Source organism: Paramisgurnus dabryanus, chromosome 6 (assembly GCF_030506205.2).
Source record: "Paramisgurnus dabryanus chromosome 6, PD_genome_1.1, whole genome shotgun sequence".
NCBI classification, from domain to species: Eukaryota; Metazoa; Chordata; class Actinopteri; order Cypriniformes; family Cobitidae; genus Paramisgurnus; species Paramisgurnus dabryanus.
The window spans coordinates 21,766,742-22,339,517 of record NC_133342.1 but is presented as its reverse complement, the minus strand read 5'-3'; the positions used below and the strand labels follow the sequence as shown (position 1 = coordinate 22,339,517).

The 572,776-nt window shown below is 37.9% G+C and overlaps 20 protein-coding genes across 36 annotated transcripts; 12 read left to right on the top strand and 8 right to left on the bottom strand.

Annotated features, from left to right (window-relative positions):
- Nucleotides 1-9,313: 9,313 nt before the first annotated feature.
- Nucleotides 9,314-89,848, bottom strand: col11a1b (collagen, type XI, alpha 1b). Its single transcript, XM_065276094.1, has 67 exons — nucleotides 89,468-89,848; nucleotides 82,397-82,561; nucleotides 79,641-79,851; nucleotides 76,430-76,592; nucleotides 62,938-63,063; nucleotides 60,674-60,772; nucleotides 59,789-59,869; nucleotides 57,337-57,642; nucleotides 56,196-56,255; nucleotides 55,711-55,752; nucleotides 55,483-55,545; nucleotides 53,972-54,046; nucleotides 53,509-53,592; nucleotides 52,943-52,999; nucleotides 51,119-51,172; nucleotides 50,728-50,781; nucleotides 50,166-50,219; nucleotides 49,295-49,348; nucleotides 48,468-48,521; nucleotides 48,330-48,374; nucleotides 46,826-46,879; nucleotides 46,695-46,739; nucleotides 45,794-45,847; nucleotides 44,386-44,430; nucleotides 43,765-43,818; nucleotides 43,245-43,289; nucleotides 42,906-42,959; nucleotides 42,780-42,824; nucleotides 41,788-41,841; nucleotides 41,588-41,695; nucleotides 41,171-41,224; nucleotides 40,521-40,574; nucleotides 39,979-40,023; nucleotides 39,822-39,875; nucleotides 39,661-39,705; nucleotides 39,486-39,539; nucleotides 39,267-39,320; nucleotides 38,762-38,815; nucleotides 38,518-38,625; nucleotides 38,262-38,351; nucleotides 35,834-35,887; nucleotides 30,820-30,927; nucleotides 29,485-29,592; nucleotides 28,876-28,929; nucleotides 28,607-28,660; nucleotides 26,387-26,494; nucleotides 24,620-24,673; nucleotides 24,358-24,411; nucleotides 24,208-24,261; nucleotides 24,006-24,059; nucleotides 21,444-21,551; nucleotides 21,312-21,365; nucleotides 20,776-20,829; nucleotides 20,621-20,674; nucleotides 16,196-16,249; nucleotides 15,557-15,664; nucleotides 15,081-15,134; nucleotides 14,908-14,961; nucleotides 13,597-13,704; nucleotides 13,130-13,183; nucleotides 13,006-13,041; nucleotides 12,876-12,929; nucleotides 12,515-12,764; nucleotides 12,236-12,348; nucleotides 12,079-12,147; nucleotides 11,689-11,922; nucleotides 9,314-11,041 (listed from the first exon to the last, which is right to left on the bottom strand). Exons 1-67 carry the CDS (start codon nucleotides 89,580-89,582, stop codon nucleotides 10,895-10,897), a joined length of 5,439 nt encoding a protein of 1,812 aa, XP_065132166.1. The 5' UTR covers nucleotides 89,583-89,848; the 3' UTR covers nucleotides 9,314-10,894.
- A 12,370-nt stretch (nucleotides 89,849-102,218) lies between these two features.
- amy2a (amylase alpha 2A) lies at nucleotides 102,219-104,964 on the bottom strand. The gene is made up of 10 exons (XM_065276092.2): nucleotides 104,754-104,964; nucleotides 104,508-104,654; nucleotides 104,204-104,401; nucleotides 103,845-104,075; nucleotides 103,614-103,747; nucleotides 103,421-103,543; nucleotides 103,013-103,112; nucleotides 102,820-102,941; nucleotides 102,580-102,705; nucleotides 102,219-102,462 (listed from the first exon to the last, which is right to left on the bottom strand). Exons 1-10 carry the CDS (start codon nucleotides 104,919-104,921, stop codon nucleotides 102,273-102,275), a joined length of 1,539 nt encoding a protein of 512 aa, XP_065132164.1. The 5' UTR covers nucleotides 104,922-104,964; the 3' UTR covers nucleotides 102,219-102,272.
- Nucleotides 104,965-115,512: 10,548 nt separating this feature from the next.
- LOC135765618 (uncharacterized) lies at nucleotides 115,513-117,442 on the bottom strand. Its single transcript, XM_065275851.2, has 2 exons — nucleotides 116,536-117,442; nucleotides 115,513-116,407 (listed from the first exon to the last, which is right to left on the bottom strand). Exon 1 carries the CDS (start codon nucleotides 117,440-117,442, stop codon nucleotides 116,693-116,695), a length of 750 nt encoding a protein of 249 aa, XP_065131923.1. The 3' UTR covers nucleotides 115,513-116,407; nucleotides 116,536-116,692.
- A 61,948-nt stretch (nucleotides 117,443-179,390) lies between these two features.
- On the top strand, nucleotides 179,391-244,104 carry ntng1b (netrin g1b). Of its 3 annotated transcripts, none has more exons than XM_065276090.1 (7): nucleotides 179,391-179,459; nucleotides 182,782-183,382; nucleotides 212,740-213,383; nucleotides 229,978-230,150; nucleotides 235,794-235,820; nucleotides 236,080-236,124; nucleotides 242,922-244,104. In XM_065276090.1, the coding sequence occupies exons 2-7, from the start codon at nucleotides 183,110-183,112 to the stop codon at nucleotides 243,170-243,172; spliced, it is 1,413 nt and encodes a 470-aa protein (XP_065132162.1). In that variant the 5' UTR covers nucleotides 179,391-179,459; nucleotides 182,782-183,109; the 3' UTR covers nucleotides 243,173-244,104. The 3 variants fall into 3 exon arrangements, with proteins under 3 accessions (XP_065132162.1, XP_065132161.1, XP_065132163.1); XM_065276089.1 differs by having other exon boundaries at nucleotides 179,423-179,750; XM_065276091.1 differs by lacking the exon at nucleotides 236,080-236,124 and having other exon boundaries at nucleotides 179,423-179,750.
- Nucleotides 244,105-257,478: 13,374 nt separating this feature from the next.
- vav3b (vav 3 guanine nucleotide exchange factor b) lies at nucleotides 257,479-303,132 on the bottom strand. Its single transcript, XM_065276088.2, has 28 exons — nucleotides 302,746-303,132; nucleotides 300,477-300,593; nucleotides 292,611-292,669; nucleotides 292,456-292,521; nucleotides 290,152-290,251; nucleotides 288,660-288,752; nucleotides 288,472-288,540; nucleotides 288,210-288,313; nucleotides 287,477-287,576; nucleotides 287,258-287,353; nucleotides 283,635-283,703; nucleotides 281,894-281,980; nucleotides 281,672-281,757; nucleotides 281,462-281,594; nucleotides 278,220-278,329; nucleotides 277,187-277,288; nucleotides 276,925-277,016; nucleotides 276,579-276,601; nucleotides 275,924-275,957; nucleotides 271,264-271,394; nucleotides 268,954-269,019; nucleotides 267,399-267,433; nucleotides 267,193-267,309; nucleotides 266,598-266,685; nucleotides 265,929-266,037; nucleotides 262,478-262,558; nucleotides 260,551-260,699; nucleotides 257,479-260,076 (listed from the first exon to the last, which is right to left on the bottom strand). Exons 1-28 carry the CDS (start codon nucleotides 302,947-302,949, stop codon nucleotides 260,035-260,037), a joined length of 2,562 nt encoding a protein of 853 aa, XP_065132160.1. The 5' UTR covers nucleotides 302,950-303,132; the 3' UTR covers nucleotides 257,479-260,034.
- A 677-nt stretch (nucleotides 303,133-303,809) lies between these two features.
- selenoj (selenoprotein J) lies at nucleotides 303,810-308,029 on the top strand. Its single transcript, XM_065276087.1, has 10 exons — nucleotides 303,810-303,926; nucleotides 304,094-304,160; nucleotides 304,380-304,556; nucleotides 304,681-304,779; nucleotides 304,901-304,993; nucleotides 305,912-306,068; nucleotides 306,270-306,385; nucleotides 306,682-306,759; nucleotides 306,864-307,003; nucleotides 307,241-308,029. Exons 2-10 carry the CDS (start codon nucleotides 304,094-304,096, stop codon nucleotides 307,328-307,330), a joined length of 1,017 nt encoding a protein of 338 aa, XP_065132159.1. The 5' UTR covers nucleotides 303,810-303,926; the 3' UTR covers nucleotides 307,331-308,029.
- A 264-nt stretch (nucleotides 308,030-308,293) lies between these two features.
- On the top strand, nucleotides 308,294-316,128 carry sh3glb1b (SH3-domain GRB2-like endophilin B1b). 2 transcript variants are annotated; one of them, XM_065276084.2, is made up of 11 exons: nucleotides 308,294-308,654; nucleotides 309,086-309,227; nucleotides 310,595-310,723; nucleotides 312,096-312,229; nucleotides 312,853-312,945; nucleotides 313,297-313,383; nucleotides 314,677-314,700; nucleotides 315,004-315,093; nucleotides 315,185-315,285; nucleotides 315,417-315,642; nucleotides 315,724-316,128. In XM_065276084.2, the coding sequence occupies exons 1-11, from the start codon at nucleotides 308,592-308,594 to the stop codon at nucleotides 315,829-315,831; spliced, it is 1,197 nt and encodes a 398-aa protein (XP_065132156.1). In that variant the 5' UTR covers nucleotides 308,294-308,591; the 3' UTR covers nucleotides 315,832-316,128. The 2 variants fall into 2 exon arrangements, with proteins under 2 accessions (XP_065132156.1, XP_065132158.1); XM_065276086.1 differs by lacking the exons at nucleotides 313,297-313,383; nucleotides 314,677-314,700.
- Nucleotides 316,129-317,635: 1,507 nt separating this feature from the next.
- Nucleotides 317,636-403,324, bottom strand: arhgef4 (Rho guanine nucleotide exchange factor (GEF) 4). 10 transcript variants are annotated; one of them, XM_065276077.1, is made up of 18 exons: nucleotides 403,049-403,324; nucleotides 401,364-401,390; nucleotides 357,696-360,911; nucleotides 353,778-357,587; nucleotides 352,621-352,944; nucleotides 352,198-352,327; nucleotides 350,936-350,989; nucleotides 330,724-330,869; nucleotides 324,020-324,196; nucleotides 323,601-323,795; nucleotides 323,071-323,250; nucleotides 322,750-322,982; nucleotides 322,542-322,671; nucleotides 320,662-320,793; nucleotides 320,186-320,429; nucleotides 319,776-319,853; nucleotides 319,366-319,607; nucleotides 318,536-318,675 (listed from the first exon to the last, which is right to left on the bottom strand). In XM_065276077.1, the coding sequence occupies exons 1-17, from the start codon at nucleotides 403,226-403,228 to the stop codon at nucleotides 319,372-319,374; spliced, it is 9,492 nt and encodes a 3,163-aa protein (XP_065132149.1). In that variant the 5' UTR covers nucleotides 403,229-403,324; the 3' UTR covers nucleotides 318,536-318,675; nucleotides 319,366-319,371. The 10 variants fall into 10 exon arrangements, with proteins under 10 accessions (XP_065132147.1, XP_065132154.1, XP_065132149.1 ...); XM_065276076.1 differs by having other exon boundaries at nucleotides 353,778-358,994; nucleotides 359,076-360,911; XM_065276074.1 differs by having other exon boundaries at nucleotides 353,778-360,911.
- Nucleotides 403,325-407,487: 4,163 nt separating this feature from the next.
- Nucleotides 407,488-419,715, bottom strand: amer3 (APC membrane recruitment protein 3). The gene is made up of 2 exons (XM_065276073.2): nucleotides 419,620-419,715; nucleotides 407,488-418,328 (listed from the first exon to the last, which is right to left on the bottom strand). Exon 2 carries the CDS (start codon nucleotides 418,310-418,312, stop codon nucleotides 415,625-415,627), a length of 2,688 nt encoding a protein of 895 aa, XP_065132145.1. The 5' UTR covers nucleotides 418,313-418,328; nucleotides 419,620-419,715; the 3' UTR covers nucleotides 407,488-415,624.
- Nucleotides 419,716-420,339: 624 nt separating this feature from the next.
- On the bottom strand, nucleotides 420,340-453,197 carry atr (ATR checkpoint kinase). Its single transcript, XM_065276072.1, has 47 exons — nucleotides 452,983-453,197; nucleotides 452,778-452,869; nucleotides 451,667-451,819; nucleotides 450,723-451,588; nucleotides 450,319-450,500; nucleotides 450,039-450,218; nucleotides 449,767-449,951; nucleotides 449,454-449,606; nucleotides 448,886-449,084; nucleotides 447,928-448,178; nucleotides 445,404-445,591; nucleotides 439,652-439,752; nucleotides 439,383-439,554; nucleotides 438,951-439,121; nucleotides 437,748-437,942; nucleotides 437,482-437,667; nucleotides 437,160-437,255; nucleotides 436,716-436,846; nucleotides 436,476-436,619; nucleotides 435,274-435,367; nucleotides 435,037-435,162; nucleotides 434,603-434,809; nucleotides 434,365-434,478; nucleotides 434,149-434,264; nucleotides 433,936-434,056; nucleotides 433,714-433,851; nucleotides 432,594-432,807; nucleotides 432,274-432,446; nucleotides 430,855-431,019; nucleotides 430,511-430,602; nucleotides 429,884-429,975; nucleotides 429,615-429,792; nucleotides 427,034-427,222; nucleotides 426,364-426,523; nucleotides 424,830-425,009; nucleotides 424,594-424,736; nucleotides 424,408-424,505; nucleotides 424,084-424,316; nucleotides 423,674-423,808; nucleotides 423,378-423,578; nucleotides 423,144-423,287; nucleotides 422,833-422,983; nucleotides 422,470-422,626; nucleotides 421,740-421,893; nucleotides 421,469-421,620; nucleotides 420,856-420,961; nucleotides 420,340-420,705 (listed from the first exon to the last, which is right to left on the bottom strand). Exons 1-47 carry the CDS (start codon nucleotides 453,036-453,038, stop codon nucleotides 420,532-420,534), a joined length of 7,908 nt encoding a protein of 2,635 aa, XP_065132144.1. The 5' UTR covers nucleotides 453,039-453,197; the 3' UTR covers nucleotides 420,340-420,531.
- A 218-nt stretch (nucleotides 453,198-453,415) lies between these two features.
- Nucleotides 453,416-461,282, top strand: LOC135766687 (probable flap endonuclease 1 homolog). Its single transcript, XM_065276070.1, has 11 exons — nucleotides 453,416-453,588; nucleotides 454,069-454,141; nucleotides 454,282-454,384; nucleotides 454,497-454,554; nucleotides 454,886-454,947; nucleotides 455,065-455,201; nucleotides 457,205-457,265; nucleotides 457,722-457,853; nucleotides 459,109-459,254; nucleotides 460,730-460,862; nucleotides 460,965-461,282. Exons 1-11 carry the CDS (start codon nucleotides 453,450-453,452, stop codon nucleotides 461,019-461,021), a joined length of 1,101 nt encoding a protein of 366 aa, XP_065132142.1. The 5' UTR covers nucleotides 453,416-453,449; the 3' UTR covers nucleotides 461,022-461,282.
- Nucleotides 461,283-462,542: 1,260 nt separating this feature from the next.
- Nucleotides 462,543-469,977, top strand: agfg1b (ArfGAP with FG repeats 1b). 2 transcript variants are annotated; one of them, XM_065276068.1, is made up of 12 exons: nucleotides 462,543-462,878; nucleotides 463,400-463,493; nucleotides 463,577-463,692; nucleotides 464,840-464,984; nucleotides 465,144-465,300; nucleotides 465,528-465,644; nucleotides 466,903-467,044; nucleotides 467,174-467,256; nucleotides 467,425-467,520; nucleotides 467,631-467,783; nucleotides 468,058-468,140; nucleotides 469,104-469,977. In XM_065276068.1, exons 1-12 carry the CDS (start codon nucleotides 462,712-462,714, stop codon nucleotides 469,161-469,163), a joined length of 1,413 nt encoding a protein of 470 aa, XP_065132140.1. In that variant the 5' UTR covers nucleotides 462,543-462,711; the 3' UTR covers nucleotides 469,164-469,977. The 2 variants fall into 2 exon arrangements, with proteins under 2 accessions (XP_065132140.1, XP_065132141.1); XM_065276069.1 differs by lacking the exon at nucleotides 465,528-465,644.
- A 1,610-nt stretch (nucleotides 469,978-471,587) lies between these two features.
- Nucleotides 471,588-473,213, top strand: fbxo36b (F-box protein 36b). Its single transcript, XM_065275381.1, has 4 exons — nucleotides 471,588-471,696; nucleotides 472,117-472,225; nucleotides 472,332-472,504; nucleotides 472,607-473,213. The coding sequence occupies exons 1-4, from the start codon at nucleotides 471,601-471,603 to the stop codon at nucleotides 472,835-472,837; spliced, it is 609 nt and encodes a 202-aa protein (XP_065131453.1). The 5' UTR covers nucleotides 471,588-471,600; the 3' UTR covers nucleotides 472,838-473,213.
- Nucleotides 473,214-484,528: 11,315 nt separating this feature from the next.
- On the top strand, nucleotides 484,529-491,500 carry grk7a (G protein-coupled receptor kinase 7a). Its single transcript, XM_065275380.1, has 4 exons — nucleotides 484,529-485,125; nucleotides 485,269-485,706; nucleotides 489,563-489,843; nucleotides 491,167-491,500. The coding sequence occupies exons 1-4, from the start codon at nucleotides 484,529-484,531 to the stop codon at nucleotides 491,498-491,500; spliced, it is 1,650 nt and encodes a 549-aa protein (XP_065131452.1).
- A 3,390-nt stretch (nucleotides 491,501-494,890) lies between these two features.
- atp1b3a (ATPase Na+/K+ transporting subunit beta 3a) lies at nucleotides 494,891-504,086 on the bottom strand. Its single transcript, XM_065276064.2, has 7 exons — nucleotides 503,775-504,086; nucleotides 500,550-500,678; nucleotides 498,938-499,036; nucleotides 498,259-498,446; nucleotides 497,997-498,047; nucleotides 496,712-496,798; nucleotides 494,891-495,650 (listed from the first exon to the last, which is right to left on the bottom strand). Exons 1-7 carry the CDS (start codon nucleotides 503,887-503,889, stop codon nucleotides 495,483-495,485), a joined length of 837 nt encoding a protein of 278 aa, XP_065132136.1. The 5' UTR covers nucleotides 503,890-504,086; the 3' UTR covers nucleotides 494,891-495,482.
- A 4,338-nt stretch (nucleotides 504,087-508,424) lies between these two features.
- LOC135766685 (uncharacterized) lies at nucleotides 508,425-512,344 on the top strand. 3 transcript variants are annotated; one of them, XM_065276066.1, is made up of 7 exons: nucleotides 508,425-508,521; nucleotides 508,676-508,779; nucleotides 508,916-509,083; nucleotides 509,163-509,426; nucleotides 510,038-510,130; nucleotides 510,338-510,352; nucleotides 510,839-512,344. In XM_065276066.1, exons 2-7 carry the CDS (start codon nucleotides 508,722-508,724, stop codon nucleotides 510,970-510,972), a joined length of 732 nt encoding a protein of 243 aa, XP_065132138.1. In that variant the 5' UTR covers nucleotides 508,425-508,521; nucleotides 508,676-508,721; the 3' UTR covers nucleotides 510,973-512,344. The 3 variants fall into 3 exon arrangements, with proteins under 3 accessions (XP_065132138.1, XP_065132139.1, XP_065132137.1); XM_065276067.1 differs by lacking the exon at nucleotides 508,425-508,521 and having other exon boundaries at nucleotides 508,546-508,779; nucleotides 509,163-509,421; nucleotides 510,039-510,130; XM_065276065.1 differs by lacking the exon at nucleotides 508,425-508,521 and having other exon boundaries at nucleotides 508,548-508,779.
- Nucleotides 512,345-512,515: 171 nt separating this feature from the next.
- xrn1 (5'-3' exoribonuclease 1) lies at nucleotides 512,516-539,230 on the top strand. Of its 2 annotated transcripts, none has more exons than XM_065276063.2 (42): nucleotides 512,516-512,710; nucleotides 513,619-513,851; nucleotides 514,064-514,161; nucleotides 515,818-515,927; nucleotides 516,011-516,121; nucleotides 516,225-516,310; nucleotides 516,535-516,622; nucleotides 516,775-516,943; nucleotides 517,371-517,438; nucleotides 518,154-518,288; nucleotides 518,400-518,466; nucleotides 518,595-518,700; nucleotides 518,780-518,869; nucleotides 519,039-519,195; nucleotides 519,308-519,427; nucleotides 519,543-519,712; nucleotides 519,919-520,036; nucleotides 520,134-520,226; nucleotides 520,497-520,597; nucleotides 521,157-521,288; nucleotides 522,232-522,394; nucleotides 522,584-522,697; nucleotides 522,804-522,902; nucleotides 523,075-523,190; nucleotides 523,773-523,919; nucleotides 524,002-524,091; nucleotides 526,554-526,689; nucleotides 527,951-528,007; nucleotides 528,191-528,323; nucleotides 528,427-528,496; nucleotides 528,678-528,867; nucleotides 532,242-532,334; nucleotides 532,478-532,570; nucleotides 532,833-532,922; nucleotides 533,320-533,397; nucleotides 533,621-533,752; nucleotides 533,842-533,983; nucleotides 534,185-534,336; nucleotides 534,490-534,603; nucleotides 534,773-534,872; nucleotides 537,530-537,687; nucleotides 537,793-539,230. In XM_065276063.2, the coding sequence occupies exons 1-42, from the start codon at nucleotides 512,636-512,638 to the stop codon at nucleotides 538,072-538,074; spliced, it is 5,076 nt and encodes a 1,691-aa protein (XP_065132135.1). In that variant the 5' UTR covers nucleotides 512,516-512,635; the 3' UTR covers nucleotides 538,075-539,230. The 2 variants fall into 2 exon arrangements, with proteins under 2 accessions (XP_065132135.1, XP_065132133.1); XM_065276061.2 differs by having other exon boundaries at nucleotides 532,239-532,334.
- A 1,327-nt stretch (nucleotides 539,231-540,557) lies between these two features.
- On the top strand, nucleotides 540,558-553,948 carry gk5 (glycerol kinase 5). Its single transcript, XM_065276060.2, has 16 exons — nucleotides 540,558-541,220; nucleotides 541,336-541,429; nucleotides 541,857-541,932; nucleotides 542,033-542,126; nucleotides 545,795-545,926; nucleotides 546,020-546,095; nucleotides 546,389-546,450; nucleotides 547,616-547,689; nucleotides 547,780-547,840; nucleotides 549,398-549,524; nucleotides 549,784-549,888; nucleotides 550,024-550,118; nucleotides 550,476-550,579; nucleotides 551,464-551,523; nucleotides 551,615-551,748; nucleotides 552,801-553,948. Exons 1-16 carry the CDS (start codon nucleotides 541,092-541,094, stop codon nucleotides 552,965-552,967), a joined length of 1,590 nt encoding a protein of 529 aa, XP_065132132.1. The 5' UTR covers nucleotides 540,558-541,091; the 3' UTR covers nucleotides 552,968-553,948.
- A 361-nt stretch (nucleotides 553,949-554,309) lies between these two features.
- ppp1r7 (protein phosphatase 1, regulatory (inhibitor) subunit 7) lies at nucleotides 554,310-560,753 on the top strand. The gene is made up of 10 exons (XM_065276059.1): nucleotides 554,310-554,391; nucleotides 555,199-555,294; nucleotides 555,392-555,447; nucleotides 555,537-555,602; nucleotides 555,747-555,877; nucleotides 556,015-556,177; nucleotides 556,294-556,410; nucleotides 556,495-556,599; nucleotides 558,728-558,814; nucleotides 559,098-560,753. The coding sequence occupies exons 1-10, from the start codon at nucleotides 554,352-554,354 to the stop codon at nucleotides 559,272-559,274; spliced, it is 1,038 nt and encodes a 345-aa protein (XP_065132131.1). The 5' UTR covers nucleotides 554,310-554,351; the 3' UTR covers nucleotides 559,275-560,753.
- A 147-nt stretch (nucleotides 560,754-560,900) lies between these two features.
- ubxn7 (UBX domain protein 7) lies at nucleotides 560,901-571,946 on the top strand. Its single transcript, XM_065276058.1, has 11 exons — nucleotides 560,901-561,032; nucleotides 565,028-565,184; nucleotides 565,301-565,368; nucleotides 567,901-567,966; nucleotides 568,073-568,185; nucleotides 568,286-568,432; nucleotides 568,543-568,633; nucleotides 570,068-570,195; nucleotides 570,287-570,746; nucleotides 570,975-571,054; nucleotides 571,155-571,946. The coding sequence occupies exons 1-11, from the start codon at nucleotides 560,963-560,965 to the stop codon at nucleotides 571,314-571,316; spliced, it is 1,542 nt and encodes a 513-aa protein (XP_065132130.1). The 5' UTR covers nucleotides 560,901-560,962; the 3' UTR covers nucleotides 571,317-571,946.
- Nucleotides 571,947-572,776: the final 830 nt, after the last annotated feature.

Sequence of the window (572,776 nt, the reverse complement as noted above, 5' to 3'; positions counted from 1 at the left end):
TTTTTATTAGGTGTTTTGTACCACTTAGTTAGGAAAGCGATGAACCGTGAACTATATTATGCTGAAAGTAGCAGACATAACAAATGTGGTGAATAGAGGACATAGCTTTTATTGTTAACCCGTTGGACACAAGCGATTTGCTTTGCCAAGTATTTATGCTTTCAAAAGTCTGAGCTTTACTTTAAAGTGAACTTTGTCAAAGAGCTTTCTTTAAGTTGTTGTTGTTTTGTTACTTCAGGGCATGTCTCATTTGAAATAAAATGGGGTTTTCATCTCCACAAAACTGGTGAATAAAATTCGGCTTCTGATGGGTTTTCACAGTGTGTGAAATAAATGTTCCCCTCCATGACACCTGGGGCCTCATTTATAAAATGCTGCATAGAAGCCATCTTAAATTTAATCTCACGTCATTTCTCAAAAATGCATACTTGTGATTCATAAAACTAACGTACGCACAGAAAATGTGCTTACCTCTTTCTTTCAGATGTGAAATTTATAAATTGCAAATGGAAAAAAAATGCAGCACGAAATTAAAACAACTTGGTTTGTCAATTCAATTCAACCTACTATTTTAAGTTTCGGCCTAAAAAAGTTAACATAACTTATACATTTGAAACTGTTTAATTTAAAGGATTAGTCCATTTTCTTAAGAAAATCCAGATAATTTTCTCACCACCACGTCATCCAAAATGTTGAAGTCTTTCTTTGTTAAGTTGAGAAGAAATTATGTTTTTTGAGGAAAACATTCCAGGATTTTTCTAATTTTAATGGACTTTAATGGACCCCAACACTTAACTTAACAGTTTTAATGCAGTTTCAAATTGCAGTTTCAAAGGACTCTAAATGATCCCAAATGAGGAATAAGGGTCTTATCTAGCGAAACGACTGTCATTTTTGGAAAGAAAAATAAAGAATATGCACTTTTAAACCACAACTTCTCGTCTTCCTCCGGTCGTGTGACGCACCAGGGCGACCTCACGCAATACGTCATCACATCAAGAGGTCACAGATGATGTATGCGAAACTACGCCCCAGTGTTTACAATTGTGGAGAAAGAGGACCATTCCGATCTTGTTGTATGTTGAATGATACTAATTAATGTCTTTGTGTCAGTTTATTATTTAAAATGGTCCGCAAATGTGTGTTTCATATATGTAACACGTGACCTTTCGACGTCATTACGCAATTACGTGAGGTCGCGCTGGCGCGTCACAGGACCGGAGGAAGATGAGAAGTTGTGGTTTTAAAGTGCATATTTTTAATTTTTCTTGCCAAAAATGACAATCGTTTCGCTAGATAAGACCCTTATGCCTTGTTTGGGATCGTTTAGATTCCTTTGAAACTGCAAAACTGTTAAGTGTTTGGGGTCCATTAAAGGCCTGGAATGTTTTCCTCAAAAAACATAATTTCTTCTCGACTGAACAAAGAAAGACATCAACATTTTGGATGACATTGTGGTGAGTAAATTATCTGGATTTTTTTTAAAGAATATTTAATAATCCTTTAATTTTTTTACATAAAAATGTGTTCATTTGACAAAAATGCTGCAAATTTCAGATCTCCACCTTTAAATGATGCCCAATTAATGTCATCGACATAAAGAGCGTCTGTCAAGGTTCAAATCTTTTTCAAGCAGCAGCAAGAATGGCTTTTATTTCCAAAAACCTGCAGCAATCCGACAAGCAAAAGTGTGTCTTCTCAGACCCTGACATGGCGCTAAGCACTTTTCCACATCAAAGACAGTTTTTATAAATATGGACTTTGTCGTGGATTTTTGCGTGTGCACACTTTATAAATGAGGCCCTTGTTTCATTGTGAAAATTGCTTCCCTAAACAGGTCTTCGCAAATGGGTTGCTGCATTTCATTAAAATTCATGTTGGTAAGGCTCCTAAAAACACAGAATATCTCGAACTAAAGGAGACCTACAGAATAAAAGAGAAAAAGGAGGCAGCATACTCAGGCACAGACTAACAGGTTGATATACACATTGCATTACGGTGTAGCTGTGAATGAAAGGTGTTTCCAACAAGAGCAGAGCACCAGACGCCTGCAGGCACACAACATTCCCACGCACAAAAATTTACAAACAGACATTATTCATCTCACCAATCACTGTACAGACAGCAGGAACTTATTTGATAATAAGCTTTGCTGATTTATTTTACACGCTTAGGCACATCAAAGCCACAGATAATGGACTTTCTGCTTGTGGAACATTTCGCTATAAATCAATATTTGGAAGTAAGGCATACTGTAGTACACAGTGTTCTTTTAGTTTATTCCATAGGATAGAAGAAGAACAAGATATGAGAAAAAGAGCTCAGACAGGAATAAGGCACCTGCCAGAAGTTTGTGTCCTGTGAAATGAGTTTACTGTAAAATATACAAGCCATGACTAAAGGCAAAATGTTATGATGATTAAACAAGTTCCAGATTGGTACATAAGCAGTGACTCACAGAACAGATAAACACGTCATGTGCAGTTGCTTATTATTTACTTCACTCTCCTCCTCCAAATCTGTTTTCTCCCTTTTCTTATTCTTAAACCTTTGCTTTAAAAATGAAGTCAATTGCATTTTTCTGCACTCGATTCTCAGCGTGATTTGCACATTTAGCAAAAACTGTTTTTCTTTCTCATATTTTGTTATTGCAAGTTTATTATAAAATGCAGCAAAACAGATCAGCATGGCTGGGAGCACCTTGAAAGTCCAGCAGGGTAACATTTAAATGTACTGCACCATGCAATATGTGTTGAACTGGTATTTTGCATCACAGCTGTTAGTATATACAGCTGGGGTGGTACAAAGTTCAGTGTGTACCTATTTGGTTACATTACTGTATCTTAAGGATCTATTGTGTACCATTAAAGGTACAGTTAACTTGTTTGTACCCCTGGTAAAAAATAGTTGCCTAGGGTATAATATTTTACCTCAAAACGTAGATTTCAATGTGTTGTACTCAAAAAGGTACAAATATTAACCTTTGAGGGTACCAACCCAGTGACAGAAAAGGTAAAAAAAAAATTCTGACCGTGTATTGCAAACGCAATAATTCTGTGCTATAGAATTTAATGATGCTTTAGGCCACGTCAGCACTACTAAATTTGTGATCCAGGCATTATTGTACTGAATATGCTAAGAGCATATGCCTTTCATAGATGCGTCTCAGAGGCTCAAAGAGAAAGACTTTTCTTGAAGTTGAATCTTTGAGGACACAAAAATAAGATCACTTTTTATGAAGTGATCAAGTACCTTTGATGTTTCAGAAAGGAATGAATAATGCAACAAAGGCATTAAGGCAATCTTTCACAAGTAGCTGTCAGGACCTTTGATGTGGCATAATCCTGTATATATTTCAGTATTGTGATTACTGCAGATGATGACAGGGACTGTGGGATCATCCGCAAGATATGTCATCCTCTTTAAGTGACAAGATTTGCTTAATGATCAGTTTAAAGTGGGTGTTTTTGACCTTTTGTACTAGACAATAATTTAAAAAAGTTGACAATGTGAAACTTTCTGTCAAATCCAGGCTAAAGTGTAATAATCTGTGAGATTAATTGCATCAAAGTTTGATTTTACATTGATTTCAATCTTTTACATGGTCTTATTTAGTCAATAATAAAAGATATCAAGGTTATAGTTTCAAAAAATTTTCTTGATGATTTTATATACACTGTAAGAAATATTTTGCTGCCTTAAATGTTTTTGTTAAATCAACTCAGATTTACAAGTCATGTCAACAGATATGAGTTGTCACAACTTATAAAATATAGTTGCAAAAAGTCAACTTACTTTTGTAAGTTATAACAACTCACCTGTAGTTGTAACAACTCATCTCTAGTCAATATAAATACTAGTAAATTGAAATGACTTGTAAATCCCAGTTGATTCAACAACATTTTTAAGGAAGCAAAGTATTTTTTACAGTGTAAAAAAAGCAAGGCATGCTCTTCCCAGCATGCCTTGGGTGGGACTAGACAGAGACTTTGTGTTTTTACATACATGTACATACAAAAAAAAGGACGTTTTAAACACATTTGCCTATTTTACGATTGTTTATATCAAAATGTTAGTCTGGCTGTAGCTTGACACTTTAAATCTGTACCAAATTAGCCAAAATGTAAACATGGCAGAGAATTTGTATGAATGACTAGCATTTTATTGATTGTTTTGTGTGTTCAACATGTGTAGATTGTGTTTGCCTGCTAGTTTTACAGGTTTACAGTAAAACTCTGTTATGTTTTCAAATACAATTGTTTTGGTTTTAACTTTTGACTGAAGCATGACCTCAGTCTATGTTAATTCAATTATACCACAAAACATCAATCAGAGTGCAGAAAGACAAAACAAGAAAAACAAAACGTTGATCCAGTGCCAGGTCCTTGAATGTACCCCGTAATTCAATTATTATATCTACCAGAAGTATGGCGAGGTTTAAATTCAGACTGTCTCCTCATTAATGAACAGCATCATCAAAACCCTATCCACTCTTCATATTAAAACACAAGAAAGATCTGATCAGCACACTGTATACATTTCTGTAAATCCCACTGCTGCTGGTTGCCATTTTGTCACCATTAGAAATATATGAGAATGTCACATTTTATTAAAATTGTAATGGATAGAGCAGAGAGGGAAAATGATGAAGCTAGAACTTTTTATTAAAATGCTTTGGTTGTAGAAAAACAGAAGCTCAAGATAGAGTTCTGTGGATGGTTCTTTTCATACACTGCTCTTGAAACTTAATTTTTATCCAAAACATACACTCTAAAAAAACAAACGGTGCTATATAGCACCAAAACAGTTGCTTTGGATCGTAACGATAGAAGAACCATTTTAGTGCCATATAGCACCGGTGAAGAACCAGTGAAGCACCAGTGAAGCACCAGTGAAGCACCAGTGAAGCACCAGTGTAGAACCATATAGGGGCCATATAGCACCACATATGGTTCTACATAGCACTATATGGTTCTACACAGGTGCTTCACTGGTGCTTCACTGGTGCTTCACTGGTTCTTCACCGGTGCTATATGGCACTAAAAATGGTTCTTCTATCGTTACGATCCAAAGCAACTGTTTTGGTGCTATATAGCACCGTTTGTTTTTTAGAGTGTATACTATAAGATATTTTGTAGACTATTATTATGTGTCTTTCTGAAAAAATCAACACAAATAAAAAACTGCTCTGAATTAATCGTTTCTATGCCCCTTTAACATTTCTTTTTAGAGCCCTTATAACTCTTTACATTTTTCTTATACTTTTAAATGTGTGTTGACTGTTAGATTGGTGTATTATAAATGTTTCATGAAATTAATATAAAACACTTTTCAAATTACTGGTGGCTTTAAATTTTTAAGTACAATCAACTTGGCTTTTCAACTTAATATTTTTATTGTGACTATGATCAGTTGCTGTAACTCATAAAATAAAGTTAAGATTGCTTAATTTGCTTAACTGTAACTTTTACAATAGCCTAATTGCTTATTTAATTGGTTATTTTATAAGAGCCAATTTGATTATACTTTTAAAATGCAAGGCAACCAATAATGTTTACAGTGTACAAAAATATTTAACTATACTATTGGTTGATAAAAAGGTAAAACCTTACATTTGCATAAGACTGACATTTCACCTTCATAATCATGACATGACACGTATCATGAACATGAAGGAGATTTTAATGCACGTTTATGACAACTGTCTTTACAGTAAGTTTCTTTTGTTCAATTATGTAATTTTTAATGCAAAGATGACATTGTTCGAGATGTCTTTGTTTTGACAACTTGACATAAACCAATACATCATAACTTGTCATAAAAATAGCATAATAATTATCAAACTTAAGAAACTACCTAGCTTTATGGGTTAGTGTTACATTAAACTTAAACTTTGTCATTTAATTGTCATAAAGTGTTAATACTCAGTCAAATAGTTTTATAACAGAATCATGAATATTTTTCTTGACCTCAACAACATTGGTACGAATTGAACTTGTCATTAAAAGTGTTAATACTCAAATAATTTCAAATGCCTTAACAAAATGCCACAGACATGTGAAAAGATTACACTTAACTTTATGTATGTGCACACAAAAGAGAACTTGTTGTTTCTCACACAGAGGGTTCTGCAATTTTCGGATATAGAAGAAAAAACAATATAATTGTATTTAATTAATTCATTTAATGTAATTAACTGTTTTTCCAGTTATATGGACCCAACGCTGCATTGCTTTATTGTGCTGTTTTCATTTAATTTTAGTGGAATCGGTCTCCAAATGTAAGAAAATATAATTTTAACAATTTTATTTATTATTATTATTATTGGATGATTGCTTTTATTTCTCTAACACCTGGAGGAAACTTAAAAAAACATTATGGGCCCTATTTTAACGATCTAAGCGCACTGTCTAAAGCGCACAGCGCAATGTCTAAATGGGCGTGTCCGAATCCACTTTTGCAAATTTAACGATGGAAAAAATGGTTTGTGCGCAGAGCGCATGGTCAAAAAGGGTTGGTCCTTTTTTATGAATAATGGGAGTATTTTGGTCGTAACGTGCAATAAACCAATGCAAGTCTCACCTCTCATCCCCTTTAAAAGCCAGTTGCGCTGGCGCTATGTCTAATCCCTATTTAGATGACGGACTTTGTAAACTGAAAAACTAAGCGAAGGAAGAAGATCCCCAGTTTAAGATTAATGTTAAATAATTGTGTTGTTTTTCACTTGTATTGAAATTGTTATTTTTTATTGAAACCTTTAAAACCCGTTTTCTTTTAGTCATGGAAGTAAAAAAGCAGGCTTTTAATTGCTTAAAAATATGGCTATCCAATATCATCAAAAATAATTTACAAGTATGTAAGAAAAGGTTTGTACTCTAAAAATACTTTATTTCTAACAAACAGGAGATAAAGAATTTACAAACGGCTTTCCGCACGTTTCAGCACTTGGACAGCGACATTTTAATGGCAAATTAAATTTGTATCACTGTAGTTGAGGTCAAGAAAAATATTCATGATGCTGTTATAAAATTATTTGACAGAGTATATTAACACTTAATGACATTTTAATACTTTTATGAAAAATTCGGTCGCACTTTATTTTACAGTACGTGTACTTACCTTGTACATATATGGTAAATACGTTGTACTTACCGACAAATGTGTGGTACTTACTTTTAGGTATCTACATGGTAATTAATTGGTATCATTACTGTACTTACCAGTGGTACATACTTGGTAGTTATTATGTAACTCTAGGTAAGTACTGGGTAATAACATATACATACTTATAGTGCAGGTATACTGTAACTAACGAGAAACATTACTGCACTTTCAAATAAATGTACAATATAAGTATTTAGTATTTACAGGCAAGTTAGGGTAAATGACAGGTAGTGTGCATATATGATAACTAATATCAAACACTACTGTACTTACAAATTGTATATACATGATAAGTGTGTGGTACCTGTAGGCCAGTGTAAGTTAATGACCGGCACATATGGTGTATGTATACTGTAACTAACGAGAAACACTAATGTACTTAAAATTGTATATACACGATAAGTGTGTGGTACCTGCAGGCAAGTGTAAGTTATACTTATACCATACGCATATGATAACTGAGAACAAACATTACTAATGTGCCATTTTGGTACTCAGACTCAATATCTTTGTCCTTTAAACCAAGCATTAAATAACTGTATGCATTAACTACTGGGTACATTCATTAGTACGTCCATGGTAACTGGATGGAAACAGGACTGTAAAATAGTGTTGCTTTTTACACAGTTATTACATAGGACCTAACACCTAAGATATAGCATCATATACATGTCACTGTGAGGCAAACCCAACCATTGACTATCATACGCATTAACTACTGGGCACATTCACTAGTACACACTTATTGTGTATATACAATTTGTAAGTACAGAAGTGTTTGATATTAGTTTTCATATATGTACACTATAAATACTTGTCATTTACCCTAACTTGCCTGTAAATACTAAATAATTAAATTGTACATTTATTTGTAAGTACAGTAATGTTTCTCGTTAGTTACAGTATACCTGCACTATACGCAGTGTTGGGGAAAGTTACTTTTAAAAGTAATGCATTACAATATTAAGTTACTCCCAAAAAAAGTAACTAATTGCGTTACTTAGTTACTTTTCATAGAAAGTAATCCTTACGTTACTTTTAAGTTACTTTTGCGTTACTTTTTCTTGGCTGAGGCTTGACCTCTTTCAAGCCTTGCAGGTGTTTTTGTGCCTGAAAAGTTCTGCATTCATTAATTGCATATTTCATCACAAAAATGTTGAACTCCGGCCTGCCATCTTAGTTTCTGATTCAAACTGTTCCCACACAGACATGTACACATAGAGTGCATAATGTGACTACGTTAAGTTTAATTCAGTACATCATTTTTTTTAATCAAATTAATTCAACTAAAAAAGTAACTTGCATTACTTTTTTGAAAAAGTAACTCAAATATTAATGTGTACATTTAAAAAGTAATGCGTTACTTTACTCGTTACTTCAAAAAAGTAATATTATTACGTAATGCACGTTACTTGTAATGCGTTACCCCCAACACTGACTATACGTATGTATCTGTTATTACCCAGTACTTATCTAGAGTTACATAATAACTACCAAGCATGTACCACTTGTAAGTACAGTAATGATACCAATTAATTACCATGTAGATACCTAAAAGTAAGTACCACACATTTGTCGGTAAGTACAACTTATTTACCATATATGTACAAGGTAAGTACACGTACTGTAAAATTAAGTGCTACCAAAAATTCAATTTGTTTCACTTGTAAAAAGTGGTCATTTATGTTGTCTTGGTAATGTCAAGTTGTCATAGCAAAGACATCTCAAACAATGTCATCTTTGCATTAAAAATGACACAATTAAACAAATGACACTTAATGACAGTTGTCATAAACGTGCATAAAATCTCCTTTATGTTCATGGCACGTGTCAGTATTATGTACACCTCTTCCAGTAAAGTGTTACCGAAAAAAGTTATTCCAGGAGATCTCAGACAGCAATTTGTTCAACACCATACGTGCAGGTAGCCTTCTGCTTCTGAATGCCTGGGCTGTTCTACTAATAGCACCATGGCAACATTAGATATTGAAGTTACGTCACAATCTAATTTCTTCATTTCATCCTAACAGAAACATTCTTTAAGATTAAGATGTTGAAAGTAATGAAACAAATTACACTGATGTATCAAAGAAACATGACCTGTTAACTAAACATGTTGATGTTTAGAGCAAAACTGAAACAGAGCAGATTATCTAATTGAAAGGTACTGATCATTTATTCCAAGTTTTACATAAATTATAATTATGTTACACAGATGGGTAAGTCGTGAAATTACTCTCATATATTTGAAGGGTTTTCAAAGACACAGACAGAAAACAATGGAGGTAAAAGAAAACAAGCAATCAAAAGTACAGTTTCAGCATTAAAGAATCGCACAAACTTGAACACATGTTTACCACAGTAAGATTTAAATATATGAAGTTCTAGAATGCAATAAGCTTTTGGACATACAGCACAGAAACACAGGAATGATTCACACTAAAAGTAAACAATTATCACTTTGAATACAATACTGTCCAGAATCCATTTCTAATGTTGAAGCACCTCAAAGTTGTTTCCGTTTCTTCAGGGGGTAAGTTAAAGCAATCACAAATAGCCAAAGTTTAACAAATAGCCTTTTTTATTTCAAAATCCCCTGCAGATATATCAACTTGATTATCCAACCAAGGCTCTGTATGTACAGGGTTGAACATCTTTGAATCTGACACTCCCTTTAAAAGACTGAGGTATACTGTGAAGAAATTTAATTTAACATCAAGTTACTCTTTATCAAGTTTTCTTTGCATTGAGGAGAAAGTCCACGGCATCATTGCTATCATTTGTGAACTTCAAAATCCGGTGGAAATCTGCAGACTTCAGTAAGAGAAAATAAGAAAACTGACTTTCAGTTCAATCCTTCATTAAACATTAGACATGACTGAATGCCCATATATTCCTGGATAGAGTGGAAGCTCATAGTGCTAAAATGGGCCGATATTTACAAAAGGGATACCTTATAATTACAAATATGGATGGTTTGAATGCATATTTTATTTTATAGTTACTTTATAGACACTTGGATTGACATCTTGTAAGTAATGCTGCTTGGAAAAAATAAAACAAAAACAAAACTGCTATCTAGCGAAGTCTCTTTATAGATACTAAAATTTCTTAACATCAATTTTGATACATGCAAGATTTAAAAAGGAAATTGAGAAAGAACAGTATTGTACAAAATAATAATTACAGTTTTACCAAAAATGCACTTTCAATAGCACCGTAAGTGTTTGGAAGTTTACCACAAGAGAGCACACCATTGTGGTTGTCTTTCTCAGAGCAGCACCAAGAGGAATACGATCCATAAGGTATACAGGGACTAGGATAATTTTAGGGACTGAGTGGGAATCTTAAAAGAAGTGGTGCTGAGATCAAGGTTGAAATGGAATTAAAACAAGGCGTAAGACATTAAAGTGGTGAATAACAATTTGGGGGTTTGGGAAAAATCCTACTGGTTCTAAGCTGGATAGTGTGGTGAGAAGATGAAGAAATGGACCTCCTTCCCCTGAATGTGCGCCACTGTCCACCAGGCAGTTCAAGTCCTCTCTCACAATTTTATCCCAATAATGGTTTTCAAATGTTCAAACAGGGAATTCAAACATTTCAAATTATGCAGTGAGGGAGCTGATGTGTTTGTGGCGCAAGGAAGGGGGTGGGTGGCTGATGCCAGGGGTAGGGGGGCTCTTGGCTTGCCACACTCCTTGACCTTTGCCATGACGGTAAAGGGTGTCCTTTAGCCGAGGAAGCAGACAGGGCCTACCTCAAAACCAAACCTTTGATTGGATTCCCCAAAGTCATTCAACATGACGTCGATGATGGGCACCTGGTCGATGCGAGGAGTGTTAATTTCCATCACAGATTTCGAATATCCCTGCTTTGTCTGGAACAGAGAGGAAGACACATGAGGTTATTAGTGACTGTTTAATATACATCTCATGTTAAATTAGCACACTCATTTAAAAATCTATAGTAATTACATAAGATGCCAAAGAATGCATTGATGTTAAACTGTTCTCTGATATTAACATAAAAGGTATGTGGCTTTTGTGGAATTAATGTCCATTTACAACATTAAGATTTGTCCCTAGTATTAAATGGTCTATTACCATATTTAAAAGGGTCATGAATAATAATGTTGAGCTCTTCTCTGATTGGCTGTGTCTCAAAGTGGCTCATTTCAGTAGCTCTGTATGTGTGCAAACAGACCTTATATTTGAGCCTATATAAGAAGAAAATACAGATTTTGAGAAATAAGTTGAGCCAATTTTAGGCTACTTTGGGAAAATTATTTAATTTAATAAAATGGTGCTAAATACTGTGAAATAAAGTGTTTTAGTAAATAAATAGAAATAAATGATGCTAATGCATTCCATCACTGTTGAGAGCCAGTAAAAATATTTTTTTCTTTAATAAAATGAATACTGCTAACTACATTTATGCAAGCTTTTGGATTATTTACAGACATACTTAAAAAAGTATGAATGTCACTGGAACTGAATAAGTGAAATGTTTGAATCGCAGCCTCACCGAGCAGCCGTCTGAAAGAGCCTTGATGAAGGGGTTGTTGTCATAGGACATTTCCTCATCATTGGAGCCTAGGAAACGCAGCGCCTTGTCATAGTTGTCTGCTTTGGCATCATACCAAGCCACCGACTGATGGCAAATGTAAGTGAAGTTCTGCCGGGCAGAAGAGCTGAGCAACTTGAGGAACGTCATCTGGACTGAGCTGATCGAGTTCTCTTCGACATCCACATAAGACAGCTGAGACAGAGAAAAACATCATCTCTGATCAAACATCATCTCAGACTGAAGCAGCTTTTAATATTAGATAAACTATTGTCACTTTCAGCCGCAGGGATCCAAAGTTGCTTGAGCTTTGATTCAAAGATTATGAATGTTAAAATGGAGGGTACTTACGATTTTTCCACGCTTGAATTCACTGAACCAAGATCCTGGTGACTCCTTTGGCCAGTTTGATATTCTAACCTAAAACAAAAGGAAAGTAAACAAATTCACCATGATAAAGATTTTACTTTCCATTGATCGTGAGATTTAGCAGCAGTACTTCTCTTACCCCTGAAGATTTCTTATCGGGGTTGATGCAAGTTTCTCCTCCTGCTGTGAAATTACAGTACACTTTGAAGGTATCTCCTGTGCATCCCATATTGGGATCGATCCAGTATTCTCCTACAATCAAAAACATGCAAGTTACTAGAATATTCTCTATGCGTTTGCTCCAATTACAGAGAGACTATCAAATCTAGTTCACTAGTAGATCAGATTCATATTTCATAGGCTCAAATAAGTTTATAATTCTGCTTTGACTACTGAAAACTCATAAACTTTCTCCCACCATCTGGGAAATCTGGCTGGCTGAGCTGGAGGTCTTTGCAGGTTCTGGCTGGGTTGTCCTGGGTTCCCAATGGGAACTTCATACGTTCGATGTCCTGCTTTAGGTTGTTGAGGGAGCCAAACACGTCCTCCATTCCCTCCATGCCATAGTCCGTCAAACCCGCTGCATCGTCATCCTGCACATCGGCTGACCTCTTTGCTCTTTTATTTGCCTGGATAGGGAGGGACTGGATGATGTCACCTGCGGGACCCTAAGTGATGGACAGAGATAGGAGACATACTGTAAGCAAGTTATATCTAATTTTCCAACAAAGCTCACAATGCAATTTATTTATTTTTTCAAAGTACAGTGCTTTTCTTACCGGTGGACCTGGTGGTCCCATCAACCCAGGTTCTCCCTTCTGGCCAGCTGAACCCTGCGGAAAGAGAACATGGTGATTAACTGAGAATTAATAAAAACCTTATAGAGCTATTTAGAGATTTAGCACTTACTAATGATCCTTTGGATCCCTTCTGTCCTTGTGTGCCCTGAAGATAGAAAATAAACAAGGAAACCAATTAAGCAAATAATACTACAGTGAAATGTACGACATGCTATAGTAAAGACGACACTTACAGGAATACCAGGAGGACCTGGGGGACCAAGTGGGCCAGCAGAACCAACAAGACCCTGCAAACAATAAATCAATGATGCATTAGGATATATCAGTGTTAGTCTATACAGAACAAAAAGCCAGTACAATATGTGCACAAGTTTCAGATCTTTTTTAAGATCATTCATGACATTTCACTTGGACACTGTCATTTACCAATCTTTCAATCTTTACTCTTCGAGAGAAGTCCATTTACAATCTATAATATGTGATCCTCAAACAATATCCTCTTTGAACTGTTTAAACCACTTTTATAAAGAAAAAGACGGAACAAATACAGGTGTGTATCTTGAGGACCTGTGTTTTAGTCAAGGACTAGCTTTAAGTCTTGTATGTGAAACCGAGGGTAAGTGTTTATTCTTAATCAAGGCAGATGTTGAGCAGAAAAACTACACAAAACTAAATAAGTGTGTAAAGAGCATCTACTCACAACATCACCCTTGCCTCCACCCAGTCCCTGTGGTCCTTGCAACCCCCTGTCACCCTTCTCTCCTGGTTCACCAGGAGGGCCAATAAGACCAATCAGACCTGGATGACCCTAAAAAAAAAGAGCAGAAAAAAAAACTTGTTTTAAATGTATAAAAAAGTCTCAAAGGAATAACGTGTTGACAGAAATGCAAATAAGATGAAAGTCTTGTTGATCCCTGTTAGGATCATTTCTACAAACAAAAGGATGACTCTTTGGGGCAGTTTCCAAGACAGGGTTTAGATTAAGCCAAAACTTAGTTATATCAAGACTTTTAAGTAGTTTTTACAAACAAACCTTACAAAAAACAATACTGGTTTGCATCTTGACACAAAACAATGGCACTCATATATTTTAAGTCAAGATATGCGAGCGCAAGCTGTTTTCACTTAATACAGCTCAAACATGCATTTAACGAAAGTGAAATAAAAAAATGAAAAGCAAAACTTTGTTGCCAAACAACTATATTTCATTACAGTGAATCGATATTTTTTTTATAGCATTGTGCATTGCTATTCTAAGCACAGAGAAACAATGTGTTTAAGTGGAATAATTTTTATTCAACACCTGCCATTTACAGCTACAGCTAGTTGCCGCAATGTTAATACATAATACACTCTGGCAACTCACCAGGTGTCCCATCATAAAACATCTTTAGAGAGGTATACTGCATTTATAACTGTATTGCTGGCAAAGTAAAGGTTTAATCATTGTCTGACACTAAATTTAATCCTGTTTATACCTTGTCATTATATGAAATAGCGATGGCAGTAAAGCCAACTGCTCTCACAAACTTTTAACTGAGCTCAGCATAACTAATAAAACAGTTTTTTTTTTAAGAAAAGCTGTAGTTTTCAAAATACCTTCTTTTGTCCTTAACAGAAGAAAGAAACTCATACAGTTTTAAAACACAAGGGTGAGTAAATTATGACAGAATTTTTATTTTTGGGACAACTATTCATTTAAGTTACAGCGCTACTGTCCTACTGTATCCGATTTATTAGAATAAGAAAACACTCTCTGACTGTGTTGTAAAGTCTTTAATATTGTACACGCTTTGATAAATACTTTTGTTTCAGACCATATCTGAGGGAAATCTATAATTTTCAATAAAATTTTTATCTTTCTAACCCTGTACTGTACTGTATATGTCTTTAATTCCCCATTTGTTTTCTTTGTACTTTTAGCATTGATTTTTTTGTTTTCTGCATTAATCTCAGTTTTCTGCTTTTTATTCTATAAACATAACAACCCTGTTCAAATGTAACAGCATACCTTTTCACCCTTAGAACCAGGGTCACCTTTCAAGCCAGGAAGACCAGGAGGACCCTAAACATTGTCAAAACAAATGAATGTTGTCATTGTTCAGAATCAAAGCTAATAAGTGACTTTAAACATTACTCGATACATTCATCTGAGTAATCAAATGATGCTGTGTATACTCTTACCAACGGCCCAGGAGGACCATCTTGGCCAGAGGCACCAGGAAGTCCCTGCTCACCCTGAGACAAAAGACAGTGACCAATTACAGTATAGTACACAGTATATAGACTCAACATCTACAATGTCAAAATTCCTTGTTGCACTTAAATTTTTTAAGTTTAATCAACTTAAATTTACAATGAATTTACTTGAGTTATGAGGAGTTGCTATATTTATAAAAATATTTGAAATAAATAATTATTTAAGTATTTTTATAATTTATAGTAACTCCTCACTAGCCAAGAAAGTTGAAATGAATTGTAAATTCAAGTTGATTGAACTTGAAGTGAAACAAGGATTTTTTACAGTGTACAGAACGGACAAAGATAGAGAGTCAACTTTGAAACATGTAATGATTAAAATTCAAATATTCCTGTGTACTATTTGCTAATATAAAATAATTACACAGTGTTTAGACTAAATTAGTTTCCTAAAAGCATACCACAGGTCCAGGGATACCACGTAACCCCTCGGCACCAGCCTTTCCAGGAGGTCCCTGGGGACCCACAGGCCCAGTTTTGCCCACTGGTCCTTCAGCACCGGCTTCTCCCTGTGTTAGCAAGGCAGTATATATAGTCAATTACTGCAAAAGAAAACTTGACAGGGTTATCAGCACCCTGGTGTAAAAAATGCAAATATAATAATGTACAATTTTATCTAAAGTTTCTATTGCTCTAATGTTTGTTTAGTCATTAAACTGAGCTTTTGGATGCACATTTTCTAACATCAACAGCGATGTGATCAAGGGTAACATGTCATGTGATTAAATAAAACAATAACAATAGATCAACTGATCATTCTGAGAAACTAGAGCTTTAAAAGCAAGCTTTAAAATAGATTTCCTGCCACTTTCTATGGCTGAATCCATAGTGCGGGATTAACTTGACCTGGCATCCAATAAGGCTTTGTTGTGCAAAAATCTTTAAATGAGGATTTTGAAAGTCAGAAACACTCAGTGCTAAGAGAGAACACAAAAGCCTTCACACAGATAACAAATCAACAGCTTAAGACAACAAAGGTTTTGCACAGCAATACAAAGGGCAATCATGCTGCTGTTTTAAAGAACAGATGAAAGTCTTACCTTGGCACCCTTTTCTCCCTGTCTGCCTTCAGGACCAGCAGGGCCAGCAGAACCCTTGAAGAAAGAAAATCAAAGCATAATCAATCATAAATAATCACTTCACTGCAAAAAATATATATTTTATATTCTTTAAATTGTGTTGTTTTCCAACAAAATACATAAACATTCACATACAGAGGATAAGATTAGTTGCATAAACTATATTTATATCTATATAGTATCTAAAAATCTATCTATATCTTAAATATAATATTCCAATATATAATATTTTTAATGTTTTAAGCATAAGCCTTACAGAATTTTGTTATATGTGTGCTTTAAAATACAATTTGGATAGGACTATATTCTCATAATACAATTCTTAAAGGGATCCTCTAGCCAAATATCAAAATTACGCCATGATTTACTCACCCTCAAGTAATCAGAGATACAGATGTCCATCATCTTTCAGACAAACACATTTGGATTTATTTTAGCAAATGTCCTTGATCTTCCATGTTATATAACGGAAGAAAACAGGGAAAAGCGAGAACATTTACTAAAATAATTCCAAATGTGTTTCGTCTGAAAGATGATGGCCATACATTGGTAAGAAAAGTATGTGAACCCCTAGGAATGAACTGTTTTTTTTTTTACAGTGATTTGCCATAAAATGTGATCTAATCCTCAACTAGGTTACAAAAATAGACAAACACAATGTACATAAGCTGACGACACAAATAATTCTAGTTTCCTGTTTTTTTTTTTTAACACCCATTGAAAATTCACAGTGCTGGAGGAAACTTTAACGAAAGCTAATTTGTGTCAAAAGCTGGTTAACTGGAGTCCAATTAATTAAATGAGTTTAAAGGTGTGGTTTAGTGCTACTTTGATTGATAATAGACAATCAAACATTTTAAGATTGCTGTCCTTAAGAAGCATCAGCTCTTATGAACCATGCCTTTCTAAAGATATCCGATCAAGAGTTATTCCACTCCATAAGGCTGAAAAGGGATGCAAAACAATCTCGAAATGTTTAGACATCCATCAGTCGACAGTTAGACAAATTTACAGACATCTCCCTAGAAACAAAACTAGTTCTGTTTGGCTTATAAAAAACCTTTGCTGAGTCAACCTAAATGCTGGGCTGTTTTAAATCATGGCTGGGTAACAACAACCCAGTATACTGTAGTTTTTTTATAACCCAACACTTGGTCCAAAATTTACCCATTTGTGGGTTAAACCAACACAAAATTACTTGGAGTGTATGAAGTCTTTATTCAGTACAGCAAATCTATTTGATTCAGAATAGTTCTATGGAGAGTTTATGCCGAGACACCAGCAGTAATGGCAAATGATGTGGGCAGATGCCAAACATTGCCTTTTCCACATTTGTGAACCGTCACGGAAACCAGGGGCACAAGTCGGCAGCACAAGTTTCGAGAAAATGAGAATCAAAGTTTTTTTTTTCAAAATTTGTGATTTTCGTTTTATTGCAGAATCTGTTAGTTGAGATCACGAAGAAGCCTCTCCATGTTTGAGATAGCAGTTTATGTATATTTAAAAGGGTACATTTTGCGGTTGAAATAAGCTTGTTTTTCCAGAGATTCTAGCGTGCAGCGGGGGGCGTCATTGTCTGTGTGTATATTTACATACTGTATAAGCTTGTGTTTTTGCCTCCGCCCCCACAGGGAACAGCGTGACTACTGAATAAGGATAGTTCGCCCAAAACTGAAAATAATGTCATTAATGACTTACCCGTATGTCGTTCTAAACTCGGAAGACCTCCGTTCATCTTCGGAACACAGTTTAAGATGTTTTAACTTTAGATTTAGTCCGAGAGCTTTCTGTTTCCTCCATTGAAAATCTATGTACGGTTTCCATGTCCAGAAAGGTAATAAAAACAATCAAAGTAGTCCATGCGACATTAGTGGGTCAGTGAGATTGTGGTGAAGCATCGACAATACAGTTTGGTCCAAAAATAGCAAGAATTACGACTTTATTCAGCATTGTCTTCTCTTCTGGCTCGAGCGTGAAGTCACGTGACTGTAGTGACGCGCTGCCCTGTTCCTCAGACATGTTTGTTTAGTTTTATTTATTTTTTCAAACTTATAGCGTGCGTCTCCCCAGACTGTAAATGAAGCTCGGGCGCACAAAACAAAAGAAAGATAAAAGAAGCTGGGGCGGAACAAATAACAGTCAGCCGCATCGTACGTCAGCCGCGTCACTGACTTTATGGGGCGCCGCAGTCGGATGACGTCAAAGTACCGCGAGAGCTCTTCAAGAAATCTTACGGAGTAGTTTAATTTCGACTCGCTCTCGCGGTACTTTGACGTCTTGCAGCGCAGCATGAAGTCAAACTCATAAGTTACACAGAGACCCTATTTTAAATACAAAATTTTAAGCCGGGTTCATGTGTTTAACGGAACGCAAATACCGGACTGTAATCTGATATACCCTTACATGTTACGATGTAAATAGTCCTCAGATTGTATATTATATTGTATTAACAGAAGTTCATGCGAAATCTGATGTAAACAATAGACTATATATCTATATTTCACGCATTATACGCATTTGTGGACAAAAATCATTGGATGATTCACACATCTGAAACAGACTGGATTCGACTTGTGATCCCCACAAAGGTAAAAGTCCTGTTTATTTTTGCATGTTGTACATTCGGACTTCTGTAATAAAATACTACATATGATGCTAGAACATCTGTCAAAATGGCTTTACAGGGGGTATGGCTTAGCTAAATGAGATGTAAATGAGCCCTATTGTCTCTCCAGCCAGGGAAAAGGGAAAGTGTTAACTTTTTTCTTTCTCAAATTTCTCAGCATTCTCCTTCTTGAATGTGTTACATTCAAATGGCCACAACTTCTCCAAATCTTATCAGATTTCTATGTGTTACACATCGTTAGAAAGCTTAGAAACTGCACTTTCAGAATTTACGAATAACTCAAAATGCCCCAGATTCGACTTGTGTCCCTACTTTCCGTGACTGGTCACATTTGTGAGCACAATTAACATGATTATTTAGATGAATCGCAGCTCATCTAGAGAACAAAGTCTTACGCTGATTCTTTATTAGCAGCGTAGGCACAAACACAGGGCAGGCCGAAATGTTTCCCTGAAGCCCATAATCAATATGGGTGTGCACATTTAGATTCAGGACACAGAAAAGCTGAGCTCTGGTGAATGAATCAGCTTCACGCACAGACCAATTTAAAGTTGTAAGCAAGTCGGGTAAAAATGGAAAGCTCTGTAATGCATTTTTATTGCTATTAGCTCACGACTCTGCTGATACGGGAAAATTCAATATTTCTGACTAAAAGCCTGATGTGTCCATACATTAAAAGAGTCTCAATTTGTTTCCTGCCAAACACTTGGCGATAAACTTCACTTTAGATAAGCATTTAAACCAAATTCTCTTTAGGTTTTGAGTCAACTGTCATTGTCCATCTTTAAAGGATGAATAATGCATTTAGGAAGTTTTTAATGTGGGTCAGATTTGACCACAAGATAACAGATGGGAGCCGTTTCTTAGCCCAGCAGTGTGTTAAAGGAAACAATATTGTATGATTTATTATTTGCTTAATTATCTTCTAGCTGATTGGGCCGTTATGGAAAACCGTATGGATCTTTGCATTAAATTCATCAGAACACCACAGCTAAGAGAGTAATCTATTCTGAGCCAATGACACCGCAGTTGACAATGACAACTTTATTTCCTCTTGCCTATCACACTGCTGTCATTCAAGTACCTCTGGTCAATATTCTATTATAGATCTGTCTAAATGTCAACCTCGTCTCTTGCCCTCAAGGAATGTAAACGGATTCGAGGCCATTTCTTTATTCACAGGTTTGATGTTATGCATAGATTTCACAGAATTGCCTATTCCCAGGAACAACCTGCATTCTTTACTCACTTGGGAACAATTTGCAATGGGAAACTAAGATGCAACACAACCCTGACTTAGCTCTGCTTTGAAAGATTTATTGTTTGTGCAGGTGAGATCCGTTTCTCACAAAATATACTTTTATGGAGACCCATAAAGTCTTTTGAAAATGTGTGTCTTGGCAGACATGAAGTAGATGATATGACATTTATAGTAGAAAATGTGAAAAATGCCTCTCGCTGCTAATGTGTTGTGGATGGATGCCAGGGCTTTGCTATACTGTCAGACAAAATACTCCAAAAAATTTTCCCTAGCTGTCACTGGGTGATTTCTACATCTAAAGAGTTAATATCAGTACCTCAGGGGTACATACTGGTAACAACAAGTGCATATTACTTTCTTAAAGGTACATATGAGGACCCCAAAAGTCTTAAAATTGGAACCAAAAAATACTTTCCATCCCTTAATGATGCATAAACATTATCCTAGCAAGCACCTTTAATACATTTAAATGCACAAAATATCTGGTTTAGATACTCACTCGTTTTCCTGGAGGTCCTGGAGGACCAGCTTCACCAGATGGACCAGGTGGACCCTGTGGTGTGAAAATTCAGCACATTAACTCTCACCCAGAGGAAGTTTCATGACGGTTTGAATATGAAATATTATTCGCGGAGCGAGTTGATTATCACTCACGGGCTGACCGGCCTCTCCATCATCTCCCTTGTCTCCAGGAAGGCCATCGAGTCCCTGCGTGGAATAATTACATTACAACATTGCCCTTTTATTTCATATCCTAAAAGCTTTATATCATTTGTATATACACAAATAAGTTAATCTCTGACACTTTTCTACATGCATTATTAACCCATATATACAGAGGCCGGCACTGATTAATGAATAATTTTTTCATAACATTTGTTATGACAGCAGCTAAACTAAAAATTAATGGGAGTTAAAGTCAGGATGCATGATTTTTGAAAAACACTTTGGAAAAGAGAGTAGGATTGAGTACCAAAACACACTTGTAGCCAATCAGCATACTATTAACTGACATCACTGCTTGGGATGCGTATATGTTGGGCGGGTCTATCAAAAGAAGGTCCAGATTTTATTGTGGTAGGGGGAAGTTTTTTTATGTGATTTCAGATAACAACATTGGCTTTCAGAGATCATGCACCCCACCTTTAAAGGTAATATGTTGTGTCTGAATGCCACAATGAGGAACTTACACCAACACCGGGCTCACCAGGGGGGCCTGGATCTCCAGGGAATCCAATAGGTCCCTAAATGAACACAAGACCAATTAATGATAATTCATCAAGAAGGTTTATTCTATTGCAAACACATTTTCCGGGACGCACTGGGTTTCCTTTGGGGCCATCATCTCCAGGTGGTCCTTTTGCACCGGCAGGTCCTGCAGCTCCAGGAGGTCCAGCTTCTCCTTTCTCTCCAAACTCACCTTTGGGTCCCTGGGAAAGAATACAACTATCAACATCACACTTTCCTTTTCTTCCACAATAAAATAAACTATGCTAAAAAGTAAATGTGTAAACAAAAAATAAAGTAGAAAAACTAAAGATAATAACTGATTGATTTTATTATACAGTAGTATGAGGTAACTATAATAAATGTCTGATGGCCATAAAGACAGCAGTGAAGGTTGTATTCTACCAGGGTATAAAGGACAGCTCTAAAGAAGGAAATAGGGAACTGTGTAATGCTATACTGACATTAGCAGGACAGTGTTCCTCAGTCTTTCTCATTATTGATGTTACATAGACGAGGCATACAGATGGAGGTTACATACAGGCCCAAGTCACATGCAGCCATCCACAATTCAGTATACTAGTATAGTTACAAGGCTCACGTCTCTCCCACAATTTAGTCTTTTATCCTCTCCAAGCAAAAAACTTAAATCTCATTACTTGGAAAAGTATTAGCATTCTCATTAACCGGTCGCATAATTTGACATACAGTACTGTATCATGCCTATAGCACAAATGTGGGTTGAGTTACACTTCTTAAAGGGATAATGCAGTAAAAATGGAACCCCGTGATTTACTCACCCTCAAGCCATCCTCGATGTACATAATTATCTTTTTTCAGACAAACACAATCAGAGTTTTATTAGAAATGTCCTTGCTGTTCCAAGCTTGATAATGGTTGTAAACAGGGACCAGGGAACAACGTCTGACTTTGAAGCCAAAAAGTGCATCACAGATGTAATCCACACAGTTCCAGATGGTTAATAAAGGCCTTCTGTGGGTAATTTCTTAGAAAAATATCCATGTTTAAAATTTTATGAACCATAATAACTAGCTTCCGGTGCATTACCGCTACCTACTGTGTTGGAGTGGCTTCGAGAGTGAGTTAGGTGGCGATAATGCGCCTTAACGTTGGTGGCACCCGCCATTAAATAATGAATAAAAAGCTCTGTAAATGCACTTTGGCCGATACCGAAAGCTACTAATTATGGTTTATAAAGTTTTAAATATGGATATTTTTCTTACAAAATCTAATTCATTCAAATGGGCTTTTATTAACCCCCTGAAGCCATTTGGATTACGTCTGTAAAGGATGGATGCACTTTTAGTCTTCAAAATCAGAAGTTGTTGCCTGCTGGTCCCTGTACTACTACTCGAGCAAGGACATTTTCTTATATAACTCATACTATGTTCATCTGGAAAAATATACTCATTTACATTGATGATGGCTTAAGGGTGAGTAAATGCCTTTGAGGTTAAGGATGTTAGCAAACCTCCAGTGTACATGTAAAGAAAGTTGCAGCATGAGAAAACTGTCCTCCTCTATTTAGTTTGGATATGCATTGAGCCAAACAAATAAACAAAAATCTGCATTAAAGATGCTAATATCACATAAACAAGTCTGTGTAATGGCAGTTAACACAATAATGTCCCAGAGAGAAAAGGATGATGACAATAGTCCCTTTCACACATACAGTCTTTACTGGTAATTTACTGGTAAATTGCAGTTAACATGTCATGTGTGAACAGAACCTTTCCGGTAAATCAGTGCTCCCAATTTACCAGTAAGACAGGTTGTAAGATTAACGGTAATTTGCCGGTAAGCGCTGTGTGTGAACGAAAAATATAGCATTACCGGCATTTAGATGACGTCAGACCGCGCTGACAGATCGGGCGGGCCAATCAGAAAGTTTTTTATACAGGTGACGCGGTTTCCCCCAGACTGTTTACAGACGTTTCCACACACATGTTGCTTAAAAGTCGAGCACACCTGAAGTTAACATCCACATTTCTTCACCAAAGTTGTTTAAAACAGCTTACCATCTAATTGCCAAATTGCCGACGTCCTTAGCACACCATCTGTGAAGCCTAATGTGCAAACGCGCAGGTTCCGTTTGACGCCGCCTAACGCAATGTTGTTTTGTCACGAGCAACTTCGCGACCGTTTGCCACAGATGTGAAAACAACAAAATACGGACCGTGGATATTAAGTCATAACCCGCCGTTTACAAATACGACACGGACGGAGCTCGCCGGCCGCGCGCCACAGGTAACTTCCGCTTTCTCTCCGAATTTACCGGTATTTTGATACTGATGTGTGAATGATGTCTTACTGGTAAAAAGACGGAATGTCACTGCATGTGTGAACAGCACATTTTTGTATTTACTGGTAAATTCATTCTGGTAAATTCATGGTAATTTACCAGAATTACTGTGTGAAAGAGGCTATTGTCTACCATCTGGAACACAGGTCATGTTCACCTCAGCATATACAGTACAGTATGAGATAAAGAAAAACATGCACTTGTACATAAATTTACAAAGTTCCCTGAATGACGACAAAATAGTCGGCGATCCCTGAATGGTAATAGATTAAATATAAGTCACACCTGGGAAATCATGCTCAACAATCCTTACACACAAAAACATACAACTTACTGCTGGACCGTGCTCTCCGGGTGGTCCTGGGTTACCTGCCTCCCCAGTTTCACCCTAAGGGCAAAAAAACTGTTAGGTAAGGTCTTGATTCTGCCTTATCATCGGTGCTAAACTGTACATGTGCATTCAAAATATGATAATGAGGAAATATAAAGGAAAAAAATGATTATATATATAATATTATGATATATAGCTCTTTCACCTTTTCGCCATTGCCACCCATTGAACCGATACCTCCAGGAGGACCAGGAGCACCCTGTCAACCAAATAACAAAGTATAGTTTTGTCTGATTCCCTTTGAACTTAAGAAGTTTCTACTGTATGTTTAACAAATATATTACAGTTAGCTTACATCTGCTCCGCTAGAGCCTTGAGGACCTCTGGGACCCGGAGGACCAGGTGGACCCTGTTAGAGGAACAGCAGTTTGTCAGGAAGATCAACAATCAATGGGACTGCATCACTACTGAAACTATACACCGACTGAACATTCTGTAAATTGGGATTCTGAATAATTCTGAATCGTCTTCTGCATGGCACTTAATACTAAGCTTGTATCCTGCAATCATACCATAACACATCATATTTTTAAGCATTGGTGTCAGTATGAACTCACCATTGGGCCAACATCTCCATTTTCTCCCTTCTCACCTGGCGGGCCTGGCAAACCCTAGAAGAAAGCAAATGTAAATTGTATATAAAGTAGTTTAAATTCCAAACAGGTGAAATAGTAGATAAAATATTGCCAGTTGTGTCATTTTAACAATTTTTTTAAAATGCTTCGTTTCAGTTACAAAAGATTACATGATGCCGTGTTTCCTCAAGCACAGCAAACATGATGATTTAGAATAACAATAAGTTTCACGGTACAGAATATTAATTTCAACCCAAGTGTAAACACTATTAATCATATAACAATTTTCTGTAATTAGCACTAGAAGAAACCTCATGGTAATTATCACATTTGCATTCGAATGCTTAGGAATGTGAGTGCAACCCCGATGCTGCTTTGAAATATGCAACACAAAAAGAGCCGAAGCTTGGCAAGCATTTCATTTGCCGATATAATTGTGCATGACTAAAAGGGTCTGAGAGTTAGTCAGATCATTATCACCCAACAATACCAACACACATATCTCTATTCTTCACAGTCAACATAATCTCTAATGAGAAGACTTTCTGGGTCATTGTATCTGGCAGGCAGGTTCTTTGGTACCAAATAACGCATAGTTTGCTGCATATTTGTTGAAGAGTTGTGATGTCACGTTACTTAAAATTTCTGTCTGCAGAGTCAAGATGATAAATGGGTTATATTTACAGTCCGTTTTAAAATCATTAAGAAATGTCTCCGTTCTGATCAAACTTAATATCTCTTCATTAGCAAGTTATTCAAAACCTGAGAGAAAACAAATTAGGATGGGATCAAAAATCATTAAAAAGCAGGATCAGTCAGAGGCACTTAGCTATTAAACAAGGAGACACAGTGGAAAAACAATTATCACAGCTGCTTGGGATGAATCACTGCTCCTATTACTTCTGATTAGTGGTCAATTGCTCTGGTTGACTCTGTAATATTGGTGTGCTGAGTACTGTTCTCATTTCTTTGCTTAAAGGGACACTCAACTTTTTTTGAAAATATGCTCATTTTCCAGCTCCCCTAGAGTTAAACATTTGATTTTTACCTTTTTGGACTCCATTCAGCTGATCTCCGGGTCTGGCGCTACCACTTTTAGCATAGCTTAGCATAATCCATTGAATCTGATTAGACCATTAGCATCGCGCTAAAAATTAACCTAAGAGTTTGGATATTTTTCCTATTTAAAACTTGACTCTTCTGTAGTTACATCGTGTACTAAGACAGACAGAAAATTAAAGTTGTGATTTTCTAGGCAGATATGTTTAGGACTATACTCTCTTTCTGATGTAATAATCAAGGACTTTGCTGCTGTAACATGGCTGCAGGAGGTGCAATGATATTACAGCAGAATGAGAGTATAGTTCCTAGCCATATCTGCCTAGAAAATCGCAACTTTTAATTTTCTGTCTGTCTTAGTACACGATGTAACTACCGAAGAGCCAAGTTTTAAATAGGAAAAATATCCAAACTCTTTGGTTATTTTTTAGCGCCATGCTAATGGTCTAATAAAATTCAATGGATTATGCTAAGCTATGCTAAAAGTGGTAGTGCCAGACCCAGTGATCAGCTGAATGGATTCCAAAAAGTTAAAAATCAAATGTTTAACTCTAGGGGGGCTGGAAAATGAGTCTATTTAAAAAAACAGAGTGTCCCTTTAAAGGAGACGTGTGTAATTTCTCATATCTGAGCTTAATATGCAGCAATATCTATAAAATCATAGGCACAAGCTTAAGATTATAAATGTACCTGGAGTCCGATGGGACCTGGAAGACCTGGGAAACCACGAGGGCCCTCATCTCCCTTCTGCCCGAACATTCCCTGCTGACCTCTGGGACCGGCCTCTCCATCACTTCCCTACACAAGACAGAGATATATTCCCTTTACACATCTAATAAAGATACAACATCAAAACATGATTGCCAACATGTAAAGTGCAGTAAAAAAAAAAAAAGAGATGGCAACCTTAGAAGATTTCTCATACATTCCTATACGGTGCAAACAAGCATGAGAATGAGATCTTCCCCAGTCAGACATCAAAAGGGCTCGAGGACTTGAAAAGATGTGAAGGGATTGATAATGTGCAAACTTTATTTCTAAAACTGCCTGCTCTAAAGTTAGGGATGTGCGGCTGTTAAACAGCCATTTTGAAGACATATTAAATGAATGAAGACACATTAAAGAAATGCCTATAGGGAATGTGGGGTTTTGATAATTAGACTTTGATCATTATGCACTGGAGACGATAAGGGAATGAAGTATTGATTAACCTACAGCAGAAGTTCTCAAACTGGGATCTTTGAACCGTATGTGAATATTTCATTTGACTTATTTTCTAGATATTTCTATATTTGTAATATATTTGTACATTATGCATTTGTATATTCGTAATACATTAACAACACAGTTGTTTGGCCAGTAAAGGATTTCATCAGAGACAGCGTTGTATTGTGGTTTGTGTTGTAACAATTTGAAACAACAGTTGTTCAGCAACACATGCAGAACCACATCTGCATTATACAACTGCATAAAACATCACGAAACAATATGAAATAACAAAAACCTTCACAATGGCAACCTGAATTAAGTACAGCAGGGACTTTTACTCTATAAAATGCATGGTTATTTTAAGCCCAGCTTTGGTCTTGGGTTAAGTAACCCCCACAAAAAAATTGTCATACTTGACCAAATAATATATAACCACAACACAGCATTTTGGGTTGAAACAACCCAGCATCGGGTACATTGTAAAAAAATTACTGTAATTATGCAGCTGGTTGCCAGTAACTTACTGTAGAAGATAAAGACTGAAAATGTTTCATGTTCATTTAACTTTGAACAAACTGTTGCCAGTAAATAACATACAGTAAATGTTAAATCTACAGTAAGTTACTGGCAACCAGCTGCGAGTAATACTGTAATTTCTACAGGAAAAAATGTACAGTGTAAATTACAACAGCGGGTTGGGTTGTCTTTTTTGACCCCAACACTTGGTTGAAAATAACCCAGCATTTTTTCGTGTGTATGCTCTGTATAAAGTGTTTGTGATGGATGTTCCTTTACAATATCATTTGAGCATACAAACTCAAATATTCTGCTTATATTTAGGCAAACTAAGGGGCGGTTTCCCGGACAGGGATTAGACTAGTCCTAGACTAAAATAAATGTAAGAGCTGTCCAAACTGAAAACATCTTGCACTGACAAACAGTATCTTAAAATACATCAGTGCCCTGTTTGGCCTCAAAATGCACACAAGTAATGATTTTAGTAAGGCATGTTTGTTAAAACTTGTTATATTTCCTAATTAAACTAAGGTCTAGTCCTGGCTTAAGCTAATCTCTGTCTAGGAAACCACCCCAATATCTTTAAAGCACACGTTACTGACAACAGTAAGCCATTTTAGCGATTTATCCTGCACCATGTTTCCCACCCATATCCTGTGATTTAGTAAAATAGCTGAACATTCTCCAAGAATGTTCTTCACATAGTCGCACAGAATAGGTGTAATTATAAGCTTTTAGGGGGCTAATGAGGAGGATGCATCAAGTAAACGGAGAAGCCCAGCTGGGAAAGTTCTGCTTGAGTCATAAACTTTAAAATAATCAACTGTGTGCCACCTGGCCCTGACTACACGCTCACTTCATCAACACAGCGGGCTGCTCGACACAGACAAAACTGAGCACTTACTCATTTCACACCCACTTTTATCGGAAACAACTTACAGTATCCTTGTTACCTGGACAATCCCCCTGGAGCAACCTAAACCCTGAATTAAGTGCCTTGCTCAATGATGATGGTTCGTGGATTGCTCCTTGTGGAATTCAATCCTATATTCTTTTAGTTAGCAATCCAGATTGCTAACCACTAAACCTTACAAGCCCAATCGTATTGACACTGTTGGGTTCTCAGCTTGTGTACAGTATGTGTGAAATTGACTGCACTAATAAAAATGATAGTTGGGTACTTACAGCAGGACCTGGAGCTCCAATGACACCCTGAGGGCCTGTTGGACCTGGGGGACCCTACAGCAAAAGTACAAGACAAGTACAAAATCAGTGAAATGCCTATACAGTACAGTATGTAAACACCAAAAAATTGCAAAATGAATAGAAATGCATGCCCTATAAGGATGCTCTTTGTCAGAATAAAGTTAACAACATGAGTCAAGTGCATGCTAGAGTGTAAATGCAACACAAGCCTATTGGAATTTAAATATCTTGCAAAAATTGCAACTTACGTGTTCGCCTTTGTCACCTTTGCTTCCCTTTTGACCCGGCTCACCGACCTCTCCCTGTGAAAATTGCGAATGTAAAGAATTGCTTTTAAATTCGTGTAATTTGAATCCCCACACATTTTCCCTGTTGTCTGGTCATCAAAAATGTTCAAGGTCACTTCAGCATCAGCAGCCTCGGGTAAACATTACTCCAAAGAATTTCATTTGAACAGTAAAACTAAGACCTTGGGGTGTGTTTGCAATTAATTGATTACTTGGCCCCCTGACACCATCGGCGCTAAAGCTGGAAAGAATAATGTGTCTTTGAACGTGATAAGGATGCAAAAAAGGCTTCTCTACATTTAACAGGGAGCTAATGGATTCTGGAATACATTAGTGACAATACAGTTTCTCAACTCTAAGCTTCCAAAGCATGTTTGTTTATTTTGACGTGCAAGTGTGTGGAATTGTGTATGCGCGCATTGAGTTTCAGCACTTTACTGTGGTAATGGCTTTGTGTTTTTTAATTATAGTGATGGATAAGAAGGAAATCTGTCTGTAGCATTAATATCTGTGTGCAGGTATGCAATAAGCAACATTTAAGACTCAAACATTAGAAACTAAGTGCTGCACCTTGTCACCATCCTCTCCAGGTTGACCTTGAGGTCCAGCTGATCCTGGAAGACCGACCGGGCCTTGGATGCCATCTCTGCCAGCGGGACCAGTAGGTCCTTTTTCACCCTGTACAAAGGTACATTAATACAGTAACTAATAAAATAATATATGCTTTGACAATCTATAAAAATAATTTAATACATTTAATACAGGCAGTATGGGCTTATAAAGCTTATGAGAAAGCCACCACAATTAATAAAAAACGTACGGTCAGCAAACAACTGATCTTGGCTTTTATCCTGCACTGTCAAAGGGTGAATTAATTAAAAAAGACATTTTTGTTAGCATGCTGTGTGAAAATCCGCAAGCTATTGATGCGTTTATTGAAAAGACACAAAAGTAATGAACTCAAACTCCCTCCCCGAGGCACAATTGCTTTTATATTTTCTTTAGGGTGAATTAAATGAGATTACATTCCTATTAATTTTAATGACAAAAATGTTCACTATTAAAATGTTCCAGAATTCACTCTTTTCAAGTTCAAGTTAGTGTAAAGGCTGATTTATGCTTCTGCGTCAGACCTACGCATCAGTTTTTATTTATACTTCTGTGTCATTGTCCGTGTCGACATGCAGATTGCTAGTAGGCAGTGTCAACCGGTGTTACCGGTGTGACAAATATTATCAAGGCAAAAGCTGAAGAAGAAGCAGCTTGTTGTGAACATTGTTGAAGAAGCATCAGCAGGAAAAGCAGCAAATTGATAGCAACAATATTGCTTCTCAAATTGGTCTTTGTTTTTACCTTCACAAGCAGAAAGAGTATAATGAAATTCATTGCTATATTTTGCAGATTCTTTGACCTGAGGAAGGGGTTAATCTAGCAGACCAATCACAGTGCTCGCAGTCCATGTAGAATTAACACATTATTACATTTTTGGGGATGTGCACATTAACACTCTAAAAACAAATGGTGCTATATAGCACCAAAAGTGGTTCTTTGCTCGTAATCATAGAAGAACGGTTTTTAGTGCCATTTAGCACCGGTGAAGCACCAGTAAAGCACCTGTGTAGAACCAAATAGGAGCTATATAGCACCACATATGGTTCTACATAGCACTATATGGTTCTACACAGGTGCTTCACTGGTGCTTCACCGGTGCTATATGGCACTAAAAACGGTTCTTCTATGATTACCAGCAAAGAACCACTTTTGGTGCTATATAGCACAGTTTTTTTTAGAGTGTACATCATAGGGTATGTGTTTATGCGTAAGGTACGCTGTACCCTTATTGCAGAAATATAAATTGGTCTTAACAACGTACATATTTTTAAAGTTCATAAAATGCTTACTTACCGGACCACCTTTCTCTCCAGCGGGTCCTGGAGGTCCCTGAGGGCCATTGCGACCTGTTAGGCCAATAGGTCCACCTGGTCCAGCTGCTCCTCTCTCTCCTGGAGAACCCTGTGACACATAAATCTCATCAAAATCTAATTGAAATTTTTTTTGATTTACGTAATTCAATTGTGGACACCGGTTCCACATGACTGAAATGAAGTTATCTTAAAATAAAATTAGCATGTATCCCTAGAGGTAAGATGTTAAGTTTATTTTAAGAAAACTTATTTCAATCATGTGGAACCTGTTCAGGCTATGTTTCAAAACTGTTACATTTCAATATTTTCTTTCAAATCAACAATTAAACCGTGAAAAAATAATACCACCACTTATTTTCCCTTAAATCAGGTGAAAAATAAAAAAATATGCATTTTCCAAACTGGTCCAGATATACAATACTGTGCAAAAGGCCACCATCACCAGCTTTGTTGTTTTAGCAAAGTTTTAATATCCATCTATATTTATTTTTCACTCTTTTTTAAGATACAAACAGAAAATACAGGAAATATGTACACAAAATTAAAAACAAAACAAATGTCTTCTTCAAGCATTAGTCTGTATTTAGTATTTAACAACACATATTGAGCATTTTTAAGGAGACTGAAGTCCTGGAGTCATTCGATTAGAATTAGAAATTAGGATTTAATTTAATTTAGGTTTAAGAGATCCTCCAGCTGCCTACTATTGCTCAAGTGGAAGGGGAGTTAGTTTACCCTAAATACTTGACACTTCAGCTTATACTTTTAAACTGTTCTTTTATATTTAATACAAAAAGCCATATTAAGTGCTGTTATTCTTTTTAATTTTCATATAGTTATTTCATTAACTGTTATTAAAATAATAAAAATGTCATGGATGTCTCAGATATAAGCTCTTTCTTTAGTGAGTAAGGAAGTAAGAGTTTCACCAACAAACAATTTTGTTTACAACCACTAATAGCTGTTCTGTAGATCTGTCTATTAAATTGTTTGTTTTGGCAGACTGACAGATGCAGATATACTTGTACAGATTCTCAAAAAGGTCATATTGACAGGCAGAAGTTTCTCTGAGGACCTGAGCTCTGCATTGAAACCAACATGGAGTGTGCATCCTCTTTAGAAACAGTCCATTAGTGCTATTAGTGCTGAGGGATTGCAACTTAAGAGAGCTTTCAAATATGAGCTTTTTTCACTGTTTACTTGAGGAAACCCAGTTGTGTTCACATGCATGCACATTCACACACAACACATGCTTAAAACCACAAACATCAGCTCGCTGCATTAGCCACCAGTGTTAATGCGTTCAAACACAATAAGGGCCAAGGTCACTCTGCACCACACAGCAGCACTTACAGTATGTTTTCCACATACCACGCTTACTTTAGAGAGAGTGCACAACATGTCTTAGTTTTTTTTTAAACAGTAAAATAGACTTTAGAGTTAGGTGAATATCAATATTCAGGGAAACACATGATAATGGGTAGTAGGGCGAGGGTCAGATTAGCACTACATAATGACTTGTGTTATAGGTTGAGAGTCTATAAACATTATATAATTGGAGTGCATAAAACTAAATTCGTGACCCTGCCTGTAAAAGTCTAAGGTCATTTTATTTGTAATTTACTCAAAATCATCCTGTATAATGTAAATAATATTATGTAATATAACCTTGATATCTTTAATATTGACTGAGTACGACCATGTCAAAAATTGAAATCAAAATCCTAATCTCATAATTAGATTATTAGACTTCAGTCTGAATTTTACAGATTTTCTACTTTTGCATTGTATTGAAATCACAATGAATACAAAATCCAAACAACATTACGGTGCGTAAATATTGATAATTTATTTTTTGTGAAAACAATAATTTGATTTAATAATGCATAAATACTTCAACTTTTGCTGCCTTTAACACAGTTAAAACATTTCTGGGTGAAGTGGGAGATCTGCATTTGTTTATTGCATAACACCCTTTTTTGTGTGTGATGCCTAAAATTGAAAAGAATGTTCCAGACTGATCTCACAGAAAGTCGTGTTATATTCATGAAACAATTAATAAATTTATTTGTGTCAATGGCACGAAATTCTGCTTTTCTTCATGCCTTGAGCACGAATGTCTTTTTCTTGTCATTCAAACAAACTTCTATAAAAAGTTTTTCATGTCCGTGGCAAAACATTCTTTTTCGTGTCATTTTATGTTTTGTTTTCTCATAGTTTTTTTCCTATTTTCTTACCATTGTTGCTTGGGTTTGGGGTTAGAATCACTTTCCAATATTAAAATGACATCCTAATCCAAATCCAACCACAAGCAACAATGATTTATAAAATAGGGAAAAAAGAGAAAATACAAAAAAAAAAAACCACAAAATGACACGAAAAAGAAAGTCGTGCCATGGACACGAAAAACTATTTATACAAATTCGTGCTGAGTAACACGAAAAACACATTCACGCTTAATGCATGAAAAAAGCGGAATTGTGTGCCATGGACACAAATAAATTAATCACATTTTTCGTGACTATAACACATGTTGGAATGTTCATGTGTTAGCTTAATGCAATTTAATGTACTCTAAAAATGCTGGGTTATTGTTAACCCAGGGTTTGGTCAAAAGGGGAAAACCCAGCCGTTGGGTTAAATGAACCCAGAAAATGTTTATATTTGACCCAACAGTGGTTTAAAACAAAACCCAGCAGGTTGAGTTCGTCGCTTTTTGACCCAATGATGAGTTGAAACCAACCCAGCATTTTTAAAGTAGCCTTACCATAAAAGATTACGTCCAGGCATGCAAGCAAGTATCAACCTGAAACAACAATGACAACTCTGACTCACTCCCCATCTAACATACCACCACGCAAACTTCCTGGAAAACAAACTTGACAAAACTGACTCAACTATTTGTTAGAAAAATCTCAGAGGAGGAGCACTGCTGCTCATCTCAAGCACCTGGCAGGAGGTCTACTTAGGCAAAGATAGCGTTGCTGATTGGCGTGGGTGGGCCACAGACTCCAAATCTTTCTGATTTAAGATTTTCTAGCCTGGCTATACAGATGTCTTTTATACAAGACACAATGAATCCCTGAAGCAATCTCTCTCCAGCTGAAAGAAACTTCACATACGCGTAGCTGAAGCTTTGATGGTTAAGCTGTATTGCTGTGCCTTTACTGCACGGAGCGTTGAAAGAAGACAGACAGCATATATTTTCAAAAGAGCTGTCATCTGTTTTTATTTAAACGACTATTTACAAAGATTTTAAAAAAAATCTTACCATAATTGTTGCACAGCATATTTATTCAACTTACTTTCTTTTATAAACTAAAGTTGTATATGATAAACTGACAAACATAAATCTCATGGTTTTAGAATAATTGAATTAAAACGTAAATTCTTTCCCAGCATTTTATTGGGCAAGTGTCTTCTTTTCATGTGCCAATTTAACATTTATGTCCCCTCACTTCCAAAATTTATTATAGTTCTGTTTTCAATTCCACTTACACAACATTTGTTTATTAACATGATAAATCTATTTTTATACCACAGGTCTGTTTAATGCTTTATTCTGATTGTTTGAAAAATGTATCATGGGTATACATTATTTTTGATAAATGCACACCTGAACTGTCAAATGTCTTAAAACAACCAACAGAGCCCTGAGGTTATCATGGTATAAGCATTTGGTGTAATCCATTGATTCGCGTCGTGCCGCATTAGGGCGTTTCTCGTGAAATTACACTTATGAGGTGTCATGAAACATTTTGATAAAAAAAGTTAATGCAAAGTAAGAGTATCAAAATAAGAAACATACAGTTACAAACATCACTTCATGTACTATTTTGTACCTGATTTCAAATACTGTAACATCATACAAACCAATTGAAAATTTTCATTACCGCAACGTGTCCATGACTGGATTTGTGTTCTTTGACATGGAAAATTTATAATAAAAATCGAAAAAATTAAAAGCTTCAGTGCATGTTATACTATAAACATTTACAGTAAAGAAACATGTGGTATTTGGTGATCATTGGTAAAAGTAGAGACAATAATAAGGAATATAAATGTGTCCAAGACCAATTTTCTCATCCTCCGCAACAATTTTCAATCATTGTTTAAGCCCTCAAGGAACTAACATTTAAAAAAAAAAATAGTTGGAAGGGACATAATTGGCTGTGACACTCAAGATGGCTACCAGGTAAGGAGTTCTTATTTTTTCTCTCCAGATAAAAGTTGAAATTTTGTTTGTCATAGTCCCTAGACAACTTTTTAGTTCTCATTACCAAAACATGAGTTTGTAAATGCATATATTTCATGTAATATCATGTTGCGGTAATGATAATTTTTGATAATGATAATCTTAAAATGTAAATAATTCTGTAGGAAATATTTTTAAAATCCTCTAAATATAATGGTTATAGTAAGTTCAGACCTTAAACTTAGCTTCAAGTGCTTTTTAAAAATTCTGATGCTGGACACCTTCTAAATCTGGATTTCGTGAGAATCACCCATTACCATCTTGTGTGTGCATTATTTTTGAATAATTCAACAGCATGTCGTCATTTATTCCTTATTCCTATTATACTGTATGGGATTCACTGGAATTAACTTATAAATTCCATATCACAGTGTATATTCTTGAGTGTTCACCTGTACCCCACTTCTGGATCCACCCAGTGTGCCGGAAATCTAAAAATCTTGTGCTGTATTGTATGCCTCTAAATGTAATTTCCATTCGTACTACATGTATGATTCAAATGTAAATGCTGACGTGATGACAGTCATACTGATTTTGCGTGACTCACTCAGTGCAAACAGACTGCGTGGGATCATATCACACACACCAACCTTGGCTCTCATCGCCAACATTACCGATCATTAAATTCACCACCTGCTGACTGAACACCATCCAAAATTTGCCTGATGTCACATTAGTAAGAGAAAAAAGTCAGCCGATTGACCATTTGCAGAGTTGCCATAGTAACGCATGTACTTACATTGGGGCCGGGTAGACCCTGTGGACCCTCTCCTCCCTTCAGGCCAGATGAACCCTGTGTGTGAGAGAAAGAGACAGAGAGAGAGAGGTTTAATTCAGCATACTTAAACCAACTCAAGATTTCCCAGTAAGAGCAGTATTGCGCAATCTGTCAAGTGGCATCTGAAAGTCTGTGTGTGTGCTTTCATGTGTTTGGGCAGATGTTTGCATTATACTTCTTCTGGAACTACAGCCCAGAGTGTTTATAAAACTGGCAATCTCACTGTTCCTGTGTACTGTATGGTGCTGGAAAATGCTATACAGTATCTCTTGCCATCAAGGCACTATGTGAATCATTTAGACTGAAAGTAAACATCAAAACATTCAGTCCAGTCTGAAAGTAAACATTCTGTCTAGTCTAAATGTTACTAATAAAGAAAAAACAGTAGTCAGATCTTATTCCCTTTGCATACTTTTGATTTAATTAATAGGGCCAGAAAATACTGAATCAGAGCTGCAAAGCACAATAAATATGTCAAACTCAATCTATGATCCAAAAGCAGGCCAGATCTTTACAGCACAACTGTGAGTTTACACTTGAGGGTATTTATCATCTCAAATATCCTTCTCATGTATGTGAACAGGTCAGTTCTGTTTATGCAGTCTCAACACAACTGCTACAGATGCTCATTAAAGAGAAGAAATGGTCAAGGGAAAGACAGCTTATGGGTTGAACAGCAGGTTAGTATCTTTCTACAGGACAGTGCAATGAATAATTTAAGCTGCACATGCACTTATGGTGCACAAACTATAAAATCTTACTTGACATGTAGAACAAAATTAATCGAATGATAAAAATTTTTAATTCACAAGGTTCCTGCAAAATAATAGGGTTATGTTGGCACCCACTGAAGTGTGTTTCTTTCCATAGGTTTTAATTACAGGCCTCTGGCATTAAAGCAAAAACAAACTAAAGGCTGAAAAACTGCTTGTCTGCATAATTTTTCAACAAAAGCATTTTGCTTCACCCCAAAAATGATTTTCCTTTTTTTTATCGTATCTGCCCAAACAAAACAAACATGGTAGCTATAAAAATGCTACAGTATTATCGGTTTTAGTGTTCTGTAGGATAAGGGTCCTGTTAGCTTTAAATGTTCAAAATATGAGACAGATTTCTGTGTTAAGTTTTACAACCATGTGCGCATTAACTTTTTCCTTGCCACTGACGATTAAGGGAAAACGTTTCCAGCCAATGACGAGTATTTCCGGCTTTCCGCGATTACCCCTATGTTGCGCTCTTCTGCAACTTATAAAACCCGGAATTACCACCCTAGGGCGAACAGCTGTATGTCCGTGTAAGTTTTGAGGATCGCTCTGAATCTGATCTCTATCAGAAGTCATTCACAAAAATAAAAAAAACTTCAAAACAATGAATGATTTGTTGGAATCTGACAAAGCATGACAGAACTACACCTGTTTACGCAAAGCAAAAACAATATCAATATATGTTAAATATATAATTTTGATTTTGACATTGAGACAGACCGCTTTAAGATACTGTAGGCTAATGCAAGGGTTTAATATAATGTTACACAACAGATACTTTTCCTCAACAGTTAACCAAACATTCACTTCAGATATAACAGATTATAGGTCATACCTGCGTGAATTCTTGTCAAAACAGATATTTTTAAAACTGTAATTTTGTGTAGATGTCTATATATATCGGGGTCGCACACTTGTGCGTTTGTGTGCATGCGCTTCAGACGTCAGCATCAGAAAGATCGCTTTTGAGTCTTGTCACTCTTAATAACTCTTTTAACATCAATCAGGTCCTGAACTTTATCTCTCTTAATAATTATTTGAACATAAAGCAAGTCCTGCAGTCTATTTTCTATAATTTCTGCATGCTTTTAAACGAAACCAAAATATGAGCAAGTGAATGAAGACTCATATGGATTTGGGACGGTACACCTCTCAGGAGATAAAGATCATTTTAGATGTTTAATGACCATTTAGAGCATTGGATTCACTAGACGAGAGCTTAATGTTCATATTTTTATAAAACCTCCGACTCATCTAGACAGCGCGGGTCACTTGCTGAGTCTCAATTCATCCAGCTGTGGGCTAGACCAAGGGTCAAACAGAAATTGTGTGTTGCGTTAATCGTGGCGTTAAAATTAATTTGGTTAATTTTGACAGCCCTAATATATTTAAAAATTTTCAGACAACTTTTTAAAAAACGCTGGCAGGGAAAGAGTTAAACACATGTAAAATGTCACATGATCTCCACAAGCCCTCGGTTGTATAGTTATAGTAGTGGCATCTTCTAAGGCATTCATCCTTATGTGTGAACAAATGTGTGAGCATTTGCAAGAACAGAAGGCAGTAAGGCAGGTAATGGCCATTTGGCTAGGCACATGCAGTAACATTAACTTGTTTGTTCTTACCGGTGTACCAGGAAGACCCCTTTGTCCTGGAAACCCTTTCAAACCGGCCGGACCAGGTTTCCCACCAACCCCTTGAGGGCCTGGATCACCCTTTAAAAGAAAGCGACAAGGAGATCTACTGTAGTCTTTTTACTTAAAAACCACCAACGTTACTTTTTGTAAGCATATTCAGCCCTCTACATGATTTACTTTTGGACTGTATATTTGGCAAATTCAGTTTGTACGCTTAAGTGAAACAAACATTAACAAACTCTACCTTTCCACCTTCTTTGCCAGCAGCTCCAGGAAGACCTTGCTCTCCAGGGGGCCCTGGTGATCCAGGATGGCCTCGCTCTCCAACAGGACCAGTTTCTCCTGTAGGGCCCTTTCCAGTTTAAAATAAACAGATATGAATAAATACAGCGAATGATGTTTTGATTTCAAATATTGGTTTTATTAATGCAATATGTTAGTCTGTTATGTTCTACTTGCATAAAACAATAACCACTACTGTAGCTTACCTGTGGCCCAACAACACCCCCAGGTCCAGGAGGTCCGGTCTTTCCTTGGAAACCCTGTGGTGAGGATAAACATAATCTTTATGAAGCATCTATTGCATTTAGTCAAGTAAAAATCACATATCTGGAACTTAAACAAGACTATGTGAGTGGACTTTTATGAAACCTCCAACCATTATTGTACATTTTAGTCTGTGACCTAAAAATATTTTTTTTTAAATCATGTTTTTGATATATCTGTTATTTTCTTTAAATCACATTTTATACAATTCTGTATTTTAACCAAGACTTTATTTTAATCAAAACATGACATCATCCAAACAAGACAACAACAGTCAACAAAATATGATCAATCTACATTGGACATTTCCTGATTGAAATCAGAGAAATGAGATTGACAAAAACATTGAGATGCCCTGACACTCATCAGCAAAAATATAATATCACATAAACAACAATATATTTTCTGTTCTTCTAAAAAATGATGTGAATATGAAATTATACTTACTGTCTCTCCTCTCTGTCCAGGGTGACCGGGCAATCCATCTTTTCCAGGAGGTCCCTGACAAAATAACAAAACATCTTATCAATCTCTCACAGGACAAGCATGCTTTGATAGATTCAGGAAAGATGATGTTTTTCAGGAAAGATACAGTAAAAGGTGAGTTAGCAAGTAGAGTAACTTTATCAACAATGCAGTAAAAATAAAATTGATAAAACCACGTACAGGTGGGCCTTTAGGGCCTGCTAATCCAACAGGACCTTGAGGTCCTTGGGGTCCCTAAAACGTGAAAAAAAAATGTTTAACAGAGATGCATTGATGCTTTTTTATGACTTACAGTATACAGTAAAAATGTTGACACATACAAAGTCACTAAAGAAATGATTTAACTGTCACTCACTCTCTCTCCAGGACCACCAGGTGGTCCATCATTTCCTGATGTTCCCTAAAAAAGAAAACATAGTCAAAGGTTCCTGTTCCAAGAACACATTACTAACAGCATTAACTCTTAATGGCCTGATGGGAATCGTGTTAGTTAAATCATATTTGATGAAGTCTAACCTTTGCTCCAGGTTTTCCTGTCGGACCTCTTGCACCTCTTCCACCACGGGGACCCTGAGATCATGGCATAATCACAATAAGCACTGTGCTTTACTACTGTATTTGGAAAAAAGCATTGTTCTTTACTTGGACGCTTCCAAGTGGTTTATTGACATACCGTTGGACCTCGTTGTCCTCTTGGACCTGCTTTGCCAGCAATGCCCTGCAAAAAAATCCAAAAAGATATCAGTACTGCACAGCTTTTAACCCCATACTAGGATTGTTGAACTTTTTTGAAACTGTAGCAACCTCTTTGAGTTACTCATAATTGAAATGAGTTATTGTACACTACAGCAAAGCTACTTTGTATGTATTTTTGCAATTATTTGCTGTACCTTTTACAGGGGGCAAATATTTTTATGGCAGACGTTTTGAATGAATAAATCTCAAGTTGGCACCATTGTTTTTTCACTTATAATTTGATTTTAGTGGTTATGGTTGGGGTTTGGTGTGGGTTTAGGTTTAATTTACAAGAATGTTGTCCTTGGGTCAACACAATACAGTATGTTTCCCTAAGGACATCTCTCACTTGGCAAAATCTGGTGGAGCTATAAGTATGGTAGAGACTCCTTGAAATCAGGACCACAGATCTATATTAAAAATGGCTCGCTAAAATAAATGCGTTGTCTAATGCAAACGGCATAATGACCTCATACATACCCTTCCTCCCTTCTCTCCATTGGCTCCAGTTAATCCAACGAAGCCATTAGAGCCCTGCAGATGTAGACAGATAGGTATAGCAAAATGTTTAAACACATTTATGTCTCAGAAGTATCCAGCTTTTGTCCTCACAGATTTAAACAATCCAAAAAAGTCTGTTACGTTGACTGACAGAGTGCATCTGGTAATTTTTTTTTTTAACAATGTTATGCAGGCAATACTCGGAGTCCACATTTGTGGAATTGGTAAACAGGAGGGGTGAGTGCTTGTTAGCACAAAGACAGATGATGAAATTAAAGGTCACATTATTTTGGCAAAACAAAGAGGGCCACGCTGCCTACACAACCGGCGTAACAATGGATATGCATAAGTAATTTATTTCACGGGATGCACAAAATAATAAGTCAAACAGAGAACTGCAAATACACACAACAGAAATGAAGAGTTGAGGGGTTGACAGAGCACCAAGAGGCAAGAGAGGATGTCAAAATAAAGCCTAACAAAAAAGTTAACCATTAAACATTAACATTTTAATGTTAAAGTAAACCATTTACAATTGAAAGAAAATATAAGATCCAGCCCTGCTATATATGCTTATATTGTGTCAAATAAAAATAGTTATTTTCAATATAAAATGAACAACAACTTACTTTAGGACCTTGTCTTCCTGGGTAGCCAGGCAATCCTGGAACTCCAAGTTTTCCCTAGAAAAGAAACAAAAAGTTGCTCTAAAAAGGTCCACACAGTGTGATTTGGAGTTGAGCAATGCTCGGGCTCTATACAGGACAGCAATAAAGTATTTCACCCTGTACAAATTGCAAAACCATGAAAGCTGTAATGGAACATTTGGCTGACCTTTAAAATAAGCATTATGACTTTGTAACTCATGTTATTTTTGTTTTAATTCATATGCATTAATAATGTATGACACAGTATGAGCACCCAAAAGAAAAGCAGTGTTGGCTCTTACTAGGGCTCTTTTCTATGATATGTAATATGACTGTGAGAAATTAAAAAAAGGAAAATTTCAGTCCTATTGTGATAAGGGAAGTTTTAGGTAAATCTACCTTTTCTCCAGCCGTGCCCATGGGTCCAGACTCTCCACTGGGACCCGATTTTCCCTTCGGCCCCTCGGGTCCATCTTCTCCTCTGAGGCCCACCACACCAACCTCTCCCTGAACACCATAAACAAATCTCACATCAAACTAATGGCTAGTATTTATTATTTTATTTCATAATAATCTCACACTAAGTACAGATTTGTCACCTTGTCACCCTTGAGACCCATGTCACCTTTGAACCCAGGATGACCATCCTCTCCCTGGAATCAACAGAAGTCATTGGTTAAATGAAAACTTAGTTCAGGTATAAACTAAGCGATAAAATAAAACAGTTAAACAATTGAAGAGCTCATATGCAAAACCTGCTAATGTTTTCTTGTAAATTAGCATTTTTTGAATTACTGAATGAAAAGTATTTGCTGAATTTATGTGCTACGGGTAGTCGGAAAATATGTAAATGTCATTCATTTTTGATGGAGGTGACATAGCGGCTTTTGCATCTGAACAAATTGCAATCCTCAATTACCAATATAATGATTAGGAGAAAATATATCAAGCATTTAAAAAAATAAAACCTACAGTAATAATTCACAAAGAACATTTAATGCTTGATTACCTAAATGCTGACATCTAGTGGCCATAATGTAAAAAGTTTGCTCGTACCAGCTATGCAAGACTTTTTTAAATATCATCTCTGACTGCCAAAATTCGTATTTTTTAACAAGCAACAAAACTGTTTGAATTTTTTTATTTTAAATGTTGAAACTGACACAATATTTCATAACTACAACAATATATTTTGGACACATTAAAGCCTTTGCTCATGGTATTTGTGTGAATGAAACACTGACACCTGGTGGTCAATGCATAGGTTACATCTAAAAGCACAACAGGCACTTGCAAATCATGCATCTAACATCATTGCCACAATATTGAATCTAAATAAAAATTATGTTACTGTTATCTGTCTATCTATCTATCTAAGACTAGATTATTTTACATCATTTTTACAGAGCTCTGTGGCAATGTTCTTATATTATTTCATGCAACTTGTTTGTTAGTGCAAACAGTCAATGAAACAATCTTCCACCTTCACAGAGCTGTTGTTTCTCATTTCTTAGACAGACTTAACAGCTCCCTAATAAAGACAGATGTAAGACCTGAGCACTGAAACAGGTACACAGGATAGTTTACCCACCTTTTCACCTTTGCCGCCCTTCAAGCCACGAACGCCCTCGGCACCCTAAATAGATAAGAAGTAGCTTTAGTGAACAGAATCAGAGTAAATCAAGTAAAAGAAATGAAGGGAATACAGACTGTTTACCTTTACACCTCGGGGGCCAGGATAGCCAATGGACCCCTGGGGACCTGGGTGGCCCTAAAAGCAGAAAACCACTAAATTAAAGTAAATTACTAAAAGAGGTAGTTTGAATTTAAAAGTGATTTTAAAAAAAATGCTACCAAAATGTTGTCATGTTGGATCTCTCAGTCATTAACTAACTTTTCCATTCAATATGCATGTTTTGTACTGAGCTTTCCTGGGCTCTTATACAGCAGCAAAATCACACCTTAGGGGTGTTAAGTGGCTTTGAACTTGAAACGTGGTCAATAACTGGAACTCCGAGCGACAATTAATTTTGGAACAGGCTAAAAATATACTCACAGCTGCTCCTTTTTCCCCAGGAGGACCTTCTTTGCCAGGATGACCCTGTGCAAGGATTACAAACAAAGCATCTTCATATCACCTGCAAACTTGACCATTTAAGTACCTGCTTTGCATATCTATAGTTAGTTACATCACAAAGTGACTGCTGTTAAAGGTTTGCGGATATCTAGATTTCATGTGAGCATGTCAGCTAAAACACACTGCATTAAATATTGCTATACTGTTATTTTAGTTATTGACCTAACCAGTTGTAAATGCAAGATAAACCGGATTGTTTTGCTTATGCCCACAGTGAAATGGCACTGGTGCACATTTCTACTGTGGACAGAAAAAATTTAGCTGGAAACTAGTTAAAAAAAATAATACAGTGACATAAATTCTTTTCTGAATGTATGATATGCAGTCCTAAATCCAAGATCATCAGACAAGGTATGAAAACACATAATGTTTATGATTTTAACACTTGAACCTGGCAATTTAAAGAAAGGGGAAATAAAAAGAAACAAAATCCACTTACAGGAGGCCCATCTGCCCCAGCCAGCCCAGCAAGCCCCTGTTTTCCACTGGGACCCTTTGAGAGGGAAAGAAAGAAAGAAATGGTAAAAGTGAGAAAAGTTGGAAGAAATTAAAGGAGAGATGAAAACGCTCACAATTAAGGTGGCAATTACTGGTGTGCCCTCGTGATTCATTGGGCAACTTTTATAAGCACTCCAATTCTAAAGCAGTTCATTATCATAGTTTTCCTTTCAGTAAGGAAGAGATCTAATCATATGGTATGTCTGGAAACACTCCACTACTTCTGGAGTCGCATTTCAAACTCTCTGGCCTCCTTCCAGAGGCCCTGACAAAATGCTTGTCTGAAAGACTAACCAATGACAGTTATGTGTGTAAGCATATCTCCTGCTTTTTAAGCATTAGCCTGTCTTTATGCGTGTTTGTGTGCGTGTGTGTGTGTGTGTGTGTGTGTGTGTGTGTGTGTTTTGTGTGGTTTTCCTCAAGTCAGCAGTGATCTTCTAGCAACCTAAAGCTTGGAAACTGAGGAGTCTGCTGAATCGCTTATAGGGTTAGGGTAGCAAAAAGCCGTCTGTAATAACAAAGGAGGCGTCTGGAGGGGAGGCCAACTCTCATTCAAACTCACTTTCTCTCCAGGTGGACCAATTGGGCCTTGAGGACCAGGGAGACCCTGCAAGAGAAGATTTCAGAAGTCAAATATACTGCAGCGATGAAAATACAACATGGAGTCTTCAGTGGTGAGGAAATCTGATAGTAAAGATTATATTGGAAAAAGCTGTACGAGCACCTCTCAGTCAAATCTGAGAAGGAATGTCAAGCAGGAAACACCATTCAGTATGTGTGTCTGTGTGTTTGAGAATGTGAATACATGGGTGCTTTAGGTTACAACAGTGAAAATGTCCTACAAAGAAGAGAAACGAAATAGTAAATTTTAAATTTAATTGAATAAACAAAATCCCTTTCAACACCAGTTTGTAACTATGCACTGATCCATGGTCTTTGCATTTAAATTGAGTTTGGTTAAAGGAAATTTGGTTAGTGTGAAAAGGTCAGATATGATTAAATAAACTAAAATGAATGCAGTACTTGCTATAAAGAAATTAGTACTTCATTGTTACTCAAAAAACATTTGCTATATAAATGTAAATGCTATATATACATGCTCCTGTATATCTTAGCAGTGGAAAATTGCATATGCAGCGCTAAAGGTCATGGGTTCGAATCCAGGGAACAAACATACTGATGTATACATTTGAATGCACTGGAAGCAGATTTGGACAAAAGTTTCTGCCTAATGTGTGAATGTAAATAAAGCAAGTGTTCGCAAACTATGACAAATATTACCTCTCTATATGATCTCTACTTATTCTTACCCATTTTTACCCCTCTTTTTACACAAATTGTGTGTAAAATTACTCCATCAGTATTACACAATGCATTCAATGTTGAGCTTAATGAACTGCCAGTGTACATCAGGAAAAATAAAAGTTTCCTTAAAAGGGGCATAGCCCATTGTACCCTACTTTCAAGAATGTGGAAAAAGATGAATGCTTCTGTTTTTTTCTCTTTCGTCACTAAATTTTTTTGGCTGGTTAACACTGTTTCTTTCTTACGCTGGCAGTTCATTGACTGAATGAAAAAAAAGTGATGAAAGCACAAAAAGGGAGAATTCAAGGACATTAAAATGGAAAATAAAAAAATCCTGATTAAAAAAACACATCAGATGCTTAGAAATATATATATATATATATATAAAGGAGCTCAGATGTAAAAGCCACTAAACGCCACCTTTGTCAAAAATGAGATGGCTATTAACCGAATGCTCTCCGCAAGTATTATATGTTAATCAAATACTTTTGCCTTAAATCCGCTTAATTCCGGACTCAGGCCATTTAGAAATACGGCTTTGTTGGCAAAATCCACTAAGAGTAGGATAAACAAATGCAAAAATACACAAAATTTGTCACACTTGAAAGTTTTGCATCTGAGCTCTTCATATATGGATGAGATGTGAAAGATGGACTGATACCTACATTAGGACCGGGGTTGCCCTGTTGCCCATGGGGTCCAGGCTCTCCTTGAGGACCCTGTCAATTCAATAGAAATACTTTAGTACATAACACTGTTATTATAACTCATGAGAGCCCATGACATTTTATATACAGTAGATATGGAAAAACAGCCCCATCGCAAAATCCCAATACCTCAAAACTGCATATAAACTCAATATGTTTAACAACAGACTTGTGCAAATGACATATCCATCTTTTTCCACTGGCCTTTTTTGTTGAATGATTGAGTCTACTGTAATAAAATCTATTACAGCTTCTTTAAACCGCTGGAAAAAGTACAACTTTACACGGAGACAAGTAACTGGTGAATCTAATAACAATGTGGGTTGAGTATGAAAACCAGCTGTACGTTGAGTTGATAATTAAAGATTATAAAATATGTAAACAAATTAACCGAGTAAATGTTCAAACTGCAAAACTACGAGTGATGAATCCTTTATTATTTAAGGAAGTTATTTAAATCCACAATAAATAAACCAAGTACAAAGAACAAATAACTTAATGCACTGATGTCACCACTAAATTAATTCTGCACTTTCTCTCTTGCATATTTTAGTGGCAGTTTAATGCATCTTGCTTATTTGAGTACTTCCAGGTCAAAGGTCTCCCCCCCGCTGCTTCTCTAACTCGTACCCGCCAGGCCTACAGTGTATCTTTTATCTAAACAGCCTTACTTACTGTAGCTCTGACCTTTGCTCTGAACAACAAATCCATTTTAGAGAGGTCAGGGGTTGTTAGCAACAAAAAGCAAACTAGGAAACTCTTACATGGCTTAGTGTCACTGATAGATGCTCTCTGTTATTTTATTATTCAGTCTACTACTGCAATCTTTATTAAGAAAAGGAAAAGTGTAAATCCTTACCATATTTCCCTTAGGGCCAGCTTGTCCATCCAATCCAGGAAGACCCTGCATGTGTAAAAACAGAGGCGTCTAGCTGTTGTATTTCATATAGATGGCATAAATCAGAAGGATTTGATGTTTATGGTACATACACGCTGTCCAGGCGTACCAGGAGATCCTCTTGGGCCGAGCAGTCCTCTTGGACCCTGATATTCACACACAAAGGTATGTCATGAGAATCTGTTTGATCTGTACACTGAATTCAAGTACATGAAAGACCTATCGTATTTTCCGCACTATAAGGCGCACCGGATTATAAGGCGCACCTTCATTTAATGACCTATTTTAGAACTGTTTTCATATATAGGGCGCACCGGATTATAAGGCGCATAGAATAGAAGATACTGCAGTCAAAGTTTGACTGGGTTTGCGTTATGCATCTACTAGATGGAGCTGTGCTAAAGGTAATGTCAACTAAACAGTCAGATAAAGTCAAACTTTATTAAGCATTCTGACAACTCCTTCTACTCCCATGGTAACGTTGTTTAAATGTTAATGTGCATATTAACAATATCTCACAGCCTTGCTCAAAACGTGGAGGGGAACTTTTCCCTAATTCAGTAAACACGCAGTAAAAGAAACAGTCTGTGAGAAAGCACAGTACCTGTGTTTACTGACTATGGTAGCAGTAATGCTGCAAGCGCTGCATTTTTTCATATATAAAAATGCAGGGCTTGATCCATATATAAGGCGCACCGGATTATAAGGCGCACTGTCGTTTTTTGAGAAAATTAAAGGGTTTTAAATGCGCCTTATAGTGCGGAAAATACGGTACATTCAATACTGCCATATATGATGTGAACTTATGGGACAGTAAGATACAATCTTGTTCAAAGAAAATACAATCTAGTTCAATTGAAAGAGAATTGCATTAGCAGCGCAAAAGGTCATTGGTTGTATCCCAAGTAACAAATATTAATGATAAAATGTATAGCTTACACTTTGGATAAAACTGTCCACTATAGTATGGCCAAGATTTGCACAATTATGAATGCTATATGGTAACATTTTCTAATTGGTGCACACACATTCCTGTTCATGACTTTATTCGATTTCTTTTTCTTTTACTACCAGAAGTCAAATAGGCTGATTTCAAACAACCACATTATATTTACAGTCTCCAAACAATAAAGTCAATCTCAACAGTATAAGGTTCAATGAATGAGACCCTTTAGCTAAATAAAAATGCTTTATATTACTTGGTTCAGAACAGTTTAGGAACAAATATGTACAACAGAAACAAAGGCGTTTAGGCCGTTATTTAATTATTCCCATCAGTTGCGGGTCCTTTAAGGTTTCAAATCTTCAGGGCTAATGCTGTTATTTGTTACTTTTCCGCTGATGGAATATTTAGACGACGTGCGAGTGGCGTACGTGAGAACATTAATGTGCCGTGAGAAACTGAGCGAGAGAGAGAAAATAGAAAATTGCAGTTCCTTGGTTCCTGCATAAAGCTATTAACTCAATGAACAACAAATACAGAGATTTAACGTGAACACTTGCAGGAAAGTGAAGGGTGGGGCGCTCGTTCGGAAGAGTGATTTTAATGGGTATTCATGGCCTTTTAAGCTTTTATATGAAGATGAAGATGCTTACACTTTCACCCGCCATTCCCCTCTGTCCGATCTCACCATCCTCACCCTGCAAAAAAAAACAAAAAAAAAACATACGCTTTTTAATGGCACTATGTATGTCTATGTATACAAACCAAAAAAAAAGGTAAGAATTACACACCCTTGGTCCGTCCTCTCCCGGAGTTCCTGGTAGACCAATGGGACCCGCCTCACCCTAAAACGAAAATGCATGAAATGACAGAGGATTATAAGAGTAAATGTATCATTATTGTCCCTGCCTCTGTGCTATGTTAGGGCTGCGACCACTATTTATACAACTGCGCCCCTATAAGAAGAGGCTATAACATAGAGCGGCCTGTAATTACGCTGGGCAGGATTAGGAGTACCGCATTCGGCTGGAAATATACGTGGCTCCCTGTGATCACGGGCCCTTTTACAGTGAGCTAGCCCAGGATCTGCAAGCCACACTCTGCTGGGCCTAGTAAGGGCCTTCTTGCTATGCCAAAGAAGCTGTAGTAGACCAAACAAACTCCTTTGCCCTCACATGAACAGACACTACTGGAGTGAGGTCAAGCTTTCCTGCCACTATGTCGGCCTGTCAACACCCTAATTGAAACTTACAGTGGGAAACATGTAAGATTATAAAAGTGCACAAGTCAATTTCGTTCTTGGCAAGAGTACATAGGACGTTGTTCAAACGGAGTTAACGAATTACAGTAGATTTCTGTATGAAGGCTTCCTTTGAGAAATAAAAAACAGACGTGAAGTGCTCCACTAACCATAAAGGGCAGATTGGGTCAAGATGAAAGTTTGATAATTGTGCAATAAAAATACATTTTCCCACGGGTGGCGGTCAGGCCTTCGCTCGTCTGTCTATAATGTGTTTCAGTTCGATTTTAAAAATTATAACGTGTGAGGAGTTTATAATTATACATTTATATATGGTAATAATAAATTATAATGGTGAGAAGCTTAATAAGTACTTACCCTGTGTCCTTTCTCACCAGGTAGACCAGGAAGTCCATCAAATCCTCGGTCTCCCTATGAAAGCAAAAAAAGTGAATTTTTAGTCTATACCAGGGGTCTCCAACTTTTTTTGTGAGCAAGGGCTACCACAATGTATAAAACATCTGGATGACCACTTTTGGATATATTCTACTCAAAATAATTTTGTTTAACTTATTTTATTTTATTTTACTTGTTGATATGTTTATAATTTTTTTTTATGTTAACATATACAAATGAAGCCAAGCTTATATAAAAAATATTTTTATTACAATTGAGACTATTCACAGAATGTGCTTTGGACAGACTCTGTGTGGACCACCATGTTTATACATTCTCTTATTGTTTTTAGTTATCTTTATTGTTTAACTGAAATAACTTGTATAACAATTTATTACACAGCACTCTAAAATGCTTTATTTTAATTTAGCCAGTCGCGACATTCCAAAGTAACATCCTGCTGCCTATACATTATCCCTTATGTTATAATTATACAGTAACTATGTAATAACTACATACTGTATAGAGGCAAAACATAAAAGCTGCAATCAGCAACATTTTCCTCTTTATCACCATCTCTGTTTGAAATAAAGTTTCAAGTAATAACTGAAATGTCCTGACAATCCTGACTTAAATCATTAATATAGGCTTTAAAATCATTATTGTAGGCTTAAAAGTGACAGATTGCATCTTTAAATCCAACAGAAACAAAAAACTTGTGTTTTCTCTTTATACAATACATTTTACTCTCATGACAGACATTCACCATTGTTTCAAATCAGAAAAAGCAGTATGATGATGAAATATCAGTGGAAATAGTATGGAAGAAGGGCGTTGTAAGAGATGTTTTTACCTTGCCTCCAGCTTCACCGGGGATTCCTCTGGCTCCGTCGGCTCCATTTCGGCCCTGTAAAACCAGACAGCATCCTCAGCCTCATGTTATGTGCTACGACCTGGTTAATGTGCTTAACATATGTTTTAAACAATTGGAGAATCTATGAGACAGGAGATGCCGTTAAGTGAGTAAGTGGACCCAAAAACAACCTAAATAAGGTGTGTTGAGTCTACGGTGCATTTGAGTTTTGCGGTAATGTGGCAGGTTGACTCATTAATAATGAAACTGTGAATAAACTGTGTCAAGAGAGAATCTGAGACTTCCAACGTCACATCCAAAACTGGCAGATGTGAATCCGGCAGACATCTGACATTCTGTTAAGCTGAAACAGGTAAATTAAGGTCAAAGCTAATAGACATAAAACGTGTCATGGAAAGCCTGGTGTACGGTTGGAGTGGACTTTGGGCTTGTAGGACTTGCATGTATCAGGTATATACCCTAATCAAACCCTATACATGGAGAGAGTCTGTGGTAAACCAGATACGTTGCATTAACATGTCCACATTTTGCACATTCTTACCCTCTTGCCTGCTTTTCCAGGTGGTCCCATAGAGCCCTGAAGTCCTCTTGGTCCCTTAAAGAAAACAGACATTTTTACAACGTATAACAACGTATCTGCTGCTAAATAACAAGACAAACAGTACATCTAAATCACTTAAATAAAGTAAGCAAACAAGTCTTGTTAACAAGATGAAATCTCCAGACTTCCTACATTTGCTAAGCTGAGTTTGAGAAAAAGAAACATAATGTAATAGATTGAAACATGGTAAAACATGCTTCAACAGAGCTGAAAATACTATTGCCTTATTAGTGGGTGTGAGAAATACTTAAAATGTCATCCATTTAACACATTGGAATTACAAGAATGAAGGACACACAAAAAGGCCTTTAAAGAAAAAAGAAAAAGTCACCTGTGGGCCAGGATCTCCACTGTCTCCTTTAGCACCAGGTGCGCCAGGACCACCCTGAAACACACAAACAGAGCAGTTTTACTTCTCGCGCCCTAGACACACCTTTCTAAACATCAATATCATATCCATGGAGCTCTGTTTGGGTGACACACGATGGCTACCCAAACACATTTCGCTGCCAATATCAAAGGGCAAGTGGGAGGCAGCTGTGGAAGAGAATGAGAAATTCTTACGATGCTTTAAGTATAATTGAACTTAAACAAATAAAGACAGAAATGACCAAAAATTTACATGATTAAACAGCAAGTAAACTTATCAACCCAGTATCAAGAAATTACGTACCTATAGTCATGTAAATTCTTGATTCTTTTCCGTCACACCGCATTTTTACGTGACCATATCACGCATTTCTGTTTACGTGTCATTGTCACGTATTGGTTACTCATCTGTTTTGTCCTATTTTCTTACCATTGTTGCTTCGGTTCAGGGTTAGATTTACATAAAATGACATCCTTACCCAACTCTAACCCTAACGCCAGGCCAGTGCTGGGCAAGCTACTTGGAAAATGTAGTGAGCTAAGCTACCAGTTACTTCACATTAAATGAAGCTTCACTACACTGAAGCTACCCCCTGCTACATCCAAGCTACTTTTTTTATTTTTAACCAGTTTTATTATGTAATTATTCATTCAGTTTCCATTTAGTATTTTGGTAATTATAGGCTATACAAGCATAATGAAGGCCTAGGTACTTCACATTATGGGGCGGTTTGCTGGACAGGTCTTATCCTACTCCCAGAATAAAATGCATGTTTGAGCTGCCTTAATTTAAAAAACCCTGGCCCTTACATATCTTAACACAGGGGGCTCCAATCGTGGTGCCCGCCGGCAGTCGGTAGCCTGCACAGAGTCTGTGAGGTGCCCGCCAAAGCACATTCTATTAATAGTTTCAATTGTAATATTTATTACATGTTTTTAAATTAGCTTGGCTTGATGACATAACCCAGTCAGAGGTACAGCACGAGTCTTCACAAATTGCAAGTGGTAATGTTTTGTATGAATGAAGGAAGGCTGCACAACTCGAACATACGGGACAAACGACGTCCTGTGTCGATTCAAAATGACGCGCTTATTCTCAAATTCAGGATGACTTCAGAAATGTTTGGAAAATTGTGGCTTGTGTGGAAGCTACCTCACTACTTGGTCAAAAAAGAGCTTAGCTACTGAAAAGCTATTTTATTTAGAAAGCAGCTAAGCTACCGCCAAGCAACTGAAAAATGTAGTTAAACTACTAGCTTCGGTTTAAAAATCTGAAAATATAAAAAAATCTGAAACAATGGTATAAACCAATACTTAAAGTGACATCCTAACGCAAACACCAAATCTAACCCTAAACCAAAGCGACAATGGTTTGAAAATAGGAAAAAGCAGTTGAGTGACAATGACACACAAACAGAAATTGGTCACGGAAAAACCCGGAAAAAATGTGGCAGTGTCACGGAAAATAATCAAAAATTTACATGACTATAGGTACATAATTTCGTGACACAGGGTTGACTTATGTGAGCAAATTAGCATCAAAGAACTGTTCAATTTCTGGTCATAAATCTAAGCAAGAAGAATGTACCACATGCTCCTCTCAATGTTTACAGTACGTGATGATGACATCAACGAACGAACAGAAGGAAAGTGACTTTAAAATCAGTGAGAAAAGACAATCCAGTAAAGACATTTGAGAAGGCAAGCATGGAATGCATGTGGCATTTACATTTACGGGGAATCATCTGTGTTCCTCATCTAAAGATGTTAGAGACAAGACACTCACCACAGGGCCGGATCGTCCTGTCAGTCCCGCTGGACCAGGTGCACCCCTCATGGTCAGCTGCAGGGACATAGTAAGCAGTCAGAAAACACATACGTAATACACTCACAGAGCACTGATAATTCATCTAGATGAAATGATGGCAAAATGACCTCATCAGTTATATTGCTTTACTGGCAACTAAACACAATTCCATGTACCATAAAATATTTTTAAAACTATAAACCTGTGTTCGAGTTTTAACAGTCTCATGAAACCTGAATTATGTAATTTCTGTGCTACTAGACTCTGAATATATAATCTAATCAAAGAATAACTTTGCCATGAACTGATGCTTTGGTTAAGCAATAGTTGTGTTACGCAGGATACATATAAAAATAGCAAAGTTTCATAGTGCCAAAAAGAAACAGTGTTTACAAGTTCTGAGGGAGACCACCCTACTAATCCCATACATAAAGCTTTCTCTGCAAATAAAGCTGTGATAGAAAAAATATTTTTATGTGAAAAAAGCATTAAAATTGTGCCCATATACTGTCACGTTAAATGTTAGTTTTAGTCCAAAAACTCACCCGGGCCTGGGCAAGGATGGCTTGGGCCTGAGCTTCTTGTGCTGTCACCACTGGACCTTTCATAGCTTCTCCACCAGCCCGAAACTGTCAGCGAAACATTCACAAACACAAAAATAGGTGCTTTATTTTAGTACTTTACTACACTCATGTATTTACAGTAGCCACTGGACTTACTACAACATACAGTCGCTTCATCGGCCTTGTCATTATGGCTTTACTTTTGGGTTCCTAAGTGCCAGTTTGTAGACTGTTGTGCACTGTGAGTACTATGGGGTTATAAGGTGGGGTTTGCAGCTGTAACAATTCATAACCCAGCTGAACATTTACAATGATAGTAATTTGTCAGATATTAGAGGAAGTTATAATCTGAGATATGTTTTTGTGGTTTCTCTAACTGGGGAGGCCGAGAGGAAACTGGTCCATGATCAGAATCATTAGAAATGTATGAGTTGGACAGGCTTACCGGTAACATGAGGATGGTGCCAGAGGGCCCTGGAGCTCCATCTGCGCCTGGCAAACCAGGACGACCAGGAGGCCCCTGAGAAAGAGAGAGAGAGAGAGAGAGACCAAAAGTAAGTGAGGCATAAAGAGTGTGGAAAATGCATGCGTAAATGCGTGGATAAAAAGGAAACTATAGGAAAAGCGCATCAACGATTGTTTATCTTTCTGAACCTTACCATAACTTGGTGGTATGCAAATTAAATCAAAACCTACCCAAAATCCCTAAATGCTTTAAGAAACAAAAGCCTGACTGAACTGTTGTGGCGTACTAAAGCGGTTAAACCGCAGATTTCCACAAAGTAGCTTACACCCAAAACAAAAATAGCTAATCGACTTAAAACCCGTCATTATCCCATAATGATATATTTACTTTTATTTCACTTCGTATTTATACTGAGGTGTGTATATTTTGTGTTGTTTATTGTTTATTCCATTGCACTGTTTATTTGTGTCTGCTCATAATGAACCTGACACCCCACAAGAAAGCAACTATAACGCAAACACTTACATGATGGAATGCTCCTAGAGTAGTTTGGTAAAGGGATCTCTTTAGCATGCACGTCACGCTTCTCTCTTAAATGGTTCGCTTTAAATCGTTCCCATATGACTGTGTAATTGCATGTGTGTGCGGGTTTATCGCAGGCTGGACAAACATCCCTTCCGTGTTACACGTACACTGACACCTAGGGCTCACAGATGATGAAGCAGGGATTATGTGTTGTATATACTAGTTAAAAACCTTTGAGGCAAAGGGAAGTGGCCCTCGTTTTTCATTATGAGTGAGTTTTTAGTTTGTATATAAAAGGAACTGACGGAGATCAAAGGTAGAGTGGGAAATCACTTCCCCTCTTGGACAAAAGGCCCTTTTGTATTGGGACACTGGTAGTGGGAGTGCTGTCTGTTTCCCAGAATGCACTGGAAAGGTTAACCATGTGTTAGATGTAGAAAAAGAGTCCAAGCCTACCACATTAAAGAGAAAAAAAGTCCAGCCGTTTGTTTGTTTGTATGGTGCATATCTTTTTTTCCAATCAAGAAAGTGCATTTACTAAAATGGGAAACTGTAGAAGATAAACACTAACATAAGGACCTGTGTCAGAATGATGTGTTAATATGAAAAAGAGGTTGTAAGGTTTTCTCCTCCTCTGGTAGTGTTATTAGAGTGAGGATTTATAGGCAGATCTGGTTTCACTGTGATCTTTCACATCTGCTCATTCACATAGTTACGACATGCTGCATGTCATTAGCTGATTGTGTCAATGCTTGAAACAATGTAAGCTGTAACGCTGTGCCAATGTGAAAATCAAAACCTACTAACTCTTAGTAGCGTGATAGCCAAGGTTACTCTTACCTGTAATTGGTCCCATTACACTGTCTACTTGAATAAGGTATCAGCACCATGTCTGAGCTTAGGCACAGGCGTTTACAGAAATTAAATGAGCACATATAAGCTACTAAGATGATACTTAAACTTACCCTATCACCAGGATCTCCATGGGAGCCTGGGGAGCCTTGTACACCTGGAGTGCCCGGGAGGCCCTAAAGAAAAGACATGCAAAACTCAATGGAAAATTGCGTATGACATGCAGAAACACTCATACCAGGTTAAAGCTAACCTAACTGGCGTCGACATTTTCCACAAAGGTATTTTTCCCACAGAGTTTCTCTGTGTATTAAAAGAGTGTGGAAATTTGTGATACTCACAGCGGGCCCTGGTGGTCCTGGGGGTCCCTCTATAAGCATCCCCTGAAAAGAAGGAAAAGAGAGGGGGAAATAAAAACATGACTACGGTAGCATGCTGGGCAGGCTGTAAATCTCAGAGCATGAGCAATGCGGAAATATAAAGAGAATTAGGGAAGAATAGACTGATCTAAAGATGGGAACTCTAAAGATGTGGCTCATTTCTTCTAAGTAACCCAAGTGCCCATTTTCCACAATTCAATAAAAGTGAATAATGCAATTTATGTCAAAAAACAGATGAATAATACATTGACCTTTGAAAGGATAACCATTTCCTGGACTGCAATAATCTTTGGGTCACCGTTTATCAAGTGACAAAGACACAAAGATTATTTGGCAAACTTTGACATATTATAAAAGCACTTCACACTGAGCTGCCACACTTTGAGGAGGAAAAATGGTAATGCATTATTTGTAGTTGCATTTTATTCGCTAAAGAGTTTACCCACCGGCTCAATGATTGCAGGTTCACCTTTTTGCCCCTTCTCACCGCCATAGCCGCCACCAACCTACAGCCGAGGCAAAACAAACTGAGATTTAATGATGGGGAAGAACTATTCCTTTAGACCAAAACACTGTAAAACAGTACATTAAACATTACAGTTAATGCCCCAAATGGACTACTTCACTCTATAAAGCTAAGTGGGGAACTAGCAGTATGCCCAGTTACTACTGTGAGGATTAGATATGTGAACTTTAAACTTTAACGTCATCTTGTATAGTGGTTTGGGCAAAAGTATTTTTTGTCATTCAATATAGAGGGAGCTAACTTCTAATTTATAAATGTATGTGTCATGTAAATTTAAAATTTACATACTGTAGGAATGGCACAAATACACATTTACTGAATTTTTATCTAATAATCTTTGTTTATCAACCTAAAACTTTAATTTATTAATAATAGAGCATTTTGGGAAATTAACTCTGTCATAATGTAACATGCTTATATTACAAAGCATCAATACAAATATTTTAATTAAATAACATTGTTTATTAATATCTGAAGTTAGAAAATAATTATGTGTTATGCATAAGCCAAATTCATCCTGCGTAATCCATACTGCATTAAATGTAGCCTATTATTAAAAAAATACACTTAGCAGAGCAGTGATTTTCTCAGAATGGCACACAACCCAAGACCCACCCAAGAAAAGTGCCCAGTCATTTGAGTTTATTTATAGAGTAATTCCACATAAGCATCAGCCAAGAAATGCAGTGCTTTAGTCTGCGTTTTAGTGTCTGTAGACTATATGATACATCTTCCCAGGAATGAAGAAAAAAGCACAAAGCCACTGTGGTCAGTGTGTGTGTGTGAATGAGCGTTTGTGTTCAAACTGTGAAAATAAGGAGTCGAATTATAACACCACAATCAGACAGCTAACATTTCATTTCCTGGGTTCTACACACCACATGTACAATGACTAGAAATGAAAGACTTTCATGTGTTACTGCATCAGCAGAAATACTTTAAATGATAATAATGCTAATACTAGTAATCTGCAGCATTTTTATTACAATTATAAGGTAGAAATGATAACATAAAAATGTACATTTGAGAAGAACCGAGAAGTAGTATGATAAAGAACTTACATTGCTCTCTGTGACCTCTGTTTCAGCAGGTTTGCCAGGTCCAAACTCATCCTCGTAGGTAGAACCGGTGGGTTTGGCTTCATTCGTATTGTAGTCATAGAACGGATCATCATAATGGTTGGGGTCTATTTCTTTCGCATCGTATTCGTTCATGTCGTACTGCTTAAAGTCCTGAGCGTCGCCGCCAGTTGTGCTTTTGGACTCAACAATGTCCACATTCTCATTGGGAGGAACAGTGGAATCAACTCCAACTTCTTCCATTCCTGTAATGTAGTCATCCACTATTTCCTCCTTGTTTTCTGGATTCTGTCAAAAAAGGGTTCATCAATGCACACATCAAATTGAACTAAACATCAGAACTCCAATCAGTATCGTTGTCTGTTTATATAAGAATTGCTTCGCAGTGTTAGATATACGTATTGGATTATATTACCTTACAATTTACAACAGATCATAAACAATATATGGGGTAAGCATATGTTCGCTTTTAACTTTTGACCTCATTGCACCCAAGTTCTCTTCTGAACTCTCTGAACTCGTTACGGCAATAACAGCACATTTAGAAAAGCGAAATGTGTTTTGACATTTAAACAAAACATAGAAAACGTAACAAATAACATCTAATACATTCACAGTTATGTCAACTGCGGTAAATAGAAATTAAATTTCAAAACGTGAAAATTAAAATGTGCGGAATTTCGAAACATGATTGTGTACAATTGCTAGCATACAAAATTATAATAAAACACTTGTAAATCTATTCAGTTACATTACAAACCAAACACATGTTACATATAATAATCCTTTATTGGAGTCTCATTGTATGTCCTTTGTGCTTTCTAGTAGGAATTACGCTATTTCAATAGTTTTTATTTCAATAGTCTTATTCACCCAGGAACCTTTATGCAGAGATGAAACCCACTTAAAATTTCCCCTGTTAATCCCAGCCTTTGTGTTGTTTATTGTAGAAGTGGTTTATAGGTCGCGTCAACCCCTCTAGGTGCATCATTTAAAGCAGACGCTTGGCCTTGACACACACATACTGTTTCGGTTAAAGCTGGCTGTTCTTCATTAAGACTTCATTCATGTAATGTCTTACAGGGTTTGTGAAGGAAAAGTCAGACCTCAGAATTAAACAAGTAAGGAAAGATGCAAGGGTTTTACTGCATTTAATTGGATAATATTGTTAAATGGCGCAGTGTTTTTTATTTGACAGTGTACCTATAAAACTGTCAGTAAGAAAAATCACAACTTACCACTACACACCGAGAACACAAATCAAACGTTTTTTTTTTTCTAAATATTATAATATATAATAAAAATCTATTTATACATTTTTTATTGCAAAGTCATAATTTTTTTACATTCCTAAAACCTACTGTTAATTTCTTTAAAGGTGCAGTGTGTACATTTTAGGAGGATCTATTGACAGAAATGCAATATAATATATATATATAACAATGTTTTCAGTGGTGTATAAAGACCTTAAATAATGAACTGTTATGTTTTTATTACAACAAGGCGTTTATGCTTGTGCCTGGCGTATGTTTTCAATTGTTTCTAGAAGAAAAGGTTTAACTTTGGGTGAACGCTTAGCTTGTCAATGTCACTTTTCACTTAGTGGTCCAATCACAGTGGACGAGGGGCAGCACAAATACTACAACAACCAACCGGCGCATCGTTCAATGAAAAACAGAACAGGAGTAGATGAGGAAACGCTGGCAAGCACCCATAGTCCATGTCCACCTGGCATTTTCAGATGCATTTAAGCACTTTGGTGTACATACCCCCTTAAAATTTTTTTTTTTATCTAGATACACTGCGGGTCCCCTAACATGGAAGTCACATAAAACGTAACGTTTTGTCACTATGCTGTCTAAAGGGGGCTGCAAAGTGGACGAGAAGCGCAGTGCCACGGCGTGTAGTGTCAAGGACATCTCGGAGTTATTCTACAGCGGAGGTGCACATTACATAGCGCGAGCTTAGTCAGATAGCGTCTACTTTAAAATCCAAAATATACGTTAGCAGCCAATGTTAATCGCTAACAATTTGGGACAAATATGATGTTATTTAATGTTAAACTATGTGAGTGGCGCTATGTGGCACGACAAGGATCTGAGCAGTGTCCAGAGTCACAGAGGACAGCCGCCGACAGCCGCCACCAGGTGCTGCCAGTGTGCGTACATTCATAGAAAATAATGTGTTCTGTTTTTTGGATTCATGGCGCGACCCGGCGCTTCTCATCCAGTGTGCGACCCCCTTTAGACAACGACATGTTTGTCCTGTGGCAGCTACGGACTGAGCTGTTGCAATTTGCAAACTCATCGCTAGATGCAGCTAAAATCTACACATTGCACCTTTAAATGGGCACTTATAATATATAAACTTATAATGGGGAAAAACAACAACTTTAAAATAGTCAACGGAAATAGGCAGGCAGGCAAGTCTTTACCTCATTAGAAGGATGAGAGATGGCAGGGGCTTCAGTGCCATAGTCCTGTTCAACATAGTAGTCAGCATCAGTAGTGCTGGCCTGTTTAAACAAACACAAGGTTCAGATCATTCAGAATAGAGACAAATTTAATTTAATCTTAAAATCTTAAGGGTTATGAACTGGTCAGTGTACACTTGTCTGAAATGAACACTTGCCAAGCTCTAAAAAAGGAAAATTTTGTTACAATCAGTTGGAAACTGAATGTCTTAAATTGATTTGTAAGAATTATTATAGTACAACTGATGTAAGTGAGTTGGATCAAACTGTCTCCCGAAGAAACCCTCTATCACAAGCTATTCTTTTTTTAGTGCTTTTAGTCATGCTTCTTTCTCAGCATGAAATTTACTATCAGATGTTTACACAGGACACCTGAATGTGTTCACTCCATGAAGTGACACCGGACACGTCACACGTATTTCTGACATTCCCATATTATGCCACCAAAATCAAGTGTATTTATGACAAACACACACCTACTCCAGTCCCTAACCCCAATCATCACAACATGAAAAAGTGCTATTTATCATGTTTTAAGCCTTCAGTTTATGGGGACACAGTAAGTGCTTATTGCATTATAAACATACCATTATACACATTCCCCGTAAACCAGAAACCACATATACCAACCCTACCCATGCACACACACACATATATGTATACAGCATATGTTTGTCATGGGTAAGTTATTATTGTACAATCATGACATTTATGTACTCGGGGAGAGCAACAGAGGTCAACAGGACAGACTAATAAGTCTAAAGAGATAACACATGGTGGTCGGGCTGAAGAAAATCTCAGTGATTGACACGCATCTGGTCCGTATAAATGAGCAAGGGTGTTTACCTTGGTATCAGTTTGGACCTTCTCAGTGGGAACATCAGTTGCAGTTAATTCGTCTGTGTACTCGTAGAACTCATTATAATCGGTGTATTCTGGATTGTACTGAGAGAGAAGAAGGATGCATATTAGAGGAAAACATATGACAGTTAATCACAATACATTCGAGAGGGAAAATGCATTGTAAGACTATTGAGTAATTTTCTTTGTGTATTCCATCTAATTCAATCCTCTCTATCTCTTACTAGACTATTAATTCAATGGCTTATAAACTCAAAATAACAATGGCGATCATTAAACAATGCCAAACAGCTTAGAGTGATTTAGACTGATGTCTGTTATTATGTCTTGAATAGGTTAACCTGCCATATAGCAGATGTTTTTATCCACTATATTTTATGGTACAGGATTTAGAGCTTAAAAGTGATTCAATGTTTTAAGGGCACAGTCATATACCTGTAGTGTGATGATAACCTAAGAGGATGTGATTACGCAACCAGTCTTCTAAAGCCAAACAATTACATTTACTTTTACATTTTAAAAGTGATTTGATAAGTGACTTCATATAAACTGTGCAATTGTTTCATTAAATTGTATGCATGGTCATTTGCAATTTACATTTTTGTGTAATTTATTAAATAATAGAACTGTTTAATAAAAGTAATAGACTAATTATGCTTGTTTAAAAGTGTAAACAATTGTTGAATAAACACCAACAATCCAAACTACTTATAGTAAAATTTTTAATAAGTATCAGTATCAGTATAAGTCATTTTTAATGTGTCTAAATAACAGTAAATTTCCCAATTTAAACAAAGAGCTTTTGTTAAACAAGCAATCATACAACTTAAATTTCAGATTCTGTTTGACTCTAATAAAGTGCACAAGCCCAAGGTGAGGCAAAGCAGATTAAGTTAACAGGCATACTGCGATATGCCTTTGTCCATCAGAGACAGATGAATGTAAATCCCAATGCAGCAGCTGAGCTCATAAAAAATAACAGTGAAAAAAAGAAGTAAGGCTCAGTGGACTGGCGGCATTCCACTGGCTGCAGAAAAGAAGCGAAAGGGAAGAACCATCCAGCTGTGAGTCAGTTTACGCCATTAAAAGGTCTTGCCAAGCTCAGAGCCTGCCATGGCTGTGGGCAACGAGCTGGATGAAAGGCATAAATATCGTCCTGGGCCATTAAAAATGCGTCCCCATTTCCCACACGTGTCTTTAAGCATTTGGTACGGTGCAGGGGAGCTACAGAGGAAGAGAATAGGCATATTTCCAATGCTCCGTGCTAACAAATAGATCTAGATGTTAAATTGCATTGTAAAACTAGAAATGTAAATGTAAAATTTAAATAGGTGAGAACATATGCAATTAATTTTTTATAAAATTCACTAATTTGTCCTTTGGCTTTGTTCTGGCATCTTCTTCAACAATATGTGATAAAGCTACATTTTCCATCTCCCTGTTGTAGTATAGTTCTCAATCCCTCTACAGTAGTTATGGTGATTTATCCTCATGTTATAATCAGGAGTTCTTTAACAGCTGAGAAGCATAACTTCACTTTTCCAGGTATTCCAGAACTATGGAAGGAGAAGTTAGGTTTTGCTCAACAAGCATGCAGGAGTCATTATACAAGAATATATTTCCACGCCACTCAAAAGTGGGATCAAGACTCTGTGAAGGGGGAAATAGTTTCCACTGTGAGCTCACTAGTTATTCCGTTAAATATTATTGGAAAAGTGACATGCTGAAAAACTAAATATCAAAATCCAGACAAACCACGCAATATTTCAATTAAAGAAAAACAGGAGAGTTTAATCATTCCAGATCAATGATTTCAGACTAGGAGGAACCCCTCAGGGAACCCTTAAGCAAATAGTTGGATAAACACTTGAAAAAAAGATTAAAAGAAAAAAGATTTTGATTAGTAAAAACTCAAATAAATTAATTCCTACGTAAAAAAATGGTTTTGTTATGTTTTGTGAGTAAAGCAAGACTTCCTTTCTCTTACTGAGTAGACAATGTTGAAAAACACTTAAATCACAATAAATTAAATACAGACAGATCCTCAGACCTTTTTCCACAACAACATTGAACTTAGTTCTTAATGCTGATTTATCATTTTGATATATATCATTTTTGGGACCTGAACTAAAAAGGTTCCAGAAAGAGACTGAGAGTATAGCCAGTGTACAATCCATCAACATATCATCAGACACACATTTATCATATTTACACATGCCTGTCTCAGACAAATCCAGCTACATACTGACCTCCTCCTCAGGTTCCTGGGCCTGTGGTTTGTTCTGGTGAGGGGTTTCGCAGTCAGGGCTGTAGTGCTCACAGTAGTCGTAGGCTGCACGAGGGTCTGCAACCAAAAGGAACTGCTGGATGTCACCCTAAAAAAACACGACATAACAGACATTTATCACAAATGTTCTGTATACTTTAAAACGTCCGGTGTCACTAATGCTTTCAAACGACACTGCAAACTATCTGTTTTTTTGGCTGTTTAGCGCAGACAAGTTATGCCATTTTATTTACTGTATGCCTTAGCGTGAAGTTTTGATGTTTTTGGTGTACTAGAATAGTTTTGCATTTCATTTTTTTTTCACATATTTTACATTTGAGCTTTGTATCTTTGCTGATCTTTCAGCATTACACAATAAATAAAGTTGGAAACACCATTTTTCTCTGACAGTCATTCAAATGAAAGTAAACTTTCGTTAAACAGTAAATGCATTTATATACACAGATATGCGTTCACATACATATAAAAAATGAGCTTATTCTACAAACCCGTTTACATGCGTTTACACGCATAGTGCATGATATTTGCAGATTTGTAAGGTTTCTCGCAAGCAGTGACGTCAAAGCCTATAGAGGGTTTCATCGGACGCACGTGCGGTGACACAATACGCGTCTGTTCCGAACTTTACTTCCGGTTTCCGTTTTTTCAATAGTCTGACTAGTTGCTAAACTGAACTTTTCAACAGATACCTCGTCGAAAATAACAAATGTTTGGTAATCTACGTGTTGCTTATGTTGTTACTGCTGAAACCATCTAAAGCACGTCATTCAAAAAGCTGGTGAAAAATTTGTCTAAACTCCACTGTATACCTTCTCATCTGCAGAACCTGTAAATGTTACATAAGCATTTGTTTTCACAGTTTCTCTGCCAACTGCATGAATCGAGAGCAGACTTTTATGCTTTACTTTATGCTTACTTCCATTTGTGACATTTATCTTACAGTATGCACACGGAGACAATTGCATATGGACGAAACTGCAAAATAGCCAGGATAGGTCACCAATCCTTCATTTAGGTATCGTGCACACCAAAGCTTTTACGCTGGCAGCCAGTGTATATTTTAAGTTGTTTCCAATGGAAGCTCAGCTGAAAAAAGCTGGCATTCGGCTGAGAAAAAGCTGGCATTCGGCTGAAAAAAGCTGGCATTCAGCGTCCGCCTGGCATTTTCAGCTGAATTTAAAGCTTTGGTGTGCACACCCCCTTACTCACCCTTAAGTTGTTCCACACTTGTATAAATTACTTTGTTCTGCTAAACACAAAGGAAGAATGCTTGTAATCATACAGATCAGGGGCATCATTTACTTCCAAAGTGTTATTTTTTCTACAAAGTCAATGATGCCTTTACTCTTTTTGGTTACAAACACTATTCAATATATCTTCCTTTGTGTTCAGCAAAACAAAGTTATATATACAGGTTTGGAACAACTTGAGGGTAAGTAAATGAAGAATGAATTTTCATTTTCAGTGAACTATCCCTTTAAGGCATTTACATGGAACACAAAATCAACTTCCTGTGGCGATCAGATTTAGCTTTAGCCATTTATGGGCTTTCCTGGATAAAAGTATCCGATGTAGAAATTGAACAAACATCTTTTTTATTCAATAACTAAAAGAAAATCTTTGTAAAACCATAAATAAACAAACACAACAACTTCATTTTCAATCCCCTATATAACAATAAACAGATGCATCACCACAAAGAAAAAGAGGAAGCTTGTAATATTGCGCTAAATTAAATAAGCATGTGTCCATGTGCCATTGAGACCTATGGGCGATAGCATCAAAAGCAGGCGCGGGGAACTGAGTGCTAAAACCCTTGAGCTCCTGTGAGCCGCATTCCCAGCCTTTCAAAATCCGTTCACAGACAGGAAGAAGGCAGACACATTTTTCAGCTGAAAAAACAAGGAAGAGCAAAAGCATTTCTTTAAGTGCAACATGGGCATACGATATTAAACTATGGAGTATCTCATTCAAAAAGCACTACTGTGCTCCACCTTGAGTCCCACTGCGCGACCCATCCCTGCTCTAACAAATGAGAAATGCTATCAGCACCCATGCTTAAGTGAAATATCCGAGTCTGTTTTGCATGAAAATTCTGGAAAAGGAAATAAGACCTCTGCTCCCACTTCGATACAAAGTCCAAACAGTCCTGTACAAAACCAAGCCGGGTATGTAAACTACTGCTGCAGTGACCGCAGAATACCTCAGCTGTCCTGTGCTGACTTGGATATGCAAACCCAGACATAATGGATTGTGAACTGATAAATATTTTAGAGAGGAGCCGAGGTAAATAAACACCAAAATCATTCCTTCTTGGTTTTGATTGATGTGTGAAATTCGAGTCAAGCAGGGTGGCCAGGGGAGGACTGCTAGCATGCAGACTGCATTAAATTACATCTGTAGGAGCTTAAAGCACTGGAAGACATTTTCTGGTACCAAAAAGATGCTTCCTGCAAGCATGACCAATAAATCCATGTACACATTTAAGAGCTCTGACAACCCTCTGAACAACAAGCATCTTACATTTGGGCACTAACACACATTGATAAGCATTAAATGGGGGTTGGCTGAAACTACAGCATATGAACACACTACAGCACGACATGGTTATCAGTTCTGTCTTTAGTGTTGAATGTCGTTGCTGATCAATTTGTAAAAAAAAATCACATACTGGTTATGAAGATGGAAATCAAAACTATGATCTTGTGGTTGCTAACACCATTGTGAAACCGAAAAACACTCAACAAGTTGTCTGTTACATTACTGGTATAAGACTTTTTACTGTATGTGTTTTCATCTTTACTAATATACAATAGTGTCAAGCACAAATGTAAGGGCTATCAAACTCTTTCAAGTAACAAACTTAAAAAAAATAGAAGTCAGAGAATTGAGATAAAACTCCAGTGAAGGAGTTGAATTGACTCCTGGTCAAATGTCTGGGTGGAGGACCAAGAAAATAAATGAAACCAGAGAGCTTTTGACCAAATACTTTGGAGAATGAAAACAGAAGGAGTGTCCCAAAATACCAGTTTAGATTAAAATGTTTTTTCTTTAAAAACACTTTACAAAGCTGATTGGTTTACCTGACTGCACAGACAATATCCACTCCTGTTATACAGGTGAATTTGAGAATACCTGTATTTATCTCTACAGATCCATACTGCTAACCATGTGAACGTAGTTGTAGTGAATCAATTTAAACACTTCAGACACAGCAATCAAACACACACCTTACCTAGTTAAAATTAAAATCAATAAAGCTCTGGACTGCTACTGTTATCTCTCTAAACACACTACTTTCCTATCCAGTGACTTTTTAATCATCAAATTTGAGATGTTATTCAAGTGTTTGGCATCTTTGTTACTACTGAGACCTTAGCTTATTTACTATTGTGGATCTGGACTGAACATTGGTGGTAGGAAGAAGAGATATCCACATTGAATAGTTCAGCATCCATTGGGTTGCCTTGTCTTACAACACACTCGCACTGATATATTTTAAGATATGTCAGAGCAAGCTGTTTTCGGTCAAGACAACACAAACATTTAAGTTAGTCTGGGACACATCTTAAACCTTGTCTGGGAAACTGCCCCATAATGCTCTTCTGTGTCTTTAGCTAGTGCATAAGAAACAATGGGAACAGGCAGGAACTAAAGACAATTCTTCTTCTTCCTCCTTTATTTCTTAACGCCATTCCAGCATCTACGGCTATATTCATGGCGAGAACCAGGTAATCCATACACAAGTTTTATTCAGACAAGTTGAATTATACACAATTTGGGGGAGGGACAATTTGGTATCTCCAATTTCCCCAACTTGCATGTTTTTGGCCTGTGGGAGGAAACCGGAGTACCCGGAGTAAACCCAAGCTGACACAGGGAGAACATGCAGAAACTCCACACAGAAAGGCCACCTGCCCTAGCCGGGGCACGAACCGGGAACCTTCTTGCTGTGAGGCCACTGAGCCACTGTGCCGCCCCCTAAAGACAATTCAGGCCAAAAAGGTTAATAACAAAACATACAACTGTTTTTTTAAGAAGTGAATTAGAAAGTATGCCCTTAATCTTTTCAATCTATGAAGGTTGAGGGCATCTACTCGTCTTGTAATTGCCATTGCCATCTGAAGCATTTTTGTGCCTGCTGGGCTAAAATAAAAAAAACTAAAATGAAAATGTGCTGCAGAACACAAAAGAAAAAAATCAAACAACAACAACAGCAATTTTATCGCCAACACAAGATTTTCTGTTTCAGTATGACTTGACTATGGTGATATGTACAATGTGCACTTATGAGATTGTAGATGGGAAATAATATGTGTTTTAATTGTGTAGGCTTAAAGAGTCCATATTTTCCATTTCATAATATATTTTGGTGTGTAACGCCCCATTCAGACAGCCAGCGACCAGCAGTAGCAGAGCGACGCAATCTCATTAATTTCAATGGAAACCGGGCGACTTCCGCCGACACGAGCGAAAGAACCGTTGGCGACCGTATGGGCGTGTCCAGCTATGCGAGAAAGTAGAGAAAAGTTTAACTTTATGCAAATGTCGAGTGAATTTCGGGAGCGACTACCAATGAGAACAAAGCAGTGGAGTTCACATCATCCTTCTCTCGTCAGTTACTGGCGTGGATGGTACTCATTTGTTTATGACAAGCAGATTTAGAAACGCCTCATTGAAAGAGACAGGCGACACACAGGGATAACATCACTGGCTGTCTGAACAAGGGGTAAGTGCAGTGCTCGAATTGAGGGGGGCGGGGGGGATCTGGGACCCCCATAAGGCATTAGGGACCTCCTATAAGCAGTTAAAATTATACTTATGGGGGCCCCTTTGTCATGGCCACAAAAGTAATTACATTGTGACCAAAAACATTGAAAATAATGATCTCTATGTATGAAGGGAAGCCTCACATCAACCACTTTGCAAAATCAGTTTGAGCTTAAAGGTAATGTATTGCCATTTGGGGTTTGCTGCTATGTCATATAGGGACCCTCCATAAAACTTGATTCAATTCGAGCACTGTGTAAGTGTGTGTTAGTACATGTTAACGATCAGCAAAGTTACAAATCCCAAAATCTAAAGTTATCGTCTCCAACTAAAATCTCTTTTCTTGAACACAAGGATTGTAGGCAACAGTTTACTTCCTAGGCCTGTTGACGTGGACTAAATGCACATTATCATAATTCCGCCCTGTAAGTAGCCTATGTTTTTATAATTAAAGAATTTACTACTTACAATTCAAACCATGATTCAAACACGAGTTTTGAGCAGTGTAGAGCAGCACTTGTTGTTTATCATTTCAACAATTCCAAATGCAGGCATGGTTTTATGTCTTAGTATCCTTACCAGTGGCGGCTGGTGACTTCATTTTCGAGGGCGCTTGATGCAAAGTTCGTCACAACATGTATGTGTAGCCTGTGATGTGTGTGGTTCGTAATTTCAAAATATGTGTTCTGCGCGTCGAGTGATCCTATGTGCATCATGTGTCTTGTCAAAATAAGTGCCTGATGCAGACGCATCTAAAGGGTTTATGATTAACGAGATCTGCTTTGTCATCTGCATTTTCTAGATTTGGGCTTGTTTGATTAGGTAAAGATTTTCTTCTTTCACTATTGCCGTGGGAGCTGATCTTTTGAATATGGTAAGGAGCGTCACATTTCCAGAACACACTTGAGCTATTCGGTCAATCATCACACTAGATAGCTTGCCAATCGGAGCACACCGTGCTTTCTCAGAAGGTTGAGCTTAGTAGAAATCGATGCGTTTCAGAAAGACGGGGCATAGAGGAGCTACAATAATGTACGGTATGTGGGTAATAATGTGCTTTTTGAACCATAAACCACGCGGATGCATTGCAGTACACCAAATAACATTCTTTGTAGCAACGTAATAGGGGTCTCTTCAAAATAGCCTAAGGGGAAGAAACTGTTCTGGTGCTTAGTGCTCTGTAGTGCCGGCCAGAGGGCAACAGTTCAAAGAAAGAGTGGGCTGGGTGTGTGGGGTCCAAATTTATTTTTTTAGCCCCTTTTCTCATTCTGGAGATGTGAAGATTTTGGGGGTTGGGCAGGGGGTGATGGGGGTTTTACGAGTAATACATTAACTGTTATGCTGTAGTTTGTTGCTGTTAAACGGGGCACTTTTTATATAATATAACAAAAACTCATTTTCTTTATTAATTATTAGAGCTCTTAAAGCCTGTTGCTTGTCATACTGTAAGTGCTGTTTTTAGCCAGTTAACCGTTACACACATAAATGTCTTCATATACGTAATGCAGTACCGCCTCTGCCTCAATTTGAGCCAGGAAAAATCCTGAAACGTACAAATACTTTCCCTTACACATTAATATACATTTCAACCTACAATCCTAAACACAGCCCTAAAGTCAGTGAATATCCCACTGACACTTTATCATAAAAAATCAGCAGGAGGCTTGGACAAAGATTCAGAGGAAAGTGCAGAGAGGAAAAATATCATGGAAAATTCTTTAAAAACTGCACAGACAGCAGAACAGACAACACTGAGTGTTTAAAACACTACATATCTTTGTATTTTTCATCAAATGCAGACAGTCTTTGCGGCAAGGTCTAGGGAAAAAAGCTTATTTAAAAAAAAAAGGACAGACAAATTCCATGCACACTTGAAATAAGAATTCATCCGCCCCTCTCACCTTCATTCAGGCCACAAACAATCATAGATGACTTCAAATAATGGTTTAAGCATTAACACACTACGTCCAACCCCTTAGTATACTTGACCCATTCCATAGCAATGCTCCAAACAGCAGCCACTACAGACTCCTGAAGCAGGCCTCCAATGTTACCATATCACTCTACTGGGAGCTATTAAACAGTAAATTATGTTTCCCAGCAGTGAACGGGACAGAGGAACAGACCAGTTGGCGAGAGTAGAGGGTACAGAGAGAGCTAAAATGAGAATGCAATGTAACATCTTTGGGAAAACTAAAGCTTACTGGATGATCCGTTGGTCCTGAATGTCCAGAATGTAAAGCGAGGGGAAGGGACGTAATCACCCTGGGGCACAGGTATACACAACAATTTCTGAATAGTTGGATATCAAGTCAGCAAAGATAGATGCTCTATTTAAAACACAAGTATGCAAGTACTCTGTACTCGGACCAAAAGCTTTTTAACTATTGTAACTTAACCAACAAAACTTCCTCACAAACCAGCATTTCTTGAAAATCTTTCTTTTGTAAGTCCACCAGCTAGACCAGCATCAAATCAGCACTAACTAAAATAAACAATTATCTTTCCATATATAAATAAAATCTAGACAATTTTGACAGGTATCAGCTTACTGTTATTTCTTATCGAGAGAGAAAAACAAACATTTCAAGGTGTACTTCATATGACTTTCCTTACAAAGACTAAGCTGGACAATATCTCTTAAACAACCACAAGTCTTTGTCCAAGTACACACTGATCATATTTTCCCCTCAGTGGCTAGTTCCAGGTTCACACCTGCTTATACTATCTGCAAAAGCTGGAAACACAGATGCTCCATCATGAGCTACATAGTTTTCATCAGCCAGAAGGAAGGCTTCACACACTGCACCAAAGCAACCAGAAGTCATTTATATTCAATGAGAGTTGACAAATGCTGGCAACATGAGAGTGTGATCGTTGGAAATGCGTTAAGGGCGTATACAGCGATGTGACAAAGTTGTGAAAAATCTTTTTCCAATTGAGCAATGACTACCAAAAGGAATTAAGACATGATGTGCCCCTGGGAGAAACTAGTTGAGTGTCGACAAGACTTAAGAGACGTGGGAGATATTCTTAGTGTGAGCGATTTCACTCTTCTTTTTATCCACATTACAAAAATGAAGTGTCCATGTCAAGAAGTTATTGGCCTTCCATGTTAGTTTGACTTATAGATTGAAAATCATTTATCATGACCATGATATGAGGAGCACTGCTGTAAACTTTATTTACATTGCATACAAACCCCCTTATAAAAAAGCTGCTTTGTAGTGTCAATAAAACTGATTACTTGTCAAAAATAGGTAGAAAGGAATTAAAAAAATTCTATGATTTGGTCACAAAAAAATTTAATGAGCCTATTCCCATATTTGTATTTGCTTAATGCCAGTTAACTCTATAGGCATTACTTGTAGCTTTAAAGTTATGCAACCTTTAAAAACAATGAGAAAAGGGTTAAAAGTGTTTTATAGCATACAAACTGGCGTACAAAACTGTAGTTGATCTGTAAGTGGGTGCCGTGGACGCCGAAAAATTTCACCTATACGATTATTTTCTGACATAAAAAACATTGATTTATACAAACAAATGATCATATTTCTTAAACCAGAATGAAACAGCCAGTATGATTCATAAAGAAAGTGTTCTGCACTTAATCAGGGTTATTCATCTTGATTTTTTCCATCTCCACAAAATGTAACACACATTCTCAACGGAGCACCAATTTGGAGTGATTGTTGTGACATGTTGGACTTTGCGCCAGCAAAAGTGATCTGTGCCAAATCTCACAGGAGTCAGATGGGCTGAGTCCTGCTACTTTCTTGGCCAAAAGTGAAGACTTCTTTAAAATAACTTTTTTGAAAAAAAAAGACAGTGTTTCCAACAGATCTAAAATATACTGGTGGTGGTAGCGGGTGAAAGACAATCATTACCCACCGACAAAAAATTGTCTACTATACGTGTGACAAACAACTAGTAATGTGTGACCTAACCCAATACTTTGATTTATTGAACATTTATATTTATGTCTATAAATCCAACCACTCCAAATTTTCTTTGCCTTCGCTTTGGCATAAACAAAAGCAGACGCTGTTTGTCAAAGCACAACAAAAACACAGTGTTTGAAAGGATTTATTAACATTGTGAGAGGTGTAGAAAGACTATTGAATACAATAATATATAGAGAGCATATTAATGATAGACAATGTAGGTCTACAGATTATAAATAGGTGTATTATGGTATAATGGTTTATGTAAATGTCTTCACTTTCTATTAGATAGAGCAGATCTATAGAGATAGATTTGCTTTCTCTTTCTATTCCTCTCTTGCTGATTTAAAGAGCTTAATCCACTCATTATTTCTCATTCGAAAAACCTACTTGCTGTCCCGGTGATGGGTGACTTAATATTACAGCTTTGCAGTTTTTATATCTTGAGTCAGCTTGCATAATAAGAACGGTTTGCCCATTTGAGGTTTAATTGCTCATTCAGTGCAGTGGGCTTGACATTAGCATTGCTTATTTGCTACCATATCTGCTTTCTGAGCAAAAATTTTAGATATAAAAAGACGGTTCAGTAATAACATTATTATCGTGACTTTCAAAGCATGAGCCAGTTGTTATCGCCACTAGAAACCGGAGGCACGCTTGAGACTGCACATGCACGTGTTTGTTCTCCATCTCTAGTTTTATGCACAATGTTAAACAAACATTAAGCAATTAAACTGGGACTGACTCTGGGATCCTACTGATCATTTAAAATATGGACCCAGAACCGTTCAGGTCCCGGGTCCTCCGTGAAGACCTCTAATGCATACAACTTGGCTCAAGTTCAGAAACATGGAAGGATGCAATGTGACACAAAGATAAAAAGAGAGCACACAAACGCGCAACAAACTCATAGAACTCATTTCATTATCACGGAAGAACAAAAAAAACTACATTTGATGCCAGATATACATGGGCAGTTGTTACAGTAATACACCTGGGCGGCCCGCCCAAGTAAAGACAATGGGTGGGAAACACTTCTGCTGTTTAGGCTTCTGCTCGCTGATCTATTTAATAGAAGTGTACATTTTGCATGTTGGTGTTTTAAGCTTTTACCTTTTAGTCTCATTCTTCAAACTCACTTTTTTCAGCATAAGCATGTGCAAACACTCTAAGGAAAGCATGCAACATTAAATTAAAGCCATACTTACTCATAGCAAACACACAGTATTATGTCATTATTGCATTAATAACATAGCCTACTGTTGCCAGACTCTGGAAAGCTAGTGGTCAGAGCTAAAATTATTTTACCATTGATTGAATGCAATTCAACAGGCTGTAACTGTTATGTCTAAATGGCTGTAAAAAACATAAATTTATGAGCATATACTGTACTGCAAAGTTTACATTTGTCACCTTATTAAAAGTGTATGGTCAATGCATGTTTTGCTCGGTATATACGCTGCTTATTTTCCCCCACCGCCATCCATCATTTTTATAAATCCTGACCCAAGAACAAATGCAACTATTGTGTACTAACAATTACAGAAACGTCTTTAAGACTGTGGCTTTCAATAGGAAAATTGCTAAAGCAAAATCATAAACTGAATCACTACTTGGAAATACAGTTAGCTAAAAGAATGACAAAATGAATCTCAGACACACACTTAAAGTAAATACAATTATTTGATCCTGGCACTACTAAAAAGAAACAACATACTGTATAAGCCTTCAAATTCAGTATAGTATAGAGACCAACTTAGTCAATTAAAATGCAGAAACAGCCTAAACTTTAAAATCATCTCTGCCAGTCAATCAACCAGAATGACATCTAGAAACTTAAACATGTTTAACAGAACAATGCATGATTTTCTACCAAAGGCATATAGAGATAACAATAGTAGCCTATTTCGTCCTTATGCATCATACTTGTGAGGTACCAATGTCCCTTTGAGGAATAAATGCATACTTTTTGAAAAGTTATGCCCCAGTGACAGCTTTTGCACCTTTATTTCAGGCTTTACATGCATAAAACTTTTAATTCACAACGTTAAAACCTACACCAAAGCTTTTGACACACCAGTGCTTCCATCATAATCACATGAGGTATGAAAGTCTCTAATTGTGTTTATCAATGTGCAATCAAGCAATGGCAGATTTAGTTGTGAGGCTGTATATTTAGCTGGCTCATCAAAATCCTTTGACTCTTTATTGTGACAAGCAGAGAAGGGGAAGAAATGGGAATTTTAAAACAGTCCTCTGCTCTACGGCATCTCTAACCTGGAGGCTAAAACTTAGCATGCTGTTTTTATTAGACAACATTCCTTCAGCTTACATCAAAGACAAACTCTGCAGAAATCTCACATGCGACATTACATAAGACGGCTGCCCTTACTTAAAACAGCACAGAGAAATTTGTGAATGAGATACGTCAGGTTTTATTAACTTGTGTGGTATGTTACGTTATAGTATCATTATATAACAATGCTATAGCTTCACGTGGATGTTTAGAGTATACATTCTCAAAACTGTTTACTTTTCAGAAGCAGTAACTTTTACTCTGGTTACTTTTTATAAGCTATATTGCTATTAGACTCAACAGCTCTTCCAAAATATGCAGGTCCTTTACTCTACTTATAGCTGATAAAGTTATGAAATGTAAGGCATTATCCCAAGCCAATCTGTCATACTGAATCAAAGGATATTCACATTGTTGACATATTCCTTGAGACCAAATTAAAGCAAGCACTCCTTATCAGGGACGTGCACAGACATTTTGAGGGGCAGGGGCTCAAGTGAAATAAAGGGCACTTCTCATAATTATGTATAAAAAAGTATATATATATTAACGCAATTCTGACTTCCTTTTTAAAAAAAAATATTAAAAAAGTTAATTAATTTAATCTTCCTCAAACTCACGCAATTGTTTAATTTTCAAAAGATGTCTACAAAATAATCAGTTGTTCACACAGACACCATGGTCTCCTTAGTAGTCTAGGTTTATAGAGCAGCAAAGGAAGCCATTACACAATGTGCATGTTTTGAAAACATTAAATTACACATTAATTACAAATTTGTTAAAATGCTAAAAACAAAGTTGTGACTGCTGAGTTAGCGCTACATGCCAATAAATGCTATATCATATGCTAGCGTTTAGCTGATTAGTTGTTACTCAAAATGTATTTTTGTCTGATAAGGGCTCAAAATATAAGGTCTGTTTACTAATGTGAGCCTCAGAGCAGAGCAATCAGAGCAGAGCTCAACATTATTATTCATGACCCTTTCAAATAGGGCAAAAATAGACAATTTCATTCAAATGACAAATTCTAGGGTTGTAAATAGACATGTAAAAACGTTTCTGGATAAGTTTTGCACTTAATAAAGCAACATACCTTCTATGTAATTGTCAAAGAACAATTTAACATATTATGACAACACATCCTATGGCACCTTTAATCTTAGGTTTCATATTTATTAGGGTTAAACATGTCAGAAACAACAAATATAGATTAGGCCTATTTTATTTGTATTTTATATTTTACTTTTTTGTGATGTCAGTGAAAATTCCGACTGGGCAAGTAAAATACTGAACCATCAGATTTCTTCCCAATCTACTCCAGCACTCCGGTATAACACATTATACTTATTTAACAGCCATTACAAAAAACGCAAACAAAAAAAGCTTACTACTGCAGTTAGCAATTATTTTATTGTTTGTGCTTTATTTTTTTATGAGCAGTCTATTTAAACTACATACACTACACTGTTACAAGTTTGCAACCCTTCAGGTTAATATGGGATTGCCATGGAAAACAATATCCCTGAATCGTTATGTGTAACAACGTGCCCCATATTTTGTGCATAAAACTGTTAATATAAGAATGCGTTCTTCCTAACACACTTACCGGTAGCTGCCTGCATAATCAAGCACATGATCGCGTCTCTTTCAGGGCAGGCTGAGCTTTGGCGCTTGAAGCACGAATGATGCAGCAAGAGTGTACACAAACCAATCATAAAGCGAAGTAAGTTAGAGAGGCGGGACTAAGGAAAGGTAAAGCCAATCATATTAGCGATTTGAATTTTGGAGGCGGGACTCATCTGTTAACCGTTTGTGTGCCACAAATAGCGGTATTTTTCTTTATATAAGAGTTTAAATCTCATTTAAATGATTTCTGAATAAATTAATGTTAAATTAAATAAGCAACAAGTAAAAAACACAAGAAACAGACAGACATCAGTTGTTATATGAATAAAGATCATATATATATATTTTTTTTAATCACCCCAGAAAAAAAGGGCACTTTCTCTCCAGGAATAAAAAGGGCAGGTGCTCAAGCCCCCTTTGATGTCTATGTGTGCACGTGCCTGCTCCTTATCTTGTATCCTTTTAAAATCTAGATTTTTTCATGTCAGCAATTGTTAATGATACTGAGTCACCTTTAAAGAAACATGCAGAATGCAACAGGAAAAGACTATCCTTGGCTGGAAAAGATTGTATTTACTAGTGACAGATATATTGGTGGCCAATATGAGATTATCAGCATGAACTGCTAACCGTGTTTGCTAATCTGAATAACCTACTGTAGTGATTGTAGATGGCCAATTTAAAAAAAAAAACTGTCACTAAAATCTGATATTGGTTATGGGGCCCTGATGTCTAGTTTTTATATCAGCATCTGATCATCCATATTGGTCTACCATTAGTATCTGTCAGAACATTTATAGTAAATTTGATGGGCTTGCCTCAAAAACATTCTCGTCCAGGATTCTGGTGCCGAAGACAGTGATGCCATTGGTATTAATGATTGCGTGGTCACTTCTGCTGAGTGGCTTAGTGATTTTCTTTTTGCAGTCCACAATCATGGTGACGGTCTTCTTCTCTATGCTAATAGCAACACGATGCCATCTGTGAAGAGGTCAAAAAAAAGATCCCATTAATCTTGTGATGTGTTTAGTTTAAAAACAAAATGCATTGTTTTAAAACTATGATACCATATTAAATCTATTTTAAACCTGGAAATATAGAAATACCAAGTACTGAGAATTTGTGTAAAACTCAATTCAGTATATTTCTTTTGAACTGTTTCTGATTAAATCAGAAAATATATAAATAGAGGTTTATTGTAATAGCAGTCTCAAGAAATTTGGACCCTGATGTATGTTCCAGTCCAGAGGTCCCCAACCACTGGGTAGCGACCGTGCACAAGTTACCAACTGTCGCATGAACATCCTGAAAAAATGTGTATAATAGCTACGCAATAGCTTAATTGGGTATTTTGTCCTTTAATTGCCAATTTCAAATAACATCAATCAATAGAGTTTGAGCGTACTTCTACAACACAATCGATCAAAGAATTGCAGAGGTATAACTTCATGAATTTTTTGAAAATGTACCTCGCAAATCATGACAGTACGTGAAGATGGTCAACTCTGGGACATCACAAATGACTGACAAACAACTTCAAAATGATCCAGCGATTGTGGCACCATGATGAAAATAAACTCTTTTACTGCAGTAACCATATTTTAATGGGTACATTTTTAACGTAGGTTTGAAAGGAACCGAAACATTTAGTCCTGTGCCAATCATCATTATAATCATATGGAAAACGGGAGTCTCCGTGCCTCCGCGCCCAGCCGCAATTCTGGCATCTCTCATCCTTCTCATCTCTTTCTTCACTGCTCATTTTTTTCCTCTGCACTGAAAAAAATTATTCATTCAATTTACTAAGTTTTTTTAAGGTAAGTGGTTGCAATCAATTTATTTAAGCTACATTAACACAAAACAGATTAGTAAAGTAAAATACAATAAAAAACTTTTGTTTAAATGTAGCTTAAATAAATTGATTGCAACCACTTACAATTAAAAAAATTGAGTAAATTGAATGAATCCTTTTTTCAGTGTGTTCTTGAACTTGGAGCTCGAGCCCGACCTGAGTTTCGAGCTGCCTTCGAGAACAGCAAGCCAAGTTCGTTTACCATTAATTATTAAGAATAAATTGTCAGGCAAACTCGTGAAACAATGAAACTACAACAATCCGCCAAACTATGGTTTAGATGTCTACTAAAATAAAGCTGTTATTCATTTTCCTAATGCGTGGTTCTTTGATCTTTACTTCCGTTTTAAACATTACATATTTTGCGAAGGAGGATTTTAAGCACTTTGTTCGAACAGCAACTTAGCGACCCCCCAACCCCCAAAACCCCACCCCTGATCAGCAATTTTTTTTAAAGCTGAAACCGGTCCGCGATGTAAAAAGGTCGGGGACCCCTGTTCCAGTCCATGTTTACATAACTAAAACATATGTTTGGTTCTTTACAATGAGAAAGACTATAGCTGCCTGATAAGACTTAACTCAGCTTTGCTTGTCATGCTGAATCAATTATAACTATTTCATGAGCTTTTGTTTAACAGTATTTGTTTTCCTGAATTATTACACGGCTCTCTGGAATGCTTGATTCTGATTGGTCAGTTGAGACATTTGCAGGTTCGTTCTTTTCGAATAATAACCGCTCCAAAATAATAACGCATAGCCGGTACTACTTTTACGAGTAAGATCGCTCCGCGCCAATAAAGATTACTGTTTGTTTGGCGCCATCTTGTGACAAACACTCGACAACCACGACAAGACACAGATAGCTTACTGAGACTGAACTTGACAAAATAGAGCATGACAGCTACGAAGCCAACACACAAAAAAATACAGATATGGCCATTAAAACTTCTCAAAGACTGGCTAAAAGAGAAAAAAATGGAGACAGACAAGTATGAAGCAGAGGATCTTAATAAGGTATTACGATCATTTTATGCATCTGTGCAAAGTTTCGCGGAAGGATAAAAATGTTAATTTAAAACAAATATGCCAATAAAATGTTTCAAATTCATATTCATGTCCAGTTTTTTTTCTTATGTGACAAGTAGCCGTGTAATAAGCGGGATAATGTAGAGTCAGCCGGTAGTTATCGGGAAATAAGCCCCTTCAGTGTGATACAAGACCCTCCGCTTCGCGTCGGGTCCTGATCACACTGTCGGGGCTTATTTCCCGATAACTACCGGCTGCCTCTACATTATCCCTTACTTAAAAAATTCTTATTATGAATAATCAAAAACACAGAAGTTAGCTGCCATTCTTTCTTTGTCTTGAAACAAATGTTTTGTTTTGCTATATTGATTACAGTACATACGTTTACCTAACTAAACAAATGTTTGATTGCATTTTGGCATGCAAGTGTAAATTTGATTACTCAGATTATCATACGGTTTAAGTGAATAAACCCACAATACGCCACTATTATCCAGCTTAAGTTATATTGATAGATTTAGATAAATAGTTAAATAGCCAAATGGCTAAAAAATAAACCACTCAAAAGGCATTTAAAAATCTCCTTGAACAAATTACGAAACCAACTGAGACATATTCAAATGCCATTTGATAAAAAAGTGAGCCAAACCAATCATGAGCCCCATTCACTTCATAGTAGTGAATGGGGCTCATGAACGGTTTGGTTACAAGCATTTCTCAAAATATCTTCAGTCGTGTTCATCAGAACATGAGAGTAAATGATGTGTCAGTAGCTGAATACTTTTAGCGGATGTGGCTGTACAATAATTTTATCTGCATGCAAATTAATCAATGTAAATTTCAAACACTGTGCACCCTGGAGAGTGATTATAGTCCATCTGTGTGTCTACAACCATAGAGTTTATGCAATAAATTAAAGAGTGTGTATTTCTAAAGAAACTGTTTACATAGCTTAAGTGGACAATCTTACGTACTCCATTTATAATTTTTCATATGCTTTTTCAATCTGTGTTTAAACCAGGTTACATGTGGATAATACATTAAATATATGATTGAGATTAATGTCTTAATAAAATGACTGACACAATTTTAAAGGTTTAGTCTAAAGATTTATACACACAGCAAGAACATATATATAAGAGTCAACTTGCTTTCCATCTGCGAGGTTGATGGCACGGAACAGGGGGTAATCCTCTGGAGCTGGTTTCCCATGCTGATCCTCATACTGGAAGACCGGAGAGCGGCCCACCTCCACACCCAGCTGCTGGATGCCCTGCTCATTATATACTGACAACAGGAAGGACTGCACTCCCACCTTCGGCTTTATAGTCATAAGGATGGAGAAATCCTGAGGGACGGCTCCTTTAGAAGACACAAGAAAGTTATTGTAGGTTGAACATCAGCTGTTAATGATGATTCATAAGCTTGTTTTCATTTATGTGGGTGAGATGACGTAAGACCACACTACAGTATATCCAAATAGTATACTGTGGCCACCAAAACCTTTAAAAATCAAATGAAGACACATCTCATCCAAAAAGTTTCCGGTGTTTAACACTGCTAACAATATATTGTTTTTAGAAAAAACCTCTCCTTTTCTCTGATGCTTCATTGTTAGCAGAAAGGTTGAATTTAATGAATAGAAAGCATCTGGTAAATAAACAAATGTAATCTAACTATACAGTACATTACCAAAAAGTTATATTAAATATGCAATTGCCCTTTTACAACAATCTCTCCCTTAACATCCTTTGCATGGTACGGATAACCATGAAACAATTTGTCTTTTCTATTACCACATTAACTTTACGATGTGCTAGATGAAGTTTACAATAAAAGGTGTTGACTGAAGTGGAGCTGAAGTTCCAACTATTGCCTGATGTTTTTGTCAAAAACCATCTGCCAACCTTAACGATAAGGTTTGATTGCAGTTTTATTTTTAAGGAGTTTACAGTTTTTTTTTACAATTTACTGTCTCAGCCATAGCTGACTAGCCAATTTGGAGGAAAACCCAATACACAGTATACTGTAGAAGATCTATAAGACTTACTTAGCAAATCTATATGGTGCAAATAATTAGAGAGACAAAAAATACTCAACTGCATTACCCTGGACTTGCGTTGAAGTAACAATTCATGATGAGTAATAACACTACAACACTAGAGAATTATCTGGGTTAATTTTACATTAGTGGGGAAAATCAGATTTTTATTGTTGTTTATATACTGTATGTCTATGTGGTGTTTTTAATTTGCTTTAAGACAAGACATGTGCAAATTCATTTTTAAATACCATTGCTAAATATTTTCACCATAAAACTGGAGACAGTCTCTTTCCCACGGTTTAAAATCGCATTGGTTTCCAACGTCACAAACATGTAATCAATCACATCAATAAATTTAAACACATGGATCAGTATTTCAAGTCATAGATATTATGTATGGATGCTGCATAGACAGCTGCTTCAGCTCTGCTTCTGTGATGTTCACACATGTGCTCACACATGCACTGTGAATGCTCAACCTGTTAACATCAGTGCTAAAAGATTAGTGCTGCAAAAACGCACGTATGCATTGTGTAAAACCGAACTTGACAGTCATGTGTCTAAAACCGCTGAATGTAGCATCTATTTACATACTGAGTAATGTATATCTATTGTCGGAGGGGGTGCAAAAGAGTGAGGTGGGGACTATTTCGCATATTCATATGTATGGTCCGAGCTGTGCCATAGAGTAGTGGTGGGGACTAATTTGCATATTTATAGATCTGCATATACTGTACTTAATGAGGCAAGGGTGTAAAGTTATATTCAAGCTGCTTTAAAACATGAAGAAATTACTGTGACAAGTAACACTTTTTTATTGAGATAAATTTACATTTTTGTCAAAACATGTTTATTATTATGTTGTCACGTTGTATTGTGTTTTATTGTGCAACTTAGCTGTATTTTTTTAGTTATGAAGGCTTAAATCAAAACAAACCAACTGAAGCGTGATTGATATTAATTGGAATGCACAATCAAACAATGAGATTTTTTGGAACCAAACTCTTCAACTCTTCACTGATCTACTGGCCTTCCTTCAACGTGATGCCCAGCCGATGTCTGCCTCATGTTTTAATTCCCATAAAATTGTATAATATAGTATCTAACATATATTATATTCTCTATAGAATCAGCCATGTCTGGCTCTCTCTCAAGGGATTTTTTTCTCTATAGGACTTTTTCCTATAAATAATAAATAATAAAATAAAATTAGAGGTTATTTTGTCCTAGGAGTTTTTTCAACCCCTGACATTTGCTTAATGTAAAGTTTAATTGTTTTGAAACTACCACTGTGAAAAGCACTATATTATCATAACCATTAATAAAATTGATATGCTATTATGCCCAAAAATGAGTTTTAACAGATAACATTTTTGACTACAGGGAGACTTTAAATTCTTAGTGTATTTCAAACAACACATAACAGCTAACAGCATACTGTACTAGATTTACGTTACAAAGCTGAAACTTTCCAAAGACTTGGCAGTATTGGCCATTAGCGTCAGTTTTTCTCACTTACTAACATTTCAGTAAGCATTAGGCTGGTCGAAACAGTAGCCAATGCAAAGAAAACAGTATCAAGAGAGCGTTTTGTTTCTCTTCATGGACTCTTTCCTGAAACAACAAATGTGGATTAATTTCCTTCATCAAGGTCTGGGCATCAGACTTCAAGCAACAGTCCAGATGAGTTGGAAGGAGATGGTTTAACAACATTATGCAGTTCCTGACAGATGCATTTTAAGGGAATTAAGGAAAGACTTAAAATGTGACATTCTCACAACATTCAGGCCTTATCGATGCTAAAAAGCTGCTTTATATAAGTAGTGATGAGAGCACATGATTAATTCATTAATGTTTAGTCACCTGGGAAAAGCTGTTTGGTTGGGGTACTAAGTTGAGCCCGTTTGTCCACTCGGTAAGCAACATCTGGTTTGGATCCTCTCCGGATGGTGCAGAAGCCTTGCGTTTTCTTTATTCCTTCTGGTGAACTTTTAAAGTCTAAAACCTTGAGCACATCTACTGGTTCAGCTGAAAAGTAAACACAAAAAAGACATTATGATTATGTAATTTTACACGTGAGCAAATCAGAGGCAAATCAGAGGCAACACAATGATTAAAAAATCAATTTTTCAGTTATTTCTTTAATTTATCAAACTTAAAGGGGACATTTCACAAGACTTTTTTAAGATGTTAAATAAACCTTTGGTGTCCCCAGAGTACGCATGTGAAGTTTTAGCTCAAAACACCTCACAGTTAATTTATCATAGCATGTTAAAATTGCCACTTTGTAGGTGTGAGCAAAAATGTGCCATGTTTGGGTGTGTCCTTTTAAATGCAAATGAGCTGATCTCTGCACTAAATGGCAGTGTCGTGGTTGGATAGTGCAGATTAAGGGGCGGTATTATCCCCTTCTGACATCACAAGGGGAGCCAAATTTCAATTACTTTTTTCTCACATGCTTGCAGAGAATGCTTTACCAAAGCTTAGTTACTGGGTTGTTGTTTTTTTCACATTTTCTAGGTTGATAAAAGCAATGGGAACACACTTATAGCACTTAAACACGGAAAAAGTCAAAGTCACCCTTTAAAGGGGTGATGAATTAAAGGTCACATTCTTTTTCATCCCATTTTTCAAACCCTAGTTAGAGTGTACTGTTGCTATTTTAGCATAAATAATACCTGCAAAATGATGAAGCTCAAAGTTCAGTGCCAGGCGATATATTTTCTTTAACATAATTCGCCTTTCAAAGCCTACAGCGAACGGCCGGTTTGGACCTCAGCCCTCTACTTCCTGCTTTAATGATGTCACTAGAACAGGTTTTTTACTAAACTCCGCCCACAGGAATACGTCAGTCGGCAGCTAAGCTAACAGCAAGCTAAGCTGCTAACGAATCACAACACACCAAACAAACAGAACACGTTACGCATTTCTGAAGGAGGGACTTCATAGAACAAGGAAGACATCAACTCGTTTTTAGGAAAGTGAGATTAGTAAATTGTGTGAAAAAACAGTGTTTTTGTACACATGAAACATGAACACATGTTATATTGTGCACTGTAAACACAATCAAAGCTTCAAAAACACAGAAAGAACAGGACCTTTAAGATATTTTTCATGATCATTTGACATACAAAAAGTCAATGTCTTATAAAAATATCCTGACATTTTCAGAACTCAAGACATTCAAAAAGCTTTTATTGAAAAAGTGCTGCAAAACCCTTCATGTCAGGGTTCATGTCAAGTGAATTAAACAATGAATATTTTGGGCTTATTAAACTTCATTACTACTTCATTAGGTGCAGTAGTCCAACTCTGTGGCAACACATTAACTTTGCTTTTCATATTCATAGTAAATTTAAATATAGTGGCATGTCAATCATCTCAAACCCACTGGTTCTTGTATGTCTTGTATTGTTCTTGTTATGCATGTGAAACATGCATAAACAACTAGCCAGAATACATGCGAGAACTATTGGGATTTCACATTATCAATATGATGGCATATTTAAATGTATCACTCAAAAATGTTGTATACATGGTAATTTCACTTTTTGGAGGTTCACCACTATGTCTTGCATTGAATCATTTAACCCAAATATCTATATCATACTCTTTGGGCATAGACAGTGCAGATACTGAATGTGTGCAGGTGCAGCTATTCTTTTGGCAGGAACTAAAGCACAAACCAATGGCATTTGAATGTGAGCTGGGAAGAATGTACAATCAAGAACAAGCTGAACAAGCGAGAGAGAGAGAATCAGTCAACTCTTTCGTAAACTAAATAAATGAGCTGGTATCTCATCTATGAATGAAATGAATGAGGGGAAGTCTCTCTAGCAAGTACAGAAAACCAATGCAATGCAAAGACCCCCCTGATTGTTTTGTTGACAGACTGATTATTATTTGTATTACCATAGTTTCACAACAAATATCACAGTTAAACAGTGGTAAGTTAAGTCATGCACTTTCCTAATCTTATATTTGATAAGTTTTACATGTTAGAAAAGTTACACAGAGAAAAATCTAAATTAATCTAAAACTTTTTCTTATTATAGATTAGTTATGACATAATATTTTATTATGACCTTTGTCACTCAAAATTATAAATAATAGAAATATACAAACAAAAAACTGTCGCTATTTAAAACATCAGTACAATAATATGTTGTTGACTAGCGGCAGTTTCAATGTCGAACGTCTCTCTTCCACGCACCGGTACAGTTGTGTCATTAAAGCAACATCATGCAATAATACGTATCAGATTATATCTCCAAAATAATTCTGTGTGTGCATTACAGTACCTGTACAGAGTGTAATGCTTGCGATTAATCAGGTATGACTTAAAGGGCACCTATCGCCCGATTCATGATTTTACATTCCCTTTGGTGTGTACAGTAAGTGTGTGTTAGTACATGTTAACGATACTGTATGCAAAAGGTACAAACCCCAAAGTAAATGATGCCGCGAGTTATTATTTCCAAAGTAAACCTTTTTTTTTTTTGACTACAAAAAGCACACAGATTGTAGGCAACAGTTTACTTCCTGGGCCTGTTGACGTAGACAAGACCGACATTATCATAATTCCTCCCACTTGGACCCACAGCCTGTAAGTTAACTCCTGTCAGCATTGCATTGTGAGCAAATCATTCAAACATGGTAAAGAGCGTCACATTTCCAGCTGATGTCTGGAAAACAGATTACAGATTAGCTGGCCAATCAGGGACACAGAGCTTTTCAGATTGGTGAGTTTTGTACAAAACAGAGTGTTTGAGGAAGGCAGGATATCTGGAGCTACATCGGTATGTGGAAAATAATGTGTTTAAACTATGTGAACACATTATATTACACCAAATAACATTGTTTTTTAGCAATGAAATAGGTGCCCTTTAACATAACAAAGCTATTAAACAATTACAGTAAATATCCAGATGTTTGCTTTTCACATTTCCTTTAAAATACCATTGTGTTGTTATTAAATTTTATTACAGTATAACTTTAAAACTGGGAGCGACTTGACAACATGCTGTTAACCTCTGTCTTCTCTCTCATGCAATAAGGCCTGTAGGCTACTTGTATTTACCTTGAGTGATAACCTCAGTTAGACTGTATGAGGTTAACAGATTTTACTATCTTTAAGTCTGAACGTGCACAAATAAAATAAAATCTTTCCTTTTGCTTATATGTCATTTTGTGAAAACACCAACGCAGGCTGATGGTTTTATCCTACAGTCCATAATTCCCTGCAGTTGTGTGTCTGCTGTACAATAACGCAAATTTACTTTTATGTGAGTTCTGGGCAGCACAACAGTAAAGATGTAAAGTATCCAGCAGAGATCATTGGCCCCACTTCACATGGACTCATACACAAATCCAAACATTCCAGGAGTTAAGAGTCACTTGGTGCCGGTCATTGCTCCTCTACAGATATGGCGGTTCAACAAGACGCAGGTTTTACAAGCAACTCAACTCCACTCAGCTCCCTTTAGTTAATATGTCAGGCACTGTACTCCATCATGTTGCAGCTACCAATGTTCTATGAAAGAAATGTTCTGCTTTTGCTCACCCATGACCCATTTCTAATGATCCTTATCAAGCCTAAGCTAATTCTTAAACAGGTTTGGAGATTTACAGTATGATGAATATGCCAATTTCATGGCTGGTACTGTAAAGTGGACTGTAATGTCACACTGATTTATCACTCTACTTGAGCCTTTAAGGCTTTGTCTTTGATGCTGTTTGAAAAGGAAAAGTTATGCCCTCACTCCAGACTGATAAATGAGAAGATACACAAGGTCCAGGAGATAAGAGTTACAAAGTATCAGCTGGGCTCCGTCCATCCATCACTGTCTAAGCTATCATACATCTGTACACAGTGTCTGTCCTTGTGACGCAGCTGTTTGTCATCACCACCATGATTGTGAAGAAGATTAAGGATGCTGAACACTGGGAACTGAAACTTCCTGCTACAAACTGGTCATTGAATCTCGGGAGAAACCAGCAACAGAGCCTCAACAGATGACTAGCACATAAATACTCTTCCTCTGACTACCCCCATAACCAGAGACTACAAAAACTTTAGCATCAGTTCAACTGAACATATCTGTCTTCTAGTCAGCAGACAGGAAGTATCCTTTTCAAAGTCTTAAAAACAATAAACCAAACATCCAAGAATGACTTGCAGCTAAGACTCATTACTCTCAACACACTTGGATTTCTCAAGTTTTTAATACGGTTTTAGCTTCATTTTCCACCTTGTCTTACTCTACTAACTAAGCCTGGGAAAGCACTTTAGAATTATACAGACGTTTTTTTATTTAACTTTTCAAAGATCAGCCCTATAACAGGATGCAATGTAGGGCAATAAACAAGCAAGTACATTATAAAATACGCTAAATAAAGAGCTACATTTGTTAACAGACGATGGGGAAACTCCACACAGCCATTTGGTCATCTTTCTAACAAAAGAAAAAAGTTTTACATTCTGAAAGCCCCTTCAAATTCATCCTACAATTAAAAGCCAAATATGAAAATGTATGGAAGTACACTTGACAGATTTTTTGGTCATTATTGTCTTTAGCCATATGGTAGGAGCATGCCGGAAGTGCTGATTCGGTAGTTCCTGTTCAACATATGTGGCCAGGGTGGGTGGTGTTCTTTTAGGGTTAGTGAGCATGCAAAACACATTATGGTGTCTGCATGGCACACCTTTCTGAAAAGCTAAGCCAATGAAACAAAGCATAAATTTGCTACTGTATTTAACCTAAAAACTAAGATGCAGATGTTGTTAACCAGCATATGGTTATTATAGTAAGATATTTTTCTGTAGTGTAATTTCGGTATCTTAAGTTTTATTAAAGAAATGTGAAATATTTTGCTGAAACAGCTAGACTTTTTTGATAACATTAAAACAGCTGCATGCAATAAAGCTCACTGTGTCTACATCCATGTGCATGTGAGCTTAATGATGCGGTGAGGTCTTAATGTAGCTTTGTAAAAACAGTCTCTGAAGAGTTTCCATTCAGTGTAACCCCCACTGGCAAAACAAAGAGCAACTCTCTGCCTTATCATTCTAACTAAGATCAAGCAAAAAAAGATATCAGTAAAACGCATCCAAACCCGTAAAGCAGAAGGTAACAGACTGTAACTTTTATGAGCCTCTTCCAAAATCCGGTGCTACTGTTTTTTTCTATTCAAAACTCTAAACTGAATGTCTCTTTGTGCTCGTCAGAATGCCTCTCAGCATTGCTGCATACCTAAAGGCCTCATATATTCCAGATGTGGAATTGGCAGACACGGGACCCCCCTCTCACAGAAGCTCAAAAAATCAGTCAGTATCCCAAATCCATAAAGCGGGAAATAAGCACATATTGTTCCTAGTCCACCTTAACATCATTAAAGGTGCTTTATTACTATTTGAAAAACTATTTGATTTTGATTTCCCGTTTTCCTGCTATTCTCCCTGTGGGAGATGTGACAAAAGATGCTTTTACAACCAGGGTGCACTTATCCGCTGAGTAATTCAGCCTCTGGTCAAATATTGAAATGGCCAAATGCTGAAGACGCACTACTAAAGCACAAATCAGTAACAAAATCTAAACTATCAAATAAAAATAATAATAAACATAGCAAAATCAATAGTGCTCTATTAATTGCAATAAATGACAATCGTGTTGTCCATATTTTGTTATTAATCCCAAACTGCAAAAAAAAGATCCTGTCCTTGTGTATCATTTCACGTGACCATGTACCACCAACCATTATTGGTTGAATCATTGGATTTTCCAGCAGGCGTGGCCAATATCTCACACAAAAGAGATATCCAAAATAGTTTCCAGTTAAAAAAAAGAAAAATATGAAACTGAAAAAACTGATTCACTGTTTAAAAACCTTGCCCCTGTTTGGAATATACTGTAACAAATCCACGGCACAAATTGTTTAGCTTGCTTTTGCTTATTTAGTTGTTGGAAACTAAAACTAACATCTGTAAAAATGCTTTTTGTAATTAGGCAGAACAACATGATTGTTTTAACCGGTTATATAAAACACTACCTGTTTCTTAGTCAGTGGCAGATGACTAAACCTATATATGGTGGAAGGAAACCAACAAAGTATGGACCACATAAAGATGGATTATTTGAAAAGACACTAAAAGTGGCCTTTAGTATGGACTGGGATAGTGTGAAAATGGTATTGCTCTCTCTCACTGAGCAATAAAAATTCCTAATCTAACTGTGCACACTGGAGTGCCTTACTGGTGCTTGCGGGTAGTGCAGTTTTTAAGATTAGCACAATGATGCCCCACCAGCAGGTCACATATTGTATAACAGTTAGGCTACTAACTTAATATGCAGAAGTTGACGGTAACTGTGATGAACTATTGCAATGGTGAATCACTGCATAATTTGGGATTTTAACTCAAACTAGATTGCATCAGTAAACATAAAAAAAAATGTATGGTAATGTGATGATGTAACATAAAAAATTTAAAATTGTAACTGAACAAAAGCTAACAAATAGTCAAAAACAGTTATATAAATTTGTGAATCTGTGAGCAAAACGGTATATCTGATAATAAATAAATCCAATAAATTATAATAAACTTTTATTAACACCAAATGTTGGAAATGTGCTGGCAGAATATTTAGGCTGATTGATGTCCCCTCACTAAACACTTACTGTGTAAGAGTCTGTGTCCCAAAACCTGGTGGACTGCCTCCCTAAACCAAATTTATAATTTAGAAAAGTGCTAGAAAATGCTATCTAGGTAGGCAGCTCAGTGGGTTTTGAGACGCAGCCAATTGATTCAACTCATTAATATTTTGGCACAGAAATGCCCTCTATTATTTTAAGTTCCCCTCTAATTCAATGTAGACAATATAAGGTGTACTGGCATCACACTAAAAGTTTGTCGTCTCTTGAATACGTTTTTCTTACCTGCTCTCACATGTGCTGCCTGTAGGATTACTGTTAGACTGATGATAGCAGTGATAACGGAGTTCCTGAGACACTTTTTCGTTTTCCATCGTGTGGACCACCTTTCCTTATCCATGACCGTCGCCCTCAAATGCGTAAATTAAACGGGCGTCTAATAAAAAAATCGTTCCAGACTAATGTTTTTTATGTTTTCTGAACTGCCATGAGCGTAAAAAATCAATAGGTTTCTCCGTGAACAAACTCCTGACTCCCTCCGCCCAACAGACAGACTGAAGGTAAACGGGCTCTCATGAAAAAAAGGAAACCCGTTTGTTCCCCGAAGAGCTCAAGTCTTCTGGAGGGTTGGACATGTGGACAAAATGTGACCTGCGAGGAAAAAGAAATTAACACAGGAAAGTCGGTATATAGCCCTAAGACACACCCCTTTTTTGATGCTTGCTTCAAAAGTTTTAAATTTGTCCCTTAAACTCAGATCTACTGTAGGTGTACCTTCTCGTCGGGATCGTGCATTTTCGAGATGGGGATGGACACCGGTTTACTGGAGGAGAGGGTCACATCATGCCCTGGATTATCATCCTGGCTTGCCTATTGATAAGGACTATATGCACAACTTTTTGATTTATTGATGGTGATGATTATTATTGCACTGAAATTCTGTCTTTTACTGTCTAGTCCCTTATCAGTTACTTACATTTACTAGGTAATGACTAGGTAATTTATTTAGCATCCATTTTTTTTTTTTTAACAAAAACTTGCTTATGTGGCTGTTAAGATACTGAATAGCTTAATCAAAACTGTGATGGCAGTTGCAGGTACATTAGAGTTTTACTCAGGTGCAAATGTGCAAACTTGTTAATACGTTCTTGCCTGTGTGAAGTGTTAGCCTAAAGTGGCAGATTTTAAATTCCTCAAAATGTGGTAAAAGATACCTACTATCAGCATGAATGAGAGCTGCGGATTAGACTTCAAGCTGGAATTCCTTCCAGAGACCCAGAAAGTTTTTAAAAGTGTCTTCTTTTGGGATTTCTTTGTGGAAGATTTCTTTTTTTTTAAGTCACTGAATGCTTTAATTGATGAACAGGTGGCATCCATATAATTCTGCAGCCAATTTAAAGCTTCTCCACATGTAAATTATAGAGGAATGATTGACAGTATAATAATTGTGATCGAAATTCAGAACACATTTTCTAACGTCATGTGTTAGCCCTGAACAACTGCACATTCATTTTTGGAATGCAAAGAGAAACAATAAAAGCAAGTGATAAAAGAAATGGATTCGTTGTGTATCTTTCTTCAAAATGCTGTAAATTACAAGCTATTTAATTACAGATGAGACAGGGGTGTTATGCATGCGAGAAATACATTACCAAGTTTCCAACACTAAATTACATTGTCACAAGAGGTTGTGTGTGGGGAAAATGACATATTTTGACTAAACTGGAATTAAATGGAAAAGAGCCACGCATTTTCAAGTTAAACATTGAGCACAATATACTTAAACAACTGCTTGTAAAGCAGCTGGAGGTTCAAAGCAACACTTTATGCATTCATCTGGTTTTCAAATGGTTAATCTACAAAGTACCAAGCCTTCACTAATTAAAGTTTGCAAAGAGTGTGAACCTTTTGCCTAGTTGTTTCTACTTTCCCCCCAAAGTTTTTTTCTCAGAAGAAATACAACACAACCACAAACATATGCCGACCCTTTGCTGGAGCAAGCAAAAACATTGTAAAGCACACAAAGCAAAAGCTGCTACAAATGTCTATACAGTTTCTTTTTTTTACAAATAACTTATAATTTTCAGCATCCACATGTTTATATTTTGTTTTTACAAACTTTCTATAAATGAAGCAGTCAATGCACATCCATCTGTTTTATAAAGCCTTTCAATTTGTTCGGCTATTTAACTTATAGTTCAGATTAAACCTAAAAAGCAGGCTCTCATGCCAAACATTTTCTGTTTTCTCTTCAAAGCCATACATTTATACTGTAGGTTGGCTCCAGAAGTTTTTAGACATGAGTCAATTTTTTACTCTTGTCCCAGAATGGACATTATATTCTGGTTTTGGTCTGCTTTGCTGCCATAGGCTACATGTCATTTAGATCTTGACCTCAAAGCTTCTGTTTTCCAAATTATCATTACAACTTGACTTTTGAGGCTTTGTCGTTGACTTCTGTCTTGGCTTGATGATAGACTTAGAGGTTTGAAACAAAACCAGAGTTTCACTCTGTTGCTCCTCTGCTGGTGGTAGCATTATGGCATCTTGAGGATATTTAAGTTTAAGTGCTATAATTGGGTCCCCAGTGCTTTTATCAACCTAGAAAATATGATAAAGAACAACCCAGTAACTTAGTTTTGGTAAACCATTCTCTGCAAGCATGTAAAAAAAATTGGTCATTGAAATTTGGCTCCCCTTGTGATGTCAAAATGGGGTCTTATTATAATAATGCCATCCATTAAGCTGCACTATCCAACCACGACAGTGCCGTTAATTGCAAATGTCAGCTCATTTTGCACATTTTTGCTCAAACATACATAATAGAAATTTTAACGTTTAATAATAAACTATAGTAATTTGGGCTAAAACTTCACATACATGTATGTATTCTGGGGACACCAAAGATTTAGTTTAGATTTTAAAAAAGTCTTGTGAAATGTCCCTTTTAAAGGGCACCAATTATGTCTATTTTTATAAGATGTAATATAAGTCTCTGTTGTGCCCAGAATGCGTCTGTGAGTCCTCAGTTCAAAAAACTATTTGATTTTGATTTCAGTTTTCCTGCTATTCTCCCTATGGGAGATGTCATGGATAATGACAAGGCAGCAAAATATGACAAAAGATGTAGCAGAATAACAGCCCTGGCGTCCCTTTGCGCTTTAACAGCTAGGGTGCACTTATCCTCAGAGCAATCCAGCCTTTGGTTAAATACTGAAATGTCCAAATGCTGGAGATTCACTTTTAAAGCTCCTATTCGGGTGGCAGTAAAACATGCTGTTTCGTGTGTGCACCTTTAAATGCAAGTTTGCTACTGCTCCTCACTCCCTTACCAAAACAAACAGTGAGCGCTTTCAATAAAAATAGATCTGATTCCTGTAAATACAGTCTGAGACAATAGTAACTCACTACTGAGATATGACGGCCAGCGAACCACTCGCCAAGAGCAGAAACTATAGTAATGCAGGACAGTCAGTGGGGCGTGGGCGGGGCTTTGTCAGTGTGACATCACATTTACAAGAGAATCAAAACAGCATGTCTAATGAGACAAAAAAGTAAAAAAAATCTTTGGGTAAATTGTAGGGTGGTTGTGATCACACACTGCCAACACACATTTTTGTCCTGGCACCTCGTAAAAGTAGATTTTGCATAAAATGTCCTTTAAAGGTGATCAAAATGGTTAATGCAGTAAGACTAACTGTTATCTGATATCAGCCTCAAACTGTTGCAGTGACGCAGGCAGAACTTACAGTAAAACCATGCGGTAGGTTATGGATGAGTGGCTTAACCACAAGACCCTGGAATGTGCTTTAGTCTGAGGATGTTTTTATTGGCTGAAGAGCAACATTATCTGCACACAGCAGCTTAAAGGGGACTTTTCACAAGACTTTTTTAAAAGTTAAAATAAATCTTTGGTGTCCCCAGAGTTTGTATGTGAAGTTTTAGCTCAAAATATCGTACAGATAATTTATTATAACATGTTAAAATTGCCCCTTTGAAGGTGTGAGCAAAAATGTGCCATGTTTGGTTGTGTCCTTTTAAATGCAAATGAGCTGATCTCATCACTAAATGGCAGTGCCGTGGTTGGATGGTGCAGATTAAGGGGCGGTATTATCCCCTTCTGACATCACAAGGGGAGTCAAATTTCAATTACCTATTTTTTCACATGCTTGCAGAGAATGCTTTACCAAAGCTAAGTTACTGTTTTTTTCAGTAACTTAGCTTTGGTAAAGATCAGATTTTCATGATATGAACCATTTAATACAATCCCATATTATATAAAAAAAGTGTTTTTTTTCCATACATTTAACAACTCTAAAATGTATTTTTCAACAAGAGGACAAATCTGTGAATGTCTATTAAGCCTCCATCAAAAACTGTTACTTTAAAGATTTGTAGAAAATAAATCTTGGAAACTAAATCACATCATGAATTCATTACAACCTTGCTCTGAAACATAAAGATTGTTGTATTTGTTGTTTAAATATTTGTTACTGCCTTATAGTTTTCTCACATGTAGAAACTAATAGTTTAATTCAAAATAAGAAACTATAGAAAATCAATGTTATCATATTCGTCTAGGAGGGAGTAGCCCTGTGATTTAATGGATTTTCTGAGCTTTTATCTAGTCCTTCATTATTCAGTGTTCTTTCAGCATTTTGTTTTGACTATATTGCCTTTGAAAAACGTTCAGCAGTACTGCTTTTTTTAATTTGTAGCACTATAGTGTACAAACAACTGTACCATAAATCTTACATGTTGAAGCGATGAGAAACGAAAGGCATGACGAAATGTTCAATAGTAAAACTTTTAGTATAAATCAATGTGATTTGTGTAATTACGGCCATGTGTTCGCAGTGAGTCTCCACATTATTTACAGCAGTCTATGTTCCCAGGGCTATTAATTTGGAAATGATCACACACACACACACACACACGTTTAAATAGCTTTGACTACAATGGTGTCAAGCCACTGACATCTATGACTACAGCAGATAGATCGTTCTACATCTATTAGCATTGGCCACGTCCATCTATTTTCATAGGAGCAGAAAGACAGTAAAGCCACTGGTTGAGGTGAATGAAGGTTCACATTTGGGAAGTTCTCTGCAATTGAGTAAGAAGACCACAAATGTGTCTTGAGCCTAAATAAAACCACAGTTTACAATATCTTCATTTGGTTTTGATTTTATCTGTTTGGTTTGCTAATTAATATAAAAACATGCTGCTTAAAAATTGCAGTGAAAGGAGTGGAAATGGTTGAAACAAAAACAAAGTCAAATCTTTGGCAATAAAATTAAAGAACCAAGTAAACACCCTTAGACAGACTAGGGCTACTATTTAACATCACATGATCAACTTCAGGGTCAGTTAGACTAAACAGGAATGTCCAAGAATGAGCATCGTCCAATGTTACAGTACCGTAAATAATCCATTCCCTCGGAAATGAACTGTAGTGTACTGCACATATAAAGATTTTACCATTGAACAATTGTAACATTTCGAATGTTCTTATCATTATTTCTAAAACGTAAAATACATTAAAAAAAGACTTGCTTAAATGAAGTTTATTTAACTAAGTTAGGGAGTAGCATGGTCATGTAATCCAACCAATCAGTGCACAGACGTCTCTATGGCCGTCCCTAAGCTCTGTCCTTGCAGCATCCCTACTCCACCCCATCTCAGCTGGAATACAGTATCTAGGATGCCAGTTAAGGATAGGGGAGTACTAATATTCCAATCTCGGATCCCTCCCCTCGGACGGCAAGCTAAATATGCTTACTTTCATATTTGATTGATGTTGATGCAAACTTGTGAAAATATATGTGTGCTCCAAATATCCTTTACACATTCCTTGAATCTTCATGTAAATGGTTTTTAAAAACACAGCATATATTAGGTACTATAATTTTTTGTGTGAGCCATCATTGTTTCACTGCTATCTGATCAAGTAAAATCTGTTTACACTTATCTAATACATGTAGGAATGTGAAAAAGATGCCTGTGTGATCTGTGTCAAACACCAATACAAAAACTGAAAGATGTCACTTTCTCTCTCTACCAGAGAACATCAATTAAAAACATATTGCTTTGATTTTCTTTCCAATTATTGCTGTAAACCCAAGACGTAGAGCAAAGAAGCGGCTCTGGCCAAGGATTTGGAAAAACACATGCACTAGATTAGCAGCACCGCAATCATATCGCTTTTAGTGGAGGAAAACTTAAGGAACATTGACTGGTCATCTGGGAAATGAGAATGTCTATCAGCAAAAAAAAAAAAAAAATCCAATCACTAAGGAATGTTTGATATTTGTTTCCGTGACAGTGATCTGAAGAAAACACTTATGGCATTTCACAAACAAAACTGGATTGATTTTAACCTATGAGAGAAGCTCCAGGATCTAATCAGATAATAGATGTTGTGACTGAGACAAATGATGCAGCTGCGGCTGAGAAAAGCACACATCAACCTGTGTAGATCTCCAAATACTCGTGTGATGGAGGTGCTCCTCTGTCGTGTCCGTAAACAGAACAGGAGATCTTTTGGAATCCTGCCTGATTCATCAACTCCCCCCTTCTTTATTCTAATGCATCTGCTCCCAGTGGCGTGTTGGAAGAGTTGGAAAAAAATCACACAGGTTTTCCGATGGTCTTTATACACATACCAAAGCGGTCAAAGCTATAGTTCTATTTTGAATTCCCGGTGATCCACACAGCAATTCCATCAACACTTTAATTGTCACATATTTTGCTTTAGGGCAGAAAATTTGTTTCTGTTCGGTGGCCCTATCACATCGACCAGTAGAAAATACAGGTATCAGAAACAAAAAGTCAAAGAGAATGACTGAGATAATGTGACCAACCACACGTACAAAGCAAGCTCATTTTTTCATCTGCACACAGATGCCAACAATTTGCTGACATGTGTAAGATAAGACAAAGCTCGGATAAAACAAATGCTATAGATTTAAAAACGTTGACAGGGAGCAGAAGCTTATGTAGAATATCTGAAAGCTGTTAAAAGTAGGGAAGCAAATTCCTTCATGTGAAATCAGATTTTCCCATACGGAGAGTCATTGTTTCCATAGACACCAGTTTTTTACCTTTAGATGATACTGTTGTTGGAATAACTTATTGCAGAAATGAAGGTAAAGTTGTCACTAGAGAAGTACGGTTTGAAAGGGCCTAATATTCATTTTAGGTACATACATGTACTTTTGATGTGACCATGTGTATCTTTGAAGTACCAATATGTACCTCTGAGGTACTTATATGCATCCATTGGGTACAAAAGTGTATTTTTGAAAGGGTACTGCTCCAGTGACTGCCCTAGATTTCTTTATTTCTGAGATATTTGTTTCCAATAAATTTCAGAGGTTAAACAGACAGTCAGATGTTTACATGACATAAGAACGTTTGTATGAAGCCAAGCCTTTGCAAGTAAAAATATTAACCGTAAGTTTGTGATTTAGAAGACAAACAGCGCAAATAAACTACCTAAAGGGTTATTCTTCGCATGGACAGAGAGCTTTTCAGAAAATGCTTTCAAGTAGATCTGATAAATGTCCTGCGTTTTCTGCTTCACATGCTTTTTCTAAAGCCTACAATCAAAGCACTGTAATTGGTGGCATGATGTCACAGAGTAGCCAACATTCGGTTAGTAGCATGAAACCGCAAAACCATATTGCAGTCTTGTGGCTTTGTCAAGCTCGCTTCAAATGTATGCCACACTTGTTTAATGACTGTCTTGGACGGAAGGTTGTACTTATATAGTATCAAAATCTCTGCGACGGGCTAAAAAATGGCAACGAGTCAATGAATGCCTCGACAAAGATGTGGTTGGTTCAGTTTTGAAGTCTTAAATATGCCTGAGAACCCTGCAGTCATGAAAAGGCAAAATGTCAGGGGGTGTGTGTGGTTCAGTGTGTCAGCGAAGACATGCAAATGGATCTAACGAATCTGTGGACACATTACAGCCATGCCCTCTGGTGCCAAGCTAAAGAGTGCTTGGCAAACATTGAGAAACACCACCCAAGGACCTGGCAAGTCCTAAAGTTTGTTGAGTTAACAAAATGTAGTGACCATTTCCAGATGAGTCAGTGGGGAAATGAGTTTGGCAAACAAACGTTTTTTTTCCTAATCCTCCTGGAGAAAGATAACAGAATCTTGCATCGTCTGATGTAAAAACAACAAAGCATTATAATTCTTGAAAAGCAGTCCAAGGAATTCTGTTTACCTTTTGCTGTATCACATTTTATTGTGTGGAGTGTCCCCTAGTGGAACGAATTGGTACAGTGATCACTAAAAAGCCCCCCATGAGATATTTTCAACTACAGTGTTTTAAATGCTCCTTGCATCATCAATGTATTGTCTCTCTTATCCTTTTCTTCAGTAGGAGCTTTAGTAAGTTTTATGCTTTTATGTGTGGCTTGGAATCCCTGTCTGACCGCAAAGCCAAGACAAGCGCTTTAGCCAACTGTACCTCCTTCTCACATCCCCGTGTCTCCTAATTCTATTCTGCAAGAGCTGCCATCAAATTTTTATGGCCTCGTTTCAAAGTTAACTTCCTGGATCTTGAAGCTTCGTCTTTCTGTTTCTCACTTTTTCACACCAACAAGCAGACAGAAGCACACACTCGCACAAAGGTTGTGGCTGTGAATACGACATATGTTATCTAGAATGAGCATATGGTGGCAGTCCCATGCCTCTGACTGACCCTGACCTCAAACTGACATTCACCTTTAAGAAGTGGAATGAATTTCTGTCATCACTTCATCAAAACTTGGTCCAAAGTAAACACTTACATTTTGTGGTTGTTCTTTTTACAATGCAATTATATCGAGACCAGAAAACTAAGGCAATGTAGTATGATAGAACAGATTTTAAAATAGAGAGATCTGGCTTGTGCTTCAAGAGAGTTCAGGCCAATAGCAACTATGGATGTGTGAAGGAATGATTCGTTCACAATTCAAACTGAACAAATTCACAAGCCAACTCACAGACCACCAAAAATAAATTCATAGATGTTTGAAACGACGTGACATAAATAATGACATTGCTGGGTTGAATTGGTCTTTTAATGTAGGTCCAAGGCCAACATTTCAATGTTATAATTAGTAAATTATACAGTTTACTAGCAACATGTTTCATGGATCTTTCAGTGAACCAGTCCTTTTTTTAGATCAAAAAGAAGCTAATAGGAAAGGAGAAGAGAAAAAGATACAAATTAAAAAGAAATTAAAACTTTTTTAAACTGAAGGCCAGTGAAAAATGTATTTATATGAAAATCTAACCATGCTGTCTATAGAGCAGATAAATGGAAAAGTATGTCATGTTGTCTGCACCAAGCAATTCTCTTTTTTTGGTAACAGAATGGAGCAGATTGAACTCTGGTGCCACTAATTCAGAACCTCTCTTGGCTACTGTTATGGCAGCGTCCTTTAGCAGAACGGAGCCAGATGAACACAGAAAGTTGGATCAAAAAAGGCAAAATTTTGAGCATACTGTGAACTGTATCCATGATCAAAACAAATAAAAATCCAGGCACCGAATCATCTGGTCAGCTTCTGTTCTCACCCTTTCCACTCGAGACGAAACAAAATATTTCTTTACAATTTTAACTGGGTTTACACATTTTGGAGGCTCACTTTTAACTTAGTCTAAGTTAAAAACTCTTTCAGTAGGTTAGTTAGGACATATTATGCCACAGACATCATATTGACCTAAATTCCTGAGAAGCAATATGAAAATATTTACAACAAAATATTAAAGAGGAGACATGAAAGTTTACAGCCTTCAATTTTTTAGGCATTTATGACAACAGAGGTTTTATTGGCCTGCAACAAAATGGACAAAGGGTCCAGGAGGATGGTAACATTTGTAGCCTATTAAAAGAAGATGCGTTGCTTGTATTGCGGTTAACCTTCTTTTTTTATTATAGTCATGACTCAGTTACAATTTCAATAGGCTAACAGTAGTTGTGCCAGCTAAAAAATATAATATCATATTAATATAATCACTGTGTTTGAAAGCTATCAAAGTAGAAAGATTAGGAAAACTGACAACACCCTTTAAAGCTTTTAACAATCACAGTCGATATTCAGTAAATATTTTGTAAAGTTATTACCTCTTTAGTTCAAAATGTATATTGTCCACAATCTGTTAGTATAATAAACTGTTTAAAAGGACACTTCACAAGACTTTTTTAAGATGTCAAATAAGTATTTGCTCCCCAGAGTACATATGTGAAGTTTTAGCTCAAAATACCACATAGTTATTTATTTATAAAATGTTAAAATTGCCACTTTATAGGTGTGAGCAAAAAGTGCTGTTTTGGGTGTGTCCTGTTAAATGCAAATGAGTTGATCTCCGCACTTAATGACAGTTTGTGGTTGGATAGTGCAGATTAAGGGGCGGTATTATCCCCTTCTGACATCACAAAGGGAGCTAAATTTCAGTTACCTATTTTTTCACATGCTTGCAGAGAATGGTTTACCAAAAATAAGTAACTGGGTTGTTCTGTTTCACATTTTTTTTAGGTTGAAAGAAGCACTGGGGACACAATTATAGCACTTAAACATGGAAAAAGTCAGATTTTCGTGATATGTCCCCTTTAAAGGTCCACTATGTAGACTTTTAGCAGCATCAAGGGGTGAGATTGTGAATTGCAACCAACATGTCAGTTCACAACTTGTCCTTCCTTTCAAAGTGCTGGTGAAGCTACGGTAGCTGCCACAGGACAAACATACCATCGTCTGAGACAAATGTGACAAAACACGTTCCATAGAGCAGTTTGTCCGTTTAGAAACATGGTAGCGCCAAATGGCGAATTACATGTAAGGAAACCCATTGTGTATGATAAAAACTCATTCTAAGGAAATAAAAACATACAGTTCATTATGATCCCCTCTGATAATATCGTTATGTATATTATATTGAACTTCTGTCAAAAAAATCCTTTAATCCCCACAGATATAGTTTTGACATGATCATTTTCTCTGGTACAACTTTTACAGACTAATCCAATTTAAGTGTAACATACTTAAAAATCTTGAATTAACAGTAAAGGGGAATCTTTAAAAAAAAGAGTCTTGAGTTAGATAACAATAAGTACTTTATATTTCATCATCGAGGGCAATAGTGAACACATTCTTAGACAGGAGAAGAGAGACGGGGGAAACAGAACGACTTGTCTTTCGGCTTGCGCCCATGAGAAAGAAGTTTCCCGCTGACTACGGTGAAACGGGATCATAAAATTGATTCCATCTGTACTTCTGTGGATAACTTTCCATCCTCCAGCACATACTTTAGCCCCTCTCTTAGTATCTTCCCCTCATTTACATTTACAGCAGAATACCTGCCAAAAAATCTATATCAATTCAGAAAATATGCCTTTTTTCCCTAAAAACTATTACCATCCTAAAATGTTTTCCAAGGTTATGTTTTTTTTGGGGCGGATCTCTGAATATTCTCTTCATCCTGCAATGCCAGATAACATTATCAAAAAGATCATATGCACTAAACTAACAGTTCTGCTGGACTTTTATAATAGATCACAATATGCCCTGTTTATAAATAATTGTCAATTCCGCACTATACTAAAGCAATGCAACATTGTCAACTGGGAATTTCAACAGACTCCAGACTAATGTGCTTTGTATTGTATTTATCAAGCAGTTTTGGGTTAACATCAGAGAAACAACAGCTCACTGAACTCATTTTGTAAAGATCAATGATAATTCCATCATCTCAAAACAAATACTTGATTGCTCGTCTAAAACACACACAGATGTCAAATGAATCAGTATTTACACAAGTGTGTATCATCACTATCCAGACACTAATCATTGTTCATTAACTTACTTATTGTAGACTTGCATTGATCTGTTGAAGTCATATCCAGACTGATTTAAATGTTTAAAGTTGCACAATTAGAGGCCAATGCGGATTAGTCTGGTTATATTCTCAGGAAACTGGATTTGTCATGCTGCCTCTAAAATAGTCTTGCTGTCTCATGGTGGTGCTGGTGCGCTTCCATACATTTCATTGTAAATATAAATCAGTATGGGCTAAATAAAAAAACAGTGTTTGATAATAACTTTTATAACAAAAATTAATGTTAACAGTAAGAATCTATATCAATTTAGTATATAATGTAGTGCTGGGCATAGATTAATCTAGATTAAAAGTAATTTTTTGCATAACATATGAGTACTGTGTGTAATGATTATGTATATATAAATACACACACAAACACACACACGCACACGCATTCACACACAAACACAGACACACACACACACACACACACACACACACACACACACACACACACACACACACACACACACACACACACACACACACACACACACACACACACACACACACACACACACACACACACACATTCATGTATGTATTAAAGAAACATTTACATGTGTATATTTATTTATTTATATATTATATATAAATAAAAAAGATATATAAGTAAAACATTAATGGTATGTATGTGTGTTTAAATATACATAACATTTACACACAGCACAAACTTATATATTATGCAAAAATACTTTTATTTTGTATGAGATTAAACTAGATTAATCTATGCCCAGCCCTGATATAATGTCATTGCTATAAATAATATAAGGCAATGTATTTATGATTTATTAAAGTAATTTATTCATTATTAAGTGCACTTAGAAATAAAGTCTTGCATTCTACATAACTCCTTAGATAAAACTTAGATGTAAATAAATCAACAAATGTGGCCTAAATAAAGCAGGTAGTGTTTTTATTTTGTGCCATGCCATCTCTTGACTGTCTGGCACATGTTAGAATTCTGGACTTTATAATTTATTAAAATATGTAGAAAATATGTAAATCAAATTATAAAGAAAACTAAAATTTTACATTTTGCTGACAGCTAAACAACTTTGATTACAGTGACTTTTCGAAACAAATCAACTGTTTACTGTAAAAAAACTGATAGAATAGTGTTTAACAACAGTGTTTACATTGAAGCCTGAAACACCCATGTTTTATAATGCATGATTTTTTTTATTTATGGTAAATTTCTATGTCTAACTTTTTACAGTTTTGAATCAGCATGGAATGCAATAAATGGATCCTCCTCCATGTGACTGATTTTAAAGTAAGCCCGTCCATCTCCTCCAACCTGGATTTGTTTCCCAGTGCATCTGCTTCCCTCCTTCTGACCAGAGATGACATCACAGTAGGTGCCTGCTGGCATGCCAGTGTTCAGGGTCGCATCCAGATCCCTAAAGTACAGAGTGAATGTTACACATCATGCTATGTTTTAACAGCGTTGAACTATTATGATTTTTTTTTTTGCAATGCAATTCAAACTAACATTTTCTCTCACACAAAGCTCTTACCAACTATCGTTGTTTATGACGATGAACCCACGACTTCCACGGCTGAAAGCAATCTGATTATTGTTGTTGTCCCACCAGTTAGACAATGGCTGTCCATTAACAACATTACGGAAGATCACCATGTTTCTGTGGAGAAAATTTCTCAAGTCTAACTATACAGTGATAAATGATAATAAATGGTGGATTATGTAAGTACATGCGTGCATAAACCATCTTCACAATGAAAGTGTTGGGACTCACTTGATTTGTCGCCACCTGTGTTCACAAACCCAGTTATCTCCACAAGTAGAGTCTGGATTGATGGGAACTGGCTTGGTGGCTCCATTACTGTAGCTGGGAGGTCCAATCCAGTCATTTTTGTCCTGGGATAAGAATGTACACAATGTTACTTCTTTGGATCTGATTTCAAAAGAGAATTTAGCACATCCTTTACCTGTCCATTAACAATGTGGCGATCCCAGCGGTAGCTGGACATCACTCTTGTAACTCCATATGGGTGAGCCAACATCAGGCCTACAGCCATTTTGTAAAGTCTAAACCAAACAAACACAATTTTTTAACCACACCTGTGACAAACCAATTTAAGTATTTTTGTGATATATACTGTATTCTACATAAAATCATTGTATTGTACATAATGTAAAGAACATTCTTGTAACCTTGATATCTTTAATATTGACTGAGTAAGATCATGTCAAAAGTTTCAAATGAACTTAAATTAATGAGCAAAATCAAGCTTTGATGCTCCTAATCCCATTTACAGTAGATTGAGACATACAGACTCAGATATATTTAGGTGAAAGCAAACACATTCAGTTTATTATGGATGTTTATACTGTACCTGGAATCCCAGAACGTGACGATAGATGCACCACCTGCTCCATGTCCTCTCTGGTTATCATGGTTGTCAATAAATACCAGGGCTTTATCAGAAGGCATCATACCCCAACCCTCACCCCAGTTCCTGGTATACAAAAATAGTTACATATTTCAAACTTTCTATGTCTGATTTCTGTAATTAATAAAAATCTTACCTGAGATAGGACAGTTTTTGATTATTCCATTTGCGAATCACATTGCCCAGGTTTGCGCCATATTTAAACTCGGTGACCCTACCAATTCCATAATACTGATTTGATGTGATGGGCTCCCCGCCAAGATCAATAACCTAATAGACAAAAAACATTTTAACTCAATACTAAAGACTTTGCCACCTTTATATTGGTGTTATTCTATTAGCTGACATGTAATATGAATGAAATTACCTCTTGGAAGATGAAAGGTTTGGAGCCAGAGGGAAACCATTTAGTGTTGAGATTCTTTAGTCTTCCATAAACAGCAGAAAGATCACCGGGCCACATGTGCTTGCAGGCGTCCACTCTGAATCCAGCAACACCCATATCAATCAGCTTGTTCATATAGTCAGACACTTTACTGCGCACGTAGTCCTTTTCCAAAGCCAGATCCAGAAGACCAACCAGACGACAATTTCTGACCTGGCATGGATTTGGTTATGGAATGTTATGAAACACGTATTTGGAAAAACAAGACACAAAGAAACTAAATGACAGAGCTAAAGTTTAAGAAAACAGTCTGATATAAAAACACCGCAAATTTTTCATACCTGTTCGACATCCTGGTAGTTCTCAATGTTTCCACTGCCAGTATAGCATTTGCCGTTATTGAAGTCCCAGTTTGAGAATGGAACTGAAGGGAAATCCTGTTTGTTGGCATTGAAATATGAACCACAGCTGGAGTGTGAACCCTCTCCACCACCGGCTCCACACATGTGATTGATGACTGCATCCACATAGATGTTCACCTTTAAAAACAAATATTCCAACTGTCAATTCTACAAGTAAACAATCAAGTTCACAGCAAGTTTGGTATATCTGGAGTTCTTTTGTTGCCATATATGCCATATTTACCCCAACATTGTTGCATCTAGTGATCATATCTCTCAGCTCATTTTCATTTCCTGATCTAGAACACAGATTATAGCCGATTGGCTGATATCTCTGCCACCAAGGATGCCACGGGTTTGTAACAACAATGCTCTCACTTGGAGGGGAGATCTTTAAGGAGAAAGACAATATTTCATTATTACTATCAATTCATGGAACGCTTACAAAACTTCAAAGTTTCAAAATAATGATATACTATTAGATGCTCACCTGAACTCCACCAAAGCCATTTGGTGCAAGGTATCGCTCACATTCTGCAGCAATATCAGCCCAGCGCCACTCAAACAGGTGGACAATGGAGGTTCTTCCATTTTTAGTGTTAGGGTTGAACTGAGCAAAGCTCAGCCCAAGCAGGGCTGCCAAGATCAGAAGCTTCATCTCTCCTTGGCTCCAAAAAAAAAATCAGCTACAGTGTAAATATCCCGTTGTTCAGGTATATATACAGAGAAACTGTTTTCTATATCCAATCATCAGAAAGTCTCTGAAAGAGTTACATATGAACTGATAAGCACACGTGTAATGTTCTCACAGGCCTTACATAAATCTCTTAACATTATGTAAGCACATGACAGAAATGAGTTATGATTTGCTTTACAATATAATACTAGTATTGATAAACATCAGTGAATTGGAAAAGGTTCAATGTTGAAACATTGTTTCATTTGTATTTAAAGTTATTTTATTAGGGTTATATTAAGGTTATTTTTTTTTCGATTGCATGCATTTGTGAGGGTGTTATTGTATGTACTCTTAAAACTTTAAAATTATGAATGAAATATTTCAAGAGCAAATAAATCATTGACTTTCAGGAAGTATTGCATTATAGTGTGAAATGATATCACTGTAAAAAAATTCCGTAGAAATTGCAGCTGGGTTGCCGGTAATTTACCGTAGATTTAAATGTATGTTTTTTACTGGCAACATTTTGTTCAAAGTTAAATGATCATTAAACATTTACAAGTCTTTGTCTTTACAGAGTAAAACTAAAAAAACAGCATCAAGCAAAACATTCTGGGAAACAAAATCTGAAGCAAAAAACAGAAAAAGGTTGATGATGATTTCTGGTTCCCAGAATGCTTTGCGTGAGGCTGTTATTGTATAGTTTTATTCTGTAAAGATAAAGACTTGTTAATATTTAAAATTTATTTAACTTTGAACAAACTCTTGCCAGTAAATAACATAAATCTAAATCTACGGTAAATTACCGGCAACCCAGCTGCAATAACATTGTAATTTCTACGGATTTTTTTTACAGTGTACTGTAGCACATTCTAGAATTTACCAAAGAACCACCAGTGCACATCCTCTATGGTTATCGTGATTGTCAACAAACGGCAGAGCTTTATCAGAAAATTTTTTACTCTAACTTTAACCTTGGCCCCTGGGATATTATGCACTTGTTCATTTTGGCTTGCTACAACTAATAAACAAATAAACTGTTGCCAGATAGTAGTAGTAAACTAATGCTTTCCTTGTTGGGGTAGGAGCATTTTTTCTCGGTTCTAGCTTGTTTGTTTTTTTACCGTTTTCATTGTACCCCACATATCCTTCTCCAGGGAGATGTCTAAAAGATATATATATAATAATATATAATATATTTTCACTAACATTTGATAGCAAGTGTGATAATGATGAGTTTTCCTTTAACTTAAAAACAAGTATTTCAGGAATGTTATGATAAATAGCAATGTATTTTTACTTTATTTTGTCTATTTTTCAAATAAATACAGAACAAGGGTACAGATATCAAATAACAGAAAAAAAGAAAAACAAAATATGCACATATAGACCATTTCAAAAGATGTAAACAACACTGGTCCAGAAGCACTTCCTGTTTCCGTTTTTTAACTAGATAAACGTTGGGATAAAATAAACCAACAGAACATATAAACCTGAATTAACTGAAGTTAAACAAACATCTTAAAGATAATAATATATGTGAAATAAAAAAATTACTGTCACAAACTGTAACAGGAAGTGTTTCTGGACCAGTGTTGTTTACATCATTTGAACTGGTCTATACAATACTTATGTACTTACTCATGCTTAGATAAGGGACATATTCATGTGTATAAAATACATAGCAACATATATAGACAAGTGTTAAGATTTTGATCGAATATTGCAATACAAAGTTATAAGGGTCACAGATCTAGTCAAATCAAATCAAATCACTTTAATTGTCACATCATCATAGCACATGTGCCTTGGTGAGTGAAATTCTTGGGAGCGTGCTCCAGAAATTGCAGAATTAGTTAACATATAACCAAACAGAAAACAGGTAAAAAATGTGCAATATGCACATTTAACAGGTAAAGATGTGCAATAGGTGCCAGGCACAACACAAGTGCTTTTTGCTCCAGCCCAACGCAGTTTTCACTTTTATTTCCTACACCACATTGTTTAAGTAACAAATGCATTTTGTTGTATATATATTTCACATATATAAAGGGTTAAAATGTAAAAGATTGTTATATCTCTTAGACATGAATGAGGACAGATTACTGGACTTTAGAAGGCATAAAGCTGAGATCAACTGGCAGAAGAGCTCCTTTACCCGTAGCCTGGTAGGTAAGCTGATTTTTTTGCTTTTATAAAGTGTAAATATTGCCTTTATTTTGAAATGTTATTTTGAAATGCTAACCCATATTTATTGTATGATGACTTTGTACCTCTGGATATGTGAGATGAGAACCATTTTTAAGAAAAAGGCTTATTAAAACACTCACAGTGCTTTCCCAGGTGCTGTTCAGCTCTCGATACATTTTTTAATTCTTTTTGTTTGTTACAAATAAAGTATTTTTAGAGTGCAAACCTTTTTTTGAATATTTGTAAATTATTCTTTTTGAGATTACAGTGATCATGTATCAATACGTTTTCAGCATTTAAAACCCTGTTCGTTTTTACTTATTACTCCATGACTAAATAAACGACTTTTAAAGAGACCCAAAACTTTTATTACAAAATACAATAAAAATCAAAGCAAATATTTTTAAAATCAATCTAAAACTGGTGGTTTTCTTCCTCTGCTTAGTTTTTCCGCTTATACATTCATGAAATAGGGATTCCACCATGGCATGAACGCAACTGCTATTAACAGAGAATGTTACGCCCAAAACACACCCTTTGCTCATTAAGAGAATAGAGACAACTCTTTAAGACCATGCGCTGGGCACGCTTACCATTTTTCTTGTCATTAAACTAGAAAAAATGGATTCGGACACGCCCTAAGTACACTGGTGCCATGCGCTTAGAAAGTTAAAACAGGGCTATGTTTCCATAGTGGATAAATCATTGCTGGAAAAACAGCTAAAACCAGCCTACTGTTAGATGGTTGGCTGGTTTTATTTGATCTTCCAGTCAAATTATATCTGGTTTAGCTGATGTAGCAGGGTGATTTTAAAAGGGTTTTGGGCACTTTATTCTGGTCGAGCTTTCAAAGCTGGACAATCATCTGACCCACCAACTAAAACCAGCCTGATCCTGCTGGAAGCTTGGCCAGCTTCGCTAAGCTGGTTGGCTTCTTAGCTGGTTTAAACTGGTTAAGTGGCCCAACTTCTTTAAAACTAGTCTGCTTCACTGGCTAAAACCAGGCTGGGAGACCAGCTAAAGCCAGCCAATCATCTTAGGCTGGGTTTAGCTTTTTTTGGAAGGGATTGGAAAGAGCAGTCTGGAAATATGGCCTTTCATCCAAATTCTAAATCGTAGGCTACACCTTAATTGTAGTAAAAATTGGGCTTATGGTATGTTAGGTTTGTCTGTATTTGAGCTACACACTGTAAAAAATACTTTGCTGCCTTAAATTTTTTTTGTTGAATTAACTCGGATTTACAAGTCATTTCAACTTACTATTATTTATCTTGACTAGAGATGAGTTGTTATAACTACAGGTGAGTTGTTATAACTTATAAAATTAAGTTGACTTTTCTCAACTATATTTTATAAGTTGTGACAACTCATCTCTGTTGACATGACTTGTAAATTTGAATTGATATAACAAAAAAATTTAAGGCAGCAAAGTATTTTTTACAGTGCAGGTAATCTTGGGTTGAAATAACCCCAGCATTTTTAGAAGTGTTGAATAGCATGCAATCAAAGTAATTTAAAATACTTTTTAATTTTAAATAAAATACACTATGATCTGGCATTTTTTCATTAGGGTTTGTTGTGTTATTTAAAATATTAGTGTTATTGGACGGCAATTCCACCCTTATACATCAGCACAAACCCTTGCTGGTGCATAGTTTACCACTTTCTCTATGATCATTCTGAAGGCAGAAAAATTTTGCTTCTCTTTCTCAACAACAATGAATGAAATAAATGCAAGTTTGGTCGTTGCCGTCCGTCACTCAGCATGATGGCCAATAATGACCTGTCAGTGATGCTGGCCACACATTACAGAACTCAGCAGGTCTACAGGGGCTTCCTGCTTTAACAAATGCTGCAATGGACTAGTACACCCAAAGGGTCTGAGATAATGCAAAATCTATTGTCTGCTTCACATCAAAAATGACTCAAATGTATTCCCTCAAACAAAATCCCTAAACAGAGCAGACATCAGCTTTTGAGGAATCTTTAGGTTTGTCAATATTTGACCTAATCTTGGGTTGAATAACCCAGCATTTTCACAGGGTTGCTTAAATTGGGTTGTTATAGAATCTTAACTGTGTCTATATATGTAAAACAGTGATATCTATTTGTGTGATAAAATGAAAGAGAAACTCGGAAAGCAATGAAATTATAAATCTATAAAACTGACACGGGCTGTTTGGCTGTGTGGTTCATCCAAAGCAGGGGCGCCAGGTCTGTGTAACAAAATCAGCCTGATGTCCCATCAAAACTCGCCAAAACTAGCCCAATAAGCCCAAGCACCAAACTCAAAATATGCTACTCCCATACCTAAAAGACGTATTTTATAGTCACTTTGTTTATGCAGTAAATACAATTTCTTCCTAAAACATCACTGGATAGTTATAACCATAAACACAATCTGCTGGAAACCCGTGGAAAAACACAGCCAGCTTAAATGTAATCCAATTCTGTGGATCTGGCAACCTTACATCCAAATCATGGTACTGTATGTAGCCCATTCCCGGTCAGGTTAGTTTTAGAGCAGTCCGCCTTGTGTAGGGTGCATCCCCTTTGCCCCCCCCCCAAAGAAAATACATGACATTAGAAAATCTCCAACAAAGAAATTAAATATTTGAATTAAACATAGGCCTACTAAATTATACAATTTAGTGTTGTTGGTTACCCTTATTATTCCGAGGTTTATGTTTTTTATAAAATGTCATAAAACTGGGGCCCCTCTGGCCACAGGTCCCAGTTTGAAAACCACTGCCCTAGAGAGAGCTTTGTGATTTTTTTACTACAGTCCCACAAATAGACACAACAAAATCTATTTGGAAAGGAACAGAGTTCAGTCTTTGATCTTGGAGAGACGTTAGCTTTCTGTTTTTGGGAGCTTTCATGCTGCTGCCACCACGTCGGTTTCACCTGAGTGCAGCTGTGGCAGGGCCGTCAGGGCAGCAGGGGCCCAAGGGGCCACCCTCCGCGCCCCGTCACACACACTCAGGAACTCGACATATACACACACACACACACACACACACACACACACACACACACACACACACACACACACACACACACACACGCACACACACACACACACACAAACACAGACATGAGAGCTTAGACAGCAAAGGTGACATTCACCACACCGTTCCACTTTGTCGTCATGGCAACTCCGGTCTGATGACAATCTGGAAAACAATAAGTTTATACAAATATTCAAAGAGTGACTAACCACTATCTCTCTCTCTCTCTCTATATATATATATCCATACACACACACACACACACACACACACACACACACACACACACACACACACACACACACACACACAATATGCATATGTGGGAACTCTATATAGTACATGCAGTATATATTTAAGGAATAGTTAACACTGGCCTGTTGAATTATTCAAAAATAATGCACACCCAAGGTGGTAATGCGCATGCTCGATGCCAAAATGTTTATTTTTTTAAAGGGGCCATGTCACAAGACTTTTTTAAGATGTAAAATAAATATTAGGTGTCCCCAGAGTACACATGTGAAGTTTTAGCTCAAAATACCATATAGATCATTTATTATAACATTTTAAAATTGACACTTTGTAGTTGTGAGCCAAAATGAGGCGTTTTGGGTGTGTCATTTAAAATGCAAATGAGCTGATGAAATTCAAACACTGATCGCAATGATGGTGGTTTGTTGCAATTGAAACTCAATTGTGCTGTGAATTATTTTCTCTCTCTCTCTTTCTCTCTGCAGATAAAGGGGCGGTATTATTATAATAAGAGCTCCTTATGACATCACAAGGGGAGCCAAATTTCAAAGACCTATTTTTCACATGCTTGCAGAGAATGCTTTACAAAAACTAAGTTACTGGGTTGATCTTTTTCACATTTTCTAGGTTGATAGAAGAACTGGGTACCCAATTATAGCACTTTAACATGGAAAAAGTCAGATTTTCATGTCTTTAAACAATTCAAAGAACCAGAATTAATGTTTGCGCTTATACCACAGTTACCAACAATGCACTAGTGGTTATTTTAAAACCAACCTTTGACTGGTTAGGTGTATGTTTATTGAATATATATATATATAAATATATATATAAATATATATATATATATATATTTAGTCTATCCCATAAAAAATACGACTACACCACCATATTTTATTTAATAAATAATTGAATTGTCCTGCATCAGTCTGGGCTGGACAGTGGGGAGAGCTGTAGCTTCCGATTAGAGGCTCAAGTGTCACTGTTGCAGGTCAGAAGCTTGGACTTGTCATTTTTACTGATATTTTTTGACATTGCCGTCAACACTGTACCTTGTACCCACACCTCCATTGCTTGCTCTATAATTTATTATGCTCACAGTGAACCTGACTGTCAGTGCACATATGGTAGACTGCCTGACTAGAATAGTTTCTCCCCCATAATGTCTTGCATGAAGCACTGCATAGGTTAACTGTCGCATATTTTATTATTTTATATATTATATACATAAACTGTAAATACCTTTTAAAATGTACCATTTTGGCACCGATGTGTACCTTTGAGGTAGCTGTATGTACCTCTAAGGTACCAATGTACCTTGTGCTGAAAACATTGTTCCAGATCCAGACCAGAAAAAAAATAATATTCACTATTAAGTGTTATACCTTTAATAAAGAGGGTCAGACTCCCCAAATCACCCCTGTAATCTGCACCCTGGCGATGAAGAGGAGGAATGCCAAAAGTGCTGTCACCGGTGTCACATAAATACCTCCTGCCAAATTTAGGTTCGAAACTTCATATGTCCTGCCAAATATTTAAACATTTACACAACACCCGGCTGAAATATTTCTAGGATCTATCAACAGATTTTTTTCCGTCTAGCCACGCTTTTTCTCTCTTTATTGTTTGAACAGCCGTTTCCATGAGCTGTTTGTTGACAGCCGACAGCAGCTGATATGATAACACTGCGGCGTCCAAATACAGGCACTAATTCAAATGTGTTTATGCAGTAATTGCCAGCGATGTTGGAGGCGGACCCTGGGCCCGGTTCCAAATGCTCCCGGTGTCTGTTGAGCCATCCGCACAGCGAGCTACGATGAGCAGCAGCAGATGGAAGCATGAGTATTGCAGCGTGCACCCACCCCTGACTACCTCTCCCACAACACACACTCTGAATGTATTACCCATGTGTTTAAAACCTCATCACTCTCTTCCATCAGGTTATGATGTGCACATGCACGGTATTGTGTTACTTTCTCAAACTGCTTTTTTTCAAGTAGACCTTTCTGTAGTTCTGTTTTGCATAGCCATGTATCTGTCTGATTTTATATGATTGGTGGGTTGCAGTAAACGACAAATTAAGACATGAATGACATTCTGGATATTAGAAATGTGATCCTGCTGGGACTACATGAATAGAAATGAAATGCTGACTGTAACATCATAGGACAGAGTGAGAAATTTGAAATCTGCATCAACACGTTCAGAAACAAATGGTCCCTAGCTCTGCACCTAAAGAGTTCATTTAAGTACCTCATACCAAATGTAACCTAAATGTTACATGTTAGGACCTTCTTAAAGGGTACTACCCCAGTGACAGCTTGGGACTATTTTTGACCCTGTGTACAAGAAAGCAGTGAGCTGAAATAGAGAAGAGGGAAACTTTAATTTAAATCTCCTGCTTGTGGGTCTCTTTTAGAGTTTCGGAAAAAAACAGGAAAATTAGTCAACTTTAAAACATCAGTTTTAATAGACAGCAGACGACTCTGGGCCGGATCCGCACCGGATCTGTGCCGAAGTTAACATAATCAAAGCCTGTGACAAAACAGATCAAGTGCATGCTGCACTTACCTCAAAGCTTTTCTGATTAGCCAAATCTATTATTTTGACACCAATGTAGCCGAAGAAAAATAGTTAAATATTTATAAATGTATATAATCAGAAAGCATATTGGCAGGTGGGTAGATTAAAACAGGGTCCAGTAGTTCAAGAATAGCCGAGAGGCAAACTCCACAGCTCATAATCAAATACAAAGCTACATAAAAATCACATTCACATTTTGCAAACTGTGTTTAAAAGTTATATGACACATAGAAAAAAAACACTTTTATTTAGATTAGTGTGCATGCATTCGCAATTTTGTAGCATTACCCTTCAGATCAATGTTTTTTTTTTTAAACTGTGGGTCACACAGTGGGATAAGGTGGGTCGCACGGTAGCTTGGCTATAGGAGTAAATGGCACAATGACAACTAATGACAAGCAATGACAATGATTTTGATTCGATATACCATAACGTATTGATATTGCAATGAAACTTACATTTCATTTAAGAACAAACAAAAAACTTGCATTCTCATTTAAAAATGTTATTACAGTATGTTGGTGTGTCCTGGGATAGATTATACCCATTTCAGTGGGTTGGGAAATGAAATGTTTGGGAACCCCTGTTTCAGTTAATGAAATACTTCTTCACTGCTTTTTCAGCTTAAACAACATCTCTAGCCTGTCAAACTTACTATTTTCAACATGAGGCAAGCCCACAGGAATATTTCAATAATATATGATTCCCTAAGGCCATACTATACATTAAAATTGCATAGATGGGTCCGGTAGCTTTAGAATATGTCAAAACCTGTTTGCGACCCATCTATCCAGACTGGTGCACTGCATATTGCAGTTTACAGCTCACGGTAATCATAATACCATCAGTCCAAACCTATATGCTCAACAGCTGTAACTGTTACCTTTGCTGATGATGATGTCATTTTTCATGTCTCCTAAAATAAATCAGCTTAAGGAAGAACACAAAATAAACTAAATTTTCAAAGCAATCAAAATTAAATTCTACGTTTTGCACTTGGCTATTTCTTTTTTTCACTATTTGCCATTTACAAATGAGAAAATTATTATTATTTCTTGATAAGCTATATATTCTTCATTCATATCCTTTGGTGATTTGTAAATTATTTCTTTATAGACACTAAATCAAAGTGAAAGTGGCTCTCTCAGTCTTTCTGCTGAGAGCTGCACTTCTGTGTGTGTGTGTCAGCATTGTGACTGATCAGGTATAAGAGGACTGCTACCTCTGTGACAGGTTTTCAAATGGAAGAGATGTCGGGGGCAATATTTTCGGGATGCTGGCGACCCTGTTTGTTTCTAAGATAATGGCATCTTTGACATCTAAATACACTATAGGTAAAAGTCAAATAGGAGATTTTTTTCCATCTTTCGAAATGGCTCCCATTATAACAAGAATGACTGTTATAAATCTTTTCAACAATTCCACAGAGACGATTAACTTGACATTAAAGCCACAATATGAAGTTTTTCACCACTAGAGGTTGCTATTACACAATAACACTATTACAAATGTGAAGCTTATTTTTTATATAAAAAATAATTCCTAAATCATTCTTATGATTTAATGTATATGTCACACCCCGGGGGCGGACCCGAATATACTACTGGGCCACACCCCTCTCAACTCTTCCACCTCGAGGAGTTTCCCAAGACCACCCCAATGACCAGACAGACGAGTATACTATAATTAAAACAAACTTTATTAAATATTTAAAAGGGGAAAGGGGGAAGGGAGAAAGGGAACTTTTAAAACTAATGGCTCTTCTTCGCCTCCAGGGCCACTTGGGGAAAAGACTGGGGGCCGGGGCTCTGGCTCGACAGCCCGTGGCGCGCTCCACTTCTCCCGGAGGCAGAATCGAACACAGTCAGACCAGGGCAAACACTCCACCGATGCCCGCAGCCCTGGGGGATCCTCGTTTCCCACACAGGGCCTCACTGGTTCAGGTAAGTAGTTGCTGCAAGCATAGAACAAATTATTCCACAGGTTGCGTTACTCACAGTGCCGGGGGATCCTCGTTCCCACACGGAGCTCCACTGGTTCAGGTAGGTTGTTGCTATAAGCACAGAACAGGTTATTGCACAGGCTGCGTTACTCACAGTGCCGGGGGATCCTCGTTCCCACACGGAGCTCCACTGGTTCAGGTAGGTTGTTGCTATAAGCACAGAACAGGTTATTGCACAGGCTGCGTTACTCACAGTGCCGGGGGATCCTCGTTCCCACACGGAGCTCCACTGGTTCAGGTAGGTTGTTGCTATAAGCACAGAACAGGTTATTGCACAGGCTGCGTTACTCACAGTGCCGGGGGATCCTCGTTCCCGCACGGAGCTCCACTGGTTCAGGTAGGTTGTTGCTATAAGCACAGAACAGGTTATTGCACAGGCTGCGTTACTCACAGGGCCGGGGGATCCTCGTTCCCACACGGAGCTCCACTGGTTCAGGTAGGTTGTTGCTATAAGCACAGAACAGGTTATTGCACAGGCTGCGTTACTCACAGTGCCGGGGGATCCTCGTTCCCACACGGAGCTCCACTGGTTCAGGTAGGTTGTTGCTATAAGCACAGAACAGGTTATTGCACAGGCTGCGTTACTCACAGTGCCGGGGGATCCTCGTTCCCACACGGAGCTCCACTGGTTCAGGTAAGTTGTTGCTATCAGCACAGAACAGGTTATTGCACAGGCTGCGTTACTCACAGTGCCGGGGGATCCTCGTTCCCACACGGAGCTCCACTGGTTCAGGTAGGTAGAAGGCGAAGCTCTCGTTGTCACGCCCCGGGCGCAAAGCTTGATTTTCTCTCTCTCTCTCTCTCTATAGGACTCAGGCCGCAACAGATGTCACCATCTCGCGTCTCGTCGGAGGCTGGGCAGTTCGAACGCTATAAGCACAGCATACGCACAGCAAGTCAAGCGTAAACACCATCAATCAGTGAAACTCACCCACAGCACTCTTATACCACGTCACGTGAATTTTAGATCGTCCTTGCCACCTGACCACGACGACCTCGAGAGATCGGTTGGGCAACAACTGGATCCCAAGGGACGGAGAGATGTATGGTATTCACAAGCCCGGCGTGTCGGTTATCACTTCCCTGGCTCACCTGCACTTCCTCTTTCCCACAGGGCCACTGGCTTACTGGCGGCGGGTGCTTCGTCCACGCTTCTGGTCAACCGCGGCTCACCCACGCTCTCCTCTCCAGTGGGGCCAGGGACCTCACGAAACACAAGAACACACACCAGGGTAATCCTTCATACAAGACATTTGCAGAGAAGTATCACAGCGGTTACTCACGCTTAGTTGCCAATAACCTCTGTTCACGGTGCTCTCGATGGCTCCGTGTCCACTCCTCCTTACATAAACTCCACAATACCCCTTCGTTCGCTGACTGCCTCTCACTCTCTTCCCCAGGAGAGCGATCCGACCAGCGTGATCCGTCTGCAAAGCAGCAACACAACGTACACAACGTATACCACAACTCCCGTTTAATGTCTGCAAAGGTGTCTTTATACCCTGACTCTTCTCCTCGTTAGCCTATTAGCAACCGCTGTGTTAATTTGCCCCACCTGAGCGTGATCAGGCTTAATTTTGCCTTTGGGGAAACCCCGGAAATGAAGTGTGGAAGCCGGGTTCCGCCCGTCGTCCAAATAAAATGTGGAAGCCGGGTTCCGCCCGTCGTTCAATTAAACGTCACCTGTGACATCCTCCCCCGCCGAAATGGTTCTAGTCCCTAGAACCGCTTCCTGTAACCCACTCTCCATACCGGATGGGCGGCCGCCCCCGGGTCTCACGCTGGGGGCGCTGTGGTGGGGGCTCTGGGGCTTCTTCGGCAGGTAAGTCATCCAGCTCTCCTGGAGCCTCTGGGGCTCCTTCAGCAGGTAAGTTATCCGGCTCTCCTGGAGCCTCTGGGGCTACGTCGTTCACTGGACCCACTACGACAGGTAAGTTCTCAGGCTCCCTTGGGGCCACTCGGGCCGGCCCCTCCGCCGGGCCTCTTGGAAAGACGACCCACCCTCCATACCAGGGGGTAACAGCCTCCGGCTCCTTAGGAGCCACCTCTGTAGCTAGTGGGGGATAATTTGGACAAGGGCGGATCATATTCCGATGGACCACCCGATCCGGCCCAGGCTTCCCTTCGGGCCGGATCGTGTAGACCGGCTGTCCCGGTCTCTGCTGCCGTTGCACAATGTACGGCCTCGCCTCCCACCGATCACTCAGCTTGCCTCCACCTAGTCGCCGATTGTCCCGGACTAGTACCCTTTCTCCAGGGAGCAGGGGAGCATCCCGCGCCGTTCTATCATACAACCTCTTGTTCTTCTCCCCGGCTGCCTGGATCTTCTTATTGACCTGCTCGTAGGCAAAGTGGAGACGATGGTGGTGCCGCCCCACCCACTCGGTCACGTTCCCTTCTTCCTCACCTCCCGCTGCTCCCAATAGGAGATCTGTGGGCAAACGGATGTGTCTTCCAAACATTAAGTACGTGGGGGCATACCCCGTTGTACTGTGCACGCTGTTATTATAAGCTTGTAATAGATTCGGCAAAGCACTCACCCAATCATCCTGGCGTCTCTGGTCCAGAGTGCCCAGCAGACTCAGCAGGGTCTGATTGAAGCGCTCACATCCTCAGTTTCCTTGGGGATGGTACGAGGTCGTATGGGTCTTTACACAACCGTACAGTTGGCATAGCTCTCGGATGATGCGGGACTCGAAGTTCGGGCCCTGATTTGAGTGCAGGAACTCAGGGCACCCAAATGGCTGGAACACTGCCCTCCATAATGCTGTGGCTGTGGTACTTGCTGTCTGGTCGAGGGTGGGGATAGCCCAGGCGTATTTGGTGAACAAGTCTGTCACCACTAAGATGTTCTGGTACCGGTCCTTGGGACGACTCAGGGTCAAATAGTCCATCGCCACAATATGGAGGGGGGCCTTTGCGAGGATCGGAACCATCGGTGCTCGGGGTTCCTGCCGGGATTTAAACAGAGTACATCGGGGACATGCTTGAATGAACGTACTCACGGAAATCTCCATTCCTGGCCAATAGAAGTGTCGGCGTAGCAACGACATGGTGCGTTCCTGCCCCTGGTGTCCCATCTGGTCATGGTAGGCCTCTAACAGTGCCCGAACTTGGCTGGCCGGTACCACAATCTGGCTAACCTCCTCGTCGGTCCCCGGGTCCCGTATGGCCCTACACAATACACCTTCACGCAACTTCAATTTCTCCCATTGTCCCAGTATTTTTCGACCCACCTCTGTCTGGGCTTGTCTCTCGGCGGGGGTCGGTCGCCGGGCCTGCCGAAGCCACTCGCCCAGATTCCGCAGCTCTCGGTCCTCCTGCTGTCTAGCCTTCCAACGCTGGGGGTCCCATCCCCAACTTACAGGTGCTGCCTCCCGTTGGCTCCCAGGTGCCTCCACTACGCCGACCATCAGTCCTTCCTCTCCTCGTTCTCCCTCAAATGGGGCCGGGCCCCTCGAATCGGCCCTAGCTGGCAACCGGGAGAGGGCGTCTGCGTTGGTGTGCTCCCGCCCCGGGCGGTACTGCAGCTGGTAGTTGTAATTGGCTAGCTGGGCCACCCATCGCTGCTCTACTGCCCCCAACCGGGCTGTCTGCAAATGTACCAGAGGGTTGTTATCGGTGACCACGGTTACCTTGGCTCCCCAGAGGTAATCCTTGAATTTCTCGCTCAAGGCCCACTTCAGCGCCAGCAGTTCGAGCTTGAAAGAACTGTAATTTGCATCGTTTCGTTCAGCGGGATGGAGGCTCCGGCTAGCATAGGCGATCACCCGTTCCACTCCATCTTGTTTCTGTGCAAGCACCGCTCCCAGGCCCAGATTACTGGCATCTGTATAGAGAAGGAAGGGTTGAGAGAAGTCAGCATACGCCAAAATCGGGGCTTGTAAAAGTTCTTGTTTCAGGACCCTAAAGGCCGTCTCACATTCTGGGGTCCATCCCACCGTGGGGGATCCTCGTCCCCTTGGTCGTCCCGTCCCGACCAGTAGCTGGTTCAAGGGTTTGGCGATCTTAGAGAACCCTTTAATAAATCGTCGGTAGTAGCCGACAAAGCCTAAGAATGATCTCACTTGCCTTACAGTCCTGGGGACCTCCCAGTCCCGAACTGCCGATACCTTCCCGGGATCAACGGCCACACCAGCTGCGCTCACCACGTGTCCCAGGAACTGCACCTTACGGCGCAGCAGGTGGCACTTCTCCGGTTGCAACTTTAACCCATACCTCTCCATCTCTCGGAATACCTTTTCCAGGTGCTGCAAGTGAGTCTCGAAGTCTGGGGAATACACAATCACGTCATCAAGGTATACCAGCACAGATTCTAATAACTGACCTCCCAAACATCGTTGCATCAGTCTCTGGAAGGTGGCGGGGGCGTTGCAAAGACCGAAGGGCATCCGGTCCCACTCAAAAAGACCAAATGGCGTAGTAAAGGCGGTCTTCTCTCGGTCCCGTTCCTCAACCGGTACCTGCCAGTACCCGCTGGCCAAATCCAAGGTGGAATACCAGGCCGACTTGGTCAAACTTGTCAGGGAGTCCTCAATACGAGGTAAGGGAAATGCGTCTTTCTTGGTCAAGCTGTTCAACTTCCTATAGTCCACACAGAACCTCCAGGCCCCGGTCTTCTTCTGGACAAGCACTATCGGTGCCGCCCATGGGCTACTACTCTCTCTCACGATCCCCTGCTCTAACATACCTTGTAAAAGAGTCCTCACTTCAGTATATAGGGTGGGGGGTATTGGTCGGTACCGCTCCCGACTTGGTGCAGCTTCTCCCGTAGGGATACTATGTCGTATTACCGTCGTGCAACCATAGTCTTCATCGTGGGTGGCAAACACATGTTGCCATTTCTTCAGTAGCCTCTGTAGCTCTTCCACTTGTTCCTGCTCCAGGTCCTCTCCTCGTAAGGAGTCCCCTGTCAAGTGGGCCGGTACCTTGTTCTCCCTCGTCCTAGACGCTCCTACGGTTTGCGTTAGTGCTACCTCCACTACTGCAGGGTGCACTCGCCGGAAACTCACATCTTCCTTGTCCCGCACCTGATGTCCCTCGACTGACGTCACCGTCACCAGCCGCTGGTGCTTATGTAAGTGTATTGGGTAGGGATTTTCATTACAAACCTTCACTGGCACTCGGCCTCGTCGTACTACCGTCAGTCCTCGGGCCACCCTCACCTGTGTGCAGTCTTCGTGAGGTTCCACCAACACCCAGTTCTCAGAGCCTCGACGCTGTTGTGGCACCCTGGCCCACACTATGGCTTCACTTTCTGCTGGCACCGACAATGCGAATCGACATGCTACTCGACCAACCTCTTCTCGGCCATCTTGGTTCTTAGCCAGCTGCACTCGCCTGCAGTCGGCCACTACTCGTTCCCAGCCTGGCCGCTCGGCCCTCGGTATTGTCTGAACGGGCCTAGCCCGAAATAGCTCCTCCCAACACTCCGAGAGGACATTCATACCCAGGAGGGCTCGATGACGGCCGAGGCAATGGTCCTGTACAATGATGACCCCCTTCTGCGGGACTCGTACTCCATACAGTTCAAAGTCGGTAAGTCGATAGCCGATGTAGGGGATCTCTAAGCCGTTCGCCCCCTTCAGGGTAAGCCAGGGCGCTTCAACCTTGTGTGCGGGGTGGGCTCCAAATAATTCATGGGACAAGCTTTCTGAAAACAAAGTCACTTGAGAACCAGTGTCGACGAGACAGCGCACCGTGGTGCCACATACCTGGGCCTCTACTATTGGGCTAAGCCCGATCATCCCGTCCTTGGGTTCCATTCTTCTTTGGGGGTCACTTTGGGGGGCGCCGACCACATGACCCACTGTGGCCGGTTGTCTTAAAAACCCCCCTCAGAGGCTCTTCGTGGTCCGCACTGCCTACTCACATGCCCGGCGGTCCCACACCGATTACAAATGGGCCTCCCTTGCTCGTCCCACTCAAACCTAGGGCGACTCGCCTGCCAGGGCCGCCTCATCCCATCCCGGCCTCGCTCAGAGTACGTCCGTTCTCGGGGGGCGGGCCCTTCTTCTCTCCTTCCCGGCCCTAGGCGCAGTTCCCCTACCAGGGCCTTGGTTAACTCGGCCATCTGATCTCGCACGTCTTTTAAGAGCTCCATCTTCAATGTTTGTTTCCAGTCTGATACCTCCGAGGCTGCCGCCGGGCCACTCACTGCTGCACATACGGGGGCCTCCTTGGCTTCCGCTTGGTCGCCTTCCAAGGCCATGGCCTCCTTTTTCAGGTCCTCAAACGTGAGCTCAGGATCTCGTCTAAACTGCACTCGGAGATTTTGTCGTAGGGGGCCCTCTCGTAGCCCTAACAGGAACTGGTCCCTTAACAGGGTCTCCTCATCTCCAATCCCATGATCTCGTCGTCGCTGTAGGCGTGTATACTGCTCACGCAGCTTCAAAGCGAAGGCTCGAATGGACTGGTGGGGGCCCTGCTTACAATGAAAGAACTGCGCCCTCAGGACGGCCACAGGGGTGGTATCACCATACTGCTCGGTGAGGAAGTGGAAGATGGTCTGGGCGGTGGCTCGAACGGCTTCGGGGGCGGCCTGTACTTCTCGCCGGGCCTCTCCTCCTAGTGAGTTTAGTACAAACTGCTGTTGTTGACTGGCACTCAGCCCCTGAAGGCCGGCCAAATACTCGATTTGGGCTCTCCACTCCGTCAAATGAACCTCGGACTCGACCCCAGTATACTTCTGCACCCAGGGGTTTCCCAGGAATACGGGCATGACACGGGGTGGTGTTTCCGGCCTTTCCGGCACAGCACGGGGTGGGGTTTCTGGCCTTTCAGGCACAACACGGGGCGGGGCTTCGGGCAACTCGTCGTCGGCCATTGGAGGACCTTGGTCGCTCAACTCGAGGTGGAGCCCTGCCGACTACGCCAAATCTGTCACACCCCGGGGGCGGACCCGAATATACTACTGGGCCACACCCCTCTCAACTCTTCCACCTCGAGGAGTTTCCCAAGACCACCCCAATGACCAGACAGACGAGTATACTATAATTAAAACAAACTTTATTAAATATTTAAAAGGGGAAAGGGGGAAGGGAGAAAGGGAACTTTTAAAACTAATGGCTCTTCTTCGCCTCCAGGGCCACTTGGGGAAAAGACTGGGGGCCGGGGCTCTGGCTCGACAGCCCGTGGCGCGCTCCGCTTCTCCCGGAGGCAGAATCGAACACAGTCAGACCAGGGCAAACACTCCACCGATGCCCGCAGCCCTGGGGGATCCTCGTTTCCCACACAGGGCCTCACTGGTTCAGGTAAGTAGTTGCTGCAAGCATAGAACAAATTATTCCACAGGTTGCGTTACTCACAGTGCCGGGGGATCCTCGTTCCCACACGGAGCTCCACTGGTTCAGGTAGGTTGTTGCTATAAGCACAGAACAGGTTATTGCACAGGCTGCGTTACTCACAGTGCCGGGGGATCCTCGTTCCCACACGGAGCTCCACTGGTTCAGGTAGGTTGTTGCTATAAGCACAGAACAGGTTATTGCACAGGCTGCGTTACTCACAGTGCCGGGGGATCCTCGTTCCCACACGGAGCTCCACTGGTTCAGGTAGGTTGTTGCTATAAGCACAGAACAGGTTATTGCACAGGCTGCGTTACTCACAGTGCCGGGGGATCCTCGTTCCCGCACGGAGCTCCACTGGTTCAGGTAGGTTGTTGCTATAAGCACAGAACAGGTTATTGCACAGGCTGCGTTACTCACAGGGCCGGGGGATCCTCGTTCCCACACGGAGCTCCACTGGTTCAGGTAGGTTGTTGCTATAAGCACAGAACAGGTTATTGCACAGGCTGCGTTACTCACAGTGCCGGGGGATCCTCGTTCCCACACGGAGCTCCACTGGTTCAGGTAGGTTGTTGCTATAAGCACAGAACAGGTTATTGCACAGGCTGCGTTACTCACAGTGCCGGGGGATCCTCGTTCCCACACGGAGCTCCACTGGTTCAGGTAAGTTGTTGCTATCAGCACAGAACAGGTTATTGCACAGGCTGCGTTACTCACAGTGCCGGGGGATCCTCGTTCCCACACGGAGCTCCACTGGTTCAGGTAGGTAGAAGGCGAAGCTCTCGTTGTCACGCCCCGGGCGCAAAGCTTGATTTTCTCTCTCTCTCTCTCTCTATAGGACTCAGGCCGCAACAGATGTCACCATCTCGCGTCTCGTCGGAGGCTGGGCAGTTCGAACGCTATAAGCACAGCATACGCACAGCAAGTCAAGCGTAAACACCATCAATCAGTGAAACTCACCCACAGCACTCTTATACCACGTCACGTGAATTTTAGATCGTCCTTGCCACCTGACCACGACGACCTCGAGAGATCGGTTGGGCAACAACTGGATCCCAAGGGACGGAGAGATGTATGGTATTCACAAGCCCGGCGTGTCGGTTATCACTTCCCTGGCTCACCTGCACTTCCTCTTTCCCACAGGGCCACTGGCTTACTGGCGGCGGGTGCTTCGTCCACGCTTCTGGTCAACCGCGGCTCACCCACGCTCTCCTCTCCAGTGGGGCCAGGGACCTCACGAAACACAAGAACACACACCAGGGTAATCCTTCATACAAGACATTTGCAGAGAAGTATCACAGCGGTTACTCACGCTTAGTTGCCAATAACCTCTGTTCACGGTGCTCTCGATGGCTCCGTGTCCACTCCTCCTTACATAAACTCCACAATACCCCTTCGTTCGCTGACTGCCTCTCACTCTCTTCCCCAGGAGAGCGATCCGACCAGCGTGATCCGTCTGCAAAGCAGCAACACAACGTACACAACGTATACCACAACTCCCGTTTAATGTCTGCAAAGGTGTCTTTATACCCTGACTCTTCTCCTCGTTAGCCTATTAGCAACCGCTGTGTTAATTTGCCCCACCTGAGCGTGATCAGGCTTAATTTTGCCTTTGGGGAAACCCCGGAAATGAAGTGTGGAAGCCGGGTTCCGCCCGTCGTCCAAATAAAATGTGGAAGCCGGGTTCCGCCCGTCGTTCAATTAAACGTCACCTGTGACATATATATATTTTTGAATAGACGTTTCAGCGGTAACAACATAAACAAGCAGCTTTAGTGGAACACACATAACTTCCGGTAAACTCCGCTAAGAATAAATAACAACAAAGTCCTTTTAAAGGAGACATATCATGCTAAATCCACTTTCTTAGCTCTTAAATGCTGCGTGTCATTTGTACGCTTTTTGGTGAGAATGGGTTGCATTTTGTTGTATATTTGTAGTGTTTAGAAGTACATAAAAGTTGAAATTAGTCTCTTCAGGTGCTTTGTTGATATCTTTATATTCTGTTTTGGTCATATTTTCTGTTTTGGTCAGGTTCTGATTTTTCTATTATCTATTACGTTTTTTGAACAATTACGTCACAGTATTTGCAGCGGATCTGCTAAATAAGGTCATCGACTTCCAGCCCAACACTACGAGGAATCCGCCATTTTCAATTTCTCGCTGCGATGTTGTAGTCCAAGCTCAAGGATGCAGAAGTTACGAGAGAGTAAATCAAAATGTTCGGTTGTTGAACCTGTGCCTGGTTGAGTTTTATTTTTCACGGAAATGTCATTTTTTAGTGCGCGAAGCACTTCAAGGATAACTATTTCACCAACCTCCACCAGTATAAAGTAGGATTTGCCGATAGACTTCGTCTGATTGAGGGGTCAATTACTTCTATCTTTGGAGACAACGAGCAGAGCACTTCGGTAAGCTGTAAATAACTTTAAAAACAGTAAAGTACACGGTTGTCATGGTTTAGCAGTGCTGTTTCTCAATCCGAAGGCTGCAGCCTGTGGATGTCGCATGGTCATTAACCCGGGATTAAGTTATAGCATATTACAACAACTTACAATTAACTAAGAGTAATAGTCAACTTTATAATTGTTAATATTCTGAAATAAGACAGCCGGCATTAACACACCATTGCGATACCTCCATATGAAGACAAGTCTTTCGTTGTTGACATTTTGTGAATAACGAGTAAATAAAAAGTTTCTGTGCAGCTAGATAATCGTATCTCTGCTATAAAACTACAAAAATGGCCGAACGGGGTGGAGTTTAACCGAGTGTCACCTCTGCAGCCTGGAGAGGGGGCAGGGTATGACGTGCATTTAAAAAGACAGTACCAAAACGAGTTGCTCTCAGACGCACATCAGAAAAGGGGTAGAAAGGGGGCCTGTGGGGCTATAATAATGAGGAATTCAGACCCAAGCATTGCAGTTTCGCTTTATATAGACCACAAATAGATGATTTATATGTAAAAAGGACAGATTTAAAAGCATGATATGTCTGCTTTAAAGTAGTTTATTTATATAACAAACAAAATAAACAACACGTAGATTACCTAGGAAACCAAACATTTGTTATTTTTGACGAGGTATTTGTTCAAGAGTTCAGTTTAACGACTAGTTAGACCATTATGTTGGGTTCACACCAGACGCGTTTGAGGCGTCAAATTCACGTCCACCGCGCGTAGTTGGACGCTTTAACATTTTCAGTGTACTCGCTTCATTCTCACCTGAAAGCCGCGCATGAAATTCTAGTCATCGAGACATTCACATGGAAATTTGCATCATGGGAGGGGCTTCTGCGACTTCGCTCGCTTCCTGTAATCACGTCACTACTGACCAAGCTCCTGATTGGTTAACACAGCATGTTTTTCCGCCAAAGTTTACAATTTTCTACTTACGTGTTTCCCACGGCAAAACTCAATTCGCGACATTTGCGCGAACTAGAACTACTTTACATTTACATAACATTGAAATCATTTGCGCTTGACGCCACTACCACGGCTGGTCTGATTGCAGCATTACCGTTCACACCAGCCGCGTTTGAGGCATCAAATTCGTGTATACTGGGCCTAGTTTGCCGCTTGAACATTTTGAGTTTACTTGCTTCATTCGCGTGTGAAAGCCGCGCGTGAAATTCTAATTCACTACTAGAGCAAGCTCCTGAATGGTTAACGCTGCGCATTTTTTCCACCAAAGTTCACATTTTTCAACTGGCGCATTTGCCGCTGCAACGCTCAATTCGCGGAATTCACTCCATTCGCACAAACTAGATGCTGCATTAGACAAACAGAAACAGAAAATAAAGTTCCAACTAGAGTAATCCAATTGATAGACGTTTTTACATTATTTGTCCAGTTGGGGCAAGTAAAATTCTCTCTCACTTGCCCATCCAAATACATTCCCTTGTCCCGAACAAGCGTTAATGCTACGCCCTACCTGGTCCTTGCATGATCAGGAACCTCTAATGTCCCAAAGTCTGGAAACCGCTGAATCAGATTTTGAGATTTGTTATAGATATGTTTACAAATATTAATGTCTAAAACTGAAAAGCGTGCCAATATTTTAAGTGCAATGCATTTAAAGACAAGATAATTGGGATAATTAATTCAAAAGAAAAGCTGAACATGCAAATAAGTATCGTGCACCAAATACATAAAGCAATCTCTCTCTCTTATGCTCTCTCTTCTGGAAGTTAATTCACTTCTTCCAGTATAATGGGACTCTGTATGGGGTCCATATGGTTACAGCAGGGTAAGCTAGAGAGAAAGGGAGGGGGAAGTGGGATATGACACACATTTTAATGAAAACTCACAATGGCTCCTGCACACCTGTGCTAATCCACTAACACTAAGCCAAATGTGATTCAGTTCCAGAAAATCGGTTTGGAAAAGCAGGCATGATCATATCACCTCCATCCATTACGGTTTGAATGTGGACTAAATGAGAGCTGTGCATGTGTTACATTTGAGTGTGTGGTACTGCTTGTGTTGGCGGTTCATTGATTGACATGTCTGATCATAATGCGTCGTGTATTTCTGCATTATATGGTGTTCTGAATTATTCAGAATCCCTCTGTAGCTGAGCAGTTGGGTTTGAAATGTGACAGATTTGATAATCTGATTCATAATGAGATACATTTGAAATTCTTTTGAAAAAAAAATTAAACGTTTTCAATACGAGGCAGACAGTTTGACAGACTCACTATAATTTATGAGTTGTTGTCAGGAAACTTACCCCTTTTCAACAAGTGCTCTACATGTCTATCAAATTTTCTTAGACCAAGCTGCAATGGACCACTGTTTGTTTATCCATTTAAACATTCATTAATAATTCATTTATTTATTTTTTTACAGGGAATTTTCTTCAAGCCCAAATAAAATTTGAATTCATCAAATATTTGTGTATTATAATCTCCAAAGGATTGAAATGTGCATCATTTTTACCCATGTTTGAGTCAGAAAGAAACAAACTTAACCGGTTGAGTTAAATTAACCTAAATGTCTATATCTGACTGAACCATGGATTAAAACAACCCAGGATTTTTGGCTTATGACCCAGCACGGTTGTGTTTGTCCTTTTGACCCCACTATGGATCGAAGACAACACAGATTTTTTTAAGAGCAAAAGCTTTATTTCAAAAACATGATATGTAAAACTGGTGTGTTAAACAGTTTAACAGTTAACCAGTCACTATAACATTGATGTGTAATTTTAGATATCAATGAGTCACCGCGAAATAGAAGCAACAATAGAAACATAACTTGATGAGTACCCAGAAGCCTCCGGGGTGTTTTGCCTTCCTCATTGCTAACATACAGCATTGTGAACTTGACATTCAGCAACACACACACACTAAACACCAGACAACCAAAAGTCTGGACTGCAGCCCCCACAACATTTCAAATATTTATTACAGGCTCATTCTGAGATAAAAAGTTACCCAACTGGATTGAAGCACTGCGATTTGACTGGTTACGCCCGAGCGCCCAAGGTCAAGTTTTTGAAAACAGCATGTTATCAGAGCTGGGGACGGTAAACAGAGCAAATCTTCTCTGCAAGGTAAAGCCACTAGGGGCCCATTAGGCTTCAGATTGGAGTGGCTTGTCATGCATTCGGTCTATTTATTCTCCTCAGCTTTCTTCTAAATAATGTACATCAGCATCATGCACGTCATGGCTTTTTATGAGCCACAATGGACTAGAAGTAATGATTACTGGTTTTCTGAAACATCATTTTAATATATATATATATATATATATATATATATATATACATATATATATATATATATATATATATATACATATATATATATATATATATATATATATATATATATATATATATATATATATTTATATATTTAATTTAGTTTTAAAGATCCAGAATTGTAATTGTGACATTTACGACAACATCTACGATATCTGTATGGGTAAACTTTGGCTAAAAAACTTTTTTATGGCAATGCTGACATTGGCATTGAACTGCGCTAAATAGAGTTTGCAAACACAAATAAATGGAACTTTCCAATTTTTAAACATCCAGTCTTTCAGATGTGCTGATTGTGCATCTTCCTCTGCAGATCCCACAACACAACTCCAAATATAAAAGTCATCTTCTCAGAAAGGTGGCCAAAGCACACAAAGAGAATATATGATCGTGTTTCTCATTATCCATGCTGAGCCTGAGTATCAATGGCTTCCTGAGCAGCAGATGAGCGGAGGTTCCATCTGCAGGCCAGCTCAGGGCTCTGCTTGATGTTAATACCACCTGGGTGAAGAGATGAATCAGCAGCAGAAATGCAGAGGCCAAACTCTGATCCCATCCCAAAAGGATGACACAACTCTGTTCCCTGATGAGATGAAGACACTCTGGCACAAGGTCGACATATCCTGGGATAATGTGGAAATATCCACAAGGTAGGGAATTTTTTATCAGAAGAAAATTCCTATATTAATTCGTTAAAGTAAATATTTCTACTACATTTTTGTTCTACCATACAAACATAAAACAATTCCACAATCAAGTTTTAAAAAATTCCCATTCTGTTTTCTTTATGTGACCCAGCGAAATCCAGGCTAATGTAATTCTGAGATTAGAAGCATTAAAGAGTTCAATCATTCATTTCGTTGCTTTCAATCTTTGACATGGTTTTACTCGGTTAATATTTAAGTTACCAAGGTTATATTTTCAAAGAATTTCTTTACATGTAGAATGATTTTATGTAGAAAACAGTAAATCACTATAAAAATATCACATATTTTACAGTTTTAGGGCAATATTTTAATGCGTTAAATAATTTTTATGAAATAGACTCCATGGGCCCTATTTTAACGATCTGAAACGCAAGTACGAAGAGCAAAGCGCAAGTGAGTTTGTGGGCGGATCTTGGGCGCTGTTGCTATTTTCCCGGCGTGAGAAATAACTCTTGCGCCGGGCGCAAATCAATAAGGGGTTGGTCTGAAGTAGGTTCATTATTCATAGGTGTGGTTTGGGCGTAACGTCAAATAAACCAATCAGAACGCTATCCAACATTCCCTTTAAACGCAAGGGCACAAGTTCCATGGCGGGTTGCTATTATTATGACAGATTTACCAGGCGTACGCCAGGAGCGGTTCACAGCCAAGGAGACCCACGTTCTTGTAAGAGCAGTCAAAGACAGAGAAGTTGTTTCGTATGGGGATAGGAAAAACCCGCCCAAATCAGCGTCGGTTAAACAGGAATGAGAGGAAATAGCCACAGTCTCATCAGCTGGCATCCCCATCGTCGCGCCAAGCACTACAATGATGTCAGGAGACAGGGGAATCCCAAGCTTTCCAGCATAGATCGGGCACGCCGTGTAACGGGAGGTGGATCTGCCTCAGGACCTGACGCCAGCAGAGGACATCGCTGCGTCACCTCACCACTGAAAGGGTTTGGGGAATTTGAAATCGGACCCAAGAAACACAAGCAAGGTCCAACCTCAAAGTACTCTTACAAATCAAGTTCATATACATTAAGGTTTCTTATGAAAACATTTTAATTATTATTTACAAAAAATAAACGTAATACAGCCACACAACAAACTTATGAAAATATTTTAATCGTTATTTGCATGAGAATTTTTTAACGCAGCCACACAATGAATAAAAACTATCACCACAATGCTCACCACTATGATTTCCCTTATCTCGTGTATTAATATTTTTTAGTGTAACAATTTATGATTTACAAAAATAACTGTTGCATCTGTGTATATTAGATAAGCAAAGTGTATGCGCATTTTAAACTTTTTTTTCTGGTCAGTGGCGCAATTGTTTTTTGAAACTGCAAAATAGCATCAGGGATGGTTTGCGCCGGAACACGCCTCCTTTTTTGCGCTGAACCGCCCAGGGAGCGCAAGTTCATTCCCTAGTTTGCCGACGTGCATCTGTGCAGGGAAAAACCCGCTGTTGTTTTGGGTGTGTCCTTTTAAATCCAAATGAGCTGATCTATGCACTAATGGTAGTGCCGTGGTTGGATAGTGCAGATAAAGGGGCAGTATTATCCCCTTCTGACATCACAGGGGGAGACAAATTTAAATTATGTATTTTTTCATATGCTTGCAGAGAATGGTTTACCAAAACTAAGTTAATGGTTTATAGTTAATAGGTTGACAGTGTAAGAAGGTGTCAAACCCTGACAAAAGGTGGTTGTATAGAGCCCCCAAATGGCTGGATCCATAAGGAGCCATTTTCAAAAAAACAAAACAACATTTAAATCCTGTTGAATTGACATCTGAAACCTTTCTCAAAGAATTCACATCTACCCCCAAGAAAAAAAAATTATCCGTATACCATTATCACAATGCTTCATTCTTTCTGGATATTTAAGGAAATGGTAAAAGATTCAGGTGGGATTTTCTATATTCAGAAAGAAACACCCACGAGGCTGTCCTGGCGCAGCATCATGTATTTTTATTTCATTTGAGGAATCTGTAACCAGATATTCATCCTTACCAGGTATGCAATGGTTTTTTGTTGGGTTGTTTCTGTCATGTATTGGCAAGACAAGAACCCAAGCCCAGACAATAATGAAAAGACACTGAACTTTTATTAACAAAACAGTAAAAACAAAACCCACGAGGGGGTAAAGGTAATACAAACAAGATAAATTAAACACTGACTAGACTTATACAACAAAATGAAACACAGGACCCTAACTAGAATAATATAAATGTACAAAGACTTGACTAGGATTTTAACAACAGGACAAAGTACTCACAGGTAGATTAGACAAACGCACAAGCACAGAACAAAGAGCACAGGGACATTTAATAGAGAGAACTAATGAGGGGAACAGCTGAAAATAATAACAAGTAAGGGATCGTGCAAAAAGTGACGAGACACATACATGGTCTTATAAAACAATCCCAAAACCACGCATCTCCCACATAAAACATTGTCAGGACTCTGCCATACTAGAACTAGATATATACAACAAGACAATAAACAGGCAGAATCCTGACAGTTCGTATTTGAATTGGAGTGTAAATTGGCTTCTGAATTTGCTTTTTCTACCTGGTTAATAAATTGTTACGTTTGTATTGAGTCTAATTTGCTCTGCATTATTGACTCTTACAATAAGGTATTATATATCCTTTGTCACCATAAATCTACGACTGGGGTATAAATTCATGCTAATTGTCTATACCGCTAAACTAAGATGTCCAGCAATTACATGTGGGCTATCAGCTGATAAGTCAGGACCTCTGATCATTATCTCTATGTTATTATATAGTCTTACTATATCAGGTTGGACGGCGCCAACTTGGATTGCCATGATGTTTGGTTTCTGCCACTGGGCCAAACGGATGGACATATATAAATTTTTTTCCCTTACAATAAAAGACCCAATTATAGCAATTATTCATGGAAAAGTCTAGCCTGGTTAGCCAGACCTACATCAAGATGTAAGGTCTGGCAACTCTTCACACAAACGGCTCAATGCAAGGGGCGGGATATAAGGTTGTCCCTCAAAATGCCTCTGCACGCAATAGGATAGCGCTATGACCAATCAGAGCAACGAAGAAGGTGACGTAGTTACCGTAACCAGTCGGCAAAACTCCAAACACATCTTTCTTGCTTAAAAAGGACTTCAGTAGGGTTATTTGCTCTTCTCTCAAAGAAAAACATAAGTCTAAAGTCGCGGCCAAAGCCGCTTCAAAAGAAAGCTGTTCGCCAGCAGCAGCAGCCATTCTTTGTTTTCAAGTAGGAACCGTTGCAGCTCTGTCGTCATCATGTTAAGCCCGCCCCACAGACGCTACACACGATGTGATTGGCCTGACCAAATTTTGGTTTTTGGAGCTGTTAAGTGTATTGTGAGTGCCTAGACTAAACCCTGGCAGCAAATAGATTTTGCGGCCGCTAGGGTGCGTCTAGATTTCTAGGCTAGGAAAAGTCAGATTTTCATCATCACTGTAAAAAATATGTAATTATGCAGCTGGTTGCCATTAACTTACTGTAGAAGATAAAGACTGAAAATGTTTCATGTTCATTTAACTTTGAACAAACTGTTGCCAGTTAATAACATAATTGTAAAATCTACAGTAAGTTACTGGCAGCTAGTTGCCTTTAATACCCAGTTATACTGTAATTTCTACAGACATTTTTTACAGTGTATTTCTTCTTTAAAGTTTATGTGTATTTGTGGAATAATTGATGCTGTCATTTCAGCTATAATGAAAGTCATTTCGAAAGAGAAAAATTAAAGGTGCAGTGTGTAAATTTTTGCGGTATCTAGCAGTGAGATTGTGAATTGCAACCAATGGCTCAGTCTACCGTTCATCAGAACGCATAGAGAAGCTACTGTAGCTGCCCAATTACAAAAATGTTGTTGTCTAAGACAAAATAAAAATGCTGTATACAAAATGAAGGCTTTTTTCGTCAAAACAGCAAAACGACAAGCAAAAAGTCATGTCATCTGTCCAACCCCACGCTGTTTTTATCTGTTTATCTAATCATCAGACTCAAAACCATTCTTCTGCAAAAATCCTGCACTGAGGTCTCTGTCGGGAATTAACAGAATTTCTTATAAATGATGAAGTAGTATGTATCCAACACATAAAATCTCTACTGTTAATCTCATGATAACAAACACTCGATGTTCAGCTAAAGTCTCCAGTATTCACAACTGAAGTTGTACTTATTTTGCCATGCTGACATGTTCCTGTGGAGTGTGCTATTAATCTCAGAGTCAGTTCTTGTATAATGTGATGTTTTTCTTCTTTAAAGTCTAACGGATGTTTTGCATTCTTAAACATTCAATCGATGTTAGCCAGGAACAGCACCTCACAGCAGCATCAATTAATTCATGCCTGTCTGTTTCTACATTGCATTGTGGTAGATGAGATTTCCTACTAATGCTGAGAGGAACCAGAGCCAAATGACTTGTCGCTTAAGCATCTGATAAAGCTCTTTTGGGGCTTTTTAAAAGACTTTTCAGAGAGAATAAATAGAAAAGCTCTTTATTAGTAAAGCCAATTAGAGTGAACCATAAAACATTTCTCTTTATTTTAATAAACCTTTAGGATACTTCATAGTCAGGGTAGGCGCCATATTTACAGTATGTTACACAAACAAAAAAACAGGTTTTGGGTTGACTTATGATGGGTGTATTGTCATATCTTACTGTACGTCACATTTTACAATAGAATATTTGTCCACTGGAATTTTTTTAAGGACATAGTGACACTTTACAGAAATGTTGCATTAGTTTAAACATTAACATGAACAGCATTGTTCATTGTTGCATTATGCAAGTAACTCATGTAATTCATATTAAGATAAATGCTGTAGAATGCAACGTCAAATCTCTGCTCATGAGTGCACTTAAGCCACCTGACTTTATGCCTAGAACAATCTCAGCTCTACAGGCTTTGTGCTGGTGCTTTGCTTTGCTATGTTCTCTTGTGTGTTTCAGCATGAGTTTGAACAGCTGTGTTTCAGAGTTGTTTACTTCACTATGACAGGCCTGGCAAACAGAAGCAGAGTTGAACTGAAAGAAAGCTGTTTGATGAGCATATGAAAAAAAATGGGAATTGTAGGTGCAAACTGGCATTATGATTTAGCGGTGGACATGAAACGGATGGCAACATGTAGGAGAAGATTAGCTTTACCAAACAAATGAAACAAGCAGAACTTAAAACACAAAGCAGTGCAAATCAGCTAAGGTGTATGCTAAAAGAGATGGAAAAAAAAGAAACATTATTTATGCAATATAGTTTTGTTGTTGTTTTATTTTTACTCGTGCTGCACAATATCAGAAATGTGCATATCGCACTGTGGATATTGCAATGGTTTGAAATTAGTGAATGTGTTAATACTTTGTTATATATACTTAAAAACGCAATGTTAATGTTTTTGTGTTGTCTGATGTGAGGATGATCAATAATCAGAAAAGATACATTTTCTGTATTGTTTAATAATAAAAATGTATTTTTAATTTGGTATCTCAAACTCATAAAATATCAGGCGGGTAACTGTTTGTACAAATTGGCAGTTTAAGACAACTATTAAAAATGTTGTGTTTAAATTATGAAAAATTGAAAATAATTTTATTCGAAACCTTTTCCATAAACAAATTTCACAAATATCACTAGTTATTGGGCTAAATGAAAAACTTTTGTCCAACAATTTGGATGCTCTCAAATGTCAATGAAGTACAACCGCAATCATGGGCCTTTTATTAAAGGGACACTGCACTTTAAAAAAAATATTATTTTCCAGCTCCCCTAGAGTTAAACATTTGATTTTTACCATTTTGGAAATGTTTAACTCTAGTGGAGCTGAAAAATCAGCATATTTTAAAAAAAAGTGAAGTGTCCCTTGGGGGGGGGGGGGGTTGACAGTATTTCATGCATTCTGACTTATTAACACAGTTTAAGAGTTGGTTTCCTCTTGCTAAACATGCTAAGGCAAAGTGTCAAAAAAGCAGTTGGACGTGTGACACTATTTCTGTGCCAAATGCACTTCGCCAGGGTTCATACAAGTTTCTTAGACAGGGACATCTTCCGTAGCATGGGTAAACCTTGCGTATCATTTCTCTTAAGGGTGACATCCCACAGAAAAGCACGGCCACACATTATTCAGCGGGGGGCGAGAAACGAGAACGATACAAGTCAAAGGCATCACGCGACAGCTTTGCCTTACAGACTCAACAACAGAAGAAGAAGTGTGCTTATGGATGTAAGGAGAAGTAAGCCAGCCTTATGGAAACAATGGATATAGTTTGTTTATCCGGGGATAGCAGCGGAGTTTTGCGTGTGTGTTTGTTTAATGCTGGATTTCGTTGATAGGTTTCAACCGGGTCATGAGTTGATCATAATATTTCATTCCATATCTTATTGGCCTCATAATCATTCCCTGTACTCCGTCCTAACATTGGTATTGTAATCCTTACTTTGTTTTTATAAGGCAGTCAGCGTAGTTCAGGTGAAAAGGATTAATTCCTGCTGCCAATCCAGAACACCCACAGAGACAGACCTTCACACTCCCTCCTCCCCATCTGAAGCTTGGATATCATTATGATCCAGGATCAAGCTCAAGCATTAACCACCAGAAGGCATTTCTTGATTGAGTATTGACATTCCGCCGGAGCCTGCAACTCTTCCGGATTGACTTGTTGTTAGTTGATGTCTGTCAAAGGATCAACTGGGGTGATGACAAGCGAGTATTAATGTGTTCCTACACACTTTTTCAGAGGTCACATATTTCCATGGGTATTTTGTCATAACAGTGTTGTTAAATTGATGCACTTTTGTGCAATTACTGTTTTAGAGAAGGTTTTGTGTAAAGCTAAAGTTGTTAACATTTACAGTGGCTTACAACATTCACTTCATGCATACACTACACCAGTGGTTCCCCACCTTTTTAGCCCTAAGTACCCCCAAAGCCCTATCAGTAAGGCTCAAGTACCCCTTCATCGAAACTAAACCAAAGTTGTGTTTTAAAGACAAATAATTAGTAATATTAATTAATTAATTATAAATTAATTTTAAACATTAAAGTAAAAAGCACTGACTGATGAAGCATGTTTTTTTCAACAAAACACTATCATTGTTTGCATTTTATCAGCTCATTTGCATTTTAAAAGACACACCCAAAAACGGCACATTTTGCTCAGGCCTACAAAATGGCAATTTTGACATGCTATAATTAATTATCTGTAGGGTGTTTTGAGATAAAACTTCACATATGAACTCTGGGAACGCCAAAGACTTATTTTACAAATTAAAAAATTTCATCATATTACCCCTTTAAGGGCCAGATTTACTAACAGCTTGCGCATTATCCGCAAACCATCACTTTGGCGTTAAATAACGACTGAACTTACTAAAGACACGCAGTAGATATTTAGCTCTGAAAAGGTGTTATTTTTGCGACCTTATTGCATATGCATTTGTGGAAGTTTTCCTTTTAGAAGCAACATATGCGATGAGAGTATTAAACTTTGCCAGAGGAACATACTTTAAAAAAATATATATAGTTTGCCAAGCCATGCTATGTTTAATTTGCTGGAGAAAAGAGGAGGAGAATTCACGAGGAGAAGTCAAATCAGGTATTCTAAAACGTCTTTTACCCTTCATCTTTCGTCCTCCGGTTCTTAGTGTACTTTTACTTAGCTGGAATTTCACACTCCGCAGTCCACATTTTCATTGCGATGTCCTGCCGATGTCTCTTATTTGCGACCCTGTACTAATTTGCGCTGTTCTTAGTAGATTGCAATGGTCATTATAGGAATGTGCATATGTCTTTATTGTGCCTGTGTATTTTATTTGCGCCTTTGTAGTAAATCACACGCAAATGTTCCACTACGGGGCTTATTTGGAATTGAGCTCTCACGTCCTTTTTAGTAAATGCCCTAAATTTACTAAAATCTCAATTTAAGTTACTGATAATTAAAGTGTGCAAATAAGTTAAGCAAATATAAACAAAATGCGTTAAGACATTCTCTATAAATACAAAATACATCATACGGGACAAAATATGTTAGCCAGAAACAATGCAAAAGTTTTTTTTGAATCATTTGAAAATGCAATGGCAGCGGGAATGAATATTATAACATTATCTGAACATTATTTATAGTTAATAAACTTTGTGTCTTTAGAAACTATTCAGGTTCATTGAAAATAGTCAGATCGCTATTAAGTTGGACATCGCTATTGCGTTTTGGATCATGCAGCGCATTTACTCTTGACAGCTAATTATATTAATGATAAGATTAAAATTACAAAGTTGTCCTTTTTACAATACTTTCCTCACAAAAATTAATCTTATGTAAATGACTGGACAAAAGAAAGACATTTTTATTAAAAGTAAATGAGATCAAAGCAAAATGTAAATCTTTTCGCGTACCCCCTGGGAACTCTTCACGTACCCCCTGGGGTACGCGTACCCCCGGTTGGGAATCAATGCACTACACTATCAGAAAAAAACGGTCAAAAATGGTGCCAAGCCATCACTGGGGCAGTACCCTTTACCAGGGTCCTAATATGTACCATTTAGATTCAGATATTTGTTATCAATATATACCTGAAGTTGACTTAGAACAAGAAGTTAACTTATAAAAACAAGTTGAAATTGTTTAACTTCATTTGTTAAGTTAAAGTAACATAAAATATATGTTCATATATTTTTTCTAGTGTAGTACTTTTGAAAAAGTACCACAAAGCCATTTTTGTGGTAATAGTACTGTACCATGATTTTTGGTCCCTTGCACCATATTTAAAGTTTGTTAGAGAAAAATAATAACTTCAATACTATGGTTTTTGGAATACTCATCTGATAGAGTTACGGTAGCACAGAAAGACCACAATGCAGTGTACTTTAGCATTTATAAAAGTTTTTAACACAATCGCGTGGCCGTGTCTAAATACCATTAACGCTATTGTTTTATGACTTTTACAACTGTATCAGTTTTTTCTTCCTATAAGTGTAGCATTATAAGCTGGCAACATAAACTTATAGGATGTTAATAAGTTGAAGGACATTTGAGGGCAAACCTGTTCAGCCTCTTTTAGCTCTCTTTCCCCGGCTCCATTACCCGGCTCATTTTGATGCAGCTATAGCATCTAGTGAATTACAATTGGTGTTGTGATGATTACATTGTCGGACAGAGATATGCTCATGGCCTGGTGATCCCAGCAGTAATCAATATCCTTATGCAGCCCCTCTTCGACTCTTGCATGTAAAACATCCTCCACACCACCTCTTATTCACCCTAACACTCATTCCTGCGATACATCATGGCCCTGTATCATCCCTAGAGTGGCCTGGAAATCTGTCTTATTTAACTACAAATCCGTGCGCTACCACAAGCAATTCAGAGGTTGTTGGTTTAAATCCTAAGGAACAGGCGTTGGTAAAAAAAATGTATAGCTTGACTGCATTGCTGTGCACTATAAGTCAGTTTGGATATAAGATACAGCACAACATCAACAAGAGAACGGTAGATGTGCATTCGGAAATGAACAAAATGCATTTTACATTCCTGAATTTGAGAAAGTAAACAGGATGCAGAAATTCAACTGCTAGTGGTTTCTATTATTACATTTCATTTCCTACTATGAATGACCAATAAACATGTTCATATTCCTCATGTGTACAATATATTATATGAGGTGTTTCCTGAAACATTACAGTATCAAATGTTGAAATGCCATCTATTGAATTTCTTTTAAATGTAGGGGAGAGTGGGACACAACCTTTGTGGCTTTGGCTCTATCATTAAAAAAAGATATATTTAAGTTAGATTAATCATTTTTACAATCAACATATGCTACAAATGAACACTTAAAGTTTGTTTGTGGGACCTATACTATTATCGTACAATTAAACCGAAAGGTGTGCAAATGTTACAACTTACCCCGTAGGTGGGGTTCATTGTAACAAACAGAGGCTTTGTTGTTATACCTGCTAGAAATATTTGTTTAAACACAAATAATTCAATACAATACTAAAGGTGGATATTGTTTATATATCTGCCTATAATTGATAGATATCCACACATGCATCCATCCATCACATATCCTTGTAATAAGCATCAATGCATATACATTTTTTGAAAGGGTTGTATAATTAAGAAATAAAAAAAACATAATTGTCAGTTATTTCCCCTGATATTGTATAAACAGTTATCATTTTGATTAATAGACAGTATTTATATTGTTTTCATAGTTTTAAAGGTGCAGTGTGTTCATTTTAGTGGCATCTAGTGGTGGGGTTGTGAATTGCAACCAACGGCTCAGTTCACTGCTCATCCCTCGCTTTTGAAAAGCATAGAGAAACTACAGTAGAAGGGGACCCTCGGTGTATGTAGATAAAAACGTCTCATTCTAAGGTAATAAAAACTTTATACACCCCTGAAAATATAGTTTTGTATATTTTTTTGCATTTCTGTCAAGAGATCCTTTTAAAAATTACACACTGCACCTGTAATCTTGATTAGTGCAAAGAAAACAAGTTTATATTTCTTTTTAAACAACACTATGTTATTTTTTACAAGTATTTTAGAAAAATTTAAAAATGAATATTTAATGAAATAACCTTGATATACACTACCGTACCATACCGTAAAAGTTTTTAAATACGTGATTGAAATGTGAACAATGATCTTAAAAATCGTTTAATGGTGTATGGTTAAATGCTTAAAATTACTTTTGAAGAAAACAAAATACAACATAGCTGTGCAAAACACATCAATTTTGTTTATTAAAATACTTTTTTTTTTTAAATAGATTACTTAGATTGAATATTGACGTAAAAGCGGCCATTAAGAGCCCGGATTAAATGTGAACTTCAATATTCTTTAAAAATCATCCTAAGGTGAAACTTCAAGAAGCTTCTTGATAAAATAACATGTATGGTTTTGCAATGCAAAAACTAGTTTTGAAACACTAACTCGTTCTTTATTTATATTTTTTCCACATTAGAATAGCAATAAAATCATACAAACTATGGCATAACACACATGTAACTGTGGGAATTATGTTGTTCCTAAAAGCATCCAAAATAAATCAAAACTCTGTTATCACATGAAGTCACCCTTTGCCTAGAAATTGCAAAACCATGTTTGTGTCATTTTAGGATGAATAAAAAAAATACTGAGTTAAAAAGGAGTTTACATTTAATCTGGGCTATTATTGGCTGCTTTATCTTCAAGATTCAATAATTTCTTTTTTTTATATACATTTTTACATCTGTTTGGCAAATATATTTTTGTCTACGAAAGTAATTTCAAGCATTTAACCAAACACCTTTAGATTAAACAATTTTTAAGATTATTGTTAACATTTTAGTTATGTATTTTAAAACTTTTGACCAGTACACTCTAAAAAAAAAAAAAAAAACGGTGCTATATAGCACCAAAAGTGGTTCTTTGCTCGTAATCATAGAAGAACCGTTTTTAGTGCCATATAGCACCGGTGAAGCACCAGTGAAGCACCTGTGTAGAACCATGTAGTGCTATGTAGAACCATATGTGGTGCTATATGGCCCCTATTTGGTTCTACACAGGTGCTTCACTGGTGCTTCACCGGTGCTATATGGCACTAAAAACGGTTCTTCTATGATTACGAGAAAAGAACCACTTTTGGTATATAGCACTGTTTGTTTTTAGAGTGATATCATGTCAAAATGAAAGCTGGAAAATTTGATGACAAAGCCCTTAGCAGATTACTCATAATCATTTAAAATGAACCTAAAATGAAGCTTTTTTTAAATACTTGCTTCAGAAACTGGATGCTGATCTGTCTCATCTGTATTTGTCTGACACAATTTGTTTCTGCTAACCGATTAAATGAGGGATTAATTGGCAAGCACATGACCAAAGTTTGTGAATGAGAAAATCAACATAGACGTTCGATTTTGTGGATTCAGCAATTCAATTCTTATACGCAAACACTGACTTTAGCACATAGTGCCTATATAATGAGAAAATCAATAGAGCTGTTGATCCATTGCTTGAAGACCTCAGTGCCACTGGACCAGAAAACTACCATCTAAATGGTAGAGCAATCTGACATGCTCTTCACCTTTTTTAGTTTATTTTCATTTATCTGTGATGTCGACTCAGTTTTGTTCCACTAAATTTTCAGTTAGCCCTAAATTATTTCATTATAGTTTCGATTTGGGGAATTCTGACATGCAAAGCAAAGCAAACTCTCTCCAAATAACAAACAAACAAAAAGATATGTGAATTTATCTGAATAAGCAGTCCACATATCATGTTTAAGGGGCAGTTCACCAAAAAACAAAAGATTATTTACATTGAAAATATTTAGCAGGTTCTGTAGTGTATAATGCACTGGGGTCGACTGTCAGACCACGCCTCATTGATGTTGCTTCCCACGTGTACATCAAACACCTCAGCCATTGTATTCTCAGCTTGATCTGTCTGTTATATCCCGGCCGCATTAGTAGCAACTAAAACAGTGAGTGCAAACAACAAACAGACCAAAACAACCAAACAGACCGGGTGCAGTATTTACAGGATCCAAATGAACAACGGCCAAATGCAAGTAAAAATTGGCTTTGTTTATAGACTAGACGATTTGTAGTGGCCAACTAAACTTGGCTTCTTCCTAATGTGTATAATATACATTTTTCCCTTAGCTAAAGCTCTCAAATCTCATTTTCATCTTCAGATTCAGATGCATCAGAGTTAGTGAATAGCATGCAGGATGAGATTTGAAAGCCAAATTTCTTTGAATAACCACCTGAATGTTGAACTTTCAACAAATAATCAAGAACTGTGAAAAGAGTTATGTAAAATGGTACTAATTAGAGTTGACAGCAAAATTTGGTAAATTTTACTGCTGGGAAACTGCAGGTAGAAATGTTGCGCACTGAGTGACTGAAAATCCTAATTGGAGTGAAGTGACTCAAGTCAAATCTAATAGACCTGAAAATGTCGAAACACTTTATTCCAATCCTTTCGATTTTCAAAATGATATGGATTATTTGCTGATGCTAGAATTGGGTAATATATATATATATATATATATATATATATATACAGTGGTGGACACAATTAATTAAACACTTCTCAGATCTGAAAATATTGACTTTTTTGCCCCAAAACATGATTTAATTTCATAATAATGCTTAGAGCACCAGAAATATGAGATAAAGTGTGTTATATGCACATATAATATATATAACTGATAGATTTAACTGATATATATATGATATATGATTTAAATATATATCAGTTAAATCAGTTATATATCAGTTATATATATTATTTGTGTGTTTCCTATTATAAAGGTGTTATTTTCCTGACAGGGATTATCTTAAACCAGGACTAGGCTTTAGTTTAATTATGAAATTTAACAAGTTTTAACTTATATTCTATACTAAAAACATTACTTGTGTGCATTTTGAGGCAAAAAATTGCCACTGATGTATTTAATGATATGTCTGTGCAAGTTGTTTTCAGTCGGGGCAGCTCTTACATTTATTTTAGTCTAATCCCTGTCTGGGAAACCGCCCCATAGTGTCTGATGAATTTCAACAAAAGCAAACCTCAGGAGTGACAAAGTCACCCAACAGCAAATATAAAAGACTGAGAGCATAGACTCATGAAGGATGTGACAAAAAATAAGATTAAAAAATATTAAGTAAAAAAAACATTAGTATTTTTCTCTGCATTATTGAAGATCGGAAACACCATCTTTTTTATTTGGACCATGTTTTCCCCATTTAAATTTTCAGTACATACATGCAAATAAAAGCATTATTGTTACTGAGAATTTGGCAAAAATGGTGTAGTACATAGTATATAACTATACATATTAGTGATGCACCGATGTATCGGCCGCCGATATTTAACGGACGATTTTTGATGAATTTGAAACCATCGGCATATCGGCAATAGCACGAGAAAGGCCGATACGGACTGTTTATTAATTAACTGCATAAAGAAATCCATTATATGTAAAAAAAAATGAGTTAATATTGTTAATAAAATAAATGCTGAATAGCAAAAACCACCTTTGAAGGTTGTCATGCTGTCTTATTATATTTGTTTTAGCTTATTTTGTGCCTCTCTTATTAGGTTGGTCAATTAAATGTTAATTAGATAAAATCCATGTTCAGTAAAAAATAATTTGATGCAGAAATAAACTAGCTAATAGACCAACTAGTATTGTTTACAAGTGTTTAACATCGGTATCGGCATCGGTATCGGCCAGAAGTTGTCCGTTTAAATCGGTATCGGCCCAAAAAAATCCTATCGGTGCATCCCTAATACATATATAACTATGTATAGAATAACTGAAAGGGACCATTGAAATTATATATATACGCTAGGGCTGGGTAATGTAGCTAAGAATCCATCAAAATGCGTATCAGGGTCTCTGGCTGTGAACAGCTGCATAATTATCAAGTTGTAGATCTTGTTGTGGATGCAAATGTGACACCTTTTGAACTAAGCATCATGTTCTCTGTCAATCACAAACCTGTGAGCTCCAAAAACTTCCTGCAGTCTTGTGACAAACTCTGTTGTACGAGTATAATATGTCCCTATAAACCAGCACTCCCCTTATTTAACAAATCATGCCAGTTAAGTTGGTGAAACTGTGTTTAGGGTTAGTTTTACAGTCTCAAAGCATTTTAAGAAATTTAGTATTATATTATGTGAAGATATTTGTGTTGTTGTTATTTTCACAAAGGATATTCTAGGTTCTACATTTTTAAAGATGAGGTGGATCATGTTACAAAGCAGCAATAAAGCACAAAATTAATGTACTTACTGTACATTATAAAGGCTACTCAAGATAATATACACAAGTTAAAATAAATGAGCATGTATTTTGATGTTAAAAAAATAGTAGTATACAGTACTGTATATTATTATCATATACCTAACTAGTGTGTAAAAAAGATAAAAAATCAAAAGTTTAAAAGAAAAATAAAATAAAATGTTTCAAAGGTCATTAGAAGTAGCTCACAGCGAGGTATGTTAAGAATCAGAAGAGGCTATATAAAGAAAGTTTGTTGTGAATGCGGTGTAGCAGCTTTGGGTTTTAACACAATCTCACTAAAGCCATGAGCTCCTACTGTTCTATGTCTATGGTGGCTAACTGAATGGATAGGCTGATTAAGCCACTCAGCAGAGAGCTTAAAATAAAGCACATAGGGAACATTATGTGCAGCATTACTAAAGAATATATATATATATAATATATACAATATTAGAATTGGCTTTTGTTTTTTGTTCATGTTTGCCAGACCTGTATGGAGTTTGCAGTAGAGAGCCTCATAGTTTTATTAAAAAAACAAGATAATGAAGGGTGAAATGGTAAAGAACAATACAGGGCCAGAAGGTGCTGGAACAAAAATGGGTGTGTTGTGAGGCAAGTTCGGAAAGTAAAGGAAAAAATCCATATCCATGGAGGTTTTCAGAAGAACTAGGACAGGTGGTTGTCGACGAGCGTGGACTGAACACCCTGAGTATGCAGTACACATGGAAACAGCTTCTGCCCTTTAAGGATTCAATAATAATAACATACTTCTGCACTGTGTCCTTTCACATTGTACATCCAGCCAGCTGTGCTACTTCAAACACTGAGCCTGCACATGGTCTTGTGTAAAAATAGTCTTATGATTTGGATAGCAATGATAATTTGTTCTCTCTTGTTATAGTCATTCATTGGGGTACAGTGCCATGGGTCTATGAATTTCAAGTAATAAATATTATATCTTGATTTTTAAAAACAAAATATAACTTTATGGGGGAGTTTCCCAGACAGGGCTTAACCTAGTCCCAGACTAAAATGCATGTATGAGCTGTCTTTCATTCAAAAACACATTTCAAAACAAATGACACATTTCAAGATATCAGTGCTGTTGTTTTGTCTCAAAATGCGCACCAGTAAGGTTTGTTTGTAAAAACTCTTAAATGTCCTAATATAGCTATGGCCTATTACTAAACAGCCCCAATATAACATTATTTAAGGCTTTAGATTTCATAAAGTTAACAAGATTGTGATGAGATTTGCTTGACCAAAACTAAGTTGTGCATATTTTAAAAAGTTTTGAAAAAGCTTTGAAATCAGGGAAAAAAGTGTTTAGTGTAATACACAATGTCAGTTAACATGGGAGGTATCAGTACCAACAAAACACTGATGCAAGCCAGCAGAAGGATAACTAAGGCTATTTGCTTTGTGCAAATCTAAAATGCAACAGGCAATGTTGCAGTGAAAGAAGTATCCAATCTTTAGTTAACGGGAAAGTTTACCCAAAAATTAAAATTCTGTAATAATTTTCTCACCATCATGTTGTTCTAAATCTTTATGAATTCCTCTTTTCTGATAAACACAAAAGAAGATATTTTGATAAATAATGGTAAGCACACAGCTGATTGTAACCATTGACTTTCATAGTAGGAAAAACAAACACAATGGAATTCAATGGGTCCATTATTCCATCATTTATCAAAATATCTTTATCATTTATCACAAAACTTCCATATTATTTGTTCTCCATATTTGTTCAAACACCTGCTTATTCGTTCACTGACACAAAGCAAATAACACATACAATTTTATTTGATAATATTATATTTGATAAGATAATATTCTTTGTATCATATTATAGTGTTTACTACATCTGTGTCTGTGCTTCATATAGTACCTTTTTACATCCTCTTGGAAATGCACTTTAAGCAGCTTTTGAGGTGTGTAAATTACTTTAACATACAATTTTTCTCACAGTTTGATCCAGAGCATAATCATTTGTGGTCTCTTGGCTATGCTTCCGCAGTAATGGCAGTTCATTACAAACTTTAATTCACTATAAATAACAAGAAAAGGTCTTGATAGTTATAAATGCAATATAGGACTCTTTATACGTAATACTATATCAATAGCCACAGCTACCTTTATTAAACTATCTTAGGCTTGTGCAGCTATAGCAGCTTAAGAATATTTATAATATTGACTTCTCCTCAGGATAAAGGAAACCAGTGCTGATCACAGCAGATTTCCTTTCAATAAAAAATTGCTTGGTTATAGATGGCTAGCCTTGAGACAGGCTTTATTAAACAGAAGAATAATCATTGTTGGTTTATGGAGCTTTCCTCCATAATTAGTTTATTAATATAATCAGCCGGCAGCCTCTCACAACGCTTAGATTTGGATTGCTAAAGTGAAAAAGAAGAAAGCAGCAAAACTTAATTATATTCATTAATAATCCTCACATATATTTTGAATGAGAAAGCAAGCCAAATAAAATTAATGGGCCAGACGAAAGCAAAGCAAAATGTATGAGGATGCTCAAAGATATTTATAAATGCTTACCCCTTTTTTTTGGCGGCTTTGATTCATGATTTTTTACACCATAATCAGTATAAATGATGTTGATCTTCAACTAACCAATAGGGTTTCTTCTTTTATCAATAAATTACACAAAACACGTTTCTTTTAAAAATAATGAATAAATGAAGCAAACCAAATCAGAAGAAACAAAACTGCAAGGCTCTCGCCCTTCGGGGTAAACGCCTCTACCCGGGCCTTTTCGACAAGCTAACCCTCAAGTCTACAGCCCTTTCCTGGGCTGAAATACAATGGACGGACCCCAGATTTAGGAGGGCTCCAGCTCAAACCCCAGATTTATGAGGACCATAGCTCAGACCCCCTGAGTCCAAGGCCCTCGCCCTTTGGATCCCACCTCTATCCGACCAGGCCTTTCCCAACGAGCCAACCCCTAACATAAGACGACATAAGCTTCGGCCCCTTGAGTCCCAGGCCCTCAGGACGAGAACTTTTGGACTACCCCCGGAGAGACCTTTCCAATGCCGCCACGCACTGCAAGGTAATGCGAACCCTGAAACTTTGCTACTTTGCTTCTTATTCCCGCCGAGCTCACGCCCTCAGTTTAGGCCTACCAGGGGAACCCCCCTGAATCCCACAATGACCTCAAAGCACCCAAGGCCAGCCTTGTCACTGCCAAGGCCATCTGGAGCCTGTACCCGGCACACCATTCGATCCCACATTTGAATATGTTTTGTTTAATTCAAATTCTAAGTTGCTTTATGTCATGAATTTTCTTTGGGGGCCACAAAGGGATGCACAATAGGGGGCGCACACCAAAAAGTTTGAGAATCACTTAAGTAGAAAGTTCATATTAGTGTCAAGGGCACATATTAGTACCTCACAGGGCCATATTGGTACCAAATATATACATATCTACCTAAATATATTGGGAACTATATATAGGGTACTGCCCCAGTGACAGCTTGGGACCATGTTTTGACCATATGTCTTACACCCACTGTTACTGTGGCTTATGGAGCACTGGGTCCATTCAATCACAGACAAGAGCACTAGAATGAGAAAATCAAGGCATACGCAGCAAATCACAGGAGTCAGGGGTATCAAAGTGGTGAAAAATCCAAAAGCTTTATTCTTTGATGGTGAGGGCACTTTCATCTGTGCAAATAAATAAAAAAAGAGGGACACTTTTCACTTAATGGAGTATTTTCATAGTCCTCTTTCTGTGACTTTAGAGGGTTGCCTCTATCACAGCATTGGATCAGTCGATTTATAGAGGCAACAGCAAAATCAACCCAAGCGACAATCAAAAGGTCTACCCTGTGCATATCTTAAGTGATGACTTTAGTGGGCTTGTCGAAGTTTATTATGCTCAGCACACAAAGGTTTATTGGACGTTGATTTCCTATTATCCCAGGTGAATGGAGCTATAAAGAACATGAGTGACTGGAATAAGGCAGTGAGCGAGTGCGGGGGGAGACACTGAAGGTGAGGGTGAATAGTTATGCGTGGCAGCTCTTATGCAGTTGGAAAAGCTCCACTTCCACACTGTGGGATGAGCCTCAGGCGCTTTTTTCGTTCTTTTTCTCTCTCCGCTATTCCCCTGAGATTCTCTCCTCCAACCTCCGACTCGCCTGGCCTGCCTAATGCAACCCTGAAAGAATGTGATGCGGCTGACACACACCTGCATATACGCTCGGACAACCGCACAGAAACAAAAGACTGTGTCTCATTAACATGATTATAGGTAAAATATTGTGACTGCATCTTTGCCCTTACATATACAGTACCAGTCAAAAGTTTTTACTTCTTTTGATCTATACTTATGCTTTAATGACCCAGAAGTGCACGAAATTAAATACACAAAGGAAAACAAAATTCACAATATTAAGCCTTAACGCAATGGAAACACACAACATACAGTAATGAAATTAAGAAAACACCACTGAATTAAGACAAAACACAACAGCCTTAATAGCCCAACACAAACAGTTTATTCAGTATGAGCATCTGCCCCTTAGGGAGCATGCACACCCAAGCTTTTACGCCGGTGGCTGGTGTATGTTTTCACTTGTTTCCAATGGAAGCACAGCATTTTTTTCCGAGCTGAAAGCCGGCGTTCGCCAATTTTTGCAAAAAAATTTTAACTTTAAAAAGCTCAGCTCGTCAATGTCAGTTCTCACACGCCCGTCCAATCACAGTGGAAGGGGGCGGTACAAATATCACAACAACCAACTGGCGCATTGTTCAATGACTGATAAACAAAGTAGAAGTATCACAGCAACCAACGTGCTCAGTCGGCAGAAAAAAGCCTGGCAGTTGGCGCATTTAGGGGCGGGACAAACCAAAGCTTTTTTAAACAGCGGAAAACGCCTGCAGGATGCCATATTCCAGCTGTTTTCTTAGCTGAGCGCCAGCTTTCTTCAGCTGAGCTCTTTGGTAGCTGTGATACTTGAGCTGAGAGCCGGTTAGTTGTTGTGATACTTGTCCCGCCCCTCCTCCACTGTGATTGGACGGCCATGTGAGAACAGACATTAACGAGTGGAGCTTTTCACCCAAAGTTGAATTTCTTTCAACTCTTGAAGCTCAGCACCAAAAAAAAAACGCTGAGCGCCGACTTTCCACACGGAAAAAATCTGCCAGCTGCTGGCTGTTTTGAAAAACGCAGAGCTTCCATTGGAAACAACTGAAAACATCCACCGGCCGCGGGCGTAAAAGCTTTGGTGTGCACACCCCTTATTTTTTGTGTGGTGTTTTTCTTCATTGCTTTCTGAATTTTAGTTTGCTTGGTAAATGTTGGTTGTGTTGTTGCGCTTCAGGGCCTTTAACTGGTTTTGTAGACAAATATAAATCGTGTGTATGTTGTATTGTGTATGTTTTTTTTGTTTGTTTGTTTTATATACTGGCCATCATATTTGGGAACTTATTCAAAGCTGTTTGAAAGCATCCCAAGTGAATGAGGTTGGTTGAGAGAATGCCTAGAGCAGTGATATTCAACCTCACCAACCACTGGGCAAAACTGAAAAATTATTTTGGGTATGCAAGACAAAGCAGGATATTTGTCAACAAAAGGCTTCCAGCTACAGATAACAGTTTTGTTTTATTTTATATTTTTTCTTTACATAACCCCTAGTGTTTATAGCTTTCATTATCTATTTATCATGAGAAACTTTTCCACCTGCAGGAAATTGTTTATTAATATTGTGCTGACATTTTTTTTTTAAGCATAAGGAAAGCTATATGGGTGAAATAAGATACAGTACAGTACTAGTGTGCACTACCCATATTTAATGAGTAATTTGCTCATATTTGTAATCTATTTACATTTTTAGATTGCTATTTAATTAGCTCACTTAGACTTATTGAAAATTTCAGTACTGCATTAACATATTATTGCAAATGCACTGTAAGTTGGTTTGGACAAACGCATCTATGAAAGTAAGTAAATGTCTATTCACACTCACTAGAATCATCCACTTAAATAAATCATAAAACACCACAACTATAGTGACACATCCATTAGAGGAATTGTGTAGTGTTGTACATCAGTTTATTCCCTTTCATTATCCTTTAGTTGTACACTGCTTTATATCTGCCTCATTCCTCATACACAAGGGAAATTCTTAACAGTAAATATTGTTTGTGTATCGCTGGTCCCCCTCTGTCACTTTTCACAGGTAAAGCGTCATGCCACACTGACCAAGGTCAGAAACAACAAGAGAAGCTTTCAGAGCAGGAACAAGACACAATGAAAGAAGCAAAGCACTGACCCCTTGTCTCATTGAATAACAGATGACGAAAGCATGCATTATTCACCATGTGCTGTGTTGAGATTAGACCATGACACACTCTTAAAATCTTTAAGGTCTGATGAGACTCTTAGTTTTCTTTAAAAGTTCATGTTTTGTCTGATTTGGCCCAAAAATACTGGTGCATCAATCATACAACATAACCATATCAAGTGCATTCAAAATACAATCACTGTAATATGAAATACATCTTTAGATTATATGTGATAACCATTTTTTTCCACAAATGGTTTCGGCAGTAACAACATAAACAAAGGCTTTCGTGGAACAACAACTTCCAGTTAACTCAATAGCATTGAGTCATTTTAGAGTAGTTTATTTCTGATAACAAGCTATATAAACAAGAATGAGATGTCATAGTCTTATCCAATAAAAATTTATTCATCGAATTTACTGGACAAAAGTGAGGTTATCAAAAATCAAGCCTGGTATTGATCCTCTCTGTGACCGTTGCCTTCAGGCCCCTGCGGATTTAATACATATGTTTTGGTTAAGTCCATCCATAACTTCTTTTTGGCTATCAATATTTAATTGTTTTTCTTTAGTGACAAAGAAACAGATTGAGCCTTGCTCCTTTTTTTTTTTGCACTTTTTGGTCTTCCTTCAAATGTTACTGGCTTACCTGGAAATACTACAAAGACTTTTGCCTTTTTGACATTGGAACAAAAACTGCCTCCCTCTTTCAACGACTGGGTGAAAGATGTGTAAACTTTGTTCTATATAATGTATACTAACAGATAGTAATCTTAACTGCAGATCGGCTGCCAAACCTCCCTTCACATACTGTAGTTGTGATCCATGATCGCCATCTCCCCTTGTCTTTAGGAAACCAAAACATTAGTTTTTTCGATGAGGTATTTGTTCCAGAGTTCAGTTTGGCCACTTAAAACATTTAACAGAGACCGGAAGTAAAGTTTCATTCAGACAAGTAACCGCGACAATGCACATGCGTCAGATGAAACCGGCTATAGTGTGAATTTGTAGTGGTGTGTGAACAAGCAAACAATCCAAAAAGCAAGATTTGCCCATACTGTACATCTCAGGCAGATTCCTATTGGCATATGGCATATTTTAAACCATCTAGGTTATGTTATCCACTGAGTTCACATTATATGGATTTGTAAACATTAATCATTTAATTATTAAAGAGGCAGAGGATTTGAAGATTGTGGTTTGCTGAAAGCAAATGATCTCGGTTCCTTCTGCTACAGTAATGTCACCACATTGATAACATGTTGTTTCTCAGTGCCCTGAGCATACAAGAGCTTGACCACTCTGAATTATACACTGTAAAAAATAAAGGTGCTTTACGATGCCACAGAAGATCTATTTTTGCCTGAATGGTTCCATGAAGAACCTTTTGTTGGTGAAAAATGTTTATTTAAATTTTATACCACAGGGCTATCGAATGCTTTATTCTGAATGGTTAAGAAATGTTCCACGGGTAAGCATTACTTTTGAATAAACATACACCTGGCCTGTCAAATGTCTTAAAATAACCAACAGATCAATGTCTGTGGTAACCACGGTATGAGTGGAATAGTTGACTCCAGTTCTTTGAATTATTTGAAAATAATGCACATCTGCATTGTAACGACACCCCGCTTCATGTCATGCAGCATTACTACCTGGGGTGTGCACTTTTTCCCTCTAATAATTCAATGGCCCATCGTCAATAAAAAGGTAGGAAAGAAATGGTTCTTTGGAGAACATTTCACTAATGGTTCTTTGAGGAACCAAAAAGGGGTTTTTATGATATTGTTGTAAGAACCTTTTAAGCATCTTTATTTTTGAGAATGTAACATACTTTAGAATTACTTAAATTACTTTAAAATTGTAAGCATGTTTAAACTTTACTTCTGTGTGTTTAATACTGATTGAATCAGGAACGTTATTGACCAAAGCATTAAAACAACCACCCATAAAAAGGAAGAAAAGAGATCTCCATTTCAACTGTTTATCATTGACAGCAAACAAAAAAGCAATGAAGTCCATTTCTGAAGTTTGTCTATTGCTACATTTTAGAAGAAACTTTTGAGAACTGAAAACTCCATTAGGTTAATTCATAAAGCTTTAAAATATGCAGTCATCACACTGTAAAAAAACTTTGCTGCCTTAAAATTTTTTGTCAACTCAACTCAAATTTACAAGTCATGTCAACAGAGATGAGTTGTCACAACTTATAAAATATAGTTGAGAAAAGTCAACTTAATTTTATAAGTTATAACAACTCACCAGTAGTTATAACTACTCATCTCTAGTCAAGATAAATAATAGTAAATTGAAATTACTTGTAAATCCGAGTTGATTCAACAAAAATTTTTAAGGCAGCAAAGTATTTTTTTTACAGTGCATGAGATGTTTGGTAAATTTATGTAATGTGGTGGGGGAACTGTGTCATTTACGCAGCTCTTTGACATGAGACATCATTTTACTCGCAATGCTCCATTGATTATTGTAAAAAAATATTTTTTTACCTTTCACTCTTTACATCACTGTGAATATTTGTGTCATAAGACATACTTTGATACCCAATCACTACAATATGCATGTAATATGCCAACAAAACTATTACTACTAACAGATTGCTCTTTTAAATACATTTCATATACAGTGTCAGTTAGATTTTTCACAAAATTTTACCCAAATTACATTCATTTTCCATTTCCATTCATATTAGGTTAGTAGATGAATCTGCATTGATAAGTCTGGCTGAAAGGCAAATAACAGCAACATTACATTAATAATTTTATAAGAACATTTGAAGGGTTCAGATGCAAAACCAGTTTAACGCCACTTCCATCAGAAATGAGTTAAGGTACATTCACATTATAAGGGACTTTGTCGCTGTGTGTCACCCGTCTCTTTCAAAAAAGGTGTTTGTAAATCTGGTTGTCACAAACAAATGAGTAACTTCCACTCCAGTAACTGATGATAGACGGATGACGTAAACTCCACTGCTTCGTTCTCATTGGTAGTCGCTCCCGAAAGTCGCTTATAATTTGCTTAAGTTTAACACTTTTTTGACACTTCCCATCCAGTCGCCAACAGTCACTGTCGCACTGGTAATCTGAATGCAACTTTGATGATTGTAACCAAATGCTTTCGACACATACTATTATGTTCATCTAATTCTTTTGCATCAAATCCGCTTAATCCCGCCTTCAGGCCATTCAGAAAAACCAGTTTGTTCTCAAAATCTATTAAGGGTCTGATGCTAATTCACAAGAACTCACGGCAGATGCACTTAACAGGTTTTGCATTTGAACTTTTCATTTGTTAATGGTAATAAAAGTTTGCCTATATTGACTGCAGTGATTATTCTATACATCTGTGAAATTTGTATTTCAAGTTAAAGTTACTGTTACTAAAACACGTTTATTTGACAAGAATCAATGGACCTTTTAAACAAACATCTAAAAGTCTTATTTGATCAAAGAACAAAATAAAGAACAAAGCAAAAAGGATCATGATCTCCCGCTATTAGGTCATGAAAGTACTTAAAGTTGATTTTTCCTGTTCTGCACACAGAAACACTAGCTGAATCATGTTTCAAGTACTGTATGCTATTAGCATTGTCCCTTTATTCAATATGACAAGCCTCATTTTTGTGCATGTCTTTTATCTGTTGCTCAGGCTCTCAAAAATGTCTGACTTGAAAGAGAATATGACAGTATTCCAATTTAACATTTGATCTCTGAGCCCAAGTACAAGCTTATCTTATCTTCATACCAAACCATCGAATTACCTCACCATGCTGTTTGAAGCAAAAATATATATTTTAAAAGTCTGACAGATGAACGATTGCTGTTACAACAATATTTTCCATCTCATTTAAGAATTTACTTTGTAATGTGCTAAGGAAAATGTATATAAATAATATTTTATAATATTTATTAATTATATATATATATATATATATATATATATATATATATATATATATATATATATATATATATATATATATATATATATTATATATATATATATATATATATATATATATAGATCTTAAAATAAAACAAAGTAAAATATCATGTCAAGTGGGCAGGACTTGTCATAAGTTTTTTTGCAAATTAATTAATTCTTTTGGTACTATTACCAACCTCTATATATATTAAAATGACATTTAAAAGTTATTAATTACTTATTGATCACATTTCTACACACATGAAGTCCTTAGTCTATCAGTAAAGTCCATTTGATGTGGTGATGCCAAGCAAAGGAATCAGATGATGGCTTGATTAGATCTGTTCTCAACATTGCAACGTCATTTCAAAGAATGTGTCTGAAACACACCTGTTCGGCTACTGAAGTGATTCATTTATATCAGCTAAAAGAGGCTATAGCCTGTAGTCAGCTTCAATTCATCAACAGCCTGAGAAAGAGCAACAAGAAAATGGTCCACCTTAATGAAAAATGAGCCTGTCCTGTGTGCAAACCTCAGTCACCATATAATAATAGATTCAAAATACTGCATCATACATCCAAATTGTTGCTATTAACCTTGTGATGGAACTATAATGTGCCATCCTTTTGCATATCACTGTCATAACTTGCCTTTTGCTTATCCATGTGATGGAAAACAAATGTAATAGCATTGTAATAATATAATTATATAATTAATAAATATACATTTTATTAACCCTTGAATGCATAAGTGTTTCCCAAAATCATTGTTACATATTCGGGTCTTTAGTGACCCGGGATGTTTATCAAACTTGAGTGGATCTCTAAACTGCTCAAATAGTACAAAATTGTCCTAATATTTCTTTGACAATTCCAGATTGATAAATGAAAGCATGTTATACTTTGACATTTTAGTTGTCATCAAGTAGATGTAAAAATGTACAGGGTTAAAGTTCCACACTAATAATTCAGTCCACGTAACATTCAGTGCACTGCAATATTTGTATCAATTATTTCGTTTGGCATTACATATTTTAAAAAAATAATTTCATAGTCTAAACCTACATCTTGAAAAACTACATATCATTGAAAAGATATAAGAATGTAGTTTTTAATATTTTAAAACCATTTTGTAAAAAAATGACATAGTAAGAGTTATTTTCTAAAATGTTCATATTTCAAGGCCATTTGATGATAGAAATTGTATAGTGTCATTTTGTTAATTGTCACTGAGCCTGTAGGAGTAATTTGTATATATTTATAATTCTAATATTCTTCAAATGAATCTATGAATCTTCAAAAATCTTGACAACCTATATATCTTTGGAAAGCTCTAAAAATTTATTTTTCAAACAGTATTTTGCATTAAAAATAATGCAGAGACAGTCATTTATTAACTTGTGACAAGATAATGCAGCCAACTGTTGACACCTAGTGGCCTTGGTTGGTAAAACCACTAAAAGTGTGAAAGAAACTAAATTTTAAGAGTTTTTAAAAGTAAGAAATGTTTATTATTTTTAAACATAACTTTTTAAATAAAATACATAACATAAAATACTTTATTGCATTATTTTTATTATTTAAAGTAAATTTAAACCGGTATAAATATTTTTTTATTTAATATTCACAACTTCAAAAAGTTCAGTGTAAAACTATTTTAAAAAGTGTCTTCTTTAAAAAGAGACCAAGATTTTGCTTCTAGACCACAGAATGCCAGAGTTATAATAATTTAAAGATCACCTTTTCACCCCCCTCCACTAAAGGGGGTGACAGTTAAAGGGTTCCTTTAACATCTGAAGAACCTTTGACTAAATGGTTTTTAAAGAACCAAAAAAGGTTCTTCTATGGCATCGCTGTGAAGAACCTCTCAAGAACTTTAGATTGAGGAATACTAAGAAGCTAGAAATCTAACTTTAAAAAAATGAATGGTGGGGGGTAGTGAATGATGTCCCAGGTCACTTTAGACCTGAGGTATGCATTATGCACAAACCTACAGTACACAGTTTTGCAAAAAAGCAAATATGTATACTTACCAAAGGCATTTAGATCAAAAACATGTTACATCAAGAAAATGTATACATCAAAAAAATAATGCTATATACACTATACTGTTTAGTAGATTAGAAATACACTGACATGTTGGCCATATAGAGAATTAACTCAAATTCAAGAACTGTGGATGGAAAGAGAAAGTGGATGGAATTCCTCACACTTTCTGAAGGAGTTGTTTAAATACATACATGTCTGCCCCAGAGGAGCAGCAGCTTGTTTCGATGCTCTATCCAGACATGATAAGGTGGAAGACTGAATGCCAAGACGTCTGCAATACGCTTGTTTCCACAGATGCTCGCTCTGTCCGCTGTCAGGATGAGACTGGCGGTGGAAATATCCACTCCCTCAGGAACTAGTTACAGAACAAACAATATAAACCCAGCTATTTTAAAATGGCATAAACAGCCGTCTACTTCAGCCTCAGTACAGTAGGAAGCCTTCCATAAGCACATTTATTGAGCCAACAGGGGAAAATAAAACATGTTTTTATACTAATAATAAGGTTTTAGCGAGAATCGACCAGATTTCCCAGTTTACTCTGCATTACCTTCTTTTGGAATTCAGAGATGATCAACACATCCTCTAAAATTAGTAGGTTTCAAATTTTTTATAGAAAGTGTAACATTCTAGGACTAATTTGAGAAAAGCTACGTAAAGCGCTTGACAAAAAAAAGAGTATCAGGATAAAAGCAGACTTTAAAGAAGCCCCAATTTTCCTTTTCATGATTTTACATGTTTTTTGGTGTGTGATTGTATGCCAGTACATGTTTCCAATCTGCAATGTTACAAATCCCAAATTCTTTAATGACGCAAGTTATCATCCCCAACTGAAATTTCTCTTGGACTTCAATAAACACAAGGGGCTCTATCTAACACCCGGCGCAATGCAGCGCAATGCGCGACGCAAGTGTCTTTCGCTAGTTTCCACCCTAATTTTCACGTTTAGCGCCGCGTTGTTTAAATAGCAAATGCATTTGCGCCCCCTTTTGCGCCCATGGGCGTTCTGGTCTGAAAACGAGGTCTGTTCAGGCGCATTGTTGGCGCGTTGCTATTTTGAGGCAACTAAAATAGACTATGTCATTGACCAACAAAAACCTGGTCTAAAGTCTAAAGTCAATGGCGCAATGTGTTTTATGTTATTTAAAGAGCGCATTAGTATGCGCCTATAAACGGTAGGACAACGCGGGTTTGCTTATCACAAAGTACATGAATTCGCAGCAGCACAAAAATGCTTTTAAATATGAAAGATTAAAGGATTGAATGTAAAAGATTATTATTGAGTCTCTTGGACATAAATGAGGACTAATTATGAGACGTTAGAAGGCGCAAAGAGTTGCTTCACCTGCAGCCTGGTAAGTAAATAAATGCTTTGCTTTAAACAAATGCATCTGTTTTTAAATGTTTTTTTTAAATGCTACCTCACGGATTTATTGTATATGATGACTCTGTACCTGTGGATATGGTGAGATGAGAAACATTTTTAAGTCATGCTTAAAAAAAAAACTCTTTGCTAAAAAAACCGCTGTCCAAAGTGCTGAAACATGAGGAGAGCCGTTTGTGAATTCTTTATCTCCTGTTTGTTACAAATAAAGTATTTTTAGAGTACAAACCTTTTCTTACATACTTGTAAATTATTTTTTGATGATATTGGATAGCCATACATTTAAAGCAATTACAAGCCTGCTTTTTTACTTCCATGACTAAAAGAAAACGGGTTTTAAAGGTTTTAATAAAAAATTACAATTTCAATACAAGTGAAAAACAACACAATTATTTAACATTAATCTTAAACTGGGGATCTTCTTCCTCCGCTTAGTTTTTCAGTTTACAAAGTCCGTCATCTAAATAGGGATTAGACATAGCGCCAGCGCAACTTGCTTTTAAAGGGAATGAGAGCTGAGACTCTCATTGGTTTACTGCACGTTACGCCCAAAATACTCCAATTACAATAGGACCAACCCTTTTCGACCATGCGTGCCGGCAAAGATGATCGATCAGCATCAGTCATCTGCATTTAGACTCGTATTGATAAAGTAGTAAAGACAATAGTCCCTTTCACACATACAGTCTTTACTGGTAATTTACATGTGTGAACAGAACCTTTCTGGTAAATCACTAGTAAGAGAGATTGTAAGATTACCAATAATTTGACGGTAAGCGCCATGTGTGAACAAAAAAATAGATTACCGGCATTTAGAACAGACGACGTCAGAATGCGCTGACAGCTTTGGGCCAATCATAACATTTTAATACAGATGACGTGTTTTTCCCCCGCACATGTTTACAGACGTTTCCACACACACGCTGCTTAAAAGTCAAGCACACCTGAAGTTAACCTCCACATTTCTTCACCATAGATGTTTAAAACAGCTTACCATCTTTTGCCAACGTCCATAGCACACCCTCTGTAAAGCCTAATGTGCAAACCCAGGTTCTGTTTGACGTCGCCTAATGCAATGTTGTTTGGTCACGAGCAACTTTGTGACCATCAGCGTTTGTCACAAATGTGAAAACAACAAAATACGGACCGTTGATATGAAGTCATAACCCGCCATTGTTTACAAATACAACACTGAGCACACGTGCCACAGGTACTTTCGCTTTCTCTCCGAGTTAACCGGTATTTTGATACTGATGTGTGAATAAAAGACGGAACGTCACTGCGTGTGTGAACAGCACATTTTTGTATTTACTGGTAAATTAATTCTGGTAAATTCATGGTAATTTACAAAAATGACTGTGTGAAAGAGGCTATTATTATCTACTGTTGGGAGTTGTTCTTCCAAATATGGTAAGGAGCGATACATTTCCAGCACATGGAATTAGGTTAATCACAATGGACTGGATAGCTGGCCAATTGGAGCAAATCAAGCTTTTCAGAACGATGAGCTTTGTACAAATCGACGTGTGCAACAATAATGTATGGTATGTGGAAAATAATGTGTTTCTGAACCATAAACCATGTGAACACACTGCTCTATATCACACTAATGCAACGACATAATATATAATACATATTAAACATACAACAACATCAGTCCATGGTGAAGGTCTAAATAGTGCTGATCTTAATTTAAGATCAATCCTTCAGTTAAAGCTGTAGTCTACGATGTTGAAAATCGGTTGAGAAAGCCTGAGACGGTTAGTAAGTTTTAAAAAACTCATCCCGCCCCTCTGTGCTACCTGATCCCTCCCACCGGGAAACGAACTGAACAACGTCACTCATTCAAGCTTTGATCACCGGTAGTAAACATCAGAACAGAGATTTACCGAGCAGTAAACACATAAAGCCTTGAAGGAATGAACAATTACAATTATGATTGCAATTGACGTTATTTACATTCACAACAACGTTTGGCATACGTTTCCCCTCCTGAGCTTCAAGAAATGACTTTGTAAATATAATTACTTTGACCCGTGATACGCGATGCTAAACGGCTAACATTCCGATGCCGACCGGCAGCATGAGCATGTTGTTACCAGACTGATAAAAAGATTTATGTAACACCACACACAATCTTTGTAAATATAATTACTTTGACCCGTGATACGCGATGCTAAACGGCTTCAATGCAGATCGGCAGCATGAGCATGTTGTTACCAGACTGATAAAAAGATTTATGTAACACCACACACAATCTTTGTAAATATAATTACTTTGACCCGTGATACGCGATGCTAAACGGCTAACATTCCAATGCTGACCGGCAGCATGTTGACAGACTCATAAAAATATATTTATGTAACCTCAATAAAAGTATAAATAGATGCGTACCTGTTCAACAAAAAGTCTGCCGTGTCGGCGTCGGTTTTCAGCCCCAAATCTCCCTGAAGCTTCCTCCAACGGTCAATTGCGTACCCTTTATTGATTCTACTTAGAGTCCGGCGTTTTTCACACTTTTTTTTACCTCTGCTCTTTCCTCTACAGACTTCCCTTTTCTTCTAACTTTTACTGTAGGGACAAGAAGCTTGGTGCTGTCAGTTAGTTTTTTTCCATTAGTGAGATGTTGCTGCTTCGCTAACTAACATACACTGACACAAATTTCATGTCGCAGGCACGAGAGGGGCGGGGTGGTGTGCGATGGGGTGGAGACGCGATCGCGAGGTGGATTTTCAAGTGTATGGGGATTTGATGAGAGCAGTTAACCAATGTAAGCTGTCCGGCCGGACAGTTTACATTGGTCAATTTATCTGCCGCCGTACACCCAATAGACTGAATGGATTTTTTAAATTCTTTTTTCTCTTCATATTGTTAGGATTTTACTGTAGAACCATAACCAGCATCTAAACGAGTTTATTAATAATGAACAATCTTTGAAATCGTAGACCATAGCTTTAAAACTGAAATAGTAACAGTGGAATGGGCAAAATGTTTAAACAGGTAGCATGTGAGTAACAACTGTAAACTGAACTGCTGTTATATACAAATGCATTCATAATGAAATAAAACACAGAAGAGCCAGACAACACGGTGACATGACAATAATCTCCGGAGAGCATTATCTAATATTTTCACAGATAATTAAACATGATGACGCATGTGATTAATGTGTGAAATGTGGGGAGTGCTACGAACAAACACTTAGCAGTGCTGACATATTGCTTCTTTGAAAAAAAAGAGCAGAATAATTACCAAAAAAAATCTAGGCAAAACCCACATTGTTACTTTAACAATACTGCTATGACCTGAACAATCTGAATGTGCTTCCTATTGCACTCAGCCTGGCTGGAGAGTTCAAATCAACACTTAGCTAAAGTGAAATCTCAGTGTGAGAGAGCTTTCCCAGGTGACCGCGCAGCATCACTAATGGTCTTGTTCGGGGCCCGGCCAGCACAGCCTGTCGATACAATTTGCTTCCGCCTTTTCCGGCTGCCAGGTCCCATCTGGAGCCAATTCATGATCTCAGGCGGCGTGCACCTTTCACTGGCCGCTGGGCTTTACCACGCTCTCTACGTCCGGCGAGTCCTCTGCCTCCCTCACCCTGTCCTTCCCGTCGACTTCCATGTCACCGTGACAGGGCCTGGTATATGTCCCTGTGAGTCGAGCTGAACTTTAATGCTTCAGGTGAAGCAAAACTACTGCTGTCACTCACGTCACAGCCCCACAGCATGCACCCTTTATAATTTTACTCAATGAAAGGACGTTTAGTGCTACTCTACACTTATTTATTCAGAAAGGAACATGGACCCACAATGAGCCAATTTACAAAAAGCAGCTTTTGCTGAATTGAAGTTATATATTTTTTGTCATGGTATTTTAAATTCAACATCCTGCATAATGTTAAAATGAAGTTTGGTAAATTCAGATTTGAGCAAAACTTTATCCCTCTCATTCAAGCATTTTTCATACAGTATGACTTCAGTAGGGTAGCAATGAAACGTCACCCATCTTGTTTCATCACGATGTGAACGTCAGATGCTGCAGTCAACCTGCTGCTGCCTGGACATGCATGATTCATTCGTTTAAGACAGAGATGACCTTGATCTCATCTCATCTCTCTCTCTCTCTCTCGCTCGCCCAGCATCACTGCTCATCCACATACTTTGGATGAATCACACTTTTAGGAGTTTTAAGAGAAAGTCAAGGGAGCTGTTTTTCACACCATTTAGGAGCAGCAAGACATTAAGCACTTCTTCAGTGACTGTGAATAATTGTGCAGAAAAAATTGTATAATGTGCTTGCAATCATGAAGACTGCAAGAGAGGAGTTTGAACAAAGTGTTTTTAAAGACTGATTGATAATAGATATTTTTAATCACATAAATGCCAATCCATTACATTTACAGAAAAAGGGAAAATGGTGCATGAAAATGAAAACTGCTTTGTAATAGTATGATTTAATGAGAAATGATTTCTTTTAATCTTTTAGATTTTCCACAAAGATAAGTTTTAAATACAAAGATGGTTGGCAAAGTAAGTAAATATGCAGTATTTGTGAAAAACAAGTCAAGGAACTATTAGATAAATTTTAGTTTTAATATTCGCTGTTGACCTAATCAGAGTTGTTAATGGTCTCTTTACTAGATTATAACTCCCACTGGTGTATACTGTACAGCATACCATGCCTTACAGTGACACTCAGAGTCATGTTACACGACTTGGCAGAAGACTACAGATAATTAGCATAATTTGAAGACATATAACCCAATACAATTCAGACAGGCTGTCAGAAAATCAATTTTTGACTTAATTGGAAAATATAAATTACAAATTAATATTTCTATCAGTGTTTTGAAGCAGAAATTAATAAAGGCAGAATTCTGATTTGGCTCATTTATTAACTAAAGAGAACGTGAATGTGTCTGAAACCTAATAACTTGCCTGGGTGTGTGAATGATTACACAGGCAGGGTTGTGTGTATGAATGTGCCGTTTCAGTCAGGCTTTAAGACAACATAATGTCTAAATCATTTAAAATCAGATTCAGTGGTCTTGAGCTTTGTTTAAAACTTATTTCCTCAGCTGTAACCATGCACAGAATTGTGGGATGTCATAATCAGGGTGGAACAAAGATTGGAAGTCATGAAAACATCCACTCTAAAAAAACAAACGGTGCTATATAGAACCAAAACTGTTGATTTGAATCGTAACCATAGAAGACTGATCTCCGGACACGTACACGGTTTGTGGGGCTCCGTGTTTACTGTGTTCATTGGACTTTTTATCGAATTAACTTACTTTTTTACGCAGTTTAAACATTGGCTAATCAATTTTTTAACATTGAGGCAATCGTTTGGCAAAAACCAAAGCATGTGTGCACGTTTTGAACTCCGACATCAAAGACAGCACACAAACAAACAATACCATCTGCGTTTTTACTTGCTGTTTATTTGTATTACAGCGGTACTTTCTGCCACTATAGTTAGATCATTAATACCCAGAGCCCGACCAAAGCTTGTGAAAAATGTCCAAACTATAAACTATGTTCCTAACAAACTTCTTCTGTATAACTTTGGATATGGACAATTTACTATTTATCGTTCATTTCTAACCATGGGTCCAAGGCACACTGTATGCGCGACAATACGTCTTTCCAACCGCATCAAAGTAAACAAATTTTATGCGGTATCGTACCTCTTTCTACTGGTCTTGCTCGCGGGAGATGTGCAGCTCAATCCGGGCCCATGCCTTGTGGATACACCTGTTGACAACACGACAGACCTCCTCCCGAACCAACAAGTGGAGTTTCCTGCCCTGGTTATCGGTCAGATTGGCTCTGCGTCGCCCGGAGTGCCCGTGGGTTTTCGGACACTATCGACCGGCGAGGACGGGGCCTGGAACGGGGATTTGAGTACACAGCTTCACGATGACGCGAGAACGACGGAGTATGTAGAGAAACGTGCCTGCGTGGTTGAGGGGCCGATGGAGGTCGGGATGGCAATGGACAAAAACAAACTGGGTCATTCAATTGGCGGTGCTGGCTCGCGAAGAACTGCTGTCCACGCCAAAGTAAGACCACACCAAACACAAGCAGTGACCAAACAGAGACAGACTTTAATTTTTCAGACTGTTAATCATGCCAAAGTGGTTTGGGACCCTATGGTAAAGCCTAAAGGTATTTTGGGAGGTCATTTAAACATACGAAGCTTATTTCCCAAACGAGATGAGATCAGGATATTGTTGTCTGAATCCAATATTGATTTTCTCTGTATTAGTGAAACATGGTTACATGATAAAATTCCAACTAGCATAATTGATGTTCCGGGATATACATGTTTTAGAAGGGATAGAACTGTGGGCAGGGGTGGGGGGGTACTGATATATATTAAGGATATGTTTAATGTAAAGGAAATTTATCCTACTGCTGATATATCTACCGAATGTTTATGTCTTAATGTAATATTGTCACAAAATATGCAATTTTATATTTTAGTTATATATAACCCTCCCTCATCATGCACTGCATCATTATATGAAAACCTGGATGTGCTGTTTAAAAACTTTAAGCACAGTAGCGAGGTGCTTGTCTTTGGAGATTTTAATATAAATTGGTTTGACAAACAATGTAGGAAAAATCTGAAAAACCTTACATCCAAACATGACTTCAGTCAAATGATTGAAGCACCTACACGTATCACCAAGAATACTCAAACACTGATAGATCTAATTTTCACAAATAAACCTGAGAGAATCATAAAAGCATATAATCTAGTCACTGGTCTATCTGACCATAATATGATTTTAATTGCAAGAAAATTGACAAAGAAAAGACTGAATAAGTTTATAAATCGAAATCGTAATTCTTTTAAATTTGAAATCCCTCATAATAAATTAACTGAATTCGAGACCGAGCTTGCTGGTGTTAACTGGGTTGAGTTCCAACAATATGACCAAGTAAACGACTGTTGTGATAAATTTATGTCCACTATCGGGTGTATTGTGGATAAATTCATTAAAAAGCGAAAAAAATCCCAGAGAAAATTTCAGCTACCATGGATGAATGATAATATTAGAAAATTAATGAAAAAGCGGGACCATGCTTTGAAATTTTTTATCAATACTCGAAGGGACATTGATTTGAAATTATTTAAAGGTCTGCGTAACCAAGTTGTCAGAGAACTTAGAATGGCGAAATCAAATTATTATATCCAAACTTTATCAGAGGCCAAAGGGAATGGTAAAATAATTTGGAAGCATTTAAATAGTTTATTAAATCCAAAGGGTACTGTCACACAAACCAAATATGAACTTAGAATTGGTGAAAACATCATTACTGATAGTGCACAAGTTGCAGATGAATTTAATAATTTTTTTATACAATCTGTTAATAAGCTTGCATCAATCTTTCCAAGCAGGAACAATACAGGCCTTACAACAATAGACCTGCTTGAAGATCAAGACAATTCATTTCAGTTCAGGGAGGTTGATCAGACAGTTGTTCTGAAAGTTATACAGGACTTAAATATCACCTTCTCAAAAGATATTTATAATCTAGACACAGCTTTTCTAAAAAAATTTAGTAGTATTTTGGTCCAGCCTCTTACTAATCTTATTAATATTTCCATTAAATCTGGGCACTTTCCAGATGGGTGGAAAAATGCTTTGGTAGTACCCCTTTTTAAATCTGGAGATAATAAAATATCTGGTAATTATAGACCTATTAGTCTTCTTCCTGTTTTTTCTAAAGTCTTGGAGAAGATTGTCTCAGAACAACTGATGCACTATCTTGAGATAAACCATTATTTAAGTCCTCTACAATTTGGATTCAGGCAAAACCATTCTACAGAATCTGCTATTTGTTTATTAACTGAAAATATCAAACAATCACTTGACAAGGGAAATGTAGTAGGTGCAGTATTTCTAGATTTAAAAAAGGCATTTGATACAGTCAATCACAAGACCTTAATTTCTAAATTAGCTAAGTTTAATTTATCTAAAAAGTCATTATTTTGGTTTGAATCATATTTAAAAAACCGTGAACAATGTGTTACAATTAATAATGTGAGATCCACCTTTCTCAAAATTGAAACGGGGATCCCTCAGGGCACGGTTTTGGGACCAATACTTTTTAGTCTCTACATTAATGATTTGCCAAATGTATGTCCAGATTTAGGTCTGCAGATGTATGCAGATGACACAGTGGTGTATGCATCTGGTAATACTTTTAATATTGTGGCTGATAAATTGAATGCCAACTTAGACAAAATATCATCTTGGCTGGCCTCATCTTGTTTAGTTTTAAATGCTAAAAAAACAAACTCTGTCTGCTTTTCTATTAAAAAACGACCTGTAACACAACTATTGAATGTACAAATTAATGGGGAGCTTATTGAGCAAGTATCTGAAGTGAAGTACCTGGGAATAATTATAGACTATCAACTGAATTTTAAAAGTCATATCAAGAAAATTAGTAAAACCATTAGGGCAAACTTGGGCTGTTTTAGGATGATACGAAATTGCTTGACTCTTGATTGTGCTTTTATTTTTATAAACTCTATGATTTTTTCACATATATCATATGGCTTGACTACATGGTCCCAAGCTCACCAGTCATCAGTTAATTCTATAGAGTGTCTTTATAATCGAGCATTGAAAATCCTGGACAAGAAGAGAATAAGGTACCATCATTGCAAAATTTTGAGCAAATATAAGCTTTTAAGTTTTGATAATTTTATCTCTTTGCATTTTATTAAATTAGTTTTTAAATGCCTAAATAACACTGCTCCCCCACCTCTTTGCAAACTAATAACAAAATTGCAAAATTGCACTAGATCCACCCGAGCAGCATTAAATGGCAATTGCATTATCCCTTACCGTAGAACATCATTTGCCCAAACTGCCTTTTCAATAAAAGGGGTGAAATTATGGAATTCTCTGCCAGGCCACTTGAAATGTATTCCAACGTTTTTCACTTTTAAAAAACATACTAAATTGTGGCTAATTCAGGAACAAAACTGCTCTCATATTTAGTTTTTATACTGCTCGTTTTGTATTTAATTTAAACTGGTTCTTACTTCACTTTTAATAATGTTGTTCTGTATTTCTTTTTTTTCTTTTCTCTTTATTTTTTTTTTTTCTCTTCTTTTTTAACTAAAAGCCCCTCTAGGGACAAGTGTTGTAAACTAGCTTCGGCTAAAAACACTATGATACATACATCAAATGACTGTTTACAGTGTATTTATGTCTCTTCTTTGTATCTGTCCCTACTAAAATAAACGTAAATAAATAAATAAATAAGAACCGTTTTTAGTGCCATATAGCACCGGTGAAGCACCTGTGTAGAACCATATAGGGGCCATATAGAACCACTATAGCACCACATTTGGTTCTACATAGCACTATATGGTTCTACACAGGTGCTTCACCGGTGCTTCACCGGTGCTATATGGCACTAAAAACGGTTCTTCTATAATTACGAGCAAAGAACCACTTTTGGTGCTATATAGCACCGTTTGTTTTTAGAGTGTCTATTAAGCATATAATTTTTTTGTGTTGCTATGCAGTGACTAGGGTGTTTAATGTATAGAAAAGTAATATTACACCTTTCCTCAATATGTTTTATCCGTCATTAACAATACAGGACAGCCAAACTAGGTTAGCCAAGACACATATGGCAAAAGAATACATTTCTTATGCCAAAAATATGTTTTAAATAAATGCTTAATAAATTTTTTAGAAAGTAATGCCTGATTAAATATATTTTTGAATTTGAAAATATATTTAGTGTTAACCTTAATATATTAACATATACAGTTGCCCTCCATAAGTATTGGAACAGAGGCACATTTTGTGTTATTTTAGCTGTTTACCAAAATGTTTTCCAGTTACAGTCATATTATGACTATTGGCTTACATTGCACACTCTCAGCTTTATTTTGAGGGTATTCACATCCAAATTGGCTAAAGGATTTAGGAATTACAGCCGTTTAATATGGAGCTCCCCCTTTTTTCAAGAGCTCAAAAGTAATGGGACAGTTGACTTTAAAGCTGTTTTATGGACAGGTATTGTCTATTTGTTAAATAATTTCCTCATGAATGACAGATGTTAAACGTCTGGAGTTGATTTTAAGTGTTGTTTTTGCATCTGAAAGCTGTGGCTATGAACCCAAATCATTCGATTCAGGGACATCTCCATGCAAGTGATACAGACCATATTTAGGTTTCAAAAACACAACAAATCCTTCAGAGAGATTGCAGGAACATTAAGAGTGACCAGATCAACAATTTGTTGCATCCTGACTAAAAAAACAACACACTGTTTAGCTCAGCAACATAAAAATCCTGTATGTCTAAATAGGATAACAGTGGTGGATGATCGCATTATCCTCTCCATGATAAAGAAAAACCCTTTACAATGTCCAGACAAATGAAGAACACTCTAAAGGAGGTAAAAATGTCATTGTCAATCAAAACAATAAAGAGAAGATATTACAAAGAGAAATACAGATGGTTCACCACAAGATACAAAAGCCTCAAGAATAGGAAGGGGAGATTAGACTCCAAAAAAAGTCAGACAAGCTCTCAAAAAGCTTTTTTTGGAGAGATTTAACTAAAATCAATCTGTATAAGACTAATGAGAATAAAAATAATGGAGAAGGCCAAGAATATCTCATTATATCAGCAGACAACATCTTCAGTAAAATTGTGTTCTGGCAGTGGGATTGCATTTCCATGCATGGTTTCCTAAGGCACTGGATCACTGGTGTTTTTCTGTGATGTATCAGAAGAGAGAAGCATTCAGATTTATTTTTCACTTCTCTGGACATTGTGAAGGGGTTTTTCTTTATCATGGAGAGGATAATGCGATCATCCACCACTGTTCTCCTATTTAGACATACAGGATTTTTATGTTGCTGAGCTCACCAGTGTGTTGTTTTTTTAGTCAGGATGCACCAAATTGTTGATCTGGTCACTCTTAATGTTCCTGCTATCTCTCTGATGGATTTGTTGTGTTTTTGAAACCTAAATATGGTCTGTATCACTTGCATGGAGATGTCCCTGAATCGAATGATTTGGGTTCACAGCCACAGCTTTCAAATGCAATTGCCACACTTAAAATCAACTCCAGACCTTTAACATCTGTCATTCATGAGGAAATTATTTAAAAATAGACAATACCTGTCCATAAAACAGCTTTTAAGTCAACTGTCCCATTACTTTTGACCTCTTTAAAAAGGGGGAGCTCCATATTAAAAGGCTGTAATTCCTAAATCCTTTAGCCAATTTGGATGTGAATACCCTCAAAATAAAGCTGAGAGTGTGCACTGTAAGCCAATAGTCATAATATGACTGTAACTGGAATACATTTTGGTAAACAGCTAAAATAACACAAAATGTGCCTCTGTTCCAATACTTATGGAGGGCACTGTATTTCAAAACTTATTTTAGGGGCAACAAATACATTTCTAATTTTACAACCCACATGGCAAAAAATTCCTGGCAATATATAAAAGTTTGTATAAAATGTATAAAGTATAAAATGTATAAGTATGTATAAAATATAAAATCATAATATTTTTTCAGTTGAAAATGTTATTATAAATATTTAATTTTAATCTTTTCAAACAACCCATTTTCTTAACAGGTTTGTAACTGTAACATGGTTCCCCTGTGTCCCTGTGTTCATTTGTGTTTTGGTGTATTCATATGTCTTTGTGCAACCTGTGTTTGAGTTGTGTTCATGTATGCCATTCTCCCTGTGTTAATTAGTGTAGCTCCGCCCCCTTGTTTGTTACCATGGACATTCATTGTTTCACTCATTATCTCTTGTTTGTTGTCTTAGTGATTCATTGTCTATGCCTTGTGATTGGTTCTTGTCATACATATATACCCTGTTAGTTCATTTCCTGTTTGTCAGTCAATGTTGGATGTACTCCTGTGTTTATCTGCCATGGTTTTGTTACCACTTTTTATTCATTAAATACTCTCTAACACTGCATTTGGATCCTCAGCCTGCTTTGCCTCTTTCCAACCGTCACAGATTGACTGACCACACATGGATCCAGCAGTTGCTTTGGTCCGCCTTCGCCAGGGTAATCAGTCCCTCGAGGACCATCTTCAATCATTTTTGGACATTTCTAACACCACTCACCTTCCCGATTGTATGTTGATAGACTTTTTCTGTCATGGATTATCACAACCACATAAAGACATTCTCACCTGTAATGGTCGTCGAGGGTCGTTTGAACAGTTGGTGGCATATGCACGATCACTAAGCGGGTCTTCCTCCACGGTGGGCGAGGCAGTGGCAGACTCTTCGCCTAAACAATTTTTCGGGGGGGGCAGTAGGCATCAGGCTCCGCAGGCTGGGGAGCCAGGCCGGTCGTGGATGCCTGTGTGTGCTGCGCCTACGGCGGCTGGCCCAGGACGCGTGGCGACTCCTGCTTCTAAGATGGCCATTGTAGAGCCCACTACGACGGTCAAACCAGGTCTAGGCTCCAGGAGGGCTATCCGAAGCACACCCTTCACCAAGAGTACCACCACATCTATACTCGTTCCCGAGCCTGTGTACAAGATGGCGGCCGCTGTATCTGAGCCGGTACACGAGACTGTCACCACACCTGTATTTCCAGTTGAGGCCTGGTTTGGTCGATTGGTTTCCAGTTTGGCGGATACCCCCATGATGTCGGTTCGGGCGGCCGGCATTCCAGTGTTTTCCTCCGAGTCCTCTGAGCCGAGTGAATCTCCCGAGTCCTCTGAGCCGAGTGAATCTCCCGAGTCCTCTGAGCCGAGTGAATCTCCCGAGTCCTCTGAGCCGAGTGAATCTCCCGAGTCCTCTGAGCCGAGTGAATCTCCCGAGTCCTCTGAGCCGAGTGAATCTCCCGAGTCCTCTGAGCCGAGTGAATCTCCCGAGTCCTCTGAGCCGAGTGAATCTCCCGAGTCCTCTGAGCCGAGTGAATCTCCCGAGTCCTCTGAGCCGAGTGAATCTCCCGAGTCCTCTGAGCCGAGTGAATCTCCCGAGTCCTCTGAGCCGAGTGAATCTCCCGAGTCCTCTGAGCCGAGTGAATCTCCCGAGTCCTCTGAGCCGAGTGAATCTCCCGAGTCCTCTGAGCCGAGTGAATCTCCCGAGTCCTCTGAGCCGAGTGAATCTCCCGAGTCCTCTGAGCCGAGTGAATCTCCCGAGTCCGATTCCCCCGATTCCCATGAATCTTCTGAGTTCCCCGAGTCTTCTGATTCCCCTGAGCCGAGTGAATCTCCCGAGTCCGATTCCCCCGATACCCATGAATCTTCTGAGTTCCCCGAGTCTTCTGATTCTCCTGAGCCGAGTGAGTCTTCTGATGCCCCTGAGCCGAGTGAGTCTTCTGATGCCCCTGAGCCGAGTGAGTCTTCTGATGCCCCTGAGCCGAGTGAGTCTTCTGATGCCCCTGAGCCGAGTGAGTCTTCTGATGCCCCTGAGCCGAGTGAGTCTTCTGATGCCCCTGAGCCGAGTGAGTCTTCTGATGCCCCTGAGCCGAGTGAGTCATCTGATTCCCCAGAGCCGAGCGAATCTCCTGTGCCGAGCGAATCTCCTGTGCCGAGCGAATCTCCTGTGCCGAGCGAATCTCCTGTGCCGAGCGAATCTCCTGTGCCCATTGAGTCATCTGTGCAAATTAAGCCCACTGTGCCGACTGAGTCATCTGAGCCCACTGAGTCATCTGAGCCCACTGAGTCATCTGAGCCCACTGAGTCATCTGAGCCCACTGAGTCATCTGAGCCCACTGAGTCATCTGAGCCCACTGAGTCATCTGAGCCCACTGAGTCATCTGAGCCACATTGGTCAGCTAGGGTGGTCATCGCGATGCCCCAGAGACTCGTTATTGTCACTAAGACTAGGGCCAGTACTGAACTCTCTGCCTGTCCCAAGATGGCTGTCCCCAAGCTCCTTGCCCTCACTGTCTGGTCCAAGATGACTAAATGTGAACTTTCTGCCCTGCCTAACCTGGCCCAGAGGGCCTCTCTCTGTTGTTCTCTTTTACCCAGGTTCCTGATACCACCAGCACCACCCTGGTATCCAGTTCCGCCCTGGCTTCCTGCTCTGCCGGCTCCGCCCTGGCTTCCTGCTCTGCCGGCTCCGCCCTGGCTTCCTGCTCTGCCGGCTCTGCCCTGACTTCCTGCTCTGCCGGCTCCGCCCTGGGTTCTTGCTCCGCCCGCGGCTTCACCCTGGTCCCAGTCTCCGCCCTGGCTGTCTGCTCCGCCTGCGGCTCCGCCTTGGTCCCTGCCTCCGCCCGCGGCTCCGCCTTGGTCCCTGCCTCCGCCCGCGGCTCCGCCTTGGTCCCTGCCTCCGCCCGCGGCTCCGCCTTGGTCCCTGCCTCCGCCCGCGGCTCCGCCTTGGTCCCTGCCTCCGCCCGCGGCTCCGCCTTTGTCCCTGCCTCCGCCCGCGGCTCCGCCTTTGTCCCTGCCTCCGCCCGCGGCTCCGCCTTGGTCCCTGCCTCCGCCCGCGGCTCCGCCTTGGCCCCTGCCCCTGGGATTTCATGGCCCTGGCCCCCCATCCCTCCCCCGGGTCCACCTCCATGCCACCGCCCACCTAGACTGTTGGACTTTGGGGTTTTCTGGGGGGCGTCTGGAAGCCGCCCCTTTGAGGGGGGGCTATGTAACATGGTTCCCCTGTGTCCCTGTGTTCATTTGTGTTTTGGTGTATTCATATGTCTTTGTGCAACCTGTGTTTGAGTTGTGTTCATGTATGCCATTCTCCCTGTGTTAATTAGTGTAGCTCCGCCCCCTTGTTTGTTACCATGGACATTCATTGTTTCACTCATTATCTCTTGTTTGTTGTCTTAGTGATTCATTGTCTATGCCTTGTGATTGGTTCTTGTCATACATATATACCCTGTTAGTTCATTTCCTGTTTGTCAGTCAATGTTGGATGTACTCCTGTGTTTATCTGCCATGGTTTTGTTACCACTTTTTATTCATTAAATACTCTCTAACACTGCATTTGGATCCTCAGCCTGCTTTGCCTCTTTCCAACCGTCACAGTAACATAGGCTACAATGTTTTTCTTCCAATGTGACGTGAATATAAATGCTTTAAAATATATTTCTTTTTAAAACATATTTCAAAATATACAACATATATATATTGGTGAAAAAACATTTTTCAAAAATTTTATATATATATTTTTGCCCACTTTTTTATATTTTGAAATATATTTAAAATTATATTTGAAAATATATTTTTGCCATATGGGCACTACCTTAATGTTCAAAAAGTAATTTGGTCAAGCTACATGTACAACATCAGAATCAGAATACTCTATTGTATTTCTTGCTTCACACTGCTATTTGAGAATGAGGCACATTCATCTCTGTCTGTCAGGCACATCAATAGCTCTGGTGAAAATTTACCAAGGCTGATCTATGGAGAAAAAAAGAGCAGACCACCAGAGCTGCGTAATCCCGCTGGAAAACCTGTCAATCCATCCAAAAGAACAGTATCGGAATCAGGTTCATTTCCCCTCTCAATCTACAAGGAGTGATATTACATAGCATGTTTGATATCCCTGAACTGCGGGCTAGATTTATGCATATAGGCAGGTGCCTATGTTTGCGTGTAATCTAGGCGATAAAATAATATTCATCATTATTTAGTATTACTAAATTATAAGTTTCGAAGTGCAACGGCTGCCTTGTTTCTAAGGGTACAGTAACCTGATAAACTGTATTATTTGCTATTAAATGTGCATTTTGTAATGTTTCGAAGGATCTCTTGACAGAAATGCAATATAATATTCATAACTATATTATCACTGGTGTATAAAAACCTTGCTTACATAATGAACTGTATTGTTTTATTACTTTAGAATGAGCTGTTTTATCTACATTTACATGAAAGGTCTATTGGAAGTCTATAATGGAAGTCACCATTTTGTGCCGCCATGTTTCTACAGTAGCCCTAAACGGACAAACTGTTCTATAGAGCGCACTTGGTCAACTTTTTGTGTGTGTGGACCACTATTTGTAATCAAGAATTTTCACGGACCACCTCTTAATACTCATAATAAAATATGTCTACACAATTTCCTGAATTTATCTGCACTACTAATAGGCTTACCAGCACTAAAACTATAGCTGGGCATCACATCAGTACAACAGATTCTTAAAACATATTCTTAAAAAAATATATTTTTCTTAATAAAATATATTCTTTTATATTTTATTTTGCCTTTACACGGACCACCTGCAGTACCCTCACAGACCACTAGTGGTCCGTGGACCACAGTTTGGGAATGGCCGCCCTAAATGATCGTTCCATGTGTGTACAGTACAAGACTCACTCCCAGACTGCGATGATTGAACCATAGGTAAGCATAGCAACATTTGCCATCCCATTAAACCTCTGTCTTGGCGTTGTGTGAGGCTGCTTCTCTCAGTGCTTTCTTACAGTGTTGCAAGGTCCTCTTCTTTTGCGTACTTACATACGATTGTGGCACTTAACCGTTTATGGCTTTTTGCCCATAAAGTTTTCAAGTTTTTTGGTGTAATTAAAGTGAGAAGGTGCAGGTCCCAATATTTTGATCTTTAAGGTAAAGCATTTGGATTTATTTCAGTTTATTATTGGATTTTTCTTGTTTGCTGTTTTTCTGTGCAGGATCTGGCAACACTAGTAAGCAAATGCTCATGCCTCTGTCATTTTCAGCCCCGCACATACAGAAGATTTTTTACTCTTCCAGGCATTTATGATTTTCAGAAGAGAGACCTGTTGTGTCCATGGTGCACATTTACATACTTCATTAACAACTAGTTGTGGAGTTAAGTTATGTACACACTATGCAAAGTTTCTGTAAATGCAGTAAAAAAGGTGAAGTCTCAACCGAATTTACGAGCAGTGTGTCTCCGAAATAGCCCCCTAATATAGTTCACTCGAATGAGTGAATGTAAAATAAGTAAGTGAATTTGGGCACTTGAGCTCACCAGAAGCACTGCAGTGTTGGCGCCATCTTCCACCAAAATTATTTGGCGTAGGCCCCGCCTTTCATCCGGGTCTAGCTGTATTTCAGCAGATCCTGCCTGGAGATAATGGCAGGGGCGGTACCTACCCCCAGACGAAAGCACAGGGACCAACCTGGTGGTGGGGAGGATGAAGGGGAACTTCAGCTACGACACCTACGGGCAACAAAAGAGAGAGTAAATTCAGCGTTTTTATTAAGATGTGATTGGTTAGCCAGATCTTTATCAATGAATGACATGATGGTAGAGTCTTCCTGGTAAAACTTACGCTAATGCTTTCATATCTCTTGAAGCAGTGCATGGATTTCATTAAAAGAAACATCATGAACGACGTCAAATACATTCCACGAATCAGACCAAAAGTCAGTCATTTTCATATTTATGATACATCATTTAACTGATTACTACCTGATAAACCACAATACCCTATATAATATATATTAGCTGCAAAATTACATAAAGCAACATTCGCAGTACAAACTAAGGTTAAGAAACCAGCTTGAGATTTTCTTTTCTACTGGATACCATGATAAGCATCACCATCTTACCATCTTAATACACCCTAAATGCAGACAGAGCCTCTTTTGAAAGCAGAGCTCCCAGTGAGCAACAGAGCACAAGCTTGTTTGGCTTAACTTATTCTTTGAAGGGCACACAAAAAGGGCAACAGAGACAGCCATGTAATTTGAGGTAAGTGAGTGCATCAAAGACTGGAGTTTAATCCCTGATTTATTTTAAATTAAAACACGGCGGCTTGTCAAAGCAGCTCTTTTGAGAAGGAATTTGGGGACATCATCTTTTCTTCTGGACTAAGTGTTTCTGCTAAGTTCAGCCCAGAGGCTGACATCCACAACCTAACATGAACAGACACAGAGCTACGTTTGGCATTTTTCGATGATCCTTATCTAGTCACTTATGCCATTTGTGTCACAACAAAATCTTGATCATCCAACAACACGGCAGATATATTTGAATGTGTTCTGAATGTTTGATAAATGTCAAAAGGGGACCCTATAGTTCATGTGGGAAGAATAAATCTGAATATACACCCTAACAGTTTATAGCCAAGTGAACGCTGTGACAAATGTATGGGCACAGTGAGCTATAATGAGGTCATTAATATAAGAAACTAATAGAAAAAAGTGTTGTCAGAAATACACGGGCATCATACAGCTTCATACCGAGTGAAATTACACGTTCAGTGACGGTGCTGGTGAACTATTGTATTTCAGCTTTTCCCTTAAGCAGACACTCAAAATTGTTTAAAAGGTAAAAATAGGACAAAATGCAATATTTTTGAAGTCTTGGAGATCCATAGAAGCAATACTAGATCCACTTTTATGCAGGTTTCTCCCCTTAATGTATTATAATCTAATTTAACAGTAATGCAATTTACCCAGGTCACAGTTACAGAAAATGATCTTGTGTTGTTATAAACTCTAATGCACTACATCAGATGTGTTGCTATCACTTGCCAATGGCTATGTCAGTTTTAAAAACAATTAAAAAGACATAATTTCCAACAATCTTGCCAAGCTTGAATATGCATAGTTCCTCTCTTATTAATTTAATTATTACGGATTTATTTATGTATGGTACAGTATTGATATGATTAATTTCACTGCGAGACAAAACCACAAAAATAGCAAGCCTGACACCGTCTAAATATACTGGCGTGCTGAATTTCTATTCGGTGTGGAGAGCACCACAGAAAAAGCCCATTGTTTTTTGCACATATGCACACTGCAATCAGCCCTCCCCTGTGGCGTCTTCATTTATTATTTACACTGGTGACATCCACTTAATTCTACCTATTATAATGCTTGTATTGTCTCAAATACTTTGGTTCCTTTTTAGTGATGCCCATTGAAGGTCAACTACTTCAACAAAAGTGCTGTTGAATGACACATGTATACATCCCTTTTGTGGTTGTTTCTACTTTAGCTTCACAATAACCCAGTTGGCAATGTGGAAAGTATACAGTGCTACCCTGATTCACTATGATCACGTAGTCAAACTATAGCAACTGGATAAGAATAGAAATAAAAAAAAACTATACATATAGTGAGAAGATACTACAAGCTTATTCATACATCTGAGTTCTTAGGATAACATGAAAAAAAAAGGTTTTGGGTATCAATAACCTTATTAGCACTTAGACTTGACCTCTTAGGAAAGTGGCTAGAGGAGAAAATTTAAAAAAGCCAACTTTACGTTAATCGTAGGTCTTGCTAAAAGCCATGCGAAAAACCTGAAACCAACTGGTAGATAATTTTATGATCTAATGAAACTCTGAAACATTGAGCTTGAGGATGAGGTATCAAACTACTGTCATGAAACCAGCCTGGAATGAAAGTATCCGAGGAGAATATGAGTGTTAAAATATTCCACTCGTCAAAATGAATGATGGCATCCATCATAGCAGACAGTATGGCTCAGGTGTCTGGGAGATGGGCATGATGCCTGCTCTTCTCCAGCCGGATTCAACGCGCTAACAGATGCTTTATTTTGATTCTGCCCAGAAATGAGACCAGTTTACACAGTAAAGATAATTGTATGCCACAATTAAAGCCTTAAAATCTAATGAACCTTATTTAATTTTACTACACCAGAGCGGTACACACTAAACAATTGAATCACATCTTTTTAGCTCCCTAATGCGAGGTGACACATGTCATCTGATTCAACAATATTTTCACATAACAAAGCATATGCCATTTCACTAAAAAAGCAGTTGCTGGGGAAATAGAAGAGTGGCACTGTAGTTTTTAGACCTTGCCTATAGTAAATCTCGCAGATGTCTAAACTCTACACTTTGTTGCTTGCTTTGCGTGGGAGTTTGTAGCTGATAAAAGCCATGGCAGGTGGGCTTCTCTTTGAAGCCATCAAAAGATCAAACAGCCAAACAGGCCTCAATACAACTTTAAAGTTCCCTATAACAGGTGTCTTACCAAACCCGGGGAAAAATCAAACAAGACATGCACAGGTCAACCAAACAATCACACAACAACATTCCCTTAAAAGTTCTAGTCTCATTCCTTTTAAGTACATTTACGCATTTGGCAAACTTTATTTCTCCAAAGTGACTCACAATGCATTCTCGCTATACATTTTTATCAGTATGTGTGTTCCCTGGAAATCGAATCTTTGATATTTTGGACTTCTAACACAATACCCTACCAACTGAGCTACAGGAACCTAAAGCAATACATTTTATTAACAATGAGAATTAGTTATAAAACAACGGTGTACAATTACAAAAGCAGTATCAGAGCACACAACACCAATACCTGTAGTGTGGCTGTAAGGCTGATTCAGAGATCAAAGATTTAATAGAAATGTCAAGTTCATCGCAACACTGACTGCAAACAAAGGCTGTACCCTACGACACTTGCAGAGCTGTGTATTTCAGTCAAATGTTAATAGCTATTCAGGTCTTGGCTGCGGCAAAATCCCCTTAATCAGAATGGAAATTGCCTTGCAACTTTTTAATGGGTTTATAAGGCTTTGTTGCATATAAATGGCTTGGGTAATCAATAACAATGTGTGTTTGTTGATTCACACACAAGATCTCTATCAGCACAGACATGAGTTTTAAAGCAAGAATCCGAAGATCCTTTACAATCATTTTCTACACTAGATCTTGTCCTTGTAAAAGTACAAGTACAGTCTCTCTCTCTCTCTCTCTCTCTCTCTCTCTCTCTCTCTCTCTCTCTCTCTCTCTCTCTCTCTCTCTCTCTCTCTCTCTCTCTCTCTCTCTCTCTCTCTCTCTCTCTCTCTCTCTCTCTCTCTCAAACACACACTGTGTAGCTCATCAATTAAACTAAATATGAAATTATTTATATCATAAAAAGCACTGAATTCACATTGTCTTTAATAAACTTTTTTTTAAGTTTGGTGTGTGTAAGCTGTCCAATGCCTGAAAGTAGCTACAAAACTCACAGTTGGATTACAATAGAGAAAAAAATATCTATTACAATAAATGATTGCTGTTCAAAATATTATGTGGTTGTCAAGTTGGAGAAAATCTTACAGTAGGCCCTACTATTAATATACAGACACATGTCAACTAAACAATATGAGTTTTGCATGAGCTTAAATCACACAAATTTTGACATTTTGAAATGTGAAGAGCTGACCACTTCGAGTAAATTGTGCACATGCAATCAAATCATTGATCTTTCAACACGCTCACTTTTTGAAATCGGCCCAATTTATTAACAGTCCTAAGGTAAACAACATCCTTTAGTCAGAAAGAGCGAGACCATTTAACATATATTGAAATATTCTGCCTAATCTAGCATTTAATGTTTAAAGTTTCAAAAGTTAGCATAACTCAGCAAATTACTGTTACACAAAGCGCTTTTTCAACGTTTCACAATGTTTTATTTTGGTTGTAATTAGGTAATGTTGCAGCACAACGTTTTTAAAATGTTTTTAAAACAACCCTAAATTTAAAAAATAATGTACCCAAAAATTGACGTTTTTAAAACGTTGTAAAAGCACCTAATTGGTACGTTTTCTTTAGGTAGTAAAAAAACGTATCACGTCTGTTTACTACGACAACCAAACCAGACCAAAATGAACCATTTGTGAAACGTTTTATTTAGGTGTTAAATAACGTAATCATGGAATAAGACGTAAATATCACGTCTGTTTACTAAAAAAAAAAAAAAACGTTTGTTTGCGTCCTAAACGCACCTTAAACTGTGCGTGCGTCTCAATAGGTCAGACATCACTTAGGAAAATTGTTCATCGTTTTATTCTGGTAAGGTTGCAAGAGGGCAGTAACTGTCCTTTGGCGTTTGATTTTGTATGACCATAATTTGTATGACCATAATTTAGTGCAAGGCAGTAAAAATAGACATTGAGGGGACATGCCAAAAACAATTGCCCATAAACAATTTTTAATATGTGTACACCCCTGAATATTTTGTCCACCCGATGTTTAAGATGTGGTGTTACTGTACGGCCTTGAGTTCATGCAAATGTCTTGGTTTAATTACTGTAGTAAAATCACCCATAAATGATTTAAAATAAAACCAAAACATAGATTATAGTTAATTCGCGGTTCATTTTCGTCAGGGATATGTAGAGATATCTGACAGGTTAAAAATGTTTAAGCAGTCTAAACATTCTTGCGGCAGGGGTTTCCTTTAGGACCCAGCAGAGCGCTCAAACGTGGGCTAGAATACGCTTCTCTATTCCCTCAAACTTACATTTGGAGATCGTCGCTTTCAGCATGTTAGTTGTTCTCTCCCGGGCAGGATAGGTAAGAACAGACAGCACCTGAATATGTTGTGGAAGTTTGACCATAATTGTTCTTTAAATGGGCTGAGAGGTTCTGTGCAATGACTTCTTTTTGAAAAGAGTCGGAGTTTATACAAGTATGCTGAATGATGATTCTGTAAGAGTTCAGTTGGTTGATGAACACTTGACAAACTGGTAGAAGATCCTGCGTATTTTCCCATCATTGACTCCGGAGTTAAATGTCTGGGATATGATCTGATCATTACAAAAAGGTTTCATACAGTGGATGCATTCAGCCTGGAAAACTGTCAAGGTGGGTTATATCTCTTATCATCCATCCATGCGCAGGTATACTGTCTGTAACACAGTCAAATACGACAGGTAAAAACTATTATTTTATGCATTTGTCACTGATACGATTGCAAAGTTTATTACTTTAGTTTTTTTTAACTGCAGTTTATTCATTTTTACAACTATATTAATTTTACAGTTACACTATAGCCTACTTTATAGCAGCCTAGTAATGCTTCAACGCACACGTAAATATTTTAATAGCCATTAATAGCATTTAATAGCAAGCACGTTAAATTTTATTACCTTTTACGCGTCATGCGCACGAACGCGTTTCAGTTGCGGTGTCGTTTAATAATATTGTTTTGTTTCAAAATAGCACGTTTTGTCGCGCACACGTGCCTCTCCTGTTGCACTTTATCTACTCGTTTATATTCGGCCATTCATATTCGGTAATTACTTAAAGAAAAAACTAATAAGGGAATAAAGAAACATATCAACATTCCTAATCCGACACATTTATTTATTTCTTGAAATGCATTTGCTTCTCAAAAGGAGCTCAACCGACATCAGTGGTGTTAAGAAAGTACGCGAGTGTCTCAGTGTGGGTATGCGAGACGGTGCTCCATCTGTATCAGAGCACGCAAACCTTTCAAGAAAAAGCTAGACGCGGAAGCAGGTGACAGGTTGATGTTCATAACACATGGAATTATTGGTATATTCTTACATTTAACTATTGTAAACATGCATTCCCACAAAGTTTAACAGTGTACTTTCAAAAAAAAAAAAAAACTAATTTCCTTTTTTACTGACATCATTAACACCATAGCAGATGCTAATCTGTCAATTCGCAGACTGACAGTAAACAAAGCTTCACAGCCTTAAAAAAGCTTACTTGCACAGGAAAGGTGCTAAAGTGTTAAGACTTGTTTCAGTTTCAGCACCTGGACAGCTCCTCTTTTTAACAATCAGCCCTTGTCAAGCAAGCACAGTGAGACAGAGAGAGAAAGAGAGCAGTGCTGAGGGGATTAAATAGCAAGAATGATCAAGGCATGTCAGTAGCATTGACACAATGAGGGACAACACTGCTGGCAGAAAGACCGCTGAACACATAGATGTATTCACAGCGGTTTAACAGGGCACCCGAGTGCCTGTAACCAATGCAAACCATATGCTATGAGTGGCTACTGACTTAAAAACACTTTGGTATGCTTCAGCTGCCTAGGGAGTAAAATACAAGTGGACACATGAGGGTGTTTGATAAAAAAGGAAAAAACTTAGAAATGAAAAAATACACAGCAGCACACTCTCTCTGGACATATGGGACACTTGAAACACATGAAACATTCATGATCTTTTTTCATAGCACAAGCTCCCATTTTACTACTACTGGAATCTAATAGGTAAAAAAAAATGGGCATTACAAAAATAGGAGAATATCTCAGAGTGAACTGACAAAATTAAATTGCCAAATCAGATATTGCCTGTTTTACATATATTGCTCAATAATACAGATATGGAAAATCCTGATTGATTAACAAAAACTCTCTTTTTTTCCTTTCACTGTCTCAATCCATCTCTTGAAAATTCCGGGAAGCTCTCGTACTTCGGCTATCTCGCTCAGATGTATTAGTTTCCTCTCTAATGCAAGCCTGATAAGCTCACACTTCTCAAATTCCTAGTGTTAAGTGCATGGAAAAAAGTCTATCCCATCTCTACAGTAACCCAATCACAGAACTGGGAGACTGACGCTTTATCTGGATCAGGAGTGTGATAAAACAGTTGTGTGATATCGGACCAAACCTTATCTATCCTTTTATCCCCGACTGCCGCCTGAAACTCGCTGCCTGTTCTTGTGCTGTAGAGCCGGCACTTTTTCAGTCCTATTACTGACATTTTTTATGAAACCCTTGATGCTGATGGCTATACAGTAATGTCTTATTAATCACATCCTACCCCGTGCCAGGGGCTGAACATGGTAATTGGCTCCTTGTTAGACGTCAGCATGATTGACACAGTACATTTAGTGGCTCCACTGTCTCATCTATCATGGCTCGTCCCCAATTTGAAGGGGCATGGATCTAATCACGTCAACCGTACCCTCTATCAGGGATTCCTCATTTTGATGGATATGATGGAATAAAGGAGTGCATTTTAAAAAACTGTTTGCACCTTCTTAATCTGTTGCCACGTTTATGCATTCTGGCAGGTGTTTTTTTATTATACACTTTAACTTTTAATCGACTTCATCCAAACCGACTTACAGTGCATTTCAACAAGGTATTTTTTATCAGTATGTGTGTTCCCTGGAATCGAACCCATGGCCTTTGCTAAAGCAATGTTCCACTGATAAGCTTAAGGAGCAGTTAAAGAAGATTTTTTGGGGTCTCATATGCTATAAATATAAATGCTATACATATAAAAAGACATGAATATATAAATTACAGATTTGTTAAAGGAATACAGATTTATTAATAATGATGATAATTATAATAATAATAATATTACCTGCCAGGTTTTGATTAACTTGAAATAATTTGAGTTAAATTTTTTTAAAGCTGGTTAATTGAAAAATGACTTTAATTTGACATAATTGGCTCTGTGGTACCTCAATCTCATTAGAACACAGAGTGTTAAAAGCTCTACCAAACCTTTTAAAATCCATGAAATAAAAAGTGTGCATGTGCCAGTTTCTATATCTAGAAAAAAATACCTACACAACATTGGCCTCTTTTTTCCACCACCTGTCTCACAGTAGGACAGAATCCTTGAAATATCAAAGGGCTGAGAGATTGTTGAGAGTTGCACTGTTGAGAGATGTGCAGACTTAGATGGTCTGTTTGTGCCTGCAGGGATGCTTGGCTATTTGTCTTCCGTAATAAGCAGGTATTTTTAGGATATTTCTCTATGAAATCTGTCTCGGCTATAGAAAACACTTGACCCGAACCTCTTCACCTCTCCCTCCCGACTCCTCGTTATACCCACCACACCAATCCTAAACCTCCTTTACTGACACGCTCTTGTTCTCTTCTCCTTTTGTTCTTATCCCCTAGAGACTTATGAGGACACAAAGGAAATAGCGATGGACAAGAGGATATCTTAAAATGGCCTCCACTAATGGCTTCAAGAAGGAATTAATATCATCCTTTCACACCCGTGACTTTCTGCATCTTTGTCAACACCCGTTCAACCACCTTGAGAAGCAATCAGACCCATAAATACAAACAAATGAATGAAATTAGATTGGCCTAAAGACGCTGAGTCAAAGCTGGCATGCTGCCACAGATTTCAGCCTCTTTCCCCCATTAAAGTTCAGTGCTAGCACAGAGGCTGTCCGCCTCATCACCCTCCACCTTCTTATTATCTATCAGACTCTATTTAATGAGGCATCAGAAGGAAAGGGGAACCATGTACTTACTGCTAGTGTTTGTAATACAGGCCCTGTGGGTGAGTTGGTGTCGTGCCATGCAGCATTACCCGGCCTCATGGGGGCACTATGACGTTTGTAAATCCCAGGTTTATGCAGAGGACCGCCTGGCTTGGCACTATATGGCCTGCCAGCCTGAAGCAACCGACATGACCAAATACCTGAGAGTGTCGTTGGACCCACCCAACATTACCTGCGGAGATCCACCCGAGATGTACTGTGCTTTGGTGAGTTTGGGCAATTTTTACATGCACTTAGTGATGAGTGATTAAAATCTGCTTACATAGTATACATTTAAGAAACATGGCATTACTGGGATGATTCTGATTGGATGATCGCAGCTATATTGTAATTTTTATTTAGTTTTACTTTATTTTTGGTAAAGATGTATGGCATTGGCTGCATTACACTGATAAAAAAATCTGGCAATGCTGTCACATATGCTAGGACTACCTTAGTGATCACGATGAGTTATTTATTAACAAACATATGATTTATGAAAAATATATATTTCATGCACTTTTACAGTTTCAATGCCATTTACAATCAACTATGGACCAACATATCAACCCAGGGAAACTGAGAAAGACTCTTGGCATGCGGAGTGATGGATCGCTCTGATATCTGTGAAAAGCTGAATTATTTAATGTGTTTGAAGGCAGTGAATTTTATTCATGAGGGGCTATATTCAGAAATGAATTCAAGAAATACCTGTGATATATGGTCTAAAACACACAAGCGTGGGAAGTGGAACTTTGGTAAAGGTGCACAGGGAGACTGGGGCAAGTTGTCACACAAGGCTATTACTTAACCGCAAACCTCATATCGTAGGTGTTGTAGGGCTGAGTCATAATTCTTAAACAAAAATTCTTGTTTTCCCTAGTAGCGTTTTAGCACATTGATGTCAAACATATAAGCCTATTTAATAACAGGTTCCTATTTTGAAAACTTTGTGTGTTAAGTATATACTGTATCTCGGCAATACTGGTAAAAAGTGTTTAAAGCATTCATTGTTGAAATGTAATCGAAACTGACCTTTTACTTTGATAGCGAAAATTACTAGTTTTGTGGTAAACAATTCATCCATGTAAGTGAATAAAAAACAACAACTTAATTTAAATCAAAATCTGAAAATGTACTTTCTTTCTGAAATGCTGATGAGGCAATCCATCTCTGATGCTGCTAGTTTGCCGATTTGTGCCTAACCACTCACTTCCAAATGTCAGTTTGTTGCCAGCTCAATTTCTGAAACAAACACTTCTAAATCGAATCAATTAGCAGTGGTAAAAAAACTAACCACGCCCTCTATTTTTCTCGCATAATATCCATTTTCGTTTCACGAAATATGCCATAATACTAAAGATAACTTGGTTCACACAGATTTTGAATAAACAAATAACTTTAACTTTTAATTACAGTCCTATGGTCTGGGAAATATTGCATTATTTATTAAATAATGAAAAGTATCGAAAACTAATGAAAACTAAAACCCTATTCAGACTCCAACCCCCCCTCGCCCTTGGATTTATGTTTAAGACTCAAATTATTATGAATAAAAATTATCTAATACAGGCCCAATGTTTGGGTGACCATACGTCCCATTCTTCCCGGACACATCCTTGCCAGGATTTCGGTGCATCTTCCGAAAGTCGTATTTGTTGACCGCATACACCATTCAGTTAAAAACATAAGACATACAATTGTAGTTTCATTCTTACCTTAAAATTACCTTCAGGAAGACGAACCCGAAATCCTGGCCAGGACGTGTCCGGGAAGAATGGCACGTATGGTCACCCTACCCAATGTTGTAGCCCAATGGTGCCCAGCTCTAGGTCAACCTATGTAAGGTCTGATACATACACAGTTATAGAGGTCTATGTTTATCTCATTTAGCCGGTAAAACAATGAAAGCTGATTTTACACTGTAGCGTGCCTTAGGGGAAAATAGGTTGAGAAAACAGGGGTGTCATGTAACAGCAACCAAGAGTTATGTGTTAAGTGCAGTGCTCAAGGGCACACTAGCAATGCTCAATGGTTGGTGGTACAAAACATAGAGTATCTTGTTACTCAGCAATATTTTCTCTTGGTGCCTCATTAGGCATTTTATAGTGAGAGGGAAGAGCAATATTTCTGATATAATTACACAGTTAAACTAATTTACTAACTCCACACCATGGCTTCAATCCATTAAAAGATTCAATCAGTTTTGTTTGCTAAGAAGCTTAAACTTCCTGGCATGATCGAATATGATAGAGAGAAGGAACAGCAGATGGTTAATTTAAGATGCTATCAAAATTTTATGAGTAACGCCTAATGTGAGATGGAAGAGCGCAGATGACATGGTGTAAAGTAAACAAGTAAATAAAGGACTGCTGTGTGCCCCAACGCAACATGTTCAACATTTCACCTTGTGCCAAACATAAATTCAGCAAACTAAACACAGATTTATACAGACACAAATGCACAAACAGTGGCCTCGAACACCATTTTGCTAAAAGACATGACAAAAACTTCTGCTTATTTAGCAACATGTCAAAAATACAAAAATGTTGTGGCATTTTGTATATAAAAAAAGAATCATACAAAGTGGCTTTCATGCAGAAAGGGCTGTGCCGATAGCGATCAATTTCATGATGATAGTTGCCTTGTTTGCACATCATTGTTTTATATTATTATTATGCTATTATTATTATCTAGCCTGGGTTTCCCCATGCTTCCTTGTGCGCAAATTTATTAACACTGCAAGTTTAGCATGGAAACTAGGGCTGGGTATGGATTCAGATCTTCCAGATCGATTCGATTTTGATTTACAAGCTATCAAATCGATTCGCTTCTTGATTCGGATTCTCGAAACAGTTTTTATACTCGATTCTTAATTAAACTCAATGAATATAGATTAAATACTATATTTATAAAAAAGAACAGTGAACATAAGTTTACAAGTGGGTAATTAATAAAATAAGAGATAAGGAGCCACAAACCTGTATATTATAGTCTTTTATTTTAGGTACACTTGGGTACATTAAAACAAAACCCATCTCTAATTTTCAAATGCATATAATTATGTTAAATACAATACAATTTTGATGGAAGATGAAAAATGTATGCTGAAAAAAATCAGAACAGTCACATTTCTTGATCAAACAGGATTAGGTTATTTCATTTTTAAAAAAACGATTCGTGACCTTTGAGAATCGTTTTTTAATCGACCACATTTAAAAAAAAAAAACATTTAATCGAAAAATCCATGGGCCAATTTTCCCCCTGAAATAGGGAACCAATCACAGAACGAGGAGGGGGCAGCAAGACGATGATGACGCTTTGTTTATCCAACACGGCAGCAGACGCGAAGTTACTTTTCGATGCAGCCTTAGATAGTGTTTTGAACGCAGGTTTATTAAAAAATAGCAACTTTTAGCATTAAACAATTTCATATCCAAGAAGTATGTTTGGATATGGCAAGACATGACCGCCACAGAGTTTTATAGGACCTACTAGGCATCGTCGTCGACGAAGTCCATTTAATTTATAAATGGTAAGTGGTATTTATTAATATCATATTGTCATTATGCCTGTACTGTGGTTGTCACAGTGCCACTAAGGTAACACAGTCTCACCCCATGTCGTCAATATTTGACGACACTTGACCATTCGTCATATGTTGACGCGAAGGGTATACCTTTCGCGTCATTTTTTGACGAACTGGGGACTTCAATACTATTACGTCCGTTGCATTCTCTTTCCTATTTTCTTACCATTTTCGCATCGGTTTAGGGTTAGATTACGCAAAATTAAACAGTGTACGCGAAATGAAACAGTTGTCACCTGGCGTTGGGGTTAGAGTTAGGTACGCGAAATGAAACAGTTGTCACCTAGCGTTGGGGTTAGAGTTAGGTTTGGGTAGGGATGTCATTATGTAAATCTAACCCTAAACCGACGCGGAAATGGTAAGAAAATAGGAAAGAGAATGCAACGGACGTAATAGTATTGAAGTCCCCAGTTCGTCAAAAAATGACGCGAAAGGTATACCCTTCGCGTCAACATATGACGAATGGTCAAGTGTCGTCAAATATTGACGACATGGGGTGAGACTGGGTTGACTAAGTTGTGTTGCTTTTCAGTATAAATATACAGCTAACGGTTAAGCTGCATAGCTTTCAGCTGTGTGCACACATACCCGATAAAAGTTGTTGACGCTTGAATTTATGTCGCTCTAAAAACGCCATTTGGTATAATTGAAACGATTGGCTCTGAGCTACGTACAGACGCATTTGATAGACATTCGTAGTGCCCAATAAACGGCTCTGGGCATTCGTAAACCACGCCTCAAATACGAAAAATTTGCATGTGGTTCCCAGACCACAGGCTAATTTTTTTAATTTTTTTAATTTTTTTTATTTACAAAGCAATTACAAAACCACAGGCTAATTATTGTCATCATCATCACAGTTTCAAATTAACATTCCCACATAACCTGAACTTGCGACACCAACGTGCATTGTATGCTTTTCCTTGTGTGAAAGAGTTTGTAATGTGTGCTGCACTCACACTTATTATGTTTATTATGAAAAATAAATATAGTATAATGTTTAATAATAATAATTAATAAAAATATGGACACTTTCTGGTTCTCAAAATGGTCTTGGGCAGGTCGGTAAAAAGTAAAAAAAAAATGAAATCCAACATAATACAAAACTAGAATCTGCTTTCCATAATTTTTTTTAAATGTCTCTGTATTTTCTTCTATTATTTACCATTTCTCGAATATTAAAAATGTCTGTATGGAAATTTGACTCAGACTGATCTTATTGAAGTTACTGTTTTACTGAAGATGTCTTAGATGTCAGGAAAGTCTGCCCACAGGTAGGACTTCATGACAAGAATTTTAACAATCCAGCAGCGCCAGACTTGAAACATATTCCCAGAGAGAGATTTTGTGAAATAATCTAAGCTAAAAACACAAAAAGGCCTCTTCTGAACTCAGCCAGGGGTTATATTCCAGTGTGGATAAGTAGCAATGTCTTTTTAATAAAATAAAGGACTTTGTCATGGCTTGCTTTGGACCGGTCCAGCCATGCCCCGATAGACCAATGCTTTTTTACTGACTGAAAATTAAATGTAATGTAAAATAGAGGTCATCATAAAAACTACCAAAAAAGCCTCAGTCAAGTTGAGTTTCCCTCAGAAATGCTGCTTTAAGTGAGGATTACCATGCATGCCAGTTCCAGTGTCCTTCGTAATGTGACATTGGACATTATTAGTGACAACAGAGAAAAAAAACATGATTACTGGTCTATTTTGTGCTCTCTTAGTATTACCTCACTCTGTATGAAGCCGGAGAGTGAGGACAACATGACCTGTGGTTCCACAATAGCAATGAATCTGTTTTGTTTCACGATCTATCACCTCTTTCATTCATTTATCACCTACACAGAGGTGGGAGTCTGGGCTCCACACACACATAGCAGAAGATGGAGTGTGTGGGACAGCTTTTTGCAGCAGGGAGTTAACCCTGATCTTATTTTTAGCTGCAGCAACAAGGGAGTGTGTCCAAAAACATGTAGATGAGTCTTTTCTCCTCTAGTTCTCTATAACCTTACATCTTCAACTTGTTTGCAAAATAAACAAAAACACGAAACACACAGCGATGCAATGTTCTTTCCTCTGATATTGATAATTAAGCAGTATGACTCGAGCAAGCGTTACTAAATTACAATTGTGAGTGCGTCATTGCTTTTGCGAACCTTAAAGTTCATAACTTGCATTTTCAACAAAATAAGAGCTGTTGCTTCGTCTATTTTTTGCTCTGCAAATAAAAATTGTTCTAAATAAAACCAAAGTAGGATCAACTGAGCAAAACACAACTGCCAGCACAGACAAGAAAAATGATAGAAACAGTGAAGCGTCCCAGTGGTGCTATATTAAATACCATTACAGCTAGAATCCTACATGACCAATCGGATTAAACGACCAGAACTAACTGTTATATAGTTTGATATTTAGACTTCATAACATAATTTGCTTGCAACGCTAGATCCATTAATAAACCAAGTTTAGCATAACACATTAATCTCGTTAATTAAAACAAAGTGTTCAATTACTCTATATCCATTCGAATCGCTTCTGGGGCGGGGCCAATAATACAAGGTTGCTTGAGCAGGATTTTAAAGATCAATTAGAACTACTGTGTGACAAATAAAGCATGTAGATGACACTGGTATCTCTAGAGTCCACCGAATATAAATAATTTCAATGAATGCTGTAAAACGTATAGAATTCGTTTTATTTTTAGGAATTAATCTAAAACCCAGTGTGATTACTATTAATCTTAAGGGTTATGCAGATATTTAAAGCCATTTTTAATCTTAAAAGCACATTTTACTATATATACTGTATATATTTTACTATACATCTTGCTGGAAAGTTCCTATGGTACAGTAGGGCTTTTTTAGCAATTACTCAATTACTGTACCTACATTATTATTGTACACTAAACCACAACAGAGCAAAAAAAAAAAAGTTGGCCCTTTTATTAGATTTTTTTTTATTTTAATTTGTTTCAAGACTAAAAGAAGAATCAAGTCTATATGGTTGGCTTATTATTTGGTGCCTAATCCTAGTAAAGGTTGCAAACATGTTTAATTTGTGGCAAATTATAGAACCAGTAATAAACCAGTGGTTTAAATACTGTCATAGGGCAAACACCCATTTTGCCATTAAAAACTACAATCAGGATTTACTAAAGACAAACAGTGAAACATTAACGCTGAAAATGTGTGGACTCTTTTTGTGGCTTATCTTATTATTGCATTTGTAATAATAATAATAATAATAAACTGTATTTTATATAGCTCCTTCAAGCTGCTTCTCTTGGCACTTTACACAATTAAAACTGAAAAACAAAAAATAAACTGAAAGAAAGAAAAAAATCACTCCAGCTTAAAGGAAAACACCATCATTTTTCAATATTTTACTCTGTTCTTACCTCAACTTGGATGGATGAATTAATACATACCTATCTTTTTCAATGCAGGCACTTTGAATCTCTGTACAGTGCTTCTTGAATGTGTTAGCATTTAGCCAAGCCCCATTCATTCCTTAGGATCCAAACAAAAGTTTTATTTTGTGCCATGGTATTTCCTCGTGTAACTACTCATGTAACAGTCTTTAAATAAGGAAAAGATGGAAGTGTTTGGTGGCTTATGAATTTATCCCTGTTTGGATCCTAAGGAATGAATGGGGCTAGGCTAAATGCTAACACATTCACGAGGCGCTCTATAAAGTTTAAAAATGCATGCATCAAAAAAGATAGGGATGTACTTATTTGTCTAAGTTGAGGTAAAAACATAGTAAAATATTGAAAAACAGTGGTGTTTTCCTTTAAGCTATCAGATGAGGTGAGCATGCGGTCTAAGCTGCTCTGAGATCATCAGAATATAGCTAGGCTTTATGCCAGATCGGTCTTTGTTTTGAATTGATAAGAAAAACAATTTATAAAGCCTCTAGTTTGTTGGTGCATTTGCCAGATGATGAATTCCATTCAAAATACTCTATGGACAACAACATCATCAAAACAAGTCACGACAAGTTGGTTGGTTTGAGAAAGACTCTTAAGCAAATATTTAATTAGGGCTTACAATTTCATGCTCAGGGCCAGACGGACTTGGAAACATTTACATTTCCTTTCAGAAATAGTTTAGATGCCGTTTTTTTTCTCTCATGTATTTGGGTAGGGATGACACATAACATTGTGCAGGGACATTGAAGCATACCAAAGTTTAATTTCTCAGTGGATGTACATGAGTAAAGATATGAATAATGTAGAAAGTATAAACAGGGGTTATGAGTTCAAGACCAGTAATCCCATTGTGAATGTGCTGACAATGAAATGGAGTGATGGAGAATGGCAGTGAGACTTTTGTTGTTGTTATGCAGTTTGGAAGTAATTCTACTGTTAAGATGGGATTTGAACTGTATTAAAAAAACATAATTATGTGGCTTTAACCCTTAGCCAATCCCTAAGTAAAATAATCCCCATGCAAACTGATTTCCATACCTTAAATGTGAAAATGGAACTTCTTGTTATAAAATCGATATGTATTGTAACTAATTTGTGCATACAGTATGTGTAAGGAGTATAAATGATAATACAGATTTATGTAATTACAGATGTCTAGAAACATTTCCCAAAATGTATCACCCCTCACTTTTTATTTCACTTTATTTGCTGTTATGGTTATACCAGCCACACATATATTATAGCAAAACAACCTGCCTTCCTAAAACGCCAATCTGAGGCCAAGATCCAGAGAATAAATTAATGAAACTAAGGTCTTTTGGCAATCCAGCACAAACTGTCTGCCAGCAGCACGCAACAGACGGCAAGGGATTCCTTACAGAGTTTGGCCTGCAGGCTGGCACTCTGAATTTCCCATCCTTCCCCTGATCTGAGCGGCTTGGCAGTTTTTGAGGCAGGGGCCTGATGAGCGTTTGTCAGACCAGTATCCAGAGAGCGAGCGAGTGAGGGAGGGAGAGAGAGAGAGAGAGAGAGAGAAAGAGCATGACTGAACTGATCGCAGAAGTCTTAGATGCTGAATGGGTTTTCACACGGAGATATACAGGAGCTGCAAAATCGCTTTTGTTTGGACAGTTACTAGTGAGATAGTTTATGGGTAATATACTTTATAAAGTGCAATAGCCATAAACACTGTTGCTTTAATGGCTTGAGCCTTTTCTTTGTAAAACTATGAGTGTCTATTCTGTGTGGCCCCCCTGAGGCTCTAGAAAGGACTTGTCAGCCTGAGGTGTTTTATTGCTGGCCCAAGAAAGATCTGCCTACCTGTGCGAGTGGCTGAAGAAGGAAGGTGGCAGTGTCCTGGGTAGGTTTGGCAGTAGAAGGTGAATGGAGAGTTGCCCTACACTGACAAACTCAAGCATGGTGTCAGAAATCATAAGTAAAGTGAAAAAAAATTTCATTGAACTTTACTTTCTGTTTAAACATACATATTGCACCAAGGTGCACTTGGTATTATATTGTAATATTATTTGTTTATGCAGAATGCATGTAACCAGTCCATTGTAAAAAAACAATACACCTGAGGACACTTAGAAAGGACCAGGAATACATGGAACGTAACTACAGTATTCTGATATTAATTTGTAAAATGATCCAATAGGAATTATGTCTATTTTAAAGGAAAGCACCACCGTTTTTCAATATTTTACTATGTTCTTACCATAACTTAGGCGAATTAATACATATCTATATTTATTCAATATGTGCACTTAATCTTTGTACAGTGCGTTGTGAATGTGTTAACATTTAGCCTTGCCCCATTCATTCCTTAGGAATGACAGGGATAAATTTAGAAGCCACCAAACACTTCGACCTTGGGTGTAGTAATATTGACTGAAGTTTGAGCGAGAGGGGTAGTAGTCAGGAGTGAAGATGTTATTGCGCGCCAAGGTCGAATTATGCTTACTAAGCGTTCTTAGTTTATACAGTATATACATTTATATTATATATTGCGGCCATATAATATAGTTCTAATTTTTTATCCGCTTAAAACAAACTTAAAACACGCTTCTAAATCCATCCCTGTTTGGATCCTAAGGAATGAATGGGGCTAGGCTAAATGCTAACACATTTACAATGCACTGTACAAAGATTAAGTGCATGCATTGAAGAAAGATAGGTACATATTCATTTGTCTAAGTTGAGGTAAGAACATAGTAAAACATTGAAAACGGTAGTGTTTTCCTTAAAAGCGATAGTACATCTCAGTTTTACAATTTAAGTTATATTTTTGCTGAAAAAAGAAGTTTAACAAAAATATGAGCTTATAATTGCAATAATCATGCCATAGATGCTAACTTAAATGTTAGGTGAAAAATAACCCAGGATATTCCTTTGGGCAGTAATACAAGGTGGTAACAGCTTTGTGAATTGTACATAAGAAGTATTAATTTGTGTCTCAAAAAGGAGTCTTCCCCAAATCCATTAGCATCACCTGTTGTAATATTGCAACAGCAACTTGTCCATTAAATGTGTGAAATAGTTATGAACGGGAACAATTTGCACTTCTTAAGCTAAATGAATGACAGAATTTCAGAGTTTACTGAGATCTTCATGTTAAAACCCAAAGAAATGTTCTGGGACTTTTAAAGAAAAGCCTTTTAGAAAGCACATGCAATATGGGCTTTGGGCCTTGGGTAAATTGTTGTCACTATTAAATATTAAATTTACTGTATTGGACTGCAAAAATGTCTCGAGACAAGCCAGACTTTTGACTAATGGTATAAATTATATCATTATTAATATTGACAAGTTTTAGCCTATTCTGCACAGTGGAGGTTTGTATAAATTATTGAGCAGTCAATTTTCTGCACACAACACCAAATAATTAAACCGGTTTCTTGACCTAAAGTTTTACCCTTTAGATACATAAGAACAGGGTATATAAAGTTGTGTTGTTTTAGAAATTTGCTGGCAAACATGAAACATTCATGAATCTGGACAATGATTTCATTTTTCATTCATACAGACACTCCAACCAACAGTACATGTAAAAGGTTTTCTTCGAATTTTGGTGTTTTATAATACAAGCCGTGATCTTTAATCTAAGCCTAACATCATGGGACTGGTTTCATGTTTTTAGCCATAATGTTGAAAAATTTACTTTAAAAAAAGGAAATGACTCCTAGCAGATTCCCAATGCTTCTACAGTATATTGCAAGATGTCCCAATACACATTTGCAGAGGTCTGGGCTTGTACTGTAGTACTGCCACTTCAACATCACTCAGAAACTTTGAGGAATTTGGGACCTAATATTAAACAGAATGAAGAGTCAGAAAGCTTGAACTCATCTTCCATTTTTCACTAGTACAGCTGAGCTGATTAGAAAAACAGCTCATTAATCATGCAATGAAATTTCTATGAATAACCCTACAGTAAAGTGGCAATCAGGAATACATGAATAGTCAGATGGTTAATCAGCCCAAGTCTGTTGTATAATTCTCTTCATAAGCGTGACATATTTAAATTATTAGTAAGGGTCACTTGTTTAACAGAAACTATCTTTGCATATTGTGCTGAGAAAAGGAAACAGATACTGTAGCCTAAAGCTTATTGATGTTACACAATAAAATAATAAAACGGGTGAAGTAAAACAATGTGTCAGGGAAGTGCAGTTGTAAAAGTTCAAAGGTTGCAACATAACAGCAACATTGTGCCTTTGTTGACCTATGGAAGAATGGTGATGGTGGGTTTTAAAGGTCATTTGCACATTGTAAGGTCGAACATGGCCGGCTTTCCACCATGAAATTCAAGGTTACACTACACAACCCCACACAACCCCGGCAATAGGAAATGAATACAGGATTCTATAAATCAAACATATCTTGATTCAGATTTTTTCATTTTAAAAAGGGAAAGTAAGATATAAGCCTCTACATGTGTTCAGCTTGATTTTACATCTTGCATTTTAGATTTGCTTGGGTAAATACAATATTTGGTAATGGAGCATGAAACTTTTATGTGACAATAAAATTAATGTACTTTCCAGACACATGCTATAAAGATTTTGACTCAAATCCTCAAGATCAGAATTTAAAATCAAAATCTAATTTAGTCATGCGATCATATGCATACATATAATATGCAAACATAGCTGCAAGCATTCTGTTTACAAAGATTGTATAGCAAATCGCTTTTGCTTACAATTTGGTAAGCTCTTACCTGCCACCAATGGTTGGGCTATGGTATAGGGCTATAGAGTTTAATTCTAGCAATTCCGATGCCAGTTCCACTTATCAAATCCGGTTATTATCGATTCCTGGTTCCGATTCCAATATTTTTTGTGAGAGAAAAGAAGAGCAAATACTTTAAAGAATTTTTTATTTTATTTTTTGCCACATTTAGTCTATAGCCTGTTACAGTAGCTGTAACTGTTAAGCATGACAGATCATCTAAAAAAGACATTTTAAAAAGTGCCAGAATGAATGATAGAAATTGCAGGGCTCTCAAGTTTTCAAATTGCAAAGTTGAGCACATGTAAGAACTCGAGACAGCTATGAACTCCCGGTAGAAAACTTCCTGCGTATGCCTGCGCCTCATCCATTATTTGTATATAGGGGAAAAGGTATTTCTTACTCCTCAGCGTGAGAAATACAAGGTGAGCGTGTGAACTAGCTAAAATGGGTGTGTCTCACATTGAATGCGTGACACTTGAAAGCCCTCAAATTTATATAATTTTAAATAAACTATGTTATCCTGTAGCTGCCTAATTTTTATTGTCTGTCTTACAAAAGATATGTCAGTTTATCCAGAAGCATGCATCTTTAATTCGAAGGTGAATCTGTGTTTTGTACCATAGTGTGAGATGCTGCTATTGAGATTTAAACACGATACATTGCTTCAGATTAACGCCGTGTTGAAGCAGATGTTTTATCCTATTAGGGGTATTGCCTCCTTACACCAAATATAATTTGGCAATACCACAGTCTATTTTTTCAAAGTTTAACCAAACTTTTGAACGTTTGCTGCAGTCAGTCATAGTGCTTAATGAGAGAATGTTCATTGCAGGTCCTGGCAGATAACAGAATGATTGAAAAAGTAAGGAATCGATAAACAGAATCGAAATGCGCACATCATATTGATTCCCCGGTTGTTGTTTTTTGGAACTGGTTCTAAAATGGAACTGGTTCTCGATACCCAACCCCATAATGTTAAAATAAAAAATAAAGTTCTTCTATTTTCCCCTGCTGAAGTTGAAGGGCAGCACACTGTTCAATAATGATATGGAGGGGTCATTTATTCACTAATTTGAATCATAATGCAAATCCTTATAGTAGATTAACAAAAAAAATTAACATAAAAAAGTTTTGACACCCCTGCTTTACAACATGTTACTCTTTACTCTTTACTTTAAAGCTTGTACTCCTTTTGCTGTTCTCACAGGCTTAAAGTGCCCATGGCTGAACATGGAGGAATGTGCCTTTTGTTCAGACCGCAAAAGCATTGCCTCAACCGCTCATACAGTATGTCACATGTCAAAATCATTTTTCAAAACCATTATTACATCATGTTGGAGTACCCTAGGTGTAGACAGACCACAGGGAGTACAGGACTTTTGTACATAGTTATATTTTGTATAACTTCAATATTGATATAAAGACTAAAAAATATATGTTCCTGCATTTTTGTTTCAGATTCGATCATTAACTAGCGCATTTTGTTGTATTATGCTGGGAATTGATATTAGCTTCACCACAGATATTCATTCCAGTTTGCAGACATTTTTCGTGTTAAAGAGCTGCATAATAACTTTTTGTTGCGATGGGATGAGTCCTCACTACAACAAGCCCCTTACGGCATTGTCCCTGCCTTTTGTTCACACGGGTTGTATTCTGGACATGTTAGGGCAATCTCTTACAGGAGGAATCCCAGAATCAATTTGCATTCACACAGAGGGCACCCTGGCAATTTTCTGGGAATTTTCAACGAGCTGTGTGAATGGGGTTTGTGTGTGCAAACCTGTTAAAATGCCACACAAGCTGGTGTTAAATGAAATAACAAAAGGCACGAAAATGAAATAATAAACACAATCAAATAGATGATCAATCAAATCACAATCTGGGACTTTATTCCTAGACCTTTTCGGTTTGGCCACATAATATTTGTGTAATTTACTAGTGCATGCTGCTTTTTAAATGCAAAAAAACTAGAGAAAAAAAAACATGAAAGTGCAGTGAAATTAATATCAATTAGATAAAAGAGCAGGCAACACTTTTTATTATTTGCATTGTCTTGCCTCCAGAAATAAGTGGGTGAAAAAACGGTTGCGCTCTATTAGCAGCATGACTGGGAAAATCTATCTTTTTTTACATTTGATCTGAATCATGTTTCCTGTGTGACCTAATGCTACAGATCTATAATACCCTATGGCCCTGCAGGGATTTATTTGGCTCAGGTTCTTATCATAATCTTTTCATGTTATGGCCAATGAAGTGATTTCCACATATCCTATTGGCAATCTGTCAGGCCCACACCGGCGATCTTATTCTGCAGCATGTGCAGGTCTCGCTGGCTTGAGAGCGCACCACTGTTTTGCCTCATTTCTTCCATGGTCAGTAGGGGTAAGTCCTGTACCGCAGTAAAGTACCTCAATGACTATGGACCATTAAAGCGCTATTGAGTTTCTGTCAAATCGCCAGCACCCACAATCTCTCACTGTCCCTCCTCTCGGCCCTCTCCATTATCAGGCCCCTGCAGCCAGCACGGCTCAACATCACCACAGATATAGCTAAGATTCCCATGCCCTGACAGAGTCTGCTATAGTTTCGGCCATCTCAAGCTTGCTTAAGGTCTGTGTGAGGCAAGATGTGATGTATCCCTGTGATTCTGATCTAACCCATAACCGTACATCAATATAAGCTTTAGCAATTTTGTTCTTCTGGGAGAGATTGGGAACTCAATCTCATATAGTAGCTTGTGAAAACCCTTGTAGTAATTGAAAAAAAAGTTTTCGCATAAGAGCATGAAAAGGACAGATTGAATTCTTTCTGATGTGTGGTGAGAAAACGTGAGGGGGAAGGAGAATTTTTTAGGTTTCAGACATTGTGCTGACCTGGGGTTGGGTCACAAAAGTATGGTCATAAATGACCTTTAAAAAACACAAAAATAATGGGATTACAATTCTCAATACCAACACAAAGCAACACATTCATTTCATTTAGGAAACTGAATTGCTTGAAAATATTGGCACGCTTCTTTCATAAATTCAACAAGAAGAAGAGAATGATTAATAAGGATGATTAATCAGACATGACAGTGAAGCCAGACCTCCTCAGGCTCTCCCTTGATCAAGAGTCTAAATGGTGAATCTGTATTACAACACTCCCATATTTCATCTGTACAACTGCAGTTTTGCAGTTACAATATTTGCTTTTCTTCAGCTGTCATGATATATTATGAATACACTTACACTACAAAACCAAACACTAAAACAGAGTGCATTTAAACATTGGTTTAAAGCAAACTTACAGAAAATCACACTGTATAGCTAAAAGCATATAAGGGTCCCTGTTGAACAATTTCAATGGAAAACTTTTTTGGATTGTTTAGTGTTTAATAAAGAGTTTGTTTCGTAGGCATTAAGGATGTCTTATGCAGGTACTGACTGTCTGCATGTAACCAATGGGGAATTCAGAGTATACATGGTGTGTAATCTGGAGTTTGATTCTCAAACATTTGGCACCTCAGCTGATTTGTGGGGCAGCTTGAACCTATTCATCAGGTCCTGTTGTCAATGGGCAGTAAATTTATGTCCCTCATCCACATCCTCTGTCCCGGACCACATCAAGAGAGACTAGGGCTGTCAGTCTAACAACCTTAATGTCTATCACGTCTGCTGGTGCGTGTTTTGCTATTCGCCTGGCATCTCTGTGTTTTAATTCATCTTCAAATATACATGAAGTTACAGTTATATCACATTTGTATCCTCATAAAAGTGCTTAAACATTTCTGTTCAGATTTTTGAACATTATAAAGGTCTGACTGTCTGGAATATGTTTTGTCTACTGGCTGCTAAAATTTTGTTTTTATTGAAAAAATATGTTAGTATATTTAAAGTCAAGGCATTAATGAGGGTTTAGCTGTGGTTTATAATATTTTTGTAGTAATTGGTCGTGTTGTGTAACACTGTAAATGTGAAGGCCAGTTAATAGGCACTTGTACAGTGAAACATTGCTTGCTCCAGCAGCAACAAATGTCTAGGAAGGATATTAGGAGGTCAAAAAGTATTGTTTTGTGCTGTTTTTATAAAGAGAGACTTTTCCTGACCTCTGTGATTCTCATGTTTTTATTTACTTTTTTTTTTGTCACATTAGCTATGTTCCCATCCACCTATTTTATGCGCATTTTGGAGATGCGCATAAAAACGCTGGATGAAAATGGCAAGATGTGCATAAACTTGAAAAATGTGCATAAAAATCTTATGCGCATAATTGAGTCAGATACATTTTTTATCCATTAAGAAAACATGCGCATGAACTACCCTGTAAACCCGAACAGTATAATGTACTCATTTAAAATGAATAAACTGTACTCAAACCTGTAAAAATAAGTTTATTAAACTTAAAAGTGTGAGTTCAACGATTTCACCGCTTTGAGTTTCACAAATTCGAATAAATATAATTTAGCTACATTTTAATTTATAACTTCCAAGCAGGTCATTTTAATACACAGCCTCATTTTCACAAACACTGCACATAATTGGTTGTAATGAGTTTTATGGCATTCAATCTGACAGTTTAAGCTTAGAAAGAGTCTGTCACAGCAAATTTACGTCAGGTTAACTATAAATTAAAAAGATTGGTTGAGAAGGATTTCCAGTTCCCATGAATGCTTTGCATGAGCTCGCAGTACAAGAGCATTTTTTTAATTATTAATTGATATTTTATGTGGTTTTCCGTAAAAAGAAAGACTCATTTGCGTTTAACATTCATTTATGTTTGAGGTTTAGAAGTGTTTGCTATTTTTTATTTTTGTGTTTACCATTGTTCAGAAGTAGTGCCTGTGCTTAGACTGTAGGTCGGATATGTGTTGCTTCATATAAACAGTAACTATGTCAAGTGAATGCCAGCACCGAGCTTGGTCACTTCACACATACTGTACAAACACTGTTCTTAGTTTCATGAGTCACATTGTCTGTTTTTGTGACTTGTGAACAAAAAAAAAATAGGAAACACTACTTATTGTAAAATAGCCGTTTTAAGTATAGTGTAAATATTAAATACAATGAAATATAAACTTTATATACATATATATACATATAGATAATATATACATATATATATACATATAGATAATATATACATATATATACATATAGATTATATATATATATATATATATAGATTATATATATATATATATAGATTATATATATATATATATATATATATATATATATATATATATATATATATATATATATATATATATATATATATATATATATATATATATAAATGTATAATGAGATATTCCAATTGTGCCAAAAGTTGCATGGAAACATGGCTATTGATGATGATTATTGTGTCACACACATGTGACAACATAAATATTTGCAAAAAAACAATATTTGTAACTCCAAACTTCAGATTTCTTTCATTGTTTAAATGTTATTTACTGAATTCTAAAAACATGCTGGGCTGTTTGTAACCCAGGCTGAATAAATATTGAACAGAACACAGCGCTGGGTTAAAAATTACCCAATGTTGCCCATGGTTGGTTAAGCAACAACCCAGGGGTGCGTTTCCCAACCAAAGACGTAACTCATTGTTGAACGACCATAGTATGATGCATGGTTGGAGAAACAAACTACCTTGTCACGACTGTTCCCCGAAAGCATAGTAACTTTGTTGCACATTCGTTGTTTGAACCATGTTGGTTTAACAACAAAGTTGATGATGTCACGTGGGAGGTGAAGTACTAATTAATCTGTGCAAATGTATTTAATGTCAGATTATTTCTGTAAATAACATATATTCCATCGGAAGACTGATTATTGTTATCGTGATTTAGTTATCTGTTGTATATTTTAAAGATATTTAATTCACGCGCAAGTTCCCTCTAACGTCACTCCTCACAGGGATTCCCCAGGGTCTTAATGCTGTGTTCCAGGCAACCTGTAACCCGTAAATCACGACTTCAAAACCACGACTCACGACTCTAAACTGGGAGTACATCGATCTAGTACGAGTTCACGGGTGGGAAGTCACGGGTTTGACTGCCGTTCCAGTGCACTTTCACAGGTAGAAGGTTGTAAAAACACGAGTTACAGGCTGCCTGGAACGCTTACTCCCAGTTCAGAGTCGTGAGTCGTGGTTTTGAAGTTGTAATTCACGGGCTCAAAAACTTGCCTGGAACGCAGCATAAAGTTCGTAGTTCTCGCACACGCGCAGTTTTCAAATGCAGCGCTTTCATTCTGTTTACAAATTTAAAGGCGTAAAATAAAATTGTAATATATTTCGAATGATGGATATAGACTGTACTACATGTTTTTTTGCTTATTTTGTTCAAAAGCATGATCAACGTAAGTCTACATATGATGATAACATGGACATTGCTTCTAACGACAGGTAAAGAGCTGTCGTTCCCACGACACAAGTTAGCAAAGCAGTTTGCGAATGTTCGTTTGAACGATGGTTTCGGGAAACACCAAATCGTTGAACGAAGTTAGTAACGATGGAACTTAGGATGTTCGTTGGCTAATGATGCTTTTGGGAAACGCAACCCAGCATTAGGTCTTTTAACCCAGATTTGTGTTCTGTGCAATATTTCTCAAAAACAACACAGCTTTTTTTAAGTGTGGTATTATAGTATAATGCATTAAAAAACATTAAATTAATAAAATTTATAACAATGGCAAATTGTAAAAAATTTAAAAGAAATTTAAATGAAAATTCACTTAAAATGAATAATTGTAATAATAACAAAAGCTTGTTGATTTTTTTCAATATTATAAAAAATATACACAACCTCTTACTTATATACTGAAAGGCTTTTTCAATAAACAAATGATTCAACACGTGATATGTAAAATATGGTTGAATTCTACAGTTCTGTACCATAATTCACTTCATTTTTGAACACAGCTTGTTAAAAAAATTCCTGACGCTCTTAGGGTAAGTTGGGGTAATAACATTGAACACTTTCATCAGAGCTCACAAATACTCCAATTAGCGCCGGCTTGTATGATGAATGCCCTAACACCCTCAGTTCAAACCAGCGGCCCGCTCTTCCTGTCTCAGTCAGACACAATATTGGATTGCCCCTGTAGCTTTACGAGGCAGGACCTCATTAGCGACCGGTCTGACGTGACCTTTCTGTTGAAGTGTCTGTGATGTGCACTTCTGTGGTGGTACTCTAATCAACAGGGATTAATAGAAAGCAGCTTTAGAAATTACTGCTGTGGTCTAGTGGTGCTGATGGAGATGTCAACTATTCTAATGAGCAACGCCAGCACTGTCTCTGCCTGCCTCTCCTCCTCTAACAGAGGCCGTGCATGATATGGAATACAATCTACATCGATTGTTCAATAGCCACCTTCAACACTGGCCACTCTATACCTAAGTGTAAAGATAAGAGAGAGAGTATTGATCGCGATGCTTTTGGTTAGGGTACAGCTGCACAATAATCCACTGGAAGGTCTCTGACACTCTTTGTCACCATTAAGCCACTGAGTTTTAGCGGCATCAGTCTGTGTGTGTGTGTTGTGATCGGGCGGAAAGAGAAATCAATAGTGCGGTGTGTCACATGTGCAGGTGGCTCTGATTTAAATTCACACACAAAGGGGAAAAGGTAATTCAATATCACATTCCAACAGGCTTAACCGAATAGTTCACCCAGATGTTAAAACCCTGCCGTTATTTACTCCATATCTGTAGGTATCAAACCCATAAGGTTATTTTACAGTGGAACACAAAAGCAATTTGTTATGAAGCTCTTGTTTTTGCTTCAAATCTGCTTAAAGGAATATTCCACTTTCATAAGCAAAAATACAGATAATTTACTCACGCCCCATGTTATCAAAGATGTCAAAGATGTCTGAAAAAAATGACTATTTTTGAATAAAACATTCCAGGATTTTTCTCCATATATAGTGGACTTTAGTGGACCTCAACAGTTTGCGGTTACAATGCAGTTTAAAATTGAAGTTTCAAACGGCTCTAAACAATCTTAACCGAAGCATAAGGGTCTTATCCACTGATCTATATAAATGACTGGATTGCGCATGACGTCACACTTGTGAAGCCACCGCGCCGCCATGTTGGTATACCCAAACATTCTATTAAATCAATGGACGTTATCAGATTTTAATGATAAAACATCACTTTATTCGTCTTCGGTTTTATATGTGAACTTACCCTGTACATTATTACAACACAAACGTCCTAAGCATGTAAATAGTTATTTACTGAAAGTTGTATATTTTGCGTTTTAATCAGTTGCAGAATCAAATGCAGAAGGCCGGTCACTACCTGTTCCTTAACCCACGATAGTGAAGCAGCGAACTGGGGAAGCGTCTAAACTGAGCGGAGCTAGAACACTGCGGAAGCCATCCCCTAAGAAGGTTGAATGGATGACATAAAATTATGAAACAACCGAAGGTTGCTCATAAAAGTCTCTGAACAAAACATAGTATGCAGAGAGATGCAGAGCAGGCTCTGCTAAGGAAAACGTGGAGGATTAGTACCCCACGGAGTATACACACAAATGAACCCCACGTAGGGGACAAATGTGGACGCCTAGCCTACACAGGTTTACAGAGAATACATCAGTGATAGGTTGACAGCGGATGCTCCGCAACACCAGCTATCAGGGCGGTGGAGGAGAGGCAAAAACAGTTTTTTAGACGTTTTTGCCCCGATGGCCTTCCATATTGGTGCAGATGTGCAGCACCAAAATAGAGGCTCCAAGCCGACACACGAGCCGACCCTCGGCATTCTTAACTAGTTAGTAGAAAGAACCCGAGTGGAAACCGGTTCGACACGAACACTATAGAATCTTGTGAACGTATTAGGTGTCGCCCAGCCTGCAGCTCTACAAATATCTGTTAGCGAGGAACCGCGAGCCAGTGCCCAAGATGATGCCACACTGCGTGTAGAGTGAGCACGTAAATTAAATGGACAAGGCACATTCTGCTTTTGATATGCAAGGGCTATAGTATCCACAATCCAATGGGACATCCTCTGCTTGGTGACAGCTTTTCCTTTCTGCTGACCACCGTAACAAACAAAGAGCTGATCTGAGGTCCTAAAACTTTGCGTCCTGTCTATATACACACGTAGTGCACGAACAGGGCATAACAAAGCCGTGGCTGGGTCTGCCTCCTCCAAAGGCAGCGCTTGGAGGTTCACCACTTGATCTCTGAAAGGAGTGGTGGGAACTTTGGGCACAAAGCCGGGCCGGGGTCTCAGTGTTACGCTGGATGCAGCCGGCCCGAACTGAAGGCACGATTCATCGACCGAAAATGCATGAATATCCCCTATCCTCTTAATAGAAGCCAAAGCAAGGAGAGTTAATGTTTTCATAGTAAGAAATTTAACACTCACACTATGCAGAGGCTCAAATGGGGCTTCCTGGAGTGATTTCAGCACCAAGGACAGGTCCCATGGAGGAATAGAGGGAGGACGCGAAGGATTCAGTCTTCGAGCGCCTCTAAGAAATCTAATGACCAGGTCGTGCTGACCCACTGTCCTACCGTTTACGGGTGAATGGTGAGCTGATATCGCAGCTATATCGACCTTAATAGTGGATGGTGACAGCCTATTCTCCAAACGGCGCTGGAGATATAAAAGCACAACACTAATCGGGCATTCTCGGGGGTTTTCACTTTGGGAAGAACACCAGTCGACAAACAGGTTCCATTTAAGCGCGTAAGCCTGTCTCGTAGACGGCGCTCGCGCTGCAGCAATAGTGTTAGATACCTCTTGCGGTAAATCACTCAAATCCTCCGTGCCCCGTCCAGAGACCACACATGGAGGTTCCACAGGTCGGGGCGCGGGTGCCATAATGTGCCCTCTTGTTGAGAAAGAAGGTCCTTCCTCAGGGGAATCTTCCAAGGAGGGGCTGTCGCGAGGAGAGAGAGTTCTGGAAACCAACTCCTGGTTGTCCAATACGGTGCCACCAACAGCACGCTCTCCTCGTCCTCCCGGATTTTGCATAGGGTTTGCGCAATGAGGCTCACCGGAGGGAACGCGTATTTGCGCATGTTTCGCGGCCAGCTGTGTGCCAATGCATCCACGCCGAGCGAGTCGTCGGCTAGTGAATAGAACAGGCGACAATGGGTCGTCTCTGGGGAAGCAAACAGATCTATCTGCGCTTTGCCGAAACGTCTCCAAATCTGCTGAACCGCAATGGGGTGGAGTCGCCATTCGCCGGGACGCGCAGCCCGAGAGAGCGCATCCGCCTCTACATTGAGCGTGCCCGGGATGTAAATGGCACGAAGAGACCTCAAATTCTTCTGACTCCAAGTGAGGAGATGACGGGCGAGATGCGACAGGTGACGCGAGCGTAAACCGCCTTGACGATTGATGTACGCCACGGTCGCAGTGTTGTCTGTGCGAACTAATACATCTTTGCCCTGTAACTCGTTGCTGAAACGGACGAGCGCAAGATATACAGCCCACATTTCTCGGCAATTTATGTGCCAATGCAGCTGGGGTGCCGTCCAGACCCCCGAAGCCGCAAGCCCATCGTACGTGGCCCCCCACCCCGTGTCCGAAGCATCTGTGCATACTATTGCATGCCTGGAGACCTGTCTCAGAGGCACACCGGCTCGGAGAAACGCACGGTCTGACCACGGAGTGAAAGTGCGACGACACGCAGGTGTAATGATAACACGGTGAATGCCGCGCAGCCACGCTCTCCTCGGGACTCGATCGTGAAGCCAATGCTGAAGCGGTCGCATATGAAGCAGTCCGAGCGGAGTTACAGCTGCGGCTGCTGCCATATGCCCCAGGAGCTTCTGAAATTGTTTCAGCGGGACCGCGCTCTTGCTCTTGAATGTATTCAGGCAAGTCAGAATCGACTGTACACGCGCTTCTGTTAGACGAGCTGTCAAATCGATCGAGTCCAGTTCCATACCGAGAAAAGAGATTCTCTGCACGGGGCAAAGCTTGCTCTTTTCCCAGTTGACCCGAAGACCCAAACGAGCGAGGTGTTTTAAAGTTAAATCTCTGTGATCGCACAGCGTCTGACGTGTTTGAGCTATTATTAGCCAATCGTCCAGATACGCGAGAATGCGCACACCTCTCTCTCTCAGGGGTTTTAAAGCCCCCTCCACTACTTTGGTGAATACACGGGGCGACAGAGAGAGCCCGAATGGGAGGACTTTGTACTGGTATGCTCGCCCCTCGAACGCAAAGCGGAGAAACGGCCTGTGCCGGGGGAGAATCGATACATGAAAGTACGCGTCCTTCAGGTCGATAGATGCGAACCAATCGTTTGGACGAATGCATGGAAATATGCGTTTGGGCGTCAGCATCTTGAACGGCATTCTGTGAAGTGCACGGTTCAGCGAACGCAGGTCCAGGATCGGTCGCAAGCCGCCGCTTTTCTTGGGTACAATAAAGTAAGGGCTGTAAAACCCCGACCTCATCTCGGCTGGAGGGACCGGCTGGATCGCGTCTTTCGCCAATAAGACAGCGATCTCCGCACGGAGGACGTGCGCATCGGCAGCTCTCACCGTAGTGAAACGAACGCCGGAGAATTTGGGGGGACGCCGGGCAAATTGGATCGCGTAGCCGAGACGAATCGTGCGTAAAAGCCAACGCGACGGGCTGGGAAGCTGTTCCCACGCCCCCAGACACCGTGCGAGAGGAACTAAAGGCACGATCGGTGTACCCGCGGCGGGCGCAACGGAGGTGATCGCCGGTGTGTGCGTATTGGCCGCACCGACAGTAGTGTTGTGCATGATAACACTCACCTGAGTCCGCTGCTGGGTGGGTGAGTAAGGGAGGCTCTGCTGAAGACACCTCACGCCACTCGATGCACCCTCTGGCGAAGGGGGAGGAAGACGATGGGTTATGAGCCCGTGATGGTCTTCTCTCCCCTGAGAAGTCAGAGAGCGCGATGGGGTTATGAGCCCGTGCGTTGCTCTCGAACTCCTCTGATGAGTCGGAGAACGAGGGGGGGTTATGAGCCCGCTCGTGTCTCCGGCGCTCATCTGAAGACCTAGAGATGGAAGTGGAATTCGCTCTTTTTGTGGAATTGTGGGTGCCGACTGAAAAGTCGGCGGAACAGAAAAATGAAACAAAAGATTCCCCAACCGGCCCTCCTCCGGTGGGGGGAGTGGTGCCTTCACCATCTCCCGAAGAGCGATCCCCTCCATCTCTAGGTCGCCCGTCTCAGGGCCGCTTCGATCTCCTCTTTCCACCCTTCGGAGCGGGCTGAGCGGGCGGGGCGGGCTGCTGGCGACCGGTTCCTCGCTTCTTAGAAGAGCCCCGGGGAGGAACGGAGGCGGCCGCCGCAGGACGCCCTCGGCGAGGAGCAGGCTGAGGCGCCGACGTGGACGGGGCAGGCGCAGGACGCTTCCGACGCGGCATGATTTGAGCTATGGCCTCAGTCTGCTTCTTGGCCGCGGAGAATTGCTGCGCAAACTCCTCGACCGTCTCGCCGAACAGGCCGGTCTGGGAAACCGGAGCATTCAGGAGCCGGGTTTTATCAGCATCCTTCATGTCCGCCAGACACAGCCAGAGATGGCGTTCCTGGACTACCAGGGTAGACATCGCACGCCCGACGGCGCGTGCGGTGACCTTGGTCGCACGAAGCGCCAGATCAGTGGCCGCACGCAGTTCAGAGAACTCCGCCGAGTCGTGACCTCCCGCGTGCAGGTCCCTCAGAGCCTTAGCCTGATGAACCTGCAGCAATGCCATGGCATGCAGGGCTGAAGCTGCCTCCCCACAAGCTTTGTAAGCAGCACCGGTCAGCGCCGACGACTGCTTACAAGCCCGTGAGGGGAGAGTAGGCTGGTCCCGCCAGGAGGAAGCGACACCGGCCGGACACAACTGCATCGCGACCGGCCGCTCCACTGACGGGATACCAGTATACCCCCTGGCATCTCCACCCTCGAGAGAGGTGAGGGGTGAAGGCTGAAACGGCCGGTTCCGGGCGGAAAACGGGGTTTTCCACGACCGCGTCAGCTCTTCATGCACCTCGGGGAAGAAGGGCACCGGGGGCGAGGACTGAGAAGCCCTGGCACCCCCGAAGTACCAATCATCGAGGCGGGACGGTTCAGGTGGGGGAGGTTCAGTCCACTCCAAGCCGACCGCCGCCGCCGCCCGAGCGAGCATGGCTGCCATCTCGGGGTCGAACGCAGGACCCGCAACCCGACCCGAAGGCGGGAGCGGATCTGGATCGACGTCCGAGGCTGACAACCCCCCCTCCGACGTTACGGTGGACATCGCGTCCGGTGGAGGCTCGACAGAGCGCGAGGACACCGTAGAACACGGGCCGCTCGTCTCCATCGGGACCTCCGCTGGCAACGGATCAGGGCGCTGGGAGCTGCTGGACGAACCAGCAGACCGACCCAGCACCGTTATACGGAGGTCATCCTTCGCAAGTTTGGTAGCTGCGCCCTTAGCAGCACCAGACTTGGAAGGCGGGTGCCGTTCCCGGAGAAACGACACCCGTCTCCGCAAATCCGCCATAGTCATGCCCTCACAAGTGGAGCATGAACTATCACGCAACGCTGCCTCTGCGTGCTGGAGCCCCAGACACGAAACACAGCGCTCGTGGCCATCCCGGGGAGCGATGAACACACCGCATCCAGAAACGGAACACGGGCGGAATGCCATCTTTAAAAAGACGCACCCGACCGTGACACGAATGAGTGACTGTCTTTAAAAAGACACAAAGCTCAAACGTGCTGCTCTTTTAGGGAAATCACTCTTTTTGTGCGAGCTGGTGAAACACACAGGGAGAGGCAAACGCACTCACTCAACTCAAGTCTTAAAAGGGACAGAGAGAGAGAGAGAGAAAGGGTGGAGAAAACACTGCGAGCCTCCGCTGAGGTGTCTTTGCCCAACCAACTTCAGCAAGCTGAGATCTTTTTCCTCCAAGAACAGGGATCTACGAAGATCAGTATAGCTTCTCGAGAGCAGATGTCTGCCGGCTTCGAAGCAAAAAGCTAATTTGGTATTGTGCACCTGCGGCTTATATACGCACCTGGCGGGGCGGCGCCGGCATTATGCAAATACCTGCATGCCAAGTTCATTGGCGTTTCTTATAGTTCTCGAAGTAGATAGGTCACCCGCGGAGCGGTTCCCAATTCGTCGGTCACGACGTGACGTCGTAGTGACCGACTGAAAGGGAACACCAGAATTAACAAATAATTAACGTACACATATCCTTAAAATAAACCTTGTGTAACCGATACGCTGTAAAGGGGGTAAATTTTGATCATGATTTTGAATGGAAGTCAATGACGCTCTCTGCTGGTTGGGTATACCAAGATGGCTGCTTGAACTCTGCTCTGGCTTCACCTCACGCAGTTACGTCAAGCGTTCTATGTGCAATCCAGTCATTTATATAGATCAGTGGTCTTATCTAGCAAAATGATCGTCAAAAGCCACAACTACTTGTCTTGCACTAGCCTTGTGAAGCCCCAGCGTGACCCCACACATTACATATTCATTTTTAAAAGTCACGCATGACATCTGCAAAACTACCGCTCCAGTATTTACAAGTTACAAGTGTGGAGAAAGAGGACCATTCCAGCATTGTTGTATGTGAAATTATACTAATTAACATCTTTGTGTCAGTTTATTGTTTAAAATGGACCACGAATATTAATGGTGTCACGATTTCGACTTTAAACCGTAATCAATCGAAATTAAGTCACAAACTCGAACTTCGAATAAAAAAATGGAATCGTTGATGCTGCCACGCCCCTATGTCACGTCCGGTCTGCTTCCCTTGCGGGAGACACCACGCAAGCTACTTTTTACACTTTACATGGGAAACAAAAAACAGCATGCGCCTCCCTCCTCAAAGCACGGGTGCGTGCACAGCAGAGCAGGGTCTGTGACAGGACCGGTCGTTTCTCTTTCACAACAACTTTTTTCAGTTTCTTAAGAGTTATGAAAACAGCATTTAAACATGACTTATTGGGGTATAGTCTCACAATCTCATCTGACGGTAATAAAAGCGCGTTTTTAAGGTGCAAAGTACCTACAGGAATTTTCGTTTTATCAGGTATGTGCGTGTACCATATTTTTCACAGGCAGCACGACTAACATGGCCGGGTTCAAGGTCAGACATTATATTTCATAAAAGTCTAGTCTAAAAATGGCATAGCAATCGAATCGAATCGTGTCCTTAGAATAAAAAAATTTAATCGAATCGAGGATTTGGAGAATCGTGACACCCCTAGCAAACATGCATTTCACATAAGGCGTGACCTTTCGACGTGAATGCGCAAAATGCAGAGGCGGACACTACTTTAAGGATAATTCCGGTATTTAACACTTTGATTCTCATTTCTGGTTTGTTTTGGATGAACTACAGTGATGGACACAGAAATTTTGACAATGGGTCGTGTCTTGAGTTTTTGACTCATTTAGAAGCGTCTTTTGACTGCTTCAGAATGGAAGTCAATGACCATGCACAAACATGTAATTTAAACAACACTTAACGTTCATTTTCAAAACTGTACTACTCACCGAGTGGTTCGTGGTGTTCGTTTTTTCACCCTCGATCAAGGTCAAAGCAAACGTCCTCTTCTTAGAGTTTTTGCTAATAAGACAGTTTACAGCAAAAGTGTGCTCACGCTTTACTGTTTGATTTACAGGACAGCTGCGTTGGTGGTTGCTTAGCAAATAAAAAGCTGCGCCACTTTTAAAGTTACCAAAAAAGGCAATGAGGGGCACCTTGCGCTTCCATGCGTTTAAAATGCATTTGGTGTTATTTGCCCATTGGAGGGTTTTGCAGCGAAAGACAGTCAAATTTGATTAAAAAAACTATTAAATGACTGATGTGACATTTGTGTAAATAAGACATTTCAGTTAGTGACTAATAACCTTTTCATTGCCATTAAAGTGAAATTATTGACCTAAATAAAATAGCCTGATAAATATTAACAAGAAAACATGTCAGACGCCCTTAGAGTGCTTTGCATCTGAACTCCTTAATTACAGGTCATAGTGAACAGGCCAGGATCCAAAAATATTTTTTTTTTGTTAATTTCCAGTCAAATTTAATCTTTCTCACACAAAGCTCTCGCAGGCATGATACAATACTGTGCAAAAGTCTTAGGCCACCACCACCAGACTTGTTGTTTTAGAAGTTTTAATGTCCATTCATATTCATTTTTTAATCTATTTTATTAAGATACAAACAGAAAATATGTATAAAAAATTTTATTTTAAGGACTAAATGTCTTCTTTAGGCATCATCAGTGTTTAGTGTGACCTCTCTTGGCACTAAACACATCTTGAGCGTTTTTGAGCAGAATGAAGTAAAAAGATGAATTTCTTTACAATTAGAAATTAGGATTTATTTTCAATTAGGTTTAAGAGATCCTGCAGTTTCCTGCTATTGCTCAAGCGGAAGGGGAGTTTACCCTAAAAACGTGACACATCAGTTTACATTTTTATACAGTTTTAATACTATATACACGTTTCCTGTATTTTCTGGATGTATTCTATTAAATATACTGAGAAATAATTATATATGATCACTATAACGTTGCAAAAACAACAAATCTAATTCTGGAATGGTGGCCTGAGACTTTTGCACAGTACTTGTTATCCCATGATGTGTCAGAGAGTATGAACTTTTATGATAGTTTTAAGCTGCCAAAGTTCATTGTAGAATGTCTTTGTATGGAAAAAAATAAAATAATTTTATTGCATGGAAAACAAGTATTCGGATTTGGAACAACATGAAGATTACTAAATAAGTTATAAAAATGCTAAGATCTTTTTGATGTGTTTATAATACATGTGATAATTTTGTCTCATAAGCGTTCAAGCCCATGTGGAATTATATAGTCACAACCGCCTTTGCTAAGCACATCATCTTCGTCCTAATCTCCCTCCGGATATTCCTGGCCTAAACAAACACGAGAAACAAATTTGGATCCAACAACACAGAGAAGACAATTAATTTGATGGGAGAAAGCATCACAATCTGTCAGCTTCTCCCCTGACAGCAGTGAAATGATTTCATAAACAACGCAGAATATTTTCTCCCAAGAGTTTATAGATGTTGTTATGCATCTATTGTAATTGTACTCCAGACCTGTTTCTACCTTAACACAAAGCATGATTTATGGCAAATTGCAGGCGATCAAACATTCATACAAGAAAGCTGAAAATGAATGACCGTCTCCTTAAAGTTCATTGCTGATTGTCATTTGCGCTACAGCTCAGAGGTGTGCTGAATGTTAATGAAAGGGTTGATCTGAAACACAGAGGCTCAGCGGTGCAGGGCAGACACATGCCCATGAAAAATGCATGGAGCTCTGTGTGTACCTATAACTTCACTCATCGGAATTCCAATCCCATTCCAACTGGCCAACGAGCAGGAATATCAATTACATTTGCAATTTGGGTGGTTGTGAGTGGGTAACCACTGAGCTTCACACGGTGACTCTCATGAGACAAACTGCACTGAATGCACACAATGAACATTCAGCAACCAATTCAGGAATGATGAGAGTGTCCAGCTTATTGTGTTAATGGAGACTGAAGTTAGATAAAAGTGTTTTAACAAGAAATGTGTTCATTATTAGCCTCTTAATATCTTTACTTAAAATGTGAATCACTAACTCATGGACAATGCCACCATTTGTAATGGTCAGAAATTAAGAGGATTTGGGGAAATATTTAAAAATGTAGGAGCAATGAATGTCCCTATAAACCTTTATGGGTTTGATCCTTTTATAATGACCTGTAGCTGTATGTCATTTCTGCTAAAAAGAAAACTAAAACCACCTCTGAGAACACTAAATGTATGAAAACACCTCTGGAAGTGAAAATTAAAAGATTTTTTTTTCAATCTCTGTGTTCCAGGAAAACCCATATATGTGTAATAATGAATGCGATGCTGAGACAGAGGAGCTCGCCCATCCTCCCGAGCTCATGTTTGACTCCGAGGGACGAAACCCCACAACGTTCTGGCAGTCAACATCCTGGAAGAAATACCCAAAGCCCCTTCAGGTGAACATCACTCTGTCCTGGAACAAAACTATAGAACTCACAGATGACATCGTCCTCACTTTTGAGTCCGGTCGACCTGAGCAAATGGTCTTGGAGAAGTCACTGGATTACGGCCGCACGTGGCAGCCCTACCAGTTTTATGCATCTGATTGTTTGGATGCTTTTACAATGGAGCCAAAAGCAGTCCACCAACTGACCCCGACCTCCATGCTGGAAATCATCTGTACTGAGGCCTATTCAACAGGCTACGTGTGGAAGTATGACAAGACTGTACGTTTTGAGATCAAAGATCGTTTTGCCCTTCTCGCCGGCCCAAGGCTGCACAACATGGCTTCTCTGTACGGGCAGCTGGACACCACCAAGAACCTAAGGGATTTCTTCACGCTCTCTGACCTTCGCATCAGACTCCTACGGCCTGCCACCGGAGCCACGATGGTGGATGAGAACAACCTCTCTAGATACTTCTACGCCATCTCGGACATCAAAGTGCAGGGCAGGTAAGTTATGCCTTTTTTTACTCTGAGGAGCTCCTTGTAATTTAAGTCAGTGTATTTGTTTTTGGAGCAAATCAAGTTTTATCAAACTTCTAAAAACGAGAAATGCATTTTGCAAATTGCATATAACATAAAATGTGTTCATTTTTACGACATAAACTTATTTGCATAATTCACTTAGTGAACTAGAGGATGAAACACAAATAAACATTGCTACTGGCCAGCACAATACAATTTAACCAAATCCCCCATGAGTCATAAGTAACAGAACACGCCTGAGGTACAAAGGGCAACTATAAAATGTCTAAAACTTGTGAAAGATAACACCAAACTTGATCTCTCACAACCAGCACTTTTTTGTGTCAGTCACACAACACGCATATAAAGTGACCACTAATTTTCTGTACTAAAATTAGAAGCCAAGCTGGATAGAGGGACAAAGGCAATAAAGAATAAAATGGACCTCAAAGGTCTCATTCAGCTTGCAAATAAGAGAATAAAGGAAGGCATGAGTTTGAATATTTTCACAAGTCCAATGATGGCAAAACAGAAACAAAAACACAGCAGCTGTTCTCCAAATTGAGATTAGGGCTATTAGAGAGTGGGCTAATTGGAAAGAGACTAATCTACTAATTAAGACCATTTACTGCTGATTAAATAATAACCACTGGGGAGACATCACCATGCAAGTCTGACTGTTGGGTGACATTACTATGACTTTGCATCTGTAATGAATGCTGAGGATATTACATGTAGATGGTATTGCACGTGAGGTTTAAATTCTTCGTTTTGTATAGCTTGACTTTACCTAACACAAAGACTGATAAAAATTACATTTATAATTTAATTTCAAATTAAACAATACTCACATGCTTCCTCATGTGTCAGAGATTGTTTGCTAACTTAGTCACTGAGTGTTGAGTCAATAAACCTATAAATCTGAATTTGGAAAAATTATGCACCTGGAACATTATGGGGCGTACACACCAAACGCGAAATATGTATTCTCTTCATGTTCCTCGCTTAATATTACTCACTGGACTTAACTTTGGGTCATGCGCATGTTTGCTAAAATCGCACCACCCAATTTGTGTCATTCACATCCCCCTCCACGAATTTGTGTCTATTCACATCTTTGCTATGACTTTGTATGTAATCTACTCGAGCAAATCGTTTAATTCGCGTTTGGTGTGCATGCCCCCATTATGCTGCTTACACACCAAACGTGGAGCATTGCGATAATCGCTCTAGATTACTCGCGGGATTTAACTTTGTGTCATACGAATTTTTTGCTTGAGTTTAATATTTTCAACTGGTGCAAAAACGCGTTAAAAGGCGAATAGTGCCTGTTTTTGCGGCAATTGGACCACCCAATTCGCGTCATTCACATCCCTCCGAAACGAATTTGTGTCTTTTCATGTCTTTGCAATGACTTTGTTTGGTGTGTACACCCCATTATGCTGCGTACACACCAAATGTGAAGCACTGCATTCCTCGCTCTAGATTGCTCGCGGGATTTAACTTCGTGTCATGCAATTTTTTTAAGCCCGTTTTAAGGCGAATAGCGGTTCACGAGTTTACACGTGTCCGGGGAGGGCTCCGAGCTCGGAATATGGCCCGAACCCAGAGAACCCCCCCCCTTTAATCACTGGGAGAAGAACCCAAACTAGAGTGAGGTGAGGGGGTGGTGGAGGGATGCTGTTGAACTTGTCGCGGGATAGAGGTGAGAGACGGCTTTATATACCGGTCTTCTCTTCATTGATTGGTTGATTCCCTGAACGTGCGCCTCCCGAACTTTGTTAAAATAAAACTTCATGTGTTTTCATGGCATTTGCATCTTTCGCCCAGCGTCAATTGATGTCAATTTGCATCTTTGCATTGACTTTGTAAGTAATCTACTACGCAAATCGAATTGAATTCATATTTGGTGTGTTTGCCCCATAAGGCATACAAACAATATGCAAATGTTTGATGTTGTATTACCAACACAATCTCATGGCAATTTGTAACTATTTATGAGATGATACATTAGTGAATTCGTATGATCTCATTCATACACTCTAAAAAAAATTGGGTTATTTTTAACCCAGCGTTGGGTCAAAAAGGGACGAGCACAGCCGTTGGGTTAAATTTACCCAGAAAATGTTTATATTTGACCCAACAGTGGGTTTAAACAACCCAGCATTTGGGGTTAACTTACAACCCTTTTTGAAAACAGCCCAGCATTTTTAAAGTATATATTTTTGTTCAGTCTGCCTTCGCCTCATTGTGTAAATAGCTGGGTATTTGCTTATCATTTTACGTTTTTTGTATGATAAACAGCATACGAAATCATACAAAACAGTGTTCTTGTAGCTTAGTTTGTACAGTAATTGCATTAGCAGCATATAAGGTCATAGGTTTGATCCCAGGGAACACACATACTGATAAAATGTTTACCTAGTAACGCACTTTGGATAAAATCATCTGCCAAATGCATAAATGTAAATCAGGTTAGTATAGTCAGCACATGGTGTATACAAAAATTCCTAGAGTGCATTTCGGTATTCAGTAAACCTGACATGCTACATTTAACGTTTAACTCTAGCTTTTTTATAAAGCAGATCACAAATGGAGGTGTATGTTGCACAGCTGAAAGTGATCAACTATTTGTCCAGAGTACATTGGAAAACTAAAAAAAAAATTTGAAAGGTGGTTTAGATAAACTGTAAGCCCTGAGCAGGTGATGAATTATAAATATGTTTGTGTAAAAAAATTAATTGAACCTGTAGATCTAAAGAGAGTTTCTCAGATCTGCTCTCCTTCAGTTTTGGTACGCAAACCAGAGCAAAGAGAAGATAAGTGGCTGCTCTGTGTTTTTAATGATGGCTGGTGGGCTGCTGGTTTTGGCTTTGATGTGTTGAGAGACTTCGGGTGTAAAGGGTGGAGTACTTGACATTGACAAAGATCTCCACCTACAGTCTCCTCGTGACTTACTGCATCCGTGCAGTCTGGTAAACGGTCCTCACAGGAAATAGTGGGTTCATTACAAGCTACAATTGAGTATAACTCAGAAATACTGGTTTCCAAAAAACAAAACCATAAATGTATTGCATCAATTAAAATTTACAGGCAAACATGGGAAATTTGGACTAGCTGTGTTTCCTCCTTAATAACATTTTTTCACAAAACTCAAAATGGTAATGAAAAGTAAGAAAAAGTGCTTGTAAGTTTTAGCAACCATAAAACTTTTGTTTAGGATTTAAGAATTTCAGGCATCTTTCCACAGTGACCTTATTTTGCTATTTATTACTTCTTGAGGCAAATCAAGGCATCAGTGCCGCCAATATCTTACGTTGCCTGTGGGTTTTCCATTCAATTTACTCCCAGATATCTCGGATAAAGGGAAGAATATTACCAAGGAGCTCTTTTGACCGAGGTTATTCACTTGGATAGTGTTAGTACAGTAGTTTTAAGGGAAGCGATGACTATCTTTTCAGTTTCAAAAGCTCCCAGGCTGAAAGAGGCATAACAATGAATTGTCTGTTCTTTTAACACTCATCTTGTACTAGTAGGAGAAATAATACTGAGCCTTTATCAGACATGCTAAGAAAGGGAAATTAAATGTATCTTGAACAGATACAATTCCTGTTGTGTAACCAGATCTGCATCTGTATGATTAGTTTTATGTTTAAATTACTATGTTTCTTACTCTGAAAAAATTATTTATTCAATTTACTCAATGTTTTTAAGGTAAGTGGTTGCAATTTATTTATTTAAGCTACATTTAAACAAAATATTTTTTTTCTTTTTTTTATTGAGTAAATTGAATGAATAATTTTTTTCAGTGTATTTACATTTGTTTCTTATTAGAGCACATGCATTTTTTTACTAATATTGATTGTCATCATGTCAGCCTATATGAACAGAAAGGGAAACAGGACAGACAATGCAGTGTCACGATTTAGGAACTGCCCTCAAAATCCCCCAGCACATCTCATATTTAATAAAATATATTTTTAGCCCAATGCATTTATTTCCAGCTCAATTTAAATATGCATGATCTGAGGAAAGATTATTCAGATGAAACACTCCCAACAAAAATTCTCTGCACCACTTTGGCTTTTAGTCCGATCTGACTTTCACGTTGGATAAATAAATACTTCACAAGTCAAAGAGGGCCAACTTTCTTACAGCATGCAGTACGGAGATGTGACCATGCCAGCCAATTTGAATTAATTTGATTAAAATACCAAATTAAAAACCAGATTAAATTAATTAAACATTACATTTTATGTCATGTGTAACGTCATAACAGTTAGTTCCATTCTTTTCATTTGATTGCACGGAAGTGAGCTACATAATTTCGGTGCTGATATTATTTATCACAGCTCAGTAGTTTACCTGTTGGCATCACTTTGCCTAAAAAACAAATATGCTAAAACAATACAGAGAACAGACTAACTGTCTGAAAGTCAATGCATATCAACTCAGATCTGTAATCTCTCATTAGATTTAATTTAGCAAATCATAGCTGAACCTTTGAATACAGCTGTTTTTCACATCTGAGCATGCTTCCTGCCAGTCATTCTTGATTCAAAACTATGATGTTTAATTAGTCCTGATGAGAAGCTTTACTGGAGTCATCAATAATAAACAAGCAACTGAAAAAACTCAATATAAACTCTCCCTTGAGGTATTGCAGTAAACTTGAATATCAAAACATTGCACTTTGAAAAATAACGCTGCATTATTCATTGACCCTACAGTAGCTGTTTTGGAACCAACATTATGCCACAGAGTTTTATTTACAGTATAACAGATTTTAAGTGAACATTAATTCAGACACATTAGCTGATTGATAAAAACTTGACCAAAGTGACTCAAATTACACTGAAAAACCCAGAGTCATGATGCTGTTTCAAATGTAAGTCCTTGTTAATTATATCTATGAGCCATTTACTTTCCAATTGAAATAACGTATTCCATGCATTTCAATAAAACATCACTTCCTTATATACTTCCTCATACTCTATGTCTCTACTTTACTGTTTATCTGAGCAGCTTTGAAGATAAGGGAAGAAGTTATATTTGATCAAAGCACGGATAGGGCACAGTGCCTTATTAGCATAATATTCATGCAGATCAGTGTAAACGCTTCATAATAGACTCTGTCGTCGAAACAAATTGCAGGCATAGCTCGCAGCAAAGCCAACTGGAGTGCCACAAATTCAAATTGGATTTGGTTGCAGTGGAATAATCGGAGCAGGCGAATTACGTTTTGATGAATTCCTAATATTCCTTTGGAAATCTGGAGAGCCCCTCCAGGGTCGACTACATTTTAAGGTGAGACGCAAACAATTTGCCTGAGATGTATTACATTCCACCCGGACGAAAGAGGAAATTGGCCACCGCGCAAAGCCAGTCGGTCCTAATACGAATGCTTATTTTGACAGAATCACAATAGTGAATAATGTGGCCGTGAGTTGAGAGGGTCATTATTGAAGTTTCAATACACCCGAGGCGCAGGGCATGTCAAAAGGCAATTGTGATGCTTACGCATTGCTGCTTATAATATCATGCAAATAGGAATAAAGAAATAACATTGACTAGGCCTGAAGTATTTCGCCCGAGCTGCTATTATGGTGGATGACAGCGAGGCCGATCTAGTACACTAACCTCACAAACAATCTAATGTGCACGGTCATATATCAGAAAAACAAGGCCAGTGCTTGATTTAAATTTGCTTTATTCCTTATGTATACGTTTCCAATTTCTTTCCTAGCAATCCCAACCTGCCTGCTGTGCTCCCATAAAAATACATTGCTAAAAATATATAGCACAGTGAATAATCTTTGTCTCGGATGATTCTCTTGAAAATAAACTTTAGCACTATTTAACAGAAATAGCTTTAACACTATTCCAAATGCAGCTTTGTATCTCATGCTTATTGTTGCTTATGAATGCATAATGTAAATGCTCCCTCATTTATACTGCAAGTCTAAATAAACATGAATAAAATTGAAGTCTACCTATATTTAATCAAGAATAACAACATTTTGAACATGTATGGAGCAGATTTATCCGTTTGTCTACTCACTGATATGGGCCACATCACCATTGTTTCTCAAAAAAAGAAAAACTATTGGGAAGACGAACCAGGCACATCCCTTAGTATCTACCTACTGTAGGTTGACATAAAAAAGCAAGTGAACCTTGAGCTGCAGTTGTGAAGTTCAGGAAGATGGACAGGTTAGAGGTTCTCTCGCCTTTATGATGAGATACCTGTCAGACATCTCTGCAGCTCCACAATTTACCTTTTGAGCTTTGCTTTCGTCTGCTTCTAACTACAAAGACATCTGAGAATCTTCTAATCCTCAAGGCCTGAATGTGAGAGATTTTTTTGCGGTCAAGAACTACTGTACTGTATGACTTTTCTTTCATACTAGTATAGAGTTTACTTGCAAGTCTTAAATGCATGTGGATAATCAATATGAATTTCTTCTAAAATAAAGTTTAATATACAGTAATGCAGTGAATAATGTTAAGATTTAATGTTAATGTTAAGAATACTGTTTCTGGGTCCAAGCCTCCACTTATTTCAATATTGGATATTATTATGAGCACTATTTATTCATGTTACACATTTACGTGCAAAATTACAAACTCACAGTGTACACTCCAGGCTCAAAGAATCACAGACAGCTATTTATTATTAATTCGTAAAAAAATCCATGTCTGGTCATCTTGGATTTTGTTATGGAGATAAAAATTAGGATCGGGTGTTTTTGAGGTTTTGAATCAACATGATCTCATGGAAAGTCGAGCTATAGTCACGCAAAATCTAATCAATTTATTTGTGTCCATGTCATGAAACTCAGCTTTTTTGTGCCTTAAGCACGTATGTCTTTTTCATGACACTCGCACAAATTTCTATAAATAGTTTCTTGTGTCTGTGGCACGACTTTCTGTTTCGTGTCATTTTATGTACTTTTTTCCCTATTTTTAAATCATTGCCGATTGGGGTTGGGTTAGATTTGGGGTTTGGATTAGGATGTACTTTTATGTATTGGTTTCTACATGTTTTTCTTCCGCTTTTATAACTATTCTCCCTGGAGTTGGGGTTAGAGTTGGTGTCACGGTAGGAAATCCACTGTTTCCTCCGTGTCATGTGTGTGTGTGTGTGTTTGTTTGTCACTCACCCTCTGCCATGTGCTCGTTAGAGCAATTCCCTCCACCTGTGTGTTGATTGTCTCGCTCCAGCTGTTCATCATTATATCACCTCCATAAATACTCACCTGACTTTCTGTTCCCTGCCAGATTCTCACTTTGTGTTTGACACCGTGTTGTTTGGTTGTTACGTGTTCTGTTGGATTACGTTTCCAGTTGGATGTTTATTGTCGTCGTCGTCGTCTTCGTGTGGATGTTCCTGTGTTCAGCCTGGATTTCACCACTGCTCACCACTCCACCAACGTCGCCCTCAAACATCAACTTCCACCGTAGTCTTCGCCACCATTTCCAACAACAACAACATCGGACTGTTACTTCCGCATTGACTCTCTATACTCTCTCTGTGTTTATTTTTAAATAAACATTGTTCAATTATTCCCCTGCAGTTGTTTCCACTCCTTACGTGTCATTACAGAAGAATCTGGCCATCATGGAAGCAGTGGGGGAACAACCCATTTCCGCGTTGGAGGAGTTTCTCCAGCGATCGTTGGCTAGGATGGATCACCAGGACAAGGCTATCGACGATATGCGGAAGGCAGTCCATGAGATGGTGGCGAAACTTTCCGAGCTCTCCCAGCGATCTCCACACACCACGCTACCCACTGCGCCACCCACGCCGCCCGCATCATCTTCACCTCCAGGGGGTAGTTCTTTTCATGAACCCCGGTTACCGATTCCTGAAAAGTATTCTGGTGAGCCCAATTACTGCCGTACATTTCTGTCACATTGCTCTCTTCATTTTGCCCAACAGCCCCGGTCATTCTTCCTTGAGGAAACTAAGGTCGCCTTCACCCTTTCACTGTTGACCGGCAAGGCTGCCCTCTGGGGGACGGCGGTGTGGGAGAATAAGGACATCTGCTGCTCCTCGTTCGCCCTGCTATCCCAGGAGATGAAGAGGGTTTTCGATCGCTCCGTTGCCGGGAAGGAGGCCGCCCGTCTCCTCACGGAGCTTCTACAAGGGGAGCGGTCGGTCTCGGACTATGCCATCGAGTTCCGGACCCTTGCGGCGAAGTGCAGGTGGAACGAGGAGGCGCAGTGGGATCATTTCCTGCATGGGTTGGCGGATCGGATACAGCGAGAGATCGTCACGGCGGAGTTACCCACGACGCTCAACGGACTGGTGGATTTGGCGATCCGGGTCAACCCTCGACTATCCATAGCCGCCCGTAGGAGGTCTCCCGCCATATCCCAGCCACGTACCGAGGTTTCCCATCTGACCAGCGAAGTCTCCGCCGGCGGTCTCTCAGATTCGGAGCCCATGCAGGTGGGTCGAGCTCGATTACCCCGGGAGGAGAGGAATCGGCGGAGATCCCTTGGATTATGCATGTACTGTGGTGAGCCGGGTCATCTGTGTCAACAATGCCCGGTAAAAGGACCAAGCCCGGTAGTAAGACGGAGGCTACTATCGGGCGGGATCTCCGCTAGCAAGACCTCGACTACATCTACTCTCATTCCGGTGAGGCTACGGTGGTCCACCAAATCTCACACCGGGCACGCACTTCTGGATTCGGGGGCGGAGGGCAACTTCATCGACAGCTCACTTGCACGTAAGCTTCAGATACCCGTCATTCCTCTCACCCACCAGATTGCGCCCTTCGCCCTCAACGGACAGCAACTTCCCACTATCAAGCACACCACCGCACCCATCACTCTCATCACTTCTGGCAATCACACAGAGACAATTTCATATTTATCACTGACACTGCTCCCCCATTGTTCTCGGACATCCTTGGCTCCATTCCCATAACCCCACTGTTGACTGGAAACTGGGTTTTGTTACCAGCTGGAGCGAGGAGTGTCATAAGTCCTGTCTTGTGTCTGCCTGTTTAACTGTTTCTGAGTCTGTGTTTCAGGGGGAAGCAGTGGATTTGTCTAGCGTGCCCGCGGAGTACCACGACCTGAAGGCGGTGTTCAGTAAGTCTCGGGCTGATTCTCTTCCTCCGCATCGTCCCTATGACTGTGCTATAGAGCTATTGCCAGGTACGCTTCCGCCTAAGGGCAAGTTATACTCTCTGTCAGTTCCTGAGATGGAGGCCATGGAGAAATATATTTCTGATTCTCTGGCAACGGGGTTCATTCACCCTTCCTTTTCTCCAGCGGGGGCGGGGTTCTTTTTTGTGGGTAAGAAGGACGGATCCTTGCGACCTTGTATTGACTACCGAGGGTTGAACAACATTACGGTAAAGAATACCTATCCTTTGCCGTTAATGTCTTCTGCCTTCGAGAGGTTGCAGGGAGCGTCCATCTTCACTAAATTGGACTTACGTAATGCATATCATTTGGTCCGTATTAGGAAGGGGGATGAATGGAAGACCGCTTTTAACACCCCTCGTGGCCATTTTGAGTACTGCGTGATGCCTTTCGGGCTCACGAACTCGCCAGCGGTCTTCCAAGCACTCGTTAATGACGTGTTGCGAGACATGATTGATCAGTTTATATATGTTTACCTGGATGACATACTGATTTTTTCCTCGTCTCTCCAGGAACATTTGCAACACGTACGACGAGTGCTTCTGCGGTTGCTAGAGAATGGGCTTTTTGTCAAGGCGGAAAAATGCGTTTTTCATGCACAGTCTGTTTCTTTTCTAGGACACATCATTTCGACTGAGGGTGTGCGCATGGATCCTGAGAAGGTTAAGGCTGTGGTGGATTGGCCATCCCCAGAGTCTCGCAAGGCCCTGCAGAGATTTCTGGGGTTCGCCAATTTTTACCGGCGCTTCATTCGCAATTTCAGCCAACTAGCCACACCTCTGACCGCCTTGACTTCCCCTAGTTTGACATTCAGGTGGTCAGACGCAGCCGAGGCTGCGTTTGCCAAACTGAAAAGCTGCTTTGTTTCAGCTCCCATTCTTGTCACCCCTGATCACTCACGTCAATTCATAGTGGAGGTCGACGCGTCAGAGGTGGGGGTAGGAGCAGTGCTTTCCCAGCGCGCATCCTCAGATGGAAAGGTGCATCCTTGCGCGTATTATTCTCACCGTTTATCTCCTGCGGAAGTTAATTATGACATTGGCAATCGAGAGTTGTTGGCTGTCAAGCTAGCACTGGAGGAATGGCGTCACTGGCTTGAGGGGTCGGGTGTACCTTTCATTGTTTGGACGGACCATAAGAATCTCGAGTTCATTAGAACCGCCAAAAGACTTAACTCCAGGCAGGCTCGGTGGGCACTTTTTTTCGGACGTTTCGATTTTACATTATCTTACCGGCCGGGTTCCAAAAACATCAAACCCGATGCTTTATCCCGTCTTTTTGAGCGTTCCGATTGCACTGCTACTCCCGAGCCCATTTTACCGGAGACCATTATGATCTCCGCGCTCAGATGGGAGGTCGAATCGAAGGTTTTGACAGCCTTAGAAGGGGTAACGCCCCCGGCTCGGTGCCCAACGAATCGTTTGTTTGTGCCGGAGAAGTTACGGTCTGACGTCCTCCAGTGGGGTCATTCTTCCAGTGTTGCTTGTCACCCAGGGGTTAGTAGAACTAGGTTCCTAGTCAAGCAACGATTTTGGTGGCCTGGTATGGCTCGTGACGTCCACGACTTCGTCTTGGCTTGTTCGGTTTGTGCCACTGGTAAGACTTCCAATCGACCTCCTGATGGGTTACTCTTATCGTTGTCTGTCCCTTCGAGACCCTGGTCCCATATATCGCTAGATTTCATTACCGCCCTCCCACCCTCTAAGGGTAATACGGTGATTTTAACCGTAGTGGACCGGTTCTTGAAGGCGACTCATTTCATTCCCTTGCCCAAATTACCATCAGCCAAGGAAACAGCGGTAGCTGTCATTGACCACGTCTTCCGGATACATGGGCTCCCGACAGACATGGTCTCTGACAGGGGTCCCCAATTTGTGTCCAAATTTTGGCGAGAATTTTGTAAACTGCTAGGAGCGACTGTTAGTCTTTCATCCGGGTTCCATCCCCAGAGCAATGGTCAAACCGAACGAGCCAACCAGGATGTCGAAAGGGTGTTACGATGTTTGGTTTCCAAGAATCCTTCATCCTGGTGTCAGCAGCTCTCAATTGTGGAGTACGCACACAATTCTCTGCCAGTGTCATCTACAGGCATGTCTCCATTTAAGTGTAGTTTAGGGTACCAACCACCTAATTTTGTCAGTACGGAATCCGAGGTGTCGGTCCCCTCCGCACACGCACTAGTCCAGAGGTGTCAACGTACCTGGACCAGAGCTCGTAGAGCTTTGCTCCAGGCAAGGTCGCGCACCAAGGCCAAGGCCGATCGCCACCGGTCAAAGCCTCCCCGTTACGTCGTCGGTCAAAGAGTGTGGCCTTCCACCGGCGTACAGGAGGGTTCATCCCGTCTTTCATGTTTCCAAAATTAAACCGGTGATTTCATCCCGTCTTAATCCGCCTGCCCCGGTCCCTCCCCCACCTCGTATCGTTAATGGGGAGACCACTTATTCGGTTAACCGTATTCTGGACTCTAGACGGAGGGGACGCGGAATTCAGTATTTGGTGGATTGGGAAGGTTACGGTCCGGAGGAGAGAAGGTGGGTTCCTGCTCGAGACATACTGGATCACCGCCTTATAGATGAATTCAATCTACAGGTAAAGCAGGCTGGGAACGTCAAGGGGCGTTCCTAGGGGAGGGGGTACTGTCACGGTAGGAAATCCACTGTTTCCTCCGTGTCGTGTGTGTGTGTGTGTGTTTGTTTGTCACTCACCCTCTGCCATGTGCTCGTTAGAGCAATTCCCTCCACCTGTGTGTTGATTGTCTCGCTCCAGCTGTTCATCATTACATCACCTCCATAAATACTCACCTGACTTTCTGTTCCCTGCCAGATTCTCACTTTGTGTTTGACACCGTGTTGTTTGGTTGTTACGTGTTCTGTTGGATTACGTTTCCAGCTGGATGTTTATTGTCGTCGTCGTCTTCGTGTGGATGTTCCTGTGTTCAGCCTGGATTTCACCACTGCTCACCACTCCACCAACGTCGCACTCAAACATCAACTTCCACCGTAGTCTTCGCCACAATTGCCAACAACAACAACACCGGACTGTTACTTCCGCATTGACTCTCTATACTCTCTCTGTGTTTATTTTTAAATAAACATTGTTCAATTATTCCCCTGCAGTTGTTTCCACTACTTACGTGTCATTACAGTTGGGGTTTGGAAAAATGTAACAGAAATTGATTCTAACCCCAAGCGACAATTTTATTTCCTATTTTCTTACCAATGAGAAAACAATACATAAAATGAAAGGAAAAAGAAAGTCAAGCAACGCACATGAAAAACTATTTTTAGAAATTTGTGCGAGTGTCACGAAAAGACATTCGTGCTAATTGTCTTGTTATTTCCCTATGGCATTTGAGATCGGTTGGACCCGGAAGCAGTGCAGGGATCTCAAAATGTCAAAATCCCTGGCAGGCACTCTTCTATTTTTGATAGCCTGAATTAAATGCAAGTAGCCCGAATAAAAAAGACTTTTAATGCAGAATATTGAGACAAAAATATCTCTCAAAACACAAATAACACATATAAAATAATCAAATTACAATCATCAATATTTGCTTCTAACTGAACTGATATTTTTTATAAACTTCAGATTTTGAATCTCTGCTATTGTTGTTGTTGTTGTTTTTAAACAAAGAAAAAAAAATGGATTTCCATGCAAGCAAGTTCCTGTTCATCTCCACACTAGATATACTCACCATATAATGGTCGTTTAATGGGTCACAAAACTCACAGTTTCGATCATACAATCCAAATTTTTCCAGTCACAGATTGGATCATTTTTCCGATCAGAAATATAGGGGCTACTGACGCTTTAAGAGCGATATCTGCACAGTCACATATACAGTACTGTAGCCATTTTCGCAATTCTCTTCACTGCACTTCAGATTTTATTTTTTACGTGAGGATAGTCATGACTGACAGGACGACGTTGGAGTAAATTTTGAATAACAGATCCAGATCGTCAATGATAAATCAGTACTTCTTCAAAGCAAAATCACCAGTGTTAAATCTACACTGCTGGTGTTTATATGGGTACCACCAGACCTGGCTAGTGATTCTGCGATCCCTGCATTGCATGACGTCAGACTTAACAAGCGGATTGCAAAAAGGTTCCTGCAGGAACCACAGTCACATCCTATCATTCCCAGGAAATACCACTTATTTTGTGGAATGTTGAGAAAACTCTATTAAATCTTTAACTTTAGCATTCACATGATATGTTTCCCTTATCAAACATGCATTCAAATGCTAATTTAAAATACTGTGCGATGCGGCCAGTTCCATTTAAATTCCAACCTGAACTGTTTTAAACCTTGATTATCAGGAACACTGCAAGGTTTGTTTATAATAGTAGGCTATCATATTTTGCAACATTTATTAACTTGCTGCCTCTAATGGTAATTTGGTCTCATTTATTAACAATTAGCTTAGTCTGATAAGCCTTCATATTACAGCCACTGTAGCCTCTGGGCACTTGCAAGCATTACTAAATAAGACCGACAATAAATAGCAAACAGCAGGACTTTGAAGAGACTGTGATAAATATCAGCATGAAAATAACCCTGTGATTATTTAGTCTCATTTGCAATGGCCATTAAGTAATAATTCTAACACTTTTTCAATAATAGTGTTCAAGCACAATAAAAATTACATAATAGATATAAAACTGCAATTATTTTTTACCATTTAGACTACATGGAACATAATAGTTTATAGTTAATAGCAAAAAAGCAATACTAAAATTAATGCTAGCTACAAATATTTTGGCACAAAATAGTTTTTGGCATAAAAATCCCATACAGCGGGGAATTAAGCATACGGATGGAATGAAATAAATTGTCATTCTGGAAAAACACTGGTAACATTCCAAAAAAAATCAAGGTCAGAATGAAGCATTGGAAAAGGAACTGACATGAAAGTCTGCTTTCTACCTTCAGACAATCAATTTCAAACGTTGTTTACGTTTCCTAGTAAAGCTGCATGGGAGCGCAGGTGCCTGCATGTGAGGTGAATGGTTATCGGGTTGGTGTTTAGGATGCATTGCATCATATGATATTTCATAATCTAAACCGTGCACGTCTAATGTTAAAACATCCACAAAAGGAGGTTAGTTTGTTATTCAGAGAGGTTTCTTCCGAACGGAGCGTGAAAAATTCCTTTGTGGCAAAAATTCATGAATACGAGTTATGAACTACACCTCATAGACAATGACGCTCCGCACAATGCCCCAAGCCATGTTTTTAGAGAGCGAGCACGTGAAGCGAAACGCTTACATCCGCAATTCATAACAGGCGGGTGGAGTGTGGAGGTAAATGAGTCACTGAGTGGTGCCATTCTTAGATAATGGCCAAAGCCCACTGTGGGAGTGCAAGCAGAAAAAAAGGCCAATAAAGAATTATTAAATGGATTTTCATTTTTCTGCCAGCACAAACGGTTGCGGTGCCAGGCTTCTCCCAGTGGTACCGGCAAAATTATATGCAACGGTCCTTCCAATTTCAATATGACAATGCCGTCGGCAAAAGCATCACGTCCCTTGCCGCTGCGCCACTGATACGCTGAACTTCGTGACATAAGCTTGATGATCCAGTTTCGGCTGGTTTTTAATTAACCCGAGGGTCAGATCTCAAAGCACATCACTTGAGGGAATTTTACTATCTGGATGAAGGACACTTAGATACATCCACAGATTAGAGATACGGGAGAGATTTAATTGACTACTCTTATGACACTCTACAGAAGTTGAAGCGATTAATATATACACTTTACTTGTGATCAAATTAAAAATAGAAACCGCCTGTTAATGCAAAAACAAATAAAAAAAATTGAAGTGTTTTGAACAAAAATACAGAATGCTCCTGTTAAAGGTGACATTTCACAAGACTTTTTTAAGATGAACTGTAAAATAAATCTTTGATGTCCCCAGAGCAAGTATGTTAAGTTTTACCTCAAAATATCATAATGATAATTTATTATAGCAAGTTAAAATTGACACTTTGTAGGTATGAGCAAAAATGTTTGGGCTATATTATTCCCTTCTGACATCACAAGGGGAGACAGATTTTAATTACCTATTTTTGCAGAGAATGATTTACCAAAACTAAGTTACTGGGTTGTTTTTTTTTACACATTTTCTAGGTTAATAAACGCACTGGGGACCCAATTACAGCACTTAAACATGGAAAAAGACAGATTTTCATGAAATGTCCCCTTTAAAGTCGTAAAAAACAACAACATAGCCCTGCTTATTGAAAGGGCTCATCAAAGTCAATGCTGTAAAGTAGGAACAAATCAAAGCCCTTTGCTTTATTTCATGTTACCGTAAATCGTCTCATTTGCTGAACGAGCACCAAGGCCTGTCTACGCCCAGCTGTCATTAAAAACGGAAACGAGAATATTTTTGTGCCGTTTTCCCGCAGTTATTAATCATTTATGTGCAATGTCACGAAAAGTAGAAAGTCAATTGGAAAGGATGTATTTCTGACTGTTTCTGTAATACGTCTGTCTCAGGTTCACAGTGGGTGGTACAGCAACATGTCCTCACCACTGTGGTTCTCCAACGAGCAAAAGTCCTTCCACAAACGCACTGCAGAAAAACAAATACTGACTTGATATCATACCGAACACAAACTCTCCAGAGAGGTGTAGCATATCCAGAATGCTCAATGATCTCATTAACCGCTGCCCATCACGCTGGGAAACGGAGGTCAGAAGCACACAACACGGTTGTAACCTTTTGTCTCCTGGCAAAATCAATGACTGCAAATTATATTTAGAGTAGATATGGAAAGTGAGACCACTCGTCTCAAGTGGCAGCGAAGATAATCATCCACAAACGCCGCTATGCCTCCGAAGTGCTCTTCATTGCCTTTTTAACTAGCAAATTATTATAAAAAAAAAACACATTTGCATCTCCCTAAAGTGCAAAATAAAAAAATTTACAAAAGAAATCCTTCAAAAGGTCTCGTTTCCTCAAAATAAGTCTTTTTTATATTTGATGCTTTCTAAACAGCCACAACAGGGACTCTTTCTCAGCAGTCATCAGAGGACTTTGAAGAGGTGCTGGTAGTGTTGATACAATTTCCACGTCTTTCATTCTTGACTTTATTCCAGTGTTAAAGCCCAACCACTGAGAGCCTTTCATTCGGCTTTCGTGTCACAGATGTGACCCACGCTTCTATTCAGTATCTCCGCAGGGGCACGCTCAAATGAGCTCTGTTTTTAACAGCATAATGAAGCTCTCTTCCGTAGCATCATGGGAAGTCTACGCTAAAGGTTGGAGTTTGTAATGGATATGCCACAAAACCCATCGCAAGAAAATTTATATAATGATCCCGATAAGACGTCACACGTGGCTGTTTCTTTGTTCGCTGCGTTGACATTTAGCATTTGTTTTGATGTTTTGTTTTTCATCCTGCTAGGTGCAAGTGCAATCTCCATGCCAACAGCTGTGTGTTTGACAAAGGAAAGTTGGGTTGCGAATGCGAACACAACACCACGGGGCCGGATTGCGCCCGGTGCAAGAGACACTACCAGGGCCGAGCCTGGAGCATGGGCTCTTACCTGCCCATACCCAAGGGCACTGCCAATATATGTGAGTACAGCATTTCATCTCTACGTGATTGTGAGAAAGCACAGTCCTCCATCAAGCACAAAAATTTGACCTTTTCCGTTGCATGTTCTGAATGACATTTTACTTCAAGAGCCACAAAAAAATGAAAAAGAACAATAAGCCTGTAGGCAGCACATATTGCAAAGTTTTACTGTAGGTTTCAATCTAGAGCTGAAATGTATGAACCGGTTGCGAATGATGGAAGGAACCCTGTGTTATTGAAAACATTTTATATACAGATACAACTACTATAGTTACTAAAACGTATTATGGTCCACAGGTATCGTCAGATACAGTAGCTGTACCTTTAAAGGAGCCATGGCACAAGACTTTTTTAAGATGTCAAACAAATCTTTGGTGTCCCCAGAGCACATATGTAAAGTTTTCGCCCGAAATACCATATAAATCATTTATTATAGCATGTTAAAATTGCCACTTTGTAGGTGTGTGCAAAAATGCAAAACACTGATCACAATCATGGTGGTTTGTTGCAATTGAAACTCAATTGTGCTGTGAATTATTGTCTCTCTCTCTTTTTTCTCTGCACTAAATGGCAGTGCTGTGATTGGATAGTGCAGATTAAGGTGCGGTGTTAGTATAATAAGAGCTCCTTATGACATCATAAGGAGAGCCAAATTTCAACTACCCATTTTGTCATGTGCTTGTAGAAAACGGTTTACCAAAACTAAGTTACTTGGTTGATTTTTTTCACATTTTCTAGGTTGATAGAAGCACTGGGGACCCAATCATAGCACTTAAACATGGAAAAAGTCAGATTTTCATGCCATTGCCCCTTAAATGTATGGTCACTTGAATCCTGCTCACTCACAAAGCCTAATTTCAGTTAATTTCATATTCATTTTGATTTGGACATGACTGAAGGGCTTACACACATTGTCACATTGAGCGGGTAATGAGCCGATGACAGCGATGCAGAAACACTGCGTCCTCTCACACGACTTTCTGCCTGGATGTCACAACAACAGAGACGTTGCTAATGTGTTTTATGCGCTGTTTAATGTCATATTTCCAAATATTTGCTTCATTTAATTACTCTTATTTGATTTACTCCCTCATCCAAATTTTTGATCACTGCCTCTCTTCCCTCAAACCAAGTACAAGCTACAAATCACATTTTGGCATGTTTGTTTGGTGCATCTCCCAATCTCTGAGAAGTAAATGCTATCCTTTCCATAGCTTCATGTTGTCGTTGAGAAGTGAAACATCTGTCAAGTTCTCAGCCCGAGGCAGGGGGCTCATTGCCCTAATAAATCTAATGAAGGCAGTAACTGTAGCTCAGGGACAGCGAGAGGCTCAGTACTGTCCAGATGGTGGAAGTAGAACCTTGTGGCCCCCCGAGCGCAGGGCCACTCGAAACTAAGACACTACTATTAAGCATAAGCCACGTACTTAGGCAGACACACCCAAAAGACATTTTACGGCGTGGTACTTGGTGAAAAGCGTCAACTTTGATATTTCAGCTTATGAATATTCCCCTTTATATTCTCGACACCATACAGGGTATGCATGCGTGATCTTTCGTGACAATATTAGATTTGGTGCGCCAGATGTGTCGTTGAACGTGTGCGTGTATGTGTATGTGATGGTACAGAATATTTTAGGTATGTGTATACATGTTCTCGAAAGGCTTTAATATAGCTGTAGCCTTTCCCCATTCCCGTTATGAAGGCCCTCATAATGCAGGGCCAACCTCAGACTGACAGCCAGTTATTAAAAACCTAATACCGGGACACATCTGTGCCAAACAGAGGAAACCAAGGAGCGGCTATATCAAAGACATTATTAGCACCTGTTTTGGCAAGAAATTCAGAATGTAACAGGCTTGCATATGAAATCAAAATAGCGTTATTGCCCCTGCAGGCTTGTGAAATCACAACTTCTCCTCTGTCGCATTGTACCCCGTCCCCACAAATGTGCGTCTCCGCTACGCAGCTCGTATTACACAAGAGGTTATGAAACATATGGCTCTCGCATAAAGACAAATTTTCTGTGCAAAATTTAATTAAGCTGTAATAGCTTCATCTGTCATCAAGTCTTCCGCTTTAATCGTAAGGGCAATGTATCTCTATGTTAGAGATGGGCAGGTAGCTGGATGTAGATATGTGGCTGGATGTAACCCTGTGTCTAATAATTCAGCAGGAAATGAAATCCATGTCTTATCCTGGTGGGATGGGAAGGGAGGAATATATTTGGGCAAAAGTGAAAACTTCCTGCTGTGCCTTTACACCAGGTCTACACTGCCAGCTAAAATACTTAAACCATCTCTCTGTATTAAAACATTGCTGGAAAGGACATTAAACATTGCAATTGATAACTAATGGTTAATAAGGAAAAATGCAATTTGTGTCACTGCTCTTTGGACTACTGTATATACAATGGCCCCAAAAAGTAATTAAACACTTAGGTGTGGTTTCCTGGACAAGGATTAGACTAGTCCTAGACTAAAATAAATTTAAGAGCTTTCCAAACTGAAAACAACTTGCATTGACATATCTTAAAATACATCAGTGCCCTTTGTTTTGCCTCAAAATGCACACAAGTAATGTTTTTAGTAAGGCATGTTTGTTAAAACTAGTTATATTTCCTAATTATAAGGGATAAGGGATAGTTAACTAGGGGTGTATGGATTAACTGTGCAAATGCGCGTTTTCTCAATGAATGAATTTGAATGAATTACGGTGAAATCCAGGCACATCCAAACGCCAGGGGGCGCTCCTGTGTAGAAAATCCCTTTGTGCCACAGAAGAAGTAGCATTAAGAATGCTATTCCAGGAAATGTCTACAGGAATATTTATTTCACTGTTCTTCAAATTGTTTCAGGTATTTTCATGATAATAAAGAATATTTTAAATGATTTGGTTTAACGAGTGTTGCTTTTTTAAATGCATGTTATAAACGACTCCAACTCGTTATAATTTTAGATTGATAAGGACTTCCTACTGACCAAATGCCGTAGTATACGCACAAGCTGTGCATTAAACAAAGAATCGCAACCTTGCGATTCAGAATCGATTTCAGACAGGCATTTTTAATGTGACACACGGTTGAATCGTTACATCCCTATAGTTAACCCAAAAATAAAAATAATGTCATTTATGACTCACCCACATATCGTTCTATCGTTCCAAACTCGTAAGACCTCCGTTCATCTTCGGAACACAGTTTAAGATGCTTTATATTTAGTCTGAGAGCTTGTTAACCCTTCACTGCAGTGACCCAGATAACGTACGACGCGGCTGACGTGTTATCTGGTGCGCCCCAGCTGTTTTTTTTCTGTTTTGTTTTTTTGTGCGCCCGGGCTTCGTTTACAGTCTTAGGGCGACTCACGCTGTAAGTTTGAAAAAAAAACTTCGCAAACATGTCTGAGGATAACATGTCATCCACGTCACTGCAGTCACGTGACTTTAGTCTCGCTCATGAGCTTCACAACAGACGCGGAAGAGAAGACAATGCTGAATAAAGTCGTAATTTTTGTTATTTTTTGACCAAAATGTATTTTCGATGCTTCAACACATTTCAACTGATCCAATGATGTCACACAAACTACTTTGATGATGTTTTTATTATCTTTCTAAACATGGACAGTGTACGTCCGTAGATTTTCAATGAAAGGTCAACAAGCTCTCGGACTAAATATAAAACATGTGTTCCGAAGATGAACGGAGGTCTTACGAGTTTGGAATGACATGATGGTGAGTCATTAATGACATTATTTTCATTTTTGGGTGAACTATCCCTTTAAACGAAGGCCTATAGTCCTGGCTTAAGCCTGTCCTGGAAACCACACCTTACTGTACTATGTATTTAAATACGATTGAAAAGAATAGCATTAAAGGTGACATAAAATGATTGAACGGAGTATTTATCCTTGTTCTGTGATGTGAAATAGACAAAAAAAAATTTGTTTGGGTCTGAAATGCCTTAATAGCTTCCTAAAAAACCTCTCTCAGATAGCTCTATTAGGGTGGGGGATTTTAAACAAGTGGTTTTGCACCTATTTGGCTCCCCCTACTGGCTTAACTTGCAATCTCATTACTGATTGGCTGACTTTGCAGCCACTCAAAAAATGTAGCCAATTATTTTAAAGTGGAGGGGCAGTGAGATGCCTGTGATGTCATAAGCATCAGTTTTTCAGATTGGGCCGTTTTCTGGATGACATTTCTAAAAGAGGAATTTCTATGAGACTGAGATGTTTAGCATGTCTAGAACTTTTTGTATGTTTGTGAATGCGGGTAGATTACCATTATTCAACAAAGACCAGGTAAAAATATTTTTTCATTCTCTGTCCTCTTTAAATAAAACAATAGTAAAGCAAGATCCATTTTTACAAGAAAAACAGCACACGTTCAAGCTAAATATTCGTAACAAAGTAAAAATAACATTAAAATGTCAATATTAGTGGTAAATGCCCATACGTTATATACCTGTGATTTCTTTAGTACAAATGTGACTTGACACATCTCCCAAAAATTTCATTTAAACCAGCTAGTTTGACTAAATAATTGTGCATAAGGAATTTTTAGATTAAAACCTGAAAGTTATTTCTGAACTAAACTTTTTGTTATCTAGTACAATAACATTAATAAATTTAGACACATTTCTGCACTTTCTGGGGTGTATAGTTTTGTATTTTATTATTTTTGATAACTTGAAAATAAATGGTACATTAACTCCTACAGGAGCACACTATACGCATAGATGTGTGTCGCCTTTAACCAAACACGATCTTGATGGTGTGTGCAGAGGAGGATTTTCAAATGTCTGCTATTGTTTGCATGTTGTGTCCCACGTGGGCAGAACAGGTGCTTGAGGAGTAAAGAATTATGTGTGTTTGGTACATTTTGCGACGAATAAGATGTGTGCTGGTTTAATCAATGCACATTGAGCTCATCCACCAGCTGTCCACGTCTGCCTGTTTTTCAGACTTGTCATTCACAGCTCAGGTGAGCAGAATGCAAAATTAGCCAAGAGTCACTCTGTAATGAGGGCCATGATGAACTGTGAGAGTTGAACGGTTGCTGTTAACACAAGAATCCTGCCACACCCGAGTCTGAATCTCTTTTGGAGCCAAATAAATAAATAAATAAAAGTATTTGGTGATTAAATAGCTGCTCCTTGGTCACAGCCTGGTGAGAAATGTTGCAACAAACACAATAGAGCATATAGTGTATCAACCACAACAGCAATTCATAGATTTTGCAGCTGTGCATGCTGGGATATTTCATTGCCACAGCAGAAGGTACATTATTGGATTGGATAGAAAAGTCAAATAATTTATTAAACGCCAACTAACAGCACTGCTGATTAAAGAATTACAAAATAACATAAATCAGTCTGTAAGCTGGATGTTAATATGAAGTAGTTTCCTATCCAAGTGTGCTTTTTGACATACCTTTAAACAGTATGTCATTGTCATAATCAGACAATCATATAATTTTTTTTTTGTATTTGCAGCATAACTCATATTATCACTGAAAAGATGTAGCTACAGGCAAAACTATAAAATATTTAACAAAAAAACAGCATGCAAAGGTTGAAAGCCTTTGAGCTTCTTGTGTATATGCAATATCATTGATGCTAACCTGAGTTCACTCTTTTCTCCAGGTATCCCAAGCAATCTTGGCACCTCAGGTGAGTAATTCACCCTGTGTATAAAAAAACATTTTCATTTCATTTTGAGATATAGAACTTTAAAACAATATTATGAGACATTTTCAGACATTGTAATGTAAGGTTTGGTGATGAGCATGGGCATGTAACTCATATAACTACTGTACATACAAACCAAACCATGCAAACCTTGATACAGAAAACCTACTTTTATTAAATTACTACAAAAAATGAAAACGGAAAAAGTAATTTCAACTCTATATCTTTTGCTTGAATGAAGTTCGACCAAATGCTTCTTCCCTTGGAGCAGCAAACCGAAATCAAGGTAAGATCTCCAGAAATAAGAGCCTATCAAACAACCAATCAGACTAAGTATCCATACCCTCATAGAAACAAAGCCTCTTTGTTTTTTCTTTGATCTTGTTTATGATTACAGTCTAAAAAACTGTCCAAAAAATTTTATGTGAATCTGTCTGCAGACAACGGTTAGATTGAAGATGACAATCAAATGTGTATAATTTCAAAACAAAGCCTGCAAGCAGAACAGCTTAGATATGGCTGCTTTAACGGACATTATTGTTGTCATATTTTTAAAAAGCAGGAGGAAATGCTGAAGGATTTGGCAAACCCCTGCTGATTCTGACTGACAAAGTGCGCTTGTTTTTCTGTCAGGGCCAAAAGCAGAACAAAAAAGAGGATTGTGAGACACCCACAGCCTTTAGATCCAAGCCTGCTGTTTGTAAGCAGCCAGTGGACAGCTGTGTTTAATGATAACCTCATGGATATCAGGGTCATTTGATAACCGCTTCATGTACTTTGATAGCCTCTACCGTGTGCAGTCTAATGCAACGCAATACAGTATGCTGCTCTGACCGCCGCAGCCGATAACATGACTGCAGAAAGAGCGTCACGCAAGAAACAGGAAAAGTGCTTAGCTCCAAACGCTCTGGCAAATAAACATCAATGACAGCAAACAAATAAAACTTTATTTTTTATCTATCTCTTTCTTTCTTTCAATCCAGCTATCTACAGTATTTAGCTATCTAACTCTCTATCTACCTATCTCTTTCAATCTATCTTTCTTTCAATCTATCTATCTATTCTTTTAATCTATCTAACTATTTGGGGATCTATCTTTCTTTCTTTCAGTCTTTCTTTCTTTCCGTTTTTCTTTCTTTCCGTCTTTCTTTCTTTCAGTCTTTCTTTCTTTCAGTCTTTCTTTCTTTCAGTCTTTCTTTCTTTCAGTCTTTCTTTCTTTCAGTCTTTCTTTCTTTCAGTCTTTCTTTCTTTCAGTCTTTCTTTCTATCAATCTTTCTTTCAATCTATCTATCTATCTATCTATCTATCTATTCTTTCAATCCATCTAGCTATCTATTTGGCTTTCTATCTTTCTTTTATCTTTTTTTCTTTCTTTCAATCTATTTATCTTTTCTTTTAATTGATCTAGCTATCTATTTGGCTTTCTTTCTTTCTTTCTTTCTTTCTTTCAATCTATCTATCTTTCTTTCCACCTGTCTTTCCGTCTTTCCATCTTTCTTAATCTATCTATTCTTTTAATCTATCTATCTATTCTTTCAATCCATCTAGCTAATCTATTCTTTCAATCTATCTAGCTATCTATTTGGCTTTCTATCTTTCTATCTATCTTTCTTTCAATCTATTTATCTTTTTTTCTTTATTTCAATCTATCTATCTATTCTTTTAATTGATCTAGCTATCCATTTGGCTTTCTTTCTTTTTAATCTTTTGTTCAATCTATCTATCTTTCTTTTCGCCTGTCTTTCCATCTTTCTATCTATCTTTCCACCTATCTGTCCACCTACCTTTCCATCTTTACAACTTTCTTTCCATCTTTCTTTCAATCTATCTATTCTTTCAATCTATCTACCTATCTATTTAGCTTTCTATTTTTCTTTCAATCTATATATTTTTCAATATATCTTTCTTTCCTTTTATCTATTTTTTAATCTATCTATCTGTCTTTCTTTCAATCTTTCTTTCTTTCTTTCAATCTTTCTTTCTTTCAATCTATCTGTCTATTCTTTTAATCTATCTATCTATCTATCTGGCTTTCTTTCAATCTTTCTTTCAATCTATCCTTCTTTCAAATCTATCTATCTATTCTTTTAATCTATTTATCTATCTATTTGGCTTTCTTTCTTTCTTTCTGTCTGTCTATCTTTTCATCTTTCCACCTATTTCAATCTATCTATTCTTTCAATCTATCTACCTATCTATTTAGCTTTCTATCTTTCTTTCTTTCTTTCAATCTATCTTCCTTTCGTTTAATCTATCTTTCGATCTATCTATCTGTCTTTAGATCTATCTATCTGTCTTTACATCTATCTATCCGTCTTTCGGTTTATTTATCTGTCTTTCGATCTATCTATCCAGCTGTCTTTCGATCTAGCTGTCTTTCGATCTATCTAGCTGTCTTTCGATCTGTCTTTCGATCTGTCTATCTTTCTTTCTTTCATTTAATCTATCTTTAGATCTATCTTTCTGTCTTTTGATTTATCTATCTGTCTTTCAATTTATTTATCTGTCTTTCGATCTATCTAGCTGTCTTTCAATCTATCCATCCATCCATCCATCCATCCATCCATCCATCCATCCATCTATCTATCTATCTATCTATCTATCTATCTATCTATCTATCTATCTATCTATCTATCTATCTATCTATCTATCTATCTATCTATCTAGCTGTCTTTCAATCTATCCATCTATCCATCCATCCATCCATCCATCCATCCATCCATCCATCTATCCATCTTTCAATCTTTCTATCTTTCTATCTATCATTCTATCGTTCTTTCAATCTTACTACCTATCAATCTATCTATTTATAAATCTATCTATCTCTCTATCTAGCTATCTATCTATCAAGAACAAAAAAGACAAGCAAGGAAAAGTCGGGACAGCAGCACATTTATGTACACCGAGTCCGAAGACTTGCGATAATCCCTTGAGCAGATAAACCACACAGTGGAGAAACCATCACTCAAGCAAAAAGAAAAATTGAAAGACATCCTCAGAGAAAAACAAAATGACAGTAGAAAATCAGTCAAAGAAAAGACCCCTGAGCATTGGGCATATGAGATTTGCTTAGGAGTTCAAAAAAGGCCATAGATAGGAACTGCTAATAATCAATAAAAAGTTTAAGATTTATGGAAAGTAATAAGTGATTACAGAATAGGCAAAATATGCCTTTGCTACATTTCAGAATTTAATCAATAACTTCATCTGAACACAATAAAAGCAGTCAAGTTGCTCTCAGACACAAACAAAAAGAGCAAGTGAGTAAACTCAAGTTACCTAAGAATCTGTAGCTTCATATTCTGAATCGAAGATAAGGATAAATATACCTCCACAAATACAGTATTTACCGCAGTAAGAATGCAGTATGGCTTTACCACACTGGGTCTCTAGCTACCGATGCGTCTCATCTTTCCCTGACCTGTCAGTGAACAGATAGATCTGTTGTATGCTTCTGCAACTATTGCTCAAGTCGAGAGCTGCCTGTTCTGTTCTTTTCGAGTGTGAAAAAGTCAGTGTGCTCGACGAAGGTGCGATACAACACATATGTCTCCCGGGGAGACATAGACCTCGGACGGGGTTCACACCTCGGTCTTTTCTTAGGTCAGAAGGTAATACGAAACGTAAGTGAAAATGCAATCCATGCCACTGTTTGCTGCACGTGACTTATGACCTCACACACACACCTGCCATGCTGAAAACTTGGAGAGTGAGCGTTTGCATTCAATGGCCTTTGCTGTGCAACAAGTACAAAAGTACAGCAGTCAAAGAAGCAACACATGCTGGTGGAAAGACAATGGCTATGTGGGGTCTGCAGATGTTCGTTAACTACATGTAATTGTAAAATCTTCCAAATACGGTACAAGAAGATTTAGTCCCCAAAAAGGTTTGCGTAAAATTTCTGATTTTGCCTGGCTTTAAAAAGAATCTTTTTCCCAGATTAAAATGCATGTTTGAATTGTCTACACTGAAAATAGCTTGCACTATTAGTGCCATTGTTTTGTTTCAAGATGCATACCAATAATGTTTATTGTAAGGTATTTTTGTAAATGTCCTAATATAATTGAAGGCCTAGTCCTAGCTAAATCTAAACCCTGTCCTGGAAACCACCCTCAAATGTCTGTATCCCCCATCGGTCACTACAAGTAATAAAGAAGTGAGTAAAGACTTAATTTCATAGTGACATGGGAGTTTTGGCTTGTGTAAGCTTAATAAACAATTAAACTCATCCATTTATTTTAAATTGAAATCATTTGAAATTAAGTCACAACCTCGAACTTCGAATTAAAAAATGGAATCGTCGATGCTGCCCTATGTCACGTCCGGTCGGCTTGCCAAGTGGGAAAAAAGACACGTGTTGAGTGCTGCGAGTCAACCTCCTCTAACTACCGTAAAACTTCAAATAATTATTTTCCCAAACCTATCATCACACCAGGCGTCTAAAAGAGACAGGCGTCTATAAGAGACAGGCTATTAATTTAATTGTTCCAGCATGACAGCAGGAGGTTACCACATGTTACGTTTTATTTGAATGTGTTTAACAAATTAGTTCATGTAATAACAACAGTCTTAAATTATTGGCAGTATAGATAAAGCAAACAAGGATATGTTTTTTTATTGGTTGTTGCGTGAAATCTTACCCAGATACAACAGTGCTATTTTCTGATTGGCTATTGTGTAGCCTCTTTCTCTTTTTTTGTATTGGCTCGCTTGACTAGAACTCTAGGGAAGACGGGCTTGATAGAGAGAGAGAGAGCAGTGCGGCCAGATACATTTTGGGCGCTGCAGCATATTAAATATGATAAATAGTGTTTCCGCGCGAGAAATACAATGTGTGGCGGGAGTGCATGCATGACAAAAGACTGAAAGCCCGGCTATTATCAGCGGCCTCAGAACACTACCAGTCCACCGGGAAAAGTCCCGACTCTCCCGATTGCCACTTCGCTACTGTCATCATCACCTCAATCCTGGCGACGAAGCTTGTTGTGTTGTCATAGTGATGAGTAACAGAACGACTGCGTCTGTCACGTGACATCTACCGGTAAGCAAAAAAAAACTTTAGCGTGTTCAATCTGCACCATAGAACTGTCTTAAACAGACTATCTGACGGGTTTTAGAAGATTAAATACAACCGAAACTAAAAAACAGACCAGGCCTTTATTTGAGACAGGCGTTTATTTACCCAAACCTGTCTTCACACCAGGCGTCTAAAAGAGACAGGCGTCTATTTGGGACTCGGCTATTATTTGAAGTTTTACGGTATGCTAGCTACAGCCAGTTAAAAGATAGCATGGCAGATGCAGGAGACACCACACGAGCTGCTCTTTACATGGGAAACAAAAAACAGCAGAGCTGCGTCTGTGACAGGACCGGTCATTTCTCTTTACTGAGATCTGTTTAAGTTTCACAACAACAACTTATTTCAGTTGCTTAAGAGTTATGAAAACAGTATTTAAACATGACTTATTGGGGTATTGTCTCACAATCCCGTCTGACGGTAATAAAAGCGTGTTTTTAAGGTGCAACGTACTGAAATATGTTCATCTGAAGTTTTGTTTTATCAGGTATGTGTTTGTACCATATTTTTCCACTTGCAGCACGACTAACGTGACAGGGCATCTCCGGGTTCAAGGTCAGATATAAAAACCGACAATCGAATCGAACCGTGACCTTAGAATTGAAAATGTAATCGAATCGAGGATTTGGAGAATCGCGACACCCCTAGTTACAGCACTCACCCTGCATGTGTGGCAGAGCTGAAGCAGCTGTACTGCCATCGTTTCAGGGCCGAGTCTATGCGGCATCCAAACATAATATTTATAACTTAAACTACTGATTTTCCCTAAAGTGGGACTTTCATTGTGGCATCCAAAAAGTTGCATAATCTGAATTTAATCTTTAGTATGAGTAAATAATCTTGTGTTGACTGTAATTTTTAGTTTGAGGCTGATCATAATGATTTTCTGAATCTTGAGTGCCTCCTTTCAGTAACCATTTGTTGAAAGTAAAAAATATTAGGTCTATCTTAAGAGTTTTAGACGCTAATTGGTATCATATTCATGAAAAGTGTCCACTTAGAAATTCCCATCTAAAACAAACACTAATGCTATTCCGTGTTACAGTGAAAACAATGACATTTGTTTTTGGACAAATCACATATATATTTTACTTACTTGGATCAATAATATGAATATCTGGCTGGTTTATTTCAGTTTTATTCTGTCCCTGCTTCTCAGAAGACCTCTATATAATCCATCTCAATGAAGAAAGCACCATGCAATTACACTCAGTTTCTGAGCAAATAGTCCTGTCCCTCCCAAAGCAAATATTTTCCTCAATAATGGAAGGAAGTACAATGCCATAGCAATCATCTCCTTTCCACTAAAGAGCGTGTTTACAGGTCAAAGAAATGAAGATTAAAGTGACTGGGGACGGACTGGCATCATGTCATATCTTTCACTGCACACCATGTTCGTCTGGAATTTTAACTAGAAACCCGAAAGGAAAAGACTCGAAGCATTAGGTGGCATGTTTGTTTTTCATTACCGAATTATTAAAATATAGAGCTGACTTCAGAGCAGGTAAGATAATCAACAGGAAATGTTGAAAGCGTTCATAAACAGGTGTTGTTTTTGTTGTTCTGCATGGTAGAACACCTTTTATATTCTTGTTTGCATTTTGATTTTCGGGTAGCTGGTTACCAGCAATGCAAAATTTGCTCTAAACTTTTGTTAGTACAGTAGCTGCATGAGAAAGATTGGCCAAAAGTTAGCCCCTGTGTTTTCAATTTGTTTCTCATGCTGAAAATGTGACAAACAATTTCCTGCCCCATATTCCACTTTATACTCACTGATAAATCATTTCACTACAGCAATATTACGGTGGGACCATCGTCCCTGCCGTGTCTTTAAAAGTCACCCCCAAGTGTCTTTCTAGCACCCATCATAAGCAATCAAACACACAGTGACCTGATGATCAATGTGATGGAGGCACTTTTTCCCCTGGACATTGTTTCCTGATGGGCGGAGATTGCCGCAAGAGGAAAGCGATGCACGTTCACCTATTTTTCTCTGCTTCCCACAGCTCGAGTATGCGACAACATCCTCCTGCGCTGTCAGAATGGAGGTGTGTGCCATCACCACCAGCGCTGCCAGTGTCCAGCAAGTTTCACCGGCGTACTGTGTGAGAAATCCCAATGCCAGGGCGACTCCTGCGATGAGCTGCAGTCCAGTCAACAGGTCCTCCACCAAACACCTGCCGTTCAGTCTCTCCCGTTGGTCATTGTCTCCCTCATCTCTACCCTGCTGGTCACCCGGGGACTACAATCTCTCTGAGAGAAACACTCAAGCCCCAGAGACATTGTCCACAGGGATCCTCATCTTCCTGTTGGAGGACACAAGCTTCATTGCTGAAAGGAAGGATGTCGTGATACTGTACTTATTTCTAGAAAACCACAAAGTTTTCTACTCAATCCTATATTAAATAATAATTAAAGTTTGCCAGGGATGATGGATAAACATACTAAAAACTAGAAAAATTGAAAAGGGAAATGAACCAAAAAAATGACTATCAATCTTTGTCTTACAAATGTTAGAAAAAAACCTAATCAATACTCTGTTGCGCTACTCTGATGTCATTTGTTGGATAAAACATTGTTTTAAGTCTGGTGGCTTGAGGCACATTTGGAGACAATTTCTTGATGTGAAGAAGAATCAAGATATATTCCCCTGACTGGCACTTACATTTAAACACACCCTACCAAACTGGCCTCAAACCAGCCCTCTCGCACTTTCCTGTAATTCTGTAAAGTCATGCAAAAGCCTCATCGTCTGTTTTGAGCAATGCACCATTGGTGGGATTGATGTACAGTATGTCACACATGTATGGGTCCATTTATCAACAGCTGATCAGTCAGACTTTATTGTTTGACGATTCACTGGTTATTCATTAAATATAAAAGAAGAAAGACAACTGTACTGAAATTTTGTATTTGGATATTTTCAGGACAACGACATGTAGAAAACCACACGAAGAAAGCCATGTGACTTTATGCATTTCTGTAACCTGTACAATTAGGGATGGATCTTTGTGTGTCTTATTATTGCCCTAATGGGGTATCACTGCTCATTTGCTAATCCTTTTGCTTAAAACATACGTTTACATTCTCAACAACTGAACTGTACTGAAGGTTTCACCAAAGGGCTTTGGTGAGGAATCTTTGTTGCTTGAGGCCAACTATGTTTGTGAATTAAAGATAAGAAATGAAGGTTGCTTTATTGCAAGTTTATTACCCATGAACAGTAGCATCACGTACTGTCAAAATTCTCACGGTAGCCTGCAACTATTTCATATTCAACATTTGATGTGTTTTTTCTGATTGGATAGCTGTCTGATTTATTAAAACCGCCCCATTTACATTCAGCCACATAAATGCGTCTTGGCAGAGCGGATATCAATCCGATCTTCTATTCCCGTGCGATATCCAAATGCACTTTTCTTTACTCAGATTCATTAGAAACTTAGACAAAGCTTATATACTCTAAGAAAGGATGTGTTATTTTTTTTGTGTGTGTGTGTGTGTTATGCTTTAACACATCTTGTGTCATTTTAACAAATTATGTGTAATTTTAGGTTAAAATAAAACACATCCATATGAAGAGTTTGGTCCAAAATAGGGATGACCATTCGATAAAAAAATTTTAGTCGATTGTCGGGAGAATTAAAGATCGACTATCGATTAATCATTAATATTTTTATAATAAAACATAATTATTTAACGTTTATAATTAAAAAATGTTGAATACAAAAATACACCGTGTTTTCCTCCATGAGACCTTTATTATATTATTTATTTATTTGCTTTCCAGACCGACGCCTGAAGTGGTTTGAGCGATCGGATTTAAATACGTCTTGAAAACGTTTCGGGGGCATTTACACTTGGTCTTTTTATGATTAGATAGCTATCCGATCAGAGAAAATGCATGAAGTGAACAGATTGGCCCTTAGAAAGCCAACAGCAGCGGCCAGTGACTTCTTGCGCTCGAAGCGAAGTTCATCACAACATATCGTGTGTGGTTCGTATTTTCAAAAGATGTGTTCTGCACGTCGAGTGATCCTATGTACATCACTTGTTTTTTCAAAATAAGTGCCTGTTGCAGACACGTCTAAAGGGTTTATGAAAAAAACAGACGCTCACGTTTGCCAAATACTCACATAATCTCACGTGTAATCAGAGTTTACTGTTAAGGGAGTGTCTTGCGTGTATTTTGTGAACGTGACCGTCTGTTTAATCACAAACTGTTTTGAGGTGTGTGAAGCAGGCACTTATTTTGACAAAACACATGATGCACATGGATGGTTCACATGACGCAACAAAAACACATATTTCGATAACACGAGCAACACACATGACACTCCGAACACATATTATGAATTTGCGCCCCTCGGATGAGCAGTCATGAGCCGTCACTGAGGAACAAGCTTGTTGAATTATCAGTTTGTGTTTTACAAAACAGACATAAGCATTGTGTAAAACACATCCAGAACCCTTTGCAACGTTTACCTGACAAAGCAAATTGTAACTTCAGGTTACATAATCACCACCAAAATATATCAGAATTCTTGCAATACATAATTTTCCAATTCATGCTGAATTTAAATTAAGTCATAGAACTTAGAAATACATCTATATCATAAATAAAATAGATTTTTACTTATCATTACTGTTTAGCAATTGCTTAATACGTTTAATCAACATTTAAAATAAATTTAAAAAGGCATATTTTCCAGCATAGCTCAAATTTTAAACAAATATCTATTCGCAAAATGGTCTGAAAACAGAAATGGTTTAAAAACACGTTTCACCTAACAGACGTCACTGCAATAAAATTTTCCTGCAGAGACAGAAATCAAATGTAAATCATAAAACGAATGAGTAAGAGATGTGTGTTGACGAACTACTGACTGGAGAATGTCACTCACTGTGAGAAATAACATGCAGTCGTGACATAGCAATCATTTTCAAGTCCACGCTGGGCACTTGAATGAAAATGAAGCCATTCTGAGCCTGTGACACAGAGTGAAAGCGAGTCTATGACTGGATAGATTACATTAGCAAGATTAGGCCTCTTCATTTCAATCAAATGAAATCCTCCATCGTCCTTCATCTTAATAACTATCCTCCCAAAAGACAAGTGAAGATGTCTTTTTTTGACGAATATTTGCCATGTCCTTATATTTCACTGTAAAATTGGTGATTAGGCTCAGGTTGCCTTTTCATTGTCCGCCTCATTTTGTTCAGTATTATAAATGTGGTCAAATAATTAAAAACACTTTGCACTTACAGATGGAAACTTAAGATTGGGCAGATGAATAAGAAACAAGCTTTACTGCATCTCATTAGGGTTAAATGCAAATGCTGTCAGAATGCTAATGATTGTGTAATGAGTCTGTATACAAACTCCCTCCAGCAAACTACCGCCTCCGTTTCACTGACGGACATCGAGGGTCAAAGAGGGAACATGCTGTTTCTTATTTCTTATATTTTACAATGCTAATTGGAGGCTGTACAGATTGCCTTTTGAAAACGAATACTGTTATATATTTTAGTATGTATTTTCACACAATGCCCCTTGATTTTAAAAGCTCTGCATGCTAAAATTGTGATACATATACAATTCTCTGTTGTAACTCTCAAAGGTGTGTAAGAATTGTAAGGCATCAACATGAGTGCATACAGGTTCAGCCAAACCCAAGACTAATTTTAAACCTTTGTTGCTGTGCCACTGACACTGCGTGAAACTCTTTCAGTGCGGCCTCTATGATCTCATTGTGGGATTATCAATGGCTTACAAAACTAATGGCCCGTTCTCAAGGTCCCATTTTTCAAAGAGAAGCATAAGGAGCTGCTCACTTGAGATTGTCCGTGACAATGTTACTAGGCCAAGATGTACCACACCCGAGATGAAAAAGAACACGAGGTGCATTACAGTTAGGCTGTAAAACATCTTTATGCGCCATCGTGCATTCCCTCCAACTTCCTAAACCATTTTCCAACTTTTAAAGATTATAGTATCAAGAATGTGTGCATAGCTCATGGTCAACCAATTGATGGATATTGAAGCACAGTGGGGTTTTTTTAAGTACAGGAGATACCGTAACACTGCTGTGCCTTACACTTTTTCAATCCAGGATGTGGCCTGTGTACCAAGAATGATGTTTTTCTTAAAGTAATGATCAGATTCATCTCTGAGGAACAAGGTGTGACCGTTTTTGTATTCAATGGCTCATAAACACTTTCTAAAGTAAAAATCTGCTTTTGAAGTACAACAGATTCAGTTCACACTACAGTAAATGTAGCATATAAAAGCATGTCCAAATATCTAAGTAAAATGCTTTCATTTTGGATTAACATTTCCTGTACCACTTTAGTATGGGCAACACGTACTGATTATTAATGATCAAAATACTTTCAATTTAATGCTGATTATGTAAGGAATAATTGACGAATTATAAGAAAAAAATGCACAGCCAAGGTGCTAATGTAGTATAGTGAAGGGCCGTGGGTGTGCATTATTTTCGAATAATTCAAAGGACCGGAGTCAATTATTCCTCTTATACCACGGTTACCACAAACATTGCTCTGGTGCCTATTTTTAAGATATTTGACAAGTTAAGTGTGCGGTTTACAGAAAAATAATCAACACCCATGGAACATTTCTCAATAAATCAGAATACAGCATTCAACCGCCCCGTAGTATAACAGCTAATAAAGTATTTGTTTTAGTGGTTAGGTTTAGGTATGGGATTGAGATTGGATAAGTAATGTAGAATATGGTCATGCAGAATTCTGCTATAAAATCGCCATGAAACAGAAGTAGAGATTGTCTTGTTTTCCGCGTGGACGCATATCCGAGTGACACTGGCTTATGAAATTAAATTAGGCAGGGCTGGATTAAATTTGTCCATCAAGATCAGGTTAGATCATTCGAAGTTTGGTCGTGTTGCTAATTGCTAATCGCTGCGATCTTCTCCCGGACCCACCCACCTGCCATACCATGACCGGAAGGAAAGGGAGATCATTTTGAAGAGGGGAGGAGATTTACATTTTGATTAATGATTATGAGGGCACATGAATAAAAAGTTTCATTTTTTAAAATTCCACAATGTTCCAAAACAAATGACAGTTTTCATCAATTTACTGACATTTGTTTAGTGACCTTACTGTAGAAATAGCCCAACATCTAATTATGGCTTATTCTTACTTTCAGATTTTCAAAAAGGTCTGTACCCTGTTGCATGCTTTAAATGTATTCTGGTTTTAAGTGAAGATATTTACCATTTATTTTTCCTCTCTTTAAACAACAAAAAAACTAATTTCCACCCTCACATGGTCTAAGAATATTACTGCCCTATGGCGAAGATTGTGTTTGGTTTATTAAGAGATCACTGCTCAGTTTTAGAAGCACAGGCAGTTTTGCTTCAGTTATCTGACCCAGTGTGTGTCTTTCATATCTTTTCAAGGTCTACTGCGGGAATGGATAGACTGCAGTCAACTGAATCTTTAGTTTCTGCCTGTCAGCATCATACAATACATGTTATTAATTTCCCTAGGAGATAATTTAGTCATTGGTAACCTGTCAATAAATGGTAGGGATGACCGGGCAACTGTACATTATGTTGTACTTACTGCTACAAGTCTATCTAACAGACCTATAATGAGAAAAAATTAATTAACCCACTTTTTTTTTATGAAAGAAATGGTGTTCATTATATGTTAACTTTTAACCACCAATGTGGTAACAAAATATTAGTTTGAAATTAAATGCATCAAAACCGTTTTGGATAACTATATTTTGTTGGGACATAGATTATTTTTGTTTAAAATAATTGTTTCTAAACACAAACCGTTTACAAGCCTTTACACTCAGAAAGAGAAATTCTGGTGCATTACAATTGCATCAGCTCTCCTGAGATAACATAAGCAAAAACACTTTATGTAGCAGAGAGCTGGGGGCTGTACTTGTCGGAAATGCGGACAACATACAGTAACCAGGCATTGCTCTGGTGAGCAATGATAACTGCTTGTATTACAGCAAAAATTGATTCAGAAAATCATCACACTGTGGTTGTGATTCTTTAAATAGCAGCTTTAACAATGTACACATTTTCTTCCAGATTAGATTACATTTAATCGAGTTACTTTCCATCTTTGTAAATCAATCTAAAAGGATTAACTCCAAATGTTGTAGTTGTACCATAGGTAAAGGAGATGTGACACCCTTATACATCTTCCATTTAGGAAACAGTTCAAGGGTTTTAAAACCACTTTACCCTGAGTCGAAGCCATTAGTGAGTATCTCAGATCTTTTTTCACCTCTTTTGCACTGTACATTTCAGTTGTTGGCACCTTCTTCCGTGTAATAGGGGGAATGTAATCAGATTGCTGGAATAATGCAGATGTTGTTGTGAAAGAAATTACGGTGTCTGTTTTTCTTGCTCAGCCTAATGCTTGAAGGACACAGTGATTCAGCAAGAAGTGTACATTATGTTTTCGGGAAGTTATGCCTCCACAGTCTAAAATACTGAATTAGGATAATAACTAAATAGCATGCAATCATCGGTTGAATTTGGCTGAAATGATTCAGAAAGCATTATACCATCTTCCACTTAAAGGGGTCCTGCTGTGCCCAGTTACAAACTCTTGATTTTTGTGGTGTACTAGAATAGGTTTTCATGCTTTGCTGTTTAAAAGCACATTATTTTCTACATACTTTGCATTATGGCGGCACCTCTTCTCCAAGTCCATCCCTGTGTCCAAAATCACATACAGTACTGTGACCATACTGATTTAGACTAAGTACCTACTCATCGACTGTAACTATATGACTGGTACTATATAACATGAATATGGATGTACTACTGTGAATTCAGGATCTTGGACACAACTTAGGATCTAGCTTGAAGTCATTTTTTGCCTCCTATTGATGAATATTAGCCATGTGACCTCTTACGTCGTTCCAGTTGCCTGCCGCCATCTTGAGGACCTACCGAGTACCAGTAGGCTACTGACAAGCATTGGCTAGCTTGCTACGATTTACGGATTTCTTATCTTTTACTGTCTATGATTCTTACGGATACGGGAAATGGCTACGAAAGACAACATTTCGCACCTCGACTGTTATGAAAAGAAACGCTACTTTAAAAAGTATATCTTGGTTAGGGTGTGATGCCTACTCGATCCCTGATGCGTTCTTCCAGCCGCTGTCCGGTGCTACTGAACTACCACTATTTTTACAACACTAAGAAGACACGACACAACATGAAACTTTGCTCGAAGTATCACCTGGATCTCTACACATGAACGCGAGCATTGAGAACATTGTTTGTGTACACTAGGGGTGTAACGGTTAACCGTGCAAATGCGCGTTTTCTCAATGAATGATTTGAATGAATGACGGTGAAATCCAGGCACATCCGAACGCCAGGGGGCGCTCCCATGCAGAAACTCCCTTTGTGCCACAGAAGAAGTAGCATTGAGAATGCTATTCCAGGAAATGTCTACAGGAATATTTATATCACTGTTCTTCAAATTGTTTCAGGTATTTTCATGATAATAAAGAATATTTTAAATGATTTGGTTTAACGAGTGTTGCTTTTTTAAATGCACGTTATAAACGACTCAAACTGGTTATGATTTTAGATTGATTAAAACTTCCTACTGACCAAATGCCATAGTACACGCACGAGCTGTGCATTAAACAAAGAATCGCAGCCTTGCGATTCAGAATCGATTTCAGACAGGCATTTTTAATGGGACACACGGTTGAATCGTTACATCCCTAGTGTACACAGAGTTTACTAAAAAGAAAGGTTTTGAAAACTGACTTTGGCTGTTATGGCGTCCCCGCCATCTTTGCCAGACATAAAGAATCGATTTCCGAATGCGAATGACTGAATCTTATATGAGGCTTCTTTTTCAACTAGAAGGTCAATATTGTTTTTCACTTTATCAAATTATCTGTGCATTTTTATGGAACTATGCTTTAGGAGCTATCCATCTTTACTCTCCTCCCTCCTTACGTCACATTTGTAGATCGATACAACTTGACTGGCAAGATGGCGGCGAGCGGACGCCAAAATAACCAAAGTCAGTTGTTCAAAACCTTCTTTTTAGTAAACTCTGTGTACACAAACAATGTTCTCAATAATCGAGTTCATGTGTAGAGATCCAGGTGATACTTCGAGCAAAATATCATGTTGTGTTGAGACTTCTTAGTGTTGTAAAAATAGCGATTTTGATGCTAACAACATATTGAAGGCATTAGGGGTGGGCAAAAAAATCGATTCTTAGATGAATCGCGATTCGGACGTGGGCCGATTCTGAATCGATCAGCTACGCTGCCTCTCTCTCGCTCTCGTTTGCTCGCTCACACACACCGTGCGTGTGAATCAGCAACTGCGTGAGGCAAGAATGCGCATCCATGTGAATTTTGGAAGTTAAAGACGACTGAGCTGCAGTGGCATGGCAAAACACATTTGAGAAGAAAGGCGCAGCAACTCAAAAAGACCTGCATGTTTCACAATTACTCCAAAAGACCATAATGACAATTTTGCGCGTGGAGCAGCAGTTGTGCGATCTACCGGCATTGCCTTTGCGATCAACGTATTGTACACCCCTGCCCTAAACCATCCGCAGACTGTTTAGATATAACATGAATATACTTCTGTAAAAATATGCACATAGTTTGTTATTCAGTCGCTGGGTGCGCTGCATTATATAAATACAGTAATACTGCCAATCACTGTGTATAATGATGATGATTAGACGCTTAACGTTCGTGGAAGTTAATGCCGGTTAACATATAGAATTAATATGTCACGTTAAATTAATATTTTTACTGGTTTTAATGTCTTACAACAGAAACAGGACATGTATGTATATAAGAATGACATTATTTATCCCTAGTTGCATTAAAGTACAGTATATGACAGTTCAGAGACTAGCAAAAGCGCAAACATTAACCTGGCTTTGAAAGCAAATGCGACGTAATGACGTCACAGATATGCAAATTAGTACGTCAAGAATCGATTCTGAATCGATTCATGAGGGTCCAAGCGATTCCCACCCCTAGAAGGCATAGCTTCTTTTGCGACCACTTCAGGTACTCAAAATGGCAGAAGACAAGTTTGAAATTTGAGTGACGTCAGCTGATATTTATGAAAACAGTTTGGAAGTAGGTGGTTTCGGACACACTCCGGACATAGCCTCTATTTTAAAACGCTCTGATTGGTCAAGCTGGCTCAGTCAGTTGTGATGGGTCACCTGCTTAGAGCGTATTTCAGATCCATATCCTTGAGTTTCAACTTCTCAAGGTTAAACGGTAACAATGGATCAAGCACTATAAGCTAATTAACCAGGCCTCACCCCCCTTTATTGTGTACAGTATGCATTACGTGGGAGTTTTTTAATTAAATGCAGGGTGTAAGCAGATAATTAACTGTACCCTGTTAAACATATTGGAATGCCTTGACAACAAACATTAAGTTTAAAGAAATTAGAAAATGTGTGTGCAAAAGATCTGATAAACCTTACTTATAGAAAATGATGTCAGTGATCCATACAGCTGAGCTTTGCAATCTATAACTACTGCCATCAGTTCAGAGGAGTTCTTAGGGTGAGACATCTGGGTCTATTAACTGATGATTCATCAAGCAGGCACCACAAGGACAGTTTGACTGACATGTCACCATTACTGCATAATGCAGTACTTGGGTCACTCATTTATCAAATATTCAGTAGTTAACATCAGCACTTAGACATGAGTGTCACAAAAACATTATTTTCTAATTAAATATCTGTTTTTTAAAGATTGTCCCAAAAGACTATGAACACATGGTTTCGTAAATAATTATACAGAGACCGTCTCACGACAAGTCGTGTTAACAAAAATTTTGATTAACTTATTTGTGTTTGCTGACACAAATTTCTGCTGTTTTTCATGACTATGGAGATGAATGTCTTTTTCGTCCTTCCCAGCATGAATTTCTATCAATGGCTGTTCATGTCTTTGGAACGACTTTCTTTATCGTGTCATTTTATATTTTGTTTTCTAATCGTTGTTTCCTATTTTTAAATCATTGTCGCTTGGGGTTAGATTTGGGGTTTGCGTTAGAATGTAATTTCATGCATTGGTTTCTACATGTTTTTTGTCCGCTTTTAAAACTATTCTCCCCTGGAGTTGGGGTTAGAGTTGGGTTTTGGTTTAGGAAGTCGCAGAAAGTGATTCTAATCCAAACCCCAAGCGACAATGGTCAAAAAATAGGAAACAACAATGAGAAAACAAAATATAAAATGACACGATAAAGAAACACAGACACGAAAAGCCATTGATAGAAATTCATGCTGGGAAGGACGAAAAAGACATTCGTCTCCAGAGTCACGAAAAACAGCGGAAATTCATGTCAGCAAACATGAATAAATTAATCACAATTTTTGTTATTACACGAGTTGCCGTGAGACTGGGTTGCATTAAAATTACTAAAAAAAAATGCTTTTTAAAACATTGATTCAAATCTTCAAGAGTTACTTATCAGGTCCCAAAATTCATGCAAAAATGAAAGAAAGCTGAATGATTGAATGCATTTTAAGTTATGTTTTCGTTACACTACAACAGTACCACAAAATATCCATATTTAAAACTTTATTAACGAAAATAAATATCTTCGCGTCCGCATTCAGGATGAGAGCTTACGCAGCGTACGGAGGCTACTCTGCTGCTGCTCTGTGCCCCCGCCCTCCGAATTTGTCATACGTCACTAAGAAAAGTGCGTACACTACGCTAATACTCTCTCCTGAATACAGAGGAGTCTAAGATGGCGGTGCTACCGGAAGGTAGTTATTTTCGTTAATAAAGTTTTAAATATGGATATTTCTACAACAACACCACGCGGATTACCCTCAGAAGACCTTTGTTTATCATCCTGGAGCTGTTTGGATTTAATTTGTGAAGGATGAACGCACTTTTTTTGGACTTGAAGGTTGTGGACTAGTGGACCCCGTAACATTACATTTAATCAACTGAAAGATCTAAAACATTTTCTAAAATATCCGAAAATGTGTTTGTCTGAAAAACGATGGACATATGCAACTCGGACAGCTTGGGGGTGAGTAAATCATGGGTTTAATATAATTTTTGGGCCGAACTATCCCTTTAAGACCTACACCAAGAAATAGTCACTGCAGTAAGAAGGCTTACAACTAGCCTCAGTCCTGTACTAAACTGATGAGCTTTATCAGATTATTGCTGCTTACTTTCGAAATGATGACTATAAAATATAGTCTGATGGCAATGACAATTTTTAAAAGTTATACAGTACAATATTTAAGCAGATCCAAAGCAACATCAGAACAGCAAATTCTCAAGTCTTCAGTGTTTTTTAAGTCTTAAATGTTGTTAAATAAAAAAGCAGCCGTTCCCTGCTATGGCATATTATAGCAAAGCTATATATTTTAAATAATAGCTCAATGGCACAAGCATAATCTCTGGAGTTAAATTGCAAATCGCAACCACTGATCCCACTCCCACCGGCCCTCTGGAGCAAATTATTTATGTATCACACCAACATAGACTATAAATAATACATTGTGGCCCAGATCCCAGTGTCTAGAATAAAAACATTTATCCTCTTTTCAAAACTTAGTGGTATCAGACCGCAAGGTAGACTTCCTGCAAGCGCAATGAGGGCCAAATCATACAGGGAAAATAAAAAACACATACAGAATAACTTAAAAACAAGTGCATCAAACTTACTATATTTGGAGAGAGAAGATGACAGCCTGAAAAAAATAACAGGGTGTAAAAAAAGAGTGCAAAAGCAGTCAATAAAACCAGATGGCGTGAAATGACACTTTCTTGATGGAGGGACATCCTGTCAAGATTGACTAACAGTTTGTGATGGAAGTGCACTAGTTTGGGAGGAGCATGGGAAGGGTTGAAGATCTGTGCTTTTACTTTTCCATAATCTTTTATTTGTTCGTTTTTAATAAAAATCTGCATTTGGCTTTCATCCAAAGTGACTTAAAGTGCATTCAAGCATTTTATAAATGCATTCACTAGAAGTAATTGATTGCAATAAGTCAAGAGAAGAAAAATGTGCTTGTTGAGTGATTTCATGGGGCATTTATTAGCAGATGCATTACAAAGTGGACACCCCAGAGGGTCAGTGAGTTTATGAGGGCATCCGAAATAACTCTCTCCAAGCTTAGATTGATGGATTTCTCACTATGGCTCACTCAGGATGTGTTCCCCTTAACAGCTCTGATCTTCTAGTGTTTAATTACTCAATAGTGCTGATGAAGTCCTTGAGGCGCTCAATCTGAGTCCTATCAGAAATACAGCAGAGGGGCTTTATTGAGTTTCTCTCCATCTCTCCTCATCTACAGTTGCTGAATTGGTAAAGGCAATGTGGTGAGGTAAGTCACACCCATATAACACATAACTCTTCACCCCTTCCTGTCTCTTATTCAACACCAAGAAGTGACACTTTCAGGTCATCGTATTGAGGGATGCTCTATCTCTCTTTTTCTTTCTTTTTTGCTCTCTCTCTCTCTGAAGTCTCCTGCTGTCAGTTCGCACCTTTCAGAAGTGGAGAAATAGAACTGCTTCCATCCTCTGCCAAACGAGACTGGCCATCAATCACTGCGCTGTGTGCTAAGGCCCTCACGGCTCTTTCTGAACATGCCTCAGGTTAAATCTGCTCCTGTACGGCTTCTACTGTCTTAAGATGATTTTAAAGTTTTGGGGGAATTTGCGACAGACACACATTTCCTTAAAAAAATTGTAAATAATAAAATAAAGAATATAACAAATGATGAAAAATACTGTTTAAATAAAACAACTATTGTATAAAGATGAGTAAAGGAAATTAAAAAAAATGCAAATAAACCAGAAACCAAACCTTTTTCAGAATATGCTTTTGCTCTCGATTGGACAAGAAAATTTTTTAATTGCTTTTCATGTCACGACAAGACATGGTGTTTCATTTATTGGACAATTCCTGTCATGTAGTTGTAGTAGTACCTTTCAAACTCAACATTTTTTTGATAATAATAGTATTGATTCAACACAGGTCAATACAGTAGTAAATAAATGGAACACATTGGACTGAGCAATAAATAATCCAATTATTCATAACATTAATAAATGAATGGAGCAGTCCATTTGATCTCAGATTTACTCACCTGTTTAGAGAATCCACTTTGCTTCATGGCAGTACAGTATATGTCCCCATGTCTGAGGTTTTTCACTTGTTGTGTGGGATCCACTGGCTTTAGGCTTCTTCAACATTTTGGCAAAATTTAAAAGTCTCTTTTCACCTGTTGTCATCATAAGCATACTGTCTTGAGAGTGCAAGTATTCTTTGCCAATTCCACAATCCATGAGATTGAAGCTCTTCTTTAGAAATGCATTTAAAATTGCACCAAGCATGCATGCAGGGTTCAGATATGTCATGTATCCACACCAGCTGAGGAGCTCGAAAAGTTCCACAAGTAAAGCCAGCAGCTCCTTCAACTTGTATATGTAAGACGTTTATATTCGTGGTTAAATAGTGCTTGTTTATCAATTGTTTTCGCGGTTGTTAGTACGACATACGCCAACAAACGTGCAGTTAACACTGTGCAAACATGGCACAAATATGCTGCGTTCATTACACAATTCCGATATTTGACCACATTTTAGGAAATTAACGTCTGGAAAGCTCTGGTATCCATGTGCACATTCGCGGCAGGTTGATCAGTCCCGATCCAGAACTCAGTAAGACGCGTCATTTGACGTCACGTCAAAGATGCTCTCCGTAATATTAGCGCGAAGCAAAAAAAAAAAAAAAAAAAAATAGCGCGAAGCTAAGATGTGATACTTATTCAAACTCACAAAAATCTTGTAATGATATATTTTTATATTATAAGCGTAACTGTTTGGAGAAAGACTTATTGATCAACTTAGGTTAAATTTCAAAACAAAAATGCAAAAGTGGGCAAATAACAAACCTAACAGCATATTATTTAGAACAGAACTAAAAAATTATGTTGAGACTCTTAAAAATCTTAGAAATAAAAAAGCAAAACGAATGTATACAATTTTTGAAACCTTTTCTTTTATTGATTTATTGTAAAATATCCCCATGTTGTTGTCTATTTTTTATTTATTCTTTCTTTCTTTGATTTGATATATTTGTAGCTATTTTGAATGTTATACTAAGGACATTGTGTATGCAATGTTCTTGTTCTATAATAAAAAATAACGCAGAACAACATTGTGTGTAATGTATAAACAAACTTTAAGGTGCTTTCACAAAAAATTATATCAAGCAGTCTTTATTGCTAAATTCGAACAATAACAGTTGGCGCTGTTTTTGGTGGTGTTACATGTGAATAACTTAAAGGAGCCATGTCACAAGACTTTAAGTTGTAAAATAAATCTTTGGTGTCCCCAGAGTACATATGTAAAATTTTAGCTCAAAATACCACATAGATAATTTATTATAGCATGGGGCGATTTTATTATAATAAGATCCCCTTATGACATCATAAGGGGAGCCAAATTTTAATTACCACATTTTTCATGTGCTTGCAGAGAATGGTTACTGGGTTGTTCTTTTTTCACATTTTCTAGGTTGATAGAAGCACTGGGATGGGGACCCAATTATAGCACTTAGACATGGAAAAAGTCAGATATTCATTTTAGCTGGAGGTGGGAAATAGGTGGTTCTAACTTGGATATTCCCACTTCAGTGTGTTCTCGCCTGTATGGTTCTCGCCATTTTGAAATTATGAGAATACGAGAATATTGAAGACATGAAAATGTAATGCATATCCTTTATAATTTTACTGTACTGTACTGCACATATGAAGATTTTGATATCACAATTTACAGATGTCATGCTTTCTATACTAGCACCATACAGAAATAAGCTGTACAAACTTTATAAAATACTTAGACTGTGTGAAACAAGTGAAAATATTTTCATTTTGATAAAAATTGAAAAAAAAAACACACGACAGATACATATTTACAAGAATTAACAGCAGTGAAAACTAAATAACTAAACATTTATCTGTTTTTTTTCTCACTATATGACTTGGCTTTTCATTAGATTATTTTAACAATTGTTTTACAAGCACTTTGAACAAAGTGTTTTAAACAAAATTTAAAGAGGATAGGATATATTCAGTAAATATGTATATTTGCTGCAAAAACGAATTTTCTTAATCAGTATCTATATCTAGTTCTCATGTACAGTGGAAAATACTGTGTGGTACAATAATGTGAGACCCACATGTACACCCAGAATAACGGATTTAGAAAGATTTGAAAAAAAGAAAACATTATTTTGATGTAAAATGCATGAGAATGTGTAGGTCACTAATCAAATAAACAATTTTGTGGCATACATCCTTTAAACAGAAGGTCATAGTCCCTTGTTGAAGCACACAGGATGATTTTTGGAAGATTCTCGGATTATGCTTGATAATATGCAATATGAGTCTATGCCAGTTTGAAATCATGCTGTCATTTAAAGGTGCCAAAGAATGCACTGAAACAATATATTAATTTGTTCTTTGAAATTTACATAGAAGGAATGTAACTTCATCAAGTGCAAAAATTATCCAGAAACGTTTTTACATGTCTATTTACAACCCTAGGATTTGTCCTTTGATTGAAATGGTCTATTTTTGCCCTGTTAGGAAGGGTCATGAATAATAATGTTGAGCTCTGCTCTGATTGGTTCTGCTTTGCTCTCCCTAAGGCTTATGCCAGTAGCTCACATTAGTAAACAAGTTGGGGCGTACATCTCGACTGTTACATCAAATACATAATGTTATGTTGAGATTGGCCTGTTTTCCAGCAGTCTATTGCATGCACAAGGTTAACAAAAGAATGAGGAAACACACTCGTTTGAAGCTCATCTTATTATAATTCATCTATTCCTAGGTAAATACAGTTTTTATTCTATGGCACCTTTAAACAAAAAGGGAAATGCCACATTCAGAACATTTGGGAAATTCATGTATATTTTTAATTCACATTCATGTTAATATTTAATTATCTTACACAAATGGATATGCAGAAAATATAATTTGTACAAACAGTGAAAAAACTTTAGAACTACACTGCGTGCAAAACACCATTCATTCAAGATAAACAACACTGCACGCAATATACTTCTTAGTAGAGACTGGCATATTTTGTTTCTAGTAGTAAGCACACACCTCAACAAATATATTATTTGTCAGTTTTCTAATAGATGCTTTTTTTGCAGTGTATTGCAGGCTCTGCCCAGTGGCCCTGTTGGAAACACTGCACCATTAACTTCTTTAGTCCTTCAGCTGCATGACAAGAGGGAAAATTGAGGTCTAAAATCAGCATCAACAACATTCTGCTAGTGTTTGGGAGCACCCGAGGTTTAGAGCAGCGACTGATCACAGCACAGCGCTTTAGCCCAGCTGAGATGGATATCGCACTGAACGGCAGGTCTCCTGTCACCGCGTGGTGCTCCGAGCGACCTGATGCTAAGTGTTATCAGAGCTGAAGAGGAGGAGGCAGGGAGGAAGGCTTCATGACAGCACGCCGTTGTGTCTCACGTTCTCACCACAGCCAAACTTTGCAGAGTCAGACTGGCGAATGAATTCATCAATTATAGCACAAGGTGAGCAGAAAGCACTGCATAAAGGTCGTGGAGAGTAGAAAGAAAACGGCCAGCTCAGGGCTTTTCTCTCTGCGTGCCACTCCTGAGTTTATGGGAGGTCCAGCATAGCACAGAAATGGAGTTTAATTTTTAAACAAGCAGAGAGAGGGGGGCCCCAGGCCCTGTGTGAAGATTTCAGGAGGTGACAGGGTGCGCGAGAGGGAGAGAAAGATGTCTGGGTCTGGAGTGAATATGGAGCAGCAAGGGAGCTTCATAACTAATTAAACAGTCAAGGCCAGCAGGACCCCCGATGCATCACGCTGCAGGTTTTAACTGCAGTCCACTTGCTCCCATTAGGCGAGCTTGATAATTGCTTCTTTCCCTCAAAAAGAGTGTATACTTCTCTATTATGTGTATACTTCACCATTATTGAAGCCAACAGGTGGCCCATCACTAACACAGCATATTGAGATAAGGAAATTCCAATACTCCAATGTCCCAGCAGTGGTTATTCATCTTCCTCCACATAGGTAGATGGGAACCACCCTACCTGTAATTTCAAAAGTATATGTTAAAAAGTCTTTCTGTAGTCATTCACAGTGTCATATTTGCCTCATCTTAGATTTAAGGGTTTTGTCTGTTATTTTTGACAATGACATATGCAGAAAAGAGCCATACTGTCATTTTCCGTCATCACCTCCACTTAATCATCTCTCTACATGAACTCCGGCAAATAAAATGATTGAAGAAAATGAAATCTAATAACGCCTAGAGAAAGATTCAGGTGTCCTAGAAAGTCATACGCAGCTCTAGTTTTAAAGAGATGATTGCTATCTAGAGGAATTGTTAAAAGATGGGTTTTATAAATTATGATTGCCTAATATTATAATTTCCCAATCTGTAATGATATGACATAAAACAATAAGAGGCCACAGGAAACCAATGACAAAGCATTACTTGCACCAAAACCTTTAGAGTGGAAGCAGGATTAGAATAACAAAGGTGTATAACTGTTTGTCCTCACCCGGCCATTGACCTCGCCTTTCCACCAACCATTGGTACACTTGATATAAATCTTCACCACGTCACCCACTTGCAGAGAGAGTTCCCGTGTGTCCCTGGAGCTGAAATCGTACCGTGCCAGAGCAATGCCAACCACTCTTGGCGTCAATACTGAAGGAAAGGATTGAGAGTGTGATGCTTTTACAGATGTTTATACACAACAGGTAGGACAAAACAAATGAATGCGCAACAAGATCAGGGGCGTCATGCACCAACTTTTTTTAAGGGGGCACAGTGTGAAAAGCCCACAGAAATTTGTGCATACACAGACATTAAACGAAATATAGAGCTTTCAGTCTTTTCCATGGCACTTATATTTCTAACAATCTGATCTTTCATGTAAAAAAACCCAAAATAAAAGTGTTGACTAACTTTTATATCAAATAAATACTTTTTAATCGGAATAATGACATATTGGTATCATATATACACATCTGAAACGGCATGTTTTATTTTTTCAAGTTTTGATAAATGACTTGTTTAATTGTGTCAGTAATGCATTTTGCACAACAACTGCATTATCCTATAAAATTTGTGTAAATTGTGTAAATCCATTAAGTATATAAACAATGAAAATGACATAAGCTATAGCCACGTGATTGATTTGAACTCTTTCACCGCCATTGACGAGATATCTCGTCAATTAAGAGAAAACACTTCCCCGCCAATGACGAGATTTTCCGTCTTTCCGCAATACCGCTATTATCCACCACGTGGCGCACTTCCGCAACTTATACAACCCGGAAGTAGCACCTCACGTGAAAGAGAAAGAACTCCATGTATGTTTTAAAGATCGCTCTGCATCTGATCTCTATCAAAAGTCCTTCGCAAAAATTGAATTATCTCAGCTTTTTGCTCAAAATTCAGTGTTTTTGAAGAAACCTACCCATGTTTGAGAGGTGATTACAAGAGAACTAATGAAGGTTTTTTTTTGAAAGCAGAGGGTCTGTTCTTTCATCTGATATATTGTTTGTTTATATATTTAAAGAAGAACATTTTCTGGAAGGCATTAAACTTTTGTGAAAATCATGAAAAATGCTGGTGCTGGCTGGCAACTTTTTTTTAAAAATGCTGGCGGGGAAAGAGTTAATGTTCAATAATGATTTAAAAAAATATGTTTATATAAAATTATTAGAGTAATGCATTATTGCATCAAATTTTACCTCATATGTGAGGATTCTGCGCCCCCGTGAACTCTGGGGAACTTTGGCATTGTACCAAGATGAATCAAGAAATCTACTAATATAACGTCGAGATGGTCACATTTTAAACCATACATTTTCTATTCAAAGGAGGTTAACTGCACATTACCGTACTGGGGTTTAGAAATGTTGTGAGTGAATCTTACACGTTTTAATTCCTCATATAGCAAAACGCAGCAGCAACAGTAAATGACGTTGATGACGTCTGCAGCGCCTGCCACCAGAGTAAAGTAATGTAACACAATCAAAACGGCGAAAATGTCAGAAAAATGACAAGGATGCAGCACAGAATAAATAATATTGTGCATATTAAACAGATTAAAAGTCAAATAACAGTTTAATGGACGCTTCTTTGATTTTGAGGTTGCATGCAAAATCCATTTGGCTTAAAAAAAACAAGGGGGCACATAACTCCTCAGTTTGAATGGGCATGACGCCTCTGAACAAGATGCAGGGCATGTGATTGGATATTTGGGACAAATGACAGGAAACAAACTGCATGGCACGGCATCGTACTTAAACATTCATACAAAACGTCAATACACATCCACTCACTCCCCAATTCTACCTAGTTTCCTCGGAAAGCATACATGCATTGTATATAAAGACAACACTGAAAAACACAAGGAGAAGACTCTAGAATGTCTGGAAGGGGTAATGAATAAAACAGGTGGCTGAAAGCTGTACCTGACCAGAAGGGTGAGGGGGAGGGAGGAACAAAACTGTAGCTGGTGGGACTCAAAATGGAAAGCCCACACAGTACTGGAGCTTAGGATCCAAGCAGTGGCAGAGTGAAAAAAAAACAAGGAACACAAAAACCCAGAGAACGTAACTGAGAAACATTTCACATAACAGAGAGAGAAAAGCTGCAAAGAAGATCAATCCTAAAAACTCTATAAAGCTTTGGACTATAGTGAACACTTTATCCTGAAAGATAGTAGTCTTAAGATATCTGGAGGGCACAGGGTATAAATAAACAATGAATATAAATGAGTTGGATATATTTGTTAAAGAGACACAATCTTTACTTTTGGGTAAACTATCCCTTTAAATTGCAAGACTTTTTTTGATGTACCTTTTGCCCTACATGTTCTGGCAGCGCTTGCCAAGACCACACAAATGCATGGTGTACTTGGTCCTGTCACTAACCCAGCTGTCATACCACTTATACAGCGAAGAAGTCCTGTTACCATCTGAAAACCCATCTGAGCATCCAGAGTTTTATTATATGTAAACTAGCAAACGTCAAATTCACAATATGTTTGTCTGCCTGCTTTGCATCTCCTCTGGGAGAACCAAGTGTTAGACAATGAGCCAACAATTTTTTTCCTGTGACAGTCAGTCACCAACACAATGAAAGTAATGTAAAACAAACCGCCCGCAGAAATCATGTAGCTAATCACAAGCTCGATATCGTCAGCGGGATCATACAATGGAATTGAAATCGACGTCATAGCCGTTTTGTAAAGAACTTCTCCCCCACATGCAACCCTGATATCCCCCTTTGTGTTCATCATGTTTAGCAGACAGATGTGTCACACCACCCACACGTCGACAGATCTGTCGCTGTATTCGTGTGTGTTTTGGTTAGGGGCACATCAGTGAGAGCGATGTCCCAAGATGCATTGCGGGCCTGTATTTTCTGATGATGTTTGTAAAAAAAGCTGTGTGTAAACATCTCTAACAAGCCGATGATACCAAGCAAAAGAAAGGACAAACAGAAAAGTGAAATTCCCAATTCACATCCCTCCTCAATCCTCAGTATCTGTTCTCTGCGGCAATGGAGCTGTGCTTTCTCTCTAAGCCTTTTCAACCTGACACTTCTCTCTGTTCAAAGCTAACTTTTTCTACGTTTTCCCCTAACTGTCCTTTTTTCCTTGGTACGGGGAGTTTTTTTCTGAAATAGAAAAGCAGTCAAGTGCTCTGGAACGCTATCACAGGTCCCCACAGGTGAGTGGGAGCTTAGCATCCATCATGGCTTTTTTCCTGTAACTCAAAGCAAACTGTCATGTCGCGTCAGAGAGATTGCCGGTGCTACTTGAGCGCAGCGCCAGTGTCTTGTTTAGCAGAGTCTTTTCGCATGGCCTGCAGCGACCGTGGCATAGCCAAACACAAACAGCCATTTTACTGCTGCCAGGTGCTGCGAGTACAGGGCCCAGTTTGCAGCATCTGTCTGTTTCCATCCTGGGCAATGAGAACTGGAGCACTGGTGTATGTTTATTCACCATGAAAGCAACAACACAGATTACACAGATGTGCTGGATGAAAAAAGCTCATAGCTCATGAATACTGATTGCGATGCACAAAAAATTAAATGTAGTATTTTTTAGTCTGAAATTGCATGACTGGAATAAACAATTACATTATGATTGAAAATTCCTAATTCAAATCACAAAAAATAACTGCTGTATATTAAAGAGCACCTCTTTCATTGCTTAAAAACATTTTGTGTATTTGGTACAAGGGTCAATGACCTGACGTTAATTATTTTGTGTCCGCGTGGTTCAATTAAATGTAAAAGGGTTAAAATTCAAAATAAATTTGCATACTCTTTTTTGAGGACCAACTCAAAAATTTCTGGTTTAATTTCATTTTAAAAGAATATTCGGGGGATAATTGCAAAAATGTCAATGTGGTGTAGCTGTGTCAATTGGTGTAACTAGTATTTTTTTAAATGAAAATATTAAAAAATTCATAAAAAATGTGGAAATAAATAATAAAAATTTTACATAATTTGTCAAAGATTATTTAGAAAACAGAGCTGTTTTCAGCATATGTCAGGACAAATGCATTAAAATTTTACATTTAGAAATAACTAATAAAATGATATTTTAAAATGTTTTTTTTTTTTTGATGATTACGTTTACATGCCATCAAGGTGGATAAAATATTTAATATTTCTCATTTTTTGGTGCAATTGGCAGTTACACCATTTGACATTTTCAGGTCAATTCAGTCTTAACTTTCTTAAAAATGGTGCAAATGTAAATTTTATAGCATAAAATTAACATAAATACACTATGTGCCTTAAAGTAAACCTAATGTGTGCTTTTTAAAACAAGTTTTTTAACAAGATTTTTGAATTTCTCATCTTGCCAAACCGCTTTTGTCACTGACCCATGTGTTTGTGTGGTTTATGGTTAAAAAAACACATTATTGAAAATAATGTTTTTGAAAGATTCACAATGCAATGCTAAAAGGAGTTAACTTACACGCTGAAAAATTATAATGTCAATCTTGTCTACATCACCAATCCCAGGAATTAAACTGTTGCCTACAATCTGTGTGTTTGTTGTAGTCCAAGAAAGAGATTTACGTTGGAGACGATAACTCGCATCATCGTTTTACTTTGGGGTTTGTACTTTTGCATATCATTAACATGACAATAGGTGCTCTTTACACGTAGCTGTACGCCAGTGGATGTATATCAAAGGTGAGAAAATAATATGGATGGCCATATTAATGTGTAAATATGTGCCATGTAAATGTGTGCACATACACCCAATATTTCAACTCCACAACAACCATCTAGTCTAGTGTTCACCATTTATATCAAGACTCAGAAGAGGTGTTGGATAAGAAGCTTTCCAAAAAATCAAAATAAAGGAAAGAAGATATTTTGAGGAATGTTTGTAACCAAACCGCTCATGAGCCCCCTTCACTTCCATAGTAGGAAAAAAGAATACTATGGAAGTCAATGGGGCCCATGAATGGTTTGTTTACACACATTCCACAAAATATCTTATTTCATGTTAATCAGAAAAAAAAGTATACATGTTTGTAAAACATGAGAGTGAGAAAATGATAACAGAATTTTCATTTTTGTGTGAACTATCCCTTTAAAGGCGGGGTGCATGATCTCTGAAAGCCAATGTTGACATTTGAAATCAACTATACAAACACGCCCCTACCCCAATAGAATCTGGACCCTCTTTTGATAGACCCGCCCCACACATGCGCAACCCAGGCAACAATGTCAATTAGTACACACTCCCATTACTGCTGATTGGCTACACGTGTGTTTTGGTAGTCGGCCTGACTGCCTTTTTAAAACTGTTTTTCAAAAATCACGCACCCAGCCTTTAAGAGACTAATGATATGATCTGAATTGTGTGTATGGTACTGTACTTACCAGGACCTTTGTATACGAGTCCACTACCAAGCTCTTTATAGGGCATCTGCAGAGTAGTATCTAGAGTACGGAAACCCTCTTTTAGTGAGTTCTGTTTGTAATACTCCACCAAACCCTGGACAGAATCACAGCTCACCTTAACAAACATATTTTATTTGAATGTTTTTATAATGTTTAACTCTTTTAGTACAATGCATACATCAAAGTACCTTTTGACCAATTGCAAAAAAGTGCTCAAATGAACTTGATATATTGCATACTTTATTTGATTACTTTTATCCTTCATACTTTTTTGTTGTTGTCTTATGCATAATCATGTAGCACCATAACATACATCAAAGAACTGTGGTATTACAATAAATTTAGCATTGATGCAACTTTAAAACCATTGGTTGTTAAATGAAACAAGGTTGTTGTGGTATTGATGACTCTGATGGATTAATAGCTGCAACCACTTTGTCAGGCCCTTCTGGTCAACACGTTATTAAGTATGCAAATTATATACAAAACTATGCAAATCAGCAAAGGCTCTGGTTCGCTGTAGAAAGCAGGTCTTTGCAGCACAGTTAGTGAGACACTGAATTATAGTACCCTACATATGCATTCATAGAGTTATGATAAATACAACAGATAAAGATGAAACCCATTGCTGCAGTGTAACTAAAACCTACTTACTAATACGGTCTTGAATGTCCTGCTTTCAGCAATGTAGAAACAGCCTTCCTTAGTCAGAATCTTAATGTGTTTCACATTGTTGTTGTACCTGTGGATTGCAAAGATTTTAACTTTTCACACAGTTTTGTTTTTTGTCAGTCACAACGTTATACTGCTAGACATCAGCTGTCTCTACAGCATTCTAGAGAATTGGGAGGCACATGTCCCATAACATAAAAGTGCTGGAGCGGCGTATTAACTCTTTGACCACAAAAGATTCACGTGTTTTACAACAACTTTCTATCTGGTTCAAGCATACGACATGCAACTGTAAAACGTAAAGTGGTAGAGAAAATAACGCCTAAACCACACAAAGCACGATTCGCAAAGAAAACTCCCCACCCATGTGTTAAGTTACACACTGAGCCGTATGCAAATGATGTAATGCATTATGCATTGAGATGCACAGTGGGTAATACATTAAAACTTAAGCTTTGCTGCAAAAGGACGCTCCTGGCATGCAAGGACCCCATCAGCCATCCGTCACACCAATTTCATGCTCAAAAAACACACTCTTCCTCACACATTCATGAAGCCGGATAATAGCGAGACGTACTTGATACTGATGGCAAATTCTTTGCACTCCCGTCTCCTGTATCTCACCAGGTAGGTGCTGTTCTCCCTTTTCATAAGTTCGGCCTCTGCATGGTGCCTCTCCATTGGTCCGGCAAACCTGTATAGGCCAATGTACGTGTAGGTGACGCCAAAACAATGCTTACCATGTGCAGCCAGACTCATTACACAAGAATTGGTGTGACTTACCACGGTTGGGATGAATAGTCAGCTGTCCTGGGTACCTAAAAATGAGGAATATCTTAAACAATGGTCACTTCTTTAGCACAGCACTAAGACCCTTATACAGCATACTATTGAATAATTACACTCACCTAAAGGACTATTAGGAACCCCAGACTAATACTGTGTTTCGCCTTCAGAACTGCCTTAATTCTACATGGCATTGATTCAACAAGGTGCTGAAAGCATTCTTTAGAAATATTGGCCCATATTTATAGGATAGTATCTTGCAGTTGATGGAGATTTGTGGGATGCACATCCAGGGAACGAAGCTCCCGTTCCACCACATCCCAAAAATGCTCTATTGGGTTGAGATCTGGTGACTGTGGGGGCCATTTTAGTACAGTGAACTCATTGTCATGTTCAAGAAACCAATGTGAAATGATTCAAGCTTTGTGACATGGTGCATTATCCTGCTGGAAGTAGCCATCAGAGGACGGGTACATGGTTTTCATAAAGGGATGGACATGGTTAGAAACAATGCTCAGGTAGGCTGTGGCATTTAAATGATGCCCAATTGGCACTAAGGGGCCTAAAGTGTGCCAAGAAAACATCCCCCACACCATTACACCACCACCACCAGCCTGCACAGTGGTAACAAGGCATGATGGATCCATGTTCTCATTCTGTTTATGCCTAATTCTGACTCTACCATCTGAATGTCTCAACAGAAATTGAGACTCATCAGACCAGGCAACATTTTCCAGTCTTCAACTGTCCAATTTTGGTGAGCTAATGCAAATTGTAGCCTCTTTTTTCTATTTGAAGTAGAGATGAGTGGTACCCGGTGGGGTCTTTGCTGTTGTAGCCCATCCGCCTCAAGGTTGTGCGTGTTATGGCTTCACAAATGCTTTGCTGCATACCTCGGTTGTAACAGGTGTTTATTTCAGTCAAAGTTGCTCTTCATTCAGCCAATTCTCCTCTGACCGCTAACAAAGCATTTCCACCCACAGGACTGCCACATACTGGATGTTTTTCCATTTACACACCATTCTTAGTAAACCCTAGAAATGGTTGTGCGTGAAAATCCCAGTAACTGAGCAAATTGTGAAATACTCAGACCGGCCCGTCTGGCACCAACAAACCATGCCACGCTCAAAATTGTTAAAATTACCTTTCTTTGTCATTCTGACATTCAGTTTGGAGTTCAGGAGATTGTCTTGACCACACCCCTAAATGCATTGAAGCAACTGCCATGTGATTGGTTGATTAGATAATCGCATTAATGAGAAATTGAACAGGTGTTCCTAATAATCCTTTAGGTGAGTGTATATAGTATATTTCAATCTTTGACATGGCTTTACTCAGTCAGGAGTAAAGATTTCCAGCATATATTTTCACAGAATGCTCTTCACATTAAATAGGATGATTTTATGTACCGCAGTAAACCACAAAAAAAATACTGTGACTGGGTTTTCACAGACTAGGTTACATATACTGTATAATAGTGCATAAAGCGGTAACTCTTTGGATTAAGCAGCATTAAAATAATCATGCAAACCATTTAAATACACATACTTACACATGGACACGGCTTGACAGCATCACTTGGAAAGAAGCCGGTCTCTCGTGTCTTCAGAATCTTGCCCTGCCAGGATGCATGTTTGTTAATCGCATTATATTTGCCTTGGGGTGATGCTCCCATCCCCTTTCCTTTAATAAATCTAAGACAATTAGCTCACAACAAGCAGTGAATCTCATTTAAAGCCACACTTAATTACTGTTCATACCCTGCCCATGGTTACGCATCAGAATGAAAGCATCATCTAACCCTGTATAATCACAGCGCTTTCATAACTCATGAATCATGGCGCTCATTGAAAAATAAGCCATTGTTGGATATTGCTGCTCTGAGCACATTTGGATTTATGAATTACATTAGACCTGAAATCTGTATAATGTCCTCGTGCATTGAGCAATCGCAGGCTGCGCGCCAGTTTAAAAATGGGCTCATTTCTTGCATGGCTTCAGCCCCAATTACCTATATATTTTTAGACAAAAACAGACAATCCCCCCTAACTCAGTATGGAACAACAGCTGGGCGGTCATTATACACTGTGAATGTGGTGGAGCCAGATGCCAGATTTTAGCAGCTTGTGATTGATTGCAAGTTTGGCTGAAGGTTTGATCGAGGGTGTAATGAGTTCGAATTTGTCTCTTCTACTGAAAAAATTCTCTGCTTCATTTAAGATCCTTTTTAACAAGTATGAAATGAATTTCAGAAAAAATGCATCTCTATCACAAATTAGATTGGACCCCCAAAGTTGAACTGTATTCATGATTTATTCGCCTTAATAATGTTTCACGTAGCTTTCGAAAGCCCTTTATATTTGTTACGCCACCGATAAGCGTATGATAAAGATTAAACTTATTACCCCATTAAAGTAAACACTTGGCAGCCTAAAGGATCAAATGAAATTACAGTGATCGATTGCACTGTTCTGGCAACAGGACAGAGATAATTGTCTTCCAGTAACATGGGAGATGGATGCTCAGTGTTCTGTAATTCCATTCTTTGGCGTCATGGGACCCCGAAGATTTAGTAGCCTTATTAACAGTTAAGTGGCGTTTCACACAAGATAAAATAAACCAGTGATGTGCATTATCATTCAACAGCAGAGCTCCTCGCTCCCCTCCGTGACCCGCCCGGTCCGTGAGAAACCACGGCTGACACGCATGTCTAGCCGCTGCCTGTCGCAGTCTGTTGGCTTTGTGGATCTCTTGGCATCCATTTCTGTGCTGTAGATTTTTGGATACCTCTGTGTGTGCTATCAGACAGAAATGGCCCAGCATAAAGCATGGGAAGTCTCGCTAAGTGTCTATTCCCCGTCGAGCTGTTTGAGGCGCGCCGGCCAGATTGGAACGACACTGGGAGGAAGATGAGGTTTTAGTGCCACCATAAACCAGGGAGAAAAAGACCCACAATGGCCTGGCACGTGGCAGAAATAAATAAAAAAGGAACGATCTGTGACAATAAGCTCGAGATGAAACTGCTACGCCCAAACGTGCGACTATGCCCTACAGTCACTATATATGACAGCTCATTTGATTTCACACAAGTGCACATTAGAAAGCAGGAAAATGTGAACATCTAGTGTTCTCGCACTATTTAATTTGCATTATGATGGATATGTATATTTACTACTATACGCACTAAAAAGAAATGTACAGATAGTGCATATTAGCCAAGTTTGATATTAAGTATATAATCAAGTAGTTAAACATTCAAAAATGACATTTAATGTGAGTGTGGGTCAACTTGCCAAGAATTTCCTACTGAAAAATTCAGCTAAGACCACCATAAGCTGGTTTTAGCTGGTCTTCCAGTTTGGTTTTAGCTGGTTTTGCTGGTGTAGCAAGCTGGTCTAGCTGTGTATTGGTCACTTTTTAAGCTGGTCTAGCTGGACTTAGCTGGTCAGGCTGGAAGACCAGCTGACCTACCAGCATGACCAGCTTTGCCAGACTGGGAGGATCAGCTTAAACCAGCTAGTGCCACCTTAAACCAGCTAAAACCAGCTGCCAGCTTATGCTGGTCTCACCAAGCTTCTAAAAAAAAGAATTCCTTAATATCGAAAAATCCAGGTATGTAAACGTGTACACTGCAGGGGTTTCACTTCTATGGCCATTATATAGCTATCATGAAATAATAATTGAAAATCATACTGTCTAAAAGACCGACAACCTATTTGCAATGCTAATAGCGTCTAAACTGGTTACTGCATTATCTTTATATTTGAAATATCCCAACCTGTATCTGAATAAAGCCAATATGTGTGCTGTTTGCTCATAACTAATGAATATGTTGAATACATGCTGCTTTATTAAATCTGACCTGCCACCAGGAACTGTGTGGATCCGCACAGATGACCTCTATGATATCACCTGTCTGAGCACTCAGCGGTGGACCACCCTGAGGACAAGGAACGCCGAAATAATCTTTGATAACCAGCATTTTTGGCAAACCTGAAAAAAGAAACATATAATACACAGAGAAAGATTACAAACCATTAAGCTTAGCACACAGGTGAATAGTGAAGTGTCTATTATAGATAGATAATTTATAATGCAGAAAAATGTTATGACGCGAGTTAACAATGTAAGATATATTATGTTTCAATTCTTCTGTGCATGATTCATCGGTGCCCATTATTTCATCAAAAATAACGATCCAACTCTGAAGCTTACTGTACGTCACCACTCCATTTGTGTCTCAGCCATAGACACACAAAATTAAGTCCCATCCTACTGTATATACATATACATATAAACAGCAAACTACAATGTAAATGGCATAAAATATAGAAATTGGCAATACAGAAAGCAATAGAGCAATTAGGAAAAAATGCCTGCCCTCAAATCTCTCCCCAAAGAAACACAAAACAACTCCCAAACAAGCAGACCCTACACTAATAATAAAACCGCTGGTCTCATACTACACAGAAAATTGTTTACCCATATGCTTATGACACACTTAATAAGAAAATACTCTCATAGCTGCCCCTTATAAACAGCTTATGAAAATTAATTTCCCATCAAACAACACACACCCTCTGACTCTCTTTTGCCACGGCGGTGACGGCGCTATGCTGAAACTCTGTGGGTGGCTTTCAGCTTCAGTTTTATTTAAAAAGAAAGCCCCTCTAGGAGCACTTGTCCAGTTTTCTCATTCACCAAGGACAAAATAAAGTGTCTCTTATACTAAATCACACACCAGACAAATGATAGAGAATGAGATGTCAAATCCTGTGAAGCAGTTTCATTCTCTAGAGCATCTGTTTAATAAGGCTAGAGAACCGAATAAATTCACCCTAAAGCCACAGACTAATGGTGGGGGTTTCTTTAAGCATAAAACGACTTCTCAGGATCCAGTCTATAAACTTGTTGTTTTCTTATACTGCCAGGTGCCCAGCACTTAAAGCGGACCATAAAGTCAGTTGTTTTATATGTTTTGGAGAGGTTTACTGTGTGGTCTATGCCAGTGGCTTGAACAGAATGCTACTAACCCAAGGATGTTAGTTGTTCAAACAGTACATTTATAAGTACTACTTGAATACATTTGTTATTATAATTTAGGATTATTTACATAACTCATAAAGCTCAATTACATTTACATTCATGCCTTTGGCAGAGGCTTTTATCCAAAGCAGCGTTTCCACAGTTAAAAATACAACATTCAGTACTAATATATGGTTTGAGGCCTTAAAGAACTGGGAATTGGTTTTAACAGCTAAAACATGCTATGAGTGCCTGATATACAAAAACTACTTATATACTAGGAAATACCAACGCTATCTCACGAGAATTCGTACATATTTTCTGAGTTGGCTAATTCGTATTAAAACCACATTCATAAGTTTTGTACGATTTACCTTGTCCCCTGTGATGTTAAGGGTTCAGTTTTTTTATGAGAATCGTATGATTTGGCATGATTAACTTTGTATAAATTCATATGAATTAGCCAACTCGTAAAATATGAGTTCAGGCTGGAACTACTAATGCAAGTATAATACTTTGAACATGTGCACGCTTGAGGTATTCAGCCAATCACAACGCACTGGATAATTAGTCCGTTAGAGCACATTATGCTTTTCTGAACGATAAGCTTTGTAAAAATCGACGTGTTTCAGAAAGGTATTAGGAGCAACAAGAATGTAGGGTATGTTAAAAATAATGGTTTTTGAACCTTAAACCGCCTAAATGCATAATGCATTGAATTGCACTGTAAAACCTAAAAGTAAACTGGTTGCATTAGTTTTAAGTACATTTGAGTACTGTGAACTTAAACAAATTGAGTCATATGCAGTTATGCACTTATATTTAAGTTCACACTACTTAAATATACGTGCATAATTGCACATGACTCAAGTTCACAGTACTTAAATTTATGTGTTTTAAAACTTAAATGGTCTAATGCAACCGGTTTGCTTAAATGGTTTGAGTTAAGTTAACTGCTAGGTTTTCCAGTGTACACCAAATACATTAAATAATGTTTTTTAGCAACGTCATTATAACCTTTTTAACATGACAAATAATTGATGCGTTTTTTTAATTAGTCATCATTAAAAATTATACAACAGTAAAATGAGAATGGCAATTTTGTGCCGCATTTCCTCTTCTCAAGTTTTCTATCAAAACGTACACACCCATTTCAGCCTCCAGAGCGCCCGAACACCTCTTCAGCACATCAGGAATGATATTTACTCCCAGAAGAGCACAAGCAAACTGCAGCAATTTTAAAAATCACCACATGTTTAAGCTGAGCACGAAGTTTTCATATTCTGAAAATAAAATGATGTGGCCATGTTTTCCCAAGAAAATGAGTTGCTCCCCTGACTGTTTACATGTAATAGTTCCAAAATGACAACCCCAACAAGGTTGTTTTAGAAAACAACAGTGTGCTGACATTTTTTTTTGGTCATGCAGATGAACTTGGTGTTCACGTCTTTCATGCTTTGATCATTTGATTTTATTTGATTTTCATTTAAAAGAATAGTTTACCTAGAGATGAAAATTATCTTTCATAATTTACTCAAGTTGTTCTAAACCTGTATACAAGTTTCTTTATTCTGCATAAAACAAAAGGAATAAATTATGATAAACGTATTTGTTTATCATAATTTATTCCTTTTGTGTTATGCAGAATAAAGAAACTTGGAAGTCAAATGGTACCGTCAATCGTGAAAGTGACAAGCTTATGCATACTTAAAATGTGACCTCTGCATTTAACCCATCCTTAGTGAGAAGAAAACACATGCACTGCAAGTCGTGAACACAGACACACCCAGAGCAGTGGGCAGCTAGCCCAGCGCCCGGGGAGCAATTAGGGTAAGATGCCTCGCTCAAGGGCAATACAGATGCATCCCGCAAGCCGTGAGCCTCAATTCCGCAACTCTCAGGTTATAAGCCCGACGCTCTAACCACTACAACTGCCCCTGCAATTGTTTGGTTATCATCGAAATATCATCTTTCGTGTTCAACAGGATAAACTTAAAGGACAAGTTCGATATTTTACACTTAAAGTCCTGTTTTCAGATTGTTTATGATGAAATAGAACGGTTTTGACTGAAATTTGGACATATGTGGCTGCCCCGAGAATTTTTGGGTGTTTGTGTTTCACCTCCCACCTTTACAATGGGTTTAATGGTGCACTGGAACAATCCTTCTTAAAATGCATTAAACTTTCGTTTACAAAGACGTGAAACTCACCGAGTGGTCAGGGGTGTTCACTGGTATGCTCACACAAAAATCGCTGCAAAATACGCATTCCAACAGGTTTAATCGTAGTTTTTGCCAACTCCATTGACTTGTATTAGATGTGCTGTGAGGTACGGTATTACTCCACGCCGGGAACTTTGTTTCTATTCTTGCAATTGGCAATGGCGGATTAGCGCCACCACCTGGGCTGGAGTGTCTATTATTCAAGCCCTAAGCGGAAGAATAAACGGGTGTGAGGCGTTTGGAAAAAAAGGACCACAAGTTAACAACGAATTCTAAAACAGCTGTTGGAAAGCATCTTTTGCAGCGATTTTTGTGTGAGCATATCAGTGAACACCCCTGACCACTCGGTGAGTTTCATTTTAGGAAGGATTGTTCCAGTGCACCATTAAACCCATTGTAGATGTGTGAGGTGAAACACAAACACCCGGAAATTCTCGGGGCAGCTGCATATGTCGAAATTTCAGTCAAAACCGTTCTATTTCATCATAAACAATCTGAAAACAGGGCTTTAAGTGTAAAATACCGTACTTGTCCTTTAAATTATAAACAATGCAATGTCACTTTAATTGAGCGTGAGCAGCCCAGCAAAAAGAGCCGACGCCGAAACGACACCAGCACTGCTGCTTAAGCGACGCTCCTGCCACGCGATCACGCGCTGCTCACGCATGCTCTAACTTTTTAACATGGGCACCGAAAAAAACACGCGCCGCTTACGCACTGCTCACGCTTGCAGTGTGAAACCCCCGTTACAATAACACCACTGCTTTAACCTGCTGCAAACATGCACAGAAGCCCGAGGGCCAACACTTTTCCCTCAAGGCTTTACTAGTAAACCTTTTAAACCATTGCTGTCTATCATTTAAATGTCAAAAATAAAGCTCACACCATGCTTAACTCACTAGACTGAAAACAGTATTTGTTATAAAAGGTAATTAAATTGAGCTGTCATAGCCTGCCAATATTAAATATTATGAAATTATTATGGAAATGTTATGGAAAGAACCTTTCCTCATCAATATTCTGAGAGCACTGTGCATTATCACCTGGGGTGGCCACATAAATCTCCACCATTTACAGTAATTCAAAGGATTCACACATATACACGGTTCGCAGCATTTAGCAACCAGATGAAGCTTAATACACAACCGTAATTGATGTTGAAGAATAAAAGACTGGTTGTGTTCAGTACAATAAATGTTTAAAAACCATTCACAACTCATTTATGCGTGTAAATGACTGAGCTAGTTGCAAATGATAATAAGAAAGAGTCTTACCTGGGTCTTCTTGGTGCATAGGTGTAGTGCGTCTCTATAAAATAAAAGAGAATAGAGTTTAATACTATATTCATTATGTGCAAAAAGAGTTCCTGAATGTAATTTATAAACTGGCAAAACTTTTATAAACTTTTATTGCTATATAACAAAGTACCTCTTGGTGGAGAGAGACAGAGCAGTTACAGTACAGTATATATAACTCTTACTTAGCAAAGGTCATTGGTTTGATTCCAAGGGATCACAAACGCTGCTTAAAAAACTGTATAATTTAAATGCACTTTAAGTTGCTTTGGTTTAAAAATTGTCTGCCAAATGCATAAATATTAGAATGTTTTATTTAAAATGTACAGTGTCATATTATTGTATTCAGATGCTTTGTTATCATGCTGAAAATAATCAGGTACAGGTTCACATATTTGAACATTGCATTTCCATTTTACTTAATGCATTTTAATGTGGAAGAGAAAAACATTCAGCCGAACAAACCTAATATCATTTTATTGAATGCATACTTCATACTGTCAGAACAGTAAACATAAGTACACTTAAACAAAATGCATACCAGCAAAGCCCAACACAGTATAACACCACCCCCAATGGAGACTTATAAGATCAATTGTTTGGATTTAGATGTTCAAGTTTTGTTCTGTCTTACCTTAGCTTTCTGAACAACAGCACCTTAAATTATAAGAAAATAAAGGATTCATTTAAAACTAGGAGCAAAATAAAGGCTATACATAATACAAATCAAAAGTCTTTTAATTGTGATTTTATTGTGAAATGTGAAATATAAAAAGTGACCCAATCTGTAAAACCCAGCTCATACAACATAATGTAAAGAAAATATTTGAAAATATAACTTTGATATCTTTAATAATTACTGAGTTTGGCAATGGTTAAAAATCCCACTTTGATGCTCCTGGTCTTATAGTTAGAAAAAACTTTATCCTGGATTTTAAAGATTGGGTCACAAATGTCAACCTGGTTTTATTGATCTTTACCTGCCCATCCACAGACTCCCAGACTTCCCAGGCAGCCCTTATGAGCCCCTATACCACACGTAGGACACAGGTATCCCTGGTTAAAGATTCCCCTGAAAATATGTCAACACATGAAACCAAAATGCACTTCACAAGCGATTTAACCCCATGTTGATTGTTTGAGTGGTTAATATTGGATTAACTTTACTGTGCACTGTAATTTGCAATTTTCCAACATACAATCAAAATCAGCAGAGGTCTCAGAAGCAGAGTAACAGCTCACCTGAGAAGCATACGACAGGAGCTGCAAGTGGTGGCCCTCTCAAAAGTGTGCATCCTAAATCGGTGGGAGTTAAAGTTAGCGTTCTCAGGCCGAATATTGGATCTGCAAGAAAATATGGAAAATATAAAGATATCTGCTTGGAGCATTAGCACATATATACAAATTGTTTGAGTTAAACTGCCCGTTTAAGAGGCCACGGTAAACCAAAGCCGAATTTTGTGGCCCGCGATAACTGAACTAGACCTTCTGATGCAGGGCACGAATCAGAGCAGCGGGGAAGCTCTTTACCAGAATGACTTTAAGATTGATTCCTGCATCAAGTGAGCCGCGTGCATGCGGCAGGTGTAATTTGTTGTTCGAATGTGCCCTTCAGATCATCACAGTCAACCGCACGTATGCATTCACGTACAGACACACATTTTTAAAGGGTGACATTAAAATCAAGCAGGAGAGGAAACGTATCATTACTAACTCTCAGCATGAGGGATAAAATCTTCACTTTAATCTACACAATTTCCAATTCAGAACTCTCGTTACGTTTCCACTTTATCCCTTGTTTCATTTCCTCCAAAGCAAATTCCCTTGCAAATATGCACCATGAAATCTTAACAGCATTCCTATCCTATCTCATGTTATAGTGTACATGCAAAGCCAGCTGTGTTATCAAATGACATTAATATGTGAAGTCATTTTTGTGATTTCATGTTGTCTACATAAAATCATCCTGCATAATGTAAAGAACATCCTGTGAAAATATAACTTTGATATCCTTAACATTGACTGTTTAAGGCCACATCAAACATTAAAATAAATGACAATGATATCAAACTTTAAGACTCTTAATTTCATAATTACACTACAAGACTTTAGCCTGGATTTAATATAATCTTACTGACAATAAGACCTCAGCAGTCTGGCAAACTACAAAATACCAATGATTATCTACTGTAAGTAATGCTCAGAATGGTGCATAAGGCCAGCCAATAAAACCAAGAGCATGGGTTTGTATGAGCCTTTTAAGTTTAAAACTCACATGGCCATCTCAAACTGATCCATCCATTTCTTCTTCAGTTCTCTGGTTTTAAACAGGAACTCAAAGCCGGACTGCCCCTGCTGGTGGGTGAGGTAGAACCCATAGCACCACTGCCAAAAACCACAGGACAGACAGAAAAATATATTTTTTTAATAATACAAATAACTTATATATGCATATCTAATCTATTTTGAACAAATACAGCTTGTGTTTTTGAATAATAACAGGTTGTGGTGTTTGGTATAAGGCATGGAAGTGATAAGAGACAAGCGGTCAGTAAGGGAAATGGGAGGTGATTTTATATTACACAGTAACAGTCAACCAGAGGCAACCCTGGTGGAGAGGATACATTCATCACCAACTATACTGAATATACTATTCAGTCAGTGTGTATTTAAAAAAATGAGTGTGTGTGTGTGTGTGTGTGTGTGTGTGTGTGTGTGTGTGTGTGTGTGTGTGTGTGTGTGTGTGTGTGTGTGTGTGTGTGTGTGTGTGTGTGTGTGTGTGTTTAAATCCTAGATACGATCCCATTTAGTATAATGTGTTAAAAGTATTTTGGTAACAACAAAAAACATCATATAATGAGGTCAACATAACATGGAAATGATGGTGACTTCCATGTAAGGGGATCCACGGTGTTTGTAGATAAAAACGTCTCATTCTAAGGTAATAAAAATATGACAGTTCATTATGTAAGGTCTTTATACAACACTGATAATATAGTTATATATATTATATGCTGTTTACGAAAGCTAGGTCTGTCACAGAAGCTCCCTAAATAGGAAGTGTGATTTTTCAGGACATCTATTTTGTATCTAAAAAGATTTTCAACAAATGATGTGTTAAACATTGTATAGTGTGCTAATTGGATTATTATAAACTGTTACAGTCATTTTTAGGAGGTTTATGCATCTGGTTATGTGTGTGTGTGTGTGTGTGTGTGTGTGTGTGTGTGTGTGTGTGTGTGTGTGTGTGTGTTGTATATAGACTGAGCTTGTAAGAGAAGAGAAGGGATAAGATCTATCAGTGTATTAAATGTGTGTATGTTTTGTGAAGAGGGCCAAAAAGACACTTCAAACAGAAAGCCAGCAGGACTTTGCCTGACCAAGGTCTCCTTGAGACATATTTCACCAGACCATCTGTTCAGAAAAAAACCTTCCTTTTGGTGAAAGGCATAGAGAGAAAAAAATATCAAAAGCTTAAAGACATATCCACATTATTTTTACATCTATATCAGCATTGCTGAGTTTAAAAAGAACATCAGAATTGAAAAAGGTAATTTAAGATTGAGATGTCTGTCTATACTAAAAACAACCTACTGTATATTATATACATATGAAGAGTTTGGTTCCAAAACGCAATAAATCCATTTTGACAAATTTTGGTAACGTGTTTTCTATACCAAGAAAGTGTCAAGATGAAAACCACTATTTTCTGTTACAAACTTTCACATGGTATCTTTAGGTTATAATAACATTAATAATTCAAATCCATAACTTGATTTTCAAAGATTTATTATAAAAACGGAGTATTTTTTTCCACAAAATGCAATAAAGTTTTTTTTTCAAAATTCTATAAATCTATTCAATCAATGTATAAATGTGCATTCATCTTTGCCTTTTAATATTCATTTAGTCGAACAGTTGTACACACTGATTAAAAAAATAAACATTAATGGCATTAATCAAAACACTTACTTTGTCATATAACGTTAGTCATTGCTGCGGTTATAATTGGGACGTCGTCGCTTAACATTTTTCACAGCGATCAGCTGTAAAATGTTTTAGTCCTGCTCGACTCTCGTTGACTTTTAGTAAAATTATGTAAAGTTTTTCATAAGATCCCCAGGGGTCAATGTGTTAGCAGTGCTTGATGCTGTCGGGAGAACAAGCGATCGTCTCCCGAGTGCCTCCCGCATAAATTATTAGATGTTGATGGCTTACGTTTCTTTCCCATCACAGAAAACCACCACAGGTTTATCAATGCTATTAAAGTATTATTTTTTGTTTGTTTGTTTGTTGATCACGAAGTACAAAGTAGATGAGGAAAACTAGGACTCTGTGTACTCAATGCACCGCCATTGTTTGTTTACATTGAATGGTGCACTGTAATTTTATTAAGCAGATTTATTGCATTCTGTAGAAAAGGAGGAGTGGCGTTTATTGCGTTTTGGGAAAAAAGGGAGAAAAAATGACAGAATAACACTGCGGATATTGGATTTCGCGTAAAATTAAGAATTTACTTTTAAAAACTGACCTGATATAATACAAATTTTGGCAGTAACCCCTTTTTTTTAAAAATGGCATTTATTGCGTTTTGGAACCAAACTCTTCATATATTTTATACCATATCAGGGCTATGTTTTACATGCAAACATGTCATTGACTTAACTCTTTTCCCGCCATTGACTAGTTATCTGGTCAATTAAAAAAAAAAACATTTGCATAAAAAAGTGTTACTCATGAATTTTTATTATCCACTAGATGGCGCACTTTTCAATTTATGAAAAAACTGAAGCCAAAACGTTATGTTTGTAAGCAGAGGGTTTGATCTTTCATTGTATATATTTGTATGTTTATATATATTTAGAAGAAAATTTTCCTAAAGGCATTTTGTGAAACTTTTGTAAAAATCACAAAAAATGCTGGCGGGTAACTTTTAAAAAAATGGCTGGCAGGGAATGAGTTAAAGAGCTTACAACAGCAAAACTCATTTGCTACAAATGCGTTTTGGTAATTCACACAATCCATTAAATGACTTCTCTCTTAGCATAACTTAACAAGCATAACTTAACAATTTCTCCAAAGACTGTTAAACAATCTAACAGTTCAAAGAAGCTCTGTGAGAGAGGTGTTGAAAATGATTGTTAATTATGTATGGAAAGGTATGAGCAGGGTGGTTGCTAAAATCGCAGGCCTTGGGAGAGCTGGAACCATTAGAGGCCATGAGACCAAAAAATGCAGAATAAAGAATAAAATAAACAGAAAACGGAGAAAAAATTTAACCATAAAAAACTGTAGTCCCTAACTTAAATACTGCTTCGAGTCTCTAGTAGTTTTGAGCCTGTCTGAAATCCTGCTATGTCCAACTATACCAAAGAGGATCTTAGTATGACCCCCTCATAACAAATTTTAGGACAATGTTGCCAGTTGTTACCCTCCTGCCACAGAGTAATTTTCAATTTCGGAAGTGGACACTTATCATTTTTAAAGACACATTTCTACAGTATGTCTCTCACTGACCTTTTTGCATTCTTTATCAGTTGTGGGGTTGTTGGTGATCTTGAAATGGTTGAGGTTGATCACTTCTTTCATCTCATAAATGTCCCCACGTCGTTTGCAGACAATAACAGCGACATCGAACAAAAAAATATGCCTGCAGCATTGACACGTCAAGACATGACTTTAAAAACCAAAATGAACTCCAGTGGTCTTTACTGTCTCAAGTTTTACCTGTCCTGTCTCCGCTTATCCACATTTGACACAAAACGCACTTCACCATCACCTTTGGGTCTTCCAAAAGAAAGCAAAGACTCATTCTGTAAAGAGACATTCATTGACAGATACTGTTATTGCATGTCTACAAGAGAAACGCTGCAGATTTGTGTGTGTGTGTGTGTTATTTTTTAAATTAATAGTAAACAGTGATCATATTTACTTTAATGTAGAACTTACCAAATTCTCAATTGATCTTTGATACTGATCAATCTCTTTTAGAGTCTCAACATCTCTTTTAACTTCATTTACATACTGGGCTAAGTCCTATTCAACAAAAGAAAACATACATTTATTGACCTTGTATATATATATATATATATATATATATATATATACACACAGTACTGTGCAAAAGTCTTAGGCCACCACCACCAGACTTGTTGTTTTAGAAGTTTTAATGTCCATCCATATTTATTTTTCAATCTGTTTTATTAAGATACAAACAGGAAGTAAAGGAAATATGTACAAAACAATAACAAATTTAATTTTCAGGACTAAATGTCTTCTTTAGGCATCGTCAGTGTTTAGTGTGACCTCTCTTGGCACTAAACACATCTTGAGCGTTTTTGAGTAGAATGAAGTAAAAAATACAAATTTCTTTCAAATTAGAAATTAGGATTTAATTTTATTTAGGTTTAAGAGATCTTGTAGTTTCCTGCTATTGCTCTAGTGGAAGGGGAGTTACCCTAAAAACATAACACATCAGTTTTACATTTGTATACAGTTTTTAATACTATATACAAATTTCCTGTATTTTCTGGATGTATTCTATTAAAGAGACTGAAAAATAATTAAATATGATCACTATAACATTGCAAAGACAACAAATCTAATTCTGGCATGGTTGCCTAAGATTTTGCACAGTACTGTATGTATCTATATATATATATATATATATATATATATATATATATATATATATATATATATATATAGACCAGTTCAAATGATGTAAACAACACTGGTCCAGAAACACTTCCTTTTACAGTTTGTGACAGTTATTTTTTATTTCACATATATTATTATCTTTAAGATGTTTGTTTAACTTCAGTTAATTCAGGTTTATATGTTCTGTTGGTTTATTTTATCCCAACGTTTATCTAGTGTTAAAAAACGGAAACAGGAAGTGCTTCTGGACCAGTGTTGTTTACATCTTTTGAAATGGTCTATATATATATATATATATATATATATATATATATATATATATATATATATATATATATATATATATATATATATATATATATATATATACTGCATCTGCATGATGTATCTTTCACATATATACATATAATTATATAATTAAATGAACTGAAATATACCTATTTATCTCTCCAAACACCATTGTTTTATTTAATCAGTGAGTACAAACATCTCCAAATACTAAGAGCCCTTTTAAATCTCAGCTGATTTCCATAATAAAAGGAAGCTTCTGATGAAAACACTCACTTATGATTCTAAATTAAACACAGCATTTTGCAGGCAGACAGGTAGACAGAAGAGATCCAGTCACTGTCTGAGCAACTCTCACAGCTCCCATCCGGCTAAACCAATCAACACTGAGATGATAATTCAACACTGAGATGATAATTCAACAAATTAAATCATCACAGGCCTCTGTTCCATTACTGCTTCTCATATAGCCATTAATCTGCTTTCTAACTACACCGCCAGTGAGACTGAAATGAGCTTTAGACATCACTTCATGCTGAAACTCTATGACCTTATTAACATAAAAAAATATGCAGGAACAGAAAGATTTTACTAAAAAGAGACACTGGTGTTAGTACTGCGTACAGGCTTGTAAACATGTCTAACAGCATCATAAAATTGACTAAATTTGCCCTTTCTGTAATAAAATTGACAAGTCAGATATGTACTAATGTAGTATTTAAAAAATAAGAAAACTACTTACTCTCATGCCATCAAGGGCTAAACGTAGGTTGTCTTTTTCAGTTGCATCATTAGTATATTTGACCAATTCCTATATGAAAATAAAGAGCCAAAACTGCGTTCATCATCAAACCTCTCAAGAGTTTTCCAACAAAACCCTGTTAAGGACTTAGGAAAACTGTTATATTTTTCTTAAAGACCAATTGATGGAACAGAGTGACAAGATGCCAAGTTTCCAATAAGTGATCCAAGTTCAAGGAACAGTCAGTTATGGTGGAAATCCTGGAGATTTTGACTGAATTTCTCTTTGGGATGAAGAACTTAAACAGAACCTTTAGGAATCTGTGCTATATGCTGTTCTAATTAACATGATAAACAAATCTGGTCTTTGGATTATGTGTGCAAACAAACGCACAAAGCACTGAACCGTGCTGGGAGGGGAATGGTGCTGTTCCAAGTGTGAAATCTGTGATCTGTGGAGCTCATCAGAAGCATGCATTTACTGCTGAAGAGATACAAACAGCCCAATCACGAGAAGTAAACAGGGTGATTAGAAAGTTCAGCACTCTTTATAGATTTACAATCTGACCCAGGCCAATGCTGTCACTCTGATGGAAACTTGCACCTTGGCTCACATACAAAATCGAACCGAATGTGGACAACCCCTTCTAATAACCTGGTTTATGTGCCATTTCAGCAACACAAATTACTAACAGGTGCATACAATCAACCACAAGGCCGTGCCAGAGTCGTATAATAACAGAGTTACGAAACGCTTTGATCTCGCCGCCGCGCGGTCACGTGATTCAGGTAACGTTCTACAGTTCCAAACCAAGCAGGGCTGTCAATCTGTTTGCATAGGTTTTCAGATATTTTAGGTAAATATTAGCTTGTAATGGGAATTGATCACTATACTTACTGTGTTTATAACGTTTTTTTTTTACTAGGGAGTGATGGAAATACAGTAAATCAGTTAATAAAGATAAACAGTTAATTGTGACCCAAATATAACTGTGGTTATCTATACCAACTACAGCAACACAGTTTATCTTTTATTTTTGTACCAAAATATGGCTATATAAATGGCTATCAATCTGCTAAAAACATAATTCCTACACTTTTACTATATTAAAATCACAAAAAAGATCACCAACGCGGTTATTTGTAACAGTGAAGCATAACAGAAACACACTAAATTCATATTTTAAATTCACATTAAATGTTAATATAATCATACATGATTTTCGAGGATACATCAGTCGTATTACTTACCAAACACAATGAAACACATAGCAGCATTGTGAAGCAGTGTGACTTTCTTATAAGGCATTTAGCTTGTCGCTGTTGCCCCCTAGTGTTACTCGTAATATATAAAAAAGATAAGTATAAAGTAGATGGCCACCAGTAATAAAATATTAAACCATTAAATCTATATTATTCACACATTATACACAACTCATTAAAATATAAAAATTTTACTAGTTATTATTAACGATAATCATTACCTACAGCAGAGTTCATAAAATATCACCGTTGACTATATTAATGAAATGTCCGAAAATGTAAAGAGAAACGGTAATTTCATCGATTTACCAGCAGGTGCCATTGAAATGAATGGGCTTCAGTGCTGCGTTTGGAACTATGCGTCACTACCGGTCACTACATGAAACGCTGTTACTTCCGCATTCCATTCTTACAACGGACGTCTATGTGAGTGTCGTAACTCTATTATTATACGACTCTGGGCCGTGCAATCTTTAGGCACGCCCAAAATCGCAAATGTATGCACTATTTTAGTAGTGCAGTGTGTTAGCACTGCAAAAAAAAATTTTTCAAGAAAAAAATCTTAGTATTATTGTCTTGTTTTAGACCAAAATATCAAATTTAAGTAATTTTATCCTTAAAACAAGCAAAAAATCAGCCAACTGGGTAAGCAAAAAATCTTTAACATTTTTCTTAAACACTAAATTCAAGACAAATTCAAGACTAATTTGCTTACCCCATTGGCAGATTTTTTTGTTTGTTTTATGCACAAAATCACTTAAATTTGATATTTTTGGTCGAAAAACTAGACTTACTGTATTTTCTTGTGTCGTTTTGCTCATCAAAAAAAGCATCTTAATTTAAGAATTTTTAGATATTTTTACAGAAAACAAGACAAAAATACTAAGATTTTTTTTTCTTGAAAAGAATTTTTTGCAGTGCACATTGGAAATTTCAAAAAAGCAGTGCACTTTAAGTACCTGGATGATTAAATCACTTAACCCAAGTGTGGAAAGCTGGACAATTCATGCACTCAATGCTTACAGTTTTGCTTATGTGACGTAAAAGAGGTGGGGCTATCAGATGCAAAAACAAGACATTTCACTTGCCAAGACTATTGTCTGCTGCAGGGATGACATATTTTTGTAGGCCAACCCTGAAAGTTATCGGGGCACTGGTTCCATTGCTAAAAAGCCCATTCATTTTTTTCCACACACTTTTGGATAATCGCAAAAATTAAACGCTGGGTTTAACACTAGCGGTTAAACGGACCGTAGATCCAATATATTTAGAAATGGCATGGCAGTGGGTTGCACATATAATGGCATCTCTATAAAGACCAGTAGGGAGGTAAACACAATGTTTATGAGAACAGGGCTGCACAGAAAAAAGTGTCGGATACATTGCCACCTGTCGCTGCTTTTGTTTGTTTGTGTGTCAGGCCGGCAGGTGTGTGGCCACATACGTCTGAAACACTTGTCCACTCACTTCTGCCCTGTTATGAAGGACCTTTTACTTATACAAAACCTTGCTATGGGCTTTCAATAGTAACCGTGTTGACTGTATTATGACTATAGACGCTTTCATCGAATGCAAAACGTTGTAAAAAGGACTCTGTTGTTATTGATTCTTTGTGGAAGTTTACAGGAAGTAACGTTTCTTTCGTTAAAGCCGTTTGTTTATGTTTTTACTGCTGAAACTGTCTAGTAACAGCGAGTACAATTCAAAATAAATATGCTTGTTAAGATACAAACTACAACATTTATGTATTTATAGAGTAATGGTGAATTTATAAAGAATATAATTTAAACAGAAACATTGCTACATCTTGGTGACCATCATACTGTACATGATCAGTATCATAAACATAAAACAAGAAAAATCTACTGTATATAGTATCTTGTAGGATTCTAGGAATCTAGAAATGTAAGTGATGCTATGGGGCTTGACACCATTGTTTACTGTAAAGTCCAAAACCTTAACTGTAACATAGTAAACACACTGTAAAGTGCATTTAAACTGTTGTTTCACCATTGTATAAAAAATGTAAAAAGAAAAGGGCAAACATTAGTATTAAGTTTTGCACTTTTCAAATGGATTGAGGACAAGGTCTATAAGTTTTGCACTAGCTAGATGGCTCCCCCATGTGGTACATTTAAGCAGGTCAAGCAGCCAGGCCCACTGAGTTTATACACTATGATTCAAGTTCCTATGCTGTCCTCTAGTGTTAAATTAGTATGTAGGAAAATAATAAATAAATAAATGTGTGCGTGTGTAGGGATTAAGAAGGTAGGGAATAGAAAATATAATAAGCCCAGCACAAAAAGAATACGACTGTAAGATATCTTCTGTAATAAAGTGAAACAATCCTTTGTGTATTACCTGCAGTAGTAGTGGATATTTTAGCACTCGCTGCATAGGGACCACTAACAAGTCTCTTAAAGCGAATTTCCCATTGTTAGCTCTCTTTGAACATTCCTGTGACACAAAGCACAGTGAGTGATTCTTTAAAATACACTGTAAGATCCACAGAAAAGCAAATTAAAAATAAAGATAAAAATGCTCAATATTTTTAGAATGACAAGTTGCATTGTTGTGCACCTCTAATTTCAGCCGAACACCTTCTTTCTCCTTACTGATGAAGTCTAACTGTGAAATGGCTGTTTCTACATGACTGCAGTATTTTCCATACAGAAGAAGCCTATAATACACGGGGAAAATGGTAAAAAAAAAAACACGTCAACAATGCTGAGTAATATCATTTAAAATAATGAAATAACTACTGTAGGTCATATTCAGCTTAATTTTAACAAAATAATAAATAAAATATTTTAATTCCACAATTGTACACATCAACATTAAGTTATTCCCCATTATAACAGCTTCAAGAAAGTTTTGGGTACATGCTGTTTAAATACCTAAAAACTGTAATACTGTACTTTATCTCATTTAGATAAACACATTTATCTAATATCATATGTCAATACGAGTGCACTTTACTCAGAAATAAAAGTTATAAACTTATAGGGTTCCATAAAAAAACTCTGTTTCACAAAAGTTTTTTGTAGTTGTAAACGTTATTAAGACTTTATTTAAACTATAAAATGTTTAAAAGAAAATTTTATTTTAACAACCTTTGACTCTGTGGTTATTTGGGGAACCAATTATGGTTTGTATGTGTCATTGCTGTGACTCAACCTTGTTGTTGATTCATTTACCACATTTACCAAGTCCATTCTGGATAATTCTGCAAGATTTTCCCCACAGTCACCACAAAATATGTAAAAAATAGACATGGATACAGTGTGCATGTAATTTCAAGCTGGTTTAATACCTGTCTTTATAAACGATGAAGATCTGATAGAGGTTTTCTGCATTCTTCTCTTCAATTGAGTTTTGAATTTCAGCCATTAGGCTTTTGTGAACTTTAACCAGGTCCTGTAAAGCAATAGTACACATTTGTAACATGTATCTACTGTACTGTACATATCCAGAAAAAATAAAAAGTAAACAGGTCTTTAAATGTTTTAATAAGCTGCTCTATAGGTAAGTAGTGGGGATTAATCCACTAAATCAGCAGAAAGTGCTCTGCTTACTGGTATGTTGATGAAAACTTTATCCATTTCTGTTGCTGGGATAAATTTCATCAGTGGAATCATAAAGTACTGGTTAAGACAAAAAAGTTGGAAAGTTACATACAATATTGCAACAGCAGAAAATCTGTGAATCACTGAAACAATGTGTGGCATGATGAAATTCTTCGTGCTGAGGATGTGAATCTCACCTTCTCGATGGTCTCCAGGGTCTCTGTGTATTTGGCTTCTGTCTGTTTGATCTCTGAGAGACAGCAGCTTCTGATGTCCACCTCGGCCTGCTTCTGTCAACACAACTCACAGAACTAAGAGAAAACTACAGCAAGAAATAGAGTCTGATTTTCAGAAAAGGCTTAAAAACACAACCTACTAAAGTTTTAAAGAGTCCCAATTCAACTAGCTCACATTGAAGGCACACGTTTTTCTATTCTGCTGCTTTGGATACAGTTTACAATGAATTCATTAACAAAGACAAATTAAAACTAATTGTGGTAGGATCACTTTTACAAAGCCAATCTATGCTGCTATGCATTAACAGGTAGGGGTGCACGTGCACCGATATACTGTATCGGCTGATGATGCTTGCTATGCTTATGAATGAATTACTGTGAAATGCCGCTACATCCAAAAGCCAGGGGGCGCTCTCGTGCAGAAACTCAATATGCGCTGTAGACGAAGAATTATACATGCAGCTGACAATAGTGATGGGAGAAACGAAGCTTTTCGAAGCTTCGAATCAATTGAACCAATTGCTTCGAAAATTGATTCAGTTTTTCGAAGCAGTTCGAAACCCACACACGCTGGCGACCCCTGCTGGTCAAAACAGTGTAAAAGCAGATCTGTCCACACATTTTACACTTTTTTTTACAAAATAATAGCAACATTTTAATTAAAATATGTTAAAAAAAATATTTAACTTAATTAAGACATAGTTAAAAGTGTATTATGTGTTTTAGTTTTATTTAGGGCACACAAATGAATAAAATTAACTACCCTTTTAATTATGCACATTTTTGTCATTAAATCTGTTTATAAACAAAAAGTAGACAATATGGCAGTGTTATTAGTCAGAAGGATAAATGTTTACTGAACTTTCATAATAAAACTGACCCGAGTTCACCTAAACATATTAAACACTGGTCATGTGATCAACTCCCCCTAGTGGTGAACCATCGGATTTTCGAAACGTTTCGAAACAGTTATGACGTAATGAAGCCTCGTTTGCTAAAATCACGTGACTTTGGCCAGTTTGAAACAAGCTCCGAACCACTGATTCGAAACAAAAGATTCGTAAATGTTTCGAAGCCTCATGAAGCAGTGCTTCGAAAACGACCATCACTAGCTGACAAGCAGCTCAAGGAAATGGCTTAAGGATATATTTATATTGCTGTTCTTCAAACCTTTTCAGGTATTTTCATGATAATAAACAATATCTACGGTATAATGATTATGTTTGACAAGTGTTGCTTTTTCAAATACATGTTGAGTCAATAAAATGACTCAAACTAACAGTGATTTCAGATCGATAAGGACTTACTGATCAAAAGCCTACATGAAATAGCTTTGAATAATATCAGCTGTGCGATTCAGATATCGGCCACGTATTATTAGAGTATATCTGCATTTATCGGTGCACCCCTATTAACAGGGTTTGAGTGTGTATGCATTGGGTTATTTAAATACCGTCTGAGATGCAGCATCTGTCCTCATCAGATCTTCATAGACCTCCCCTCCTTCCACATCTCCATACACAGTGTCATAAATATCCTCCCCAAGCTCTTCACTGTTCATGCAAATGAATACAATTGAATTATAATTTTAGAATAGCTGTGAATATTATATAGTAGCACACTACAGTAACTTCTTAAACAAACATTACTGAAGTCACAGGGCAATACACAGGACACAAGGAACTGCACAAACAAGTCTGTAAACCTAAACCTAACCACCAAACCAATACACATAAAACATGCACTAATGCACACAATTCAGAAAATCTTAATAAAAAATACACACTCAAGTATTCACCAACACACAATGCATGCTGGGTAAGTGGCAATGCTAAATACAAAAAGGCATGCATTTAGTGAACAGTTGCGCTGCACTGCCGTGCTTTATAACAAGTTGTCTTACTAACATACAAAATCAAGTTTAAGCAGGCGTTAAATGCACCCCAATTGCTGTATTTATATATTCTGTATCAGTGGTTCTCAAACTTTTTTTGGTGTGTGCCCCCCCCTTGTGTACGGTGCCCCCCAAATGTATGACATAAAACATTGATTTGAATTAAACAAAGTGTATTAAAATATACAATGTAGTGCTGTTGGTTTGGTTTGTAGCCTTATTTTTCTGAGGTTTATTTACACAGAATTTATAATATAAAATGTCATAAAACTGGGGCCCCCTGCCACAATCTCGAGGCCCCTTGGCCCCAGTTTAAGAACCACTGTTCTATATCACCATTTGTTTCAGAACAAACATGGCTAAATTTCTATGTAAATTTGGCTTGTTACAGGCTGTCTGACACAATTAAAATAATAATAATAATTCCTTACATTTATATAGCGCTTTTCTCAGTACTCAAAGCACTTTACATATGAACGGGGGAATCTCCTCAACCACCACCAATGTGCAGCATCCACCTGGATGATGCGACGGCAGCCATTTTGCGCCAGAACGCTCACCACACACCAGCTTATTAGTGGAGAGGAGACCGAGTGATATAGCCAATTAGTATGAGGGATGATTAGCAGTCCAAGTTTGGCCAGGATGCCGGGGCACACCCCTACTCTTTTTCGAAAGACATCCTGGGATTTTTAATGACCACAGAGAGTCAGGACCTCGGTTTAACGTCTCATCCGAAGGACGGTGCTTTTTTGACAATATAGTGTCCCCGTCACTATACTGGCGTGTTAGGACCCACACAGACCACAGGGTGAGCACCCCCTGCTGGTCTCACTAACACCACTACCAGCAGCAACCTGGTTTTCCCAGGTGGTCTCCCATCCAAGTACTGACCAGGCTCAGCCCTGCTTAGCTTCAGTGGGCAAGCTGTCTTGGGCTACAGGGTGATATGGCTGCTAAAATAGCAATTCTTTCACCTGCAGAAAGCAAGCGGTTTAATTTCAGATGGATGTTTGTATATATTTTGTATCGTTCACATTATATGATTTGAGAAGAGCATTCATCAGAGGAAACAAGCACATTTTGTATCCAGACTTATAGTGTTGTAAATTTTGGCATGTGAAATATGATTCATGTAGATAGATTTTAGTCCTGAAGAAATACGGTACAGTGCCAACAAAGTATGCCAGACAAATATCCTGTAAGCATTGGCATGATTTTTATTTTGGGGGAATTGGGTGCTAAAACAATGCAGATAGCTTTTGCAAATAAACACTGCTTTCAATGGACGCAATTTAGTTTTAGTAAATATTCTCCTACAAACTATACAGCTTCTGGTTAAGTGGCACGTACGTGGCTCTATTTCCAAAGATGTTTCCTCTTTAGCTTCCTGTTTTCACACTTACTACTGTTCACCTTCGTCCCCCACACACCACATGCAATAGTAGTCTCATTTAATAATGGAAATATTAATTGTTCATTTCTAGAATTTAACAAGAACACATGTGGGTGACAACCATAAGTGCTAATGAGATTCATTTAAACCTACACTTTTAAAACAATCTGTGCTAAATAGCACTAAAAGTGGTTATTGGCTCTTAATCATAGAGGAATCATTTTTAGTGCTATATAGCACCTATGAAGATCACCACTGAAGTACCACATATGGTTCTACAAAGCACTATATGGTTCTACACCGGTGCTACACAGGTACTTCATTGGTGCTATATGGCACTTAAAAGTGGCCTCTATGATTACGAGCCAAGAACCACTTTTGGTGCTATCTAGCACCATTTGTTTTAAGAGTGTATACCTCATTCTGATTCACAGGCATCGGTGAAGTTAACTGAGTGTTAAACTTACTCAATGAGATCTGCCAAATGGATATATATCTCCTCATTTTTGCTACTTTCCTCTGTTGGAAACGCCCTGTGAGATTGGAAGAAAACTTAAGAAAAGAAGAATTTTAATATTTCCATTTAGGTACTTATTTTCTTGTATACGAAATTCAAACTTACCTAATCCCTGCCCGCTGTGCAAAAGGGGTATAAGAGAGTTTGGATAAGGTATCGAGGACCTGGAAAAAACATTATTTTGTATTAAGTATGTTATAAAAAATAGACCATTTATTGACACTCGAAAACGCTAGTGCACTGTAAAAGTCATACTGCTATTATAATAATAATAATAATTCATTAAATTTATATAGCATTTTTCTGCAGCAACACTCAAAGCGCTCATCATATGGAAGGGGCTTTCTTCTTAACCACCACCAATGTGCAGCATCCACCTGGAGGACGCGACGGCAGCCATATTGCGCCAGAACGCCAATCACACGCCAGCTTATTAGTGGAGAGGTGACAGGGTGATATAGCCAATCAGTATATATGGGGATTATTTGTAGGCCAAAATTTGGCCAGGATACCTGGAACACCCCTACTCTTTTCAAAGAAATAAGCAATACCTAAAATAAGCAATACCTAAAATTTCAGTGGGTTAAACATATCTTAACATATATCAGTGACATTGTTTTGTCTCAGGATGCACATCAGTAATGTTTTTTGTAAGGTTTGTAAAAACTACTTAAATTTCTAATATAACTAAGGTATAGTCCTGGATTAATCTAAACACTCCCTGGGAAACTGCCGCTTAGTGTACTCTTTCTAGTTTAAAGGTAAACCCTGTCAAAACAAAGACAATGTTATAAGTGAGACATTGAACTCTCTGGAGAGGAAGTGGTCTTGCAATGCCAAGCTACACTTCTTTCACACTTGTGGGTTTGCTTTCTCACATTTAAAACTAATGCACAAAAATAGGCATTCTCGCACTGACATACTAGCCACACAAATGCAAGCATGCACACACACGCAAATTCACAGATCTTGATGATAACATCTCAGCTGGGTTTTGAACCCTCGTCTCAGAGCACCTGTAAGAGACCAAACCTGCTTACTCACAAGTTATAACTAGTGAAGATATTTTCATCTATATCCTTTCTTCCTAAACTGCAACTGAATGTTTACGCTTCATTAATGCCCATATCCCATTAATCATTATTTATTCATTTATTTGTTTATTTGAAAAAGGGGACAATGTACACTAAGAGTACCCGAATTAGCCACAGGCTAGTTTTCATCTGGAGTCCCCTTGCCAGATATTATTACACTCTAAGAAAGGATTTGTTTATTTTAACACATTGTTTTGTGTTATCATATCTAACACATTATGTGTCATTTTGTGTTGAATTTGAGTTCAATAAATAAAAGGGACAACCCAAAATGTGTTAAAACAACATAAAGTGTGTTGTTCCAAAAATAACACAGAGATGTGTTAAGTTAAGGACAACACATTAGATGTAACTATTATAATACAATAAACTTCTTTATATACAATAAATAAAGAATAAAAAAAAGTTTTAAACTATGTTAAACAAACACAATCAATCTAAAACAAAGTAAACAATCAATATCTAAAAAATAAACCATAATTAATTATAAGTGATAGATGATACAGTTATTTATATAACTAATGTGTATGTTGACAATGTTGCTTTTTTAATAAGGGATTCTTAACATTAATCTTAAATGAATAATAGGATGGAGACTCTCTAATTAATGATGGTACTGAATTCCATTGATGTGATGCTATGAATGAGAAAACGGCCTGACTTCATGTAGTTATTTTGCAGCTGTGCTTCTGTTTATACAAAATATGTGGCAACTTTTTTTAACCTAAACTGCTGGCTGATCTGCTGTGAATCGTGTGATGCACTGACTGCAGAACAGTTGTTTCTGCAGATTTCCCTAAAACCATTGATGGTTTCAGTGGCAACAACATAAATTACTTTTGTTGCCCAATCTTAACATCCGATAGACTCGTATTTAGGAAAATGAAACATTTTTATTTTTGTCAAGGTGTTTGTTGCAGAGGTCAGTTTAGCCGGACTGATAAACAAACAAAAGCGAAAGTTAACTTCAGGCCAGATGCATAACCGTGAAAATGCGCATGCATCTGATGATGAAACTCTCTACAAGTAGGGCCGGCATTATGAATAGAATCATTATAGCTGTAGATGTTTGCACACTATGATTTTTCACAATTTAGTAAAAACTATAAGAAAAACACAAAATATGTTTTATTAAAAAGTATGCATTACTAATACTATTTATGCAGTTACAATTTAGTTTTTTTTACCTTTTACCTACAATTATTTATCAGTTTCCTGTGCATACGTGTTCAGAGAAAAGCTAAAAATACAGCACTGTTTAAACTTATTTTCACTTTTGCCTATATGGTGAATTGAGTAATCCTGTGTTGAACTATCAGACAAATAATGCGGTTGTGTAAAAAAAGTCCATCAGCTGCACTTGTGATCTGATCGACCAAAGATGATTGGAACAAAGATAAATAAGTACAAATCTATCCATTAGGGATGGGACGATTACCGGTTTCACCGTTTACCACGATAAAATGTCCTGGCGGTTAGTATTATCGTTTAAAATTGTATTATCATTACAACCATGTTTAATTACCGTGATTTTGAAAACTTGCGGTAAATCCTGTCCAGCCAGAATCAGTTTGATGCAGGCGCGCACATGCAACATAGTTTTTTGCACAAGAAGGCATTTAAGGGATAATGTATTGTATTCATTTACTGTAAACTTATTAGACAGATTTATTTTTTACCACAGAAATAATTTCAGGGATGTGATATATTAAATTGTGATTTTCAAAAATCAGTTCTTTTTCAACATTTCCATCTCATTTTAACAAAACCATGATAATATTGATAACCGTGATAACTTTGGTCACTGTAATCATGATATGAAATTTTCCCGTCCCATCCCTACGATCAATACAATCTAAAATGTCTGAAATGTATGTATTTTGTCCAGTTTGTCTCAGCATCCTTATTCTTTAAAAAAACAAGTATGATAGCAAAGATCTTGCACATTAGACATATTTAGATTTAGAAGTTAGTAAATCACTATTGTTTAGGGAGGGTAAAGATACAACTCACACAAACATTGATTTTGCATGGTTGTGATTCCTGACCATCCATATACTAGCCCAGTAACCTAATAATCTGAGCCTGCCTAAAGGCCTGTAATAAATCAATATCTCTATTTTCAAACAGGGTAAACAAAACACATATCTTAAAGGGACAGTAAGTGGGCTTTTAAGTGTTTTATTAATCAAAATCAATGTCTTTATTCATAAATATGTCCTCGTTGGTGTCAAATGACCTCTGCCAGTGATCTTTTCTTTGTAAGTTAAGAATTTCTTCTCTTTACTTACATTGAACGGGTAAGTCCAAGGAGGCTTCCATGTCGTTCCGCCATACTGATAAACTACAATAGCAGAGAGGGACAAAAAGCACTAGCCTACCAACGTGTTTCCATTCAGAACACGTGAACTAGCTGAAACGGACAAGGAGATCAGTGAGTACATAACGGCTACCGTAGTTGCAACACGCATTTGGAAAAGCGAGGCGCTAAAGAGCACTATTGGTTTGAATGCAAAATACAATTTCACCACTAGATGGGGGTAAATCCTACTTATTGTCCCTTTAAGGCAGCATGTACAAAAACTGCACTTGAAGGTAAAAGGTAAGAAAACCTTCTGAATCTGCAAACAGCTGTGTGAATAACATGTAACACATCAGCTATATTTAGTGCCTCTTTACACCTGCTATTGCACAAGTGAATGAAAAAGACACATTCACGTTTACACCCACATTCACGTTGTAATCTATCTCTTCTGTTAACTTTTGACCCCGTCTGTCCTCGTGACTTTGCGAGGATGATCTGTGGGCGAGTCGTTAAAAGTGTTTTGTATGTATATGTAAGAGCTTTCTCTGATCATTTAGAGCAATAGGTGAAATAAGCTTGAGCAACTTTCACACACCCTTCAATATGAAACAAAATTAAGGAGGTGGAGAGGAGCAGCTTTAGTTTTAGCAATGATAGTCTAAACACTGTTGGTTCGTCCTAGAAGTCAGGTCCGATGTGAAAACATTGTGATCAATGTTCAACACAGCACACATTAGATCAATAGGCGAAGAGTAGGAAGTCTTTTGTTGCTGTTCAAACACATTTGACCACATGCACATCTATACCATAAAAGCATTTCGGTCAAATGCATTTTCGACTACCTCTGAATGTGGATGAAAAGTCAAAACAAAAGTGAAAATTACACCTGTATTAAGCACCACCCACTTGTGATCCGATCAACCAAAACACATTTTAATATGAGGTGTATAAACAGCCTCTTCTCGTGAATTTCCATGAAAAACTAATTTTAATAACATTGCATACTTCATTGTGCTTTGAACAAGTTGGCAAATTATAATGATTAAATTGAATGTATACTAAAACTCTAATTAATAACAGTCATTGATAATACAAAAACACATTTGTTGTATGAAAAAAACTTCCTTTTCAGAAATATGACACTGTACTGTATGTAAACTGATTAAACATCTTGTGGTCAGGTTGTGGAAGATTTTAAACATTATCAGTCTGTCTGGTTTCTACAGACTTATTTCTTACTGTACAACCACTTTTTTTTCACTTTTTAATTTCAAGCTCTTCAATCCGCAGTGCCAACTTTGAGCTGCATGTCATGTTTACATATCTTTAAAGTATATTTAATGAATAGAGATGTAGCAAGGCTGTACTTACAAGGCTAAATGAAACATACAGTAAATATTAAAAGATTGCTGCCCGGCAAAGATTATAGAAAGGGATTAAATATTTACTGTATAAATGGGTCAAAAACACATTGATTACTTCTGATTGCAATCTGAAATACAGTACAGTACAGTGCCCTCTACACTGTCACTCCATGTTAAAAACCTACTTGGTACAGTAACTGTAGCTTTGCAAAATACAAGTTACACTTTGAAATTAAAAGTTATAGTGTATTGTTAAACTAAAAGAGTGACTAACTGATACTACTCTATACCAGTGCAATCACAGCCATGCTAATATAGAGCCATATCACATGACTATACGAGAACCATATTGGGTTTATATAACGGCACAAGTGTGTAAAAAAAATTATTACACAGCTCATTGGAATGCTTGATTCTGACTGGCCATTCGCGACATTTGCAGGTTTGTTATTCACAAATAACAACCGCTTAGGAATCGTTTTGACAGGTACAGTTTAATATTACACAAAAAAAGAAATATAAATATTTCTTTTAATAACATATATGACATTATATTTACAAATGATTAAAGGGTACAAGTTTGACCTTTTTCATGTTTAAGTGCTATAATTATTAACCTAGAAAATGTGTAAAAGAACAAGCCAGTAACCTATAGTTTTGGTTAACCATTCTCTGCAAGCATGTGAAAAATAGGTCATTGAAATCTGGTCCCCCTTGTGATGTCAGAAGGGAATAATACCGCCCCTTAATCTGCACTATCCAACCACACCACTGCCATAGTGCATCAGCTCATTTGCATTTTAAAGGACACACATAAAAACGGCACATTTTTGCTCACACCTACAAAGTGGAAATTTTAACATGCTAAAATAAATTATCTATATGGTATTTTCAGCTAGAACTTCACATATGTGCTCTGGAGACACCAAAGATTTATTTGACATCTTTAAAAAGTCTTGTGAAATGTCCCATTTAAACCAAATAGTGTGTTCGTGACATTTAAACATCTTATCTTAAAACTGAAAGTAAACGGGTTTTAAAAAGTAAAAGATCTGAATTCGTAAAAATTTTATATGTCATTTCAAATTAATATTTAATGTTCCTTACCTTTCTTACAGTATGTAAGTAGTGGGATAATATACAGGCAGCCAAATATAAGCCCCTGATACAAAATCCTGATCACACTGCGGGGCTTATTTCTGCAATAACAACCACACTCTAAAAAAACAAACGGTGCTATATAGCACCAAAACAATTGCTTTGGATCGTAACGATAGAAGAACCATTTTAGTGCCATATAGCACCGGTGAAGAACCAGTGAAGCACCAGTGAAGCACCAGTGAAGCACCAGTGTAGAACCATATAGGGGCCATATAGCACCACATATGGTTCTACATAGCACTATATGGTTCTACACAGGTGCTTCACTGGTGCTTCACTGGTTCTTCACCGGTGCTATATGGCACTAAAAATGGTTCTTCTATCGTTACGATCCAAAGCAACTGTTTTGGTGCTATATAGCACCGTTTGTTTTTTAGAGTGCAGCTGCCTACACATAATCCCTTACATTAAACTCCTAATGACTGATTTATATGTTTTTCTAGTATTTATGCGCTTGTTTAAGTGTCTTTGACATAAATAAACAAACAAAGTGTTAACAAAAAGAGCGTTTGTGCAGGTGAATGTGTGTGTGACCGTCAGCTCTGGTGGCAGATTCTTAAATGACCAGTGGCGAAATGCTTAACTGTAAATGGTGAAGCGGTTCCTGTGGTGAAACTGGTGGAATGGAGCATGGCTGGAAAGACTCTCAGCCAATCTGATTCAAGAACCAAAAAAGAACTGTTGTAAAATATTAGATATCTGATATATTTCATTGTATGGATACCTAGTTATTTTATTTATGCAATCAGAATTTCTCAGTTGATAGTGTAAGTTTTTTTTTTTTTTCATTTTACAATGTGACTCATGTTTGGAAGAACAACTAATTGTAGTTTGAAGAGCTTTTTCATGCATTCATCTATAGACCTTTTCATCGGAAGCACGTATAACAAATGTTTTGGTTTCCTAGGTAATCTACGTGTTGTTTATTTTGCTTGTTATATAAATAAACTACTTTAACAGGACTTTGTTGTTATTTATTCTTAGCGGAGTTTACAGGAAGTTACGTGTTGACCACGAAAGCCGCTTGTTTATGTTGTTACTGCTAAAACCATCTAGTCTCCAAGCTGTACTGTAGCTGTATTGTATTCATCATGGATGCACATGTATAATACGAGTAGAGTCAAACAGTGGCTTAACTTTCTCAGTGCTCTCCCCCATAATGCCAGGATGCTTTACTTCATCTGTGTTTAATCCCAAATTATGCTGGACCATTAGCCACTACACTGATAGAGAAATGTTGGGAAGACCCTTTTGGAGTAAGTTCTGTGGCTCAGGGAGTTATTGTATTACCTTAGAAAGACAGCCAAACATTCAAGAAGATCTTGTACATGAGAAAGCTAAGTAAATGGGCTATTTATTACAGGTGACCTTCAGATGGCAGGCCACAACAACACTAGCGAGTCATTTACAAGTCCCTGAGATTAAAAGAAGATACAGATTAAGTGTGCTTGATAGTCTTTTCAAATGTAACCTGCTAGCATCAAGAAGACATGAATAAATTTAAATGTAAGTTATTATTATATAGGTTTAATTAGATTACATTACAAAGGTATTAAGTTGCAGTTAGAATTACAGAACTGTAGATTGTGATCTCTATGGTGATGAGCTCTGTCAACAGCCCTCCATAAGGGCTGCTCGATAATGATCAAAATCACAATTATTTTGGTAAAAATCATAATCACGATGACTTTGAAAACATGCATTTATTTTATCTTTTTATTAAGTAAGTGTCAACGCAGTGGTGCCTTAAAAGAGCCTTGCAAACACATTGGTCCAGCAGCACGCAATTTATAATTGCACAATAACTGTTGCACAATAAGTGGTTTACCTCGGTTATCTTGTTTTTGTTAGAATCAAAAATTTTTATTAAAAATCAAAAACACACAGCCCTACACTCCATACAATATTCCCCATGAAAAACGCTGTCTGATCGATATTCAACAACTACCGCCTTTAGTCTCATTTTGTCTTATCTGATTTTACTTTAAATTCACAACTTTAGATACTACTACTAAAAATAAATTTTTAATTTAACATTTTTCATTACCTTTCCAAAATCACGGACATCAAAAAGATCAAAGGCATCAAACAATTCACTCTTCTTCATCCCAAATGTTTCACAACAAGTAGACAGGAATGTCCGAATGTTCTTAGTGCAGAGGAACTGAAAGAGAAAAAATGTAAACATTGAGAATCATTTTAAAGTAAACATTTTAGCATTTCTTTTCAGTTTGCTATATAACGGTCATCATACATATTTTAAAGCCATGCATTGTAACAAGATATGTTGATTTTTTCATTAAATCACCTGCAGGCAAAGTTGACATTTACTACACTACTGCGTGCACATATGTCTGTGTATTCGAATTACATATCATTAAAGGGATAGTTCACTTTAAAATGAAAATTCTGTGATCATTTACTCATCCTCATGTTGTTCTAAAGCTGTATGAATTTTGAGAAATGATGGTAAACACACAGCAGTAAGTGATCATAGACTTCCATAGTTGGAATAAAAAATATGACGGAATTTACTGGGTACCGTCAACTGTGTGCTAACCATCATTTATCAAAATATTTTCTTAGTCATTTATCTCAATACTTCCAAAATATTTTTTTCCTACTATGAAACTCTATGGTCACTTACTGCTGTGTGTTTACCATCATTTCTCAAAATATCTTCTTTTGTGTTCATCATTCATACAGGTTTACAACAACATGAGGATGAGTAAATGATGACAGAATTTTCATTTTAAAGTGAACTATCCCTTTAATCCACATTAGTGGATAATAAATCACTAAACCCTTTCTGTATCATAAATATAAATAAAGTAACATAAACAACATGTAATGTAATGTCATTACACACGCATATACTTTTTTGAGAAGAACCATATGATGTACTGTATTTTTTATTATTTTTTATATTTTATATGTAATATAATACTATATTTGCGGCTATAGGACACAACATTGTGAGTTTATCATGGGAAAATTAGAATTGCTTATTAGCGATATCAGATTAGAGAAAGCTTAATATGACAATGTAGATGGCAAAATAAAATAAGTAGTTACAATTTTTCTCTAATCTCTATTGCCTAACAGCTGCAATTGATGGGCATTATCTCTCTTTTTGTGTATTTATTAACTATCAACTAAAAATAGAAACTAACTTTAAGACAGCCAGAAAAATACATTTTCATCTTTAACAGAACACAAGTTGCTTGCATATACAGCCAATTTTTCCACTTCAATTCCATTCATATTGTTTGCTTGGGTTGTCTTCCCATTCACTCAATGATTGGTTTGATGTATACCAAAGATCTATGCTAAACATCACTTTCTGAGGTTGCTTTTAATTTACTATGAGGACCGTTATCATGATACAGTACAGGATGATAAACTAAATTTAATAAAGTTAATATCATCAGTTCTTATTTACTTTAGGTAATGTTAACCTATTCCAGAGATACATTTTCAGAGCACAAAATCTAACAAGTAGAGATAAAGACACTTATGCACAATTATGAAAACACACCATTAACTGACAAACTGTCAGGAATGTCAACCATAATGTCGCTGAAAATTGCTGTTTTCCGTTGTCTAATGGAGACTGACTGGTCAAAAATAGGGCGGTGGCTGGATTTGTGAGTTTAAAAATCAGTGCGATCAAAGTTGTGATTTTATCAGGTCACTGGATTAAAACGAGGGCATCTGGAGAGAGTTGTTAGGACCTGGGCAGAGTGCCCTGAGACTTCTCAGCCCTAAACGCTTTACACACAGAGGCAAATCAGACAGGGCATTCATCTGGATGACTTGGGTAACTACCAAGAAATGATGTTCATTTAAAAATTGATTTTTTATTAGCTATGTTTAGCTGAACTGTTTGGATTGACTGAATGATGCTGTAGCGTATATACAAAGAGTTGAGTGTATTTCTGCCACTGGGCCCTTTATAAGGAGACAACTATACTGGCACTGTCACTGGGGCCACATGTAGCAGGACTATGGCACTGGCTTGTACTAAAAATCCTTACATTCACAGTACTTATAAGCTTTGTAAATTCTAATAAAGTGGGTTAAAATACTGTTCTGAGAGATATACAATTATATCCTGCATAATAAAATATGGGCAAATCAATTATCCTCCTTACTGAAGTCACACTGCTGTGCTGATGTTACAGCATACCTAGTAAAGGCATACCTTAGTTAAATTAGTGTTTTTATAAATGCATTAGCCTGCATGTAATGTTTTTGTAGGTCATATAGTAAAATTAAACAACTGCACTACAAAGTAAACTATTGTTTGCGCTTACCTGTGACATTTGTGGTCTGAGATTGATCTCTCTCAGGTTAATGCTGCCGGGTCTGAGATTATTTAGCAGCTGGCACAAAAGGACTCCATCCCGAAGCGTTTGCGCCAAGTCAAAGACATGCGCCGATTCCGCCGTGACCCGGTGATTCCGAGGTAAAACTTTACAATTGATCAGCCATAAACTGCATTGTCTCCAGTACTCCATAGTCAAGGCTTAAAATTAAACTCTACAAACAGTTAAATTATTAAACACTGTAATGAAAGTAAAATGCATACATCCAAGCGAGAGAGAGAGAGCAGAAATGTGTTTTTATATATCCGTTTTCATTTGTTTTTGGTAGCTTTCGCTCTGTATTGCCAAAACGAGACCTCTCCGCACAAATTTGAGTTTATCCGCTACTACTAGGACTATACAGTAAATCTCTAGCAGGGCGGTTACTAAACCTAGTATGGAAATGCTCCGCTCATGTATATTAATTAAGTCAAGCTGAGTTGTTTGGCTATCTTCCAATAGCGAACTCTTTCATTTGAATATTAAGCATTTAACATTTCGAACTTCCAATAGTGAAGGTTCGTTTTATGAATATTAAAAGTAAAGGCGTTGGCATAGTAGCAAATTCGTCCAGTCAACCTATATTCCGCCCTATCTTCCGTTGGTTTTGTACATCTCAAACCTAAATATGTTTTAAACATTACCTCATGTGCACTTGTTTCTCTTTCATATCCATATGTTTCTTATCTGCTTATTTAGACTTAAAATGTGTTCAAGTATTTGCAAATACTTTTTGTGCCGTGTAAGGCTGAATATACAACAAAAGAAAACATTAAGAATCTATAAATAATAATAATAATAATAATTAAGATAATAAAAATCGAAATTTTTATTATAATGTGTGGTTGTTAGTTAAGTGTAAGTACAAGTGTATGTGTAATTGTAATTGTATTTATTAGATAATTTAATATATTATTACAAAAAACAAAGCAGTTATTAATAACAAGTAATAAAAATCAAAAAAGAGGCGTTAATGCTGGCATGTACACAAGGCACGCGCAGTGCAACGTCGTGTTGTCACGTGCTTTTTTTGGCCAATCAGCAGCACAGGAGATTCGGTTTCATAACAAACACTTCTACCTTGTAACTTGTACACTTTAGACTCAGTTATAAGAACACTACTTACCAAGGTGAGAAATATTTTTTGTTCTGAAATGCTTTTATTGTGTTCAGTTATGTAAAATGGCCACATGTATTGTTTTGTTGATTGTTCATGCTAAGGTATCGTGGGTTTGCATGTAACTTTACAGTTCTTGGTAACATTTCTTTTCCGTGTGTTTTTATCTTACTATCACAGATGGCCCTTGCCCTAACTGACAGGGCTATTGGGGCAATCATTGGTGCAGCTGTTGCCGATGCGGCAGGTTTGCATTTTTTACATACGCATGCTGTTTATTATGTGTATATAATTGTTTTTCATCCGTTTATTTACATAAGCACTAAAGTAGATAAGATGCAATCCTTTACTGTTGTTGGTATTGTCTGTACTATAGTTAGTTATAGTAATAGTAAGGTTTTATATGTGACATACACAGTATGGTGACTGTGATCTAGTTGTGTGATTAATCTTCATTTATTTGCAGCACAACCACTCCACTGGGTCTATGACTTGCAGAAACTCAGTGTGATATTGTCTGAAATGTCTCAGCCTGAATTTCGGTCAGAGTCTGCCAATCCATTCTACAGAAGAAACACAGGACAGCAGAGCTGCTATGGAGATCAAGCTTTTGTGCTTCTGGAGTCTCTGTCTGAGTGTGGAGGTACATCATTTTGTGTTAACATAAAGCTGAATGAATTGAATCGTATGATGTCTGTCTCACCGTATCAGTGTTGATCTTGTGTTTGTAATATCTTTGTTTAATTTGACGTTTTTTATTTGAACAGGTCTGGATGTGGAAGACTTGAAGCAACGCACCTACAAGTTCTTTGGTCCTGGATCTGAATATGACACGCCACTCAATGATCCATACAGAGACAAAGGAGGTGCGTGCAATTGAAAAGTTTTAGTCTTTATTTGCTTTTTATGTTTTAACTTAAACATTTTTCTTATCATATTGCTAGTGGAGTTTGTTTTCTTAAACTATTCATAATATTTTTCCCTAAGCTCCCAGGCCTCAGCTACCTATTGAGGGACCCTGGAGACAGGCAAGCCTTAAGAGCTTTATTAAAAATGTGGATGCAGGCAAGGCAGAGACAGGTACTTGGACATGGACACTTTTATTAACACTTCTTTAAAGACTGTGAGATTAGTCTCTTTTATGTATTTCTGTATTGTATGTAACTGGAATCTTTCCAATTGAAAAAAGCTATAATATTCTATAGTGTTATGCAATAGTTTAAAATATTATTAGTGTGGTACAGTAATATACTATGCGGTATTAATAGTAATAGTACCGTATGTGATATACTATAGAATTATATTATTTATTAATATGTTATAGTATTTACTTTATATTAAGGTTTAAAAACATCATAGTGTATATACATTTTTTATATTATATACACTATTATATACAGTATTTTTTCATGTGGGTTAAAGGGACACTCCACTTTTTAAAAAAATATGCTTATTTTCCAGCTCCCCTAGAGTTAAACAATTGAGTTTTACCATTTTGGAATCCATTCAGCTGATCTCCGGGTCTGTGGTACCACTTTTAGCATAGCTTAGCATATTTTTTATCATATTTTTAATCTGATTAGTCCATTAGCATCACCAAAGAGTTTCGATATTTTTTATATATTTCTAGGCTGACATTGCTAGGAACTATACTCCCATTCCGGCGCAATAATTAAGGAGTTTGCTGCCGTACCATCGGTGAAGCAGGTGCAATGATATTACGCAGCACCCGAAAATAGTCCCCTATGTAAACTTTCAATAGCTGGGGACTATTTTTGGGCACTGTGTAATATGAATGGATTACAAAATGGTAAAACACAATTGTTTAACTCCAGGGGAGCTGGAAAAGAAGTCTATTTTCACAAAAAAGTGGCGTGTCCCTTTAAATTGTATCTTTAATTGTTATGTATACAATTAAACACTTCTGTAAGATGTTTTCCGATGAACGTTATAGTGATCTTAAACGTGCAAAAGAAACTGTATTGTGTCACTTTTCAGGTTGTGAAACTGATAACCAAATGGATGGAGTGGCAAAGCTGGGTCCCATTGTAGCCTGCTATGCTGGAAAGCCAGAGATGTTGGAGAGGGTTGAGGACACCATCCGTGTCACTCAAAACAATGACACATGTGTGGCCGTAACTCTTGCTGCTGCACGGTTGGTATTATGTATGAACATGACAATTTGTCGGCAGCATTTCAGTATTTTGTTTATTTAAAAAATAGGCAGTTTTAATTGCTTTCAAAAATGATGTAGCACCAGCTTGATTGGTGCTTTAACCGAATAATACCTTTTGATCAAAATGGGTCACTTTATAATAGAATGGAAGAATCACAGTAAAAGTTTACGACTCTTCAGGTTTCTGGAGCATTTCATCCTGAATGGTCCTGATCCGAAGGCACTGGATGCAGTACTGGAACAGCTCAATGACACAAACAGAAAAAACCCTCAGGAGTTGGACAAAGCTATAGCCGGTATACACCACTTGATATTATTATATTGTGAGCCAAATCTTTAGCTACAGATAGTGTATAGTCTTTGAATCAGCCTTCAGTCAGGTGTTTAAATAAATCATCTTTATCTGATACTGAAATTGTAAAAATTTAGAGCATCAAAGTTTCATATTTTATTGATGAATGTTCTTTACATTATGTACAATAATTTTATGTAAATCACAAAAAAATGACTTTATCTGGGTTTTCACAGACTGATTCACATATAACAAAAATGTTTTTATCCTATTTATGTCTTATGAATTTTACCAACTAAGGGCAAATTCATCAAGTAAAGGAGAATCTGAGCAAGAAACCCAAAGAGCTTATTCCAGCTGTGTTCTCAAACACCTGAGGTTAGTTACCTTTCATTAACCTTGTGGTGTTTTTTTGTCTATTACATATGTTCAATATAAAATACTGGCACGTGGTACCTCAGCACCTGTATCATGTCCCTTAGGTTTGCCTGGTGCATTTCAGGCAGCATTGCATGGAGTTCTGACAGCCAATGGCTATGAGCAGGCTATCCGGGACACCATGAGCTGTGGGGGATGCACCTCTAGCAGGAGCTCATTCATTGGAGCATGCATTGGGGCTCAGGTATGGCATTGGACCACAAAGATACTGTATTACCTACCATCTGTTGTATGCATACTACGCATTGGTCTATGTGTACATCATATTCAAATTCTTGCTGTTGAGTTATCATTGCAATACCTATCTTACATTCAAATCATTTATAAGGTGATTTTATGATGACAGAATGATTATGCACACTTACCCTTTTTGTACTGTAATGGATCTCAATATCTAATTCTTTCACCCTTGTTGTCTTAGATTGGGCTTGAAGGAATCCCATCTTCATGGAAGAGCAAGACTTTGCGATACAACACTTTGCTCAGTCTATCAAAGAAATTGTTAGCCTAAATGTTTTTTGTTGCCAGGCAAGTGGATAAATAGGAATTTTCTTATTTATGCAACAGTTCATTTTCCATGGCAGTTGTGCTTTGATATGACAATTAATGAAAGTTTTAGCTTTAAACAATATAAGGCTGTAACATGATACCTTTTGTTTTATCAAAGCGCAGTATGACCATGCTGAAAATGACATGCATTGTGGCATCAAACAGATAGGGAAGTTAAGGCGCTTTTAAGCTAATGATGCCATCTAGGGGACATAATGAACAATGACGTTAGGAGTGCAATCATAAAACTGCAAAAAAAGTAAAAAACAGCATTGCATTAAAATACACATAGAAAAAATCAATAGTAATAATATTAAATACAAACAGAAACCTTGATTAGTAAGAAAAATAGAATAGTGCATTTGATTTTCTCATTGTGTGGGTAGTTTCAGCAAGAAATACTTCAAATTTATGTTTTTGTGAATAAAATATTTTCAATGCAATACAAAGATGTTAAGAATAAGTTCAACAGTATGGATATGGTAAAAACATGGGCTTGTTGGTATTTTGGGGAATGCATAGCTTATAATAGATTGGACTGTTATGTTGTAGAGTAAATACACAAGACTAGAAGATGACCTTTAATTTCTTTGTATATTCTATATAATGGTGTACTGCTGGGGTTATTTCATTATTAATAAAAAATATTAAATTGATTAAATGATGTATGTATTTATTTATTTATTTATAATAAATAAATATTTATAATGTTGTTTATTTTATTTTTAAGAAATAAACAATTTTTAATCCCTAAACAATTACTCCCCATTGATATGCCATCTATTTATCCTATACGTTTTTGTCAAATTATTAATATGTTTTATTAATATACTGTTTTTAATAATTTGCTGTCCAGATCTTATGATTTCTTCTTAAAAAGTAAACAGGTCACTACCGTCGCTGATCTTTCTGTGGGTTTGTTCTTCCTCTTTACACTCGGTCACTCCCTCCCAACAGCTGCTGCTCCCTGTTAGCAGCCACACTAGTGACAGAGCGGACATCTAAAACGACAACTTTACACATTTATTTCTCGTTAGCTGTCCACCCAGTAGCAGTCTTTACATGGACTATAAGTTTATCACGGCAAAGCGAGCTGAATTATTAAGTGTTTTGCCCGGTCGCGGAACGGCTGTAGCAGGCTAATCTGTATTTGCTAGCGCGGTGTTTGCTTATGATCAGACTGACGGTTTAAACGCTATCTCTACATTCATAAACATACAAACATGGAGTTTAACGTTAGACGGCTGGCAGCTGATGCTGGCACTTTCCTCAGTCGTGCTGTCCAGGTAAGAAATCATTTCTTGCGGTTGATTTTAACAAGTTGGGCTACTTTACATAATAACTCAGTTAAACCTCCTTTCGTTGTTGTTATGAATGTTGGTTGGTTGTTATAAATAAGCGCTGTAATGACCGTTCAGTTGTGTGCTAAATATGTACATTACTGTCAGTTGATTAACAAGTCAAATGTATAATTCATTGTGCCATTTCAACTGATCATTTCAAATGAAGGAAAGATGTTACGATATAAGCGTCTGCTTAATGTAAACATTATATTTATTACAATAACAGTTGTTCATTCATGTTAGTTCACTGAATAGTAACAGTATATACGTAAGCTGTAACAGATGCAACTTTGTAATAAGCAAACAGTAATAAGTACTGTAAAAAGTCAAATGTTATGTGTAAACTGGCCATTTAAGTGTTGTATTGTGTGAAGTTCACAGAAGAGAAGCTCGGGCAAGCAGAAAGAACTGAACTGGATGCCCACCTGGAGACCCTTTTGAACCGGGCCGAATCTACTAAACACTGGACAGAGAAGATCATGAAACAGACAGAGGTTGTGCTTCAGCCTAACCCTAGTAAGTAATGAAATCCATAACTTCATACAGTTTGCAATTCAACAAAGACTGCAAGTCACAGTAAAAACACAGTATTCACAGGAAGTTAGGGTTACAGTTGTGTAAGTCATGCTGTTATTGCAGTACAACACAGAGATAATCACAATGCAGTATTGTTAAGTTCTCCATCTGTGTCAAGATTCACCCAAAATAAATTATGTTTATGTATTTTTATGCTTTTTTCAAAGCAACTTACAGCATTTCCAAAGCATTCATCTTTTATCAGTATGTGTTCACTGGGTTTGAACCCATGACCTTTGCGTTGCTAACACATTGCTATACCAATTCACATTGTCGGCAAATGAGATCAATGTGGGCAATATGTTACATGTGTGATCTTAGACCTTAAATATCTGTTAAATCAAGCACACATTTTGTTCTGTTTGTGGTATTGCTTTGATTTCTAATAGTGTTGGGTATATACACTCTAAAAAACAAACGGTGCTATATAGCACCAAAACAGTTGCTTTGGATCGTAACGATAGAAGAACCATTTTTAGTGCCATATAGCACCGGTGAAGCACCAGTGAAGCACCTGTGTAGAACCATATAGTGCTATGTAGAACCATATGTGGTGCTATAGTGGTGCTATATGGCCCCTATATGGTTCTACACTGGTGCTTCACTGGTGCTTCACCGGTGCTATATGGCACTAAAATGGTTCTTCTATCGTTACGATCCAAAGCAACTGTTTTGGTGCTATATAGCACCGTTTGTTTTTTTAGAGTGTATATATATATATATTAGTTTTAGCAAATTCAAAATATGTATTCAGAGTGTTGTGTGTGTTGCTCAACATTTTAAAATATGTGTTCGCTGCGTCATGTGAACCATGTGCATCATGCGTCTTGTCAAAATAAGTGCCTGTTGCACACGTGTCAGAACAGTTTATGATAAAAGAGACGCTCACGTTCACAAAATACTCGCAAGACACTCATTTAACACTAAACTCTGATTACACGTGAGATTAAGGGAGTATCTGATAAACGCGAGTTTCTCTTTTATCATAAACCCTTTAGGCGCACGCGCCAAACACATATTTTGAAATGACTGACCACACACGACAGGCTAAATACATCACATCGTGCGCCCTCGAAAAAAGTCGCTGGCTGCCACTGTTCTTTAGCATAGTGAATTTTCTGTTTGCTATGCACTTCACCACACCTTGTAATAACATGGGGGTCTTTATTTTCCTTTGACAAAAACTCAATGTGACTGTTTATGAGATTTTCAGTAGCAATAATATATTCCTGTGTTACATATGCCTTACTTAAGAGAATGCATGTGGTGTCATCTGACTCTTAATTGAATTTGTCTGATGCGGGTAGATGTCAGGATGGAGGATTTCCTTTACGAGATTCTGGACAAAAAAGTCCCAACACGTGCCAACAACCACGAGTTACTGGGGGAGTGCATGATCGACTCGGGGCACGAGTTCGGACCTGGAACGGCATACGGTATGTTTATTACAGTACGCACTGTACCCAGTGTCCTGCCAGTATGAGTTTGTGTTTAATTGAAGTGTTTATGATCATTAAACTCAGCTCGTTGGAATGCTTGATTCTGATTGGCCAGCTGCGACATTTGCAGGGTTCCAACAGGCCTTGAAATCCTTGAAAGTTTGTGGGGGAAAAATTCAAGGCCCTGGGAAGTTTTGAAAATATGCATACATAAATACAGGTCATTGAAAGTGCTTGAATCTTTTTTATGCAAGAAGTTTTCTGAGGAAAAAATCCATATTATTCCATGTGTAGTGTAGGATAATATCATAAATTCATGTGCTAAACTGTTTGCTTTAAATGCTTATATCTTCTGTATTTGAATGTTGATTCATACCAAAATGCTTTTTTGCATAGTTGTGTAACTTGTGTTTGACACATGAAAACGTCTCTGGTTACGAATGTAACTGTTGTTCCCTGGGAAGCGAATGAGACGCTGCGTCTCCCTTGCCATACTTCCTGCGTCCCTGTAATGTCGTCTTTGGCAATATTTCAGATAGCGATATACTTCCTGGCTCCCGCGTCACCCTGTCTTTGTCGTTAAGCCTCACCATTGGTTGAATTTGATATATATATATTCAGACGCACTTACCCCTGGAGGCATCCCTAAAGTGTCAGCGCAGTGACTTAGCGTGAGTTCCCTCGAAAGGGAACTGTAACAATGTATCTTAAAAGGTAACACGATGTAACCTTGCTCTCACTTGAAATGTGTCCCCACATTTAGTCCTTGAATTTTTAGGGATTAGACCTGGAAAGTCCTTGAAAGGTCCTTGAATTTGAAGTTAACTAATGTGTGGGAACCCTGCATTTGCAGTCGCTCAAAACATGTAACACACGGTAACCCGGATGCTGCAAAATCATTTTGACAGGTACAGTTTAATATTACACAAAAAAATTAAATAAATATCTTTTAATAACATATATGACATTATATTCATCACAAATAATTAAACCAAATAGTGTGTTTTCCAAAAATGTCTTTGTCTTATCTTAAAACCGAAAGTAAACAGATTTTCCTTGCATTCATTACAAATAAGCAAATTAAATATTTCAAATCAATATTTCATATTCCTTACCTTACTTATGAGGCAAATAGCCATGTAATAAGCGGGATAATGTACAGTCAGCAGGTTGTTATTGCAAAATCAGCCCCTTCAATGTGATACAAGATCGTCCACTGCGTGTCCTGTCCTGATCACACGTCGTATTTCTGCTATAACAACCTGCTGCCTATACATTATCCCTTACATATAACATGCTAGGAACTTCGTGTCCCATCTGAGTTAAATGCATTGTCAGAGATGTCCTCTTACTCTTTTATTTGCTATAGGAAGTGCTCTCATAAAATGTGGGGAAACTGAGAAGCTGTTAGGCAGCTCACAGAAAGAATTCATCCAGAGCTCTGCTATCAATTTTCTGACTCCCTTTAGGAACTTCATCGAGGGCGATTTTAAAACCATATTGGTAAGCATTAGCGCGCCAAGACATGTGTCATTGCCTTCATATGTCATAGCAACGTGTGTACCAACTCTGTAGACCAGTGGTTCTCAAACTTTTTCAGTGTGCGCCCCCCCTTGTGTACGGTGCATTCCTTTCGCGGCCCCCACCCAAAGAAAATTAAGACAAATTAGTTCTAAAAGGTAGCATTTTAATTAAACAAAACATATTAAATTATACAAAGTATTGCTGTTGGTTAGCAGCCTTGTTTTTAAGGTTTAATTACACAGAATTCATGATAAATTAATGTATTTTATAAAATGTCATAAAACTGGGGCCCCCCTGGCACCAGGACCCCAGTTTGAGAACCACTGCTGTAGACTTCCTACCATCCTAGCTATAAATGACTTACTTTTTTCAGCCAAACACATTATTTTAAATAATATATTTTTTAGCTTTGTAACGTAATTGAATAGTGCCAAAGTTTAAAGCCCTTATATGGAGATGGTGTGGGCGTGCATTATGCTAATTACTCCATGCTCCAGCCTCATTTAGACTGATTCAATTGAGAGTATAAGACCATGATTATGTGCATACACACCTGTTGTGAATCTGATGTCCATTTCTCAGCTGATGTGTTGTTCTTGCAGAAAGAGCGTAAACTTCTTCAAAATAAACGTCTGGATTTGGATGCAGCCAAAAACAGAATGAAGAAGGCCAGAGCGGCTGATGCTCGCGCTGTAGTTAGTATTACACACACACACGCGCGCACGCATGCAGAATTGAATGCTCAGCAGTTTTATTCATCAGTGGAATTTCCAGCTTAACCATACGTCCAGTTTTTACAGTCTGTTTATGTAAGACTATAGAGAATAGAAACCTAACAGTAAGGCGAGCGGTTTTACCTGCGGTGGTTGCTTGCCTTTATTGTAAATAATAGAGATGATGCTCGCGTATAATAATAGCATTAATGCTGGTCTGCACTAACAATTGTTTTTTTCTTACTATGGTTTGATCTCTATCTAACCCGTCTTGTTTTCCCAGTTCCCTCTCATTATATTTCTGTCTGTTTCCTTGCCTGCCTCCGTCTGCAGAATCTGAACTCAACCCCTCCATTGGGAGAGGAGTATGTGGCTCACTTTTCTTACATGCTCAGCTTCTTGCATGTCAGGTGGCTAAAGGTTTGTCTGCGGTGCCTAGTAAAACGTGCCCTCTTTTGCCCTTCTCATAATGTTTCATTTTAAGAGAAACGAAAGCGCTTCTGTTTTACACCACTTTATATTCTGACTTCTGTCTAACGTAACTTCTTTTGCAATCATTCATGCCATCATAAACCTCAGCATTAATTTTATAAGGGCAACAGAACGCAGTTCCTGTCTTTTTTGCCGCCAGCATTCGACCCACTATAATAGCTACAGGGTTCCAATTGGTCCTTGAAATCCTTGAAAGTTTGTAAATCTGGGAGGATTCAAGGCCCTGGAAAATTTTTGAAAATATACATAGATACAGGTCATTGAAAGTGCTTGAATCTATTTTATGCAAGTTTTCTGGAAAAAAATCCATATTATTCCCTGTGTAGTGTAGGATAATATCATAAAACTTCTGCTTTTTAATCAAACGTGCTAAACTGTTCACTTTAAATGCTTATATCTTCTACCAAAATAGAAGCTTTTTCCATATTTGTGTTTGACACATGAAAATGTCTTGGGTTACGTATGTAACTGTTGTTCCCTGAGAAGGGAACGAGACGCTGTGTCTCCCTTGTCATACTTCCTGCGTCCCTGTAACGCCGTCTTTAGTAATATTTCGGATAGTGATATAATTCCTGGCTCACGCTTTACCCTGTCTTTGTCATTAAGCCTCACCATTGGTTGAATTTGATTTACACATTCAGATGCACTTACTACTGGAAGCGTCCCCAAAGTGTCACCGCAGTGACGCAGCGCGAGTTCCCTCAAAAGGGAACTGTAACCGTGTATCTTAAAAGGTAACACAATGCTCTCACTTGAAATGTGTCCCCACATTTAGTCCTTGAATTTTTAGGGTATTAGACCTGGAAAGTCCTTTAAAGGTCCTTGAATTTGAAGTTAACTAAGGTGTGGGAACCCTGTAGCTATCTACAGTATGATTTGTGTACAGGTACATGAAGCATGTTTAATTTATATTCTTGCTGAATTTGTATATCTGATCATTTTACATATATTACGCACACCCGTTATGACAGTGCATGATTCAGGCCTACTTCCCTTTGTTGCTTCATATAATTTCTTAAACAAAAGAAAAAAATTACCTGCTTGCTTGCCTGTATGCTACTCCCAGTGAATGTGTTTGTGCATGACTTGACATCATTAGCTTGCATAACTAAACCAGACAGCTAGAAAAGTTGATTGTCTGCGGGTTGTTGAGTTTGTATGTACTGTAGTTATTAATATTTACCTGATGAATTTGTCACTGTTTGTCTGAACGCTGCCCAGCTGTGGGCTGAGGAGGTACAGCAGGTAAGTACTGTACGCATTCACAGTTCTCAGTGTTCAGGACTATTTCTCACCTGTTAAGGAATACCTTTATCAAGAAAACAATAAAGATATGATATGTTATCGAATGCTACTGCTCTCAGCCTTTGAGTTCATGCTATGAGGAACAAGGAACTGCATTATTAAATGCACAACAAAAGAATACTTGCATCCACTAGATGGAGCTTGGTTGTTTATAATCACCTTCGCTTGTTGCACCGTTACCAGCTCATGCAATGATGGTGAGAGATATGCATCTCAGGTTTGTGTACTGTTTGTTTCTTCCAGGCAGAAACAGAACTGAGGATAGCACAGAGCGAGTTTGACCGGCAGGCTGAGATCACCAGACTCCTATTGGAGGGCATTAGCAGCACTCATGTATGCTACCATATACTATATTTATACATATAAATAATATATAAAATATGTGTGTGTGTCCTCATGGCCATGCTCTTTACTTTCAAATCAGGCTCATCACTTGCACTGTCTCAATGACTTTGTGGACGCACAAGCTTCTTATTATGCACAGTGTTATCAATACATGGTCAATCTGCAGAAACAGCTGGGAAGGTTGGACATGGTCATATATTTTTTTGCTAAATGCACAATGGAAACGCACTTAAATTGTGAATTGCTGTCATTTGTTGCTGCTATATTTAACCCACCTGTTCAGAAGTTCAACCATTTCTTTTTTTCTCCAGCTTTCCTACCACATTCAGCTCTAATAACAATCAGCCAAGCGGGAGCTTCTCTGCCAGTATCTCAGTACCAACCGCACCGGCGGCCGCCTCGCTGCCAGCTCCCCCACCCAGTCAGGCCTCACCCGCACTTAATGAACTCCGCAGCACCTCTGGCACACGTAAGGCTCGCGTCCTGTACGACTACGACGCAGACAGCAGCAGTGAACTGTCTCTACTCGCAGATGAGGTGTGTAAGCTTTTCCAGTTTAAAACAAAGAGAGGCATTCACTTAATGAAGATGGTTGACTTTCACATCTTTGCCTGACAGGTGATCACCGTGACCAGCGTACCAGGCATGGACTCCGATTGGCTAATGGGGCAAAGGGGCAATCAGAAAGGCAAAGTGCCAATTACCTACTTGGAGCTGCTCAATTAAGAGGTGCAGAGCGGAAAACATTTTAGATGTGAGTTTGACAACAGTAACACTCCAGATGTGATCACAGGGTCATATGTTAATGTAGCGCAAAGCAATATCAAGTCTTGTACACTGCCATGTCTTATTGTGTGAATGCCTCAACTGCCACACAAGAGGCGTCATAGTAGCCTTACATAAACTAAAGCAGTCTCAGATTGCCATTACTCAGAGTTATGTGCCAAGTGAATTTTTTTTATTGCTTAAACTAATGGATTTAGATATGTGCTATGGTGCTTGAATAAATATTATATGAACAAGTTTGTGCTCTCTTATTATAATTTCCTATCATGTTTTTTGTTCACAAAGGTATGTATGACCCTGGACCACAAAACCAGTCATAAGTCACACTGGTGTATTTGTAGCAATAGTCAAAAATACATAGTACAGGTCAAACTTATACATTTTTTTAATCATTGGGATATTAAAGGGATAGTTCACCCAAAAATTTAAATTCTGTAATCATTTACTCTCATGTTGCAAACTTATGTTACAAGATATTTTGAAAAATGTTTGGTTACTTATATTTCTCAAAATATCTTCCTTTGTGTTCACCAGAACAAAGAAATTATTTTTGTAAGTTTGTAACATAATGAGAATGAGTAAATGATGACAGAATTTTCATTTTTGGGTGAACTATCCCTTTAAAGGCGGAGTCCATGATGTTTGAAAGCCAGTGTTGATATTTGAAATCGCCTAAACAAACACGCCCCTACCCCAATAGAATCTGGACATTCCGTTGATAGACCCGCCCCACACATACGCAACCCGGCATTTGATTTGATTTGATTGGCTATAAGTGTGTTTTGGTAGTCGGCCCGTCTCCTTTTCCAAACCGTTTTTCAAACATCGTGGACTCCGCCTTTTAGTAAAGACCATGTTACATAAGGATATTTTGTGAATTTCCTACCAAAAAAAATATATAAAAAATTTATTTATTTGTAACATGTGTTGCTAATGACTTCATTTGGACAACTTTAAAGGCAATTTTCTCAACAAAACATACAACAAATTGCACCCTCAGATTACAGATTTTCAAATAGTTGTATATATTGTCCTATATTAACAAAGCTTATTTACACAGCTTTCAGGTTATGTATAAAATTCAATTAAAAAATATGACTGGTTTTGTGGTCCAGGGTCACATATATTGTGATTTGTTCTTCATCTGTGTCTCAGTTTCTGATGAATTTTAATTTTAACCAAAGTAAAAGAATGAATGTGGCATCATAAAAATTAACCACCGGGTGGCGATATTTACATTTAGTACATTTAAAGGAAAACACCACCGTGTTTCAATATATTACTATTCTTACCTCAACTTAGACAAATGAATACATACCTATCTTTTTTCAATGCGTGCACTTTTAATCTTTGTACAGTGCATCGTGAATGTGTTAGCATTTAGCCTAGCCTTCATTCCTATGGCTCCAAACATGGATGAATTTAGAAGCCACCAAACACTTCCATGTTTTCCCTATTTAAAGACTGTTACACGAGTAGTTACAGAAGTTAGTATGGTAGCACAAAATAAAATATTTGTTTGGAGCCATAGGAATGAATGGGGCTAGGCTAAATGCTAACACATTCAAGAAGCGCTGTACAAAGATTAAAAGTGCACACATTGAAGAAAGATAGGTATGTATTAATTCATTTAAGTTGAGGTGAAAAACATAGTAAAATATTTAAAAAAAAACGGTGGTGTTTTCCTTTTAAATGATACAAATCCTAAACAAAAAGGCAACAAATTTCTCACATATCGGTATCATAACACTTAGAAATGCTTTTTATTAACATATTTTGTTCTGTGGTCAAAGGTAATTATACATATTTGACACAACCAGCGTCAAACATAATCTTTCATTTCATTTATAGTACAAATATCTATCTTAATATTGAGAATTTTATTTGGGTTGAAAATGTCCAAGCTGAGTTTCACAGCGAATTCATGCAACCCCCAAAATCACAATATCTGGGTTACGTTTTGAATGGCACTTCAAAGAGAAGTTTGTTACAGAAGAGATATCAGGCAGAAGAATCAAATGAGGACGTATGAGAGCGCTCATTTGAAACGGACCAGTGGGACTTTGTCCACGTATAATTTAGAGGCATAATAAGGAGAAAGTTTAGGTAAGAGTTGATGGTTGCATACACAGACTGATATTAACAGATTTCTTTTGACAGCCTCGAGGAAGTTAATACAGTAATAAATCTCAACACAAGTTACTTTTATCTTCTGCGAAACCCTTCTAAACATCATCATGTGTCACACAAAAGTATCAAAGTACATACAAAAGCTAGTAGTTGGGCACTGTGGATAGCTGGCATACATTGAAAAACTGAAAATAAATTAACCAACATATAAAGAAGTCCTTTCTTCAAGCAGAGATCTTTCAATGAAGCAGTCCAAGCGTGTCCGTACGACGACTCGCAGCAGTAGTTGCGTTAGTGCTGAGAAGTGGCATTGCAGCTGGAGCGGTTGAGCAGTAGTAGCTGTCTTTCAATATTATTAACATAGCAGGAATGCCCTCCCACAATGTTCAACAATGTCTGGGAGAAATGCTGTGATTGTAACAACCCATAAAGTGCGTTCGCATTTGGACTATACAAAGAAAAATGGTACACTGGGATAAAAACACAGTTCAGGCCCTCATTTTTTAAACGGTGTCAACCGTCCGATGTTGTGCCAGAAATTGGAGGTCTTGCGTTTGGGTTCAGCCAACATGATGACCTGCTGCTGGGGTACAGAGGTGGGGAGCGTGGGATGCTTCTGGCGCAGCAAGAAGTCATAATAGGGCCTGGTCACAGCTGCGGGATGAAGGACATAAGGGGTTTATGAGAACAGGCACCCAACATTGACCCTTTCCCACTCCTTCATTTTAAAGGGACACTCCACTTTTTTCCAGCTCCCCTAGAGTTAAACATTTGATTTTTACCTTTTTGGAATCCATTCAGCTGATCTCCGGGTCTGGCGGTAACATTTTTAGCATAATCCATTGAATCCGATTAGACCATTAGCATCATGCTCAAAAATAACTAAAGAGTTTCAATATTTTTTCTATTTAAAACTTGACTCTTCTGTAGTTACATCGTGTACTGAGACCGACAAAAAAATTAAAAGTTGGGTTTTTCTAGGCAGATATGGCTAGGAACTATTACGCCAGAATGAGAGTATTGTTCCTAGCCATATCTGCCTAGAAAATTGCAACTTTTATTTTTCTGTCGCTCTTAGTACACAATGTAACTACAGAAGAGTCAAGTATATTTTCAAAAAAGTGGATTGTCCCTTTAGGCACATTTATTTGATTAGAGAACAGCGAACACAGTTTTAGTAAGTATAGTTACACTAACATGTGAGCTGTGCTAAGTTTTGCGTATGGTGACATAATGAAATATTATGCTGTAATGGTTTTAGTGTGATAAGTGTCGATTTTTAGACTAGAAAAGTTAAACATGCTTTAGAAGCGGTTAAATCACACTAACATACTCTGGAATTACCCTGGACTACTCGATCGGCTCTCTACTTTGAGAGGACACCCAGGATATTGCTCTGCGCAGGACACCAGGGGGCACCCTAACCCCCCGCCCCTGCCTACGCTGAGGGGCATCAGGGAGGAGAGGTGAAGTTAAGGTTGCCCTGGGTACCAGAGGTCCTGAAGGCTCAGAAATACGTAGACACTTGGAGGTTTTTGGGTGAAGTGAAGGAGATCTGAGTGCCAGCAGGTGCTGTAATGCTAATGCTTTTCCAACACAATGCGCAATCAATGACATGCTTGTGAAATAATGAACAGTGGCTACATGCTAAACTGGAGTCATTTCACTCTTCATACCAAACCACAACCATGTAAAACTGCTTATAGTATGTAATTTTAGAGAATACAAGGATGGCAAAATGAGATGAAAGTCACCTTTGGGCTTCCCTGTTGGATGACTTTTAGATGCATTCAACATTGCCTGCTTCTTTTGGACCTCTGTGATCGTGAAACCTGGTTAGGAGGAAAGACAACAACATCACTTTACACTCACATTATATAACAAATGTATAAATCCATTAACAAACTCTAGCTCATATACATCAATAATAAATCTAATAATACATTTCATAATATTTTTCCAACTTTAATGCAACAAATAAAACTTTAAACAACCTTTGGGATTTTTTGGTTTGTCCACCACACAAAAGAAAAATACTATCAGAGCTCTTTTAAACAAACTGCACGATTTTAAAGTATCATTCATGTTCACAGCTTAAACAATTGATTTGAATACTAAGGATTATGGACCTGTTTCTGATTATAATTGCTTGAGTAATGTTCACCTGTTTCGAGGTCATGCTGGACCTGTTCTCGTTCATCTGCAAAGGCTCGCAGCCAGCGCTGCTTTTGCTCAGGTTTCTTGGCACACAAGAGGTGGACCTCCTCTCCTCCAGGAGAACATAGTTTCAAGGCATTCTTCACACTTACATTATAGTCCTTATCCTTCCCATCTTCTACATCTACCACTTGCATCTGATCCATGTCTAACCGACCCTTGTAGTACAGTATGTCCCTCCGAAGTAGATCCTGTGGATAGTTATTATTACTACTCTTATTACTACAGCACTGCTTAAATGTAAAAAAAAAACAGTAGACGACTCCAGGCCGGATCCGCACCGAATCCGTGCCAAAGGCCGTAGCTCCGGTGTGGATTCGGTGCAGATCCGGCCCGGAGTCGACTGCTTATGGTGCTACTGTAGCAGCGGGATTGATTCCCATGGAACTAATCAAATGCCCAAATAGAAAAGCATCTGCTAACCTTTTTACAGAAAACCAGCTGATGGTCAAAAAGAAAGAACATTCGCTGCTGGCCTTTGGCCTGTGGCTGAGAGATCTTGGTCAGGTCTCCTGAGAAAATCAGGTCAGAGCTCCTGCTTAAGATGTCTTCCCCCTAAAAAGAGGAGATGATGATGATGTTATACCAACCAGATGAAAATAGTGTTAAAGAGACACTCCTTAAATATTTAAATGTTTTGGAATTCATTCAGCCGATCTGCGGGTCTGGCTGTACCACTTTTAGCATAGCTTAGCATAATCCATTAAATCTGATTAGACCATTAGCATCGCGTTTAAAAAAAAAACCTTCAATAGCAGGGGACTAATTTCGGGTACTGCGTAATATCATTGCGCCTCCTTCAGTCATGTTACAGCAGCAAAGTCCTTGATTATTACTCCAGAATGAGAGTATAGTTCCTAGACATCTGCCTAGAAAATCTCAACTTTAATTTTAAGTCAGTCTTAGTACACGATGTAATTACAGAAGAGTCAAGTTTTAAATAGAAAAATATTGAAACTCTTTGGTTATTTTTGAGCGCGATGCTAATGGTCTAATCAGATTCAATGGATTGTGTTAAAGGGGAAGTCCAATCTAGACATTTTAGCCTGTTTATCACGGGTAATTTATGTCCACTTTGCATTATACATGAGGAAAAATAAATAAATTTGCACGATTTCGATTATTAGATTGATAGTGTGTTGAAGCGGAATTTTCGTAACGGTCTTTAATGGACACAATTAACCAGAATGCACTGCGCGAAACTGAGTCATTAGCTCCACCCACTAATCACTGTTCGATGCAGTCGTCAGGTTTGTTTGACTTCATGCGGCGCCGCAGGAACCGACAGCTGGATGACGTCAAGGTTCCGCGAAAGGGATTTAAAAGCAAACTCCTCCGTATGATTTCGCGAATCGCTCTCGCGGTACTTTGACGTCATCCCGCTGTCGATTCTTGCAACGCCACATGAAGTTGAACAAACCTAATAACTTCTTTTACCGCTCAACTAGCTCTCAAATCAACTCAAGTCAACTTGAAGTTAGCCGGCAGACGAACCCATCCAAAGAGTAACTCCGCTTTAAACGTCTCTGAGGGGGAAATCACCAAAGCCCTCGATAAAAGATGACTAGAACCTGTGCAGTATGTGGATGTAAGGACAACAAATTCAGGCCACCGGGAGTTTTTATTGTTGACATCAACGCGACCCTCAGCTGACCCACCACTACACTACTTTGAATATGCAGCCAGCACTTTCGTCAGGAAGATTTTGAGTACTGTTTTCAGCCCAGTTTTTCCGCGGACTCAGGTAATGTAAAATTGTTAAAATATCTGAAACATCATTTGGCTTAGTTGTTGCTTGTTTTGTGTAACTACGGTAAACATACTACGTAGAAAGTTATTATCATGTTGTTGTTATTATAAACACGAGCAAAGCAAGCTAACGTTAGCTCCTGTGCAGCTGTCAATCAAAAACGTTATCATCTACTGTCAATCATCTCGCCTCAAGACCCGCCCCCATTTAGAACATTCAGAATTAATGTAGTCGTGCATTTTTCTTCCGGTGATTTGATGACGCGTCAAATCACCGTTACTGTAGCAGTTAAAAGCTTTAATTTTTTATATGGAGTTAGTACATTTGATGGCAGCACAATCAACTACATATATGTCATGAAATATAGTGTTGGAGCATAATGTTGTTTTAGGGTGGACTTCCGCTTTAAGCAATACTAAAACTGATACAGCCAGACCCAGAGATCGGCTGAATGGATTCCAAAACTGTAAAAATCAAATGTTTAACACTGGAAAATGAGCATATTTTCAATAAAAGTGGAATGTCCCTATCAACAATGAAGCGTGTGCTTTACCTCCCAGTCCTCTATGGAGCTCTGCCATTGAGCGATTTTATCAATGTTCTCTAGACGCCTCTTTCTCTCATTGATCAATCTGGCCACATTCTTCATTGCATTTAAGGCAGCCTCGACATCCTTATAATCTCTGTACAGAAAGACTTCAGGTTACACACTTTATGTTGCTTTTTACTCTACTAGGCCTACTATTATAATAGGTGAGCACCTGTGCTGTGGGTTTGTGTACTTGAGCAGCTCAGCCAGCTGTAGAGGATACTTGCAGATCTTCTGTACAGGAGTAAGCAAGAATCCATCTAGCGAAATGTCAATCATTTTCTGAAGCAGGCGACAGGCCTCGAAGAAGAAGACGTACTTCTTGATCTTCATCAGTTTGGAGAGCTGCACGTAGGCATTGGGGTGGTTGTTGCAATACTCTGAGTAGATCTGGAAGTTTGTTTGCTGGATAAAAAAGAGAAGAAGAATGAGCATCTACAGAAACCTGCAAATCAGAAAGTCTACCACAGTGATGCCTTTGAAGTCAGCTTACATGCTCTAAGAAGCAGGAGCCGATCTCGCTGAGGTGAGGGTGGTCTTTGTTAAATTTCTTCTCCAAGGCTTTGAGGAACTTCTTTTGGAAACGGTAGAGATCATCAATGTTGCCGAAAATAGTGCGCAGTTGCTCCTCAGTAAACATGTCTGTCCTCTTCCGACACTGTTTTATATAGCCCTGGAAGTCATTAAAGATGTCAAACCCACCATGCTGCAAGGACTAAAATTTTAACCCAAAGTTATATTAAGAAGAGAGCACGGTTCATTTACGGCGAATGTAGAAATGTTATTTTCACCGACAGCGCTTTTCCAAATATATAGTCATAAAAGTTTGTGAGAATAATCCACAGGCTGCCCTGTATCAGTTTTAATGCAATAAATTCCTCCTTGTGCTTTAAATCAGGTCACTTACTCAGCATGTAAACAAACAGTGAGTCTATAGACACTACAATGCTGTGTAACAAGATCCACATACTGAGTTAGAACTGATCAATGTGAGCCATGTGATAAAGTAAAAGAGGAACTGACCTCACAGATGTCCTTCAGGTGTTTGATGTAATCCCTCTCTGTGCTCATGATCTCATTGATGACATTGGCCCTCATCTGCTCCTTGCAGGGCAGACCGGGTCCTAAGGGCCCCCCCATGCTGGCACCACCCCCCTCCGAGGCTCCGTCCAGATGGGCTAAGTATTCCTCCATGGGCTCATCCTGGTTCACTCGTAACTAGCCGTAATAAAGAAAACACATGCACTGGTGACTAAATGGTACACATTTGTACATGAACAGTGGCGCACATTTACCTTTATTTACTGTGTGTAGCTTACAAAAGTACTTTCCAAAAAAAACACAATGTAACATAAAGCCGACCCCTCAAGGAAGCGTAATGTAATAATGATGACGTAATGTGACCGTAATCGAATCTTCTTGTAATAGGAGTTCTCTTTTACCCGAACGAAGCTGGCGGGGAACCAGCCCTCGCTGTCCAGCACCCGGCCCCACCACCACTCCTTGTTTGTGGCATCCACTACTTCGATGACGTCCCCAGCCTTGAAGCCCAGCTCCTGGTCGTCCATGGTGACGTGGTCCCATAGAGCCTCCGCACACACGCTGCCATCACTGATCAACTATTGAGACACAAATAGCATTAAAACTTCTGATTTAGCAAAATACTGTAATGGATCACCGCTTCAAAGCCAAGTCTGAGGAAATGTATCAGGGTTTTATTTTCAAGCTTGACGTCATGTAAATGCTACACTGAATATTTTACACCATGTTGCTCTTACCGGTCAAAACACAATGCTAGAGGATGGCACCTTTGGCAAGCAGCTTGGTAAACATTGGCGTATAAGTTAAAAATAGAAATATTATAAATGTTTACTGGTTATAAATAGGACTATCAATCTATTACAGTGCTGTAACTGTGCTGCTTACTCAGGGTAAATGTGGCTTGGCAGGGCAAGATGCTTGTAAAATGTACATCAAGCTTGAATTACACCGATAGTAGAAAAACTTCTTACAGAAGTTTAACATTGTATGTAATGAATATAGTGTATTTTATTAAATGAAAGGGGGATTGACAGGTTGACTAGTTGGCACAATGATTACTTAGGGTCGATTTAAAGGAAAACACCACTGTTCAATATTTTACTATGTTCTTACCTCAACTTAGACTAATTAATACATACCTATCTTTTTTCAATGCGTGCATTTAATCTTTGTAAAGCGTGTTGTGAATGTGTTAGCATTTAGCCTAGCCCCATTCATTTCTTAGGATCCAAACAGGAATGAATTTTGAAGCCACCAAACACTTCCATGTTTTCTCTATTTAAAGACTGTTACATGAGTAGTTACATGAGTAAGTATGGTGGCACAAAATAAAACTTTTGTTTGGAGCCATAGGAATGAATGGGGCTAGGCTAAATGCTAACACATTCACGACACACTGTACAAAGATTAAGTGCACACATTGAAAAAGATAGGTTTGTATTAATTTATCTAAGTTGAGGTAAAAACATAGTTAAATATTGAAAAACGGTGGTGTTTTCCTTTAAAGACACAAATTCATTGCAAAATCCATTCCAGCATCTCAGAGTAGCATTGCTGGTTATCAAGCAATGATTTATAACAACTGTACCTTGCACTTAACCAAAAACAAACTGGAATGTATTACTGAAGGAAACGTTGCCAATTTAAGCCCTTGGACTTGGCCTTGACCAGTCGTTTTAATTTTCAGCGTTTGCTTACAAGGATTGGTTTGGCAACGAAAAAAAGCAGGATAATATACTACCACACTATTTAGCTTGGCTATACAGAAAATTAACTGAATCCTGGCAAGCCGAACGGTCTCCAGCAAGCCATATCTCAACAGTGCAGCAAAATGTGATGTACGACGGCGCTGCTGATGTAATAATAAAACATCCACACAGTATCATAACACTCAGCTCACTGTCCACGCGTCTGCTCGCAGTAATGGACAGCGAAGGCTGAATTTACACCCCCTGAATCCAAAGCGCTGCATTCTCATCACCACAGCTGTTGCCTAGCGACACTCCTCCATACGTTCCTATGTGCCTCCTCTTCACGGCCTGTGAGTTACAGCATCTTGGTTCGATCTGAGACTCTACCAGAAATAGACTTGGCATACAAGATGTCGTACAAATATTTAACAAAAACAAATGAAGGATGCTAATTAATCCGTAGATGACTGAGATTCATTTGTTTGTTAAATTACTTTTCTTGTGCTCAGCTGTGGCCATTATTGCAGTAAATACACAGGCAGGGAAAAGGGTGTAAGATGGTGCCATTCATTTATTATCAATTCTGTGCAATTAAACAAACTATGTCCCCACTTTGTCAATAGGCATATGAACATGTCTCTTTGTGGATTTAGTCATAAAACAAAGGTTGAAACAGGCCAAAACCATTAGATTATCAACAAGGGAGCCATTATATTTATTGTTGTCACTACTCAAAACATAGATACTTACAGATAGCCATCAACATTAAGCCTAAGCTTAAAATGAACAAATTAAGCCCTTCAGAGATTTCAACAACCGAAAACTGCCTTCATACTCTAAAAACCACACAACATCTAAAGAGTGACCCAAACCTCTTTTCACAAACCACTCAGAAGTCATTCACAGTATTACCACCATCTGACAAGCATGTAAATATTTAACACCATGCTGTCTCAGCATATTACTTCCCCCTTATTCACACACACACACACACACACACGCACACAGTCACTCCCATTCCAGTTACCTGCACTGTGATGTCTGCATCTTGAAAACCCATCCACGAGTGAGTGAGAGGGACTAACTTTCCCTCCTCCTCCTCCTCACCCCTCCCCTCTCGCACTTTTTCTTCACTGCGGCTGCGCTCTACTGGAAGGCCAGTAGAAACATCAGTACCACGTTGATGATGACCAGCAACATCATGATGACGAACACGACCAACTTCTGGGCCTCTGGGCTGAGGTTGCAACGTAACAGGAAGTGACTTAGGCCCTGCCGAGATGAGGTCCGCTGGCCTCCGCGAGCCATGGCGCCGGAGCCCCCCTTGCCTAGAGGTCTGCGAAGGATCGCGCGACAGCACACGGTTTCGCGTTCGGGTTCTGCTCGGTACTCTCCCTGAAGTGCGGTGGGAGTGGGAGCGTGAGGGGCGGTGGGAGCCTCCACGTCCACAGTTACCTGCTCACTTCCTTTTCGTGTCCCTCTCGCTCTTTTTGTCGCGCGCGCGCCCTCTCTTCCTCCTGGTTTCTTTCCCCGTGCGCTGCTGATGTCAGGAGCAGGGGTGGATGTGTCTCTCCGCCTCCATCTATTCGTCTCCTTTTTAATTTTCTCTCCGTCTCTCTCTTTCTCTGACCCCCGGTGTCTCTTCGCTTTGTCCTCGCGCTCGCTTTCCTCCGACAAGAACGCGCTGCTTAAATACGCGGCTGTGTTAACTCCCTTGGATTTGATTAGAGCACGTGAAAGCACATCTCTTTTGCGTTCTCATTTAAACCCGAGTGCAAGAAACGGACGCTCCATCTGTTCTTAGCGGCACTAGCAAAAACCATCCATCCATCCATCTCTCTGAATTGACTTCTGTTTTTCCTCCTATTTTTTTTCATCTTATCCTTTTTAGCCAATGAGGTGGCAGTGCTGCGGAGCGTATCCAGGATACCAGAGTAGCGGAGGCCGGCCTTAGAGGCAGCATCAGGAGCATTTCGGAGGGTGGGGGGAGGGTGGCGAGAGAATGCAGTGTAATACATCCTTTCTATCCCGTCATGACTCGAGCTGCTCATTGGCTGCACTGGCTGTCCGTCATACACACTTCCCGTCCGCATACAAGCACGTCCTGCCCGTTTTCTTAAGGCAGTGCTATGGTGACGGTAACGCAGCTTGAGATATTAATTAAAGACTGTGATGTTCAAAACAGCTCTCGAGCTTTTTATTTCCTGACCCAGGCTGATGTTGGATTAAGGCAGTCATCCTCACACGCCTTTTCCCCGTACATCCATTTGTGCAGAGCTAATGGGATTAGTAAAGGCCTCTGATTCCCTTAACCTGCTGTCTCTCTTTTACTCATGTCCTATGCACACTGTCATACAGCATGATACTAGTTTTAAAGGGCACATATTATGCAAAATCCACTGTTATATTGTGTTTGACATAAATGTGTGTTGCAGTGTGTGATCACAACAACCTTTAATAAAAAACACCATCTCTTTTTTAATCCCCATTAAACCAAAGCAATCTCATTAGATATGCTGTTTTAACGCTCTTATTAATGTGATGTCACACTGATAAAGCCCTGCCTATGGCCACTGGTTAGTTTTATCCAAAAGCTTTTCTAAATGTGTTTGTTAGCACGTTGTTTACTATTTTCTGAGACAAGAAGCACTCGCTGTCTGTTAGTAAGTGAGGAAAGGCAGTACAGCTCATTTGCATTTAAAGGTACACACATTAAAACAGTGTTTTTTGCTCCCTTCCCAAATAGGGGCATTTTGGACATGCTATAACCAATGATCTGTGGGGTATTTCGATAGGGACTCAAAAATCTGTTTCTGTGGCTAAATAGGTATTAATGTAAAATTACAGAAAAAACTGTATTTTTGTATTACGGAAAATTTCTGTAATTTATTGTGCCGTTATTTTACTGTATTTTTGCGGCACACCAGCTCCCGGAATTTTACAGTTTCTATATCGGTTCTATTTTTTACAGTGCGCATTGTTTTATCATAAGCATCACAAAGGTCATGGGTTTGATCCCCAGGGGAACACATTTATGGCGCTTTTCCATTGCATAGTACCCCACGGTTTGTGTCTATGTAGTACCCAATATTTTTTAGAACCACCTCGGTCGGGGTTCCAAGCGACCCGAGCTGATTTCAAAACGTTGATGCGAAAACACTGTAGATCACTGTCTGAGAGAATCGTCACTACCACCATTATAGGTATAATGTAAAAGATTAGCTTTACCTTCATGCTAGCTTGCGCTGTCTCAAGTAAACCTGTTGTCATCTGTGCTTTGCTGTACGTTCCCAAACTCCTTCTTAGCGATGAAAAACATCCACAGGTTGAGAATCAGGAAAACCATAATAAGTTTTTCCAGACTTTCAGTTTATGGCGACACATTTGCGAAGCGCATGCCACATTTATGCTTAAATGCAACTTAAATGAAGCTCAGCGGAGCGAGTTGACTGGCGCCACGTATGTTTGTAAAGAAACTGTCATGTGAGAAAGAGTTATTGATAAACGCGATGTGCAAACATCTATTTGTGGTGATCAATTTTAAATTTGTATGGGATAAATAAATGTATGGAAATGTACAACAAGGCTCTCACTTGTATGATGTCACAGCAGTAGGCAGGGCAAATATAACCACATGCCTATAATCCCTCCCACTCCGAAGTGATACTAAACGCGATGGAAAAGCTAATCAAACCAAAGTGAGATGAGCTGACTCGACCTGACCCAAACCGTTGGGTACTATGCAATGGAAAAGAGCCATTAGAGACGGACAAATGCATGTTTGAGCTGTCTTGATTAAAACAAATATCCTGCACTGACATATCTTGACATATATAAGTGCCATTGTTTTGTCTCAAGATGCACACCAATAATGCACACCAATAATGTTTTTTTCCAATTCAATGCACTATAAGTTGCTTTAAATAAAAGCGTTTGTCAAATACATAAATGTAAATATGTCATAAGTTCTTATATAATGTAAATGTATGGAATTTTTTCATGTAATGCAGTTGTTCTCAAACTGGGGGCGTGGCATTAATTTATCATAAATTCTGTGCAATTAAACAGAATTTTCAGCACCATGTCGATTTTTCGAGTGTTTTATGTCATGTATTTGCTTTGGGGGGGGCAAAGGTGCAGCGCACCGAAAAGTTAGAAAACCACTGATCTAATGTATCATATGGCAGGCAAAAATCAAGTCTGAAACTTAAGGCTTTTGATTGTTAAAAACACACGTCCTCAATAAACAACAATATTTGACATATGCATCATTCATCTGTGACCCTGTCTGTCAAATGCAGGATAAAGTCTTATCATTATGAGATTAGGAGCAGCTAAGTTTGATTTCAATAATTCAATAAAACAGAATTTTCTTTATATTATGTAGGATCATTTTAATATCCCATAAATCAGCAAAAAATGAATTTAGCTAGGTTTTCACAGACTGTGTCACATCAGTGTTTATTAAAGGCTTATTCAGGTGTTTGTTCAAATCCATAGCTCCCTTGCAAAACAATGACACTTGACCTGTCTTGCAATGGCCTCATCAGTTTGTTTCAGAGCCCCTTATCAGGACAAAAATAATAAAAACAACAGCATCAGCACAAAGCTTGTGTGCAGCTCTGTGCACATCGGGCTCCCCGCGGCTTTGATTAGATTTTTCTGCTGTTTCTCACTGAAACTCTGACTGCATTTACTGTACATTGCTCTGCAACGATACAAAACAGTCATAAATCATACTCTGACACACTGCATATTTCCTAACCAGAGGCTGAAAATGTTTTACATAATAGCATCTTCCTACGGCACAAAGTCATCTTCAGTCATGTAAAAGATAATGGGAGAAGAAGAGTGGTAGCAGGTCACTCTGCTGGTCTCAGGCCTCAGGATAGAAACTGATGGATTCAAATGGTAATTTACTCTCTCAGATACAAAAACAATGGCTACGTCCACACAGCAGCAACATACAGTTTCCCTTTCCTTATGAATCCTAGCTACACTACCAGCTGAAAGTTTTGGATCAATTGCCACTGAATGCAGAGAACAATATTCTCTCTAAGATAAATGTAAACTATACTAGCAGTAAAGAGTTTACAAGGACTTGACTGATAAAGAACCAGGGTTGTAACAATCTTAAAAACATTTTATTCTGAAAACAAGCAGTCTAGTTAAATGTCAATTCTCAAGTCAATTAAATTTGTTATCACTGTCAGAATAAAAAAAATTATATCCCTACTTGTCACTGGGGCAGTACCCTATCAAAAAGTACATCTTTGCACTTAGAGGTACATATTGATACCAAAGAGTACATATTAGTACCTCAAAGGAACATATTTTTAGTCCTTCAATAGACAAAGTAACAGGTACTATCTGTAAATATAAGCAAACTGTAAAAATCAGGTTGTATGTCCAACCTCATTTATGGCTAGCTGTTCTCCTCCTCCTCCCGGGTGTCCGAAACGGTTGGAGGAGCTGCGAAAATCATTGTACAGGTCATCTTCACTCCCCACCTCATCAGCGAGGCCAGACTTATCCTGTGATCCATCCGTTATCACCAAAGCTGAAAAATAAACACAAAACTCAATGTCTCCAATACTTTAACCTTTGGGATATAGGGCAGTTTCCCAGACAGGAATTATCCTAGTTGCAGACTAAATTGCATGTTTGAGCTGCCTTATTTAAAAAACTACTTGAATGTCATAATATAATTAAGGCCTAGTCCTGGATTTATCTTAACCCTGTCTGGGAAACTGCCCCATAGAGTCTCGAAAGCAGAGTTTGCAAAAAATAAAGTTGAACTTTTCTTTTAGAGAAAATGTACAGTAAAAGTTATTAAGTCTAGAATTTAGACATTTTCACATCAACACTCCAGATTTAGCATGTGACATGTAACTGATCTCATGGTCTGCAGATGAGTCAACAAAGTTTACCACAGGGAGTGTAAGGTTACGCAATTGTTTCCCAGCCAGGAAACTGAATGACACCACTTGTATCATCAAAGTTGTATAAGCAAAGCTGATATACTGTATATAAAGGGCTCAGACGCAACAGCAGCTAAATGCAACCTACGTCAAAAAATTAGATAATGATGTTCGCATGTATTATACGGTCATTAAATACAATTGCATCAAATATACTTAATCCCAGCATCTGGGCATTTAGAAATACCGCTTTGTTGGCAGAATCCATTAAACACCACACCGATTTTTCAGCAAACTCCTCAAAGTTCAGAGAAGATGAAAAGATCATAGATCACATTCAAGCTTGGGTCCCTTGTGAGTACTTGAACCTGAATACGACTTAACACGAATGTGGCAGCCAGATGCATCACATTTTCAATATGCACTGGCGTGGCGCGTCTTGGACGATTTGAGGGTCGAGGACAGTTGAAATCAGGTCAACTTTACGATAATGAGCAATGACACGGTTCGGCGGCAACCAATCGGAAGGCAGAAACCAACAGAAGTCCTCCGCTTCAGAGGATTCCAGTGAATGGCCCTAATCTTCAGAGCGTCTACTAATATTTTTCTACACTCTTAAAACGAATGTGTTAAAATAACACATCTTGTGTCTAGTTAAGGACATCTAGTGTGTTGTCATTAACTTAACACATCTCTGTGTTATTTTTTGGAACAACACACTTTGTGTTGTTTTAACACATCTTGTGTTGTCCCTTCTATTTATTTGAACTCAAAATCACGAAATGACAAATAATGTGTTAAAAACAACACATAATGTGCTAAATAGTTTAACACAAAACAATGTGTTAACACAGTTCATATAAATAAAAGGGACAATACAAGATGTGTTTAAACAACACAAAGTGTGTTGTTCCAAAAATAACACAGTGGTGTTGTCCTTAACTAGGCACAAGATGTGTTTTTTAACACATTCGTTTTAAGAGTGTATAGTGTCGTTGGTAGGGCAGCCAGAGCATTTTTTTGACGCTCTTGCCGGTGGTGGTGTAAATGAACAGTTAGAGGGTTCTGCAGCGAAAGACAGTTAAATTTGTTAAATACTAAATAAATGACTGACATTTGTGAAAATAAGTAATTTCAATTACTGACTAATAACCTTTTCATTGCCATTAAAGTGAAATTACCGACTCTAAACATAAGAGACTGATAAAAAAAGACGCACTTCATATATAGATTGTTTTTACAAGGTGGATCAAAGTTGCTTAAAACGTGTGCCAAACTCAGGTGTTCAAGAAACACAAAATCCTGTGTCTAAGAGAAGATCCTAATAAAACTGCTTCATGGTCAACTTAGATTTGTCTGTCTTTGGTTGCATAGCTTGAAGCAAGATCTGTACTACTTCAGTCACATCTCATTCACAAACTGAGGCTATTTTGGGGATTTTCGCCTGGATTTGGCCTACCCAGTTTCAAAAGCTTCCCATAACCACATGCAGAGGTGCACATACAAAAGTTTGGTATCATTTTACAGGAAACCCTTTGAAATTACATAAAACACTGTTAAAAGTGCTAAACATGGTTGTATGTGTTGTCAGTTCTCTAATAAGCACAAAAATAAATAGGCGCTTTTTGATGTTTTTTTTCTAAAGTCTGTATTTAAAAGTGTATAACTCTGGCCCTGAGTGGTAACGAAACCTGCAGACAGTTTTGTTTGATTCCAGCAATTGCCAGCTTACAGAGGAAAAAGGAATTTTTTCTCTGTCATAATAAATGCAAAAGTTATTTTACTCCAACTGATGGGAGGACTAATACGCTTTTGGTATACAATTTCTGCCTAAAAACATTTGAAGTGCTCCCATAACCACATACAGTGGAATAAATGCAATATCTTTATATCATTTTGCAAAAATCCCTTTGAAGTTACATAAAAAGCTGTTGTTTGTGACAAATAGTGTTATTTATGTGGTTTTTCATATGCTAAAACACCAAATTTTCTTTTTTTATGTTGTAAATACTATCTTTGATAGTGTATAACTCTGGTTCTGTGTGCTCTAGCAGACTCATTTTACTGAAGTGTGCGAAAATACATTTTTCATATAAATATTAATTTTTTGTTTTCCACATATAATAAATAGCAAGGGATTAATTATGCACACAACCAAAGAAAATGCTGTGAATGGACTCATTGTTTAGAGTAGGACCTAAAATAAAAGATGGTGTATCATTTGTGGCTATATGTGCTATCTGAGGCAGTCCACACTCAAGTTTCCCATATGTTTACAAAAGACAATTTTTTACCTCATTATTCATTCGATGATTGTTAGATAGGTGATGATAATAGGACAAAAATAACGTTGCAGACTTATTCCTGAGACTGAGAGCTTTCATTTGATATAAGACTTGCCCATGTTTGTCATACTTGAAAAACATGAAATATATGAATATTAAAAGATATTAAAAAATATCGGGGGGGTGATGGTGTAAATTAATTGTAAATAACTTTCTTACAGTAAAAGATATGTCAAAGTGATGCATATCTGCAGAAAGTAGAGAGTCTAAGCTTTCAAACAGTATCTCATATGTGTTACTGGGTCCATGACAGACCATTACAAATTACAGGAATATTTTATATTAAGTCAAAATAAGATAATTCTGGACCCGGTACAGGGTCCACAGAGTTAAAGAAGTTAAATCACATCAAAGAAAGCCCTGGACAAAAAGGCACCATGTGACATTTTCTGCCTGGTATGATGGTATTAGTAAAAACTTTATTTTTAGTGCTCATAGAAGATACCACATAGCTGTTACTGGGTCAGACTGACTCTACTGTACAGTATATGACACATCACAGTCATGATATCACACTTTGTGACAAAGACAATAAAAACATGTTTCATTGCAATGTTCTAAATTCACTCTTTTGTGTAGAACATAATGAACTTTCTGCCTAATAACTGACAATAGGCTAAACTGTAGTAAATAACTGTTTAAAATGGGTATTGGCAACTGTGTGGTTACCAACAATCATCAAAATATGCTCTTTTGTGAACAGAAGAAAGAAACTCGTTCAGATGTAAAACAACATGAGAGTGAGTAAATGATGACAGAATTTTCATTTTTTGGTGAACTATCCCTTTAACACATTCTCAGTGTGGCCGGTCCCAACAGAGCAAGTGTTTGATGTTATAAAGGTACCAGACAGAGTCTATTTGCTGGGTGGCTTCTTCACAGACACCACTGCTGTTATTTATTATTGCGCAGTGGACCGGTGAGGAAGAGCCGACCTGGCTGCCACAAGCCTGTCTCATTTATAATGAATGGATGAGAGAAATGGAGATAGTCTCATATTTACACCTCAGAGAGAACCTTTGTATAGACACTAATGCATTAGAAGACTGTGAAATATATGTAAACAAGTAAAATAAATTGCATTTGTTAACTGAATGTAATAAAATGACTTTTTCAATTCAAGTAGATGAGGGCACATTCACTGTAATCTTTGATTCTGCAATGTTACTGCAATGTAACTATTAGGTGATGTAAATGCAGATTTATTTTTATTACAACGTAAACTGCTGGTATGTGTGAAAAAGTATGTAATTATTTTATATTCTATGTAGGTTAATTGGGAAAGCTTGTAAATTGATTAGCGAGATGGAAGAATCAAATGGGCCTGATTTGTTTATCAGGCGCTCGGCTCAGTGTGTGGCCTAAAGCAAAGAGTGACACAGCAGCACATTAATGCATTTGACAGAGATAAGCATTTCCAGGGCAGCATGATTTTAAATAGAGTCAGAGCTGAAAGTCAGACGGTCACAGTGGGGTAACCTAAACAATCCTGTCTAGAACTGCCCCTCTACTTCCCTAAATCTGAGGTGTTAATGTGTTAGTAATGCTTTCTGTCGTAACATTAGTTAAATAACTACGTTAGTGAACAGGAATTAACATGATGAAAACTTTAACAGCCCTTTGTTAACCTTAATCTTCTAGTCATCATCTAGTTAATGTTAATCTTTTAAATGAAAAAATTGTATATGTTTAAATTAGTTAATGTACAAAAGAACTAACATGAAAAGACAATTAATAGTATTAAGTAACAATAAGAAGATTAATAAATGTTATGTTCATATTGTTCATTTCTTAGTTAATTGGTAACACTTTTCAATTAGGCTGTATTAGTAAACATTAGTAAAAGCATTAACATAAACAAACAATATAATTTTTCAACATATATTAATTCCTGTTCATGTCAGTTAATGTCAATACAGTTATTCATGTTAGTTCATGGTGCATGAATTAATTTGAAGTGTTACAACGCGATTTTATAAATGTATTAGTAAATGCTAAAATGAACATGAACTCAGATTAATTAAAGGGGCAATGAATCGGCTATTTGTATTGTTCTATACAGTTGTGTGATGTTTACTTATGGCATTTGCATAGTTTTTACATTCAAAAACATCTAAAGTAATAAGTAATTGGCCATTTGGTACCCTGTGGCCGGTTGCATAAACATAGCCGTGACGTTAAGACTGCGTCTTAAGAATGATTTTGACTAACTAGCAATTAGTTAGGGCTAATCAGTCTTATTATTTGGATTTAAATTAGACCAATCTATCTTTCTATGTAACATACTTAAAACAGTTATGATCAGTCTTGAAGAAAAAAATTCATGACTAACTTTTATGACTAGTCTTAAAGTTTTATGCAACTGGGTTTTGAGACTCGAGAAATGATCTGTTTTAATGGGCGGGCCACATCGAAGACCTGGAAGTAAGTGCCCACTGCAATGATTGGATAGCTTCATTCCCTCTCATTACATGCGGGCAACTGTTTTGAAAACCTTAAATGTGGAAAAATATCAGCTGAACACATATATGTTCGAGCCACAAAAGGTTCTGGGTGCTAGATCAGGACATGTCAAGCGATCTCTAACAAAGCAACAGTGACACATAGTAACTTACTAAAATGTTTTACTCACATAAAACTGCTGTGCCATTCCTGTCAGATCCAATATTGATGGAACAGCATTGCTTTTTAATTACAGTCTTTCTGCAAATCCAGCATCAACTTGAGGCTTCTTTACAAATGAATCCGTGGTACAATGAAGTAAACAAACACTCTGTTTTCCACACGAAAGCTGAAACTTCATTAAAAACAAACTTCAACCACGCATTCCTAATGTTAGGTTTCCAGGGAAGGAAATACAGCAACTGTGTTCTTCCGCAAGGCATGTTTGCTGCTTAGACGCTGCATATGATTTGCCTTGCACCACGTGTTATTTTCCTACACGTGAACCAGTGGGCGGGGCTACAAAACTTGCAGGACGTTATAGACCCTTTTACAGCCCACGCGATCAATTAGCCTGCGCGAGCATTTCGGCAACGGAAGTGGTGTTGTTCCCCAGTGTTTCTAACGTGTTAGCAACTCAGAAAGTTTATTAAAACGATTTCCCAGCATCAAAATTTCCCTGGTTGTTGTGTTTGGTTGCACTAATATAATATACTAATATACGTATATATGTATCGGGCAACTTTATATTTGGCCATCTGCTAACGTCTTCTATCCACTCGACTATAGTACATGGATCTGGTAGCTGTGTTAAAAATGCTGGTAAAGTCAACTTTTTAAAATAACTTTGTCTGTGTTGCTTCACTGCTGATTCTTGCCATACTTCCATTGCCAAAATTAATTTTTATGTTAATCTACAATAGCCAGATTATCCACTAAATGCCGCAATTAAAGGAACAGTACGTAGGATTATGGCCAAAACTGGTATTGCAATCACAAAATGACAACATAAACATCAGTAGAGGGCTGCAACTCCACTTTTTAAATGACAATATCCTGGCCAGACAACTGTTGTCAGTGATATAAGTATTTGAAATGAAAATGATTTCCTAATGTCTAGTGACATATCAGGGCCATTTTATGATTAATTGATATACATTTCTGACATACTGTTCCTTTAACCAATTTATGAAAAAACTGTAAGCCAAAACGTTATTTACTAATTTTAAACTCTGTGTATGTTTTGATAATTATTTTGAATCTGATCTCTAAGCAGAGAAAAAAATAGAGATAGGATGAAACGTTTTTTTCCCATTTAGTTTGTTTGTTTGTCTGTTTGTCTGAAAGTAGAGGGCTATGTTCTTTCATTTGATAAATTTGTATGCTTATATATTTTAGAAGAAAATTTTCCTGGAAGGCATTTTGTAAAACTTTTGTGAAAATCTAACCCTAACTTTTCAGAAAAATGTCTGGTGGGGAATAAGTTAATGCTGTTGAAGTTTTGTTCATCATTAGTTTATGTTAGCTAATCATCAACTACTTGTTAACAACTACAACCTTATTCTAATGTGTTACTGTAATGCTGCCTTTTGATTGAAAGCAGGACAGTGCTAGGGTTTCATTTTTTTTTTATATTAAGATTCTTGTCTTAGGAGTCTTAAGAAGTTCTTTTGCAGACCTGAAATAGGTGTTTGATGCTGAAATTATTCAGTAAACTGACAGTTTAAAGTCTAAATTACTTGAAGTGTTACCATATAAATAATGATCCTGTCTTAATTTTTGACTGATGAATACATCCTTTTACATCACATAACTCTTTTTTGTTACATATTTATATTTGTATACAATTTATTGCAATTCACAAAATTGCTTTCCAACTGTATACCAGACATAAATAAGGATAAAATCCTCAAAATCACTACAGTATATAGCCTGTTTCACACAGTAGTTCTGGTAAAATACCATAAATTTACCAGAATGAATTTACCAGTAAATACAAAAATGTGCTGTTCACACATGCAGTGACGTTCCGTCTTTTTACCAGTAAGACATCATTCACACATCAGTATCAAAATACCGGTAAACTCGGAGAGAAAGCGGAAGTTACCTGTGTCGCGCGGCCGCCGAGCTCCGTCCGTGTCGTATTTGTAAACAATGGCGAGTTATGACTTAATATCCACGGTCCGTATTTTGTTGTTTTCACATCTGTGGCAAACGGTCGCGAAGTTGCTCGTGACAAAACAAATTGCGTTAGGCGGCGTCAAACGGAACCTGCGTTTGGAAATTAGGCTTCACAGATGGTGTGCTAAGGACGTCAGCAATATAGCAAATGGATGGTAAGCTGTTTTAAACAACTTTGGTGAAGAAATGTGGATGTTCACAATTGACAATTGTGAAAAGCGCTATATAAATAAAATTGAATTGAATTGAATGTTAACTTCAGGTGTGCTTGAATTTTAAGCAGCATGTCTGTGGAAACGAATGTAAACAGTGCGGGGGTAAACGCGTCATCTGTATAAAAAACTTTCTGATTGGCCCGAGCTGTCAGCGCGGTCTGACGTCATCCATTCTAAATGCCGGTAATCCTATATTTTTCGTTCACACATAGCGCTTACCGGTAAATTACTGGTAATCTTACAACCTGTCTTACTGGTAAATTGGGAGCACTGATTTACCGGAAAGGTTCTGTTCACACATGACATGTTAACTGCAATTTACCAGTAAATTACCAGTAAAGACTGTATGTGTGAAAGGGACTTATGTGTTTACTCGTGCATTTTTTTTTCTGGTTAACTAGGTTAGGGCACCATGAACACACACACACACACACACACACACATATATACATGCACACAATTCGTGATCTGTTGAGGATAATTTAGAAGATCAAACAGGCAGGACTGTAAAAGCGCACTGACCTGCTTCATCGTACTGTAAGTTTACATCCTCAGATAAAGTTGCCCCACTTTTTCAAATTTACTTCTGAGCTATGCAGACCCTGACTTCGACTCAGTTTAATCCACATGCACTTTAAGGATTAAGGATATAACTTCCATTATAATAGTCATCAAAATGTAGGAACGCATTAAAAGCAGAGTAACAGAAGCCCAGTAGATTAGACTGAAGGTTAAATATCTAGAAAATGTATGTGCAATTTCACTTCAGCATTTTTAAGTAACATATGAAAAATGTTTGTTTCAACAATTTACTTTACTAAAAGAATTCAAGTTTTTAATAATTTTTTACTACAAGTCTCAAATCTCATGTTGCATGTTTATATGTTGCAACTTACTGTTATAATAAGCCATATAATAGGAGTTTCCTTAATAAGCCATACTTATTGAAAGTACATAATGTCTTCCTTTTCAATACCAAACACCTTAACAAATAATATTTGTTCATTTCCAGTAAATTCAAGAAATATCAAGCAAGATGTTTTTCTTTCTGTGAATGCCCACGCAATAGGAAATGTATCATTGTTTTCCTCATAGTAAATTAATGTTTAATTAAGTTTTGGATGCACGTTTCGGTACTTTAGGGCATAGTTTACCCAGAAATGAAAATTCTGTCATCATTTACTCATCTTCAAGTAGCTTATTATATAATAAAGCAGTAAGCAGGAGCACCACTGGCTTCCAAAATAGGAAAAGAAAATACTATGCAGGTCAATAGTGCCCAAAAACTGTTTAGTTACAAAAATATCTTTCTTTGCGTTCAGCAGAAAAAAAAATGAATGTATACAGGTTAAGAACAACATTGAGGGTGAGTCAAAGATGCCAAAATTTTTGGTTGAACTATCCCTTTAAATACATCTTGAGTTCAACTCTCAGTTGGGCCAGTGAACAAGACACAAGCATAGACATTTCACTGTTCCTGACATTGCATCAATGCAATAAAATCTCAAAGCTTATTGAAATAAATCTATATTTATCACACTCTTTTCCCAAAAGAAATACAGTAGATTAATGTACATCTTTACTGCGTGTGGGTACAACAGAATAAAGCATAGCAGGTAAAGAGTTGGTTTAGAAATGGGCTTAGAGTGGCAAAGAGATGAAAGCAGATCTATACCCAAAGGGCCCATCTAGAAAAACTCATAAGCTTATTTTCACATGACTGACTTTGTTTTAACACTTCAACAGTGTCCTAAAGTGTCAGTGTCAAAATGTTGAACAAACGAAATGTATCAAATCTCTACTGTATTATTAGGATATGTACACTCTTAAAACAGATGTGTTAAAGACAACACAATCAGTGTTAGTTCAGGGACAACACAACTAATGTGTTGTCCCAGAATAAACACATCTCTGTGTTATAATTGAACATATCCTTTCTAAGAGTGTGCCAAGATGGTGACGGCAGACTCCGGAAACTACTGGCTTAAAAAAATGCTCTTCAGAAACCTACGGGTGACGTCATGGACATAATGTCCATAATTTTAAAGTCTATGGTTTAAAGCAGAACTGAAAAAATACACAGGTCAGATTGCTTAATGTGTGGGTAAAGGAAAAAAATGTGTAAAAAGCTAAGCAAGCACTGAATGTATGCTGATACTTGCACATATAACACAATATGAGCAAAACTTCTGCTAGTCTGGGCACATGAAACAGATGTTCTGAGTCAAGTCTACTTTCTAGTGGAGAGCTTAAACGGGCTGGAGCAGTCAATAAAAACTACAGAAACAGAAAACTGTGCTTGTGACAGCTTTTTAAAAGTTTTGATAGTAGTTAATGAATGTTGTGTTATAATAATGTTATGAAAATAATGAAGTTAGCTAATCAGTAGCTATAGATAAGCAGGCATGATGAAGAGTCATCATAAGAGCCTATGACTATAATAGACAGATAGTGTGTGAATTACAGATAAGATCCACACTGGGAAATCAGACATTCCTTGAGTATCAGAGATGAGACACCAGGCCCTGTGAGTGACCTTAAAAAGTATTACACTCACTCAACACCAAAGTCATCAGACAAATGTGTCTGAGGTGGACCTCACACTCAAAGTAATTTATATGATAAAATCATCACTGAGTTCTTATGATTAGTTTACTTATTAGCTAAATATCAGAATTTATTAACTGTATTAGTTGGCTATGTAATAACTTAATTTATGGCTCCATTTATCCCTTTTACATTTAGATAACTGCGATAGACATGGTCATAATCTCTGATATAAATTAATTGTACAGCCCTAATAAATTATTATAAATGAACTAGTAGAAGAATTGTTAACTGTGGTTAATATAAATAAATAAAATCCAATTATTACATATGAAATTGCATTTTAAAAAGCAATACTTTTTTACAAAAACCTCAGTAACTCTGTAACTTTTTTAGTCTGGAAAATTAACAACAGCGTTCCAGATGTTTTTCTTATTCTGTTTCAGACGCAACACACATGCTCACACTTAATTTTAGTTAAGCAAAGTACTACAAAGTAGCCGGAAATTAGACTTAAAAGAAATCTTCTTGGTAGATAAAGCAATATAAGGGAAAGTGAGCGTATAGATGGAGCAGGCCGTGCCTAGCACAGCACAGCCGTGGACACCCACTGGTATGTCTTGAGGGACCGATAAGCACTAAAGACAGGCACATGCCGTCTACTGACAAATTAAGGCTGCATATTCCTCACTTTAAGCTGAAAAGGTCTATGTCAAGAATACTGACATGCACTTAGGTTCCATAGATAGTTTGATGGAGTCCAGACAGTGTGACGCTGGGGGAGGAATTCTGGGTGAAGTGTTGGTCAGACAGAAAACAGAGGGGTCATGGGTAAAGAGGATTTATCTGATTTTGTCTTCTCACTGCGTAAAAAGGCTAGCTGACTATATTAATTGATCATTTGCTAGATATCATCAAGATTTGCCCCACATATTTTTTTGGTGCTCACAGCTTTACAATACAGGAGGTATTAAAGTATGTTAAAATGTATTATACTAAAGCATCAGCCAAATTGTTTAGTATCTGAAAACATAATCACCAAAAAACTTCGAGACTCAACAGAATGGAATTGCAAAAATAATGCTGCTTTCAAACAAGTTCCCTGCCATTATTTAAGCAAGCTGATATTCTTGCCTTTATATTCACACCATTAAAGGAAAACACCACCGTTTTTCAATATTTTGCTATGTTCTTACCTCAACTTCAACAAATTAATACATACCTATATTTTTTCAATGCGTGCACTTAATCTTTGTACAGCGACTTGTAAAACTTAGTTTGGAGTACTTCAACCTCGGTTTGAAGTAATATTGATGGAAGTTTGAGTGAGAGGGGGAGTAGTCAGGAGTGATGATGTTACTGCGCACCACGGTCGAAGTGTTGCAAACTAAGTGCTCTTCCGCCATACAATATAGTTCCCATTTTTTATCCACTTAAAAATTCGCAACGTTTTATTTTGTGCCACCATACTTACTGGTGTAACTACTCATGTAACCGTCTTTAAATACACTCTCAGAAATAAAGGTACAAACTGTACTTTTTCTGTCACTGGGGCTTTACCCTTTCAAAAAGTACAGCTTTGCACCTAAGGATTTCATTTTAGTACCTCAGAAGTACATACTGGGACCAAAGAGAGCTTATTAGTACCTCAAAAATACATATTAGTATCTCAAAGGTACATACTGGTACTAAATGTTTACATATCTGTACCTAATGGTCCATACAATTACCTTTTCAAGGTTGCTGCCCCACTGACAGCTAGGGTACATATTTTGACTTTTTTCTAACAATGTAGGTCCTTAAGGTACGGTAATCTACCCAAAATTGTATTCTGTTTTGTATTCCTGTAAAGGTACCAAACGGAAACTTAGGGTACAGCCCCAGTGACAGAAAAGGTACAGTTTTGTACCTTTATTTCTGACAGTGTAGGGAAAACATGGAAGTGTTTGGTGGCTTCTAAATTCATCCCTGTTTGGATCTTAAGGAATGAATGGGGCTAGGCTAAATGCTAACACATTCATGCTGCGATGTACAAAGATTAAGTGCACAGACTAAAAAAAAGATAGGTATGTATTAATTTGTCTAAGTTGAGGTAAGAACATAGTAAAATATTGAAAAACTGTGGTGTTTTCCTTTAAGGTTAGCATTATGGTTGCAATCATGTTAAAATTATCAGGAAGCTCAATCTCCTGATAGTGTTTACACTTTTCATTGAAATCAACATGCAGTATAAAGATGTCTCTACGCCTTCGACTAAGGTATTATTTTAATATTTCAATACTTTATCTTTAATAAACAAACATATAATTTTATCAGTAATAGCCTTGAATTCTGTGAAAATCTGATGGACTTTATATGGCTTTCTAGATTGTAGGTCACATACATTTCTTAAAACTATATAAACAGTAGATTCATATGAACGCTTTTCTTTTCCAACCAGCAAAACATCCACCCTGACCCTCTTTTAACTTCTGATTTATGACATACTGATATCAATGCCACACATGTTTGTGAGAGTAATCTGTCTAGATTAATACTAACCCTGAGAACAGGATGAAAGTTTATTCAAAGACCCAAACGGAGGAATGTCTAAAATGTCTCCACGAGGAAATGAAAATATGCTGATATCTCCCTCTATCCAGTGACTATTAAGTATGGAATTAGGGTTGGGAACCTGACATCCTGCCTACAAAGAAATCACTTAGTATAGAAGTATAGAAGTAAAACACCTGTCTTCCCAAAACATATACCAATCCTAATATGGCATCTTCTCTCTTAACAATTTATAGCATGCAGAAAAAGGCTGAATTTGAGGTGTTTGGTTTGACAAAGTGGAATCTGTTTAAGTGCCAAGCTGAGGCGTTCACACAATGGAGAGAATTTCTCTGCTCAGTGTTGTGGTACATTGTTGCCGTGTAGGCATCACTTCATTGTCGCTGTACAGTTACCGGCACTGTACAATTACACAGCAGTGCCATTTCACCCACAGCAAAACACCATGGTAAACTTAGCAACTGTGTCACAGTGCAAACTTGCAAACACTGGGTAGAGCAACAGTGATGACAAAATTCCGATACTATTGGGCAAAATGTCAGTCTGATATCTGTTACTACATTGTTGAAGTTCCACAAAAAAAGAAATACCCTTCTGTTTACTGTACACTATGGTTCTTTTAAACCATTAATGACATGGAAACCAGGGGAATCATCACATAGCAGATTTGAATATTTTAAAAATATGAGTGCATCTCCTACACCTGCCTTGATGCTAGAAGTTGCTAAGCCATGGTTAATGTCTTTTAGTGCATTGCTATGTGGTTCCCTCAGTGTAGTAAAAGTGATGGCTACCCTTACAAGTAAGGGATAATGTATAGGCAACCGGGTGGTATCGCAGAAAAAAGCCCAGACAATGTGATCAGGACCTGACACGAAGCAAAGGTCTTGTATCACACTGAAGGGGCTTATTTTGCGATAACAACCGGCTGCCTGTACATTGTCCTGCTTATTACATGGATATTTACTTCATAAGTACTGTAAGAAACATTAAATATTGATTTGAAATATTTTATTTGCTAATTTTTAATAATTGCAGCCCTTTTGAGAGGTAAACCCATTTACGTAAGACATTTGAATGTCACGAAAACGCTATTTGGTTTAATCATAAACAAATATAATGTCATATATGTTATTAAAAGACATATTTATATTTAATTTTGGGTAATATTAAACTCACTCTGTCAAAATGATTTGCTGCATCCGGGTTGTTATTAGCATTAAGTGGTCGTTATATGGAAATAACAAACCGGCAAATGTCGCAACCGGCCAATCAGAATCGAGCATTTCAACGAGCTGTGTAATAAGAATCACTAATTAAACACTGTTCTCAAAACAGCCATATAAACACCTAAAAAATATTCTTCAATAGAGTCTTCTTTTGCTAAAGAAACTTAATTTTTAGGAATACATGGTGATATGCTGGATAATCTATTCAGAGACTTAACACTCACACCAGGTCTTGTCAAACACAATCTCTTCACTTTTGTTCTGTATACCACAAACCAAAAAAAGCATGGTTGGTTGACTAGTGCTGCATGCTTGAAGTTCATGTAAAAAGGTGTGAATGAAACACCATCTGTCTGATTGCCATCAGCTTTGATAATGCCTGACTGGGTTAGCACGTCTTCACAAGCTGAAGACACCCTATTCTGTATGCACATTAACTGGATTAGCACCTAAACTGATGGATTATGAAAAACAGAAAGGCATCGCCTATTGAGTGTGGCACATTTAATTAAATTAATTCTGTTTTGAGATGAGTAAAATTCATTTATGAGGATTAGCCAACAATTGTTCAAGTAATGACTAATTCAGCTGGTCTCCATCACTCGACCCAGCTCTCGCCGGGAGGTCACAAGATTCCACCCTAAGATGAAATGAACCCCGAGAGAAAACATGGACAGCAGCACATCTGCTCTTATTCCAGAGTGGAAACTTAAGACTTTAATGAAAATGCTTTTGAGAAGAACTGAGACTTTCTATTTCTAGCTCAGAAACGAGTGAGGGTGCATTTCATATTGAAAGCAGAAGACGGGAGGATTTGCAGAAGCGCGGCGTGTTGATGGGTGGCGGTGACATATCCTGTAAGACGGTTTACACTGCGTACAGCCTTTTTTGCGCTGCAACTGACACCTGCAGCCGCTCTACGTGTGTTTACCATCGGCCCACCCTGCACCTCTCTCAAAAGCCCCTTAAGCCCATCAAATGTGTCAAGTTCCAAGTATGCAAGATGAAAAGAAACAAGAATGTTATGAAACATACTGCACAATCAAATATGTGACACTGCCTGTAAAAAAACCCAAGGTAAAGTCTCTTTTTAACATTAAATCATCTTACAAAATGTAAAGAACTTTTTTTGTGAATATAATCTTGAAATCTTTAATATTTACTGACTGAAAAGATTTAAATTAAAGTGAAAGCAAACTTTGATGCTCATAATTAGATAGTGAGACTTTAGCCTGGATATCACAGACAGGGTCACATAATCACAGATTCAGGAATATTTAATAATAATAATAATAAGATTCTGTGTCGATTTTTAGCCGAATGTCATTCTGAACCTAGAACTGCAGTAGAATAAAGCTATGAGACAGAATTTTAATTTTGGAGATCCAGTCAGGCTTGAACTTCCTGTGTAGGATGTACCAATCCTAGGAGATGTCAAAAAACTCCCTTGAGATTCTCCTTATTTGACCTATCTCTCATGTGCTTGAACGTTTTGAAATGTTTCTCACGTGTCAGTATTTTCTCCACTGTTCTGTGATCAGCTCCGAACAGTGTATGAGTGCTATAATGAGGTCAGTGGACCGTGACGAGGTGACAGCCCTGTTTGAAATGTCTGTAGCCATTGCCTCCGGCGCACAGTGGACCATTTATTTCTCTCTATCAGAGGAAAAGTCACATCCCATCTCTCATAAGACAACGCAGAAAATGAGAAAAACATCCAAATTACAGCTGACGTGGGTAGCCATGGCCGTTTGTGACATCAGTGCTACCTTGGCTGATGGTCATTGGCTTGTCTGTCACCATGCCAACCCTGAGAGAAGATAATGAGAGCAAAATACTGCTCAAAATCTACAGTAATATCAGCTCACTCGTTTTGCACAGTTGTACTATACAGGTACTGATGCACGGAAGTATTAATGAAACATCCCTTACTGCAAAGAAAGATAAAGAAAGGTGCTTTATTTATAGTAGGGAAACTTAAGAATCTGTGTTAATCAATATATCAGCTCCATTCAATGAGGCAAACAGGGATTTTAAGAGCCGTGTTGGTTTACCCCACAAATACGTTGTGCTGAATATTAAGGTACAGCTCACATACTGTATATAGGCTACATTATTTAATACTAGCATTGTGTTGTCAAGCTTAATGCATGGTAATTTTGCACTGACATTATTTCCTTCGAGGGTCTATGTGTACCTGTGAACGCAAGGAATGCTGTCACATCGCTAGGAATGGTTTGCTCCTAAGCAATCCATCTACATTGTGAACACACACGCTCACTTGACAGAGCCTTCCACAACATTACCACTTAACCAATTACGATCCAGTAAGACTATTGATCAATACACGACATCCGTAACAGTAATGCAATAATGCGAGCAGGATGCAGACAGTAGAAACAGTGGTGGCACATCTTCGTTCATTCAGCTGTAAAACATCGTTTTCATCTGGATTGCCATAGCACCAAACTAACCTGCCTTCAAAGTATCTGGATCTATACATAGAGCATGCAAACGGCAGACATGAAGCCTATTAGTCTGATACACAAAATCAAACTCCTGTTGCTTTGACACGCTAAACGCAGAAACACAAGAAACACCATGTGTTTACATTTGCATAGAGACAGTAGCTCTTTCAGATACCTCCTTTTGGCCGAAGACAATGCCACCACATAAACCGAAAGGCTGCGATACAATGAACAAGAGCCGTCACAAAAACCTTTCAGAAGGATAATGTCACCATTCCACGACAGCGTCATGTCAAGCCCGAAGTACAACTCCAGCAAACCACAAACTGCTTATGTCTTACCATTGGTGGAGTGAAGGCTCTCCAGACTCCAGTAATGGGACATGACCCCTCGCAACGCCTTAACCCCTCCAGTCAGTCCCAGAGCGGGGCTGCAGTCTGACTCGGAGCCAGGTGACTGCACTGAAATGCCCCTGCCGCTGCTGTCACTGATGCAGCCCCCTCCTGCCAGCGGGACGCCCACCTCACCGGCACTGTGCTGCGTGCGCATGTGGCCGCACACCAACAGGGAGGAGGGTGGTGTCGCTTCGGCAGGTGGTAGGTTTGAGCGCGTTGCGCGTGTCTCCGAGCTTGTGTCAGCTGCCGAGCTCTCAGCCTCGCCTGCGATGCAGCTTCAGCCCTCTTCTCTCATTCTTTAGCCGCTTACCACCTCTTTTACTTTTACTCTTGGATGCACGGTCTCAAAAAGCTCACTCCTTTAGACGCCCAGACACACAATCAGGCTTCTCGCTCTCGTCCTCTCTCTCTCTCTCTCGCACACACATTCACACACGCAGTCAGTGGCTGGCATCACCGGGGATCCTTTGAGGGGAGAAGGACTCGTATGACTCATGGCTCAATGTGAAATGCTCATTCTGGCACTGAAAGGGACCGCCTTTCTCCTCCCCCTCAGTCCCCCCTTGAGCTCCCCTTCCTCTACTGTTAAAGCCAAGCTGTTTTGTAAACCAAAAGACAGCGCTTGGAGAGTGTACTAGCGATGTAGAGGGTTGCAAACACCTTCTAAGAATTTAACCCATAATTAGCTGACATCATGCTAATGATGAGACCAAAAATGTGCACTGTTTTCATCTGGCAAAAGCATTGGGGTGGATGAAGACAGCACATTGAACTGGTGGTAAAACATGCAATTCCATGAAAATGGACTGAATCTCTGGAGACTTTGAATAGAAAGGAATGCGGTTTATATGGGGGCTTTCTCATCCGACTCAAATTTGAGAATATTGACATGTTCTGACCTTTGCAGCTGCAACTACATTTTATATAACTGCAAACTGGATCCAGATCAAACATAAAACTCAGGGGGAACATTCCTCACATTCTTGTGTATGACAGATCCAATCTTTGACTGGTTTAGATCACACACACTTTAAAATGCAATTGGTAAAATGCAAGTAAAAACACAACGTTATGGTTAAAGTGGTGGTAAACCAACTGTTTTTGAAGGTTTGATTGTGCTTATGGGGTGCATTGTAACGTGTTCATGCTTAGTTAAAAAAATCTTTATCCTACACCGCTGTTTCCATTCTTCTAAAAACAGGCAATTGAGTTCCTGGGTCTCTGAAGCCCCTCCTTCAGAAATACCAAAGTCCTTTTGAGGAAGTCGTGTCACTGCGCCACAATATTTGCAACGCCTCCAGGTCTTGTTAGAACAAGATCTGTCGATTCTCTGCATGCACAAAGTCCCTCCGCCAGAGAATTTAATTTTTTTATTAGGGGTTAACGTTTGGCTCTTTTACCTGGGAGGTGGGACTAGAGCGGCCATCAATCTAGATGTTATCTCCCACATTCATATCAATATCAGACAATTAATATTAAGTATCTTTGGAAATACACAATATGCTCAGATTGGTTAGCTGATACATTTTGTTGTGATCCGCTTACCACACTCCGCACGTCCTTTGAAAACGTCACCCACCTTCCCTTAATGGGTAGTTCCATGGTGTCCGGTGTATTGTAAACAATGGTGTCAGTATTGACTAATCAATTCTAGCCCAAATCAGACACCAGAACTATGAGCCCACTACCAAAACAAACCATAGCTTAACTACTGTACAGTGACCAAACAAAACACAGAACCATGTATAGCATGCCAGTAGCTATAGGAGCATGTGAGTAAACACTACATAAAAAGAATAATTTACACTGATCACACAAACGCCAACAAACACCAACATCTGAAGTCCGCTGGTGGGATTAAAAAGAATTTTGCAGGTGTTTGTAGGCAGTTGTCAGATAATGGCGCACCCATATCATCCAAACCAAGCCCCAGCATAATTGTCCCCTCTTCCTACTGTCAGGAATGGGAAGGACAGAACCCAAATGCAGACAGCTCTCAACCAAAAGACTTTTATTATATAACAAAAACACCCTCGAGGGGGTAAACAAGGCAAGAATTAAATAATAACAAACAGGGCAAAACGAGACTCCTGACCATGACACACAAGACACACAATGATCCGGCACAGGACATCACACACAGTGGCTTTAAATAGGGAAGAACTAAACTAGGGAACGAGGACACACAGGTGAAGGGCGTAACTTAATAATGAATAATAAGAAGGAAACAAGGGGGCGGGGTCAAGACTTAAGAGAGGAGAGAACGAGGTACACAAAACAAACATAGGCCACGTGACTCTCCACACAAGACAACAGTGAGGGCTGCCATGACCCTGCCACATGAAACACATAAAAGACATGCAGGGCTGACAGGATCATGACACCTACTCCCCCAGATGCACATACTCACACTGTACTTTTATCGATCCGAGCCCAGGCTCGCTTTCGGCATTAGCATGCGATTGTTTTGAACAAAGCAGAAAGTAAAGCGCTGTCTTAACACTGGAACCCATCGTAATGTTAAGTCTGTGTTTTTTATTTAGCCCTCTCACATGCTTATCATATTGGTTAATTGACCTGTCGCGTGTGCAGCGCAGACATTTGCGTAACCCTGCTGCGAGCATCATAAGATTTTAACGAAGGCAGATGACACGTCCTGTCCAGGATTTCAGGTGCGTCTTCCAGGAGTTGTATTTGTCAACCGCATACATCATAGAGGATTATTATGATTATTACAGAAAAGCAACCGTTACATTTTAAGGCAAGAATGAAACTACGACTGTATGTCTTATGTTTTTAACTGAATGGCATATCAGTCAACAAATACGACTTCCGGAAGACGCACCAAAATCCTGTCCAGGACGCATCCGGGAAGAATGGCACATATCGTCACCCTATCCATGCTACAACATAAAAAGAAGCTCAACATGGCCTCACCCCCTTTGTAGCATGTTCCTGGGGGCAGGATTTGTGTACATTTTGGAGTTCATGATATCGCTAACCCTAGAAGAAGCTCACTGTAGTTTATTCAGCCGTTCGTTTGTAGTTTATGAGGAGCGATTTCTGTTGAAGCAAATATCTCCCTTTGCAGCTTTGTAACATTGCAGATGTTGTTTATGTTCAAACACACTAACTTGAGTTTGACATTTAAATCATAATCAAGGACCCCTTTAAATCAACAATTATCCAGCATGTGTTGCAAATATGTTTGCGACAAATTCAAGCTATAAAATCAGTTTAAAACATCTTGAATGCACTACATTATGCTTGGAATAACAAGTCTGACAGTGAAATGTAAATGTTATAAAAGTGTGGAAAGCTTAAACTCACCCAGAGGGGTGACCCGTCTGTTTGCCTCCTGTGCTGGTGTAGTGAGATTTGATTCTGTGGAGAGCAGCATGTATCTGTGTTAGTTTCTCGAAAGAAGTGATGTTTGATTTCAAAATACAAACTAAGGACTCAAGTTATACATTTGCATAACTGTTATAAGCATGCTGACAGGCTAGAAGTAGTGTATGGAAAGGTCGTAGAGTGGGCATGATGTCAGAAAAGGGGCAAAATGAGATCGTTGTGTCCTTCTTTCATATGCATCTATTTTACATAATACAAAAGCATAAGCAAAACAAACAAAGCATGTCATGGAAACATGGAAGAATTTAGATTTAAAGGAGTCTCAAAAGCACACTTCAATATAAATTGGCCCAGTATTAGTCACAGTATTATAAGTTGATGATCATAGAAATATAATGCTTATAAAAGCAGGCAAACAAAACAGTCAAACCAAGGTCAGACAAAACCTATTTAATAGTCTAGACAATGTACTAAGTTTTCTTAAATGAAAGTCTTCTTTTTTGAAAGTGTGTGTTGGGGGCCTGTATATTAATGCCAGGTCTACCTTTGAGCTCAAAGGGAGTACGAGTGTCAGTGTGGGAAAGAAAGAGAGAGAGAGAGAGAGAGAGAGAGAGAGAGAGAGAGAGAGAGAGAGAGAGAGAGCGAGAGAGAGAGCGAGAGAGAGAGAGAGGCCTGGCGCCAGTGAGTGGGTGAGAAATAATCAGCAGGATTGTTTGGTAAAGGAGAGAGGATCAGCGCTGGGGGCTCCTGAGCTCCACACTCCATGCATTATTGCACAAAGATAGCCTCTGTGCTCCTACTACATGCACAGATGACTGAATAAAGCTTCATCTTAAGACTGCCTGTAGGTGGAGGACCTTGGTGAACACATCTCATCTCAGATCTCTTTTTGTTTGGAACTGTAGCCTTGCAAAGGCATTCTCAGTTGAATGTCAAAGTATCTAAACATAAACGAGACAACCTTTGATAATGAGAGACTAAACATTTACATCAAAGACCTCGGTAAGTCTCTGGGTTCCAACTGTTACAACGCAACCATAAATAACTCACCAGAGGTTATCAAAGGTTGTAGTATGAAGGCAACCGTTGCCCCCTGGAGGACATTAACAAAATCATCCACTCCTAAAGCAACTGTTATGGGTCTTAAAGATAAGATTCAGGAAGTCAATACTGTGTCCTATAATAAAGGGTTGTGTTGCAGTGGCTTAATGTATAGCAGGTTTAAACCGTGTGTTCCTTACCTGAAGATGACACACGATGAGGCCAGCCCAAGCAGTCTAATCCAGTGGGTGTGCTTTGGGAGAAGAAGTGATCCTTGAGGGTGATGGAGGGGAACTGCTCAGGAGAGACCAGAGAAAGCCTAGTGCGCACCTATGGAAGAGTGAACAGTCACAAAAAGATTTACTACATATTGTGTTTTCTATATAAAATCATCCTACAGTACATGTGAAAATATAACCTTGATATTTTTTAATATTGACTAAGGTCAAAGATTGAAATCTATGACATTTGTGTCACAAGAAGAGAAGTCTAAAATCCTATAGAAGCTACAAGAGTACAGAGTCCAGAAGTTCAAAGCAGGAAGAAAGCAAAGCTGAAGAAAAGAAGATGCAGCGGAAGATGCTGATGGCCAGGTGAATCCTTATATTCAATGAGTTTCTTACTTTCTTGTGCTTCTCAGATGTTGTGGTGCTAAGCTGGCGCAAACTTCTCTGCTTGCTAAGGCTCTTTTTACAGACGTTCTTCGCATCCGTCAATGTATCGTATGAGCATGAACGCTGACGTGATTTCATGGATTGTCTTTTTCTCTCTGGGTCACATGCCACCTCTCTGATGCCCTGAAGAGGTATCGTCCAACCGTAGAAGTCTGAGATGGGTCTGGGTGTCCCTGTACCCTGTCCTCTGCCCTTCACCCGAAGCACACATGTTTGCCCCTGTTGTCTTCTCTCTGATGATGGCACGGCTGGCTGAGCACCGTGTTGTACATGCTTTGAGTGCAAATTTAAGTGGTTATTGTACAGATGTCTTTGATGAAAGATCCAATTAAATGTAGATATTGACAAATGTTGAATGGATGGTAAAAGTATACATTAACATTTTAGCCACAATGCAATAATATTTTGTGCAAGAAACATGTTGAGCATCAAACATTCCCTTGTTGCCACTGGATGGCACTGTTTCTGAGAGGTGAACACTACAAGACACTCTTAAACATACAGTAGTTCAATTCCTAAATCCAGTTCAACAACATAGATTAGAATATGTTTTAGTCCATGCACCTAAACAATCCAAAGTATGAGGAAACTCAAACTAAAATAGGATTATGCTACTGTATGCTACTGTAAAGGACATAGCATGACATTTCCATGTATAAGTGCTATAATTGGATCCCCAGTGCTTCTATCAACCTAGAAAATGTAAAAAAGATCAACCCAGTAACTTAGTTTTGGTAAACCATTCTCTGCAAGCATGTGAAAAAATAGGTCATCCAATTTGCTCCCCTTGTGATGTCAGAAGGGGATAATACCACCCCTTAATCTGCACTATCCAACCACGGCACTGCCATTTAGTGCAGAGATCCGCTCATTTGCATTTAAAAGGATACACCCAAAATGGCACACCTATAAAGTGCCAATTTTAACATGCTATAGTAAATTATCTATATGCTATTGCAAGCTAAAACTTCACATACATACTCTGGAGACAAAATTTTTTTTTTACATATTAAAAAAGTCTCGCAAAATGTCCCCTTTAAACAGCATCAGTATTTTCAAAGTCAACAGTAAGATGCAAAAAAATGTGTCAATATACTTAGACTTACCTCAGGATTGTTAGATCCTGACGTCAGGCTGGACTGAGACTGGCTATCTGAACTGCTGTCCTCTACCAAGGACTCTGAATCAAATGAGTGGGCTGTGATAAGTTGTGCTGTCCTCGGCTTTAAAGACTTCGGCTTTTGAGGAGGATCTGAGAGACCCTCAATGCTCATTCCCTGACCGAGCGAGTACAAAGAAGATGCCACAGATCGTGAGGGGTAACGGAAGCTCCTCCGCTGTGTCCTCAACCCAGGGCTGTTGGGTTTTGGGCTCATAGGCCTCAGTGGAGAGTCAATGGTCTCAAAACAACTCATAGATCTGCCCAACGCATGTGACATTGGGTTTGCAGGTGGAAAAACAGTAGGGCGTACAGGAGACTGCGACCTATTCTCTAAATTGTGCACTGCTTCAAAGCCATCTAAAGAAGCATGGTCTGAGTCTGAGGAAGCAGCATTAGATACCTCACTTTCCTCCAAACACTTTCTTTTAGCTGTATCTTCAGATGGGTCCTGAGATGTGGATTTTAAGCTCAGTTGGTCAGAATGACCCACGTTCCCTGAACTTTTTTGGGAAGCTGATGAGCTGTAAACCCTAGACCTGCTTTGAGCTGAACCGAAGCCACAGTCACTATGGTTCTCCTGTGAGGACTTCTCACAGGCTGTCCCTGGAACAGATATGGTTCGTTTGATTGGTTCCACTTCTTTAGATCGCTTAGTCTTCTTCCAGGACTGCCTGGTTTTCCCCTCTTCATTCTGTGATGGCAGAATCTGCTCCTGGTTGTCTTTCTCAGGATATTTAGACTCAAACAGGCTGGAGAGAGACTTATGAGCCATTGCAATCTTCATGCGTAGGTTTAAGTTATCAGTACTTTTGCTTCTTTTTTGTTGTAATCCTTCTGTCATTGGAAAAGTTCTAAAATTCAGTGCTTCCCCATCTTTGTGCTGCTGCTGCTGGGTGTTAGGAGAATTAAATGGATTTTGAGATGTAAATTGGGCATATTTCTCTCTGTTTTCCATATTTAAGGCAAAGGCCTTTTCAAAAATGTCATCTCTGGAGTGATCACTAGCTTTCATTATGTCTATAGGATAATCTGTACTCTGAGAAATAGGGTTTTTGAAGAGTAATGGATTGGGCTTGTTAGGTGTTGGGGTTATATTGTGCTTTACCTCCTCCCGCTCATGTCCATCCTCGAAGTCCTCAGCTTCCTGATCAGTCTTATTGATTCCCTTTTGCTCACGTTTGGTCTTACGGAATGAAGGCATTCTAGAGAACACCGAAAACACAGAACCTTTCCCTGACTGGTTTCTCTTACTCCTCGCAGTACCACGAAGGCTAGAGGGCAACTGAGTACCGTCCTCCGTCTCTTCATCGTTGGTATTGCGGTCAGGATCTTGTGATACAAAACTGGAAACACATCGGCTATCGCAGTTATCAACCCCATTTACCAGAGTTGTTGTCTCTCCAGCATGTGGCTCATTTGTAACAGCATTTGCTTCTTGAACAGTTTCTATGTTGGCTATCATCTCCCTTGTATTTGAACATATGGCAGAATTGTTGTCATGTGGGCAGTGAGGAACAATGTGGTTTGTGATATCATCACAGGAGTGCCATTCTTGAATAAATCTACCATCTGATAAAGAATATCCTCGCTCATGCTCTTTCAATCCGTTCTCTATCACAAAGGAGCTCTCCACTGAACGGTCAGACTCCAAAATTGCCTCTAAATTAGTGATGGGCAACATCCGACAACATGTAACAAATGCCTCCGAGTTGGGCATCTGCAAAGGCTTTGTACAAAGTTCTCTACCTTCAAATGTTTCACATAATAAATCAGTGCATTCGGGAGAGTTTGCTTTATAACAACTCTCAAGCCTTCTCTCTATGTTTTCCACTGCATGAGTACTAGTGACCTTGAGAGACTGGTTCAATGTTGCCTTGCTTTCCTCCTGAATTTGAATCAGATGTTTGTGTGGGGCATGCAAATGCTCAGGATGAGAAAAATCACAGTTTGTAGAGTCTGTATTAACCATTTCATGCGTACCATAATGGTCATCTGTGTGGGGAGAGCTTAAGTTTTGTAATGCTGCAGTTCTGATGGCATCTGTGTCCTTGAACTGAAATCCTCCTGCTGTCTGCTCTTCCTTTACGGCAGACCAGTGCAGCTGATACTCCTCCTTGCCACGCCAATCACAGTGCTGCTTTTGTGCAACATCGCTACATGCCTCCAGGTCAGGTGATATTGAAACATCATCTTTCCAGTCCACTGCAGTCTCCATTTCAGATGGTGCTTTAAATGGGATGATGCTAAGACTATTTAAAACAGTAGGGACACTAAACAAGTTACTTTCTTTACAGTGTTCTACTCTTTCCGAGACTAAACATTTATCATTAGTAGTAAACCTATTGTATTTAAGCAAAGAACTAGGTAAAGTGTCCTCTATACCTGAGGCACATTTTTCTACAGTTATGCTCTTAATGTTATTATTTGTGTCTGAGCTGTACTCTCCTGTTGCCACCAAAGCCTCTCTTGTACTGTTCAACTGAGTACAATTAAAAGGAAACTGTGAGTCTGTGCAAGGATCAGAACATGCATCAGATAAAACATTATCATCCGGCACAGATATGCTGGTCGGCTCAAAAGATTCAAACGTAATCGAATCGTTTTGCATTGTGTGTTTGTCAGACAGGTTGCCAGGTAGGTGATATTGCTTGGAGGTCCTTGTATACTCTTCACATGTGTAAGACATAACATCTACGTCTGAACGTGCTATTTGTTTACAGTTCGTGTGAAGGTCATCGCTGAGCTCACAGCAAATGTCTGTGGGGCTAACTGGTGTTTTGTCATACAATATCCCAAACAAACCAGTCAGAGACTCGACAGGACTTTCTAGAGGACTCCTTGGACATCCATAAACCTCAGCAGTTTTCATGTCAGGACTTACAAAACTCATTGACATGGGTCTAGTATATTCCATGCATCCTAAATTATCAGAGTAAATTACTGACTGCTCGACTGAAGGAACTATTGTGCATTCTTTCAGACAATCTGGAACATTGTGATGCATGTTTCTATTTGTTTCTTTTAAAACATAAGTGGGCTCACCCAAAAAAGGTACATCTTTATCACAATTTTCAACTAACTTATCAGGTTTGTTACAAGGAATTTCACTACTGGAGCAATGCTGAGCTTTCTGAACATCTGCCTCATGTCCATAGTTTCCCAAATATGTTTCCACAAAATGATTGTCCATGTGATATGCACTGATTGAGTAACTGTCCTTATCAGCATGCATTTGTAATACTGGGCTATTTTGGTGATTGAAATCTGTGCAGGATTTTATGTCTAACTGTTCTGAGATTTGATCATTGATCACACTCTGCTGTACTGAAGATGCATTAGACTCTTCTGAGGAACCTCTATCAGCTGCATAACACTGATATTCAATAAGAACAGGTGGGGTGTCATTCAGTTTGTCCTTTTTGAAATTTTGCATGTCATTCTTTTCTAGGCTCAAATCGAGTTTTTCATTCATGTGCGTTGATAAAAGCTTTATAGATGCCTTTTCTCCACAGTCAGTGCAAACGACCACACAGTCATGTTTACAGTTTCCCTGATCATTAAAGGCAAGTGGGTTTGAAACAAAAACAGACTGTAAATCAGTCACAGTACATTGAGAATTCATAGAAGTTTTCTTTACGATATCAATCTGTGATTGGCTGTGTTCTATTAAAGCCTGTAACTGCCTGTGTTCTACTGAATCTTGTAACTGGCTTTGATTTACAGAGGGCGGCGACTGGTTGTGTTCTTCCAAGGGCTGTGATTGGCTGTGTTCTACCAAGGGCTGTGATTGGCTGTGTTCTGCCGAGGCCTGTAATTGGCTGTGTTCTACCGAGGGCTGTGATTGGCTGGGTTCTGCTGAGGCCTGTGATTGGCTGTGTTCTGCCGAGGCCTGTGATTGGCTGTGTTCTACTTCTACTGAGGCCTGTGATTGGCTGTGTTCTGCCGAGGCCTGTGATTGGCTGTGTTCTACTTCTACTGAGGGCTGTGATTGGCTGTGTTCTACAAAGGGCTGTGATTGGCTGTGTTCTGCCGAGGCCTGTAATTGGCTGTGTTCTACCGAGGGCTGTGATTGGCTGGGTTCTGCTGAGGCCTGCGATTGGCTGTGTTCTGCCGAGTCCTGTGATTGGCTGTGTTCTACTTCTACTGAGGCCTGTGATTGGCTGTGTTCTACTTCTACTGAGGGCTGTGATTGGCTGTGTTCTATTGAGGCCTGTGATTGGCTGTGTTCTACTTCTACCGAGGCCTGTGATTGACTGTGTTCTACCGAGGGCTGTAATTGGCTGTGTTCTAACGAGAGTTGTGATTGGCTGTGTTTTGCCGAGGCCTGTGATTGGCTGTGTTCTACCAAGAGCTGTGATTGGCTGTGTTTTGCCGAGGCCTGTGATTGGTTGTGTTCTACCAAGGGCTGTGATTGGTTGTGTTCTACTGAGGCCTGTGATATGATATGTTCTACTGAGGACTGTGATTGGTTGTGTTCTTTTGAGGGCTGTGATTGGCTGTGTTCTACTGATGCCTGTGATTGGCTGTGTTCTACTGAAGACTGTGATTGGCTATGTTTTACTGAGGACTGTGACTGGATGTGTTCTACTAAGGACTGTGATTGGCTATGTTCTGCTGAGGCCTGTGATTGGCTTTTTTCTACTGAGGCCTGTGATCGGATGTGTTCTACTGGGGCCAGCAATTGGCTATGTTCTACTAAGGGCTGGGATTGGCTGTGTTTTTCTAAAGGTAGTGTATTGCAAATTTCTTCTAAGGCTTGAGATTTGCTGTGCTCTACAGAGGGCTGTGATTGGCTGTGTTCTACTGAGTTCTGTGATCGGCTGTGTTCTACTAAGGCTTGTGATTGACTATGCTTATTTAAGGGTAATGCATTGCAGTGTTCTACTGAGGCCTGTAATTGACTGTGTTCTACTGACACCTGTGGTTGGCTGTGTTTTACTGATGCCTGTAATTGGCTGTGTTCTACTGAAGCATGTGATTGGCTGTGTTTTTCTAAGGGTAGTGTAGTGTGATGTATTACTGCACCATGTGATTGGCTGTGTTCTACTGATGCCTGTGATTGGCTGTGTTCTACTGAGGCCTGTGATCGACTATACTCATCTAAGGGTAGTGTATTGCAATGTTCTACTGAGGCATGTAATTGGCTATGTTCTACTGATGCCTGTGAGTGGCTGTGTTCTACTGATGCCTGTGATTGGCTGTGTTCTACTGATGCCTGTGATTGGCTGTGTTCTACTGATGCCTGTGATTGGCTGTGTTCTACTGAGGAGTGTGACTGGCTGTGTTTTTCAAAGGGTAGTGGAGTGAGATGTATTACTGTGCCCTGTGATTGGCTGTGATCTACTGAGGCCTGTGATTGGCTGTGTTCTACTGATGCCTGTGGTTGGCTGTGTGCTACTGACGATTGGGATTGGCTGTGTTCTGCTGAGTCATGTGAATGACTATGCTCATCTAAGAGTAGTGTATTGCAATGTTCTAATGACACCCGTGATTGGCTGTGATCCACTGAGGCGTGTGATTGGCTGTGTTTTTCTAAGGGTAGTGCAGTTGGAAGTTCTACTGAGGCATGCGATTGGATGTGATCTATTGAGGCCTGTGATTGACTAGGTTCTTCTGGGGGCAGTGATTGGCTGTGTTTTTCTGAGGGCTGTGTTTGGCTGTGTTCACCTGAGGGCAGTGATTGATGGCTGTGTTCTACTGAGGGCAGTGGCTGGACATCTTCTACACAGGACAGAGATTTGCTGTTTTCTAATGTATTTTGGGGCTGGATGTGTCCTACTGAAGCCTCTGTTTTGCAATGCTCTGTTGAGAACAGGGATTGGCTGTGCTCTATCAAGGCCTGTAAATGGCCATTAAATTTTGTTGTCTGTGTTTCTCTGTGTTCCTCTAAAGTCTGTGATTGATTGTTTTCTGGTAAGGCCTCTGATTGGCAGTGTTGCACTAAAGCCTGTGATTGACTCTGTTCAAGTGAGACTTGTGACTGACTTTGTTCGATTGAATCCTGTGATTGGATGTGTTTTGCTGAAACCTCCGATTGACTGTAACATATTGAGTCCTCTCTTTGCCTGTGTTTCACAGAAACCTGTGTTTGGCTGTGCTCTAAAGCCTGTGATGGTATTCCATTATGTTCTATGGACGTCTTAGCTGTCACTTCAAAAGGCTTAATTGATTTAGTTGTGTCTACAGAAGTAAGATGGGAAACAATTAAACAGATTTCACTGTCCTGGATATTTAGCTCATGTTTGTTTTGTTGAGTATCTGAATTATTTTCAGCCTTTGAATCTTCCCTAGCTGAGTCATTATCAGTCAACTGTTTTTCACTGTAACTAGTGTCATTATCATTATCCCGTAATACTTTCGCATTTGAGGTCATTAACTGTGTGAGCGGCTCTTTATGTCCTGACTGAGTCTCAGTCATATTTATGCTGATTTGATCGCACTGAGATTTTCCATCAGCAGAGTCACCAAATTGAGAATTATCTTCACCGTCTGGTAATGTCAAAAATGGTTCATTACAGCTTTGCTCATCAAGTACTTGTGATTCTAATGAGTTCTCTGTTGCCAACAAGGGTGTCACTATGTGGGAAAGGCCATGTGAAAATAAATCATGTCCAGGTCCTGCTGGCATATTACAGTAAACGTCCTCACACTCCTTAGCATCAGACTTTCCAGTGCCATCCTCTCCAGCGTGCATCATCTCAGTATTTCCAGTCTGTGACTGCTCTCCCTCCACTGTCCCATGGCGACTGTCAAAGAAAGTGTGATGCTTTTCTGTTGAAGAGGGGTCATTTTCTTCAACGGAGTGAGAGAGTTTGACACTGGGAGAATCTGAGTCAGGACAACCTTCAGAACAAAGGCCGGCCTCAGAGCTGATCGGCGTCCTACAGCAGTCCTCAGTTTTAGGGCTGAGGTCAGAGAAAGTGTCACTGTGCCAAGAATGTGTGTCAAAATATTCCTCTGTTGTGTCCTGTGTTGCTTCAGGAACCGCCCCACTCCATTCCTGATGATCTCCACACTTTTTTTGATCCGACTCCCCATCTTCCAAAGTCTCATTCCCAGATTCCTCTAATGCTGGGGCCTATGAGAAAGAAAACAGATTATGCATATTAGTTTGTTATTCTAAACAAATTAGATTTTATTTGATCATTATTGAGGAAAGGCAAACAAGTAGTAAATAAAATTGGTGAGGCTGTTCTTAAAAAGCAGCAAACAATTTGATGAGCTATTAAAAGTCTGCAATCAATTAAATTCTACAGAGAAACATATGTTTGTGAAGTTAACCACAGAGGTATGCTAATCTTTCAGATACATCTTAAAATCTCTTTCCCCACACCTGGAACTAATGTCCCCACATTCATTTGCTTCATATAATTATAAGCTCATGCGGAGCATCTGATCCACTGTATTATCTCATTTGTTTATTAAGTTTCATCCTAGAAACAAAATCAGTAGTGATTAAGTGTCTGTTGAGATCGAGATGATAAACAGACATAGCCAAAGCATAGCAGATTGTATGAGTCATTACCATAATATTAGTAGAAAACAAACAAATATAAACAAATAAATGCTATTACGAAGAGAATGAAAGCACATTTTATAAGATGCATCAAACATTATATATCTACAGTTCACAGCACAGAAACATCACAACTGAAATCATTTTATTATCTCAATTGTTTCCGTCAGACAGAAATAAGATTACAGTAAATTATGAGAAAATGGAAAACAAATGCTCTCTGTTTATTCTCCTGAGTATGATGTTTAGATAGCAAAGTTTGCGATCAAAGGTCAGAGGTTTTAAAACAAACTCAAACAATTCTCATACAAATCCTTCTAGAACAAATTATCTGGGTTATACTCTTCACATATTTTATAGTTTTACATCCTCATAATCTTTTCTTTAAATTCTTTAGAACTTTCTAGGTTATAGGAAAACATCTGATACACCATAAATATCAAAAAATGAAAATTAAACATTAATTTAAAAGTCTTCTAAGCTATGAAAGAGAAACGCCTTAGCACAAACATTTCCTCTGGGTTTTATGACACATTGAAACAGGTCAAGGAAACAACTAAAAACTGAGAGGGTTCTACTCATAGTCAAGAGGTTGTGGAAAGGGGCAGTGCCCAGTTGCATGAAACTCCTTAAGTGAGGGTTTCCCTATGGGAGAGAAAAAAATCCCTGAGGTAAGGGATTTATTTAAGAGTTGCAACAAAGGTCTTAAAGGCACACAAGGCAAGTCTGAGTATAATTTCTCTACTAGCTCCCCCTAGTGTCTGGGAGTAAATGCTTTCTATATTTGAGACTTTACTCAGCGAACTTGCAAGTGGGGTATTCTTCCTACAGACGGTAGGGGCGGGCGAGAGAGTCTTCATTCGTCATGTAATGAGTCATTTAACCATATACCGACTTACGAAGATGATTTATTAACATAAAAATGCTGCCTTGTGTCCCTTTAACTGTAACCCTTACCTAAGTGTTTATTCTAAGTATTTTACCGTAAAATCAGCCATCGGGTGTGACGTTAAGGGACCTGTTATAGTCCCTTAAGGTTTTAAGGAAAAAATGGTACTTAAGGACTTAGCAACGCATAGCAGAACTTAAGGTAATACTTTAGCATTTAAGGGTAAATACTTATTGACAGCCTTAAGGTTCACTTAAGGGTTTTTCTTGCAACCCATTTTTTATTAAGGGCACCCTTAACCTTATATTTAAGGGATTTCTTAGCTTAAGGACTTTCATGCAACCGGGCACAGGACTTTGCACTAGGAAACAACTGAAGAGTTCAGATGCAAAACCCTCTGACATGTGCGTGTGACATGTTTTTAACAGGCTCTTATGTTTAGGTTCAATAATTAATTTCACCTTAATGGCAATTAACAGGTAAGGTTATTAGTCAGTAATTAAAATGCCTTATTTTTACAATTGCAACTTTAGTCTTCACTGTTCTTTCTGAATAAAAGGCTCAAAAGTTCTGTCAATATCCTAACATATTCAGTAAATCAGCTTTAAGTTGTTAAAAAAAACTCCTGTGGTCAGTTAATGCTAATAGCCCCTTGGTTAGTGCGTTCACAGTAGGGCTGGACGATTTAATCTAAAATCAAAACCTCGATTAGTTTAACATTTGACATTGATTGCGATTAATCACGCTTTATTCAAATGTTCAGTAAAAACCAGATCACGCATTCCGTATTTTTGTCACAGGTGGCCGCACATGTGCGAGAAGTACTTTTAAAAAAGTACTGTGTTTCTCTTGGGCACTAGATGATCCTGCTGCTCAGTTAACACAGTGTTTGACTTCTCCACCTTGTTTCCTTGTAACTATTAACAGGAATAAAACACAAAATAACCAACATGATAAAATAAGGTTGTTAGAGTTTCTGAATTTCGTTTTCGATTACTTTTTAATTAATCGTCCAGCCCTACTGTAGTTCACAGTGATCTGATTCTGATTCCCGTCTCAGAGGTCATTTGCCGATCTGGCTCCTCTATCTCCACCCAGTGCTATTCTGTCAACTTTCTACTATCCTGTCCCAATAAAGGCACAAAAGCCCCTAATATATAACTTGCAGTCTGAGATAAGCACGCCGTCATTCATCCAATTCGACTTAGGTAAACTTAAGAGGACTCTGCTAAAATTTCAATGTAGCACTTGACATTTTCTGCAAACAATCCAGTATTTCTGAATGGCCTGAGGCCGGAATTAAGATGATTTGAAGCTGAAGTATTAGATGAAGATATAATATGTGCCAAGAGCATTATCATTAAATAATCAAAATCATTATCTCATTTTTGACAGAGGTGGCGTTTAATGGCTTTTGCGTCTGAGCTCTTCACCTGTACTGTCACCCAACTTATAGCAGCTGCCATGGATCCACAGAGCAAACAACTAACAATCTCTTTGGATGACAACCTGCCACCAGCCCTCCACAACCCACAATTTTTGGCACATTTTACATTCTCCATTCAAGCCCTGTCTCTTTATCATAATTTACTGGTTTCTCCTCCAGTAACTATTTCTTCAGTTTAGTAAGCTCTGAACATTATGAAGTCAGACACCTGCATAAGGTAGGCTGGTAGACAACGATTGTTGCATTTTTATACAGATTACCTGCAAACCCCAGGGAAGGTGAAGGCATTTTACTTAAACCTATAAACATATCTCCAGCTAATCCTGACAGGTCAAGCGACTGCAAACTCTTCATGTTAAATGTGACCCAGTCTGTGAAATCCAAGCAAAAGTCTTAATCTACAGTATTTCTGAGATTACAGTAGGTGCATCAAAGTGTGATTTCACTCACTGATTTTCACATTTATTTATATTTTTGAAATGTGCTTACTCAGTAAATATTCAAGTATCATTTATATAGTAAATATAAATAAAACAAGGCTAGAAAATATATTCAGCAATTGACTAATAATCTGTAAATTAGCTATGCTGGAAAAAAAAATCTAAACAATGAGCATATAGTGGTACAGAACATACCAAAAGTACAAGCTTACCCGCATTGGCAGGCAAAATGACATCAGACAACAACACAACTTCAGCCAGCTCCATTCAGAAACCCGAGCTTAGTTTCAGAATTGATTACAGTTGAGTTCCCTAACCAGCTAAATGTCTTAACTCTACGTCATAAATTGGGGAGAGGAAGGGGGTGGGGGTTGGGTGTATATTCAAGTGTGAGTTCAGGTGTGTATTGTACGTGTATGAGGTAAAACTAGAAAGACAAAACAAGATAAAGCACATCAAATGCACACAGGCGACTCTAAAGTTGACACTTGATGTCATGCCTATTAAAAGAATTCACATTCACTGGACTGGACTGGGTACAGATATATTTGTCACTTTATGTAACCTTGATGGCATTTATAGACACTGTTTTTACACATGTTACTGGATTTACAGATATATCCAATTTAACCATCCAATAAATGGCAATATATGCGATTTTGTAAAAAAATCTATATTTAAAACTTTACAAACTAAAATAACTAGCTTTCGTGAATGACAGACTAGCGTTTATTTCCAGTGAATTGAGTAGGAAGGAGCGTATGAGACGTAGTGGAGGTGAGACGAGAGAGATGAGACACTATACGTCCATTGGAAAAGGACTCTTTCGTGAACATGCAACGGTCGTTACCAGAAGTGTTTTTAAAGTATTTATATTATCATTTATATTTCAATTGCATCGATTAGAAGGCCTTTATTAACCCACTGGAGCCATGTGGAGTACTTCTGTGAAGGATGGATGGACCTTTTTGGGCTTCAAATCAGAAGCACCATTTACTACCATCATAAAGCTTGTAACAGCCAGGACATTTTCTAATATAACCCTTAAAATAGATAATCATACATCGAGGAGGGCTTATGGGTGAGTAAATCATGGGGTATTTTCCATTTTTGGCTGAACTATCCTTCTAACTATGATTTTATCATATAAATGCATTAAATATAAATGTATGATTAACAAACATGATAATATGGTGAAAGTGTGCATACCGGAAAAGCTCAACCTGCAAGATATGACACTATTTAAATAAGCATCTTTGAGGCTGCTGGGTATTTTCATGCCTCCAGTGCCACTGAGACCACAAAGGCTGGCATCCATAACTACACCACCATCTGCTGCAGATTTTCCTATCACACAGCCTTTGAAAAGACTGCTGTGTCATTTCCATTATCGGCGTACACCTGATTTTTCAGGAAGCGACAGTGAAACAATAGTGTATCAGGGGATGTTTTATATCCAAAAATAAAAATGATGCTATCATTCACTCATCCTCATGAAGTCCCAAACCTAACTGGATTTTTTAAAAAACCCTGCAGGAAATATAGGGTGGTACAGGGCTTGACTATTCTAGTCATCCTTCACTTTCTTTTGTATGGAAAAACATTCTCATTTAGAACAACGTAAGAATAAAATACATTATTATAGATTTTCCATATTTTGGTGAGTTAAAGGTGCAGTGTGTAATTTTTTTTAGAAGGATTTCTTGACAGAAACGCAACATAATATACAAAACTATATTTTCAGTGGTGTATAAAGACCTTTCATAATGAACCGTTATGTGTTTATTACCTTAGAGTGAGACGTTTTTATCTACATACACTGAGGGTCCCCTTACATGGAAGTCACCATTTTGTGCCGCCATGTTTCTACAAAAGCCCTTAACGGACAAACTTTATTTACTAAGTGGTCTCCGATGATGACATGTTTGTCCAGTGGTGGCTACCGTAGCATCTCTATGTGTTTTAAAGGTGAGCAGTGGACTGAGCCGTTGGTTGCAATTCGCAACCTCACCACCAGATGCCACTAAAATTTACACACTGCACCTTTAACCTTCAAGATAATTAAAATCACTTAAAAGATCACTTAAAGTGCATTTGAAATTTTTTCCACTCTTACAAAATTACAAAGCCAGGGAGAGGGAGAGAGAGAGAGAGAGAGAGAGAGAGAGAGAGAGAGAGAGAGAGAGAGAGAGAGAGAGAGAGAGAGAGAGAGAGAGAGAGAGAGAGAGAGAGAGAGAGAGAGAGAGAGAGAGATGAGAAACTACTGTATGATGTCACTTTTATTTCACACCTATATTATTCCTTATGAATACAGGATCACCGCATACTCGGTGTGTATGAATGAATCCTTTGACTTTAGTAAACAAATGCAGCTTAACATACCTGCTGTGTTAACATAATTGATTGTCAATTTTGTATTATTCATTAGCTGAAAAAGCAATGATGATATAATTCCTCTATATCTTTAGGTGTGCTGTAGTTTCTCTTTTAACAGAATTTTAAGTTATCATTAGTGTGGAAAGCCTTTAGAGCCTCTAGGCATTTTCACATGGCTATTGAAAACAACATATTATACCTTACAATAAGCCCCTGGTGTTTCTAGACCATACATCTAAAGAAAAATATAGTATTACATGCAATTTAGAGGTGGTTTCGTTTCAGGACATGTGGGTTAAATAGGTTCATTCAGGCAATAGCAGTGCTGGATCCTGCTGATCTCTCAACAAGAGCATGAGATCATCCCATTGGGGAGGCCAACCACAAAACGGGAAACACATACACACGCACACAGCCAAAGGCACAGTTAAACACACATAAGAGGAGGCCACTGTCAGGAGATATGGTACTGTGGGCTCCTAAATAAGATCACAGGACCAAGTTTCTGACTAAGCAGTGTAGTTACATGGGTGCAAATACAGTAAATAATGATGTGTAAATCAGATATTTATACAGTATGAGTAAGGTGATGATTTAGTGCAAGCTAAAGTAAATCTGTTTCACAGTAGGGCTGCTCTTATTTTTATATACATGTATGAAACATGTATGATAATGCGTATCATTGCAAAAATCAAATGAAGGCCAGCAAACCCAAGAGGAGGAAAAAATCATGACATAAGCGTGACTTAATTCACAGATTATGAGCTCATCGATGACCACACCTTAAACTGGCCCTCTCACGAGGCAGAACTCGACCCCTGCTGCAAACAGCATCTGGAAAGCCCAGCTCCTCAAATAGGAGTGTATCCACTGTCATCCACTCATGTTTCAGACACATATGTAAATATAAAGGAATTAGACATGCATGCTATTCTTGTACCTTATTCCTTGAAAACATTTTAATATGAATTCCATCCATAATATAATATGTTGGCTTGTATGACTCCTTACTGGCTTCTGGTAAAATATCTGTGTCAAAAGGAGGAAATGTTAGTTGCGTTTCGGCTCTTTCCCACACTTTGTAAAAAGAATTTGCATTTACATTTAGATAATTAGCTTAGCAAATGCTCCAATCTAAATGATACAACATGTAATTCAACCTACGAAAACAGTAATGTCAGTGCTGTAAAACACTCTACCACAAGTTGTCCAACTACTATGAGCAGACGAATAATAAATAATAGGGAGATCACTAGGGAGGATACTAGTACAGTCAATGGTTTATGGGTGTGAATCAGAAGTGTTCATACAAGAATCTTTCAGTAAAAACTTTGTGGGACTATCCCACATTAGGGCCAGTAACAAATATTTTGTGTTAAGCTTGTCCTTTTCTTAGACATGTGAGAAGTCCTGAACTAAATGAAAGGTTTTTCAAATGTAATTTTGTTGCTTTACTTTACTTTTTGACCTCAGTCATTTTTACTTCAGTCTTGCTGTCAGTGCAGAAAATGCCTCTGAATAATGCCCAGAGGATGTACTTAAGAGCTTTTACATCCTAAGTATCCTGCAGCTTTTATTTGTGCTGCAGTGCATAGCAAGTGACTGTGGTGATTTAGAGCAGGTGCACTCACAACTGCGACCTCCACTGAATCAGCTGATTCTAGATCAGACACAGCCTTCCCACAAACGCCATGACTCACATTGTTTAGAAAATAAACAACAGACAAATTTAGTTGGGTTTGAGTCTAAAGCTATATTTCTACAATCTTTATGTAGCTCATTTGTTATATAGCAGCACAGTGATCACAGGTTTAAGCTCCAATGAATACCCAAATAAAAAACAATGTATGTCGTTTTGGATCAAATAATTCTTAATCAGAACCTTGGAAAGAAATGGCTCTTTTATCAGGTAATTATACATGCATCACATATATTTAGCTTTGAAGTGCAGTTCAAACCTTCACAAACACTGTTACCTGCCTTACTTTTGCCATGTTTTAATGTTTAGTTTTAAACACATTACAGACCTTCTTTGATTATTAAATTGCACTTAAACTCCACTTATAGTCAAAGACATTCAAGTCATAACAGTATAATTTTCTGCAAAGCTGCTTTCATATGTGAATGTTAAGAGAATTTTAGGCCTCAGATATGAAAGAAAAATCGCAGATGAGATTTAATATGTTTTAATATACAGTAAACAGTAATGGAATCTACTAAAATAAAATAAATCTCAACATTGTCACAAACACTAATGTTATGAAACATTTGTATTGTTACCAAACAATATTACACTCCTAGAAAGGATGTGTTAATTTTTTACACATCTTTGTGTGTTAAGCTTTTAACACATTATGTGTAATTTTAACACATTTTGTGTTGATTTTGTGTTAAAATATAACACAAGTTGTGTTGAAAGTAACACAAAATGTGTTGTTTCAATAATAACACAGAGATGGGTGGATTCTGGCACAACGCATTTAGTATGTTGTCCCAGAATCAACACTAATGTGTTCTAAGAGTTTATGTGCAATAACTGACATACTATTATTGTATGTGTATACCATCTGCCAAAAAGCATGTAACACAGTCATTTTGACAATTATAAAACATTAATGTGTGTCCCCTTTAAGATGACATACAGTACATGTATCTGAAGTGAACTGCAATGCATTGTGATCACTATATTGTTATTACATTCTGTGGAACTTAACATTTACTAACTGGTTGTTGTGACATCCTATGTGATATCCTGGGCTTTGAAAACACATAATTTAGTTGAAAAATAATCCAAAAATTAAAAATGTATTTTAAAACCTGTATGTGTAACGTATGTATGAGTGTGACTACCTTGCTGTCTGATGTTTTTCCTATAGGAAAATGTAAAATATTTCAAGTGAAAATGAACTTGGGCTGCAAAGGTTCATTTACATTTACGCATTTGGCAGACGGTTTTATCCAAAACAACTTAGAGTGGATTGCAAGGTACACATTTTATTAGTATGTGTGTTCCCTGGGTTTAAACCCATGACCTTTTTCGCTACGAATGTAATGCTCTACCACTGAGCTATACAGAAACACAAAAAGCAAATATCTAAGTAAATTTTTTTTTATTAAAGTATAGCCTATATTTTAAGTTATAGCCTAACTATATATGTGCTCAAAACTTTAGCTTAAAAAAACTGAAATGTAACTCATTTTTAACTATTTTTCGTAAATAGCTTAAAGAACACCAATAATCACAATTTTACATTTCCCTTGATGTGTAAGTGTGTATTAGTACAAACAATATGCAAAAGTTCCAAATCCCAAAGTAAACAATGACGCGAGATAGTTTCCAACATAAATCTCTTTTCTTGGACTACAACAAACACACGGATTGTAGGCAACAGTTTACTTCCTTGGCCTGTTGACGTTGACACGACATATCATAATTCCGCTTCTAACATACAGCCTGTAAGTAGTCTTATGTTTTCATATTTAAATAATTTACTACGGACTAAACCATGATTCAAATGCAAGTTTTGAGCAGTGCATGGTAGCACTTGTTGTTTGCAGACATGGTTTTATGTTTTAGTATCTGCTCAAGCCGCGCTGGCAGTTGATCAATCAATTTGGTCATCTGCATTTTCTGCATCAGATTCAGCTGATATTGATAAGGTAGTAAAGACGATATTATTCCTGTCAGCATTGCATCATGAGCTAATCTTTAAAACATGGAGAGGAGCATCACATTTCCGGCTGACGTCAAAGGTATTCAGACCAATTACAACGTACTGGTAAGCTGGCTTTGTACCAAATCAGAGCATTTCAGAAAGACAGGGATTTGTGGAGTAACAATAATGTACAGTATGTGGAAAATAATGTGTTTTTTTTAACTATAAACCACGCACACATTGTATTACACCAAATGCTTTTTACAGTATATGTAATAGGTGCTCTGTAAGCATTTTTTGACAGACTTGGTACCCTTTCAACATTGTATTCTTATACCTTTAAATCAAACTTTCTTACAAAAATCTGACAGTGAAGCATAATAGAGTCTGTTTATTACTTTTAAAATCTAATTACTATGTTATTTGAATTCTCTGAAAATGCACTGAAGCACAAAATAAAGTCGTCATCACTGTAATTTCTGTAAGCTATCAGGACACAGCATGTCGAACCAGTGGACCAAACAACATGTTGTTTCTTGTCCCTAACAAGGTGATGAGCAGCTTAAGCAATGTACCCCCGCTGAGAGAGTAACAACTTAAGACTGTGCTCTGATAACTCTCGCCCTGGGGTGCAAAGCATAGAGATGAAAACTGTGAAATCCAAAAACATGCAGGAGCAGCACCTTAACTCTTTTTTTAGTCAATCTGAAGTTTTACTAGCGTGTTTACTTAACAGAGCATTAGATTTATCATCAATAGTTATGTAACCTAAACAAACACAATCGTCAAAACACAGAGAGCCTTTTCCCTAAAATCAGATTAGGAGGACAAGAACAGATAGCCATGCATACAAAAGTAATTCCCTCAACGACACAAATGTGCATAGTGCTTTATTTATAAGAGAGCAGTGTGGGTCTGAGAATATGTGACTTTGGCTGACACAGTCCCAAGATCTTTGCTGAGACCAAGAAGACTTGATAAACCTAATGTCATCATAATCCATGAAGCAATATTCTTGTAAATAATGAAAAACATAAATATTCACACACGCATAGACTCTAATATGAGTCTAAATAGGTTTAATGCTTTGAAGGAATTGGCTTGGGTGCAGTTTGAAGTTTTGCACAAATCTATTTCACATTAGGTTGCATGTCATCCTCTTTGAGTTTGTTTACATTCCTGTCCTGTTATCTGTCTGGCTCTCTATTTTCGACAGGTCTCGCACTGTCTGTACTTTGGGGAACTCGAATATCCGCTCACGGATATTATTATATACTTTTTTGTGAGAGACTGCAAATCATTTGCAGAAATTTTTTACTTTCCATAGCATACTCTTAACGAAATGTCTCTCGCATGCCCACTATCAGTTCCTGCTGTTGTGGGTTTTATTCTTGTACTTAAGCTATTGTACCGCAGATTATATAGATGAAGGTTAAAAGCTATTGAAAAACATTTAGTAATAAAATTTGGTATGAACTTGCTTTCAGTCCCAGGCAACACACACATGCCAAGTGACAAATCCGATGAGACTCTAATTTCACAAAACATTTTGTTTCCTTTAAATGAACCACATTAATTTCTCTGTTTCCTCATATTCATTTCTACTAGACTCTTTCTCTGTAACTGAGTCGGTATGCAGTCAACATTCTCAAGTCTATATGTCACAGGGGTTTGGGCCCCAAGCACCAAGAAACACAAAAACACAAACCGGCATAAGCCTTAATCCCACTGTCACTATGTGATTTGTTCATTTCCAAAACAGAACAATATATGTGCTAACACATGCGCCCACACGCCCACTTTTAAATCCACAGTGTCTAGCTCTGACATGTCAAACGTTGTCAGCCGGACGATCCTACTGCCGGGAGAAAAACACATGGGAAAACTCCCATTTATGTGCAATCTAAGCGTTGAAAATCCTGTCAAGAGAGGAAGCTGGGATGGATCCTCTGTCATGTTGCTCTATGTATGAGACGGTATTGTCAGACATGTTTGGGTCGTGCGGTTTCATTACTCTGGTTTTAGGTGTGGGTGTGGAAACACAAAAGGTCAAAGATCAAGAATGTTTACTTCATAGCATGACGTTTCATTGCCCATATGACTCTTTATCTAACAAAAGGAGAAGATCTAAAGCCTGTGTTGGTCTCTTTTGATCACAGTGCTATTACAACAAAGCTTTAAAACTGTGTCGAAGCTTCAAAACAGTTGCTAAAGCACCACATAAGCTTAATAAAAGTGTTCTGTAGGATTCACACTCCACCTTTTTGTAAAGAGAAAAACTAAAGCAACAAAAAAGACTACATTTTGGCTCCAAACACCAAAAAAGCCCTCATAGGGTGTTTGAACGACAAGAGGTACATACTGTAATGACAAAAATTTTATTTTCGAAAAGATAAACCTGAACCTACGGTCATAATGTATTTGGACACTCAGTATAAAATCTATTAAATTCATTCCATTGTAATACATTCATGGAGTTGAATCACATCCTCAACTATGAGCGTCTTTTTGTTACATGTATTGCTGTGAAAGAGTTATCCATTGTATTTTATATTTTGTTAAATAATTTATACATATGAAGAGTTTTAAAAAAAATAATTGCCACCAAAATCAGTATTGTATCTGGTCAGTATTAAAAAGTAAATTCTTCATTTTACGCAAAATCCTATCCGCTGTGTTATTCTGTCAAATGTTATTCGTGTTATTCTATTCCCAGAACGCTATAAACACCAGTCCTCCTTCTCTGCAGAATGCGATAAATACGCTCAACAAATCACAGCGCACCATTCCACGCATTGTAAACAATAAATGGTGGGGAGGAATACACACAGAATCCTAGTTTTTATCATCTACTTTGTACTTTGTGATAAACAAACAAACAAAAACAAAATAATACTTTTGATGACATTGATAAACCTGTAGTGGTTTTCTGTGGCGGGGAAGAAACATAAGCCATCAAAATCGAATAATTTACGTGAGAGGCTGGCTGTTACTTGTTTTCACACGACAGCATCAAGCTTCTGTCATGCTAACACATTGACCCCAGGGGATCTTATGAAAAACTTTCCATTATTTTATGCAAAGTCAACGAAAATCGAGCAGGACCAAAACATTTTACAGTTGATCGCTGTCAATAAAGTTCAGCGATAATGTCCAAAAAATGACAGTAGCAATGACAGTGTTATTAATATGAAAAAGTAAGTGTTTTGATTAATGTTAATTTTTTTAATCAGTGTATATCACTAGTCAACTAAATGAATATAACATGGCAAAGATGAATGCATATTTATATATTGATTCAATAGATTTATAGAATTTAGAAAAAAAACTTGTCATGGATTTATTGTATTTTGCGGGAAAAAAAATCAGTTTTTATAATAAGTCTTTGAAAATGTTAATTATGGATTTTAATTTTTTAATGTTATTATAACCTTATGCTACGTACACACCAAACGCGGGCATCGCGTTACTCACTATAGATTACTCGAGGGATGACTTTGTATCATGCTAATTTTTTGCGCATGTTTTCGCTGCAATCACGCCGCCCATATCGCGTCATTCACATCGCCCCGAGCAAGGACGCATCTGATCGCGTTTTGCATTGACTTTGTATGTAATCTACTCGCGCAAATCGTTAAACTCGCGTTTGATGTGTATGCCTCATAAAGATGCTATGTGAACGTTTGTAACAGAAAATAGTGGTCTTATCTTATCACTTTCTTGGTATAGAAAACACATTTTGACCACAATTGGTCAAAATTGATTTTTTGCATTTTGGAACCAAACTCTTCATATAGACGGTTTCAGCAGTAACAACATAAACAAGCGGCTTCTGTGGTCATCACTCATCACGCCATTTCCGATAAACACCGCTAAGAATAAATAACAATAAAGTCCTTTTAAAGTAGTTCATTTATATAACAGGCTAAAGAAACAACACGTTGATTACCTAGGAAACCAAAACATTTGTTACTTTCGACGAGGTATTTAAGAGTTCAGTTTAGCAACTAGTCAGACCAATAAACAAACAGAAACCGGAAGAAAAGTTCTGACCAGAGGCGCAATCGCGTGACCACACGTGCATCTAATGAAACCGTCTATATACATTTATACATTTTAAAATGTGCAGAAATACTTTTTGGGGCCAGTATATACGCACTAGAAGCAGTTCCAGTGGAAGGGGATCTTCTCTCCCAGTTGAAGCCTGGCTCCAAACAAGATGAAAGACTATTGTGCCACTAAAAACCATTTTTCAAGCAGCACCTCCTCAAATCCATGACAACTGAAGATGCTGCCAATGCTGCACCCCGGCTGTGCGAGTACAAGCTTGCACACTAAAACATCCACTGGTGAAGCCTCATTGACTTAATGCATGGTAAGAGAATCTCTCCAGGAAGAGAAATAGCCATCATTTATTTAATCAGAGACATATGTTGTCTCAAGAAACCAATCCAAGAACAAAACCAAAATTCTGGTAAAGAACTTTAAAAACATTTGTCCTGTGAAACACAAAATGATACGACTGTTTGTTTCATATAAAATTGACATTCAAATCAAAAGTAATAGATATTTCCTAAGATTTAACAAATGCAATATGCTTAACCTACCAAAATAATGTGCTTCACCCAAAACAGCTATGTCATTGATGAAAACGAACCTAAACTCTGTGTCCTCATTCTAAGACGCTGCACAATCTTAGAGGAGTTACAAGATAACCTATTAAACGAAAACACCATAACTGGTCACTCTGACAGTGCAATGTTTATCTATTTCAACAATCCGTAACTCCGCTAACAAGTCCAAACCAACACAAAGGTATAAAAACAAGCTGAAGTGCCCTTACCTCAAAGAAGCTGCGTAGGAAGTATATAACACTAAACATTGTGAGTGTGTTGAGGAGGGGGCAGCTTCAATCTTCTTTCACTCCCCCCTAACTCTCTCTCTTTATTCATTAGCCCTAGAGAGAGTTTCCCCAGCCTGTTGCTACTTTGGATTACACTAAATACTCACGGCACGGAGCGAGCAAGAGAGGGAGTGAGTGAGAGAGAGAGAGAGAGAGAGAGAGAGAGAGAGAGAGAGAGAGAGAGAGAGAGAGAGAGAGAGAGACTACAGACAGACTAAACCTGTCATGCCATGCCAATGGTTTAGGTTTCCCAACAATGAGGGATCCTCCGTTCAACTCTGTGCAGCTATGTAAAAACAACCGCATCAGCCAATGAATTCCTTAACCATTTAACTCCCAACCTATGAATGTACTGTATGAAATTATTTAATTATGAAGTGAGGCCTGCTCTAAAGTAAATAAAGTGTGGCCGTAACAAGCTGTGCCAGATTATAAAGGGTGTTGTGGGTTGGAACGGATTAGTCATTTTGTCTTTTTATGTCTGCATTAATTTTGTTGAACCACACGCCTGGGAAACACCCTGTGTCTGTGTCAACACTTCAATCTTACACCTTTCTCTTAAGCCCCGGCAGGCAGCTGTACCTGTAGTGTTTTGATTTATAATTTCATATTTCATATATATATTTTTTTGTGCTGGGCAAAAATTAATCGCGATTAATCGCATACAAAATAAAAGTGATTTTTGGCATAAAATATGAGTGTGTGCTGTGTGATATTATTATGTATATATAAATACACACATATTCATGTATGTATTTAAGAAACTTTACATGTGTATATATATATTTATTTATATTTTAATATATTCTATATCATATTCTATGTCTGAAATGAATTATGTATGTGTGTGTTTGGTTAAGTATACATAATAATTACACACAGTAAACACACATATATTATGTAAAAAATTATGTTGCAACATTTTTATTGAGTTGATTTTTATTTATAATGTTGATAATTACATAAAATTAGATATTTAAGTTCAAGTTACACAAAATAATTTTTAAACATTATTTAAGTTGTAGTAACTCAATGTAATTATCTCAATAAATTTTTTAAGGTTTCATGTTCCCAGCATGCTTTGCACTTAATAAATGTAGAAATATGGTATTATTTCATACATTTCTACACTGTAAAAAATACTTTGCTGCCTTAAAATTTTTTGTTGAATCAACTCGGATTTACAAGTCATTTCAATTTACTATTATTTATCTTGACTAGAGATGAGTTGTTATAACTACAGGTGAGTTGTTATAACTTATAAAATTAAGTTGACTTTTCTCAACTATATTTTATTAGTTGTGACAACTCATCTCTGTTGACATGACTTGTAAATCTGAGTTAATTTAACAAAAAATTTTAGAGCAGCAAAGTATTTTTTACATTGTAATTAAGATGAAAACATGAGAAGACTTACAATATTAATGTTTAATGTTCTGTGCTTTTGGTATTTAAAAGAGTTTCTGTTATGTTGTTGATTTTTAAGAGGTAACTACGATTGTGCTGAAGTGTAGAGCATTTACAGAACAGACTCGCTGCGTATTACAGTATATTACATGCTGTTTCAATCAGAAGCAAAAAATGCAAGTGTTGTTAAATAAAGAAGATACAGTTAGAATGTCATGAGTGGTTTTGTGTAAACCAGTGATTGAATCAGTCCTTAATAAAATTAATTTGAAAATGATGTGAAAAATGTCTGAAAAGATTTTTATGAGTATTCAACTTTTGTAAAAAAAAAAATATATATATATACAAATTCTGAGGACACCTACTGATTTAAATAAAGCCTCTTGGCAGGTATACAGCCGTAAGATGCTATTGAGTGTGTTTATGATAGTGGTTAAAAGGGGTGGTAGAAAACATATTGTGGTGAGGTTAATCCCTCCAGGAAAGGACTCCAGAGTTAACCAGACAGTGCAGAGTGGGAAGCGTTATTGGAAGAGATGATTAATAACAGACAGGTCAAATGAGGTAAAACAATCTTTCTTCTTATTTAAAAAAGATGAAGGTAAATTTAAATGTGAAGTGTGATCCACTCCCATAACCCAATAAAAAATACTGTTGGAAGGTTTACAAGCACAAAATAGTTTCTGAACTTTTTTGCTGTTTGGTTTTCATAAATGCTCTGGGGAATTGGGGAAGCAGCTTTGCATTGTGAAAGTCAGAGAATGTCAATTTAGTTGATCCAACTCTTATTTCCAAATCAGAGATGTAAGTATAACCCATTTACCAAGGACCTTTAAAAGAACTGGAACTACTGGATGGGAAAAACATATAGGAATTGTATAGGTAGCACAAGTCATACCAGTGTGCTAGCAAAAATGATTTTGCATCCAAGAGAGCCTGATAAATCATGTCAATGAAAAGCTGTGTGAAAATCACAATAGCATCAGTGCTAATATAATGTTATTAACAAAATTCACATTTCTCTTACCATGGATCAGTTTTTGCAATAAAGCCAATGAGTTCTTAACACAGGGTGCCCTCTGCTGTATGTTTACAGAAGTACAATATGGTGGCAACATCAACATCACATCTAAAACCCTTACTAGATATTCTGGAATGGCAAGTTTGTATCATATAGATTCAGACATAACTACCAGAAGTAAAAAGTAGCAATACAAATCAAATTATCATTGCATTTATATGAAGGAGGATTAGGGCCAAGCTAAAATAGAAAATAAAACCATCTCGAGATTAAAGTCATTATTTAACGAGAAAAAAAGAAGAAATATAATTTCGAGAATAAAGTCGTTATTTAACGAGAATTAAGTCATTATTTAACGTGAATGAAGTCGCTATTTAACGAGAATAAAGTCGCAGATCTGCAAAGCAGATACCAAATGACATACCTGTTTATTCATAAAACAATATGAAGGATATGCGCTTAGAAAGGCAATTTTATGGAATCTCCCTCATATAAAAGACAATATGGGGGGAGATAATGTGAACGAACAAAATTCAGCGCTCACCTTAATAAAACAGCATGCAATGAACAGAATATCGCAATGAATAAAGGGTTTTGTTAATTGGGTAGGGTAAACCCTTATGAAAATTACCCATGGTTTTAATGTGGTAAAAGTATAGTAAGTAACCATGGTTTTTTGATGTATTGATTACTATTAGCAAAACCATGGTTTTACTACACTAACCATGGTTTAACTACGGTTTGTGAAAACCATGATTGTCAAAACCATGGTTATTTCGTGGTTACCATGGTTTTACTACAGTTATCATGGTTTTTTGGTTTTCATGGTTCATTTTCGTAATGAAAGTTACGCACATGAAGGCGCACCTACTGTAAATGAAAGTGCACAGGTGATGGGGGATATTAATCGTATGGCCGAGGGAGGAATGGAAAGTCTCTGCGACTTTGTGAAGATAAATGCAACGAGTAGGCTAAGTTTAATTTTAGGCTTGTTTTCAAGAAAACAAAACCTTTACTAAGTGCAGACCCCTTATAACAATAAAAGACAACACTGAATGCACAGTAATTTTCAGCAAACATTTTATTAATAAAACAGTCTGTGTACAGGCAAAAAGAAGATCCCAGAATAAGAACACAAACCGCTAAAGTGCACGTTTGTTTCCTTTAATGAAAACGAGCACATTCTAGGCTTTTCTGCTTGACACACTTATTAATAATATATAGTGTATTTAAATCACTGTCTTTATGCAGTAAACAACGTAAAGAATAGGCCTAAACTGAATTGATTTCATTCTCAAAATTTTACGACTTTTTTCTCGTTAAATAACGACTTTATTCTCGTTAAATAACGACTTTATTCTCGAAATTATATTTATTCTGACTTTTTTCTCGTTAAATATTGACTTTATTCTCGCATTTTAATGACTTTAATCTCGAGATGTTTTTTATTTATTTTAGATTGGCCCTAATCCTCTTTTGTACATTTATGCCTTGGGTAGATGATATTATCCAAAGTGACTTATAGACTATACGTTCTTATACATATGTCTCCATCCCGGTAATTGAAGCTACAACTTTTGCACTACTAACAACACAACACTCTACCAAACCATGAGTGTGTCAGTCAGATAGGAGCGGTTTGTCTTTTCAGGATCAAGGTGTATTATGTAAAGCAGAATTGGGGGAATCCTGGTGCTGGAGGGCTATTATCCAGCAGTGTTCCAACCTTAATTAAACGCACCTGAAAAAAGTCTGCAGAATTATTTGGAAATGAAATTCAGTTGTGTTTGATTAGGATTAAAGATAAACTCTGCAGGACAGTGGCCCTCCAGGATCAGGATTCCACAAACACGATTTAAGGGTTTTGGTGAGATGCCATAAGTTTCGGAAAACATTACAATATTTACTCAAAGGTGAAAACCAAAAAATGGCTAAATATTAGATATTTATTTATTATTTGGTTAAAGACTGACAAGTTTAGTGCTATAACCAGACTATAAAAATACACTATAGCAACAGTAATCAAATCTTTAAGACCTTTTGCTTTCTTAAATTCTTAGCTATACTTCAAAACCCTTACAAAGGATCTTAAAAAGAATCGTTCATTGTGTTCTTTCCATACTTTTTAGGTGCTTTTCACACAGTCTACTGTGACCGCAAATCACAGTCTGCTGCCCACAACAACAACCAATTCAACCAAACTCCTCAAGCTCGTCGCCTGTCTCTCTGGCTGGTTCCCTGGGCGACGACAGCCTCCCTTAGGGCAATTCAGTGTGTCAACTCTCACTGGGAGGTAGACGGTCAGACCATTTGGTGAAGAACCAGCAACTCTACTAACCAGTACCTCTCTCTCTCCCTCTCTCTCTCTCTTTCTCTCTAATTTAGTTTGACACTGTTTAGTCGGAGGCCTGTGCTGAATGAGGCCATTGTGAAGAAAGAAACTGAATGACAGTCGTGAACGAAAGCCTCCACTCACCGATTTCTCGCGCATCAACAGATGAAGATTTCCACAGCATGAGTGAGACGGCGTGACTCTGTCACCGTGCTTTGTGTGGTCTGTTGAGAGGCTTATGATATTCTGATAATGAATATGAACTCTGTCAAAAGGCTTTTACTGACACAAATAGGGTGGGAAGGCAGTATGCCGAGAAGCAACACAAAATGCATTATAATTACAAAAGCTGTCGGAGAGCACTCGACTATCCCGCAGATCACTCACAGTGCCCTCCCATCATGATTTTGACAACTCAGCATGGTCATAGATACTATAGAGAGGCACTCACGAAAACGCACCACGTATTGAAACGTACACAACAACCCGCGCGTATGCTTTTCAAGCGGAAAATAAATGTGAAAGGTCAACATTTAAATAAAAAATACAGGAGTGGCATTTAGCCTTTTTAGGAAATTAACATGCCAAAAATGAATTGGCAACAGGAGCAGTTTCCTGAGGGGGGTGGTTCTCCAAACAAACCGTATGAGAAATAAAAACTATTTTACACAATGCAAAAGCGACATCAGCAGATAAATCCTAAAGTTGGCATGATGAGGAAATAAGAGTAAAAAAAACATTTAAATCAACTTTGTGACTGACTGATAATTGGTTAATAAATTGGTTATGTCTCCTGTTTACATAAAATGACACAAAATCTTATAGGGTAACTCTTTAAGCAGTTTACCTATGTAAATGTTTTAGAACAAAATAAGTTTCCTACAGTATAAACTTCATGAACTCACACAAAGTTCAAGGTATGTCAGAGTAGTCATTCGAGAAGAAAACCTGCTAGCCATTGTAAAAGACAATATGAGCACCATGAGGATACAGGGTCACGAAACCCTGACACAACAAGCATGTTTAACATGACCCTAAGACCCTTGTGTGGGGCAACTGAATGGACTGGCAACATGTCGTTCGTTTTGCTCTTCTTTTTAAATCAAAACAACTTGTTTTGTAGTTTCTATCTCAGAGGCATTCAGGCATTACTTTGAGCCCCACCAAAACCAATGTTATGTCTATGCCTCGATGCAATTACTGTTATCTTTCGATATCAAGCAGCCAGTGTTTACAAATGTTGAATTAAGCACCAAATTGCACATGCTGATTAAATCAGCATGCCATTGAACAAATTTTTACCAAATTAAGTTTTTACCAATCTTTATATCGACTCAAAACCATCTTACTCACATACAGTATAAGCTTACAAGATAACTTTCGACTGTAATATAGATTCAGTCTTAATGGACTTGAAAACAGAGCAAGCTACTGTAATGGCCTACAAGGCAAAACCACTCACAGACATTGCAACGGTCCAGCACTATATTGAGCTTGACCGTAAGCATGACAAAGTATTACTGGCAAACTTAGTGATTATAAAATACACTGACATAAATAATAGGCTTGGAGCTGACAGGGTTATCAGGGCCCCAACATGACATAACGGAATCTTGTATTACACCAAAAGGGTTTGTACTGCTTACATACAATATATATATATATATAATTTCACTCTGGATAAGACCATCTGCAAAATGTCTCAAAGGAAACCGTAATACGCCATGGGTGATTCTCGCGAAATTAGACTTATGAAGTGTCATGAAACATTGTGATAAAAAGAGTAAATGCTATCAAAATAAGAAGCATACAGTTACAAATATCTATTCATGTACTATTTTGCACATGATTTCAAATGACATCATACAAACCAACTTTGTAGTTTTTTTCACATTTAAGGGGAAAATGTTCATTACCGCAACATGTCCATGACTGGATTTGGGTTATTTGGAAATATTTATAATTAAAAAATCTAAAAAATAAAAAGCTTCAGTGCATGAAATACTATAAACATTTACAGTAAAGAAACATGTGGTATTTGGTGATCACTGGTACAGTAAATGTAGAGACAATAATAAGGAATATAAATGTCTCCAAGACCAATTTTCTCATCCTCCGCAACAATTTTCAATCATTGTTCAAGCCCTCAAGGAACTAACATTTTCAAAAAATTTTTGTTGGAAGGGACATAATTGACTGTGACACTCAAGATGGCTACCAGGTAAGCAGTTCTTATTTTATCTCTGCAGATAAAAGTTGAAATTTTGTTTGTCATAGTACCTAGACAACTTTTTTAGTTCTCATTACCGAAAAATGAGTTTGTAAATGCATATATTTTATGTAATATCATGTTGTGGTAATGATAATTTTTTTATAATGATAATCTAAAATATTTAAATAATTCTATAGGAAATATTTTTAAATCCTCTAAAAATAATGGTTATAGTAAGTTCAGATCTTATATGTCAAAAAAAAAACAAATGGCTTCAAGGGCTTTTTAAAAATTCTGATGCTGGACACCTTCTAAATCTGGATTTCGTGAGAATCACCCGCCATATGTTTGCATTTAGTACAAAACAAATACTTAATTTTTTTCTAAGGTATAAAATAAAAAATAAAAATATGGCCAAGAACTAGTAATTTCTACATTTACACTATTTTGTATATATTGTCACGATGTGAAATTTGCCATTATTAAAATAAGAAATAATGAAACCCCCCAACCGTATTTGGGCGAAAACAGATTGTACTAAAACATACAAATGAAAATCATGCAAATTCATAGTTTTCACGAATTGCTGTAATATTGGATGAAACTGGCAGAGCAATGTGGGAAAGTGGCCAACAAAAACATTGGATTTTCATTTTAGTGGTCATTATACATAAATTGACCAATCAGAATAAAGTAATAATAAGTAATGATGACACATACAGACCTTAGAGGTTATTAAGCCAAGGGAGCTGTCTAATTGAAGAAAGCGCGTACTGACAGATATTGAGCTCTGGATTTGCAGAGTCTCCGTTTCTGAGGGACGTCAGCACCCAGACTATAACCCAACCCATGATAGCAGAACCTCCCAGGACATGGAGCGTGAGAAAGGATCAGGAACAATGCAACACACTGCCCATGGCAACTTAAGCACACAAGCAATTAAGTTGTTGGTGCATATTACACAGTGCTGTCCAGGCAACAGTGACTTGTTCAGACTTTGAGGGTCAAATCAAAGGCCTCCTATGGAGTGCTCTTCTCAGAGGAACTTCCATTCTTCCCACCTTTAGAGGACAAACTCTTACCGCTTCCAGTTTTTTTGATTATCACTACCAACTGTTTGAAGAAGAAAATGCCATTTGGTTTTCAGTGTCTGTACTGTAGTAGAGCTTGTGAAATCACAACATTTTGGCACAGATACATCACTTACCATAAAAGGCTTTTTGGAAGATAAGCAGTAAGCTTTCAATTATTTGACAGTCAAACACATTACACTTACAGCTCTTGCTTATTTTAAGCTAGTGATCCAAAACGCTTTCTGGAAAAACAGAGCAAACTAATTTATTGAGCTGGGTCCATGAAATTCTTCACATTGAGATCCTGAGAAGACTAAGAAAGACATCCATATTGTATGAGAAAGCATTCATATTGTAGGGACAAATATTTTTAATTAATGTAACTGCTCATGCAAGCACATCTACAGTACAGTACACAAAATATGACCAAAATATGTATCCCACTCGCACTGGGGTGGTACCCTTTCAAAAAATACAGCTTTGTAGCCCTCCTAAACAGTTCATAGTAGTACCTCAAAAGTACCTGTTAGTATCTCAAAGGTACATATGGTACCACAAGTACATATTATGACCATACTGCTCCAGTGATAGTCACAGAAGTGGTAAAATTTTTTTAACAGTGTATGTTTCTTCTGCTTTGTCTTTACAGAGCCCTTCAGAGTTATACAAGGCCTGATCAACTTTTCATTGGTGATAAAGACCGGCTAACTGTATTAGACGTTTACCATGATAAACAGATATTAATCATTACAACAAAATGCATTTTTCAGGTCTTAGTTTTACAGCACTGATTAATTTCTTGATCAGATCAGGCCAAGTGCTGTTCCTAGTTTAAGAATGTTAGGAATGTGGCAAAGTGATGTATCTGTTTTGTGTATAAGTTTCAAAGATGATTCACATAGACACACAGAAAACTAAGCACATACAGTACTGTTGTTACATGTCATATGAGACAGTAAATGCATCATGTAAACACCTCACAGCAAGAAATACACTCACGCATGTGTGCAACATGACCTGTGCATTACATAAGACTCAAATTGTCCATGTTTACATTACTCTGGGGTCCAAACATAGGCCTGGATTCTTATTTGGGTCTTACATTTGTTTTGTTGTATTTCATTTGCTGTAAGATGTGACTGTTAGGAATCCATATTGAGCTATTGCTCTGAGCGAATGGAAACATAACAAACAAACGATGATTAAAAGCCACAAGTGTTCAAATTCCTCCTCCTGAGAGAACTGACCACCACACAATGCACTTAACCCTCACACACTATGGAGGTAAACATGCATTATAATGCATCAATGTGGCAAAATCAATTACTTCATCTATTTTATCACTTGCTTGTTTGTTTATTCTTAATGGCATTCCAGCATCTATATACAGTATATACAGTACTGTTCAAAAGTCTTAGGTCACCATGCTACCACTAGATGTGTTGTTTTTGCAATGTTATAGTGATCATATATAATTATTTCTCAGTCTCTTCTCTTTATTAGACTACAACCAGAAAGTACAGGAAATGTTTATGTAGTATTAAAAACTGTGGCTGTTTCTCATTTCCAAGAACGCAAAGAACGGACTTGTGTTCTCGTGGAGACTGGTCTTGCCAGGCGACCTCGGAAGAACGAACTCAGAAGGTCGCGAGAAAACATAACGCACCTGTGAGAATTGAGCTGTGTGCGATCTTCCTGCTGGTCACGTGACTTCCCCAGATTTCAGCGCGCAAGTCTGCACTCGATGCATCCTCGATATCAAGAACTCATCCGGGTATTTTCATGCGTCCTCTGTACTTGCGTTCTTGAGAATTGGAATTGAACTTCGACTGTTAATGATGTCGTATAGCGAGGACACAAGGACGCAAGATCGCTGAAGAACGCATATTGAGAAACAGCCTGTATAAAAGTATAAGCTAAAGTGTCAAGTATTTAGGGTAAACTCTCCTTCCACTTGAGCAATAGCAGGCAGCTGCAGGATCTCCTAAACCTAAATGAAATTAAATCCTAATTTCTAATTCTAATCGAATGACTTCAGGACTTCAGTCTCTTCAAAAAAGCTCAAGATGTGTTTTGTGCCAAGAGAGGTCACACTAAATACTGACTAAAGACCCGTTGTCAGAGCCTATACGGTACCTAAATCTACAGTACAATGCTTTACCAGTTGAGCTAGGATCCATACAGTAAATATATCCCTAAAATAGAATAGCACATAGTTTGTTTATAGGACAGCAGCACATTGCACTTCCAAAACACACCGGCACAGGGGAACACAACTGTCCACACTGTTGAAAGGATGATCACAATGATGGACCAAGCAGCAGGTGCAGTACGAGGAATCAATGCTCTGTGAAATCCTGCAGGAGTATTGCAAAACTTCCATACTTGTTCACTTCTAGGCAATGGGAATGCCATACATAAGTTGTTTGATGTGCCACTGTTCACTTTGTCCTTAACCCCTTAACCATGCCATTCTGTTACCCCTTTCATTGGAAAACCCCATCTAAAAATATAACTCATCAGCTCCACTGGCCAGGGTTCTTCTAGCCCAAGACAAATGTCTGCCAAACGTCCAATACAATCCAATACCTGACAGAACAAAAACTATCCAAAAACACACATTGAGTTCAGCCAGAACCAAGGGACCCCAAACAGAACAAAGGAGGTGAGAGTGAAATCAGATCCTTTATCAACTTGTTCCCATACAGAGGAGAAGCTCTGAAGATCATTTTGCATTGCTGGCACTATGCCATCACACAGTTTAAATAAATCAGCTTTGCTCTGAAAGAAACAAAGAGGAGAAAGAAAATGGAGTATCTGTTTCACAAACCCATAAGCCAACAACACCTGCACTAACTAAATAACAAGTGCGATTCTTTAAAACAAATTGAGTTCTCAGTAAGCTGTATGAGGTATATGAAGCTGATAAAGACATGTTCTTGCATGCTTTAGTTTTTTTTTTATTGTCCGTTGGTATACAGTATGTGGTAGGCTCTGCGTCACAGGAAGGCAAAGGTACGGGAAGTCGGGCATGACATGATGAAAGCTTGGCGTTTTATTGGCTTTGCCATTGTTGTGATTGCAGGAGTTTTATAAAGTGGATTGAAAAAACAATAGAAAATTATTTATACAATATCGTTCTTGTGCAATATGTGATTCTGACTGTCAGATTGTTAAAAGACACAGGATGGGCTTTCTAGAAAATATGCATGTCAGTTACCAAGACCCAAGCAAAAACAGGAAAGAGCTGTGCAAATAATCATTACATACATTTTCCAAAACCGGCAAAGGAGCTTAGCAATAGAGGTAGTGTGTGTGTGATCAGGGGAAAGATTGGTCATGGGCAGGCCCAGACAATTTCTTTCAGGTTTTTAAAGGAAACTCTACAAATGTATTTAAATATGGTAACATGTTTAAGTTATGACGCTTTCCATTACATAGTACGGCCTGGTACAGCTCACTTTTGAGGGGTTATCCACTGTGTACGGTACCTTGTACCTGATATTTTTCAAGTACCACCTTAGCTGAGGTTTCACATGAGTCATACCAAACTAAAACGTGACATGTAAACACTGTAGATCACTGACTGCTCAGAGAGAATCACTACCACCAGCATCATTGCTTAATGCAAGATTAACCCACCCTTATGTGCCGTCAAGCAAATCAAGTGTTGTCGTCATCTATGCTTTGTTGTACAAGTTCACAAACTCCCTTTTAGTGGTGAAAAACATCAACATGATGAGAATCAAAAACACCATTCCATTGATATGCTCCATTGCTCCTGTGTTGTGTGTTTGTTTGCATCACATTTACAAAGATGTCACAGCAGTACATGTAACGATAGGTCTATAATCCCACCCAAGCGGTACAAAACTGCAGTGAAAAAGCGAAACGGGCCAAAGTAAAGCAAGTCAAGCTGAGTCGAGTGGTGCTGAGCATAGTCGTACCAGCGACTTAAGAGTATTGAAATCTTATTGCTAATTACCAAATTGGGCAAAATATTTAATGAACAAGCATGTTAGGGGCAGGCGATGCATTGCAGACATAAAAATATTTCACTCCACATACTTAACATATGCTGTCATCACACTATGCTTTTCATTAAATTGACTTCCATTTACGCATGTGAATGCAGCTGACTCATGTAAAAAATTTGGCACTATGATGGGTTCCAAATGTAAAGTTTGGTGAACTTTGACCTATGCACATGAAGGCGTGTGAGATGCTCGATAAGTCACATCATGACCTTCAGTTGAAGATAACAGTATCACACAGTCCTATTTTATATAAAAGAAAACCAATCCTAAAAAACAAAACTGTTGCTCCTCCACAAGAGTAGCTGAAATTAAAGGCAATGCTCAAATATATGTTACTCTATAGTACCACTGAACCCAACATTAAGGATGCAACATTAAATTTTGCATGAAGATGTTGCACACAAGTGACCCTGGAATACAAACCAGTCTTAAGTCACATGGGTACACTTGTAGCAAAAGCCAAAAATACATTGTATGGGTGTATGGTAGAATGATCTTCCTAGCCAGCATCTCATTAATATTAATGCTAATAATCAATCAGTTAATAGTGAGAATTGTAAACTTAAACCATGTTAAATCCACTACTGTATTATAGTCTACATAATTTTTGGAGTCCATACACAGTATTTAGTTACATCAGAAGTAACTGTAATTAGATTCAAGATTCAAGATTCAAAGCGTTTATTGTCATGTACCCAGTAAGGAAACAGGTCTCCCTGAGCAATGAAATTCTTACTTTGCCGTCCACAGAGAATGCCAGGACTGTACATACATACACAAACTTACACGGATACATACACATATACAATGTATGAACATATAGAAGAAGAAAAAATATATAAAGGGTTTGGTTCCAAAACACAATAAATGCCATTTTTGAAAAAAATGAGTTACTGCCAGAATCAGTATTTAATATCAGGTCAGTATTAAAAAGTAAATTCTTAATTTTACCCAAAATCCAATATCCACTGTGTTATTCTGTCATCTTTTCTCCCTTTTTCCCAAAACGCAATAAACACCACTCCTCCTTTTATACAGAACGCAATAAATGCGTTCCAGAAATTACAGCGGAGTACACAGAGTCCTAGTTTTCCTCATCTACTTTGCACTTCGTGATCAACAAACAAACAAAAACAAAATAATAATTTATTAGCATTGATAAACCTGTGATGGTTTTCTGTGACGGGAAAGAAACGTAAGTCATCAACATCTAATAATTTACGCAAGAGGCACTCGGGAGATGGGTGCTTGTTTGCCCGGGCCGACAGCATCAAGTTTCTGTTATGATAACACATTGACCCCAGGGGATCTTATGAAAAACTTTCCATAATTTTACTCAAAGTCAACGAAAATCGAGCAGGACCAAAACATTTTACAGCTGATCGCTGTGAAAAACATTAAGCGACGACGTCAAGTATAACCGCAGCAATGACAGTGTTCTTAATATGACAAAGTAAGTGTTTTGATTAATGACATTAATGTTTATATTTTTAATCAGTGTGTACAACTAGTGAACTAAATGAATATAACATGGCACAGATGAATGCACATTTACATAGGCTATTGATTCAATAGATTTATAACATTTTGAATAAATACTTGTCATGGATTTATTGCATTTTGTGGAAAAAATAATCCGTTTTTATAATAAATCTTTGAAAATCAAGTTATGCATTTGAATTTTTTATCTTTTTATAACCTAAAGATGCTATGTGAAAGTTTGTAACAGAACATAGTGGTTTTCATCTTGACACTTTCTTGGTATACAAAACACGTTTTTACCGAAATTTGTCAAAATGGATTTATTGCGTTTTGGAACCAAACTCTTTATATATATGTGAATATATATATACACAGGGCCGTGCACAGACATTTTGAGGGGCAGCAGTGGCCCAAACCAAAAAGGGGGCACTGGGGAGGGCACAATGGTTTTAACAATATGATGTGTTATAGATTAGTATCAAATAAGAGAAGTGATTATAATGGAAAATATACTTAATAACAAGAATTAAAGTATGACAAAACTGCTTAATATTCTATATGATTTACGTGCTGAAGCTTTGAATCCATATTTGCAATTTTGAACAGCTTTAGCAGCTGTCTTTTCAACTCTGTCTTCTTTTTTTGTGAAAACATTCTTTTTTATTTTTATTTTTTGTCTACAAAGTGTGCCAACAACAGCAAATTTGGTGTTATTTATATTAGATCTCATTACAGATCACTGTAATTCTAAAAATGTTTACTTGCTAAGTTGTTAGCACTTTTAGAAGACCGAGAGCAAATCATTACCCACAGAAATACAAAAACATACGAAAGACGAGAGAGGTCATCCATAATTTTTATTTTTGCTGCTTGTTTTCTCGTGATCTCGACTTAATAAAAGTTGTTTTCATTTTTATCCTGACATGATAATCCAAATGCCATAATGTAATTTCCTGTCCATAATATTTCATTTATTTTGAAGTGGACTGCTGATGCATATATGAGTTGTGGTCTTTGCCATTACCACGCGTAGCTAATTGTCGATAGAAAAATAAAGTTGGATGTTTGATGTTCGTGAATTTAGGGACCATCTCTAAAGTAACAATGTACACGTTTCTATCATCAACAGTATTTAACAGTTTATTTGAATAAATATAAGAAATCTAAAAAACTGTGCATAGTTGACAACCACATGAACACTTTACAGTTGGTTTTGTGACTGTTTGTTGACTTTAAGTTATTCCATTTAAATGCTGTTAAAGTAGAAACATATATGGAGTTACTTTATAGACGGTCCCAAATTCACCACTATCAAATGGTCAATTATTGGCAAATCTGTTTAATCTTGAGCGAATCCCTGATCCAAGTAAAATCTCATTTGTTCATCCATGCTGATTTAGCTTAATACGCTTTTGCTGTCTAAAAATTATGTTCTTTTGAATACACGTAAGCTTTAATTACAATTACCAGAAACAGTGGATCTTTAGACGAGCGGTAACAGAACACTTTGACCCGGTTTGGCGGTTGGTGAGAGGGGCACCTCAGCCGGTTGGTGAGAGGGGCACCTCAGCCGATTATATATATATATAAATAAACGTAAACTATGTTCTTATGTAAGTATAGGAAATGTAGAGTTTGAAATATGAACTATATAAAAGATGTGCAAATGTACAGTATTAACGATTTAACAGTTTGAGGTATTAACTTATGTGCAAGAGAAACAGTAGTGCAGTAATGGAGTAGGATCTAATATGTGCAAATATAATATGGCAATGATAACAATACAACAGTAACCTAGGTATTTATAGCAGCAATAACATTAATAGATGTGCAAACTAAGAATGACATGGAGTGCAATATAATGTGATACTAATGGTAGTGCAAATAACTATAACAATGGCAGCAATATTAACATATGAGCAAAAATTGAGATGGGGGGCTACATGAGTAACACTGGCAGTATATAATGGTGGTGGTATTAGCAGCAACATAGGTACAGTGTTCAAATGATGTGGACAGTAGGACTGACTGTCCGCTGAAATGGGTGGCTGTTTAAGAGTCTGATAGCTATGGGGGAAAAGGAGTTCTTCAGTCTGGTTGTCCTACAGTTTACACTCCTGTACCTCCGTCCTGAGGGTAGGAGCGTGAACAGTCCGTGTTGGGGGTGGGTGGGGTCTTTAACAATGGATGCAGCTCTTCTTTGGACTCTACGATGGTAAATGGCCTGCAGAGAGGGCAGTGGAGTCCTGATGATCTTCTCAGCAGTCCTCAACACTCTCTGCAGACGCTTGCGGTCGTTCGCAGTAGTGCTGCCATACCATGCAGTGATGCAGCTGGTCAGGACGCTCTCAACCACACAGCTATAGAAGTTGTGGAGGATCTTGGTTGACATACCAAATTTACTTAGCATCCTCAGGAAGTAAAGCCGCTGTTGCGCTTTCTTAACCAGCTGGGTAGTGTTCATTGTCCAGGTGAGGTCCTCGCTGATGTGGACTCCCAGGTATTTAAAACTGCTCACCCTCTCCACTTCAAGCTGTCGGATAAACAGTGGCTGGTGAGTTCTCTTCTTTTTCCGCAGGTCCACCATCAACTCCTTTGTCTTGTGTGTGTTGAGGGTGAGATTGTTGTCCTCACACCATGCCACAAGACTGGCATCCTCCTTCCTGTAGGCCGCTTCGTCATCGCCTGTGATGCTTATTATCACCTATCACTGCGGTGTCATCAGCAAACTTCAGAATGGTGTTGCTTTTGTGCGTGGCAACACAGTCATGTGTGAACAGTGTGTAGAGGATGGGACTGAGAACGCAACCTTGTGGGGTGCCAATATTTGTAATGATTGTATCTGATGTCCTATTTCCAATCTTAACAGACTGCGGTCTGCCAGTCAGGAAGTCCAGAAGCCAGTCACATAGTGTGGGGTGTAGTCCAAGTAAAAGCAGCTTTTTCTTGTTATTAGATTACAAGACAAATAAGAGTAATCAGTTTACAGTAACTAATTAAATTACAGTAACTAATTACTTAGTAACTAGTTACACTTAACACTACCGTCTACAGCCGCGATAGTCCGCTCTATGCTGCTCCTGTATTTAGGTAATTCAATGGTTTCAGTAATGCGGAATGGTTTGTCGTTGGACTGTTTATGTTACTTTAACATTAACAGACACCTATTCAGCCTGCTGTTCTGTGCTTTTGTTTAGTTGAATCACTTGCCTTTCCAGATTAAATCTCTGTTCTTTTGCTTGGATTTTGTGAAATCTTTTTTAAATAAATGCAACGTATTTTTTTTCCTCTTTAAAACGCATTTTTGACTTACTCCGGAGCAACTTATAGTCTGGAAAATACGGTAAGCACTTTTTTTATTATTGCCTCCCAATGACAAATCACTTGATTGTTTCCTTATCTTTGTGAGTCACTTTGAATAAAAGAGTCTGCAAAATGCCTAAATGTAAATGTAAAATCCAAAATTACAGATTTTTATTTTATGCCAAAAATCATTGATTAGGGTATTATGTAAAGATCATTTTCCATGAAGATATTTTGTAAATTTACTACCATACACTTTTGTGAGTGGTTGCAGGTGCTTAGGACTTTATTTGAACTTTAAAGATGTTCTAAATAATTTAATTTTGTTGCACCCTGATTTTCAAATAGTTGTATCTCGGCCAAAACTTGTCCTATCCTAACAACCCAAATATCACAGGAAAGCTTATTTATTCAGCGTTCAGACTTAAAAAACTGACTCTTATAACTGGTTTTGCTGTCCCGGGTCACATATGTATTTTGCAACTGGAGGTGGATGATAAATATTTGTTAAATGTTATCAAATATTTAAATGGGACCAAATGTAAAAGTTAAAGCTAAATTAGAATAAAAGAAAATCTTATCAATCAAGGAAATGAGAATTTTTAACACATTGAAGCCAGTTCTGAAGGTGTTTTAGCATCTTAATCTCCTTACATACAGTAACTGATTGTATACACCTCCACTGAAAGCTCCATGTGTTTTTGTTAGATACAGTATGCTCTGATGATGACACTGTGTTACAAAATGTTTTGACACATTGGAATGACGCATGAAACATAGCTACAATTTATATACTTCCATAAATTTTCTTTTAGACTCTACAGATGTAGGATGCAGGCCAATAAACAGAATGAGTATGAAAAACGGGATGCATAAAAACATTCAAGAGTACTGTAGCTCCCAGCAATGTCTGAAAACATTCCCTCATTCGGCCAAGATTTTGGTCATACTTTGTGGTTAGTGCTATGGTTAAAGGCTGTGGACCTGCTAAGGTCAATAAAGTCAGTAAAGTCTGGATAAAGAGGTAATAAAAAATAAAGGTAGGGATAACCAACGTTTAATAACAACGTAATAAACTTCTGGTCTAAAAATTGAAAAAGTGTTGCTCTGCCGTTTGCATAGTATAACAAGACTGCCAATGAAAATGTGTGGGTCAAGGCACCCTGAAAAGATCGCGTAACTCCAGACAGGAAGCAGCTACACTTTAAGACACAGGAGGAAAGCCAAGGAAATTACTTGAATTCTTCACATAAAACCACATTCTGCACAGACTTGTACCACCATTTACTTTTTTAGATTATTCAGCTGTAGTAGACCTTGTTTGAAGGCTTATGAATAAAAACCGTAGTCCAATTATATACAGCACTGACAGAACAACTAACAGCACATAACCTAGAAAAAGAGCAATGCAGCGGTCCATGTTTCCCATCCGTGACACTAACACCACAGCTAAAGCTCAAAGACGGCTTGGCTGTTGCTCCAGGCTTGTGGTCTCAAAGGAAAGGCAAGCTCGAGAGAGCCAATCATCTTTTTCAGCTTTCTGTACCCACAAATGGACAACTAGCCTCTGGCAAAGTCATGTTCTTGGTATTCTATGTGTGCCATCGAACAACGAACCAGCATTGACCAAAACAATTTTAGCATTGAAGCTAAAATATTTTTGCCTCAGATCCTGGAAGCGAAAGCATCCACCCTGCAATTTAAAGACATGGAGAATTCAAGAAGGATAGCGAATATGGACAATATTTACTGTTCACTATTTATCTCCAATTTCAAAAGGAGCTGAATTCCCCTGGGAAAACAGTTGACAGCTGGAAAACAGAGGACAGAAGCTTTTCGAGTAAACTCATACAGAGCCTGATGGGCTGTTACTGTAAATCCAAGGGTTGAATAGCTGAATATCTAACAGGCAATACAGGATAAAACCGTAATTTTCCACAGTTCTGTTCCACATGACATTAAAACAACAACACGGCTTGTTTGTTATTGTGAACCCGGGTTCCGGCACATTTGTAATTGGCTATGTGCATAAAATGGAAAGAAAAATGATATCAATGATAAGAACAACAAACAGCTGATGGGCACCAGCAGCAGCTGCAGAATGCTACAGTACCTGACAAAGCGATATTTCTATCAGCATTAGCATGAACAGATTTTTCCAGCTGTTCATATCTACTGTAGTAGTTATAACCCAGAGTAGAGGTGAAAACAACAATGCTGAGAGTTGTAATGAATGAGAGATTATGACTAAAAAAGCATTACTATTTGAACATGTCGTTCAACCCTTCTGTAGTTTCTTTCAGTAGGTGTTTAATATTATAGCATCTGGGGCTCACATCAGATTACTCGACTAAGAAGCTCCATCAGGACATCCCAGCAGGACATGAGCAAATAAAGAAATGCTTCATCCTAATAGGAAATCTGGGAAAGCATGAACCTCCAAATTCAGCACCACAGAAATACTAAGAAACGCAGATGACTCTCAAACCTCAACTGTACACAATTCACATACACAAAGTGAGTTCAAAGGGTCAACACTGAGTGATGTACAGTACTGAGTCATGAAATTCAAGTGAGCTCTACAGGCTTCACATCAAAACCATGTAATGTTGCCATGTGTAATAATCCCTCCGATATAAATTATACATTTAAATTCTTAAATCCACAATGCTGGTGAACATGGCTGCAATTACATTACACCATAAAGGATATGCCAAAATGATTCCCAAGCCATCAATGTGACACAAAACACACACTGCCTACTACATTACAGCATGGTGTAAAATAACATGGCTGAACAAAGCACAACATGCTCGACTCCTTATACAGGTGTCTGCATTTGGAACACAACTAGACAATGCGTCTTTAAAAAGTAAACAAACCAGACTGCAAAAAAATGTCTACTCTAAAATTTAATGTAGGTAGTCATCCATACCTGTGCCATGTGTCTCTGCTGTCACAGCCTCTGTTTGGGATCCTAACAGTCACTTTTCTCGTAAAGCTGATCTGAGCTCAGCCAGAACGGTTGCCAGATTCCATTCATTGCCTTGACTGCTGCTTAAGCAACAAGACTTAAACTGCACTCTGCAGGCTCACACAGGGACACGAAAACAAAGAAGAAAGCCCATCCCAGCATAGAGAGTGAAAGAGAGAGGAATAAACCGAATAAGAGAAAGGGCCAGTCAGAACAGCCTGATGGCATTAAGAAATTGTGGTATTTTGAATAAAGAGAGAGAGCAAGAGCCAATCAGAGACGAGACGGCTCCCCCTCCTTATTGCCTGGAGGATGCTAATAATTTAACAGTGAGGTCTGACAGGTAACGTCTGTCTTTTTATTTTCAGTACGGTGAGTTTCTACAGTGTCTTTGAGAGATTCAGCGCAACGTTTTAAAGAAATGCAGGACAGGTGAACAATGGAGGAAGGAATTCTTTCAAGTGAAATGCAGTGGGATCTATGTCACTTGTAGTAGCTCAATTGTTTTGAGCGATTATGAGAGGAAATTACCAATTAAAAATATAGCGAACTGTTAAGGATACAACAAAGTCATTACTATCATCGCTACAGTAACGTCTGCTGGCAAACTATATATTCCACCTGAGCAGGTTTTAGTGTTTTGAGGCGAAAGGAAATGTATGAACAGCTTGCCAGTTCAATTCTGGCACACCTCATGAAGCCCTTCGCCCGCGGCAACCACCGCCAAAGAAGAAGAGTGTGCGTGAGAAGTTGTTTTATCCAATAGGCGGGGAATGAAAAGAAAAGCAAGCACTTCCAGACTTCTTTGTTTAGGGCATAACGAATACCCCTGAATAAAAGTCTCTCTCTCTCTCTCTCTCTCTCTCTCTCTTTCTCTCTCTCTCTCTCTCTTTCTCTTACCTAGCATGAAGCATGAATTTTTTAGCTAAATACTAACATTACAGTCCTAATGAATGCAGCCATCAAGTGAAAGGCTATTGTTCAAATCAGACATGTGACTTTTATTACCACGGGTGATTAAAATCAGTTATTCAGGGTTGGGCGGGATGAGGGGGAGCGAGCACAGAGGGAAGTTGTCAATCTGAAGCTGAAAGAGGTCACAATGTGAGCAGGGTGGTACATGATAATGAGGAACTGTTTCTGATGCCTGACTGATTAACAGACCACGTAAATGCAACAAAACGCTGCACAGTCATTCCAGCTAATCTTCAAGCCAAAGATCTCAAAACCACAGAAATAATCTAACAGCCCACAGTCAGGTTGTTTCCAGTGAGATGATGAGTATAGTACTGTTTAACCCATGTACTAGTGCGGAGCATTGTTTAAAGTTGTCCAAACAGAGTAATTATGCAGCTTACTTACTGCAAAAATCCACCAAAAAAAAAAAAAAAACTGCCCAGGATGAAGTTTACACTGGCAACCCGCAACTATCATCCTCTCACCACAGAAAAGCTCACCGCAGCCAATGCAACAGTCTAAAGCTGGCTTTGGGGTTTAGCGCTGGGTCAGGAAAGTTGTGACAGCTTATTCTTGGTCTACAAACAGAAGTTGGAACAGGGTGATAGCAGGATTTTAGAAGATAAGAGAGCTAATGTGGGAGTTTATGACTGTGATGTAGTATTATTCGAATGTTTGTGGTGTATTTGGCATTATAACTCATGCTTTGAGCTTGCACTGCCTGTAAGGCTCAGCCCTTCAAAGCATACTTCAGAAGAGCATGTGACCAAAATCCAAGAATACGTCTTCAGGCCTTGATGAATACAATGGTATGCCATGTGAAGCATGTAAATGCTTTATAATTCATAGACTATATATATAAACACAGTTTTGTAGCTCACACATGGCAAGCTGTGCAGAAAGAACCATTAACACATACATACATTTACTTCTATGCATACTGAAAGATTTATTGTGTACATATATAAATGGTTTTGTAGTTCATACACTGCAAACTCTAAAGACAGAACTATTAATATATATATATCTACCTTTACAAATATACAAAGTTATACCCTGCAACAAAATTTAAATCTTTAACATGTAAATATAAAAGTTTTTATACAGTATATTCAGAACAATCTTGATCACCCTGATTTGTGAGAGTCATCACAGGTTTAACGCCCTGTGAAAAATTTAAGTGACACAGCTAGGTTTATAATTGTAAAAATGTACAGGCTGAGACATGAAGACAAAGATTAGGGCTCAGTAGTGTAAAAGCATGAAGTTCTACCAGTACTACATCTTTTTAACAAAATTCTCCTCATGTGTCTGCTTTTTATCTTTACTGTAGAGATAAAAATGATTACTTGTTATTAAATGATAACTATTTCATGTAATTTAAAAATATAAGTCATTTTATACAGCACTTATACTTAAATTATTATTTCAAATAAATAAATCTCTCATAATGATTAATATTTTAAGCTTATTTTGCTAAACTGAAATGTTAACATGCAAATTCAAGAAATACAAGTTATCAACATGCCACCATGTTTGAATGTAACGCTAGGATCTTCAAAGAAGTGATATACACCTGCATGAGGGTGAGTAGATTATGAGAGTATTTTCATTTTTGGGTGAACTAATCCTTTGATTTATGTGATAAAATTAACAGCCGTAGTATTGGCTTCTTCATCTTCTGCAGAAAACAATAATACCTTTTCACACACATATTACAGAAAATAGACGAAAAATTTGTCCGATGTGTCTTGGGATAGTTAGATTTCTTTATTCATACTGCCAATGATTTTCCAGAATCTGAGCATGTATTCACACACATCCCGTAAAGATCCCGTTAAGACCCCCCAAACCCTGAAAAGTGAGGCAAAAACGTCTCGATCGCCCCCCAGTGAGTGGTCCAAGTGTAGACCATAAACCCCACCTCCCCCATGTTTTTCAATGGGACTTGAGACCAACTAAACAATTTAATTACACTTCAATTATCTTTTTTTCCGGATCTGGTTTCTGTCATTTACTGTTTATTGCATAAAAATAAAAACTGTAGTGTCACGTCATGATTTACAGCTGTTATATGCGAGAGAGAGGGCGCGGCCTTGATTTGGCGCCTCTACTTGCTCACTACTGCACAGGACTAGTCCCGAAATCGCTTCTGCGCAGACTCAAGACCCAAGATGTCAGCGCCGTATCGAGACACTGACGACTTCACTTTTCACTAATGGAAGAAAGCGAACGGACGTCATCCATCTTTTTTTTAAAGTCTATGGTAAAGACATGCAACATGCATTGTATTTGTAATAGTGCACTTAAGCGACTTAAGTTTGCTTATTATACGCAATTTATCTTTTGAGGATCAACGTGAGTGCATTTTATTTCTGATTCGATCATGAAGAAGTGCATGACGTACTGTTATATTATTCTGGTAAGCAATATCAGATTCAGCATGCATAGTTAGGAGCTCCCTGATCTCTGCTTTATTTTAGGTTTTGCAGACATTTTTTACTATGAATGTTGATATGCATTTAAATTCCCTGAGTTAAAGAGCTGAACGATTACTTTTTGTTGAAATGACACTATGACACGCCCCTTACGGCATTGTGCCCTGCCTTTTGATCACACAGGACACGTTCTGTAAATGTTATGGCAATGTTACTAGGTCCCCATTACAGGACCGATCGCAGAATCAATTACGTGAGGTGTTTCACAAGAAAGCACACTGAAAATTTTATGGAAATTTTATGGGATCAACATGCTGTGTTGAAATTTATTTATTTTAAATGGAACAATCAAGAAATGTTGGGTTAGAAAAATGGACGAGCCCGCACTCTAATAATGGCTGGGTTATTTTTAACCCATAATAGGTAAACGTTGGACAAAACACGTGCTGAGTTAAAAATGACAACATGGTGAGTTTAAAGTAACCCTATGTTGGGTCAATTTTAACCCAGTGGTGTGTTCTGTCAAATGGCTTAAAAATAACCCAGCCATCTTTAGAGTGCAGCAGTTGGGTTACATTAACCCCAAAATGTTTTATATTTAATCCAACAATGAGTTCAAACAAACCATCATTTTAGGTTGAAACAACCCAGCATAGGTTAAATTAGAACCCAACGGGATTGCCTCGTTCCCTTTTTGACCCAGTGCTAGGTTGAAATAACCCAGAGTGTATTGTAGGTTCAGTTAACAAAAAGAGAAACCTACATAAAACGTCCTCATAACTCTGTTCAAATAAAGCTTGTGAGAAAAATAAACTTTCTGTGAGTTTAGTAGTTCAGTAGGAAAACGAGGAAAGTGACACAAAGCAACCATATCAATAGTTCTGCATGACACTAGCCTATACTGGAGAATGGCACAATAGAAACCATCACTCAAAAGGGTTAAACAGAGTATGGCACTCAAAAGAGCCATACAATATAATAGTGACACACTGAAGAAGTATTTTATGGTCAAATTGGACCATTTTTAACCAAAATTCAAAGTGATATGCATAGCAAAACTAAAGAGACAAACTGTTCAATCACGTGGGAGGAAGTTCTATAGGACAAAACATCTATAAGAACAGTCAAATGAACAATAGTGTGCTTCAAAAAGGAAAAAATAAATATGTGACGATGGCCTAGTCACAACCCCAATCCAATCAATGTCATGAAGGATTTGTCACACTATATTTCAGAATACAGTTAACCTGATAAACTTGAACAACAGCAAATCTATGTATAAGCTGGTATTATTACAAAACACAGCTGTCATAGCTGAAGAAAAGGTAGCTCTACAAAAAAAAATTATTGTTAATTTTGCATATTTCTGCTTTTGAAAAAATATTTTGCATTGCATAGATAACACTTTATTGTGCTGTCAATGTGATGCAAGATGTTTGTAATCATGCAAGATGATGGGTCAAAAAACAAATGAGGGCAGATCTCTCTAATTCTGTAAAGCATAAATAATAATAATATATGTATGTGTGTTAGTAATTCCAATTGGAAATTATTGTAATTCAACATGCCTTGATCAGTATTAATTTTTTCTGTTTAAGTTCTCACCCAAGGCTTATAGCTCAAACTTGACTGAATCACATAATTTGCTTTATTGCTTAAGAAATTCATTGCAATGCTAATAAAAATGACTTTATCAACTTAACTGTAAAGTTTCTATTGAACAAGCAAGATTATGCAACAAAGTTAGGAAACATTTCAATAAAACAATCTGATATGACAGTTAGCAAGCAATTTACACAACTACTTCTTTAAGAAGGATTGATAAGGAATAAAACAACCTGTGATCAGGAATAATTATCCCATTTATTCAGAGGGAACACTGCTGAAAATTCCATAGAATTCCACACAAAACCAACATCATCATGGCCTGTTCATACCTGATCTGAGCAAACCAACTCACTGCAAATCTTCATTCAGTGTTGGTGTCATGGGAGTGCATCAGACATATGCAAACTCTTAGCTGCAGAGAGGACAGCTCTGATCTCTGTGCATTGCACAACTCCTTAGCAACATCCAACAAGTTAAGGCATAACCGTGAAAGGGAGGAAGCAAGATAAGCTGTTGGCAGTCGACATCAGCAGTCGACAAGTACAGTATGTGCTCATGGACCGTGGCTGTTTGCACCTCAATGGTGATTACATCAAAGTAATTGAAAGATGCAGTTTGATGTAAGATTAAGTTCAATTGAATGAGTTCTGGCATTAAAGTGAAAGAAATGACAGACTAAAGAGAATCATGGATATTGCATAAAAGCCTGTATCTTCATTTTAGGTATCTTTTACTTGTTTTAGGCACATTTCGGCAAAATAAAAATATATTTTTTTAGCATAAAATAGCAATTTTGTCCTTAAAAAAAATCTTACTTAAAGTTATTTAAAACAATAAAAATTTGTCAGATTTAGCATTACAAATTTATAAATGAATTTTAATATTTTCATTGGAATTTGTTAACCCTTGTGCCTTGTTCCAATTCACTACCCTTTTGTGTTGTTAGCAACCTAAAATGGCCACAAAATTAAACTTAAAAATAAAAATAATTAAAAATAAATCAAAAAATTAAATATTTTTTTCAATTTTTTTGCATAAATCTGTTAATCAACCTCAGTACTGATCAAAATACCAAATGTTTCCAAAGATTTCATGATTTTAACTCTTTAATTGCCAAGCTCATAAGTAATGCCATTTTGAGAAAAAAAAACACAAAATCACTGATTTTGAATATAAAAAGTGATTGTGGACTGTGGATTGTGGATTTTCTTTTACCTTTTATACAGTCTTGGGCATGCCAAAGATTAGTAAAAACTTTGGCTTTGATGCATTTTTAGTTTTTGTGCAGCATCAGATTTTATTTTTTTCTCCATCATTTATGGTTTGTGGCCATTTTTTTCCACTACTCTAAATGAGAATTATGGTAATGGTTTACTTTAGTCCATTGTGGATGGTTTGGAAATAACAGTTGTACAGTTTGTACAAAAATGTTTTAACTAAAATGAATAACTATTCTTACCTGGGGTACTGGAGATGGTCTGAATCTCTAGAAATAAACAAAAAGGAAAACAGACATGTTTCAATGTGTGTCCTGAATTGATGTACCAACAGTCAAAAAAGCAGTTCAAGCACTAGCATTACAGCAAACTGTTGGCACTAAAACAAACCACAGCGTATAAGTAAGGGATGATCTATAAAAACAATTAGACACATTGTTGTGTATAATTAGGGTTTGGCAAAACAAGATTTTCCAATCATAGCCTACACCTATTAGGGCTTCTTTGGAAGTAATAAAATAAAAACAAAAATAAAGTTTATACTGCATTTAAAGTAATGTTGCAATGTGAAGATCAAAGAGAAAAATGGGAATAAAATCCATGTGTTAAAAGCTACTGTTTTAAAGCAATTTCTGTTTAGTCATAAACGCCTTAACAAATACAAGTCTTTGTTTGATCTACCAGCCATCCATATGGTTTTCTAGCATGTGAAAAAATCCTGCTGGGCTTGAGAGTCTGTGGGCAATTCTTGAACCAATAAAAACAATTAAAAACTGCTCAAGGTTGTGCTGTGACTTTTAGGGCTTGACCTCTGACCGAAAGCAGCTGGGTCTAGTTCACTAGCTCTATTCAAAGGTAATAGATATAGATGTAAAAATCCAAATGCATTGGAAAACCACAAAGGATCTTGGAATATCCAAAGGAAATAAGCCTACTAAATAATAGTAATAGAAAGTGCAATGTTTTATTCCCTAAGTCAACCAACTTGTTTCTTTTGTTTGAGCAAGTTTTAGGATGACTTGTGAAGAATAAAAGACGCTAAACCCGAGATAGACTCCTAACAGATTATAAACAATAAGAGGCTCCTTTGATTTACAGGTGCCATATTTATGAAGGCCTGAAGTGGCAGCAGTCCTGGTAGGGGGGATACCACGTGGATGTAGCCAGCCAGTCATCACAGTCATTGCCCTGAGAAAAACCCCACTGTTGATACAGGTCCAAGGATTTGGCTGCATTGTTCCTATCTATTTCGTGGGCGAATAAGGAGACACTGTAAAAAATAGGTCTAAACTAACTGAAAAGAAAGTCTTAATTGGGAGAACAATAGTCAATAAAAAGGTGTAAAAAACCTGATAAAAAATATATATTCTATTATGAGCTATCTGTTAAATATTTGTCATTAAATAAAAAGACTGAATAACATCCGATCAGCTATGGTTCACTGCAAGTAAAAGTTTACTATGTAATGAGTCTTTTAGTGGCCAGTGTGGTAATGATGTCACATCATCTTTTGTTTACCATATTATGACTGGGGCAAAGTTAAAAAGTGTGAATTGGGAATTTGTGAAAGTCCAACAGAAGCCTAGATCATCTAAAAAGCAGGTGAAGGGGCTGACTGCATTTCTACTTCAGTCATTAAATGTTTTTCCATTTGTTGTGAACAAGACCATATTAATATAGGATTACAAACGCATTGCAACAATTTCTAAAAATGAGTATAGCCAGGCCTTCAATGTGCAGGAAGCCTATTAATAATTCAAGAGAATTGTAAGAGTATAAATAATTGTTAGCTAAGCCAATATACTGACTGTAGGTATGCCGTTATACAGTATACCATACAATAATTAGTAGCTTATGTTGTTTATATGCATAAAATATATAAACAACATTTAATCTACTTGCACAACACACCTGTAAGATATCTTACCTGGCAAAACTTTACTACAATCCAACAAAATATGTACGCGGAGAGTGAAAACTTTGCTGTCATGTATCGCTCCGGTAAGCAGGCGAGATGCATCTGCACCTCATCCAGTCCTCCATCTCCACGAGGCTCCTGTTCACAGCTCCGCGTTCCCGCGGCGTTATCTGCTTCTCCTTCTTCCATCCTGACACGTTTTTACCAACTTAGGAAAACTCTTTCATGATGGTTAATCTCCACAGCAATGATATAAGTAAGTTGTATGGTCAAACATGCTGTTGTTGACCCAGTAGCAGTTTTAACATAAAGTGGCATGGCATCTTACGCACAGAAGCCACTGGCACGTGCCACTATGTTTAGTGGCACTTCCTGTTTCCATTGGCTCGTACCAGTGGCTCGTCGAGTGGCACTTCCGGTGTCCAGTGGCTCATGCCACTTTTTAGTGGCTCGTTGAGTGGCACTTCCGATGGCCAGTGGCTCATACCACTCCGTTTGGTTGCTTGTACACTGACAAATGTCAGTAAAACTTAGGTCTGTTTGATTGAGGCATGTGGCACAGATAGTCACCGATCGATCATTACAGATTCGAGCGTAACTTACGCGTGCTGCTGCTATGTTCATTTAAAGTCGCAATGAAATTGAAATGAAAAACTATATATATATTTTAAATATTGTGGTATTATTAACAAATGACTTATTTGTAAGCTTCATTATTTTTAAAAACTTTGTGTGTCCTCATAATCTTTAATCAAAAATGCAAATCTCCTCCCCTCCTCAAAACGATCTCTTCTCACTTCCGGTCAAAAGTATGGCAGGTGGGCGGGGTCAGGGAGAAGATCGCAGCTATTAGCAATTAGCAACACGACCCAACTTCAAACGATCCAATCAGATCTCGATGGACAAATTCAAATCCAGCCCTGCCTTATTTCATCTCAAAAGCCGTTTCATTCGGATATACGTCACCACGGGGAAAATAAGGCAATCGCTTCTTCCGTTTCATGGCGACTTTAATTGTGACACAATGATTTTGTGTGTCCTTTCTGACTCTGATGTTTCAGGTAACCGAATGCGTAAATTGAGTCGAGAGATAAATATATCATATTGACGCTCATTCATAAAGGAATTGTATGATCACAATATTTAAAATGGAAATGCATAATATGCAAAGTGTTTTCATTTAATAAAGCACAGTATTTGTCTGAGCCATGGTCGTGTGAACATTGTGCCTTTTCTTAATATTATTCAGTTTTTGTAAATCTTTTTTTTAAAGTAGTATGCCTAATTTAATTGAGTCTACTAGATACCCTTTAAATGAAAGACGAGATCGAAGAAAAAACTGACTCCTCCTTAAAGCATACTGTCGCCGGCAACATTTAGATCCAATGAAATGCATAAAATAAAGGAAAAAACTGTGTTTGATTTAATCGTTTGTAATGTGTATTGCTAAGTGCTTTGTAAATCTGTTTTGCTTTGAAATAATCCAACAATTTATTTAAAATAATTTGTTCAAACCCTTATTTCTTATAGACAACAATCTATATAGACTATATAAAATGTAATTTTGAAGGGCATGTGACGTATCTGCACTGTCAACATCGTGTAAATATCAAGTTGTAAAAAAAAAAAATATCAAGTTGTAAAATATGTAATAGGACATTGTTTTTAAACATAAACATGGTTAGACTGACACCTACTGTTTTGGCGTGCATGTGTGTAAATGCGGTACTTTGCAGAAAAAAAATATTATAATATTCTGCGAGATTCTTATAAATGACACTTTTTATTAAATACAACACATTGGCACTGTTTACAAATAAAAACATGGCACTCACAGACTACATTTTCACAAATAATACAATTAGAAAATTTATATTTAAAACTATTATACAATATACAATATAGCTCAGACAAATGTTGTGCTTTATTAAATATATAAAATATTTGCCTTCCCATTTTAAATATTTACATTTTTAATACTTAATTTTTGAATTATGATCATACGATCATCAAAATGTCCTTTTTAGCTCTCGATGCATTTCAAACATTCGGTTACCTGAAACACCAGACAGTCAAAAAGGACACACAAAATCATTGTGTCACAATTGAATGAACATAGCAGCAGCACGCGTAAGTTACTCTAGGTTCTGTAATGATCGATCGGTGAATATCAGTGCCACATGCCTCAATCCAACAGACCTAAGTTTTACTGACATGTGTCAGTAGACAAGCCACAAACGGAATGGTATGAGCCACTGGACATCGGAAGTGCCACTCGACGAGCCACCACTAAACAGTGACATGAGCCACTGGACACCGGAAGTGCCACTCGACGAGCCACTAAACGGAGTGGCATGAGCCACTGGACACCGGAAGTGCCACTCGACGAGCCACTGGTACGAGCCAATTGAAACCGGAAGTGCCACAAAACGTAGTGGCACGTGCCACTGGCTTCTGTGCGTAAGATGCCATGCCACTTAATGTTAAAACCCCTTCTCTGTTGACCAGTACTTATATTTTTAGTCAAGTGCGCTCGTCGGGGAGTGTTGCGAGGCGCAAGTGAATCATGCCAAAGGCAGTCCGTAAAAATATGTGAGCACTTCACTCAGGCTAACAGTTTTTACAACTGTCAATAATTCATACATACTCAACGAAACGCGCTTTTAAGTTTACTTGAATTTGAAGCGACGGTTCATGAAAGGGTTAAAGTCTCTCTGGTATGGTATAACAAGTTCCCGCATCCCACGTTGTCTTACGGTAACCGTCAGATCCAACCGCTCCTTATACTGTAAACCACAACGCACTTCAAAACCGAGGTGGAGCGTGTGCTGTCTGTCAACACTGCACTGCAAGATCGCGACGCGTCTGTCAGAGCTGCGGCGGACGCAATCCTGACGTCCGCATTCCACCGGCCAATCAAATAATGTGTTGATGCGACGCGACAAACTAAAACGCTTATAACGCCATCAATTTACTTGCACAGGAGAGAGCTTGACGTTAAGTGTTTGATTTACGAAGAGAACTGGCACTTTGAGCACAATTTTTACCGTAAAGGTATCAATACAGTATTTTTTCTCTTAATAGGAAAGATCAGGAATATTAGATCTAATTTTTGATTGAAAAGATAGGCCTATTTAAATATTCTGGCTTTCAATGGGGGACTTTCAAGTCATAAAGGATGATAGCACGCACACACACACCTACACACAGATCATGTAAATAAACAGATTCTTTGTATGAATTTTATTAATACATAGTGACAAGGCGAACACAAACATAGAAATATTGCACGTTATTATGATAATTATTAGCTGCCCTGCTAAGTTTATAACAGCATCAAGAGGTGACAAAACAATTTTCTTAATAAGGCATTCCAACAATATATGCACTTTCTGAAGAACATTGTTTATATAATCTACAAAATCATGCAACATATTCTCGATTTCAGTATATTCATATTTATATTGTTAGGGTTTTTTGTCGTGGTTCAAAAATTTACATGATTTAGTTGGTTAATTCATGGATTGTGAGATTTTTGTTCATCCTGAGAATATTGTAAACACCTGTACAAAACAAAATGCTAAAAGCTGTATGTTTAGTTAATGTTTTTACTATGATACTGCAAAATTTGAAAAATATTTGCATAATACAGAAACATTGCAATAGTTATACTGTTAATGACTATACCACTGTCACCAGAGTGACACGTTTCTTATACCGAATGTTGCAGGCTGAAGTTTATTGAAAAACAGGTTGAGACATTAAAATATAATATTGTACTAAAGCTACTAATGATTTAGAAATGGATTCTTCTCAATACCATTTAGGTTACTTTTATAGAGCAATATTTATGTGAATACACAGGCCATTTACTAGAATAAATTTTTTTGGCATCCAGCCTTGATTTACTCATATACATAATATAATATATATATATATATATATAAAAAAATGCTTAAATGGGACATATCAAAAAAATCTAACTTTTTTCATGTTTAAGTGCTATAATTGGGTCCCCGGTGCTTCTATCAACCTAGAAAATGTGAAAAAGATCAACCCAGTAACTTAGTTTTGGTAAACCATTCTCTGCAAGCATGTGAAAAAACAGTTCATTGACATTTGGCTCCCCATGTGATGTCAGAAGGGGATAATACTGCCCCTTAATCTGCACTATCCAAACATGGCACTGTCATTTATTGCAGAGATCAGCTCATTTGCATTTTAAAGGACACACCCAAAACGGCAAATTTTTGCTCACATCTACAACACTGAAAAAAATGACTCATTCAATTTACTAAATTTTTTAAGGTAAGTGGTTGCAATCAATATATTTAAGCTACATTTAAACAAAAGTTTTTTATTTTATTTTATTTTTCTATTTTTTTTAAATGTAGCTTAAATAAATTAATTGCAACCACTTACCTTAAAAAATTGAGTAAATTAAATGAGTAATTTTTAAGAAAGTGGCAATTTTAACATGCTATAATAAATGATCTATATGATATTTTGAGCTAAAACTTCACATACGTACTCTGGGGACACCAAATATTTATTTGACATCTTAAAAAGGTCTTGTGAAATGTCCCCTTTAAGGTAATGTTAAAGATTTACATGTGCCTGCTTAAATATGGATAAAGCAGATAAATTTATGGATCTATATGAGTGTATACTGTATATTTCCAAGAACTTTACTCAATATGAAACAATCCTAGTTTGAGTGTTGACAAGTTCATGTTAAGTCGTTGAGTATTTACTGAATAAAGAGGGCAGAACTGGCAGAATTACATTCCAAGGCAAACAAAGACAACAAGTAAAAGTGCCACCTGCCTGCCTTGTAAGGAGGCCTTCTATATGTATGAATAGACCCATTTTGGTAGCACTAAGCAATTCTGGTCACATCAGCTAGATCAGAGGCATCCTTTCAAGGGACAATTTTTCCTAATTAATTCACTGATACACATTATTCTTCTCTGGTTTGAACTCTAATAGCTGAACAAATGAAAATGCAAAGTTGATGCCATTGGTATGTCTCCAGCTGTCTCCTCAAAAATCTAGCTTAAATCTTTTCAAATGACTTGTCAGTTTGTTTCAAAATACAAAAACATCCTACTTTACGTACAATGTAGATCAAATTCCTAAAGTTGTTTTTAAACCTTTCTGTAATAAGACAACAACTAAAGATGTCTCCCTTCGACAATAGTGTTATTGCAGTTATTGCATAACTAGTATATACCGTCACTTGAAAACATCAGCAATAAAATTGTAAAAACGCAATGACTGCAAAACACCAAAGAGGTAAAAACACTGAAACAACAGGTTTTAGACAAATGTCACTTTTCTAAGAAACAGATCGACAGACCTGTTGTTGTTCCTGGCTTACACTTTTGCTGAGTTGACAGTAAAATGAGCAAACCTGTCAGACAATAAAAGAGAAACTTTGACAGCTACTGTAGTAGAAAGGTCAGCTGTCCTCAACTAGTACAAAGCAATATAAAATGAGTTTAAGTCAGTCAGGAGACACAAAATCAGAAACTGGACAGAAGAAATCACAACAAAATCACTAATAACCAAAGAACCAACATATACGATTTGTTTTCATTCGCTCAAAACAAAATGTCCACATCAGATTCTTCAGAGACATTATGAGATGCATCCTTAAAGGGGACAGAGAATGAAAAACCATTTTACCTTGTCTTTGTTGAATAATGGTAGTCTACCCACATTCACGAACATACAAAAAGTGCTAAACATCTCAGTCTCATAGAAATTCCTCTTTTAGAAATGTCAGCCAGAAAATGGCCCAATCTGAAAAACTGATGCTTATGACATCACAGGCATTTCACTGCCCCTCCACTTTAAAATAATTGGCTACATTTTTTGAGTGGCAGCAAAGTCAGCCAATCAGTAATGAGATTGCAAGTTAAGCCAGTAGGGGGAGCCAAACAGGTGCAAAACCACTTGTTTAAAATCCCCCACCCTAATAGAGCTATCTGAGAGAGGTTTTAGGAAGCTTCTAATGGCGCTTTTCCATTGCATAGTACCCCACGGTTTAGTTTAGTTTGGGTCGGGTCAGTTTACTTTTGGGAGCTTTTCCATTGGGTGCAGTACGTAGTACCCGATACTTTTTTTCGTACCACCTCGGTTGGGGTTCCAAGCGACCCGAGCTGATACCAAACGTGATGCGAAAACACTGTAGATCACTGATTGGTCTGAGAGAAGCGTCATCGCTATAATGTAAATATTAGCTTTAGCTTACTGCTAGCTTGCGCTGTCTCAAGCAAACATGTTGTTATCTGTGTTCTGCTATAAGTTTCCAAACACCCTTTTAGCGATGAAAAACATCCGCAGGTTGAGAATCCAGGACACCATAACAGTTTTTTCCAGACTTGCAGTTTGTGGCGGCACATTCGCGACATGCACGTCCGCATTATATATGCTTATATGCAACTTGAATGAGGCTCGACTGACGCCACGGGTCGGGTGTTTGAACAGAAACTGTCATATGAGATAGAGGTAGTTATAAACGCGATGTGCAAACATCTATTTGTGGTGGCCAATTTAAATTTTGTGGCAGACTGAGAAATAAATGAATGTATGGGAATGTACAACAACGCTCTCACGTGTATGATGTCACAGCAGTAGGCAGCATAAATATAACGACATGCCTATAATCCCTCCCACTCCGAAGTGATACTAAACTCGATGGAAAAGCTAACCACGCCAAAGTGAGGTGAGCTGACCCGACCCAAACTAAACTAAACCGTGGGGTACTATGCAATGGAAAAGCGCCATAAGGCATTACAGACCCAACCAAAAAAACATTTGTCTACATGTCACATCACAGAACAAGGATTAATACTCCATTCAATCATTCTATGTCACCTTTAAAGTAATAACTCAGACAAAAATGAACATTTTGTCATTATTTACTGACCTTCATAATGGCTTTGTTTGTATTTAAGAGCAAAACACATGGTTTAGATTAATCATAATTATATAAGGACCTTTAAGGAGTTTTTACTAACATACCTTACAAAAAACAGTACTAGTGTGCATCTGGAGACAAAACAATAGCACTGATATATATTAAGATATGTCAATGCAAGATGTTTTAAATTAAGGCCGCTCAAACATGCATTTTAGTTTGGGACTAGGATAAGCCCTTTCCAAAAAAAAAATGCCCAAAAATGAAAAAAATCTGTGTTGTTGTTCCGAAGAGCAATAAAAACCATCAGGGGATTAAATGACATAAGGGTGAGTAAATAATTAAAAGATATTTATTTTTTGCATGAACCCTTTAAATACTGTGGAAATACAATCCAATCTTTAACATTTAATTGTGATATATTGTTATTGATAAGTGTTTAAAGCAGCTGAATAGGATAAATGTTTATCTTTTATACAATTTTCATACAAGCACTCTCTCTACAAAAGCTCTCAGGGTCAGCAGTGCTGTCTATACTCTTCCCTTTCTAACACAGCGTCCTGGATGCAAAGCTAATTCCAGCCCTCGATATTGACACAGTCCCCCATTGTGTTCAATGTCATCAGACAAAATTGTCAGTAGAGTCATACACTCAAATTAACAGCATGAGTCTTATTCCCTAAGCCAAAAAGGAGAACAGAGTCCTGTTCAGCGTCACCTCTCTAAATAGGCAACCGTCTGCCAGCTCTATCCATCTGCTCTGCAGCGGCTCCCAGGAGCTCAGTGATGGTTTATTGACCAGTCAAAGCTAACATGAACCCTTCCACACTGGCCACAAGCTGAACTTCTGGGGAGCTGATGATTAGAGAAAAAACATTACGTACACGGAAAGAGTCTGATTATAGTAAAGAAATAAATGCTCACTCTGTGACAGAGCCCATTCGGTCCTTGGTAACCGTGGATGTAAAATGCCAATACTGCCTCATAGTGGCTAAAGATGTCATTACCGTGCAATGATAATTGCAAGCCTGATGCAGGGTACATACAACAAAATACTGTTGACCTCTAACGCTTCATAGCATACTGAGAAAATATTATTCAATACATATTTGGCAGAAATGTGTCCCCCCAGTGTTGAAAAACACCAGTGGTTTGGGGTGAGTACATGCTTTCACAATTTCCAGATGTGCAACTAAACAGCTGTCAACTGTGAGAAGATCCACTGAGAGTAGAACAGGAAATAAAAGTATGTCAAAAGCACATTGACTAATCATGTCTTACCCATCCCCATCTTCACGACTATACAAACAAACCAAGCAAACTTTACATGTGATTATCTTTGATCATAGCCAAATGCAAAACTACCTCTATACCTTTTCCTATACTTTTTAATTGCACATACTGTTAAAAAAAAAAGATTATATGAAATAACTATAAATGTGAAATTGAAAGCTTTTGGTAAACAAAATGTTATATTTTCTATTCATATATTCTCTATTTACTCTATTGAGGTCTTTAAGAAGGGATTAAAAAATCTGCTATGAGTTAAAAAGGGAAAGTTTGGTCTATCACCTTATGTTGTCACTTTATGCAAACCTGCCATATTTACTTCCGTTTATTAGCTAATTTAGCCTTTAAAACAGCTCTATTAAGAAAGGAACAGCACTTTGCTGAATAGAAAAGCACTTTAGCCTGATTAGTAAAGTGATTAGAGTTTCTGCTATACAGGCAAAGCTACACTGATAATCATTTGATAAGAGCTATTAATTTAATTGAATAAAAGATGTTGATTCGTCCTTAGCAAATTCCCATACTTTCTCTAATGTAAGAGAACACATTGTCTGATACATCAAATAACAAATCAAGATTGATAGGGTAATAAATTAACTAAATGTTTCTCAAGTGTATACACCATGGGTCACCAAACTAAGGCCCGCGGGCCGACTCAGGCCCGCCACCCCCCTTTGACCAGCCCTTCTGCCCCCACTACTTGAACTGGCCCTATGAGGCAATTTTATCTTTGTAATTGTTTTTTTGGAAAGTAATAATATGTTCGCATCTGGTATTTTGTTGATTTTTTTAAGTTAAAAAATGATATTTAGTTATAAAATTAACTATATTGCCGAATTTTCGTCACCCGACATGCTCGTTATCAAGCAGTGACAGACAACGCACGTGCAGATAACTGTCACAGAACTGGCTGTGTTCAGGACAGCAAAATGGCTAGCATTAAACGAAAAGTTGATAAGAGAGTGCAAAGTTTTAAAGAACAGTGGACCAAAGATTATTTATTTGTTCAGTGTAAGGACCGTGCAGTTTGTATTATATTTAAAGAAAGTGTGGCAGTTTTGAAAGAATATAATCTGTGTCGTCATCACGAAACCCGCCACAAAGAGTAGCAAGGGCAAGCAAGAGAAGACAGGATTCGGAGGATGAAAGGCAGACTGGCTGCACAACAGAATGTATTCCTTCGCCAAACTCAGGTAAACCAGGCTGCTGTCCGAGCTAGCTATAAGATAGCTCACCTACTTGCTACCCATGGAAAGCCGTTTACTGATGGGGACTTTGGCTGTGCCAGGCTAGTAATCTCTACTACACAATGAGGCCTGCTGGTGGTCATTTTGGTCTGGCTCATACAATTCTATGTTATATAGCTGACCCGGCCCCCCCATCACAGTCAGGAACGATAATGTGGCCCCCAGAGAAAAAAGTTTGGTGACCCCGGTATACACAGTACACAGCAATTTATGAAACAAATTGCAACCCCTTGTAACTTTGTGAACAGAGAAAGTTTCAGAAAAGCTGGAAAAATGACCAAATGTCTTACATTTCATGTAAATCCTATTCTTTGCCTAAAAAATGCCAGACTTACTGAATTATTTAATATTCTATGCTTCTCAATTTCATTTACTTTTCAGTTTTACTGTTCTAGCATGACATTATTAATGAGGTCAAATCTTTTCTTCTGAGATACTTAAATCTTATTCACCAGAAGATCTTAACAAATATAAAAACATTTTAAAACAGAGTCTCAACTAAAAAATAAACTTTACAACCTTAACATCACAATAATTTCCACTCACACTGGTAAACTGCCATTATACTGAGTGCTTTCCCATCTATAGTAGATAGATGTAGTCACCAGTAGAAACCATATAGCTGTTGCTATGGTTTCAAGATTTAGAGGTTTAAAGACCAGTGTGAAAAATATTGCAAACACAAATATATATAGAGATGATCTCTTATCTAATAACCCCGTTACAATATTTGCTACTATAGTCCCTTGACATTCATTCATTAATTCCAAAATGTATCTTTATAAAACTATGTCTCCTAGACAACCATAATTTTAAAGCTGTATATGTAAATAACAAAGAAACAAATCCAGAAAGACGTAATGTATAAAAGTGTGTATCCAAATTAGCAGGGGTTATGTACATCTTTTCGCATTATTCGCACAAGAGTGCTAATAATAGACAAAATTACCGAAACAGCTGACCTTCCCCTGAAATCCTAATTACATATGTGGTTCATCAATGCTCAGTGGCGCACACACACCAAACTACACAGTGATCAGAGGGTTTAAGTGCCTGTGCTGACTGAGCTACAACAGTATAACTACCAGAAAGACTTAAAGCCTAGTGAAATGCTGAGACATAATCACTTCCCCTGACACAAGCAAAAAAGTGTGGCTGTTCCCATCCTCATGCTGTAATTAAGAAAAGAGGTTTTCTGCAGATGTTAATCTGCATTATATTGCCTGACAATGCATATAATAAACCCACTTTAAGCATAATTTTAAATAAACTTTAAGCATAATTTTAAATAAACTAAGCATAATTTTAAAGAGGTAACTAAATTAAGTGATATACAGTATTAAAGGTACAATATGTAACTTTTAGAAGGATCCCTTGACAAAAATGCAATAGAATATACATAATGATATTAAAAGTGGTGTTTAAAGACCTTATATAATAAACTGTATTGTTTTTATTAGCTTAGAATGAGCCGTTTTTATCTACATACACCTCGAGCCCCTTACATGGTAGTCGCAGACATGTTCCTATAGTAGTAGTAGTACAGTTTCAAAAAGCATGTTTCATCCCTACGTTGTCTCAGACGACCATAAACGCATCATAGATTGATGCTGCATATTGGAACTGACGTATCAGCGCGGCCGCCATCTTGGATGAGTCCCCAATGTGCCCCCCTGCATTTATTTCTACTGAGGAAGAATTTGCACAAAGTTTGGTTACAGGTAAGTAACGTTAGTTACGGTGACATAATATTATAAATGGTAAAATATCCAAAATGATTGTTCAATCTTACTTGTGAAAAGTAATCCAATGCGATCTGGTATCAATACTGCACCAGTTATTGCAACCATAGTCTGTACAAAATACGGGCATAGTTGCGCACTCTCCATTGACTCCGATTGACTCTGGTGCTAGCGTAGGAGACCTAACCAATATGGCGGCGACGCTGGATTATGTTCCAGCACGTCATGAGGCATCTACGTATATAATGTCTATGCAGACGATGACAACATGTTTGTCCTGTGGCAGCTATTGTAGCTTCTCTCTGCTTTTCGAAATTGAGGTTGGTTGCAATTCGCAAACTCACTACTAGATGTCGCACACTGGATGTTTAACTATTTTGATGTTAAACAATCAATACTTTCCAATTGTTTATTGAAGTAAATCAATCAATAAGGTGCCTGTATGAGGCTACTTACAGAGATAGCCACTGCCTAATACCATCTGACAATACAGCATGTAATGTACAGAATATAACCTCTTGCTATTGTGGGCAAAGGACTAAGTGACATATTCAGTTTTCCTAAGGCCTTTCAAGCACCCTACAGTTATTTTTAATGACTTAGAGTAAACTTTTATCTTACAATAAGAGCACTGTGAGTCATATAGCTTAGCTATGAAGCAAATTAATTCATAATGAATATGCACTCATCTTTCTGGACTGTACTTAAGTTTTACACGTTTTAAGATCAAATCAGGCCATTCTTACAAATTATATCATTCCAAGAATAGATGATTTTAGACTACACAATCTTAGCAGGGCTTCAATGTCCTGTCTTTTATCTAAACTGCCATAAAATCTTTATTTAGCACCCTTGAATATGATTATGAACACTGCAGCTGCACTTTGAAGTACTAAAATGTCATTCAAAATATGCATTACCAGCTGTTAAAAACTGTTAAATATTTTTGTTCTTAAATTAGGGTTTACCCTTTTTTCTAGTCAATAAGTGCACCAATGCATGACTGAGGGTTGCAAAAAATAATATCTAATATAATATCTAATATGCCACTGCTTTGGATATAAATCTAAATTTATTGACAATACTGACTTTTATTGATTTACAAAAAAAATGTTAGCAAAATTGGGGATAATATTAAACCCTAAATTTGCTGCTTTAAATTTTTTTCATGCAAAATGCTCTTTACACTGAAGGTTATGTAGGCTATTATTTTCCTGGATAAACTGAATCAGCACAGATCCATAAATAGCATGTTTCTGTCATACTTGCCAAAGCAGGCAAATATTTAGAAATGGTTTTCTATGACAGCGCTGCCATCAACAGAAAAGATGCAGGCAGGCTGTGTATCATACTGTATACCATATCCTGTTTGACATGGATTTTACTTTTTCATTCTGTATCTACGTTCTACCTTCCTCTCCTTTGGAAGGCCATAACCACATGAACCCTCGCTATTCACAGCAGACTTCTTGTGATGTGGTAATCTATGTTTCCTTTTGGTCCGGCTTCCATGTTCCATCCTCTTCAAATGGTGGTCCTCTCCACAAAAAAACTCTGAGGAAGCAGGGGTCACGAGAGGAAGAGATGTAGGCCTAGTAGTTTGAGGTGCAACCGGGTCATCAGATTCAGTGCAGGATGGATTCTTGTAAGTTTCCAACACCACATCATCATTAGGACCATTGTTTGTCACAAAGCCAAGTGCCTCAGTCTCCAAACGTGAAGGTTTATGAACATCCTCAGAAAGGCTGGGCCGCCTCAGAGAAAGTCTAGAATACAAGCCACTTTCTCTCTCTGCAGTCGTGATTGGTGTTTTCTTGCATTTTGACTTTAGGTATTTTTGAAAGTTCTCCGTGTCACCTCTAACCCCTTGGTCAGGTTCAAATGCACCTCTTTTATCGCAGCTTAATTGCTTTTGGGTAAGGTTAATCTTCATGGAGGAAAACTGACTAGCACATTGTTCAACAAGGGAAGCGATGCTGATGTCACTTCCTATCGCACATGTGCTAGCTGGTGACAGTAGGTCTTTACTTATTGGCTGTGCAGTTAGTGTCTTGCACTGGGGAAAACTAGCATGAGCCCAAACATCTGAAGTTTTGATGTGCTCAATAAGTGACCTGCAAGAACGGCACAGGGACAGTTTTTTAGCTCCGTTTTTCAGGTAACGCTTGCAAGATTCACAAAGAGATTCCTTATTTATGGCCAGCACAAACAGTGACCTTGTTCCAGAGCCAGGGGAGCTTACAACAGGGGACTGCAAATCTCCACTTGGAGTCACTGGAGAGTCTATATTGTATATCCTGAAGCACACACCACTTGATGGGGTTTTGGGTAGGCTCTCTGGAGAGACTACGGTTGACATTAGTGTGTTAACTTCATGTTGCGATGGCAAATCCAGTTTGCTCTGTTTACAATTAAGTGCATCTTTAATATCATCATTACCAGTTCCTCTTTGTGGTTTTCCAACCCCTGGAGACATACATAAATTATCAGTTTCTTCACTATTAGTGCGTGAAGACATCATTTCTGCTGGGTTGGTTTTATCAGTCTTCTGTTTCAGCCAGTTAACTATACCCATAGCTAGAGAGATCTCGGTGTCACAAAGCTTCAGTAAACAATCCTTTCCCATCCACTTACTCTGCAGAAGCTCCTGACCAATGAAGTCCCTGGACAAAGGTGGGGCAAGATTTTCTTCTGCTCCTACATGAAAGCTGTACATGGATAATGGAAGGTCACTGCATTGACCGATAATGCTGTCAGTTAGATCCAGCTCATCATCAAAGATAGGGGTCATCTCTGGCTCGATGGGGTCACAAAATAGCTCATAAAGAGCATCTCCACTGTAAGTGTCTCTAGGGAATGTTTTTGAATGCACTGGGGTGAGAGAGTTTTTGCTGTGGTCCTCAGAAACAGGAGAAACGTAATCACAGTAGCCCTCATCACTTGTATTCTCTTGGTTGTCACTTTTTGGTGATATCACATCAGTATTAAGTTCCCTGATGATCTGTGCCTCCAAGGGTCTGAGTGGGTTTGTTATTACATTTTGTGATTTGCATGTGGAAGGAGATTTTGCAATAGGTGATGGGGTCTCTGTCGTATTCCCTAATGCCCTTGAACTGTCTGTTCTTGTTCTGTATAGGGTTTCCCATAATCCAAACATGTCCAGCACCCCAACGTGAGCTGGAGAGGCCAGACACTCATTGCCTCCCTGGATACCTATAGCAGTAGGGATTTGTCTCACTTGAGGTTTACTCGCTTTACGGTCACACATAGCATTCAAGACACTGTCAGGCGATACAACACAATCTTCATCTGCAAATATCTCTCCACAACCAGCCTGAGATCCAAAGCTTTTTAATGATGCAACATCCTCGCAAACATTTGAATATTCACCCGATGAATCTGAGGGAGTTTCACTATGTTCATTATACCGGCTTCTTGCATGTTCTTTATGTTTAGCATATTTCTTTGTCCGTTTCAATGTTGCAGCATTTACACGTGCAACACGACACGGTGTACTTGGTGACAAAGCCTTCTCATGCTTGTGTCTCTTGGGAACGAACACGTCTTTAATGGCTTTCCTTGGGGACGTCTTCTTTTTAGGAATGGATTTTGCTATGCAGGGCACAAAGGGCACTTGGGGTGTTAAATTACGGTAATCGATGATTTCATGGCTGCTGCCAGAGACATTCCGATTTTCACAAAGCAACCGCAGAGGTGCATCAAATCCTGAAAAGCTGACACTGGTCATAAGTTTATGGCGCCAGTAAGTCCCATCTTTGTATTTAGGGCTCTCAGGTTGCTGTTGTCCCATTCCTCTTACAAAGTCACAGGTTTTGCTCTTTTTAACAGAGCCGCGGAGCTGACAAGCGCCATCTCGGCAGAGACTATCACCAGTTTTAGGAGTATCAGGCACAGGCAGTGAACATGGACTTCCAACGGTAGTGGTTACACAGCCATTATCTGGACTGTTGTCAGATTGTCCATCATTGCTTTTACTGTGTCTATGTGTGGCAGATTTATTTAAACTCTTCCTATCTTTTGGGGGATCTTCATTCTTTGCCATCTCCATAGCTTTAAGTACATAACTGTAGATAGATGTGAAACAAATACAAGGAGTTGGTTACATGAATAATACATGCTTACATATTGATAATCAGCAATGAGAATAAATACATTATTTGCCTGGTTTTATATAGGCTATATATATTTGAGATATATAGACCTGATGCCGTGATTAAGCGGATTTGAAGCTGGAGTAATTGATGAACGTGATGAATATACACACACACACACATACAGTGCAGTACATATGCATATACTGTATATATATATATATATATATATATATATATATATATATATATATATGTGTGTGTGTTGCAACCCTATATCACGAAAATGCGTGACTATTTCACGCATGGACCAGCGTGACAATGTCACGCTTTGCCGCGTTTGAGCGTGAGCATGTCACGCTTTTCTGTTTGTGTCACTGTCACGTATTGGTTACTCAACTTTTTTTTCCTATTTTCAAACCATTGTCGCTTCGGTTTAGGGTTAGATTTGGTGCTTGTGTTATATGTCACTTTAAGTATTTGTCACTTTAAGTATTGGTTTATAAAAAAAAAGATACAATACTTATTCTTTTATATTTTCTAAACTTTAACCAATTGTCACCTGACGTTGGGGTTAGAGTTTGTTTAGGTAAGGGTGTAATTTTATGTAAATCTAACCCTAAACCGAAGCGACAATGGTAAGAAATTAGGACAAAAAAGTTGAGTAACCAATACGTGACAGTGACACAAACAGAAAGCGTGACATGCTCACGCTCAAACGCGGCAAAGCGTGACATTGTCACGCTGGTCCATGCGTGAAATAGTCACGCAATTTCGTGATACTGGGTTGCAACATATATATATATATCAGTATGCGAGTTAAGTAGGTTATAAATGGGAAAAATACAATGTGCTCTCGTCTACTATTTGCTTTATCTTGAGAACCACCACCGTTACTACTACTATACTGTTTAGGTAAACCGTAACCTAATATATAAGAGATATATCTCTTCAGGTGCAAGCTGTATATTTTTATAAAAATAGGTCGCAAGTACATAACAATACATGACTCTCAAAGCGCAAATGAATACATGCGGTAATCACATTTAAGATATTCTCAAAAAGATTATATGTAAATTCTACAACATATCTCTTGATGTAGGCTGTGTGGCATGAACAGATGTAACGTGTTCAGCCGTTTGCACTACAGTCGTTCGTCGTTTGAGTACATTGAGCTACGCCTTCAGCTATGCATTATATCTTTTAAAAGCGCTATGAATTCAAATCATAGATTCGACCGTTTAACGGCCATTCTGTTACTTACCTGAATCAAATTCCGTCCGAATGCGTTTGGCGGGAGCTGGTGGTCCACAAGCGCGTGACAAGGTGGGATGCTGTGGCTGTCAATGCGCGGGTGAAGATAATTTCGATAACCAATCACAGGACAGGAAACATGGCATCGCAGACAGCACTGAGCAGTCACATATTTAAAGCGCTAAATAATAGTATGTTATGGATGACATTTTACACAAACATACTCTTGCTCACACAGAGGGAAACAAGCCGCAATAGCACGAGTAAATATTTTTTTTAACTGATACATCTATTTTAAATGTACGTTTAGTAGTAATGTTTCTTTTTTTACTTTTTCTATATTGTCCATTTTTAAAGAAAAACACCACCGTTTTTTTAATATTTTTACTATGTTCTTACCTCAACTTAGACAAATTAATACATACCTATCTTTTTTCTATGTGTGTACTTAATCTTTGTACAGCATGTCGTGAATGTGTTAGCATTTATCCTAGCCCCATTCATTCCTTAGGATCCAAACAGGGAAGAATTTAGTAGCCACCAAACACTTCCATGTTTTCCCTATTAAAGACTGTAACATGAGTAGTTACACGAGTAAGTATGGTGGCACAAAATAAAACATGATTTTTTTTAAGCGGATAAAAATGAGAACTAAACTTTATGCCGGAAGAGGACTTAGTTTGCAGCAGTTTACAGTTTGAATTTCAATAAATTACTACTTTTGAAACATTAATGACATTTTAATAACTTGTGCATTGAAGTGCATTGAATACTGTAGAACAGTGAAACAGAAATTTGAACAATGTGTTTGGAAACATACAATACTAAACAGAAATGACATGTGGTTGGAAAAGTGCAGTACTAGACAGAAAACTTATATTCAGTTTTGGTCCAAAACGAACTCTGAAGTGCAAATATTTTATCACAGATAAGGACCCCATCCAAGGTACATTAGGCACAAGAGGTTATCATCAGTGGATTCTTGAATGAGGTAGTGTACATGGCCCTCAATGGACAGAGGCAAACCCATGACTTTATTCCTGTTCTTAATCACTCCCTGAAGGCGCTGGTCTATGTCCAGAACATGGGTCTTAGCCTTTAAAGGAATAAGAGATAAACATTTTTGCTTACTTAGATATTAACAGACAGTATTTTGAACAGATCATGTTGCACTTTAAGAGGTAGTCCTTAAGGTCTAATGGCAGCGTTTATGGTTCAAGCCCACTTTGCTGAGAGGGCAGAGTACCTTCTCATTGAGGATCTCTCCAGATTCATTCACTTGTGTCTTGGAGGAACCTTTGACAGGTTTACTCCACTCCACCAAGGGATCATGCAGGAATGTTTTCAAAACGCTAAATAGAGGAATAAGAGATAAATTGTCATACTAATACTCTATCTATATATATAATCTTGAACAATATGATGTATATCTTATGTATGGTTGGCCAGACAAAATATGTTTGTGCAGAACATCAGCGATTAAAAGGTTTATATTAAATAAACTGTTATTGATCTGCTTTCTTATTTTATTACTTATTTATGTATAGGAGAACTGTAACTAAACACTTGGTTACACAATCATTCTTGCGCATGCATACTGTATGTGTATTGCAGACCAAAACGTTTGGATCACATCCTAGCAAAGTGTCATCAGTTTTTCACTCTCAAAAGCTTATCGGTATTCACCCAACCAACTGCCTCCAATAATTTTTAACTGCTATTGAGTCTCTACATGTGTTAACAGAGACAACCTCCAGTTCTCCAGCGACTATGTAAGTAAATGTATGACTATGTATGTTCAAGTTACAAGAGAAACTCCACTTTATGTACATTTGTCTCTATAGGTCTAAGATGTTCACCTCATAAGCGGCTCCCTCTGGTCCCTCATCAGTCTGAGTGTGACTTCACAAGCCTGTCTGAACAGGCCCTCTGTGCCCATGGGTCCCATCGCATGAACCATGTTCTGAGTAAGCCGAAAAGGGACCACCTCGGGAACATCAAATGTCTCCCCCTTCAGCACCAAAAACATTTGTTCTAAGCCATGTTCCAAATATATTAAAGAATATATGCATGAACTAAATTAAAACACTGCAGCGCTTTTTTCCATATACCCATCACTTTCTCTCACACCTTGTTGAAGAGGCAGTTGAAATCCACATGGACGCACTCGCCAGTAAAAGAGTCAAATAAAATGTTCTCTCCATGGCGATCACCCAGTCCAAGAATATAGCCCACCATAGACATGACCGCTGTAGAGCGACAGTATGCAGACCTGCTATTGTACCTGCAAACCACAAGATATACATTCATCCCTTTTGACAAATTATACAAACCGTAATTTTAGCTATCCATATTTTAGCAAAGGTTAAGCATACTATTGTGCAAGAATATAATGACTGTTAACCCTTCAAGGAAAACACCACCGTTTTTTAATATTTTACTATGTTCTTACCTCAACTTAGATGATTTAATACATAGACATACCTTTCTTTTTTCAATGCATGCACTTTTAATCTTTGTACAGCGCGTCGTGAATGTGTTAGCATTTAGCCTAGCCCCATTCATTCCTATGGCTCCAAACAAAAGTTTTATTTTGTGCTACCATACTTACTCGTGTAACCAATCATGTAACAGACTTTAAATATAGAAACATGGAAGTGTTTAGTGGCTTCTAAATTCATCCCTGTTTGGAGCCATAGGAATGAATGGGGCTAGGCTAAATGCTAACACATTCACAATGCTCTGTAGAAAGATTAAAAGTGCACACAATGAAAAAAGATAGGTATGTATTAATTCGTTGAGGTAAGAACATAGTAAAATATTGAAAAACTGTAGTGTTTTCCTTTAAAGACTGATATACCAAGAAGTGGGGTCGGGAAATGTCCGCAGAAACCACTCATGAAAAACTGGTGGGTGTCTGGCACACAGGACATCTTTGTGCAACTTCAGCTTCTCCTGAAAAGAGGCTGTTTTCGGCAAAATGAGTTTCCTCAGCTCTGTCCCACTGACATAGATCCCTGTGTTTAGAAGAACAAATACCCTTTTTCACTATACAGGGTCAAAAACACATTTAAATGGAGGCACTGACATCAACAATATTTTTATGACCAGTATTTGAATAACAAACTTCATAGCAAATTCCCAAAACAAAACTAGATTTGCATCAGAGTAAGATGTCAGGCATATTTTTTTCCAAAAAACAAATCCATTGTAATAAACAAACCTTTCTCTTTATAAAGCTTTGTGAGGATGTGGCGTAAACCTGCCGTGTTGTTGACCCACTCAATGAAGCCACACTCTTCATTCAGAGGAATGACTGCATATGTCCGAATGCGTAGATCCCTCCTTCTAGACTCAGCATCTTTTCTCAAAGACTAACAAACAAAACAGTCAAGTCGCTTTTTATATAGTGCTTTATACAATACTGACTGTATTTAAAACAGCTTTACAGAAATAAACTGCCCAGATTAAGATTTATTTAAGTTTTTAGGAAAATGTATGTATTTTCTAAACAAATCTATCTGCACATAGTACCTTATTAATCAAACAGTTGAACTCCATAAGCCTGCAGTCTTTCCTCAAATCATCTTTGGGTTTGCACATCATGGTGTAAAACTTTCCATCGGAGCCCTTGAGCGAGATCTTCTTTGGCTTCTGCAGAGACGCCAAGATCTCCACCTTCAAGCATGAGATAAAAAAGCACAAAGATTTAAAATGAGAACCAAACATGGTGTTTTAAAAACGGTGGTATAGGGAGATAAGTCTCACCGTGTCATCAAAGCCAGCCAGATACACCCAGTGCCCTGGAAAGGCATCATGTTTGGGGTTTGCTCCTCCGGTGGAGGGCAGGGTGGGTATGAGGACAGATTGCAGTGGGATGAGGATCTGACTGAAGGTGGGCTCCTCTACCAGTTTCTTCAGCATTTTAAAGTGTACACTCATGCTCAGGGTGCTGCTGTTCCCATCCACCTACACAACCAAAAGGTTGATTTTTAAACAAGAAGTCATTTTAAAATAAAAGCCTAATAGCTAGCTTTATGGCTAGTGGGCACAGTCTGTCCTACCGGTTTATTGCAGAGCTCCACTAGCTTGTCGTTCAGTCGGTTGGCATCTCCAATAAATTTCCCAAATGATTCATTCAAACTGATGGCCTTCTTTAATATCTCTTTACATCTGTTCATTCGAGTAGGATAGGAGGACTAAAAAATAAAATAAAAACAAAAATCAGATTTTATCAGAAAAAAATGGTTAGACATGATTTTTTTAAGAGACGACATAATAAATAATTCATAAATAAGCATAAAAAAGCATAAACACTGAGGTATTGTCAAAACCATTGCTGTATGATTGAGCATCTCTAAATTACTAGTACGTAATTTATTCAAAAATTCCATCTGGTGACAGAAAGGTTGGAATAATATTTTTCGAGTCAAAGTCTTATTTATAATTGAATTTGTAGTGTAAGGTTTCTGACCTTTGATACCGCCGTCATCATCCACATAGCTTGTTGTGGATAAGCTAAGAAAACCTTGGCCACGATCTCCATCAGCACAGCAAAGACCTCGTTGTTGGAGTGGCAGATTCGTGAGATCAGCTGCGAAAAGGCTGTGAGGAACTGGTAGGGTGAAAGATTGTTGGTGTGTTCGCTGATCACAGCATTGATCTTAGTAAGTTCTCCACGCATCTGGACCCGGTCTGAACGGCCCGCTAAACAGAATAGTTACAGTTTAGGTGTTTGTTTAGTACTGTTCTCACATGATGGAATAAAAGAGATGACAAGTTAGTTTTTCCGCCTTACCCTTTTCAAACTCATACACTTTGGCTCCATAATCGAGCCACAATGTTAGCATTCTGGGCATGGCCTGATAGATGTATTGATTACCAAACTGCAGGGCTCTATTAAGAGAGCAGAGTGTTACTGTATCTAAAAATTACACATACAATAAAAAAGCCCACTCAAGGGTTAACAATAAAAACATCTTACTTTCCAAAATAAGTGACTATGTAACGGATGAGGTTGCCCTGTCTTTCCAATTTGTTGTCGGTGACCATAGGCATCACTTTGTCATAGTACTTGGCCAGGTAAAAGTTTCCATCCTCCCATTCCGGCAATAGATGAGTGACATCCTGTTTGAGAGAAACATTTTGTCATCTAATTCCTATTTTATAGTACATGCTACTGAACATTGTAGTTGATTTTGCACAGACCAGCTGATATACCTTATATGTTTTCATAATCGCATTGCTCTCAAAGTTGGCCGTCTCCTCCATGTATCTGCCCACCAGCAGCATGGCATTTCCTTTAATCTGGATTCTCTTGGGGTCTGTGAGAGGTTGTTCATCAGGAAAACACTGCTGCACACCTTTCTGCAGGATTATGAGCGCTTGATGCACATCACCCTGTAACAATCACAAGGGCAATGACAAAACAAGCTTAAAAAATGTTATTTTCTGGAGTCTGGAATAATGCTTTGTAAAAAGTTGTTAAAATTAAACAACATTTGAATGCTTTTTTCACAGTATATTTTGCCTAAATCGCCGAAAATGACAGATGGTACAACCAATCATTACCTATTTTCCAGAAAAGTTTTAATGCGCTCCTTGTACGGAGAGTTGCCCCGCCTGCCATTTTACAAGTTTAAGACACCATTAAAATAGTACAAATTTAAATTAGCATAATGAACAACGCGCAACGCGCCACTGACTTTAGACTAGTTTTTTTTTGTTAGTAGCGCAATTGTTTTTTGAAACTGCAAAATAGCATAAGAGATGGTTTGCGCCGCAACACGCCTCCTTTTTGCGCTGAACCGCCCAGGGAGCGCAAGTTCATTCCCTAGTTTGCTGACGTGCATCTGTGGAGGGAAAAACCCCGCTGTGCGCCGGCGCAAAATACGAATGATACATGCGTCACTGACAAAGTCAATTGCGCTGGGTGCAAGATAGGGCCCTTTATGTCTTTTACCCAACAGCTTTCTTTATAGTTCTTGATAGTTTGCAGAAGAAGTAAAATTCTGTTATCATTTATTTATCCTCAAGTTGTTTCCAGCTTGTATAAATGTCTTTGTTCTGCTGGATACAAAGGAAGATGCTTTGAAAAATGTTTGTAACCACCAAGCAGATCTGGGGCACCATTGACTTCGATTGTGGGAAAAAATAATACTATGGAAGTGAATGATGTCCCAGATCTGGTTGGTTATTACCAATTTTTTTTATAAAATCTTAATTTCTGTTTAGCAGAACAAAGACATTTTGGTTTGGAACAACTTGAGAGTAAGTAAATGTTGACTTTTTTGTTTTTTGGTGAATATCTCTTTAACTATACATCTGGTTATGGAGACAATTTAGCAAGTATAGACCCTTTTACTGTTTGAACACAATAATGACATGGCAAGGTATCTGCACGCATTTTGGCAACGGAAGTATGGCAAGAATCAGCAGTGAAGCAACACAAACAGAGAAAGTTACTTTAAAAAGTTGACTTTATCAAGTGGAGTGGATAGAAGACGTAAGCAGATGGCCAAATATAAAGTGGCCAGATACATATATACGTATATAGTATATAAATATATTATATTAGTGCAACCAAATGCAACAACCAGACATTTTGATGCTGGGAAACGTTTTAGAATGTTTTAGAACCAATGGGGAAGAACACTATTTCTGTTGCCCAAATGTTGCATATTTCTGTTGCCTGCGCAGGCTATTTGATCACGTGGGCTGTAAACGGGTCTAAATGCAAATATACAAATTGTACCTTAGACCAGAGCCACTTGGCTTTCTCAATAAAGAGCTCAGAGACATGGGAGTTTTCAGCGTTGAGCAGGGCATTAAAGGCTGTCTGGTGGTGTCCAGCTTTCCTGGCCACACGAGCACTCTGCAACCAGCACGCTTCAACTTGTTCCTCACATGAAGCTCTGCAAAAAAAGTCTTCATTAGAAAATAGGTCTAAGCTTTGTAACTATACGTTTTTATACGGCATTCCTTTCTTAAATATTACAGTATATAAAAATGGTTATATCTTATAGTTAACCCCAAAAATGTAAAATCTGGCATCATATACTCTTGATCATGTCATCAGATTTTTAGTGGAACACTAAAACTATTTATTTATTTATTTATTTATGTCCAATCTGCCATACAATGAAAAGAAATGTTAAATAGTGCTGGCAAGTAACTGTCTGTTCCTCACACAAGCTTAATGTATGGCTTTGGAAAAATAACAATTAAATATTTATTTTTGTGTGACTATTCCTTTAAAAAGCATTTATTTTAAGATTCAGGATTATATAAAATGATTCAATAAATAAGACACTGAGAACAGAAATGTTCATTGTGAGTCTATAAATTAGCTCTTTTGTTTTATGAAATGGCAGTAAAGTTTAACATTCTTTATAGTCTAGTGAACAGGAGAAATGTGCTCATACCCTTTACTGAGACTGAGCAGAGCTCTGCGTAGAGCCAGCACTGGTTCCTTGGCTCTAAACGAGTTCTGGGTCATAAGCAGGCGGGCATCCCAGTTGAGTTTGGGTTCAGACTGCTTGGATCCTCTTGCTTCTGTGCCGTCTTTCGGCAGCTCAGTAAAAGCATGCTCCAACTCACACAGCATGTGCAACCTAAAACACACACCAATACAGACCCAACAATAGTAAAGCAGTGCTGTTGTGAAACCTTGAATTGAAGTATTTCATGAAGTGCATACTGACAACTGTAGTATGCTAAATGTTTAGTACGTTAAGCTTCTATATTAGCATTTGTGTGGCATGATGTCAGTTAATACAAAAAATATTTACTCATTTACTTAAGAGATTTACTGTAGTAAGAGAGTAGAAAGTTTTAGTTTTAAAGGCCGAAACATTTTTGACTAATTATTTTAATAATATACAGTACTGTGCAAAAGTCTTAGGCCACCATGCCAGAATTAGATTTGTTGTTTTTGCAATGTTTTGATCATATATAATTATTTCTCAGTCTCTATAATATAATACATCCAGAATATACAGGAAATGTGTATATAGTATTAAAAACTGTATAAAAATGTAAACTGATGTGTCGGTAAACTCCCCTTCCACTTCAGCAATAGCAGGAAACTGCAGGAACTCTTAAACCAAAATAAATTAAAAACCTGATTTCTAATTGTAAAGAAATTCCTCTTTTTACTTCATTCTGCTCAAAAACGCTCAAGATGTGTTTAGTGCCAAGAGAGGTCACACAAAACACACTTTTTGTTTTGTACATATTTCCTGTATTTTCTGTTTGTATCTTAATAAAATAGAATGAAAAATAAATATGGATGGACATTAAAACTTCAAAAACAACCAGTCTGGTGGTGGTGGCATAAGACTTTTGGACAGTACTGTATATTATGACATTTTAAGTTGTTTATATCACTTCAAGGTGATAAACTGTTCTAGACAGATGAACTTGTTATTCATCCGCATAATACCTGTAGGTGTTGCTTGTACATCAACAAAGGAGTGTTATTACACACCTGGTGTCAGGTATAGAGCAGATGGCTTTTGTGTTCATGGTTTCTGGCTGTTTTTTGTCATCTGACATTATAAATGTATCCAGACAACAGGAAGTTTATGTTCTTCTCTTTCAAAACAACCTTCACATGAACTAACTGCTCAACTTCACGTAAACAAGGCAGTTACGTCATCTCCCTTTCTTTGTATGCTTCTAGGCATTGCGCAAATTTTGACCCTGTTTACAGGCTTTACTGGTTTTTCTAAGACAGTTTATATTTTAAAGTTCACAGCCTGGGCTCATATTTTTACTTCATTAAACCATTAAAATGAGGGAAATGTTTGGGGAATTCTGCGATAATCACTATAATGCGACAAATGCTAGTCATTGACCCGAACATGAATTAAACACAGAGGGCCATATTTTAACGATCTGAAACGCAAGTGCGAAGCGCAACGCGCAAGTGAGTTTGTGTGCGGATCTTGGGCGCTGTTGCTATTTTCCCGGCGTGAGAAATAACTCTTGCTCCGGGCGCAAATCAATAAGGGGTTGGTCTGAAGTAGGTTCATTATTCATAGGTCTGGTTTGGGCGTAACGTCAAATAAACCAATCAGAACGCTATCCAACATTCCCTTTAAACGCAAGGGCGCAAGTTCCATGGCGGGTTGCTATTATTATGACGGATTTACCAGGCGCACGCCAGGAGCGGTTCACAGCCGAGGAGACCGACGTTCTTGTAAATCCCAAGCTTGCCAGCATAAATCGGGCACGCTGTGTAACGGGAGGTGGATCTGCCTACACATGACCTGACGCCAGCAGAGGACATCGCTGCGTCCACCCTCACAGCTGAAAGGGTTTGGGGGCTTTGAAATCGGACCCAAGAAACGCAAGCAAGGTCCAACCCCAAAGTACTCTTACAAATCAAGTTCATACACATTAAGGTTTCTTGTGAAAACATTTTAATTATTATTTACATAAAATAAACGTAATACAGCCACACAACAAACTTATGAAAATATTTTAATCGTTATTTGCATGATAATTTTTTAACGCAGCCACACAATAAATAAAAACTATTACCACAATGCTCACCACTATGATTTCCCTTATCTCGTGTATTAATATTTTTTTGTGTAACAATTTATGATTTGCAAAAATAACTGTTGCATCTGTGTAGATTAGATGCAAAGTGTATGCGCGTTGTGCACGCTATACATTATGGTCAAGCATGCGCCCTTAAAATAGCATAATGAACCACGCGCAACGCGCCACTGACTTTAAACTTTTTTTTTCTGGTCAGTGGCGCAATTGTTTTTTGAAACGGCAAAATAGCATCAGGGATGGTTTGCGCCGGAACACGCCTCTTTTTTTGCACTGAACCGCCCAGGGAGCGCAAGTTCATTCCCTAGTTTGCCGACGTGCGTTTGTGGAGGGAAAAACCAGCTGTGCGCCGGTGCAAAATACGAATGATACATGTGTCACTGACAAAGTCAATTGCGCTGGGTGCAAGATAGGGCCCAGAATGTTACATAACGTTACCTGACTATGTACTCGTATCCTCTTTGATAGGTACCACACTCAAAACTGGCAGCTGATAAAGGGACCACCTGCTCTTTCCTGGCTATTTTAAGCTTTTCATAAAACGCTTCATTGTCTTGCTTCTTGGCAGCCACAAGCATTTGGCCAAGTCTCATACCCCAAGTGCTGGACTTGCAATCTGCAAAACACAACACAAGGCTCTCAACACTTCTTTAATCAGAGGAACTTACTTACTGTAAGGTTTCTAACAACATTAAAACATGCTTTACCAGAAGCAAGGTAGTCTTCAACCAAGTCCCACTTTGATAGTTTCCATGCCGCCTCGACCCGATATGCATTCAGATCTGACTTCCATCGTGGCCTTTAAACAAAACATTAGTTTTAAAAACAAAGCATACGGTGATTTGTGTTGGGGTATCTTTAAAGGAAAACACTGTTTTCCAATATTTTACAATGTTCTTACCTCAACTTAGACTAATTAATAAATACCTATATTTTTTCAATGCGTGCACCTAATCTTTGTACCACGTGTTAAGAATGTGTTAGCATTTAGCCTAGCCCCATTCATTCCTATGGCTCCAAACATGGATGAATTAGAAGCCACCAAACACTTCCATGTTTTCCCTATTTAAAGACTGTTACATGAGTAGTTACACGAGTAAGTATGGTGGCACAAAAAAAAACTTTTGTTTGGAGCCATAGGAATGAATGGGGCTAGGCTAAATGCTAACACTTTCAAGAAACGCTGTACAAACATTAAAAGTGCAAGCATTGAAAAAAGATAGGTTTGTATTAATTCATCTAAGTTGAGGTAAGAACATAGTAAAATATTGAAAAACTGTGGTGTTTTCCTTTAACTGCCCAGAGGCCTTGGTTCTGCATCAATATATATATACCTGCTTGCCAAAACTCCATTGACCTGAGTTATTACAGTGGAGAGTTGACCCAGACCCAACATAGAGTTCATAACCCCATGATAATGGACAAGCTGCATGTAAAGAAAAAGGCATGAGTTATCAAAATGTGATGTAAACAGGGATTATTCAGACAATGAAAGCACTCCTAAGCTAAACAATATTTAACAATATCAAATAAAACGAATATCTAAATAGTTTCTAATGTTAATAAAGAATCGGACTGGCAGTTTACTGGTAATAAGCCTGACTCTGACTATGTCTCGGTTTGGACATCACCTGAATTTGCCAGGTAGGACTGGAAAAGGAGTGTATGTATTGCTGACCTGGTCTGGCTCCAATTGGATGGCTCTGTCATAGCAAGCAGTGGATTCTCTCAGCAGTCCAATGCTCTCATGCTCCAGGATCTGCTCTCTCAATGATGGCTCCTCTTTCCTCAGAGCATTCACCCCCCTCACACCATCTGGCTCGTGCATGGCTGCATACAGACTCTAGAGGAGAGGCAGCAAGTTAGCAGATATCATTTATTATGCAAATAGTAAGAATAGAGGTGTACTGTTATAAGAAGATAAAATGTAATATTAAAAATTCATGCAATATGAAATAACTAAAATATTAAATAAATGAACTGGCAAGTCCAGAGGAACCTGTAGAACTGTATGAATGATGAGTGCTGTACTATGCAAAGCTGTGACTATATAATGCAAAGCTGTCTACAGAATATTCTATATATCTAGGGTGATATATGTAGAAGTCTGTCTGAACATGTGACTAGGGCTGTCACGATTAATCGTGCAAATGTGCGTTTTCTCAATGAATGAATTTGAATGAATTATGGTGAAATCCTAGCACATCCAAAAGCCAGGGGGCGCTCTCGTGCAGAAACTCTCTTTGTGCCACAGACAAAGTAGCATTACAAACGCTATTCCAGGAAATGTCTATAGGAATATTTATATCGCTGTTCTTCAAATTGTTTCAGGTATTTTCATGATAATAAATAATATTTTGAATGCTTTTGATTAACGAGTGTTGCTTTTTTAAATGAACGTTATAAACGACTCTGACTCATAATAATTTTAGATTGATAAAGACTTCCTACTGACCAAATGCCGTAGTACACGAATAAGCTTTGTTTGAAACACAGAATCGATTCAAAATCGATTTCAGAGGCATTTTTACTGAGACACGTGATTAATTGTTGCAGCCCTACATGTGACGTAAGCAACCTTATTACACAGCTGGATGGAATGCTTGATTCTGATTGGCCAGTCGTGACATTTGCAGGTTTGTTATTCCCAGATAACAACCGCTCAAAACTAATAACACAGGGAAATGTGGATGCTGCAAATCATTTTGACAGGTAATACAGTTTAATACTATACAAAATAAATATAAATGTCTTTTAATAACATATATGACATTATATTTAGAAATGATTTAACCAAATAGCGTGTTTGTGACATTTGAACGTCTTGTCTTAACTGTACAAAACTGAAACTAAATGGGTTTTCTTTGCAGAAGGTCTGCTTTTCATTAAAACTGAGCAAATATAATATTTCCATGTTTGAGGTAAGTAGCCGTGTAATAAGTGGGATAATGTATGCCATGTTATGGCAAAATAAGCCCCTTCAGTTTGATACAAGAGTCCCACTGTCAGGGCTCATTTTTGCGATAACAACCTGCTGCCTATACGTACATTATCCCATGCATAACACCCTGTGCAAAGATGTGAAAACTGCTAATACCTGTAGGAAAGTAAGATGGTCCTGAATGTTCTGCTTTTTCTCACGGATAAAAGACTCAAAGTGCATGACAGCCCGCGTGTAGGCTCTGGATCGAAAAGATGCTTTGGCCAGCACATCCTGAGGGATGGTATTGAGAAAGGCTACCACGCTCTGATATTCACTGTTCTCTGGACCTAACAGCAAGAACAAAGGAAATTAAAACAATGTCTAATAAAAGAGCAAAACTATAAAGTTGATGTTAAGTGTATATGATGTTATAACAACATTTCTGAGATGAATGTCTATGAGAATCAAAGATGATTTAGGTTCGCCAAACTTACCCGTGGCTTGTGGCTGGTGCTGCTCTCTGGCATGTTTGCCTACCCTCTTGTTGGCACTCAGGCTCTGCAGTTTGTGACGTGACCACTGAGTAAGATGGTCCAGCATGGAGAAGACCGTCTGTGTGCTGAGCTGACTCAAGCTGGAAGCATTCTCATGCAGTCGAGCTAACCGCGGGTCACCTTCCTTCAGGACCGCCATAATCTCTTCAGTCACCTGTAGGACACATGTTAACAGAACCACTGTTTTGAGCCTTATGGCGTTTTTCCATTGCATAGTACCCCACGGTTTGGGTCGGATCAGCTTACTTTTGGCAGGTTTTCCACTGTGTGCAGTACGTAGTACCCAATAGTTTTTTTAGTACCACCTCGGTTGGGGTTCCAAGCGACCCGAGCTGATACCAAAACGTGATGCGAAAACACTGTAGATCACTGATTGGTCTGAGAGAATTGTCACTACCAGCGTCATCGCTATAATTTAAAAGATTAGCTTTTCCTTAGTGTTAGCTTGCACTGTTTTGAGCAAACATGTTGTCAAATATAATTTCCCAAACTCCCTTTTAGCGTTGAAAAACATTCCCAGGTTGAGAATCAGGAATACCATAACCGTTTTTTCCAAACTTGCATTTTGTGGCAGCACATTCAGGACCCGCACGTCCGCATGCTTAAATGCAACTTAAATGAGGCTCAGCGGGGTGCGACAACTGATGCCATGTTTGTTTGTACAGAAACTGTCATGTGAGACAGAGGTAGTGATAAACACGATGTGTAAACATCTATTTATGGTGACTAATTTTAATTTTGTGGTGGACTGAGAAATAACATTAAATGAATGTATTGGGAAATATTCCAACAACGCTCTCACTTATATGATGTCACAGCAGTTGGCAGCACAAATATAACAACACGCCCATAATCCCTCCCACTCTGCAGTGTTACTAAACTCGATGGAAAAGCTAACCAAGCCAAAGTGAGGTGAGCTGACCCGACCTGACCCAAACCATACCGTGGGGTACTGTGCAATGGAAAAGCGCCATTATTGTTTATTGCATTTAAGTTCTCAAAGAACATTTTCGTATCAACAATTAATAGGATGTCTTTTGGATTTTAATGCAATTTGTACCTCTTGCTGCTCCTCTTGTATGCATCCAATCAGCACATACACCAGTATGTGAGGCAGTAGGTAGATTGTCACTTTATAATCATGCTTTATGATGAAACTACAGCAGTTAAAAACTTTCCCAGCAAGCTCATGTCTAACCTAAAACATAAAGATAAGGCAGAATTACATTCAAGTGTTTTGAATCCTTGATACAATGAGAAAATCAAACGGATATAGGCTTACTTTACTGATAAGGTACCCAGCCCATGTTGCAGACCAGTCAGAGAATTTGCTTCCACGGCTGCTGAGATATATTGGCTTTTTCAGCTTGGACCAATTCACCACCTTCTGAGAACTCTTATACCTTCAGAAGATTGAAAGAGTTAATAAACTGTAAAAAACTAGATATGGATGACCATACCAGTTAACAAGAAGTCAAGCATGATCTTGACAAACCTGGTATTGAGATGTGGCTCCAGGATTTCCTGAACCTGCTCTGGAAATCTCCTCCATAGTCTGCGACCTGCTGAGTCAGTCCTGCCCTCCCGACATTCGAATATTGATAATAATTCCTGAAACAGAACGTGTGTGGTCAGAAACACACATCCTACTTTAAGTATCCTAAAATGTATTTACGACAGTGTTATCTGAAGATTGCAAGAAACATTTTACCTGCATGGCATAAGCTGCAGCATCCTGGGCTCTAACATCATCTGCATAAGCCAAGAAGGCTTTAGTCAGTTCTGTGAGGAGCTCATAGGCAAAGTTTGGATCATCTATCCCACTCTGAAAACAAAATATTTTGTGATTCGTTAAACATTTACATATAATTGGTATTCAACAAAACATGATCTTCAGAGAATATGCTTGCCACACATATCAACATACAACAAAACTGGCAATGTCTTACCACAAATGTTGAGCCAGATCCTTGCGTGTCAGCTAACGACAAGTCTAGACGACCAGGATCAATGGCTCCCAACTCCCCTAGACATTCCCCACACAAAAGCCTGGCTTCAGGATTCACATCCTGGCACCCACGAAGCAACACCGTAACCAGCTGAGAGATCACTGGCTCTACCATCTCACTATCCAAGACATGCTTTAATAGAGCATCCTGTTGTACAGAATGAAGTTACTGTAGAAACCTTTGCACACTAAACCATGAAGTTCATAAAGTAAATTAAATCTATAAGCAGTAAATAATTATGTTGCGTTCCCCATTATTTTGTATACATGGTGAGAATGTACATTATGCTGACATGATTTGCAAGTTGTATGACGTGTGGATCTCTTTGCATAAAAGCTGGTAATGCTCTCTAATTGATTATGAGTGAGTCTGACCTGGTTCTTGTAAATCATCTCCTTTAGGCTGGTGAGGGCATGGATGCGCACATCCACATTCTCATGCTGGATGGCACGCATGGAGAGCTGCAATGCTGTCTGCATGTCAGTGCTCTTTGAGGTTTGCTGTGGTTACATAATTGCGTATTATTGCCTATAACCATTATTATTGCAGCCAATTTATTTTATTGATCAAGTGATCAAATGATTAGCAGTCTTTGATGTGATTGCTTGTACCTTACGGTAGTCTTGAAAGACTTTGTGGATGTCTTTCAATTCCGGATGGTCAGGCAAGAAGTAGATTTCATGAAGAAAATCTTCTACTTCCTCCCTGAGATGAGAAGAAACAATTTTGACACAAACAGTGTTATATACATTTTTAATATACATTTACACATTTTTCAATGCTCATAAAACCAAAGGCAAACTGACAAGATAAAAATAGCAAAAGTAGTTTAAAGAGCACCTATTTCATTCTTATAAAACAATGTTATTTTGAGTATTTAGTATAATGTGTTCGCGTGGCTTATGGTTATAAAACTCATCATTTTCCACATACTGTACATTTTTGTGGCTCCAGATTTTTTCATGAAACGCACGGATTTGAAAAGCTCTGTGTCCCTGATTGGCCAACTAATCTGTACGTTGTGATTGGCATGAATACCTCTGGCGTCAGCAGGAAATGTGACGCTCCTTACCATGTTTGAAAGATTCGGTTGCTAACAGGAGTTAACTTCTGTATGTCAGAAGCAGGCAGAATTATGATAATGACCGCCATGTCCACGTCAACAGGTCAAGGTAAAGTAAACTGTTGCCTACAATCCGTGTGTTTGTTGTAGTCCAAGAAAAGAGATTTACGTTGGAGACGATAACTTGCGTCATCATTTACTTTGGGGTATGAACCTTTTGCATATTGTTAACATGTACTAATTCACACTTACACACCAAAGGAAATGTAAAAATGTGAACTTAATCAATAGCAAGATTTTAGGATTGTTTCCAGATCTGCTTGGTGACACTAACAAAACAGAAATTACCTTAATAATCCATAATAAATATATATATTTTCCAGAAAATAAATGACTTTTAATAAATTACAATAATTGATCATTACAGTGTGTTGTGAGTTTGTAAATAGACAAAAATAATATAAAAACTAAAATAAATGTTACTATTTCTATTTAGAAATAATAATGAAAACTAGTGATCAAAAGAATTTAACAAAGCACGATTTGTCTACTTTAACGAGAAATTCGGATTTTTTTGATAGCGCAAATGGTTGAAGAGTTGCGGTCAAATACAGTAAATAGCACTTGGTAAAATGTGTCGGGGCTGACACATTGGGTTTAATAGGGTTAAATACACAATAAATCAAATTTCTAAAAATAAAAATAGACCTATTAGACAAGAAAATGTAAAAAAACAACAACAATACAGACCTGTTCTCCACTATGAGGTAGTGCATAATGACAGCAGTCTCTTTAGGCTGGATAGAGATGAGAGGTAACAGAGCAACGATTACATGACTCAAAAGTGGACCCAGATAAGATGGGTCAAGACAGCGAACAAAACAGTCCCACGTCCTGTTAAGACAACAAGATATGAATGAAATCACTATCCATTTATTTTTTGCACATCATTCACACATCATCTTGAAATCGACCAAAATTATTAAACACCTGCAGCAGAGTTCTGGGAAATCCTCTTTGTATCTGAGGCCAGTTCTGAGTGTGGTCATCATCTTAACCCTGACAGAGCTGATGTGCTTTGGACCCATAAGCTTCATTAGAGACATTAGACTGTTCAGGGCCTGGGAGAAAAGATGTAACGGTACTGAAATTTGGCACGGATTTCATTTTTTCATTTCATAACCTACAGTGATATCTAACACCAAATAATGTACATCAAGTATGTTGATTGGCAGTGATTGTATCCTGTCATGCAGAAATGTGCTTTTTAAGTAAGGGCAGAGGAAAATATGTCTTGTCTTCTAGGACATGTTGTATGACCGGTGTACTGTTGGATAGATATAGATATATAAGCTAAAAATCCTGTACATCAATGATTTACATCGAAACCCAGGCCAAAGCACATTTAGTTTGTTAAAAATTATGAACACCCACCATTTTCTTTTTCTCCTTCTCTCCAGCACTTGAGCTCAGTAGCTGCATGTTAAAGAAAGCCAGGATGCCCAGAAGCTTAGGCTGCAGATAATCCGCCTGTGCAGAAATACAATACTTGATCAGATATGGTCGTTTCCACTAACACAGTCTATAAAACAAAGCTGTTTTGTCAAAACCCAATGAATTGAATCTGAACAGCACTGATGTTGGACTGGTTTGTGTTAAACGGCTTAGATTATCATAAATCTTGAGAGAGATGAATGCACATGGGCTCTCATCTGTTGAGTATTATTTTGCCTATCAAAAATACAAGAAGTCTTACCATGCAGCCTGGGGTGGTGATCTCTCTGGGGCCTTGGTAGGGGTCGTCACTGGAGGCGAAGGAAGCTAAAATAGCAAGTCCGTTAAAGACCTGCTGGTAGTGTTCTCCTAAACGCAGCAGCAACTCATTATGAAGACCCTGGAAGTCCTGTCTGAGCAGACTTCCCAATTCAATTTCTGTCTCATTCTATGAATAAGAAAAACTATTAGACAGATCATGCAGTGGCGCCTTCTTACATACCACTTGTCTTTATTTAAAAACCACACCTTAAGGTAATGGAAGGCTCTCTCCAGCTCCTCCTTGGTACAAGAACACACAAGGTGGGAGAAAATGTACTTGAAGTTATTGATGAGCATTTCCCTACGGTTGACGTTTAGCTGCTTGGCAATGGTTCGGATAAGGGCAGACGCTGTATGACTGGCCTTGGCTGCCAGGAATGGAAGTAAGACCTGTAGATTTCGCTGTGAGAAAAGAGAGTTACTCAAACAGAGACAACTCATCAAACCCATTTATTTTAAGATAAAAGACACAGGCCGGTGTCTTCCCATAGCTCAACTAGTGAGCATGAGGCAAGCAATTTATGCATACTCTGCATATAGACCGTTTCATCGGACGCATGTGCGGTGACGCGATACGTGTCTGGTCCGAACTTTACTTCCCCTCAGCACTCATGATATGAAAACTGCTAACATTAGCGTAAAAAATGTTTTGTCATAATTGTGCTGCTTTTTCTCACATATTTAAACATTTGTGTCCATTTATAATTGACCTATTGTTAGAAAAGGGCTGGATGAATGAATACAGTGTGGATACCTGTCTATTATAGACAGATATATAAACAATATCCACTTCAAGTATATAGATAAAATAGTATTGAAATATCTGCCTGCAAACTAAATTTTTTGCAAGTGTTACAACTAACCCCCTGCCTGTTAACCCACCTATGGGGTAAGTTGTAACGTTTGCACTTCTGTCACGTTTGGTATAATTGTCCAAGAATGTTAAGTACTAGAAACAAACTTCATTTGTAGCAGATATGTGTGTGTTGCTTGTGTAAAAATATAATTAAATCAAACTCAAATACTTTTTGAATGATTGAGCCAAAACCAAAAAGCGTTAGGTTGTGCCCCGCTCTCCCCTACCTGAATCTATTGCAAGTAGGGCTGCTAGAAAAATCTCATGCTATTATCATGCGCATCTCATCAGTAAAGTCGGTTCCTCGATAAGTAGCAAATTGCCATCACCTGCTGTCTGGTGGAGCGGCACTTACTACACAAAGCCGTAGTTCACTGACAATGGGGGCAATTTTGGCTTCATTATTGCGGACATATTGCCTGCGATTATGGATGCGATATTGCCCAGCTTGTCAGTGAACTATGGCAAACTTTGATGCCCCTAATCTCATAATTACAGAAGATAATGACACTTTGTCCTGGATTTCAAAGACATGGTCACACTTTGTGGCTTACGTTAAGGAAGCGGTTCAGGTCTGGGAAATCAAAGACGTGTGCCACATGAGACAGGATGTCCAATGCGAGCTCTCGCTGATGAGCTGCTTCCTCCTGCAGAGCCTCGCTGCTTTGATCCGGCGTGCAGCGCAGAGCCGTCACATGTCGTGAATGCAAAGATTCCACCAGGAACTGAAACAATATGTAAAAAGTCATTTTTTCTTTTAATGACTGATGTCTGTGTTTAAAACATCAGCGCAGTTACTATGCAGGTAAACATGTAGTATAAATCTTGGGAAAACTCCGTCCCACCTATGACTATCACTTTACAGATATCTCAGTCAGTCAAAACCATGCTTCATCAAAATATGATTGATGTGTAAAAAACACAGGTAACAGTACATGATAAAAAAAAAACATTGATCACTTAATTCAGAATAAAGGCATGCTGACCTGGCAAATTGGATTCCTGTATTGGTTGAAGAAGGATTGTAGTTTAAGGTCTCTACAGGTGGCCAATGCCTGAATCTCAGTGTAGGCGGCTACTGACACCTGACTGGACTTGGAGAGCAGACAGTGAAGAAGGCGAAGTAGAGCAAATGACACCAGGTTCCCCTCAGCAGCTCTGAGCAGCATTATAAACACGAGAAAAGATTTTAGATTACCTCTTTGAAACATATAAAACAAATACAATATAAATAGTAAAGAAAGAAATTCTTTACCTCCCAATTTCTCCAGTTGTTATTATGAGTGTATTTTTGAGCTCATTGTTTCTGGAGGTCTTTGCATTTGTGTAAGCTTCCTTCAGCCTTGACACAAGAAGCTGTAGACCCAGAAAGCAAATCTTAACCTGTGCATACATAACGTGCTTACATCATAGTGTTATTCTGTGTATTGATATGAAGTTCTGTTTCATTCCTCCTGACCGCCAGAGGCAGTGCTAAACACTAGTGGATTATCGCTGCCAAGCTAGATAGGTCGAGAAAACATAAAACAAAGTCACGTCGTGACGCAAACCGAGACGCAAGGATAAGTACCGTAGCAGCTCGGTGCCCAGCCTCTTTCGCTTTCTCGCTGTGATAGGTCATCATTGTGCTGTCTGGTGCAGCTCACCTGAGTTGCGAAAATTCACCCTCCCGAGCTGTGACAGCGCTCTCAATATCATCACCTTTGGAAGTTTGGATTATTTTCTGCAGACGTGAGTCTTTTATTACTTTTTAATAGTGTTGGCGATACCTCGTGCCTCACGGTCCTAACCGGTGGCTGGTTCCGACTACACTCAGATTGCGTGCCCTCGCAACGTGATATATTTCTTGATATTTTATTTTGCCGTGTATTGTTGTCGTGTTAGCGATACCCTGTGCTTCACGGTGCTATCCGGTGGCGGGTCTCGGCTGCAATTGGGCTGCGTTATATCGCAACCATACATAACTTAACGTGACTTGGTTGGTTTTGTTTTTGGTTCGATAATTTGCGCCTACGGTACTATCCGGTGGCCGTCATAATAACGTTGTATTTTTCACATATTTTTGAGCCTTGCGGTGCTATCCGAGGGCAGCTGACTCATACTCCTGTGATTTTTCTTGTTGGACGCGGTGCAACCGAGGACATATTCAAACTATGTCCCATAACGCTCTTCTCTCCGGTTTTCCGCCGACGTGCAAATTGTGTCCGAACATCCTTCTTCCCGACGACGGACACGATCGATGTCCATCGTGCCTTGGAACTCAACATTTAAAGGAGGCTCTAACTGATCCGTGTTTACACTGCAGCTTACTACCGCTATCAGAGAGACAGCTCCGGCTTGCTGAATTAGATCCGAAGTCTTCTGTTAGCCTCGTTCAGCAACACTCGGCACCGAAACGGGCTAAGAAGCATGACGCGCCGGCCGCAGCTGGCGCTCCGCCAAAAAAGATTAAATCTGTACCACCTACCGATACAGCGGAGCAAACGCTGTCGAACACGGTTGCTTCTCTCTCGTCAAAATTGGCGGAGATGAAACGTTTTCTTCTGTCTTTACAACCCTCTATCTCAACAGCACCATCTGAGGATACATCCAAGTCAGGACAACATGCGGAGGTGGATGCTCTTTCTACAAGTGCCTCTAATTTGCATTTTTGTGAGGATGAATTCGAGGAACTCGCCATGCTTCCCCCTCATCAGGACGCTCTCTCCAACCTGTCCGCGGCAGATGAATCGAGCGGCGGGTCTGTACATTCATCTGGTACAAATCCATCTTCTCCAGATGACATTTTGTCACCACTGCGCATGGCGATGGCTCGTTTGGGTCTTGACACATCACCTGCTCAGCCTGCACAAACTAATGTGTTTTTCAGACAACCTGCTAATGAGACTGCCTTTATGATGCCACCGTGTAAGGACTGTAACTGAGTTCTCTAATGCACTAACGGGCTCCAACGTACCTAAAAGGAGATCCAAAACCGCTCGCACTCTTGCATCTATGGCCGAGGCTGATTCCGTTGGAGTGGGACGCGCTCCTGAGATTGAACAGCCGGTAGCAGCGCTGGTTGTGTCGCCTGATGAAGCACTGAGAGGCAACGTACACTGCCCTAGTGCTCAATGTGGACGTACTGACACCTTGTTAAAGAGAGCATATGAGTCGGTAGCTTATGTTACTAGAGCAGAGAACACTATCTGCCAGCTGCTTCTTGCTTGCAGTACAACCCTACAGTCATCTAAGGTTGATGACTCTGTGCTTCAATTTCTACAGACTGCTTTGCTGACTATGGGTCATGTAACTCGTGAGCTTGGCACGCTTTCGGCTACACTTCTGACAGCCCGGCGCCAGGTATGGCTAGCGCAGGCGAGGTTGCCGGAAGATTGTAAAAAGACATTGAGAGAACTACCAATCGTACCAGGTCATCTTTTTGGTCCGAATGTCTCTGAGGTCTTGGACAGGAGAATGAAGCTGTCAGAAGCCTCGCGTCAGCTCACTCAGGTCCCTCGGGCACCTGTTTTTCGGATGCCAGCCACGCCAGCTCCACCTCGTTACCCTATTCGAGACCAGCGTCCCCGTCATCACAATGTTGCTCAGCCCCCAACTTTACAGCGTCATAGAGGAAATGAGGCAGTTCAGGGGCGACGCTCCTTTCACCACCAACACCATGGTGGAGCGCGCCAGCGTCCCCCCATTGCAACTAAAAGCAAAAACCAGAAACCCTGAAGCTCTTGGGCCGGCGGCCGGACGTTTTACCATGCAACATCTGGATTACTGGGAAAGTTCAGTGTCCGACCCCTGGGTTCTGGCAGCAATAAACCGGGATTACGCCTTGCAGTTCCGACGCCGGCCTCCCAGGTTTTCAGGGGTTTTTCAGACGGTTGTCAAAGATCCGGCCAGATCGATGGCTCTCTCCCAAGAAATCGGTTCACTGTTATTGAAGGGAGCCATAGAGCCAGTTCCTCCCCTCAGTCAGAGGGACGATTTTTACTCCACGTACTTCCTTGTTCCCAAGAAGGATGGGTGTTTTCGGCCCATTCTGGACCTACGCCGGTTAAATGGGTTCCTAAAGAAGCTCTTTTCGTATGTTATGGACAAGCGACGTTCTGCGTTCCGTGATGGAAAGGGACTGGTTTGTGACTGTGGATCTGAGGGATGCATATTTTCATATTCCCATTGCCCCTCACCACAGGAAGTTCCTTCGGTTCAGCTTTCAAGGGCAGGCCTACCAGTTCAGAGTTCTTCCTTTTGGCCTGTCCCTGGCTCCTCGCGTCTTCACAAGATGCATGGGTGCAGTTCTGTCCCCTCTTTGGTCCAAGGGCATGAGGATCCTGCCCTATTTAGACGACTGGTTACTCTGTGCCCCAACAAGACAACATGCTCTGCAGAAAACCAAGATTTTACTGGAACATGTCCAGCGGCTGGGTCTGACTGTGAACGAGTCAAAGAGTCACTTGGTTCCAACACAGTCTGTAACCTTCATTGGCGTGACTCTCGACTCTCTTGCAATGTCCGCCACACTGTCACTCGCTCGGTCGGACAGTATTCACCAGTTACTGGCGCGATTCCAGCTGGGAAAGGAGATTCCTTATTGTGTTCTCCTACAACTAATGGGGATGTTAGCTGCCGCCACCCCTGTGGTTCCCCTGGGCCTGCTTCATCTCAGACCTCTCCAGAGGTGGAGCAACAGCCTGAGACTAGACCCTGTGAGACATCTTCATCAAATGATTGTTGTTTCAGCCGCTTGTGTCCGTGCACTAAAGCCTTGGAAACGATTGGGGTTTCTGAGAACTGGTGTTCGATTGGGTGTGGTGACTTCTCGTCGAGAAGTGATCACAACCGGTGCTTCACTGACAGGATGGGGTGCAACGTGGAACCAGAGGGGAATTGGCAGCCACTGGTCGCAACAGGAGACCTTGGAACATATAAATGTTCTGGAACTAAAAGCAGTGTTTTTAGCTCTACAACACTTTCTGCCAAACGTGATTGGCCGCCATGTACTCATCCGATCCGACAATACATCTACGGTTTTCCATTTGAATCACCAGGGCGGCACCAGGTCTCGCATCTTTACAACTAACGCATCAGATCCTCAAATGGTCTCAGCATCGATTGGCTTCTCTGAAAGCGGTTCATCTTCCAGGATCAGCCAATCAGGTGGCAGATGCTCTGTCCAGGGACTTGTTGCTCCCGGGGGAATGGAGGCTCCACCCGGATGTGGTGCAGGAAATTTGGCGAAGGTTTGGCAAAGCAGTAGTCGATCTATTTGCGTCAGAGCTGACCACCCACTGCCGTCTGTGGTTTGCAAGGACAGAGACATCCAGCCCGTTGGGACAGGATGCGTTGGCTCACGAGTGGCCGAACTGCCTGTTGTATGCATTTCCTCCATTTCCACTACTGTGGGAAACATTACACAGGGTGCTCCTGTGCAATCACAGGGTGCTGTTAGTTGCACCTCGATGGCCGGCCAGGCCATGGTTTCCCCTTCTTCTGAGTCTGGTACGGGGCGAACCATGGCAACTTCCCGTCAGGAGGGATCTCCTTTCCCAACTACAAGGCCGTGTTTGGCACCCAGATCCGGCTCGTCTTCAACATTGGATTTGGCCGCTGGGTCCAGCTCACTCTTAGTGGGTTGTGAACGGGCTGTTATCAATACAATTGAAAATGCTAGAGCTCCTTCAACACGACAGCTTTATGCCGCTCGTTGGAGACTGTTTTCTTCTTGGTGTGAGAATCAGGACGTCGACCCAGTTCATTGTACAGTACCAAAAGTTTTTAAGTTTCTTGCAGCACTTGTTGGATGGGAATAAAGCAGCTTCCACCTTAAAAGTTTATGTTGCTGCTATATCTGCTTTTCATGCACCAGTTGAGGGTTCTTCTTTAGGGTCTCATAACCTTGTATGTAGTTTTCTGAAGGGTGCAAAACGGTTGAAGCCGGTTCGTCTTGCCCCTTTCCCTGTGTGGGATTTGCCTCTTGTTCTTGAGTTTCTTTGTTCGCAACCATTCGAACCGTTGGCTGTTGCGGATATCAAGTGGTTATCTTTGAAGGCATCTTTTTTGTTAGCTATTGCATCAGCTAAGCGTGTGGGAGAAATGCATGCGCTATCAGTGAGTGAATCGTGCTTGCGTTGGCTGCCTGAAGTTTCTGGGGTCATTCTTCGACCGAATCCAGCTTTCTTACCTAAGGTTTTGTCACCACAATTTGTGAATCAGTCTATTCATCTGCAGGCTTTTCAACCGCCTTCACCTGACTCCAGCGTTGATGGGAGGGCTCGTCTCCTATGCCCGGTGAGAGCCTTGAAATACTATATTGACGCTACCACTGCTTTCAGGCAGACTGACCAATTATTTGTCTGTTACGGGGGTGTGCGTAAAGGTGCACCCTTATCCAAGCAGAGATTGTCTCACTGGATTGTGGAGGTGATTAAGTTGGCATATGCAAAATCTGGTCAACCCTTGCCAAATGATGTTACTTGTCATTCTACCAGGGCCGTCTCGACATCCTGGGCTGCTCTAAGAGGGATCTCTTTGATGGATATCTCCACTGCTGCTACCTGGTCTTCACCATGTACCTTTGCTCGATTTTACAAAGTGAATGTGGCTGCTTCTTGTCGCATGAGTTCTGCGGTCCTTCAAGATCAGCTGTGATTCAGGTGGGTGACATTCCTCGTGACTATGTTGGTATGTGTCATCCACTAGTGTTTAGCACTGCCTCTGGCGGTCAGGAGGAATGAAACAGAACGCTAGTTACGTATGTAACTGTGGTTCTGTGAATTCCAGATGACCGCCAGAGATTTTCTGTCACCCGGAATGCGCGAGAAAGCATTTCGAGGCTGGGCACCGAGCTGCTACGGTACTTATCCTTGCGTCTCGGTTTGCGTCGCGACGTGACTTTGTTTTATGTTTTCTCGACCTATCTAGCTTGGCAGCGATAATCCACTAGTGTTTAGCACTGCCTCTGGCGGTCATCCGGAATTCACAGAACCACAGTTACATACGTAACTAGCAATCTTTACCTCCTTCAGAAACCCATTCCCATTCCAAAACTCTAGAAGGTTCTTGATGTTCTGGCCGAACAATGTGCGCACTTCCTGGTCTGGGTCTTCAATGAGGTTGACCAGCGCACTGACTAGAGCTTTCGTATCAGGGTCACTGTTACCTAGATCCACGTGCTTGAACAAGTGTCGTATATTCCTGATAAAAGCTGCCAGTTCAAAAGACAAAAGTTAATTTTTGTATTTATATGTTTCACATGACATATATGAGTATGATTTCATGAAGTTTTTAACTTGATTGGATGGATGAAGGAAGGCTGGTTTATTTACTATCAACTATTTAAGAATGTTTTCAGACAAGTAGATTGATTGCTTCATTCTGAAACTGGGGGTTAAATGGTTACAATGTTGCAATTTAATCTTGGTTTGTTTTGCATTCACAAGATTGCATTCGCAATATTTCTAAATGAACCTCAAAGTTGTCATCTGTCAGGATAGACAGACAGCAGCTTTGTGAAATTATTGTGGCTTTTTGGTAACTGTGTTATATTACTTCATTATTTTGAGCAGGAATCAAAACGTAGGAGGGACAACATTCTTACCATGTACCTATTGCTGAGAAGACATTTTAAAGGAAAAGGCATACTTTGGTTCTAAAGGAAAACACCACAGATTTTCAATATTTTACTATGTTCTTACCTCAACTTAGACAAATTAATACATACCTATCTTTATTCAATGCGTGCACTTAATTATTGTAGAGTGCAACGTGAATGTGTTAGCATTTAGCCTAGCCCCATTCATTCCTCAGGATCCAAAAAGGGATGAATTTAGAAGCCACCAAACATATCCATGTTTTCCCTATTTAAGGACTGTTACATGAGTAGTTACACAAGTAAGTTTAGTGACACAAAACAAAACATGGCACATTTTTAAGCTTATATAAAATGAGAATACGGGCGCAGTAATATTGACGGAAGGGAGAGAGTAGTCAGGAGTGCTGCAAACTAAGTGCTCTTCCGCCATACAATATATTATTTATCATTTTTTATCCACCATACTTACTTGTGTAACTACTCATGTAACAGTCCTTAAATAGGGAAAACATGGAAGTGTTTGGTGGCTTCTAAATTCATCCCCGTTTGGATCCTATGGAATAAATGGGACTAGGCTAAATGCTTACACATTCTCAATGTGCTGTACTGTACAAAGATAAAGTGTACGCATTGAAAAAAGATAGGTAGGTATTAATTTGTTGAGGTAAGAACATTGTAAAATATTAAAAAACTGTGGTGTTTTCCTTTAAATAGCCCTGACGTGCTCACCAGAATTTGTCACCAAAGAGCTATCAGGTGTGTTCATGGTTAATAAAGCAACAAGACTGTTCATTGGTCCGTTGGGTGGGATTTCTTTTACACATACACTAAACAGCTCCAGAGTTTGTTTGCCAGCAGACTGAGACCACCTCATTCAGGCGGTCTCTGAGCGATTATTCTGGTGTGAATCCAAGCATGATTACCGTGTTCACATATGCATAAACAAACCGAACCAAGGGAGAAAATGCACCAGGTTCCAAACAAGGCTCAGGTGTGAAAACACCCTAAGTTACACACCCTTTGGAATGACAGAATGCAAAACCACTTTTGCCCTTATATAAATATTGGAGGTTATAGTTTTATTGTTGAATTTCTGAAACCTGTTTATCTATAATTATTGGCATTTACCTGACAAAGCCTTTAATCTTAAAAGTCCCTATAAAGAAGGGCTGGGGAAAAAATCCATTTGATTTTAAAATCGAGATAGTAGGTCAAATCGATTCCTATTTAAAAAAAATAAAAAAATAAAAAAAATCGAAAAAAGCTTTTTTTTCCTCCCCCTCTGCAGTATAGCGCAGAACATACATTTTGCATTCGCCAAATCTTCCTTCAGGGTTTCCCAAAAAATGCTCTTTGACTTCAGTTCAGTCAGGTGGAGTTGGTTTGGATTTCCATAAATTTCACCTTGATGCATTTTAATTAAATATAATAAATATATATTTTTAAAATATATATACAGTTTGCAATTATTTTGTTTTAAATGGGGGCTGGGAAAAAATATAATAGAATCGTAAATCGAGTTTTTTATAACACCACATTTGTCACACCACAGGAAATGCTGTAATTAACCAACAAACCAAATTTGAATTATGAAAAAAAACTCTCCGTAAATAAAATAAGTTATCAAACTAAATCTTGGAAAAATATGCAGCATTCTTTGCTCTAAAACGAAGTGAAAAAACTCTCATGGGAAAGCTGCCATCTCTCTCAACTTTAAAATATCGCAACAATGGTTGCTTACGATTGTGTTAGGGGGGCATGCGCGGTGGCTCAGGTGCGTTTTCAATTCACAGTTTTACGCAAAACTGTTTAACAATCAAACTCTGCAATTCAGTACTACATAGTTGAAGACATTTTCATCAATGCATTTCTAACATATATGTGTTGAGAAACCATTTTAGAAACAACTTTACAGGGACAACAAATTTAGCAATGCTGACTGGACTAACCTTGTTTTACGTTCATGTCCTCCATGGGTTTGAGCAACAGAAGGAATGGGGTGAGTATAGAGGCTCCAATGAAAGGTGTCTGTCTAGAATGAGAGTCTGAAATGTTCAGACCAGCACAGAGAAGCTGTTGAGGAGGCATCTTCTCTTGAGGAATCTGCAGTTGTGAGCTCTCAGACAAACAGCAGACCAGTTGCCCTGTAATTCCAGCCAGCTCAATCTTCACTTTTGCCGAGTTGTCCTGAAGTCTGTTCCTAAATACGTTATTGAATTAAAACAAGTAAACAAATGCACATTAAAAGGACAGTTTTGGAAATTAAATTATACTTCCGATATTGTCTGTTCACTGTTGCCACACCTTTTGAGCAATGACTTGGCCAATTACTGATAATTACAGATCGGATAAGGATTTTTTTTAAATTAATTTGTAGAAATTATAAACACCAGAATTCAATGAAAGCTAATACACAAAAAAACTGAATGACTAAAAAACTGAATTTCCACGACCTATGTCCGGGATGCCGTGAACCTGGATAATGTAGTGTTCACTTTATGTTTAAAAAAAATGTACCTTAAATGTATGAAATTAATAAACAGCTGTTTCAATTTTAATCAGGGGAGGTTTGGACCCTGAAAGGGTATTCCTTACGTCACAAGTTAACAAGCGGATTACATTTTGATAAATGGAAACTAAAATTTAAAGCAACAAACAAAAGCAAAAATATCACTGATATTCCATAAATTGGACAAAAAATTATAATTGCCTGACTTTCACTATCTGGAAAAGACCTTTTAAATTCCATGATATTCCAGAAATTCATGTCCTGTGGGAACCCTGGAGCCTTTCTAGGACTAGTAATCACAATTGTAATTTTCCTTGATTTTCCAGGATCCCAAAATTACTCATTTCAACATAACTTTTCCATCTTGACTCTGAGTGTGTGAATGTTAGTTAACGTACAGAAGGACCTCGTGGATGAGGCTGTAGGACTTGACACCCAAGTGGTGCAACAGCAGCGGGAAGCCCTGGACAGCACTGGCCCGCTCAGCTTCACTCTTACTCTGCAGGGCCCAACGGTACACAGATGCCCGCCAGTCACCACACACACTCTTCGGCAGAAGAGCAAGCAGGTATACACAGTGTGCCCGAGTTTGTACAGCTTTGGATAAAATACAAAAATTAGTCTACAGACAATTAATACAAATACTGTTAAAGGCGGGGTGCATGATTTAAAAAAAAAACACTTTTGAAAAATGAAGTCGGGTCAAGTACCAAAACACACATGTAGCCAATCAGCAGTAAGTGGCATGTCTACTAACCAACATCGTTGCCTGGTTCTATCAAAAGCTCCAGATTCTATTGGGGAAGGGGTGTGTTTGTTTCGGTGATTTCAAATATCAACATTAGCTTTCAGAGATCATGCACCCGCCTTTAAGAGACAGATTGAAATACACTAATATTCACCAACATTTCAGCTGTTCCTGTATAATGTATTATATTGTTTATGTTTTACAGGCTAAATACTTACAGTAGGCAGGGGAAAGTTTCTGAGACAATGTGACCAGACTAGCAGGAAAAGAGGCTGTTTGATAAACAGTTTGTGAAGAATGTTCAAGCACCCAAGGAATCGACAGCAGGGCACAAAGATTCCTGCAATGACTTGTGTCAACCTGGCTGTTGACTGTAAACAGAAAATATTTCAAACTATTATTGCAATGATTGGAGTTAAATGCCTTTGATATGATGTATTCTAAAACAACAAACTAAAACTGATGAAAAAAACAAGTTAAAAGTTAAATAAAATTGTTTTATATTAAAAATTAGGAATTAAAAGATTTTACCATTAATGTACAAGACAGCATCAAATATCCTAACTGAAGCTTCTACCAGAGGCTCCAGCTCTTTTTCATTTGAGGTGTTGGCCATCACCGTGCGGCAGCTTTCCACTACCTGAGCCAAAATTCGAGGTTTAAGCCAAAGCAGCCGAGTTGTATCTGTGGTCTCTAATGTCTTTTCACCACTGCCACTAAAAGAAATTTTAAAACGTCAGTCACTTACCATGCAACGTAATACAATCCCTTAATAAATTGACAGGTTAAGAAGTTAAGACTACCGTTGTGGTCCATTGAGGCAGTGTTTGGAGCAAAGAGCAGCTAGGTGTAAGATAACCGCCAGTCCCTGCACAATGTTCACGCACTGTTTCACTGTATGGTCCCTCAGTTGGGTCAGTAACTCCTCTAGTCGGCTATCTACAGCAGTCCACACCTCACTCCTATTCTTCATATCCACCTGCCTGATCAAAGACAAGACACATGGACATAATCATAAAAAAATATGGAAGAAATGTAGATCAAGTATATAAAGCTATAGGCGCAGAAACCAACACTGCATACATAGGTTGGATTTCGGCCCCGCTTCTGAATTGTGATGGAAGAGACAGATTTCGTCGCTTGGCTGGAACTCCTTCTTCATACATAGTAGGATCAGCAAGGTCAGATACACCAGCATGCACATCCTGCAGTGCAGCAATGGCCTCTGTCTTCAGAGCAGCGTACAAGTAGCCTTCCACACTTTGCTAGTTTTGTAACAGAAGGTTTAACATGTTAATAAATTAAGACCACTTTTGGTCTTTTGGTGTTGTTAGTTTTACAAGAAAGAAATTTGCATCCCCTATATCAATTTTTCATACAGTATACGTATACATATACATACATTTATATACAAACATATACATATATATATATATATATATTTATACATATAAACATATATAAACACTGTTCCTTTAGGCCATTACCTCTTGCTGTCCAGGTGTTCCAATGGTTGTGACCAAAGCTTTGCAAATAGCCGTGACTCTCTCTGTCCGGATCTGCGCAGCACACTCATATCCCGGAGGAACAGACTCCAGAACAAAGCAGAAGATATCACAAAGTGTAGCCTTCACTTCCATCACCTTCAGCTGTTCAAGGGTCCCACTAACCACCAGTTTCTCCAGTCTCTCCATCAGCAAATTCAAATGGACTCTCTCAAACTTGCCATGTGCCCCTTCCTCTGGCTGGAAAACACATTGGGAGAGCTTTTGGAATTCCTTTCCATAGACTCTAAGCTCTGATTCCCTACAAGCATGCAAGGAGTCCAGCGTATGCAAAAAGGCAGAGAAAAATGACTGTGAATGATCTTCAGGGAAACCGCCCAGGATCACAATGCGAGCTAAAAGTAACATAGATGATGCTTTAAGCTTCGGGCTGCCGTTAGACAAGATGAGGCAAGCAGACTCCCATATAATGCCCACTTCACGGAGGAAAAACATGCCTGGCAAAATGTCTATCAGCACTGATAATAAAGTCAGCAGCAATGCCTGTGCAGAGGCACTTGAGGACAGCTGAAGGATAGTGGGGGTCAGGTAAACAGCAGCCTCTGTAGATGTGATGGGAAAGCACTCGAGCACCAATGGCCATTGTGGTCTGACCATGAGATTTAAATCCACTAGAAACTGCATTAAACGGATGAGCTCTCTGGAGAACAAACCAAATATGACTGGACCCTTGGCTCTGAATAGGTGAAGCAATGAACAGATGACTAAGGAGATCTTTGTGTGAAGTTCCTCACATTCTGGGCAGGCAGCAATTCGTAAGAGGCGGTTGATAATCCATTTACTAAAACCTGTGTAAGGCAGGATAAAGGGAGTCAGAATTTAAAACTAGATTTATTTGAGAATAAGCTTTGACCTCCTCAAGCTACCTGTGCAGCTGTTCTCAGTGTTTCTGAATTGATCTGAAAGACATGCTGGGTTTATGAACATCAATGAAGAAGATTTAATGATGTGCTGAACAAAATCCAGAAGCATTACACATGCTGGTTCAGAACTGGTCTTCTTAGATAACTCCAGAGCAACTACAATGGAGAAATTAAAACAGTTTCCAGTTAGGAGAAATGCATACAAAAATACACCAAAAGATACAGTGGGTTAAAAAAACACAATGAAATATAATATGAATGATTTAATTTAGATTTTGGTACTTAAAAATCTTTTTCAATGTCACTTATTTTGCACTAAATTACAAAACAATAACACAAAATTTGTTGACATGTGGTCTCATATATGGGACAATGCACTACAAAACCAGTCATAAGAAGCACAGGTATATTTGTAGCAATAGCCAACAATAAATTTAAAATTATCAATATTTTACACCAAAAATCATTAGGGTATCAAAGAAAATATCAAGATCTATGAAGTTATTTTCTACATTTCCTACCGTTAATATAAAATAAATATTTATTATTAGTAACATGTGTTGCTAAGTACTTCACTTGGACAATTTTAACGGCAATTTTCTTAATATTTACATTTTTTTGCACCCTCAGATTCAAGATAAAATTTTTGTTTCTCGGCCAAATATTGTCATATTCTAACAAACCAAATATCAATGGAAAGCTTATTTATTCAGTATAAACCTAATTTTCAAAAGAAAAAAACTTTTGACTGGTTTTGTGTTCCAGGGTCCCACATTTATTCTGTAAACTGTAATAATATTTTAACATTCTGTGATTTTAAACCTTTCTATAGTAAAATGGTAAACCATAGTATTTAGTACAGTTTATCAATTAACTTAATAAAGTATACTAATTTCATACAATTTCCTACTCTGGTTGTAAATATATACTACAGAACTTTTTATTTATTTTACTTTGTATTATTGTACTGTATTGTATAAGATGTTGTACAGACATTTATAACTTTGACGTTACCCCAATATAATAACTATGAACTGTGTTGTACTATAGATTATAACAGACATTGAAAGTGACACAAATATGTAGATCAACCAAAAGCAGGCTGCAATCTTACCGACGTCAACATCTGTCAGTATCCTGTCAATAAACTGACACAGTATCTGACGAGGTTTCTGCACAGCCTGGTTGTACTCATCCGAACTAGCACTAAAAAGACACGAGAGAGGTCTCACAAGTTTTATTTCTTCATATATCTACAATAGACTACAGTCGGTATATTTATGAAGAGCATGAGCGTGTAATAACAGCCATAATATTACCTGGCCAGTTCTTGTAATGCAGGAATCATTGCTGACATCTCCAGTCCTTGCTCCATGTTTACGAAGCAAATGGGGTTTTAATACTGACTGTTAGTGCAGTTTTTGGCATTAAAAACATTTAGATGAATACAATTGGAAACCGCTCCATCCTTTTGTTTCACATGCACCTTAGTTTCAAAACTCTTTTCGCTCTTTCAGAAGCTCGTGCATGTATGGCAAGCGACGCGGGACAATTCTCGAAACGAGAATGCAGTGGCGTTGACCTATCAGTGGATTGCAAATGCATGCAACTTCTTCAATGCTGTGCAGACCGCTTGACGCATGACATAGACATATCGCGAGAGTGTTTCGAAAGTGTTGTTTATTAATCTCTCTCGCGATATTTTATGTCATATGAGGAGTGGTCTGCGCAGCGCTATGTGAAGTAGAACACACGACTACAGGGCGGAAATGTGGCTGTACGATGAATGAAAACAACAACAGTACAAACACAGTCACGATCTACATTCAAAAACATCTTTATAATGGGTATCACAAAGTTGGCAGATTTAATTAGATTTGACGCGCCAACTTCTATTCGCAGCAAAGAGATCAGCGATTATTCTGGTAAGATTAATGTATCCAACTGAATGTAATGCATCGAAGTAAGTTAAGTAAAGCATTTCACCAATCTATTAACACCCACACGAAGGAAAAGATAAAGATAAATACGGTGACGATCTGAAAACATTTCATATTAAAACACTCAAAAATTAACCATGGTTTTACTTAAGTAACCACAGTTTAATTTAACCATAGTATTTGTAGTAAAACCATACAGTAGTAAAGTAAACAAATTCCCCGCCATTGTATCACTGCAGTACCCATAGTTTAACCATGATAATTATAGTGAAACTGTGCTAATACAAATGGTTTCCATGTTTATTACATTTTTACATGTGTATTACATATATATAACCATAGATACATTTTCTAATGACTGGCTGGTTATTAATGCAAACGCATTAGCATTTACAGTAGTCCTGCTACATTTACCTGCTGTATCGTAGTAGTCAAAATTGCGCTAACTGGTTTGTATGTGCCCAGGGAAGATTGTTGCACTGGACACTTCCATCGTCCTGAATCAGTTTCGCTCAGCCGTCCCCCATCTAGAGCTAAGGTGAATTCAACATACAGAAACACTATTTACAATGAGCATTATCACAGTTATTCATCTAAAAACACGTTGTGTGAAAATGTTGAATTAAACTAAACATTGTTGATATAGTTTTCTTACAATATAAACATCTGTCTTTGCAGCCCTCTTACAGGTTTATTTTACCGCACTCTGACTTTCTTGGAACATGACATTAAGCCTGTCTTTGTATTTGATGGAAGACCGCCTGATCAGAAGCGAGCTGTGGTAAGATGTGTATTAGCAAACTTGCTTTTATTTAATGCATGACTATCTGGCAAGACAAAAAAGTGCCACATTGTTTCTCACAGATATTACAATATCAAATTTATCCCTCTAGCTGGAAAAAAGAGGTCAAAGCACCGGGTGGATCAGCTCACAGAGCTCCAATAATTATGGTATAAAGAAATCACTCATGAAAGATATCACTCATGTTGTGATATTTTGTTATATGAAATATATAGTATTTTGCACATCTGAAGCATGTACTCAAGACTAAGGTCTTTTACCACTGCTCTGTTGGTGATAACAATACAAGTTATTTGATTTGATTTGAAAATGTGCTACTAAAATAAATACCAGTCATTCTAGTGATTACCTATAAGTGTTTAAACATCTGTCAATCATCCATATGTTATACAAATGTATATTGTTCCACCTGATCTAACAAATATGCCAATATTCCAAGTTTAACAATCTGCTGATGACATTTTGAACATGCTTATCCAGTGTCCTATCTTACACAAGACTGTCTTCGCCTTCTGCAGCTCATGGGTGTGCCATGCATCAGGGTATCATTCTCCTTTTCCTTTTAAATCCACTCTTACTGATGTTGTGAAATATTATTGCACTGCTTCATCTAACTACATCTGATTCTTATATAACTTTCTCATCCTCCTGAATGCCAGGCTCCAGGTGAAGCAGAGGCACTATGTGCTTATCTGGTCAAGAGTGGCACAGTTAATGCTGTAGCATCAGAGGACATGGACACACTGGTATTTGGAGGGACTATTCTTCTACGTCAGCTTAATGCAAAGAAAGACAGGTGAGACAAGATTGGAGAAATATTTTTCTAGTTAATAGTTATTTTTAAACCATAATATTGTCAGAATGGACAAACCCAACCAAAATGATCTCACAAAGTTCCGTGGTATAGTCACGAAATATTTTGCCCATTTATCTGTGTCATTGTCACGGATCTCCGCATTTTTTCCGTGTCCATACCACGGACTTTCTTTTCCATGTCAGTTTCACGTACTGGTTACTCAATTGTTTTTCCTATTTTCAAACCATTTTCGCGTGGGTTTGGGGTTAGATTTTGGGTTTGGGTTAGGATGTCACTTTAACTATTGGTTTATACTATTTTTTTCTAGATTTTTAAACAATTGTCGCCTGACGTTAGGGTTAGAGTTGGTTTTGGATGTCATTTTATGTTATAGAAAGTGGTTCTAACCCTAAACCCACGCGAAAATGGTAGGAAAATAGGAAAAACAATTGAGTAACTAATACGTTAACTGACACGGAAAAGAATGTCTGTGGTACGGACATGGAAAAATGCAGAGCAAAATATTTTGTGACTATAACACTTAAATTCGTGAGATCGGGTTGAACCCAACAGTTGGAATAAATTAACCCAAACAAATATCAATATTTGACCCAATCATGCATTAACACAACCCAGCATTCTGGGCTAAACGCAATATAGGTTTATTTATAGCCTAATGGTTGGGTCTCTTTTTGACCAAATAAAAAAATGACCCAGCATGTTTTAGAGTGTAGATTTATAGACAGTTTCAGTGGCAAAAAAAATAAACAAATGCCTTTAACTTCCGGTAGACTTCCGGAAGTTAATAAGTTAAATCAGTAACAACAGAGTCTAAGTAAATTACCTTAGTACATATCATAGCTAAAGCGTATCAACCATTGCACTGAGCTAACGTTACTGTGTAAAATGAATGTATACAATGTTAGCTACGATCCTTTAATTCTTGCCTGGCTACCAAATCCATACAGCATTGATCCATGCTCTCTGGCTTCCCTCATCTTTCGTAAACAGAAACATTTTATTTTCCAAAACATATTTGTTACAGTTTAGTTGCTAGCCAGACCAAGTAACAAGCACAGACCGGAAGTTAACTTCGGGCCAGGCACATAACTGCAGCAACGCTTGTGCATCTCATGAATCCGTCTATTGAAGGATGCAAATCAAGTGCAAAAACCATTATCTTATAAGCACGCAAAAAAGGTCAATAAAAAGTGCGTAAATAATGTTATTAATATATTATGGAATTTGTAAAGTTAAAGCAAAACTAAAATCTTTTATTCCAAGGTGATTTTTACATTTCTAAGGAAATGCTTTCTTTGTGAGTAATTGAAATATCTTTAATACTTCGCGGATTTTCCACATGGTCATGGAATAATGGATGCAGTAGAGAGATAAGTAAAATAATTTGTTTTATTAAAGAATTGTATCTAGACAGCATAAACACAATACTGGCTCAGCCTGATGATCATAAAAGAGATATGACAGCTGAACTGCATCTCCAAAACCACAACTCCTAATCTTATAGTTTCATTGCAAGTTTGCAACACACAGATTTCCTGTTTTTTAATACCTTTTAAAAACCAGACTCTGTGTTTTCCATAGCATCAGCTACTAATTCTGTGTCTGTCACTTTTGCTAATTTGATCTGACCAATTGTCAGGTTTTTAGTTTTCAACCTTTTAGTTTCCACCAATCAGCAATTTGGTTTGCTTCGTTGCTACAGAGCAAGTTATTTTTGTTTCAATGCAACTGCACTTTTCATGGAAACTTAACAATGCACTTGCAATGAACTTAGTTCAAAAGGGCAATGCACTCAGTGTCCTTCTGGTGAACCAAAACTTAACAGCAAAACAGTTCTATTCAGGTGACAAAAGACACATTAATATTCAACTTTAAAATATGAAAACACTCAGTATATAAAAACCATATGATACTAAAACAAATACAGAATATAAATGCAATATGAATCTCCCAAATTCTCTCACAATCTATTTGTCTTTTAGTGAAGTGACAGAGTACTCCTTACCAAAGCTTTTGGAAGCTCTACAGCTGACACATAAAGAGGTAAAACATTTTACTAATAATTCATAACTGCCCAAGCCTGATTCTGTCTGCTAATGGGCCGACATAAATGTCTTTGTAAGTGGGATGCAATTAAACCCCCCCCACACACACACACACACGTTTTAAATATCAAAAGCTGTATTTAAATAGTGCTCTTAAAATAATGGTCTTTGTGTTTATTTGTCCAATAGTCTCATTAATCCCATAGCTCATTGCCATGTTTTTACTGAGTATTTGTTCAAATGACCTGTCTTGTCCTAATGGAGCTAGTAGAGCTGTTGTCAGTACTGGTGAGGCCGTCACATTGAAAGTAGGATTTTTTTTTAATTAGCATGTGAGCTACCTCACCATCACCGAGTGAAGGAATTGATTTATTGTAATTTAGTTTGAGCTTTGCAAAGTCAAAAGTGTTTTAAAAATTGCTTTATTCTCTGTTTCTTTTTCTCTCTCTTACAGTTTGTTGACCTGTGTATCTTACTGGGCTGTGACTACTGTGAAAAAATTGGAGGTCTTGGGCCAAGTCGGGCACTGAAGCTCATTAAAGAGCATCATACAATAGAGGGGGTGATGGAACATGTCAACAAAAAGGTGTCCACCTGGAAGAATTCTTACAAAACATGAAATGCATGAGAAAAATCTAGCACTGACATCATTTACTCACACGTCAGTTCAACTAATTAACTCACACGTCAGTTCAAATGCCTATGATTTTTTTCTTCTTCTGTAGAATACAAGAGAACATTTTCTGCAGAATGTTCTCACGCCTTTGCTATACAGCAAATTTGGTTTGTCAAGCTCGAAAAGCAGCACAGTAAAAGTGGTCCATACAAACAGTCCATTTGAGTCTTCTTCGGAAGCCATGCCATACCATTTGTGTAAAAATCCAAAACTATAGGTTTTATTTACTTAAAATGTTTACCACTGTAGCTTTCAAATATTATTCAGACATGCAATTCAATTATGGCATATACAGTTTTCAATTGTGCATATTTTGATGTGCCATATTTACCAGCCATTCTTTACCCGCAATTGATGAGTTATCTCATCAATTATTAGAAAACCCTTCCCTGCCAATAACACTTTACGACAACCCATATTTCCACTATTATCCACTACGTGACGCTCTTACACAACTTATAAAACACTAACGCATCCATGGTTTTAAAACAGTAAATACCCAGTGTATGTTTTGATTATCGCTCTAAATCTGATTTCCAACAAAAGTCTTTTACAAAAATGCAATTATCTCAGCTTTTTGTTCAAAATTTTGTGTTGGTCTCATCATTTCAAAATATGTGTTCAGCGCGTGTTCATGTAAACGTATGTGCATTACGTGTCTTGTTAAAATAAGTGCCTGCTGCACACGCGTCAAAGGAGTTTATGATCAAACGTGAGCTTCTCCTTTATCATAAACCCTTATTTTGCAATGACACATGATGCACATTGTTCACATGATGCAACAAACACATAATTTATATTCGCGCCCCTCGGAAGAGAAGTCACCGGCCGGCACTGCTGGTTGGCAACTTTTTTAAAACGCAGGCAAGGAAAACGTTAAAATGGGATTCTATTGTATTTTTGTCACTTTTGGTGCTTAAAATTAGGGGCTTTACAATCTTATTTATTTCTGCTATTTGATAAAAAAATACTTTTGACATAGCACATAAGAAAAAAGTTGTAGACGCTTTTACAACATGAGGGCAAGTAAATGATGACCATATTTAATTTATGCTCATTTTAATATTAATCCTTTTGCATTACAGGACAGACAATTAACACAAACATTGCATTCTTACTCATAGTGCATTAAGGTCCATAACTAACAGCTTCTGATTTCTTCCAGACACACCCCATCCCTCCAAACTGGCAGTACAAAGCTGCCCGTAAGCTGTTTTTTGAAACGCCACAAATTGACACCCCTGAACTAGTTTGGAAAGAGCCTGATGAAGAGGGATTGGTGCAGTTCTTATGCAAAGAGAAACCTTTAAAGTAGGTTTCCATATTATTGAATAAAAAATTCATTAAAACCCCCCAAATGATAAAATGGATTTTTAAAAATGTGTTTCTATCAAAAAATGAGTTGCAAGTGTGTGTGCAGTTATTATACAAATCCATCTCTTCTTCTTTGTGTAATCTCCTTTGAAGGACAAGTTCGCTATTTTACACTTAAAGCCCTGTTTTCAGATTGTTTGTGATGAAATAGAACGGGTTTGACTGAAATTTCGACGTGTGCGGCTGACCCGAGAATTTTCTGGTGATCGTTGTTTCACCTCCCACCTCTACAATGGGTGTATAGGTGCACAGGAACAATCCTTCCGAAAATGCATTAAACTTTTATTTACAAAGACGTGAAACTCACTGAGTGGTCAGGGGTGTTCACTGATATGCTCACTCAAAAATCGCTGCAAAAGATGCTTTCCAACATGTGTTTTACCATTTGTTGTTAACTTGTGGACCTATTTTTCCAAACGCCTCACACCCGTACATTCTTCCGCTGAGAGCTTGAATAATAGACACTCCAGCCCAGTTGGTGGCGATAATCCGCCTTTGCCGATTGCAAGAATACAAAAAAGTCCCGGCGCGGAGTAATACCGTACCTCACAGCACATCTAATACAAGTCAATGGAGTTGTACAAAACTACGCTAAAACCTGTTGGAATGCGTCTTTTGCAGCGATTTTTGTGTGAGCATATCACTGAACACCCCTGACCACTCGGTGAGTTTCACGTCTTTGTAAATGAAAGTTTAATGCATTTTAGGAAGGATTGTTCCAGTGCACCATTAAACCCATTCTTGAGGTGGGAGGTGATACAAGAAACACCCAAAAATTCTCGGCCCAGCATCATATGTCCAAATTTCAGTCAAAACCATTCTATTTCATCATAAACAATCTGAAAACAGGGATTTAAGTGTAAAATACCGAACTTGTCCTTTAAACCGCAACAGTCACACAAGACAGGCTGTTGGGGATCCCCTATCAATGTGATGTCACATTGATTATGCCCCAACTATAACATTTTCCGCCTTATGAGCGTGTAGTTCAACCTTCTGCCAGAGACAAATGTTTAAATGTAGTCCAAAGCACATGTGTAAGCGCTCTACCACCTACTTTGCATACGGGGAGGGGAACTGAAGCTTTCTTTGCATTTAAAGAAACACACACAAAAACAGCATGTACTTCATTGTAGCCACAAATGGCCATGTTCAACATCATGTAATGAAAGATTTGTGGTGTATTTTCATATGAAACTTTACAGACACATTCTGAGGATACCAGAGACTATTTTTATATTGCTGAAAACACCTAGGTTATGGGCTCTTTAATGTTTCCCAAGTGCAGAATAAGTGTGAGAAATTAATTGCCTTTTTTATCGTTCTTTCTGAGAGGCTTGAGTCAAATGTGGGTTTTTTTAGTGTCCAATTAAACTTTTAATTGGTTATGTAACCTTATTCACTGTTTCAAGGGAAGAAAAGGTGAGAGGACGCATTAAAAAGTTTCGTGAGTCACTGTCAAAGAAAAGGAAACAGAGAGAGGTGGAGGGGCTAACTAGACAGTCTCGCCTTGAAGAATATTTTCCTGCAACTCGGAGGAGAAAGGTACAATTTTGATTGAGGAGGATGAATTACAATGAATTAACAAAGCATTAATGAATGGCTTGTTTGAACACTGTACCAAACATTGTTGCCTTTCTCATCTAGGCTGAGTCTGCAGTAATGGGAGGATCCAGTGTTAGAAAACGATCAAAGATTAAATAAGACTCTTCTTGAACCATTGGTACAACCATCACATGGACAGAACCTTCAAAACTTGAGACCATCTAATAATGGAGATCTCTTCGATATATTTTGGATGGTTCACTAAATATTTAATTTTGTTTAAATGGCAGCATAATGTCCAACCAGTGCCAAGAGAAGATATTTTTAATGTTTTTTAATCATGAGAAAAAAGCTTTTATGTTTGGTAACCTGTTTTCAATCACAGTAAACCACCAGTTTTATGACTAAAACTGTAAAATTGTGCCATTTGTTTTCTTAAAGCAGTAAAAGATATGAGGACATTATTCAATACAATTATCAATTTTTTCACTCACCATCCAATTTGGGTACTACATTTTTAAAGGGGACTTTTTCCATGTTTAAATAAGTGGGTCCCCAGTGCTTGAATCAACCTAGAAAATGTGATAAAGAATAACCAATCTCTGCAAGCATGTGAAAAAATGGGTAATTGAAATTTGTCAGAAGGAGATAATACCACCCCTTAATCTGCACTATCCAACCATGACACTGCCATTTTGGGCAGAGATCAGCTCATTTGCATTTAAAAGGACAAAAACAGCACATTTTTGATCACAACTACAAAGTGACAATTTTAACATGCTATAATAAATTATCTATATGGTATTTTCAGCCCATTCAGATCTTTTACTACCCAAAAAAAGAAAGAAAATAACAAGATTAACTATGTAACTATGTCATCTTTATTTATAAACATTTTATTATTATTTCTTATAAAATCTAAATTGCATATTTTCAAACAAAATTCTGTCATCCTGCCATTTCCTCCCTAGCTCTTTCATCCTTGTCCTTTTCACCAAACCAAATCAACACTGTACAACAAACATCAAATAAAGCATAGAAGAAATTTCGTTACATATTTTAAATAATATATTAAACTTTCACTTGAACGCTTTGTCCTGTTTTCCAACAAAAATATATAAACATCTTGGAAGCAAGATATCTTCAACTGGAAAGCAAACGCCTTTTTGTCTTTCACAATAAAATATGTTAGCCACTCGGTTGAGGAAAATAATCTTTTTAAGTAGTTTAATTTTTTTCTTGTTTCAAGCAAAATTTTCACAATAGTTTGTTAGATTTCTCTGAAAGAATGGGATCATTTTTTCTATCATTTTGATTTTCAAGTAAATACATGTTTTTGAAGGATGTTTCAAGAATTGTTTTGAAAAACAAGACAAAAAAACAGAGTAATAAACAATGTTTTCCAGTAAATATACCACAATGGATAAATATGGCGATCTTTCATTCAGTACCATACTGCACAGAAAAGTAAAGTCCTTTTACAATACTACAAATGTTTCTGTTTATTCTGCAGTGTCCTAATATGATAATTTTTCAATACCAGTGTATAACCAAGATAAAATAGCTTTACCATGGGCTACTTGTGCTCTTGTTCACAGCTAAAAAATATATTTTATTAACAGTATGGATTTTTCTCGTTAAGTTCTCCAGGGCAATAGGTGGCAGTATTGACATGTATAGCCTGTAGCGCCATATATATTAAGTCACGTGAGGAACAGGACGTTTATGGCTATTCCTGGCAGTCCTATGTGGACCGATTTTCCAGCTCTGCCGGACGTGTTAATGCACTAGATTAATTCATAACTCACAATTCTACCTGCCCAAAAGCCGACAGCTTTGTTATTTAGTGATGGCGGCGAGTGCCAAGCGAAAACAGGAGGAGAAACACCTGAAGATGCTTCGGGAGATGACCAGCCTGCCTCCTAATAGGAAATGCTTTGATTGCGATCAACGCGGCCCGACCTACGCCAACATGACAGTGGGCTCGTTTGTGTGCACCACCTGCTCCGGAATACTGTAAGTTTATAACATCATATTTACACAGATGGTACAAGAGCTTGTTATTTTTCCTCCTTGTATAGTCTGTATGGGCAGATGCCTACTAACCCCTCCCATCTGACGGATCATCTGCAGAATCTCTCCCAGTTGCTCCTGTAACATCATCATAACATCTGTTTAAAAAATATAACCAAATTCAAAACCAGAATAGCCCTACCTCATTCTCGTTTTAAAATAAGACTGTAGGGAATTGATGCAATGCATTTATGATTCTTCTAGTACGTTGCAAGGTAGCAGTAAGTGCCTATAAAGTACCTTTATCAATAAGTTGTGACGCACCCATGTCCAAACATTACAACTGCTTATGCATACAAAGATTAGGCAAGATATTCAATGCTGAATGCGATGACTCAGTGGTGATCTTAAACCTCTTAGGGTTTAGTTTAGTAAAATAATGATGCCCCTCCTCAATTTTACAGCACTCATTCTCATCTTATGGTAAGAATGCGGTGTTTAATGTCATTTCTTTTGTATTTTAGACGAGGACTCAACCCTCCACACAGAGTGAAGTCCATCTCTATGACAACTTTCACTCAACAGGAAATCGAGTTCTTGCAAAAACACAACAATGAGGTACTTTGCACACTTTATATTAGGTTACATTAGACCAGTAAATGTATTGAGGTTTCTCTAAGTATTCGCTTTTTTGTGCTCAGGTTTGCAAACATATCTGGCTTGGGTTGTATGATGACAAGAGTTCTGTGATCCCAGATTTTCGCGAACCTCAGAAAGTCAAAGAGTTTCTTCAGGAGAAGTATGAAAAGAAAAGATGGTGAGTTTCTGGTTTGATCCATGCTCCCCTTCTGCAGTGTGTTGTATGTGTGTGCATCTGTAACATTTTGCGTTGTACTGATCAAAGATATACTTTGCTATGAAAATGAAATGATTCATGTCATCAGTAGGAAAATATAATACTATGGAAGTGAACGGTGCCCCTGGTCTGTTTGGTTTGGAGTGAATGATGACAGAATTTTCATTTTTGAGCAAACTATCCCTTTAAGTAAAAATGTTTAATGACCCTAACATTTTTTTTGTTATACAACAGAGCTGTTAAATGCTTTATTGTCAATGACTGAGAAACATTCTACGGGTGTGCATTATTTTTCAGTCAATGCACACCTATGAAGTAGTTCCAGATTTCAACAAATATAAGTAAATATACACTGATTGTTCAGTATTGTTTTTGCTTTATTCCTGATTAAACTACTACAAATTATGCATAACTACTCATATATATATATATATACTTGTTCACATTGTTCCTATTACTGCAAAAACAAGTACAAACATGGAGGCTTTAGATCAGGGGTACCCACACTCGGTCCAGGAGGGCCAGTGTCCTGCAGAGTTTAGCTATAACTTACTTAGTTTTAACTCCAACAGAAGTTTAGCTGCACACCTACCTGGACGTTTGTAGTATGCTTAATAAGACTTTAAATAGCTGTTTCAGATGTGTTTTGGAGGGTTAGGGTTGGAGAGCTAAACTCTGCAGGACATCGGCCCTTCAGGACCGACCTTGGGTACCCCTACTTTAGATGAGATGCGTAAGAAAATAGTCCTACTCACAATAGCATTTTATGGACAAATGTCTTAAAATACAATAACATTTGTGGTGTAACTAAAGCAGAGTTGTGGCCGTATTACCGCCTCTGGTGTGCATTATTTTCGAATAATTCAACGGACCATCATCAGTTATTCCATACATATAAAACTGCTTAGCTTGTTGCCCTGAAACCTGAGAAAGGATACATATTTACCACAGGTATACTTAGGAGTATTTAATGGGTTTTTTAGAGTATCTTATTTTAAGAGTATTTTAAGAGTAAGATAAGGTCTATTGTCAACATTACTGAAAAAGAGGCTGTCCTGTGTGGTAGTTTTATAACATAAATTTTGATTATATTTATTGTCATTTGCAGGTATGTTCCCCCAGAGCAGGCTAAGGTGTTAGCTACTGTCCAGGCCTCAATATCTGGTTCATCTGCTAGCAGCACCAGTAGCACCCCTGAAGTTCTTCCCCAACCTCTCAAAACCCTACATCTTACCAAGACCCCAACTAACCAGGTAATTATTCACAAGGGATCTTTTCCAACCAGATCTGTCTTTGTTTAATCATTCACAATCTCTAAAGTTCTAGGTTGTGTCACAGTCTTTTGATCAGTTCCTCCACTGCCCTTTGCTTTGTTTTTCCTGCTGGTGACCTGTCCCATATTTCTCTCTCAGTCCCCAGTAGCCAGTCGGGCTCAGGCCCAGTCGGCAGGGCAGGAGAAAAAATTTGACCTGCTGTCTGATTTGGGTGGAGACATTTTTGCTGCCCCTCCAGCTCAAACTGCCAGTTCTTCAAACTTTGCTAATTTTGCACATTTCAACCGGCCCTCAGGTATGTTCAGATCAAACACCAACACTTGAGATCTCTGTGTCAACTGTACTTCTGTGACTATTGTGCATGATCTTTGTACCTCCACCATGCCGTAAGCTTTATGTGTGTATTATTGTGTTGTTGGCTACTTTTGCATATGTCAGTACCACATTTTCAAGCAGTTACTTTAATTTTCCTCATCTGTGTTTTTTTATCAACTACCTTTGTTCACCCTGTGCCATCTGTAGCACAAAATAATTCCACCACAGATTTTGCCAACTTTGATTCCTTTGGAAACGCAAGTGTACCTTCACATTTTGGCACGTCAACCCCCTCAAAGCCTTCCATTCAGCAACCCCACACAGGTACCACATCCTGCCGATAAGGCCATCCATTGTGTGCTACATTACATTCACATTTCCTGCCATGGTTTTTGTAAAATTTCAAAACTTACCTCGACTGTAAAGACTTTATGTATGCTTAAATACTTTATATTTGCCTTCACCTATTAAACGTTACTAAAACACATTAAATATTTTCATTAAAGGGGCTGTGGCATGAAAATCAGACTTTTTCCGTGTTTAAGTGCTATAATTGGGTTCCCAGTGCTTCTATCAACCTAGAAAATGTGAAAAAGATCAACCCAGTAACTTAGTTTTGGTTACCCATTCTCTGCAAGCACATGAAAAATTAGGTCATTGAAATTTGTCTCCTTATGATGTCATAAGGGCACACCCAAAATGGCACATTTTTGCACACACCTACAATGTGGCAATTTTAACACGCTATGATAATTTTTTTATCGTATTTTGAGCTAAATCTTCACATATGTGCTCTGGGGACACCTAAGATGTATTTGACATCTTAAAAAAATTATTGTGACATGTCCACTTTAATTTATAAAATCCCAATATGTAATACACATTTTAACCTATGGAGGCCGCCATTATCTGGTCATTTACATTTTGATAATCTTTCTTGAATTGTTTGTGTTACACTCTGATTTAAAGATGACATTTCACAAGACTTTTTTAACTTGTAAAATAAATCTTTGGCCTCTCTCTCTCTCTGTCTGCCCACTAAATGGCAGTGCCGTGGTTGGATAGTGCAGATCAAGGGGCGTTTTTATTATAAGAAGTTCCCGTTTTGACATCACAAGGGGATCCAAATTTCAGTTCATGGTTTACCTCTTTTACATTTTCTAAGTTGATAGAAGCACTGGGGACCCAATTAATGCACTTAAACATGGAAATTTTTCATGATATGTCCCCTTTAAAATCTTGCCGGAAGTAGTAGGTTATCCGGGAACCATTTTTGCCTACTGTTTTTTTTAAATACTATTAATTTGTACATACTACTCGCCTACTGATTTCTGCCTAATATTTATAATGGAAGTAGGCGATTTCGGACACAGCGATGTTTCTGTTTTCCTAATGGCATGCAGTTGTCAAGTCCACATACCGCCACCTACTGTCTTTGTACATTCATGTCTTTTCATCTACTGTTTGACATCATTTTACAAACAACTGATGAAAGACTCGATTACCATATTTATCTCCATTGTGTTAATCGAACATTGTGTTTTCAACGTCCCATATGTTTGTGTATGTGATGTTGATTCAGGAGGTGGCATCTCAGTTCCTCCACTGCCTAGTATGGCCCCACCTCAGGCCGGTATGTCAAAAGAGGACCGTTATGCTGCCCTGGCTGAGCTTGACAGTGCTCTTAGTTTCTCAACCACAAGCGGAGGTCCAGGGCCACAAGGGTGAGCAATCACTTTAGTTCCTACATACAGTGCAGGGATCTTCCTGTAACAGCCCTTGCTTTTTAAACTCTAGTCTTTGTGTGTTTATGTATATCTTTTTATCTGTGCATCCATTACTCTGGAATGCAGAAATGTGTTTGGAGGTGTTCCAGCAGCTGCTGCTCCCCCTCCAAATCAGCCGGGAATACCTAACATGCAACAGGGTTTCGCAGGTACTGTTGATTATACAGAACCGTATTGTAGGCCACCAAGCTTTGTCATTTTAGCAAAGTTATAAAACATTTATTTTTCGCTCTCTTTATTGGGATACAAATGGAAAATACAGTAAATATGTACACAAAATGTCAAACAAACGGGCACATAATTTTTTTTCTGTGCAGCTGCTCCTTCCACAAACCCATTTGTAGCTGCTGGGATGGTTCAGGAGCCGGTATCCACAAATCCATTCCAAACCAACGGAAGAGCGTCTGCCGCAGGTAAAGCGTAGCCTCGGTCAGATCAGCATGCTTGTTATGTGTCTGTCCATTTAAGGAATGAGCAGATGAAACATGCTACTCCTCCTCTGGTCTCCCTTTATTTACACTAGCCTCATTTGGCACTGGCTCCATGAGCATGCCAGCTGGCTTTGGGAACACAACCAGTTACTGCCTGCCAACCAGTTTTAGTGGGACCTTCCAGCAGCAATTCCCTGGCCAAGGTCCCTTTCCCCCACCTGCAGCCTACCACCAACAGCCCAATGGTATGTGAGACTATAATTTGTGTCTTTGTGAGTGTATGTTGACCCAAGACCCCAGTGGCTTATGCCTTTCTTTAATGCATAATTTTCAGTCATGAATAAAGGCTGTGTGTGGATTGTATCTAGCATCTCTTCTTTTGCTTTGTGCTTTGATGAGTTTTTATGTTGCATGTGTTGGAGTAGCAAGTTCAGTGCTTTAGCAGTAAGGCCAGTGTTTAACACGTGTTAAGGTAATACACCGGCTGCATGGGCTTGTTTCTGTTATGGTGCTTTTCAGGTGGTTTTCCTACCTATGGACAGGCCAAACCTATGGGAACCTACGGTCAGACTGGACCTGGGATCTCCAGCAACCCGTTTATGGTATGAAAATCAGTGGCTATAAAATGAAAATAAATTAGGGAAGATGGTAGTTATTCATTGATTAAATGTAATTTTGAAGATCTCAGAGTTAAACATCACTTCATATTTTTGGATGTCACTTTGTCGCACAATAAGTGAATTAACATTCGGGTTGAAACCTGGCCATATTGTGAATCCGTCACATTTAAAAAGGATAAATATCTCATTGCACTTGGCTTAATGGCAGTCTAACTCTTAAAGGGACACTCCACTTTTTTTGAAAATATGCTTATTTTCCAGCTCCCCTAGAGTTAAACATTTGATTTTAAACAGCTTATATCTGGGTCTGGCGGTACCAGTTTTAGCATAGCTTAGCATAATGCATTTAATCTGATTAGACCATTAGCATCATGCTAAAAAAATAACCAAAGAGTTTCGATATTTTTCCTATTTAAAACCTGACTCTTCTGTAGTTACATCGTGTATTAAGACTGACAGAAAATTGTTGTGGCATGTTGCATCAGCAAAGTCCTTGATATTACACCAGAATGAGAGTATAGTTCCTAGCCATATCTGCCTAGAAAATCGCAACTTTTAATTTTCTGTCGTTCTTAGTACATGATGTAACTACAGAAGAGTCAAGTTTTAAATAGGAAAAATACTGAAACTCTTTGGTTATTTTTTAGCACGATGCTAATGGTCTAATCAGATTCAATGGATTGTGCTAAGCTATGCTAAAAGTGGTAGTGCCAGACCTAGAGGTCAGCTGAATGGATTCCAAAATGGTAAAAATCAAATGTTTAACTCTAGGGGAGATGGAAATTGAGAATATTTTCAATATACTTAAACTTACGCGTAATACTATAAGTATACTTCTAGCTTTAATAGTTTCACATGTATTGTTCTTCCTTCTGTTGGCAGTTTATTACAGTAAATCTACCACGGTTCATTCTTCACACTAATACCTACATTGTCTTCTTTTAGGGTGGAGGCCCAGCAGGACCATACCAAACAGGAGGTTCTTCCACAAACCCTTTTCTCTAAAGCGCTTTTTTACGTCACATCTCAGCAGAGTCATGCACACATTCCGCATCACCAATGCTCTAAAACATAATGTCTTCAAGAATCTGAAAGTCTTCAGATTTTGTATTCACTGCACTGGGTCTTTGACATTTCTAGAGAAAGAGCTGTGAATATGCAGATGATGGTTCTCTCCAAAACGCCTGTGTGTTCTTTTGGACAAATATTGTTGGAATCGAAGCGAAACTCCACGATTGTCCTTCCTCATTATGCCTTTGACTCAATAAGTAATGTTTTATGCCTAGAAAGTAAGCTACTTGTGCATATCAGCATTTGTAATCCTTTTAAAAACATGTTATTCGCAAAGAGAAACTGTGACCGTGCAGCAGAACAAAATGTCGACTAGAGGACGCTGTCATTAGCTGTCCAAACAACCAAGTTTGTGTTTAGCGCCTGCAATAGCAAAATTGTTTTGTTCTGTTGAAGCTGAAGCAAATTGTAAGGAATATAAACAACTTTTCGCCTCGAGGAGGTAAGGAACACATGGTTTGGATTAAAACCTCACACCTGTTGTAAGGCAAAGGAGTTCGGCACAGGAGCGTATGTAGATCAAGCAGGTGTCCACAGCACAACAAGACTGAATTAGATTTAAGTGGTACAGAACGCTTTTCTATGATATGCCCTTGGAGTCTATAGCTGCAAAATGGCAGGTCTGACCTGCAGTGTTCTCATCAGTGGACTTTGGACCACATCAAGTTACCATTACAGGTATACAAGTTAATGTGTACATATATAAATATATGTATAAAATATTAAATGATTTTTAACTACTGTGTTACATGTGTCTCTCTTTTGTTTTCTTAATGTGGATTCTGCTAAAATATATACATGTCATTATCTCCCTTCTTGTAAAAAAAAAAAAACATTTTTGTGATTTTCTGTTTTCTACATAAAATCATCCTACATAATGTAAAGCATAAATACTTACTGATTAAAGCCATATCAAAGATTGAAATCAAACTTTGATACTCCTAAACTCATAATTCGATTAAGACGTTTGACTGAATTTCACAGGCAGGGTCACATTTTATTACAAATTGTGCTTAAAATAGGAATATGTAAATTTACCCATATAAAATCCGTAAAAGTTCATTATATCATTTAGAACAAAAACATGAAACAAATGAACCAATATAATTTCTAGAGGCTCAGTAGCCTACCACTGCTTGTGCTCATTCATTTACAGGAAGCACTTATGTTTGCATGAGCAGTCATTTAAATGTGCTTTAATGGATAGACAGTTTCCTATAATTAAAGCGTATGTCTACCTTTATTCATAATTCAGAGAATATGCTAAGCATTGTTTTTTGATCCAATGCAAATTAAAGGTTTCTCTTTCCACATGAATTAATTCTGTATCATATTTACTTTAAAGCTTACATGTTTTTACTTTTGCAGTAGGCCTACACAAAACTGCATAAAGTATTGTTATGCAGGAGTGAAAAATCTTGGTAATTTCATCCATTTTAGCTATTTTTAGTACTTCAGTAACCATAGTTTACATATGGTATCTGTTGTTAGACCAGTGGTTCTCAAACTTTTTCAGCATGCGGTGCATTCCTTTGCGGCCCCCCCAAAGAAAATGTATGACAAAAACAGTTCTAAAATGTAACATTTTAATTAAACAAAACAAATTAAATTATACAAAGTTGGTTAGTAGGCTTATTTTTTGGTTTAATTACACAGAATTCATGATAAATTAATGTATTTTATAAAATGTCATAAAACTGGGGGCCCCCGTACCCCAGTTTGAGAACCACTGTGTTAGACTATAGTACAGTACTAGATTAACTGTTTATCCATAACTATGCAAAGTCACACACACAGTTTGTCTTCATGTAAAAGACATTCCCTTTTACAAAAATGTAACATTTTTACTTAAACGCTTTTCTATTGGCATGGTTTTACTATAGTTACCGTGGCTTATCCATGGTTTTTGCAGCAAAACCACGGTTGTTTTGTAAGCATGTTTTATTTTGTTTGTTTTTATTGTAGTAAAACCACGATTCAAGGGTCTGTAAGCCTGTAAAATATTTTAAACACGGCACATAACACATACTAGCAAAACAAAAAACAATGAACCTGTCCATTAACTAAGAGGAAAAGGATTGAGAAGCAAAGAGAACCAATTAGCTGACAGAAACATTCAGTGACTCAGTATTTCGAAAATTTCCCACGTCAGATCCTTTGGCACGCGCAGTATGCAGTACATTTTGCGTGAATGTACGCATATCAATCAAATTAAAACGTCCGGAACTACTTCTGAATTGATTTATCCCCTAACCAAGTCAGCGAGCGTGAAATAAGGAAATAACTTGATATGCCGATTTTAAAGATGACGCATAAGCATAACTTCTTGTAATCACTGTTGTCATGGTAACGAGTCAAACGAGTTCAAGGAATGGCGAGCTTGATGGGAGAAACTTTTTTTGAGATCAGTGGACAGGGTCCTGCACCTTTAAAGGACTACTTTCACTTTGAAATTTCACAATCTGAGGTTTGCCAGACTTTCTAATGGTTAAAATGAGTTTTTAGTTTAGTTTTAGCTTGTTTTTCCAAACTGCTAGCATGTTTTGTCAAATAGCCTGTTTTATATTCATCGTTTACGAACTCTTAGGGACTCTTTGCTTAAAATGTGTTACTGCAACTTAAATTATCGCAAATGTTATTGAGTAACGTTAAATAATGCATACATTTGGCGACGGTTTGATCCAACGCGAATTACAGGACACGTTTTTAATCAATAATTGAGCCTATGATGATCCTTGTGGTGCTAACACAGTGCTCTACCAATTGAGTTTCATGAACATAATAATGGGGGGGGGGGGTAAATACAATGTAATGGGGTGGTTAGCTAATAGTGGTATTATTTTCTGATAACATTCATTATACCGTAATTCATCAATGCTTGGCTCAGGTAATTTGGAGATGGTGGAAGATTTCTCTGAGATTAAACTCCAGGAATACAAAACCAGGAGAACTGAGACAATCACACGAAGACTACCTAGAAGACAACCGTCTGCAAAGTAAGTCAATCAGATTAAATAGCTACAATTTAAATAAGGTACCTATCTCGTGTGCAAAAGTTTAACAAACTGACAAAATTCAAGGAACAAATTTGATCTCATCCAGGTCAGGTGGCCATGGTGTTTGGTCCTCACATCTTACAGTACTCCAAACAATTATGCCAGGGACAATACGATTACATTGTACGTCTCCCCAACTCTTTACTATTCAACATCATGACACGTTTGAACCTTGAAGATCTTGAAGGCCTTTCACGCACCTGCCATAGGTTTAGAGAGGTACTAAACTGCTATTAACATACTGAATTTTTTTACTAGGATTATGTTTCATATGAATATAAAAATCCTGTTGATTTGGCCATTATGTGTCTGCCTTCTCAGCTTTGCAATTCAGAGGAGTTTTGGGAGCAGACAGTGAGAAATCAATGGGGTGCTCTCACTCCCTCCGTGGAAGATTTGGCTAAGGATGTTGGCTGGAGGACAGTTTTCTTTACCAACAAGCTGCATCTGCAGATGCAAATTAGCCGGCGGAAGCAAAAGGAGAATCAGCCCAGTGAGGATGAGGAAAAACAGACTTGCCCTTCACTACCTTTGGAGGAAGGTTTGGGCTGAAGACCTTGTTAAGAGCTTTTATTCGGTCTGAGTCAAATAAAAGTCGAATTTCATTTCAACATAAAATACCACTTAGCACCATGTACAGTTGTTGTACATATAGCTATTCAGACTGTTTAAATTTGGTTAAATCTAAAAAGGTTTTAACAATATTACTAATTTGGAGGCGAAATATTGCTACTTTCCTATACATTTCACCCTGGCATTCTGTAAAGTTTGACATAATGTCTCTCAGCATTCAGAATGTGAAAAGGCAAATTTTTTTACATTTTTCACACTGTTGTTGTATGGAGAAGCCAATTTCTGTTAATTGCAACCTATAATTAGGTTTGTGATTTAAAGGTTATGTTTTCTCCATTTTGTTCTTTTCAGTCAATTGTCCTGCCTTGTTTGATAAAAATTGATTTAATAAAACTCTATTCTATATTTTTTCTCTATTTTTTATTGTCTGTGTGTGTGTGTGTGTGTGTGTGTGTGTGTGTGTGTGTGTGTGTGTGTGTGTGTGTGTGTGTGTGTGTGTGTGTGTGTGTGTGTGTGTGTGTGTGTGTGTGTGTGTGTGTGTGTGTGTGTGTGTGTGTGTGTGTGTATTTAAGTATGTATATATATAAGTAATAAACAGTTTTAAAAGAAACAATATAACCCTTACAAACATGCCACATATTTTCACACTATTATTTCCAGTATGTCATGGACATGCCAAATTGCTCATTAATGATTTTTAATAGGCATATGATTAATACAGAATGATTAATGTCATTTATAAACGTGTGGTTTAATTACACTCCACATGCACTCAAATGACTTTCGTGGCTTTGTGTGATAGTATAGAAAAAGAGCACGCGTGGGGGATGTTGGATATCTGAGATGCTGTGAATACACCAGTTGCTGCAGGTGAGACACTCCTTATCTGTGAATAAGCATGAGAAAGACAGAGAGACTACGGCTGGTAGAGAAAGACCAGGCAGTTTATTTTTGCTCATATCGGGTGCAAGGAGAAAAACGGAGAGACATACGATTAATCATACAAAAGCAACAAGTGACAAATCAAGAATGACTAATGCAAGTGATCGGATAAATTTAGATCTTCCACAAACAGGTGAGTGAATATCAAATTTTTTAATCATGTGTATGTATAACCGTGCTGTTATTTTCTAAGACAAATTGTGTTTGTAGGTTTTACAGATGTTTATCTAGTAACCTCTTGAGAGCGTTTTTATTTCTAGGTCTTCTTTATACTTGTAGACTTAAAAAAACTGTTTTATTGAATTGCTACCTGAATTGCTTTATAATGAGGGATTAGATGTAAGATTATACATGTGACCAAAACTGCTTCTTCTTTACTCATGTAATGCTACATTTATTTGACCTATTTGTTATTCTCATTACATATGTAAAGTTTCATAACTTTGTACTCTCCTCAGGGTTCACCAGCTCCAGTCTTACTGAAGACAATAGACTTTTGGAGACCGTGAAAGCCTTTGCCCATTTTGGAGCTTTCATTTTCACCGGTCTCTTTACGTATCTCATCATAGTGACTGTGCGTGACTCCCCGGAGTTGTATCAAAATCCTCGCTACGTCCTGTTGTGTCAGCACTGCCTCTGCGTGACTGGCTTCAACATCATGGGTGCAATGGTGCACAGTTTACGCAGCCTCCGCTGGCCCATTTCTCGAATTACCTGCTGGATCCTCTATGACCTACTGGTGGTGATGGCAAGAGGTTTGATGATCACCCTCGTGCTGATGTCTGTAAACACTTGTCTCTCTATTTGCATGCCACTTAGATACCCAGTGCTGGTCCAGCGCTACCGCCACTGGGTAATGCTGGGGTCTTGCGTCTTTGTTTTGTTCAACCCTGTGGTGTTCACTGTCCAAGCCTGCTCTCGCTACCCTTGGGACTATGTGATTGAACCGGACACAGAGTGCTCCACAGCTTTAGAGGGCACGGCTTGCATTGTCAGTGCTTTGGTACAGTTGTCATTGATGATTATGCTTATCATCGGAAGCTATGTGGTGATTTACTTGGAAGGCAGACGTGCTGGCCATTTCACACCTTCCAACAGCAAGGGCCGCCGCACCATTCTCATCCACAGCCTGCAAATGAGCTTGCACATCTTCCCCTCCCTCATTATCATCTCCCGGCATCAGGAGAGACTAGCTGTGGCACTCACTCTTTATATTGTTTTTTGCTGTGCACAGTCACTGAGTCCTGTGGTGTTTGGCCTTCTCTGCAGAGAGCTCTACAAGAAGATGCCACATTTCCGTGTCAATTGTGGTAGCTGTGGACAGATCAGGAGCATGAATAACACCAGCACTGGTACAGCCAGTAAAGAGAGGAACGCCTCTACCAGCACGGACACGGGCAACCTGTCTGTAGTTATCTCGGAGTGTGACAAAAAAGACATGTCAGATATTTCAAAGTAAACCGTGTCTTCAAGTGGGATTTAGATTGTACATTCAACTGTACCTGTCACTCTCCAGAAACACTTGAGTTTGACTAATCTTTCATATTTATAATGCAGTTTAGAAATAAGTCACAAACACGTTGTACAAATTAAATCAGTTTCTGTTAGTAGGAGTGACTGACATTTGTTCTGTAAAATTAATGTCCCCCATGTACATATTATTTATTGTCTAAAACATTTCCATGCTACCTGAACCCAGTATTTATTTTTTTCTTTGTGTTTAGATTCTCTATACAGTTTTTATATATTGCTTATTTCAATCAAACATCCTGTATTGTCACCATGGTAATCTTACAATGATAAAATAATGAATGAACTTTAAAAGTGGAGGCACACCAAGACTACACATTTTCCAACTCTTCCTATTTTCAACACACCTGAATCCACTTATCATCTCCAGACACCAAGATTGGAAATAATGGGGTCAGATGTGGGAGACATCCAAAACCTGCACTGTTGGTGTGCCTCTAAGGCAGTGGCGGCTGGTGACTGTTCTTCCGGGCGCAAATTCAAAATATGTGATAGGAAGTGTCCTGTGTGTTGCTCGTGTTTTCAAAATATGTGTTTGTTGCGTCATGTAAACCATATGCATCACGTGTTTTGTCAAAATAAGTGCCTGCTGCACACCGTTTATGATAAAATAGATGCTCACGTTCACAAAATACACGCAAGACACTCCCTTAACGGTAAACTCTGATTATGCATGAGATTATACGAGTAATTATCTGGCAAACGCGAGTGTCTTTTTTTATCATAAACCCTTTAGACGCGTCTGCAGCAGGCACTTATTTTGACAAGACACGTGATGCACATAGGTTCACTCAACGCGCCGAACACATATTTTGAAATGACGGGCTACATGTTGTAACAAACTTCGCATCATGCGTCCTCGAAAAAAGAAGTCACTGGCCGCAACTGCTGTAAGGGTTGGAAAACACTGGCCTACACCATTGTTTAGATGTAACATGATACATACTTTTAAATACCATGCAGATTGTTATATATATATATATATATATATATATATATATATATATATATATATATATGTAGTGAAGTCAGCTGATATCTGTGATGCGTACTTACATTTTTAAATACAGTATGAAAATTATTGTAAAGATCTCTCAATATTTTGTATTGTACCAATGTCAATTTGATCTATGAAATCATACAATTGCAAACTTTTAACATATGCACAACATAAACATTTAGAGGTGTCTGATTTTTGCCAGGTCAGTACAGCAACTTCACGAGACCTGTGAAGCCAAGACCTTTTGTATTATGTATTTTTTTTCTATGCATAATGACGTTCAGTAAAAATTGTTAGCATGTAATGTTGTTGTAAATAAATGAAAATGATACAAATGTTATGTTTGCATGAATGATTTAAACGTAATGTTTCTAATAATAACTGTATTTTAGCAAGAATTTCCAAATCACAGAAAGATCCTGTAAGGTGTCAGTTAGCAGTTTGCTTCACATTTCATATCACACAACATGTGTACTGAAATGGTTATAATGAACTCTAATTATAATGATTTACTAAAATTTGCTCTAATGTTGTTTGTGTTTTCTGAGAAAGCCTACTGTAGTTGTCATGATTTCAAATATGTGTTAAAACTATAAAACTAATTTGTAATGGATGTCTTCTTTAAAATCTGTACTGTATTGTGGTTCAGTTTATATGCATACTATACTGTAGATGCTCTAAATGCTCTAATGGTAACTGATCCACGGTGACTAACTCTTGACCCTGATATAACATAAAAACATCCGTGTCTTATTGCCGCAGGACCTTCATGTGTTTATACCATATGTGCCTATCCCTCACCCTCTCTTCTTCAATATGCAACAGCCCAGGTGTTTTAAGACCAGGTGTACCGTGCAGGACTAACCTTTGTAGCCATCAATAGAACCACATTAGCATTTATCGCCCCAAACATAATACTCCTAAGAAACATGATAGGTGATGGCCAGACGACACATGCATATATTGAGCTAGAATTAAGGGGAGAAATACACAAAGCAGTTTAGCTTCATACTTATGGAAACTTCAGAAGTCTTTCATTTGAATAATGATACTGCTTATAAAGGAAAGATGAAATTATTTAAAAAAAAACTTTTAAATATATGTAATTCTAATGTTTGTTTTGTATTAAAGTGGTGCATTTACATCTCCAATGTATCTAGAAAGAATTACAATAGTGCATTCAAAGCAATCCAAACTTCTACAAAATGTATATTTGAGTGTGTAACAGACATGCTTATGCGTAAACGATTTTTTTACAGTACACTATGGGTGGGTTGCACCAACAATTATTAAATTCGAAATTCGAGTTTAGCTATTTCTAATCTAGGGTTTGTTGATCCCAGTTTAATTTTAATTCGAGTTGTGTTGCACCACTTTAAACACCTATTAACAAATCTTAGAATCAAACTTAAAAGTCATGTTCTTTCTGATCCCATTTTTAAAACCCTAGTTAGTGTGTAATGTTGCTATAATAATACCTGTAAAATTATAAAGCTCAAAGTTCACTGCCAGGCGATATATTTTCTATCACAGATTTCGCCTTTCAAAGCCTACAGCGAACGGCCGGTTTGGACTACAGCCCTCTACTTCCTGCTTTAATGACGCCAGTTGAACAGTTTTTTGACTAAACTCCGCCCACAGGAATGGGTCAGTCACCAGCTAAGCTAATGGCAAGCTAAGCTGCTATCGAATCACAACACACTAAACAAACGACACAATCAGAACTCATTACGTATTTCTGAAGGAGGGACTTAATAGAACTAGGAAGACATCAGTCGTTTTGAGGACACTGAAAACAGCAGTATACAGATTAAAAAGTAAATTCAAAGTAAATTGTGTGAAAAATACCGATTTTTTTTACATGTGAAACATGAACACTTTAGATTGCGCACTGTAAACACAATCAAAGTGTCAAAACACAGAAAGAACAGGACCTTTAACCTATTAAAACCATCTGCAAATTATTTTGTCTTAAATTAACCATGGTTTTACTACAGTTAAAACCAAAAAACCATGGTTATGTAGTAAATCCATGGTAACCACAAAATAATCATGGTTTCGACAACCAAAAAAATTCTCAAAAAAAAAACATAGTTACAACACTTTTACCACAATATGGTTACGTTTTATAATGTTTCTGATAATTTAGCCATTAAATTAATTATTGATTTTTTAATTTTATTTATCTTCTTAATTGCAAGGTTCAAGTTAATCCTTAACTGAGATTAAAAACAGAGTTTGAAGTAATGGAGCAACAGGATTAAAGATAATCGATGGTTCTCAAACTGAGGGGCCCAGATTTATATTACAGGGATCGTTGGAATGCTTGATTCTGATTGGCCAGTCGCGACATTTTCAGGTTTGTTATATTTCCCCATAGACAGTGTATTTCCCAGAAAACGACCGTTCAAAAACTAACACCCTAACCTGGATGCTGCCAGCAAATAATTTTGACAGGTACGTTAACATTTCAAAATACTTTAATATAAATATGTATTTTAGTAACATATATATGACATTATATTTACAACCAAATAGTGTGTTCGTGACATTTGAATGTCTTATCTTAAAACTGAACGTAAACGGTTTCCTCGCGGAAGGTCTGCATTTGTTAAAAATGAGCAAATGAAAACTTTCAAATCAATATTTAATGTTCATTACCTTACTTGTGAGGTAAATAGCGGTGTAATAAATGGAATAATGTACAGGCAGACTGTTGTTATCGTGGAAGCCCCTTAAGTTATACGATACGGCCCTGACCACACTGTCTGTTTTTTTTTTTTTGCAATAACAACCGGCTGCCTATTACTTCTGAAATACATTAAATTATCCTAAATGGTGTGTAATTAAACAAAATTAAGGTTACCAACAAACAGAACTATGTTATATATTTGGTTTGTTTTGTTTAATTAAAAATTTGAGAGAAAAAAGTTTGAGAGTGTTTCATGTCATTAGTTTCATATGGGGGGGGGGGGGGTGAGTGACTAAAAAAATGATTTTAATTTAGGCTTTAAATCAAAGCTTATTTAATAATTCAGTTGTACCAAACTTTAAATCCTGATAAAAAATAATCGGTTACATTTAAACTGTCATGTTGATGTTTGTCATAATGATACATTTATCCAGTAGAGGGCAGTATACCTCATGACACTGTGCCATAACATTAAAAATATTTGCCTTTAGCATAAGAGCCATGCCTATTCCTTTTAAAAACAAAACATACAACACTTTAAAACAGCCTCTCTAACATCATATCCTAACAAAACAGATATACCGTATACAAAGCAGTAGGCATGGGCCGGTTACCGGTTTCACGGTATACGGAGGTTTAAAACAGTCAAGGTTTCAAAACCACTAAAATGTTCTGTGATACCGTCTCCAAGGTATGAGCTGTGCTTATACAAAATTCATTAAATCATGAAGTCATGTGATTGATTTGATGTTTACATTTAATATACATTACGAAAATATTATATATGTTTTGAAAGCATATTATAATTTAAAGGCTTAATTGTACCTGGCATTTGAAAAGAACACATTTTAGTGTTGCAATGGCAATACCGCAACACCGTGAAACCGTGGTATTTTTGCTAAAGGTTATCATACCGCCAGAATCTTATACCGGCCCATGCCTACAAAGCAGTAGAGTATTACTTTTAAAATGCCCCATGTGCTGAGAGATCATTTGGTTCATATCATTATCTCATTTTTGATTGAGGTGGCATTTAGAGACTTGAGGTCCTCAGTTGTTCCAGTTGTATCTTGTAATTTGTGTGAGTGACCCGCTGATCTCCTCTGTACTTTTCTGTAAGTTGAAAAGCAACTAGGGGATTGTTGGTGATTGTCTCCCTTCCCCACCTCCATAATCCTTCTCTGTCAAAGGAGGTGATCTTTACTGTAGGTGAGACAAGGCAATCCTTTTGCCATAAAGGACAGAGATATCAAATTAAGATCCAATGTCTGTGAATTAACATTTCTGAGTGTTGTTATTACACATTTGTTTGTTTGTTTACAATTGTTTACACAGTTGTTTTTTAACTAAAATGTATATACATAAAACTTAAATAAAAAATAGTTGTAGTAGTTCTTGCAATATGCAAATTCAAATTGCAAATGTATTTTTAATTTCCCACACTAACTTTGAACCTTCATCTGGCAACTTTTTAATGTTAATGTATCTGTTTTCTGTATGCTTGGCTGCTAATCAACATGACCTAAAAGTTTGGTTGATTAACTTTATCTCAGTGTACATGAATGACACCCTTCTCCCTCTTAGATTTTCTGTATTAGGCTCTTTAGGTGTAGATTAGTGTAACTTTAAAAGACTAAATTAGTTTACACTCGTTCATAGCCTTTTAGATACAGAGATTCCACAACTCATCAAAAGAACAGTGAACTTATTACTAGCTTGATCTCATGGGAATTTGTTACAAATTATTTGTACATACAAGTTCACTGCTTTGTATGAATTCGTACAAACTAAATAGTACAAAAATGTACGATTATTAAAGAAAACAATGATGATACCCCAACCATAAACCCAACTTCACAGGGGCAAAAGCAAAAACATGCAAATTATGTTGTATGTCCGACTCCGAATTCATATGAATTAACGTCATAAAGTACGTACAAATTGCAACGAGACTGTTTTGCATATTTTAAACTTAACACAGTAATTAAACTCAAGTTTTTAATTATGACAGCCAGGCTAAAACTATTTACACACAATTTATTATATTATATAATACTATTTATAACACACTCGTTCTAAAAAAGACACTAACAATACTGTGCAAAGCCTCTAGACACATAAGATACTTCACTAAAAAGAAGAAAAATTGAATTTTTTAATTAACATGCCTTATGTGTCAGTAGAAAATATGTAAATTTCCTTATGAACGTTAAGAGACAGACAAAATCCATTAGAACAAGGGCAACATCTCCAAGATGTTTGGAACAACGGACCTGGAAATGACAGTATAGTCTTCCATATGTCTTTTCAAATATAGACATTAGAAATGATGTGAGGGACTGTATTTGGATTAAAATCCTTCTTACTGGTCCCCCGGACAAAATTAAGGGAAACATATAGCAGAACTCATTTAGCAGACTGTTAATTAGAAGAATTGGTGTAAAAAAATCTTGTCAAACTAGGGCTAAAATGAGCCACATTGCAGTAAAAGGTCCAGTAGGGTGCATGTAATAGACCCATGAATAAGACAAGTTCACGATAGCTTCTTAACCTCAAATTACCTCTGTTCAACCCTAATCTTTATGTGATTCAAATATATGCATTACACATAACAGTGCACAGGCCAACATCTTTCTAAGGTAAGAGATTATTAGAATATTTTTAAGAAATCATTTCATATTGTTAATTTCTTTTAGAAATTCAAAACTAAGAAATCTATGATTGGGCTACATCATCTTTATTCGCATTATTTTACATTAATCATTTACCTGTACTTGTTTTATAAATATAAGACATAAAATGTAAAATAAATCTTATAAGATTATAATCTTTAATCTTAAAAGCAAACCTAGAAGAAAGAAAAATCACAGCAATTGATTGAATTAAGAGCAAATACATTTTGCTCATGTGTTTCATGTATTTCTCCTGAGAAACTGACAAAGCCACAATAAAACACACAATATTTTTCTGTTGTCTGACTTTTAGTTGACACACTTTTGACATATTCTGAGACCAGTGTTTCAACCTTTGGCATAAATTGTTATATAAATAACAGTCACAATTTAACTACATGCTAAAAGAAACTGATATTATTACAGTTAATGGCAATAAACTGCAACTTTTAAAATGACTATTGCTAAAGTACAATGACTAAACACTGTCAGAAAAAAGGTAAAAAAAAATGTACAAAACTGTACCTTTAAAGAGTAACTAAACCCTAAACCAACTTTTTTAAGTTAATGATCTGTAAGAATGGGACTTTATTAGTGCTGTTCATTGATTTTAGTAAGTTTTTTGACATTTGGATTAGGGTTGTTGCGGTGACAGAATTTTCCCACCGGTTAATCAGTGCGTGACAAACCCGGTTATACCGGTTTCACCGGGTGGGAGGGGCTTATAAATGCACAGAAGTGCGCATTTTACTTTCACTTTTGAATTAGATGCAACTGTTGTTTAAATCCAGCGCTTGCGTACGCTGCGTTAAATCGCGTATGAATTTGCATGCAAATGTGAGTGCAACAGCTGGTTTAAGTGCTTGAGTCAATGTGCGGAGGTACTTCTGACAGAAACCCGCCAGTCCCAAGCAGAGCAACCGGCTATTCCTCCATAAAGCGCTGCTTGAATGATGGGTTTATTATTATTCTTAATGAAAAACACAACAACAAAACAATCTCGCCTATATTAAACATCATATATGTATCTTATAACAAAACGAGTAAGCACGCGGCTTCTGCCATCGTCTGCTCGCCGCAGTCTGACAGGAATGAAATCTGACACCCGCAGCCGCTGCTCTGTCATGACGCGCGTTCAGCTCCGCTGGATTCAGCCAACAGACACATTCAGTTGTAAGTGTTTGCTCTCTATAACCAAACTAAATGATTTAATTACAAGAAAATATCAAAACGACGGTGAAAGACGGTGTCGCGGTGGGCAAGTGATCTAACCGGTGAGAGGCTGAACCACCGGTAATCACCGTTTCACCGACTATCGCAATAAGCCTAATTTGGATATAAAGTGTTTCAATACTATAATACAGTGGTTTTCAAACTGGGGGCCGGGGCCCCCTGGGGGGCCGCGAGGTGGTGCCAGGGGGGCCCCAGTTTTATGACATTTTATGAAATACGTTAATTTATCATGAATTCTGTGTAATTAAACCTAAAAAAAATAAGGCTACTAACCAAAAGCACTACTTTTTTGTATAATTTAATGTTTTTTTTATTAAAATGTTGAGTTTTAGAACAGTTTTTTGTCACAAATTTTCTTTGGGGGGCCGCAAAGGAATGCACCGTACACAAGGGGGGCCACAAGCTGAAAAAGTTTTGGAACCACTGCTATAATATATGGTGTAAAAACGTCTGAGTGCTGCCCTCTTCAGGTTGAACGGTTCCTACTGCAGTTGAATTTTCCTATTGGATGTTGGGTCCAAAAAATGACTCGTGACGTAAGCAGGTTCAAGATCACCAAGCCCTAGTCACGATTTCACCACACACTTGGTATGAGCTTAGTTCATCCCCTCTATCTCCGTTGGGATCTGCCCACTTTTCTTGCATTTTTCAAATATTGCCAGTGGGTGGAGTCAGGCTCTGACCAGGGGTTTAGTTACGCTTTAAGGTCACTGGGGTGGTACCTTTATAGGTATACAACAAATTGAAATGTTGCCCCTTTTGGGGTACAATATTATACCCCAAGGACCTATTGTGTACTTGAACAATTTTGTACCAGTTCAGTTTTTGTGTGGGGGGGGGGTACTAACCAGTTAACTGTACCTTTAAAGGTAGATAAGATACAGTAATATACCCAAAAAAGTATGACATTGTATTATGTTTAGTATACCTGTAAAGGTACAAAACCAACCTAGGGTACCACCCCAGCGACAATTTTTTTTACAGTTTTGTACCTTAATTTCTGACAGCAAGATCAATCTAGTTAAAATTAGAAATTCTTCAAAATTAGAATTTTGGCAAATCAAATTTAAATATTACGTATCATTGATAATGTCAGCAGCCGTTTAATCCATTCTTTGGTATGTAGTTGTCTGTTGGCCTATGAAAACCAGATGAAAGTTTGCATCCTGGCTGGTCTCAGCATCTTCTACACTACATGCTAGGCTGTTGGCTTCCACATTTTTGCTCTTCTCATCGTATCACCTTATATCATTGAACAAAAGCCATTAGCTACTGTTCTACATCAGCCTAAATATAGCCAGCCCTAAAGCTTCTTAGCGGGAGAACCTTCTTATAAGTTCCTTTCCTTGAATAGTAGCTGAGTATAGATCACACAAATATACTTAAGTGAAAATCCCTTGCAGGTATTTAATTCTAAATAAGTAATTACTAGGTTGTCACTGGGTCTTGGTCTGCGGGTGCGTAAGTGGCTCATTTGTGTCTCGGCTTTGAAAAGAGTTGCACACAAACGCACCGACCGCTGGTAGTAGCACCAACCTGATAACCAGAAGTCAGAGAGGTTTTCATTTCTCAGGAACAAGTTACCCAACGCAGCCGCCAAAATGTGTGACATGGGTGGACTGGATAACTTGGTGGCCAACACGGCCTACCTGAAAGCCCAAGGGGGAGATGACAAGGAAATGAAGAAACGTCGGCGAAGTCTGGCTCTGCCCAAGCCGGAGCAATGCGCAGAAATCAAATCAAACCTGGACAAGGACTTTGACTCCCTTTGCGAAAAACAGCCTATAGGAAGGAAGTTTTTTCGCCAGTATCTCGATCAAGCTGAACCCGAGTGCAATGCTGCTGCTGAATTTCTGGATGATCTGACTGACTGGGAATTGTCAGAGGCTGCTGCCAAAGACAAGGCCCGTACAAATATCATTAATAAATTCTGCAAAGATGGGTCAAAGACCTCACTAACCTACCTGACTGGAGATGTAGCGACCAAGTGCAAGGCAGTTACAGAGAAAGATTTTGAGGAGGTGATGGGACAGGTTAAGGCAGCCACCAAAGAGTTTCTCAAAGGCAAACCGTTTACTGATTACCAAGCAAGCTCATTCTTCGACAAGTTTCTGCAGTGGAAAGTATATGAGAAACAGCCCATCACTGAAAAATACTTTTATGAGTTCAGGACACTTGGAAAGGGTGGATTTGGAGAGGTAGGTTCTTTTCATAAAGTGAAACAAAATATTGAAATGGCATAAAACCTAAACCTGATGATAAAGATGAGTACATACAAAAATACCTGATATGTAATCCCTCCAACCTTTTAACTAACCATGTTTATTGCATTCACTTCAAGGTATGCGCAGTGCAGGTGAAGCACACAGGTCAAATGTATGCCTGCAAGAAACTGTGCAAGAAGCGACTAAAGAAGAAACACGGTGAGAAAATGGCCCTATTGGAAAAGAAGATTTTAGAGAAGGTCAACAGCCTCTTCATTGTCACCCTGGCTTATGCTTATGACACCAAGACCCACCTCTGCATGGTCATGACCTTGATGAATGGAGGTGATCTCAAGTATCACATCTACAACATTGGAGAGAAGGGAATCGAAATGGATCGGATCGTCTATTACACAGCTCAGATTTGTACCGGGATTCTTCACCTACACGCCATGGACATTGTGTATCGTGACATGAAGCCTGAGAATGTGCTCTTGGATAGTCAGGGTCAATGCCGTCTTTCAGATCTCGGTCTTGCTGTGGAGATTCCAGTTGGAAAATCCATCACCCAAAAGGTAAGTTCAAAGTTAATAAAAATCCAAAGAACAGAATAAGTGCATAATTTACATGAGCAAACTGAAAGCGTTAATTGTAGGGACAACAGTGATGAAATATTTACATGTATTCAGTAAATGTATGCTTTTATTCAAAGGAGAAATGAGAAGTATCATAAACAATAACAGTGCTATCTAAAAAACATGACCATCTGAAAGTTCAGCTATGGGTGAATTGTTTCTCATGATCCTAAAGGCTACTGATATGAGTCCCAAACTTAAATGTTTCTATGTAGTTAAAATAAATTATTTATTGTACATATTACTTTTACCATTTCATTACAAAGCTTAAATTTTATTCAAATTTTCTGGACACGACGTGGACTGATCAATTAAGAAAAAACAGCCAATAAGTGGCCAAATGTGAACCTTGTTTACAAAACACTTAATTAAAATGATAAAAGCATCCCACAGTGATACCTCAAGCTGTTTAAAAAAATGTCACAACATTCATAGTTTCATTTGTGTTATATACATGTTAACGATATGCAAAAAGTACAAACCCCAAAGTAAACAATGAAGTTATCGTCTCCAACGTAAATGACTACGACAAACACAGGGATTGTAGGCCACAGTTTACTTCCTGGGATTGGTGATGTAGACAAGACCGACATTATCATCATTTCTCCCACTTTCGACTTACAGCCTGTAAGTTAACTCCTGATAGCATTGCATTGTGAGCAAATCTTTCAAACATGGTAAGGAGCGTCACATTACCGGCTGACGTCAGAGGTGTTCAGGCCAATCACAACGTACAGATTAGCTGGCCAATCGGGGACACAGATCAGTACAAAATCAGTGCATTTCATGAAGAGAGTGAAAACTGGAGCTACAAAAATGTACTTAATGTGGAAAATGTTTTTCAAACACTAAACCACACAAACACATTGCATTACCAAATACACTAAATAACGTTGTTTTTAGCAATGAAATAGGTGCTCTTTAATAAAAAATGTAATAAAATAAAATAAATTATGAAAGAATAAATAATCCTAAAGTTTTTTTGAATGGGGCATATGATGGCAGGTCAATAGTACAATCTGTAGATGTTCTAAAAGAGGTGAAGAGACTTAAGATTTTTTTTTACTATGACTAACCTTGGATTGTTCATCTTTTACATGGTAAAAGGGGATTACTTTAGTGTTAGCATTGCATTCTGTACCTGTTATATTATTCTGGGTGATCCTGAGTACAGCTACACTGAAAAAGACCAATAGACACCATACAGTACATGTAAGGATAAAATAGCCACAGTGTCCTTACCTGCACCTTTCATTGTTGGGCCGTAGATAATTGGGGTTGAGAGAGTGCATTGATCCGTTAAAGTCATACTGTCATCCTATTGTAATGACTCAAAAATTGTTGTACTAACCCTTTATACACTCTAAAAAAACAAACGGTGCTATATAGCACCAAAACAATTGCTTTGGATCGTAACGATAGAAGAACCATTTTAGTGCCATATAGCACCGGTGAAGAACCAGTGAAGCACCAGTGAAGCACCAGTGAAGCACCAGTGTAGAACCATATAGGGGCCATATAGCACCACATATGGTTCTACATAGCACTATATGGTTCTACACAGGTGCTTCACTGGTGCTTCACTGGTGCTTCACTGGTTCTTCACCGGTGCTATATGGCACTAAAAATGGTTCTTCTATCGTTACGATCCAAAGCAACTGTTTTGGTGCTATATAGCACCGTTTGTTTTTTAGAGTGTATATTAACATGTTCAACACTATTTAATGTGTCATTAGTGATGGTAAACAGACTAAAAAGCTTTTGATAATATCAAGCTTCCAACATATCCAATACAGGAAGTGTTTTGATGAATAAATTAAAATGAATATGCAAATGATTAGGGCAATATTTAGATTATTATATAAATTAGGTCTTAAAAGTTTTCATGATAAAAATCACATTTACACGATAGGCCTTAGTATTATAACAGATGGAAATCCAACCACATATTTCAAGGTGCACATTTGGCCTAAAGGAGTGTGTATACTTCTCATGACCTGCTCATTTCTGATGTATAATCAAATGTCAAAATGAAACAGCGTTCATGTGTGGCCCTAAGCCTATTGTGGAGTCCTCAGTGCAGGTTGAAGCCCAAGCTGAACCACCAGGGGTTTTGTTGGCTTTACACTCCTGATCCTCTTAGAAAGAATTACCCAAATCCGTCTCTGATCAGACTACCACATACAGATGGAAGCGAAACATTTTGTATGCGTTGCATGAGTGTTGATATGTTTGATTTCCCTTTGTCCTGATCCCTATATTGGCTTTTATAAATAGAACCTTTATTCCTCTAATTTTCCAACATTTAAATGCCACGACCTGGCAGTTTGATCTGTATAAACAGACTTTATAAACAGTTATAACCTCAATAAATCTTAAATTGATATGTCGACATTACAATGCGTTTAATATGCTAGCATTCCAAATAACAGCATGTTAGCACAAAGACAAAGCATCTTATGAAGCAATCCCTATCAATTTCTATTTGCAGATCTCTGCATTTATGCTCAATATTGACTGAATTTAAGCCAAATAAAAAAACAGTGTCTAATAAATGACAATAACCTGCTTGGTTTTATGACCAAAATATAAAATTTGTGCCTATTCAATATTTTTTGTGCTATTTTAATTTATTTGAATTAAATGAGATAGATATATATAAAACCGTTGTGTGATTTTTTAAAAATAAACAAATATACTGAGGTGGGTGTTAAATGAGGCATATAAGCATTAGTGAATGAATTCAGGTGAAAGTATACGCAGGCTAAGAATGGCTATCTTGACTGTCACATAAGTAGACAGTCAAGTTCATCACAGTGGATCGGCACATGACTTCTGACAGGTAATGAAGATTAGGATTAAGCCTCGTTTATCTGGCAAAGAGCAGAGCTGAGGTAAGAGGAACAGATAGGGTAGTGCACTGCACTTACATAAAATGTACTATAAAGGGTAACCTACTGCAGTACTGTAAGTATCTGTTACACAAACCCTTTCATACAATCCAGGCTAAAGTCTGACTGGAAGCATCAAAGTTGGAGTTTTACATTGATTTCAGTCTTTAATATAGTCTTACACCATTAATATTGAAGATATCAAGGTTATATTTTAACAGAATATTCTTTATATTATGTAGTATAATATAAATGTGACTTTAGCTGGGTTTTCACAGACTGGGTCACATCTATCAACTTAGCTGGTAAAGCCTCGCAGTAGCAAAGCAAAGGACATGGGTTTGATCCCCAGGGGACACACATACTAATAAAATGTATGGCTTGAATGCACTGAGGTTCACTGGTATGGATATATGCATTTTAAAGACGTGGTTTTTATGATCCCATTTTTCAAACTTTAGTGTGTAATGTTACTGTTAGAACATGAATAATACGTGCTTAATTATAAAGCTCAAAGTGAAATGCCAAGCGATATATTTCATATATATATATATTTTCCCGATATTCTAAGTTTTTGACTAACCTCCTCCCAACAGGAATATGCCAGTTAACCCAAGCTGCTGTTGAATCACAACACACTAAACATGCTACAGAATCAGAAGTCATTATGTATTTCTGAAGTAGGGACTTCATAGAACAAATAAGACATCAGCCCATTTTTAGGACAGTGAAAATAGCGGTATAAACATTAGTAAATTGTGTAAAAATGTGTAGTTTGTTTACACACGAAACATGAATACATGTTATATTGCGCACTGTAAACACAATCAAAAACACAGGAAAAATGGGACTTTTAATGTTGTCATTTAGCTTTCCCTTCAGACCCTTTGTTTCTTTATTCATAGGCTGGAACCGGCGCATACATGGCACCTGAAATCCTCACTGAAACCCCATACAGGACATCAGTGGATTGGTGGGCTCTGGGCTGCAGTATCTACGAAATGGTGGTTGGCTACACCCCCTTTAAAGGTCCCGAAGTCAAGAAGGAGAAAGTGGACAAGGAGGAAGTACAGAGGCGCATCATCGGTGAGGAGCCCAAGTATGAACACAAGAACTTTGATACCAGCACAATAGAGATCATCAAGCTGTTCCTTAAAAAGAAGATCGATGAACGTCTTGGATGCAAGTAAGTCGTACTATACTACTTAACATCCTTACCATTTAGTTTGATTGATATGTGGATCATAACCTGTATAAAATCATTTATTGTAACATTCTAAGTCAACTTCACCTGTCAGAACTATTGTAGAAAAATTGTATCACTAAGCAAAGATGAGGATTGAGAAACAAACTCTCAATCAATTTTTTATGGCAAGATTACAAGCATAATTTGCTTTGTAGTAACATTTACGCTTTTTTCAATGCAACATACAATAAGGAGGGAGGCAATAATATAAGAAGTGCAATACAAAGTAACAATGTTTAAACAACTATTAGAGACAAATACTGCCAGACAGTGGCGGTCAGTGTCTTCTTTTTTTTGAGGGCGCCTGATGTGAAGTTCGTCACAACATGTATGTAGCCCGTCATGTGTGTGGTTCATAATTTCAAAATATGTGTTCTGCGCGTCGAGTGATCCTATGTGCATCACGTGTCTTGTCAAAATAAGTGCCTGCTGCAGACGCGTCTAAAGGGTTTATGATAAGAGAGACGCTCGCATTTGCCAGATACTCGTATAATCTCATGGCGTAATCAGAGTTTACTGTTAAGGGAGTGTCTTGTGTGTATTTTGTAAACATGAGCGTCTCTTTTATCATAAACGGTTTTGACGCGTGTGCAGCAGGCACTTATTTTGACAAAACACGTCATGCGCATGGTTCACATGACGCAACAAACACATATTTTGAAAAAAAAAGCAACACACATGACACAAATTTGCGCCCCTTGGATGAGAAGTCACAAGCCGCCACTGCTGCAAGAAAAAAATGTCAAAAAATGATTTCTATAGCTGTCACTGGGGTGGTACCCTTTTAAAAATTCACATTTGTACCTAAAAAGTTCATATTACTGCCTCAAAGATACATATTGGTACCAAATGTATGTACTGTGTACTTGTATTTGGTACATGTTAGGACCTTTTTAAAGGGTACTGCCCCAGTGACATCTTTAAACCACTGTTTGACTTTTTACCGGAAGTATTTGTCTCTAATATTGTAGTAAACATGGTAACTTTATATTGCACTGCTTATAATATTGCCTTATATATTCTTATATTATAGCCTACTTATATTATTGACATTTTTTTCTGACAGTGTATACTGAAGGAGTAGAGAGAAATATTAAGGTACATTTATTCTGAGAGTGTTCAGAATGAGCTTTCAACATGTTCCTATTAAACATTCCCAGATACATTTTTACCTCCGTTTAGTTGCCCTAACATGATAGGAATTTTTCAAAAAGCATAAGATATGTCAACAGGATATGTATAAATATGATTCTGATTCTGTAGGGGTGATGATCCCAGGAAGCACGAGTGGTTCAAGTCTATCAACTTTGCTCGTTTGGAGGCGGGCCTTATCGATCCACCATGGGTACCCAAACCCAATGTTGTCTATGCAAAGGATACGAGTGACATTGCAGAGTTCTCTGAAATTAAAGGTATTGAGTTCGATGCTAAGGATGACAAATTTTTCAAGGAGTTCGGCACAGGCGCTGTACCTATTGCCTGGCAGAACGAGATGATTGACACTGGACTCTTCGATGAGCTCAATGACCCCAACCGGAAAGAATCATCTGCTGGCTTGGACGGCGATAAGAAATCAGGTACCTGCACGCTTTTGTGAATGAACAATCCCGCCATCCTTTGAGTGGCATCACAAATATTATTGACACGGTGCTCTGCGTCTGAGTTAAGCGTGGCTGGAAAGAAATGGCAGAGAGAGAAGACTTTAGCATAGAAGGAGATTCTTATTGTTTCAGTTGCAGAGACGAATGGTCTGAGAAACACCCTAGACCGTTTATGATGTGCTGGACTGAGCTTTGGACCAGACTGGGATGTGGGTATCCATCCTTTTTTCTGCACTTTCTTTATGTTCTATGTAGTAGTCAACCTCTTATCCCACAGTGAATACAAGTAAAATTACATTTCTACACTAGATGAGTAGTAGAAAACTACACTCCACATAAACAGACTTACAGGATATACGGATGTACTGTAACTAACAACTTACTGTAATGTTAAATGAGGCAGAGATGTCTGGATATATAAAGTTGAGTCATTATCAGTAAGAAGTGGCTTGCTCTCCAAACACCTCTGTTCTTGCCAAAGCACAGTTTATTTTTGGATTAGTTCAAGGTGTACTAGCACACAACTTGCACCTAGACGTACTCCTGTAAGACTATAAGAGGCTATGACCCAGCCCAGGTGAATTTTCCTCAACTTATTGTCAGGGAGACGGATTTGAATCTGTTCAAATAAGTGGAGAATATAACAACATTAGTATCTTAAAACAAAATTAAGTTATTAAAAGTATTTATTTAACATGCAGATGTGATGGAATATATAAACTGCGAACGATGGGTATTCCAATTTTGCAGGCATCTTTGTATGCAGATGCATATGTGATCTTGCTGATTTTTTAGCAAGGCTGTTTTGGTTATGCACTAAGATTTTTAAATAATAATATGTATAAATATGTACATACACTATACATATGAATTAATATATGAATATGCAAATTAATCTCTGCCTCTACTCGATCTCATAGCTTGGACCTTAGATATGAATATGTAAATTAGTCCTACCTCTGTGTGACGTAGCAAACTAAGGCGATTTCAAACCATGGGAATGAGATGTCTTTGGAAAATTATGTATAAAAATACAACAGCAATGGTGCTGAATGATGAATTTGCAAATAGGTTGTCTTAAAGCATATAAAAACATCACTTAGACATATAAACAACAATAAAAACTATTTTTACCACAGTGGGACTTTAAGCCATAACTAACTTTTAGGATTACACTGTGAAACATTGGTTTACCGAGGGTTTAAATTGACCTAGGCTTTAAAATAAAATAAAACCATGTCATGAGTAAAACTTCTTACTGGAAAAACAACATATGTGATGTAAAATGGACCAACCAACCTGTCTGTGAATGGATTTTGTGTTCTTTTCTGTTTTAAACTGTTGTGTGTGTGCTAGATAATAACTATTCAAATGTAATTGTAAATAAACTTTGAGTTTATTTATATGAAAAAGTCATTAAAAATCTGTCTTTTACTGGTGTTTGGAATTAATCCAGTTTCAAATCTGCAAATTTTGGTTAAAGGGATAGTTCACCTTAAAATGAAAATTCTGTCATCACTTACTAATTCTCATGTTGCTCTAAACCTGTATGAATTTCTTTTTTCTTATGAACACAAAAGAAGATATTTTGAGAAATGGTGGTAAACACACAGCAGATAGTGACCATAGACTTCCATAGTAGGAATAAAAAAATATGATGAATTTAATGGGTACCGTCAACTGTGTGTTTACTATGATTTATCAAAATATTTTTTTTATCAGTTATCACAATTCTTCCAAAATATTTTTTCCTACTATGGAAGTCAATGGTCACTATCTGCTGTGTGTTTACCATAATGTCTCAAAATATCTTCTTTTATGTTCAGAAAAAAGAAATACATACAGGTTTAGAACAACATGAGGATGAGTAAATGATGACAGAATTTTCATTTTAAGGTGAATTATTACTTTAAGAGTTCAGTTTCAGGGTTTGTCTGCCATCATTTTGGTTTGAATGTGTTTGTTTCTTTGTTTTGTCAATTAAATTAGCCAGAGATAATGGCATCTAATGTTTAATCTTGCAATGCATCATGAAAATAAAACCAGATTTAATTCTGACACCTGCAAAACCTAAAAATATACCACAGATTATACTGTAAAATCAAATCACAGACTGCCTGAAAAGTTTTTGGCTGATTTCAGAGTGCCACATTTATCTTATAAGGCGATAATCTGTCTTAGACTTGCGTACTTAAATCAACCTCTAATCTCTGTAATCTCCAACCTTATTTGCAGAACCAAGACAAGCGACTCTCACCAAGCCCAACATTCACTTTTGATGTCTTTTAGGATCAATGCATAAAAACCTGTTTAAGTTTGACACTGATAAATCAGTCTGCTTCTTGTACTCATTGTACTACGTACACAGAGATAATGTGTATTTCTACACTCTATAAACCTATATTCAAATGATTATGTGACTTTGCTATATTCTGCTAATGACTGGCTTTTGATGCATAGTACCAGAAAGTTAATTTCTCAAGATGGTAAAGCTAAAGACCCTTTTAAAGACAAGCGGATCCCACCACCTCATAATCCGAATGCATCCACTAAAGCTGAAAATAAGCTTATGTGTGGTCCATGCATGGGAGGTCTTTGTGAAAGTGTTGATGTGACATAAAATGTCTATGGCAAATATTAAAATGTCTTGTTATGTGTGATCAAAACATTGATTTTAGGATGAATCAATCTCAATGTGCTTCCATTAGGGACTAATGTATGCAAAAGCTGAACATTTGTCAATGTGTGTTAAACTTCCACAGATGTTTATGCTATTAAAACCCTAAACATTCACGTTTCGTCACTGAGCCGTCACTAAATTGTAAAGATCGAGCATGTATTGACGGAGACAGATTCTAAATCTGGTAAACAAATCAGCTGTAAAGTGCTTTTTGATAGCTGTTGTCAGGAACAGACAGTGCTATCTTTAGGTGACACGGTTAAACAAATATGACATTTGGCTTTGCATAAGATGTAAGAGCAGGAATTCAAATGCAAGTACATTTAATAATGCTTTTTTGTAGAGTAATGTGTCTTCTGAAGAATCTCTTAAGATCTGGTGGTAAACATTGAGTACATTATTTTACATTTGTGCATTGGCTACCTGCAGTACTGTATGATGTATGTGTATTCCCTGGGGATTCAACCCATGACCTTTGCACTGCAAACACAATACTCTACCAATTGCTACAGCATGCTATCTGGGTTGCATGTTATGTGTGTAAATAATTAAAGAAAACTCTAGCACCATATACTCACACAATAGCAAAATTTTCGTTTTGGGGTAAACTCGCTTTAATTTCTTTTAAAAAAATAATGTTGTGTCTTAGTGCCATCATGTGGTCGATTTTGAATATAACAGACAATTTAAATCCACCACACAACTTTAGTTTTCATTTTATTTGTCAAAATAGCATTTGTTCCAAGATGTTAAATGGTTCTTAAGGCATCTGCATGTTTACCAGTTCACGCAGAGGTACATAAAATCATTTACGTTACAAATTTGGTTTCTTTTCTTATTGCAAAAATGCCACTTCAATCTTACAGTAGTTTGACATTACGATCATTAAATATATTCACAGATAGCAACACAACCACAAAAACAACCATCAAAGAGTGACTAAACCCTATCTTATCAAGCACATTGTAAACAAAAATCCCGTTTAAGGTACAATGCATTTATGTTCAAGAATTCAAAACATCTAAGGAATGCAAAGCCCAGGGTGAAATACGATTTAATTTTAAGCGTTCGCCCTGTCTTCGGTAGGAGGAGGACTTAGGCGAGAGACTAATCTGGGAACCTGCTGAGACATTTCGAATGGGACATTAACGGAAATCAATCAGTCATGCCTGGTCTATAGAGAGTTAAATCGGGACCTAGTCCTGCTGGGGACCAGCGGGAGAGCTTTGGAGGAGAACAGGGACAACAGGGAGAAATGTAGTGCAAGTTCTTCTTAAGCTTCCACAAAAGCTACCGCTTTACTCAGTCACTAGGACCTGAAAGGTGACTCGTCCGAGAAACTTGTCCCGCTCGTCGTTATTCTTAAGGTTAGATCCTTCAACCTTGCACTCTACAAAGAGGTCAGTGTTGAAGTCTTCCTTATTAAGCATCAGCTTTACCGCCACCAGAGGCTGAACATAACCCTCCTGTAGACAGAAAGTGAGAAAACGCAAAACTTTCTAAATAAGCACTTACGAAAAAAAAGAAATTTTAGGAAAATTATTTAATTGGTTATAGTTTTAAATAAAAAATAACACCCACTACAAATACAGAAATGTCATTTGATTATGTACTGATAATGTATCTTTAATCATAATACACTGTCAGAAAAAAATGGTCAAGAAATGGTCCCTAGCTGTCAATGGGGTGGTACTCTTTAAAAAAGCTCCTTACATGTACTTTTTAGGTACTGATATATATATACATTTGGTAGCAATATGTACCTCTGAGGTACTATTTTGAACTCTTTAAGTACCAAGTTGTATTTTTTAAAGGGACACTCCACTTTTTTTGAAAATATGGTCATTTTCCAGCTCCCCTAGAGTTAAACATTTGATTTTTACCGTTTTGGAATCGATTCAGCTGATCTCCAGGTCTGGTGGTACCACTTACTTTGTGTACTAAGACCGACAGAACATTTTCTAGGCAGATATGGTTAGGAACTATACTCTCATTATCAAGGACTTTGCTGCTGTAACATGGCTGCAGGAGGCGCAATGATTTTACGCAGAAGATGAAAATAGTACCCTTAGTAACTTTCAATGGCAGGGGACTATTTTCGGGCAGTGCATAATATCACTACGCCTGCTGCAGCCATGTTACAGCAGTCCTTGATTATTACGCCAGAAAAAGAGTTTAGTTCCTAACCATAGAAAATCACAACTTTTAATTTTCTGTCGGTCTTAGTACACGATATAATTACAGAAGAGTCAAGTTTTAAATAGGAAAAACTCTTTGGTTATTTTTTAGTGATGCTAATGGTCTAATCAGATTCAATGGATTGTGCTAAGCTATGCTAAAAGTGGTAGCGCCAGACCCAAAAATCGGCTGAATGGATTCCAAAACTGTAAAAATCAAATGTTTAACTCTAGGGGAGATGGAAAATGTTCAATATTTTCAAAAAAGTGGAATGTCCCTTTAAAAGGATACTGCCCCAGCGACAGCCAGGGACCATTTTTCCTGTGTATGTGCTGAGCTACACACTTACATGTGACTTTTTACCATAGTATGGGAAGTACATCCTATCAATAGTCCCTTCATTGGGAAAGTACTGCATCTGCAGAGATTTCCCACTCTGAAAAGAAGAAAGATACCATAAAAAACAACAAAAACGATGACACAGATAACTACTGAGTGAGAGTGGATGATGCAGTTTGATTAGTTTATAAACTATTGCAAGCCCCACACAGAACTATTTAGCAACTGAATACAATTGTAATCAGGTACCCAGCTTAGAGCAGAAAAAGCAGACTTTTAAAAAGTATGCCAAATGGCAAATCAAATACTGTAAGCCATGCTAAACTGATTACTATCTGCATAATGCACTAGCTGCACTTCTTAAATGTAGCATTAGGTGATCTATACTGAGGAAAGTATGCAGATATCTGGGAAAGTTTCATCCCACAGTAGATGATTCTGTACTAAATCATGCAAAGCATTAATTTGTACATTGTGGCTTACTGAAAATTACTCCCAAAGATTGACACAGCATACATTGTATAAGCATGCTCAATCTCATTGATAATTGGAAATCAAAGAGCCGGGAGAGCAAGAGACCATATTTACAGTGATCTTACCCATCACTTTACTAAGGAGTTCAACTGGCAGCATGCAATAGAGAGATGAGAGAAAAACAATGAAAAGAAAAGAGAAAAATAAAAAAACACATGTGAGAGAGGATGGACTGACAAGTCCAGACAGGTAACACAACACATTACAAAGCTTAAAGCTGAAATCCATGAGAAAAATTCATAATAAAATGATAATTAACAAGCATTCAAGTTTTAAAGTGTGAAGTTTTCGAGAGCAATCAACTTTCTATATTAAGTTCCCGCTTTTGTTGTCTTACACTTATATAGTTTAATTTCATATTCCTTATAGGTTGAGATGATGCCCAGTGAGCCGGTTAATATGATAATGTCAAACTCCCTGAGATGTTTATGTAGGTGAGGAAGACCCCTTGGGAGGAACCAAGTCTCAGCAGGAGGAGCTCATCTTTATTTGGCTGGCTCATTTTTAAGTAAACATTAAAGAAGCCGCTATTATCTTAATCTTATAGTTTCTGTTTGCCTGATAGCCTGCTCATCCTTTGTTTATTTTCATTTTCTATACTTTAACAAATTTCAGCTTTAAATGATAAAAACACCACAGATACAAACATTCACATAACTACACAGTTACATTATAAACAATATAGGTTATGTCTGTAAGAAATACAAACCAGTCTATGGTTTTAACCTGCACTCATATTAAACTGGTTTAAAGTTGTTCACCTTTGATGTGCAGTTAATGTATGGATCTCCAGCTGGCTTAAGACCGATGATCTGAAGGTTAAAAAAAATTAAACAACATCAGCCTGATATACCTACTGTCAATAAACAAAACATACAGCCTTTTATTAAGTATTTTCAGAAGGTCATTGCAAATACTCAGCCGTTTGTTAAATGTTTGGATTAGTGTCAATTGTATAATACTATTTGATCATGCATTTATGAATTACAATGAACTGTAGTGTATATATGCAAGGTCACTCACTCTGTTCATTTTGACAATTACACATGGCTTTCCCTCGGCATAACCAAAGGTGGTGTCCTCCATACCAGAGCACTGGTGAAGGACACTCCTCCTGAACTGACACACTTTCTTCAGAGGTTCACCATCCTGTTCAGAGAACTGACCCGCCATACACAAGTCATTTTTGGCCTGCTCTGAATCATTATACCCTGGGCATGAAAAAAAGGGAAATTATTCATTATAATCTCATTTAAAAAATATCTCTCATCCAAAAAAAATAAAACAATTGACCAAAACTGGAGAATAAAAACATGGGACATTTAACATATGTTTAGGCTCAACACACGGCACAGATTGTATCATTTCAACATGACAGTTTAAACTACTGATAGGTTATCCTGTGCAGCTAGGTCACTTTTTAAGAACACAAACATTATTGTTTGTGAGGTATTGTTGAATAAAAAAGGGAAACTAAAGGATCAATCTAAATATGTTACAGATAATGGATTTACCATACTTTATTTAGCGTCTATTACTAATGAAGACAAAAACAGCCAAAACAAAACTCTAATACTCAGTCCAGACCTGTAAACAGCAAAGCCTCACATTCCAGTTAAGATAACACTGTGTGCATGTATTAATGGTTTGTGTGCATCTTTCCAAATCTGTGCAACAAGATTAAAACAGTTACAACACTTACGCTGCAGAAGTGATTCAAGATGCTGGACATACTGGCCATATTCAAGAGGATTTGACCTGTTAAAAACTATATTCAAAGAGTTGGGCCTGATAACCAACCCTGCAAAAACAAGAGAGTAAGTCATGAATGAACTGATCTAGTTTAATATAATATGTGACCCTGAAACACAAAAGCATATGTAGCATGGGTATACTGTATTTGTAGCAATAGCCAAATATACATTGTATGTTTTTTTATGTCAAAAATCATTAAGATATATATTCTATATATTATACTTCCATTTTTTTGAGTGGATGAACTGTTAAGGACTTACAGGGGACATTTCACAAGAAATGGTGTCCCCAGAGTCTGTATGTGAATTTCTAGCTCAAAATATAGATAATTTATTAAAACATGTTAAAATTGTCACTTTGTAGGTCTGAGCAAAAAAATGTTTGGGTGTCCTTTAAAATGCAAATGAGCTGATCTCTGCACTAAATAGCAGTGCTGTGGTTGGATAGTGCAGATTACGGGACAATATTATTATCCCCTTCTGACATCACAAGGGGAGCCAAATTACAATGACCTATTATTTCACATGCTTGCAGAGAATGGTTTACCAAACTTAGTTACTGGGTTGATCTTTTTCACATTTTCTAGGTTAGTAGAACCACTGGGGACACAATTATAGCACTTAAACATGGGAAAAGTCAGATTTTCATGATATGTTCCCTTTAATTTGGGCAACTTTAAAGGAGACTGTTTGCACCATCAGATTCTAGATTCTAAAAAAAATGTATTTCTGTAACATATTCTCATATCCTAACAAACCATACAACGGAACTCTAATTTATTCATCAGCTTTCAGGACATATAAGTCTCAATTTAAAAAAAAAATGGACCCTTGTCATGCTTTCTGTTACGATTCTCCAGAAAGGAAAGAGAGAGAGAACCCAGGCGCAGGCTTAGATGAACACTAAGCAGACTTTATTTAAACAAAACACAGAATCAAAAGACCTACGAGGGGGCAAAACAGGGTCAACACAATATTAAAGACTAACAAAACAAAGAACCTGACAAAACTTCTCTTAACAATATTCTTATTATACAAGAAGACTTGCACAGGCATGTGACAAAATGAATCAGCACAAGACAGGAAACATAAGGGCATTAAATAAGGAAGGAAATTAAGAGGGCAACAGGTGACAATGATGAAACAATAACAAGGTGATTAACGTGGAGACGAGGGGACCGTGGTCAGTAGACGAGACATGGAAGCACATTGCATAAATAAAGGCTATGTGCTACCACACAAAACATGGTCTGTCATGATCCTGCCTCAAGACTAAAAGTTAAACAAGGACAAGAGGGCAAAATAATGACACTAGGTCATATATTAGGTAGAGGGTTCTTCAGTAAATGAAGAGTTTGGTTCCAAAACAAGATTTGTTAAAACATGTTTTATTATTATGTTATCATGTTTTAATTGTGTTTTATTGTGCTACTAGAGTTATCTCATTTTGGAACAAAACTGTTCAAATGCTTAACTAGTATCAACAAATGCTTTTTCTATTATTTATATACATTATTCTAAACTTTCAACAGCTGTACAATGAACACAACCTGAACTCACCTGGGGATGCAACACGATCTCGATACTTTGGTGCATCGTCATTAAGCATCTGAAGCATAACCCACATTGTGAAGGCAAACATAGCAGCCAAGAAGCCATAGAAGACCAGGTAAAAAAGAAGAATGAGACCTTGAAAGAAAGTTTAAAAATAAATAATTTTCCTTGTTCAGCAGAACTGAATTGATTAAAAATAACAACTCACATTAACCAGTCATACTTTTGAACTGTATAAAATATACAGATATTCAACAACTTACTTTCATCTAATTGAAAACAATAAATAAATAATACAAATCACAATTTTAGTTTAAGATGTTTTATTGACATGGGGAAAACTTTACATTTAAGTCAAAGAAGTAAAAGTCATTAAAATGTTCTGTATTTTGAAACAATCATGTATTGGGTGTATTTTTTTGTATATTGTGTATATACTGTATTGTGTTTTTTGAATAATGTTGGTATTTACCGTTTATACACCGCATTTGACAAATCTCAAGTTGCATTACTACACTTCTGATCTGATCTATGGTGGTGTGATTTTAATTTAATGGAGTAAAAGTATCAACAAATGAAACAAGTGAAAAATTACTATACGCAGCATAAAATAAAACATTAAAAAACATCAAAAGTAAAACAAATTTTAATTGTCATTGTAAAGAAACCCATGTGAAACCTGTTTTTCTTAATAAGGTTTTTCAAACCTCCTGTTTTGAACAGAGGTTTGGTGAGGCGCGAAAACGAAATCCCACAGGCTACGTCACGGGTCGGGCCCCAAAGGCGTACCGCTGGTGTACTGAACGTTGTCAATATTGAAGTCTATCTTCAAAAGAACCAGAAATGTGTTTGCTCTGTTTGCCTTGGGCTTTATGCAGGGCCGGCGCCACGAGGGGGCGTGAGGGGGCGTCGCCCCCTCACTGGCACTATCCCGCCCCCTCAGATCACCATTAATGTTGAATGGGATTTTAATGATAAAATGCGCTATTTAAAAATCACGTTTGCCTTGTGTATTGTCTTCCTAAAGGGAATTTTAAAGTCTAATTATTTAACAAAACAAAAAAACAAGTGTGCATGTATTCTACCGTGACACACGCCCACTCATGTATAGCCTATAGGCTTGTTCGAATTCATCAGGCGAAGACGTCAAAATGCCGCGAGAGCGAGACGAAACGACACTTAGTATGATTTCTCGAATCGTTCTCGCGGTACTTTGACGTCATGTGGTTGTTGGTTCTTGCAGCCGCGCCTGAAGTTGAACAAGTTTGTGTTGACGGCTTGAGGCACGCCGACAATGAGCCCGCGTTCTGAGTCTCAGAGGGAAATCAAGATGTCGAAGTGGGAAATTATATAAAAATTTACAGACAGGAGTGTGAGAGTGACCTGGGCCTGCCCTGTAGCAATGGATATATGGAAAATAGCATTGGAAGTTCTACAAACCGGACTCCGGATTGTCACACATCAATTAATGCCGTGGCGTGAATTATCGGAGCATTTCAGGTGCAAAGATCCAAATATTCGGCTGTCATTAAGTCAATTCGGGCACCATGAACTTCAGCCAGACTGTACATAGTTTTGAAAAGTTCAGATGTTCATGTTCTTCAGCATCCTTGCAAGTCAACGTACAACCAACAGCCTATTATTATTGTTCTGCATTTAACGTTAAAGGTAAGCCTGTACGATCTCTCTCTCTCTCACACACACCTGTTTATCAGGAGTAAATAGATAAAAAACAGACATTGTTAAATTTATAATTAACGAATTTGAATTAGCCTATCCTACAGCATAGCTGTATATGTAAACGAGTTATTGCCATTTTGCTGTGGTTCTCTAGCTGCTTAATCGCTAGCTTGGTGCATTACTTGTGGCAGTTAAAATAACTACGTTATATGATCAAATTGAACCAAAATGTTGATAAAATGTTGCGTTTGGACCGTTTTTGGGCTGAAAACCATCAACTCTATTTGCCAACACTGCCCCCCACCATTACGTAAAATGTATTTCTACCTCTGGGTCTGAACTTCTAATGAGTAGTGTTGTGCTAATATGTGACGTTACGTATGCGTTTTTTTGTTGTTGTTGTTGTATTGTTCAGAGCTCTGTACGTTGCTCACTATAGCTGTAGTTTTTGTGGTTGTATTACAGAGATGTTTGTTTATAACACTTTAAAACTTAATGTACCAAACCTATGTATTTTCTAGCTGGGGGAATTATATGCATTCATGTGATCGCCCCCTCTGGTATTTTAGACGCCCCCTCATCAGCGCTCGGCTGGCGCCGGCACTGGCTTTATGAAATTTAAATACTTTATTTGGACTAATTTAAACCATCTTATCAATATTTAAACCTGGTATTATAAGCCAAAACGTATAAACTGAATTGACTAGATAGGCCTTTGCACAATAAAAACAAGAGAAGGTTTATGACACATTTCATTCAATTGAGGAGCACATCTTAATTCTTACAAGAAGTGTTGACTAGAAAATATTTATGTATGAAGAGCAAGGGGTAAAAACATCGAATTGAACTCCTTCATTTTATTTATGCTACAAACACGTTTTACGGCAAAAAGCTCAAACAAAACCTCTATTCTGATAAATAAAAAATGATGAAAACCACACTATTGTCTAGAAATGCGTATATAATACGGACGTATGTTTGCGTTTCTTTTATTTAACTCTACAGGGAATGGTCACAATATGCCGAGAAAAACACGCGACGTACCAAATTGTAGCAAAACACTGGCGAGATGTGGACGGTGGTCGCTTAATTACAATTTATTTGACGACATAATCAACTGAATTGAAAATGAACGTAATTTAACAGCACATCTACTATAAAAACTGATATTGAACCGAATTTTTAGATTGTATTGAGTAATACATTTGTTATTGCAATTGATTCAAGATTAATTGACCAAATTAATTCAGTCTTGCCCCTGTATTCACTAAATTGTCACTAATGTCATCAATGTGAGAGCTGATGACATCAAGATGCATCCGATAACAGATTTCGTCATTTTTCAGTGCACAGGGGAATCTCCATTCATTGACTCTAATAAGGTCCTCTCTATCCCAGTCTAACAAAATGTGCCTAACGTTATATGTCGTTTCTTTTCTTGGTAATTGTTTTTCCTGTGAGAATTTATAAAAAAAAGCTACAAGACACATGAACATGCAGGCATCCAATGCTCAGCTAAATGATGTGAAAATATTTTCAAGTAGTACCTACCCCAGTTTTTACCAGTCCGACCGATGAATTCTCCAGTTCGTGGATTGTAGATCGCGTCTTTCCAGCTGCTCTCAGGCTCTTTGCCTTTATCTGGGTTTTCAATCTTATTAGACATGATGTTTTTGGGTTAGATTTGACGTAACCGACGAGAGAAAAAGTCTAGTAAAAGCCCTTATCTAATAAGGCTAAAATCAGTGGGCTGATGCCCCGATGGAAGAGCTGCAAACCTCCGACTTCTAGCGTCTCCAAATATACTGCTGTGCAATTCTGATCCTCGCTCCCCAAAAACCAGATCAACAGCAGCATGTCGTGGGGGAGGGAGCCCAGGCAGAGGTTTGGCGCATGCGCAAAATTTGCAAGCCGAAAATTTAGATTTTAAAATGGCATAAAAGATTATTGTATTATATGTATTTTATTTTGTATTTATTTAAATGTATTATTCAAGTGTTACATATTTATGGTTTGGTCTGATATGACAAAGAATTGATTAACCATAAAAAAATGATGTAAAAACAAATGTAAATATATGACATACATTTTTCCTAGTGTGTTAACCTGGTAGGCTCAGAAATTGACTGTTTTGGGTGCATTTTATGTGGAAGGTTGGTTACATACTTATTTAGGTAAATGTCCTAACAGCTGCATATGTAAATACAATGTTTCAATTTTAATAAAATGCAAACATGGTAAAATTTTCACCAGGTTCACAGTATTACAATTCTGGGTTGTTGTTACACATGAATTGGTTGTGTAATAACCCAGTAGTTGAGTTGCAACAATCCAGCACTGGGCCATTTTTAACCCATCGGTGTGTTCTGTCTAATATTTAACCAGCATGTTTAAAAAAATGCTTAAAAAACACCAGTTCCACATGATTGAATTTAGTTTTCTTAAAATTAATTTAAAAAAAAAAACTTGTTGGATCTACGTAATTCAATTATGGACACCGGTTCAACATGATTGAATCAAGTTTTCTTAAAATGAAATTAACATTCCTTAATGATTAATTGATTAATCAATCATGCACTGTAAAAAAATTCTGTAGAAATTACAGTGTTACTTGCAGCTGGTTGCCGGTAACTTACCGTAGATTTAAATTTATGTTATTTACTGGCAAGAGTTTGTTCAAAGTTAAATACATTTCAAATATTAAAGGACAAGTTCGGTATTTTAGACTTAAAGCTCTGTTTTCAGATTGTTTATGGTGAAATAGATTGGTTTTGACTGAAATTTCGACATTTGCGGCTGCCCTGAGATTTTTCGCGTGTTTGTGTTTCACCTTACACAGGGCCGCCTTAACCTAATGTGAGGCCCTGGGGCTGAGGGGTTTTGGAGGCCCCCCATACCCTCAATTTATAGTCTCATTAAAAAAAAAATTAGTGTAATATCTAGGTAATCTACATCTCATAATGCATTAGTTTCTTTCAATACATAAAACAGTGAGTTTTACATCTTTGACCCAAAAAACACCATAATATCTTTATTAACATAACACTGAGCCCACTTGATCATAAACACAAGACACTTAACAACCACACACAGCAACTTGGTGAAAATAAAACCAAAATGTGTGAGAGTATATATGTTTATAAGCTTTATAGTTTTTGGAATATACAAATTTGCAGAAAATTGCCACTCACTAACTAAATGCTCAGCACAGTTTAAAAAATATAAGAAGTTAAAGTTAGTTTTAAAGTGAAAATGCATTAATGTTAACAAAGATAAGTCTTTATAGACAGAATCTTGTTTTTTAATCAGTTATTTAATTTATAGGCTATTGAAGATATAGTATGCATTGTATTTAGTATTTATGCATACTACGCATGTAAAACGAACACGTATGAATATGCACAAAACAGACAGGGAACATACCTGTATATAAGATCTTTAGATAAGGAGATTATAAATATGGATGGTGCTATCAGGGGATGATCATTTGAGATGGTCTTGTCGCGCTTTGACTTGCACATTTACCGTTGCGTTGTCTTTCTAAACCAACAGATGAGTGTACTGTGAGCTAACGTTGCGTCAAACTACAGCGCTCCAGCTGCGCACGCGTCACTGATATAAACGCAAATAAACTTAAACTTTATAACAACTAACAGCATTATGTGCGGGAACTCCTTTCTTTATTTGGCGGCACAGTATCTTGCGCACAGTTGGAGAGACTTCTGCATGCCAGAGACTCAGCTGCGCGAGCACAGAGAGAGCGAGCGAGCGCGCGCGAAATAGAGAGAGACCTGCACCTCAGTGCTTATTATGAAATTTCAGAAATTACTCTTTCATTTGTTGGTGGATTATTTCCCGTTTCTCTGTCACACTCACTCTAATCCAAGTTGACAACGCGCACTTAATTACATTACGCGGAATAGAAAAATCTGTTACGTCTGATATTTTATTTCACGGTAAGTTACCACGGACCAATCAGCAGCCATGTAACGTGCAGTTAGAGTGATTGACAGATAACCTGGCAAGTTACAAAGCAATATGAACGTGAACTTGGGAGGCCCCTGAACTTGGGAGGCCCCTGGGTTTCAGCCCAGGTTAAAGCCCTGTTTTCAGATTGTTTATGGTCAAATAGAATGGTTTTGACTGAAATTTTGACATTTTCGGCTGCCCTGAGAATTTTCGCGTGTTTGTGTTTCAGCTCAGACCTCTACAATGGGTTTAATGGTGCACTGGAACAATCCTTCCTAAAATGCATTAAACTTTCGTTTACAAAGACGAGAAACTCACCGAGTGGTCAGGGGTGTTCACTGATATGCTCACACAAAAATCGCTGCAAAAGATGCTTTCCAACAGCTGTTTTAGCATTCGTTGTTAACTTGTGGACCTATTTCCCCAAACGCCTCACACCCGTACATTCTTCCGCTTAGAGCTTGAATAATAAACACTCCAGCCCAGGTGGTGGCGCTAATCCGCCATTGCCAATTGCAAGAATAGAAACAAAGTTCCTGGCGCGGAGTAATACCGTACCTCACAGGACATCTAATACGAGTTGGTAAAAACTACGATAAAACCTGTTGGAATGCGTTTTTTGCAGCGATTTTTGTGTGAGCATACCAGTGAACACCCCTGACCACTCAGTGAGTTTCATGTCTTTGTAAACGAAAGTTTAATGCATTTTAGGAAGGATTGTCCCAGTGCACCATTAAACCCATTGTAGAGGTGTGAGATGAAACACAAACACGCGAAAATTCTCAGGGCAGCCGAAAATGTCGAAATTTCAGTCAAAACCATTCTATTTCACAATAAACAATCTGAAAACAGGGCTTTAAGTCTAAAATACCGAACTTGTCCTTTAACAAGTCTTTATCTTTACAGAATAAAACTATACAATAACAGCCTCATGCAAAGCATTCTGGGAACCAGAAATTATAATCAACCTTTTTCTGTTTTTTGCTTCAGATTTTGTTTTCCACAATGCTTGATGCTATTATTTTAGTTTTACTCATATTTAGGTCATTTTGTTTGTGTTGGTTTATTAATAATTTCATTAAAGATTTGTTTAACTATGTGTTGTTTTCTCTATCTCCAGGAAACTGTACTAAAACTTTTCAACTAATAAGACACTATTAACCTAAACCCTCCTCCCTTTTACTGCTGTTTAATTTTATCACACCTGTGTTCATCTCTTTAAGTCACATTAGAGCATTTAATGCAGTGCCTCTTCTGTTACTTTCTTTCTTTTCAGGGTATTTAACTTTCATTAGCACTAATGATGTTGTAGATTAAAGTGTCTGTGATGAATAAATGTAAACAAACACACACACACACACACACACACACACACGCACGCACGCACGCACGCACGCACGCACGCAAGCACGCAGGCACGCACGCACACACACACACATGTTGGCATATGTGGTTTACAGGGACAATTCCATAGACACCATGCATTTTATACTGTACAAACTCTATTCTATTCCCTTACCAACCTCAGTCCCCCAGTCTTTAATCTATGAATAAGCACCATTTTTTAAAGATTTTCAGTTTACGGTGGGACTTCGTGTTTACCCTGTTTATAGCATATAAACATGTCATTATACACTAAACCACATATACCAACTCACACACATTGTTTAAGGCTAATGCAAATGGTCTACTTTTTTTTCTTATTCAACCAGCATACATCTTCGGCTCTGCTGGTATTTTGCCATATATGGTTATGCTTGCTTCTTTGCTCTCTGGCTTATTTCTACAGAAATATATAACTAAAGCTGGTAAGATATGTCTGTGTATTGATTAATCATTACCAGTAACAGTGTCAGAAAGCTGATCATGGATGAATTTAACTGATTGACTTCCAGTTGATGTTGTTTGCTTTTAAAAAGTGTTAAAATCATTTGAATTAAGTATTTCATGGTGTGTGGTTACTTCAACTTTCATTTTAACTATTGTATTTTATTATAACTATTGTAAAATGTGTAATTGTGTTTGTAACATAAAAATGAAAATTTGTAACATTAAATCAAAATAAATTAAAGCAATTAAATAAATTGCTCAAATAGAGAAATAACTACTACAAAATACACGATTGGTTTAAAATTTTAAACCAGAAATGTGATAATCTAAATCATCTTAGAAACAGCAACCCAGCTGATTTGGTTAAAAGGGCGGGAGAGCACAAAAAGTGAACTCAGCATTGTTTTCATAGCTGTTAAATGTCAACCTCGGGTCAGTGTTTGTAGGCAGTTTCACCCTGTTGTGAGAAGACCCTTCTCAGAGATCCAGCCAATGACAGGCAAGTGCTCTTAGGCAACCTACTTAAGACTGTGTATTGTGGATATGCGCTTCTGTGTTTGCGCATCGCGTTTTTTTATTGACCGTGTAAATGATAATGAAAGAAAGAGAAACTGAAACACAGTGCATTACAAACAAACTGTTATCATCGCCAGACGCCAGGCACCAACAAACCTGACTGTGCTGTTTGCCTTCGAAGAAATGATCTTCGTTTTAACTCTTGCTTTGCTCCTGACTTTGTCCTGGGGTCTTCCCAAGGGTAAGTCTTTCATCCTCTTATAGAAAATAGTTGTCATACACCGAGTATATGTTTCTTTAATTTTGCTTTCGCTTTATTATCTGTTTCTCATAAACAAAAACTTAAACCTGTCTTTCTGTACCATGTATTTTGTTAGATCTTGTAATTCAGTTCGAGCGCAGTGTATTGATGAACGGCACTGTGGTGGAGAGAATCATTGTCAACGGCGCGTTTGACAGTTATTTAAAGGGACAGCATCCTGTTGTCAGACCAATTAAAGATGAAGCTCTTAGGATGATCGTGGAGCGTGATCGTGCAACAACAAGTACACGATATTTGTGCAATAATTAAAGGACAGTATCGCGCAGTCACTATACGGTACAATGACTTGTTTATCTTTTCAGACAATTGCACGTATATGCGTTTAAGAGAATGCAACCTGCGTGGCTATGAAGTCCTCAGACTGTCCGACCGGTTTCAGAGGAATGGACGAGATTATCTGGTGTTAGAGCCACAAGCTGATTCGTGGACCGTGTTGGTCCCTGAGGCGAATGATCTAAAGAAAACATGGGCGCTGGAGACTGACCTCACGCGCCTTGAGAAAACTCATTTGAAAGAAGATTGCGAGGAGTTCGTTAAACAAATGCATGACAAGCAGAACCATGAGGGTAAACTTTTATTAACATCATTTGTAAAGGTTTGAAAATACATGAAACTTATTTCATGCACTGTAAAAATATGCAACATTTTTGTCAAATTAACATATATTTGTAAACAATTTCAACTTGATTTATAAGTTAGTTAAACTTTTCACAAGCCAAAACTTAAAAAAATTGGTTAAATTGACTTGCAAAACCAAGTTGTTTTAACTTTATGCTTTATGAATTATTTAACGTCCTAGATAATGATTTCATACCAAACCTAACCACTAGTTTATTTTTCATGATATATTTCTTGGCATGTAGCAGTTGGATAAAAGCAAGGATATTTTTTACAGAGACATAATTCCTTATCCTGTTACATAATTGGTTGAATGTCCTTTAAAATGATTGTGAAGACAGATATTTTTATTGCGGTAACAGAATTGTTTGTGGATATGTGTCTTAAATGGGGCATGGCAAAATCTGAAGTTTGTTTATACTTCACCTTTTGACGGAGAGCCATATTATACAATTCTGCTGCATTTGTAAACCATTAAAAGTGTTAATGTCATAGATTTTAATGTCTGATAAGCACGGTGTACACAATGGTATTAAGTTTCCTATGTAATATTTTTCAGAGCTTGAAGTGTTGAGAGTTGTTGCTCCAGTTTTTACCACAGCTGTCTTCTTTGGATTTGTTTTTACAAGCATTCTCATGTTCAAGCGGCAGGGTGAGTATACTGCTGTAATCATGTGCTTTGTCACATGCTGATTTTGGTGAAAATTGCTCAAACTTACCATATAAAGTCTAAATACTAGTGAAATTGATAATAAGATATTACAGCGTTCCAGTTGATAAGTAACAGTGTTGGCTGTCAGATGTAACAAGTGCTTTTATTCCTCTTTCTTTTTTGTTCTTCCTCATTTGCTTGATTCAGGTCAACATCCAGGTGGTAAGCTGATTTATGTTGTATGCCAAATATTTAAATTGCTACAATTACTGCAATATACAGTGAAGGTGTACAGTACAGATTAAATATTGACAATGGCTGAAGTGCTCTATGAATTGAATGGTAATTTAGGTTTTTTAGTCAGAGATACTACTGTGTAGTGTGCCATGTACCTTTACCTAGTAAAACTCTAGAATTTTTGCTAAAATAATAATATCATTATCTAATAACCTGTGGCTGAATTGATTTAAATCTTAGTAAAATTGTGGGCCTTTTAAAAGTGCACAGTGTTGTAATCAAATACAGCTGAACATAATTTTCCATGAAGAGGTATTTTAACACCCACATGTTTATGTTTTTATGTAATTTAATATGTAAACAGAGATGTATTACAACCGGATGTAGTTTTTTAAGCATTCAGTTATATGAAAAATGTGCATCCACGTGTCTTTATAATGGTGTTCTTCTTTTCATTTTATGGATTCCCAGGTGTTATAGGCTCAATTATACATTATCCAGCCCATCATCATGATGTTCCATTATTTGGACAGAAGTCCAGCACAGAGACAGAGATAAAACAACAAGTTACTCCAATGCTGAAGGGTCTCTGTCAGCAGAGTTAAGTCACAAATGATCAATTACCAAACCTGCCCCACCACATTCATCTGTCTGTACTGGCTCCTATGTGATTAGAGCTGACAAAAAAGACTAAAGCACATTCTTTAAGTATTTTTGTAGTTAGGGAATTTTAACTGTTTTTAATTTTTATAGGAAAAAAATTAGCACGAGGCAATCTTGAAATATTACAAGTATTAATATAAACAATAGGGTGCTGTTGCAACATGCAAAAGTCTGTATATGGCTGTTAATTGTGTAAATGTACATTTCTTTTCTTTATTTTTTGAGGTTCCAAGATATTCGTGTAAAACATAACAAATAATCAGTTTTAATAAGGTTGTATTTGTTAACATTTATGTATTAGCTAACATGAACTAACAATGTACAATACTGTCACAGCATTTATTAATCTTAGTTCATGTTCATTTCAGCATTTAATACATTTTAAAATAAAAGTTACTGTGTAACAAAAGTAACTAACATTAGTTAATGCACAATGAACTAACTTGAACAACTGTTTTGGCATCAACTAACAATATCAAAGGATATGAAATGCTGATAAACTATTGCACACAGTTAGTTCATTGTTAGCTAATGCTTATTTATCAATGTTAACAAATACAACCTTATTGCAAAGTGTTACCATATTAATTGTGCTTCCTTGTTTTATGACTAATATCATGTTGGAATCCATCTGCACATTTTTTTTTATACATATTTGTCTTTACCAGACACCTGCTGTACATTAATTGCAATTAAATAAAACTTTACCTTGTATGTATGTTACCATGTCTGTGAAATCCAGGCTAAAGTCTCAGAATCTATTATTAAAGTAGGAGGATCAAAGGTAAATTTTAGTCATTGATTTTACATTGATTTCAATATTTGTAATAGCCCTACTTGGTCAATATTAAAGATATCAATGTTATTTTCACAGAATGTTTTTTGCAAAATTGTGTAGGATGATTATATGTAGAAAACAGTAAATCACACAAAAAAAAATGACTTTAGCTGGGTTTTCACAGACATGGTCACATATATTTAATCTGATCTAATAAAGTAATTCTGCATTTTGTTTATTACAAATGTATTTTGTGCAATAAAAGTAACTGCATAACCAAATTCATGCTTTATCTTATATCTAATAAAGGCAATCTGCTAATATACGTATTCAGCTAATGTCAAATAAACACTGAGTTCATTTTAAAGTGTAAACAGATATGTTTACACAATGGACTGGTGAACTGCAATTATCTTTTGAAATGTTTACAATGGTCTTTAGTTTATCATGTTACATCATTCACATAGACCCTAGTGGTAGGTCTAGCTCACTATAAAGTGTGTTGGTCGTACAGTTCTGGGGTTTTAAAAATACCATAACGAGTGATTAACATGTGTATTTTTAAAGTACTAATAAAGTAGATTTTTACAGTATATATGTTTTTATTTACACATATATATATTCATCTTTTCAGTGTTTGTATCGGAACGCTGTTACGATGTGACATCATGAGTTTCCACACGGACATTTTTACTGGCTGGAAAGTAACAGCTCATACAGAAACAAAACCGACAGAGCTAGCAACACCAATCTATGAAAACCCGCTCGTTTTGACTTTTTTATAGATTTTATCTACATTATACTTATTTGAAGAATTACGCGAAAAGATGGGAGTGCCTAAATTTTACCGATGGATATCAGAGCGGTATCCGTGTCTAAGTGAAGTTGTCAAAGAGCATCAGGTAAGCTTGTTTGGCTAAATATTATAACAGGGCCGCATAGATCGTTAACAGCTTTATGATTAAAACCCTTAAACTTTACACTTCATAGTACAGACTAAAACTTTAATAGTCTCTGGCGAATGTCACGATATGTAGAGAACGATTTATAATCTTGCGTTTAATGTCGTTGTTGCTTAATGTAAAATATAACGGCCGTGTTTTAAAACCTAATGAACTGCCTACCTAGACATCATGTATTTGGCTTGCTCTAAACGTTTGTTAAGAACAGCCAATCACATTGAGTTATGCAAATATTCAGCCAGCTGAAACAGACAGTCAAAATGGTTAATGTTTTTGCCATTCAAAAATACTGTGCGGTAGAGCTCTATGCTAACCAATGCACATTGACACAAAAACTTTATCGATCAATATACACAAGCAGATCACAAAAACGACAACATAAAATGTACTTGAAAACGCATATTGACTGTTTAACCTTTCTCCGAGTTAATTTCATATGTGAGCATTTGTTAAACAAATTATATTGATTACTCCTCATACTTTTTTTTTAGTCTACTAACATATTGTTTAATTCATAACAGATTATAGCAAATATATATGTTAATTTATTTTATAATAAGATTTGTAATTAGTCAATGTTAATGCCATTTTCACATTTGTGTGTATTTAAAAAAACTGTGTTAACAATTGTATGAGACAAATATAACATAAAATATTGATTAAGTAGGGCCATGTCAAAGATTGAAATCAATGTGAAATCAAACTTTCATGATGCTAATCTCATAATAAGATTATGAGACTTTAGCCTGGATTTTACAAACAGGGTCACAAAGTTTATTTTTGCTATATAGGACACATCAAGCATTTTCTCTCATTTCCTTCTCTCAACAATGTCTCTTTTATCACAGATTCCAGAGTTCGACAATCTTTATTTAGATATGAACGGTATCATCCATCAATGTTCCCACCCTAATGATGAAGACGTGCACTTCCGTATTTCTGAGGAGAAGATATTTGCTGATATTTTTCACTACCTGGAAGTACTCTTTCGCATTATTAAACCTAGGAAAGTGTTTTTCATGGCGGTCGATGGAGTAGCACCCAGGGCCAAGATGAACCAGCAACGTGGACGAAGATTCAGGTATGGCAGAATAGTGGAGCCTGTCTCTGCAGTACTCTACATTTAGTTGACTAAAATAAACTTGACATTTAGTTTTTACGTTTTCAATTGGTGTACTTTTGTCTTTTCCTTAGAAGTTCTTCTGAAACAGGGCATTAGGCTTTTTAGATAAACAACATGTTGTGCAAAAAACATGATAACTTCAGTGTCAGTACTTCATATGTTTTTTAAAGGTCAGCAAAAGAAGCTGAGGATAAAATCAAGAAGGCTTTGGAGAAGGGTGAAGTTTTACCCACAGAGGCCAGATTTGATTCTAACTGCATCACTCCTGGTTTGTGATCCTAAAAATTAAAACTCTGTCATCCTTTTGCCATAGATGTGTTGCAGATCCTTCAGAGTACTCTTCTTCATAGCAGTGACCCATATACTCCAAAATTAACGTAAAGAGAATATTCAAAAATAGTTCAGAAGCACCAAATTCTGTTTTCTGAAGCAATTAAGTAGCTTTCCACGAGGAAAAGACTGATTGTTAATACCATTAAAGGTGCAGTGTGTACATTTTAGGAGGATCTATTGACAGAAATGCAAAATAATATACACAACTATATTTTTAGTCGTATATAAAGTTATGTTTTTATTACCTTAGAATGAGCGATTTCTGTCTACATGTCATTCATTTTGCATTGCCAAACTGCTTTACAGAGTGCTTTCTTCACAATGTAGTCTCAGACGACGACATGTGTGTCCTTTGCTGGCTACCTTAGCTTCTCTATGGGTGCATCCCAATTCGGTCTGGATCCTTTCAAGGCCGTGGACTTTGAAGGCAAGGCTCAATAATTGAAGGCAGCAGCCTTTAAAGGCCACGAAGCGAACTGAAATTAAACAGTCTAGCCCACTAACTGTTGCCGCCCACTAACAGCTGTGACCTATCAGACTTTTAAAAATAAATATGGAGGCAGATTTTTTTTATTTTAGAAAATATAACACATTGATGCAGATTAAACTATCCAACAGTATGTAAAATTCACCAACCTTAGAAATATACAAAAGCAAAATGCAACACGCAGAATATTGCAGCAATAATATTAATTCACATCACTAAAACATAATTTTAATAGTAAAACAGTCACAAGGACCTTTAATTTGCAAAATATACACTACTATTTAACTACAATTTTGAATGTTTATTTCAAAATACCAGTACGTCACAGGGGCGCATTGAATCTTGGGATAGCCGTGGCTGTGAAGGATACATCTTTGGATCCTTGGTTTCAGGGGAAAAAGGCCACATTTGGAGGCTTTTATGTGAAGGAGCCTTCAAATTGAGACAGTCTTTGTTGAGGCCCGGTGATGTCCTTTGCCTTCAGATACGGCCTTGGAAGGCCGCTACCCCTGAATTGGGATGCACCTTATATGTTTCGAAAGTGAGGGGTGGCCGTGGACTGAACCATTGGTTGCAATTTGCAATATTACCCCTAGATGCCGCTAAAATCTACACGCAACACCTTTAAATTACTTATTGTGCACAAGTCGTATGGACTAATTTAACTGCTTTTTGCAATTTTTTTAACGATTTATAGTCCTGATGTCATTATGAAATAAATGGGTTAAAGGGAGATAGTAACAGTAAAGTTGCTACATAAATGTAAACGAGTAACCTGCTGTACCTGTGTGTTTGTTTTTACTTGTCTTATGCCAATAATTATGTATATAAATATTGAAAATATGTATTACTGTTCTTTTAAAAAAATAAATCTCTAATTTAATTAAAGCTAGTGAATATAAATAATTGTTTTCCAAACATTTTCCATGTCTTCTACCTAACATTCCTAAAGAAACTATTAAAAAAGACGAAATTGTTTTGTGGAATTAAAGCCAGAATCCTTTTTTTTTTAAATATTAACATCTTTACAGTCTGCTGTTTTCTTTATATAAAGATTTCTATGTATAGGGACAGTGTCTTATGTGTTTTTCTTAACCTCCATAGGAACGGATTTCATGGCCAGGCTGCAGGATCAGCTTAAATATTTTGTTCACAATAAACTGTCCACAGATAAATCATGGCAGGGAGTGAATGTGTACCTGTCTGGTCATGAGGTGAGTTAATACATTCAGAGCTTTGTGTTCCCTGCGTGTTTCTGTGTTTTCAACTTTGAGTTTTTTGAAATGTTCATTCATAGACCCCTGGTGAAGGAGAGCACAAAATAATGGAATTCATTCGCGCTGAGAGTGCCAAACCAAATCATAATCCAAACACAAGGCACTGCCTTTATGGTCTAGATGCCGATCTGGTGAGAACATTTTTGTACTCATGTACTATAGTGAGTTTCCATCTTGTGAAAAATCCTGTGTCTTGTCATATATTTTTTTAATAACCATTTTTCTTATGTGCAGATAATGCTTGGCTTGACCAGCCATGAGCCAAATTTTTCTCTCCTCCGAGAGGAGGTGCGTTTTGGAGGCAAAAAGTCACAAAAGAGGTGTGTATGTTTATGTTATAGTGGAGAAGCCGGACAGGTTTACATTTTTTTATTATTGTTGATTATGTTGGTTATGCTGTCTTATGTAAGTTATCTTGTATGTTACAATACTTTTTTTGTTAAAAAAACATCTGGCCCAGTTGTGATAAATCCTTATTGTACAGAGATGTTTTAAAATGAAGTTTGTGATCATTTATGATAAATTAGTTTTATGTGACCCGTAGGATAACAGCACCTGAGGAGACAACATTTCACCTGCTCCATCTCTCCCTAATGAGGGAATACATTGACTATGAGTTCTCAGAGCTCAGGGTGAGGAAATGTGAACTCTCATTTATCTTGCGTACCTCGACACATGCTAGATCAAATGAAATTATAATAATGCCTCTTTAATTGTGATAAACAGTATACCAGTACATGTGTAATGTTACACTAAATCAACTCTATGTCTTGTCATATATCAGAATAAGATCCCTTTTGAGTATGATGTGGATCGGATCATAGATGACTGGGTCTTAATGGGTTTCCTGGTGGGCAATGACTTTATCCCTCATCTTCCTAACCTTCACATCAATCATGATGCACTACCGCTGCTCTACAGAACTTATATCAGTGTGCTTCCCACTTTAGGAGGTGAGTGCCGCTTAGAGAGCCTGTGTATGCGGATATTAGTTTGTATTAATTTAAAGTATTGATTTTAATCTGACTTTTTCATGTTTAAGTGCTATAATTGGGTCCCCAGTATTTCTATCAACCTCGAAAATGTGAAAAAGAACAACCCAGTAACTTAGTTTTGGTAAATCATCTCTCCAAGCATGTGAAAAAATAGGTCATTAAAATTTGGCTCCCCTTGTGATGTCATAAGGGGTTAATACCGCCCCTTAATCAGAAAGTGGCAGTTTTAACATGTTATAATAAATTATCTATATAGTTTTTTGAGCTAAAACTTCACATAAGTACTCTGGGGACAGCAAGGATTTATTTGACATCTTAAAGTTTTGTGGAATGTCCCCTTTACAGTGATGTTTCTGTGGTAATGATTTTATGTGGCCTCCTTTAGGTTACCTGAATGAAAATGGTCACCTCAACCTTGTAAACTTTGAGAAGTACCTGGAGAAGCTCTCAGATGTGAGTCTTTGCTGTTTTATCTATAAATTATTAGTAATAATATTATATCTACATTAAAAAGTACATTATGTAGCCATGTTCATCACCAGTGTATACTGTACTATACTAGTATAAGCGTATTTTACACTTCTATCTTATATTATTGTTGCTGTGTTGGACATTATACTGTGTTAAATAATCCTTGTATATAATTTATTTTGTCATAGTTATTTTTAGAAAAAATTTGGCTGTTTTTTTATAAAAGCACCTACTAAATGCCTAAATGTATATTCATGATGATTTTGCTATAGAAAATACATTACTCAAGATTGGGATGTTTTATTTTGTATCTCAAAGACCTTTTATATAGACTAGTGTCTCCGATTTTAAATTCTTGAATCTATTTGACGAGATGCAAAAGCAGCTAAACAGGACTTTCGTCAAAAATTAAATAGTAATATAAACCAAAACGGCTTAATCCCAGCCTCAGACAATACAGAAATACTGGTTTGTGGCAGAGTCCAATATAAGAGTCTGATTAAAAAAAAATGCAAATTTACAAGAAAACATTAGATGCTTTTAGGGGGTTTTACAACTGAGTTTTTCATTTTTATTAGCTACCTAGCCTTCCGCTATAACACACAGCTATATTGTATTGTGCAATTCTATACATTACTACTCTTTGTGCCCAGAGCTATACTGTACATGTCAACACCATGTGCTTCTTTTTTATCAGTTTGACCGGGAGCACTTCAGTGAAGTGTTTGTGGATCTGAAGTGGTTTGAGAGTAAAGTGGGGAACAAGTACCTGAATGAGGCAGCTGGGTTGGCGGCTGAGGAAGCTGATGCCAAAGGCGTGAAGAAGAGCAGGGTGAGTGCCAACAACCAGAGTGTTAACACACGTGTATCACTAATGTAGACCTGATGATCGGTAACCATTATGCTTTGATTCTGACTCATGACCTGTCCTGCACGTTCTCAGTCTGTAGATAACTCCCTGTGTCTTGCTGCTCTTGATGGAGTTAAGGACACACACACTACAGGAAAAGGTAAACATTAACACGTGCACAAAATTTAAGCTTATTTACTGTCTTAATTGGTTATTTTTAAAGACTGTGGTATTAAAGCTTAGTGGCGGTATATCTAATAAAGACTTTGATTTCCCATAATGCACCAGATGGCACAGAAGAGGACGGTGAGGATGATGACATGTTTGAAGCAGAGTTTCGCCAGTATAAGCGCACCTACTACATGACCAAGATGGAAGTTGAAGTCGTCTCAGAGTGAGCATTTAACTTGAAGCCAATAAATATGTAAAGTAGACTTGTTGCATCTATAATTTCCTATGCATTCATCTTGCAGTGAGTTTTTGGCCAATCAGGCTAAATGTTATGTGGAAGGCATCCAGTGGATTCTGCATTATTACTACCATGGAGTCCAGTCATGGAGCTGGTGTGTATTTATGAGAGGGCAACAACTGTATCTTTGTTTGTTTTGTAGATCATCTTTGTGTACATAATATATAAACAGGCAATACTAAAGATTTTCAGATAACTGTGACCATTTTAACCTTTGCTTGTCCCATTTGTGTATGTGTTAAACACATTCGATATCGTTGCAGGTATTATCCGTACCACTATGCCCCCTTCCTTTCTGATGTGAGAAACATCTCTAATCTCAAACTGACCTTTGACCTTGGCAAACCCTTCATGCCTTTTGAGCAGCTTTTGGGTGTCCTGCCCGCAGCCAGCAAAGATCTACTTCCACAGTGTTACCAGGTGAGGCACACACCTTCATGGGCTTAATGTTATCCCGTCTACATGTAAGCCATCATTAGGTCTCTTTCATCTTCAGAAAATCTTGTTTCTTACTCGCTCTCTTTTTTCGTAGCACCTAATGACATCATTGAGCTCACCTATTGTTGAGTATTACCCACAAGACTTCAAAACGGACCTAAACGGCAAGCAGCAGGAGTGGGAGGCTGTGGTGCTCATCCCATTTATTGATGAGGTGCTTTAATACTTTGCATATTTCATTTGTCACCGCTTATTGCATCATATTGATAGTGTAGCATCTGTGTGCTGAAGGTGTGGTTTAATGTTTTATGTGTGCTTGCATTATTCAGAAATGTTTATTAGCAGCGATGGAGCCCTACTCGCATAAACTGATGCCATCTGAGAAGGCCAGAAACAGACATACTGAATGTGCTGTCTACTGCTTTGATAAAGAGCTTGACTATGCCTACGACTCTCCTGCCCCCCAGATCTTCCCAAATATCATCCACTGTCATGTCAGGTATGACCTACCACTCACAATGATGTTTACAAATTTAGGATATTCAACATATCAGTGTTTTGCAAAAAATTACATACATTTTACCTCAACTAGGACATCTTTCAAAAAATAAACTTGCTCACTTAAGATGTTTTATTTTTTTTAACTATGAAATTTGTTGCCTATTAACTTCATATTGACTATGATTTGTTGTCCCGCATTCCTAGGCAAACGCCAATCCCGATGGACGCGTGGCGTTTGTCAGTGGATCACGTGAGGTGCAGGTTTGACAGAGGAGCGCTTTACTTCTGCGGTTTCCCCACCTTACAGCACATCCGTCATAAAGTAAGCAAACCTCAACCCCACCTGACTGTAGAAAAAATATTATAATCCGAGCTGTGAGAATTCACACAGATTATCCTGCTGTATCTCTTTCACACAGTTTTATAAAAAGAAAAGTGGGGTGATGGTGTTTCAACAAAGCAGCAGGGGAGAGAACATGATTCTGGAGATTTTCCCTGGCCAGGTGGAGCAGGTGAGCGGTTTAAATCCTCAAAATGTGTAGCTTGTGACCCTGCAGCATTGCGTTAGCAGTGTAAAGGTGATTGCTTTGATCCCAGGGAACACGCATATTGATAAAATGTACAATTTGAATGCACTCTTAAGTCATTGAATGAAAATATCTCCCAAATGTCTGAATTTAAATATTTGCATAGCTTGACTTATATTCCAGAACATTTTGAAGGTAAGGAGTGTGGTTATTTCATGGTGATGTGAATGCTATGAATGTTTTGCTATGGTGCAGGTGGATGATGTTTCAGCTTTGGTTCTGGGAAAGACTGTGTTTGTTAACTGGCCTCATCTAATGGAAGCTCGCATTGTGGCTGTTTCAGATGGAGAAACAAAGTAAGTTGACTATGCATGTTTGTAAAATGGCAACTAAACTGTATAGTTTACTATTGTACTATAGTACTCACAGACGATATTATTCACAGCTATTTCATGTACTACAACTTTTGATCAGTTCTTATCGATCTGAAATCACTGTTAGTTTGAGTCGTTTATAACATGCATTTGAAAAAGCAACACTCATCAAAAATAATCATTATACATATTCTTTATTATCGGGAAAATACCTGAAAAGGTTTGAAGAACAGAAATATAAATATTTCCTGGAGCTGCATGTCATAGCTACGTGTGTATGGTTCTTCATCTGCAACGCATATTGAGTTTCTGCACGAGAGAGCCCTCTGGCTTTTGGATGTAGCAGCATTTCACCGTAATTCATTGAGAAGCATACTAGCATCATTGGTCGATGTATCGGTGCACCCCTAGTTGACGACATGCTCAGTCACACCTTTCGAACTTGATCGAAAGTTACTTTAATTATTCCATACTTGTATATCTCACATACAGTTTCCCTCTGTATATGTTTTTTAATTATGTGTGTCCTCTTGCTTTGTAGGTTTTTTTTAGAGGAACCTTCAGGACCTCAGTTGCTGTATATGGACGACACACCACCCCCTACTAAAGTGACCCGTCTGACTGATAAAGAGCAGAAAGAATGGATTAAAGAAGTGCAAGGCCTCTCAGAATAGTATGTAGCTTTATATTAGCAGCTGTAAATATATTAGTAGGCCTACGTATTATATCAGTAGTTGTACTGTGTTGACCGTGAGCATCGTTTGCTTGTCTGCATTTTGCTCAGTCAGTGTTCATTGGCGTGTGTGATCATTTTTTTCATCAGAATCAGAAAAGCTTTATTGCCAAAACCAAGACGACACAATAATTTAAAGACAAATATTTAGAAATTGGAATAGTAAAATATTAAAAAAATACAAATTTTGACATTTGTATAGGGTACTATATTAGCACATTTACATATTTATAGATGGTGTGTATTGTGTACGCTTATGCAAAGGTGTAATGCAGTGTCATTATGTACACAGTGGGAATAGAGTAAATGGTGAAATATTGCACTTGTTTAGCAGTTAACTATTTAAGATCGAGATGGTCTGGGGGAAACTAGCACAAACCACGGATATCCGTTGCACGAGTTATGGAGTGATAAAATCTCAGACAGAAAGGTCCACTAGGTGGCCACACTCAAAACGAAGCTGTACTGTCTTTCAAGCAAACAGATGGAAACTAATAAAATGAACAGTTGCCAACAAACACTGATGACAACAATGGGCGGCTCTCCTGACAATAAATCATTCCAGTTGGAATATAAAGATGTGTGTAGTTGTGAAGTATGGCAGTGCAGTTGTATAGTGCACAAACTGTATGTTAAAAGTCAATTCCACACTCGGTGTATATTTTGGCTTCACTGTGAGTGGGGTGGTCCATTCAGTTAATTCACTAATGTATAAAAATCTTACTTCTGTAGATTATTTTACAATGTAATGGGTTTACAGCAACAATCTCTTTTAAAGAATGTCTAGTCACTTTATGTCTGAGATTCATGGCACCAAATTATTAAAAGATGGTAGTTTTGTTTGAGTCGCATGCTGAAGTTAATACCTTTGTTTGTTTTCCAGCTATGGCAGGCGTAAGGGCATTGTGATCAGTGACACAGATGTGGTGTTATATGCCCAGTTGCTGACGGGAAGAAAATATGTCATTGGTCAAAATGGAACCGTACATTTGGAGAAGCAGTTTGCCAAACAGATCCTGCCCTTTCCATACCAGACCATTGTGAAGGTAAATACTCATCTTGCCCATCAAAAAGTAAACATTTACACAGGAAAGTTTCTTTATGTTGGTTTACTATAAGAATTCAAACAATTTGTGTTATTCTCTTATCTAATATTATTTCTCTAAAAGATTTTCAACATTTTTGTGATTTAATTCATTATGTTGAAGAAACTGGTCTTTTATTTTGCACTTCAGGATATCAAAGCATTTGACTCCTCACTGGCACGCTTCAAAACATTGGAGGAGTTGTTTACTCCAGGAACTTCTGTCTTTATGGTTGGAAATCCATATTATGGTGCAATGGGAGATGTATGTAACTTTGGTTTGTGCTTTCCAGTTAGTTCTGATGATTAAAATATGTTTAAATTGTAATGTAATAGTTATTGTTTATGTAGATGCTCTTTGTTGGCTGTAGGTGCAAGATTCTAGTGATGTCATCAATGAAGGACGAGTCAGAGTGGTCTTTTCTGTACCATGTGAACCTCAACTGGATGCCTTAATACAGAACCAGCATGTAAGACTTGTTCTTATTTAGCGCAGATCTTAAATTGGCTTCCCTAATATAAACATTGCACATGACAAAAATACTGAGTTTTCTTTATATCTATTAATTAAATGGATCTTATTGTCTTATTTATACAATTATGTGCAGATTTTACAATTAATATTTTTGTTTATTCCCTCAGAAATACTCTGTGAAGTATAGTCCCGGGTATGTGCTCGCCTCCCGCCTTGGAATCACCAGCTACCTCGTCTCAAGGTTCTCCGGTAGCATCTTCATCGGAAGAGGATCCAAGAAAAAGTCAGTGCAATTCAGATTGACCATGAAAGTTTGCACGATGAACGTGAAACTTCAGTGACTCATTTAGAAAATATTTTATAATCTGAATAGGAAGTGAATTTTGGACCAATAAAGATTACCCAATCCCCACCATTGGTAAATTCGGTCAAAAAGCAGAAGTTTCCTCAAAACCACAAGCGGCGAGGTTGGTTTTGTTGTATTTGTAAACGATGGTGGTTTATGATTTGTCGTTTTCACTTCTGTGGCAAGTGCTGACAGTCATGCGGTTGCTCTTGACTAAACAACATTGTTTTAGATGACTTCAAACCGAATTGTAGTGGTAAAAATTGCAACATGCGTCTAAAACGTCAGCGATGTTTACACATAAGGGTTCACGGAGGGTGTGCGAAGGAAGTGGGTAATTTGGCAAATAGATGGCAAGCTGTTTCAAACAATGTGGACGTTAACTTTAAAAGGCTCGCAACATGAAACTGGTTACTCAGTCAGAAGATAGATAATAATTTGATTAAATAAATGTCTTGTGCCTTAACGATTTACCAATGTTATTTTTTGGTAACCCGTGCTATTGCTGCTTCCATTCAGTCCTCATGGAGAGCAGAAAGTAAACGCTGGCCTTAATCTCAAGTTCAACAAGAAGAACGAGGAAGTTCCTGGTTACACCAAGAGAACAGAAAAGGAGTGGCTTTACTCTGCTGCTGTGGAAGATCTTTTAGCTGAATACTTAGAGAGGTGTGTATGTGAGTGTGTTTATGGATGTCCCGCTACCTCGTGTATATCTGTCTGGGTATTTTAACAAAATTTTGTCTTACAGATTTTCAGAGGTATTTGACTATGTAGCGAGAAACAGTCATGATGACGCCTTTTATGAAGATGATATCTGGTCAGGAGAAGATGAGAATGGGTGTGTAAAACTCTTCTTTTCTAATGATTCGTTAAGAAAAGCAGTTTATGCTCCAAACACTTGCTATTCACAATACACCAAAGCACAACGTGTAATGTCATAGCCCAAATTAATCCGCTACAATGGAAGATAGTGAATTTACTGTATATATTTTATAATAGATATATTGAAGGACTTTGCTGAAGTCATATTTCTTTTCAGTGGCATTTAACACTGTATAAAGTTTGTTGACTGACATTTATATGTAGGGGAGAGCGGAGCACAACCTAACGCTTTTTGATTTTTGCTCTTAATCATTCAAAAAATATTTGAATTTGATTAATTACATTTTTACACAAGCAACACACTGCTCATCTCTCCTACAAATGAATATTTGAAGTTTGTTTCTAGTACTTACCATTCTTAGACAATTACACCAAATGTGACAGAAGTGCAAACGTTACAACTTACCCCATAGGTGGGGTTAATTGTAACAAACAGGGGGTTAGTTGTAACACTTGCTAAAAATTAAGTTTGCGGGCAGATATTTCAATACAGTCTGTAATAACCATACTACAGTTTCAAAATCAAATTCTGAGATCATGAGCATCAAAGTCTGATTTTAGCCATTCATTTCATTATGATTTCAATCTTAGACCTTATTCAATCAATATTAAAGATATGAACAAAAAATAAATTTGACACACAATTTTTGATGAGACAAGCACATTTATTTTTGATGGCAGCCAACAATCATTCGTGTGTAGCCGATTTAAAACAACAGCAAGAATTACGCTAACGTTAGCGGTTTCCATATCATAAGTGCTGAGGGGTTAGTTGTAACACAGCGTTACAATTATCTAGGGCTGTGCCGGTTTCAGAATTGTTGATGACGGTTATGACGTGAGTCAAATGTGACGGTTCGTCACATAACCGTCTGTGGGTGGGGGTGGGGGGGTTGTTTTAATGCTCGTGGATTGACGCGTGTCATTTTACCATAAAATCATGAATGTGATGCCAAGTGTGTTTTAAACAGTAATGACTTTGAGAAATTTAACAGAAAGCAATTAAATATTTAAAAAACACACTGTTGCCAGACTGCGCTCTCACTCTCTGCCCAGCATAAATGAAATCCTCTATCTATCATTATTTTAATAATCTTCAGAGAAACATTTTTGTGCCTATATCTGTCATTACACGGACCAGAACAGCACGAAAACAATGTGGATTAAAAAGCGTCTTGAAGAGGTTTTGCTCATAAATGCATGTAAAATAAAGTAATGTGAACTTGAGATTGTTATACTGTTATTTAACTGCGCCATATGCGCTGCAAACGCAGCCGTGTAAAAGCACAATGGCCACGCGCGGCAAACGCTCTCCGCATACGCGCTGCTCAGTGCTCATGCTTGCGATGTGAAACCAACATTTGAAATAACTAAACACTGATCAGCTACTTGCTCTACGTTTATTTACAATTAACAGCAAGACAACTAGCAGTGAATGTGCTTTCAGGAGAGTTAGTAGATTAACATGGGAGGATTTGAACTTGAAAAGCGGGGCGGAGCCTTTCCGCGGTTAAAAGATATTATGGCCATCCATTCATGTTTATTTGATTCTATAAATTAAATAGAAGGAAGAGATGATTTGAAAGGTGAGACTTTGTTTAATATGTTTAATCTCAAAAGTAACCAAAAAGTGCCCTGGTCTCTCCTGTATGTCAGCGCGTTGTCAGTGTCTGCTCCGCTCTGTATTTTTCATTGCGTGACGTGATGACATGGTGGGGCATGTAACACAGACTGTTGACAATTGTTTTTAATTAGTATTTAAACATTCTTTATGATATATATTTTTTAATATTTTAATAACACGGTTTTGTCGGTTATAGAGTTCTAATGACGGTGTTCAACTATAACCGTCGGTCTCACGGTTATATAATAACCGTCACACCCCTACAATTATCCCCTGTGTCAAAATATTTTCAAGCCCACCAAAAAAGTTGCTAAGAGCTGCAGACATATTTCAAAACGATGCTATGTTTAAGTCAACAAGACACCGATTAATATGACATAGCATTGGATTTGGTATCTTACACACCCAACTTAAAAGAAAACGAAACAAACATATGATGAAAATATTAACTTAAATGCCACCAAATCATTCGTTCATCAATAACTCTCTGGAAAAACATTATACATTTCCAATAATTTACGGGAGACCGTCTTTTGGCAGCTTGAAATCAATACGGAAAAAACACATTGCCCAATCCTGTGCAACAATATAAACAGTCCGTGTTACAAGTAACCCTGCGTTTAGTTTTTGCCCCGTGCACCGCTACTATTTAGTTAGTGTTTCCTTTTTTTTGTATAGCACTTTGCTTAGCCTGTAAGCTGTGTAGTAGTTCTAGTACACATGCAAAACGCGAACACATTTGATTGGTTACCGGCATGTTTGTGATGATGTTTGTGATGATCTTACTCTATCAGGGCTGAAAAAGTCCAGGAGATCCAGGCCTGGTTGAAAGCTCACCCAGTAAGCTCTTCTTCTCGAGCTTCATGTGACCTGCAAATCCTGGACGCTGGCATTGTCGAGAAAATTGAGGAAGAGCTGGAGAAAACAAAGGTGAGAAACACACTAAGCCAGGGGTGTCAAACTCATTTTAGGCTGAGGGCCGGATGGTAAATAACTACATGATGTGTAATGGCCGGATAATTTTTTTAAACCTTAGTGTGCTGAAAATTGTGTTAATATTAACTAAACAAACCAATTAATTGGTTTGTTCAGCAAGAAAACTAAACACACAGCTCTGTGAAAACTACATTTCATAAGGTCACACTCATACTGTACACACAAATTTACATCTGAACAAAACCCACTGGCCTTATAGGTTGAAAAGCTTTAATTTAACTTCTTTTGCCTTAATGCCAAAATTATTTATAAACCATTCACTTTTCTTTGGAATATATTTGTAATGAGAACAGTCATTTAGAAAAAAAAATGCTAGATGGGGCAGCGGCCCAAACCAAAAATGGGGGTGGTACTATTATTATGGTTTTAATAAAGTATTATAAATATGATGTGTTATATTACTAGAATGTGATTATAATGGGAAATATAATAACAATAATTAAAGTGTGACAATCTGCTAAATATTCAATATGATTTACCTGCTGGCTTGATGGAGCTTTGAATCCATGTTTGACAAGTTGAACTGCCTTTAGCAGCCTTCCTTTCCATTCTCTGTCTTTATTTTGTCAAGGCTTTGGTGCTTTTGTCTACAAACTGTGCCAACAACAGCAAATTTAGTGTTTATATTAACTTAGATCTGATCGGGAAGATTAAATCGATTAGACAAGTATTGGAACGTTAATATTAAGAATGAGCTATTTTGTTGTTGTTTGCTTGCTAAGTTGTTAGCACTTTTAGAACACCGACAGCAAATCATTGCCGGAAGAAATGCATAAACAAACTTCCAAATTACTAATTCTGTTGTTTAACAACTGATTTAATGTAATGAATCTACCTGTTAATGCAACGAACTTCGGAAACTGTCATCTTCGCTCTCCAGGCAGAGAGTGGACACAGAGAGGCTGCGGAGCGGGCGGGAAAACACGAAGTGGATCACCAGAATCAGTGGATCTTTAGCGGGGCAGTAACAATAAAACGGCAAGATTGTTGGGCACCGTGTTTAGTCCATGTTCTGCGTTTTGCTGCTTTCCACAAGTCTCTCATATTAAAAACGAACTAGACACCCGCCTGAAATCGTTTTAAAATATGTTTTTCATATTTAATAAAACTGTATAAATCATCATGTGGGCCGGATTGGACACCTTTGTGGGCCGTATCTTTATTTAAATGTTGTGTTTCTTTCTCTATGTGACAGCTCAAAAAGATGAACAAGAAAGTACGAGTGACTGTCAAGCCCCACCTGCTCTTCAGAGTATGTATTGTCTGTGTGTGTGTGTGTGTGTGTGTGTGTGTGTGTGTGTGTGTGTGTGTGTTTGTGCTGTTTATGAGAGAGAAAGCACAAAAAGGTTAATTTAATTGTGTTGTGTTAACGTATTACACAACTCTAAATGGGTATATAATGCATAAGTTATTGTGTGTTTTTGTGTATCTACAGCCTCTGGAGCAGCAGCACGGTGTAGTACCTGATCCTGATGCAGAATATCTTCTATTTGATCGCGTTGTCAATGTCAGAGAAAGCTTTTCTGTTCCTCTCGGGCTTCGGGGAACTGTCATTGGTATCAAAGGAGGTAACAGCATAGACAAATTAAATCCTGAAAGGCATCTTTTCTTGTTGGATGAAGTGCTCCATTAAGTTTTAGACCCTCATTTCTTTCTGTCCTGGACTTTCAGCTGAACGAGAGGCTGAGGTTCTGTACGAGGTTCTGTTTGATGAGGAATTTGCTGGAGGTCTCACTATCAGGTATAAAATAAAGGGTGGGAAAATGAACAATAGTATTGCAATATTTTACCTCAACGCTGTAGCAATATACATTTTTATTTTTATTTTACTCAATTATGTCAAATTGAAAGAATGTGCTAATATACAATGCACTGATGTTTAGTAAAGACATGGTTTACTAAAGACTGATATTGGTCTACAGGTGCTCTCCTGGACGTGGATATCGATTGCCCCCCAGTGCCTTAATTAACATGAGCCATGGCAGCAGGAAGGAGCAGGGATCACACAAACTCACTGCCATTGTCAAACCCCAGCCCTCCTCCCATCTCACACAAAAGAGCCACCTCGGCGGCCTTAACCATTCTCCACGTTCACCCTTTATACCTACACGGGTAATGGATACACACTCACCATTTAAAACCAAACACTGTTGGGTAACACTTTCACTCTTTCAGGTTTTAGCTTTGGTCAGGAATAGGGCTGTGACGGTTAGGATATTTTGAAGCATAAAAAAAATCATGCGGTTATGCGGTTAACCGCACAACAGTAACCCCCAAAGCCCAAAAGCACAACCCCCCACCCCCGCAAAGCATCGGAAACGTCTTCTTATTTATTATTAAAACTAATTATATTAGCAATAACAACATAAAATAATATTTATTTCCATAGGTATAATATATATATATAGCAATACATATATATTTTCATATATAATATATATAATAATTATATAATTTTTTGTCATCGTTTATAACCCATTTTGTACAATACATTTCATACAATAGCAACCTGAAAAAAAACTAGAAAGAACATGCCGAGCTTAACATTGTTTCTTGTAAGCAAAACCTTGATTCCAATTTCTTTAGACATTTTTAGAGTGTTTTTCGGGTAACACTCCGTGGATATAACGCACTTCACCAAACGCAACGGGTTGAACGTTAAATAATTTATTGCACAATAAAATGGGTTACAAACAATGACAAAAACTGTTCCATAATTCATATAAAACTCAAAAGAAACGAAAATAAATACTATTTCATGTTACTATAGTTAATATGTTTAATTATAATTTTTCAAAGCAGATACGAAACGAAATAACGTATTGCATCATCCTGTAAATAACTGCGCAAAACTTATGGATACTCCAATCAATGCTTTAAATTACTGCTGTCCATTTACATAATCAAGAAGATAATAAAAAAAATTTGATCCCGAGCTGGAGAAATTAGTTTACAGCATTAACCGGTCACGCGGTCAGTAAGCCCTCACCTGCCTGACTGATGTCACTATGGTACTTTGCTCCTCTCGCAAAAGTCTTGGAGATTTCCAACTGTCGTTGCAGGGCTGAAGTTTTATGCTTTACTAAAGGTATGTTTGGTGCTCCCAAGTCCGACAAACGCCACATGATAGTTAATCATCACAAGATGTGATTTTAGATAGTGGCATTTCCTCGCTACGATAGTCAGACATATAGGTCTACAGCCGACCGCGCTAGCCTTCATAACTATAGTTGGCATGTTTGACCATTATAGTTTTAAATAATTATGCTATTCTTATCAGTACCAACGCGCATTTCGTGCTGCCCGGTGACATTCTTGCACCTGAATAATGTAATGCGCGTGGCTGTGAGATTTCCTTGCACTTGAGATTTTGTTATTCGCGCAGTGAGTGAGTTGGTACAGTTCCATGGCATGCAATAAATATCAGAGCACCTGGGCATGACGCGCTTAAATTAATGGCTTCATGTTTAAGAAGATTGCGCCCGTGACAGTAGGCTATTGTGTGTATTTAAGTACTGAAACTAATTAATTAAATAACAATTATAAGACATGCGCACATAATAAACCCCTATATATGTTTAATGCACCGTCCCTCCCCCTTGTGCGGAAAGCAGTTTTTTCTCTAGAACCCTTGAACACAGGATGGAAGACAGTAAATTATGATTAACAATGACTTTTGTGTATAGTTCATATCATACACCATATGACTTCTGTAACTTTCACCAGCAAAATAAAGAAAATATAAAAAAGTGCGGTGATGACGATGATGAACTCAGCACCGCGGTTGGCATCTCATTACTGCGGTGATGCGGTGACGCGGTTATCGTCACAGCCCTAGTCAGGAAATTATCTGTAGAACAGGGGGATCAGCAAATGAGACAGGCCAGGTGTAAAGTTGTTGTCTGCAACAGCTCAAAATGTGAAGCATGTGTGCTTAACATTGGGTCACAGCTCGATGTATATCAGAAAATTAAGAGGTACCTATTAAGGCCTTTTTATAAGATGTTCTATAAGTCTCAGGTGTGCCCAGAATGTGTCGGTGAAGTTTCACCTCAAAATACCCCACAGCTCATTTATTGTAGCATATGCAAAATGCCCTTTTTTGTGTGGGAGCAAAATTGCACTTTTTAATGTCTGTACCTTTAAATGCAAATGAGCTACAGCTCCTCACTTCCTTTAAAACTGACAGTGAGCACTTTAGTCAAATAGATCTGATTAATACAGTCTTAGAGAATAGTATTTAGTGGACAGAGTACAACTCGCTGAGAGTGGAAACTATGGTTATGGAGTACTGTAAGTGGGTGGGGCTTTATCAATGTGACCTCACATTGATAAGAGAATAAAAATTGCACACTGCAAAAAATGAATGTCTTACTTATTATTTTTGTCTTGTTTTTTAGTATAAATATCAGAAAATTCTTAAATTGAAAGATTCTTAAAATTTACTTGGGCCGAAACCGCATACTGTTCAGTAGGTACTGAATTAGATGAAGTATTTACTTACTTATTGACTGTTAAAACAGTAGGTACTGTATAGTATGAATCCTAGTAGTATGAATGCGATTCGGACATACTACAGCCGCCATGTTGATACATCGTGTGACATACATCGTCATCACGTCATGTTATATCAGCGCGAAAACGGTCACATCGCTGTTTTCGCCTTTCTTCTTTGTTGCATAATTCCGCTCCTGGGCCATCATGGGATAGTGAAGTTCCATCGTATGCATGCTTCGAAATCTAACCGGAAGTAGAAGGTCATCCGGGTACTTTTTGCATACTGTTTTTGGAATACTACGTATTCATACTACTCGCCTCCCCTACTGCTTTTCGCTTACTGTATAGTATGAAAGTAGGCAGTTTCGGACGCAGCATTGGTAAGCAAAGTAGCTTAAGATATTACGTCTTGTTTATTGAAATAAATGATGAAAATCAAGAGGTTTATACTTAAAACAAGTCAAAATATCTGCAGTGCAGAAATAAAATAAAATAAATTCCAGTTTTAACTTAATTCAACAAACTCAATTTAAGATTTTTTTTCTTACCACACTGGCAGATATTTTTTACTTAAGTAAAAAAACCTTGATTTTCATAATTTAGTTTAGTAAACAAGACTTAAAATCTTATGCCACTTTGCTTATCAAGTAAATGTATCTCAATTTAAATATTCTTAGATATTTTAACTGGATAACAAAACAAAAATTCTAAGTAAGCCATACATTTTACATGTTCATGTCTAATTAAACTGCTTTGATTTAAAAACAAGGAGCGGGTGGATTGGTTTCATCGTAGGGTGGTTGTGTTCACACACTGCCAACACACATTATGTCCAAACACCTTGTCATTTTTTTGGATTTTGCATAGGTGCCCTTTAAATACTCTTAAGTGCATTGATGTATATGCCAACCATTTATTTATTAATGTAAAAGGAATGTATGTTGTACTAATGTAATGTCTAACAGTATTGAATTTCCTATTGAAAGCAGCAGAATGGCAGACAAGGTGTTAATCACAGTGCTGACACTCAGGGCAACAGAAACTCGCCTCATAAAGGCCTCAACCAGAAAAACCAACACAAGGTATGAAGCCAACACAAAGTTTGCTTGCGTCATGATGTCTGTGAATAACTGTGAGGTTACTATAGGCCATTCTACTCTGGGAATTTTGCCTAAAGCTAAAAGGCTGTGATTGTATTTAAACACTTTTGTGTGTGTTTCTACAGGGCTTTAGCAGTGAGAGGGAGTTCAGTAATGTATGGCAATCCCTGCAGGGTACAGGAATGCCTCAGAAACCACCTGCTCACTGGCAAAACAATGTGAGTTTTCCTCTCTTTACTGATGAAAGTATTTAGGCAAAAATCACAACCTACATTTAGTCAAACTTAGTCAATTTGATAGACACATTTGGTAGAATTTGGTTTTATCTGTATAATATCCAACCCATGACCTTTGCAGTTCTAATGAATGATTTGGTTTTACCAGTGAGGTACAGGTTCTAAGCTGACTTGAGATGATGACCATGATGTTTAATACTGTGTGATAAGTGAATAATTTATATGTTTGTATTATTTGTAACAGGCTGGGAAAACCAGTGGGGTAGTACCACAACAGCAGCAACCAGAGGGACATAATAAACAGAGTGAATGCAATGATCCATCCAGTAAACCCGTAAGCTTTATTCACCATTGCTATTTCACACTGATCTTACAAAGGCCAATAAGTTGCTTTTGATTTAGAATGCTAGGAATCACAGCTGTTGTGCTCACACTGTGCTAACAATTTCCAACAAACATACACACTGTGAGAGATAACAAGCATATATGTATAAAAAGTAAAAATGTTTTAGAAGAATCCTGGGTGGTGTGGCATAGTCACTTCTTACTAAAGCTTACAGTACATCGTGCCATGATAAGCAGGCATGGTGCTGCAAGTTTCCAATAACATTTCCTGCTGTTTTAACAAAAGCTGCTATTTTGGCATGCTAAAGACAAGTAAAAAAGTCAATGAATGAACAAAGATTAATTAATGTTATGCCATATATATCTACTAAATGTTGGTTTTGCAGGGCTTTGGTGGCAACATTAGACTTCTAAAGAGAAATGAGGATTTAAATTCTGCTCACTTACAAGAACCTTCAAATAAGGTACAAAGCACATTCACTTTTCAATAACTCCAAGATCCTAAAAACATGTAGTAAATGGCGTTAATATTTGCTTTTGCCATTAGATTGTTTGTAAAATAAATGTTAAGTGTTGCCCAAATCCACCTAAAAAATTGTTCCTTCCGTAAATGTTTTGGTTGCTGGATGTGTGTTGAACCAAACGGATAAATGGTAACTTTGGTTACACACAATGTCTATTTTACAGGTATCTGCAGAATTTGAGGAGCTTATTGCCAATCTCAAGATTTCAAAGGATCCTGAGCCGGCCCAACACTATACAACTAAAGAGCCCAAGAGCCAATCAGGAGAACCTCTCTCTCCTCAATCCTTTGCCATGGTGTGCAATTCATGTTTGTTTTAGCCACAGTATTTTAAGACATGTCTGCACACAAATGTTATAAAAAAGTACTTTTTTTCTCAAAACAGAAAGGAACACTTATGTTGAAAGAAATGTTGAAAATTGACAGTTCTGGGACAACTTCCTCTGCCCCTGAGTCTACTTTACAGTCTGAAGGCCAATACTTTAACGCCCAACAGCAGAGCAAGAGACGCTCCAGCAAAAAGCTAGGTATTTCAGTGTCCAACAATCAAAATACTTTAAATTGCAGGTGATTTTATCCAAAATGAATTGCAAAAGAAGGAGCATTTAACACTTTGTCTAATAAAATAATGAAATATTCATACAATAGATTCATTCTTCAGCTACTTTCTGTTTTTATCACGTGGAAATGTGTGTTGCGTGTAATTGATGGTGCTCTCTTTCTCATAGCTGCTCGGATAAACACACCTCAGACTGAGGCCCCGCCTCCTCCTCTGGTTGGACAGCCACCCATTCTGCCCAGCATGGCTGCTGAGCTTGGCCGGATGTGCATGGGTCTTGGGATGGGACCTCCAGAGTTCGCCTTACTCCGCCACAGACAGGTTGGTCTGTCATACAAGGTTTACATGTCTGTCTAATCTTGAATATTGAGATACACATTTCTGTGAATACACAGAACCTAATACATAACCTTGTATTGTATTTCCAGTCATTGCTCAGGTTTGTTCTTCTTTTGTCTTTATCTTGGTCTGCAGAATCTGATGGTGTGTCAGGTGAAGTTGTCTAATGGTCTACTGGTCCATGGTCCTCAGTGTCAGTCTGAAACTGAAGCCAAAGAAAAGGCCGCTCTCTTTGCTCTTCAGCGCTTGGTAACTCATTGAACAATTTGTACTAGCTCATTAAAACAATAATAAGTTGACCGTATGAATTAAGTACTGCATAAGCAGGCAACAAGGATAGTCTGCAGAATTATTGTGTTTGTTTAGTCTGTTAGTTTAGGCTGAAATAAACTGAATATATGCTCCTGGTATTTTGCAGAACTCGTTGGGTTCATTCCCACTTCCTCCTCCTATATTCCCTGGAGTTCAACAGATGAGGCCTCTTGCACCTCATCCATCTATTTTTGGTCAGCCAGCAAGTAGGTGTCCTCTATCCTTTACTCTAAATCAGTGGTTACCAAACTGGGGGGTGTGAGATGGTGCTAGTGGGGCCCCAGATTTATGACATTTTTTTTTATTACATTAATTCATCATACATATTGTACAATTAAACCTCAGAAAAATAAGGCTACAAACACTTCATTTTATTATTTAAAATGTTTTGTTTAATTCAAATTCTAAGTTTGAGATTATTTTATGTCATGAATTTTATTTTGGGGTGGGGGGGCTGAATGTTTGAGAACAACTGCACTAAAGCAAGTCCTTTGAGCCATCACAGTGTTTTGATGTATTTCTGAAACAAGTAGGGCTGCAACTAACAATTATTTTTATAATCGATTAATCGGACCATTATTTTGTTCAATTAATCGGATAAAAGCCTAAACATCTGTTCAGTTCGATTTTTCACTTATTGTAGCTAAATAAATCCCCAAATAAGAGTATTCATGTACAGAGGTGTACTTTAAAAAGTGCAAAAAACGAGTTTTTACTACTATAATCTTTAATTTTTATATTGTCCAGTTTTAAATGGTGAAACATCTTTAAATGTATAATATATAAACAAAATATAAATAAACAAAACGTATACAGTTTTATCAATCTTGAGCGATGTGTTGGTGAGGAAATTTTGCCACAGTTTAATTAACTAATTTTAATCTTCAACTCTGAGTTTTAACATTATTTGTTGTAACCAAAGAAATAAGCTAGATGATACGACAGTGATATACATGTGTTGTTACAGAAATAAACAAAAGACCAGGATTTCCCCCTTACCTTAAAACAGATGAATTACTACTATATATTATGAAAACCCAACAACAATAAAACAAAGATAAACAAAGTTACATTGTTTACAAAATAAATATATAACCTTGTATATAAATAACATATGAAAAGTTAATACAGGCTTTGAAATGTTTTACAAGAAATTGAGGGCACAAATTTAGAAGAAATAGTGACAGTTTCTCAAAAAAGACGAGAGTTGTCTTTCAGGCTCTGCAATGGCCAGTGATGCTAACTTAGCAACTTTGTTGCTAGATTTAGCAACTTTTCAGTCTACCCTAGCAACTTCTTTTCTAAAAGGCATCTAGTTTTTATTATTTATTTAGCAACTTTTTAACAACTTTTGAAAAAAAATGTAATTATGAAAAGTAATGTGTTTTTCTTCTAAATTAGACCTTTACAAAAACTATTTTCTCTGAAACACATTCATATGGCCTGTATGCCTGCACCAATTTGAATTTAAGTGATGACCGCAGTAGTGACGACTCTGCTCAATGACCAGGCACAGCACTAACATGCATTTTTTTTTCAACGTTACACCAAGGGGCAACCTTCCCATCTCTGAATGACTGCTAGAGGCTGGCTCCAAAAGGGAGGGCATTCCCATAGACCCCCCATGTTAAAATGCCCAACTTTACATTTTAAATAAATGTGTTTACAGCCTAGTACAAAACGTTGTTTTGGTCTATATAGCTAATTTTGCCCTTTATGAAAACTGTGAGAGGGGTGACTTTCTCATCTGTTAATTTTATTAAGCCTTATAGTTCTGCTTAAGGGCGTGGCCACTTGAGTGATGGGTGAACTGCCACTGCTGTCACTACCGTCGGTGGGCGTGGTTTCAGCAACCAGCCACTTCAGCTTCACCCATGTCCCGCCTCTTCAACCATTTTCATTTAACTCTGAGTGACGTGATGCCAAGATGGCAACGGCAAGCCCCGTCAACTATTGGCTTAAAAAAATCTCTTCACAAACTTATGTGTGATGTCATGGACACTTTGTCCATATTTTTTACAGTCTATGCGTCACACTAAGGTTCAATTTGTTAATGTTTATAATGAAAAATTAAACTTCTATGGCAGTAGTAAATGTTAATCAAAATCAAAGGCTAAAACATCAAAGGTCAACAGTTTTCCCAAATTCCAAAATGAACTAACAAGAACAACTAATAAATATTAAAATAAATATTTCTATATGTGTACATGTGAAAATAGACTGAGAAAATAGACTATATGTAGGCTATATTACTTTCATATTTGGCTGAGATGGCCAGTCAATTTCTGGAAACTGGTCTGTTCTATAGATTTGCATAGAAAGTTTTGTGAAATTACATAATGACGTCATCACACCCTAACGTCACAGCGTCATTTAGCAACTTTTAGCAACAAAACGACCTGCCAACACTGGTGTTGGCTCAGTGCAGAGTTGGTTAGAATTCAGTAGGAACGGTTGTGAGTCATTGTGTTTTTGGTAGTTTTTGTATTTCAATTTGACATTGTCATGGTAAATTATTGTTATGGAGGTTCCACAAACTCCAGCCTGTCTAAAAAGAAAAAGGAATCTGCAATCTTCCATTTCTAATGTTTTTTTGCAGGTGAAAAGACTTTTAGACCTTTAGTGTAGTGTTTCCCATAGCATTTTTAATCACGTCATCACGTGACCTCTGCATTTAACCCATCCCAATGAGTAGTGAACATTCGTCATTTCCACTTTGACGTTTTTTAACATTGACTCAATGGGTGCTCAAACCTGCAATCAGCACTTTAAAGAAAGGAGTGACACCTTTATTAACATGCGCTCTTTCGTGCTTTTACCTTGTCATCGTCTACATTTGCAGTTCTGTCTTTATTTTACACAGGTGGTCTTTTGATGCCCCCACAAGGTTATGGACCTCTTCGCTGGGGTATGCAACTGCCTCACCAGGGACAGCCATTCTATGGAGGTACTTTCCCTGGAGCACGGGGACCTGCACCCTCAGCATCCAGTGGATCTCACAACCAATTTGTTCCCCTCCAGGCAAGAACTTTTTAAGTGCTCTAAATGGTTTTCAGTTCATATTCCTATCAGAGCAGTTTAACTTCTGCTCGTCAATCTAGCTATAACGTAATATCATGTCTTTAGGTGACTAAAAAGCGGGTATCAGGCCGAAACAAGAACCAAGAGGCAAAGCCGTTGTCGACCTCCTCTTTCCATGCTGGTCAAAGCAGTGGACCATCCCAACCAGCTGCTTCAGCTACCAAGACTCCCCCTCCCACCAGTATTAATGAGCCTGTACAAAAGCCCACCCCTACCACACCCAAAACACCAAGGCAAGGTGCCAACCCTCACACACCAGGCTCGGCATCCAAGCGAAAACAAAGAAAACTGGCAGTCAACTTTGAGGCTGCTAAAGTGACAGACTGAAATGACTGTGACTGACTGACTCACAGTTTTACTATGCTGGCCATCTCTTTAGCTCTCTTAATGATTATAGTTACAAGGACTGAGTATGCCGTTTCAAAATGCAGTTAAATGAATCATGCTTGAAGAGACGAAATGTTTTTGTCTCTGGCTCTGAAACTGTTTTGTATTTGTTTTCGTTGCCATATTTTGAGTGGAGTTAGTGGTGAGGACAACTTGTATTGGTATTAATAATTGCACCAAAATGATCATAGAATAGTTGATTATGAAACAGGTTTTACATTTACTTTCCCTATTCTATTTTTTGACCCGAGATCAAATCCTGAAGCTTTTATTATATTCACTGGTTACTTTCTATTGCTGGATTTTAATATTCAAAGTGCAATAACTTGTTTTGTAGTAATGGAACATTATGCACTAAAGACATAATGCAATTTGGCACAAACCTCTGCAATACAACATCTTTACTGGTATATATTTTTTTATATCACACAGTGATGCGAGTCGAGCGTGGTAAGAAAGAGAATCTTATTACGATGTAACTCCGAAAGCAGTAAAACTATCAAAACTGAACCTTTGGATCCATTTTTAGAGGCTGTCCTTAAGATCTTGAAACTGGAGAAATTTTCATAGACCTTAACTAGGCGATGAGCTCATTATGTTTACCTGGCCAGAAAGCACATAGATTTAAGTCAAATGTAACGTCTGTGGATTATTCGATGTACTGGATTTAATGTGGGGGATAAATTTGAACACACCTGCCTTTCTAATGAGATGTTTGTTGTTCAATTGATGTCTTTTCAAAGGTTTTCGGACATTTCAAACTGATTTTATTTTTGTATTAGGCTACCTTTATTTCTTGGGAAGATTATTAGGTTCTTTGATTTTTAATTGAATTTTGTGTATTTAGATCTATGGATTTTATATACACCATTTTACAAATGGTAAATAACAACTGTTAATATTTCTCTTTAAAACTATGCTGGTCTTTTGATTTTTTCAACTAAGTTTTAAAATGTTAAAAATAACATTTTTATTTTTAAAGACATTGGGTTGTTTATTTAATGAATTAAGAACCAGAATGACAAAAAATGTGCACCTTCTTGGGTGGTGTGCAGTAAAGACATTTTGTTATCATAATAAACTTTTGCTATCACAATGCCTCTGATATTATTATTATTATTACTATTACCATTATTATTATCATTATTATTAATAGAATTAATAGAGTTACAGATCTATTGAAGTGCCTTGAAATGCGATGCTTCATTTGATATGTTGACATATTTAATGGTGGGACATATTGACTGTCTCCTGTTTCTAGTGTTTGGAGGACATAAGATATCCTTAAGGTTGACATATTTGTAATAAAAGCAAAAAAAAAAAAAGGGTATTATTACAGTTGCCATGAAATCGAAATGTAAAATTCTTATTTTTATATGCAATGTAGTGGTTATTATAAATGATTTATCTGTGCACCTTTTTTTTAAATCCATGTGCCCTTTATAATCTTTAAAAAGACTCCCTTCATGTGCTATGGCATGAGAGCGGGGTTATCAGAGTCTGTTATGGTGAGTCCCCTGTATAGTAATCCTCCACAACTAAATACCATCTGGCATTTAAATATCCCTCCATTTTTGGCAACGCTTCAATCAATTCCCAAAGGATGAAATCAAGCTCCGCCCCCTAACTTAAAAGGTGGTGTGTGTGTAAGTTTTAGAGGCGTCTAGTGGTGAGATTGTGAAGTCCAACCAACTCACCCCTCAATTTAAAAATTCATATGGAAGCCGCCACAGGACAAACATGTCAGCGTCTGAGACAACGTAGAGATGAAACGCAGTTTGTCCATTTAGGGCTACTGCGGAAAAATGATCGTGACTTCCATTTAAGGGGACCTGCTGTGTATTAAGATAAAACATGTCTCATTCTAAGGTAATAAAACAATACAGTTCATCATGTTCGTTTTTTATACACCACTAATAAAATAGTTGTGTACATAATATTGCATTCTTGTAAGAGCCATTTCACTTGGATATACGTCACTATGGGGAAATAAGGAAAAAGAAACAATGGGCGTTTTTCAATTGAAAGTGATCATCCCTATGCCCTGTTCCCTTCAAAGATCAGAGAACTCTTCATGTGTAAATTCCCGACAGAGTTGCGCAATTGTGCCTCATACTGTCACCGGTTAAACTATACTTAGCGAATGGAGCAATAAAAACAACATGTTTTCTCTTTATCTGGAGCAACTGTTTATGTTGTGTGCCCTTCAAAGGTGCATAAATGCAGTTTGGAAAATCTCAACTTCCATTTAAAAATTGCTTTCTCTGAGCTAATTATATGCTATAATAAATTATCCGTGGGGCATTTTAAGATAAAACTTCACAGACACATTCTAGGAACACCAAAACGTCATCTTTACGTCACGGCCCCGCCCTCGTCTCATTATAGTAGTACTGTCTCTTTAAGAACTCTCCACACCTATCGACTGATGTATGACGTACGGATTGGTACTATTGTACCACGACCTCCTGCATTTAGTTTTTGGAGTCGTAAACACATCGTTTACTTCAGAAAATAAGCGGACATTTTTTACGCAAATCAAGACGCAACGTTACTGCTTGTGGAAATATTTCCTTTGCCGACTTGTTGAAATATTTTAAATCGGGCGCGCTGGGAATCACATGCGAAAGTTTGGGAATGTTGGGAGTCACACATACACATAATGTGTGTGTTCATTGCTGACGGTCAAAATACACTCCAACGCCAATGAAGGATGTTTTGAGTCGCGTCGCCCGGCTTTCTTGCCCGGTTGAACTCTGCCACATGTTTGGCAATCAAAGTCTTTAAAGGAATGCGACGTAAAGATTTACGACGTCAAGTTGACAACTGGATTATTTGTATCAGCAATATTAAGAAGTCTGCGTAGGAAATAAACTCAGAAACTACACGGATCTGTGACAGATCTATATATGGCGGCAAACGTGTATAGGCGGTTTTCTGAATAAGAGCATTGTGCAATGGGGAGTCAGAGAAACGGGTTCAGCAAAAGAGAAACTTTCATACTTTCTGTTGACGTAGGAACAACCTCGATCAGATGCCATGTGTACGATAAGAGCGCCAACATCAGAGGATCATGCAGTGCAAAAGTAAGTGGCAGTTAAGGACTTATTTGAGTAACGTTAGTATATTATTTACGATATACTTGTTTTCACGTGTTTTTTTTTGTGAAATCTGATAACGTTAACTGTTTCCTTGTCACAGATGTCCCTTCTGTATCCTCAACCTGGATGGGTGGAGATTGACCCTGAAGAGCTTTGGACGTCGTTTGTCACTGTAGTGAAAGGAGCTGTACAAGGTCAGACCTCTTCGTTTAGTTTCCTTCTCTGCTAAAGCACATGCATGGAGGGCCTGACATGTGACCCACTAATGAAGTTTAAAATAACAAATCAGGAACTTTAATCAATGTTTCCCAAGGTTGTTTTATGTATGGATCAAAGGACAATGCCCTCCTCTCCTATGCCCCCAAATTAAACATGTAACATTTTGTGCAATCTGATCCTTTGTACAATATGTCTTGGATAAGTTAATGTTAACAGCAGTGGATGTTAAAGGGCCACTGTACTGGACAATGCCCTATTTTCTAACATTTTGGCTTTCAGGGTCAGTTTAATTTTGTTCTTTGGTTCAGTTTGAAATATGGAGGACCAGCAGGTTACAGGGCTGTAGTTTTAGGCTTATGCTATTTTTGGTACATTACTGACCCCTCTGTTTCATTGGTTTAGACTCCGGTTTACAGATGTGCCAAATGGAAAGTCTTGGCATCTCCACCCAGAGGGCAACATTCATGAACTGGGACAGGTTAGTAGGCATTTGTGGAGCAGGTGCATATAACACCACATACAGAGTGATATATGGATGAACTGATGAAATTTGACGCGTGTTCTGTTTCCGAATGCAGAAACACAGGAAAGCCATTTCATAATTTCATCACCTGGCAAGACATGAGGGCAGTAGAGTTGGCGAAAACGTGGAACAGGTCCTGCACTATGAAGGTATGGCTGCTATTATCTCGCATAAGGATCAAGTATGTGTTCATTTTAAACTCTCCTCGTTGTTTTTAAGATAAGTTACATTCTGAGAGAAAACTAGAAATGCGTCATTTCTGGCCTTAACTCATCAAAAGATAATGATTTCAGAACAAACACACGATTATAAACAGACAAAACTACAAGCCCCTCTGGTAAAAGCTGGCAAAAATTTCAGTTTCAGTATCGCATTATTCAGCTGGCTTTATTGCTAAGTCCCCCCTTTAATATTCAAAATCAGCCGGTCACAAAATGATTACAACCTGAATTTAAGTTTACTTTTTATACATTATTTGTATGTATGAACATGGCCATAGAAGCTGGCATGGTGTTTAAAAAAGAAAAAAAAATGTGTATGTGTTTGTGGTGAAATTCGTACACTGCCAGTCAAATGTTTTAAAAACACTGCTCATACTTTTTTCTAGAATATTAAATTAATTCAGAACTATAGAATAACACACATGTAACTAAGAATTATGTTGTGATTTTGGAAAGCATCCAAAATAAGTCAAAAACTATGTTATATTTTATCATCTGCAGTGTAGTCACCCTTTACCTAGAATTTGCATTTTATCATTAAAGCTTACGAAACACACGCTGTTTCTGCATTTCTGATGTTAATCTGGAGTACCTATAGAGTAGTATGACATCCTTTATATCTCCGAAGAGTCTTTAGTTTAATCAGATTTATAAAAGCAAGATTAGCTTTACCGAATCTTTCTGATAATTTACGAAAAAATTTAGAAGGAGGAGTTACTACCGCGGGGGAGCGAGTACAAGTCATGCAACACTATACAACACTTTTTAGCTTACGATTCACTACATGTTTCATGTCATTTATATAATATTCACGCGCCTATTTCCAACATAATACAGAAGTCTTACTTACCACATGCAACTCATGACCCCTTTGGGAAAATCCAGAGCATCAAACACACATGCAAAACTCTGCTGCTACTCGGTTAATAAACTATATCCATTGTTTTCATAAGGCTGGCTTTCTTCTCCTTACATCCAAAAACACACTTCTTCTTTCGTGCCATTGTTTAATTTCAAAACTCAACAAAGCTGTGTCGCGTGATAAGATGTTTGCAAGTTCTAGCGTCTCCCGCTGACTGACAGGTGGGCGGGGTTTTCTGGGGGAAGTGCCCATATAAAGAAGTGATATGTATAGAAACCCCTGAAACGTCAGCTGGACCTGTAATTGAAAAAAACTTTACGAAACTTGTACGAACCCTGGCGAAGTGCATTCATCACAGAAATACTCTGTAACACGCCCAACTGCTTTATTAACACTTTTTGCCTACGTTTAGCATGAGGAAACAACTCTATAACTGTGTTAATAAGTCAGAATGCATAAAAATACCATTGAACCACCCCTTTAAGTTTCTTTAGGTCGCACCCTGTGATACATTTTAAATATATTTTAAATAAATATCTGTATTCAATGTCTTCTATGTTAGGATCTTATTGGCTGCTTTCTCTGCAATATTTAGTCTAAGCCATCCTTTTTAGTGATATTTTATAAATTCAATTTGACTTTTCGAATGAAAGAAATTAATATGTTTGGCACAATTCGAATTTTGTCTACATAAGTTTAAAGTTGAAATGAAATTGAAAAACTGTCATTTGTTTTGGAATATTGTGCTATTTTTAAGAAATTACTTATCTGTGAATTAAAAAATTCATCTGGCCTCATAATCTTTAATCAAAAATGCAAATCTCCTAACCTCGACAAAATGAACTTTACTTCCGATCATATGGATCGCTGTTTCACTCGGATATACGTCACCACGGGAAAACAAGACAATCGCTACTTCCATTTCATGGCGACTTAAAGCATACATTTAAATGATTAGTCCATTTTCATAAAAAAATCCTGATAATTTACTCACTACCATGTCATCCAAAATGTTGATGTCCTTCTTTGTTCAGTCGAGAAGAAATTATGTTTTTTGTGGAAAACAATCCAGGATTTTTCTCATTTTAATGGAATTTAATGGACACATGTAACAGTTTTAACGCAGTTTAAAATTGCAGTTTCAATGGAGTTTCAAAGGACTCTAAATGATCCCAAACGAGGCATAAGGGTCTTATCTAGCGAAACGATTTTCATTTTTGGCAAGAAAAATAAAAAATAGGCACTTTTAAACCACAACTTCTCGTCTATCTCCGGTCCTGTGACCTCACATAATTGCGTAATGATGTGGAAAGGTCACGTGTTACATATATGAAACACACATTTGTGGACCATTTTAAACAATAACCTGACACAAAGAGATTAATTTGTATCATTCAACATACAACAACTTCGGAACGGTCCCCTTTCTCCACTTTTGTAAACACTGGGGCGTAGTTTCGCATACATCATCCGTGACCTCTTGACATGATGACGTATTATGTGAGGTCGCGCTGGCGTGTCACAGGACCGGAGGAAGACGAGAAGTTGTGGTTTAAAAGTGCATATTTTTAATTTTTCTTGTCAAATATGACAATGGTTTCGCTAGATAAGACCCTTATGCCTCGTTTGGGATCATTTAGAGTCCTTTGAAATTCCATGAAACTGCAATTTGAAACTGCATTAAAACTCTTAAGTGTTGGGGTCCATTAAAGTCCATTAAAATAAGAAAAATCCTGGAATGTTTTCCTCAAAAAACATAATTTCTTATCGACTGAACAAAGAAAGACATCAACATTTTGGATGACATGGTGGTGAGTAAATTATCTGGATTTTTTTTTTTAAGAAAATTGACTAATCCTTTAAGCATACAAAATTAGGATCATGGGTAACATTTCAGTCAATTGTTTTAAAATTGCTACTGTGTGTGTGTGTGTTATATTGTGTGATTTCTTTAATCAAATGAATTTACTTATTTTTTGGAACATTTCACAAAAGCTTACCCTTTACTGCTACCGGTGTAAACTACAGTATTATATAATGCTGCACTCCACATCACTGCCTATAAGATAAACTGGTGTAAGAATAACCTTCTATAAGAATGACTTCTTACAAACATTTGACCAAGTCTGGATGCTAAAAATATCTTGACTAAAGTTTACAGAAGTAAAAATTAAAAAAGTATGCAACTTGTATTGGTTGAAGTGCAACTGGTTTTAATGTTCGTCATTATTGTGTACATCAAAGGGTTAGTGATTGACCAAACAGAATGACTTTCATTTGTAAGCCTAATATGTAACGCACGAACACAAAGCACCTTTTTAACAACTCAACAATGCAGATGGGAATAGTTTGCCTATAGGTTACCTGTTTACTGTATGTTTGAATCCGCTGAATTCCTTTTTAGTGGTTAGATGGATCTTGCTGTATGAAATCCAGTGTAATCCGATATTGCTCGTATGGCAGCTCAAGTTCATTCATTTGTGAACCAAGCTTTCCCTGCTTGTTTTCAGTTGACATTACTTTAAACATCTTTTCTGTATGCAATACTTCAAAAGATCAAATGTTAACTGGTGGAAATTGTTTTCAGTTGTATTTTATTGTCATTTAGGCTAGATGTCAAAATGTTGGTGGTGGTCTTTTGTAAAAGATCTAAGCTGTTCTTGGAGGACGAGGTGAAGAACAGCTGCAAAATGGAGATGTTGCTATACCATATATGTTCTGTTTGTTATGGCAGACGGTACATGGTGTGATGAAGATACTGCACTTCCTCACCAGACAGAAGAGGTTCCTTGCAGCCAGCCTGGTTGTTTTTTCCACCCAGCATGTGTCTCTGCGCCTTGTCTGGGCCTTGAATAATTTCCCTCAGGTAAACCAGAAAATATGTTAATCGTCATCCGCTTTGTCATCTTCAACAAATATTCCTAGCCAGTAGCCAACCTTTATCCTTTTTTCTCCACAGTTAAGACAGGCAATTGAAGATGGCAACTGCTATTTTGGGACCATAGACACCTGGTTGCTTTACAAACTTACTAAAGGTAAGCATTTGGTAACTTATCAATAGGTTAAGGAACAAATTGGATCCTTAAGAAGCTTTTTATTGTGACCTGGTGGTCAATGAAAGCACACGGTAAAAGCATGCAACAAATCTGACCGGCTTACATCACTGGCTGCCACTATTTTTAGAAAGCAATTTTCCCACAATCTCTGTCAAAGGCTATGTCACACCAGTCTTTATTAATAGATAATCATCAATATATATCCCATGTATAGAGCATTTTCTTGTTTTCAACCTGGTACCATTTGGTTTTATTGTTGTGTTTATGTGCAGGCACGGTGCATGCAACAGACTACTCTAATGCCAGTGCAACAGGGATATTTGATTCATACCAGGTCAGTTGTTGTTTTGGTGTAACTGCTGTCATCTTAACTGGTCATTACCTTTGGATTTTGGACTTGAGGAAAAACACATGTGCAGAGAGCGCGAGAGAGAGAGAGCGAGCGAGAGACAGATAACTAAAAATTAAAGTACACTCACCTAAAGGATTATTAGGAACACCATACTGATACTGTGTTTGACCCCCTTTCGCCTTTAGAACTGCCTTAATTCCAAGTTGCATTGAGTCAACAAGGTGCTGAAAGCATTCTTTAGAAATGTTGGCCCATATTGATAGGATAACATCTTGCAGTTGATGGAGATTTGTGGGATGCACATCCAGGGCACGAAGCTCCCGTTCCACCACATCCCAAAGATGCTCTATTGGGTTGAGATCTGGTGACTGTGGGGGCCATTTTATTACACTGAACTCATTGTCATGTTCAAGAAACCAATTTGAAATGATTCAATTGAGCATTATCCTGCTGGAAGTAGCCATCAGAGGATGGGTACATGGTGGTTATAAAGGGATGGACATGGTCAGAAACAATGCTCAGGCAGGCCGTGGCATTTAAACGATGCCCAATTGGCACTAAGGGGCCTAAAGAGTTCCAAGAAAACATCCCCCACACCATTACACCACCAGCCTGCACAGTGCACTCTGACCTCTACCATCAACAAGGCATTTTCGCCCACAGGACTGCCGCATACTGGATGTTTTTCCCTTTTAACACCATTCTTTGTAAACCCTAGAAATGGTTGTGCGTGAAAATCCCAGTAACTGAGCAGATTGTAAAATACTCAGACCGGCCCGTCAGGCACCAACAACCATTGACTTCAATATAAACATTGAAAATCATACTGGTTTAGACTAGAGCAACAGAGGTTTAGAGCATCAAAGCTTCTTTCCCTTCCTTATATGCGGAGTAAAGCTTGAAGTATAGTCTGTTTTTTTACGTGTATGTGAACATAGGCGCACAGTCGAATGCATAGCCTTGCAAAGTATAGTTTATTATTACGTGTACACCGACACTCAATGCATGCGCATTGCGACAAAATGATGACGAAAATGCATCACTCTGTCCACGTACACATAAAAAATGGACTATACTTTGGCTTTAAATGGTGTTTGCTAATGGTAACGCTAAATGTGCTCAATGTGTTTATTTGTGTGATCATCAGATGTGCTGGAGTGGATTTCTGTGCTCGCTGCTTTCTATACCTCTTTCCATCCTCCCCAGGGTGCAAAACACAAGGTACTGTGTCTCATGCTTTCTGATTTACTCACATTTCCTTGCTTGACCATTTTTACTAAACAATTAATGTTCTCCTTTTTTTATATCCAGTCACAAATTTGGCTTATCTGATCCGTCCATATTTGGAGTGCCCATCCCAATCATGTGTGTTGTGAGTATGAACGTTTTCATTCACCTTTAGATAATGTTTTTAAGGTCAGATAATGCACACAATTTCTGCCAATCTCATGTTAATCTCGGATACCTATAGAGTAGTATAGCATTCTTCATATTTCCAAAGAGTCTTTAGTATTGTCAGATTTATAGAAGAAAGATCAGCTCTACCGCTTCTTACGGAGCAAGTCACAAGCATGCAACATACATAATACATCATCGCATTATCCCTGGAAAACTTTTAAAAATATATACTTTGTTGTTTACGTTACATGCTCTTATGTGGCGATTGCCAATAAAACAGACATTTGATGCAATTTTACTTGCCGCCTGCGGTTCTAACTCATGACCGGGGCTTTTATCACTGGGACCGCTTCATCATTCAGTTTTAAATGTTCTGCAAATCTAGCGTCTTACTAGCCTGGTCCAACCAGACTCTCGTACATTCATTTCATTTGTACAGAGAGTCTGGCCACGCTCCATTGGAAAGCGTTACTTCCGTTAAGGAGGGTCCATTGTTGAAGTTTAAAACTATTGGATCTGCCCAGAGTACTCAGGATCTGCCAAAGCCAATCGCTAACGTGAGGTCGTGACGTATATCATGCACCGAAACCGGACGGAAACAACAAGTCAGAATAATCAGACAAACAAAACTTAGCAAACCTGGTTCTTGCTCCGGCTTTAACTTCTGTATATTCGGCAGTTTTGCAATAACGGCCCGAATAGCTTTTCTCACGTCTTTCTCCGCTGCCATTACTGAACTACAACTCAAACTGACGCGCGACATCATCGTTCTTAGCCACCCCCATCTGTTCGCTGATTGGTCCTGCAGATTTTTGCTGGAGAAAACGAAACTCTATAGAGAAATCCCAGACGTACTGCTGAAGGGAAATGAAAATTAAGCGGAAGCACGTAGGAGGGCGGAGCCAGGCTAGCGTCTTACTGGTCTTTGTTTATAACACAACTGTCACCAAAATGCCGGGAACAAACTCACTTGCACAACTCTGTGCTCACTTGCACAACTCTGTGCTGCCCCGGATAAACAAACTGCATGCACCTTTCCCATAATGCTGGGTTCTGTTGGCAGAGGAACATGGCAATCTTTCCCTCACAAATAAAAACATACTTCTGTGGTCACGCTGATTTTGTGATCTAAAAACAAAATGACAAATCTTTCTTGACCAAGTCCTGTGCAGAGATACCCACGTTTTCGGTAAACTGAACAAAGTGCCTAGATGTGCTTTTGGTCTCGCTCTTGTTGGTGCTTTTTGGTGAGAAGTCCCCATACAAGGACTTCCACTGTACCTCCGCAAGTTGTTGATGTAACAGATTCAGTAGACGAAAAACTTTCCAAACCCTGACAAAGAGTATTGGGTTCAAAAAGACACTTGTCATTTGTCCATCTGGCTTTTAAAACTTTCCCTACGTTTAGCATGAGAATCCAAATATTTTACAAATAAGTCAGAATGCATGAAACACCAATAGACCCAATCCTCCCCCGAAACGATTGTTGGTTTGGTGCGTCAACTCATCTCTACTTGTGTCTTTGTTACAGATGGCGGACCAACAGGCAGCCATGTTTGGAGAATGCTGTTTTGACACGGGTGATGTGAAAATCACAATGGGAACGGGGACCTTTATGGACATTAATACGGGAAGCAAACCACATACGTCTGTGGCTGGTATGCACTTTTGCAATTCCATAACTGAAGGCTTAAAGTTACCTTAATTTAGTGTTAAAGACTGAAGAACCATACAAACAGCTACACTGCATTTCTCACAAGACCCTTAATGCATATTTCACCAATAATTATGTTATTATTTCATCAATCCTCCTCTTTGTTTGCATACTGGTCTATTATTGTGTGTGTATATATTAATACGGGAAACATACACGGAGAGATTTTATGGCCAAACTTCAGTCATCTGCTTTCTGAATAGGTCTTTATCCTCTGGTGGGCTGGAAGATTGGTGCTGACGTTGTGTATCTGGCTGAAGGTAATGCTGCTGGAACAGGTGCTGCCATTAAATGGGCACAGGATCTAGGTGAGTCTGTGAGCATGTGTTTAACAGCAGATATATCAAATGTAGATAGATATTTAATAATTATGTGGTGCATCTTACTTAGCATCCACTTGTATTAGGTTTTGTTTAGTGACTTTAGTAAACTTGGTTTTACAGAGCTTTTTTCTGATGTAAAGGAGACCGAAGGCATAGCTACTAGTGTGGCAGACTCGGATGGAGTGTATTTTGTGCCTTCTTTCAGTGGCTTACAGGTATGTGATATTATTAAGCATTAATCTAAAACCTTGTTTAGAAAAATGCCTCTATAAAAAACAATACTGGTGTGCATCTTGAGACAAAACAATGGCACTGATATATGTTAAGATATGTCAGTACAAGGTGTTTTTAAATTAGGTAGCTTAAACATCCATTTTAGTCTTGGACTGAGATAAGCCCTGTCTGGGAAACCGCCCCATAGTCTTTAAATGATGGATATGTGCAGATTGGGCTTTTTAAACATATGTATGAAGGGAACCCACCTGCACATATGTGAAAATAAATCACATTTTACCCCACCCAGTTCTTAAGTTCATAATATGAATGCTTAAATTATTGTTTATGTGTCATAGGCCCCCTTGAACGATCCAAAAGCATGTGCTTCTTTCATGGGCTTAAAACCTTCAACAACTAAAAGTCACCTGGTTCGAGCAATTCTAGAGTCTATTGCATTTAGGTAAGTTATTTTATCAAATGATCTTAGTCAATATCTTATGGCCCAGATCTTTTTCTTACAAGAGATTATCCGTTTTGCCAACTGCATAGGATTGGTTCACACAAAAAACGTATGCTTTTTAAGTATTGGCTAGCTGAATAATCAATTATTTCTCAGACTATATTGCTTCAAAGACCTGTGTTAGTGTTCAGACAAACATCATGGAAATTAAACATTAAAATCTTTGAAGTAAATTAAGTTTATCTCCACAACCTTGAACCTTTGTAGTTTACAAATATAGGTAAATAGGACCGTGATGGTGCAATGTAAATACGGTGCTGCACTTTAAATAACAACATAACTAACATTCATTGCTAAAATGTTTATGTTAGTATTAATATACCTTTGTTTATAATACTGTTTAATAACTTATTATATTGTAAACAGTGTTGTTTATACTGAATGTTGTATATGGAAGGAATAGTTTAATTATTCGAAAATAAAAAATCAAATAATTCAAAGGACCGGAGTCAATTATTCCCTTTATACCACGGTTACCACAAACATTGACAAAGACATTTGACAGATTAGTTGTGCGTTTTACCGAAAAGTAATCAACACCAGTGGAATATTTCTCAACCAATCAGAATAAAGCATTTGACAGCCCGTGGTATAAAGATATGAAAATGCTTTAAACTTTGATTTCGGGATTAAATACAGTACCTTTATGTTGTTAATGAATATCAACAGTTTTTTTTGTTTTTTTTTACCCTGTCTCTTATTGCCTCTTTAAAAAAGCATAATTTTTTACCTACAGAATATAACTTCTATAAATATTTATACATATTATACCTAAATTATTCTTCGATGCTGTTAATAACAGTGATTTGACTCTTATCTTTCAGAAATAAGCAGCTATTTGATGTCATGCTTCGAGAAACACGTATTCCCATCACTAAAATCAGGTAAGGGCTTCAATCCCCTAATTCTTATAATACACCCCAAGATCTGAACTCCCTAAATGACTTGCACTTGCATGTGCATTTGTTTTAATAGGGCAGATGGAGGTGTATGTACCAATGACTTCATCATGCAACTGACATGCGATCTACTGGGACGAAAAATAGCACGGCCTAGTCACTTTGATATGTCCTGCCTTGGAGCTGCTTTTGTTGCAGGGCTTGGAACAGGTAAGGATTGATTCAATTGAAAATAGGGAGTCAGGGCTTGACAGTGCGACCATTTCAGTCTAAAAAATCTATTTGAAAAATCCTGAAAAAAAGTTTAGGTGCACTTGGGTGAGTAACCTAATTGTACGTAATAAGTAACTTTTTAATACGATCAAAAGTTTACTCTTACAAAACCACCAGAAAAAAACATATACCATGTTTTCCGGACTATAAGTCGCTCTGGGGTATAAGTCACATCAGTCAAAAATGCGTTTTGAAGAGGAAAATTATATATATAAGTCGCACTGGACAATACGTCGCGTTTATTTAGAAAATGATTTCACAAAATCCAAGCTAAAGAACAGACATTTAATCTGGAAAGGCAAGTTATTCAACTACACAATAGCACAGCAGGCTGAATAGGTGTCCGTACATGTTAAAGTAACATTAACAGTTATTATTTGCACGATACACAATAGCAAACAGAACATACCTGGGAGGCTGAATAGGCTAAACTAACACGACAAGCCACATCAAGTTCAAAAAGTATCGAAGTCATTCCGCATCACTGAATCCAATGAATTACATAAATACAGGAGCAGCATAGAGTGGACTCGCGGCTGTAGACGATAATGGTTTCTCTTGGTTCATATGAAATAATTTTGACGTATAAGTCGCACCTGACTAGAAATTCCATGACCCGCCAAACTATGAAAAAGCTGTGACTTATAGTCCGGAAAATACGGTAAGCATTGAAAGCATTGTGCTTTGTATATTATTTTTCATACTGAAGTATGCAACAGATAAATCAACCAAGTTTTTGAATACTTTGAATAGGAAGTGCACACCATACATCACATGCCTCAGATGGATGAGTGTTATGTTGCATCACACCTTGCTGTTTTATTTCAAACATGCGTTATGCAACCGTTATATGTTCTCAGATGTAGAAAATCCTACTTTTAAGAGTCTGAAGATATTTCTATTTGCCTTAAAATAGGTTTAATCTGTTTTATTTCTCGTTTTTAGGGTGAAGTTCTTTTATTATAATCCTGTTTTCTATTGTCCATTAGGCTACTGGAGGAACAAAGAGGAGCTCAAGAAGATACAGTCCACTGACCAACATTTTCTTCCCCGATGGAATAAAGCAGACGGGGATAAGGGGGGGCAATACAGAAGTGGACTTCAGAGCTGGGAGAGAGCTCTGCAGCGGTCCATGCACTGGTACAACCAGCCCTGAATAACTACAAGTCATCACTTTGTAGTAGACCAACTCCATGTTCATGTGATCAGCTGTGGGGCAATTCATAGTAACAATTCGAGTAACAAGTCACTTACTAAGAAAAACACTTGAATGGCATCCAAACTGGAGCTCTGGTTTGGAAACGCACACATCATAAGTTATGGTATTATTATGACCATGTGGCATGCTGCTTTACGTCCAACTTTATGCCAAGAATCTGTATGTGGTATTTTGACTTTGCCAATCAGTAATTCAGCAAGTCAGTCACTGTGTGCCTTTATCTAACTACTGTCTTTTTTTAAAGTATTTTTTTTTTTTAACTCACAATGTACCTTTATTGGAGTGCTTTTATACAAGAATGGTTATTCATCTCCCACAATACATTTTCTCACCCTAAAGGAATTTTAGTTGTTTACATAGAGGTGAGAATAGTGAAAAACTGAGCTCTTTTAATTGACGTAACGGTATTGTGCTTCCATTAGTATAATGTAATAATTTATCTAAGCATTAATGTCTTCTTTTTCTTGAAAGTTTAGTTAATGGTTTCTTAATTGGGTATGTTAATATTGTGCAGGTCAAATGTGTTTTTAATATGAACCTTTCATTAATGTACCTCATTATGCAAAATGCTGCAGAAAGGAGAAACTGAAAGTTTTTTTTCACTGTATGATCAAAGCATTCAACCTGCTATACTTGCTTTGGCAAATACTGTGCCACAGTTGACAGTATCAACAGTGAGTCAATGGCATATAATGTCAAGCATTTAATTATAGTAAATACGTGACTGTGAATCTGTAACATAACTGTTATTATCTCAAAGAATTAAAAGGCAAACTACATTTGTATTTTATTAAAATACTGTCAAAGAATTGTTAATGTCACATAATGTTTTATGTCAGTTTGTAAGAATTAAACATTTTAAATGCTTTGTGGCTTGGTTGTTTTATCATGCAAACAAATAAAAATATATTTATATTAGTGTCGAATAATTTGCTTGGCAAACTGAACAATAACTGAACATACAAGACAGAACAAAATAAAACAGTTTTGCCCCAACGAGACCAAATATGTTTCTACACGAAATAGCAGTAAAGATATTTGGGACAAATATTCTCTTTTTTATTATGGCGGGTTCACCAATGATAAGGTGCATTATCGCCACCTGCTGTGGAGTGTGGACCACAGTTCACCCATTATATAATTGAAAAAAATATATACTGTGAATAAATAATACATTTATTCTCAGAACATCTTTACTTTTTCATACTGCCGCGTATTAAAATTATATAATTGCAATTATTTATTGAACGTACGTCGTTCTATTTTCTATTGGTACATGCGTGTGTCAATCATCCAGTAAAGTGGGCGGGTCTAGTGGAAAATGGCGACCTTATCTGTCGGAGAACCTCAAGAGATGGAAGGTAAAATGACTTGTATATTTATAAAGATAATTTTTTCATAAATGCACTGTTACGCATCTCACAGCCTTTATATGTAATACCGGGGTTGTGTTTTCTAATTGTTACTATTTTGGTACCTTATTATTTATTTACACTGTAATGTGTAATGCATGTTTACGTGAAATACCTAACAGCTAACGTTAACTCAAGACACTCCAGATGTGTGCATCATTGAAATAACGATGAAATCTGCTTTATTTAACTTAACCGATGTCTCCGTTGGGTGTATTTAAACAACAGTTGTTAGTCCACATCTCATTTTTAGATGTTTAGTTGTGTTTATAGTCGTGTAACGTTACGTGGTGTCAATGCACACACATCTTTCTGGTTAAGTTAGCTTGTAGCCCCCTAGGCTCGCAGTACTTGTTCAGATGAATACATTACAGTTATGTATAATTTAAAGTATCATTCGTGAAAGATCGAGGTTTTGCCGATGACCCTGATAGTTTTCATTTGCTTGATCAGCAGAGTTTGCTAGCATGCATGTACTGTTGGGATCAGGGCGTGTGTGTAGGATGTGCTTGCAAATAGCATTGTTTTATAAGGTTGAGAGCATCATGAGGCTTTTAAATCGTCTTTTTAGATTGATTAACGTTAATCACAATTAAGTATGAATGATCATGCATTATTTATTTGAGACAGCAGCTAGCATTTCATCTATGTTAACTTGCAGTGATGAAATGCTGAGCTTATAAACAAGTTTGTGATTTATTTCAATTGAGCAAACAAAAATTTGTATTGTGTTTCTAAACTTTTCAATATTTATAGTTGACAGGAGGGGTGAATCTGAGGAATCTGGTGATGATGAAACCAAAAGAAAGAGCCTCAATGGAGAGGTTGAATCTCTACAAGCTCCTTCCACTGGTGAGACATTTCATTAGCACTATAGGACGTGTCAAGGGAAAGAAATGAAAAGATGATCTTTATTAACTGCGAATGATACTCTGTTACCCACTTCTAGTACCAGAGGAGTCACCGGTTGACATGGACACCATAACCTTAGACCCAGATGAGGAGGTAATTCAGGATAAATGTCAGGTTTTGTGACAAAATAAACTAAAAAGCTTATTACTACTTGTATATACTAAGTGCTGCTTTTTTTCTAGGATGTGGATCTAGTCCACTGTAGAATTGGGAAGATCGAAGGTCTAGAGGTCCTTAAGAAAGTAAAGGTAAGAGTATTAAACAGTTGCGTTTGCAGATTATGCATCTCACTGTCTGTGAAATCATCTATAGTGCTTAATACATTTCCTTGAATTTATTTATTTAAAGTTACTTATTATACAAGTGATGAAGTTATTTACCTTTTTCAACAGACAATTTCTCTCAGACAAAACCTCATCAAACAGATTGAGAACTTGGGAAGCCTTGTCTCATTGAGGGAACTTGACCTTTATGACAACCAGATTCGCAAACTTGAAAATCTCCAGGCGCTAACAGAGCTTGAGTGAGTCATTGTACTCTTTGTTGATCAAAGCTGAAGTAATTTCAAATTGCCTTATTCTCAAAAAATGTTTGTATTTAGACAATTGGCACAATACTGTAAAAGGTCACTAGATAATTCTTCAAATTTTTGGTTTGCAGGCAGCTAGATGTATCGTTCAACATATTGAGAAAGATTGAGGGATTGGAGTGTCTTACAAAACTGAAGAAGCTCTTCCTGCTTCATAATAAGATCACAAGCATTGCCAACCTTGATCAACTAACCATCCTTGAGATGCTCGAGCTGGGCTCTAATCGTATCAGGGTGAGGAATAAGAGGACAAATCCGCTGTCTATATGTAAAATATATTCAGCATACCGTTTTTTGTGTCAATACTGTAGAGTGAAACTTACATTTGATGAATGTTATTACTATTTCAGGTTATTGAGAATCTGGATTCTCTTGCTTCTTTGGAAAGTTTGTTTCTTGGTACAAATAAAATCACTCGGTTACAGAACCTTGATGGACTGCACAATCTGACGGTTCTCAGTATCCAGGTACCCTTGTGCTAAATGGGGAATATTTTCCCAAATGCTAATTTCTCATTCATTTCAATGTTAACGTCTGTTTCCGCTTGACAGAGTAATCGAATCACAAAGTTGGAGGGACTCCAGAATCTTGGGAACCTGCGAGAGCTTTACTTGAGTCATAATGGCATTGAAGTCATAGAAGGCCTGGAGAACAATGTAAGTCCCATTATGGATGCCCACTGATGTGTTAGCCTTTTCTTTTTAATCATCTGGTGGTGACGGCTTTGAATTTATCTATTAGATGCTTTGCCAAATTATGTCTTTTAAACTATCTAGTATATTTAGAGTAGGGATGCACCGATCCGATATTCTGGATCGGTATCGGGGCCATTCCGGCCTTTTTTGCTGGATCGGATATCGGACTAACAGGACCGATCCAAATCCGATACTGCACGTTAACCATGGTTGTCACTGACAAGCGATTAAAACGTCAAAGTTTTATAAAAGCACCATAAACATTTTTATGCACTATAATCAAAGTCATCTTACACTCAATAGCTTCATGTGAAGGAACAAACGCACATTTAAGATATTCATGTTTACAGAAACACTGTAACTTACTTGCAAACTGAGTTAATCCACTGGTGAAGCGGACGGATAAAAACGCGTCATTCAACACACGCAGACACACAAGATAACTGTAACGTTAGGCTTTATTAAAGATCTGATTTTATAAAGTCTTCGCAAACTGTTGGATGGATGCAATTCAGTATGTGCTGAGCACACAATGCATCTAATCTCTTTGTGTTTTAATAGTTATGAACGTAACTTTCCATTGCGAAGCGAGGATTCCCATGTGAGGATTCTTCTAGAGCACCAATGCTGCACCCAGGAAGCGCAGTATGATTTAGACGCACTCACTATGATTTAGGCGCATCAATTCTGCACCTGAAATGTGCATAAAAGGTCCCGTTAAGTGCATAATCCCAAAATAACCATCTGCACACTAAAGCTTTTTTACTGTGACTTTTTGCGCAATTAAAGGGATAGTTCGGCCAAAAACGATATTAAACCCATGATTTACTCACCCCCAAGCTGTCCGAGTTGCATATGTCCATCGTTTTTCAGACAAACACATTTTCGGATATTTTAGAAAATATTTTAGATCTTTCTGTTGATTAAATGTAATGTTACGGGGTCCAGCAATAGTCCACGACCTTCAAGTCCAAAAAAGTGCGTCCATCCTTCACAAATTAAATCCAAACGGCTCCAGGATGATAAACAAAGGTCTTCTGAGGGTAATCCGTGCGGTGTTGTTGTAGAAATATCCATATTTAAAATGTTATTAACGTTATAAACTACCTTCCGGTAGCGCCGCCATCTTAGAGTGATGCGCATTCAGGATGAGAGCTTACGCAGCGTACAGAGTTTCTCTGCTGCTGCTCTGTGCCCCCGCCCTCCAAATTTGTCATACGTCACTAAGAAAAGTGCGTACACTACGCTAATACTCTCTCCTGAGTCTAAGATGGCGGCGAAACCGGAAGGTAGTTTATAACGTTAATAACATTTTAAATATGGATATTTCTACAACAACACCGCACGGATTACCCACAGAAGACCTTTGTTTATCATCCTGGAGCCGTTTGGATTTAATTTGTGAAGGATGGACGCACTTTTTTTGGACTTGAAGGTCGTGGACTATTGCTGGACCCCGTAACATTACATTTAATCAACTGAAAGATCTAAAATATTTTCTAAAATATCCGAAAATGTGTTTGTCTGAAAAACGATGGACATATGCAACTCACAGCTTGGGGGTGAGTAAATCATGGGTTTAATATCGTTTTTGGCCGAACTATCCCTTTAAGGAAAATATATTTAGCATACTTATTTGATCAAACGTGCCTATTTATTTTCTTCTAAACACTGCCATGGTTAATAATTACCAATGTTCTTGTAACTTGTAAATCATTTTAAATGATTGGTTTTTACATTTAAAATTATAATTATATATAATATAATTATATTATGCTAGATTTAGCAGAAAGCACTATACACATTTATATAGTGTGCGTGCGTAATTTAAATTGTTCAAGAAAAATACAGTAGTATCGGATCGGCAGGTATCGGAATCGGCCAATACTCAGAATTCGGGTATCGGAATCGGATCGGAGATGGAAAAAGTTGTATCGGTGCATCCCTAATTTAGAGTGAATTTTCCTCTGCTGTATTTTTACTCCATTGGGATTTTCAATGTGTTCTTATCTTTCAGCACATTTAGCTGTTTATCTATGTTCCAGAATATGAATATTAAGTTTTTCACATCCCCTTTTTTGTTTTTTAGAAAAAGCTGACAACTTTAGATATTGCTGCAAACAGGATAAAAAAGATTGAAAATATTAGGCACTTGACTGATTTAAAAGAATTCTGGGTAAGCTATGAAATAGTTGTGCATATTATGTATGGCATATTTGTATAAAAAACATTTTGGAACTGTCCATAAACATCTCCCTATTATTAGTTTGTAATAATGTTGTTGTCATTATATGAAATTACTTTTTTTTATCTATAAAATAAATATCAGTTTAAAGTGAAATAATAACTAAATATATGCTTTGCTGTTACAACACTGTTGATTTTTTTCATCATGAAAGCGTGCATAGATAGATTCACAGTCCTTTGGCATTCATAGTTCTTATGTTTATTTCTCACAGATGAATGACAACCAGATTGAAAACTGGGCTGACTTGGATGAACTTAAGAATGCCAAAGATCTGGAGACTGTCTATCTGGAGAGAAACCCCCTGCAGAAGGATCCTCAATACAGACGCAAGATCATGCTGGCACTGCCCAGTGTCAGGCAGATTGATGCAACCTTTATCCGTTTCTGACCGTTCACTTCACCTGCACCACACCATTGTTCCCTCCCTCACCCTGCCGCTATATGCAGATTATAAACACATCTCCAGCACTATCTTTACATCATCGACATCAACACTCTCTGCCCTGTTTTGTCTTTTATTTGCTTTTTAACAAAAAAATAAGAAAAACTCACACTCCCAGTGTTGCCATTCAATGTGCTGGCACCTTTTATTTACACACAGAGAAATAATATACCTATACCCTGACGTATGCTATAGTGTGAATGAATGTTAATTTATTTTCAATTTAGGACTGAAGCAGAAAACGAGTGATAGGAAAGAAGCTGACTTCTGCGGTTTGGGAATGGTTTAATAGTGACCGTTGCTGCATTATGGTTAGGAAATTATTGTATTGTAACTATCTTTCTTGCTTCATCATAGCAGCGTCTTATATAAACAAAAGAGGCATGTATAATATTAGAGATCACCATACAGCTTACCCTGTATGATTGACATCAGTTGTAAATTCTTGTTGACTATATGGGGTGGTAAAAGATCAGTGTTCATTGTGCATTCAGGTACTGAAGATGACTCTAGAATGATTTCTCTGACACCTGATCTAGCACTGAACAATACAGGGACTGCTCACTAGAGCAATATGTAGGCTATGCTGCAATGGATTAAACCTGCATATCAGTTCTGTTTCTCATTTATCTGGTTGCAGCACTATGCTGAAACACTGTTGAATAGATTAAAAGCTCTTTTAAACTTAATTTAAGTTTTGGAGTTCACAACTTGTTTTTTATGTGATGACACTTGTTCACTCTTCATTAATACTATATGTTAGCAGCCTCACTTATGAAAAAAAAAGTTATTCCACAACATCTTAAGTTGTAATGAATGCAATTTTAGACCAAGTCTTAAAGGGATAGTTCACCCAAAAATGAAAAATCTATAATTATTTGCTCGCCCTCATGTGGTTTTAAACTGAAATGAGTTTCTTTAATCTGTTGAACATAAAATATTTTGATAAATTATGGAAACCATTGACTTCCATAGTTGGAAAAAATACTGTGTGCTTATATAATTTATCAAAATGTTTTCTTTTGTGTTTAACAGAATAGGAAACTTACACAGGCTAAGAACTACATGCGGGTGAATAATTTTTTTTTTCATTTTTATGTGAACTCTTTAATATCTACATTTGTATTTTTGTTTTTATTTTTTTATATGTGACGTTTCTGAAACATTATTTAAAATGCACTCAAATATTCACACAGCTAGAAGTTTTTTCAACTGTGTTGTGACTGTCAGGTAGGCCATTCATACTTGATTGGAGGTGTGTGTGTGTGTAAGGGGTCTCATTTAAAGGGATAAGCGGTCCCTTTAAATGTGTCAAGGATGAGAGCATAGATTTTTTTTATTAGCTTACATTTTGGTTTTACAAGCAAGTTTGTTTGACTGTTTCTGAATTGAATGTACTATAAATAATAAACTGAATTTGAACAAGTTACGCATTTGTCTCATTTCTTTTATAATTAAACCTGTTTTTTAATACTTGAGTGAACACGTTATAACCAATTAATTGTACAAGCCACACTATAGAAGAACTACATTACCCAGAATTCCAGTGAGACGCATTAAGGAACATCCAGAAAGCAATCTGATTGGTTAACGACACGCATGCGTGCATTCGTGTTGTTGTCAGTGGCGGCAAGATGGCGACTCTCGGAGACGCATCAGCCCCGGGGGTTAATGGGTTAATTCAACAGTTCACAGCCATAACTGGTAAATATTGACATTTTACATTTGTCTGGCTTTTTACATAGAGTATTTTGCTTATAAAGAATCAGGCGCCTTTAAAAGCGGTACGTGGGGAGCAATGATCGAGACTCATCATCATTACTGCCCCCTCTGTCATGCAAAGGAAAGAGACTGTAACGACAGAGAGCTTCGGCTAGCTGCTATTTGCACTTGCTTTTAATGGGTCTAAATGCATGCTAAAAATCAGAACATATAAATGGCCATTAGGTGTAGACTTCTGAAAGTATGTCGAGGCTCATGTTAAACTCTCTCGAAGTGTACTTTGTGCAGGCGATTTTAACGTCACTTCTGTTACTCCATCATTGGTGTTTGTGTTACACACTTACATTTACGCCACTCGAAAAAGCTAGATTAGTTATGCATTGTGTGTTTTAGATCAGTGACAGCAGTTCACATTTAAACGCTACAGGTTGACTGTGATTGTTGGGATGTTTTCAGCCACCTCGACTATGTTGGATAACTTCAGCAAGTGTGTGTAGATGATAAACCATGGTCCACAACATGGCGGTTTGTGTAGGCAGATCCTAAATCAATTACCCGTTTCGTGTGTGTGCTTCTCTTAAACTCCCATCAAAGTGAAAGATAAACACATGCGTGTGCTTAGCAGACACGGGCTGTTTAATGTAACTGTTCTGTAACGTGCATAAACAGGCTGATGTAAAGCCTCGCGTAATAATATGTATAATTTGGTCGTTTCGGTTGTGCTGATAAGAAATACCTAGCTATGTTTAGCTAGCTGGGCTCTCGACACTTTTTTGCAAAGGTGAAAGATGCACTGGATGTGCGCATGCGCTGCTGAGGGGGGCGGGGTTTAGGAATAAAAACGAGCGAAAGTTGAAGCGCTGCTCTTCTCTTGTCCGTACATTTACGACGTTGAATGAAATGAAAATGAAATTAAATTTAAAATCACCATGTTGGCAACATTTCCTTAATAGTACAGTCATATGAAACACTGTGAATAAACTGGACAAATAAAGGTTAAAATGTGTCAAATAGGTATTGAAAATAACTAACTCCTTTACTAAGCCTACAACAAAATAAAGTTTCCGTTTATTTTGTTCGTCTTTAAAGCAGAAATATTGTTTATTGTCATAACCTTCATTAGGGCTGGGCGATATGACCCAAAAAATTATCGAGAAAATGTTTTCCATATCAGTCGATATCGATAATTATCATGATAAATAACAAATCTTTACTCCTGTCAAATTTAAAGGCAGATTTTTGCTCCTGAATGAAAATTGTAAAAAACAGACAGTTAATAATGGTTTTAAACTACTTTTTATTCAGAACATGACAAATACAAATACTAAAATCTTGTTTTAATGCATCTGTATTAAATGTAAATCTGTTTGTTATGAAATCAACACATTTCTGACACAAAAGCAGCAGACTACTGTCACTTTAAGACCCAAGACAGACTTCTTTAAGTTTCAATATACTGAGTAACAGCTGTTTATGTTCACTTAAACAAGGAAGAAAACTTAGTTCAGTGATCACGCGTGTGTTATACATATACGAGCTATACACGCTGATAAATGGATGTCAAGAGTGTCACGTTGCTGTGGGAGCGCACATATGCAAACACTATATTCACTGCAGTGGTGGATCTGCTGCTTTTCCTCAGTTTCCTGAATTTGTGAATGTCCTGTAAATACACGTTTAAAGCTGTGCAGACGTGTGCGTGCGCAAGGCGGACGCTGAATGAAAGTACAGTATACTGCACCTAATGGCCCTCATTTATCATTCTTGCGTAGAAACGGGCGTATATGTTGGCCTAAGATTATGCTTACACTCCTCTCACCGCCTGATTTATGAAACTGTGCGTACCGTTGATTTTCAGGTGTACGCAATATCTGCCCTTCATAAATGCCGCGGCCGAAAACGAGCGTCATTAGAATAACAAGCCCATATAAATTCAAGTCTCCGCCTCCCCCACGCCCTCATTTTACGCCATTGACACACGAAAGACGGCAAAGAAGAGAATCCGGGGAAGTGAAAAGAAACAAAATTGTTTTATTTGGCAGTTTAAAGAGTGGGATTAAAGACACATTAATAATTGGATGACAATTTGTAATATTCTTATTATTATTTTTATTATTAATTGATATTTAGAAGAATAATTATTTATTATTATTATTATTTACTGTTGCCTACATCTAAATTCTATGTCTGCTTAATGGTTCAGTTAATTTTTTTAATATAATATTTTAAAATGATGTAGTAACTTTTGTAGTGTGTTGTTCTGTATTTACATACAGTTGTTTGTTAGCTGTATCTTAGATCCAGTTTGATACGGAGCTCCGGATATAATTCAAATTAACAATTTGTTTCCACGACATCCACATGTTTTAGCTAAGCTAATTCATAATTTGAAGTAATAATAATTGTAATAGTAATTACGAAATATTCTAAATATTATAATAATTAATTCCAAGGAACAAACTGTTGAATATTGGGAACAAATTCTAAATGTATGGCCATACTTTAGACTAAATAAGAAAAAGAAGTGTCCATAGCATAAAAAATTATTCGTGGCCATAATTTTGTCCGCATGTCATCATGATCGGATTTACGGCTCCATTCAACACAAGCATTTTACCTTACCTCATCTGTATTTATTTATCATCGAATGGTACGTAACTAGCTTACCTTTTATTGCATTACCATGTTTTCGTAGCACATCCTTGTGCTTTCTTGCAATGTGCCGCTTCAGATTACAGGAAGAATATTTGCTAACTCTTTACAGTCTCTCCGCAGTCCCTTTCAATTTTTTCTTCCTGCTCAATCTTAACTTTGATTTTTACTTTACATTTATGTATAAGGCTTGAATTCCATAACTTATTGCTAGACGTTTTTACAGATTCTCGAACTAGCAAATTATCAAAGGGCGTTCTGGGTTCAACGAGCGGTGCTGAGGGAGCGGAATTTTCGGAAAGGCGCTTTGATGGTAATATTACCGCACCGCTCAACACTCCGCTCCCACTAAGCTCCGTTCACATGCTCGCTCTGAAACATCAGGTAAAGCGCACAGGCTCTCAACTGAAGGAATACATATGCATACAAATCAAATGCTTTGGTAAAGTCTCTCAAATTAAACATTGAAGTCCATGTTGCATAAAAATAAACACTGAAGTTTGTAATTATTATGTTTTTTTTTTACAGTGGGTCATAATATATCATATATTTTAGTTTGTCAGTGCGTTTTGTGGTGTTAGGAAGTGTTTGCGCATTTCTGCACTAACTCAAAATGTGCGTACACCACCTCCTGAGCAGGCGTAGGATTTGAGCGTGCCGTACGCCAACGTCCATATTGATAAATCTCAAAGTCACCGTGGTTTTGGGTGTACGCCAGGTGTACGCTGGAATTTTGGTGTACGCACTTTTGATAAATGAGGGCCATTGTGTCTGCTGTGTTTGACGAACCCTGTTTGCGCGTCCAACATTACACACAAGAAAATGTTTCCGCGCATTTGGATTCCATGATTCCGTCCGCGTTATCCGCATCGCGAAAATCATAGGTCTCTACTAATAAATGAATAACTTGCCTCATCTTCCACTCCTTCAAGTCTAACTGACACTGTGATTGTAAACCAAGAGCGCGTGCCGCATCCGGAAGTGCTCGCGCAACATTACGCACAGTGCCTAAAGGCGAAAACATTATCGATCACTTATCGAACTGTCCTTATCGTTTTATCGAAAAAGTTTATATCGGTAAAATTATCGTTATCGAATTATCGCCCAGCACTAACCTTCATGTAAATCTGTGCTTTTTATTGTGGATGACAGCTGTGGCAAATAACTGTTTGTGTTTTGTGAAACTATAATTACCATGGTCAATTTCTGTAAGAGATCTTATAATTATTTTGGAGACTCACATGTTGGACCACAAAGAGTTCCTGTGAATTTACCATTATAAATGCACTTAAAGGTATTAAATCTGTATGTATGTTTGTTTGCAGGAGCTACAGAGAGTGTAGGGAAGCATATGCTAGAAGCTTGCAACAACAACCTAGAGATGGCAGTTACCATGTTTTTGGATGGAGGTGGGATTGCGGAGGAACCCAGCACAAGCTCCAGTTCAGCTATTGCCTCCAGCAGCAGGCATCCACCGGCAGAGTAAGTGACTTCACTAATATTGTAGTGAATGCTCTATGCTCTGCAGAAGTAAGATGTTTGTAACCCCTGTCAGTCTGAAGCAACTTGTTTGAAAAGTTTGTTCTCCTTTCTGGCAGAGATGATGTTCGAGCACCAATTCCTCAGAAGCAAGATATTCTAGTGGAGCCCGAGCCGTTGTTTGGAGGTAACACAGTGTCTATATTTTGTTGAGTCTTGCAGATGTCTATACATTATGCCTGTTTTATGCTGCACATGCAAACAGGGCATAAACGTTACTACAGCTTCAGATGGGCTTTCACACTAGAAGCAGCTTTATTGGATAACATCTGCCACTCCAAAAGGAAATTAAGGCTTTATAATATAGTCAGAATTTACATACAATCACTAATAACAATGGGTCTCATTCACTAATAATTGCGTATGTTTTTCGTATTTATATGCACACTTGAACTTCTCACAAAAACTTTCCTCCTAATTCACAATACGTGCGTGCATACATGAATTTGTTCTTATACTTGTTCTTACGTTAGGGAATTTGGAGTGTTCTACATGAGCGGCCACATGCACAAGGTTGGTAATTTGCAGGAAACACGCCAAAATCAGCTCCATATAAGGGCTTTGCGCAGCGCTGGTGCACAGAAAAGTTTAAAGCGGTTTGTCATAGAAGCAAAAGAGCTCGAAAAGAAATCCATGATCATATTTATTATTGTTAAAGTTCCGTTTTGCTTTGCATTTTTTATTTGGAAGGTTTTGCTGTTGCTGGAGGAAGCCAGTTTTGTCACATTTAAGAAGTATTGGATGCGTTAACAAATATGACATTTAATTAATATGACAGAGAATCTGTATCTAAAATAAAACAGACAGCAGATCAAGTGATTGACGTTTGGACTTCTCATTACATTTACATGACATTTACATTAGGCATTAAGCAGACGCTTTTATAAAGAGATTTAAAAAGTGAGGAAGGAAAACGTGAAGATTTGTCATTATGTGCATCTTCTTTATGTGTAGAAAAATTTGTTGGCTATAATAATGTATAATATAATTTATATTATAATAATAATATTTATAATGTATAATAATATATAATACAGAAAATATAATAATATAAAATATAATCATGTAAATATTATAAATCAACATTATTATAAACATTATAATTATAGCCTAGTATTTGATTATAGCGTAAGTGATTATTGCGTACTTGTGGTTTTAGGTTGTCTTGAATTTTTGCGTAGATTTATAAGATATTTTGATTACGAAAGTTTTTGTTGAATCATGATTTGTTCGTGAAAACATCCATAAGCGCACCTCTCACGCACAAATTTGTGCGTACGTAAGGAATAATTGGCGACAACAGTTAAATTATAAGAAAATTATGCACACCCAAGGTGGTAATGCGGCATGACGCAAGGTGGAGTGTGCATTATTTTCAAATAATTCAAAGGACCGGAGTCAATTATTCCTCTTATACCATGGGTCTGTTGAATGCTGTATTCTGATTGGCTGAGAAATGTTCTATGGGTGTTGATTATTTTACCACAAACATTGCTCTGGTGCCTACTTTAAGACATTTGACAAGTTAGTTGTGCGGTTATCAGAAATTAATGCATACCCACGGGAACATTTCTCAGCCAATCAGAATACAGCATTCAACAGACCAGTGGTATAAGCATTCTTAATGAATGAGACCCAATGTTTTGTTGCTCCATAACCATATTTCTACATATGCTATAAAAAATATTTGGAATTTGTGTCACTGCCTGTTAAATCCAGGCTTAAGTCTCATATAATTATGAGATGGGAGAGTTAAAGTTTGGTTTCATAGTTTGACGTCAACTTGTCAACAAGTTTGAGCCTTGTCTGAGTCAGGAGGCATTTCTTTGTGGATTTTGCATGTTCTCAGCTTTGGGTACTCCGGTCTCCTCCCACAGTCCAAAGACATGCAGGTTAGGTATACTGAAGATGCCTAATTGTCTTTCCCTAACTTTTGTGTGGACCGGTTAACGGTTCTCATCATGAATATAGGCATAGATCCTCAAATTGCAATATTAAATAAATAAACAAACAAACTTATGTGGCCCGCACCAGTTTTAGTCAATATTAAAGATAATAAGGTTAAGCATGTACATTATGTAGAAAATAACAAAAAACTGGTTACCTTCACACATACTGTACAGTCTTTACTGGTAAATTGCAGATCATGTCTGAACAGATTCTTTCTGGTAAATCAGTGATGTCAATTTCAGTGCGCACATCCTTCGGACACTTTCTGATACGCTATTTGTTCCCAAGCAACGTTTGCAACACAAGTGAAAACAACAAAATTCGGACCTTAAATATGAAGTCATAAACCCGCCAAAACAACACTGAACACGTGCGGCAGTTTATAGGTAATTTGCACTTTCTCACCAAGTTTACTGGTACTTTTGGTACTGATGTGTGAATGATATCTTACTATTAAAAATACAGAACGTCCCTGTGTGTGTGAATAGCACGTTTTTGTATTTACTGGTAAAGTCCTTCTGGTAAATTAATGGTAATTTTCCAAATTACTGTGTGAAAGAGGCTATTGGCTTTAGCTGGGTTTTCTCAGGCAGGGTCACTTTTGTTCTAACCTTTACTTAATATGTGCACAAACAAAAATATGCATATGTTTGTGAAACAAGTCTAACTTGTTCTATTTATATCAACTAGTAATTTCTCTCTCGCACAGTACCAAAGAGGCGTAGACCAGCACGATCAATCTTTGACGGATTTCGGGATTTTCAGACTGAAACCAGTGAGTACCTGTGAGGCATGCTGATGTCATAACCTTACTCAGACATATTGAAGAATCAGTGAGCAGGTGCGTCCTCCAACCCTGCTGTTGTTCTGTGTCCTTGTAGTCCGACAGGAGCAGGAGTTAAGAAACGGAAGTGCTATGGACAAGAAGCTCAGCACTTTAGCCGATCTTTTTCGCCCCCCTATTGAACTCATGCACAAAGGCAGCTTTGAGACGGTAGTTTTATGATTTTTAATAAATCCATTAGTTGGGGGCAATTATAACAGCACGTTGTATCTACTGTGCATTTTCTTACCATGTGTTTATCTTACCTCAGGCAAAAGACAGTGGTCAGCTTGAAAACAAATGGTTGATGATCAACATTCAAAACGTCCAGGATTTTGCCTGCCAGTGCCTGAACAGAGACGTGTGGAGCAATGATGCTGTGAAAACCATCATCAGAGAACATTTTATATTCTGGCAGGTATGTTTACACAAACTTAAATGCCCTGTCACCGTTACATCCATCCATGACAAAACCTTTCATTGTGAACTGATGGATTGCATTTACATTTAAGCTATTTTTGTTTGTAGGTCTACCATGACAGTGAGGAAGGGCAGAGGTACATTCAGTTTTACAAGCTTAACAAGTTCCCATATATTTCTATTCTGGACCCACGTACAGGTAAGGGACCTTGGGTGTAATCAACCCTCATCAGTACATTTACATGAACCATTATGACACGATTTGTAATCAAATATTTAAAGGAAGAACTTTAGTGGGGAAAGTGATGTAGACATTCTTCCTCCTGCTTTGCTGTTTTTTTGTTGATCCATGTATTAAAGGTCCCGTTCTTTCGGTGTTTTTGAAGCTCTGATTGTGTTTACAGTGCACTATAACGTGTTCATGTTTCACTTGTAAAAAACGCTGTATTTGTCACACGTTTTTTCTGTCCCTCCTTCAGAAATACGTATTGAGTTTTGATTGTTTAATTTGTTTAGGGTGTTATGATTCGACAGCAGCTTAGCTTGCCGTTAGCTTAGCTGACAACTGACTTATTCCTCTGGGCGGAGTTTAGTCAAAAAACTGTTCTAGTGACATCATTAAAGCAGGAAATGAAGGGCTGTAGTCCAAACCGGCCGTTCGCTGTAAGCTTTGAAAGGCGAATTCTGTTAAAGAAAGTATGTTGCCTAACAGTGAACTTTGAGCTTTATTATTTTACAGGTATTATTTATACATTACACACTAACTAGGGTTTAAAAAATGGGATCTGAACGAAAGTGACCTTTAAAGAATGTTCAGCTTTCCTAAAATATTATTGTAACATTTTAAAAATAACAAAAGTGTTATGTGCTTGTAAATGTACATGAATGTGTTTTTGACCTTAGAATGTCAACTTAAAAACAAAAGAATATTTGAAGAGTTTGGTTCCAAAACGCGATAAACGCCATAAAAAAACCCAGAGTAACCTCCAAAATCAGTATTGTATCAGGTAAATTCAAAAGTAAATTCTTAATTTTACGCAAAATACAATATCCGCCGTGTTATTCTGTCATCTTTTCGCCCTTTTTTCTCAAAACGCAATAAACACTCTGCAGAATGCCAGAAATTCCCTCAACAAATCACAGTGCAATATTCCACGCATTGTAAACAACAATGGCGGCATGTTGAATACACGGAATCCTAGTTTTCCTCATATTGTACCTCGTGATCAACAAACAAACAAAAACAAAATAATACCTTGATGGCATAATAATTTATAGCATTTTGAAAATAAAAACTTGTCATGGATTTATTGCAATTTGTGCAAAAAATAATCAGATTTTATAATAAATCTTTGTAAATCAAATTATGGATTTGAATTTTTTTTATGTTTTTATAACCTAAAGATGCTATGTGAAAGTTTGTAACAGAAAATTGTGGTTTTCATCTCGTCACTTTCTTGGTATAGAAAATAAGTTTTTTAGCGAAATTAGTCAAAATGGATTTATTGCGTTTTGGAACCAAACTCTTCATTTGTGCTTTTTATATATATATATATATATATATATATGTCTATTTTATTTTACATACTATTGCCATGTGATGTCTTATTTTACATGTCATGCTTCGTTGCAGGACAAAAGATGGTTGAGTGGAACCAGTTAGATGTGACCTCATTCCTGGATCAGGTCACAGGCTTCCTGTCAGAGCATGGCCAGCTGGATGGGCAGTCCAGTCAACCTCCTGCCAAACGTGCCCGTTCTGTAGGTTTCACACGGATCATAGACGTCCTAAAAAGCATTTAAGCAGATGTTTTCTTTACACTGCAGTGTTGTCTTTTATCTCTCTATACAGGAGAGTTTAATAGACGCCAGTGAAGACAGTCAGTTAGAGGCAGCGATCCGCGCCTCCCTTCAAGAAACGCACTACGAGTCTACCAAGGAAAAGGCAGAGTCACGCTCGGATGACGATTCTGATGCAGAGCCTTTCTCTGACAGCGAGGGCCTGATCTCGGTGGATGGCTCAGATAATGAGATTGGAGCGGAGGAGGATTCTTTAGACGGACATGTCTCCAAAGAGGTATCCCCTTCCACAGCCCAACCCACCAGGCCGGATAGCCCCGCCCATCACAGGAAGTCCCCACACAAAGAGACGTGCTACAGGAAAGAGGAGAGCAAGAAGAACCACCTAGAGCCAACGGGTTTTAGTCACAGACAGACAGAGTCCCAGGAGAGACTTGGAGAGAACCACAGATCCATATCATATCATCCTTCAGAACCGACTGGCACCAGCACAGCAGACCCAGACGACAATGGTATGACATCATTTCTTGTAAAGAAATTTTAATGTGAAGCTTAAGTGTTTCTTTTTTTATATATATTTGTAGGAGCTTTGAGGGAAACATGTTTGAAAGTAACTTTTATTATACAAATTAACATTTCTATTCTTTCTGGTGACAGTAGTGAAGCAGTAAATACACACATTACCTTAAATGGCACAAAAATACATCTAATACCTTCATAACTAATATGACTGTCTACAGGTCCAAAAGCCCGGTTAATGCTGCGATACCCAGATGGCCAGAGGGAACAGATAGCACTATCTGCTAAAGCTAAGCTCATGGTGTGCATTATTTTAAGATTTTTATAGTTTCTTTTTCACTATTTAGTTAAAGTATTAATGAAATAATGTATGAAATAATCTTTTTATTTTTTTTTTGCAGGCACTGGTAAGACATGTCCAGTCGAAGGGGTTCCCCAATGAACGCTTTGAACTTGTCACCAACTTCCCCCGTCGAAGACTCGCTCATTTGGACTATGACATCACATTGCAGGAAGCAGGATTGTGTCCGCAAGAAACTGTGTTTGTGCAAGAGAGGAATTAGCCCCTCACCATGTGTATAAGCCACACACCCCTCCTGTCCCGTCACTTGTGCCCTAGAAAGACTGAATTGACTGTGCCCTGTTTTCCACTTTTCTTTTTTAATAAGTCCTGGTTACATGGAACAGTTTGTAGTTCATAGGCCCACCCCCAAGCTGCATTTGTATACATATTTATTTTACGAACATTCTGTACATCCCATCCTGTTCGGGTCTAGCTTTTTATTTTGTTATTTTGAAAGAGCTAACGTTTAGAAGATCTGCAACGTAAATCCTCCAAAAGGCTTCTGATGGTTTATACGTTTATAGTCCTTGGTGTAAGAGAGTTTTTTTCCAACTGCTTATCATGTATATGCAAAGTTTCTAAGGACTGTATATGAACCTTTAGTTCCAAAAATGCTGCAGTTATTGTCAAAAGATTCAGCTAAGAGAGGGGGTCCTATTGATCACGGGCTCAGGTGATGTTCTGGGTGGATGTTTATTATTTAGAGGTACACCCAAAAATGTTTCATCTGCAGTGTGGAAGTATGGGGTGGAGTGACATTTAGCTATAGTAAGTTTCTGTCTTCTTTTTTTTATATACTGCATCATTTCCACAAAAACTGATTCTCAAATATAATCATTGAAAAAAGTGACGACAGGCCCACTTGAGTATTTTTTCAGTAATTTCTTGTATTATGTTTTGTAAGGTGAATAATTTGGAATCTTTTTTTTATGACTCTTGACCTATAGTAAAAAAATCTGAATGCTTTTTACAGTGGTAGCCAAAATTCTTCGAACACCTGACAGATTGCCTTTTTGCCTCCAAAACATGATATCATTTCATTATGATAGTTGCTTTAATCACAACAAATATCAAAATGAAATGAGTGGTACTGTTTTATTTTTGGGTGAACTATCCCTTTAAGCAGCACATATCTCTGGCGTAGTGCCAATGTACACTCACCTAAAGGATTATTAGGAACACCATACTTATACTGTGTTTGACCCCCTTTCGCCTTCAGAACTGCCAGAACATTCTACGTGGCATTGATTCAACAAGCTGCTGAAAGCATTCTTTAGAAATGTTCGCACATATTGATAGGATAGCATCTTGCAGTTGATGGAGATTTGTGGGATGCAGATCCAGTGCACGAAGCTCCCGTTCCACTACATCCCAAAGATGCTCTATTGGGTTGAGATCTGGTGACTGTGGGGGTCATTTTAGTACAGTGAACTCATTGTCATGTTCAAGAAACCAATTTGAAATGATTCGAGCTTTGTGACATGGTGCATTATCCTGCTGGAAGTAGCCATCAGAGGATGGGTACATGGTCAGAAACAATGCTCAGGTAGGCCGTGGCATTTAAACAATGCCCAATTGGCACTAAGGGGCCTAAAGTGTGCAAAGAAAACATCCCCCACACATTACACCACCACCAGCCTGCACAGTGGTAACAAGGCATGATGGGTCAATGTTCTCATT

Excerpts from the sequence above, each read along its gene's own strand:
- atp1b3a (XM_065276064.2), bottom strand. The coding sequence starts at position 503,889 with ATGTCTAATAAGATTGAAAACCCAGATAAAGGCAAAGAGCCTGAGAGC. Across the intron at positions 499,037-500,549 it reads AGATCGTGTTGCATCCCCAG|GGTTGGTTATCAGGCCCAAC; the intron begins GTGAGTTCAGGT and ends TTGTTTTTGCAG. Across the intron at positions 498,048-498,258 it reads TAATTGTCAAAATGAACAGA|ATCATCGGTCTTAAGCCAGC; the intron begins GTGAGTGACCTT and ends TTTAACCTTCAG.
- arhgef4 (XM_065276074.1), bottom strand. The coding sequence starts at position 403,228 with ATGGAAGAAGGAGAAGCAGATAACGCCGCGGGAACGCGGAGCTGTGAA. Across the intron at positions 352,328-352,620 it reads CATCTGAGAAGCACAAGAAA|GTGCGCACTAGGCTTTCTCT; the intron begins GTAAGAAACTCA and ends ACTCTTCCATAG. Across the intron at positions 350,990-352,197 it reads TCATCGTGTGTCATCTTCAG|AATCAAATCTCACTACACCA; the intron begins GTAAGGAACACA and ends TGCTCTCCACAG.
- LOC135766687 (XM_065276070.1), top strand. The coding sequence starts at position 453,450 with ATGAAAACAACAACAGTACAAACACAGTCACGATCTACATTCAAAAAC. Across the intron at positions 454,555-454,885 it reads ACAGAGCTCCAATAATTATG|TGTCCTATCTTACACAAGAC; the intron begins GTATAAAGAAAT and ends ATGCTTATCCAG. Across the intron at positions 457,266-457,721 it reads TACAGCTGACACATAAAGAG|TTTGTTGACCTGTGTATCTT; the intron begins GTAAAACATTTT and ends TCTCTCTTACAG.
- amer3 (XM_065276073.2), bottom strand. The coding sequence starts at position 418,312 with ATGGAGATGGCAAAGAATGAAGATCCCCCAAAAGATAGGAAGAGTTTA.
- ppp1r7 (XM_065276059.1), top strand. The coding sequence starts at position 554,352 with ATGGCGACCTTATCTGTCGGAGAACCTCAAGAGATGGAAG. Across the intron at positions 554,392-555,198 it reads AGAACCTCAAGAGATGGAAG|TTGACAGGAGGGGTGAATCT; the intron begins GTAAAATGACTT and ends CAATATTTATAG. Across the intron at positions 556,178-556,293 it reads TGGGCTCTAATCGTATCAGG|GTTATTGAGAATCTGGATTC; the intron begins GTGAGGAATAAG and ends TTACTATTTCAG.
- ntng1b (XM_065276090.1), top strand. The coding sequence starts at position 183,110 with ATGAGGCATCAGAAGGAAAGGGGAACCATGTACTTACTGCTAGTGTTT. Across the intron at positions 235,821-236,079 it reads AAGCAATCTTGGCACCTCAG|TTCGACCAAATGCTTCTTCC; the intron begins GTGAGTAATTCA and ends GCTTGAATGAAG. Across the intron at positions 236,125-242,921 it reads AGCAGCAAACCGAAATCAAG|CTCGAGTATGCGACAACATC; the intron begins GTAAGATCTCCA and ends TGCTTCCCACAG.
- atr (XM_065276072.1), bottom strand. The coding sequence starts at position 453,038 with ATGGAGCAAGGACTGGAGATGTCAGCAATGATTCCTGCATTACAAGAA. Across the intron at positions 424,317-424,407 it reads AGTGTATGAGTTTGAAAAGG|CGGGCCGTTCAGACCGGGTC; the intron begins GTAAGGCGGAAA and ends TATTCTGTTTAG. Across the intron at positions 423,579-423,673 it reads TGGAGCTCTGCAATAAACCG|GTGGATGGGAACAGCAGCAC; the intron begins GTAGGACAGACT and ends TTGGTTGTGTAG.
- LOC135765618 (XM_065275851.2), bottom strand. The coding sequence starts at position 117,442 with ATGTTTGGAAGACACATCCGTTTGCCCACAGATCTCCTATTGGGAGCA.
- ubxn7 (XM_065276058.1), top strand. The coding sequence starts at position 560,963 with ATGGCGACTCTCGGAGACGCATCAGCCCCGGGGGTTAATGGGTTAATT. Across the intron at positions 567,967-568,072 it reads GGATTTTCAGACTGAAACCA|TCCGACAGGAGCAGGAGTTA; the intron begins GTGAGTACCTGT and ends GTGTCCTTGTAG. Across the intron at positions 570,196-570,286 it reads CTGCCAAACGTGCCCGTTCT|GAGAGTTTAATAGACGCCAG; the intron begins GTAGGTTTCACA and ends CTCTCTATACAG.
- gk5 (XM_065276060.2), top strand. The coding sequence starts at position 541,092 with ATGGGGAGTCAGAGAAACGGGTTCAGCAAAAGAGAAACTTTCATACTT. Across the intron at positions 541,221-541,335 it reads GAGGATCATGCAGTGCAAAA|ATGTCCCTTCTGTATCCTCA; the intron begins GTAAGTGGCAGT and ends TCCTTGTCACAG. Across the intron at positions 549,525-549,783 it reads ACCACATACGTCTGTGGCTG|GTCTTTATCCTCTGGTGGGC; the intron begins GTATGCACTTTT and ends CTTTCTGAATAG.
- amy2a (XM_065276092.2), bottom strand. The coding sequence starts at position 104,921 with ATGAAGCTTCTGATCTTGGCAGCCCTGCTTGGGCTGAGCTTTGCTCAG. Across the intron at positions 104,076-104,203 it reads ACTACCAGGATGTCGAACAG|GTCAGAAATTGTCGTCTGGT; the intron begins GTATGAAAAATT and ends AATCCATGCCAG. Across the intron at positions 103,113-103,420 it reads GTCACGTTCTGGGATTCCAG|ACTTTACAAAATGGCTGTAG; the intron begins GTACAGTATAAA and ends TGTTTGGTTTAG.
- sh3glb1b (XM_065276084.2), top strand. The coding sequence starts at position 308,592 with ATGGAGTTTAACGTTAGACGGCTGGCAGCTGATGCTGGCACTTTCCTC. Across the intron at positions 312,230-312,852 it reads GCGATTTTAAAACCATATTG|AAAGAGCGTAAACTTCTTCA; the intron begins GTAAGCATTAGC and ends TTGTTCTTGCAG. Across the intron at positions 315,286-315,416 it reads CTGCAGAAACAGCTGGGAAG|CTTTCCTACCACATTCAGCT; the intron begins GTTGGACATGGT and ends TTTTTTCTCCAG.
- agfg1b (XM_065276068.1), top strand. The coding sequence starts at position 462,712 with ATGGCGGCGAGTGCCAAGCGAAAACAGGAGGAGAAACACCTGAAGATG. Across the intron at positions 462,879-463,399 it reads ACCACCTGCTCCGGAATACT|ACGAGGACTCAACCCTCCAC; the intron begins GTAAGTTTATAA and ends TTTGTATTTTAG. Across the intron at positions 467,784-468,057 it reads CTACCACCAACAGCCCAATG|GTGGTTTTCCTACCTATGGA; the intron begins GTATGTGAGACT and ends GGTGCTTTTCAG.
- grk7a (XM_065275380.1), top strand. The coding sequence starts at position 484,529 with ATGTGTGACATGGGTGGACTGGATAACTTGGTGGCCAACACGGCCTAC. Across the intron at positions 485,126-485,268 it reads GAAAGGGTGGATTTGGAGAG|GTATGCGCAGTGCAGGTGAA; the intron begins GTAGGTTCTTTT and ends ATTCACTTCAAG. Across the intron at positions 485,707-489,562 it reads GAAAATCCATCACCCAAAAG|GCTGGAACCGGCGCATACAT; the intron begins GTAAGTTCAAAG and ends CTTTATTCATAG.
- xrn1 (XM_065276061.2), top strand. The coding sequence starts at position 512,636 with ATGGGAGTGCCTAAATTTTACCGATGGATATCAGAGCGGTATCCGTGT. Across the intron at positions 520,227-520,496 it reads TCCCTGGCCAGGTGGAGCAG|GTGGATGATGTTTCAGCTTT; the intron begins GTGAGCGGTTTA and ends GCTATGGTGCAG. Across the intron at positions 533,984-534,184 it reads ACGCTCCAGCAAAAAGCTAG|CTGCTCGGATAAACACACCT; the intron begins GTATTTCAGTGT and ends TCTTTCTCATAG.
- LOC135766685 (XM_065276066.1), top strand. The coding sequence starts at position 508,722 with ATGATCTTCGTTTTAACTCTTGCTTTGCTCCTGACTTTGTCCTGGGGT. Across the intron at positions 508,780-508,915 it reads GTCCTGGGGTCTTCCCAAGG|ATCTTGTAATTCAGTTCGAG; the intron begins GTAAGTCTTTCA and ends GTATTTTGTTAG. Across the intron at positions 509,084-509,162 it reads GCGTGATCGTGCAACAACAA|ACAATTGCACGTATATGCGT; the intron begins GTACACGATATT and ends TTATCTTTTCAG.
- vav3b (XM_065276088.2), bottom strand. The coding sequence starts at position 302,949 with ATGGAGTACTGGAGACAATGCAGTTTATGGCTGATCAATTGTAAAGTT. Across the intron at positions 292,670-300,476 it reads ATGTCCGTGATTTTGGAAAG|GTCCTCGATACCTTATCCAA; the intron begins GTAATGAAAAAT and ends TGTTTTTTCCAG. Across the intron at positions 276,602-276,924 it reads GGGAGTCTGTGGATGGGCAG|GTGCTGTTGTTCAGAAAGCT; the intron begins GTAAAGATCAAT and ends TTATAATTTAAG.
- col11a1b (XM_065276094.1), bottom strand. The coding sequence starts at position 89,582 with ATGGATAAGGAAAGGTGGTCCACACGATGGAAAACGAAAAAGTGTCTC. Across the intron at positions 53,593-53,971 it reads GCACCATCCTCATGTTACCG|TTTCGGGCTGGTGGAGAAGC; the intron begins GTAAGCCTGTCC and ends TTTCGCTGACAG. Across the intron at positions 28,661-28,875 it reads AAGGTGACAAAGGCGAACAC|GGTCCCCCAGGTCCAACAGG; the intron begins GTAAGTTGCAAT and ends CTTTTGCTGTAG.
- fbxo36b (XM_065275381.1), top strand. The coding sequence starts at position 471,601 with ATGGCGAGCTTGATGGGAGAAACTTTTTTTGAGATCAGTGGACAGGGT. Across the intron at positions 472,226-472,331 it reads AGAAGACAACCGTCTGCAAA|GTCAGGTGGCCATGGTGTTT; the intron begins GTAAGTCAATCA and ends GATCTCATCCAG. Across the intron at positions 472,505-472,606 it reads CCTGCCATAGGTTTAGAGAG|CTTTGCAATTCAGAGGAGTT; the intron begins GTACTAAACTGC and ends CTGCCTTCTCAG.